The 567840-nt window shown below is 49.9% G+C and overlaps 14 protein-coding genes and 3 long non-coding RNA genes across 35 annotated transcripts; 7 read left to right on the forward strand and 10 right to left on the reverse strand.

Annotated features, from left to right (window-relative positions):
* Positions 1–1720: 1720 nt before the first annotated feature.
* Positions 1721–16232, reverse strand: COIL (coilin). Its single transcript, XM_078611199.1, has 9 exons — positions 16054–16232; positions 14752–15086; positions 9701–10915; positions 8684–8951; positions 6850–6936; positions 5926–5973; positions 5305–5377; positions 4049–4149; positions 1721–2999 (listed from the first exon to the last, which is right to left on the reverse strand). Exons 2-9 carry the CDS (start codon positions 15030–15032, stop codon positions 2901–2903), a joined length of 2172 nt encoding a protein of 723 aa, XP_078467325.1. The 5' UTR covers positions 15033–15086; positions 16054–16232; the 3' UTR covers positions 1721–2900.
* Positions 16233–16890: 658 nt separating this feature from the next.
* Positions 16891–33835, forward strand: C35H17orf75 (chromosome 35 C17orf75 homolog). The gene is made up of 10 exons (XM_078611200.1): positions 16891–17238; positions 20522–20590; positions 22293–22418; positions 22957–23172; positions 24793–24850; positions 25186–25305; positions 26425–26489; positions 29161–29285; positions 29918–30021; positions 31150–33835. The coding sequence occupies exons 1-10, from the start codon at positions 17051–17053 to the stop codon at positions 31372–31374; spliced, it is 1296 nt and encodes a 431-aa protein (XP_078467326.1). The 5' UTR covers positions 16891–17050; the 3' UTR covers positions 31375–33835.
* Positions 33836–47863: 14028 nt separating this feature from the next.
* On the reverse strand, positions 47864–100238 carry SUZ12 (SUZ12 polycomb repressive complex 2 subunit). Of its 5 annotated transcripts, none has more exons than XM_078611202.1 (20): positions 98867–100238; positions 97622–97843; positions 93063–93109; positions 92272–92339; positions 79442–79513; positions 77469–77521; positions 76800–76891; positions 71236–71488; positions 70113–70215; positions 67905–68010; positions 65261–65456; positions 63783–63871; positions 62450–62593; positions 59258–59362; positions 58124–58281; positions 57381–57579; positions 56442–56521; positions 56042–56155; positions 55377–55620; positions 47864–48663 (listed from the first exon to the last, which is right to left on the reverse strand). In XM_078611202.1, the coding sequence occupies exons 2-20, from the start codon at positions 97761–97763 to the stop codon at positions 48487–48489; spliced, it is 2442 nt and encodes an 813-aa protein (XP_078467328.1). In that variant the 5' UTR covers positions 97764–97843; positions 98867–100238; the 3' UTR covers positions 47864–48486. The 5 variants fall into 5 exon arrangements, with proteins under 5 accessions (XP_078467328.1, XP_078467329.1, XP_078467330.1 ...); XM_078611203.1 differs by having other exon boundaries at positions 98762–100238; XM_078611204.1 differs by lacking the exons at positions 59258–59362; positions 98867–100238 and having other exon boundaries at positions 97622–97970.
* A 16909-nt stretch (positions 100239–117147) lies between these two features.
* Positions 117148–141925, forward strand: UTP6 (UTP6 small subunit processome component). Of its 2 annotated transcripts, none has more exons than XM_078611208.1 (20): positions 117148–117287; positions 124824–124980; positions 125231–125315; positions 126258–126299; positions 126719–126811; positions 126971–127018; positions 127424–127487; positions 128734–128852; positions 129521–129598; positions 129860–129941; positions 130972–131053; positions 132483–132691; positions 133333–133409; positions 133874–133951; positions 134436–134615; positions 135060–135140; positions 135611–135720; positions 136932–136998; positions 137537–137612; positions 140415–141924. In XM_078611208.1, exons 2-20 carry the CDS (start codon positions 124889–124891, stop codon positions 140573–140575), a joined length of 1824 nt encoding a protein of 607 aa, XP_078467334.1. In that variant the 5' UTR covers positions 117148–117287; positions 124824–124888; the 3' UTR covers positions 140576–141924. The 2 variants fall into 2 exon arrangements, with proteins under 2 accessions (XP_078467334.1, XP_078467335.1); XM_078611209.1 differs by lacking the exon at positions 117148–117287 and adding an exon at positions 117454–117579 and having other exon boundaries at positions 140415–141925.
* Positions 141926–143460: 1535 nt separating this feature from the next.
* On the reverse strand, positions 143461–147481 carry LOC144730402 (uncharacterized). Its single transcript, XR_013587817.1, has 2 exons — positions 147378–147481; positions 143461–147288 (listed from the first exon to the last, which is right to left on the reverse strand). It is a non-coding gene; the product is annotated as an uncharacterized LOC144730402 (long non-coding RNA).
* Positions 147482–147646: 165 nt separating this feature from the next.
* LOC144730400 (uncharacterized) lies at positions 147647–164828 on the reverse strand. The gene is made up of 2 exons (XR_013587815.1): positions 163223–164828; positions 147647–162645 (listed from the first exon to the last, which is right to left on the reverse strand). It is a non-coding gene; the product is annotated as an uncharacterized LOC144730400 (long non-coding RNA).
* TKFC (triokinase and FMN cyclase) lies at positions 164718–175732 on the forward strand. The gene is made up of 2 exons (XM_078611207.1): positions 164718–164973; positions 166098–175732. Exon 2 carries the CDS (start codon positions 166147–166149, stop codon positions 169120–169122), a length of 2976 nt encoding a protein of 991 aa, XP_078467333.1. The 5' UTR covers positions 164718–164973; positions 166098–166146; the 3' UTR covers positions 169123–175732.
* Positions 175733–189970: 14238 nt separating this feature from the next.
* Positions 189971–217085, reverse strand: LOC144730401 (uncharacterized). The gene is made up of 4 exons (XR_013587816.1): positions 216559–217085; positions 215921–216005; positions 197808–197858; positions 189971–196934 (listed from the first exon to the last, which is right to left on the reverse strand). It is a non-coding gene; the product is annotated as an uncharacterized LOC144730401 (long non-coding RNA).
* A 1248-nt stretch (positions 217086–218333) lies between these two features.
* On the reverse strand, positions 218334–243989 carry CRLF3 (cytokine receptor like factor 3). The gene is made up of 9 exons (XM_078611211.1): positions 243873–243989; positions 237427–237583; positions 235271–235478; positions 235017–235104; positions 234395–234572; positions 233238–233496; positions 232706–232841; positions 232044–232156; positions 218334–223355 (listed from the first exon to the last, which is right to left on the reverse strand). The coding sequence occupies exons 2-9, from the start codon at positions 237526–237528 to the stop codon at positions 223129–223131; spliced, it is 1311 nt and encodes a 436-aa protein (XP_078467337.1). The 5' UTR covers positions 237529–237583; positions 243873–243989; the 3' UTR covers positions 218334–223128.
* A 902-nt stretch (positions 243990–244891) lies between these two features.
* ATAD5 (ATPase family AAA domain containing 5) lies at positions 244892–281273 on the forward strand. Its single transcript, XM_078611212.1, has 26 exons — positions 244892–245088; positions 245926–245992; positions 246889–247141; positions 248339–250253; positions 250564–250645; positions 251028–251132; positions 252680–252842; positions 253418–253514; positions 256856–257037; positions 257575–257750; positions 257900–258041; positions 258241–258380; positions 258658–258850; positions 260080–260176; positions 261227–261318; positions 261774–261934; positions 267982–268174; positions 268976–269182; positions 270156–270268; positions 271454–271547; positions 271785–271849; positions 272121–272304; positions 273381–273517; positions 275744–276681; positions 278033–278194; positions 280063–281273. The coding sequence occupies exons 2-26, from the start codon at positions 245942–245944 to the stop codon at positions 280136–280138; spliced, it is 6018 nt and encodes a 2005-aa protein (XP_078467338.1). The 5' UTR covers positions 244892–245088; positions 245926–245941; the 3' UTR covers positions 280139–281273.
* Positions 281274–291780: 10507 nt separating this feature from the next.
* Positions 291781–297402, forward strand: COX19 (cytochrome c oxidase assembly factor COX19). Of its 3 annotated transcripts, none has more exons than XM_078611216.1 (5): positions 291781–291896; positions 292317–292716; positions 294932–295043; positions 295774–295897; positions 297058–297402. In XM_078611216.1, exons 2-4 carry the CDS (start codon positions 292497–292499, stop codon positions 295874–295876), a joined length of 435 nt encoding a protein of 144 aa, XP_078467342.1. In that variant the 5' UTR covers positions 291781–291896; positions 292317–292496; the 3' UTR covers positions 295877–295897; positions 297058–297402. The 3 variants fall into 3 exon arrangements, with proteins under 3 accessions (XP_078467342.1, XP_078467344.1, XP_078467341.1); XM_078611218.1 differs by having other exon boundaries at positions 297061–297402; XM_078611215.1 differs by lacking the exon at positions 297058–297402 and having other exon boundaries at positions 291782–291896; positions 295774–297029.
* On the reverse strand, positions 296023–304283 carry TEFM (transcription elongation factor, mitochondrial). Of its 2 annotated transcripts, none has more exons than XM_078611213.1 (6): positions 304049–304283; positions 302843–303275; positions 302313–302448; positions 301301–301450; positions 300264–300446; positions 296023–299772 (listed from the first exon to the last, which is right to left on the reverse strand). In XM_078611213.1, the coding sequence occupies exons 1-6, from the start codon at positions 304071–304073 to the stop codon at positions 299479–299481; spliced, it is 1221 nt and encodes a 406-aa protein (XP_078467339.1). In that variant the 5' UTR covers positions 304074–304283; the 3' UTR covers positions 296023–299478. The 2 variants fall into 2 exon arrangements, with proteins under 2 accessions (XP_078467339.1, XP_078467340.1); XM_078611214.1 differs by having other exon boundaries at positions 302867–303275; positions 304049–304279.
* Positions 304284–313379: 9096 nt separating this feature from the next.
* LOC144730406 (arf-GAP with dual PH domain-containing protein 1-like) lies at positions 313380–364106 on the forward strand. Of its 10 annotated transcripts, none has more exons than XM_078611221.1 (11): positions 313380–313806; positions 337544–337674; positions 343739–343830; positions 345283–345365; positions 345862–345974; positions 347091–347237; positions 351298–351381; positions 353659–353721; positions 354599–354676; positions 355908–356136; positions 357973–364106. In XM_078611221.1, exons 1-11 carry the CDS (start codon positions 313719–313721, stop codon positions 357999–358001), a joined length of 1137 nt encoding a protein of 378 aa, XP_078467347.1. In that variant the 5' UTR covers positions 313380–313718; the 3' UTR covers positions 358002–364106. The 10 variants fall into 10 exon arrangements, 9 of the variants coding, with proteins under 9 accessions (XP_078467347.1, XP_078467346.1, XP_078467350.1 ...); XM_078611220.1 differs by having other exon boundaries at positions 359799–364106; XM_078611224.1 differs by having other exon boundaries at positions 355908–356038.
* Positions 364107–373900: 9794 nt separating this feature from the next.
* Positions 373901–380601, reverse strand: TXN2 (thioredoxin 2). 2 transcript variants are annotated; one of them, XM_078611228.1, is made up of 4 exons: positions 380387–380601; positions 377921–378211; positions 376726–376849; positions 373901–375923 (listed from the first exon to the last, which is right to left on the reverse strand). In XM_078611228.1, exons 1-4 carry the CDS (start codon positions 380584–380586, stop codon positions 375762–375764), a joined length of 777 nt encoding a protein of 258 aa, XP_078467354.1. In that variant the 5' UTR covers positions 380587–380601; the 3' UTR covers positions 373901–375761. The 2 variants fall into 2 exon arrangements, with proteins under 2 accessions (XP_078467354.1, XP_078467355.1); XM_078611229.1 differs by lacking the exon at positions 380387–380601 and adding an exon at positions 379113–379917.
* Positions 380602–380737: 136 nt separating this feature from the next.
* LOC144730177 (uncharacterized) lies at positions 380738–385537 on the forward strand. Its single transcript, XM_078610779.1, has 5 exons — positions 380738–380747; positions 381120–382659; positions 383634–383828; positions 384331–384598; positions 385170–385537. The coding sequence occupies exons 1-3, from the start codon at positions 380738–380740 to the stop codon at positions 383683–383685; spliced, it is 1602 nt and encodes a 533-aa protein (XP_078466905.1). The 3' UTR covers positions 383686–383828; positions 384331–384598; positions 385170–385537.
* Positions 385538–411106: 25569 nt separating this feature from the next.
* Positions 411107–436217, reverse strand: LOC144730409 (uncharacterized). Its single transcript, XM_078611230.1, has 12 exons — positions 436160–436217; positions 422095–422129; positions 421593–421680; positions 420812–420937; positions 419678–419836; positions 415166–415253; positions 414717–414790; positions 414116–414241; positions 413969–414000; positions 413044–413153; positions 412670–412887; positions 411107–411669 (listed from the first exon to the last, which is right to left on the reverse strand). Exons 5-12 carry the CDS (start codon positions 419817–419819, stop codon positions 411266–411268), a joined length of 1194 nt encoding a protein of 397 aa, XP_078467356.1. The 5' UTR covers positions 419820–419836; positions 420812–420937; positions 421593–421680; positions 422095–422129; positions 436160–436217; the 3' UTR covers positions 411107–411265.
* A 17744-nt stretch (positions 436218–453961) lies between these two features.
* LOC144730178 (tumor necrosis factor receptor superfamily member 14-like) lies at positions 453962–480065 on the reverse strand. Its single transcript, XM_078610780.1, has 8 exons — positions 479973–480065; positions 473140–473218; positions 467815–467940; positions 466933–467088; positions 456628–456715; positions 455673–455770; positions 454650–454793; positions 453962–454065 (listed from the first exon to the last, which is right to left on the reverse strand). The coding sequence occupies exons 1-8, from the start codon at positions 480063–480065 to the stop codon at positions 454001–454003; spliced, it is 849 nt and encodes a 282-aa protein (XP_078466906.1). The 3' UTR covers positions 453962–454000.
* Between the last annotated feature and the right edge of the window lie 87775 nt (positions 480066–567840).

The raw sequence follows: 567840 nt of genomic DNA on the forward strand, positions 1-567840 counted from the left end.
TTCATAAATGTATACGCGAGCCACCAAAAACCCCTCGCCTCCGAAGTGCTGGATCACACGGGGCACCTGAATGTCTCAAATATTGCCACGTTTTATAAACGAGTGAAGAAGATCCGCGACTCTTGAGACGCCGCGTGGGGTGGTTCATTCAGGGCGCACTTCCAAGAGCAGCTGACGCGTGAACGAGACCGCCACTGCCACTTGCCTGACAACAGTGCATGGCGCGCGTCGCGTTTGGCATATTTGCACCGATGCAAAGGCGTCAACCCGGATCGGTGGCGCTGTGGTGCAAGGTTGGCCCGGGCTCGCGGGCAGATGGCCACATTTGTATAACGTCATAATTCAGCACTTGGAGCAAAGCTCTCAACCAGCATCCCATCGGTGGGAGGTCGCTCCTTCCCTGCTGCTGCCACTGTCTCTAACGTCCCCCCCCAATCCGTCCGTGCTGCCGATTCCCTGCCCCTATTAAAGTCCAAGGTTAAATCTTCCTTTTCTCCGCTACCTACGACTGATAAATATGAACGACTCCCCTTTCGTCCCCGTTTAGCACACGTTACGCATCTTGTACATCACTTCTCAGCCCTTTTCGTATTCCACCACTCTCGCTTGTCGAGTTTGCTCGATCCTCACGGCAAACGGAGCCACAAACGGAGCCACAAACTCACTGTGGGTCCGGATGGGTCGAGAGCAGGGGTCAGAAACCAGCGGCTCCACGGCGACTCTTTGGCTGCCCCTTGCAGGCATCCGTTTAAAAAAAGAACTAAAAAATAATTTAACGTAAATATAATTGTTTAAATATGACAGGGAATGGATCACTATGTAATGTCTTAGTGACAACAAAATGTAGAACAAACTATGTTGTTAAAGAATAACGAAGGGGGGGACAAACTAAATAGACGCAGTTTATTCCATCACGTGTGTTGTCTGCTGTGTACCCGCTGCTGTGTCTGTGTACAAGTAGTTCCGTGTGTGATGGGGTGCTCAGAACTATTTTGGTCAAAGGCAAAAACAAAACAACGCCTCCTCCTCTTCATCTTTGAAAAGTTGCCGAGCCCTGCTCTCGAGGCTGCTCTCCCAACTGCGCATGCGTGTTTTAGTAGTTTTTTTGGTGATTTTCTTTGAACCTATCTACGTGCCTTAACCGAAAGACCCAAAGAATATGCGCAAGCGTAACCGAGAGAGTTGAGAGGGTCGGGGGGTGGGGGCTGATGGCTGTCTGCCGTTCGGCACCGGGGTTGGGTAGTGGGGGCGGGGGGATCGGCCACTGAACGGCACGGAGGAGAGTTCGTCCCTCCCAGCTTACAGACATTGAGGTTCTTTTCCTACAATTCCAAGAATACCGCAGCGCACCCGCTGGAAATTTTCCGCAGAACATCAGTTGTGCAGCACTTTTGTACGTAACCTTGGGATGCAGTTGCATTTCGTGCTAAATTTAAATATTGTATATATTTTTTCTTGAACCAATGTAAGGTTGACATTAGAATTATATTATATTAAGCACGATTTCTATCTGGTTGAAGCCTTTATGGAACCATTGCTAGATACTGCAATAGCTTACCCCTCTTCTAAATGGTAGGCTCCTGAAAGATAGCAGCTGACCCCTCTTCTTAATGGCACAATCCAATTGTGAACACCGGTCGTTTAAAATGGAGCGTCCCATTGTATTCATGATGTTAGGTGTTAATAACTGAAACAATGTGTGCAAGTTATGAAACGTCGATGATGGTTTGTTTTTTATTTATTCAAATATAAAAATTCTAAACGGTATTCCAGGTGAACACGATGCTGTTTTGACTTTTCCACTGGTTTTTGCACACATGTAAAATTCTAATGACAAGGCTCTGTTGCTCCAACACCTGCGCTTGTAGCCAATTTACCACGGCTGTAGAATATTTTCACGTTGAAAGTATCACGTCCAAAGGCAGTGCGTAAAATCTTCCATGGCACATCTCACAAGGATCCTGAACGCAATGACAGACAAAGCTTTCGCCACGACCTACAGCAAGCATCGCTGGGCTCCTGTGAGATAAACAACTGAACGAACACATCAACGTCAACTCGCTTCAGTTTCCCACGAAACCGCTTAAAACAAATCACTGATGTGGCCTGCAAAACTGAGCGAATGTTCCCCAGCTTCTAGACGTTCGCGTTGTCTTACGCGGGAGAGGGGGGGGGGGTGCAAGCCAGCTCTGCGTTGGCCCCCTTCGGCGGGCCGAGTGGGGGCTTGCTTTTCCAAAAGGGAGTGGGAAGGGCTTGCGCACTTTCGCTCGGGCTGCCTTCAGAAACGGTCGCGACATCGCGGCCAAAAAGGAAGACGCGCACGCCGTCGATATCGTCCCTCGAATAAAATATGAACAACAGATTTAGCAGGGGACGAGCATATGCTAAGCCAAGCTGCTTTTTGTGTTTAGTTTGTCGTCCTTCCCCCACACCTCCGATTAGCACGGTTGGCTACGTGCGGTGCGAAAGAAGTCCAACATACATACGAGCATACATTCAATTAAAACAAATTGATTGCTCCCCTACAGATTTTTTTTAATTTTACCAGCTAAGGCTCACTGAGCTACAGAGCTCTTTTTCAGATTTGACCTGGCCACAAACGACGGCTCAACAAAGTGGCTTATTTGTAAATGTATAGCAGTAGCCAAATACTCTAAACACGTTGATTCTAAATGTGGAGCAAAAAAACAGAGGACCCAGAGAAATATCCACGAGGAGAGAGAACATACAGACTCCAAATACACAGCAGGCGTCACATGGTCGGGATCGAAGCCACGACCTCCCATTTACCAGGCAAGGTAGTTAACATCTCGCCAGCGTGGGGGAGGTGGAGGCAGGACCTCTCGGGGACCACCAGGCCGCACCGAGCTCCGGCTACCTCTGGCCAACTCCTTGGCCGGTCACAGCTGTGGAGATGATGAGGGCAGGGCCACGGAGGGGGGCGGCACAATCTCCACGATCAGCATGGGATCAATCAGCGACGTCCACTTAATGGTAATCTGTGAAAAAAAATAGTTCTATTACTGTACAAAAAACGCAGGTAGTATTTCTGCACGCTCAAGCAAGGATCGGGACAGCATTCATCGTCATTGGAAACCCAAAACCAACAGTGGAAATTACACAATTCTATGGTGGGGCAAGTCTTTCCGAAGGACACAGTACAATAATTCAAGAATGCCGCTTATATACATAATACAGGGAGATTTAACACGTCGGCTTCCGCGACCAATATCATCCATAATCTAGGTTTTTGGGTTGTATCGCGTAAATATATCAATGTGTCATTAAAACCCGCCACCACCCGACACAGCCAATTTACAAACTGTTTATTACTCAGATTGTAAATGTTGTGGCTTGGCTCTCCAACACACCGGTGTGCTGTACTAGTGACGAATTGGCCACGTTCTGTTTACGTGACAACCCTTACTAGTTGGCTGCATCGGGTGGTGGCGGGTTTTAATGACACATTTATACATTTACGCGATATAACCCAAAAACCTCTATTATGAATACAAGTGTTTTTCACATTGTGGTATGAACCTGGCGAACCGAATTGAATTCTCGTCACGACTAACATCAGTGGTGAATGATATCTGTACCAGTCCTAGGTAACTCCCCCGCCCCTCTTCACCAACCCGCATTGATCAGCACGGTGAAGTATGGCCAAACAAAACCCATGACCGACACTGCGGATTGGAGGTCTTCATCGAACCGTGAATTGATAAGAGGATGATTAATTATATTAAGTGCAAAACATCAACCCATTTACAGCTGGTGGGGAAGAGGGACTCCACAATTTCACCATGACACTGTATTCACATTGCAATGTTTTTGTTGAACCCAAATCTAGCAGTGGCCAAGTTTTTTAATGTAAAAATTCCCGCTTTCTTCCAACAATTTCCCCATTCTCTTTGCCGCCGCCATCGTCATCTTTGTGAGGCTGTACTGGACATCTGTGAAAAATGACTTTATATCTCATCGGATTCCTCCACAACATTCCTCCTGCAGTATAAATAAATACATATTCTGAGTGGAATGCGCTTCTCACTGTCGTTTCGCGCGTGAGGCAGGGTGCAGCCTCCGCCCTTGGAGAGTTGCCCTCGGCATCACTCTCGTACTCCAACTCGAATTTTCCACCCATCTGCTTGCCTGGAAAGTCATACGGCAAAAACAAAACATGGGACCATCTTTGTAAAACTGTAGTGACTGACTCAGAGACACTCAGAGTATGAGGCACTCTGTTTATTAACACGGCCTAACAGTTAACACTTGGTAACTACGGTTCCCAGTCAGGACAGCTGGTAGACTGCCTGACTGGCGACGCCGAGACGGTGAAGACGGAGACCACGGTGAAGACTCCAGCAGCAGCACGACGGGGATCCCCCCACTCCACACGACAGCCCCGAGCTCCCCTCCCGGGGCCCCTCTTATACCGCCAGCATGGCCTGGCTCCGCCCACGGCCACGCCCCCTTCTGGAAACTTCTCGCGGGTTCTCGATTTGCCCCTTCCGTAACCTTTCCCCAAGATCCCTCTCTGGTCTATCACGTGGCCTGCTGTCAGTCAGGGCTGCTGTAAGCTGCAGATCCCCTTCCCCGCCAGCAGCCAGCGCTATGCTGCTACGTGACCGATTCCATGTCACTACAAAGTACCAAACCACCAATACCCTTTGTTTGAGCGTCGCAGTGGCGAGATGTTAACTACCTTGCCTGGTATATAGGTCGCGAGTTCAATCCCGACCCTAACACCTGCTGCATATTTGGAGTTTGTATGTTCTCCCCAGTGGAGTCATTAAGAGAATGCCACTGCATGCGAGTTACCATCTGGCTACACCGGCAGGCACTAAGAGATGCCGATCAGGTGTGTCTCACCTGGCAAATCGGTGTTAATATTTGTGGAAGGAGGGGGGTGGATAAGGGGGATTTAAATCGTTAACCTGAGAAATAAAATAGTACAAGGATGAGCCCTTGTATATGTGGCCACCTTCCCATATCATTGTGGAGAGATGGCAAAGCCATAGCGGCTGGCACACCATTATATTTATAGCGAGCTTATTTTAGAAATTACTCTTTGCATTGTGCACGTATACAATTTGCATCTCTAAGGTTTTGTACCAAATAAATCCCGACAAAAACTGTCAGTATACCACGCCGATATGACCCTCGGCCTTCTCTCTGTTCTGCAGAGGTGCCACTGCCCGCAATGTTCGGCGTGCAAGTTTTTTCCAGCTAAATCGCCAGATCCGTTGCTTAGGTGGCGAGACGGTGGCGATGGCGTCTCCTCCTGTAGCGGAGCGCTGGCCTTACCTGCCGATGGGTCCACCTCGACCGTAATCTCCAATTCGCGGGAGATGGGGTCGTACCTCAGCACCTCCCCCTCCTGCGTGGGGCACAAAACGTGACGTGAAAATAGACACAGCGCCGTCGCCGCGACGTGGAAATGAAAACGAATAGCGGAGGCGTCACAGCAACACCGAACCCCTCTGCTCGGAAAGGCCTCATCCCATGGAGTTTCAAGACGGCTCCTTACAAGGGGTCTCCGTTTCAAATATTTCGGTCCGTTCTTTTCTATTTTTTTGCTTTTGCATGTGGGTGAAAGCTGGCGTAGACAAATTAAACGCACGTCTATGACTTTGACGGTTTATTTTTAAAAAAGCACACACAGAAGCGAACATACTTTATGTGTTGCTTTCTACAGACCATTTTAAAGTAAACTCCACTCGTGTATATGAATGCATATCCTATATTGTACACGCAGAAGCAACCTACTTGCCTACTGATTTCCACAGACCACTTTAAAGGTACAATCGATCCCACCTAAAGTCACCGCCACCTGCACATTCACACACTGTGGACTGCACTGGCAGGGTGTCCCATTATATCGCCAGACTCTGTGATAACGCCATGACAACGTGGAGTGTAACTCACTTTGTAGTCAGAGACTTCCGGGGAGTAATTCTCATTCATTTCCAACATCTGGAAGAGAATAAAAAGTACAAAAACATCACAGGAATGTATCGGCTTCAACAATTCACGACATTTTCATTTCAATTGATGTCCCGCTCTTTTGTACAGCGTCTTTATTTGCTGTTGCACTTAATCGTAATACATTTTTTTTTATAATGCGCAGTATATGGAAAGCAGGAAATTAACAGAACCTGCAGGGTGAATGGGCCGAACAAGGGGGTAAAAGACCAGTTTAAAGAGGCCAGTTTTCAAGACAGACTTAAACATATCTAATGATTCTGATTGTCTTGTTCGCAAAGGCAAAAGCGTTCCAAAGCCTGGGAGCTGGACTGGCAAAATCCTGATCACCCCAGGGACAGAGCCTTGACCTTACAAAAAGGCGATGTGAAGATCTCATCGCTGATGTATATAGATGGATCGGTTGCTGTAAATATTATGGGGCGAACCCCGCCCATCTCTAAACCTTTATACACAGCTTGCCCTCATATGGCTAATCTCCCTGTTCCTGATGACCGCTTGTGTTTTGATCGAAACGTCGTGATATTTTATTCACTTTATTTTTATTATTTTATTGTTATTATTTTTTCTATCTACGTGACTTTACTGAAAGAACCATAGAATATGGCATCAAGAAGTAATAGAAAGGGACTGAAGTATAAATGCTTTAGTCTGCAAGACAAATCCAAACTTTTTGATAGAATCGATGCAGGGTGTGTGTCAATGCGTATGGTGTGTGAAGAGTTTGGGAAAACAAATTTGGAAAACAAAAACTATTAGGGCAGGAGGCACTGGGGACATAATTCGGAATATTGGATAATTCGGCAAGGTCAGATCCCCATGTGTCAAATTAACAAGGGTTTAGTGAAGTATATTTATTGCCATCACCTTGAAAGCGATGTGGTCCCCTGCCCGTGGAGGTCCATCCAAGGTAGGAAGTGCAGAGTAATCCCTCTTGACCACCTCCACGGCATTCTGGACGGTGCACACAGACCACACGGCGGAGGTGACCGTGGCAGCGACGGCACCTTGCTACTCGCTTTCACACGCAGCTCCGATACCTTTTGGGTATTTCCGAACAAAAGGACTCGGTCAATACCGACAACTGTGTGGACTTTAATATAGAATCTTTATATTTGAATGTGTAAACAAACATGCTAGACTACTGTTAAAATGCAATTTGTGAGTCTAACACCGCTTTGTGAGTCTCACACCGAAACAGGAGGAATTCTCCACAATTCTGTATGTCGCCTGACGAGGCTTGTTGTAATTACCGGCGAAATATCAAAGTACTCGAATTGAAAATGTCGTAGGTTGAACTAGTAACTAATGGCCATGTTTTGTTAACGTGACAAACGTTACTAATTGGCTGTGTCGGGTGATGGCGGGTTTAACGGCACATTTATACTTACACCACTCTTGCCTCTCGTTTCTGGTGGGCTAGGCCCCGAACCCAGTACCACCACAACCCTTCCTTACCCACCTATTGCACAACTGCCAAACTCCATATCAACTGGAAAAAATCATGACCTCCATCCTGAACACACTTTGCTGGGCAGAATGTATGCCTCAGCTTCCCTGTAACATCCTGGCGACATGAACACCAAATCAGCACAAGCTTTCCAATAAAAGTGTTTGCAAGCGTGTATGTTCTTCAGGAACACAACTTCCGCGTTACAGGAGAACAGACTGTATATTGAACATCTTTCGCACCGTACGCAGCCAACCGTGCCAATTGGAGGTGTGGGGAAAGGACAACAAACTATTCGCATAAAGCAGTTTTTTTTTTATCGGCCGATCCTTGACTCAGATCCCCAGGCATCTCCACCTCCTTCTCTCTATGACACAGTCAGTCAGTATATCTCAGGCGAGGCCCATTGAGCTCAGCTCTCTTTTAATGGCTCTCTCCATTGGGTCCTCTGGACCTCCAAAGCACACCTCCCCCCATGCCCCCATGTCTGTTTATTATCATGCCGTGCGTCACACTGTATCAGGGTTCGGCAACCTGCGGCTCCAGAGCCGCATGCGGCTCTTTAAGGACTGCTGTTTCGTGACGTTATATATGAAGGGCCACCGTCTCGTACTCACATTGCATTGCGGCTCTTGATATATTGAGCTTTTTTTTTACCGAATTCGAAAAAAATTGCTCTGCTTGTTATTTTGGTTGCCGACCCCTGAACTATGCCAAACAGCCTCCAGTGGCTTTGTTTAGTTTAGTTGTGCTATTTATTAATACTATAGGCATCTAATGGATACAACCCCCGAGTAAATGAATGAATTCACATTATTGGGGTTTGCAATTCTATTCAATAATCTATCAATTAGTTTTTTGCTTCTTGTTCCGTTGGAGTTGTTTTGTTTTTCCTGTCTAGTTTGTATCGCTGTGTTTGTACTATTATCAAATGATCTGCGACCATCTTAAATGATTTATTTTTTAATAATCAATTCTCACACGTGTGATTTGATGCATGTATCAAGAACCTCGGAAATTATTTTCATCCTTGCATTGAATGCTGGGTGATAAACAACTTATATATTTATATCCAAAGTAGTTAGCCCGGACGTTTAGTTCTTGGGTGGTGGATTGCTTCAATACTTCTGTTGAATTTTTCGGAGTTTTCAGCATTTCGCTATGTTGGTTCATGGTCGGTGTTTCCACAACTTTAACAACGAAGGTTAAAGAGTGGCCACGTTATGCAGTGTTTGTAAATGATGGCGGCACCTGCACTACGGTGGAGGCGTTGGTGTAGACATCTCCAGCTCCACTCTCTCTGCTCAGCTCCTCGCTGGGCAACACTTCCGGTTCTGAGGAAAACGCGTCGAAGCGCAAGTGACTGCGGTACTGAGCAGGGCTCTCCCCCACTGCCCCTCGGCCCCGACTGCCCCTCCAGCCTCTCCCTCGCCCGGGGAAAGGCTCATCGTTGGGCATCCCAGATGTCCCATCTTCATGCCGGCTCGGGTACGGAGTGCCAGGAAACGTTCCACGACTCCTGCATTCGAAAGAATACAGTCCAGTTAAGTACACGTTTCAAAGTGTACGCATGCTCCAACTACTGGACATCTGTCGACCTACTGCACATCTGAGAAAAAGAGCTTTCTAACTCATCGGATTCCTCCAGTATAAATAAATATTCTGATTCTGAAACAAGTATTAACATGTCACTCTCCCTCACTAGGTAGCCAGTGGTGGAAAGTCTAAATTCCCAAGGCGAGAGCCACTCTCCGAATCACAAGCACTGATGCTTTTCATAAGGTGATCCATATTTTACTGACGCAGAGGGGTGTACAAGAGCTAAACTCATTCCCGACCAGCAAGTGACCTCACAACCGTGTGAATGCGAGAGCCGAGCGTTGTGCCAGTGCCACCTGGCTGGATATTAAACACCTACACGTACCACACTCGAGATTACACTGGTGTCTCTGCAAACAGTTATGCAGAAAAAAATATGTTGACTCAAAAGACTGCAGGAATTCAAAATAATAATGATTATTTTTCTATCTCTGTGACTTTACCAAAAGGACCAAATAATAGAAAAACACATAAAAAAGCCACAAATTGCACACTAAGAATAAGTAATACTAGCCTTATTCTAGCGACTCATAACACGTACATTGTCTTTGCTTTGCTTTCTATTTGCTTCTGTGGGTTGCTTTGTACAGCATCTAGAAAGTCCCTTCGTATTTAGAAGTTATATGTTAATATTAGGATTTTGTTGTTTTAAGTAAAAAGCCACGGCACCTTCCAATTCCACGGTTCCCTGCTCCATTCCACTTCCTCTGGCCCCTTCCCAGTCCAGACGTGGCTCCCTGGACATCATCCTCTACATCACATGGTGAATTTTCGCGCTGCGTGTTCTTCCCCCCTCTCCTCCCCGACACATTCACGGGCGTCGGCCCCACTGCGGGTTCAGCTTCCATTCCACTCGACGCGTCTTCACTGCTGCTGCTGCTGCTGTCCGATTCGGCCGAGCCGTCCCCTTTCGAGGACTTCTCTGCAATGCTGCTCTTGGCGACGGCCGAAGGAGCTGCTGCAGATCTTGTTCCCGAATGTGGGCGAACCGTATTGTCGGCAGGACTGTTTAGTTTATTTCCCTTGTCATTCTCATCGCTGTCGGAGCTGGAGTCAGTTTCTTCCACTGGTTTCCCGGCCTTCCGCTGTTGCGTGGGAATCTGCACAGTTGCATGCATCCCACCGTCGGTGACCTTTCGTTTCCCTTTGCCTTGTCTTGCACGTCCAGCACCTACCGTTTTATTTTTTGCGGCTTTAGATCCACTGCCTGATTTATCACTTTGGACACCATCATCGCCATCATCACCTGAGCTCAAAGATAAGCTGCTTTTCGACTTCTGCTTGCTCACTGTTACTGCAACCTTTGATTTTGTGCTTGCTGCAGCTTTTGACAAAGTCCGTTTCCTTTCCTTTGTAAACAAAGCAGAACCGTTTTGTTGGGAATCAAATGCTTTCCTTTTCTCCTTTTGATCATTTGCCTGCACTCTGGTTTCAGATTTCCGGGAAACTTTCTTTTTCTGGCGAACCTTCGTCGTTGAATTCTCGTGCTCAGAACCATCTTCATGCTCATCCTTCTCACTGCTGGAACTCACAGCTTTCCCGTGGCCTTTCTTCAATTTATCCAATTTCGCTTTGACTTTACTCGTCTCAAATGCCTGTCTGGCATTGACTGTATCATCATCATTAACCTCTTCAGCTTTCTTCTTCTTTCTCTTCTTTGCTGGTGAGATTGAATTCACGTGGTTTTCTTGTAGGTCCTCTTGGTCCTTGGGAGACTCCGTTTCCCGTTTATTTTTCTTTTTACGCTTTCTGACGTTGTTGTGGACAGAGTCGCTTCCATCGCTGTCACCTTCAACGTGGCAGCTCTTCCTTTTCTTGCAAGATGGCAGCGATTGGCTCTCACCACTAGATGGGCACAAGTCCAGAAGTTCTGTCTGCCGCACACTGGATAAAACCAACAACACACACGAACTCAGAAACGAGGATAACCAGCCCACCAATGAAACAGTGGCAACAGAATACTACATATGAGGTGGTGACAGTATTGGGAGGCCTTCAACCAGCAGTGGATAGAGCATGGCTGCTGGTGATTGTCAATGCACTGCTGGACGAGGGCCCAGCCAAACCGTGCCGGTTTTGCGAGTGACCAGGCTCTACCACGTTGGTCCCTTATGGTTCGTGTCGACGCAGAGCACAGATGTGGCAGCACAGGACTGCACAACATCTTCTGCACTGCCCTCTGCTGCCCGCATACTGGTCCACACCCAGTGTTTATTTTATTATCGTGTTCCCTTAAACCAGGCATGTCCAAAGTCCGGCCCGCGGGCCAATCACGGCCCGCAGTCAGATTTCACACGGCCCGCAGCTTCGGTCTTATAAATCATAAAACTTTAAAGATGTAATTCCTCCTTTGACCACACGGTGGCAGCACCATTCTAATTCTATCTGGCTCTGCATCCGTGCCGCGAACCCTTCTCGAGTCATTTCTGCCATGGCGACTGCAAAAAAAGAAATGCGGTCATTCGCTAAGAAAAAGCTGAGCTTATTCAGCTCCACATATTTGTGTGAGCAAACATTCTCAGTCATGAACTTAAACAAGAACCGATTGAGGTCAAGGATGAGCGACTCCCACTTGCGTGACATTTTACACATCTCAACCACTGCCCTCAAGCCAGACCTGGTCTCTTTACTGAAATCTAGATCTCAGTATCACCCTTCTCATTAGTGTCAGCAAGTTATCTGTTCCTTGATCAATCTGAAATTGAGTGTTTTGAACGGTAACATCTGTCACTATTAACAGTGAAAAGCCTAAAGCACACTAATGCACTTGGACTTATGGCACTTGTTTTATTAAACTCTTGAATAAGATTTGGTTATAACTGTTGATGTTATGTACCTGTAGATGTGACACAAACTATTGCTTTCTGAAAGATCTTGTAAAAGACAAGGGCAAAATTCACTTGTTTTAAAGGTTAATGATAACAGATCACTTTGCATTACTTATAACTCCTGATTAAAATGTTCATGAGGTAAAGATATTTAACTCATGGAAATTTAAGGTATTCTATACAGTTTGTTCAATGTTATCTGACTGAATGAAAGGCAGAATTGTGTTTTTAGAGTTGTTCACGTCTGCCTGAGTGGCTTATATTTGGTTGCATTGTCATTTAAAAAATAAAGGTAATTGTGACAATGAAAATTGTTTTATAACAGTGTGTATTTTCACGTAACTTTTGTGGTTTAAAAAAATGTCAGAAGGAACTATTGGCCCCCGAGCATCTTCACTTTATCAAATGTGGCCCTCTTTGCAAAAGGTTTGGACACCCCTGCCTTAAACGGTTTAGATTTCATGGGACCTCCTTTGCTAGTACCAAAATATGAAAATAAGTTTTCCCCTTTTTTCTGGCAACAAAACAGGTGTTGAGATGTTAAAACACCAAACTGAAACCTTTTACAAGGAATCATGTCTGCATTAACCACAATACTTGTGGCCAGAATGCAAACAAAAAACATACTCTGATAATATATGCATTGTCTTTGAAACTGATTGGTCCACACCAGAGACAGCTTTCTTTTGAGCTTAGTCTCAGCCTAGTCTCAAAACGATGTTAGACCAGAGGACGCCTTTTGAGACGAGGCTCAAAAGAAAGCTGTCTGATTCCTTTTAAAATGTTTCAGTTTGGTGTTTTAACATCTCAACACCTGTTTTGTTGCTAGAAAAAAGGGGAAAACCTATTCTAACGTTTTATATTTCTTTGAAAAATGTGAAACGTCGTTTATAAAAAAAGCATTTCAATTACAGAATCGTCAAAAATGTGTTCATTGTAAAAGAAAATGAAATGCTTTTACTGATGTCCAGATCAAGTACCCCGACAGCGATCTCTCCTAGATTCCTGTCTGGCAATGGTGCATGCCCAGACTGCTGCGGTCATCAGGCCGCAACGGTGAGAACTGCCAACAGCAGCGGGGAGACCCCCCCCCATGAGGCTCATCGCTGGCACACCACGGTCACCGTGGACCACTCCGGCCTAAAACTAAAAACAATGTCCTTCCAGAAAAGCCTCACGGGAGTCCCAAAGGATCGCTTGACCCATTCCGGTTGAAACGCACATTTAGCTTCGTGCGTGCGGAAACCGGAGAAAACCCGCTCGGGCGAGTAGACAACTCAAAGGTCTACACAGACTGGGTTCAGGAAGCCATCTATCCAGCCCTCGCTTCAAAAGACTGGCTCAACAATCCCGACAGTTTGAACACGTCGGAGACTACCACCTGGTCGTATCTACAGATATCTCATACGAGCACGACGGCTCCCATCTCTGCGTGATTCAGGAACCATGCCCGGCTTGTGTGTGGCTACGGGGGTGTGGTCTGCAAGGGTGGAGAGCCAGTGAAGTCTGTGAGAGTGAGATCTCTCGAGCGTGAGGTCCCATGGGAATGAGACCAGGGTACCATGTCACCGAACTCTGGTGACAGACAGAGGTCCAATGAAACTTGCCCCCCCCAGCACCTCTGATTAGCACGGTTGGCTACGTATGGTGAAAAAAAAGTTCAACATATATACAAAGGGACAGTGAGGTCCCAGTAGGGGCCGGTCAGAATGTGACAACAGCTAACAATACAAAAACACGGTGAGAGTGCAACGTATTGGAAAGGTAAACAAATTACTTTAAAATATATACAAATAAAACTAAACTATTGCTATCTTACCATGTAAAGCCCACTGAATTATTAGCTTATTTTTTAGAAGCGACCTGACCACAAATGATAGCTCAACGAAGTGGCTTATCAAGTCAAAATTCATAGCAACAAATTAATATCAATAATTTCGAAGCATGTTTCTAAATAGTCAAGTTTTTGTGTTTGTTATACTTCCACCGCACCTCCGATTCGTACGGTTGGCTGTGTATGGTGCGAAAGAAGTTCAACATACAGTCGATCATCGATCAACTGGATCTAGATCGATGATCGACTTAGGGGGGTTAGGGAGTGCCGGATTTTCAAAAACGCCAGATAATCACATCAGTATTTAAAATAACGTATTTTTGCACATTCTTGAATAACAAGTTTTTAGGTGTTGTGTAAATTTTTTTGTCTTTTAATTTTGTTTACCATATGAAGTTGGCCTAAATAAACATACAAATAGACGAAAAATATATCTACTGTAAAAAGTTACTGTATTTACTGGACTGTGCTTACCACTCGAATCTCGAAGACTTGCATGGGATGATCATAGGGGGGCTAGAATTGGAGGTGGTTATTCAGAGTCTGAATCAAACTCAATCAGCTGTGATGGAGGTTCGCCGGATCAGCCGAGGACCGGCGGATAATGTTGGAAGAAGTGGGTAGCAGCTTCCCTTCGATTTTTAATTTTCTTTATGCAAGCCACCCACTTTTATTGAGCACATCAAATTTGATTAATTCTGTGGTCAAAATAATAGATTTTCTACTTTTGAGTGCAAATAAAAGTGTACATTGAAAAGCTTGTTTATTACCTCATTATTTTGTGTTTGAACATCTTCACGTCTGCTTTATTGCCAGAAGAGCTAAAGCCTATTCTTATTTTCCCCCCATCAATTTTGATACGGCCAAAAATGTCCCATGGATACATACACGCATGCAAAACACTACCCCAGTGTTTATAATTGCAAGGGGCCCGCGGACCAAATGTGTAAGCAGCCTCCCCTTGCAGGCGGTGCCGTGTGTGGCGTAACCCCTCTCACGCCGATGATGTCTTATCGGCGAAAGTGTCCCACAACTCTGGACAGATGAGTTGAACTCACTGGACCGTGTCTCCGTCGCGCACGAGCCCCACGTGTTCGGCGGGCGGCAGCAGGCAGCCCTGCACGAACAGCGACAGCCCCACGCGCCCGCCGAGCCCGAAGCGCTGGCGGATGAGGCACGCGAGGTCGGCCACCACGCGGCAGCGGCCGGGCTCCAGCGCCAGCCAGCACAGCCTCTCGCCCGCGGCCTCGGGCGGCGCGTACTCGAAGGAAACCTTGAGGCGGATCGGCGGCCGAGGGAACGTCCCGAGAGCTGGGTCCAGCGGGCAGTCCCACGACATCACGGGGCCCTGCAGGTGACGATCACGACGATGATGATGATGCTGCTGCTGCTGCTGTGGGGAGCGGTGGTGCAGTGGTTAGTGCGCAAGCGCTACGAACTCAGATAGCCGAGTTCGATTCCGGCTCACGGCCAACACCAGTGACGACTATCTGAAGCGGTTCTGTGCCTCCCCTAGGTTGACTCCGCCTCAAATGAGTACCTGGTGCGATGTGCTCGCGAACAACACTTGCCCCTACAGTCTAAGGTTATACGAGGTGTCTTCGTCTATTTGGTGGTGCTACAACTGCTGATGTTGCTACTCTAGGCTACCGCAGGGGTCAGCAACCACAATAAGAGCCGCGAGGCGGTGGCGGTCCTTCACAAAGAGCAGTCGCTAAGCAGTCCGCAGGCTGCGGAGCCGAAGCTACCTGATGCGTGTAGATCGATATCGATTCGTACGCGCACGACCCACTCGCAGGACCGCGTGTAAAGCATCGATTAGTGGGAACTCGCGATCTGCAGTCCTCACGGCTCTTAAGACTCGAGCCGTGACCTCGAAACGCCTGCCAATTCTGGTGTAAAGATGATGGCTCTGGCTGTAACATCATCATCATCTCGCTGATGCTATCGCTGGTGTAGCTGCTATGCTACAGCAGCTCCTGATTACTTCTGCTGCTGACCCCGCTACCAATGTGATGTGTCTCTCTGTCTCTGTGTCGCTGTGTCTGTCTCTCTGAGCTGTAGTCGTTGTCTCTCTGTGTTATTGTCTCTGTGTCTCTGAGCTGTAGTCGCTACCTCTGTGTCGCTGTCTCTGTGTTATTGTCTCTGTGTTATTGTCTCTGTGTCTCTGTGTTATTGTCTGTGTCTCTGTGTTATTGTCTCTGTGTCTCTGAACTGTAGTTGCTACCTCTGTGATGCTGTATCTGTGTCTCTGTGTTGTTGTCTCCGTGCTGTAGTCGCTACCTCTGTGTTGTTGTCTCTGTGTTGTTGTCTCTGTGTTGTTGTCTCCGTGCTGTCGCTGTCTCTGCTGTAGTCGCTACCTCTGTGATGCTGTCTCTGCTGTTGTCTCTGTGCTGTCTCCGTGCTGTGTCGCTGTCTCTGCTGTAGCCGCGGCGTCGCCAGGCCGCAGCTCCACGTGGGCCGCGCAGCTTCCTGTCCGCGAGGCTGTTTCCGGTGAGAAATCCGCGGCAGCCAACCACAAAGGAAATCCGCAGAAGCTCCCCAACTCTCCACTCGGATTTGTTACCAAGGGCCCACTGAGCTGTCGCTCTTTTTCAGAAGTGACCTGGCCACAAATGATAGCTCAACGCAGCGGCTCATCATCACGTGGACATTTCTCGCAGCCAAACATTCAAAACGCGTGGTGATTCTAAATGTGGAGGGTAAAAACCAGAGGACCCGGAGAAAACTCCACTCCACATACACAAGACTCGGTTGAACCCTTTATATCAATAAAACAGCTGCGTTAAGATGTTAAAACACCAAACCGAAACATTTCTGCAAGGCATCATGTCTGCAATAACCATATATACTTGTGGTGAACATGCAAACATAGACACACGCTCTGGCCGTGTATGATGCATTGCCTTTGAAACTGATTAGTCCACACCAGAGACACACCGGGCTCTAAAGAAAGCGTGTTATGTGTTCATGTTCACCACAAGTTTATGTGGTTAATGCAGACACAATGCCTTGCAGAAGGTTCAGTTTGGTGTTTTAACATCTTAACGCAAGCTGTTTTCTTACCAGAAAGGGTAAAGCCTCCTCTTATTCTAGATTCTACTCTAATATGTTGATACCCACAAAGTCAGTGGGCCTCGTCAGCGGCTCGGGGTCGATCCCTCCGAGGCGAGGCGCTTAGAATCTCGTCCCAGCTCCGCCAGCAGGGGGCGCGAGCGGCGAGTGGCGGGGCTGCGCCTCCACCTCCCCCGGCACCACGTCCACAGCTGCGCTCGCCGAGCCCGCGGGATTCTCCCTCCCGAGACAACAGCGAAGACAACAGCAGCAGCCGCAGCGACAGCAGCGGCAGCAGCAGCTATGGAGGCGGCGGCACTGTTCACGGAGTCCACGGAAGAGGAGTCGTCGTCGTTCTTCAGGGAGGGCGAAGGCGGCGCGGCCCGGGACGACGACGAGGAGGAGGAGGAGGCGGCGGAGGCGGCGGGGGAGGCCGCAGCCGCCGCCTCCTCGGCGCGCTCCTTCACCCTCTACGCGGCGCGGGGATGCGGGTACGCGGGGTGTGTGTGGGGGTCCCTCTCGGGGAAAACATTCAGGCTGGCGCTGCCTACGAGCCATCACGGGTTTAACCAGCAGGTCGCATTGTGAGGAGCTCACAGACCCTTTGACGGATCTGTGACAACATTCCCATCGGTGAGCTCCTCCAGCAGGGCCACGTAGCCCGCATGCCCAGCCACCGCATGGCCCCCAAGCAGCTTCTGTTTGGCCGGAGAGATGGAGCTGATGTGATACAGGAAGATGTGGAGCTTAGTGGACTTGGCAAAATCGGCCTCTGTGGAGGAGGAGGCTCGTGAAGGACGCTGCTGCTGCTGGAGGCAGTCGTCCTCCAGCAACAACGGAGGGCGGAGGAGCGACGCTCACAACAACGAACGGAGCGCCGGGCGTATAAAATTCAGAAAGTTGTCACAGTAGGGGTCACAGCTGGTGTGCATCTAATTCTAGATTTGAAGCTTTCGTGACTGCAATGATTCATATTCTCAGGTTTTTTCGGTAAAGTCACGTAGGTAAAAACATTAAAATTAATGAAAGTAAAATAAAACAAAACAAAATAAAATTCACGACGTTTCGGAGGCAACACAAGTCTCCGTCATCAGGTGGGACCGTCACAGCTAATTCGGCTGTGACGGTCCCACCTGATGACGGAGACTTTTGTTGCCTCCGAAACGTCGTGAATTTTATTTTGTTTTGTTTTATTTTACTTTCATTAATTTTAATGTTTTTACCTACGTGACTTTACCGAAAAAAACCTGAGAATATGGTGTGCATCTGTCGGTCATCTCGGTCATTCAACCCGTGGCACCTGTTGGGTCTGTCCCGACACCTGTCAGCGAGCTTTCGACACTTCACGTGGCCTTAAAGTGCACCTAGCCTGGCACAGGCGCCGTGGTGACGCCACCGTCACTTAGTGGGGAATGGAATTGGGGGGGGGGGGGGGGCGGGGGGAGACGGGAGACCAGACGGGCCCTGGGAGGGAAGGGGATATTCAGGGAGACCGCGGGGGTAGAGACGGGGACAGAGACGGGGGGAGGTCACAGGACCAAGGGGAGACGGGGGGGGGGGGGCAGGAGGCGAAGGGGGGGGCAGGAGGAGAAGGGGGGGCAGGAGGAGAAGGGGGGGCAGGAGGGGAAGGGGGGGCAGGAGGAGAAGGGGGAGCAGGAGGAGAAGGGGGGGGCAGGAGGGGAAGGGGGGGTAGGAGGAGAAGGGGGGGCAGGAGAAGGGGGGGGAGGAGGAGGAGAAGGGGGGAGCAGGAGGAGAAGGGGGGGCAGGAGAAGGGGGGGGGGCAGGAGGAGAAGGGGGGGCAGGAGGAGAAGGGGGGGCAGGAGGAGAAGGGGGGGGCAGCAGCGAGATAGAAGTGGAAGTTCCGAGATGTCCGAGACGAGACCGCAGGGAATCTAACGAAGCAGAGTCTGGAAACTCCACGGTGACCACTGGGATTTTTGCACACAGCGTTGGTGTACGGTGTTTTTTTCTGCAATATTTTGCTGTCTTTTCTTGGATTTTCTGTTTGCACTTAGTCATATATTCACTTTAAGATGTTTTTTGTTTGTTGCGGTTGCACCCGATTCAAGAGCCGAATGGCTCACAGGGCTATACCTAATAAATGAACTTGAACTTGAGGGGGACAGGGGGCGAAGGATCGGCCCGAGGGAGCCAGGAAGGCGAGAAGAGACCGGGGAGAACAGGGAGAGTGGCCTCCACACGGGACCGAGGGTTGAGTCGGAATGAAGCCTTCGGTGTCGCCTGAATCCTTTGCCCGGGCTGGGCTGCGGGGTCCCGGCCTGGCCTGGAGTCCGTGGCCCGGCGCTGCGTCCACGGCGCTGGGTTGGGTTGGGGTCAAAGCGACGCGGCACCGGAGTTTGAACTTCTCCCGGGTTCACTCTGACAAGGGAAGTCGTTCTAATGCTGATTGCTGTGCGGGTGAGCTTGCGAGCACCCACGTGGATCGTTCACGTCGTCCCAAGTTCTCGTTTCCTTCCCACGTCCCCTTGATTATTGTCATGATTATAAGAAGTTCGGCTGGCTTATGTGGAAATGCATAGCAGCCAAATGCTCTAAATCGCATGTTTCTAAACGTGGAGGGGAGCACCGGACGACCTGGAGAAAAATCCACGCGACCACAGGGAGAGAGACACGCAAACTCCAAATATACAGCAGAAGGCGTCGGGGTTGGACCCACGACCTCCTGCATACCAGGCGAGGTAGTTAACATCTCCTAGCCACCGTGATGATGGGAGAGAGAGACAGACACGGAAACTCCACAGATACAGCAGGTGTCAGGGTCGGGATCGAACCCATGACCTCCTGTATACCAGGAGAGGTAGTTAACATCTAGCCACCGCTAAGTTTTCACACGAGGGGACTTGCTACCGTGTGTAATTCCAATTGAGTCATTCGCAGTTAATTAGTCAACGTTGGGATGTGGTTTTGGCCAGTGACACCGCGCGCAGCTATGAGAAGAAACTCATGCAGAACAGGGCGAGACAACATACACACCCCAACACAGTGGCCCCCAAGTTCGGAGTCGAACCCAGGTCCCTTTTTGCTGTGAGGCACGAGTTATACGATTTCGCCTGCCTGCCGCCAGACTAGTGTCACGCGTGTCATTTTTCAAGTAATTCACTGAAGGCTGGGAGTTCGTGGATTAATTAATTATTCATGGCAGAAGGCAATGGTTTGACACAGACACGAAACTGAACGCGCGAGCAGCAAGGTAGGGGGGGGTATACATTGTCGATGTAGGTTGGCTTTCTGTACCCAGTTAACAAGTCACTTCATAATAATCCCAATAATTACGTACATCGTTAAAGTATGTGAAATATTTCAGATTTACTGCAATACACACCCGTCCTTGGACGGGCAAAAAAGCTCGTGTGAAATATACATCCGGGATTATGGAACTGTGTCAATGATGTTATAATTGTAATGGCGCCACGGTGACGAGATGTTTTCTCTATAGATGTGATGTTTGCTCCCTCGCCTGGTATGCAGGAGGCGTTGGTTCAAACCCGACCCTGACGCCTCTACAGTATATTTGGAGTTTGCATGTCTCTTCGCGTGGACGCGTGGATGTTTCTCCGGGTCCTCGAGTGTGTTTCCCTCCACATTTATAAATATGCGTTTAGAGTATTTGGCTGATATAAATTTTCACATGGTAAACCACTGCGTTGCTTCTGACAAAGAGCTACACAGCTCATTGAGCCTTGTTAAAATAAAACATAGTTTTCTATAGTATGCTAAATGTGTGTGTTTGTGGTGCCTCTCTGTATCTAACAGGGCCAAGTCACGAAAAGCCTCAATTACGGACACACTGCAGCAGCAGGAGGCTTCTGACCAAGACTTACGGTGAGGATGTTTTCGTAGTTGCCTCTTCTAAGAGTTTCCTTCAGTATAGAGTCATTAAACTTGATTTGGAGCTTTCGTGACTGCAGGAATTTCTTTCTCTCTGCCCCCTCTCTCTATTTAAGGCCTCGACACAGAGGCGTTGTTTCTCTGTGTGCCTATGTGTGTGTGTCTCTCTGCTTATCTCTCTCTGCTTATGTGTCTGTCTATGTGTCTCCGTGTCTGTGTTTTGTCTCTCTCTCAAATTTAGCACTCTTTGGAAGAAAGTAATCAACCAGATAGTGTGTTGACTGTTATGTTAGCCGACTGTGTTGTATTGCATTATATTTCTGAGTTTGCTAGGTTTGTTTTTTCTCATTCATTCGTACCTGATGATGATTGCTTGTGTTGCAATCGAAACATCATATTCTATTATTTAATGTATTTTGTTTCTACGTGACTTTACCGAAAGAACCATAACGTATACAGTCATTGATTTATTAAGCTCCCTATTAATTGCATTAATCTCTAAATTTTATTGAAATACATTGCTTCAGCTTGTATGTGCAGTGACATAGCGCTGACTGTTGTACAGCAGCCGCAACTGCAGGTGGGCACTTAGCGCACACTCCGCTGAGCATATACGCAGGTGTGCTGGCAGGGTGGAGGAACTAGGGCAAAGGTCAAGGTAGACCTCGTTGGGAAGCCCCTGGAACCATCTGGAGGGTTCGAGAAGGGAGGCGCGGCTAGGGCAGAGCCAAGCCGCGCCGAAGGGAATAAAGGCGGCGGAAAGCTCCGGGCTGCTGGTTATGGGATTGGACTCGTCGCTCTCGTCGCTGCCGCCTTTGCCCGGGCATTGCGCGGCCGGACAGTACTTGGCTGTCCCGGTCGACGCCGTCAGTGCAACGCGGACAGGGTCGTGTCTGGGACGGGTCGTGCGACAGTGTGGTCGTGAGAGAGAGGGGGCCCGAGTGGTGGCGTGAACTAAACAACAATGAAAGGGGAGGATGGTGCCTCCTGCGACTACCTCGTCTCCGACTGAGTGTGTGTGCGATACGCGCCACCCGCACGCACACACACACACAAGCCTCGAGCGGCGAGAAGAGAGAACGAGCAGAAGAGGCACTCACCGACACCACATATGTATGTGGAACTTCTTCCGCACCGTACGTAGCCAACCGCGCTAATCGGAGGCTTGTGTCTTGCAGGGATGAGAGTTAACATTTTTAAGCGATGGTTATAATGGAGCGGTAGAGATGATTATGACTAGCAGGCCATCTTATTACTCCAAGATGTATAATATAATAACCTAGTCTGAGAGAGGCATATACTTCCTTTATTGTTTAGCAGTCTTTATTATACATTCTTGGAGATGCACGCCGGTAGTGAAGAACGGTGGCGCAACTGCGCATTTGTAGGATGTCGGTGGTTGTGAGTGACCAGTCGACGATAATTGGTTAGCTATGTGTGTGTGTATGCTGTCGGTGGTTGTGAGTGACTTGTCGTCTGTGGTTGGCACTATGACCGTGGTTGTGGAGAGGCTGACGATGGTTGTAAGCGGTTGTGCTGTGACCTTGGTTGTGGACAGGCTGACAGTGGTTGTGAGTGGTTGTGGACAGGCTGACAGTGGTTGTGAGTGGTTGTGGACAGGTTGACGGTTGTGAGTGGTTGTGGACAGGTTGACAGTGGTTGTGAGTGGTTGTGTTGTGACCGTGGCTTTGAACAGGCTGACGGTGGTCGCGAGCGACCTGGCAGCTGAGTGTGAGGCAGAGCTCCGCAGCTTCATCGCCAGGCGCCTGGAGAAGGGCGCTCTCTATGGCAGCATCGGCAGCGTCGCCACTCTCAACCTCACGTACGACCAGCAGCAGCCACACACAGATCTAAACCTTAAACAGTAATATTCAACCCAAAACACAACACACCTATTATATTAGTGACCTGGCCACAAATGATAGCTCAACGAAGTAGCTTATCATCACGTGGAAATTTATAGTGGCCAAATACTCTAAACGCACGTTGATTCTAAATGTGGAGGGAAAAACCGGAGGACCACTGGGAGAACATGCAGACTCCAAATATACAGGTGACAGGGTCTGTATCGAACCCACGACCTCCTGCATACCAGGCGAGGCAGTTAACATCTCAAAACAGCGGTGCCCTTATTAACTCCCATGCTACGTGTCCCGGGCTGCCCAACACACATTTGAGCTGCTGTTAAATGATGAAAAAGGGACTGCAAATACAACTAAACAGGCTCACATGCCACTGCCACTGTTTGTGAGTGAATACAAAACCAAGCGTGAAGCATACACAGACATATGCTGAAGGAACAATTACATCTTGGAAATGGGATTATCCGAGTCGCGTGTGTGACACTGTTGCCTGTGCAGGTCAGCCGACGACAGCACGGCCTGCTACTACTGCCTGCTGCAGCAACCATTACCGGCGGTGGCGGAGAGTGTGGAGAGTGCGGAGAGTGTAGAGAGTGCGGGGCCCGGGGAGCCCGGGGAGGATGGAGGAAGCGGCAGGGAGGAGGGCTCCAATGGAGCCATGGCTGCTGATTACGTCATTTGTTTTTTGGGTCTGACAGAGCAGGGCCTCGAGTTATATCCTCCGCTAGAATGTGTACTTTGTTAAGTGGCAGCAGAGTGTTTCGGGGATCACGGACGCCGAGCGGACACGTTGAGATCCTGGGTTTAAATCTTGGTTGAAGAATATTGGTTTAAGATGCTACTGATTAAAACGGGTTCTGAAATGAGAATCATGTCTGCATTAACCACAATACTTGTGGTCAGGATACAAACAAAAAACATACTCTGATAAATATATGCATTGTCTTTGAAACTGATTGGTCTACACCAGAGACGGCTTTCTTTTGAGCCTCGTCTTAAAACGGTGTTAGACCAGAGGATGGCAAAAGGCGTACAGCACGAAGAGAATGCACTATCAGAGTGATGCGAGCTCGGGCTGAGCAGCTACATCATGGGACCTCCTTTGCCAGTACCAAAATATGAGAATAGGTTTTCGCCTTTTTTCTGGCAACAAACAGGTGTTAAGTTGTTAAAACACCAGACTGAAACCTCTTACAAGGAATCTTGTCTGCATTAACCACAATACTTGTGGTCAGAATGCAATAAATGTAGGGACTTTTGATGGTCTCAGCTCAGGCGGCAATAACGTATACTAGGGCAGAGCCAAGCCGCGCCTCCCTTCTCGAACCCTCCAGATGGTTCCAGGGGCTTCCCAACGAGGTCTACCTTGACCTTTGCCCTAGTTCCTCCACCCTGCCAGCACACCTGCGTATATGCTCAGCGGAGTGTGCGCTAAGTGCCCACCTGCAGTTGCGGCTGCTGTACAACAGTCAGCGCTATGTCACTGCACATACAAGCTGAAGCAATGTATTTCAATAAAATTTAGAGATTAATGCAATTAATAGGGAGCTTAATAAATCAATGACTGTATACGTTATTGCCGCCTAACTTTTACACTCTGGCTAAATGTTCTAATTTAGCTAAATTCCATCTGATAATTAAAAGTATAACATTTTGCTTTGGCTTGCAAATAAACATCTCTATAGCACGAAATATGGCAAAGTGCAGCACCACTAGTGGGGACAGGAGATCACTTGAAGGGATCTCAAGCCCTTTTGTGTCATGTTTACTTCAAACGGCCGTTCCCTGACATTCCATGATCCTGAAAACAACACTTATATAACGGTGGGGTGTAGGGGGGGTGAAACAAAGATAAACCAAAAAGGTCTACATTTAAAATCTCTACTTATCCCACTCGCTTTAGGAGTCTCGTTCACGAACAACCCTGGTAAATGACACCACAGAACCACTTCTGAAGTTGTCATGGCTTGATAACAAGCCAAGTTGGCTGTGTGGGCACCACGGTGGCGAGGAGATGTTATCTCCCTCACCTGGTACGCAGAAGGTCATGGGTTCCCGACCCCGACACCTGTGTATTTGGATTTTGCACGTTCTCCTTGTGGTCGCGTGAATTCTCCTCCGGGTCCTCCGGTTTTGCCCTCCACATTTAAAAACATGCGTTTCGAGTATTTTGTTGCTTTAAATTTCCACATGATAAGCCACTTCATTAAGATATTTGTGGCCAGGTTGCTTCTGAGAAAGAGCTACATAGCTCAGTGGGCTTTATCTGGTAAAATAAAACATAGGTTAGAATAAACCCCAGAGCGATGTTATAGAACCTTAACACTCCCTTACGTTCAGGCCAGAGCTGGACAAGTACGCGGCTGGGTTGCTGGCGTACCTGGATGCCGAGGTAAGTGCGACAAGTCACAAAACTCCACTTGTGTGTAGTTCACCTATGTAGAACAGCATCCATTGACGTCTAATGACGCCTCTGTTATACCCACACAACCTTTACTCTGCGTGTAAGCATACGTCTCAGGAATCCGTTAGTCCTTTAACACTGTGGTAATGTATGTTGAACTTCTTTCACACCGTACGTAGCCAACCGTGCTGATTGGTAACTTCTACCCTCTCCGTCCCAACCAATCGTCCCCTCTCAACGTGTCCCCCACTCCTGTGTAGCGAGAGTGTCGAGGTGCAGTCGCATTTAGATGCTTGACACGCACGGAGATTTTTTCTCTGTAGGTGGGCACGGAAGGCTGGCACGGAGCGACATACCTGGGCGGCTGGCTTGAGGACGCGGTTCTCTACATCCACCGCGTGCTGCGCACCCTCAACGGGCACATCGCCATGCTGCTACACGCCGTGCGTCTTGCGTACACGCACCCCAGGCATTACCAATCATCGTCTCAACACATACCTTTAACGTACACACACATCCAGCGTTACCTATCGTCGCAACACACACCCCCAGTGTTTACTGATCATTATCTTAACACGTACACACTGTGTGTGTTAGCGTACACACACGCACACCAAGTGTTACCGATAATCATCTCAACACAGGTATACAATACACACACACCGTGTATGGTGAATGCACACACACACACTCCACACTCCTCACCAGCCTAAAAATATATCACACGCAGGCAGCCATAATCTCACACTGGCTCTGACCCAGTGGTAGAAATTCCACGTTACTCTGGCAGGGGACACCACAGTTGATTATAAAAAATACATGACATTGATTTACTCACGACTGCTTCAATGAGTCTCAAGACTTTTTAACAGGGTTCTGCTTGGATGTTTGGACTGTGTCATTTTGTTTATATTTTACGTACGCATTTGGGGCAATGCCTTTCGAATTGATGATGCCTAAAAGCACAGGACGTTTGTCAGAAACGTGTGCAACTTGAGACAAATTGTGCAGTTGCACTAATGTACTTCCTTGTCTTTGTCGTGAAAAGACAAAACTCCAATTGTTATTCTTCACACTTTTCCTTTTACGATTCCACATATATTTCTGCCCAAATCTCTATGCATTTGCAGAGGTTGTCGTGTTTATCTCCTCTTTAATCGTTCACTCATCGCTGATTACTGTGTTCAATTTACCATAGAACTGGACAATTCCTTCAAGATAATTTCCAAGTTGCACAAGCTATTTAGGACAACATTTTAGATAATTGGAGAGAAAATTAAAAGCAGTCATCCATCACTCTGACAGTCTACAAAATATTGAACGCTGAACAATTTGTAAACTAATATCAGTTGTAATGTTTTGAAGATGCTGGACAAAACAATGCAAGAAATGTGTAAAAATAGATTTGTTTTGAGCAAATAGAATGAATTAGATGGAAACCTCACTCGATGTCAAACAGAAAAGATCTCCCATCCATCGGCTTGCGTATTGATTTTGTTCGTTGCTTCCGAATATTTGTTTGTAACACTCGGTGCCTCCGTCCGCTGGCGTCTGTTCCACAGGCTCTGAGTCACGCACATGTGGACGTAGTCGGAGCCAATGAAAAACTCAGCCAAGACATATCCAGGTGGGCACCGTCGATGCAGATGTGACCGTTCAATTTTCATCAAACGTTCAAAAGTTCTGCCGGCTCCTCACCCTCACACGGGTGGCGCTTATCACCCATGATGGGCCTGAGGCAGTGATGGAAATTCCACATTGCCGTGGCAGAAGCCAGTTTATGCACGGAACAGCCATAATTGACGACAAGGCGGTGATGGACCGAGTTGACCCCGAGCCAGGCTTTAAACACAAATCCTTCCGATTGATACATACCTGTCAACCCATACGGTTTACCAATATTCTTGTACAGGGAAATAGATTTGTCAGGTCCATACGGCGTACAGCCGTTTCAATACAGGCAAAAAAATATGTTTTTATGATGGAGTTTTGTAGGATGAACGTTGAGATTTTTAAGGGCACGGGGTGACCAATAAGGTCTGAATTGGTCTGTAGTAAGGTAGGCACTGATAAGGTGACAGATGTGTTATGCTGGTTACTTTAATTTAATATTTTATAGCGAATGTGAATTCACTCCATATCGGCTACGGCAGTTGCTTGACCATACTTCACCACGCTGGTCAGCGCGGGTTGGTGAGGGGTTGGGGACTGCTCAGGACTGGTTCAGATGCCACTCTAAAACTAAACTAAACAATTTTTATTTTACCAGATAAAGCCTACTGAGCTGTGTAGCTCTTTTTCAGAAGAGACCTGGCCACAACTGACAGCTCAACGAAGGGGCTTATCACGTGGAAATGTATAGCAGCCAAGTTCTCTAAGCGCAGACTTCTATAGTGAGGGAAAAAAGTATTTCATCCCCTGCTGATTTTGTACGTTTGCCCACTGACAAAGAAAGATCAGTCTATAATTTTAATGGTAGGTTTATTTGAACAGTGAGAGACAGAATAACAACAACAAAATACAGAAAAATGCATGTCAAAAATGTTATAAATTTATTTGCATTTTAATGTGGGAAATAAGTATTTGACCCCCTCTCAATCAGAAAGATTTCTGGCTCCCAGGTGTCATTTATACAGGTAACGAGCTGAGAATACGAGCACACTCTTAAAGGGAGTGCTCCTAATCTCAGCTTGTTACCTGTATAAAAGACACCTGTTCACAGAAGCAATCAATCAATCAGATTCCAAACTCTCCACCATGGCCAAGACCAAAGAGCTCTCCAAGGATGTCAGGGTCAAGATTGTAGACCTACACAAGGCTGGAATGGGCTACAAGACCATCGCCAAGCAGCTTGGTGAGAAGGTGACAACAGTTGGTGCGATTATTCGCAAATGGAAGAAACACAAAAGAACTGTCAATCTCCCTCGGCCTGGGGCTCCATGCAAGATCTCACCTCGTGGAGTTGCAATGATCATGAGAACGGTGAGGAATCAGCCCAGAACTACACGGGAGGATCTTGTCAATGATCTCAAGGCAGCTGGGACCATAGTCACCAAGAAAACAGTTGGTAACACACTACACCGTGAAGGACTGAAATCCTGCAGCACCCGCAAGGTCTCCCTGCTCAAGTAAGTACATATACATGCCCATCTGAAGTTTGCCAATGAATATCTGAATGATTCAGAGGACAACTGGGTGAAAGTGTTGTGGTCAGATGAGACCAAAATGGAACTCTTTGGCATCAACTCAACTCACCGTGTTTGGAGTTGGAGGAATGCTGCCTATTACCCCAAGAACACCATCCTCACCGTCAAACATGGAGGTGGAAACATGATGCTTTGGGGGTGTTTTTCTGCTAAGGGGACAGGACAACTTCACCGCATCAAAGGGACGATGGACGGGGCCATGTACCATCAAATCTTGGGTGAGAACCTCCTTCCCTCAGCCAGGGCATTGAAAATGGGTCGTGGATGGGTATTCCAGCATGACAATGACCCAAAACACACGGCCAAGGCAACAAAGGAGTGGCTCAAGAAGAAGCACATTAAGGTCCTGGAGTGGCCTAGCCAGTCTCCAGACCTTAATCTCATAGAAAATCTGTGGAGGGAGCTGAAGGTTCGAGTTGCCAAATGTCAGCCTCGAAACCTTAATGACTTGGGAGAAGATCTGCAAAGAGGAGTGGGACAAAATCCCTCCTGAGATGTGTGCAAACCTGGTGGCCAACTACAAGAAACGTCTGACCTCTGTGATTGCCAACAAGGGTTTTGCCACCAAGTACTAAGTCATGTTTTGCAGAGGGGTCAAATACTTATTTCCCTCATTAAAATGCAAATCAATTTATAACATTTTTGACATGCGTTTTTCTGGATTTTGTTGTTGTTATTCTGTCTCTCACTGTTCATATAAACCTACCATTAAAATTATAGACTGATGATTTCTTTGTCAGTGGGCAAACGTACAAAATCAGCAGGGGATCAAATACTTTTTTCCCTCACTGTACATGTGGAGGGAAAAACAAGAGGACCTGGAGAAAAATCCACGCAACCACAGGGAGAACATGCAAACTCCAATTATACAGCAGGCGTCAGGGTCAGGATTGAACCCACCACCTATATACCAGGCAAGGTTGTTAACATATCGCCACCATGCCGCCGATGTTAGCCCTGGTCGGGAATCGAACTCGGGTTCGCCAGGTGTCGCAGCGTGCTGAACCACGGCGCCACCGCTGCACCACGGATCTCTCGTTACGGAGGAAATCGAGGGAGACTCCCTCTCTTTTTCCGTCGGCTCTCCGCCAGGTTTGTGCAGACAAGCCGGCTCGAGGGGTTGATGCCGGGGTCCCCTTCTGCGTGCCCCCAGTCGGCGGGCGACAGCATGGTGACGGTCGACTGCAGCACCGACTCCCCGAGCGTGAGGAACGGCAGTGAGTGCGCCCCCCCCCTCACCCCCACCCCCCCACCCCCGTCTCTTCCACCCCCGGCTGACTCAACAATTCCCGAAACCGACTTTGCCGAGTCTCCTGCACACTGAACATTGTGTGGGAGGCTGGGACCTCGGCTGGAGACGCCCGCTAAGAGGTCTCACGTTTTATATTTTGCTGTTTAAAACTATTTAACTTTTACCAGGTAAGGCCCACTGAGCTGTAAAGCTCTTTTTTCACAAGCGACCTGGCCATCACAAATGATAGGCCAATGAAGTGACTTCTATTATACCAAATACTCTGAACGCATGCTCATTCTAAATGCGGAGGGAAAACCGGATGGACCAGGAGAAAAATCCACATGACCACGGGGAGATAGAAATACAAACTCCAAATATACAGCAGCAGGCGTCAAGGTCGGGACCGAACCCACGACCTCCTGTACACCAGGCGAGGTTGTTAACATCTCGGCACCCAGGTGTCCTACATTGTGGCAGCAGGTGGCAAGGGAAGAGAATGCTGTTCTGGTAGATTATTTGGGTGTCAACATCAATTTCAATGTTTGTTTGGTCAGTGAATTGTGTTGTGAAGTCTGCCGCTCCGGTCCCATGTATCTCTTGCCCCGCACTGCGAAGCCAGCAATAGGTTCTGCGACACGTGGGCAGACGCCCTGACGCGGGCAGCGGAGACCGGCAGCGCCTTTGTCCTGCGCCAGATCCTGGAGAACTTCAAGCTCAAGGTGCGTGACCACAGATGCGGCGGCGACGCCTGGGGATTGCGCTCCCGTCCACACTTTGTATCTGTGACGGCCTGCGAGCTGGAATTACAGCCACATTGGCAAATGTGATTTGTAAATGTAATTCTTGGGAATTGATAATGCAATTTTTAATTAGAAACTTCATAATTATTTATTAAAGGGGCAACACAGTGGTGTGACGTTATCTTCCTAGCCTGGTTATGGAGGAGGTCGGGGGTTCGATCCCGACCCTGCCTCCTTTATATTTGGAGTTTGCATGTTCTCCCTGTGGTCGTGTGGATTTTTCTCTGGGTCCTCTGGTTTTTCCCTCCACATTTAGAAACATGCATTGAGATTATTTAGATTTTGGTGCTATAAATGTCCAAATGATGGGCCACTTCGTTCAGCTATAATTTGTGTCCAGGTCGCTTCTGAAAAATAAGTTAATACCTCAGTGGGCTTTGCCTGGTAGGATGGGGATGATTTCATTTCATGTTACGTGTTTGCTTCATTTGTTTACCTTTCTTATAGCTTGCACTACTATCATGTTTTTGTATTATGTTTCTAACGTGACCCGCCCCGACTGGACATCTGTGAAAAAGAGCTTCATATCTTATCGGATTCTTCCAGTATTAATACATATTCTGATTCTGACAGCCGTTAGCAAAGAAAGATTTTTAGGTATGTAGAGGGGTATGTGTGGGGCTGCTGAGGCGATGGGATTGCTGTAGAGCGCTGTGATCAGTTGTGTGGATTGTTGCGGTTGGTACCACGTCAACAAGGAGCTAACACAGAGGAGGCATTGTGATTAGTGAAGTTCTTCAAGTGATCGGAAGCCGCACTGTCGGGACTTTATGAAAAAAAATTGCCCTGGATTCTATCTGAAAATCGACTTGAGCAGATGAAACCTATGCAATCTGTCATACATAATCTGTATACAACCTCGCTGCTGTACTACCTCCTTCAGGCACCTTACACACGTGTCACACGCATGGTCTCTCTACAGTCCATCAACCCTCACCTGCACGTCACTCGATGGCTGGACGTACTTCGTTCCGGGGCACATATTCACGATTTTGTTTATCCTTTTGTTCATTCATCCATGACTGCTGGCTCCCCTGACCTGATCAGGCCATCCAGGACATGAACAGCTTCCAGCGGCTGCTGAATCAGGCGGAGAGCGACCACTACGCGCTCTACCGCTGCCTGCAGTTTGTGCGCGCGTGCGGGAACGGCGGGGTGCTGCTGTCCTGTCCCGCGATGGGGCCGGGCCTCGTGCCGGCGTCACGGCCCGCGGCGCTCAGCGTGCTGCGCGTGCTCGCCGAGTTCACGCGCGAGAATGGGGAGACCCCGTGAGACCCCGTGAGACCCCGTGAGACGCCGTGAGACCCCGTGGGACCCCGTGAGACCCCGTGAGACCCCCGTGGGACCCCGCGAGACCCCGTGAGACCCCGTGAGACCCCGTGAGACCCCCATGGGACCCCCATGGGACCCCGTGGGACCCCGTGAGACCCCGTGGGACCCCGTGAGACCCCGTGAGACCCCGTGAGACCCCGTGAGACCCCGTGAGACCCCGCGAGACCCCCATGGGACCCCGTGGGACCCCGTGAGACCCCGTGGGACCCCGCGAGACCCCGTGAGACCCCCATGGGACCCCGTGGGACCCCGTGAGACCCCGTGGGACCCCCAAGGGACCCCGCGAGACCCCGCGAGACCCCGCGAGACCCCGCGAGACCCCGCGAGACCCCGCGAGACCCCGCGAGACCCCGCGAGACCCCGCGAGACCCCGTGAGACCCCATGGGACCCGAGCTCTGCCCATCTCCACACACGTTTAGCGTTTCATTCAGATGGTTCTTTTTAACTACCACCATTATAACGTTCGGCACAAACGCAGGACGTCAAATGTTGTGGCCAAAACGTAATTTAATTAGCCGTTATCAAATGCTCCTCTCAATTCACCAGACTGTGATTGAAGCAGTCGGGTATCGACATGGCCCATTCCATCTCTGCCCACAAATGATAGCTCAGCAAAGTGGCTTATGTGGAAATTTATAGCAGCCAAATACTCTATAAATGCACATTAAACAAGGAAAATAATTTCGTTGTTTCCATTCATATATGTCCACAAATTATGGCTCAACGAAGTGGCTTATTGCGTGGCCATTTAAACCAGCAGCCAAATACTCGAAGTGGCTTATCATCATGTGGAAGATTAGAGCAGCCAAATACTCTTAAACGCGCATTGATTCTAAATGTGGAGGGAAAATGTGGAGGGAAAAACTGGAGGACCTGGATAAAAATCGACGCGACCACGGGGAGAGAGACACGCAAACTCCAAATATACAGGTGTCAGGGTTTGGATTGAACCCACAAACTCCTGTATACCTGGCAAGGTGGTAAACATCTCACCACCGCTCTGCCCCAAGGATCGGAGGTCGCACATGTCACCACACTGGGCTGCGCTTGGCCCATTGGGCGGGGTCCCGGCACTACGTTAGAGACACGGAGGAGGCATTGGGGAGTTTGCGAAGGGCACGCCACTGCCTTGCAGACACTGCTACACTCGCTCCATTTCGGTCCAGCTTGTGCCAAATTCACCACGTCCGGTATTGTAATTTAATTAAATGCACGTGAGACACTGCTGCCGAGTTAACCCTTGAACTATTATTTATTAAATAATAAATAAAATAACCTTATCGGTACGTCTTCACGTCGGAAGATGTACCGAGGCTCCCACAAGGCCATGTGGGGGAAGGCGTGCAGCAGGGTTTGGCGCCAGCTATCATAGCGTGCGGTCGTGTCACTACGGTTCTCTGCGGTGAGTACAATGTATTTAAAAACAACGGCGCTACGACGTCGCTCTTAATAAAGTTAACGTTCAGCCGCTTGCGCGTGCTGAGGTTCAGCAGCGGTGAACGGGACAACCCACCCTGCAACTTTACAGACGTCTCGGGAACGGAAAAGGGTTAACCCGCTTTGAAAGTTACGTAACCACGAACACGGCATTCCGTTTGGACGGAGGCGAGATGGGGAAAGGCGGAGAGTAGTACCCAGGAGAAATTTAAGAAAGCATTGTGGCCAAGCACACGAAATGATTCCGTTTGGCACGTTTGATTTTTAAATGTTCATGGTTTGCTTTGGTTTTAATTCCATTCTGTGGTGAAGTGTGGTTTCCGTTGTCGAGTTCATTCCTTTGCACGAAAAGATGATGCTGATAAAAATGTATGTTCACGCGACTCAACTTTTTGGGCAAAAAGTCAACACGCTGCTTTAATTTTCCAAGTTTTTTTTTTATTAATTTTAAATCAAAACTGAAACATCTGCCTGGTGCACGTTTCCAGGACGACTGCCTAGAGCTTGTGGGAATGTAACTAAACGTGAGCACTGACCTTCAGGATGTAACTGACCTTCAGAAATGTTCGCAACGGACAAAGACGCTACGCGGCACGGTTAAATTAATGAGCCGCGTAAAATCGATGCTTGATGTAATATTACTAAATACGAATTTAAATGTTTGACTCGCAAATTAATGGTTAATTTATGTACTAAACTGTACTTTGTTTTTCATTGTTTTAGACGACTGACTTTACCAGGATTTTATATTCAAAGGTAATCTCCACGCGGTTTTATTTGCTGTAATTATTGAGGTCAAAGTGCCGGTGCGAGTGTAGTTGCTGTACATTGTTAATTAGCTCCCTGTCCACACAGCTGGAGCGCATGAGCTATCGCACCAGCGATGGGTTTTGTTTGCCGATGTAACAATTGGTAGTCTTCACTACGATTCCGAATAAAGTAATTTATTCCGTGGAATAACAACAGCGCCTGCGTTCGTCTTTGTGGAGACCCCAGTTGGTATGTTTGCGTCGGACTCTGCTCGCATTCAAACAAATCGTTTGGTGCTTCCGGGGTTGGCAGTGGTGCAAGATGCAGAAATAATCTCAAACACATTTGGCAATAACACAGCCTTAAAAGGAGACGTTTACGTTGAATAACTTTTTTTTCCACTTGTTGCTGGGGGAGAAATTTTTTTTTAACAAACTCGTTGACTTGAGTGATTAGAACCGCAGATATCCCCAGAGTATAATGTAAAAAAAACTATCGGCAGTCAACGTTAAGTAACGGGGTTGTGGTTAATGGCAGACGAGCGACAAGATTTTTCTGTTTGCGCATAGTCACTTTAAGGCGTTTTCTTGTTCATGTGTTTGTTTTGTTGCGGTTGCACCCGATTCAAGAGCCGAATGTCTCACAGGGCTATACCTAATAAACTGAAACTGAAATAAACTAAAGAGGTGTAAGGACGAGCTTCACAGAACGCGGACAGCGGTGCTGGTTCCGTGGCGGCTGGCAGAATTGCGAGCATCTTGTGAAGCGAGGGCCGGGTAAGCGTCGGTCGGACGCAGAGTCATCTCGCCGCAGTTCAACTCGCGTCGAATGGTGCAGTGAGTGAATGTGATTATTCGCGTAAGAAGGGAACGCATCAATATACCGCCACCCGATGTTAGTTGTCAACCGCCAGCTACGAACGTCCTTTGTCGCATCCATCGCGTCTCGGCCACCACCACTGACCCTGGACACAAACTGCCTCGCGTCGCGCGAAGAGAAATGTTACCCGACTGGAGAGTACACCATTGTTTATGTACGGTATTTTGATGGTTTAAATAGTGTGTTAAGGTTGACTACTGTACACGAGTGGGAGTACAGTATTTTAAGTAATTTAACGCTTGTATGTTGAACTTCTTTCGCACCGTACGCAGCCAACCGTGCTAATCAGAGGTGCGATGTAACGTTGTGGGTACGTCCAGGATGAAGATGTGCACATTCACACGCAGCTTCACCGTTACCCCTCCGTTGTCTTTGTTTAGCTCTCGTGGATAAATGGCTTTAATTTGCGTCAATTCAATATTCGTCGTCGCACATTTCAGGAACGCGTCCCCGATGCAAACGGGGGTATCGCCGAGTTGGGAGACGGGACACCAAGGAGGGTCTGCGTCCGGTGGAGACGATGCCAAGCCCAAGTGAAGTCTCCAGGATGGAGCCCAGGGTCGAAAAGAGGTCGCAAGTTGGCACTGTGTGGGGAGCAAGCGACAGGGAAACGTCAAGCGGAGTATGACCTCGGGTAGGCTCCGTGCGGTGGCGAGATGCAGAAGAGAGTGCATTTACCTTTTCCACTATGACATCACTGTTAGACACCTGATCTGACAAACGGAACTCCAAAGAGACTGGTCAAACGCTTGTAAGTGTCCAAGCGATGTTCAAGGCATGCCACTAGTTTATCAATGACCACAAAATGTTCCTATTTTGAACTTCTCCCTCCCCTCAAGTGTCACCTGGCTCTGAGCTCTCATCTGCAAATGTTTTGCGTTTCCTCTTTCGCTGAAGATCGTGCTTATATGACTGAGAGACACCTGTCACATCTAAGGCTGCCCTTTCAAAAGCCTCAAACTGGTCTCGCTGTCCAGCCACAAAATCCCTCAACGAAGACAAAAGCTGCGCTGCTACAGAGATGTCAATGTCACTTTTGTGTAGGTGCATGCTTGTCGCGTGGAACCGGTCAAGTATGACATCCCAGAAAGATGCCATGAACACCATCTCTAAGGTGTCCAATTTATCACAGTCCAGCGGCCTCAATTCGAGTATCTCTTTTCTCATTATCACCTTGGTTGACTGCCCGAGCACTCCACCGAGTACTGGACAGCGATTTTAATGTCAGTCTGACATCTGTCTTCCGAAAGACTTGCCCCCATCTGTGTGTAGATGAAGAACAAAATGTGTACAGTGACTGCAACATGTAAAAAAACTCGTCAGCCTCTGGGCTACTGCCGTCTAAGGTGTTAACACCAACTAAGTTAAGTGAATGTGCTGCGCATGGCACATACTCTATCAGAGGGTTTTTTGTTTCAGGTGGGCCTGTAGCCCATTGTATTTTTCTGACATGTTGCTTGCATTGTCATATGACTGACCTCGACATCAAAGTCACACAGTCTGCTCAACTTTACCAGTGTGGCTCTCAATTGGCTCAAAGCCCAGGAATCGATCCACCACATTCCCGCTGCTGTTAACAAACCGGAATATGAACGTCAAATGGTCCACCTCTGACAGGTCTGGGGTGGAGTCAACAATTATTGAAAAATATTTGGCATCCCGAATCTCATCTGCTATTGTTTGGCGAGTTTTTTGAGCCATCAGCTCAATGTCGATGACAAATAGGACACTGTACCTCTTCCTTTTCCGCCAAACTTTTTAATATGTTCAGCTACGAATGGGTCAAATTGATCTGCATATATAGCACTGCCCTTTGTCTGCTGGTGCAAGGCAAGCATGCGTGATCTGTGTTCTGCACTCTTTTCGTGTTCCCCTATTCTTTCAGAGTGCTTCCAGACACTAAACCCCTGCCTAAAGCCACCGAGCTTGCTGGAGAACAGTTGCATGCAAAACAGTGCACACAACGTGACTACAGTAGCCACTGTCTAGAAACCTGCCCATTTGGCAATATACAGTTCAGAAGTTCAATGTTGAAACTTCTAGTCTTTCCACCAAGTGCTCGATCTCGTACTGAAGCTGGGTATTTTTCACTGTGGTTTTGGAAGGGGACTCTTTCAATAAGCACTGACTTAACAATGTCACTGGAAGCGCTTTGGTTGCTGATTTTATTATTGTGAACTGCCCAACTGCTCCTGAGGTGGAATGATGGTTCTTGTATACCATTAGCTGTTGAGGGTTCGCCTTCAAAGGATGGCTCTGGGGGAGTGACAACATTACTAAAACACTCAACTTTCTCACAGCTGGCAAATTCTGCTGTCATCATTATTACTATCAGAGGGTTTTTGAAAGAAGTTGCAATGAGTGGGACACTTTGAAGCAAAACTGCCTCTCTTGCCTCCTTTTCTTTTTTGGCTTTCCAACGTTTGTGGTCCATATTTCAGAACTAGTATGCTATTCTTTGCGCAGGCTGCAGGGCAATTGTGCCCCGCCCACTTCGTTCTGATACCAGGACACCTGGGCTACGCCCATTTTAAACCTTTAAAAACAGCGTTGCCTTTAGTGGTTTCCCCCTCTTTTTTCCCACCTGATGACGATCGCTTGTGTTGCGATCGAAACGTCAGTTTTTTTTAAATCATTTTTTTGAACCAAAAGCTTTAAGTCAACTAGTATGCTATTTATATGAATATATTTATAGCACATCTAAATACTTATTTAATAATTTTTGAATTAATATATATTAATAATGACAACACCCTCCAAATACTGTTGTTGGAAAATACAATCAAGTGGTAGTATTGTATAGTCTACTTGTACCTAAAGGCAGCTTTGAGTAGACAAAAGAAAAAATAGAAAAGCACATAAAATAAAATAACCCTAACCTTTCAAAAGGCTGTTAGAAAATAGCCCTTAGGAGGGATTGTTGAAATAGCCTTTTTTAGAAAAGATGAAAAAAGTCTCTGAATATATTTACTGTGGCGTACCAAGCAAGAAAACAGGCATCCGTCTGTGGCTTTTCCTGCCTGGCACAGAGAGAATTGTGTTGCTTGAAACAAAGGTTCCTGATAAATCAGTGAAATGACTTGGTGGAGACTATGCACGTAGGCCACACCCCATCAATGGGGAGGGGAAAAATACCTTGTAAGAGCTGTCGACAATTTGCATGTCTACGTTAGGATTATCTACTTGCGTGGATCTAAAAACAGATGCTCTTTGGAAAAAATGAATGGGGTTTTCCTTAATCTTTAAGTATGGATTGGGTCTCTTATATATGTGTAGTGAGTTCAACTGAGTCGCAGACGCACTTCTTGGAGGCAACACATTTATTAAACCAACACATTAACTTATGGTGGTGGACCACCAGGCTAACTACGCTACACGGGAATTAGCTACGACGGACCGGACTCTGGCCTGGGTCCAGGTCCATGTGTTGGTGACTCTTGTAGGACGTAGAATGTAGATTCTTCAGGATGAACAACAACAGCCAGTCCCTCTCGGGGACCCGGCTTATATCCTCGGTGGCGTGGCTGGCTCCACCCTTAGCCACGACCACCTTCTAGAATCCTCTAGCAGGTTCTCCACCCTGACACATGACCACCCCTAGCCCCCACCTGGGGGCCCTGTGTAGACTTTACCGGTCACGTGTCCTTCGGGGTCAACCAGAGTGCCATGGCCCTTAGTAACCCCGTTCCCATGGCTGGCACTCTCACACCCTATCCTGTAGGGGTCGGCACTGCACGCAGTGTGGTGCCATCCAGCACTGCCAGTCAGCACTCACCGAGCCCCTCTAGGGCCGGCATTACAGAGTGACATCCGCGATGTCACTACATATGCGTTAGTGTATGAAAAAATATTTTTAATGTTTCACAAACCCACGGTGTATTTTTAATAATTGATTTGTCAACGGCTAAGCTCTCAACGTCGGGCCCTCGTTCTGGCTTTTTAGTGCAGCTTATTTGGTTGCAAGGGCAGCTAGCTGGCAAAAATGGCAGCTAGCCAACTAATTTCTGTTAACAAGCTGAATCATCTTCTTGGTTCTTTCGGTAAAGTCACGTAGAAGGGAAGTAATAAAATAATAAAAATAAAACATAATAAAATAATTCTCACGACGTTTCGGCTACAACGCAAGCAGCCGTCTTCAGGTGAAGAAAGAGACACTACCAAGCTAGGAGCTTATATATAAACTGGGTTAGAGGTGGAAGAGCGCCTTAACAAAAATAATGTGCATATGAAGAGGAATTTAGCATATTCATGGGAAATGCGTAGGAGGTGGGTGGGGGGGTTTCATAGTCATATTATGCCCATGCATTATGCAGGATCAGCAGCACCAACGGAGGGTGCAGGGAGTAGCATTAACAAAGGAAAGGAATGTTAATAGTATGTAGCTGCAGTTACTAAACAACCACGTAGTATAAACTGCTATGCAGTTTATACTATACTTTTTAGTTTTTTATGTAGTTTATACTTTAGTTTCTACGTGGTTGTTTAGTAACTGCAGCTACATACTATTAACATTCATTTCCTTTATTAATGCTACTCCCTGCACCCTCCCTTGGTGCTGCTGATCGTGCATAATGCATGGGCATAATATGACTATGGAACCCCCCCACCCACCTCCTACGCATTTCCCATGAATATGCTAAATTCCTCTTCATATGCACATTCTTTTTGTTAAGGCGCTCTTCCACCTCCAACCCAGCTTATATATAAGCTCCTAGCTTGGTAGTGTCTCTTTCTTCACCTGAAGACGGCTGCTTGCGTTGTAGCCGAAACGTCGTGAGAATTATTTTTTATTATGTTTTATTTTTATTATTTTATTACTTCCCTTCTACGTGACTTTACCGAAAGAACCAAGAAGATGAATCTCTGCAGTCACGAAAGCTTTAAATCGAAAAAAAAAGCTGAATCATGTGGGCAGCTAGCTAGAATAAAGGATAGCTAGTTACTGTGAGTCAAATAACGAACGGCTTGCCATAATGATGACATTCAAACTGTCCTGTTATGCAGAATGAACTGACTTGTTGGTGAATATTGCATCACGTAACAGCATATTGTAGCGTGCCAACCAGTGGCTCAGTTGTACAGAAGCACTGTACTCTCCGAGAGGCTCGCGTTGTAAGCATACATTGTATGTGTTACGCTCGATGTATGCACCAAGGGGCCTGGGGGCCCTAGTGGTCAACTCACGCTTTAAGCACCGAGGGGTCTCGTGGTCAGCTTGCACTGAGGGCCCTGGCATTCAACTTCCTTTGTAAGTCTTGGGCCACGCACCGCACGCGGCCTGAGGCGGTCCATAATCAGGCCTTGGGTACCTCAAACCTGAGGCATCTATGGCTCTCTGCCACGCAGCTTGGGCCGGTGGCCCTGGCTCCCCCAGAGCTTCTTCTGTAGTGGTTGCCCAGCACACAGGCCCCCGGCCACTCATTTGGAGCGGCCACAACATCAGGAGCCCCTTGCAGCGCTTCTACGCAACCCGGGTCATGGTGTATGAATGTACTGTATGTTGAACTTCTTTTGCACCGTATGTTGCCAACTGTGCTAATCGGAGGTGCCGCGGGGAGGGAAGAACTAAATACAAAGCAGTTCTAAAAGAAATGAGTTTTCAATCTAGCCCAGAAAATTACAACACAGTTGCGATGGTGGATGGGTTTTGTGGTGTGGACGACCGGGGCTTCTCCCCGCCTCCCTCTTTCCCACAGCGAGGGGGGAGTTAAGCCCAGGCCTCCTAAAACTGTGCATATCTACAAACTATACAGACTAGCTTAGTTTGTAGACACCGCCAGGATTAGTTTGTAGAATAAATGTAGATCATCTATAGAGCCCCATTGTTTCATTGATTTACGCTCGCTAACGAAGCAACGACACCAGGAGGCGACGCTGCTTTGTCTGGAAGATGCCCTCAAGGGACAGATGCATCATAGAACTGCGGAACTCATCGAGTTCCCACTTGAGTATCGAGAAGTCCGACTCGACCGCCGTCGTGTTGGCGAGCACCGATGCCAACCCGCCGCTGAAAATGCGGAGGTTGTCGAAACCACTCGGCAGCACATCCCACGCGTCGTTGAATGTCGTCGTGTTGGTGTGCTTGTTGATGGCGTCGTGAATGATCGTGTCCTCCTTGTAGAGCTTGACCAGTTGGCGATGCTCCTCCTCGACCATGTCGACCTTCACAGCTGACCAGAATTTCGTAACATGCACGCGACGCACTGCCAGCACGTCCTTCACGAACACACCAGGATGCATCTTCACGAGCTGAGCGGGCATCACGGGCGCCGCATCCTGGTCGAGAGCTCGATTGGCGTCGTTACGCTCTGCTTTGACGTCGTTGAGACCCGCGATCAGCGTCATCGCATATATCGAGATCTCCTTGACGATCCTTGTCTTGTCGACCTCATTGAGACCCTCGTAGCTCTCCTGCGCAAACGATCCCTGGTCCTCAATGTGGGCAATGATCGCGGCAGACGCGATGCGCATCGACTGATCATGATACGACACGTACGCCTCATCATGATTGTTGACGCCATCAACAATCTCAACACTGAACAAAACGGTGAGCGACCCGATAAGCGACTGAATATGCTCCTCCTGCTGCGCGATGAGCAGCGACTGGCTCTGGAGCTGGACGATAGTGACGTTGATGGCGTCGATGGCGGGCGCGAGCGCGTAGGTAAGAACCCACCAATCGGCGGTGGGCAGCTTCGCGGGGTTGTTCTCAGTAGTGTACTCGATCAATGCTCGGCGGTACTGCTTGTAGAACTTGAGCACGTTCCCGAGATTGGCCCATCGGTTAGCCTTCCTGGGGCACTTGACCTTCATCTTGATGATCAGGTTGTTTTGGGCGCGGAGGTACACCGAAAAGTCGTACACGATCTTCACCCAGCTGCCATCGAAGACGCACTCGGCGGATTTCTTGACCACAATATCGATCTGATGAGGCGGACACCAGATTCGAATGACGTCGTTCTCGGCCTCCTTCACAATGAGCGTCACCAGCCCCCCATGACGCCCAGTCATCGTATTCTCGCCGTCCGATGAAAAGCCGATCAGCTTGGCGCGCCAGTTGGGGTACAGCGCGTCGAGGAACTTGACGAGCATGCGGAAGATGTTCTGAGCAGTGTGACGCTCGAACATAGGGATCGCGACCAGGTGCAGATTGACGAGGAAGCCGCGGTAACAAACGCGGGTGCGCAGGTCGAAGAACGACTGGCCGCGGTGAGTACTGCCGTCGCCAGCCAGAGAGAAGGCCCACACCGATGGATCGTCGATTATCCTGGCGATCATCTGCAGCCCGACGGCCACCAGAACACGGACTGACTGTGCGACGATGAGGTCGTTCATGCCCTGCAGCTTCGGCGTGTTGGTGCGGATCCTGGCATGATCGATGGCAGCAGCCGTTTGACGGAACGACATGCCGACACCGACATGGTCCATGGCGAGCTCGAAGCGCATCTCATTCTTGATTGTTGCCGTGTACGTATACGTCCCCGTCTCGATGTTCACTTTCTTGACGAACAGCTTCATCGCGTTGACCTTCTCCTTGGCCTTCTTGGCGGCCTTCTTGGCGATGGCTGCGGCCGCGTCCTCGTCGTCGTTGTCGTCGTCGCCGCTTCCTCGTCGTCATCGCGAAAGAACAAGTCCCCGATAATTGTCTCAATGATGCTGTTCTGGATCACGATGTCGATCGACGCGGTCGACAGGTCCATGTAGTTGTGGAGCATGTTGGTGCGCTTGGCCATGCCGTTGAAGTAGTTCTTCTCATCGGGCGACAGCGTCTGGTAGAGCATCCACGATTCCTTGTGCTGCCCTTCAAGATGGTGGCGGTACTGATGCGGCAGGAACGGATTCGTGAAGTACTTGATGTCGGTGCGGTTCTTGCGCTTGCGGCCCGAGTCGCCCGTCACCTCGACCACATCACGGCCTTGGTGAACACAGAACAAGCAACGACAGGACTGCGCGCCATTGGCCTCCGTCGTGATGAGCTCCATCCCATACTGAAGGGTGTGTGAGGATTGGAACGGCGTCGCCACTTTCTTCCCTCCCATGTTGCTGCAGCTGCAATGCTCGGTATAACGATGCGGTACGTCTTGCCGCGGATTACGCAACTGCGCACTCCGCGCAACTCACTAGTTTGTAGACACCGCCAGGCTTAGTTTGTAGATATGTGGCGCTATTTATAGCGAATCTACAGTTTTAGGAGGCCTGGTTAAGCCTCACCCAGCTGCAAATATCAAACATTAATTCGATGCAGCAGCAGTTTTCTGGGTGCCCGGCACAGGATGGTGTTCGTAGGTGATGAGGTCGGAGCGTGTCGGCGAGGGCGGAACGAACAACCTGTGGTAGGTGTGAGATTGCTCCAGGCCGACCCACGGTTTCTGAACCCAACCACTTTTCATTAATTCCGCTTATAACAGCCCCCCCTCCCCCTATTCCTCATAGCACAAACGGCAAAATCCTCGTGCTGCGAATTTACCACCAACACAAATGTCACAGCAGAAAACTTGGAACGAAAGCATGGGGCAGTGTAAACAACTGTTTCATCAGTCTAACACGTAGTAGGCCTCCGCAACCAATATCATCCACGAAAGGTTTTTAGATTAGATCGCGTAAATATTTAAATGTCATAAAAACCCACCACCCGACATAGCCAATTAGTAAGGTTTGTCACGTAAACAGAACATGCCAATTCGTTACTAGTACAGAACACCGCTGTGATTGTAGATGTTGTGGATTAGCTCTTCAACAGACCGGTGTGCTGCTGAACTCGTCAGGTTCGGTACGTGACAAACCTTTCTAGTTGGCTATGTCGGGTGGTGGCAGGTTTAACGACACATTTATATTTAAGCGAGCTAACCCAAAAAACCTCTTATAAACGTTTCATCCCATGACTGAAATGAAAAGCGGAATCTGTGTGTACAAAAAAGCACTCAAATTTATTACTGTTGATTTTTTTTTACACAAAAAAAACTGAAGACAATTTGCAGACAGCAGATATGAAACTGTACCAAAACAGTTCGTCACATTTAAATAGAATACAGTAAATCACCTCTGGAAACAGCAAAAGGCTGCTTTGAAAGTTTTTTCTGAGCTGTTTAAACAAAAGTTGCAGCTGACTTTGGAACAATTTTAAACATTGATTAAAAATAAGGGCCATACAAATACAAACGTGACAAACAAAGAGACTTTTTACATGGGAGACTTTTTTTTTTTACAATTTGTTAGTAATTTTTTTGTAAGTTTTTTATATTTTTCGTATTAATAAATGAATTTAACTTACATAAAAGGTTTTACATTGGGTAAACTGGGAAACAACTTTATTACAAGAAGGAATACATTTAATTCATAACTCATAAGTTGTAAGCAAGAGACTACAAAAGAGTGAAAAGACCTCTGGGGAGAATTTGTTGTTGTTATCAAAGTCGAAAGCCGGCCAAGTTGTCTCAATGATGAAACATGTCCAAAGCTTCTTTCGACTGAACAAAGGTCACCAGAGTCGTCACTAACGCCTTAAATAGAAGTCCACCCCACCCCAACTTAAAAATACACGCGCGTACAAAACCCTCCCACCAAATAGATGGCCGCGTTTGGAGGAAAGAAATGCATTACGCTGCGTGCGTGCGCGCGGTGAAACCAAACGAACGCTTGCATCTCAACCGATTGGAGGAGCCAATTGTGCCACGGCATACGAAGGAAATAAAAAAATTAACGTGAAATTTTGGCCACCGATTGCTAAAACAAAGTGTGCATGTTTTGTTTCCAATGCAAAAAAAGTATGTCTAGAGCAGACTTTCTTTTTGAAAATATATAAATTCTATTTCAAGAAATCTCTGAGTAGTGTTGGTATTACTCTTCCTGTGGATTTATCTTCAAGCATTTACAATATTTCTAATATTGCATATTCACCTGCTCATTCGATGTCCTAATATGCATCAAAACTCTGCGGCTCAGCTCCCGTTCCCTGGGTGAGAGGAAGCCTGCCCAGCCTTCGCAGGCCGCTCCGCGTTTGTTTCCAGCGCAACACTCGCACGAGCGTCGCCCCCGCGAGCTGCCGTGCACCGACTCCATTTATCCGTAACCTGCAGCGTTTGCCGGTGAGCCGCAAAACCAGAAATGGGTGCGCCTTCCCAACAGAATGGAGCTATGCTCGCAGGTGTGAAATGTTCCTCAAAGTCTCTCGACATTCAAGTAAAAATGTGTTCACATACATCGACCTTGAATGAATTAAAGAAAATTAAAGACTGAGCAAACTTGCACCAGAGGAAACAAAAAAAATAGCCAAACCATACAAGATACAGGGCAGTCTTTACCGTAATCCAAAAGTTTGTGAAAAAAGTGATGACCGTAATTCACGAGTATAAAGCTCTAAAGTACACACTGTACAGCACTGCAAACCTATTTTACATGCAGTGAAATTTATTCCAGCCAAGGGAAGCCACCTCCGAGCGGGAGAGATCACCAGTCGTGCTGCGGCGCCGCACGAAGGACACCCGCGGGCAAACGCGACCCTCGCCGACTCCGTCAGCGAGCCGGCCGAGGCACGAGAGAGGCTCGTGCCCCTCGACGTCCTCACTCGGCAGAGAGCACCCAAACGGAGCCGCCGCCCGTCACACAAACGGTACAGTGGCAAAACACAAATCACAACCTCAACAGATTTGTTTTGTCTTTACACAATTAAAAAAACCTATCCACACCTGTCACCTGCACCCCCCACACGAAGCCCACCCCCACCCCTCCCCACAAACCCCACCACCCCCCACCGCCCATCACCACCACTCGATAACAAAACACACGCGCGTCATTACGTTATTGAAGGCTGCCTATGATTCGTTATTGTGACAGCCGCAGCGCAGGGACGGGCGAGCGGGCGGCCCAACACGCTCACCTCGGCCTCGTCGCCCACGTCCGCTCTCATGCGATAGCGTGGCGCCACGGCCCAGCGGGGGGACCGAGCGGCCCTCCGTCATGCGCAGGCCGCAGAATCCCAAATTTGCCGAACGAGACATCGATAACGACTGCGACACGTGCAGCAATCGTTCAGAATCGTTATACTGATCGGTTAGTGTTATGGCGATGGCAGCAAATCTCAATTTGGCTTCTGGGCAAGAGGGCATTATCGACGGTCCCGGTTCAACGGACGACTCGGGCGGGCACACGCACGCCGGCGGAGGCGGGCGAGAAGGCGCCACACGGCGGAGCGGCCGAGGTGACGCACGGGGGCGCGCGCACGCACATGCAACCGCGCACACGACGACGACGACGACTAACACGGAACGTACTGTAGATCACGAATAGCACCACAGTGAAATCATCCCACCGCAAGTACATTACGAAATGTGCTGCCAACACTCCTCCACAGTGTGGTCCACTTGCATCATCAATTTATACTTTAGTTTTTTTTTTAAGTCCCAGAAACAACCACACCTAAATGTAAAAGAGTTTTGCTCGCATCCCGGAGCTCAACGCCACACCAGATCCTCCACGCGGGGTGTCGGAGCCCCCCGTATGTCATCCAACGTTTTGTAGCACAGTTCAAGTTGGCATGGACAAAGCTCCCACCGTAAAGACCCCGCGGGGTGAGGTTCTCGCGTGGGCGTCGTTGACGAGCTGCTTCTTAAAATGCTGCTAAAATGCATTCCCCCCCCCCCCCATCTGCCCTACCCTCCCAGAGTGTGCACTTGTCCGAGGATTATCTTGCACCCACGCACACCTATCTTAAGAGTACTTTGGTACCGATCGATTCATAAACCGGTGCTTCAGTTCACCCACCACTTTTGACTATGGCTATCTAGATCGAGGTGGTGGTTTTACACACTGCAAATAAAATTACGCCGGCAGTTCCACGGCGAAGCTAAAAATAAAATTTGTTAAACCAAAAGCAATACGTGTTTTATAAAGTACTTTTATCTCCTGCTAAGGTACTTTATATAGGCAATCCGCTGCAAAGGAATGGAGCTGCAGGCCCGAGCGTGCTGTCGTGCGGGAAGAACGCTCGATCCGTTGACTCGCAACCCCCGACAGTGCCCGCGTCTCCACGCGCAGATTTCAACATCAGCCGATTTCCACTGAAAGCCCGGAGACGGAAAATGCCGTCTCCAGGCTCGCGGATACTACGTGCGGAAATGCGCACAGCGCAGGCAAATAACGATGCAGCACCGATCGGTTATCTGTTTTTTACACTTCTTCGAAAGCAGCCGTGGAGGGACACCGAACAACACATCGGGCCTTCATACGTCTGCTCAGCCGAAGGCGAGCAGCTTCAGTGGAGCGGTTTTTCCGGGACACACAGCACCAATCGTCGGCTATGGCGAAAGCACGGCCGGTGGGAGCTGCGCCCAAGAGTTGGGGCGACGAGCGCGCAGCCTCCCAACCCCACCATGACACGCGGGAATTTCAGGTTTTCAAGTAACAAGCCAGTGTGGAGCACACGTGAGCGTGAATAAATTATTGGAGAGGCTTTGTTTTTGTTTTTCAACAGCAGCATGTGACTCGCACTTAAAAAAAAACTGATTTCATTGAAGTCGAGGGCGCCCCCCCCGCCTCTTAAGCGTCCGACAGGCAGACGAGGCGCTGTAACGGTCATCGACACGGAGCGACCCCCCCCAGGGCTAAATCGATTTGTGGCCACGTGGGAGAATTAAGATGCAATACCCCACACAACTTCACCACTCTACCTTTGAATTTGTGTTTAAGCAGTGCGACATGACCAAGGCACTTCCACTTGGGAATGCCACACAGCGTTGGTCTCCAGGTACAACGGCATCGGGCGGTGCGAGCCTCAGACCCCCCCCCCCCGGGACACGTTGCCGCGGCGACAAAGCTGCAGCACGGAATTCGAAGGCTGCAGCACGGAATTCGAAGGCTGCAGCACGGAATTCGAAGTCTGCGCTCACGGTAGCCTTAGCCAATTAATTTCACCGTGACACAATTTTGAAAGGATGTAAAACGTCCCTTGATTGGCAAAAACAAAGTTAGGGTGGAGCGGTGAGGCATTACGGAGGGCGACCCCCTCCCAGTTGTCACGCTCGTGGACCTCTTGGGAGCACGACGTCTCAATGTGGCCAATCAGGGAGATCACACCGTGTCATCGGACGAGAAGCGACGCCGATTAGCATCGCTCATTCTGCACTCGCCATTTAATTTCCTCCGAGAACACAGCACTGAGAGAGATAAAGAGAGCACCATCGCAAACCCGCCCGTGTCATCGTGACCACCCCCCCTCCCACCTTCAACTCATAAACATTAAGGCCATGACACACTAGGACAGCTTTAGGGCAACTGTTGCCAAGAGTTATCAGGAGCAATATATTTACTTTGCGCAACTGCCTTAACTTAATACGGCAAAAAATTATATAGTCAATGAACAGTCAATGAAAACAAGAGTTTGTTTAATAGCACGTTCAATGAAAAATAGTTGGTCTACAGAGCACACAACCTTGGGTAGTCATGTGAACTCCACCTGCCATCCCGGTCTCACCCACAGGCGGAAACACTGATCCGATTTGTCCAGATCTGGGCCACTGAATTGTTTGGAACATAAAATTACGCGTCAACTATTGCGGGCAACAGTTGCCCTGAATTTGCCTTAGCCCGCCACCTCCTTGAGTGAACAACGCTCGTCTCAAGCAGACCCAAGGGAAAACGTGGGGCAGTTTTACACCTCTCCTGTTTTCCTCCTATATTTTACTCTCTATTGAAAGGTGACAACAAAAACAATAACTCGCATTAAAACACAACGATAAAAAAGGAACATCCGTCCCCCATCTCCCCCCCACCACATCCCAGAAATCCACGAGGACCGATACAATCCGGTTTTGACCACTCTCCTCTCAGGGGTCACGGCCGGGGTGTCGGCTTCGCGTCCGTCGTCGCACACCCCCCCTCCCCCGTGTCTCGGTGGTCCAGTGCCTGCGGTTGCCGCCCCCCCCCCAGCCCCCACCCTCAACACGGCCCCGTCACCGGCGACATTGTCGTTGCAGTGTGCGTCGGCGGCGCTAGCTGCGTTCCGGCCCCACCGAGTCTCCGCTGCCTTCGGGCGACGCGGCGGTGCAGGGGTCGGCGTCGGGCGAGGGGCAGCCGCTGCCCTCCGACGGCGACGGAGGCGGCGGCGCCGGAGAGGGGCTGCTCTTCTCCGTTTCCGTGGATACCGTCTCCCCGGCAACCGACGAGCCCTTGGTGGCAGGGGGAAGAGTGGTTCATTGTCGGGAGGTGGTGGGGTGGAGGTGGGGGTAGGGAAGGAGGGGGGAAAAGCCCTTTGTGAATTTCAGAACCCGAGCGATTATGTTTAAAGCATCGTCAAGCAGCAGTGAAGACTGGGACCCGAGCAGCAGCGATAGGGCCCCTGGGACCGTCGCCCAGTTAAGCGCTCGCAACAGGCCGGCGCTGCCCTGCACCGGCGCTTCCAGCTTCAGATGAACGTTTGTGTGCGCGGACACGATCGACAAAATCTTTCAGAAATTCACCACACATCTCCCCGAAGCGTGTGACTGGATATCGATGGCCTCGCTTAATGTGCAATGTAGAACGACCGTCGCCAGAAACATCACCGATTATATACTTTTCCTTTTGAAGGCCACACAGTGCTGACAAATGTATTGATATATTTTTTTGGCTTATTTGCGCTTGTGCACCACTGCCAATGCAGGTAGCAGCAGCATGATTGACGAGAGATGCACGAAACCCAGCAGCGCCGAAAACCGGACGTCGGCAAGCTGATACGCGTCCGAACTTGACGCTTTAAAATGGATACACGCGTCGTGTGGCAGTGGTGGCAGCCTCTGCCAGGGCCCTCTTGGTGAGAATATCAACAGGTGCAGCACCTCTGATTAGCACGGTTTGCTACATATGGTGCGAAAGAAAACGTACATACAAAAGTCTACAAACACGTCAACAGGGCAACGTTAGCGCCAAACCGGTTCCTCATCGCGGATCCCACAGTCCACCCACCTAGCTTTAACCTGCCATGCCATCAGTGGGCCCTGCTGAACAAGCTTCCGGACACAGGGCAAGGTCTCTGTGCAGACCAACCTACCCTGTTGGGGTCTTCGTGACAACCCACAACACAGCAGCCATGGCACCGTACAAGCAAGGTCACGCGCATTGTCGACGACTGTCCGCTACGTTCAGCGGAGGTCTACGGGAACCACACAAGGCCAGCGAGGGCGCTGCCGCATGACTCGCCGATTACTCTCTCTCTTGCCAAACGAATGTTAGCCGTGAATGCTACGGTTTTCCACTCGGCAGTGGACGTTAACGACCCCGTGATGTCATTAGATAAACAGTAGGGCACGTGTGCCAGCGTCGCGATCTAAATTCGTCAAATGTGAAAAATTACTCGACTCGATAAAAATCACGCACAGCAGCATCATCATCCCCTCCCAGGCAGACTATACTCACGTGTGAAACACAGCACCTTCGTGATAGCCTTCTGTTGTACGAAAGGCACCAATACCAAATGCACTCAATTATTAACTTTATCTTCAAGAGCAGAGTCCTGAGGGCAGAGAACGACCGCTGGCGTTTGTCTTAAGGCCGCCCCTTTACCCAGTGCTGTTTAATTCTCATATCAGGTGCAATTTGAAACTCCAAGCCGCAATGCACTAATGAGGTAAGACAAGCTGCACCAGAGGCAACTAGAGAAGGCTCACCAGCTGGCAGGCCAGGTCACTAACAGAGCCTCACATTTAGCTGCAGGATTCGACCGCGCCAACCGATCTGTGACACAGCAAACCGTTATTATATTTAATCGAATTAATGTTTTCAGTGTTACTCTAGCGCAAAACATTGTTCCTCTAGCCCAGAACATAACAGGCGGGGGTGTGGTAAGTTTTGTGGCAACTTTTATGCATTTAGAAATTTTTGTAAATGCGTGTAAAGTGTCCTTGGGACAGACGAACAACATTTCCCTGATGTAGCAATAAGCGGCTCCTTAACGAAGCAATGAGTGCAAGATTTGGCACCCAGATTACCCAGTTACCAATTCATTTTCCCTGCTTCTCGTGTAACTATGGGGGAGGTGATTTGGTGCCGAGTGCACCAATCCGAGGTTAACTCGGCCTGACGGAAGCAGCTGTTGCAGTGGTTGCGATAAATAAAAGGGTGGCCTGGTGAGAGCAGGAGCCGGCCACACCTCCCCTCGTGCGGCTGCTGTGCACATCAGGGCCTCAGGCCTTGAGCGCGTCTCCGCATTCACCCGGGGCACAAAAGGAAGACCGACCCCCCCCCCCCCCCATCGTGTTTGTAAACGCAATTCGGAGCGAGCCCCGGCTGCGACCGCACGGGGCGAACCGCACCATCCCGAGCGCCCTCGATCCCTGCCTGGGAAGCACTCGGGGACATTCCTTCCTGCAGACCTCTCTCCCTATACCGCCGCTTTGTGGCTATGTACGCACAGCACCGGTGGGCCCCACGGTGCGTCGGCGAAGGCTTGGCGAGCCCTCGCTGCGCCGCAAACTCCTGGTTGTCGTCAAGTGATGTACCTCACCTGGAGATCCCTTGAGATGGAAACATCTCGTTTGCAAGGGTGGTTTCCATGGTGTCAAGTTACTAGTGCATAGCAAACGCAGACTGATACGATGTATACAAACATGTTCAATGTATAACCTTTACAGTATCTGTTTATGCGTTGAACATCGCACCCAGTCAAACACATCATACTATATTATAAAAATAAAATTGTTGGCTAGCTGGCTCCTGCCTACATTCCTGACTGGCTGTAACATAACCGCATGCGTGCGGGTGATGTCACCAACCCACCCCCACCCCACCCCCCCACCCCAGCCGTGGATCCCACGCATTTGCGCGGGATTCATACGATCATATCATACACAGGCGTCCCTCACATATTGTGCGACATGTGTTCCTCAAAAACAGCGCATAAGTTGAATCGCACTTATAAAGCCTATTTTTCCATAGACATACATCTTACAAGGGGGGGGTTGCGTTACCGAAGAAAAATGAACTATCATTTTGGGGTGCCATGGTGGCGAGATGTGAACGACCTCGCCTGGGATACAGGAGTTCCTGGGTTCAATCCCGACCCTGACGATGCCTGTTGTATATTTGGAGTTTGCATGTCTCTCTCCCCGTAGTCGCGTGGATTTTTCTCCGGGTCCTCTGGTTTTTCCCTCCCCATTTAGAATCAACATCACCACGCGTTTTGAGTATTTGGCTGCTGCTTTTAATGTCCACACGATAAGCCACTTCATTGAGCTATCATTTGTGGCCAGGTCGCTTCTGAAAACGAGCTATATAGCTCAGTGGGGGCCTTACCTGGTAAAATCAAAATAGTTTATAGTTTTATTTCATTTCTTTATTTTTGCCCTGGATTTACAAAATAAGCATAAAACATTTTTCACCTGAAGATGATTGCTTGTGTTGCGATCGAAACGTCCTGATATTCTATCTAGGTGGCTTTACCGAAAGACCCATAAAATATAAATGTAATACTTATATTACAAAAAAATACTTAATAAGGAGTTTAATAACAAATAATAATCACTAAAGATGTATAACACTACTTACAAAGATTACTAAATAACGAGTAACATCAGGGCTTCTTGAACGCTTTCTGTGGGCTGCTTCTACTCGTGAAGGGTGGTGGGCCGATCGGTTAACCAGCGAAATAGTTTATCGTTTTTACTTTGAACATTTATCATTGACAATTATTTTTTTATTGAGAAGCATTTTAATTTAGGCATTTTGTGTTGTTGTTTTTCTTGCGCGTGTATCTTCGAAACGCAAAGCGCAAGTGTGAATAATGTCCCCAGAAGATGAATCGCGTAACCGCGAATTTGCACGGTGGCGAGCTGCGTGACGCAAGGGACGCCTGTACTTTTTTAGAAAAATTGTTGTTGGCTGGCTGGCAGGGAGGAAGGGACGGAGGGCGGAACGGACGGACAGATGGCCACATCCAAAGGACGTGCGGGGCCCATTGGTAATGGTAATAATAATTGAATGGTGCACACAGCGGGTCATTTAGAATGTGCTCCAGCTGTAGCGGATACATCTGTCATGTGCGGTCAGCTCTTTACTTTGAAATTATTTCTATTGAGGAGCTAAAAGATGTCACCAGAAAGTCGACATGCCTTGCGCACTGCCCGTACATTAAGTGGCAGGTCGAGCGTTGGCAGGTCGAGCGTTGTCACATCGCGGCTCAGTCAATGTGACACGTCGATAAATAGTGAATTGTTTTTTTGGAATTATATCCCAAAGTAAACAAGTTGACATGCACACCAACTACTGTATTGTACACACACAAAAGGAAGTGGCGGCAAGCAGACAGCCCGACGAACGAACCGTGAGGATTCATAAAAGATCTACGCGGCTGCCTGAGGCCACAGAGCCGAACTAAGGTGCCTTCATGATTCTCTGAGTTGAATGTTAATTTCTGAGGCTCCCCGAGCAGGACTAAATTATCCCCAGGATTCTTAAAATTCGCCGATAATGCCCGAAGCTCAGGAGCCAGTATCAACAGTGGTGTAGCCACGGAAAAAATAGTCTCGTTAACCTATAAATATTTAATAACATACGCAATCGTCTGTTATGTTAAAAAAAATATTCAACAATGCTCTCCACAACCAGAAGGGTTTTTAATTATGGAACACAGACTACAGGAAACTCGTAGTCACATGTTTGCGAGTTGAAATTCTGGCTAGGCAGTTCACTCAACTCATCATCTTTGCAGGGTTGACAAATCGTTCACCACTTTGTAGGAAGCGAAAGCAGCGGTGGGGCCCATGGCGCGATTGCTCGCACCGAGACGCACCGAGTTTCCACCGCGGACCCGGCGCCACCGGTGAAGGGGCGCCACCACCCATCACCCCACTCCCAGGTAGACCAACAAAACTTGACCTTTGACACTTTTTGTCTTTGTTCACCTTGCAGTTTCGAACTTGGGAATCTCGCACGATGTGTGCACGAATTATTTTTATGGGCGACGCCGTTTAAAAAAAAAAATATCCCTATTGCCAATGTTTCTTACCCAGTGGCATCCTCCTTTATTCACACCTGCATTGCCCCCAGGTCCACCTTGAATGTTACTCTGCAACCCGCCAAATGGGCTCTCACCAGATCCAACTAAAAGACAAAGGTGACTGGAACAGTGTGTGCCACGATGAACGCTGCAATGGGGCACGATTACATTCCCAAGTGACCTGCAGTAAACTCCGTGGTACGTTTCAGAAATAACATTAAACAATAAAGGATCACGCAATGTAGAAACCACAAATGCATAGCCGGCAGGAATGTCTCCTGACAAAACAGCCATGGGCAAACAGAGCACAGTAATTGGTGCACCGACACAGAATGAATGAACTCGTTGTTTCTTGACACAGCGCATTGTTCGACAACAGCGGAGGACAATCTGTCAAACATTCCGTGTCTACGCATGCAGATTTCTGACAGCCGAGGATGAGGATGAGAACGGATGAGTGAACGTAACGATGACCACACAGCACCCCCCCCACCCCGCTTGCCACGCTGACCCCAGATGGTTGCTCATTAATAGCACTGCCCCTGAAAATTACCCCTCGACTTAAAGGAGGACCTCCGCGTAATTACATGCACTCGTTACGTCTTCCGTACATTCCAAATATTGATATTTTACACACAATATACAAGCCCGGACTGTGGATGCAGTGCCAGATAAATACACTGATAAAGCGCTGACAGGCTTTAAAAATAAGCGGCTTGTTATTTCCACGACTTAGGTGTGGCATCCGCTCCAAGGGCGGGATAAAGTCTGCAGCAGCAGTAGCGGCAGCAACAGCGGCAGCAGCGGCGGATCTTATAACGAATCGAACCGACGTGGCGTTCACGAGCCGGGGGAGAAGGGCTCTGTGGTATGCACTCATCTTGTCACGCGCTCACAAGTGCCTGATAGCCGCTGCACCTCACACGGGGCCGAGCGGCAATGAATAAAGGCCCTCGCACGCCACAGCCCTTTGATTGCCCACCTGAGTACTATTGGATTAAACGAGTGGATCAATTACGTTCGGAAGTGGTGATTACGAAACTCAAGGCTACCCACCCCCCCTGTCTGCCCCATCCCAAGCCTCCCCCCTCACCTCCATTCCTTGTGCTCTCCCCCCCAAAGGACAAATGCCATTCAATGTTAAGTCTAACCACGACTGGGGATGAATCTACGTCTAAATACTGGTAATTTTCAGGGCAATTTCAAATGTGGCAAGAGGCACCGGGGCACACGGTGGCTCTGATGGCAACAACTCGACATAAACACTGGGCAGCAATGGGGGGGGGGGGGGGAATGCAGCAAGCCCCTTGCCGCCTTCCCCACTGGCAAGCGGCGCTAACCACTCGTCGATCTCACTCGGCGCTCCACTGGCTTCATCCGCTAATTTGTCTCGTTTGTTGCAGACGAGTCGCGTCCCCCGTTCGCCTTTCACGTCGCAGAGTCGCATTCACCGATTCGGGGGGGGGGGGGGGGGTCTTAACCAGGGTCCAACAAACCCATAGCGGACCACTATGGGGTCCGAGAAATGCCAAAAGGAGTCTGCCAAGTGCTGGACGCGAGCATTCCCCTCCCCCCTCCCAACTCTGAGCAGCGACACAGCAGCGCTCGCTGTAGGTGGGTCTGGGGCTCTATAGAAGCTGCAGAGGTCCTTAGTCCAGCTAAGGTTGAGAACCGCGGTGCAAAGTTTGTTTTGCTCGGCCGGGCACCTGCTCCATCATCTCCTCCTCCTCAGCGAAGGAGCTCTCACCTACTCACATCTCTGCCCGTTGAGAAGACGTAAGCGTTGCCACACCCTGGTCTATCAAGACCCCTGATCCTCTACCCTGTTTGTCAAGGTGTCTCGATCCCTCACATATGTCAATGAGCAAAGTCCGGTGGTGGGGAAGGGTGGGTGGTGGGAGGGGGTCACACCTCCAGGCCACGGGGGGGCGGCCCTCCAGTTTGCTGCTGCTCCAGCGCTGCCAGGTGGCGCTGTCGTAGGCGGCGCAGGCGCAGCATGGCGGCCTGCACGCTCGCCTGCCCGATGAGGTTGAAGTCGTGCAGACTGATGAGGTGCAGCAGCAGGTTTTGGAAGAGGCCCATCTCCAGCAGGCGCGGCCCCCACTGCTCCACAAACAGCAGCACCGCTCCGTGCATCTGGCTGTCCGCGATGAAGCTGCGCAAGAGATGGCAGTCACCACCACCGTGCATCATCATCACCACCACGACCACACATCACCACCACCCTGCACATCATCGTCTCAATCTCGTGTCAGCACCATATCAACCAACAAGCACCATCATCCTGATCATAATTACCACCACCATCATCACCATCCCACCATCATCACTACATCAAGCATCATCACCACATCAAGCATCATCACCACTACTATGCACCATCACCACCAGCAACCATCATCATCATCACCACCATGACCAAGCATCATTATAGCCACCACCACCAAGTATCACGCATCATCACTACCACCAAACATCATACATCATCATCATCACCACCACCATCATCATCATGCATCATCGCCACCACCAAGGGGCGGCAGCAGGGTGGCACAGTGGTAACAGTTGTGCCTCACAGCAAGAAGGGCCTGGATTCGTTTCCTGACTCGGGTGCCTTTGTGTGGGGAGTTTGTGTGTTTTCCCCCTGTTCTGCATGGATTTCTTCCGGGTTCTGCAGTTTCCTTCCAAAGCTAAAAAAAAAAACATAAAATGTAACTAGTATCGGCCAAACATCCATCGAAATGCTGACCAATCACCATTCAAATTAAATCAATTTAGATTTACGCACAGCTGCAACATCACCTCCTACTGCCAAAACCTGGCAGGCCGTTTCCGACAAAGAGAGTCTTAAAACTCGGCGAGGCTTTCCCGAGTTAACAAGTGGATTTATAAAATAACAAAAGTGACCTTCTCCCTTGGCCAACATTGTAACTCTGCGCGAAAGCCGAGCATCCGTTTTACGTGACCGCCACTCACCCGTGTTTCATCACGTGCAGGTTCCACATTTTCATCAGCTCCTTCTCCCCCTCGTTCACGTCCATGAACTCGTCAATTTGCTTCGGGAGTTAAGAGCAGAGCCAGGCAAAGAAATAAAACATAATTAAAAATCAGGGGGAAGAACGAATAACCTCTGACACATTCAGGTGAGATCTTTGCAGAGTGGTGCTGCAACAGTTTGTTCCAACTCGCAAATAGAAGGTCTGCGAGTTAAACTTCTGGTTTAGGGGTCGGTTTACTCTGTGATCTGCCTTGTGCTAAAAGAGTCCTACGAGGCAGTAGTGGCTCTTTTACAGAGGAACTGATCCCTGTAGCAAAATAGGATTTTACATAACTAGCCCGAGACCATGCGGATGATGACGAACATCGTCCCATGCCCATGTGACCCTAACCTAAGCTTAAGGTCGTCGCGTTTCCCTGCGCGAACGATTACGTGCGGCGGTGCGGATCCCTGTCAGCGGGCCTCTAGCCAGTGGCTGATAAGTGACGTTCCCATGGGAGAACGGTGACTCTTTAACCGCTGTCGACTCACTGCAGAATGCTGAATCAGTTTTTCCTTTTCCCCCAGTAAAAATTTATATTGCACGATTTGGCCCCGTATCACAAGACTAAGAATCCAAATGGACCTCTCGCAGGGAATTGCAACCATCTGTGTTGGAGGCCGGCCCACAGAAGTGGGGATCACAGAGCTACCCGCTAATTATACCGACGTGGGATAGACGACGCTGGGTTGTGTCACACCCAAACTGGAATAAAAAGAAAATCACAACCATCCCCGACTATAAATCATGCACTGCAACCGCAGCTCCGTCCCCACAGCCCCGATCACGAGGAAGACAAAGCTCTTCTCCTAGTGAACCAAGTGAGGCGAGTGTCAGGCGGCAATGGGTGAGGTGGGGGGAGTGGGCGCCCTCTGACCAGCACGGTTTTCTCGCGGAGCCACTCGGGGTCATTCTCGTCCTCGCTGTCCTCGTCCATCTCTTGCGGCCTCAGCGGGAGGCAGGTGTCGCTGTGGAAGTAGAGACGGTCGTGGCCGCTCACGTAAGGACGCTGCTGCTCCACCTCCAGCTCGTCCGACTCGAGGAACTCTGACAGGCTCGGCTTCGGCCGCTTCGGCCTAGGGGAGGACGGCCGGCCGAGCGGCGCGAGCGCGCGCGGACACACACAGGGCACACGGCAACAGGGTGACGGAGAGGCGTAGCCGGGACCACACGTCCACCCCACCATTGCAATAGTCCGTTGCCTTGCCTCCGCGCTTCTACGCTCGCCTTAGATCACGAGGGCCCTCATTAGTCCCATACAATGATTCCGGTCGCATGGATCCCGTGCATCCTGGTTCTATTCTTTTCAGTTTCCGTTACCATCGCGATACGTACGTTGAATGGCGATTTGTGATAATTGGTTATTTAATGGTTGTGAAAGTTACTCGCAAATCATTTGGTCGCCATTACCTCGAGGCAAATGGACCGGATAAAATCTGAGACTGAAAACAATGACTTCATGAAAGTAGTCCGATGAGTTTCATCGAAGGGAGAGGGGAGCATTGATAACCAGCACGTGTGCAGGTGCTGAGTAGATTGTTGGGGAGGGCCGCATCCGGCAGCGGATTAATCATGGCCGACGAGGTTATCACGCAGTTCAGCGGTGGCGCTCCTCCTCACCGGCACACAAGGATGTAGGTGACGGGCGTTCTCTTGACGGGCCCATTTCTGCTGAAGGCAAACCCCGGCTGGGAGTGGATGTCCTGCGGATTGCCGGCGTACGAGCCGTCATAGCACTCGTTGACGGACACGTCGATGCGAGCACCTTTGGTGAGAGGCTGTGAACGGGAGACGCAAGCCGAGTTAAAACCCTCGAGGGGACAAATAACAACAACGACGACGAGCCAAGCGCGAGTGCCAAACCAGCGCCATGTCTGATGCCGACAGCACCGGACCTTTCTGCACCCCCACCGCTCCTTGCTGTGCGATGAACGCTGTGTTATTGCCCCGTGGGCCACGGACCAGAGCAGACATTGGCACCACCTCGGGTTGCAAACCGTTAGCAGCACCAATTTAGTCCTACGACCAATACGATTGAATTACCACCTCGGGTGGTACCGACAAGTGAAATATCTGCTCTGGGCTCACGGACAGCTAAGAGTTTAAAACGCTTTTGCGAACACAATAGGAACTCCTCGTCGGATAGAACAGTGCGTGGGAGGCTGAAGTCAATCGATAAACGAGTGTGATAAAAAGCGCTCGAGAGGTGATTTCCAGAGAGCGCAGAGAACGATTGTGACCACAGGCGTGAAAGGAGGACCGATTCTATGGTCACGAATGCACCTGTCACTGCCTCGACGCAGCGCGCTGCGAGCGTCATTACCAAAGCAGCCGTGCGAGCCGACGTGGCCACACGAGCACGCCCCCTCTTTGACCATCCCCCCCCCCACGTTGTTTAGCCCTGTTCATCCGGTGTCATTTAAGGGTCCTAAAAGTTACCTGGGCACACAGATTGTAAACGCTCATCTCGATCGATTAGCCGCCTGTCACCGGCCACTTAACGGAATCACTCGCGGGACTAGCTCGCATACGTGGAGCAAAACGGTTTGTAAAATCAGCCGAAATTCTTGTAGCATATCCATATATATATTTATATGCAGTATGTATGTACATAAGTTACGCAGAATGATATACATACATATTACACACAATACATACACATACGATATACTCTACACTACCTTCCAGTGTACCGGAAGAAAGGGGCGGCAAGGTGGTGCCGTAGTAACCCTTGTGCCTCACAGCAAGAAGGACCTGGGTTCGATTTCCAACTCGGGCGCCGCCTTGCTGTGTGGAGTGTGTATGTTCTCTCCCTGTTCTGCATGGGTTTCCTCCCAGTTCTCCGGCTTCCTCCCATAGCTAAAAAAAACATACAATATAACTGGTAATGATTGGCCAAGCATACCAATGCCGAACACTGTAAATGAATCGATTGGGGGGGATTACCCACGACTTGGCAGGACGACCCTCATGAACAAGAGCTTCGAGGACTCGCTGGGTGGACGAGCGTAAATAATGAAAAGCAAAACATTAAGAGAGGAACCATGAAGTCCTTCCAATGTCCTGGTGCCCAACTGTGCCCGCCCAGCGCCGAGCGTGCTCATGGTCTAGTGGCGTGGGCAACACCGAATACACACATTTCCATAACAACAACCAGCAGTGCCATCCAACCACGCTCAGAAAATAAGCTCCTGGGGGAGGGGGACGGGAGAGAGATGGGGGAGAAGTGAAAAGAGGACAGAGTAAGCGCACGCGCACACACATTCAGCTACGCGCACGGACACGCGCCCACTCGCATGCTCCTCAATTACAGTAGAACCCCTCCTAATGACCACCACTGTTAACGACTAATCGCTTAACGACAGGCCTCCATAGAGCCCAATGTGTAGTATATTGTGTAGTGTATAGTAGTGTAGTGTACTGCCTCCATAGAGCCCAATGTGTAGTGTATAGTGTAGTGTATAGTAGTGTACTGCCTCCATAGAGCCCAATGGGTTCACTTACCGACCATTCCCCTGTTAACAACGGGCTTTTGGAGGTAAAGTAAATATGAATTAATGCATTGATTAACCGCGTTTCTTTAAATATTATGCGTCTATAATGTTGTTATTATCTTTATGTATTAATATCCATTGCTTAAACATTACAAAGTGCGTTTTTGGATGAAAAAGTGAAACTTTCGATGCTATCGAAACTAATTAAGCCTTTAACGTGTATTTCCTATACTCGCTTAACGACCAAATCTCGTAACGTCCGATTTCGTGGAACCAATTACCGTCATTAAGAGGGGTTCCACTGTACACGTTTAAAATACTGCAGTTGCCCGCTTGTTTAAACGAGGATTGATAATCACCCATCTCCACTAGCAACCCTGGTGCAGTGGTGGAAATTCCATATTCCTATGCCAGACGGTTGCGACTGCTCTACATTGTGAGGGTAAAGCTCAGGAGGAAGGGTGACTGTGTTCAGGCTCCACGACTGTGGAACTCTCTGCCCGATGGCGTCACAGGTAACTTTTATATTAAGGCTTAAGGTAAATTTCCATGAGTGGAAATTGTTAAATTGTGAGTATTTACTGTTTTATTAATATTTTTTCATGTGCGTTTACGAAGTTTGTCTTTCTAAATATTTGTTTCATCTTAACTTGTGCATAGTGGCCTCGTAATCTGATGGCAAGAAAAGGTGCTCTATAAATACAAATTATTATGCCTGGCGATGTTCTTCAAAGTGGTACTAATTGTATCGAGAATTTTACTTGTAACCTTTCAACTGCAATCCGATAGCCCTGAGCACATCACTTCATGCCCATGTTCCTAGCAACAATTCTCATCTTAGTCACGAGTTATTCATATACCCAGAAAATCATTGCTGGTCTTACAATCAAATTGCCAACTCATAAAATGAAAATATACCCAGTAAAATTCATCCATGATGCATCCAACATCGTCAAATCCCAAAACTAAGCAAGTGTTAAGCCTGGATAGGGCTTGGATGGGCAACCACCACGCATAAACAAGTTGTTATAGGTCGCAGGGCTAAGTGTTGCATAGCAGTGGGCACAGTGCAGCAAAACCCATTGTCATATCATACATCTATGATCACAAAACCATTCTAAGAAATAAACATACGCTTACACATGCACAGGTATATTTATAAAACAGCAGAGTCTCAATAAACAACACGAACTGGACGAGCTGCTCGAAATTAATTACTTAATTACGGATCTTTACAAACAGGTCAGACAGGCTGCAGAGGGGGCAGGGGAGGAGAATGTGGAGTGGTTTGGGGATAAGGGAGATGTAGGTGGGGGGGGTTGTAACGCCTTCACGCTGCACCAAAACTAAACTATGTTTCATTTTACCAGGCAAGGCCCACTGAGCTATAGAGCTCGTTCTTAGAAGCGACATGGCCAGCAATGATAGCTCAACGAAGTGCCTTATGTGGATATTTCTAGAAAACAAATACTCTTATTAAACGCACGTTGATTCTAAAGATAACGACGACATGCGCATACGTGCGTCTGATCAAGCGCGGTTAATGGAAGTGCGGTCAAGTGAGAGTCCGTTCAGATTAGTCGTGTCCATGCGGCAGCCTCGCGCGGTCCGAGCCGACGTCCAAGTCCGGCCTGGCGAAATATTCTACAACCTCGCGCGCTTCGATGACCGCCACCCGGCAGGATCGAACCACCTTTACGACACTGTCACCGCCACAGGTAACAGAGAGGGGTGATCGTCTCTGTGTGGTGGCCTTAAATAGACAGAGGGGGGGGCGGAGGCAGCGAGAGGGAGGAGGGTTAGAGAAAAAATTTGCATATCAATGAGTGGTCAACAGACGTGGTGCTGCGAATGCGATGGCACGGCAAGCAAGCCTGAAAATCAGGAGAAGGATTTTCAGGCTTGCTTGCCGTGCCATCGCATTCGCAGCACCACGTCTGTTGACCACTCATTGATATGCTAATTTTTTCTCTAACCCTCCTCCCTCTCGCTGCCTCCGCCCCCCCCTCTGTCTATTTAAGGCCACCACACAGAGACGATCACCCCTCTCTGTTACCTGTGTTGCTCTCGCTATGTATCTTGGTGATATCTGTCTGCTAATATGTCTGTCTATAGTTTTCTGGTTAGATTTTATGTCGCTATTTCATTATACCTGATGATGATTGCTTGTGTTGCAATCGAAACGTCGTATTCTATTATTTAATTTAATTTATTATTTTATCTTTAGACGTGACTTAACCGAAAGAAACAAATAATAATTCCTGCAGTCACGAAAGTTCTAAAATTAAGACTGTCACCGCCGTTAACCCGTCGGCCCACACGCGAGACGAAGCTGCCGCTTGTGAACAGGAGGATAAAATCAAGAGGGGGTGAGGGAAACAACGATAGCAGCACAGCCGCCAGGGCGGACGTGAGACCGCGTCACACTGCAAGTGCTAGGCCCTGTGGTCACCACATAGTTGAAGATGAATCGGCCGTGGCACAGCTTGAGGTGCTTGAGCAGGCTGTAGAGCTTGCCACAGTTGAGCGTGCACCAGGGGCAGTGGACGTCGTCGCGCGCCTCCGTCTGCTGCCGCAGGTTGTTGTTGTACAAAAACTGCGACGGTCCAAGAGGGGTGTGGGGGAGGGGTCGGTTAGCAGAGGAAACGAAAGGAGAAGCATCGTGGTGACAAACATCGAGTTCCACCGAAATCGGGATCCTGAGCATCGTGTTGCCGGTATCGCAACATGGCGAGATGTTAACTACCTCGCATGGTATACACGTTGTGGGTTCCATCCCGACCCTGATGCCTGCTGTATATTTGGACTTTGCGTGTCTCTCTCCCCTTTGTTGCGTGGATTTTTCTCAGGGTCCTCCGGTTTTCCCCTCCACTATTAGAAACCCTGACGCCTATATTTTAGAAGTTTGCATGTACTCCCTGTGCTTGCGTGGATTTTTCTTTGGGTCCTCTGGTTTTTCCATCCATATTTAGAATCAATGTGCATTGTCAGAGTATTTGGCTGCTATAATTTTCCACGCGATGAGCCACTTCGTTGAGCTATAATTTGTGGCCAGGTCGCTTCTAAAAAAGAGCCTAATAGCTCAGTGGGCCTGACCTGGTAAAATAAAAATAGTAGAACAGGGAGCAGTTGGCACAGTGTTTCACGGACCCCCTGATCAACCCAGCGACCCAAGTTTGATTTCCAGTCACGGCTAACATCAGTGGCCAGTGAACTCAGGACCAGTCCCACAGAGTGGTACTTATTTTATATCACCTACGTTCCACTATAAAAGCAGCCTACATGTTCATCATCATCCATGATCTATCCACTGCTTCATGAAGGCCTCCCCCAGACATTACGTTTTCTCAAAGGTCTTTTGAGGGAACACTCCATTTAGCTCCTACACAGAACTTGATTTCACCATTTCATCTCTGCGGCGGACACCCCGCTCTCGGGAAAGTTCACTCCTTTGGCTACTACTCTGTCATCATTCTCGCTCGCCAAACCGTCACGCTTTCCTTCGCCGTGCCTTTCCCAAGCCCCCTCCTCTCAACGGCCGACATTACGTTACAGACGTTCCCACGAGGCAATGCACGCAGCACTGCGATTTCATTGCCGGGGTATTCCAAAACAGGTCCTTTGAGCCTCACTCGAAACCCTGAGCGGGAAGGGAATGGCACATTGGCGGACACCAACAGCCCATGGCACCGCTGACCGCATTAGCAGCCGACGACGGGTGAAGGACGGTGACGGAACGACGCCGCATTCAAAGGGGGGTGAGACAGCGACCGAGCGGGGCGCACCTGGTAGTATATTCTGAGCTTCTTCTGAGGTTCCATTTGCCCCGGCTCCTTCTTCACCTGGACACTGGACGACAGCTGGTCCTTCACTCCTGCACAAAGAAGCCGACGATAGAAAGAAAAAATGATAATACGGAAGAGGCAGCTAGCCACGTGTTGGGGAAGGGATGCAGTTGGTGTGAGGCGAGGCAGACGGTGCTAGCAGGGCTGGGGGAGATGTTTGCGACCTCGGTTGGTATGGAGGTTGTGGGTTTGATCCCGATCGCCCGTATATTTGGAGTCTGCAAGGTCTCCTGATTGCGTAGACTTTTCTCCGGGTCATCTGGTTTCTCCCTCCGCATTTAGAATCAACGTGCGTTTAAGAGTATTTGGCTGCTATACATTTTCACATGATAAGCCACTTCGTTGAGCTATCATTATGTGGCCAGGTCGCTTCTGAAAAAGAGCTACAGAGCTCAAAGGGCCTTACCCGGTAAAATAAAAGTTTATAGTTTTTAGTATTACGGAGCAGTATGTACCGCGAGCACACAGAACAAAACCAGTCTCCTCTTCTGCAACCATAATCACCGTGTCGGTCCAGCCCAGCACCCCCCTCTTTAACAGCGCACACGCTCCCTTAGGCATTGTTACATTACTCCTGCCTGCTGCTCGGTGTGAGTACCTCACCACCTGCGCCTTCTCTGAAAAGGTTGAGGAAATAAGAGTTAATATCCTGGCCTCAAGCCCCTTGCCCAAAACCTGACATACCTCCCCCCAGCTAATCGGTAACAATTGCACAATGGACATCATCGCCACCATGAAAAGGTCCACTTCCATCTCCTCCCACTTGTAAAAATAATTTCCGCCTTCAACATTAACCTCCATTCATACACTGATGATGCCCAATTGGACGCTGCAAACGACCATTTTTATCTCACGTCACAATCAGTTCTTCGCTGAATGAATATTCCTAAATTGTCTTTAGTTTCACATTGGTGGCAATATGAAAATCTATTTCAGAATACTTTCGCATTGCTGCCATTGTGTTTGGGAAACGACGCTGGTTAAAAAAATCCTCATCTAAAACGCGTTGAGAATGATGCTCATTAACGCAGGAAAGGGCCACCAAGTCTAAGGACTCTTTCTCAGGAGGGTCCTGCCAAGTGAATACACGCGGGGGATGATGACTGCCATGCACATTCCAACCAAGCAATTTACGGTGTCATTTTCAAATTGGCGAAAATTTGGACCACGATGCCGACACACGATGGGCCTACTTTGTGAATGACGTCACGGGGATCTTTTACCTTACCACTCGCGCATCGCGAACGTACAAATGGATTTAAACATCCGACTCGGTGAACCACTGCACGCCACACGTTTCAGTGACAAACAAAACGGGGTCAGGGTTCAGGTGTCGGGGAGCACGGGGAGCGCCAGGGAGCGTGAGGGAGCTTCAGGGAGGGCGCAGCAGTGCCGGGGGAACGGCGTCCGTCCCGCACCTGAGGTTCCGGTGGGGGCGGCCGGCTTCTGTGTGGTGGCGTTGCGGCCATCGGCGGACGCGGAGGGGTCGACAATGTTGCGCGGAGTGAGCGGCTTGGCGCTGGGAGTGAACGCCTTGTCCATGGCACCCCCGGTCCAGCGCAGCGTGAACTGCAGCGTGGGGCCCTGAGTGAACGTCTCGAGCGGTGGCAGCTTCTGCGGCGCGCACGGACCGGGTGGGGGGCCGCGCGAGGAGTTACCTTCCGAAGACGAGACCATTTTAAATGCACTCTGGAAAAGCGTAAATTCCTTTGTAACCCTCGCGTTACAAACCACAGAGAAGGAAAAATGTCAAGGTGAGGTATTGATTCCTACTTACTTTCTCGAAGTTCAACAATCTCGTTACTTCTCATTTTCATACATACAGTGACAGAGAGAGGATTAATGTTTCCAATGTAAAACAAAAACGCACCAAGCCGTTCACCGTAAGTAACTCGCCAGCACGGTCATTAATTATCATGCATTCAGAGCCATTTAGCCCCTAGCAGCGCTGAGACCTCTCGGGTTACGGTGTCTCTTTAGCGGCGTTCCCCAGTTTACCGCAAGGCTGTGCACAAGCAGTTATGTCTAGAGGGCTTTTGGTTCCTTCACTAAAAGCTGCCTGCATTCCGTTTTGTTTTACCGATCCTATAATCAGCGAACCAGTTGAGCTCTGCATGTGTTACAGTTGATTCAACGGTTCCTTATGAGAAGCAAAAGTCTACCATCTGCCTGGTGCTAAACAGAGGAAAGGAAAGTCGAGATGAAGCCTCTGACACTTCAGCTGGACAAAGAAAACGAGAGAGGAAAACACGCAGCCTCATTCCGATCTCGTCAGATACGCGATCGAAGCACTCCAATGCCCAACAGAGGCACTCACTGTCAAAAGCCCTGTTCGAAAGAACAAGTGTGTGCACAGTTTTGACTCTTTCTCGCACGACGGCTTCTGGGTAGCCGGGTTTTGCGAGCGCCAGAACGTTCCACGCGGCAGTTCTGATCGCGGGACACAGATCCTTTTTTTTGTCATATTGCTCCCCTGCTTTGATTGTCGTTAGCCGGACACCGTCTTGTGGGTGCAGCTTCGGGGGCAAGCGTCGCGCGTGCATGATACGAGCGCCCTCCGCGGCGCCGTAATGGTCAGGGGCGGAAGTCCGCGTAGAAATTTCACTTGGCCATTTGCAGCTTGGGCCACAAAGACGCGGGTTCACGGCGCGTTGTGGGAAGAGTTCGATCATGACTCCCCGCTCTCCACCCTCGCTGCCAACCACCCCCTCTGCCAACCACCCCCCCCACCCCCCTTCCGAAGAGTCAACGCCGAAATTTACCCCGTCTCCCCCACCGCATAGGTCCCAACAGTATACGCGTAAACACACGCGTAAACGCACACAGATAAGAACACGCGCGGTGGCGAAACGAAGCGAGCAAACGCGACGGGCGTGCGAGTGGCTACGGGGGGTGGGGAGACGTGACCCAGCGATCAGTGCAAGACGGGGCAGCCGTGGAAGTCCGGCACCAACGGTTGCCTTGTTGACAAGGCACCTTGCCCGCCTGGAGATCGTGGTGTGCGAAGGTCAAACGGTCCCATTCTCGAAACCACCAGCCGATCCCCAACCTTCTGCTCGTCGTGTTTCCCATCACCAGCCCGAGCTACTGTCCGCGTACCCCTTACCGTCATACAAGGTGATTAATTACATTCGTGAAATTACAATAGCATGCACAAGTAACCAACGCCCGCAACGTTTAGTTTGCGCTTCATAACGTAGTAACGCTAACTAAATATGCGCAACGTACCAAAGCACCGCTTGAGTGAAACCCCCCCCCCCCCACGTGACCGGAATCGCCGTGTGCCCACTGACGCTACGTGAATCACGACGGAGAGATGCCTTGCGCACCACCCCCCCTCCCCCCCCCCCCCCCGAGGCATGCTCCGCGTGCCCTGAAAATGCCCCCCCCCGGGGTACGCACACCACGGATTGAGAACTGGCACCCTCACGCCACCCAGCGACGACGATCGCCACCGGGCCCACGGTTCGTCGGCGTAAAAGCTTTGTGGCCGCACGCCATCCTCGCTCTGCTACAAAAACGCGACTTTGCGGAACAAGTGGGGGGAAATCTTGTTGACGTATCGAACATTTCCCGCCCACAATTCGAAGTTCAAAAGGTGTTCAAAGTCGTGGCTAATATTAGTAATAGGAGCGCGAAGGGTTTGTTGTGCAACGCCTAATTGCTATGATTGCGTGCAATCACCGTGATGAAAAGTGAACCGAACACCTCGGTGGGCCCGCAGTGAGTCGGCTTACAGAGGCGAGACACGAGAAGCGCGTGTCGTGACGGCAAGGCCCGGCCACAGCTGCGATCGCAGCGTCGTGAGACGCAGCGTCCTTGACAGCGACCGCCACAGTTTCCCGCAAGTGCCGACGAAGCAAACAAAAAACGGGTTTCACAATTCGCGCGAGGATGGAAACGAAATATGGCGGTGGGGGCGGGGGAGGGCCAAGCGTTGGCTGGGACTGAACTTTACTTGAGCCATCGGACACCGCAGGATGGTGCTGATAAAATGTGTCAGACCTAATAAAGCGGGGGCCGGGTAGTAGGTGACCGACACGGTATCCGCCATGGCCCCACCTTGCCCTCCAGGAAGGTCTCCCACGTCGCCCTCTTTTTGCTGATGTGGCAGTCCTCCAGCTCCTGCATGGCCACCTCGTACTCGCCGTCCAGCAGCTGGCACCGTCTGCTCGCGGGCGCGCACACACACACGTGACGCCGGTCAGTCCACGCACAAAGACAAAGATGCCCCGTATAGCCTGTAACAGACTGTTGGGGCAAGTGCACTTAGCGAGCACCTACGAAGGAGGTATGGCACACGAGCGAGGGGGTGGGGTGCCCAACGCCACGCCTGGGTGCTTTTGTCTCACTAGTGGCGATGTTTACACACCGCACGAGGTACTCATTTGAGGCAGTCGATCTAGGAGAGGCCCACGACCCGTTCAGATAATCGTCACTGGTGTTGGCCGTGAACGGGAATCAAACTCGGGTCGGCAGGTTTGTAGTGCAGCATGTTAACTGCTACACTACACTACTGCTCCCCACACACACGTGCGAACACACGCGTCACTCACAAGCATGGTACATATGTTTGTATGTTGAACTTTTGTCACACCGTACATAGCCAATCGTGCCAATTGGAGGTACGGTGATTATAACACTATTCACTTATTTTCTTACCAGGTAATGCCCACTGAGCTATAGAGCTCTTTTTCAGAAGCGACCTGGCCACAAATGATAGCTCAACGAAGTGGCTTATCACGTGGAAATTTACAGCAGCCAAATAGTCTATAGACGCACGTTGTTTATAAATGTGGAAGGAAAACCCGGAGAGAACCCGGAGAAAAATGAACGCGACCACGGGGAGTACACGCGATCTCCAAATATAGAGCAGACGTCAGGGTCGGGATCGAACCCACGACCTCCTGTATACCAGGCAAAGTGGTTAACATTTCGCCAACATTCACCCCCACTGTGAACATGCGGAATTTCCACTGATGGTTAAAAGGCCGGCTCCTCTGAGGTCAGACACGTGCGACTTTGAAGGGAAGTAATTATGCATCCTTTCCTACGTGCTTTCCAGTTACAACATGCACTCATTGTCCGACATTTCGTTCCACGTGCTTGCAACGAAATGTCAAGACATCAAGCCGGACAACAATGAAGTTCAACCCAAAAACACATCGCAGAGCTGTACGGCAGAACCGTGAAACATTGTATCGATTCTGTTTCGCCCACGGGCTCAGGGCCACCCCATTGATTCTGTTTCGCCCACGGGCTCAGGGCCACCCCATTGGAAACGAGCACCGCTCCGTGCACGTTTAAACACTTCCTGTTAACTCTCCCCTAAGCCTCATGCAAGTTTAAACGCTCTTCTCCAGGAAGGCAGCATCCCCACACCGAGTATAGCCGCGCGTGCACGAGAACGCAGGAACAGGAACAAAAACCTACCCACGCATGAGAGAAGCACGCTTGGAAATGTCCACGGGCAGTCCTCGGCATACGAACCAAATTCGCTCCTGAGACCCGTTTGTAAGTCGTAACACAACGCACTGGATTTAAATCCCCATACGGTCAGTGTCGTGAAATGTCTGACAGTTCAACAAAAAGGGAAGCATTGATAAACTTGTTACTTCTCGCGGAGGATCACTCCTCCGAACAAAATAATTCGGCGGTTCAGTTTTCAATTGCGAATTTGCTTGGAAGCTGGTTCATAAGTCGGGCATTTGTAAGTTGGGCACTACCTGTATATATGTTCCAGGAACCTACTCGCTGTACTGTGATCTACTATGCAGCCTAGTCTTGCGACGAAAAATTAACACACATAATTGAAATATCTACACTCGCGGCAAGTCTCATTGCTAAACGTGGCCCACATTTCGTTTTTGGAGCAGTGACGTGGCCCAGCGTGCGCCGCTGGTTGCCGACATTCGCGGGTAACCTGGCGGCCGCCCTGGTTATTATTGCGGCTGAATTAACCACGCAAACACGCGCCATCTGTTTCACGGAGGACGTTAAAATATCCCGTTGACGTCATTCGAAACGAATAGACATTTTGTGCCGGGCGTCATGGTCCAAGATCGTCCACAAATTACTCAATTGGCATTAAGACATAGCAACATTGTTCTCTGCTGCCAGACTACGTCCATGTGTGAAACACAGCGCCGCCTTCCTTCACAAGAGCCCGGCGCCATGAGAAAGGCGCGAGCGGGCGCCAATTTGTACACAACTATTCTCATCCTTTCGTCGCTACACAAGTGTTGTGGCGCGTTGTCCGAGGACAGTGACCTGTTTTTATCGAACACCGTGAGCTCCGAAGTGTACACCTTCTCCGTGTCCTCCCGGTGGCACGAGCTGCGCCTCCGCTTGCTGGGAATGTCGTCCGTGACGTCTGCGGTGGTGGGTGGTGGGGGGGACGCGGCAACGGGGGGATGTTAGTTTCCTGCGCGTAAGTTCCCGGGCGGGGGGGTGTCGTGACACACCATTCCTGCAAGCGGTGAGCGAGCGGACTCACGGGAAGCTGAGCAGTGGGTGCAGCACATGGCCGCCCACACAGCCAAGCGGTCACACCGCGATGGTGCGACGCACGACGCGGCCCATCACATGGTAAACCTAGTGTATGGCGAGATCCGTTATTCACATACAGTCACACTTGGACACTGCCACGCCGACCGAAGTGTTACGTGAATACACCCGCTCGCATTGGGACCGTGGAATATGGGTGCGATCCTTGATATGAAACGCGAGCAGCCAGGCCTTGCATGGTGCTACGCCGAGCACAGCTGTGGACAGTGCAGCAGAGTCCATCATTGTACATCGGTACTATGGATGGATTGTTGCATCACATATTCTTGAGAGGCGGCGGGGGCGAGGAAAGGCTGTCATCCAGCAGTGGATGGATCACGGCTGATGATGATCGATGCTCCCACATCTCTGATCAACGCTTGCACCAGCCCACACCAACAAGCGTGGTGAAATATGGTCAAAGACTAAGAGCTCCCGTATAGCCTTGAACAGACTGTTGGGGAAAGTGCTGTTAGCGAGCACAGATGGAGTCCGGTACGGCACACGAGGTGGTGGCTGGTCAGCACCACACCCAGCCACCTTTATCTTCCGAGTGCTGATGTCTGCCACCTAGGGGAGGCCCAGGACCAGTTCAGATATTCATCACTGATTACAGCGACGAGCTAACATCAGTCACCTCAGTGCGATAACCACTACATTACCGCTGCCCACGAAATCCGCATGACACCCAGACGAACGATTGCACCGCTCTGCAAGAGTTGGGAATGGATTCTTGGTCTCATGACGTGACGCGGATAGCACAATGGGGATACAACTGGGGGGGGGGGGGGTGGGGAGGGGGAAAAGAGTTAAACATTTTAATTAAAATAAATAGCCTCGGACGCACCCAGATTCTCGTCGGCATCGCGAGCCAAGCCGGCAGCCCCCTGACCCTCGCGCCCGAGTGGCCGGTAGATGCGGAACAGCAGCGAGTAGGACTTGACGAGATGCGGATTCCCTGGCTGGAACTCCCCATGGGGGATGGAGAGGGAGGGGCAGCCCGCCCCTGCCCCTGCCTTGCTGGCTCCGCCCACCACCGGTGGGTTCAAAGGCACCTGCTTTTTACCCAGAGGCACTTGCTTGATAGGGCAGCTCACATCCTGCGCCAAGAAGAGCACAGAAACGCACGCACACGGGCACACAAGCATGTTGCGATTATTGATTTCACCAGGCGCTTAGTTGCGCCACAAATCGCCGGCCTTTGCAATTTTTTCGTCACGATTCATGGTCGTGATGTGATTAAATAAATAATTTTGTGCTTTTTACACTGTGGTGAATGTAATGCCTCTGGTGGCGGAGAGGGGACACGTGGCAATCGAACACAAAACGTACAAATCTCAATTGCTTCTCACGCAATACGAATGCAATAGGAATCCACGGATCGCCCAAGAACCTCCGTTATTCGGCAAATTAATGCATCGTTTCATATTTCCCAGCAACCAAGGTCTCTGTTCGACACCTCCAAATCAACCTTGCCTCAAAGAGAGGTCACGCTCCTCCTCTCCTGCCCCCATCAGCGGGAACTCCTCCCCTACTCATACCTGTCAATCCCTTATCAGTGCCTTACCATATTACAGACCAATTCAGACCGTATTGGTCACGCCGTGCCCTTATAAATCTCAACGTTTATCCTACAAAGTCCCATCACAAGGGGGAAACAAAGACAATTTATTTTGCCCGTATTGAAATGGCTGTACGTACGCTGTATGGACCTGTAAAAACAATTTCCCTGTACAAGAATACGGGTAAAACGTATGGGTTGAGAGGTATGCCTACTCATTGGTACCGCCCACTCCTTCCCAATGTTCCTTTTCTTTTCCCCGTATGATACATTTTTCTCCCTACCCTGAACCTAACCCATATTATATTATAATTGCACCTGTTCCATTGTATTCATGTATAATGTACAACTTCTTTCGCACTGGACGTAGCCAACCGTGATCATCGGAGGTGCCGGGAATAGCTCCTATAGTCACTCACCCATGTACAAAACTCTGTCTCCTGTCCCTTATCTCATGTACCTGCCCTATTTTTCACAGCGTCTTGAGTTACAATGACAATTAAAAGATTCACAAAGTTTTGCATTCCAAATAAACGAGCACAGCAGACCCGTAAGCAATTACGACGAGGCTCGCCGATTTGCATGCATTAAAAAAAATGATCTCACAGGATGTAAAAGAGTCGTTTTATTATCTCATTTAGCGGCGACCCAGCGGCAATGAAATGGGTGAGCGAGTAAAACTTTACCGCCAAATTTCAGCCCGCGGTGAAAAATAAACACAGTGGTCCCCCCCCCCGCAGGTCAAATCCCCGTCCGGGAAATCGTCTCAACTCGCTGTGCTACACGCTGCCACCGCACAGTCGTAAAAGGGGCAGGGTTTCAATTTCAGCCTGGCCTGTCCACATCGAGTATTTTATCTCTCGTTTCGGGCTGTTGCTATTACAGAATCACGTGCCACCCACTCTGGTCAACCAGTGACCCAGAAAAATATTCGGCGAGAAATTGAACCCCACCAAAAAGGCAAACACAAGACGGATAAAGTAACGGCCATGCGCGCACCTGCGCCGTCAGGAAATTGTAAACACATGTTTAACCACAACGCTGCTTTGTGCAAGGCTCTTAGGCTTGTCCCTTGCTTGTGTAATACACTTATTCTCTGAACACACACTTGCAAAAATATATACTTTTAAATCCCCGTTACATTCCAAGCAGCGATCACAGCCAGAAATAAAACTTAGTGGCAGCGGTGTAGGACCAAAAACACAACGGTTGATAGCATCTTGCCAGAGAGAAACGGCAAACATCTTGTAACTCCCCCTCTCTGAAGAAGCGCTCTTAACCGAAAACGTGAGCTTTCTCGGCATTTCGCGCAAACATGCGGTACGATCACAGCTGCCGTTGTAACTCTGTCACAACAGTTGTTGTAACTTTCTGACTCGCCCCTAACTGGACATCTGTGAAAGAAGAGCTTCACAGCTCATCGAATTTCTCCAGGATAAATAAACATTCTGACTCCGATTCCGAGATGGGAAAGCTGCTGCTTAACGATCGCTACAACAGGCGTGGCTTGTGGCAGCGCCTCGCTCCGTCGGCCCGAGCACCAGCGTCAATGCGAGCGCTCCGCTGGTGCCTCCGCCTCGCGGCTCAGCGTGGGGCACAGGCTGCTTCTGTCGCCCCGCTAACGTCTAAGACGCGGCGAGAAAACGCTACCAGAAACACATGGAGAATCGAAACGTCAGCGCAGCAATGACGTACCGCCGATGTAAACGCCTGCCAAACGGGCGCTTTACGCGCAAGGCTAAAATGTAAAATCAGAAGAAGACCTGACGCCATGAGCTAAAAAGCTCGTGCGCTCGCCACGAGCGAGCCCGTTGAGAAGGCCGCACGGCGTCACGCGTGGGTGGCAGCTTTCGTGTGACATCATGGTTCACGGGTAGCTGCGAAACAAGCGGTGGGACGGCTCCGCAAACGCGGTCCCCATGCCAGGCGGCGATTCCAGCAACAGCAACGCCTCCACTGCTCAGAAACCCCCCTCCCCACACGGCCCCCTCCTCTAGTTCTGTACACGACTTCTTCGGCCGGGCACATATCTCATCTCGCAGCTGGCAAGCGACCTAAAACCGTCAACACTGCTTTACCATCTAACGTCCCCCACCCGCGCTGGGTGTGGAGCGGTGTTCCTCGCATACGAGCTCACGTGCACAGGTTGGGAGGGTTCATTTTGAAAAGTAATGGGTGCCCGATTACAGGTTATTCAAAGTGTATTGGAGGCAGCGCAACATAATCACGTGTTTGGTATTTCTTTTCAAGTAATTCAACCTGATTATCTTCAAGATTACACGCTTCACTTGAGACACACGTGAGGTTAATTTAACCCCTCAAGTAACAGTTAAATGAGGATTTGTAGGCTTTGTGTGAGTGACTGTGTAGTAATCAGCTATTGCTCACCTTGAATTAAATAACACCAATGAGCAGTGACCGGCATCGTGAAGTACGGTCAAACTACCCCACGACCCACGCGAAGAGAGGATGCCGCGCCCCAACACTCCCCAACCCCCTATTCAGCAGTCAACTGACAAAAGGGCTGTATGTGGACGGGACCTTGGCCAGGTTTGGGCCCTGGGAGGTATTGGTGTTGTACGTGGCAGCAAATTCAATGAGAGCTGGGATCACCGCAGACATCCGAAGCCACGGAACCACGACTACCGACGTCTCACACACACGCGCAACCCAACTGCCGTCTGCATCGTTACAAAATTAATTGGTTCAGACAAAAAAAGCACTCGCGTCAAGTTAGATAGTGACAGCTTTAACATTTAGTACTGAGGTTTTACTCATTCTGTTACCTGTAAATCAATGCAATGTAAGTAAATGTGAAAAGCACTGAACACGAACACAATCAAATGGCAGATAAGCTCATATGTTGCTCCGAGACAAACACAGCCAATCATCCTCACCGAGTTGCTAAAACAAGCGCCACTTTGAGGGATATTAACTGTGGGTTTCCCATGGCAAGACTCATCTTCGCCATAGAAATATTAGAATTTCCACCTCTGACTCACAGCCACCAGTGACGAACACCGCGCTCACTAGAGCGGTGAGACAACTGACAAATTCTTTATGCTGCGTCTGCCACATACCGTGGGACAATGGCGCTTTTCACGAGGCTTGGAAACATAAATCCCTCCCGATTGTATATATAAAAAAAAACACTGGCACAATCGGTGCACACACGGGGCTGCCCGATCCACGCGTCTCTCATTGTCCGACACTGCGTGTGCCCGGGGTCAGGCAATTCGCTAACACCCAGCAGCATCACCTTCTGGGGAGCATGAAAAAGCCACGCTCACCAAATCTCAATTGGGTAACGCGGAACCTGCAAGGTGCTGATATTTTTTAAACCTTTCTTTGCACTAAGAGCAAAGCAAAAGACACTGCAGGTGCTCTCTTCAAAGTGAGCCTAACCAGGGGAAAACATGAATATTTAGCAGCATTATAGTGAGTAAAAGCTCGCTCACGGCACAAACAACACCAGCATTCGACACTGTTCACATTAAAAAGTGCTGGGATTCGCATGCACGCACACACACCACACACGTGTTCACCGCTGTCGCCCACGCAGCAGACCTGGGGCCTCGTTCTGAACACCCAGGGCCTCACCTCGCAGCGCTGCGCCTGCATCCAAAACCGTGCGACTTGGCACGCCAAACGTGTTGACAACTGCACTGCTGAGCGAGAGATGCTACCGTCCCCGGCGGCGGTGCCGCCAACGTTTGAAAATGATCACAATTCAGACTTTAAACTTTTGTGACTGCAGAAATTCATATTCTTGGTTCTTTCGATAAAGTCACGTAAATAGAAAACGTGACTTGACCGAAAGGACCAAGAATATTATCACAATTCACCGAGAGTTTTTTTTTTATCTTGTACCCCCAAGTCCGAGCAGATAATCCGGAATAAATATCGAACAAATGACCGTTTAGGTCAACGCGCAATTAACAAGTAAAATGCAGAGCGGAGGGAAAATGTGCAGATTGCCACGCTGGTTTCGGCAAACTAAGTCGGGCCTATAATATACAGCGCGGTGGACGAATCCGCACTCGCTGGAGCGTGGCCAGCTTGCTGCCAACACTCACGAGCCGGGGCGGCTCTCACGCCGACGTAGCAGTCACATTTGCTTTAAACGGTTTAAAAAATAAGAAAACGCGACTAACAGTGACGGTTTAAATATCACATGTTAAGCTGCTTCCGAGACAAAGTGATGGCGAGGTGGCAGCCGGTTCGGAGCAGGCTGGTCTGCTGCGTGAACGACGGCAGTGAGCTTGCGAAGCCCAGCGTGGCACCGCTGTTGGGGCTTAGGCTAGGGTGAGCAGCTCGTCCAAACGTGAATAGTGACGGAAACTCCACCTGAATATGGCTGCTTATTCAACATGCACACAAAACTTGGTGAAAAACGAACAGGGACATGCGTGCAATCGATTTATGAAGCTCCTCATGCCCATGATTTCCGTACGAATTTCCTTACTTTCGGCCCAAGGCTCGGGCTTACCGTCTGTAGTCGCGTCATGGTTAGCAGAAACGATGTTAGATTTATAAAGCGTATGAACGCGACAACATCTCAAGGTGCCGTACCAAAAACGGTGGATATATTACAGTTCATTTCGTTAAAGTTTAGTTTGGAGGTAGGGACAGTGACTTGCACTGGCTGAGGGTTTTAAGCCATGGGTAGCGCGGTGGCGGGGATGTGAGAGGGCGACCCGAGTTCGGTACGCGATATCTCAGTTTTTCCGCTCTGCGAACGTGCGCACGCACGCAGCGGAGGCGTGCACGGCCGCGGCGAGCCGACGGCCACGAGAGATTCACGAGCGGTGACTCGTGGTGACGTGCAACAATGGGGGGGGGGGCCACACCTTGCGTTTCTTGTGGCACACTTTGACGAGGAGCACCTCCAGTATTGCCGAGTTCTGTTCGTTCTCAGAGTTTTGCGTTGCCTTTTCTGTGCCTGCAAACAGCAGGCAAGGCCCTCATCACTCAAACACTCAACAACACGGCCACACGAGAGCCCTCGCCTCCTCAACAAGGCGCATGCTCAGCGCCCTAAGTCTACTCTTACAGAAAGCCTCCTTCCCTCGACGCTCGACTGCACGGACAGAGTCGAGGGGGCTGCGACCATTCGATTTCAGTTTGTACGTGTGTATGTTGTACGTATGTTTGTGTATGTATATTGAACTTCTTTCCCACCATATGTAGCCAACAGTGCTAATCGGATGTGCGGGATGCACGTGCAGCTCCTACTCTCTCCGTTTGCCCTCGCCGCTACGACAACTAGTGGACTTAATGACACGAAACACCTCCATTTTATTTCACGTGGTACACAGCACACACTGCACATGCCAAGACAGGCTTATAAACCACCCCCCCACTGAGTGTTTGATAAAATTAAGGCCTTCGGCGGATGGGCCATGTGGACAGGCATTTGTCTGTGTAGTGTGTGAAGGTGGAAAAATTCATAGCAAATCAATTGTGATGGAAGAAATTCCATATAATTTTCCAGTTATTAAAAAAATACTCCAACTTACCACTCGTGTGGAAAAATCCAGTGAAGTTTAGCTGCAAATGTCCCGATTGTGTGCTACAAAAACAAACACAGGTAACAAACCTCAGTTTAATAGGTGTCATAATAACGATAATTAAAATAAATGGGCAAAACAACTGCTTTCCTATTCTATAGAAAATCCAATATCTTCAGAACACCGTAAATGTATCTATTACAAAACATCCACTTACACCCACCACAACCTCACAAGCAGAGCCCCACCCCCCCCCCCCCAGAGCACCGTAGCCAATGGAGAGTGAGCTGCGCTCGACAACAGCACAGTCGTCACAAAGGTAGCTCACGTGCAATTGGCCGCTCTGCGGCGACGGTAGGTGGATCTCAAAAACAAGGTTAACGTGGCCCCCAACGCTCACGATAACAAACCCTGGGTCACGTGTAAAAGCGTGATCGGCGCGATATTAAATTATGCTGCTTTGCTTCAGACAATGGGCACCAGGCGTGTGTGCCAGAGTAGGACCCTCCCACCCACCCACTGCCCTTGAGGAAACCGATACGGTTGCTATAACACGTAGGCTTTTGCGACCAATATTATTCATAATATAGGTTTTACTGGTAGGAACGAAGTGGACCAGCCTACAATAGATTATATCGTCCGTCCGTCCGTCCGTCCGACCGTCCGTCCGACCGTGTAGCAACATCGCCCCCTACTGCAAACACTTGGCATGACCCTACAAAAACCTTTAGACTCAGTGACGCTTTCCTGGCTAAACAAGTGTAACATTCCCTTATAATTCCCTCAGATAGCTTTTAATTAAAACATTTAAATTAATGAGGCTTTCCTGGCTAAACAAGTGTAACATTCCCTTATAATTCCCTGAGATAGCTTTTAATTAAAACTTTTAAATTCAAATTTTATAATTAAAACTTTTAAATTCAAATTTTACTCACAGCGCCCTAAAGCCAACAGCTATGCCTAAAGCCTCGAACTACGCCTATCACTCTCCCTTCGTATCGTACCCCCTCGTGTGTGCAAGGGAGTTAATGTTTTACAATGTTACATTCCCTGATGTTTTTAAATAGAAACATTTACATTTAAAGCTTTTACATAAATAATAAAAACTTTTAATTATAAAAATAATTAATTCAATCTGGTGCAATGATTCGAGGCAAGGAGGGAGAGGGTATTGTAATTATATAGATTGGTAATCATTCAAATGTTATTCATTGGTATTTGTTTCCCTTATAAGGAATTGTAATTGTATTTATTTTATAATACGCTTCCAGGCCGCACTAAGCCTGTAGCTGTCAGAGCGATTGAAATTATTTCTGTTTCTCTCAATTTCAATGGATTCTTGGCCAATAATAATTAGTTTTACACAACACTTCAACGTTATCAAAATTGAGAGAAACAGAAATAATTTCAATCGCTCTGACAGCTACAAGCTTAGTGCGGCCTGGAAGCGTATTATCAAATAAATACAATTACAATTCCTTATAAGGGAAACAAATACCAATGAATAACAATTGAATGATTACCAATCTATATAATTACAATACCCTCCCCCTCATTGCCTCGAATCACTGCATCAGATTGGATTGAATTGAATTAAATAATGACGTCACCCTGATGCTGCTCTATTTAAGACCGGAAGTAACAGGAGAGCTTCACCATTCTTGCCCGATGAAGCTGATTGTAATCATCAGCGAAACGTCGTACTCAAATTTTAAAATGCTGTTGATTCTCTCTTCAGCACACCGGTGGGCTAAAGAAGTAAATTAATTTGTCCTTTGAAAACTTGACACATTTTTTACTGTTTGGCCGTGTCGGGTGGTGGAGGGTTACAACACATTTATAAATAACGCGATCTGACCCAAAAACCTATATTATGGATACGGTTGCTGCCCTGCCGTTTACCAGGGCCGCGAGGCGCCCCGTGGCAGCTCGCTCCACACACCTACATGCCACGGGGACACTCGGCGCAGCCATACACCCACCTTGGAGCGCTGGGGTCCCCCTTCATTTGATCTTCGACCCGAGACAGCATTTCATCCAACTTGAAAACTTTCCTGCACAGGGACAGAGGGGCACGCGGGGCGGAGAGGGGTCAGGGTGAGCAGCAGAAAACCAGCAGCGACATCTGTCGGCAGAGAACAACCGATCGGTCCAGCGTTGAACGTGCATTTCGCGCTGCCACCCTCATGTGGAAAAGATGAAGCTAGCAAGCAGAGACAGAAAAACACAAAAGGCATTTCGTCATGTGAACGTAAACCGTGTTTAACTTGGCTCACAAGCAGACCTCGCTTAGTACTCAAGATGCGTTCCTGGAGACGTGAACATTCATCGAATCCGTGCTAAAAGGGTTCATTATACCATTGTATATATGGGGATGCATTCCCAACAGCATTACAGTTGATCATCGATTATCTGACTGCTTCCAACATTATCCGGCGGTCCCGGGCCGATCCGGTGAAACCGTTAAAGCTGCTCCAAAGGCTGTAACCAGTCCGGTGATCGGCACCGTTTGCGTGACAAAAAAAGTAGCTATGCTTGATTTCAATGTCAAATATTATATACAGTACATTATATCATTTTTCAATTTAAACACGAATATACATTTTCATGAGTAATAACGACAGTAATAAAAACAGAAACGATTCGGGGCCATCCAGCCTGAAGTGCGTGTAATTCGGCGTTCGCATCAGTCTGGCGATCGTAAAACACAAGTTGTTGAAACAAGAGAGTTGTTGTAGTCCTACGTATATCAGCCCATGATACCGAGTCTTCGAGATTAGAGTGGTAAGTACGGTACACAGTAAATTCGGTAACTTTTTACATTGGGATATTTATTTTTGTGTATTCGTAAGTTTATTTATGCCAATTTCATATAGTAAACAAATTTTAAATACTAAAAACATACAAAACACCGAAAAATATGTTATGCAAAAATAAGCTATTTTAAATGTGATTATTCGTTGATTTTTTTTTTATCCGGCGCCCCCTTCTCCCCGAAGCCGCCGGATAACCGATGATCTACCATATTTCTTTTGCATAAGCAATGAGGACTTCATTGGGGTATTTACTAATATATTTACCCAAGAATGTCAGTGTGTAACGCGCGTGACGTCACTCCACGTCGACCAGCCCCCCCCCCCCTCATTAATAATCATGAACAGGTTACGTCCTCCATATGGACCCGCCCCTCATTAATAATCATGAGCGGGTGACGTCACTCCACATCGAACAGCCCCCCTATTAATCATGAACAGGTGACGTCCTCCAAATGGACACCCCCCCCTGCATTAATAATTAGCGGGTGGCGTCACTCCACATGGGGGGGCGAGGCGCCTCCTCCCCCCTCCTTAGCGTCAACTTACAACCCTCACTACAAAGGCAGAATCCTCACGTCACGCGATCTCCGTAACGCTATTGAGACATCGAAGTAAAAAGGACGTCATGATGAACAAGGGATTACAAATTTCACACGAATGGATGCAATGACTATCACGTCGGGGTCTGCTTTTCGCTTGCAAGTTTCAAATTTACTGCAATACACCCGTCCTTGGACGGGCAAAAGGTAGTCAGGAATATCACTCGTCACAATAACGATGGCAAACATTATTTAATAAATAAAAAATTATGTATTCTGATAACTGTACTCTTCGAGTGCGTTCTACTCTACTCTTCCTATGTGTCAGCGGTGGAAGATGAGGTTGTGGGTGCTGTTGCCCTCCCAATTTGGGTCATTCTCAGAGAAGAGCTCCGGGACCTCCGTGATCGTAGCGATGCCCTCAAATCGACATTTCTCTGGCGAGGTTTCTTTTTGGGGGAGACTGAGACTCCATCTTGTTCTTGCGAGTTCTCCTCCTTGGCTAAACAAATAGATTTTTTTTTCATGGAATCGTCACCACGAATCGTAATAATCGAATCAAGGGGGGTGGGGGGGTCTGATTGTCTGAGGGGCGCAAGTCGCCACTCTCATTGGCTGAGCGAATGATGGGGGCGGGGGGGACGTTTCCTCGACCAGCGCTGCTGCGTGGTGTTCTCACTACTAAGCATTTGGTAGATTATTTTGATTGTCTTATTTTTTGTAAACATTTTCTCCAGGACAAAGAGCCAAGAACAAGTCGGCTTTCTGAGGGTCACGCGCTAAGCGAGGTCTGCCTGCATTTTCCAGCTTTCCACTTAGTCAAACCCAATGAATATAGGTTACATAAGAACATAGCTTGAGATGTAACAAGTAGATTCCACGGTTAAATAAAATAAATACCAGGTGACTGAAAGTCAACACTGGCTGTTGTATGGCTGGACTGAACCCTGCCATGGGAATGTGCAATTTCCACTTCCAGCTCAGAGGAACCAATGGAGAACCGCCCATTTTATCGTTAGTGTGTGTAGACGCGCCGACTTTTTAAACATCCTAAGAGTCGTGAGCACAGCCTTGCTTATCAATGCTGCTTACACTGCCTCCTGCTGCTATGCTTTTAAACTTCCACCGCGTACATGTCGCCAAAACACTGAGCGACTATCCACCTCCATCTGTTTCCAGCCAAAGAATACAAAACACAGAATCACATCCATGCCTTTTACATTATTAATCTTTCAAGAGCGTTTAATCGATGAGCAAAATGCACCCTTCTCCACGCCTCCCGTCTCGATATAAATACAGCTCCTTCAAGAGCCGGGTTCGTCCACTCCCAAGGATTCTTTATCGTTCCAGAGGCAATGCAAACAGCCTGAGACACAGGCTCAACCCGCAAACAAAAAACGCTTGCTCCACTTCTCGCTGTGAGTGTGCGCCAGAAAAAACAGGGTCGTCATGGTCTGCAAGCCACATTTACACACACAGACACGCAGAAGCACACACATGCAGACACGTGCACACACGTATGAATACGTATGCAGACACGGAGACGTACACACACGCAGACACAAAGAAAAGAAACAAAGATTTCCTGTATAGCCTTAACAGACGATTTGGGCAAGGGCTGTTAGCGAGCATCTATGAAGGCCGGCACAGCACACGAGGGGGTGGGTGGCCAGCACCACGCTCGACCACCTTTGTCTCTCTGGTGGCAATGTTTACACATCGCATCAGGCACTCATTGGAGGCCGAGTCGACCTAGGGGAGGCCCAGGACCGGTTCATCGTCACCACCACTGGCCGTGAGCAGGAATTGAACTCGGGTCACCGGGTTCATAGTGCAGAGTGCTAACCACTGTGTTACCACTCCCCACACACGCAAACACCTACACGTACACGCAAACACCTACACGTGCACGTAGACACATACACACAACACACAAGCAGATATATACACACACACATTAAGAGGCGTACACACACGTACACATACACGCAGACATACACACAGATGCTAGGGACGATCAGGTTTGAGAAGGGGATATTAAAATATGCACACTCACACTTTTTCATGCATTTTTTATAACAGTGACCCCAGACACCAAAATGCATTACCTATTAAATTACCACTGCTACATTTCATAGAATTTTGGTTCCCATATAAAATGCTTCGTGTGCCAGTAGTTAATTTCAGGTCTCCTTTAAAAGGGACTCGTGATAGCATAGGTTATAAGAGTTGCACGTTTATAAACAAACTGGCTTACTGAATTGGTGCTCTCCTGATTACAAATTAAATCTGTCCATCTCTCTACCTATCTATTCACATGTAGACAAATAGCTTCACAATCTCCCTCATACAAAGACCCCCGTATAGCCTGAACTAACTGTTGGGTCAAGTGCTGTTAGCGAGCACCTACGAAAGCTGGCAGGGCACACGAGGGGGTGGGTGGCCAGCACCAACCCCGGCCACCTTTGTCTCCCTTGTGGCGATGTGTACACACCGCACCAGGTATTTATTGGAGGCAGAGTCGACCTAGGGGAGGCCCAGAACGGGTTCAGATAATCGTCACTGGTGTTGGTTGTGAGCGGGAATTGAACTCAGGTCGCCAGGTTCATTGCCCAGTGCGCAAACCGCTGCCCTTCCGCTCCCCACATAAACACGTGCACACACACACTCTGGACGTACTGTATGCATGTAAACACGTTGAGCATCTCTACTACGACTACTGCTGCTGCACACCGGGTCTCAAGAGAGGTACCCCCTTCGTCACTTCACCGATGAGAAGGGGCTGTGTTTGCGTGATGGCGCCTTGCGTCTGCAGGGGCCGAGTGGTGCCCCGTCCCTGCAGGCTCGCACGCGCATTTTTGTGGCGTCGGCCATTATCGGCTTCCCAGCGGAAATTCGGCTGCTTTGGGGAGAAGGGAATTCCACCGCGAGTCAGTTTTTTTGTACTCCAAGCACGGTGGACGCAAGCATGAGCACGGCTCCGAGGGCCGTGGCCGGCACGTGCGCACGGGGTCGATCCTCGAGCGGCGGTTACGAAGCGCCAGGCGTCGTTAGCCGCACCGTAGCATTAGCAAGAGCACGCTAAAAGGCGAGGCTTTGATGTGCAAACAAGCGCAAACCCGAGTGCCGGGCAACCGCGACGCGTATTCATTACAGTCAAAACAAATGGTGCTCAAAACGGCGTGTTCGTAGATTACACACACATACACTAATATCTCCCGTGCAGCCACACTGACCGCTGGAGCAAAGTGTTGTGAGCGAGCGTCTATTAGGGCCACCGCAGCACTACAGCAGCACGGGACAGGGTAACGGTGGGGACAAAACAGCACGTGGCTGGCCACCTTCCATTTGTCCAGTTGTGCTGCTGACAAAAGTGTTTATCGGAAACTCATCTCAGGCCGAGTCACCCCGGAGGAATACCCAGGCGAGGTTCGGATACCAAACGCCGCGAATGTTACGTTGTCAGAAATTCAATGCAGGTCTTTGGGAATGGCCATGTGCAGGCGACTGCACCGTGTCCTACGTCCACTGCAGCCGCCACCACTTACGACACAACATTCGGATTGATAAAATTATCAGTAGAGTAGCGCATGTCATTTTAGTGCTGATCCAATAGAAATGCACATTATTATGATCACATTAGTATGTGAAATGTACAGAATAGTTTCACACGCCTCTTTAAGATAGTCTTGCAAAAAATAAAAATCCCACTTCATCCCAGCTTCAAGGGCTAACTACACCCGACACCCTGGCGGCACTCTGCACGCAAGCGGCCTTTACCTAAGAACGCTAATTAGTAACGAAAGATCGACTTTATTCCACAGCCACTGATCAAGCAGCACGTATCAGGCACGCGCGTCTGCCGTGGCAGGGGCGCACGCGCCAGCACCTCGTCTCCCAACATCACCCTCCCGCTGCCGCTGGAGAAGGAATTAAGCAGCAGTTGCTATCGGGCCAGCGCGGAGTAACCCAGCACTCAGGTGGGTACGCCGCCTCCGCTGCCTCCACCGTAAGCCGCGTTCAAGCCGCCTCCCATTACTTGTGAATGTCAAAGCCTGGAATCGTGCCGGACAGGCAATGGGGGGGGGGGCCCTGCCACACAAAACAGGGGCCTCCATCCGTCACCAAACAAGAGCCCCACGCCGTACACAACTAAACGGGACAAAAGAAAACTATTATTCCAGGTAAGGCCCACTGAGCTATGTAGCTCTTTTTCAGAAGGGACCTGGGCCACAAAACGAGAGCTCAACGAAGTGGCTTATCGTGTGGAAATTTATAGCAGCCAAATACCATAACTGCATGATTCTAAATGTGGAGTTAAAAACCGGAGAACGGAGAAAAATCCACGCGCCCGGAGGGAAAAACGCAAAATCCAAATATACAGCAAGCATCGGGGGTTGGGATCGAACCCATGCGCTCCTGCATACCAGGCGAGGTAGTTAACATCTCTCCACCTCCGTACTTTCTCGAACGGAGAAAAAGGCAAATGAAGCAATGCAGCCTGACATTGTCTGGTGCGTTGGGTCAATATCAGGAGATTTGGGCCAGAAGGGACCGGTTTACTGCGAAGAATAAAAGTTGTTATCCAGCCAGCCGATGTCATGTTTGATGTGCACTCCTTGCAATTGTTGAGAGCACTTTATGATGATGTTTGTGAAATGCTCTTTGGGGATAAAAACATTTGTTTTAAGTGCCTATATTTTTAAAAACACACACAAAAAATACTATTGTTGTCACTTCCAGTTGTTTGTATATCCCAAGTGATAACAAGTAGCTCTCTGCAATGGGCTGTCCTACCCCCCAGGCAAGTGGCGATACCCGATGTCATTTTTAACGGAGCCAAACAATGGAAAGGCAATCTTCCCCAGTGGGTAAACTCAAAATAAGCGGCCGACTCCCACATCATATCCGGAAGCATTTGCAGTTCTCACCCAGTCAGGTTTTCAAAATATTTTCGGCTAAGCCACTGCTGTCATACCTGAAACCGCCTACGTGTGACTCAATCGACCATGACGGAAAGGCCATTTTCAGACATTTTGACAATGGGATGTTTTATTTTACTGCACCTAACTTTCAGCACTGCCTATATACACCGTTAACTGTCAAGCAAACATGAGCCTGTAGTTTTTACGCCACGAATAACCGTAATCTATGCAATGTGAGTCCAAGCATGTCTGCCAACATTTTGCCGAAACCGACCTGTGCGGTTGAGAGTGAAGGATGCTACGCATTGCGTCTAATTGCCACCGGAGCCCGCCATAAACCACAACGGTCACCATCGCATTTATCTCATTCACAAGTAACACACAACAGTGCATCACCTTTGAACAAATAAACGAGCGCTTTGGATTTGGACCAAACAAATTTTGGGTGCCGACCTGCTCCGAGCATTTCTGCTGAACGAACGCGCACCCCCCACAAAGCAGGGCGAAACACTGCACACGCCGCTTTGCTAAACGGGGGCGAGGATTAAGCGAGAGAGTCGAATGTGCAAGCCACGCGCACAAGCTCCAAGCTCGCGGTGGAAGAGCTCTGCCACCGGTGGGTTTGGGAGTTCACCGACAGCGGCGCTCGCAGCCAGTGGGGGGAGGGCGGGGGCACATCCAGACACGTGGTCAATCCGGAGCAGATTAATCCTAATTAACCCTTCAGGTACCTGGTATTGACGAGACCGCCTGTGCTCAAGGTGATTTAATCATTTATGTGCCACTTATTGCCGAGCAGTGGTTTTGGCAACGGGAAGCCATCTTAGTTCAGCACAATTCATTTTTAGCCACGTGAGCATTACATTTTTGTAGCTCTTATTTGGTAATTCGAGGCGTTATAACATTAAGATGACTCTTAACCACAGCGTACATTTGCCTGTCCAAGCCAAATACTATTAATATAACTCTGAGAATACTCAGTAACAGGTGCATAGTGAATGCATTGCTTCTGTGTCGGGTGGTGGCGGGTTTAACAACACATTTATATTTACGCGATCTAACAAAAAAACTACTATGGATATTGGTCGCAAAAGCTTACTACGTGTTAAACTGCATTTCTTCTCCAGCACAAATACAGGAGGCAAGCGGGAAAGGTGAACAATTCAAGAAACCTGAAGCAATGACAAAAGAAGCGCCCATTGAAAGGCACAATATTGCAACGCCATAACCATTTACAGCCTAATCACGAGGGTTTACTACTTTACAAAGTGCAGCATGCGAGCAACAGATACCAGAGGGGCTAATTGGTCATAACCTCAATTTTAATTAAAAGCCCTCGATTATAATATGCTGTGTAAAACGACAGCGAGGCTTTTACGTGGAGCTGATATTATTCAAAGCAAACCCCTCGCGTGGCCATCGCACGCACGCGTGACGACAACGATGATTACAGCAAACACATTTTTCAGCATTGTAATAATACTTGCGCAGCTCATCATGTTTACTGCGTCGTATTGTCTTTTGAGGGTGGGGCAGGTGTGCGCCTTAACGAGCTGCGGAGAGGCTTTTCGGCTGCTTAGTGACAGCTGAAACCGGCACCGTTGGCAGTCAGGACTTGAGAACAGGTTTGGTGGCGACGGCGGAAAGGGGGGCTTGTTGCGTGTGTTCAGGATGATCGGTAGAACGATACCTCCTGTCCGCGGTGCCCATAAGCCGAACGTCAGAAAGGGCGCTTGTGGCGTGCAGCAACTGAGAGCGCCGTGCACTTAACTGGCACGAACGTTGAGCATTACGTTATGCTCACGATGCATAATACATCCAGCCATACGCGAGAATTGATTGCTGGTGATTTACGCGACGGTAATCACATGCAAACGACGTGCTCTTACATGCGTACGAGAGAACAAAACTGTAAAACCAAGAATACAATTCGGGAGAGAAAAAAACATGACAAGAAAAATCGAATCCAATCGCAACCCCGAGTCGTGAAAAGTAATCGAACCGCTGGCGGAGTGAATTGACCAATGCCTTATGGATACGCCGTGGCAATGTGGACGTAAGTGGCCCCCACTTCTCAATTGCCTGGGTGTCTGCATTACCTCAGCCGTGAGCCACATTCAATTACGTAAAGAAAATAGGACGCGTCTGAACACGCCGATTAAGCTTCCTTCCTCTCGACAGGCAGCAGCAGCAACAGGCACAGGGCCCTCTACCCAGAACCGAGAGGCCTCTCCTTCTCAAGACGCGGAGCGGCAACGAGGAGCCCAAATACAGTGAGGAGAGGGAGGCCGTTTGTGTCTAAAGGTGTCTGTAAAGTGGTGACGCTCAAAGCGCAATTCATTTGAAGCAAGCGGTCAAAGGAAGAGGTCAATTTTGAAGCCATTTCTCCATCAAACAGCACTGTATTTATAACCCATTTTACACACACACAGATGGACAAACTGGTGGATTTCCCCACACTTGCCGACCGCACATACACACACACACACGGACACATGTATAGACACACACTCTTCATCAGACACGAAAGTCGCTGCTACGGGTAGCTGTGTGCATTATGCACCACGAGGCAGCTGTGTACATGCCGGTGGGTGCAAGCTACAGTACTGTATGTAGCCTTGCGCGCAAGCGAGACCCCGCACGGCCGGCACAAAACGCCGCGCCAGCTTTGAGGGGCGACTGCGCCAGGTTGTGCTGTAAAAGCGCTGCTCAGAACTCAGGCGTGGACTCGGGAGAAAATAGCCCCTTGGTAACGCACGCACAGCTGGACTACTCCGCATCGCCGGGTCGCGAGGGCATCACCATCGGCGGGACCCCGGGCCGCTGCATTATATATGCCCGTCAAAGACACTCGGGTAGCCCTGCTTCCCCGAAGAGAACGTGGAGGCGAGTGCTGTTGGGAACCACCTGTTAAGACCGTAACGGGCCAAGTCGGGGTGGTGCGGCCGGAACCATTGCTGACACACTTTGTTTCCCCTGTGCTTTTGCTGGCATGCCACACAAGCTACTCAAATGTGGCACAGTCAACCTTGGGGAAGGCCCTGGACAGGTTCAGAACCTACTTGCCACCGATGTGCATCAAAGCTGGTAATCTATCCCTGGTTGGCAAGACGGTAGCGGAGGACATCACAATACTGCTTTCCCAATATTCCTTCCCTTTCAACCCCCTAGGCTTTTAACACCTCAATCCCTCCCCTCTACAATAACCGCACAGAATTAAATGACAGTCTTCTCCACACAAGTACACCGCGTTATTTGTAAAGGATCTTGAGATATACTGTAATAGCATTTCGATGCTTTAGAATATCTAAATTGTATTTTATTAAAAATTGGTACACAGAATCTCACACACACAAACTGTACAACCACAAATACGTGTGAACTATACTGCTTGAATAATGTCTTAAGCGCGTAAACACTGCGAAACTAAACACTACACACTATCATTATTTATCCTCCTCCCGTAACCACAGGGCTCCCCTGCAGTTGTTGTTTTTTTTTCCACAATGCTGACAGAAGGAATCCTACCGACACAGATTATTTAAAATGTTTTTTTTTTCAAGAGCGTACAAAACTGGCTACCCTAAAGAAAATGGCACACGTGCTCTGTGGGTCAGTAGTACACACACAAACCATGGCAGATGCGGACACCTGATGCACAGGAAAAATAAAAACTCATTCCAGTGTGCGACTGTGGGCATCCACAACAGACCATACAGCAATGTAACGACGCAACGCCCGATCCACAAATACGCAGGAGATATCGCGGCGGTACACTTCGCTGCTCCCGACACAGTTGTTTGCCTTCACCACCTGAATGTGAAATTGTAGTTGTTACTCTGCATATACATCAGCAGCCATATGAAAGAAGTAGCAGTACACACTCCACCCACCCCACACTGTATTCACAGGATAGCGCGCGAACCCAACTGGCATTACGTAATGGTCCCGCGGTTTCCAAAAAAAATTCTCAGATTGATACGAAAACCTTTTTCTTTTCCCTCAATAAACTACGCACCAAGTTCGCTGCCCACACTCGGGGATTTCCCAAAGTTGGCGACGTTCGGCACAGTTTGAACGGAACAATAGCCTCGGCGATGACCGAGAGGTCAGTTGGGAGAAAACCTTAACTGGATCATTTTACTGCTCACCCACAAGGCCGAAAAGCAACGTGGAAATTTCCGCTAAGTTGTCGAAAAATGTGTCCACATGTACAAAGGCCAACAAAGTCAGTTACAAATCCTATAACTATGACTCATCCTCAATAAGTCATACACAATGTATACAAAAATGTACAAGGCACCGCGTTATGAGGACACGCCACGCCTTTGATGGTCCGGCTGCAGTGAGTGTGGTTGAAACCAACCCAAGGTTACATTTTTTTTTAAAAGAAATGCTGCTGGGGACACAATCTGGAAAAGCCCAATATGCTGGTGAATTAAATGTTATTTCCTTACACTGATTGAACAACCACCCCTTCCCCACCCCCCCATTACCTACTTGTCTGTTTTAATGTAGGTCATCAACACAGCAAGTTTCAGCAAATAACGATAAGAAACATCCAGAGGTGAGTGACGATCGTGGACTATTACTGCCGGTTTTTATTTTTCCAGGTAAGGCCCACTAAGCTATATCGCTCTTTTTCAGAAGCGACCTAGCCACAATTGATAGCCCACATAGTGGCCTTATCATGTGGAAATATATAGCAGCCAAATACTCCAAACACATGTGGATTTTAAATGTGGAGGGAAAAACTGGCGGACCCGGAAAAAACTCCACACGACCACGTGGATAGACATGCAAACTCCAAATATACAAGTCTCAGGGTCGGGATCGAACCCACGAACTCCTTCATAGCAAGTTAGGTAGTTAACATCTTGGCAACGTGTAACAGCCACCCCTCCCCCCCCATTACCGACATGGCTGTGTTAATGCAGGTCGTCACTGCAGCAAGTTTCAGAAAATAACGATAATAACAGCCAGAGGTGAGTGACCATCGCAGACAGTGACGTTACCCGAACGTGTTGGAGGCAGCCAGCTGTAGGTTTTTGAGCACTAAGAAACGTCTTCGAGTGTCAACAGCCATCGTATACAAGGGCAACTTTAACAACAGGAACCTAACACTCACCCAACTGTCTCTTACTGGGAACAACTGCCACCCATTAAAGCAAAGTGTTCTAAACACTAGCGCAATAAAAAAAACTTGAGAAAGAAAGGGAAGATAAATGACTGTTTTCCAATGTTTAACAGCAGAGGTCAGGTCTGCTATGTGACCCTGGCAAACCTTTTGGTCGGACCAAAGGTTCGCCTTCCAAGGTCCCGTTAGGTTCCGACAGCTCTGTGGAGAATGACTCGAGTCCACGAAAGCCAAGACACGTATCCCATCTCAAGGGCACAGATGAAAATACATGCAGTTTTGCAGGTGGGAAAACGGACTTCGTTGATATAAATTATTATCAAAAATGCATTCAATAAAACGAGAGGCTTTCCGCGGCTCTATCCGCGAAACAAAACTATGTGCATGTTTACCTCGCTGCTCGCCAAAGAACACAGGAGGCTACGAAGATATTCTTTGATGGGGGGAATTCAGTCAGCAGAACTGTTTAACATCATGAAAATTCTATTTTTAACTAACCCCAGCAGTTACACCAATTGATAACTTCACTTCACTCAAATTTGTTTGCCATTTCGCATCATATCCGTGCTTGTTCGCGGTTATAATACACACGTATTTTAAGCACTTTGTTTACAAAGAGAGCAGCATGCAGCGGTGTGTATGCAAATTAAGATTTTAAATGCACATATATTTAGTGCAGCAACACTAAAGCCCGGATGCATTCACCCCCCTGGAGATTGGATCAATCGTCACGATTCTGGCTCGCGATTGGATTCGAGAGTAAACGTGGCGAATCAAGCGGCTGCAGCAAGGGTCATGTAAACCGCATTACATGCAACATATACAAATATAACATTAGCGATTCTTACATGTGCATGTAAATCCATGTATTATTAAGCCCGAGCTTAACAGCAGCACTGGCATTGTAGAATTTAGGCATAAACAAAACAGCCCTTCACCGCCTGAACATCGGCGACACTCTCAACCACAAAACAACATCTGCACGTGTCATCTTTTGTCAAATATCCTACTTGTCTCTCCGTTCTTAGCCCAATAATAATACGTGACCCGAATTTTTACGCACTTTCTTTTTTATCTTGTACTACAATGTGTTTGTGGCACCAAGGACACAAGACAACTTGTTTGCCATCTGAATTGTCACAACAACAGCAAACAAGCATTCTTTACCGCGATATAAAATTACTCGCGTACATTCTTTTATCAGGGCACACGTAACCTTTTTTTGGATAATGTATTTTGAATATTTATCACCATCTGCCATGTAACGTGCATGAGCGCACGGCCACCTACACAAAATGTAAACGAAGCACCGCATCCACTCTGGCAGCTGCGGCCAGCCGGCTACTCCGAGCAAACAAAACAAACGCAAAATAACAGTCATTTGACGTGATGTACCTTTTTTCGCTGGTTGACTTGGAGTTTTTATGAGGCATGTAGGTCAGAGTTCTGTGTAAAAAAATCGGCTGGAAACAAAGAGAGACACGCAGAGATGTTCCTATTAGAATGGTGACAGTGCATGCCTCCACACGGGACACATCTTCTTGAGCAAACTAAGTAGGCCAACGTCACGTTTAGACCTTGGATAGACCAGGAATGGCCAAAGTTTACCAAAAGGGGGGTGGTAGCATTAGCAGGTTGGCCCACGCCTGAGTGTGGGAGAAAACTGGGAAATGCTTTCTGCCTTATTCGGAAACACGGATAGGGAATCGTCAACATAACCAGAGCACTTCATCCGAGGCTGGTGGGCAGGAAAAAATATACGTGCGCTCTTCCAGACAACAACATCCCCCGTGAAGGCACCGTCTGCGAGCAAATGTCCAGAAACATTTCATAACGGATAAGGCGCAAAGAGCATTCAGCCTCAATGCCACAACGTAACGAAACAATTAACAATATAAAGGTACGCTTCACAAGCAGTGGGCAAAACTCTGGGACACGGTAATTAAACAATGAGAAGTTGCCAAGGATTGTCTGGAGTTTTTCCAGGATTGTGCCGCACGACTCGGTCTAGTGCTCACAGCATGACAAACCAATGATACCTCTCCTAAAAATACACCACGCGTTTCAATTGCACGTTTCACTCTTGGCAATGGATCATCGGCAGAAAAACCAGTCTGCGTTACAAACAAACATACATAATTATTGGGGTTATGTCGCCAGGTGAATGTGCGTCTGAGTGCACTCACCGCTATTAGGTTTCTTGTCCGGAGAAAGCGGTAAATTTGAGTTGGCTCTGCAAAAAAGCAATCATGCCAAAAGATAAGACATTATTGTACAATTACACATGCATAAACATTCTTGGTGCGTGTGCATGTACACACTCTATGGTTGTGTGTGTACACAACAGAACACACAAAGAACGTGTACCTACACGGTGTGTGAGCAACCAATAGCGCGACAGCACGTTGTGTGAAGTGAAATATTTGACCTTACAATTCATGCATTTGGATCTAGTGGCCAACATGGACAGGAGGCCACGATGAGAAGCTATAACGTCGTGGTACCTGCTGCCTTCAAGTAAAAGCAGCTTCTCTGTCATACGTTCCCTTTCAGCGAGACTTGCTCTGATGTCAATTACCAAGTCCACGTACGAACACGGGTATTTATTTAGAAAACATCGACATGTTCACGGGAAAACATGAAATGCAACAGCTTAAAACACACACACACCATGCAATTGTGTACAATGTAAAATTCTCTAAGGGCAATGTACTCGTTGGTATTAAGCCATTTGTTTTGCAATTGTTTGATAATACGGTTTACAATTACATTTAATATCCTCCTCCCATGCACTGAGATTTGTTTTTACTTTAAATAAAAATTATAAGGTCATCCTTCAGAGACATCGTCATCTCAGTGGACTTGCATGCTTTAAACTGCGCTCATACGTTGCGTGTAAAATAGACGTATGACTTAAGTCTGCCGTCACCTTTTTAAAGGACCTGTTTATAACAGGGGTGCACACACCTCACAGTGTCCACCTGTACTCGGGTGTAAAGCACACAAGATGTGTTGTATGCGCAGCAAAAAAACTGCAGATGCTCACACAAAAGTATGACTTTACGAGCTTGGCGTGCTACGCTTGTTGGAGAATTCATCAAATTTCTTAGACCACCAATTCCGAGAACAAGTGTCGCCAGATAGGGTGGATACAGCCCCACCACCACCAATGACGCTGCCTATCCAGCTCGTGCTGCGATCAGCAGTTAACCTGGCGCAAGCCTACACCTCCGTTCACTTTCCTAGCGAGGTGTTTGCTTTGGGGCTAGCTTCTAGCTAGCTAGTAGCCAGGCTGCATCTATAAACAGTGCTGCATAACGCACCTAGATTGCATCAAATACTGCACACGCAATGCCTCTCTCGCAAGTTCACAAACAGGCGACTGCATTTCATGACGATGCACGGTGATGACAAAATGGGCGAGCTAACTGCCAAAGAGAACATGTGGTGGTGGTGGCGGCGTGTGGATGTTTATGTGAACGTGTGTATGTGGGAGCAGCGTAATTGCTGCTGGCTCCTGAGTAAGGGCAGTGGCCTGAAACGTCTACTCAGGTTTTTTTCTTGCTATGTATCAGGAAAATTACATGTTCGTTTTTACATTGTATGTGTGTATGCACGTATATACACTCGCATATATATGTATGTGTATATAAATACACAAACATGTACCCTTGTATTTGTAACGGGTTATTTGAAATGGCACTATGCAGGTTTAGGTCTGTACACTGAAATATGTTTGTGGCTAATAGGGCCAAGTTTATTTGCAAACGGAGTACATTATTTCGTTAAGTGGCGAGGTCAACGTTTTGTTTGTACTTTGGCAATCTCTGCACCTGTGTGTGAGCACGTGTGTGGACATGTCCACTCATTCATGTGTTTACATGTCTGTAAACTAGATTTACTTGCTGTGCATATATGCACGTGTGTATACACGTAAAATTACATGGCGTGTATGGCTACATGTACATGTCACATATATGAATTGAACGATATATCCATGGAGGCTGCATATATATCAACTCTTTACACACGTCTGGGTAGATGTGTCAATATTAAACCGTTTGGTACACACCTGTACAGGTGTATACCAAACGAAACCCTTGTTTGCGTGTGAAGATTGTGTAGGTTTGGGGAAATATAAATACCTTGCGCTATAATTTGCAACGTTTTGGACAATACAATGTCTATTTTGTCTGCTACTTATAGTATATATGCATACGTTTTACAATGCATGTGTGCATGGTACGTGTAAACATTCTGCAAATATTTAAGAAAATGTTTCCTGTGATTTTTGGATATATCTATGTGTTTGTGTACAATGCGTTTCCACTAATGTCAACCCATTGCATGTGTAATGTGTTTGTGCATTAACAATGTGTTGGCGTGCAAACGCAGCGGATTCACATTGGTACACGCGAATACGCAGCGGATCTTACTGGTGCATGGTATGTACAGTACAGTATTTAAGTTGTTTTGGGTGTGCACGTTGTTTGTTTAGAATACACACGTGTGTGTAGTACACGCATGTGTACGTCCTGCATACACTGCCTACACATTGCGCACTGCGTGGCCTGTACCAATGCACGTGTACGCACTTCGTGTACCCTATAATGTCGGTGTCACAAACAATCACGAGATATGTGAAGACTACTGATCGTCTTTTGCATGGACATATAGCCGTGAACATGTCACACTGTGTACGTGCAAGTTACGCTTTGAGTGTATACTCTGTGTGTACACAATTACAATGCGGGTGTATTGCAAGAACAGTGTAAATAAACATGTAAATGGATATTTAAAGGATTATCATGCCAATGTGTATATGATGTTATAACGTGTATGGCTTGGGTAATGTGAAATACGTGCGTACGTGTCGACGAGTGTGTGAATGAATGTCTATGTACATACATTATGCATACTGTATGAATGCGTGCACGTGTGTACGTGCGCATCGGTGTGTATTAACGTGTACGTTCACGTGTTGTGTGTGCATTAATGAATGTACCGGTGCAAATGCAAATTGTGTGCATCGTGTACCCATGAGTTGTGCATCATTGTGTGCATTGATGTGTGCGCGTGAAACCGCGAATGTGGATTCATGTGTACGCATGTATATACATTCTGTGCATTCATGTGTTTATGAATGTATGTATGCATGTGTGTACGTACGTGCGTACACGCGTATACATGTGTGTAAACGTGTTCATTCATGTCCGCATGTTTTCGTGTGTGCACGTGTAGACATGTGTGCAGACGTGTGAGAACTTGTGTGTGTGAACGTGTGCGCACACGTGTGCACACGTATGAACGTGTACGCACGCGTGTGCACGTGTGAACGTGCGCGCGCACGTGAATGCACGTGTTGACGCGTGCAGACGTGTGTGAACGTACGTATGCACGCGTCTGTGTGTACGTACGTGTGTGTACACGTGTGAACGTGTATACGTTACACAAACAAAACGCGGAGCCATGTCTGGCACCACAATTTCTCTACGGCCCTCGTGTCGAGCAAAAACAAAAAAATCCCAAGCCCACCCAACCCCCACAACAACAACCACCACCACATCGACATCGTAACCTCAAGGCACGGAATGTTTTAGCACGGAGGGATGTGGAATGAAATAATAAATGGCGAGAGGCAGCCGGGACGCGGCGTCTCGCCACGGCTACAGCACAAAGTGCAAGACAAAGAACCACACCGGCGACGATTCGTGGCGAGACGCGAATAGCAACAGCAGAGCCACTCCACCACCATCATCATCAGTCTTTAACAACACTCAACATCATCATCCTCATGCCACCATCATAATCATCCCATGCACACAAGTGATAGACAAAAGAACGAGGGTGGGTGGCGGGGTGAGACGTACGGAGTCGATACTCGACCACTCACTTTAACCACTACCTACCATCGCAGCAAAGCCTTCCAACACCCTCGCCCACCATCATCATCACGATGCCATCATCACCATCGCAAACACACAAGCGATAGACAAAAGAACGGGGCCATACCGTGGTGAGACGAACACAGCCCCGCAGTGGCTCAACTCTCAACCGCGCAACCACCATCATCATCACCACCACCAGTCTTTAACAACATTCACCCCCATCATCAATCACAAACTCACTCGGTCTAAATGTAATAATACTCTTTATACACCGCCCGACCTCCTCCCCGCCAGTCTAGAGCTTTTCCCACAATCGGGTCGCGTTGTTGTTGTATGTTTCGTGATACATATGCGCGCGTGTTTATGTAAAATTAAAACACACAGGCACACGAGAATCATTAAGCTTCTAGGCGATCAAAGAGAGAACGGGAGAGAGAATAGTCACGAGCAGAGTGGGGAGAGAAGACCAGGCGACCGACGAGAGAGGGAAGAAAAATGAAAGGTTACGGGAAATAAATCGACGGTAAATACAAGAGAAAGGAGGCGATAGGGGAGAAAAAGAAACGAGAGAAGACGAGTGGGGAAGGGCCAAGACGGAGGGAAGGAAGCAAGGGGAGAGTGGGAAGATCGCCGCGAGAGCCACGAGGAGGAGGCGGGAGTCGTCCCCGCGTTTTTCAAGTTCTCGGCACCGGGGCCCGGCAACGGCCGCAGAGCCTCGCGCTCGCCTGGCCGCGCCGGCCGGCAAAGCGGCGCGCGGGCCCGCGGGGGACTCGGGGGGGGGGGGGGTGTGCCGACCGACTTCTCTCCCTCCCCTGCCTCCCTCCCTCTACCCGTCTCCCGAGCCCGGCGGATCTCACTCTCAAACGCCTGCATGAAGAGGTCGTGGTCCGCCTGTATCTGCTCCATGCTGGCCTTCTTGTTGCAGGAGGCGAGCGCTGAGGAGGCCGTGGCCGAGGAGGAGGAGGCGGCCTTGCCGCTGGCGTGTTTGTTGGGGGCCATGCTGCTGCTGCTGCTTCTTGCTGCTTCGTCTTCGTCTTCCCGCGGAGCGCGACTCCCTCTCCCCTCCTCCTCCTCACGGTCTGGCGGCGGAGACGAGGGGGGAGACGAAGGGAGGAGGGAGCGGGAGGAGGGAGCGGGAGGGGGGCACCGTGAAGGCGAGCGAGAGGGGGCGCCGTACGAACCGCGGGGGTCGGGAGGTGGGGGCGATGTGGGGGGTGGTGGGGGGGGTGACCGAGGGGGTGAAGGAGGCGCTGGTGGTGGAGAAGGCGGTGACCAAGGGGGTGAAGGCGGTGGTGGTGAAGGCGGTGGTGGAGGGGGTGAAGGCGACGGTGGAGGGGGTGAAGGCGACGGTGGCTGATGTGAATATCGATAGCCTTGAAAGTAGTGGAGATGGTGGAAGGGATGGTGATGATGGTGGTGGAGTCGATTGAGTGGGTGGTGGTGATGGTGGTGGCGCAGATCGTGGCGGTGGAGTTGTTGAAGGTAGTGGTGGTGGACGAAACCGTTTCAGGATGGAAGGTGGTGGAGGTTGTGATGGCGGGGTGATGATGTGATAGGACGGAGCTGGTGGAAGTTAGGTGGTAGTCAAGTCGGTGGTGGTGTTAATAAACGCCGGTGGTGAGAGGGGAAGGGATGGGTGGTGGCGACAGAAGGCGGCGGGGTTGTGCTTCTGGTTAACGTTTAATTGTGATGATTAATGGGGAATTGTGTCGATGACTAACATCGTGGAGTTGTGCTGATGATTAACGTGGTGGTGGTCGAGTTGTAGTGCTGGTGGTGGCCGTGGTGGTGAAGTTGTGCTGATGATTAAGGTGGTGTTGTGGTGGTGGAGTTGTTGCTGATGATTAAGGTGGTGGTGGAGTTGTGTTGATGATTAAGGTGGTGGTGGTGTTGTGGTGGTGGAGTTGTTGCTGATGATTAAGGTGGTGGTGGAGTTTTTGTCGTGGTGAAGTTGTGTTGATGATTAATGCGGCGGTGGAGTTGTTGCTCATGATTACGGTGGTTGGTGGTAGTAGTGGTGGTGATGGACGCGGAGGAAGAAGCTGCTGCTGCTGGTGGTGGTGGTGACGGCGAGAGCTGTCGAGTGACTGCGAGAGACCGACCCTGCCTCGGGGGTTCTGGCTGCTGGCGAGTAGCAGGAGGTGGGATGGGGCGGTCGCTCTCTCCCTGCGGTTCGGTATCGGGTCCAGTCCACGCCAATGCTCTGATGGCACGAGGTTTAGAGGTGCTGCCCTCCTACCAGAGTCTCTGTCTGTCCCTCTACTCGTCTGTCCTGTAACTTCACGTCTCCCCGTGTCTCTTCCTCGTGGCTTGTGCTTACCCCCGGCCTGTTCCCCTCTCGCCTTGCTTGCTGCTTGTCGCTGGCTGCCTCTCTCGTCTGTCCCCGTGCTGTCCCTCTTGCTACGTGTCCGTCGGTGTTGTCTCCCTCCCAGTGTCTTGCGCTCGCTATCACTTCCTGCTGCTCTGCGTGTCTCTGTTCCTTTGTCGATGCCACCGCATGTATCACTTCCTGATATGGGTTGTCTTTGTGCGATTCTCCCCGATACCCCCCCCCGTCTGTCCTTCTCACCCTGTCAATATGCTTGTGTCTCACGTGCCACTGATGGGCCCTGTCCGTCTCTCAGCGTCTGTCTTTCTCGTTGTGTCTCCTCCCCAACATATGCATCTGTCACTCCGATTGCCAGTGTCCGTGTGTCCCCGTCTGTCCGTCTGTCCTATCTCTCCCTCGTTTGTCTTAACCCTTTATGTCCTTCTGTCTCTCTGCCTTTGTCTGTTTCTCCCTCCGTGCGGATCTTCCCTGTCCTCGCTCTCCCGTGTGTGTTCCCTGGTCTCAGGGCTCCTCGTTGTGTCTCCCCTTGTCTCACGCGTGTCTCTCTGTCCCTGTCTCTCTCTTCCTACGTCTCTCTGTACCGTATATATGTATACCCTTGTCCGTCTGCCCCCTGTCTGTCTCCTTGTCTTCGTGTCTCTTCCCTGCACTGCCCCCGATGTCTCCTCCGTTCGCGTTTCCCTGTTCGTGTCCCTCCGCCTGTCTCGGTGCGACTCGCGGTCACCTTGCCCCTGCCTCTCCCTCGGTGGATCTCTGCCCACTCTCGTCTCTCTGTCTGTCTGTCTGTCTCTGTGTCTGTCTGTGTGTATCTCTGTGTCTGTGTGTGTCTCTGTGTAACAGGAGGGAGCAACGGGCCGCGTCTCTGCTCTCCTCTCCGCCCCGATCCAGACGCGAATTCGCGGGAACGCGCGCACGGCATGCTGGGTCGCGGGCGCGCGCGAACGTGCACACGCGCGCACACGCACCGACTCACACGCACAAGGCGCGTGCGTGTGAGTGTGTCAGCGCGCGTGTGTGCGGGGGCGCGTGTGTGTGGGTGTGTGTGTGGGTGAGTGTGTGTGTGGGTGAGTGTGTGTGTGGGTGAGTGTGTGTGTGGGTGAGTGTGTGTGTGGGTGAGTGTGTGTGTGTCAGTGCGCCGCCACGTGGGGTCACAACAGCGGCGCGCGCTTTTGGATATGTGTGCGTCTGGACGTGTGTGTGTGCGTCTGGACGTGTGTGTGTGCGTCTGGACGTGTGTGTGTGCGTCTGGACGTGTGCGGGTGTAAATGCCTGGTGTGCGGTGTGGGTCAACACCAGCTCTAGGGAGACAAAGACGGCCGAGTGTGGGATCTCGCCACACCACCCCGCTAATAGCATTTCCCCCCAACAGCCTGGTTAAAGGTGACATGGGAGCTCCGGATATGTGGGTCATTGTCCACCCCAGCCCCTAGATCGACTCACCCTTAAAGGAGTACCTGGTACCGGGTGTAAACATCAGCACTGGGGATACAAAGGCGGCGCGGGCGTGCCTCTGGCTCCAACATCAACTCGTGAGCCTGTCATGGATTCTTAATAGGTGCTCACTAACAACAGTCCTTCCCGTGTTAAGTCTGCCAATATGATATACCGGAAGATCTCTGCATGTGTGTGTGTGGTAAGAGAGTCGATTAAGATGAATGCGGAATCAAGATGTTAAACTATTATGGATATCCTGCCTGACCCCTATCAGATGGTGGTGTGCATACAGTCCTCGAAACAGTGACCCTTTGGTCGTTATATGGAAAACATTACTCCGTCATAGGAATGTGGAATGAGCGCCGCCCTGTCGTTTGATCTCTAACCTGTTCACGTGTATGTGTATAACCATACCTACGCACCTTGTGTTGTGAATGCAGTCGCCCAATGTGTAAAGTGGATTGACATGTACAGTATATAACAGTATACATGTTGATATATATGCTATGTGTAACGTTATGACCTATAGGTGAACACATGTTAAACATTGTAATACATATGACGTGTGCATGCCCGTATTTCGTGTCCATGTATAACGCTCAATCGATAATCTATACAATACTGTCAATAATCAATACATTATATCGACATGCACGTAACCCTATAGTCTATCCAGTCTTTATATAACAGACTGGATATTCTGTCTGACATGCTTATAGATGTACATCATATAACTTTATGGGATACACATAACCCCATAGACAACCCTCTGCACATGCTTACGTTGTGCATTAACTAACGGAGGCAATGACGGATCGATCATCTCTCTACGTGGCATCACAGCTGTCAAATATCAATACGAGAGCGCCAGCACACGACGACTGTGCAAGCGAGACCGAGAGAGATGGACGCACAGTGCATAACCACCGTAGAGACTGGACGTGTACAAGCAGGCTGGTGATTGCAGCAAGGCGTAATATACACCGACGAGTGTACACACTTCATGAGTGACAAGCTGGCGTGTACATACTATACAGGACACGCGTCTATAGAGCCCCTTTAATACATAACCCCATGCAGGAATTAATATGTAAATCTATAGCCCCGTGTATGTTGTATACGCGGAAGTCGGTGAGTTGCAATACACTAAAGTGTATCATTACATAAACACTTGCCTTTGCGGTGCATGTATGTATGTGATTTTTGTTAATTCTAAACGGGCACTCTGTTTGCAGGAGCTGACCATTATGTATACATTCAATTGTCATTGCATTGTATTGAAACGCTCGAACACAATACCAAATGCAAAAAAAAAGAAAAAACATCAAACTCTACGAATTTACATTGTCAAGATAATTATTCGCACATCTAATATTAATGTTAACTGCACGATGGGCGTTCACCTGGCTAAACGCACGAATCCTCTCGATCAGGCAGTCGGTGGATTCGTTTAGAACCTGTCGTGTACACATACATGCACATGCGGAGACGAGACACGTGTACACGTGTGCACACGCGTGCGCGCACACGTGGCTTGGCGTGCGCTGGAACGAAAAAAGGACGCCAGGCTCAGTGCGTGTAATTACCACTCCAATTAGTTGGGGATTTCAATCCCATTAACGGTCATAACGGGATTTGAGACTGGGTAATTGATAGTGTTCGGTTTAGGGGGTAGTGTCAGTAACAGGGTTAGGGGGTGCGCTTCGTAGGGGGAGTGGAATTATATAAATATTGTTTTAGAAGGTGGGGGGGGGGGTGAAACTCGAACGCTGCGCTTATTGCAGTTGCACCCCCCCCCCCCCAATGTTCTGAGCGTTTCGGTAAGCGGCCGTCTGTGGTGCCGGGAGCCCCTCACCCACGGGCCGGCAGAAGCAGCTGGAGAGCGAGCGAGGAGGGTCCGTCCCGTTCCGCGCGCACTGCGATGTCGAGAACGACCGCTGCCCTGCACGCGTTTACCCAGCCGGGGCTCGACAAGCGACAGCCACGCGCCACTCGACGCTTTTTATCTCGGTCCGAAACAAAAAGAACGGGCGCACGCGGGAGCCCAAGTCGCGTCGCTTTTGTTCCCCCGTTGGAGCGAACGAAAACAGAACGAATACTCGCGAGCGAGCCGCGGAAACGCTCCCCCAAGGGCGACGTTGAGCCACGAATAATTAGCGCAGTGCCGAGCCGGGTCGGTCCGGACGGCCACCTTCACCGATATCGCACGATACCGTGACGCGTGTTCGCGACACACACACATACACACGCATGCACTGCAGCCCCACAATAGCGAACCGCGGGGACCCCCCGCGTGGAGCGCGCTGACGTCACCGCGCGCGGTGAGGATGAGTGGAGGAGTCGCGTGGTGAGGATGAGTGGTGAGGATGAGTGGAGGAGTCGCGTGGTGAGGATGAGTGGTGAGGAGGAGTCGCGTGGTGAGGATGAGTGGTGAGGATGAGTGCAGGAGTCGCGTGGTGAGGATGAGTGGTGAGGATGAGTGGAGGAGTCGCGTGGTGAGGATGAGTGGTGAGGAGGAGTGGAGGAGTCGCGTGGTGAGGATGAGTGGTGAGGATGAGTGGAGGAGTCGCGTGGTGAGCGGAGCGCATGAGGGGTTTCACCGCCACGAGGGGCTGCTGCTACTGCTGCTCCTGCTGCTGGTGGTTGATGATGATGCTCCAGTGCTAACTCTTAACCCCCAGAACCAACCAAGCACCACCACCACGTTCAACATTACTCCCGATTAACACGCACCATCATTTTAATCGCCCAATATGCGGCCAGATGGCAGTGCAGTCATGGATTCTTGAATCTGTCTGTGCGGAGCTGTGAGTGCTTCCCCGCCTTCGTACGCATGGTGGGCAGGCTGTCTCTTCCGCTTGCTTCCACACGAATCCAAACTCTCGTGAATGGGATTGGCCAAACATCCCAATGTGGCAGGACCCTCCTGAAAAGGAGCTTTGAGTCTCAATGAGTTTCTCCTGGGTCAAGGGCATTGCTATTTCAACCGGCGTGCGGACACCACACGCACTCGTCAAGCGTCACGCATATGTTCTGTATAAGTGTGGAGGGTAATGCATGCAATGGCCATTGGCTGAGAACACTCAGCATATTTCTCTTTTCAGAATCACAATCATTTCTGATGGAGGAATCCGATAAGAGCTATAAACCTTTTTTCACAGATGTCCAGTAGGGGCGGGTCAGAAAGTTACAACAAACAACACAAAAATACGATAGGAGTGCTAAGTAATGGAAAACAAATCACTTTTTAAAAAAATCTAAAATTAAGTATTTATATTCATTTTACCAGGTAAAGCCCACTGAGCTGTCGGCTTCCTTGTCAGAAGCGACCTGGCCCGCAAATGAAAGCTGAACGAAGTTGCTTATCGTCTGGCAATGTATAGCAGCCAAATAATCCAACTCGCCCTCCACGCCCGTTTCATCACAAGCGCTCACGCCTCGAATCGTCGCCTAGACTGTAGCGACTGCTCTCGGGGTGGACTGCATGTTGCAGTACTACGCAGCCCCAGCAGGCACGCCGTGTTCCACCACCACCACGAGCGAATGCAGTATACACAATGAACGATAGGCTGCTGCTGCTGCTGCCGCCACGCAGCACCGCGAGCCCCTCTGAGCCAAGGGTTTGCTGGTTGTGCTGGGAGCAGTGCTGTTTGTGTGCGTACGCACAGGGTACGGGATGGCAGAAGTCGCTCACGGACAACGCCAGTGACGATTATCTGAACCCGGTCATGGGCGACCCCGAGGTCGACTCATCTTCAAACGAGTACCTGGTGTGGTGTGTAAACATCGCCACTTGGGGAGACAAAGGCGGCCGGGCGTGGTGTCGGCCACCCACCCCCGTGTGCTCTTCCAGCGTTCATACGTGCTCGCTAACAGCACTTGCCCCAATAATCTGTTGAGGCTATACGGGGGATCTTTGTCTTTGTTGTGGTGGGGCTGTGAGCAGTGGCGTGTGTGTGTTAGTTCTCGCGCTGTGTGTCCGTGTGTTGATCGTGGTGGTAGGAGATGGCCTGTGAGTCTGCTCAGACTATAAGTAGCTGCACGGGCTGGATAGTAAAGCACCATTACCATCAATAGCCACAGCCCCGAATTCCATCACTCACACCAATACTCATCCTAACGTCACCACTAACTCTATCCTAACCCAATCGCTAACTCTTACACTAATCTTCACCCATACCTCTGCCGCTAACCCTACCACTAACCGTACCACTCATAATTACCCTATCACTAACTCCATCACTCGCACAAACCTACCCACTAACCCTAGCACGCTAACTTGACCACAAATACTAACGCACAGAGTACAAAACACGTGCTGTATAAAGCACGTGTGAGTGTACTGTAGTGGGTGTACTGTAGTGAGTGTACTGCAGTGAGTGTAGTGCGCGTAGACTGCGGGGTGACTGCGCGCCGTGGGCGCGTGGAGCCGGCGCCGCGAGCAGCATCGCTCCGAGTCCACAGCCGCCTGGGCCTACGGGGGGGGGGCACGGGGGGGGGCACGGGGGGGGGGGGCACGGGGGGGGGCACGGGGGGGGGTACGGGGGGGGGGGGACACGTGGGGGGGGGGGGACACGTGGGGGGGGGGGACGTGGGGGGGACACGAGGGGGTGGGACACGTGGGGGGGGGGGGTGGGACACGTGGGGGGGGGGGGGCACGGAGGGGGGAACACGGTGGGGGGAATACGCGAAGAGAGGCACGGAAAGAGGAGAAGACAGACACGGAGACAGACGCGGAGCGACAGTGGCAGTGGAGACAGAGAGGGAGACGGAGAGACTCGTGGAGGTGGAGGGAGACGGGGGGGGGGAGACAGCGCGCGACAGAGACGTGTGGAGAGAGAGAGAGGACACGGAACCAGGGTTAGACACGGAGAGAGAAAGCGACGCGCAGACAGACAGGGAGAGAAACACGAAGACAGACACGGAGAGCGGGGAGACAGGGAGGAGATAGATACAGTGCAGATATAGGCGGGATGAGTAGAGACGCATCGCTGTGTAGGAGATATATTCAGAGAGAGGAGACAGATAGACAAGAGTGGAGACACGCACAGAGGGGAGAGAGATACACAGAGACGAGAGAGAGTTAAACACAGATTCAGAGAGATGGCCGAAAGGGAGAGGGAATAGTAAATGAGCCGGCGGCCACTTGGGGATTACTGCCCACACACAGCCCGAGCTCAGCACACTACACACTACACTACACACTACACTACACACTACACTACACACTACACTACACACTACACACTACACTACACACCACTATACACTACACTACACACTACACTACACACTACACTACACACTATACTACACACTACACTACACACTACACTATACACTACACTACACACTACACTACACACTACACTATACACTACACACTACACTATACACTACACTATACACTACACTACACACTACACATTACATTATACACTACACACTACACTATACACTACACTACACACTACACACTATACACTACACTACACACTACACTACACACTACACTACACACTACACACTACACTATACACTACACTACACACTCCACTACACACTACACTATACACTACACTACACTACACACTACACTACACACTACACTACACACTATACACTACACTACACACTACACTACACACTACACTACACTATACACTACACTACACACTACACTACACACTACACACTACACTACACACTACACACTACACTACACACTACACTATACACTGCACTATACACTACACTACACACTACACTATACACTACACTACACTATACACTACACTACACTATACACTACACTACACACTACACTATACACTACACTACACACTACACTATACACTACACTATACACTACACTATACACTACACACTGCACTACACACTACACTACACACTATACTACACACTACACACTACACTACACACTACACTATACACTACACACTACACTACACACTACACACTACACACTACACTATACACTACACACTACACTACACACTACACTACACACTACACTACACACTACACTATACACTGCACTATACACTACACTACACACTACACTACACTATACACTACACTACACACTACACTACACACTACACTACACTACACACTACACTATACACTACACTACACACTACACTGTACTACACTACACACTACACTACACACTACACTACACACTACACTACACACTACACTATACACTACACTACACACTACACACTACACTATACACTACACTACACACTACACTATACACTACACACTACACTACACACTACACTACACACTACACTACACACTCTACACTACACTATACACTACACTACACACTACACTGTACTACACTACACACCACACTATACACTACACTATACACTACACTATACACTACACTACACTATACACTACACTATACACTACACTACACACTACACTATACACTACACACTACACTACACACTACACTACACACTACACTATACACTACACACTATACACTATACACTACACACTACACTATACACTACACACTACACTACACACTACACTATACACTACACTATACACTACACACTACACTATACACTACACTATACACTACACTACACACTACACTGCACTACACACTACACACTGCACTACACACTGCACTACACTACACACTACACTGCACTACACACTACACACGGCACTACACTACCCACTACACACTACACACTGCACTACACACTACACTACACAATGCACTACACTACCCACTACACACGACACTACACTACACACTACACACTGCACTACACTACACACTACACGACACTACACACTGCACTACACACTGCACTACACTACACACTACACGACACTACACACTGCACTACACTAAACACTGCACTACACGCTGCACTACACACTACACTACACACTACACTACACACTGCACTGTACTCTCTCTCTTGTTCGTCCGTCATAGTTGATGATGACCATGGCACGTTTGTCATTTTGTTGGGTTTTGCTGAGCGCGCAGATGGCTGAACAGGCCACTACGAGCCCGGCATTCTCTGTGGCACACTGGACAGGTCAGGGAGGATGTAGAGCTCTGAGGTGCAGCCACAAGTCCTTCCTTGGTAGATTTGCACTGCTGCCTCTTCAAGATGGCACAGGAGCTTCTCCTACTCTCACAGACGACTGCACCGTCCTGGACTTTTCTTCTCCAGGCAGGTCGGTCCTGTGCTAGGGGTTCCCAGCTTTTTAGGTCGAATCCAAAGCTCTTCAAGGAAGCTTTAAGGGTGTCCTCGTTTCGCTTTTTGGGGCCAGCTTGTGCTCGCTTGCCATTCTTCAGCTCGCCGAAGAAGACTTGTTTTGGAAGTCTCGCGCAGGGCATTCTGGTCACGTGGCCAGTCCATCTAAGCTGTTCCTTTGCAAGCAAGGTGTAGATGCTGGGGATATTGGCCTTGCTGAGGACTTCCGTGTCAGGGATTCTGTCTTGCCACTTGATCCTCAGCAGTTTCCTCAGACAGCTCAAGTGGAGATGATTCAATTCCTTGGCATGGCGCTGGTAAACTGTCCAGGCTTGGCACCCATACAGAAGAGTTGGTAAGACAACAGCCTGGTAGACCTTCAGTTTTGTCTCCTGCTTGATGCCAGTCCTTTCCCATACCCAGTCACGTAGACGTCCAAAGGCTGCACTGGCCTTGACAATACTGATGTCAACCTCATCATCTATGTGCACAGCACGAGACAGAGTACTACCAAGGTAAGTTAACTTGTCAACGGCTGAAAGCTTTTGCCCATTCACAAAGATGGTGGGCTCAGTGTAGGGTTTCCCAGGAGCAGGTTGGTATAGGACTTCAGTCTTCTTTGTGCTGATGTTAGGCCGAAGTTGTTACAAGCTGAGGAGAAGTGGTCCATATTGTCCTGTAGATCTTTATTTGAGCCAGCAGCCAGAGCACAGTCATCAGCAAACAAAAGTTATCTAACAGTGACTTCCTCCACTCTAGTTTTGGCTTGCATCCTCCGCAGATTGAATAGCCCACCGTCAAAACGGTAGATTAAGCTAATCCCAGTGTTCTGGAATGAGTCTTGCAGCATGGCAGAAGACACCATGCTGAAGAGCGTTGGCGCTAGAACGCAGCCTTGTTTCACCCCGTTTGTGATTGGGAACGGATCAGAGAGTTCTTGCTGGTCTCTGACGCTGGCCATCATACCATCATGGAGATTGCGCACAATGCCAATGAACTTGTCTGGACACCCATACCTGGCCATGATTTTCCATAGGCCCTCCCGGCTGACTGTGTCGAATACTTTTGTTAGATCAACGAATAGATCAACATTTTGTTCTTGCCATTTCTCCTGTAGCTGCCGGGCAGTAAATACCATGCCAGTGGTTCCGCGGTCTTTTCTGAAACCACACTGACTCTCAGGTAGGAGACCCTGGTCTAGGTGGACAATTAGGCGGTTCAGAAGGATTCTTGCCAATATTTTGCCAGCGATTGATAGTATAGAGATGCCTCTATGGTTGTCGCAGGCCTGCCGATTGCCTTTCCTCTTACACTACACACTGTACTACACACACTACACTACACACTACACGCATCTCCATCACCTATCGCCTTGTCCCGAGCCTCTTATCGGTCGACTCAGCCGCTAGCGAGTGAATGAGTAGTTGGCGAGGTGGCGGTGTGGCTCGTACACGCGTGGGGTCGTCCACGCGGCCTGCCCCAAGCCCCCCCCCGCCCACCTGTGCTTAGTAACAACAACCACGACGGCGCTGCCGTGTGTGGGGTGAGCGGCACTGCTCTCCCGTTGGCTGCACTGGGCAGTGAGTGACACGCGCGCGGATCGGGTGAAGTGAGAACGACTTCAGAGCCGGAGACCCGCGAACGCGCCGCGCCTGCCCAGGGGCATTGAGCGATGGGAGAGCGATGGGGGAGCGATGGGAGAGCGATGGAAGAGCGGTGGGAGAGCGATGGGAGAGCGGTGGGAGAGCGATGGGAGAGCGATGGGGGAGCGATGTGAGAGCGATGGAAGAGCGGTGTGAGAGCGATGGGAGAGCGATGGGGGAGCGATGGGAGAGCGATGGGAGAGCGGTGGGAGAGCGATGGGAGAGCGATGCGGGAGCGATGGGGAGAGCGATGGGAGAGCGATGGGGGAGCGATGGGAGAGAGATGGGAGATGATGGCTCTCGGAGCAACCGCTTGCTCCAACCTAAACGAGAACCAAGGAGGAGGTCGCGTAGAAACACAACACAGACGGCGTGGCAGTACCACAGCGAACGCGGAGGTTGTGCGGGGAGAGGGGGGGCACTGCCCCCCAGCTTGTGTGGTGGCGAGGACGACAGAGAACAATCGCTTCTAGCGCCATGCGCCCTCACCCCCCCCCCCAAATCCCTGTTGGCAGGTGGACGAAAACAGACTCAATGTTAACAGGAAAACTTACATGATAGTATATTGGGGTCATCCTGGATTCAAAACTAAAATTTGAAGATCACATTGATTATATTGGTAAAAAGACAAAAAGTAAAATTGGTTTTCTGTATCGACACAAGCACTGCTTCCCCCCTATGCTTCGTTTGGAATTGATAAAAGCTACCATACTGCCTCTACTTGATTACTGTGACATCGTATACAAATCAGCCCCAAGCACTGTACTGAAGAAGCTTGACTCAATTTATCACTCGGCCTTAAAATTTGCATTGAACTGCCCATATAGGACTCACCACTGTGATCTCTACATTGGGTCAAACTCAACATCTCTGAATGTTCGACGGCTTGTGCACCAGATCTTATTTATTCACGATATACTTACAAAAACATCCGCAGACTACCTGCTGGATCTCCTCTCTGATTCGAAGAACAAATGTGACCTAAGGTCTTCGCTCATTTACCAGCTTCACATTCCTTATTGCCGTACAAATACTGGAGGAAGGGCCTTTGCTATTGATGCCCCCAGGGTCTGGAATGCAATTGCCAATAAACTGCAACTTGAGTCACTACCTATGAGATCTTCACTCAAAACTGCTCTAGAGGAGTTGTACACCCATAGCTGCCACTGCTATTCAGTGGCCTAAAATCAAATGTATTCGTTCCGGATGACTGCTGCAACGTATGATCTTGTATTTTGATTTAGTGTGCTGATCTTTAAAGGTGCATTTAAAAAAAATTGATACTCCTACTGATGCTCTTGCTGTTGTGGAGTGACTCATGCAGCCAGCTATGGCTGCAGGGTTTCGTGGTACATGTTGTTTTCGTCGTTTATTGTGAAAATTCGGTCACAGTTCCTATGATCACTGTTACATTGCTTATGGCTTTATTTTGGTGATTTCGAAAAGATTTTTGGTTTGGCCATGTTTGTTTGTTGTAGTACGGAGTTAGAATGATCGCTTTAATCTAAGTTGTCTTGTGGTTGTTGTTGTTTGACTTGCATCCCACTGGGATTTTTGCACAGCGTTGGTGTGCGGTGCTTTTTTCTGGAAGACTTAGCAGTTTTTTCCTGGATTTTTCTGTTTGCGCATAGTCACTTTAAGATGTTTTCTTGTTCATGTTTTTGTTTGTTGCGGTTGCACCCGATTCAAGAGCCGAATGGCTCACAGGGCTATACCTAATAAATGAAACTGAGCATATCATTTTGCAGTAACCTATAAAGGGAGGATGTCAGGAAAAGGTTTTTTTGTTGCATTCTATGGTACATTTATAATGTAACTATCTTAATTGCCCGTCCTTGGACAGAAGCTGTAATATTTACGAAAAAAATTAGCAGAGAGTATTATTGTATCTTGTGTAAATTTAATGACTGTGAATATTGCACAAAACTATGTCATCAAACACTTCACTGCATTTCACTGTAGCACTGTATATAACTGACCTTCAATTTGTTCAAATTCACTGCTCTGATCATTAATTCTCTTCTGCTTTTGGTCGCTGGGGTTGTAATAAATTGGAATTCGATACATCTGGAAAATCACCGAGAAATATCTATTTTACCAGAATGTGTCAAGTGCTGAAGAAATAAAGACACCAAATCCACTTTGTTGCTGCGTATAATTATTTATTAGATTCACTTTCAATAAATAAACGTCACACTTATTAATGACGGGGGGTGCGGCAGGTGGAGAGACGTCACCCGCGTTACACACAAAGACATTCTTGGCTCATTATAGTAATGCTGATTAAATTAGTTAGAGCGCATGGCACAGTGGCGAGCCGCTGTATCCAAGGGGAATCTAACTCAGGTACTCATTGTTCAATGCGACCCACCTCGGGCCGTCCCCTTCGGCGACAGCTCCTTCACACCGATTCATTCACACGCCACATCCTGTGCACCCTCCTGCCCCCACTTGTAGGGTGGTGGCGCCTCCTGTAGTTGCGGCCGTGTAATGGCACTCGAAGACGAAGACGTCACGTTCTTTGGTGTTTTATTCACTTTATTATTTTATTATTTTTCTTCTATCTACGTGACTTTACCGAAATAACGAAATAATATGAATTCCTGCAGTCACGAAAGTTTTAAGTCAAAATTTAAAGACGTCACGGATAGCCTCAAACAGACTTGGAGCAATTCTAGATTTGAAGCTTTCGTGACTGCAAGGATTCATACTCTTAGTTTTTTTCGGTAAAGTCACGTAGGTAAAAAAAATTACAATTACTAAAAGTAATAATAGAAATAAAATAAAATAATAAATCACGACGTTTCGGAGGCAACACAAGTCTCCGTCATCAGGTGGGACAGTCACAGCTAAAATTACTGCATCAAGTGAGGCAAAATTCCAAGAGAAAAGCCCTTCAAATTAAATACAAGTTAAGGGGGGAGGGGCTTATCTAAATGTGGTAACCAGGGACTGGAACTTGGGGGTGGTGGGCGGGTGGGCAGGGCTACAATAGAAATTGGCCAACGTCGTCTATGTGCAAGAGAACAATCGGTGTACCTGGACCTAAATCGGTATTGGTTGAGAATCCAAATACAAAAAGCAGTACTGTTAAATGCTGTCAACACTCGGTAAAGTGGAAAAGTACCTGTCAAATAAGATGGTACAAATATGTGTAGTTAAATCTTTTTTGCATGGTTAATAACATCTTTCCAATGATTACTCAGTTTGTACCCATCATCACGGTTGAAGTTATGTCTGTGTTTGTAAATCTGGATGGCTTCGTGTACAAACCTTTGTTGGTAGCCAGAGGGTTTGCAGAGCACCTTGGTCTCGGAAAAAACAATATCATGAGAGCCCACAGCGTTGTAGCAATGATCGGCAACGGCGGAAGACTCAATTTTGCCGTGTTTCAGATCTGTGTTTCAGATCTGACTTGTGCTCGCGGACACGATCAGAGACATGACGTTTCGTTTCCCCAATGTAACAATCACCACAGCTGCAACTTGGAGCACGTGTTGTGAGCAGGGGCAAGTGTTGTCAGCAAGGGTACGTGTTGTTAGCAGGGGGAACATGTTGTTAGCAAGGAACACGTGTTGTTAGAATGGGTACGTGTTGTTAGCAAGGGACACGTGTTGTTAGCGGGGGCACGTATTGTCAATAATAATTTACATTTGTAAGGCGCATTTCATCTGTAACACTTTGTGGCCTTACAATGAAATGCATGTAATAGGCGACGTTTCGGTTAATGGACCTTTATTGGAATTAAGTCACGTGTGCATTTACGCCCCTTACACGTGTGTACTCGTTGGTCCGCGCTCGCTCGGTTCATTTGCACTGGGCAAGTCACCACGAGGCCCTTGAGATTCGAGGAATCGTTCGAGAATTATTCCCTTGATCCGGGGCCCCATGGCCCAGCCACACGACTGCATGGCATATGGGGAGATAGAGAACGCAGTTCTGTTTATCAGCGGTGGCCAATACACCAAGCGCTGTGTGATCCATTCTGGTGTATCTCAACTGGCTCAGGGATCCAACCAGAAACGTGTGGCCAACAATTACCACGCCAAAATGTTACGCAGAGTGTTGGCGTCACGGAGAATACTGCACAGCGCTTCGTGAATGAAAGATCAATGACTCGCGTGGATTGTGAATTCAGTGAGGTGAAAACCACCAGAAATGTCACTCGTGGGTACATAACGCAACACACGTCCTGTGGTGGAACAGGCGGACACCAACTAAGCTAGCACCGCTTGCCGTGGAGGGGATCAAAACATGAAACGTACAAATCCTCATGGCGGTACCCCGGGGCACCAAATAATACTAAAAGGCCGAGGCAATTAAAAATGTTTTCTTTCTGGGACACTATTTTTCCCAGGGGTGTACTTCACTCCGTGACTGGGGTACCAATCAATCCGACATCAGTGCCACTCCGCGATGTCGAAACGCAGCGAGGACGATTACGCCAAAACCCTGAACGCTCGCGGTACGCAGCGTAGTGGTGGTGCATCGTAGTGCACAGCTCGTCGAGATGAGTCGACTGCCGCATCCCAGACCATCAACAGACTAAACATGACTGCATCACGGACATGATGCGAGAGCCGGGGTGCTATGGTATCGCCATCAAGTTCAATAGCAAACCTGTTGCTTTCTTTTCAAATGCCGTACGAAAGAAGACGAGTGCCATCTATTGGTAGACGTTATATATATTTTCATCTATGAATTGGAAGATTTCATTTACATATTCATTCAGCCGTGCAGATAATTGCTGTGTGATTCAGTCAGTGTTTGTTTTAACTTGTAAAGGTGAGCGCGCTGCGCTTCGAATTCGGCCACCCGAGTTCGATTCCCGCTTATCTGAACCGGTCCCAGATTTCCCCTCGGTCCACTCAGCCTAAAATGAGTACCTGGTGCGGTGTCTAAAAAACAAGGCGGTCGAGCGTGTTGCTGGTGACCCACCCCCTGGTGTGCCGTTCCGGCCTTCATAGGTGCTCGCTAACAGCACTTGCCCCAACAGTCTGTTAAGGCTACACAGGGGATCTTTGTCTGATTTGTCTTGAGATGCACAAGGAATATTTCGCGATCCACCCGTCGATCACGATACTGGACGGCCTCCACATTCCCACGAGTTATGCGTTTGTAAAATCTTCGCGGGAGAAAATGTTTCATAACATTAAACCTGTACTGCACACATAAATAACATCCATACACTTAATTAAATTGTACCCTAATCCAAAAAAGAGCAAAAATCATACAACGAAATACTTCAATAAATAATCAGGTAAATTTGTAAGTTGTATTTACCGTTGATGATGATGGGGGTGTGATGATGATACTCCGCTGGTGCCAGGTCGCTTCTAAAAAAGAAGCGAATAGCTCAGTGGGCTTTATCTGGTAAAACAAACTAGTTTAGTCTTCTTCTTGGTTCTTTCGGTAAAGTCACGTAGAATGGAAATAATGAAATAATAAAAATAAAACATAATAAAATAATTCTCACGACGTTTCGGCCACAACGCAAGCAGCCGTCCTCAGGTGAAGAACAGGTCTGTCAGAAAGCCATTCAGACGCTGTCTTTCTGACAGACCTGTTCTTCACCTGAGGACGGCTGCTTGCGTTGTGGCCGAAACGTCGTGAGAGTTATTTTATTATGTTTTATTTTTATTATTTTATTATTTCCATTCTACGTGACTTTACCGAAAGAACCAAGAAGATGAATCCCTGCAGTCACGAAAGCTTTAAATCGTAGTTTAGTCTTATGTAGTGTGTCAACAATACATTCCTTCGAATATGGACGGGAGAATGTAACGCATGTAAGTAGGCTCCTTACGGTTGCGGTTAGTTATATCTGCACTTCTTTCTAGATTTGAATATGAATCTGCACTTCTTGTTTGTCCTGCTTATTAGAGCTTTTGTGCAGGCATAGTGAGGTCATTGTTAATTTGTAGCGCCTTTTTCTAGGTGGGAGATGGTAGCCTTCACGAGGTCCACCTATTAAGTTTCTCATTGTACGACCAATACCATCAGAGGGTTTTTTGGAAATCGTTTATATACTTTAATATCGTTTATACATTTGTTTTAAAGCATGTGTAATTCCACCGGGATATTATATCCGCACAAAACCGAGCTTTGGCTGGTGCTTATCTCCACTGGCGGTCCTTAGTCAGTTGTGGATTCAACATTCCTATGGCGGGGGTGAGTACAACTGAAAGTGACAGTGGAACTTATTCTATTGACCAATTTACAGAATCCAACAATATGGGCGACAAATTATGGGGGTGGCAAAGACGCGCAGTAGTTAGCGCACTGCACTATGAACCTGGCGACCAGAGTTTGATTCCCAGGCACACATGACATCAGTAGCGGGTGATATCTGAACAGATGGTCCCACTCCTTTCGCAACCCACTGACCAGCGGAGTAAAGTTTTGTCAAATCGCCATGATTGAGCCAGCGTGGAGAGGCCATCACCCAGCAGTGGATTGACCAAAGGCTGCACTTGTATCCGAGGCCAGAAAAAAATCTATTTAATTTGGAGTTTTAACGTTTAGATATATTTCGTATATGTTGCACTATTTCTACTACGTTCTTGCCTGTTATGTGTCCATCAATGGTCGTTCACAAGGGCCATCATAACTGCAAATCACCCGTAGTGAGGGAATCTCTTTCGTTGTTTGACGGTATTCACCATGCTGGTGTCTCTGTTGTTCCATTCTGGCCTCCTCTCTCTGACCATACTTCACCACGCTGGTCTCCCTCTCTCTCTGTGACCATACTTCACCATGCTGGTCTCCCTCTCTCTCTGTGACCATACTTCACCATTCTGGTCTCCTCTCTCTCTCTGTGACCATACTTCACCACGCTGGTTTCCCTCTCTGTGACCATACTTCACCATTCTGGTCTCCCTCTCTGTGACCATACTTCACCATGCTGGTCTCCCTCTCTCTCTGCGACCATACTGATCTCCCTCTCTGTGACCATACTTCACCATTCTGGTCTCCCTCTCTGTGACCATACTTCACCATTCTGGTCTCCCTCTCTGTGACCATACTTCACCATTCTAGTCTCCCTCTCTGTGACCATAACTTCACCATTCTAGTCTCCCTCTCTGTGACCATAACTTCCCCATGCTGGTCTCCCTCTCTGTGACCATAACTTCACCATGCTGGCCTCCCTCTCTCTCTCTCTGTGACCATACTTCACCATTCTGGTCTCCCTCTCTCTCTCTGCGACCATACTTCACCATGCTGGTCTCCCTCTCTCTGATCATACTTCACCATTCTGGTCTCCCTCTATCTCTGTGACCATACTTCACTATGCTGGTCTCCCTCTCTCTTTGACCATACTTCACCACGCTGGTCTCCTCTCTCACTGACCATACTTCACCACGCTGGTCTCTCTCTGTGACCACACTTCTCCACGCTGGTCTCCTCTATCTCTGACCACACTTCACCACGCTGGTCTCTCTCTGTGACCATACTTCTCCACGCTGGTCTCTCTCTGTGACCGCACTTCTCCACGCTGGTGTCCGTGCCCGACGTACGCGCCACGTGTTTCCGGGGACGCACGGAGCCCGCACCGCATGGGCAGAAGTGGCCGCGCGCTCGCGCGTCTAAATTCCGTAGCGCGCATAGGCGTGGGGCAGCTGCCACGCGCTCTCCCATTGGTCGGAATTTAATTGACCTCGGCCAATCGGATCGCCGTGCTCGCGCGTACGAATTGCTAAATCTGAACCCCCACCCCGTATTCGGAGGGGTGCAGGAGGCGCTTGCCAGGGCAGAGGTTTTTTTTTCCTCCACGAGGGCGCCACGTGCTCCTCGCGTCCACCGCCAGCCAAGGCATCCACCCTCAGCGGGCCCCGCGTCCTCGTCACAGGTGAGGCCCATCGTCATCGCCGCCGCCGCCGCCTTTGCGCGACACTATCGGTGGTTGAGGTTGTGAATGATTAGCGACATCGCAAATACGGAGAATCAATCGGCGGTGTTGGAATGTTACTGCAAGCGGCCACGGTGGAGGTGGTTGGTGGAGGTGGTTGGTGGTTGGTGGAGGTGGCTGAGCGCAGTCGCGGTGGGCTACGAACCCGGCGACCCGAGTTCGATTCACGGTCAACACCGGTGGTGACGATTATCTCTGAACCAGTCCCGGGCCTCCCCCTCGGTCGACTAAAGTGAGTACCTGGCGCGGCGGTGTGTAGTAAACACCGCCATTTGGGAGACAAAGGCGGCCGCGCGTGGTGCTGGCCACCCACCCCCCTCGTGTGCCGTTGCCGGCCTTCATAGGTGCTGCTCGTATAACAGCACTTGCCCCTACAGTCTGTTAAGGCTTCACGGGGGATCTTGGTTATAGATTATCACAGAAAACGTCTCGCAACGAGCTTGTGCGGTTCACGTGATCGTCGATTTGCATTGGCGACTGTTACAGGCGTCCCGTTTAATCGCTAGACTTGGAGATTGTCAATGCGGTAGTTTAATGTCTCTAAGTATTTGAAGCGGTGTACTGTGTGTGTGTATATATATACACAGTGTATAAATGATGTCACGACGCCGCTACTGCTGCGCTTGCAGTGGGGAGCGGTAGTGGAGCGCTTAGCGCTGTGCTGCGCTACGAACCCGGCGGCGCTCCGAGTTCGATTCACGACAAGCGGCGGTGGCGATTATCTGAATCGGTCTCGTGACTCTCCTAGGTCGACTCGGTCTCAAATGGGTACCTGGTGTGATGTTTAAACGCTGGGGAGACGAAGGCGGCCGGGCGTGGTGTTGGTCAACTACCCCCTCGTGTGTTGTTCCAGCCTGTATAGGTGCTCGCTAACAGCACTTACCCCAACACAAACAAATTACTTGTTAATAACGTCATGTGGCTTTAAAATAAAACAATATATAATAGGCGATGTTTCCGTCAATGGTACTTTATAAACATTGCATGGAAGAGCCATTGTCCGAAACGTCTATTCCAATTGGCCAAACTTTCAGGCCATACACCTTTATTGTTGCCCAGTGTTTGATTCTACACTTTACGGCAACGATACAGGAGGTGTTTCGATGTTCAAACGCCCATTAGACACATTGCTAGGAATGATTATATATGTGTATGTTGAACTTCTTTCGCACCGTACATAGCCAACCGTTCTAATCAAAGGTGCGGGGCAAGGCTAACAAACTAAACACAAACCAGTTATACAGATTTAAAAGTGCATAGCTCCAATGCTCTTCCTAATATCAAGTCTAAATTAACCACACATTTTTGTGGTAAAACATGCAAACAAAGAAATATGCTTTGACCATGTGTAAAGCCTTTTATTTTTTTCATCATTTTGATACCGGAAAACAGGGTCCCCACAGTTAAAACTGCTCAACTGGAGCTATTCATGTGTTGGTATTTACATTGCCTCTGTGCTGTTCGCGGAATTGGCGTTGTTATCGTGTCTACCACCGGTATAGAGACCAGGCGATAGAGGAGGCTGTCTGTGGTGTATGCCGATCAATATCAAAGACAATGCATACATTATAAAGCTATGTTTATGTGCATGCTTTACCGTGTGTGTGGTTATTACAGACTCGATGTTTTGCAATTGGTGTCTCTTTGGTGTTTGAACATCTTTACACCTTCCCGTATTATTGCCGGAAAGGGTGAAGTTTATGATATTGTTTACATCTCTCACACTGCCAGTACTGTGCAGTTGTCCTTCTCAGTGGTGCCTCATTAGTCTTCATCGTCTTGATGACAAATCCACACGGTCTTAGTCTCATTATTTAATCGAAAATAATCGACTAGTCAACACAATTCCACGTGTTTGCGAATCATTAGTCGAAGCTTCGCAGCAGCAGAATCGAATTGACCAGAATTGACGAACAGGGGTGCAGACAAGGAAATCAAATCTCAATATTTATTTAGACTGGGACCATCCGACGACCTCTGAAGCTTTTTCACAGCTTTCCCGTAGGGGCGGGTCAGTAAGTTGCATCAACAACAAATACAATTAAACGATACTCGGGTAAGATAGAGAAGTTAAGCAAGTCACGAACAAATAAATATAAATATAGCAAGGAAGTACAAATTGTACTCGTACATACATTCATGCAGATTTGTCAACACCAAATGCAGGCTTGGGAAAGGCAGTAAAACAACAACAACAAGCCAAGACAACACAGTCCCTCGCTTACACTGCACTTTAAACTTTAACTATCGATACATGGGTAAGGTGCAGAGTTACAAATCACAGTGGCAAATGTGGCTGTATTTTGCACCCATCTTTTGTTTAAGGAAGATTTGCAGTTTAAGGGGGGGCAATAAGGTTTGTCCAAAACGTTGGTGCTGCAATGGCAAAAGATTGTTGTCCAGGGATAGTTAAAAGGCAATTGGATGGACGTCTTAGGTTTCTTGGGTTTGAAAAAGGGGTAATGAAGTAAGTATAGCGCAGATTTGCCAAAAATGAATCATGGATGAACAGGAACCAATGTCGATTTATTCTTGCATCAAGTGACGTGAGATTGTAATTTAAGTAGAGGTGACAATGGTGGGTTCTGTATGGTACATCAAAGTGTAAATCAAAGAGCAGAATGATGAAGCGGTTTAGTCTATGTAGTATTAAATTAGTCACTGATCAGTAAGCAACGTCACAGGAGTCAAAAAGTGGTAGAATGATAGTTTCAGCAATTATCAGGTGCAATCGAAAGGGAAAACAGTGTTCCTGCATACAAGTTATCTTTTACGGTTAGATTTTCTTTTAAGATGTGATCAATATGGGGTTGGAATGTAAGTTTTTTAATTGATCGGTAAATCCAGGTATTTGAAGCACTGATTGTTCACTGGTTTGGTTTATGATATCTGTAATAGGTGAAGGGGATGAAACCGGATTTTGAATAAAAGAGCATAATTTATGTTTTTTGGGGGATTTATGTTAAAATTTAGTGATGGAAATGGACTTTGGATGAAGTCAAAATCACGTTGGAGATTTTATTCGACTTTGTTGGGAAACTTTCCCCACATGAGTGGCATCATTAACACAAGAACAACTGTCATTCGCCACTAAGTGGCGGTGACGTCACCATGGCGCTTGTGCCAGGCCATGTGCACGTTAAGGCCACGTGAAGTGTCTAACGCCCGCTGGCAGGAAGTCACTGGGCAAACCCAGGTGCCATGGGTCAACTGACTTCATAATGATAATAAAAATGATCACCATTAACAACACAGACACAGACGAACAAACCCACAAAGACAACAGCCACCATTTACTACACAAAAACGGACACAAAGAGACATCGGAGTAACACTATTAAATACAGAAACATTGAAACAAGCATAGATATCCAAATAAAACCATGAAATAGACGATTACAGGGCCATCCAAACAATTACCAATTCAACAACAACAGCTGCCATTCCCCATTTATAGCCGGTGACATGCCCCCGGGAGTGAGTGATTAAACCCGAGACTCACCGTCTGTGGTTCTAATTGAATCAAGACGAGGCCAGGGGAACAGGCGATGATCAAGGGGAGAGCGACACACGATTGTGGAATTCCACATTTCCATGATGGTATCAAGTTCGTCCATAGTGGAATGTCAATTGAGAAAGCAATGCACACACATCAGTCATGATCAATCCACTGTTGAATGAACGGTTCACAACGATATATTTTTTATTGGGTTTGCTGAGAAGCTATAGGAAGCTCAAAAGTGTGTGGTACCATAGAGAGAAAGGCGCTACGGTGGCGAGATGTTATGTTAGGGTCGCTGGCCCCCGAGATCTCTCCCTGGGGAGTGGTGACTGCCGGGATACCGTTATTACCCGACCCCTCACTGCTAGGCGAACCGCCGCTGGGTTCATCACCCATGGGGCTGGGGCCGTCGCTCGATGATTCCCCTCCACCTCGGGTTCGCGTGAGAGGCATGACTAGTTGCCGAGTTGTATTACTTCCCCTTCAAACAAACGTGATACCTCCCTTTTTTACACCGTTACGTACAGCTCTCGCACGCTGCGAGTGTGCGCCCACCTACAGCCCCGTGCAGCACTCGCCTCCACGTCGAATATCCCCTTTACAATTGCGCACCTGTATCATACACGTAGTGAACGTACGCACACACACACAGCTCCGCGTAGCACCCGCTTCCACGTCGAATAACCACGTTACAATTGCGCACCTGTGGAACGCGGATCACACACGTGAGCGTACGCACGCACACACAGCTCCGCGTGGCCCTCGCCTCCACGTCGAATAACCACGTTACAATTGCGCACCTGTGGAACGCGGATCATACACGTGGTGAGCGTACGCACGCACACACAGCTCCGCGCACGTTCTCACTTTCGCATCGAGATCACACGAGGCCACGATCAGCTATTAACGATTTATTATCGGCTGCCTGCGAATTGTTGTTAAATCAGTGTGAATCGACAAAGCTGGCCTACTCTGATGCCCCTGAGTCTATTCCCAATTTATCTGCTTACGATATGCTTTTACCTCCTTACTCATGGTTTGAAGCACTCGGTGTTCCGTTGGTTTTCCTCGCTGCTCACCGCGACACATCGCACGGACTCTCGGATGGCCGAGCTGGGAGCCGCCTCGAACGCTGGCTTCTTCGAGTGAGCGCGAGTTCACCTCTCTGTATCCTCTTTTTATACCCAAAACTACAAAGAGATCCTGACTCGGACGCCGTCCTAGCCAATCGGGTCGTGGCGTTCCCCATCTTCATCTTTTAATTGCCCTAACAATGGGCGCATATGCGCCCGAGCCGCCTTTTGTTATGCCAATTATGCGGTGGCGTCCATAACAAAGGCTCGCCGTGAAAAGTTGTGCCCGAGGCCTCCGCGTGCCTCTGCCACTAACTAATCGTAACTCCCATCTGCCTTGTCGATCCGTGGGGGGTGGGGGTGCGCGTCCTCACCGCGGTGGCTGGGCGGCCCCGTCGTGACCATGCAACTTTGCACTCGAGCCACGATGCCGCGGTGCGCGTTAGCGTCGGAGGAGACCGTCCAATTCCCTGGCTGCAGGAAACCGTTAAGATTATCCCTATGAGGGCTTTTCGGGTAAAAACCTGTCAGCCAGGAGGTCTCCCCTCGCGCTCTATGTGTTGGGGGAGATGCGTGAGTATGTGTGTTTAGGTGGGGGGTGGTGAGGGGGAAGCAGCGTCGGCCTCGCTGCTCGGGATGGCGGGATCGTAGGTGGAGGCATCCGCCGATCGACTCCGTGGCGGTGGCATCACAGTTAACTATCTCGCCTGGTAAATTTCGATTTAAAGCTTTCGTGACTGTAGGGATTCATCTTCTTGGTTCTTTCGGTAAAGTCACGTAGAAGAGAAATAATAAAATAATAAAAATAAAACATAATAAAATAATTCTCACGAAGTTTCGGCCACAACGCAAGCAGCCGTCCTCAGGTGAAGAATAGGTCTGTTGGGAAGACAGCGTCTGAATGAAACACCCCAGGCTTGGAGCGTATATTTAAGCTGGGTTGGAGGAGGAAGAGCGCCTTGACTCTATACCATAGAGCCCAATGCATCTCCGACCAGGAACACATTGCCAGTGAACTCAAACACGTACGCCAAGCTCTTAAGGCTAATGGTTACTCCGACTACACAATCCGCAAAGCCATCACTCCAACCATCAAGAAGGATCCTGTTGAGGAGCCTTTCAAAACCATCACCTTACCCTACATTGCTGGGGTCACAAAAAAGATCTCCAAAATCCTGATTAAACACAAGATCCAGGTCCGATTCAACACAGTACATAAAATCCGTGATCTGGTCCCGTCTGTAAAAGATGTGGTTCCAGACATACAGTACCCTGGCGTCTACAAACTAAGTTGCCTCTGTGGTAGCAGTTACATTGGAGAAACCAAACGACATGTCTCGGACCGCATCCGTGAACATAAAGCAGACCTGAACCATGGCAGATCACTGTTACAATTCAGTGGGCTCACATGACATTGACTTCTCAAAGACAGAGGTTCTCTGCAAGCCATCTGGCTACCATGAGAGATTCGTTCATGAGGCGATCCACATATACAAACACAGAGACAATTTCAACCGAGAAGATGGATTCTGGCTCAGCAATCATTGGAAGGACGTAACAAACCATTTTGGATCTTAAATGATTGTGTTCACGTTTACGGTGACTTTCAGACCGCAGTCCACTCACTGGCATTGACTATATATCTTGTATTCTCCGCAGGGAATGGATTCTTTGCTCCGCTGCAAGTCTCCTATCACCACTCTCCCATTGACATATTTCGTTGCTTCCTCTTAGTATCTTTCACGCGACGGTCAATGGTATAGTGTATAGCAGATTGTATAATAATAAATAGTATAAAATTGTAATATTTAATACAATTTATAAGGTAATATATAGTATCGTAATTGTATAGTGAATATACAGCAGTGTGATATACAGTAGGGTGGGTAGAATAATACATAGTGTAATATTACAATGTATAGTCGAAGGTATAGGGTGGTGTATAGTAATACAGTATGTAATTTAATGTTGGGTTTGTCTATGGCAGTATATAGTACGGGGTAGACCCGTGTGATGTAAGAGAAAAAAGTTTAGCTGGAAGCATATTGTATTTTTTGCGACGTAGAATTGTAATGTATTACTTACTGTTAGTAGCTCAGCTTATTGGAGAGTATATTTAGTATACTGATGATACTATTTAGTTTATACTTTAGTTTTTTACGTGGTGGTTTAGTTACTGCAGCTACATACTATTAACATTCCTTCCCTTTATTAATGCTACCCCTATCCCCTCCCTTTGATGCTGCTAATCATATTATGCACGGGCATAATATGACTTTGAAACCCCCCGCCCACCTCCTACGCATTTCACAAGTAGTTCTAATCCCATATCTGCATTTCCCATAAATATGCTAAATTCCTCTTGATATGCAAATTCTTTTGTCAGGGCGCTCTTCCCCCTCCAACCCAGCTTAAATATACGCTCCAAGCCTGGGGTGTTTCATTCAGACGCTGTCTTCCCGACAGACCTATTCTTCACCTGAGGACGGTTGCTTGCGTTGTGGCCGAAACGTCGTGAGAATTATTTTATTATGGCTATTTATTATTTCCCTTCTACGTGACTTTACCGAAAGAACCAAGAAGATACCTCGCCTAATATTCATGAGGTCGTGGGTTCGATCCCGACCCTAACACCTGTATATTTAAAGTTTGCCTGTTCTCCCCATGGTTGCATGCATGTTTCTCCGGGTCCTCTGGTTTTTCACTCCACATTTAGAATCAACGTGCGTTTAGAGTATTTAGCTGCTATAAATTTCCACGTGATACAACACTTTGTTGAGCTATTATTTGTGACCAGGTCGCTTCTGAAAAAGAGCTATATAGCTCAGTGGGCCTTACCTGGTTAGGTGAAAATAGTTTAGAGAGAGGTTGAAAGCGCTGATGTGACGGGTTTCCCCCCAGGTCTTGCACCAGGGCGGTAGAGCGGAGCCGCGGCGTGACCACGAGCAGGAGGAGGAAGAGAGATCATGGCAGAGAATGTGCAGCGGCGCCTGGAGGAGCGAATCCCAGAGCTGGAGCAGCTGGAGCGAGTGGGGCTCTTCTCCAGCGGCGAGATTAAGTGGGGGGCTCCACACAGCATGACACAGATTCACACAGCATCACACAGCTTCGCACAGCATTACACAGCATTACACAGCATTACACAGCTACTCACAGCTCGACACAGCTCGACACAGCTCCACGCAGGTACACACAGATTCACACCATCACACAGCTACACACAGCTACACACAGCTACAGACAGCTACACACACCATCACACAGCGTCGAGTGCTACCGCTGACTCCTTGCGTGTGCCCCGTTGCCAGGTGCATCTTGAAGAAGGTGACGGCGCACGAGTACCGCCTGGAGCGCCGGGCGATCAGCAAGGACGACTTCCTGAGCTACGTGCAGGTGGGGAGAGTGGAAGGTGGCCAGGGGGACACGGCCAGGGGGCTCGGCCACCTGGAGCGCGGCTCCGCATCACCTCCGCCATCGCCGCCACGCCGAGACGGTGGTCACACTGAGATGGCTCAGACTTCGGTCTGGCTCAAGTGAGCCGGCTCTTGAGTGTGGTCCCCAGCTATGCTCAGGATGTACGTGAGCTGATCCTGAGCTGAGCCAGAGCCGAGCTAATGCTGAACCGCTCACTCTCTCGTGGTCTTTGGAAGCATCCTATAAAATGATCATATTTGTTTTATTTTACCAGGTAAGGCTCACTGAGCTATATGGCTCTTTTTCAGAAACAACCTGGCCACAAATGAAAGCTCAAAGAATTGGCTTATGTGGAAAGTTATAGCAGCCGAATACTCTAAATGCATGTTTCTAAATGTAGAGGTAAATCTGGAGGACCCAGAGAAAAATCCACGCGACCATGGGGAGAGACATGCAAACTGCAAATATACAATTTTTAAAAGTCAGGATGGAATCCACAACCTCCTGTGTATCAGGCGAGGTAGTTAACATCTCGCCACCGTCCGAGCGACCTGAGCCTGAGTTTTAGAGGCTGAGACGCAGCCCTGAGACTGCTCAGACTGCTGGTTGGAGTCGACTCCGGCGATGGATTAACTCCGGCGTTGCACCTCGTTTGGGGTTGATTGCCTGAACATTCTGGTTTCTCACTCAGCCACAGATGGCTGCGGGGCTGCGCTTCATTGTGGGCAGTGCAGAAATAGACGTTTTTGTATTGCACTAAGATGCTCGCACATCTTAATCTCGCCGCCTTCACCAACCCATACTTACCGTCTTCTATCCAGTGCTGCCGTTTTTTTTTTTTCAAACAGCGCCTGTGCACTAAAATGTCATGGCGGAAAACAACTTTACAAGTGTCTTCTCTCTCCTTGTCGTGTTTTTCAGTACGAGATGAACCTCCTGGAGCTCATCAGTAAGCGGCGGAAGGTGCGTGGACATCTGGCTCATCTGTCACGACGATTTTCTCTGGGTTTTGGGGGTTCATTTCAGAGTGTTTATCGGTTTTGGTAACCAACGTAGCCAGCCGGGCCTCTGTGGAGGACTCAGTCAGTCAGCATTCGTTGTGGTACTATTTTGGCCATCATCTCTGAACGCCGTTTCACTCCCACAAGCACGTTAACGTTTCATCAGCAGCAGCTGTGGTCAATCCACTACTGGATGAAGTCCTCCGTCGGGACCATCATCTCTTGTAGCCGTCACGCGTCCTGCACCCAACAGAAGGACTCGTTCGTTTATTCTCTGGACGAGTTTGTTTGACGTGTGGCGACCTCAACGTTTTACTCGTGGCCATCGTCTCGTGGTGACGTGGCCCTCCCTGCCCCTTCCTGCCCCCCCCCCCCACGCAGCGCACGGGCTACAGGTTCAAGAAAGAAGAGATCGAGGTTGCGAGCATCCGTCGCATTAACAAGCTGCTGACGCGCGCCACCAACAAGTGGAAGGTGGGCGCCCTCCCCTTGCACGTCCCATCACTTGACGCGCATCACCATTCTTCCCGCGGTCGGGGCCGGGCACCCAACGAGTGGCTCGGCTCGTGTATTTGCCCGGTTCGCACGGGGGGGCCCACTCTTTATTTGCCATCTCTTGCTGCTGTCTTGCAGGAGGACGTGCAGATGTGGCTGACGCAAATCGACTTCTGCAAGCAGTGGGTGAGTGGCGCAGAGTTCCGAGAAGCGCGGCCACTGGGGCGGTTGTCGTGACGCGTGCTGTAAGGACGACTGTGATACTGGGTCTGAACAATGCACCGGAGTTAGCCGCGTCGCAGTGTCGTGCCTATAAATACGCAGTGTCGCCCGTATCTGACAATCGTCGTGTGTTTTGAATTCAATTTCTAGTCGACCTTCTGCCGTAACCTGTTGCCCAACAGCCCCTGTGTCCTTACCGATTGCCCTCTAACAATGTGCAAGTTAACGAGACCATGGCATCGGTCTGCGTGACTGTGCAGTTCGTTATGCAAGGTCGCACTTGGCGGGAGGCGGCCTAGAGGGGGGTTTGAGCCCTCGGTTGCGCGCGACGGTGCATTGACGAATGTGACGCCATTCCCCCACTCGCAGAAATGCCGCCAGCAGCTGGGCAGGACTTTCACTACGATGCTCGCGATCCATCCCAGCAAGCCTGGTGCGCCCCTCCCCGTGCTCCACCACCGCCCCTCCCTGTGCTCCACCACCGCCCCTCCCCGTGCTCCACCACCCCCCTTCCCCCGTGCTCCACCACCCCCCCTCCCCCGTGCTCCACCACCGCCCCTCCCCCGTGCTCCACCACCACCCCTCCCCCATGCTCCACCACCCCCCCTCCCCCATGCTCCACCACCCCCCCTCCCCGTGCTCTACCACCGCCCCTCCCCGTGCTCCACCACCCCCCCTCCCCGTGCTCCACCACCTCCCCTCCCCGTGCTCCACCACCTCCCTTCCCCGTGCTCCACCACCTCCCCTCCCCGTGCTCCACCACCTCCCCTCCCCGTGCTCCACCACCTCCCCTTCCCGTGCTCCACCACCTCCCCTCCCCGTGCTCCACCACCTCCCCTCCCCGTGCTCCACCACCTCCCCTCCCCGTGCTCCACCACCGCCCCTCCCCGTGCTCCACCATCCCCCCTCCCCGTGCTCCACCACCCCCCCTCCCCGTGCTCCACCACCGCCCCTCCCCGTGCTCCACCACCCCCCCTCCCCATGCTCCACCACCGCCCCTCCCCGTGCTCCACCACCCCCCCTCCCCGTGCTCCACCACCGCCCCTCCCCGTGCTCCACCACCCCCCCTCCCCGTGCTCCACCACCCCCCCTCCCCGTGCTCCACCACCCCCCCTCCCCGTGCTCCACCACCGCCCCTCCCCGTGCTCCACCACCGCCCCTCCCCGTGCTCCACCACCCCCCCTCCCCGTGCTCCACCACCCCCCCTCCCCGTGCTCCACCACCCCCCCTCCCCGTGCTCCACCACCCCCCCTCCCCGTGCTCCACCACCCCCCCCTCCCCGTGCTCCACCACCCCCCCTCCCCGTGCTCCACCACCCCCCCTCCCCGTGCTCCACCACCCCCCCTCCCCGTGCTCCACCACCCCCCCTCCCCGTGCTCCACCACCCCCCCTCCCCGTGCTCCACCACCGCCCCTCCCCGTGCTCCACCACCCCCCCTCCCCGTGCTCCACCACCCCCCCTCCCCGTGCTCCACCACCCCCCCCTCCCCGTGCTCCACCACCCCCCCCTCCCCGTGCTCCACCACCGCCCCTCCCCGTGCTCCACCCACCCTTCCTTGTACTCCACCACCGCCCCTCCCTTGCACTCTTATCACCACCACTCCTTCCCCACCCCCGTGCTCCACCACAACCGCTGCCCCTGCCTACCTCTGACCCTTGTCTCCCTCACTGCGCCCGTAGCGCTGTGGATTCTGGCAGCCAAGTGGGAGATGGAAGACAACAAGTCCTCAGAGCGAGCGCGGAGACTCCTGCTGCGAGCGATTCGTTTCAACCCGGAGAGCACCAAGCTCTACCAGGAGGTGACTTTTGTGTTCGTTTATGGCGCTGCAGCACCGCGGTTCGAACGCCGCGGTTTCGGCTCGATCCATCGCCGCTCCTCCGTGACGAGACGGCACGAGCAGTGAGCAGCACTCTCGAAGAGCAGGAAGCTGTTATCGCAGAACTACTTCCAAGATCCCTGGGAACCCAGTGAATGCGCGGGTGGGTAATTGTTATCAATAAATGAGGCACTGCAAGGTCTGACCGTGTACGTCCAGTGCTTGCTGAGCTGCATTGGCTTCCAGGTGCTGAACTACTGCATAAGGTTGTGCTCATTACACACAGAAAGAGCTTGCCACAAATAAACCACGATACCTCGCTCAGCTCGTCAAGGAGCATAAACTATCACGCAAACTCTGGTCATCCTCGCAGCGGCTTTTGGCGAGCCGTCGAACAAAGACGGTCACCACATTGCGTGCTTTCAGATGCGCTTCTGCGGCCGTCTGGAACCCTCTTTTTTCGGATATTACGAAGCCACTGGAGCTATACACTCTTAAATCATCTAGATTGAAAACTTATTTATTTTGAACTGCTTTTCATGTTTAGTTTGTTCTTCACCTGCACCTCCGATTAGCACGGTTGGCTACGTATGGTGTGAAAGAAGTTAAATAACATATTTCCATTATTTCCCCACCCCTCCCGTCTGCAGTATTTCCGCATGGAGCTGATGCACGCGGAGAGGCTGCGGAACGTACAGAAGGTGCTGCAGCTCGCAAAGATAGAAACGGTAAGCGTTGGCACGGGAGCTTACCCAGTCATTACGCACCATCACCATGATCGTCATCATCCTGGTACCAGCCCAATTGTCACCCATTTCCATCATGTTTGTCGTCGTAGTTGTCGTCCGATCATTCCGCGCCACCATCGGGGCTCTCATTTGATTGTCCCGCACTGTCGTTGCCATCGCCGCCACTGCGTTCATCGCGTTTGGGGGGTGCATGCAAGTGAGCGATCGTGGGCTCTGTGTGTGCGCGACGCCGTTCCGCAGACCAAGGAGGACTTCCCGGACAACGTTCTCAGCGGGGAGATCGCGCAACGCGTCTACCAGAACGCCTCCAGGACGATCTCAGGTGTGTGCGCGCGCGGCACGGCTCGCTACCAACGACGGCCGCTTTTGTCGTCGTCGTTGCACCACAAACCCGGACGGGCGTGACGGTGTGCCGGTGGTGTACAATGCACATGCGTGACGGTATCGGGTGTGCCAAGCGCAGGGGCACTGTGGTGCCACTGAGCCTGTCGAGACGTTTATAAGGAATTCATCTTTAATCTAACAAATGTCAAATGTAAAAATAAATTAAATCGGAAAAATGTGCTTGGCCGTGCCGAGTCCCGGTGATCTGATTACAGCAGCGTGTACGGCATACACTATAACCCTGTAATACGGCCGTATTTAAAGGATTGCAGTGAATGATGCGCTAATTTAATTACACTAGCCATTACAGTTGTGTGTTCCTCACCGGTGATGGCTACACACGTGCCCTATAATGCAGCACTGTAGAGACAGCGAGGGTTGGTGGATCGTAGGACAAATGTCACAAAACTCCCTTCCCGTGGGCATTGATGAGGAGCTCGTACCCTGGGCAGTGCTTGGGATGGAGCGCTGCCCCCTTCCACGCTAGGGGTTTTTATGCAGACGCTCCGGTCTCGTCCCGCATGCAAGCGCTCATTCATTGACCAATAACACCTCCATGTGTAGGGCACCGCAGAGCTTAGTGGGGGAATTTGACGCCGGCTGACCGTAAGGCTGCTGCCTTCCCGCTCATCTGTGGTTCCCTGCACCTCTGCGTCGTCCTCTCTACGAGAGTTGGCGAATACTGTGCAACGCCACATTCCAAATTTACATTATTTTATTATTATTATTACTCCCAACGCTGCTGTCCACTACTGTATGGAGCAGAGGTCACTTAAATGGATCTCAGAGGTAGCTCCGTGCTACCCACTTCTGTGGGCTGTGCTGTGCCAACACGAAGGGTCCGCACCGCTCTGCGAGATGCGTTGTGGATTCCTCGTGACGACGTGTGCCAGTAGCAGTCAGGGTGACCCTGGTTGGACGGTGTGCATTTAAAACCCGGCGTCGCCGCTCCGCTCTGTGTCCACCAGGTGTGAAGTTCCACATCACGCTCCTATCCATCGCCAAGTCTTTTGACTTCACGAAGGAGCTCCAGAAGGAGATCTGGGAGACGTGAGTTCCCGAGTTTCTCCCCTGTGCTCTCTGCCTGCATTTGTGATTCTTTACGATGCTTAAAACATACCTCGGTGCTCAAAATCGAGGGTGGGGTGGGGTTAGGGGTCACGGCAACGCTTGTAAAGACATCCAACGTAAATAATACAAATACAATTTCAGTACTAAATTGTTGTCGGCCTTTGTCCTTGGTGCTGTGCCTTGAGTTAGCGATGCTTTGTGATACCGCACAGACCAGGACAGTCTTCCCCTCCATTGGCATTGGGCATCCGTGATTCATCGATTGACATCCACTCCAGTGCTGCCAACATGAGCCCTCAAGTTTCGCGCATTGTTTTGTTTCCAGATTGTTGCAAATTTAAATGCAATGTTTAGGCCGATGGACCAAACGGGGCTGTGCTAAATGAGACGATGGAGGAACAATACAAACGAGAAATGAAAATTAGTAAAAAATGATTTAACCGTAACCATGCATGGCGCGTCGTAGCTCGCACGTGGCACACCGGTTGGCGCGCAACGCCACGAACATTCCCGGCCGCAGCTCATGCCGGTGGCAAGCGTTGCCTGAACCGGCCCCGACCCCCCACCATCACCAACCCGCACCGACCAACGCTTGTGAAGTGTACGGTCAAACTACCCCTGGAACTTTCCCACACGGCGCGGGGGAGGTCTTTATCCGGCCATGGATTGGCAAAGAGCCGATTCAGAATCGAATCGACAGATGCACAGACAAGGACATCGAATCAGAATATTTATACTCCAGGAGGAATCCTATGAGCTATAAAGCTCTTTTTTTTACAGATGTCCAGTAGGGGCACTGGGTCAGAACGTTACAACAACAAACAATACAAAACACGATAGTATATGAAAGGTAAACAAATCACTTAAAATTATCAGGTAAAGCCCACTAAGCTATTAGCTTCTTTTCAGAAGTGACCTGGCCACAAATGAAACCTCAACAAAAGTGGCTTGTCATGTGGAAATTTATAGCAGTAAAATAATCTAAATAATCTTAACCAGTAGTTCTTAACCTTTACTGCAGCCTGCACCCCTTTGGTTCTCAATCGTAAAAAATGTAAATGTTAATCAATACAGAGGTTTGATGAAACAAAGTAAAAATACTTAGGTTCCCGTGATTAATTAGTTTTTTAGATTTACCTTCTAAAAAAATCTGGCAATGTCTTGCACCCCCAGGGGGTGTGTGATGCACCCCAGGTTAAGAGCCACTGCTCTCGGTTGGCTCAAGTGAAGCCCGCAGCCACGAGGGGCGCTACATTCACCGCAACGGCCAAAAAAACCCACCCGCCGTGACCCCGAGCCGTTTACCCCGAGTTGAATCGGCAGCCAGTGAAACGCGACGAGCCGACTGCGTTGACGCGCCGAGCGGCGGAGTGGCCCGCGGGAGCTCACGGCCGTGTCCGCGTGGCAGCCTGAAGAGCCGGCACCCCGACGACCACCGTACGTGGGACGTGGTGGCGCGCCGCCAGCTGAGGGCCCAGGACGACACGGCCGCCTCCGCCGACACGTCGGCCGCGGGGCCTGACGGCGACGCCGGAGGATCGGGCACGACAGCCTGGACGGGCGCCGTGGCGCGCTGCGTCGCCGTCTACGAGGAGGCTGTTGCCGCTCTGCCCACAGGTCAGGAGTCGCCGTGCCAGCGACGCGAGTTCACGTGCGTAGCGTGACGTGGCCCGGCGGGATGGCGTTGGCCGATTGTTGCAGAGGTTCGCGGTTTGGACTCGAGCAGGCTTCCCTAGTTAATACCATAATGATGTCCCGTTTGCTTCGCGGTAGATGTTAACGATGTAATTCGAAGAAGAGTTAGGCCTCTCTGTTGCCAGTGCCACAGTCCAGATTTATTACATTGCAAATCACCTGATTGGTAATCACATAGCAACTGTCATCCTCAAATGCAACAAGTTGGCAAGACCATTGGAAAAGAGTCTTGAGTCTTTGTGCGGCTTTCATGCGTAAACCAGCGTAACTTACTCCATCTAAACGTGTGGGGAACCAGTCGTATTGTAGCTGGAGTGGAGATGACTTAAGTGACAATTCCCGCGGTGGCGGCGGTGGTGGTGGTGGTGTTGTGCGGCTGGTGAGAGTCCGCACTTCCACTACACGGAGGGGTAACGCAGTGTAACCACTGGCGGCCTGAACCCTGACTCGAGCCCTGGATCTCGGTGGTGCCGGCCGTGCGCCCGGACCGCCGAGCCATTGGCCACCTCCGGTGTTTGACCCGGAGCCCTTGCTGACCCGGTAATGTCTGCTGTGACCCACAGAAGCCATGTGGAGCTGCTTCATCAACTTCTGCCTGCGAAGGATGTCCAAGAGTTCCAAAGCAAACCTATTGGCCAAGGTGCCCACAGCAAATGCCCACTCAGCACTGCCCATCCAGTACTGCCCACCCAGCACTGCCCACCCAGCACTGCCCACCCAGCACTGCCCACCCAGCACTACCCACCCAGCACTACCCACCCAAAACTGCCCACCCAGCACTACCCACCCAGCACTCCCCACCCAGCACTGCCCACTCAGCACTACCCACCCAAAACTACCCACCCAGCACTGCCCACCCAGCACTACCCACCCAGCACTGCCCACCCAGCACTGCCCACCCAGCACTGCCCACTCAGCACTGCCCACCCAGCACTGCCCACTCAGCACTACCCACCCAAAACTACCCACCCAGCACTGCCCACCCAGCACTGCCCACTCAGCACTGCCCACCCAAAACTACCCACCCAGCACTGTTTCACTCTCTCAGTATGATGCAGTGTTGGTCGAGGCGTCTGTTGAAGCCGACCGATTCTTTCTCTGCAGCGGAAGGCACAGACCCTGGTACTGTTTGACCGGGCTCACCAGGCCAGCTTGCTGTCGGAGAAGCTCTACAAGAGATGGGTGAGGATTTTATGTCAATTTCCAGGATCATGACATCCCACATTCCTCAGTCTGTGTCTGTCCATCTACTGTCGCAGGGAGTCATTATAACTCTCGTGATGATTATAATTGCATAAAGTTGTGATCTTATTAGGGACTTATTTTATCGAAAACTGGGCATACTTGGACCTAAATTTGGCAATGAAGAACTAGTACTAAATAGATAAGCCTTTTCGGCCAAGGCGATGACATCATCACATGCCACAAGCGCTCCCCAATGGCGCTGCTACGCATGGCGCTGTCTCGTGCACCATGTGACATCGTTGTGGCTCAGAAGGTGACCCCGCAAATCAATTACAATCGGATGGGGGGAACCGCGCACTGTGGCGTGTGTCACGCCCTCGTGTCGGCGTTTTCCCCGCTTCCCCCAACGCAGCTTACAGTGCTCGTTTGACCCTCGCCGCATTCGCCGCTGCTGCCGCGACCACTCAATTTCCCGTTGAAGGCTCAGATACTGCTGGGCGAGCACCAGGAGAAGGAGGCGGGCAAGGTGACACAGCTGATGTGCGAGCGCTACCCGCTCTCGCGCGACGCCTGGCTCTGCCACCTGCGGCTTCGCGTCGGGGAGTCGAGCGCCGACGCACCGCGCCTCTTCCAGGAGGCCACCGAGCGCATCCCTGACAAGGTGTGAGGCTCCGCGAGCTCTTGGTCTGAGCGGGCGCAGCTCAAGAGGCGCGCCTGCCGTTGTGCCGCTATGGCCGTACGTCACGGGTTGTCCAACCGAGGGGTTAGGGCAGGGACAGGGAGTCACCCGGCTTGTGGACTTCATTACCCACGGCCCGCAGGCACGAGGCCTACCGTTTATAAACGAACCGCATGTAATATTCCCATCAACAGAGGAAGGCAGTGCAGACAATATCCATAGTTGCACTCTACGAAGCTTCGACATCTAAGCTCTTTCCTACCTTCACCAGCCTGCACTGACTAGCCTAGTGAATTGTGGTCAAATAACAGCCACGGCCAGCATGACATGGGGAGGCCCTTTGCTGTTTATTGAGTGAATTGACAAAAGGGCTGCACGTGTGTTTATTGTTCATGGGCATCTGCGTGTCTCTCCAAACAAACGCAGAAACTCCTGCCGGTGATCATCCTTTGGCTGAAATGGAGCAACGCCAATCGGCCCGAGGCGGAGACTGAGGCCCTGTACCAGGTACCGCAATTACAACCACAGCGCAAATGAACGTCTTGTGTAACCGAGCAGCCATTCGTACATGAGATTCGGTCGGTGGCCCTCGTGAGCCGTTTGGTGGCAGTGGCCCCCCGTGTCATTCATGAGTGGAGGGTTAAGATAAATTTTGCCCAGCGGTGGACTCATCTCATCTCTTCAATGCTGTGGTGTTTTATGTCTGGTGTGACTGGCAATTGCAATGTGAATGCAGAATTAGGTGGGGACCATAAGAGAAGGTCTTGCGTCGGAAACATTCCGGCTTTCACACAGAGCAGCTATTTGGCTGCATGGCGTCAGATATGTAATGAGATCACAAAGATCCATAAGCCGACATTGGCCGTTCCTCAGCAGGATTTGCATGTTTAATTGTTTGCCAGAACGTGTGTTATGTTTTAATTTTGTGTTCCCTTCCGGCGGCACTATTTCACGGCCGTTTTGGTTATTATTTTCAGAAACTAGCTTTGAGCTCAGCACGGAAAGTGTCGATATCGGTCAAGAGGAGGTTCCTCAACTGGGCCTACAAGCATGGAGGATACAAGAAAGCCCAGAGCGTCTTCCAGAGGTTCGTGCACCATCGCTTTTCAGTGACTTCAAAAGAGATGTCTTGGCCATTTGCGCTTGCTGGCTGCTAGATTATTAACCACTAATATCAAGTGTAACACCATCTGTAGATGATAAGAAACTCATCTTTAAACAGTCTTCCCAATACAGGACTACAGAGCTTGCGGAATTATAGGCACCGGTTCTGATTTCCTACAACTCTGAATTCTTCTCTGTCCCAGAGAGTGAACGATAACTGTGCGTTACACGTCCTGAATGATTATTATTATTCCACTCTAGGTAATTTCTACACAGCAAGAAGCGCAATTGTGACCAATGGCTTGCTCCTCCCATCATGCCCTGCATGTTTGAATGACATCACCCGTACAGGGCACGTACCATACACACAGCCTCGTTTTAGAACCTAACAATCAAAGCGTGTCTCACGACAGATGGTGTAATGACTGTCACTTATTCAACCATCTAATTTTCTTTTAAACCGTTACCGTTTTTAAACTCATTTAGTTTTCAGACAGTGATCTGCGTTACCAGCCCAGGTGGCACTGGTTATTGTGTGCGGCCTGGCAAAGGAGATTCATAGTTAAAACCACAGTCGGGAATCTAATCGCCCAAATCACTCCTCAAAAGTTGATATCTGAGAGATGATTTCTGGGAAGTCAATGGTGAAGGAATTGGCTCCCGCCGTGGAAATGTGGAATATCTATTACAGCCTCAGATTCGCCGACAGAGATGAGCGTTGCTCGTCTCAGCAGGTAGACACGGCGACCAAAATTAAACGGCTCCAACATTACGTGCATGGTGAAGGAGGACCGCTCGTTCTGTTACAAACATTCTCATCAAATTAAAATTGGCTGTCGTGTACATTCGGAGCCACTTGTGTATTTTACGTAGTCACGGAATCCCGGCTGGAGCAGTATGACACGTTTCCCTCGGTCCTAAGTGAGCGGTGGTGTGCGGAGTTAGCGGTGGAAATTCAACATTCCGATGGCAAGAGCCAGCCAGCACATGTATTCATTCATACGACAACCATTGACTTACAAAGTGGTGCACCTATAAAGTGGTGCTCATTGTATCAATCCCAGAGGGATGATGAGGCAATGAGAGTATGTCAATGGCACGCATTGTGATTAGCATCAAATGAACTACGCTTGCTTTGTTCTGGCCAGTGTGGTGTTGCATGCGTCGCCGATTGCTTATCGTTTGTTGTTTTAGTTTCCAGGAATGCAGGCCCCACTCGGTGGAGTTTTTCCAGCGGATGATCGCAATCGAGAAGGAACAGGTGAACCCCCCCCCCACACCCCCTTCACTCTGCCACCACTAAACTCATCGCAACGTCTTTCAGCATCGCCGTTAAAATGTCTGAATTACAGGGGGGAAGGGTCAAGCTCGGAACGAGCCAATCCTGCTCCAGGGATTCACAAGTCGGTGTCGCAGTTCAATTCAAGAATCTATTCTCATCTGTATTTTACCATCTCATTTATTTCCCATTTTATCCTTGGCTCGTTTGTGTGATGGCACCGGCTGTACTTGCCTCTGTGTGACATTATCATACCACGTGAATGAATCCCGACTCACTGATCCTCACGTGCGCGATTCGACGCGCGTCTCGCGATTCGATGTGTCTTCTTAAGAACTGCTTTTTTTGTTTAATTCGTTGTCCTTCCCCCTGCACCTCCGATTAGCACAGTTGGCTACGTACAGTGCGAAAGAAGTTCCACATACATACGAGCATTAGCGAACAATTTTAATTGACGAATGCGATGCGTCGTTACGCGCCGAGTGACCGCTGCCTGCTGCTGTTGCCATGCGGGACGCAGGCCGCCGGTGGGCACATGGAGAAGCTTCGCGAGTTCTACGAGCGCGCGCTGCGCGAGTTCGGTGCCACGGAGCCTGGTGAGTCGCGTCGCGAGTGCGCCGCTCACCGGCACGCACGCGTGGCCCGCACACGTGGCCCGCAAGCTGGCCTTCAGGGGCTGGTGGAGTCTTCGCTGATGGGAACACCTTGCCAGTGCCTAGATTATTACACTAACAAATTTTTTTTTGTTCCTGGGTAGTCAGTGTTATTTCCTAATTGCTTCTGCCTCAAAAGTACAGAAAATGGCTTATTCCCCACAAACTTTGCTTTTGTGACCAGGACAGTGATATTTTGAAATTGACCTATTTTTCAGAACATTCCAGATAGATTCAGTGCTGAGTAAACTTGGAATAACTTCTAGAACATTCTAGAACTTTCCAGTCATATAAATAGTAGTATAAATACAGGGGCCTTAAGCCCATCAGTTCAGTTTAGTTCCAGCTGCCTAAATAAATATCTGCATTTTTCTGAGATGGCATCAAGAGGCTGCAAGCATCTGGCAGACGCATTTTGCTTTGTCTGCGGCCAATTTATCAAGACAAGAGCGAAAAAGTGCTCTGTGGAAGCATCTGGTAAGATGTGTGAGGCCTACAAGGAATATTTCAGTATGCCTGTCGGGGATCAAGACAAACCCTGGGCACCTCATTTCACCTGCGAGCAATGCAAAAAACTGTGGAAGGTAAGATGGACAATTTTTGCTCGGAATTTTATGTTATAAAATCTTTGACAATGTTCAATGTTATTGAAAAAATATATCATATATGAAAAATGTTGCAAGAATTTCTTACACAGTCCTGGGTGAAATAAATGTATTTTTATAGGATGGTACAGAGGAAAAGAGAGCCATGAAGTTCCCTATCCCAAGAGTTTGGTGGGAGAGAGCAGTCGTCTTTAGCAGAGAGCAGCAAGTCAGAGAGTGAGGAAGACGTTGATCTAGATCTTGGTCTCACCAAGTCCAATTGCAAGCTTTTGATGTCTCGGCTCAAGCAGTGGAACTTGTTGGATGAAAGTGTGCAAGTCGCAGATCAGAGGAAGCGTCACCAACCTTTTTGCAGCTTCTTCTATCTACGTGACTTTACTGAAAGACCCAAAGAGTATAAGCTTCTTCACCCGTCAAGATGGGCTCTGCTTCTGCCACAATGTGACCAGTCTATTCGAGGCAATCGGAATGGCCTGTAACCAGAATGAGTGGCGCCTCTTCATTGACAGCTCATCCAGGAGCCTCAAAGCCGTGCTGCTCCCTTATGGTAACAAGTATCCGTCTCTTCCCCTGGCTCACTCGGTGCACCTCAAAGAGGATTACAACAGCATCAAGACCTTGCTGGATGCCTTGAAGTATGATGAGTACGGCTAGGAGGTCATCAGAGACTTCAAAATGGTGGCCTTCCTGATGGGTCTCCAAGGCGGTTTCACCAAGTTTCCTTGCTATCTTTCCCTTTGGGACAGCAAGGTGCACTACCACAGGCGGGACTGGCCACAGCAGACAGTTCTCTGTGGGGAGGAACAACGTCAAGTGGGAGCCACTGGTGGACCCCCAGAAGATGCTGAAGCCACCTCTGCACATCAAATTGGGCCTTATGCAACAATTTGTCAGAGATAATGAGTCGGCAGCCTTCAAGTACCTTCAAGACTTCTCCCCTAAGCTGTCTGAGGCAAAGGTCAAAACCGGTGTATTTATCGAACCACAGATCAAGAAGATCCTGGAGTGCAATGAATTTCCCAAGAAGCTCCACTATTAAGGAGAAAGCGGCTTGGAACAGCTTTGTTGCAGTGGTTCGTGGCTTCCTGGGCAGCCACAAGGTCGAAAACTATGTGGAGCTCGTTGAGACTCTGGTGAAGAACTACGGCACAATGGGCTGTAAGTCCATATCCTTGATGCTCATCTTGATAAATTCAAGGAGAACATGGGAGCGTACTCGGAGGAAAAAGGCGAGCGCTTCCACCAGGATATACTGGCCTTTGAACGCTGCTACCAAGAACAGTTTCACGAGAACATGATGGGAGACTAAATTTGGGGGCTGATTCGTGAAAGTGATTTGCAGTATAATCGTAAATATCGATAAACTACTCCTAAATCTTTTGTAGTCATTTTTGTATTACTTTAGTATAAATACATGTTAATTTTGATTCATGTTTTTTCTGACTTTATGTGAACGGAAATACACATTCGCCTGTTTTCTCATTGAAAATAAGTACATTTAAAAATATCACTGTCCTGGTCACAAAAACAAAGTTTGTGGGGAATAATAGCCATTTTCTATACGTAGGCATAAGCAATTGCGAAATAACACTGAATACCCAGGAACAAAAATTGTGTTACATAGTGTTATTATTCTGCTTGTTTTACCCAGAAAAATCCTGACTGAGTCTGTTTCAGGCTTTTTTCAGGAGGGTCCCATCAAGTTTCCGCAGCAGTAGGGAGGGGGGGGGAGTGTTGTTGCTACGTATGATCCCTATTGAGTAATTTGTAGGTAATCTTTCAGCATGGGGATGTTTTCCAATTAAAGTTTCATCGTTATTTTTTTAGGACGAAATCCATGCAAACTGGGGGGAGAACTTTAAACTGCATGCAGAAATGTCGGTAAAAAACCCCCAGGGTCTTTTTACTGTTAGGCATGAGTGTTGCCACTACTCAACGCTGTACTCTACAGAAGAGCCTTTACATTGTATATATTTATAGTTAACAAGGCGGTGTTAACAATGGTGGAAAGGCATTTTCCGCTTTAGCGTTAACGTCTCTGCAAAGTGTTGTTCGTGATCTCAACTCTGATCGGTCACGATGTCGTATGTGCCCCCCTCGTTCCCCTGCTGGGTCGCGTCCGCTTCGTCCGCCGCCCCAGACCTGTGGCTGGCCTACATACTGGAGGAGCGACGTCACCCCAAGGGGCGGCCTGAGACCTGCGGCAAAATCCACTGGCGCGCCGTGCGGACCCTCGCGGCCGAGCACGTGGACTTATTCATCTCGCGCTTTGCGCTCATGCAGGCTGGGCAGCTTCAGTAGCGCCCGCAATGCCAGGCGCCCGCGACTCCACCCTGCCCCCTGTGTTTCCCCCCCCCCGCCCCCCCCGTTACAGGCGAGTCCACAACCGAGCGGTGCAACGAGTCGCTCGCGCGTGGACTCGTGCGACGTCCACACGTGGACAGCCAATTTAAGTTACATGGTTTCAAGAGTGGTTGGGTTGCGCAATCGATTGCTCGGGTGTGGACGCGGCTTTACAGGAAAGGCGCGGTCCAAAAAGGGTCCCAGAGGGAAGTGGACATCGTTTAGTTTGCGGCAGTGCCGATCCTCGCGTGTTGCGTTTACTTCGGTTTTGCCGCGCAGTTCCACACTGCCACGATTACTGTCAACTCTGTGTCGAGGCGCGTGGCACAAGCCAAGGTGCGTGTCTTGTACTCACGGGGTTAGTGTGGCCCCTGCAGCCACTGGAGTGAGGAGCATTCATGCGGACTTTGTGCGACGTCTGCCCGCACCTGAAGTCGTTCTGCATCACTGACTGCTGCATCCTCAATCTTCTCAAGCTTAACCCCAACTCGACCATTTTAGCGTCGCTCAATAACAGCCAGGCCACACCGAGGGTGGATAAAATCTGAGTCGAGTAGAATTAAAATACTTGCATACAACGTTCATTGCTCGACAACGATCCTTAAGCCGTTAAGCTCATGGTACACCAATAGGATTGTGCGCACGAGTATCAATAATTTACAATGTATACAAAGCGTCTTGAAATTTTAAGGGTAATCGAGTCCTGAGCCCAGATTGTGACAATTGATCAGGTCAGGGTAATGGGATTAAATTGCAGAATGCAAAAAATTCAGAATATACAAACCGCCAAACTTGCCTGCTGCTGCCAACATGATGGCAAGTGCCGTTTATTTGCGACTGCATGTTTGTGTCTTGCAGGGTGACATTTGGCAGGGGCTGCTGCTATCATCGAGTTTTGAACTTGAATGACAAAACTAATCTCCACGGTGGCTAGGAGATGTTAACTTCGTCACCTGGTATACAGGAGGTTGTGGGTTCAGTACCAACCCTGATGCCTGCTGTATATGTGGTTCATAATCAACGTTTTTGGGTTTAGATCGCGTTATTTATAAATGTGTCGTAACCCTCCACCACCCGACACGGCCAATCAGTAAAAAAGTGTCACGTTGACAAAAGACAAATAGTTCACTGCTTTAGCCCACCGGTGTGTTGAAGCGTGAAACCACAACATTTACAATTTGATAATTGGTTCTTTACCCTTCTATCTGGCAACAAAACTGACACCTTTTTACAAGGAGTCATGTTTGCATAGACCGCAATACCTGCAGTCATAAATACAAACAAAAGACATAACTCCGAAAATGTGCACTGTCCTTGAAGTTGATTGGTCCACACCCGAGACAGCTTTCCTTAGAGCCTAGTCTCACATGGGTTGGACCAGAAGACGCCAAAAGTGCGCCTTTTGGCGTCTTCTGGTCCAACCCATGTGAGACTAGGCTCTAAGGAAAGCTGTCTCGGGTGTGGACCAATCAACTTCAAGGACAGTGCACATTATCGGAGTTATGTCTTTTGTTTGTATTTATGACTGCAGGTATTGCGGTCTATGCAAACATGACTCCTTGTAAAAAGGTGTCAGTTTTGTTGCCAGATAGAAGGGTAAAGAACCAATTATCATATTTTTACTGGCAAATGAGGTCCCCATAGTGTAGATTTACAATTTGAGTACGACGTTTCGCTGGTAATTGCATCCAGCATCATTGGGCAATTCGCCAGAATGGTGAGGCTCTGCTGGATGCAATTACCAGCGAAACGTCGTACTCAAATTGTAAATGTTGTGGTTTCATGCTTCAACACACCGGTGGACTAAAGCAGTGAACTATTTGTCTTTTGTCAACGTGACACTTTTTTACTGATTGGCCATGTCGGGTGGTGGAGGGTTACGACACATTTATAAATAACGCGATCTAAACCCAAAAAACGTTGATTATGAATAATATTGGTCGCGAAAGCCTACGTGTTAAACTGTATATGTGGTGTTTGATGTTTCTTCCGGCCGTGTGGATTTTTCTGAGTTTTTTTCTCCACATTTAGAAACATGCGTTTAGAGTGATTGGGCTGCTCTAAATGTACACACAAGCCAGTTTGTTCAGCTATTATTTGTGGCCAGGTCGCTTCTGAAAGAGCTATATAGCTCAGTGGGCCTTACCTGGTAAACTAAACATTGTAATAGTTAATTGGGCAGGAGTCGCATCTCCCTGGTGGCAATGCACTGTGGTGGTGCTCGCCTCTATTGGCAGCCCTGAGCCAGTGGTGGTGGTTCTGCATTCCCAAGGTGAGGGGTCCAGGCTGTGTAAATGAACGACCGCTGTTGGCTTCCCACAAAGTAGAGGGATGATGATGATCGGCTTGGGATTTGAACTTTCGGCAGTAGGATGGTGAGTCGAGCCCCTTTAAACAGTGTGGCAGCCAGCTGAAGTGTATTGCCCAATGAAAGTAGCATCAAGGCGCACTGAGGAACTCGTTTGAGTTATTTTGCCTCAAGAAACCAGTTAAAAGCATTGCCCAAGGATATTCTGCTGAATTGCGCAATTCAATTTGGAGGAAGGTTTGTCGGACTGGTTTGATTTGCATATTGGCATTTAAAACTCAATTTGCTAACATTGCGCAACGGCATTCATCTACAAAATATTTGAGGCGTGAGCGGCTTTGGCACAAGCAGTCGAAGCTGGTCACCACATGTTTGTGACGTTACAACAAACAATTATCGTGAGCTAAGTTTGTGACTGCGTGGCATTGCAATCTAAAAGATGCCATTTAAAAAGTGATGCCTTCTGACGCCACGACAGATTGTTTACATTTTTTGTTCAAGTGAACGTCAATTTCCATGAATCACACAAATGGTATAAACAATCCTCCCTCTTCCCAAAGCAACTATATTTAAGTTATCCGTTTCAAACAGAATGATATACAACTTTAAACATTTTGTATTATACATTTGAACACACTTTAGCAAAATATTAGCGCCTTCCACAAAAATTCAGGCTATTTTCAAGTACGTGGAAACCTGACCACCAATACATAATCCGAGTGTAGGGGCAAAGCCCCATTAAAACAATTAAAATATTAAAATTACTTCTGGATAGTAATTGTGATTGTGCATTGAATTAATCCGAACTGTCTCACGCAACGCTTGCATTTGCATTCCTTGTAATTGTGTTGGCAAGATGACGTAATGTTTTTATTGAGGGTTTCCCGTGAGTACCGTCTGTGCCGAGGTACAGCAACAACAGCGAACGGATGACCGAAAAGGGACATGCGAACGGAACGGATGTCAAAGTGCAAATGTGGAATTTGTGAGCTGGTTTCAACTCTGATTTAAGAAATAGGATGGTGACATGATACATTGGGTCTCGGTATCGTCCGACTCAAAATGTGCGAGTCAGCACGGACAGAATGGCAGCATTGATCAAAATAAACCAAACTAAAACATTTTACGTTTTTTGACTGCATGAATTCATATTCTTTGGTTCTTCTGTAAAGTCACGTAGATAGAATAATAAAGTTAATAATACCAAACACGAATGTCGACTAGCCTGGTTCTTAATCGGAGTGTACTGGCAGTCTAATGTATACTGTAGCAATTGTTATTAAGCTGGGTGAGTGTAGTGGCAGTCTTTAATGTAGACTTATTCTTGGTTCTTTCGGTAATAAAATAAAAAACAAACCACGACGTTTCGATCACAACACAAGCGATCGTCTTCAGGAGGAAAGAGGGGGAAGATACCGAAGGCAACCGTTTATAAAGGTTTCAAAAATGGGCGTGGCACAAGAGCTCCCGCGGCGCAATGAAGTGGGTGGGGCACATTTGCCCTGGGGTAAGATAAAAAAATTACAAATCAAGTCATGGCTTGACCTGCGCTCCCTTGACAAGAAAACACAAATCAAGTCACCACCCAAAGTGGTTGATGACATCTTTCTAATGATTTCTGAGCTTGTAAGCATCCTCTAGGTTGAAATTGTGATTGTATATATGGATGGCTTCATGAACGAATCTTTGATGATAGCCAGTGGGCTTGCAAAGTACCATCGTCTTAGAGAAATCAATTGTGTGTGAGCCAGCCGCATTAAAATAATGATCAGCCACGGGAGAAGTATTGGTCCTAGCGTGTTTCAAATCTGCATTATGCTCAAGAACATGGTCCTAGACATGTCGCTTAGTTTCCCCAATGTAACTGCTGCCGCAGATACAGCCGGGATATTGCATGTAAGGAATCTTGTCCTTCACAGATGGGATTAGAAACTAAGCTGTGCCTGCGGCAGTAGTTACATTGGGGAAACTAAGCGGCATGTCTCGGACCGTGTTCGCAAACAAGGCAGATCTGAAACATGGTAGAACCAACACCTTTGCCGTGGCTGATCATTGTTTTAACGCTGTGGTCACACATGAAATTGATTTCTCCAAGACGAAGGTATTATGCAAACCAACTTGCTATCAAATAAGATTCGTTCATGAACCCATCCAGATATATAAACACAGACACAATTTAAACCGAGAAGGGTACAAACTGAGCAATCATTGGTAGGACGTTATTAACCAGGTAAAGTCATAACTGGCTGTGATGCTTCCATCTTACCTGCCTATGTTAGCAGTTATTTCCGACTCTCTGGGTTACATGACCTTGTTAAATGTCTCACATAGCTGCTGCTCCCTTTTCCTCGATGCGGCGGTGGCGCTCGTTGTTTAATAGGCTGAATGTCTCTCATCAACACAGCCGCTGCTGCGGGAGCCGTCTCAGACAGTTTCACTTCTGACACCAGTTGCAATGCCGTAAATACTGCAGGAGACAAGTTGACGGGAGGCAGCACGTATTTATTTGTAACACCCTACAGAACAGTCATCTATACAGCCTAGGAACACAGCCTACGGCTACGCGTGCCTGACACCGGCTACGCTCTCAGGTCCTCCGGCTATGTCCTTCCTAGAGGAGGCTATCTGACCCGACCTAGCCAGGGTACGGGTCTCAACCACTGGCCCATCAAACCCGGCCCTGATAAGGACGTCGGCCCGTGAGTACCCAGGCTCTCACCACTGAGCCACACAGAGTCCCGGCCCTGATAAGGGCAGCGGGGCTAGGGATCCCAGGGTCCTATCTAGCTTGCTCCATCTTCTTCTTGGTTCTTTCGGTAAAGTCACGTAGAAGGGAAGTAATAAAATAATAAAAATAAAACATAATAAAATAATTCTCACGACGTTTCGGCTACAACGCAAGCAGCCGTCTTCAGGTGAAGAATGAGACACTGCCAAGCTAGGAGCTTATATATAAGCTGGGTTGGAGGTGGAAGGAGAGAGCCTTAACAAAAAGAATGTGCATATCAAGAGGAATTTAGCATATTCATGGCAAATGCGTAGGAGGTGGGCGGGGGGGTTTCAAAGTCATATTATGCCCATGCATTATGCAGGATCAACAGCACCAAAGGGAGGGTGCAGGGAGTAGCATTAACAAAGGAAAGGAATGTTAATAGTATGTAGCTGCAGTTACTAAATAACCACGTAGAAAACTAAAGTATAAACTACATAAAAAACTAAAGTATAAACTGCATAGCATCATCAGTATACTTACTATACTCTAAAATAAGCTGAGTTACTAACAGTAAGTAATACATTACAATTCTACATCGTAAAAATTATATAATATGCTTCCATCTAAACTTTATTCTCTTACATCACACGAGTATACACCGTACTATATACTGCCATAGACAAACCCAACATTAAATTATATACTGTATTGCTATAAACCACCCTATACCTTATACATTTTAATATAACACTATGTATTATTCTACCCACCCTAATGTGTATCACACTGCTATATGTTTACTATACAATTACGATACTATATATTACTTTTTACATATTATTAAGCATATCAATGTTATACTATTTGTTATTATACACTGTACCATTGACCGTCGTGTCAATGGGTGAGTCGTGGGGGGAAACTTGCAGCGGAGCAAATAATCCATTCCCTGCGGAGAATACAATGCCAGTGAGTGGAACGCGGTCTGAAAGTCACCGTAAACGTGAACACAATCAGTTAAGATCCGAAATGGTTTATTACGTCCTTCCAATGATTGCTAAGCCAGAATCCATCTTCTCGGTTGAAATTGTCTCTGTGTTTGTATATGTGGATCGCCTCATGAACGAATCTCTCATGATAGCCAGATGGCTTGCAGAGAACCTCTGTCTTGGAGAAGTCAATGTCATGTGAGCCCTCTGAGTTGTAACAGTGATCTGCCCTACCTGTGAGCTCCTCACACAATCCAGCCTGGTTAAACCCAGGATGGATCGTAGGCAGGCCAGCCTAAATGTTTCCAACCTACGCACAAACACTCTTTATGAATGTGTGTTGAACTTCTTTCACACCATAGCCAACCGTGCTAATTGGAGGTGCGGGGGAAGGAAAACAAACTAAACAAAAAGGAGTTGTAAAGATACAAGTTTTCAACCTGGAATATTTAAAAGTGCATAGCTCCAGTGGTTTCCTAATATCGGAAGGAAGAGTGTTCCAGACGGCCACAGAAGCGCATCTGAAAGCGCGTGATGCTGTGACTGTCTGACCCTAGGCAGAGCTTCGGGTTCTGCCCTTTGGGCTCTTCGCTTCGGGTCTTCCAGGTGGCAGCTCCAGGTCTCTGGGGTGACTCTTTGTTCGATGCTTAGTCAAAAGCCACTGCGAAAATGACAAAAGTTTGCGTGATGGTTTATGCTCCATAATTAAAAGCTATTTATTTAAATTGAGAAATAACGAAGCACTCTTACCTGATTATGCTGCTGCTGATGGTGGTTCGGTCAAAGCAAAGCGGTCACTGAACTGGTGACAGAAGAGAACCGAAAACAGAAAGCATCACATGGGGGGGGGGGGGGGGGGGTCTGAAGCGGTTTGATTAAAACTGAAGTCATTGCTTTACATATTTCTTGTAAACATTGATCAAAAGAAGAGGAAAACAATTGATGGGTCACAGAGATGGACAGAATCTATCATCCAATGTGAAACGCATATGTAGTGTAGTAACTCGGCGGGAGACGACTTCACGGGTAACACACTCTTTATTTTATCAAACTTGGTTACAGGTGACTAACACCTACTGAGCTACTCGGATGACCAACATCCACTTAGCTACTCGGCGACTAACGCCACTGAGCTACTCGGATGACCAACATCCACTTAGCTACTCGGCGACTAACATCCACTTAGCTACTCGGCTTCACTAGGTCTTCAGCTCCGTCTTCGGGTCTTCAACTGGGTAACCCTCCCCGAGTGCTCTCGCGTGTCCCCCTTTATACCCCACCTGCCGACGTCGCTACGAGCACCCACTCACTCGACCAATCGCCGGGCGCCACGCCGCGCCGCACCGTCATCTGTCACTCCCGGCGCGCGCGTCCACACCACGCCCACAACGCGTGCCCAACCCCGCACCCCGCGCCGCCCCGTGATCTATCACTGTCACAGTCGGCGCACGTCAATACCACCACTACATCACCCCCTACCACATAGCTCGCAGCCGACCCGGCTGCTATAAAAATATACAAACCGCCCTGTGTGCCCCGTAACACAACACCACAACAAGAACAACAACTAACGTAACAACACAACACGACGCGAACACTACCATCAGCAACCATCAACCAATGCCACCGCGACAATAGAACAATATATACAAACCAGCGAGTGACAATAGCAATGTGTATGCAGAAAGGAAAATAAATAGACAAAATTTTTTTTTTTTTTTTTTTTTTTTCCACGACTCGTGCGGTGTCCCCCTCTTTCCGAGCGTCCCTACAACGGGACAATACCCCGGCAGAGGGGAACACCGGGCGAGCTCGGTATAGAGAAAAAAACGTCTTCATGAAAATTGTCGAGCCCTAGCCCGAGTCCGCCTTGCCGGTCCGTCGTACGGCACCAGACGCGGTTGAACGTCCGGTGGTGCCGGCGGTTCAGAAAGACATCGGCCAGGCACCGAGGACCCGTGCGTGCCGCAGGGTTCAGGCTCCCGACGGTCAGCAGCCGTCAAGCCCGAGGCACCTGGGGGTGGGTCAGGTGGAAACACGTGAGGAGCAGCCTGCGACACCTCCCTCCCCGAGTCGACGGTCACATCACACGCCCGGTCGTTACGGCACAGAACGGGGTCACACGGTGCCGCATAGGGCTTCAGTCGGGAGGGGTGCACATACCAACGGCGTTTCCCCCATTTTATCTGTATACTCTGGGGTCGTGCAACCCGCACAATTTCCACCGGTCCCCTCCAAGGTCTCAACAACTTGGGGGACGTAGCCAACGGTGCATGTGGACAATGCAGCCAGGCCTTATCGCCTGGTTTCCAATCATGCGTATGCACCCTCCGCTCATGCAATTTCTCGTTTGCAATTTGCCGCGACCGCGAATTCAACCTTGCCGCCTCCCGCGCTTCAGTCAATTTGGCGATATTAAATTTGATGTGATCTGCCAATTTAGATTTTGCACGTGGCTGGGAAATCCCCAGTTGGACGTCCATGGCCGGATCGGCCTCCCGCCCATACATAAGAAAAAATGGGGAAAACCCCGTCGCCGCATGAGGGGCCATTCGATAGGCCGCGAGTACCCCCGGCACCTGTAAGTCCCAATCATCCTGATCGTCGCAGACCTGTTGGCACAACATAGACGTAATCGTCCTGTTCAGACGCTCAACCATCCCGTCAGTCTGCGGGTGGTAGGGGGAAGTACGCACTTTCTTTGTACCCAACAGGTCGCACACCTCGCGCAACAAAACGCTCGAAAAATTCTGCCCTTGATCCGTCAGCAAGCGTTCGGGGGCGCCCTTGTCCAACACATAACCCTGGACAAAGGCGTCCGCCACCGCCGCAGCCGACTGGTTGGCGAGCGGCCATGCCATAGGCCATCGGGTGAAATATTCCACGCCAACCAGCAGGAACCTATTTCCCCTTGGTGTAACCGGAAAGGGCCCCAAGATGTCCAACGCCACCAATTCGTTTATACGCGAAACCTGAATGGATTGCAGCGGTGGATTAGCTGCAAATGGTGGCGGTTTCCTTTTGGCGCACCCTACGCATCCCTTAAGAATATTCGCCACGTCGTTACCCATCCCCGGCCAATAATAGTCTCGCTGGATTAGGGCAAGCGTTTTGTGAAAACCCAGATGCATGAGCCGTTCATGAGCTGCCAGAACAACCCTACCCCGCATAGCAACAGGCACAACGAGCACGTGACGCCGGGACATGTTGTCCCACCTCATCAAAAGGCCCTGTCTGCACACCCAGGAACCGACCCGCGCCTCCCCTTCTTCGGGAGCGCCAACTTTCCGACGCAGCGTAAGTAGGGAGCTGTCGGACATCTGGAGGCGGCCCCACTCAATGAGGGGCAACGACAACAGCAAATCCCTCCCCGTGGGGGCGTCCTCTCCCGGGGTGTCAGTGGCGGCGAGCGCAACTCCCGGGGTGCCGGCAACCGGGGGTTTGCACCGCGCTGATCCCAACAAACATGTGCAGTCCGTGCACGGCGGCAACCGCGACAAGGCGTCCGCGTTTGAGTGCCGCAACCCCTTGCGGTAAATCGTCGTGAATTGGTAGTCTTGAAGGACCTCCAACCATCGGGACAATTGGCCCGATGGCTGTGCCACGCGCATAGCGTATTGTAGAGCCGCATGGTCCGTCCGGACCGTAAAATGACGGCCGTAAAGATATGGCCTGAATTGCTGTGTAAAAAACACAATGGCTAACAATTCACGACGAGTTACGCAATAGCGTTGTTCTGCGGGGGAAAGAACCCTACTACCGTAGGCGACCACCCGTTCAACCCCCCCGACCACCTGTGAGAGCACCCCCCCGATACCCGTATTGCTGGCGTCCGTGTCAAGCAAAAACGGTTGTGTGAAATCGGGGTAACACAAGGGGGGAGCCTGCACCAAAGCGTCACGGAGGGAGCAGAACGCAGCCTCCTCTTCCGCCCCCCAGCGAAACCTCACCCCCTTAGCCGTCAAAGCGTGCAGGGGCTTGGCTATGGTGGCAAATTGCTTGACAAAACGACGGTAATAGGAGGCAAAACCAATGAAACTACGAACCTCCGCGACCGAGGTTGGCGTTGACCATGAGCTGACACAATGCGTCTTAGCAGGGTCCGTCGAGATCCCTGAACGACTCACGATATGGCCCAAATACCTGACCGATTCCCGAAGCAGAAAACATTTAGCCGGTTTAAATTTAAGCTTAGCGGAACGCATCCTGAGGAACACCGCTCTCAGCCGCTGGAGGTGCTCCTCGAAAGTCCGACTAAAGACGATAATATCGTCAAGATAAATCAAACAGGTATCCCATTGGAGCCCCGACAAAACCAATTCCATGAGTCTCTGGAACGTGGCGGGAGCGGAATGTAAGCCCATGGGCAAACGGTTGAATTCAAATAGGCCCCCAGGTGTTCGGAAAGCAGTTTTAGGTTTAGACTCGTTATCGAGTGGCAATTGCCAAAATCCAGAAAGCAGATCGAGTGTGGAAAAAAACTGCGCTCCCGCCAAGGCATCCAGCGACTCATCCATCCTGGGGAGCGGATACGCATCCGCCATCGAGATTTTGTTTAAGCGGCGGAAATCGACACAAAACCGCAAGGACCCGTCCTGTTTCTTTACTAGGACAATAGGAGCACCCCACGGACTAGAAGAGGGCGAAATGATATCTGCCGCCAACATATCATTAACCGCCGATTGCACATGTTCCTTCTCGGCCGGGCTGAGCCGGAAGGGATTCTGACGAATAGGGGCCGCGTCCCCTGTAGCTATGTGGTGGCGCAACAGGTCAGTGCAGCCGATATCGTACTTATGTTTGCTGAACACGTCAGCAAACTCGATGAGCAAACCCCTCAATGCTCCCAATTGCACCCCGGACAAGTTATCTGAACCCGCACACAGCGAGTCCAACCACTCAGTCCCCTCATCACTCAGAGGATGCGACTCGACAGTGAAATCTGCTTGAGCCACGAGCCGTTCCTCAACGGGTAGCGGCGCGGCGTGAGCCAGCACCATTCCCTGCGCAATTACGGCCGGCCGCGACCCCGTATTCAGGACCATTACGAACGGCTCACTGTCCCCTCTCACCATGGTTTGAGCAACCGCTAAGTCGAGGCCCTTACTGGCTCTGTTTGACGGCCCCAACAGCACCCCCTGTGCCTCCGCACCCACCTCGAGTGGCTTCCTGAACCGAAGGGGTACTAACATTTGCGATCCCGGGGGCACCCGTACAGTGTGAGTCGCCAGCGCCTGCACCGTCGCACAAACCGTGCGCACTTTGGTAGGGCTCGACAAGAAGGCAACCCGCCGACCTGACGGAAGCTCTATGCAGGCCTGATCTATAAGAATTTTGATGGGCATTTTTGACAAAAAGTCCGTACCTAGCAAACAGGGAACGGCAAGCGATGATGATACAAAAATAGGGCCCGCTAATTTAATGTCACCAATGCAAATAGTCGCCCGAATCTGGCCGATGATCCCCAGGGATCCCCCATTCGCCGCATAAAATGGCACGTCTACCGGCAGAAGGGGTCTACTTTGGACGGGAAGAATGTTATAAATAAGGTCCGAGATGATGGTGGCCGACGCACCCGTGTCAACAAGCACCCGGACCTCAACCCCGTCAATGAACCCCGTTACCACGGACGACCCGGCCGACGCAGCCACGATCCTGTGAGCCAATTCGGACCACTCGACTGCTTGCGGGCCGCGTACGGACCCCCCTCGCCGAATTGAACCCCCGGCACCCAGCCGCGAACCCCCCACCGCGAAGCGGCGACCCGAATGTGCCGTGTTTGTAGACCAAACGTGTGAGGTGCCGCGACTTGCCGGGTTTTGTTGGGATGACTTGTGGCCCTGGTCGTCGTCCCGACGTGGTCCAGCGGCGCGCGGACGCGGGGCCCGGCACCCGGCTGCAACGTGACCCCGTAGGCCGCAGTTGTAGCAGACGACGGACGTCGTAGGTTTCGGTTGCTCCAGCTTGCGGGGCGAACGTGCGGGCGAACGACCTCCCGTTCTCCACTCCCCCGGACACGATGCAGCGAAGCCCCGCTCCTGCACCGCAGCTGGCTGAGGTTCGGCGATCGTGGCGACCAGTGCCGCATTCCCCGGCCATTTGCAGACGACCCCCGGCCTGCGTTTGAGGACCTCGTACGCGTGAATGCTCGTGGCGATCGCCAGGGAGCAGATCTCCATCTCGTCTGCCACGTTGATGGGGACCCCCAACTCGTGGGCCAACACCAGCAGCTGCTCCGTCACCATGGCGTCCTTCCCCTCCTTATCCATGCGGGGAAAAGCCGCGTCCGCCAAGGCGAGTAGTGCCGTGCGGTAGGCTAGCTTCGTTTCCCCATCCACCTTCCGCCGATCGTAGAACTGGTGGCGACACGTGGAGGGCGGCCCGAACACCTTCGCCATCAGGTGTAGTGCGGCCTGGAGCGTAGAGCGGGACGACCTTGCAGCAGATGTGAAGGCTGCAAGCGCGTCGTCGTCAAGCATCGCTGGCAACGCACGCAGGGCAGTGGTGTCGGACCACCCCGACATCTCCTGATGAGCGAGGAACCTTCGTTTGAAGGCTCCCCAGTCGCCCCCATCCGCCTTGAACGCCGACAGCGCGGGCAATCTTTGCTGGAGGACCCGATCGTCGTCGACGTCGGAGAGATTTTCCCGCGCTCCGCTGGAGTTGTGTAATATGTCGGCTCGGTTGTCAGGCGCAAAATGGAGGGCTCCGGCGCGCGCTGATGACGTGGACTGCGCTGCGCGGAGGTGTCCGGCCACGTGGCGTCCGTCTTTCCCGCCAATCAATGGCGGCCCCTCAAAAACGGCGGGAACTTCCAGACTTTCGGCGCGAAGCGCCGTTTGGCGGGATCCCGCCAGCCTCGCTCCTTCCTCCAACCCCGCAGCCGTTTTCCCGCCCGCTGGAACGGAAATCTCGGCCAAGACCGCAACGGCGGCGAGCAGCAACTCCGCCAACCGGGAGTGCGCGTCCTGGAGGCTGGTGTCGGAGGCAAGCGGAGCGTCGGCCATCACCGCGAAGTGCTGCATCGGCGGCAACTCCTCGTCCTCTACTACCGAGGTCGGTGTCCCCGGTACGCCGTCGTCATCCCGACCTCGCTCGTGGGTACGGGTAGTCTTCCTTGTGTCCATACTTCTTGAAGACAGGTTCACTTCTGACGCCAGTTGTAGTGTAGTAACTCGGCGGGAGACGACTTCACGGGTAACACACTCTTTATTTTATCAAACTTGGTTACAGGTGACTAACACCTACTGAGCTACTCGGATGACCAACATCCACTTAGCTACTCGGCGACTAACGCCACTGAGCTACTCGGATGACCAACATCCACTTAGCTACTCGGCGACTAACATCCACTTAGCTACTCGGCTTCACTAGGTCTTCAGCTCCGTCTTCGGGTCTTCAACTGGGTAACCCTCCCCGAGTGCTCTCGCGCGTCCCCCTTTATACCCCACCTGCCGACGTCGCTACGAGCACCCACTCACTCGACCAATCGCCGGGCGCCACGCCGCGCCGCACCGTCATCTGTCACTCCCGGCGCGCGCGTCCACACCACGCCCACAACGCGTGCCCAACCCCGCACCCCGCGCCGCCCCGTGATCTATCACTGTCACAGTCGGCGCACGTCAATACCACCACTACACATACATCAACGCACAGTTAAACTGGCCACAGTGGCATCTCAAAGGGGCCCTCACGGTGTAAATAACAGGGCTGTAGTCGTTCGCTTTATTAAACAGGAGGTTAAACATTCCCACTGCACATGACATATTTCCTCTTTTGCAAGGACGACCTGGGTAGACATCACTCAAAATATATAATCAGCGTCATGGAGAATGCAACGAACATACTAAATAGCATTGCCTCGTTCACATACGTAGTGGGTTCAATGACAGAGAGGGAACTTATATGAGGCAACACAGGTTTATTTGAACAATTAACAGTTAACAGAGAGGGGTACGGCCCCTCACACCCGATACACTATGGAGAGTGTGCCCTCCAGACTACCCACCCACTCACCTCACCATCTCCACGAACGTGATAGGGCGTGTGAGTATTTGGGGACTTGGGTAGCAGTAGGCTAGGCTCTGCTCATAGAATATTCCCTTCGGGTAGTGCAGGGTTTGCGCCGTGAATAAAAGTTAGCACAGAGCATTGGTGTAGTGTCTGTGATTTGTGTGTGAAGCGACTGCGTGGGGAAATACACACGTTCGCACCGCCGCATTAGCGTTAGCTGTGGTGTGTGCACGTGTTAGGATATAATCACCCGCAGGTGCGCGCGCGTTCTCGTCATTTAGCATTAGTGGTGGTGTACGCAGGCGTGTGTGGAGTAACTCCATGCAGCTGTAAGCCAGCAGTATGCGTATGTCCCTCAGAGAGGGCGCTAGCGCGGTGGGCCTGATCACGCGGTCGGCGGAGGCCCGGTGGGAGCCAACCAACGCGGTGGAGGAGGGAGTGGAAGGGGCGGACGTCGCACCCCACCTGTCCGGCAAGGGCGGTGGGGTGGACGTCGTCCCCCACAGAATGGTGTCAGAGGTGGTACGACTCCCCACACCTCCACAGATGAGAGAGGCGTCTCACCCCAAGCGACAGTAAGGTACCATCATGGAAATTGTTTGCCCGGAACCTCACGTATGCGAGGGACATTAATGGCTGGACGGACGCGCAAGCGCTGCAGCAGCTAAATATTCATTTGCATGGGCGGGCAGCCGACTTTGTGGAAGCGTAGTGTTCAACACGGAGGCACACACTCTGGACTGGGAGGGAACACTTTTATTTACTAACCTCTCTAGCGGGTAACACTGCCCATAACCCGGGTTCTATAGTAGGTGATGTGGCTAACTATGCGAGTAGCGAGTTAACTCTAGACGAAGACCCGGAGACGACGAGATGCGGGACCCAGGCTTCATTCCACAAACGAGCCAAGAACACTCTCGGGACTGCCCCTTTATGCTCCTGGGCGTGGCCTCGCTCCGCCTTTGGCCACGCCCCCTTCGAGACCTTTCCCGAAGGATCTCGACCGAGCAACCTGACACAAGACGTGGCCGCCTGAGTACAGGGCTGCCGCACTTGTCAACAGTGTGGGCAGAAACCGGCGTGGTATCAGGTGCCCCTGAGGCCATTTCGCATCAGCAGGGCGAACCAGTTGGTTGGGGTCAACCTACTGGGGCCATTCGCGCAGTCCCACCGAGGCAACCGATACATTCTCGTAGTGGTGGAGTATTTTATGCGCAATCCAGTGGCAGTGGCCATCCCCGATAAGACGGCCCTTGTGGTTGCCCAGGCATTTGTTGAGCATTACTTGCTCAAACATCGGATCCCCGAACGAGTCATTACCGACCAGGGTAGTGAGTTCGAGGCAGAGCTATTTCAGGCGCTGTGCCGGGAGTTCGGAATCCAGAAGAACTGAACCACCCCCAAGCAAATGGTATGGTGGAGCGCATGAACCAGACCTTGGCCGGGAAGCTCAAACGTATGGCGGCCGCCAATCAGCAGGATTGAGACGAACACCTCCCCTATGCCCTGTTCACCTACACCACAACTGTACACCCATCGACTGGACAGACCCTGTTCCTAATGATGTTTGGTCGTGAGTCTCGCCGACCGGCAGACCTGTTGTTTGGCTTTCCCCTGCCACAACCGGAGGAAGGGAGCCAGCCCGTGGAGCACCTGATGGGGACCCTGCGAGTGGCCCGTGGCCGGGCCTACCAGCAAGAGGAGGCCGCCCGTCAGTGGCAAGAGCAGGGCACCCGCCCCCATGTGGAGCCCCCCTTCTACTCTGCAGGCTCTAAGGTATGGTTGCATACCCCGCGCGTAAGGCCGGACAGGTGGGGAACCTTACCACCTACTGGCGAGGACTCTGGACCGTGGCGTGGTAGATCTCCCCCTGGGCGGTGCTGATCCAAGGCGGAAAGAGGGGTCGAGAGACGGTGGTCAATGTTCACCGATTAAAGCCCTGGAGGGTGGCCCCAGCGGGGGAAGCGCCCACCCCTCGATGCCCCGAAACCCCGGAACCCCCATGTCCCCCATACCCGATGGCTTCATGCCATACATGGGTTCCACTGGGCCCGAGTTTCCAGCAGACCCTGGCCTGGCAAGGAGGCGACGGGCGCGGCGGCACCTAAACCCCTCTCTGCCCCTGAGTTTATTCCACAGCCAGCAGACAATGGAGGGCAGGAGGGGCCTCTGGAGTGGAGATGGAGACTGCCGCTGGGGCCTCGGAAAATTGAGCCATTACCCACGAAACCAGCAACGAGAGCCGAGCGGGTCCCACGGACTCCGTGGCACTTCCTGGTTGGAGCAACCCAGAAGAGGTGCTCCAGTCAGCCCAGGATGTGGACGTGCACCTCAGGGGGCTATGTGGTGGCATATTTCGCTGGTGATTACAACCAGCTTCACCAGGCAATCAGCCGTAATTGTTTTTATGACGATGATGATGATGCTGCGCTCTCAACTGGTTGGTAATAAAACCACATGGGCCCACTCGTCCGCTGTCTGCAAGTCTCCCAGTTTATATTTGAAAATACTATTACTTATGTAGTGGGTACAAAACTTGAGACTTCTCTCTTCTGGAGGCAGCACGTTTATTTAACATTTACAAAACACAAAGGGGTACGACCCCTTCCACCTGATACACTAAGGAGGTATTGTATTTCCTCCGGAATATTCTGCCCTCACACTGGTTACGCTCTAACCCTACCCTGGTTAAGCTCTGACCCTACACTGGTTAAGCTTTTGCCCTGACCCTAGCCAGGGGTTCGGGTTCTGCATTTGGGCTCTTCGCTTCGGGTCTTCCAGGTGGCAGCTCCAGGACTCTGGGGTCGCTCTTCGGTCTTCAGGTAAACGATGACTGCCAGTCCCGTTCAGGGGACCGGCTTTTATACCATTTTCTGGCTCACTGCCCCCCCCCCCCCTAGCCACTCCTCCCTTCTGGAACCATCTGGAGGGGCCTGGAGCGTGACATCACCCCGCAGCCCCCCTCTTGGGGGTCTGGGGTCTGTACCCCTGGTCCCGAGCTATATTGCGGGTTACCTTGGCCTAACGGCCTCACTCATCTCCATCGGCTTCCCTTCTAACCCTGTTGGTTCAAGGCCGTTACTACAGGCCATTAGTAGCGGCATTTACACACAACGTTCAACGATGCCGCTACACTTATTTAGTTTTCCCATCGTGGGATTTGACCATTCGCAAGAAATTTACTACGGGAACAAAGTCCGCTGATCAAAACCCCACTGTGGTGGTTCGACCATTCACAGTTGACCGCGAGGTTCCTGCTGTACGTGCCATGGCTGCGCTGCTCGTGATGATGCTGCTGCAGTGGAAGAACACGTGCGGTGTCTTGGTTCCATATTTTCCCGTCTCCGTCTCGTCTCTATTTCTGGTCTCCGTCTCTTCTCTGTCTTGTCTTCGTTTCATCTGCGTCTCATCTCCGTCTTGTCTCCCAAGTCACCCATTGTGGGTCCCAGGCAACGTGGTTTTCCATCCTCCAGTGAGGAGGCAGTGAGGTTCAGATACGTGATTGTTCTTCGAGTCTACCGTACTGTACACAGATAATACGTGCTTTACACCACATGCATTTGTTTTTTCATTCTATACATTTGTAGTGGCATAGAATAGTAATGTAGCAGCATAGCACTGGCTGCTGGCGGGGAAGAGGATATGCGGCTTACAGAAGCCCTGACGTCAGCAGGCCACGTGATACACCAGAGGGGGATCTAGGGGCAAGGTCACAGAAGGGGCACACCAAGAACCCGCTGGTTGTTTCTAAAAAGGGGGCGTGGCCTCGGGCAGAGCCAGGCCACGCTGACAGCATAAGAGGGGCCCCTGTAGGGGACGTCGGGGCTGTCGTATAAAGTGGGATCCCCATCGTGCTGCTCAAGTCTATCGTCGTCGTCACCATTCTACTCTTAGTCACCGCAGTCGTCGTCGCTCAACATTGCGCTGCTATATGGTTGTTGGCTGTATTGGTCAGCGCCATCGGTGTTAGATGGCTAGTGTTGTGTATAAGCTAGGGTGTGTGTAGCCTATGCGACTGTAGGGTGTGTGAAGGGAGATTGTGATTATAATAAAAGAAGTGCCTCCAAGAATTACTGCCTCTGAGTTGAACCACTACACATTAACTGTACAAGTCATTTTTTTACAATGCAGAAAATATGATTATATTTTACGTTCAAAATACTTTCTGTTTAGTGTTTGGCTTGATGTAGGATAACGTATTAAAAAAGGAGGTGGTGGGTGTGATATTACGAACCGTGAACCAAACCCAAAGTTTTCCCACAATGCTTTTCAGTTTGCGGATGAACGTGGATTTGCGGATTGCGGTTCTATTTTCAAGAACGTAACCAGACCCACCGCGATGGGCAAGGGTTTGCTGTATTTCATTTTTATTTTTGTCATCGTCAATTGATGCTCTGGTCCATAAAGGACAGAACCCACGTAAGCGGATATCGCAGAGCTACCTCCGAGATTCCTTCTACAAGTGATGCTCTGGTCCACACAGGACGGCACCCGTGGAAGTGGATATTGCAGAGATGCCTCTGAAATCCCTTCTTCAAGGGACACTGGTCCACACAAGACAAAATCCGCAGAAGCAGATATCGCAAAAATACCTCCAAGATCTCTGCTTAAAGCAACGCTCTGGTCCACACATGATGGAACCCGCGGAAGTGGATATCAAAGAGCTACCTTAGGTCACCCACCCCCTTATGTACTGTGACGGCCTTCATAGATGCTGCTCGTTTAACATTACTTGTGCCCAAAGTTTGTTAAGGCTAGACAGAGGACCTTTGTCTTTGTCGTGGTTGGTGATGGTGAAACCGTCGTAGGCTTCCACTAGGTAGACTCAGCCTTAAATTAGTACCTGATGCGGTGTGTAAACATTAGGACTGGGGAGACAAAGGCGGCCGGGCGTGGTGCTGGCCACCCACCCCTCATGTGCTGTGCCGGCCTTCATAGCTGCTGCTCGCTAACAGCACTTGCCCTAATAGTTTACGGGGGATCTTTGTCTTTGTGTGTGCTTGGGTTTCCTCCGAGTTAGATTTTCTCCCAAAGCTATACCCCACCCACAGTGCAACTGGCATTGACCCAAAACCACACTGTAAAAAATGTGATACTGTACATTGTTACTTTAAAAAATTATGGCAACAAAGTGACACGTGATATAATTGAGTAGATTTTAAGCACTACAACTTTGAATAAAAAGTATTGAATAAATTAACTAAAAAAATATAATAAAAAATAAGTACATGGTAATAAAAGCAACAGTTAAAATGTGTTGGATTTAGTAATAGGATTCCAAATAATGAGTTATATAGCCTAAAAAAAATTGTGTAATTACAAATAGATTTTACAAGGAAAAGTGATTTATATTTACTTAATATCTGAGCAATGGTTATTTAGATTTACTAAATATCTGGTGGAATCTGATTAATATTTATTAATGATCTGGGTGAAATTGATTTACATTTACTAATTGTCTGGGTGAAATTGATATAAGCTTACTAAATATCTGGATCAAAATGATTTGGATTTACTAAATAAAATACTTATATTGAATGTCTGTTGCCATAACTTTTCTATTTCTAATCCACCCAATATCATGCCTTCGTGGTGCCACAATTCACTTACGTTAAGTCAACCGATCACCATGAAAAAGATAAGAACCATTTATTCGTGCAATTTTGTCTTAACATGTTTATCCAACATATTACAAGTACAAAACAAAGACAGAAATCATGTATGTGTACAATAGGGATACAATACTGGAGATATTTATAATTTGTGGGCATTACAGGCACAGATTACTTTTTTGGATGTGATTCAAGGTTAATGTCTTATTAGCACATTTAAATTACGACAATGTTTAAAAAAAAATCTGTAAAAATACTTTCATATTATTTCTTTTTTATATGCGCAAATTGAAATCCTAAGGGCCAATATGTTTTTCAAACAGCTAAAAGAGATTAAAACATCACGTGAATTGACTTGCATTCCCTGTACTTATACTAGTAGCCATAATCCACAATCCGGGTGGACCTATCTTTTTTAACATGCACAATTACAAGCATGGCTTCCTAACAAGTAAACTAGCACAGCCTACAGATGTTCTATGCATCTTACATCTATTCCTTTCGAACAAACACTTGCAATGGCCTAGGTCAGCGTCACATCAGAAGAAAGCACAATGTTAGAACACCCAAGAAACATTAAACAAAAATATAGATAGCTTTCAATAACAAATCAGTGCATTCTCTGATAGCCTATCAGATGTATAGGCCTATAACGCAAAACTTTGACAGTCAGACTCAGTTCTTAACTCGTTAAGCTCAGTCAAACTGAAGTACTTCTTCTTGGTGAAAATCTGAAAACACAATGCTAGTTCCCTTGGGACTATGCCTTCCAAAAGGTCATGTAGTACATCTGGCGGGTACCCAGACTCAAAATGAAAGTGATTTAATTTATCAGTCAATGGACACGACCGCTTTACGCCAAAGCAATGAGTAACATTTGGATTTTCTCTCAGTTTGCACATGCAAACTATGTTCCTTCTTTGTCCGAGGTGGAAACACTCCGGTCCGCACTTCGTGTGTCTGGTACTCTGAAGAATGTCCAAGACAAAATCTACAGATGTACGGCCCCGTGAAACTTTCAACTAGTCCACTGATAGAATGTGCACCGAGATTGTCAGCTACAACACAATGTACTGTCCCTTTAATGTTTTTTCCAACACTGGAAATGAAAATCCCTTCCTGTTCTAGAATGACAAGATCCTTCAAGAGTGGTTCCAAAACTGCTCTGTATTCAAACTGTTTGACATCAACAGCTTTGCAAAGTAAAGCTATGTGTATTGACGTTAATGCAGATTGCAACTTTGTTGGAACATTTGCCAAAACCCAATAAACATCTGTTATTTTGTGTTTTTTTCTCGAAGTTCCTAGTGGGTTACACACCTCAAAGTCGTCAACGTAAAGGATTATAAACAGTCTTGTTTCTTCCCCAGCATAAAATACATTTTGCTTGAAGGATTTTCCATCAAAAATTTACTTAATATATCCAGTACTATTTGATTTCCTGGATAAAATTATTTCTGCAATGTCTTTATTCTTCAAGACTTCCTGCAAAGTCTGGAGAATAGGCACATATTGAAAGGTCTTGTTCTTTTCAGTATCAATAATATATTCAATGCTATCAACACACTGGAAATGCACCTTAAAATACTTTCTTCTCTTAAAAGCCGAACCAAGTGGACCACCTGCTCCAAGTGCTGTACTAATGGGATGGAAGTTGCACAACTGCTCTGACAATTCAGTTACTATGGCCTGGTCAACAATGCATTTATTCACCTTCAATGTTGAATCTAGTATGTTTATAACAACTGCAACTGATACTGAAGATGAAATGAACTGAAGGTCTTCAACATAGGCATCAATGCACTTCACTGAGGCATTATAGATGGTTTCTAGCTTCAGCAGAAGTAAGCCAATTCTTTGAAGAACTAAGTATGATGCACTTTCCTGATCACAATCTAAACTAGTGCCCTCACCATCACTGGCCTCTGGTAAATCAGAATGGTCAACAGTCTGATTATGGCGACTCTCATACACGTCTTTCTTAAAATCACTCAAAGAATAGGATCTTTGTCTTCTGCTTTTGTGTTTTAGAAATGTATTGTATATATTTGTCTGAAAGCTGCATCCTTCAAATACACAAAAGACAGTTTCGTGGCTCTTCAGATGATTTCCAATATACTGAAAGTAGTCCTCTATAGAACAACAAGCATTGCAAACTAAACACTAAAAAGCAGAGATGTTTCCTGACCGTAGACTTTCTTCATCTGAATGGTATCTGGACAAATGTGTGTGAAGGGCACTCTGCGTTTTAAATGTGCAAGGGCAACTGTCATAGGCATGGCTGGGATTGCCCACGACCAAATGTTGCGTGTTGTCTGTAATGCTTTAGTAGATTTCCCTTTGTGGCAGACAAAGACTTGCAGATCTTACACTTCCATTCCATAAGCAAAAACCTGAGGCAGAAAAAGGTCCATGTATCAGATGCAAGGCCACCAGGTCTCTAATCACATGAGGACAATAGAATCACATTTACAAGATAATTCTTTATTATTTTTAATATTCAAATTTTCATGCTCAAATTTAGCACATCAACTTCTTGTCACTCACATCATCTAGCTAGCTAGCAACTACACAACAAGCTAGCCACAACGTAAAGGTGACGCTAACTGACTGGTGGCAAGCTAGCTAACGTTAGCATACTGTACGTACATCGACACCAAGATATAATATACTGGAGGTGTAACGGCAGGTACAGGACTTTTTGTTCGGTACATGCTGTGATCCGAATGGATATAGTCTAGTTTTAATCACGCACGTTACTTTTCGTGTGCCGAATAAAAATTATAGTCTCGTGCTTTTAGTCGAATCAGACTGACTTCCAAAGGCCTAACGTTGTGCTAGTTAATTCTGATATACGTTACAGCCAGTTAAATTGGCATGCTGGTAACATGCAGTAACATAAAACAATGTTCAACTGCTACCACACCTTTGTTAAAAAATTGTTCGCTAAAATAATAAGACATGTCTTACCTTTGAGAGAACGGCGGTCCCTGAAACGTGTCTGTGGAAGAAGATGGTTGACATGCACGTGGCGCGAAAAAATGCTTCGAGTTGGGGTGGAAGTGTAACGTTATTAAATTCAAAAACCTCCCGATTAGTAAAATTAATCATTTTTTTGCATTTTTCACTTTCCTGATAAAATACAATTAAATTCTACTTAGTTATTGATGACTGAATTTATTCGAACAAAACTGAGTAAAATACAATTAATAACTAATACAAATGTGTTGAATTCAGCTCAATGTGATTCCAAACTACACATAGTCATTACTTTTATGTATAGGCTACTCTTATATATTTACTAAACATTAATTAACCCCAGTCTCGGTTTTTACAGTGCACATCCCCCCAATGCTGAAAAAGAATCCCCTGCAGAACATACACTCAACTGGGATCTCATAGCAGCATCAGTGGCATCGCCACCGCGACTGTGAACCAAACCTGGCAGGACCCTCCTGAATTAAAGTCTTGAGACTCTGCCGGTTTAACAAGAGGAATTTTCATGAAATATCATCACGATTCATGGGCAGATATCCCGTAAGTGTCTACTGTACTTGTCATTTGTTTCCACTTTCCTCAGTCTTGTGCCAATATGCTCAAGTCGTTGCCACATTTTTCTGGCACCAATCTCTCATGTTGTCGTCAAGCCATCCTCTGTTAGGTCTTCCTCTCTTTCGGGTTCCTTCCATTTTTCCGAATAACAACACACTTTTAATTGTCCTGTTGTCCATCCTACATACGTGTGTCCAAATAGTGCCAGTTTCCTCCTCACCACTGTCTGCATGATAATAACCACGATAATTATTTTAAACACTCGGCAACATTTATCTGAAACAAGAACAACGCCAACAAGAACGCGCGTGAGTAAATCATTTACTCGAGTGGATAGGGCAGGGGTCGGAGCCAGTCGCGTGTGGTGGGAAAAAAGTGTGGCTACTCCCACCTCTCTCCTTTACAGCCCCACACCACGGAGAAATAGACCGGGTGTTCGTCGACTCACACTGAGGCTGGTCAACCCACATAACGACCCATGGACTCACACATAGACCCATAGACTCCGACAGAGATTCACCACACAGAGACTCACAGACTCACACAAAGACTCATAACACACAAGAACCCACAAACTCATCGCACAGAGAGACCCATAGACTCATCGTACAGAGACCCACAGACTCACACACCGAGACCCGAATGCTCACGTAAGAGCGGTGGAAAGCCGTGGCGTGTACCGCATGGGTGCGGGTGAAACGAGGTCCGGCCCGCGGGTCGTGGGGTTTCCCCTTCACCACACTCCAAGGTCGGTGGGCGGTGCGCGGATTCCAGAGCTTCGCTCTGTCAAGAGTTCAGGGTTCCTCCCCTGGGTCGGCTCAGCGAATGATCACCCAGCGCTGTCTTGTGTGTAAATAGGATCGACCACTGGGGAGACAAAGGCAGCCGGGAGGGCGTGGTGTTGGTCATCCAACCTCCTCGTGTGTGCCACAGGCGCTGTTGTTGCTGCTATTCGCTACTGACTTTGCTGCCTGGTGAAGGCTACACGGAGGACCTTTGTCTTTGGTGTGGAGATGGTGACTTTGCATACGGGGAGTGGTGGCGCAGCGGTTAGCGTACCAGGCGGTTTCTGAGTTGGACTCCCGGCCCGGGACCAAACATCATAATATCGAAATTATATCCGAACTGTTCTGGGCCTCCTCTAGGTGGCCTCGGCCGTAAAACAAAAGGTACGTAACTTGCTGCTGCGGAGGAGGAGGCAGGGTGCAGGCAATGAGCGCAGGGGGGGGCAGAGAGGGTCCGCCGTGGCTCTGTGTGTGTTCAGTTGTGTTCGAGACTTTGACTCTTAAACAACTTTTATTGTCGCGAGAAGCAACAGCACTGGAGGCGATTCCGATATGAAATACACAGTCACCAGCAAACAAATGAACGCGATAAATCCACGCGCCGTGGCGCTAAATACACCGCGCACAACACGAAAGAAAAGTCAGAGAGCGGCGATGCGTTGGTTAGCGCCCGGCGCGACGATCCCGACGGAGGCCCGAGATCGATTCCGATCCTGGGCCTCTTCCCATCGGTCGAATCAGCCTCCAACGAGTACCGGCTGCAGCGGTGTGTGGAGTAAACATCACCACTGGGGAGGCAACAGTCTGTTTATGCTACACGGGGATCTTTGGCTTTGCTACTCGCAAACAGCACTTGCCCCAAAAGTTTGTTAAGGCTACACAGGGATCTTTGTCTTAGTTTGCTACTCGAAAACAGCACTTGCCTAAACATTATGTTGAGGCTACACGTTCGATAATCGTGACTCATCCCATCAACCTGCCCGTGCGGTTAAAGTAAGTACAACATTTGTGGCCAGCCCGACTGATTAGTGGAGTAATATGAGGTCTCGCGATTTCCATTCGAAATCCACGGTCCATTGTGTAAATCTCACATGGTGGGGAAAGTATGGCTACCCTCACGAGCAGTGGCATGAGCAGGGACTTGCAGGGTTGCACCTTTAATATTTCAGCAAGAGCTGACACTTCAATAACCCGTGCTGACCCGCGTGGTGTAAGTATGGTCAAACAACCACCGCTGGATAAAGCTCAGTCCACTGCGGGATGAAGCTCAGTCCACTGCAGGATGAGGGTGTCGGTGGTCGGGAGGCGTTCACCTAGCAGTGGGTTGATCATGGCTGATGATTACCTTTGACTAACTTTTATAATCCATAGACTTCACTTTGATCGTCCATAGACTTCACTTTGACCATACGTAGATTTCACTTTGATCATCTATATCCTTAACTTTGAAGCAGCAATCATTACAGCAGTGTAATAAAGTTAAACGGATGCATTTTTTGTTTTAACAGCTACAGCGCGTGAGTGACGAAGGCTACAAATCATTATAACCTCACAGCCATGGATTTGGAGAAATCCAAGCAACAGCAGCAACAACAACATCAGCAACAAATGCTGCTCAACTCTACCGAGTTGTGCGTCCTGGAATCGCTCCGGGGCTTCGTTGGGTTCCACCCAACTCTCCGCCTGCTCCCGGGCCCTCACCGAATTGTCCTTCGTTGGGAGTCAGTTACCCGGGTCGGGACAAGTCCAGAAATCGGCCAAGAGGCTGGCCAGAGGACTGGCCAAAAGACCGGTCAAGGAACTAGCCAAGGCATTGGCCAGGGGGCGAGTCAAGGGATTGACCAGGAGACTAACCAAGAGACTGGCCAAGTGACTAACCAAGAGACTGGCCAAGTGACTAGCCAAGAGAATGACCTGGGGACTAGCCAAGGGCTTGATCGGGGAACCAGCCATAAAAATGGGCGTGTGGCAGTGATTTCTGGGGGTGGCGCGGGCCACGAGCCAGCCCACGCGGGATTTGTGGGCGTGGGGATGCTGAGCGCCGCCGTATCAGGCCACGTGTTTGCATCACCTGCCCCGTCGGCTGTGCTGGCGGCGGTGCGGGCGCTGGCGCAATCGGGTGCCATGGGCGTCCTCCTCGTAGTCAAGAACTATGCAGGCGACCGCCTCAACTTTGGCGTGGCAGCTGAGCGCGCCCGGGCCGAGGGTGTGGAGGTGGAGACGGTGGTGGTGGCTGATGACTGTGCCACTCCGGCCACTCGGAGTGACTCAGAAGACGAAGATGATGATGATGGTGTTCATGATGGTGGCATTGACACTGACTCGGAACTTGAGACCGATTCTGAACCTCATCCAGAGCCCGAACATGATCGTGATCCTAGCGACCGCAGGAGGGGCAACCGCAGGAGGGGCAACCGTCGATCACGACGCCTCCATCGTCGGGGCCTCTGCGGGACGTTGCTGGTGCATAAAGTGGCCGGAGCGTTGGCCGAGCAAGGCCGCCCCCTGAGCGAGGTGGCCCGGGAGGCCTGGGCGGCCGCACGTGCCACGGTGACGCTAGCCGTGGGGCTCTCATCTTGCCAGGTGCCAGGCCTGGCATTGCCGAGATGGTCGACACCACTGCAGGCCGGGGAGATGGACCTCGGCGTCGGCATCCATGGGGAAGCCGGAGCCGAGAGGGTAGCCCTGGCACCCGCGCGAGATGTGGTGCGGATTATGCTGGAGCGGATGGTTGGGGATGGTGGTGGTGACAACGGTGATGGTGGTTTTGCTGGTGGTGGAAATGGTGGTGGTACTGTTGGTGATTATGTTGGAATTTGTGCTGGTGGTATTGGTAATGTTTGTGGTGTTGATGGTGTTGGAGATGTTGCTGGTGGTTTCGGAGATGATGATGGTAGGAGTGACGATAGCACCGGATATCATGGAACTCAACGTATCATTGAGCGGGATAGCAACACCAGTTCTGCCGTTTCTAGATCCTCTGGAACTGGACTTAGAGTTGCAGGAGAAGCCAAACTCAGCGATGCCAGTGGAAGCCACGCCGGACCTCCCTCCGCCAGGCCTGTCAGCTGCTCGGCACAAGGCCGTTTGCCCCTGCACCGTGGTGAGCGCGTGGCACTCATGGTCAACAACTTGGGGGGCACCTCTCACCTGGAGCTGGGCGTCATTGCGCGGGAGGCCGCGAGGCAGCTGGGGTTGCGGGGCGTGATGGTGGAGCGCTCCTATGTGGGCACCTTCATGACGGCTCTGGCCATGGCCGGTGTGTCGCTCACTGTCATGCGTCTGGACCACGAGGGCATTAGGCTCCATTGCTTGGATGTGGACACTAACGCGCCTTCCTGGCCCAGAGTGTCGTGGACTTCTTCATTGTTGTTGTCATTGTCCTCTGCTGGACGGGCTTATGGGGACACTTGCGGTGGTGGTCATGGCGGTGGTCAGTATGTGGCGGAAGAGGAGGAGCTAGAGCAGGGTGATGCACTGGATGAGGGTCGTGGGCAGGAGAAAGACCATGAGAAGGGTCATCAACAGCAGGAGGGTCATCGACAGCAGAAGGATTGTCAACAAAAGGAACATCAACAGAAGGAGACTGTCTGGGATTATCATCAGGAGGTGGGACACGAGCAGGGGAAGAGTCGTCGATGGGCAATCGAGAAGATGGACGAGGAAGCTGACCAGGGCGACTCGGCGGATCGACCGGAGCCACCGAGACTAGGCCACGAAGCCAGGGGTCTACACGGAGGTCAGCGTGGAGGTGAGGACGACAGCGACCCCGGAGCTCCGGTGCGAGCTGCGATGACAGAAGTGTGCGAGGCCCTTCTCGCCCTCGAATCAGAACTCAACGATCTCGACAGCGGGTCAGGCGATGGCGACTGTGGCACGAGCCACGCTCGGGGGGCCCGTGCCTCACTCCACTGGCTCCGTCACCTCCGGGCCAATCCCAGGACGGCCTCTGCGACCATCCCCGGGCACCTCCTCCGCGGCCTCTCGGAGCTCCTCGAGGAGGACATGGGTGGTACATCAGGCGCCCTCTACAGCCTCATGCTGAGTGCGGCGGCCGGTGCCCTGGGGTCAGCGCCGCGCCCGTTCCCCGCCGACTGGGCCCGTGCCTTCGCGGCCGCTGTGAGGGCAGTCAGGCGGCACGGCGGGGCCCGCCCTGGGGACCGCACCATGCTAGACCCGCTCTGGGCCGCTCACCTGGAGCTGCGCGTCCTACTAGCGGGGCCTGCAGTTGGGAGGCGAGGTTTTCCGATGGACGGGGCCTGCGGGGCGGAGGCGGCAGGTGCCAAAGAAAGCAGCGGACAGGAGGAGGAGAAAGAGGAGGCTCATGTGCTTAATGCTAAAGAGGTGTTGGCACGGGCGGTGGACAGAGCTACAGCCCAGGCGCTCGCTACGGCACAAATGGGGGCTCGTGCAGGCCGGGCCAGGTGGGCGAGGGTCGGGGAGGCGTGGGGTCGCGTCGATCCCGGCGCGAGGGCCGTGGAGGTCGCACTTAAGGCAGTGAGTTTCTCGCTGCAGACTCAGGGCCACTGGTGATGCCTCGGTGACAGTTGGTAAAGGGTTGTTTAACCAGTTAACCATGGTTAACCACGGCTAACCGGTTCAGACGGTTAACCGGCTAAGGGTTGGGAATGTCAACTAAAAGCCTACGTTTCGATTTATAGCTTTCATAACAGCAGGGATTCATATTCATGGTTCTTTCGGTAAAGTCACGTAGAAGGGAAATAATGAAATAATAATAAAACAATTAAATGATCACGACGTTTCTATTGCAACACAAGCAATCATCATCAGGTGTGAAAACCACAGCAAGAAAATTGTTGCTATGGTTTTCACACCTGATGATGATTGCTTGTGTTGCAATCATCATCAGGTGTGAAAATCATCGTGTTCCTCTTGGTGAGGACAGTGGGGTGTGCTATTAAGGTTTCCCCCCCTTCCCACAGGTTTGTAACGATTTGAAACGGTTTGTAATGGGTAGTGGTAGATATTGTAGTTACTTTTTTGATACCTCCTGTTGAGAGTTGTTGTGGAAAGTGAGCCTGGTCCGCCCTCGAGAGATGCACTGTGGTCTCACCGGGAGTCCATGGAGGGTTTTTTTTCTCAGGCTTGGTGTTGGGCGCAAGTTTGTTTGTTTTGTTCTTCCCCTGTTCATCCCTTTGCACCAAAATCATTGCGTCCCAGTCTAGGCAGTATGGAAATACCCTCGATGCCTTTGTATTTCCCCAATGAGAATGCCTGATACAATGGGCTTGAGACTCCTCACTCGACCTTCAATAATAGCACCAAAAACCCCGGTGGGTTTGCTCAGATACAATGGACATCTTTAACAATGTTTTAGGCATAAAGCCCAGCCCCTCGATTGAAACAAACCTGTGGAGCCTGAAAGATTACGTTAAAATTCCAGCACACACTACTGCGGACCCTTGACATTATGGCTGGGTAGGCCATGAACGCTCGAGAGGCGTGAAAGTGGAAGGAGCTTTTGGCTTTTGTCTTAGGAAAGTAATTAATAAGGTATAAATTCTCATATCATAGTATACAAAATCATATTCGTTAGTCCTGCATTGGCAGACTCCGGGGATAGCACTCGTAATCTGGCTAAGAGTGAGCTTTGGAGAGGTAAAAAGTTGAGCTCTTGCTAAGGCAGACTCCTCTAAGTATCGCTGAAAGTTTTCTTTTACGTTTTTCTTGATATTTTGAGTCACTTGCAGAGTCAAGGACTTCGAGAAGTTGTATTGTTCTAACCTAAAAGTTGTGATAAGCTAAGAGGTGTGCCAATGAATTTCATATAATACTGTGATAAGCTAAAACGAGTGAGAAGTTAAGTGGAAATTTGAGTCATACACCAATATCGAGTGTACATGAAATATTGTCCAAGCTATAGGCTGGAAAAGTTATGTTGGTCGAGTCCAGTGACTGATATTGTATCAGATGGAGAGGCCAGGAGAGTGGTGGATACGTGCAAGCTGCTGCACAGCGTGGGGTCTCTTGAGTGAGCGACCAAGGGTGATCGCGATCCAAGCCACTCTCAAAGCTGCTGACAGGCAGCGTGCTGGACCAGCGTAACTGCAGCATGCTCCAGCTGCAGATCGAGCCTGGGTGCAGACAACCCGTGTGCGCAGCGCAGCAGCTAGCGGCCAACTGGCAGCGTGCTGACTGGGGAGCAATGAGCGCACTCCAGCTGTGGATTGAGCATGATGCACAGACAACACCGCGAACGAGCAGCGAGCTGCGTGGCCACGAGCGCACTCCACCTGTTGTTATGGGACTGGAGGTATTTTTCGGAAAGAAAGAATATATCCAGTAAGATGAGCCATTAACTTTACACTCACCATTTTTACCTGTACCTCGTACAGATTATGGGCCAAGAAGAATTTCAGATTGCATACATCACACTATAACAGATTGAGTATTATCACGTTATCATGAGACATTAGCCGGGTTGTTTTCTCGTAACCACGTGATCGTGAGATCCAATCGTTGATGCTTTTATGATCATTCAGTACGGATTGATGATTACGTATATTTGCATGTGTAGTGACATCGGGGATGTCACTGTATGGTGCCGGCCCGGAAGGGTCGTGCTGTTCGAAGTTCTTACATCGTGGAAAGCACCGTGTGGGTGGCTGTGCGTAATACCAGCAGAAATTGTGGGAATGGTTTTGGACCCAAAGACGGACTCCTTACACCGCATAGAGAATAGGGCTCACATGGCATGGCTATATAGAACTAGAAGCCATAATTCGGATCCAACACACAGGGAGAGGGATAATGAACCCAGCCTTTCCGAGGGAAGTAAAAATCACGTGAGCAGCGACAGCACATGTGAGGCATTTAATACACCAAGCCCCACAATGCAGAGAGGAGCAAGCACCCACGAACTACCAACATAATTATGCACACAGATGGCGAGGTAACAATCCAGCGAGAGAGTGGCACACAAATCGGAGGCGACCACAGCGCACAAAGACAAGCATTTACGGGAATCGCAACGTGTGGAGGCCAAGAGCAGAATCATACCAGAACCCCATGCCACGGCACACGGAAGATCAAACACAATCTGCCCATTTCCGATCGAAACCCCTATCGGTTATACCAGGAGGGAGTAGAGAAAGAGGAAATAAGGAAACAAATGGGCTCAACTGAGATACAAAATGTGGCACAAACACGTGGTGAATCACCCACATTAATTGAGAATGAGCTGTCAGTGAGAGCACTGCCCGCTGAATTACTGCAAAATCACATCCCCCTTGGATAATACAAGCAGGCTCCTAGTGGCAAGGCAACCCAGAAGGGTAGCAATGATTGGGAAACTCTAAATGTGTCGAGAACCAATTCTAATAATGTGGTAGAGAACGCAAGCATCGCTCCCGTAATTGACACACTTATCGAACATAAAAACATAACTGCATTGAGGTGTGATCCGACAGGAGATGATAACAAACCGCAGGGAGGGGGAGTAAAACCTGATCGCCAGGTAATGGGAAAAGCCGCCCATTGTGTCGTGGATTTGCGTGATTGTACTATGGATGGGGCAGAGAAATGTGCTACAGGAGGAATGCTGGCATCAGCCTTTGGATGAAAAATTGTGCATTGACACATTGAGGATGGATGTAGATCGGAGTGCTGAAATGGAGGGGATAAAGATCCATGACGGATCGGGAATTGTGTTGAAACCCAGCACACTCAAACGCACAAAAAGGGGGACCCAACGGGGCACAGAATCGAATCAACTCACCGAGTCGACAAATTCGCATATTGCCCCGGGGACGGCAATTGCCACAGTCGAGCATGGAAACTCGTGGTGTGTGCTGATTCTGGTTATGTGCAACACAACTTCACGCCACATAATCCCACATGGAAAGAGAGTGACATGTTGCCTTGATATATGTTTTGCTTATTTCAAATGTAACCATGCTAAGTTCGTGATAAGTACGCGCGCGTTGTAAGAAAATAGCAGCCGAAACTTGAGGACAATTGTGAGTTCATATTGGAAAAAGGCATTTGTTTTGTTTAAAAATAACCCGTGGCCAATCGACCACTGATAATTTTTTAAACGGCGGAATGTTGTATATATGTGCCTTTTTCCAAAATTGATATTAAGAATAATTTTGCCAATTCTTTTTTTATAATAATAAATCGGGGGGTAGCGTGGTGCACAAAAAAAATAACAAAAACTCTCACCCCTCACCCCACTGCCCTCACAAGCCAGACAAGAAGGCAACAGGAGATAAGCCATAAAAGGTCATTAAAAAAAAACCCCAAAACAAAAGAGAAGGGGGGGGGGGTGCTAATGAGATTCTGGGGAATCTCTACATGGCTTCAAAGGCCCCCTCAAAAGAGTACAGACAGCAGGCGCCACGATGAAGAAACAGGCACATTTAAAAAAAATGTTGGGTTCTTTTAACACAACGGTAAAAGTCCAAAACATAGTGACAAGAATAAGTGGACATCATAGACTGCCAACACACTCCGATTAAAAACCAGCCTACAATCTACGTTAGTGGGTTATTATTTCTCATATATTATTTTAATACTAATGTTATTCACCTTATTTTTTATTATTCTTCTTCTATCTACGCGACTTTACCGAAAGAACCAAAGAATGAATTCTGGATAAACATAAACCAAATAATAATTATGAAGTATTAGACCGAGGGTCATCCAGAAGAATCAAAAAAGGCAAAACAGGTCAATCACACATAACCAAGATAAAATGTATCCCATAGAGAGAGAGCCTCCCGACCGCCTTTGTCTCCCAGCAGCACGTGAGAGAAAAATTAGCATACGCATGCAGAGAGCATCTCCCCTTAAAAAGAAAATCAAACACCATGAAGGAACTCCAAACCACGATGGAAGTACTGTAAACACTGCTACAAACATACCTTGAGTCACTTACAGAATCAGAACTACAAAAGTGGTACGGTATCAAGCTATAAGAGGTCAAATAATATTTTCCCAACGGTACAAGAGCAACGACTTCAAAGGCCAACGCCCCTTTCTCTGAGAGAGAAGAGAATGTAACACCCCACCGCGAGGGAATAGGGGGGGAATGCGACCGGACAGGGGGAACCCCTCCCTCCAGAGAAATTATTACAAAAGTTGAAAAACTAGGAAAACACAAAAGGGCAATTTGGAGCATCTGTTTTCTACGGATGAAAAGATGGCTTGAGGAGCGGGACAGAAACCAGGCCAGGGAGAGACTTAACAGATTGCTTAATAAATCAGGACATACACACACACGTACCCCGGACGAACAACTGCCCCCACAGCAAAGAACGAAATCAAAGGGATTCTGGTCCTTTGTGAGAAGGCGAGCCAAGAGGAGAGAATTTCACATAAAAACAGAGACACGACCCATACATGACTACTACTGCAAGGACAGAAGACTACGACAAGCGATAGGGAGTACTGCGACGGGCAGACTCCGGGGCATGGCCTCGAGATCAACAATGGGTATTGTGTCTCGCAGAGAAGAGGGGCGAGGTGATGCTCGGTGCTGAGTTCGGCATGGACCGACAGAGTATCGCTGAAAGTTTTATTCTACAGTTATCCTGATGTTTTGAGTCACCAGCAGAGTCAATGATTGCGATAAGTTGTATTGTACTAAGCTTTCACAGTTGTGTAAGAGGTGTGCGAATACTATTTACAAGTTTTGAGAGTGAGTGCCAGCTCCCACGAGCAGCTGCAGCCCGAGAGAAAGAGTGATGGGCAACGTCAAGCAATCAAAGAGGAAGGGCAGAAAGCGCCAAGCATCGACCAAACGAGCAGTACTGCAAGCTGCAAGCTCGGGGGTGGGACTCTGCAATCGACCAAGGATGGCGAGGCTTGCCGAGTAGCGATATATCACCAAGTACGAGTTCGGCGCTGACAGAAGAAGTATCGCGAAAGTTATTCTACACTGAGTGCCAGCTCCCACCCGGCAGCTGCACGATCAAGGAGAGAGATTGAGTGACGAGCAACGACGAACAATCAACCGGGAGAAAGGGCGGAGAGCGCCTAGCATCGACCAAGCCAGCATCGCAGAGAACCAGCTGCACGCGCAACCGGGCATCGCCAGAGAGCACGGAGCCGGAGAGAGAGCGCAGAAGCGCCACCAGCACCACCGAGCAAGGGTGTCAGCTGCCAGCGGACAAGCGGCGAGCGCTATCGTGCACCTTCAAAGACAAGCTTGACTAGCTGCCCGTGAGGAAGAGGAAAGCGCCGGCGAGAGCGCCGTGGGTTCAAACCACACACCGACCAGCACCAGCTGGGAACCAAGACAAGAGTGCGGGCGCTATCTGATGACGGAATCATCACGTACCGCCGATGGCGAGCGTCGTGCCGACTCTCTTCATTCAGCAGTGGACAAGCAGCTGCAGCTGCTGCTGAGAGAGAGAGCGAGGACGCAGTGTGTATGACCCACACTCACGCACTCACAACGCGTTGCCCAGCGTCTGCTTAACGCAAAGAATTAATCCAGGAGACAAAACCACCAACACACACATAGCGGGACTAATAATAAGAAGACCAATGATAAGAGTACGTCAACTATTAGCTGATAATGAAGAACATTGCCGCTGCCCTTTGATTTACGTGGATACGGTCGTTTAGAAGTATTTTAGTAGTTATTTTTGTTAATTGTAACTGTATCAATGAATTCATTGATGAAACTAAACGTTGAGAAAACCTACGTTACGAATCCACACACTCACAGGGAGACTTGTGTTGAAATCTTTTTTTTTATCACAGAATCTTGCCCGCGAATTTATTGAAGCCTTAGCCAATTGATAAGCATTTGCTGAAGCAGGCACACTGCCGCACACCATTGTTCCAAGACATTTAGTTAATTACATAATCTTACAAATGAATACATTGAGGTCTACTTTTGCCTTCGGGGCATGTTTCTTTATTGCCGTTCGTATGAATATCGTCACATTCATTTTTAAGGACTTTTTCCTATCGCCGTATATGCTTGCGTTACTCTGAGGAATTAATCGATTGTACTGTTACCCAGTTTAACAAACGTAATCATTGAGGGTTAAATGTACGGTTCAATGAGGAGGACATCTCCAGGAGTACTGTGTTGACAATTCCAAGCATAAGGGTTTGCATATTAGAGTGTTTTGTTTTTGGTTAGAAATTAAAATTGCTTAACACAGAAGTGTCTGAGTGGTGCCTTCCTAAGTTCATGCATAATAATCTTAATTATGAGAACTGTATCCTGTGGTAAGATTTGAATTTGGAGCCCTGACATAAAAACACTAAGACATAATCAGTAAATGTTAAAGCGAAAATAATTGTATTATCCCAATTGATAACACTCGTCAACACACTTTTTATGGCATAAGGTATTCCAACGGTTTTAAGGTAATTTTGGAGTGCTGATTCCAAATCTGGCATCAGTTTTTGTCTATCACATCAGGTTTTTGAGATATAAAATATTGCATTTTCAATAAAAATAGCAAATTTATGCTCATATAGCTAAACAGACATCCATACAAGTGTAGAGCCGTTGTAGCCGTTGTAGACGGCCGGATTTAGACTTGCCGCGGATGGCAAACAAACACAATGGGCGTGGCTACATCGGTATGCGAAGACGGTGTTTACTGCGACGTCCGCGTTGTTATCCTGGGGGGCTATTGCGGAGCTGGGATCCCCCACAGCCCCACCCCTCAAGTGGGGATGGCTATTTAAGGTGGCGAGCCGGACGGCTCGGGGTCTAGTGTTAAGCTGTAACCAGTGAAGAAGGAAGACTAGCTAGACAGGCCCTGGAACTCCCTGGGATCGCTGCCCTTTTAAGGGCCGACCAGGCAAGCCAGTGGCGTGGCCCTAAGAGCCCAAAACCGACGCTCTTCTAAGAGCCGGACTGGGTATTCCGGGTGCCGTAACCTAGCTGTAAGCTAGCTGTGAGTCAGGCTGTTGTGTTCCGTAGCGTAGACGGGTGAAGGGGCCGATACCCCTTCAAGTACGGTAAGTTGCCTGTTACTCGCTGGTGTTAATAAACAAGCGTGTGCCTCCAACTACGTTGTCAAGTCTCCGGGAACCTTACTACATCTGGTGTCGGAAGTGGTTCTACAAGGATGGAGACACGACGGACAACTCGTACCAGAGAGACGGGGGCGGAAGAAACCACGGCTGACTTTGAGCCAGAAATGGCTGAGGGCGGACTCGAGCAGCAGGAGCCAAGTCCACCCACACCGCAACGTCAAGACGAGTGGGGACCGTCGTCTGAAGGACTGCGGCTGGCCCACTCTCGACTGGCAGAATTGCTCTATGCTGCAGCCGCCACACTGGAACAGATTACCCGACTGGGGGCGGGAGGAGCTGCACGGAGCGATGGCGGCCAACATACGATGCCGTTTCCCGTCATTTCCAAGGACGCTGAGTTTGAAGTTCTTGCCATAAGTACAGTGCAGGCTGATGGCGAGGCGGGGCTACGTCACGTGGCCGATACTCACCAACCACAAGCCACGTCGGCAGCGGCGGACAACGAAACGTCACCACAGCAACCGCCGTTGCCACGCGCCCAGCCCGCCAAATCTGCATGGAGTGACGAAGAGCGTTTTTCGCCTACGGACGCTGCGCTGCAACAGCGACTGCCACCTCTCAAGGAATTCGTGGGAAGAGAAGGCGACTGGGGTGGCTTCCAGAGGCGCTTCCTCGCCCATAAAGAGATGGTGAAATGGACCGACGACGAGGCGTTGCGTGCGCTGCCGGCGATGCTTGACAGCGATGCCCTCGCCACTCTCACCTCGGTACCAAGGGCGAAGCGCGCCACGTTGCAAATGGCGCTGCAACTCCTCGCCGCGGTCTATGGACCACCCTTGGACTGTCGCCAGCTGTTTTACGATCGTCAGCGGGGCGCCAAGGAGTCGCCCCTGGCGTACCGCACGGCTCTCCTGGCCCTGGCGAAAACGGCTTTTCCACGGATGGACGAGGATGGGGTGGACGCCATGGTCGCAGAGAAGCTACTGCTGCTGGCCGATGATTTGGACATCGTCGTCTTGGCCGAGGACGACGCGGAAATGTGTTCGTTGAGGGCCGCCCGGCACATCCATGCCAACCTGCTGGCCCAACGTCGGAAGACTAGCAAAGCGATGGCCAGCCATACCGTGGCTGCATCCGCCCTCCCAGCGGAAGACATCTGCACTGTGGATCGCCCGACGGAGTGGAGGTCCGGAGTACGGCCAGCTCGGGACAGACCGAGCCGCCGGGATCAGCCCAAGTCATCAGCAACACTCACGCGCTGCTACAACTGTGGCCTCCGGAGCCATGTGGCCTCAGGATGCTGGGCTCCTCGGCAGCGTGGTGCGACGCCTCGCCAGGACGTCGCGCCTCGACCCAAGTCTCCCCAACAAAATCCGGCGAGTCTTGGCACCCCACATGGTTGGCCCACACACACACCTGCCACTCACTCACACACCACAACTAACGGGGGTCAGAAATTATCCATTGTCACGCCAAAACATACCTCCGTGGGGTGTGCGGTCCAACCGACCCAGTGGCCCGAGTTGGCTCATCGTGTTGTTGCCGCGTCGTCGGGGTCGTCGGTTGTTGTGGGACATATTGATGGGGTCGAGGTACGGGTCTTGATTGATACGGAAGCATCGGCGACTATTGTGTCCGATTTGATTTACAACATTCTCCCCATTCAAAGTCGTCCCTTGCTCCCTGTTGATGTCCCATGTTACGCTGCTAACGGGGGTTCGTTGGGCATTATCGGACAGATCCGCTCGCAAATTTGTATTTGGGACATTAAATTATCCGGCCCGATATTGGTCTCCTCCTCGCTGGCGGTTCCGTGCCTGTTGGGGACGGATTTCTTGGCCAAAATGCCCATTCGTATACTAATCGACCAAGGATGCATTGAACTCCCGTCGGGGAGACGTATGGCCTTTTTGTCATCCCCCGCTACCACTGTCCGTGCGGCGTTTGCGACGGTACCGGCGCTGGTCGCGAGGACGGTACGCGTACCACCGGGAGCTCAAATGCTCGTACCTCTTAGGCTGCGCCGAACGTTTGGGGAGGGCGTCGGGGATTGGGGGGTTCTGTTGGGACCATCGAGGGCCGGGGTCAACGGACCCGACTTGGTAGCGGCCCAGACCCTGGTCAAAGGGGACGAGGACCCCTTCATCGCGGTCCTCAATGTGGGGTCGCGAACGGCTGTGGTTCCTCAGGGGACCGTGCTCGCGCACGCGACGCCGGTGCCTCGTGAGGAACCGGTTGTTGCTCAGGTGAGCGCCGGTTCGCCCTCGCTACCACATTCGGATCGTGATGAGGGGTGGCTCGATGCGCTTTGCGCGGGATCGGTGGACCTGTCCGGTCCACAGCGTGAGAGGCTTCGAGTCCTCCTTCGCGAATTTTCAGACGTTTTAGTCTAAATAAATACGATATTGGCTGTACTAAATTGCTGAAACACCATATTGACACGGGTGACAGCGCGCCAATCCACCAAAATCCCTTTCGGTTAAGTCCCGCCGAAAAGGGGCATGTTATATCGGCCGTAGACGACATGCTAGCTGCGGATATCATATCCCCTTCCACCAGCCCTTGGGGCGCGCCGATCGTTCTGGTAAAAAAACACGATGGATCATTGCGCTTTTGTGTGGATTTCCGTCGGCTTAACAAAATTTCTGTAGCCGATGCATACCCGCTTCCCCGGATGGATGAATCGCTTGATGCCCTGGCAGGGGCGCGATTCTTCTCCACATTGGATTTATTGTCCGGGTTCTGGCAGCTCCCTCTGGATGACGAATCCAAACCGAAAACGGCTTTCCGTACGCCGCAGGGCCTTTTCCAATTTAATCGCTTGCCGATGGGATTACATTCCGCGCCGGCAACTTTTCAGCGATTAATGGAATTGGTTCTGGCTGGCTTGCAGTGGGATTCGTGTTTGATTTACCTAGACGATGTCATCGTCTTTAGTAGAACATTCGATGAACACCTCCAGAGGTTGCATGCCGTTTTTCTCAAAATGCGGGCTGCTAATTTGAAGTTCAAGCCCCAGAAGTGTTTCTTGCTCCGCGAATCGGTGCGCTATTTGGGTCACATTGTGGGCCATTCAGGCATTGCCACTGATCCCGCCAAAACGAAATGTGTTAGCTCCTGGCCGACTCCCACCTCGGTGGGTGAGGTCAGGAGTTTCATCGGATTCGCATCATACTACCGCCGGTTTGTCGCTGATTTCGCTACCATTGCGAAACCCTTACATGCCTTGACATCTAACGGGGTCAAATTTCATTGGGGTAAGGAGGAAGACACTGCTTTTCACTCGCTCCGGGACGCCCTAGTCGGGGCTCCGCCATTGAGTTACCCGGATTTTACAAAACACTTCTTGCTCGATACAGACGCAAGCAACACGGGCATCGGGGGCGTTCTCTCCCAGGTTATTGGGGGCGTGGAACATGTGGTTGCATACGGCAGTCGGGTGTTGTCTCCGGCGGAACAAAGATACTGCGATACTCGTAGGGAACTATTGGCAATCGTGTACTTCATTCAACAATACCGCCCATATCTGTACGGTCGGCGTTTCACCGTCCGCACAGATCATGCGGCGCTGCAGTATGCTTTGCGGGTTCAACAGCTATCGGGACAATTGTCTCGATGGTTGGAAATCCTTCAGGATTTCGATTTTGCGACTACCTATCGTAAGGGCACTCGCCACACCAACGCGGACGCTCTGTCCCGGTTACCACCCACCTTTGAGTGCGCTTGCCTTCTGGGTTCGGGGCGTTGCAGACCTCCGAATGTCAGCTCTAATTCGGTTTTAGCAGCCGCCGCCGATGCACCTTCTGTTGTCGGTCCTATCGAGCAAGAAGGGAGGGATTCCTTGCTGGGGTTGTCGGTTGCGGAGTGGGGGCGCCTCCAAATGGAGGACACCTCCCTCCTCGCTTTGTGCCGTCGCATCGGGGGAATCGTGCGGGGGGGTGAAAATGTCGACTCCTGGGGGTTGGTCCAGGGCCTTCTCATGCACTGGGACGGCAAATCCCGTCGACACCGGCTGGTGGTGCCTTCTGCGTTGCGGGGGAGAGTCGTGTGGGCTGCACACGAGCGACTCCTCCACTTAGGGACCCACAAAACCCTTGCCACACTCCAACTAGATTTTTCATGGCCGGGCATGGCAAGGGATGTGGAGGACCTGTTGGGGTCATGCACCCAGTGCGCGCAAAGGAAGCCACCAGCGAAGGGGTCTAACCCACCCTTACAGTCCGTAAAAGTTTCCCGAGTTAACGAGCTCGTCGCACTAGATATTCTGGGCCCATTCCCCGCTACGCCAAGGGGGAATAGATACCTGTTAACCGGGGTAGAATATTTTACGAGATGGCCTATGGCCTGGCCCCTCGCCAATCAGTCAGCAGCAGCCATCGTGGAGGCCTTTGTCCAGGGCTATGTCCTCGACAAAGGTGCTCCGGAGCGGCTGCTGACCGATCAGGGTAAACATTTTTCGGGGAAGCTTCTCCACGAGGTGTGCGAGCTCCTGGGAACAAAAAAGATTCGTACCTCCCCATATCATCCGCAAACGGACGGAATGGTGGAGCGGCTGCATCGGACCATCACGTCCATGCTGTTCCAGCAGGTGTCTGAATCCCAGACCGATTGGGACCTTCATATCCCGGGGGTTTTGGCAGCATACAGGATGGCTCCCCATGCGGCGACCGGGTTTTCGCCCTTTTTCCTAATGTATGGCCGCGAGCCTAACCCACCTGTTCCGACTCAGCTGCGGATCTCCACGCCGCATAGTAAATCCAAATTGGCCGAACATGTGAAATTCAACGTCGCTAAATTGACAGAGGCGCGGGAGGCGGCCATGCAGAACTCTGAACTCCACCAGAAGGCGAATGAGAGGCTCAGGCTGGGACGGGTGCACGTGCTTCAGTGGAAGCCGGGTGACCAGGCGTGGTTGCACTGTCCCCAAGTCCCGCTAGCAACCTCGTCTAAACTGGTGCGGCCGTGCCGGGGGCCCGTGGAGGTGGTGCAGGTTTTTTTTGCCCACAATGTGTGCGTATCCGATGGGGGAAACGTCGGTGGTTTGTGCACCCCTCCAGGTTAAAACCGTTCGTTGCTCCCCATGTTCCTACTTCACACACGCGTGGCCAATCATGTGAGGGGTCCACCGACTCCCAGAGTACGACTTCTCTGCTGTCACCTGACTTAACACCGTCTGTTCCACCTCCAGGCGCACCAGGAGTGACACACTCACGACCGCCAACCCCTCCCGGGGGGTTCGGGGGTCGCTCTGCAGCGGAGCCGGACACCCTCACACCCGGACTGCTAACAACCGCCACTGGCCTAACCAGAGGGGTCCCTTGTGACGGCCCCGCTGCAAGGACGCGCGCCAGAACGCGTAGACTTTTGTGAGGCCGGCCGCCAACGCGACCCTTGCGGGCGACCGCCCTCGGTTCTTGTATATATGTTGTTTTTACAGGATGGGGTATTTATTCGGTCGGGGTGCGTCGTATTGGTTTGTTCTTCTTGTTGTTGTTGTTGTTGTTAAAAATTTGTGAGGCACACACGGGTTCAAAGGGGGGGATGCATCTTTATTGCGATTTTGTTGCAGCCGGGACGGCTGCGAGCTGTACAGGGGGGGGGGGGTGATGTAGAGCCGTTGTAGCCGTTGTAGACGGCCGGATTTAGACTTGCCGCGGATGGCAAACAAACACAATGGGCGTGGCTACATCGGTATGCGAAGACGGTGTTTACTGCGACGTCCGCGTTGTTATCCTGGGGGGCTATTGCGGAGCTGGGATCCCCCACAGCCCCACCCCTCAAGTGGGGATGGCTATTTAAGGTGGCGAGCCGGACGGCTCGGGGTCTAGTGTTAAGCTGTAACCAGTGAAGAAGGAAGACTAGCTAGACAGGCCCTGGAACTCCCTGGGATCGCTGCCCTTTTAAGGGCCGACCAGGCAAGCCAGCGGCGTGGCCCTAAGAGCCCAGAACCGACGCTCTTCTAAGAGCCGGACTGGGTATTCCGGGTGCGTAACCTAGCTGTAAGCTAGCTGAGTCAGGCTGTTGTGTTCCGTAGCGTAGACGGGTGAAAGGGCCGATACCCCTTCAAGTACGGTAAGTTGCCTGTTACTCGCTGGTGTTAATAAACAAGCGTGTGCCTCCAACTACGTTGTCAAGTCTCCGGGAAACTTACTACACAAGAATAAGATAAGATACAATATACAATAATAATGAAACAAACATTTAATGAGCCGTAGCACAAAGTTGTGAGAGTGACTGCATATCAATGTGAGTGAATGCATATTACCATGTAAGATTTGAATTGTGAAGATAATAAATATATGTACAAAAAGGTCATTCACAATAGTGATGTTATATCTGCATAAACGACCTCTTCTTTGACGATCTCCGATGTACAGCTTGTGCAATGTCTCTCATCAAGGACCAGCAGTAATCTGCTATCATGTTTGAGTCCCATCGGCCTTGGTAACGTTCTTCCATAACTTTAATGTATTGATGAAAGCGTTCACCTTGCTCTTCGCTCACGTGACCCATGTTCTCTGGAAACTGGGCCAAGTGACTATGTAAGTAGTGAACCTTGATGCTCATTCTACATCCAAGTGCTTGGAAACTCAAGAGCAGTTCCTCCACAATCTCTCGATAGTTGTACACTTTCCTGTTCCCAAGGAAATTCCGCACCACATCAGAGAATGCATTCCAAGCTCTAGCCTCTGCCGCAGTCATTGTTGTAACAAAGTGTGAATCCCTGATGAGTGTTCTTATTTGAGGGCCATCAAATATTCCTGCCTTTTTTTTCTCGGCACTGAGACTTGAAAAGGTTGAACATATATAGCTGAAGCAGTCTCCAGAGTGATCAAGAGCTTTGACTAATTGCTTCATTAACCTAAGTTGTATGTGCAGTGGGGGAAATACAATTTTATTCCTATCAATCAAAGGCTCATTCTTGATGTTCTTGTCACCAGGCGTCAAACTGATTCTTGGTGGCCAGTTCTTTTTAACCCAGTGTTCTAATGTAGCCCTACTGTCCCAGTAGCACAGGAAACAAGGGTATTTGGTGTGACCTCCTTGCTGACCCAGCAGAAAATGAACCATTTTCAAATCAACACAAATTAGCCATCCACGCACACCAAACTTCAGCTTAGCATTCTTTCCTTTAGACCATGATCGCAAAGTTTCAACACAGGTTTTACACACTTTGTGAGGAGCCCAATTTTTGTCTTGGTTTCCAAGTCGTACTTTAAAGTAGGCAAGATAAACCTTCTTGACAAAGGTATTGATGTTGCGCCTTTGATCCTGCAAAGTGAAGCTGCCACAGATGTAGCAGAAGATATCTGGGTCATTACTGCATTTCCTTCTTTATGATGTTGTAGCCATTGTTAGATCATGCCCTGCAGAAGAAAAATATGAAATAAATGTGGAAATCTACATAAAATGATATTATAAACACACTATCCTAAACATACAGCACCATATTTTAACACTAAAGCAGTCACTGACTCGCAACAACTTGCAATCATAAGTGACAGAGTTAATTTCGGGTAAAATCAATGAACATGGGGTATGCGGATAGCATAACAAGTAAACCCGTAAAAACAAAGTTTTTCACTATAAATCCTTTATATGCGTGGCGGCTAGAGTCCTCTCGTCCTCTGGCTTGAGATGGCTGCCACCTATGGGTCAGATGATTGTCTGCCACCATTAAGCAATTGGTAATTAAATATTTAATTTGTTTTCCCTAAACAGTGTAAAATTTTGGAATTTTTTTCACGAAAATTAATTGTCACACACAACGAGTCTGTGTGGAAAATGTCAGCTCGATTGGATCACGGGAAGTGGGTTAAAAAACGACCGAAAGATTTGCACGGTCCTAAGCAAGCAAGCGAACTTAATATAAAGGATTTAAAAATATATTCGCCTGTGGAGGACGCGGGGATCGATCCCGTGACCTTTGGCATGGGAAGCGAGGGCGCTACCAACTGCGCTACTCCGCCACGGCCTGTGGAGGGGTTACGCTCTGGGCTCTTACACTGTAACGTTCAGCCAAAGCCATGAATGAGTTCTATTTGAATATATGTAAAATAATTTTTTTTTGCCTAAAAGTGTAAAATTTTGGGAATTTTTTTTCACGAACATTAATTGTCTCGCACAACGAGTCTGTATGGAAAATGTCAGCTCGATTGGATCACGGGAAGTGGGTTAAAAAACGACCGAAAGATTTGCACGGTCGTAAGCAAGCAAGCAAGCACGCAAGCACGCAAGCAAGCAAGCAAGCGAACTTAATATAAAGGATTTAAAAATGAGATGTGATAGAGCAAATCTGAGATCAGATTTGGAATCAGCACCCTGAAATTAGTCTAAACCAGCTGCAAAAGTCCAGGCCAGAAAAAAAAATGTTGTTGACCAGTGTTATTTATTGCTACCATGTGATGTGTTAGCTGCTGGAAGACAAATGTGGTTGGTGATGCTCTGATCCTATAGAATACATATTATCTTGGTCGTGTGTGATTGACCTATTTCGCCTTGTATCTCTTCTGAATGACCCTAGGTCTAATACTTCATAATTACTATTTGGTTTATGCTTCACCAAGATTTGTGATATACCATAGTTGTTACCACAGGTATTCTGAGGACTTTATTACCCTTTGTTCCCCGTCTGTACCGGCAGGGATCCGTGCTACTTATTTTCGAGTTATATTTTGATATCCTGAGGTTGAAGATATAGCTAAGTTTTGACTTAAAACTGTCGTGACTGCAGGAATTAATATTCTTTGGTTCTTTCGGTAAAGTCACGTAGATAGAAGAAAAATGATAATAAAAATAAAGTGAATAAAAAAACTAATGTAGACTGTAGCCTGGTTTTTAAGCTTGGTGAGCGTATTAGCAGTGTATAATGTCGACTTATTTTTATAGCTAAGCTTCGAACTTTGACTGTTATATTTTGACTTAAAACTTTCGTGACTGCAGGAATTCATATTCTTGGTTCTTTCGGTAAAGTCACATAGATAGAAATAAATACATTTTCAACAAAAGAAAAGAACTAAGAATAATAATATTTTACTGTTGTATTAAAAAAACCGACAGTTTTAATATCCACCGCCTCTGTGGCTCTCGCCATCCAGGGAGATCTGTGGCCCTTGCTGTTTGTGAGTGTTATTTTCTTACGGTATTTCCCACAGAATCTCATTAGCCCCCCCCTGCACCGGTTTTTTTTATAATTACATTTTATGAGTACTTCCTCCGGCTGCCTTTTGTGTGGCGAGGCAGAATCATTCTTAATATACATTTTTAGAAAAGGGCATTTTTCCAACAGTCTGTCCTTTTAAAAATGATCAGTGGTCGATTGGCCACGGGTTATTTTTAAACAAAATAAATGCCTTGTTCCATCATGAATCAACAATTGTCCTCATTAAGTCTTGGCTGCTATTTTCCTTACAACACGCGTGTACTTATGATGAACTTAGCATGGTTACATTTGAAATAAGCAACAAAATGATCAAGGCAACATGTTACATAGGTTCTGTGATGTATAATATATATATTTTTTAGTTGCTGTGAAACACCAGGCAGCGGTTTCGAACACGGTTGTGCATTGCCTTCCTTATGTTACCTCCCTGCCGCATGTTTATCAAGTTATGAGTGTCGGCTGCTTGGGATCCTTCTTTCCCTCCTCTGTGTTTGTAATTTGACATGCTCATTTCCACGCAATGTCTTTCAGACTTGGTTATTTTATGGCATTTCATGAGCATTAACAATATTCTCATAGCCAGGCACTTTAGAGTAACCTGTTACCTTTTCACACATCATAACATCATCCTCCTGGTTCATTGTTTTTATGGCTTTGGTCAATTGCCCACGGTTTACTGGTTTGTTTTTGTATTTTATGTCACAATTGCCATGTGGGACTATGTGACGGGAAGTTGTGTTGCACATAACCAGAATCGGCACACACCACGATTTCCCATACTCGATTGTCAGTGTCAGTTACCATCTCTGGGGTAATATGCGCATTTGTCGACTCGGCAAGTCGATTTAATTCCGTGCCCCGTTGGGTCCCTCCTTTTGTGCTTTTGAGTGTGCTGGGTTTCAACATATTTCCCGATCCGTTATGAATCTTAATTTCCTCCATTTCAGCACGCTGATCTACATCCATCCTCAATGTGTCAATGCACAATTTTTCATCCAAAGGCCGATGCCTTCATTCCTCAGGGCGTGTCCCTGTACCATATTCTTAGGTTTTTTCGGTAAAGTCACGTAGGTAAAACATTAAAAAGTAAAATAAAACAATTGACCACCACCTTCTCCAACCATTATATAAACGGAGTGGTAGCTCCTGCAATCTCGCATTTACTTGATACAGCTGTCGTGGCTGTGACGGTACCACCTGAAGACGGAAGCTTGTGTTGCCTCCGAAACGTCGTGATTTTTATTTTATTTTACTTTTTAATGTTTTACCTACGTGACTTTACCGAAAAAACCTAAGAATATGAATAATTGCAGTCACGAAAGCTTCAAATCTAGAATCCCTGTACCATGATCATCTGCCTTCATCCATAGTACAATCATGAAAATCCGCGAGACAATGGGCGACTTTTTCAATTACCTGGCGATCAGGTTTTACTCCCACTCCCTGCGGTTTGTCATATCCCCTGGTCGGATCACGCCTCAATGCAGTTGTGTTTTTATGTTCGATAGGTGTGTCAATTACTGAAGTGATGCTTGCGTTCTCCACCACATTATCAGAATTGATACTCGACGCATTTAGAGTTTCCCAATCATTGCTACCCTTCTGGTTTGCCTTGCCACTAGCAGCCTGCTTGTATTCTCCAAGGGGGATGTGATTTTGCAGTAATTCAGCGGGCAGTGCTCTCACTGGCAGCTCATTCTCAATTAATGTGGGTGATTCACCACGTGTTTGTGCCACATTTTGCATCTCAATTGAACCCATTTTTGTTTCCTTATTTCTTGTTTCTCTACTCCCTCCTGGTATAGCCGGTGGGATATCAATGGGGAATGGACAGGTTGTGTTTGACCTTGAGTGGGCTGTGGCATGGGGTCCTGGTATGATTCCGCTCCTGGCCTCCACACCCTGCGATTCCCATAATTACCTGTCTTTGTGCGGTGTGGGTCGTCTTGGACTGGTGTGCCACTCTCTTGCTGGATTGTTACCTCGCCATCTGTGTGTGTAATTATGTTGGTAGTTCGTGGGTGCTTGCTCCTCTCTGTATTGTGGGGCTTGGTGTATTATATGCCTCACATGTGGGGTGCTGTAGCTGCTCACGTGATTTTTACTTCCCTCTAGGTGGCTGCGTGTATTATCTCTCTCCCCGTGTGTTTTACCCGATTTATGGCTCCTAATTTTATATAGCCATGCCGTGTGAGCCCTATTCTCTATGTGGTATAAGGAGTCCGTCTCTGGGTCCAACACCATTCCCACAATTTCTGTAATCTCTGGACTCAAGGATTCAAAAAACATTTTGTCACCTTCGTGGTATTGATCAACATTACCTGCGTAATACGCTCTTTTAAGTCGTAGTAGGTAATTTCGCGGATCCTCGTCTACACACTGGGTCATAATTTTAGCAGCATGAAACCCCTCAGACCGAGTTGATAATCCCCGAACTTCCTAATCACTGCCACTTTGCGTTGTTTGAAATAATTCCCATGGTATAGAATGTTCATGTAAACTTATTTTCAGCAGACTTACTTTCACGTCCAACTTCCTCAGACCTCTGATCATTACCTCCGCTTCTACTGTTGCGATATGAGTGTGTATGTCTCTATATTCTTGGGTCTTTCGGTAAAGTCAGGTAGATAGGTTCAAATAAAATAACAACAAATATTTTTAAAACTACAACGTTTCGATCGCAACACAAGAAATCGATTTCTTGTTAAGTCAATGTGTATGTCTCTGTTCCTATTGTATGGATCAAAATAGGAAATTCTGACGACAGCTTTGTCCATCAATTTAAGTGTTATGACTGAATGAGTATTCGGAAAGTTGGTCGTCGTCAGAGGAGTCAGTGTCAGATGAGCTATCACTCAAACTGTGGCGCTGCTTAACATAACTTCTGTCGTGTATTTTGCGCCTGTAACCTGGTTCAACTTCGCCGGGTAATCCATGTCTGTCTTGTGACTTGTGTCTCTTATGTTTCCTGTGTTGGTCTTGTGATCCTTGTTTATGGGTTGGTGTGCGTCGTCTCCTTGACCTGTGCTTATGTGGTGAGTGTCTTTGGGCCCGGCCTTCATACCGCCCACTATGTGTATATTGTCTGCTAGGTGAGGCGCTTGCGTCCCGAGGTTCTTGTTTGATGCTTGATTTATATTTGTCTCGTGACTCGTGCCTGTCGTGATCTCTGTGTCTGTCGGCTATGGTGCGGATTGTGTAGTGTTGGTGGCTTTTGCGTAGCATGCGTCTCTCTGGTGAGCTGTCCCTGCTATCTGTGCCGTGTCGGTCATATTTGGGTGGTGTGGGTCTCCCTGCTGAACGGTCCCTGTTGTAGGTCTCGCGTTGGTCATACTCGCGTGTCGTGTCTTTCTGGTGAGCTGTCCCTGCTGTGCATGTCGTGTTGCCCAGGTTCTGCCCTTTTTGGCGCTACCCGTACAGCATATCCTGGCAACTTTGTTTTAGGATTCTGTCTCACCTCTGACTTCGGGGTTGTCAGTCCCACTTGTTTTCTGCTGCATCTGTATTTCTCCGTCCCTTCTCTCGAGTTGCGAGGGGGTTTATTTGTCAAAGCTACTTTGATCGATAGCCATACTTTTTGTGTAGTCTGTTCTTTGACTACGTTCACGTACCCCAGGATGTGGTGTACTGCTACTTCCGTATTTGTTCTGTGAATCAACGTCTATGAGTTTCACAGGTGCCGCTAGCGCCGATTCCTTCTCTCTTACAAGGACGTGAAGACGTCTTACCTCGTCTATCAGGGACAGTTTCTCATTCGAATTATTCCTCATTCCATAATCTGTCTGGCTGTCTGTGTGAGAAGGTATGAGTCCAGTCTTGCTATTTCTGCAATTTTTACATCGTGTTCACTTTTGTCACATTTTATCAAGTCCTTAAGTAGTTTCTCTCGGTGTGTCTTAATGTCATCGATATGGCTCCCCTTACATATGTATCTCTGCCTTTTCTGCTCTGTACGTTTTAATACGAGTTCACAATGTTCCGCAATCCACTCACATTTTTTTCTTAATCCTAGCATTTCATGTGTGACGCAAGCTACTTTCATATCACAGGATACAGTCAGTTTGACTCGAGAAAATTATCTTAATCCATCTATCTTTGTTATAACATGCTACTCTGGTACTCCGACTCTGGTTAAGACACCAGTGGTTAATTCCTTAATTCATGCATAAACTGTCTGCAGGAGATCCTGGACGAGCAAACCCCAATATGTTGTATATGTAGTGGGTCAGAAACCAGGGGAGACACCAGTTGAGGCAATACGAGATTTATTTAACACTCTACTTCTTACAGGGTACTCTTTGGTTCTTCCGGTAAAGTCACGTAGGTATAAAATGAAATAAATTAAATAACGACGTTTCGGGTCCGTCATCAGGTGGGACAACCACAGCAAGAAACAATTGCTGAAGTGGGCAAAAGGGGTGCTTGTATCAAGAAGCTTTATAGGTAAGAGAGGGGGGCGGAGCCAGGGAGGAGGGATAGAGAGGGTGGGGGTGTGGGGTAGGGGGAATGGGGTGCTGCAAGTACAGCAAAATGCCGGGGCTGGGAAGTAAGCGGGGCTGGGGGTAGGAGGAATTGAGCACGAGCACGGCAAAATGCCGGGGCATTTTACTTTTATTGATTATGTTTTCGTGTGTTATGTGTCAGGTCTCAAAATTCAGATACAGTTTTTATAATTAAGATTATGCATGAACTTAGGAAGAAATCCCTTAGTCTTCTGTGTTAAGCAATTTTAATATCTAAAAACACTCTAATATGCGGACACTTTATTCTCGGATTTGTCAACACAGTACTCCTGGAGATGTCCTACTCATTGATCCGTACGATTAACCCTCAATGGTTACGTTTGTTAAACTGATCACAGAACAATCGGCTATTCTCTCAGAGTCGAGCGAGCATACACGGCGATAGGAAAAATTCCTTTAAAAAAAAGTATGTGACAATATTCATACTAACAGTCATAAAAAAACATGTGACCAAGGTAAATGTAATTATCAATTAATTCATTGGTAATATTATGCAATTAACGAAATGCCCTGGAATAGTGTGCGGCAGTGTGCCTGTTTGCCTAAAAATGCTTATCAGTTGGCTAATGGGCTTCAATTAATTCGCGGGTAAGATTCTGTGATAAAAAAAAAATCTCAACACAATAGTATTCATTTGAAGACGGAAGCTTGTGTTGCCTCCGAAACGTCGTGATTTTTATTTTATTTTTATTTTACTTTTATTAATTTTAATTTTTCACCTACGTGACTTTACCGAAAAAACCTAAGAATACAATAGTATTCCTATGAGTGTGTGGATTCGTAACATCGATGCTTATAAATGTTTAGCATCATCAATGAATTCATTGGAAAAGTTATGCAATTAACTAAACGAATGACTAAAATACATCTAAACGACCGTATTCATGCCGCTCAATGGACCGAACAATGTTTTTCAAGATCAGTTAACGCAACACCTTAGGATGGCCACCCTTTTTGAAACGCAACAAAAACTTCTGGAGCAATCTTATTCGTCCCGATATGCGCGTAATGTGTGTGTGTCTTCTGACCACTTGTCGATTTAACGGCCTATGGTTCCCAGCAGAATAATTCTTCAAGTTCAATTATTAGGTATAGCCCTGTGAGCCATTCGGCTCTTGAATCGGGTGCAACCGCAACAAACAAAAACATGAACAAGAAAACATCTTAAAGTGAATATGTGACTAAGTGCAAACAGAAAATCCAAGAAAAGACAGCAAAATATTGCATAAAAAACACCGTACACCGCACTCTGTGTGCAAAAATCCCAGTGGGATGCAAGTCAAACAACAACAACAACAACCACAAGACAACTTAGATTAAGGCCATCAGTCTTACTCCGTACTACAACAAAAAAAACATGGCTAAACCAATAAACTTTTCAAAATCACCAAAATAAAGCCATGAAAGCAATGAAACAGTGATCATAGGAACTGTGACGGATTTTTCACAATAAATGACATAAACAACATGTACTACCAAAAACCCTGCAGCCATAGCTGGCTGCATGAGTCACTCCACAACAGCAGGAGCATCAATCGGAGTATTATAATTTTTCAATGCACCTTTAAGATCAGCACACTAAATCAAAACACAGGTCATACTTTGCAGCGATCATCCGGAGCGAAACATTTTATTTTAGGCCACTGAATAGCACTGGTAGCTAGGGGTGTACAACTCCTCTAGAGCAGTTTTGAGTGAAGATCTCATAGGTAGTGACTCAAGTTGCAATTTATTGGCAACAGCATTCCATACCCTGGGGGCATCAATAGCAAAGGCCCTTCCTCCAGTATATATATTTTTTTGGGAAAAAGGCATATATACAACAAATACCCTCTAACAAAGTCTCATGCAAGTTTACCTTTGCATTCCTTGTAATTTTGTGGACCAGATAATGTTTAAGATGTTTCTATCGCGGATTTCCCATGAGTACAGTTGGTGTGCAAATAACAACAAAGCAAGCAGATGACCAGAAAGGGTAATGCTAGTTGAGAGGTACAGATTTAAAAGTATAAACATTTTGGATTTGGGTGACACGGTGTGAAAATCGTAATTCAGGAATAGGGTTTTGACTAATTATGCATTGAGATCAGGAATCGTGTAAAACAAGGCGAAAACACCTGGCTCGAAAGAGCTCATGGATTTAGTGACATGGTGTAAACAACTAAGTTAACAGCACGGATCAAAATAAGTTAAACTATTAAATTTCGATTTAAAGCTTTCGTGACTGCAGGGATTCATCTTCTTGGTTCTTTCGGTAAAGTCACGTAGAAGGAAAATAATAAAATAATAAAAATAAAACATAATAAAATAATTCTCACGATGTTTCAGCCACAACGCAAGCAGCCGTCTTCAGGTGGAGAACAGGTCTGTCGCGAAGGCAGAGTCTGAATGGCACGCCCCAGGCTTGGAGTTACTATTTATGCTGGGATGGAGGGGCGAAGAGCGTCTTGACAAAATAATTTGCATATCAATAGGAATTTAGCATATTTATGGGAAATGCAGATATGCGATTAGTACTACTTGTGAAATGCGTAGGTTTGGCGAGGGGTTTAAAGTCATTATGCCCATGCATTATGCAGGATTAGCAGTATCAAAGGGAGGGAGTAAGGTTAGAATTAATAAAGGGAAGGAATGTTAATAATATGGCGCCACAGCAACTAATATGCTTATAGACTATACATTGTAATATTACACTATATATTATTCTACCCAACCAACTGTATACTACACTGCTATATATTCACTATAAAATTACGATACTATATATTACCTTATACATTGTATTAAACATTACACTTTAATACTATTTATTATTATACAATATGCTATATACTATACCATTGACCGTCACGTGAAAGGTACTAAGAGGAAGCAACGAAATATGTCAATGGGAGAGTGGTGTTAGGAAGCTTGCAGCGGAGCAAAGAATCCTTCTACGTGACTTTACCGAAAGAACCAAGAAGTTAAACTATTAATTTCAGTGAAATATTAAATAAAGCAGAGACCATCAAGAGCAGCACAAGTATGCAAGTAATAATGGAATACTACAAACAGATATTATGGCCTCTTAGGTTACTTGCTCGCCTGGGATCAAATTGCCTAACATCTCATCACACGGATGTGTACATGGGCACAAACTTTCCAGATTGTCTTGGGTCGGGCCGAACCGACTGGTGTGTGGCTCTCGGTGTCTTGGCACCGTTTTGGTTTGTGTGCCACTCTGACTGCACGTGACTGCAGAGCTGCCCAACAAACAGCCGTCCACATTGATGATTCTCCCTCACGACAAATTAAAGTTCGAGTGAGAAATCTGATTGCCAATAAAGTTATTGAGTGGATTGGATATTACCCTTTGATAGCAAAATGCAAGAAGTTACTAGCTCTGGTCACATCCACAGAAAACCTAATACAAGGCAATTCACTCTAGGATATGCATCCAAGGCACCCCCAACCATAGATAGACAAACACCATCCTGTCCACAATGGGTCCAAACATTTCAAAGTCTTCTAAAGACCATCTTAGCAGTGCCAGACAATTAGCATCACACTGCACCCCTGGACTTGTAGCGCATCTACAAGGGATCTTCAGTGAGTGCGTAATCGTTAAGCCATGCGACAGCATCCTCGGTGGTCATATGTAGGTTTCCTGGACCTCAGTGGACAGTGATAAACAATATGCGACATTGCTTGTAGTGTCACAGCTGCAGTGTGGGTTGTCATGAAGACCCCAACGATGGAGGTTTCCTGTCCAGAACCTGATCAGCAAGGCCCACTGATGGTGTAGCAGGGATGTGAAAGCCACTCTCTGGGTTAATCAAGTGAAAATGAGTGAAACAACAACTGAAGATTCTTATTAATGAAACATGTAGATGTTGTAGCCAATGTTACGTTTCATAATTGATTTTTGGGTTATGCCGTGTAATAATCTGACCAACGTTGTGTCTTCAGGGGCCTCCACCAAACAGTCAAACAATTTGTCACGTGTACAAGCGTATCACTCTTCAATTATTCTTTTTCAGCTCACTCCTAAGTGTTAGCTCAATTCTCATAACTAAATGTAGAAATTAAGTTTGACATTTTCGACAGTTATATATTAGGTGATCCTGCAAGTTCCTGTATATACAGGAATTCAGAATTATGACTTACTGGAATTTATTCTGATTTCCTGATTATCATTATTGACGTAGTTTTAAGGGAAATATCGTATTCAATTACTAAACCTTGGTTGAGAATTGTTCTTCAACTCACCAGTAAGCTGAAACAATAATCTGCACGTTAAAGAATGTGCACCACCTGCCAATTTAATTTGCTTGGCTATGCCAAGTGGTGGTGGATCTTAGCAACACAAATTTGGCAAGATATGTATTATTATTAGTGATCATAATAAAACTTTTAGGCAATACCGAGCCATTGAACGACGACTGGACAATGGAGACGTTGAGTGGAATGGATGAAAGAGCTGGAGCATTTGGGTGTGAATAAAGAAGTTAAAAAGGTATGTGTCATGTGGGACAAACAACAGCAGTCATTGATTAGGTGGCAATGCATGTGCCTGTAGATTATAGATGAAGAAGATCTCACAGCAACAGTTTTTTTTACATGTTACCTCTAACAATGAAGCTACATATTTCTCTAAGGCGTTAGTACGGTCCTCAGAATTATATGGCTGCAACATGCCCCACCTCCAGCTGGGGCATGTTTTGCATGATAACCTGGAGAAGGTTTTTGTTGATCTCATCCAGCCTGGCCTTGATCTTCTGGAGCATGTTTCCTTGGATAAGCTTCTCGGAATAAAGGTTAAAGAGGCCGCCAGGGCACTGGTTGTAGCGTTTGAGCACTGGGAACAGGTTGTCGAGATAAACGTTTCCAATGAAGAAGTGCTTCAGCTCTTTCTTCTCCAAGTCCTTCAGGAGGCGCCTCAAAAAGCGGTGGATCAGTGATTCCAAGTCTTCTTCTACCCAATGATTTGCAGCACCTCCCTTTGCTAGGACCTGGAGGTCCTCAAGAAGCATATGCAAGAGGGTGGTTTTCATGAAGTAGGAGTGGAACTTGGAAGTCAAAGGCGAGTTAGCTCGGATCGTGCTATCGAGGTTTACAATTGACTTGACGGTCGTTAGACATTCTCTGTACTTGGAGCCACAAGGGAGACTGCTATCGACGTGTTGAAGAAAGGCTGCCTCGTACAATGAAAACGACAGCCTCCAAATATGATTTCCTGTTATCTTATGTGCTTTGTACTTGCATTCCTTGGCCACTAAGTAGACCTGTGGGGTCTCTTTAAAGAGCATGGTAAGTGATGCTGCTGGCACTACGTGGTAAAGGATGTGAGTGGCACAATTCATAACCTTAATGGCTGGCACGATGTCTACTGATATCAGTTGATCATATCTGTTTTTGATGGTAAGGCAGGCGGAAGCATTGTTGTGTAAGCAAGTTAGTTTATAGGATTCTGACCATTTTTTTTCAATCTGCACTTTTGCTTCATCAACGAGACGCTGGAACCATTTCTTAAATTTCTGAAAATTAATCATGTTTACACCATGTATAATGTCTGTAAAGTTCTTGGTTGTTTCTGGAATGCTATGACCATCATCAGAAATAACCTTCACAATGCCAAATCCAAGTGCATCTGCTTTAAAGTCCTTATCCTCATGACAGAGATGAGTATAAAAGTGGAGACCATTCGGAGGTTCCAGAGGGAAAATAAACTCAAACTCATTCGGAGGAAATACTTTGAGCTTTTCATTAACACTTCCACTTAAGAACATTTGTTGTCCTAGCTTGGGGCAGCCATCATTTTTCGGAAGATTTACCATCGCACAAAAGAGATCGCAAAGGATTGCTTTGATTATCACCATTGCATCTTCAAGTGTCTCCTGGGGTATTCTGACTTTTGTGTTGTAGAAGTGATCAATGAGCAGAGAGGACAATAAGGGTGCCATGCCAATTGGAGAAACCATAAATGACTCCAGTTGAGGTTTCCAAAAAGATTGTTCAGGCATGTGTCTGGGATGAAGTGACCTTGAGCGTACAACAAGCTTTGAGGAAGTCTCCATTACCTTCATCTTGTGCTGTAGCTGCAGTGTTTGTTGGTCACTTGCATAAAGTTTCAGAGCCTGCTGGTTTAGTTTCTTCGAGTGTTCCTTTGTAACAACGGCGAGTTGTTCCTGATGTTTCAACAAAAGATCCTCATGGGTTCTCCTCAAAGCTTCGCTCATCTCGCGTTGATGAACCCGTGAAAGCTCTTCATTCACGTGTTTAATGATTTCATTTGTTTCACGTTGGAGGCTCTGTGAGAAGTCCACCTGAGTTCTTTTCATGACTTCGCTTATCTTGAGTTGCTGCGTTTGTGAAAGCTGACTGCATGATTTTTTTATAACTTCGGTCATATCTTGCTTATGGGTATGCGACAGCTCCTCACGTTTAAATGCTTCTCTCTGGCGGGCCCTTGAATCTGCATTTAGCTCCCGCTGGTGGGCCTGTATGAGGCTTTCACGGGTTGTGTTTACAGCCTCCTTTATCTCACGCTCATGGGCCTCTGTGAGCACTGAGTGGATTTTCGAGGCTTCATGCTTCATTTCCTCATTGGCATTTATGAGGTTAGTCATGCACACCAACATAATCACTACGACTACAGCCAATAGCACCACCATGAACGCCATCCTCTCCCTGACAAACGTCCAAAAGTCCTGTGAAATAAAACCACGAATATTAGGGGCACTTTCATGATATTGTTTAAACTCTTGTAATATGCATGTCTGGATACAAGACTCAATGTCAGAATCTCCAAATAAATGTTGACTTCATAGTATGGCCTACATACAATCCCTACCATTGGCAAACGGGGATTAAAGTGAATGTTGAGAATACTACACAAATATGAGTATATCAATTGAGGCTAACTAAAACTAAACTTCCTGTCTTCCTTACGCACATTGGCGGGTTGGTTTTCATTATTAATTTCAGCTTTCCAAAAGCATTCCAACCTATTCACGTCCGCCTCATTCTTTATATATTTTTATTTTATTTAAGTCAGCCTTCAACAGTTGTCCCAGGTACACGCCTGCTGTGTTTACAGTTGTGTCCTTTAACAGATATCTCCAATTGTTTTGCGAACTTTGTATATAACCTCTGTTTTCCTCATTTATCCTGAGCCCGACATTGCATCTTTTTTTAGTTCTGCTAACGTTTACTTCGGTTAATTCCCATTGGACCTTATAATTACTATGTCTTCAGACAATCTAAGAAGGTTAATGGTTTCTCCATTACTATGTATTAGTTTGATTCTCCAATCACATTTTTATATATATATGTAAAAAAATATCTCCCGATATACACCCAGGTCTAAATTGGGACACAATTTCAGGAGTTATACATGTTTTACTCATAACAGCACTTGAGCAACACAAATTCTAAAAACAGTGTAAACCGAGTGGTGAAGTAACATTTTCATGTGAAAATTGTCGTAACTTTAAGTACTTTTAAAAGTTAAAAAAGTGGTTGTGTATCTTTTGTGCTCAAACATTGATGACGGAATTTGCAAAACAGTTGTGTGACCTTGCCTGTGTGAAGACTGAATCTCTGACACTGTTGTCCAAATGTCACGACTGCCTCTGTAAAGGAGAAATTCCCAGCAGCTTTATTTATTTCCAAAACATCTCATATGCTAAACAATGCAGTTGTATAAATTAGGCTGCACGGAATTAAAGAGTAAACTAAACACACAACTGTACCGTGCGACCGAGCTCCTGAAAGTCATGATTATCTCAAACCTAAAGGCAGGAGTGTACTACTTGTGTAAATAAATTGCTGGTGTTATGTAAGACCCTCATGAATAGGTGCTACATTGTTTCTGGCACTGAAGCTGCAATATTTAAACATTTCAAACAATATATTGGTGTACGATTATTCATATGGCAGTCGCCAACGCACAAACTGCACACATGTGATCTCCAAGTGCCAGCCAGAAAAAAAACTATGATTCTAGCTTTAGTTTTATTGGCGCGACGTGACCCTTCCATCTTCAGTGTTTTTAATCTCTGAGCTAGGCGCCCCTGGGATTTAGAAGGCTTCCCAGCCTCCAGAGGATTCAAGCCATTGACTTCATGAAGAGCCAAGAAAGGAGGCTGAGACTGGACCTGGAGATGGTGGCCCCTGGGCTAGAGAGGAACATTCTAGAACTGCTCCTGGAGGGGGGCTAAAAGCAGGCTAGAACCTGCTGAGGTTTCCACAAACAGTGGCCAGGCCCCTTCAAGTGGCCGAGACAAGAGACAGCAAAAGAAGGAAAGCGAATATCGTGATCCTGATGACCTATGAGGAAATGGAGCAGGTGGTGACATCCGTGTTTTTACGTGTGTAGGGGTGTCAGGGGAAGGATTCCCACCAATAGGTGGGTTAGTGGGAGGGGTGATCGAGGAGATATAAGGAGAGAACGGGCGGGAAGAGGGGGCCTTTGGCGGGAACGAGATTGGGACGGCTGGGGACAGGTGTGAATGGAAGAAAAGGAATAAAGGACGAGACCCCTGCAATCTCGTGTCGGCTCCCCTTTACATTTGGTGGCAGCGGTGGGATTTCAATGGCTACAAAGAAGAATCCCCGCGGGAAAGAGCCAAGGGAAGAGGAAGCAGGGGCCGGGGATCCTTCCCATCACGGGCAACAAGGGGGCCTGCTATCAGAAGCAGCAGCAGGGGGCCCGGATCGCCTGGAGGACCCCATGGAGGACCGCATGGCCCGCGTGGAGAGGGCACTCCAGGAGTTACTGCAGAGGCTCCCTATGGGGGGCCCGCCAGCACCGGGACCCCCACCCCCACGCATACTACGGGAGGAGAGGCCACAGGACCCGGAGGCCGACCAGCCGGCCGGGCGGGAGCCGCAACCAACCTCGTCACGCCAGCCGCCGCCGCTCCCGCCAAAACCCCCAGGGCTAAACACCCAACACGGAGAGCAGGTGGCCGGACGGCCGCGTCGGCTGGGGCCCGTCGACAAGTTTGTGGCTGAGGAAGAAGATTGGGAGGGGTTTGTCTGCCGATTCGAGGCTGCCTTCCACGCTCTCGAGTGGACAGACGAAGAGGCACTACGAGCGCTGCCATCCGTTCTGGGCAAAGAAGCACTCTCCTCTTACACCTCCCTTCCCTCGCACAGCAAGTCCACGCTACAGGCAGCCTACGAGGCTTGTGGGGAGATCTATTGCCCGGCGGAAGGAGCCTTTAAACGGTTCCAGGATCGCCAGCGAGGGGCTAAAGAATCCCCTTTAGCCTACAGGGGTGCGCTGCTCGTGTTGGCGAGGAGAGCTTTCCCTCGCCTGGCTGAAGAAGCGCTCGAGGACCTCGTGGTCGAGCACCTCATCGCCTACGCTTGCCGCGCCGGCGTTGTAATGCCCGTGGTGACGCCGGGGGAACGCACCTCGCTGTGGGCTGCCCGGACCATCCAAGCCCACGAGCAGGTCATGGGTCGGGCGCCACCCGTGGGCCCGGTGGCTGGCGCGGCGGGGGGGAACAGCCGAGCCGTTGCCGCGGCGCTACTGGGTCCAGCGACACCAACCGCCGAACCTGCACCGTCGCCACAGGCTGCCTGTGGGGCAGCTGGGAACGGACCCCCGACGTCTGAGCCGGAGCCATCGCTGCGGGAGGTGTACGCGGCGATCCGGGGACTGGCGGAGCAGAGGGACCAGGGGCGCGACCAGCCGCCACGTCGCTGGCAGCCGCCTCTACAACATCGCGCCGAGCCCCCCCGACGGAACGCCCCGTGGGTCTGCCACCATTGTGATCGAGAGGGGCATGTGGCGAGGGGGTGCCGCACGGAGCCGGAGGCCGCCAACGTCACCTGGAACTGCCGGGGCCGAACGCCGACAGGATCCAGGCGAGTGACGCCGTCCCGCCCGGTCTCTCGGTCGGGCCGGGCAATTACAATTCCGACGCCGCGAACTTACCGGGAGTCTCCTCGGGGTGGGCGCCGTCGGTGTCGTTCCCCGGTCCCCATTGTCCGGGTCGGGGGAAGGGGATCGCGCCGGGGATAGCGCCGGGGCCGGTGATTGCGTCGCGACCAGAAGTGGCGTCGCGTCCCGGAGTGGTGTCGCGAACGGACGTGACGTTGCATCCGGAAGTGACGTCGCGGCCGAAAGTGGTGTCGCGGATCGCGCCGGGAATTGCGCCGGGGCCGTGGACCGTGCCGGGAATTGCGCTGAGGCTGGGGACCGCGCCGGGGATCGCGCCGAGGCCGGGGACCGCGCCGGGAATCACGCCGAGGCCGGGAGTGACGTTGCCGGCGGGCGTGACGTCGCGGGCGGGCGTGGCGTCGCGGGCGGGCGTGACGTCGCGGGCGGGCGTGACGTCGCTGGCGGGCGTGACGTCGTGGGCGGGCGTGGTTTCGCGGGCGGGTGTGACGTCGTCGGCGGGCGTGACGTCGCGGGCGGGCGTAGTTTCGCGGGCGGGCGTGGCGTCGCCGGCGGGCGTGACGTCACCAGTTACCTGCGACGCCGGCGAGTTGCCAGGGGCAACGGCCCGGGGGCGGAGGCAGCCCACAAGATTGACATTGCGCCCTGGAGCAGTTCCACGGCCCGCCTCACCACCGCTTTGCGGCAGAGCGAGACGGAACCAGGGGGACCACGCCCCCGTGACAAAGGAAAGGGAGGGGAGAAGGGAGGGGCTCACGGGAAGGCCCACCCCCCAGTCCCCACCGCCCCCTACAATGGGGGGGCCCCCCCACACCACAAGGGGGGCCCATCCTACGTCACCAATGGGGGGCAATTTGCACCACATAGAGAGCCCAGCCCGCAACCCAGGGGTAAGCCCACACTATGTAACAAGGGCGCGTTCACCCTGCTGCGACGCACTCCAAAGGGAGGAACCCCATCTTCGGTCCATTCACATCCATCCCCCATCATTTCACCATGCACCACAGGATAACGAGACGCCACCTGGTCAGTGGCCGGACTCACAATGGAGGAAGCTGGCAAGGCGGATGGTAGCGGCCACGTCAGGAACCTCAGTCTTGGTCGGTGAAATCGCGGGAGTGTCGGCACGTATCTTGGTGGATACGGGGGCATCAGCCACGATCATCTCGAGCACCATGCACGAGATGCTGCCGGATAAAATCCGACCTTTAGTCCCCGTCAAGACAACGTTCATTGCAGCAAATGGAGGCAGCATGGGCTTCCTGGGCCAGGTTGAAGTCCCGATACAGATTGGGCAGCTTTCGGTAGCAGGACCCATCCTTGTCTCCGCAACGTTGCCCGTACCCTGCCTGTTGGGGACGGACTTTCTAAGGCGGATGCCAATGAAAATCGATCTGGCCAATGGGCGGGTGGAAGTCCAGGGAACGCATCTCCATTTCCTAAAGGTGGAGGGGGCCAGCCGGGGTGTACCCTACGTGCAGGCTCTGGTCAGTAAGTCTGTCTCCATTCCCCCGGCAGCCCAGATGCTAATTCCGCTGCAATATCGGTCCCCCCTCGTGACAGCCCGACCAGACTCACCCATCCTGGTGTCTCCGGCGTCAGCTGCCATGGATCGCCATGCGCTGGTGGGAGCCGAAACTATTGTACAGAGGAACCAGCATCTGTTCATTCAGGTGCTGAACACCTCCAATAGAACAGCGACGGTGCAGGAGGGAACAGTTCTGGCCCACGTTAGTCCCTTGTCACTAGGAGCCCCAGGGACAGAGCCCGAGCTTGTAGGCAGCATCAGCCAGTCCGAGGACAGAGGGGCCGAATCGTGGATGGACCAGTTGGCGGGGCCTGAGCCGGGATTGCCGCCCGACCAGAAACAGCAGCTGCACTCGTTATTGCAGGAGTTCTCGGACGTGTTCAGCCGGGGACCGTTCGACCTAGGGCGCACAAATCTGTCGCAGCACCACATCAACACGGGAGATGCCGCACCCCTGCGCCAAAACACATATAGAATGAGCCGAATGGAAAAAGGGCACATTCAACAAGCGGTGCAGGAGATGCTGCGGGCCGACATAATTTCTCCATCCTCGAGTCCCTGGGGGGCACCAGTGGTCCTAGTCAAGAAGTCAGATGGGTCACTGAGATTCTGTGTGGACTTCCGACGCCTCAATGCCGTCACGCTGGCCGACGCATATCCCCTACCACGTATTGACGACTCATTGGATGCACTGGCGGGAGCAAAATTTTTCAGTATGCTGGATTTATTGTCCGGGTTCTGGCAGGTCCCACTAGACGCAGACTCCCGGCCTAAAACAGCGTTCCGGACACCACAGGGCCTGTTCGAGTTCAACTGCCTGCCTATGGGACTCCAGACTGCGCCGGCGACGTTCCAACGCATAATGGAGTTGGCCTTAGCAGGCCTCTAATGGGAAACATGCCTCATCTACCTGGATGACGTCATTGTTTTCAGCCGATCATTCGAGGAACACTGACCGATTACGTCAGGTATTCCTGCGGTTCCGGAAAGCGAACTTGAAGCTCAAGCCATCGAAGTGCCACCTTATGCAGTCGTCGGTACGCTACTTGGGCCACGTCGTCAGTGAGTCTGGAGTGGCTACAGACCCAGAAAAGACGGCCTGCGTGAGGGCCTGGGCTGTTCCCACAACGGTTCCAGAGGTACGCCGGTTTGTGGGTTTCGTTTCTTACTACCGCCGGTTTGTGCCCAACTTCGCAACCATTGCCAAGCCCTTGCACGTGTTGACGGCGAAGAACCAGAGGTTTTATTGGGGCCCTCTGGAGGAAGAGGCATTCCAGCAGCTGCGCTCACGTCTGACAGATGCACCATCATTGGCCTTTCCGGATTTTGGCCTCCCCTTTATCCTGGACACGGACGCCAGCGATGTGGGCATCGGCAGTGTTTTGTCGCAAGTCCAGCAGGGTCGGGAGGTGGTTATCGCCTATGGTAGTCGCGTGCTTTCATCAGCGGAGCAGCGCTACTGCGTCACACGTAGGGAACTCCTGGCAGTCGTTCACTTCGTGCAGCAATTCCGACCCTACCTGTATGGTCGCAAATTTACGGTCCGCACTGACCACGCGGCCTTGCAGTATTCGCTCCGCATCGACCAGCCTTCGGGCCAGCTGGCCAGATGGATAGAGCGCCTGCAGGAGTACAGGTACCAAGTAGTGCATCGCAAAGGGACCAGACATGCCAACGCAGACGCATTGTCCCGACTGGCGCCCCAGGGCCCTTGTGCATGCACCACAGGCGGGGCACACTGCAAGGAGGCGAGGCCGGAGGGGACGGTCATCGCTCCCGTACGCACGGCGGAGGGCGCACAGGGTGAGGTCCAGCTGACCGACCACGACCTGGGGCTGACCTTGGACGATTGGAGATGGCTACAGCTGGAGGAAGCCCCACTGCGAACGCTACGCGCTTCAGCAGAGGCAGGGGGGGAGGAGTACATCGTATGGGATGACCTCCTCATGCGATGGGACCCGACAGGGCGCCGGCGATGCCTGATAGTTCCGGAGTCGCTGCGTCAACAATTGGTTATGGACGTACACGGCCGCCAGCTGCTGCACCTGGCGGGGCCGAAGACACTGTACACATTACAGGGTCGGTACTTTTGGCCAGGTATGACCGCTGACGTGCATCGATGGGTCGCTACCTGCGTCGAATGTGCGCGGCGAAAGCCGCCACCCCGGGTAAGCCGGGCGCCCCTACAGCCCATCACGGTGACCAGGGTCAACGAATTGGTTGCGTTGGACATCCTGGGACCACTGCCGGTCACGCCACGGGGAAATAAATACCTGTTGGTCGGAGTCGAGTACTGCACGAGGTGGCCGATGGCGTGGGCCCTCCCGGACCAAACGGCACAGACCATCGCCGATGCCTTCGTGGGAGGCTATGTCTTTGATAAGGGGGCACCGGAGCGGTTGCTCACGGATCAGGGCAGGAATTTCTCCTCACAGCTATTGAAGGACGTCTGCTCTATCCTGGGCACTAAAAAGGTCCGAACATCTCCGTATCATCCCCAGACCGATGGGATGGTAGAGCGGCTTAACCGCACCATAGCGGTCATGCTGTCCCAAGTGGTGGACGAAAACCATTCCGACTGGGACTTCCACATTCCATCGGTCTTAGCGGCGTACAGGGTGGCCCCACACGCGGCGACGGGGTTCTCGCCGTTTTTCCTGATGTACGGACGGGATCCCGTTCCGCCTATTGAGGTGCAGCTGACGGACATTCCCGCAAGAGCTGACGCATGGCCGAAGGCACTAAAGACCTCCCTCATTTATGTGAGAGAGGCCCGCCAAGCGGCCGAGGCCGCATCGGCCACGAGCCAAGAGAGTAATGTACGGATACGGGAGAGGACAGTGACAGCCAAGCCCTTTAAAGTCGGGGACCAGGCATGGCTACACTGTCCTCAGGTGCCGGTTGGCCTCTCACCAAAGCTGCACCGACCCTGGAAAGGGCCGGTTGAGGTCATTAAAGCACTCCGACCGCAGTGCGTCCAGGTCCAACTGGGTAAGCGACGATGGTTTGTACACCCCACCCGCCTTAAGCCATACATCTCTCCACCGTCATCTTCACCAACATCACCACCAACATCACTGCCAACATCATCATCATCCCTACCCAGGCCAAGGTCGCCGACCACCACGCGCCGACCGGCAGGGGGTTCGGTGCCCTGTGTTCCCTTGTCACCTACAGCACCCCATGTGAGGCCTGACGGAGCGGAGGCACGAGCGGGAGCCGGAGAGATAGCGGCGCCAGGCAAGGCGACACCGGCACCACCGAACCAGGGACCGCGACGAGAGGGCCTTCGAAGGAGGGGGCCGCCACGGTCATCTGCTGCCTGTGGATGTCCGGGCTGTTACGGGATGCTGGCTGGAGACCTGGGCAGGCCGCGCAATTGATTTTGTTGTGTTATATTGCATTGTATGGTTGTGGGGGGGTAAGGGCTGTCGTCACTGGCAGTGGTGGGAGGCATGGGGAGACTTAAATGGTCCATGGGGGAGGCAGAACCGAGGACGGTTATTTATTCTCCGGGGGGGGGGGGGGTGATGTAGGGGTGTCAGGGGAAGGATTCCCACCAATAGGTGGGTTAGTGGGAGGGGTGATCGAGGAGATATAAGGAGAGAACGGGCGGGAAGAGGGGGCCTTTGGCGGGAACGAAATTGGGACGGCTGGGGACAGGTGTGAATGGAAGAAAAGGAATAAAGGACGAGACCCCTGCAATCTCGTGTCGGCTCCCCTTTACACGTGTGTAATGGGTTCTACGGAGGCACACACTTGAACTTGAAGGTAACACGTTTATTTCACAACCCCAACAGGGTAACTACATAACGTAACAATGGTTAACTATACCACGAAGGAGTAACTACAGAACTGGGTCAGTCAGCCAACACCCTGCCTGACCCATGATGCTGAACGTAATGACCGAAGACCGAGGATCGAAGAGACGTAGCACTGACGGGTTCCATTCCAGCAGACAGCCGCAATTGCTCTCGGGACCTCCCTTTTATGCTCCCGAGCATGGCCTCGCTTCGCCTTCGGCCACGCCCCATTCTGGATCTCACCAGAAGGTTCTCGACCGAGCATCACGTGTCCCTCAAGCCACCCTTTGGGCCCCCTCGCTACCCTGTCCCGGTCACGTGCCCTCTCGGGTTCACCCAGACTGTCATGTCCTGACTTGTCCTCTCTCTGAGCATCACCTACTCTGGTGCCAGAGAGAGGCTTAAGACGCACAGTTCCACTCATGTGAAAGTAGCTGGCGCTAAATGCCATAGTGACTCCATTTAATATTCTTTAGGTCTTTCGGTAAAGTCACGTAGATAGAGGTTATATAGGTAAGAGAGGGGGGAGGGGCAAGGGAGGGGGGGTTAGGGGGAGGGGAGCGTTGCGTGGACGCTAGGAGAGGGACGTGAAGCTGGATGGGGGGAAGTGGGCGGGGCTGGCAGTGGGAGGCTGAGAGAGCTGGGGATGCGCGGGGGGGGGGATGCAACAACAACGCCACTGCAGCAACAATGCCAATGAAGCCAACAATGCCAATGCAGCAGCAATGCCAAACGCTGGGAATGCAATTAACTCGGCAAAATAGACTAGTGCCCTGCTAATATTATGGAACAACCATAAAGCATTTAAGGGTTTACCTGGTTAATAACATCCTTCCAATGATTGCTCAATTTGTATCCATCTTCTCAGTTGAAGTTATGTCTATATTTATATATGTCTGGATGGATTCATGAACAAACCATTGATAGTAGGCGGAAGGTTTGCAGAGCACCTTGGTCTCGGAAAAAACAATATCATGAGAGCCCACAGCGTTTAGCAATGGTCAGCTATGGCGGAGGTATTAGTCCTGCTGTGTTTCAGATCTGCCCTGTGCTCGCGAACACGGTTCGAGACATGTCGTTTCGTTTCCCCAATGTAACAATCACCACAGGTGCAACTTAGTTTGTAGACTCCAGGATATTGCATGTCAGGAACGACATCCTTCACAGATGGGATTAGATCACGGATTTGGTGTACTGTACTTAATCGGACCAGGATCTTGTGTTTGTTTAAGATTTTGTAAATCTTTTTGGTAACGCCTGCTATGTATGGTAACCTGATGGTTTTCATCGGTATCTCAGGGGGTTGTTTCTCCATGGTTGGAGAAACAGCTTTGTGGATAATGCGGTCCGAATATCCATTCATCTTAAGGGCCTGGTGTACGTGTTCCAGTTCAGTGGCTAGGTGGTGTTGGTCAGACATGCAGTGGGCCCTATGGTGTAGTGTTTTGATGAGGGAATATGTGTGGGTGGCTTTCCTGTAGACAGTGTCCCAAAGAGCCATCAGGTCTCTTCTAAAACAAAACATCCAGGAATGGTAGCTTACCATCCTTTTTCACTTCCATGGTGAATTTGATGGATGGGTGTATGGAATTAATGTGGTTGTGAAATTGGTTCAATGCTGGCAGGCCATGTGGCCAAATGACGAAAGTGTCATCCACATATCTCTTCCACAAGGAAGAACGTAGGGTGGATGTCTGGATGGCATCTGTTTCAAATTTCTCCATGAAAACATTCGCTATCCCTGGTGATAAGGAGGAACCTATGGGGGTACCTTCATTTTGTTTGTAGAAAGTACCATTCCAGGTGAAGTAAGTGTTGGTAAGGCAGTGCCTAACCAGAGTAGGAACATCAGGGTTCAGTCCATGTTGGACTAAATCTTTAATTATTGCTAAGGTGTCAGGCACAGGAGCCTTGGTGAACAGAGAAACCACATCAAAACTGATGAGAAAATCATCTGGGGACAGTGAAATGCCCTTGATTCGAGAGACCAAGTGAGCTGAGTTATGTACTGCTGAGGTAGTCTTGCCAGTGAATGGAAGCAAGGTATCAAACAGATACCTTGCTTCTGTGTATTTGTTATACTTGTTGGGCCTCCCCTAGGTCGACTCGGCCTCAAATGAGTACCTGGTGCGATGTGTAAACATTGCCACTGGGGAGACAAAGACGGCCGGGCGTAGTGCTGGCCACCCAACCCCTGGAGTGCCGTGCCTGCCTTCGTAGGTGCTCGCTAACAGCATTTGCCTCAACAGTCTGTTAAGGCCAAGGCCGTAATTATAATATATATTGGGGGGACACGCCCCCCCCCCCAATATTCAAATATGCTCAAAATGCCCCCCCCCCCCCCAATATATTGCTATATTTTAAAAAGTGCTATGCTATGTAAATAAAAACAACAATTTGATAAACCTTGGCCACAATATCTGGACTTGTCTTCATATAAATCAATGCATAGATTTCTGTTTATATGATTGTGGTTATGGTTGTACTTTATAAATCCCTAATCTCTGCCATTACATATGTAATGTAGTAACTCGGCGGGAGACGACTTCACGGGTAACACACTCTTTATTTTACCAAACTCGTTTACAGGTGACTAACACCCACTTAGTATCTCGGGTGACAAACACCCACTTAGCTACCCTGGCGACTAACGCCCACTGAGCTACTCGGGTGACCAACACCCACTTAGCTACCCTGGCGACTAACGCCCACTGAGCTACTCGGGTGACCAACACCCACTTAGCTACTCGGCGACTAACGCCCACTGAGCTACTCGGGTGACCAACACCCACTTAGCTACTCGGCGACTAACGCCCGCTGAGCTACTCGGGTGACCAACACCCACTTAGCTACCCTGGCGACTAACGCCCACTGAGCTACTCGGGTGACCAACACCCACTTAGCTACTCGGCGACTAACGCCCACTGAGCTACTCTGGACACTCCCTGCCCGGGGTGTCCGTCTTGACTGTGGGTCCCCAGCCCGACCCACGTGGGCGTCGGACCCCGGGTCCCACAGTCTCGCCTCCGAGCCACACAGGGCCCCGGTCCCTACAAGGACGGCGGGACTAGGGGTCTCAGGGCACTAGGTCTTCAACTCCGTCTTCGGTCTTCAACTGGATAACTCTCCCCGAGTGCTCTCGCGCGTCCCCCTTTATACCCCACCTGCGGACGTCGCTGCGAGCACCCATCCTATTCGACCAATCACTGGGCGCTGGCTACGATCCTGTTTTACCACATCTCAGCATGCCTCACCACCCACGCCGCGCCGCCCCGTCATCTGTCACTCCCGGCGCGCGCGTCCACACCACGCCCACAACGCGTGCCCAACCCCGCACCCCGCGCCGCCCCGTGATCCATCACTGTCACAGTCGGCGCACGTCAACACCACCACTACATCACCCCCTACCACATAGCTCGCAGCCGACCCGGCTGCTATAAAAATATACAAACCCCCCTGTGTGCCCCGTAACACAACACAACAACAAGAACAACAACTAACGTAACAACACAACACAACGCGAACACTACCATCCGCAACCATCAACCAATGCCACCGCGACAACAGAACAATATATACAATCCGGCGAGTGACAATAGCAATGTGTATGCAGAAAGAAAAATAAATGGAAATTTTTTTTTTTTTTTTTCTCTCGACTCGTGCAGCGTCCCATTCTTTCCGAGCGTCCCTACAACGGGACATTACCCCGGCAGAGGGGAACACCGGGCGAGCTCGGTGTCGAAAAAAATGTCTTCATGAAAATTGTTGTGCCCTAGCCCGAGTCCGCCTTGCCGGTCCGTCGTATGGCACCAGACGCGGTTGAACGTCCGGTGGTGCCGGCAGTTCAGGAAGACATTGGCCAGGCATCGAGGACCCGTGCGTGCCGCGGGGTTCAGGTTCCCAACGGTCAGCAGCCGTCAAGCCCGAGGCACCTGGGGGTGGGTCAGGTGGAGACACGTGAGGATCAGCCTGCGACACCTCCCTCCCCAAGTCGACGGTCACATCACACGCCCGGTCGTTACGGCACAGAACGGGGTCACACGGTGCCGCATAGGGCTTCAGTCTGGAGGGGTGCACGTACCAACGGCGTTTTTCCCATTTAATCTGTATACTCTGGGGTCGTGCAACCCGCACAATTTCCACCGGTCCCCTCCAAGGTCTCAACAATTTGGGGGACGTAGCCAACGGTGCATGTGGACAATGCAGCCAGGCCTTATCGCCTGGTTTCCAATCATGCGTATGCACCCTCCGCCCATGCAATCTCTCGTTCGCGATTTGCCGAGACCGCGAATTCAACCTCGCCGCCTCCCGCGCTTCAGTCAATTTGGCGATATTAAATTTGATGTGGTCTGCCAATTTTGATTTTGCACGTGGCTGGGAAATCCCCAGTTGGACGTCCATGGCCGGATCGGCCTCCCGCCCATACATAAGAAAAAATGGGGAAAACCCCGTCGCCGCATGAGGGGCCATTCGATAGGCCGCGAGTACCCCCGGCACCTGTAAGTCCCAATCAACCTGATCGTCGCAGACCTGTTGGCACAGCATAGACGTAATCGTCCTGTTCAGACGCTCAACCATCCCGTCAGTCTGCGGGTGGTAGGGGGAAGTACGCACTTTCTTTGTACCCAACAGGTCGCACACCTCGCGCAACAAAACGCTCGAAAAATTCTTTCCTTGATCCGTCAGCAAGCGTTCGGGGGCGCCCTTGTCCAAAACATAACCCTGGACGAAGGCGTCCGCCACCGCTGCAGCCGACTGGTTGGCGAGTGGCCATGCCATGGGCCATCGGGTGAAGTATTCTACGCCAACCAGCAGGAACCTATTTCCCCTCGGTGTAGCAGGAAAGGGCCCCAAGATGTCCAACGCAACCAATTCGTTTGTGCGCGAAACTTGAATGGATTGCAGCGGTGGATTAGCTGCCAATGGTGGCGGTTTTCTTTTGGCGCACCCTACGCATCCCTTAAGAATTTTCGCCACGTCGTTACCCATCCCCGGCCAATAATAGTCTCGCTGGATTAGGGCGAGCGTTTTGTGAAAACCCAGATGCATGAGCCGTTCATGAGCTGCCAGAACGACCCTACCCCGCATAGCAACAGGCACAACGAGCACGTGACGCCGGGACATGTTGTCCCACTTCATCAAAAGGCCCTGTCTGCACACCCAGGAACCGACCCGCGCATCCCCTACCTCGGGAGCGCCAACTTTTCGACGTAGCGTAAGTAGGGAGCTGTCGGGCATTTGGAGACGGCCCCACTCAATGAGGGGCAACGACAACAGCGAATCCCTCCCCGTGGGAGCATCGACTCCCAGGGTGTCAGTGGCGGAGAGCGCAACTCCCGGGGTGTCGGCGACCGGGGGTTTGCACCGCTCCGATCCCAACAAACATGTGCAGTCCGTGCATGGTGGCAACCGCGACAAGGCGTCCGCATTTGAGTGTCGCAATCCCTTGCGGTAAATCGTCGTGAATTGGTAGTCCTGAAGGACCTCTAACCATCGGGACAATTGGCCCGATGGCTGTGCCACGCGCATAGCGTATTGTAGAGCCGCATGGTCCGTACGGACCGTAAAATGACGGCCGTAAAGATACGGCCTGAATTGCTGTGTAAAAAACACAATCGCTAACAATTCACGACGAGTCACGCAATAGCGTTGTTCGGCGGGGGAAAGAACTCTACTACCGTAGGCGACCACCCGTTCAACCCCCCCGACCACCTGTGAGAGCACCCCCCCGATACCCGTGTTGCTGGCATCTGTGTCAAGCAAAAACGGTTGTGTGAAATCGGGGTAACACAAGGGGGGAGCCTGCACCAAGGCGTCACGAAGGGAGCAGAACGCAGCCTCCTCTTCCGCCCCCCAGTGAAACCGCACACCCTTAGCCGTCAAAGCGTGCAGGGGCCTGGCTATGGTGGCAAACTGCTTGACAAAACGACGGTAATAGGAGGCGAAACCAATAAAACTGCGAACCTCCGTGACCGAGGTTGGCGTTGGCCATGAGCTGACGCAGTGCGTCTTAGCAGGGTCTGTCGAGATCCCTGAACGACTCACGATATGGCCCAAATACCTGACCGATTCCCGAAGCAGAAAACATTTAGCCGGTTTAAATTTAAGCTTAGCGGAACGCATCCTGAGGAACACCGCTCTCAGTCGCTGGAGGTGCTCCTCAAAAGTCCGACTGAAGACGATGATGTCGTCGAGATAAATCAAACAGGTGTCCCATTGGAGGCCCGACAAAACCAATTCCATGAGTCTCTGGAACGTGGCGGGAGCGGAATGTAAGCCCATGGGCAAACGGTTGAATTCAAATAGGCCACCAGGTGTCCGGAAAGCGGTTTTAGGTTTAGACTCGTTATCGAGTGGCAATTGCCAAAATCCGGAAAGCAGATCGAGTGTGGAAAAAAACTGTGCTCCCGCCAAGGCATCCAGCGACTCATCCATCCTGGGGAGCGGATACGCATCCGCCATCGAGATTTTGTTTAAGCGGCGGAAATCGACACAAAACCGCAAGGACCCGTCCTGTTTTTTAACTAGGACAATAGGAGCACCCCACGGACTAGAAGAGGGTGAAATGATATCGGCCGCCAACATATCATTAACCGCCGATTGCACATGCTCCTTCTCGGCTGGGTTGAGCCGGAAGGGATTCTGTCGAATAGGGGCCGCGTCCCCTGTAGCTATGTGGTGGCGCAAGAGGTCCGTGCAGCCGATATCGTACTTATGTTTGCTGAACACGTCAGCAAACTCGAGTAGCAAACCCCTCAATGCTCCCAATTGCACTTTGGACAAGTTAGCAGAACCGGCACACAACGAGTCCAACCACTCAGTCCCCTCGTCACTTGGAGGATGCGACTCGACAGTGAAATCTGCTTGAGCCACGAGCCGTTCCTCAACGGGTAGCGGCGCGGCGTGAGCCAGCACCGTTCCCTGCGCAATTACGGCCGGCCGCGACCCCGTATTCAGGACCATTACGAACGGCTCACTGTCCCCTCTCACCATGGTTTGAGCAACCGCTAAGTCGAGGCCCCTTCTGGCCCTGTTAGACGGCCCCAACAGCACCCCCTGTGCCTCCGCACCCACCTCGAGTGGTTTCCTCAACCGAAGGGGTACCAACATTTGCGATCCCGGGGGCACCCGTACAGTCTGAGTTGCCAGCGCCTGCACCGTCGCACAAACCGTGCGTATTTTGGTAGGGCTCGTCAAGAACGCAACCCGCCGACCTGACGGAAGCTCAATGCAGGCCTGATCTATGAGAATTTTGATGGGCATTTTGGACAAAAAGTCCGTACCTAGCAAACAGGGAACGGCCAGCGATGATGATACAAAAATAGGGCCCGCCAATTTGATGTCACCAATGCAAATAGTCGCCCGAATCTGGCCGATGATCCCCAGGGATCCCCCATTCGCCGCATAAAATGGCACGTCCACTGGCAGAAGGGGTCTACTTTGGACGGGAAGAATGTTATAAATAAGGTCCGAAATGATAGTGGCCGACGCACCCGTGTCCACAAGCACCCGGACCTCAACCCCGTCAATAAACCCCGTTACCACGGACGACCCAGCCGACGCAGCCACTATCCTGTGGGCCAATTCGGACCATTCGACTGCTTGCGGGCCGTGTACGGACCCCCCTCGCCGAAGTGAACCCCCGGCACCCAGCCGCGAACCCCCCACCGCCGAGCGGCGACCCGAATGTGCCGTGTTAGTGGACCGAGCGTGTGAGGTGCCGCGACTTGCCGGGTTTTGTTGGGATGACTTGTGGGCCTGGTCGTCGTCCCGACGTGGTCCTGTGGCGCGCTGACGCGGGGCCCGGCACCCGGCTGCGACGTGACCCCGAAGGCCGCAGTTGTAGCAGACGACGAGGGACGCCGTAGGTTTCGGTTGCTCCAGCTTGCGGGATGAACGTGTGGGCGAACGACCTCCCGTTCTCCACTCCCCCGGACGCGATGCAGCGAAGGCCTGCTCCTGATCCGCAGCTGGCTGAGGTTCGGCGATCGTGGTGGCCAGTGCCGCGTTCCCCGCCAATTTGCAGACGACCCCCGGCTTGCGTTTGAGGACCTCGTACGCGTGAATGCTCGTGGCGATCGCCAGGGAGCAGATATCCATTTCGTCCGCCACATTGATGGGGACCCCCAACTCGTGGGCCAACGCCAGCAGCTGCTCCGTCACCATGGCGTCCTTCCCCTCCTTGTCCATGCGGGGAAAAGCTGCGTCCGCCAAGGCGAGCAGCGCCGTGCGATAGGCGAGCGTCGTTTCTCCAGCCACCTTTCGCCGATCGTAGAACTGGTGGTGACAGGTGGAGGGCGGTCCGAACACCTTCGCCATCAGGTGTAGTGCGGCCTGGAGCGTAGAGCGGGACGACCTTGCAGCAGATGTGAAGGCTGCAAGCGCGTCGTCGTCGAGCATCGCTGGCAACGCACGCAGGGAAGTGGTGTCGGACCACCCCGACATTTCCTGATGAGCGAGGAACCTTCGTTGGAAGGCTCCCCAGTCGCCCCCATCCGCCTTGAACGCCGACAGCGCGGGCAATCTTTGCTGGAGGACCCGATCGTCGTCGACGTCGGAGAGATTTTCCCGCGCTCCGCTGTAGTTGTGTAAAATGTCGGCTCGGTCGTCAGGCGCAAAATGGAGAGCTCCGGCGCGCGCTGATGACGTGGGCTGCGCTGAGCGGAGGTCTCCGGCCACGTGGTGTCCGTGCTTCCCGCCAATCGATGGCGGCCCCTCAAAAACGGCGGCAACTTCCAGACTTTTGGCGCGAAGCGCCTTTTGGCGGGATCCCTCCAACCTCGCTTTCTCCACCAACCCCGCAGCCGTTTTTTCGCTCGCCGGAACGGAGATGTCCGCCAAGACAGCGGCGGCGGCGAGTAGCAACTCCGCCAACCTGGAGTGTGCGTCTTGGAGGCTGGTGTCGGAGGCGAGCGGAGCGTCGGCCATCACCGCGAAGTGCTGCATCGGCGGCAACTCCTCGTCCTCTCCTCCCGAGGTTGGTGTCCCCGGTACGCCGTCGTCTTCCCGACCTCGCTCGTGGGTACGGGTAGTCTTCCTCGTGTCCATTCTTCTTGAAGACAGGTTTACTTCTGACGCCAGTTGTAATGTAGTAACTCGGCGGGAGACGACTTCACGGGTAACACACTCTTTATTTTACCAAACTCGTTCACAGGTGACTAACACCCACTTAGTATCTCGGGTGACAAACACCCACTTAGCTACCCTGGCGACTAACGCCCACTGAGCTACTCGGGTGACCAACACCCACTTAGCTACCCTGGCGACTAACGCCCACTGAGCTACTCGGGTGACCAACACCCACTTAGCTACTCGGCGACTAACGCCCACTGAGCTACTCGGGTGACCAACACCCACTTAGCTACTCGGCGACTAACGCCCGCTGAGCTACTCGGGTGACCAACACCCACTTAGCTACCCTGGCGACTAACGCCCACTGAGCTACTCGGGTGACCAACACCCACTTAGCTACTCGGCGACTAACGCCCACTGAGCTACTCTGGACACTCCCTGCCCGGGGTGTCCGTCTTGACTGTGGGTCCCCAGCCCGACCCACGTGGGCGTCGGACCCCGGGTCCCACAGTCTCGCCTCCGAGCCACACAGGGCCCCGGTCCCTACAAGGACGGCGGGACTAGGGGTCTCGGGGCACTAGGTCTTCAACTCCGTCTTCGGTCTTCAACTGGATAACTCTCCCCGAGTGCTCTCGCGCGTCCCCCTTTATACCCCACCTGCGGACGTCGCTGCGAGCACCCATCCTATTCGACCAATCACTGGGCGCTGGCTACGATCCTGTTTTCCCACATCTCAGCATGCCTCACCACCCACGCCGCGCCGCCCCGTCATCTGTCACTCCCGGCGCGCGCGTCCACACCACGCCCACAACGCGTGCCCAACCCCGCACCCCGCGCCGCCCCGTGATCCATCACTGTCACAGTCGGCGCACGTCAACACCACCACTACACATACAATGAAACAAAAAATGGTAAAAACAGAGCAATGTAATACAATACACTATTAGACATTATTGTCAAAAATAAATAAAAGTCCATCCCATGTGTTAGTGAATTTTTGTTATATTTTAGGCAGGAAATTGAGTTTTCAAATGTAGTTTTCTGGGTTGGGACCCCCAGACACCCTGGAAGATTTGGTCCCCCCCAATGTTGACTCCATAGCTACGGCCTTGGTTAAGGCTATATGGAGATCTTTGTGGAGCAAGTTGGACTTGCGTATTGCACTTGACCGGTTCAGATAATCGTCACTGGTGTTGGCCGTGAGCAGGAAATCTAACTCGAGTCGCCGGGTTCGTAGTGGAGCGTGCTAGCCACTACACTACCGCTCCACATCCCCCTGTACCACACACATATGCAAAAATACTGTACAGGTATACACAACAAACACTTATAGTCGTAGTTACAAACTAATTACGTTGAGAATTAAGAAAGCACTCTTACCTGGATTATTATGCTGGTGCTGCGATTGTTACCGATGGTTCAGTCAAGGCAAAGCGGTCGCTGGCCCTGGCAACGCGAACAGGAACTGGTGACAGAAGAGAACCGAAAACAGAAAGCAACACATGGGGGTGTCTGAAGAGTTTGTATTAGACTTGAGGTCATTGCTTTACATATTTATTGTAGACATTCATAACAAAAGAGGAAAACAATTGATCATCTAATGTGAAACACATCATCGCACAGCTAAATTGGCCACACAGTGGCATCTCAACAGGGCCCTCAAAGTGTAAATAGCAGGGCTGTAGTAGTTCCCCTTAATTAATCAGGAGGTTAAAGAGTCCCACTGCACATGACATATTTCCTCTTTTGCAAGGGCGACCTGGGTAGCATCACTCAAAATATATAATCAGCGTCATGGAGAATACAACGAGCATACTAAATAGCAACGTCTCATTCACATATTTACGTTCCTCCGTATAATACAAATATTGTTACATCAAGCCATGTAGACTACACACAATTTTGCTAAACATTTTGAATTAAACAATCTAGCTTAAATGTAACCTTAGCTTAATACACATTTAAATGCACAAATAAATGAAAATGAACCCGATGACCACAGCACTGCACCAACGCACCATGGGGGTGCAGATTGAACTCCCTGATCGCACTTCGCTTGCTGTGCCGCACGCGGGCGAGGCCTTCAGTCGCAGCGCTTCTGCTGGAGGTCGCCACTTGTCGTCGTCTTCACAGCTCCTCGATCATTCGCTGTACGCCGTTAACGTTATCCGTGGATATAAACAAAAGCGCTGATCATTCTGAATGCGTAACCGCCGTTGTTGGTTCGGTTTTAAATGCTCGAGGGGCTTCCTGGTGTCTGCCTCCACGTCACCTGAAGTTACCCAACAGTGCTTAGACTCGCCCAGCTGGGTCTCCCGGTTTGACCAATTCGCATTGTTGACTCAACGCTCACTTCCCTGCACAGTCACACACACACACTGATGAGCCTGTAATAACGGGCAGGCACGCACAGCTCAAAGAGTCAAAGCGATGTCCTGCTTAGATGGGCATTGCGAGACGATGCTTATCTTCCATTTACATCTCTGTGCCAGAGGCGGAAATTCAACATTCATATGGTGGGAGGGCGAATCAATCCATAGGAAATCCACTGTTGACTACCCTATGAAGTGGTACTGACTTTCTCAACCCGGATGAATGATGGGCTTGAGTAATCCCTCAACATCACAGCACAGTATGGTTTACAGATTGTAATATTTTCTGCGTCACGGACTTTACTGCTAAGAGCTTTCAAATGCGCTTATGCACACGAATGTATGCAACTGGTAGTGGTTGTGTTAACCACAGACTACTCCACGCCAGCTCGCCGAGTATGGACGCATGCATTTTAAGCGCCACATTAAATACATTTGAATCATGTAAGTTATTGCCTGTGGAGGACAAAACGCACTTGATTAAGTAGAAACCAACAACAACAGTTTGCAGCTGTTGGAAACTTACACGCATTTCCAGAGGGTTGCCGTGAGTGTATATTTGGAGTTTGCATGTGGTCACGTGGATATTTTTTCTCCGGGTCCTCCGGGTTTCCTCTCCACATTTATGAACATGCATTGAGATTATTTAGATAATTTTGCTGCAGTAAATTTCCACTTAATAAGCCACTTTGTCGAGCTATCATTTGTGGCCGGTTGCTTCTGAATCCTTCACTGAGCTTTGCCTGATAGGAGTGTTGTTGTAAGATCCTGACCCGCCTCTACTGGATATCTGTGGAAAAGAGCTTCATAGCTCATCAGATTCCTCCAGTATAAATAATATGATTTGAGTTGATTTGTGACAAGGATGATCCCGTTTCTTGGCTATTTAACGAGGGAGATCGTGGTGCGTGAGCACAGCAACAACAAAACAAACACATCAACATTGCAGAGAGCGAGTTCCAGGGTCCTTGAGCGAAATTGCACAGCCAACAGATAAGGGGGTGTAGCGGTCGGACTTAAAACGCGCAAATAAAAAATAAACGGACTCGGCGACCCGCGTTCAATTCCCGGTCATGGCCAACGTCGGTGACGAATATCTGACCTGGCCCTGGGGCTTCCCTAGATTGCCTCAGCCCTTCATGACTACCTGGTGTCGTGTATATATCAACACTGGGGAGACAAAGGCGGCCAGGCGTGATGCTGGCCAACCACCCCCTCACGTGTCGTATCAGCCTTCGTCAGTGCTTGCAAACAGAATCATAGACTGGAGGAATCCGATGAGCTATGGAGCTCTTCTTGACAGATGTCCAGGAACAGAACTTGCCCCAAAAGCTTGTTTAGGATTTAGGGAGGATCTTTGTTTTAAAATAGATATCGTAGGCAAACACTGAGCATTGTTTGTATTGACAGGAGACAAGTACAATTGTTGGGAACCAATGTTTGAGTTTTAATATGGCTTAATAAGGCACGATGACAATACAATGATTATTGTGTGAACTAAAGTTTGTATAAAAAGGTACAAAAAAAACTAAATTAACATCCACTCTGAAAATAAAAATCATGCAGAATATTAGACATTAAATGTACAATTTTAAATTGTATACAATTCAAATTCAACAAAATACCAATTTGACTCCAACACAGAGGTATATTACTGTATTACATATAAACACTTTACAATTGCACCTTTGGCAACCACAAGGTTAAAATATAGACGTGATACTCATGCTAGGGTACAATGCCAATTTTTTTCAACTACATGCTCAACGACTACTGCAGCAAGGTGGTTTCAGCACTCAACAAGCAGGACATTGGGAGTTGAAACCTGCCAGATTCACTCGCCCCATCATCCCTCTGGGGTTGATTATTTCGTACCACTTTGTGGGAAGTAAAACATTGTCGTCCTATGGAGAATGGGTCTCCACCAAATGTCATCTCCACTGCCGATTCGGGACCCCAGTGGAGACGAGCCCCACCAAATGCTTGCTTGAGCAGAGTGACGCTGACTCGACATTTTAAAAAGCAAGTGGGGTTGGGAACGAATGCCACATTTAGGTGCGGTCCGTGCAAATAGCCGACATTTAAACGTCACTCATTCCAGCATACCGGTGACGTGGCCCATCGCACCACCCTGCTGACATTTGAAAAGTTAACCAGAATAATCTGATGTATTAATGATAAAACTAAAGGTGGTGTTTCTCAGTGGTAGTGTTATTAAAATCCTGGTCTTTCAACATATGTACAGTATTCGTTTATGCTAACATGGTTGTCGATGGTTTCATGAGCAGAGGTTGGCAGTGCGCACTCTGCACCTCTCCATTTGGAATTGCCCAGCCCATGAAGATGCCTACGAATGTTACTGAAGGTACCGAAAGCAGAATTGATGGTGAGCTTGGAGAGTTGTAGGAATATCAACCTCTGGCAATTCCACATACACTACAGTGTAATTTGCTATCGCAAATATCTCTTTAAAAAAATTTCACTCCAGTCAACACAACATACAAAATGTGTTTTTTGTCTCCTACACACTCAAGTCAACATTTTTCGATTAAATGTTTTGCAAACAAGTAAACTACATAACATGAACTTGTAACGCTACGCGGTTTTTGCTAAATATCAGAGAACAGCTCAGAGGTGCAAGGAATCATGGAAAAGTGGGAAAGGTGGCCGTGTGGTGAGCCGCCCCCAACTTCTTCCCCGACCTGTGCAGTCCTCTATTTAAGATGGTATTATCAGCCAATTAATGAGTGTTACACGTGGGAGGAATCTGGAATTCCTGGAACAAAACCTCACGCCCGCGAGAGAGAAACACTATCGCATACAAAAATGACAAGAGGGCCTACAATTCCTGCACTGCCTTCTGGCAAGCCAAGGTTATGGCACCTGGACGTGCACGAGGTTCACAGCTTTTTGTGTGATCCATCAACCCTCACTCAAAGTGCCGGGTTACAGGCACGCATAGCCACCAGCGCCTAGCAAGCATATGAAGTCATGGGCACAGATCAAGCAGTAAGTCTTCCGCACTGCCACGTACATCTTGGGAATTAGCTCGGCGTTCCTGTTCCTCTAACACAACCCTTGCACCACGGAAGGCTCCTGTGTGTCCTGGGCCTCGCCTGCAGGAAAGCAGTTTGACGAACCACGGCTCCAATCGCAACCTCAAAGCCAAAGGGAATTCCAGCCACGTGAGGACTTAAGAGTCCTCAACGTGGACACAAGGCATGTATTGAAAACACTGGGCTGCAGTCCAAACATACATTTATAGCTATGCTTGTTTACCTAGAAAAGCCTGAGTCTATAGACTCTTTTTCAGGAGGATTCTGCCAAGTTTTTGCAAGTAGAGGAACAGTTTTATCAACAGCTAGGCTAAATATCATTCCGACGAGGGGTCACCTATCTCCTACATGTATGGTGCATGATAAATCACGCATCAGTGTACTAATTCACATTTTTTATGGAGTATGCATGTAACTTCAACTGACAACCAACCATATTTTGTTATTTAAAAAAGGTAGTGCTTGTATAAATTTGCATTGCAGAATGTTCAAAGTTTCTGGACTTTATCTAAAAATACTGCCACCTTTATACAAATATATTAAGAATCAAAAATGTATTACAACAATCCCAAATTGATTTATCCACCTAAAGCAGTGAATGGTGAGTGCTGTTTCACACTTGCAATTGGCAAGCTTAATTTTTTGCAAGTACTGTACTGCAATTTGGTTATATTATAGAAAGAACCTCTCAGGATGTTTATAGTGCAACATCAGAGCTGTTAAAACATATGAACACCAAGATACGTTTGATCTCGGCTCTGGTTTGTTTCCTCGAAGGAATTCCTTGAGGCCACGGCCATAACCCTCCGACTGGTTGTCATAGGGAGAAGCCGGTACATTTACGAAATTTGCTTTAAGTGCTGGAAAACCTGAACAGAAATGTAATGACGATGAACGTTTATATTTTTATGCCCATGCATTCTTCAGTCCTACCAGCCCAAACTGTATTGCAATGAGCACACATCTTCACAGCTGGATGCTCCCAGCTGAGACAATTCTGTTTTAATGGCCTTACTTGCACACCCGATGCCTGGCTTTGACAACTAGCTCAGGTGGCCTGGAGCAGGGTGCGGTTTGATTAATAGAAGTGGGATCTCGTCAAGTGCAGCCTCTGGACCCAGTTGCTACTGCCAAGCTATGTTTCCACTGTCACTGGCGGTCAGATGTTTTTGTCCCAGGAATGGCCTAGCTCTAGGGTTAATAGCATGATCTGGGTCCATGTCAGTATGACAATATTTATTTATAATGGAGGAATCCAATGAACTATAAAGCTCTTTTTCACAGATGTCCAGTAGTACCCGTGCTCCACGACGCTCTGTGGTCTCGGCCCATTCCTCATCGGCCCCCCTCGCTTCTTCATCACCCTCCGTTGACAGGGAATAAGGGATTGGGAAAAAAATCGAACAAAAAATTTGATATACTATTTAACACAGGCCCGTGTTTATTAACATTATTGAGTAAATAAATACTCAATGTATTACTTTACTGATGATTCATAGTTGATTTTTGGGGAAGGCCATGTAATGATCTGGCCAAATTTGTGTCGTCAAGATCATTCACCACCTAATGCAGCCAAATTAAATTGCGAGAATCATTCTTAAAATTACCAATGAGCTAAAACAACAATTGGCACGTTAAACGCTTGTACACGTGACATTTTCTTTGGCCGTATCAGGTCATGCAGGGTCTTAACAACATAAATATTGCCGGAAAAGTACGTGGCTAACCCAAAAATCAACTACGAATCATATTGGTTGTAAAAAACCTATATGTTAAGTTTACTTTAGTGATGTCCTTGACGCGGAACTAACCGAGGGGAGTCATCCAGTGTGCGTCCCATTTCCGCATTACTCCCACTGTGGCAGGAGTTACTCTGGGCTCGGCACGGGTGAAGCGTGGAGCACGTGGAGTGCACGGAGACCTGGGTGGGCCTGGCAGCACCGCTCTGGGAGTGTGGGTATATGGGGTGAGCCCACTTTGAGAAGTGAGATGCAGCACTTCAGAGTGATCCCCAGTTCCAGGGCTGACTTCATAGTGACATAGTTCACAGGTCACTGCGGCATGGAGATCGTGGGTGGTGGTAAAATCGCCACCTCCTCCGGTCACCGGACCGTGTTTAAAGCAACACGAGACCTGATCACAACACAATATTGTAAGAGGATTTTGTATTTTAGAAACAGTAGGTGAAAACACTATTACATTCAATTTTGTAGAAAAAGAAACATTTTAGATCACCAAATATAGATGTTTCCTGACCACTGGCCCTGCTCAGCAAAGGTGCACAGTGGGGGTGGCTCGCTGGCTCACAAGGAGGGAGTGTGGGCAGGGAGGGGCAATGTGGATGAGTGGACGGAGAGGCACAAAGGCCCCACAGTTCATAGCAACAAGGGTTGGCCCTGCCTGTACCCTATTTGGTCTCCTGTTTGGAACAGCTTTATGCCGCTTTAAATAGTTCAAGAAATGTACCTGGGCTGAGCGTCACGGACTGACGCAAGTGTGCAGCTTTGTTCATGAGAAGAAGGATTGTCACAATCACGATCAAGTGGCATCACTGTTTTGTGGCTGCACCACTGCACTGACATCACTGGAGTGCTTTTTGAAATACATTTATGTTTTGTAATTGACAACAGTTTACACCGTTGTCAATTCGTTGCAATAAAATGCAAACCACATCTCAAGACGCTGTACAAATTAGTTGGGCATGTATCATAGGGAACGAGGGTGTGGATATATATAGTATATATTTTTGCCTAGAATAGAGATTCAGTTCTGGGCAGACAAGAAGAGAAAGCCAGCAATATGGAGGGCTGGCTACGTACAGTGCGAAAGAAGTTCAACATACAGACCACAGGGGTAGCAGAGGAGAAGGAGCGACTTGATAATGTGCGAGGGTTGACGGGGGGCTTCAAGAGAACTTCGTAGTTGCTGGATTGGAGAGCACGAGAAGGGAAGAGAGAGATGACATGAGAGACAGGTGGGGGCGAGTCTTCGAAGGATTTTTACAAGGGTTATGGTGATCTTGAAGTTGCTCTGGGATTGCATTGGGAGCCAATGGAGGAAGTGAAGCATTGGGTTGATGTGGTGTTGCGTGTATCTGCAAGGCAGCTGTTTGCGTCTTAGGTTGCGTATGCCTTTTAATGGCGGCTGTGTTGGTTCAGGGTCAGTAGGCCAGCACTTTCCAGCCTGGGGTGCTGAAGCGGCAGGCCAGGTGCAGGGAGGGCGCCGGCTGTCCGAGCGGCCAGTCCACCAGCACCTCCCGGCGGCCACAGCCGATGGCGACGCGCAGCTTGCAGGGCGCGACACGCTCGCTGTCGAACGTTACGGCCGATCCAGTCGTCAGCGGCGGAAGCTGGTTAATCATCTCCCTGCCGTTGACAAACACCGCTCCTGTGACGGCACAGAACGTTATCAGTGGACTTATCAGTAGACGCAGAGGCACGGCAAATACAATTTGGAATTATACATCGTTGACACGAGACTACATCTGAAGACGCGGTATAATAAAGCAAGGCAATTGAAGCTTGGGAACTGAAGTCAGAATTCTACATTTCCATGGTGACGACAAGCCTCTCTATAAGGAAGACCATTGTCGACATGACGAAATGGTACTGACTTTATCTACACTTGCAGGCTAAGTCGACCCCTGACAACACTGTGTAACAATTTTTTTTTGTTCCTGGGTATTAAGTGTTATTTCCTAATTGCTTCTGCCTCAAAAGTACAGAAAATGGCTATTATTCCCCACAAACTTTGCTTTTGTGACCAGGACAGTGATATTTTAAAATTTACATATTTTCCAGAATATTCCAGATAGATTCAGTGCTGAGTAAACTTGGAGTAACTTCTAGAACATTCTAGAACTTTCCAGTAATAGTAGTATAAATACAGGGGCCTTAAGCCCACCAGTTCAGTTTAGCTGCCATAGTCGATACATATCTGCATTTTTCTGAGATGGCATCAAGAGGTTGCAAGTTTCCGGCAGACGCATTTTGCTATGTCTGCGGCCAATTTATCAAGATGTAATAACGTTGAGGACTCTTGGAGAAAACAACCCGACGCACCCCCCCGATTAAATACGAATTCCGTAAAAACAGTCTATACACAATTTGCAGGGAACCCACCACACACACAACACGCAATGAACACAACCTATGTACACATCTTCCGGCCTCACAACAGTCTGCGCATTTTAGCGCGTGTCCGTGCAGCGGGCCCCTCACACGGGGTAACCCCGGGTGGTGGACCGTCAGGTGGCAACTGTCCGTCTCGGAGTGAATCCTCATCCGACGCCGCGTGACCCTTGGCATCCCCAGGAGGGGTGATCGGGCGTGAGCCCGTCATTCCTGATGCACCTGGAGGTGGCACAGCCGGCAAGGCATTAGGTGAGCGCGACGCAGACGGACCCAGTGAGTCGGTCGACCCCCCACATGTTTGGCCACGCGTGTGTGAAGTGGGGATGTGTACCGCAACGAAGGGTTTTAATCTAGAGGGGTGGACGAACCACCGCCGCTTCCCCCATTTGATGCGCACGCACTGCAGTCGCAAAACCTCGACCACCTCCACAGGGCCCCGCCACGGCCGCACCAGCTTAGAGGAGGTTGCGTGTGGCACCTGGGGACAGTGCAGCCATGCCTTGTCCCCCGGCTTCCACTGCAGCATGTGCGCCCGACCCAGTCTGAGCCGCTCATTCGCTTTCTGACGGAGGTCAGAGTTTTGCATGGCAGCATCCCGTGCCTCTGTCAATTTGGCCAAATTAAATTTTACATGGTCAGCCAATTTAGTTTTTCCCTGAGGCGCGGGGATCTGCAGCTGGGCACGAATAGGCGGGCCAGGTTCGCGGCCGTACATGAGGTAGAAGGGTGAAAATCCCGTAGCTGCGTGGGGGGCCATCCGGTACGCCGCCAATACCCCTTGAATTTGCAAGTCCCAATCGGTCTGTGAGTCCGACACCTGCTGTGACAACATTGACGCGATGGTCCGATGCAGACGCTCGACCATCCCGTCAGTCTGCGGGTGATACGGGGAGGTACGAATTTTCTTCATGCCCAGGAGCTCACAGACTTCTTTGAGCAATTTACCGGAAATTTTTTTGCCCTGGTCGGTCAGCAGCCGCTCCGGAGCACCTTTGTCCAGGACATAACCCTGAACAAAGGCCTCCACGATGGCTGCTGCCGACTGGTTGGCAAGGGGCCAGGCCATAGGCCAGCGTGTAAAATACTCCACACCAGTTAACAAATATCTATTGCCCCTGGGTGTGGCGGGGAATGGGCCCAAAATATCCAGCGCGACGAGTTCGTTAACTCTGGACACTTTGATTGACTGCAAGGGTGGGTTAGACACACGTGCTGGCGGTTTTCGTTGCGCGCACCGAGGGCATGACCCCAGTAAATCCCCGACATCCTTCGTCATGCCTGGCCAAAAATAATCGAGTTGGAGTAAGGCGAGGGTCTTTTGGGTCCCCAGGTGTAGGAGGCGCTCATGTGCGGCCCACACCGCCTTGCCCCGCAACCCCGAAGGGACCACCAGCCGATGTCGATGGGATTTTCCGTCCCAGTGCATCAGCAGACCATGCACCAATTCCCATGCGTCGGCATCACCCCTGCCCTGCCCAGCACAGCCGACGCGACGACGCAACCCGAGGAGAGAGGTATCCTCCATCTGGAGGCGCCCCCATTCATTGACGGGCATCCCCAACAGGGAATCTTTTCCCTGTTGTGCGATTGAATTTGGAACCAATGTTTCGTCGTGGCCGGCGGCCGCCAGGACCAGAACCGGTATGTCCCCTGCTGGCCTGCAACGTCCCGACCCCAGGAGGCATGCACATTCGGAGGTGGTTGGCATGCGCGACAGAGCGTCAGCATTTGTGTGGCGAACGCCCTTACGGTAGGTGGTTTCAAAATCAAAATCCTGGAGGATCTCCAACCATCGGGACAATTGTCCCGATGGCTGTTGAACTCGCAGGGCGTACTGCAGTGCCGCATGATCTGTGCGGACGGTGAAATGCCGACCGTACAGATATGGGCGATACTGTTGGATGAAATAGACAATTGCCAACAGTTCCCGACGGGTGACACAATATCTTTGCTCCGCCGGAGACAACACCCGACTGCCGTACGCAACCACCCGTTCCACGCCGTCAACCACCTGGGAAAGCACGCCCCCAATACCTGTGTTGCTCGCATCGGTGTCGAGCAAAAAAGGCTTAGAAAAATCGGGGTAACTCAAGGGAGGAGCTTTTACCAGGGCGTCCCGAAGGGAGCAGAAAGCAGACTCCTCCTCCTGACCCCAGTGGAACCGAACCCCTTTTGATGTTAAAGCGTGTAGGGGTTTCGCAATCGTCGCAAAATCTTCGACGAAACTTCGGTAATACGACGCGAAGCCAATAAAACTCCTGACCTCTCCCACCGAGGTGGGAGTCGGCCAGGAGCTGACGCACTGCGTTTTGGCGGGATCGGTAGCAATACCTGAGCGCCCCATGATGTGTCCCAAATAACGCACCGAATCGCGTAACAGATGACATTTTTGGGGTTTGAATTTCAAATTAGCAGCCCGCATCTTTAGGAAAACCGCCCGCAACCTCTGGAGATGTTCGTCAAAAGTTTTACTAAAGACGATAACGTCATCCAAATAAATCAGGCACGAATCCCATTGCAATCCAGCCAAAACCAATTCCATCAAACGCTGGAAAGTTGCCGGCGCTGAGTGGAGTCCCATTGGCAACCGGTTGAATTGGAACAGGCCGTGCGGTGTACGGAAAGCAGTTTTAGGCTTTGAATCATCGTCCAGAGGAAGCTGCCAGAATCCCGAAAGTAAATCCAATGTGGAGAAGAATCGCGCTCCCGCCAAGGCGTCCAGCGATTCGTCCATCCGTGGGAGCGGGTATGCGTCGGCAACCGAAATTTTGTTAAGGCGCCGAAAATCAACGCAAAACCGCAACGAGCCGTCCTGCTTTTTAACCAGGACGATCGGCGCTCCCCAAGGGCTGGTGGAAGGAGAAATGATGTCGGCGGCTAACATGTCATCAATAGCCGATTTGACATGGTCCTTTTCGGCGGGACTTAACCGAAACGGATTCTGGCGTATTGGCGCGCTGTCACCCGTATCAATATGGTGACGCAGCAGATGAGTGCAACCCAAATCGTATTTGTCCCGACTGAAAACGTCGGAAAATTCCCGCAGTAGCGTTTTAAGCTGTTGACGCTCTGAATTTGACAGGTCCGTCGATCCCGCACAAAGCGCCTCGAGCCACCCTTCATCGCTGTTCGAATGTGGTCGCGGCGCAGGGACAGCACTCACGTGATTCGCGACGGGTTCCTCACAGGGCACCGGCGTCGCGTGAGCAAGCACGGTCCCCTGCGGGACCACCACCGTCTGCGAGCCCACATTGAGGACCGCGATGAAGGGGTCTCCGTCCCCTCTTACTATGGTCTGGGCCGGAAGTAAATGAGGTCCACTAACCCCGGCCCTAGATGGCCCCAGCAGAACCCCTTGGGCCCCAATGCCCTTAGCGAAGGGCCGCCGAAGTTTCAAAGGAACCAACATTTGTGCCCCCGGAGGAACGCGCACCGTTCTATCTACAAACGCCGGCACCGTTGCGAACGCCGTCCGACTCGTACCGGGGGATGGCAGAAACGCCATGCGTCGGCCCGACGGGAGCTCAATGCATCACTGGTCGATTAATATCCTAATCGGCATTTTGGCCAGGAAGTCCGTCCCCAGCAGGCACGGAACCGCCAGCGAGGAGGAAACAAAAATCGGCCCAGACAATTTAATATCTCCGATACAAATTAGGGCTCGAATCTGTCCGATGATGCCAAGTGAGCTCCCGTTAGCAGCAAAGAATGGCACATTAACAGGCATCAAAGGACGGCTCTGGGCAGGGAGAATATTGTAAATTAACTCCGAAATAATGGTCGCCGATGCTCCCGTATCGACCAGGATGCGCACCTCGACCCCGTCGATGTGCCCCACAACGGCCGACGACCCCGACGACGCGGCTACAACACGATGGGCCAACACGGACCACTGGCTAGGTTCAATCTGAGTACCCAGAGCGGTGCGTGTTGGTGCGATGGTGCGCGATATTGGCCACCCAATCGGTGCGGTGTATGAGTGTGTGGCGGGTGTGTGCGTGGGCCAAACATGTGAGGTGCCGCGACTCGCCGGGTTATGATGATGGAGCTTGGGAAGAGGGCCGGCGTCCCGTCGAGGTGTCGTCCCGCGCTGCCGAGGAGAGCGGCACCCCGAGGCGACATGGCCCCGGATGCCGCAGTTGTAGCAGCGCGGGAGCGCTGGTGACGACGACGGATGATCGGGATGGCTCGAGCCGCCCCGGTCCGCCCGTACTCCCACTCCCTGCCGCCGTTGATGGTCGATGGCGCAGATCTCCTCCGCCGGGAGGGTGGCTGCGGCCACGGTACGCCCGCTCGCCGCCTTGCTGGCTTTGCGTCGTTGCACGAGCAGGTTTGCGTGGAGGAATCGTGCTGCTTGGAGGGAGCACATCTCCGCGTCGTCCTGTGCGACGATGACGATCTCCAAGTCGTCCGCCAGCAGGAGTATCTTCTCTGTAACCATGGCGTCGACACCTTCGTTGTCCATCCGTGGAAAGGCCGCCTTTGCCAGTGCCAGGAGGCTTGTGCGGTACGCCAGAGGCGACTCCTTTGCCCCCCGCTGGCGATCGTAGAAGAGTTGGCGACAGTCTGACGGCGGACCGTAAACTGCAGCCAGCACCTGCATCGCCGTCTGCAGCGTAGAGCGCCTCTCCTTCGGTGCCGATGTTAAAGTGGCGAGGGCGTCGCTGTCGAGGAGTGCTGGCAGCGCACGGAGAGCCTCGGCGTCCGTCCACTTCGCCATCTCCTGGTGAGCGAGGAAGCGCCGCTGGAAGCCGCCCCAGTCGCCTTCCTCGCCCACAAATTCTTTGAGTGGAGGCAGTCGCTGATGTAGCGCAGCGGCTGCCGCAGAAGGTCGCCCTTCCTCGTCCCCCTCACCCGGCTCTGCTTCGGCGCGCACGACCGATGGCATCGCCGGTCGCACCCGTGGTGACGTCCCGTCCGTTGGCAATGACGCGGCAGGTACTGTATGCCCGCCGTTGGACGCGATGCTCAGGCCGGCCACGCCCTCAACTGCAGCTGCGGTGATGGCGGGATTTTCAAATTGGTGTTCCGCCGAAATGGCGGGAAGGCGCTGTGGTCGTCGGCTTTCGTCGCCCCGTGGCAGTCCAGCAGCCCCCAGCTGAGTGATGTGGTCCAGCATGCTGGCAGCGGCGTGCAGCAGCTCCATCAGCTTGGCGTGCGCCTGCCTCAGCCCCTCTGCCGACACCTCTCCACCCTCCTGTTGCTGCGGCGTAGCCGTATCTGGCCCCGACTGCTCCGTGCTCTCTTCACCCGTCCCGGGCTCTCCGACTGCAGCGGTGTTCTCCGCCCCCGGTATCCTGACCCGAGCTGACCGGCGCGTGTCCATGTTCATAGATTTTTACTTCTGACACCAGATGTAATAACGTTGAGGACTCTTGGACACCCGGGGTTGAGGCACACGTATTTATTCCGCAACAGTTGTCACAACCGCGGACATACAATACTGGAGGGGGTATCGGCCCCCTCACCCGGCTAGCTGGGAATACACTGCTAGCTATCTCTGACCTACCTCCTAGTCCTCCACTAACGGGCTAGGGGAGGCTGTCTGGCCCGACACTGGTAAGTCGGGCTACGGTACCCGGAGTCCCAAAGCACTAGCTCTGGTTCTCGGGACCACGCCGCTGGCTCGGTCCTGCGCGGCCCTGACAAGGGCGGCGTCCCAGGGGAGTCCAGGGCTCTAGCTAGACGATCTTCGGTCTTCACTGGTTTAGCTTTAACATTCTGCCCCGAGCCCTCTGACACATCCCCCTTTATACTCAACCCCCGCTGAGGGGTGGGGCCCCGGGCTGCCTGGTGCGGACGTCGTTGAGAGCACCCCCCCGTGCACTCACGTAGCCCCGCCCACTGTGTTTGATTCCCATAAGCTGCCATGCATAATGGCTCTCTCTCTAACACCCCTACAAAGACAAGAGGGAAAAAGTACTCTGTGGAAGCATCTGCTCAGATGTGCGAGGCCAACAAGGCATATTTCGGCATGCCTGCGAGCAATGCAAACAAACTCTGGAAGGTAAGATGGACAATTGTTGCTCGGAATTTCGTTATAAAATTTTTAAAAAAAATTGAAATTGTAAGTTTTTAATTTTTAAATGTTTTATAATTTTCAATGTTATTGAAAAAATATATCATGTATGAAAAATGTTGCGAGAATCTCTGACACATTAGTCATGGGTAAAATAAATTTCTTTTTGTAGGATGGTACAGAGGGGAAAAGAGAGCCATGAAGTTCGCTATCCCAAGAATTTGTCGGGAACCCACTAACCACTCTTCCAAACGTCTGACTGGCATCAATGCACCTGCTATCACGTATCCGGACCTTCCTTTATCCATCGGCCCAGTGCCACACTGCCATGAGCTCCCCATACACACTCCTCCGGAGAGAGAGCAGCCGTCATTAGAAGAGAGCAGCATGTCAGAGAGCGAGGAAAACATACATCCAGATGACAATTTCAGAGGTGGAGCTGAGGAGAGAAACCCATACTACCAACCAAAAAGAGCTCAACGACTTGATCAGAGATCTTGGTCTCACCAAGTCCAATGCCGAGCTTTTGACGCCTAGGCTCAAGCAGTGGAACTTGTTGGATGAAAGTGTGCAAGTCACAGGTCAGAGGAAGCGTCAGAAAACTTTTTGCAACTTCTTCACCCGTCAAGATGGGCTCTGCTTCTACCACAATGTGACCAGTCTGTTCGAGGCAATCGGAATCGCCTGTAACCAGAATGAGTGGTGCCTCTTCATTGACAGCTCATCCAGGAGCCTCAAAGCCGTGCTGCTCCATAATGGTAACAAGTACCCGTCTCTTCCCCTGGCCCACTCGGTGCACCTCAAAGAGGATTGCAACAGCATCAAGACCTTGCTGGACGCCTTAAAATATGATGAGTACGGCTGGGAGGTTATCGGATACTTCTAAATGGTGGCATTCCTGATGGGTCTCCAAGGCGATTTTACCAGTTTCCCTGCTATCTTTGCCTTTGGGACAGCAGGACACCAAGGCGCACTACCACAGGCGGGACTGGCCACAGCGGACCGAGTTCTCTGTGGGGAGGAAAAACGTCAAGTGGGAGCCACTGGTGGACCCCCGGCAGGTGCTGATGCCACCACTGCACATCAAATTGGGCCTTATGAAACAATTTGTCAAGACTGTAGATAAGAAGTCGGCAGGCTTCTAGTACCTTCAAGACTTCTTCCCTAAGCTGTCTGAGACAAAGGTCAAAGCAGGTGTCTTCATCGGACCACAGATAAAGAAGATCCTGGAGTGCAATTAATTCCCCAAGAAGCTTACTAGTAAGGAGAAAGTGGCTTGAAACAGCGTTGTCGCAGTGGTTCGTGGCTTCCTGGGCAATCACAAGGTCAAAAACGATGTGAAGAACTGCGGCACAATGGGCTGTAGGATGTCCCTCAAAGTCCATATCCTTGATGCTAATCTTGATAAATTCAAGGAGAACATGGGAGCATACTCGGAGGAGCAAGGTGAGCGCTTCCACCAGGATATACTGGACTTTGAACGCCGCTACCAAGGACAGTATAACGAGAACATGATGGGAGACGACATTTGGAGGCTGATTCGTGAAAGTGATTTACAGTATAATCGTAAATCTCGAAAAACTACTCACTTGTAAATCTTTTGTAGTTATTTTTGTATTACTTTAGTATAAATACATGTTAATTGTGATTTATATGTTGTTTTTTTCTGACTTTATGTGAACAAAAATAAACAAATTAGCCCGTTTCTCATTGAAAATAGGTAAATTTACAAATATCACTGTCCTGGTCACAAAAGCAAAGTTTGTGCGGAGTAATAGCCATTTTCTATACTTTTTAGGCATAAGCAATTACGAAATAACACTTATTACCCAGGAACAGAGTGCAATCTGCTTCACCCAGCCAGACTTATCCTCGTCGATAGGGTGTCGCCCTCTAGGGGAAGGCTGTTGGCGTCGCACAAACCGTTGGTGGCGATGCAGATAGCCCCGTCCCTCTGCAGGGAGTCCAGATCGCTGGGGGAGCCGACGCTCAGCCCCACACCGTCGCGCTGGTCTGTGGCTCCCACCGCCTCAATTCTAAACAGCAGTAGCAGTACCCATGTAAGTAACTATGATATCACCCCAGCACGTGTGCCAGGCTAGGTGCACTCGAGTATTTTTAAGTTAAAAGATGTTTGGCAATTAGAGGATGACATGGCTATGATGAAAAAGAAAAATAGGCTTCACCCATTCTTGATACTGGCAAAAGGTCCCATAGATATAAATGCTCAGCCCGAGCTATGAATACACTGATACTTGCATTGCCTTTTGGCGTTCTCTGGTCCAACACTGGTGAGACAAGGCCATAAAGAAGACTGTCTTTGGTGGAGGCCAATCAGTTTCAAAGACAATGCATATATTACCAGAGCATGTTTGTTCGCATGTTTTGCCACAAGTATGTGTGATTAATACAGACTTGACGCCTTGCACTAGATATCTATTTGGTGTTTGAACATCTCAACACCTCCTGATTTATTGCCAGAAAGAGTAAAAGCCAATTCTTATTTTTTCATCATTTTGATACTGGCAAAAAAATGTCCCATAGAGGCTATATTTGTATTTGCAGCGCGCATGTGCGGCCCTCACCGGAACGTGGCGGTCTCCCCGCAGGTGAGGCTGGCCTCCCTCGTGTAGAGCACTGGGCTCGCGTCTGCAGCGCATGTCCTCAGCGCCATGTTGCGCCGGCTGCTCAGGCTGAAGCCGTCATTGCCCTGCGTCCATTCTGGTGACGAGAAAGGCAGTGGAGTCTTGAGGCTCGCTTTCGCCAACGCCATGCCGTAGGGTGATTGGAGTGACGCAGGTCTTCACCGCTCGCACGTCTAACAAGCCCTGGTTCCAGCCTGGTGGTCCACCACCCTGGTGGACCGCGGATCCTAACGAAGCTCTGGGTCACCCACGCAGTGCAGTTTCATGACCGTAGTTGATTCTCAATCACAAGTAACATCAGTGGTGAGTGATATCCAAAATGATCCTGTGCCCTCCACCCCCTCTCACCAAGTTATAGTGACCATTATGGTAAAGTATGATAAAACAACAGCCATGTGCACGATTATTCTTCAGTGTTTGGGCCGCATCTTCGCGCAGTGCGGTGCCGCTGCCGGCGTCCTGCGCTCCGTACCGTAAGGGTGGAGGTGAGTTCTGCCCATCAGTGGAACGCTCCAGGGGCTCCACGCAACCTTGGGCCCATGGCGTGCGCACACGCGGAACGTCACGTGGACGCCGGCGTCCACGGGCGCCAGCGCGAACTCGCGCTCGGGCCCCGTGTACGCATCCGTGAAGGTCGGCGCAGGGCCGCCACTGCCCTCGTCGCCGTCCAGCGTGGCCCGACCGCGGCAAAACTGCAGGTGGTACTGCACCGACGCCGTGGCGTCCTCCAGCTGCGTGGGGAGGACAGGAGAGGCGGCATCGTCAAAAGGTCGCCCGTCCGTCCGCTGCTGGATGAAGGCCTTCCCACAAACTCTTGCCATCTCTCATGATCCCGCGATGCAAGAAAGCGCCTCGCACTTGCGCAAGAGCCAACTTCATCGTTCCGTGGACGTAATTCCTGGCTCATTTAGCTGCTGTTGTCGATACTTTCAACTGCCAGCCATCGTCCCCTCTGGTGACGTGCCCTGCCCAAGCCCACAGATATTTCTTCAGTCAAAATGTATGTTTGTATCCTGCATATATTCTAGAATCCACGTGTTCCCCTTTCTGTATCTCATTGTTATTCCAAGCCTGTATCTCTCCATGTTTCTTTGCACACTTTTTAGTTTCTGTTTAATTTCCATCGTTAATATCCGTATTTTGGATCCATGTCATAGCAGGCAGTGCTCATTAATTAAAAACGTTCCTTTATGCATTTAAACTATCAAGCTCAGTTTTCCTGAGAACTCCAATCTTCTCTTGTCAACATTTAGATTCTGGTCCACAATTTTAATATCTTTCACACACACAGACATGTCACTTTTATTAATCTGTAATTCACAGGCACGTGGTTGGGTTCTAAAAGTCGAACCTATCAGGAACCCTGACAACACCCAGCTTATGAGGCACCAGCACAAGTCCTGCAACGGCTGAACAGGCAGAGGTGGGTACTTGCTTCCTCCATGGGTGTGAAGGCGGGTTAGGGCTGCCTTGCCAATGGGGCCAGGACCCTGCTCTGTCAAGATGTCTGGCGTGCAACGGCAACCCCACGTTAAAAGAAATCACGTGTGGGCCCCTTCCAAAGTAGGTTGGAGCGGTGGCGCAGTGCAGGAGACACTGGTTCCTGCGTGACACGCTAACCATGCTCACCTCGCTCCAGCGCACAAGCACGGCGCCAGGGCGCGCACGCAGCTCCGAGATCTGCACGGGTGCGTGCGTCGCCAGCGAGCCGTGCTCCGCCACGCGACCAGACAGCACCCGCAATAGAGACGGATCCAGCTGCGCCGACAGGCACGGCACATCCACGAGCAACGGCACCTCCGGCAAGCTGGCAACCAAAGATAAAGACAAAGATCCCCCGTATACTCTTAACAGACTGTTGGGCAAGTGCTGTTCGCGCACGTCACACAGTGGGGTGGGTGGCCAACGCCACACCAGGTACTAATTTGAGGCCGAGTCGACCTAGGGTAGAGCCAGGACCGGTTCAGATAATAGTCACTGGTGTTGACCATGAGCGGGAATGAACTCAGATCGCCATGTACGTAGCGCAGTGCGCTAAGTCCTACACTACCGCTCCGAACAAGAAGAGCATCATCAGGTGCAACATTATCGAAAATTGCCCACTGCATATTCATGTGACAGCGCAGTCACGTGATTGTGGTGCACGAACCTACAACTCATTGATGTGCGTTACTAATGTGAATGGTTCTTCCACACGCAATAATCATGCGAAGTTCGGTGAAATGATGTTCAGTGTTGAGTTGAATCCCACCTGTGCAGTTGCATTTGTAGAGATTTTTTGGAAAAGTCCAGAAGAGCTTGATTTCTGTTTTCTGGATCTGTCTGCAATGCCTTTTCTCCTGATGATGAAAAAACTCATTCATTTAAAATGTAGTTACTTTAACATCCATCACCACCACACTGGCAAAGTCATGACTACCACCGCCTCCACATCAATAAAGCCATCACAAACACCACTACCATCACCAGCACTATGCGAGTGAAGCCATCGTGTGCATCGCCGACCTTCCCATAGCAGCTCCTCGGTGGTGGAGATGCTCGCCTGCAGCAGACGTTGGCACTCGAGCAGTGGCTGCTGCCCGCGATGGCGCAGGGTGTCCACTTGGGAGAGTAACGCGTCACGCCGCTCCCTAAGACGCGCCGTCAGCTCTCGCTCCAGCTCAGAGAAGTGCACCATCAGTTCGGCACTCGTACGCCGCCCGCTCTCCTCCACCTGGCATCGCACATGGTGTGACACGCGGTGCGACACGTGGTGCGACATGCGGTGTGATGAGAGAAGTGCACCGAAAAAAACGGGCTCACGCGATGTTGCTGCTGCTGCTGCAGCTGATGATGCTCATGTTTCTGCTGCTATAATAAATAGCAGGTGTGCTGCCCACAAACAGGAGATAGGCACAGCTCCCACCAGGCCTTGCATGCATGACAAGCGATCACCACATTGCACATGCAATGCTCTCAGCCTTGTCCGGACCATCATCTTACAAGCTAAATGTGTGGCCTTGTTGTTGTTGTTGTTTAGACCAATAACTGAAAGAAGAGTTGAAAAAACTGTCCGTCACAACAGTTGTGATGTGTTTTTTCATAATTTTATAGAAAATGTTGCATTGACACGGGATCTGCTGCTGACGATGATGATACAACTGCTGCTACAGCTGCTGAAGCTTATAACAGAGAGTGGGAAATGACAATGAAAATAATCACTTATTTACCCAGAAAGCTAGACCGAGTTCGAAAACATTTTCAGGAGGGTCCTGCTGTGCTGAAATGAGCTTGGAAGTTACCTACGACTGGGGTGATCAGTGAGTGAACATGTGTGCATATGATATCGCTTACATTTCTGGGAAGATAGCACCCTCTGCTGCCAGAAAGTGAAAACTGTCTGTCTTAGAAGACAACATTGTTCTCGTAAGTCTCATTACTGCGAGAATAATTCAGCATTGGGCATAAAATATGTAGACATGCATATAAGGGAGGAATGCCTAAGATTAAGTATGATGTAGTAAACGATAGCATATGTATAAATGTGACGAGATAATATTGTACTGTAGTATAAGTTAGATGGTTATTGTATATGTTAAACTATATATATTATAGGTTATTGAAGTACTGAAAATCTATTTTTATAGGAATTATAGACACCTCAGCAGGAAACATATGGAAGAGTCTCCTAGATTAAAACATTGACAGAGGAAGTATAATGGGGAGAGAAGTGACCCCTGGGCACTTGGTCACAGACGGATGGTGCGAGGACGTCACGGACCATACAGCGTCGCACGAGGTCGTCAGGCTGAGTTATGAGACGCCTGTGTGAAGAAGGATGCTCGTGTCCATCCCGGGGTGAGGCCAGCACCGCAGCGTGCGAGCGGACTGTGGGGCGCCCCCGACTGACCGCTTATGGGGGGTGACAGCTGCCAAATCAAAGGCTCGTTTGTGGACGTTGAAAAAATAAACCTTTCGAGCAAGTAAGCTACAGCCTGTGAAAAGTTAATGCATTAAGGCCGTCAATGTAAATGTGGTTGTGTGGATATGTTAAATTGACATTACTCTATTCGTTAGGAGTTGAACTAAATGGTTTTAATCGGTGTGATTGTTATTGGTTTTACCGTTGATGCACTTTAACGAGTGAAACGTAGCTACTGAGTGGTGTGTGCTCTCTCACACGCGGGCACCTCACCTACCACAAGCTGCAACCTGTTCACTGCATGGCACTTGCATTGGGATGTTTATCCAACACCAATACATTTCGTGCTTTTAAGCTATGACAGAAAACAGAACCCAGAGGAAACCCCATGCAGAACACGGGAAGAACATACAAACTCCACACAGAAAGGCACCCAAATCAGGAATCGTCCTTCTTGCTGTGAGGCACAAGTGGTACGAATCTACTGCTATTCTTCTTTCGTATGGATTACATTTGTGGCAATCATGTATTGCTATCCAAGCTTGAAATCCAGTCAAAAGCTTTCATAAGATAGTAAATGTATTCCCCACAATCTTCCTGAGAATGAGTATCGCGGGCACGAGTTTACCAAGTGATCAATTGTTCGATTTGGTACTCCGCAGTCAAACAGTGGAATTTATTTTATCAGCCCTGATAATGCAACACCCCTGATAATGACGTTAGTGATGATGATGATGATGGTGGTGGTGTGCCCCTGCACCTGATTGATGGCTCTCTGCAGTTCGCCCATTCGGCACTGGAGCTCCTGCTGGTAGTGGCGTGCAGCCTCGATGCTCTCCTGAGTCTCACGGTGGAGCTCCATCCCTGGGCTCTGCTCCGCCACGGGATCGCGAGCTTTCCCGTGTGGGCTCCGAGGCCTGTGCCAAACACACACACTCAGCAATTCGTTCCCTGCACAAGAGGTTTGGAGTTGTACCGTTTCAAGGAACAAATTGGCAACCGTCCAAGTGAACCGGGTTTTTCAGTGATCAAATATTACATTTTACAGGTCATTTATTCAGCATTGCATTTTCAACCGGAGTCTTATTGTTTGATGAACGGAATGTGAGGAGAGAACACACAGACATTTCAAAACAAATATTATAAGCGCCTATACTTGATCAAAATCACACTTCAGACTATACTCGCACCATAACAAAGGGAAATGTGAATATATTGTAACCGATACTGCTGTCATTTAGCGACAGCGCATAACCCTGTTCGACATCTTTTGTAAAATGTATTTTGGTTCTTAATGTAGTCTTAGTGTGGCTGTGTGCTAAGTGTATTTATTGTTGCATTGCGTGAGTGCGAGAGGCAGTTTTGAGAGGTCTTCATCTAGGACTGGATTGGCTATAGCTGATGACGATGATACGCCTCTCTGCTACAGATAAAAAAAGGCAATTTTGCATGTATTCCAGAAACAACTGAAAACTTCTGTGCAGTGAGGTACAAGAACTTGCTGAACTTTTTCCTGCTTCAATGAATAATAATGTTGCAACTTTAATAAGTGTCAAACCTATTAATTAGCCATGCCACTGTACTTGATGCGCAGTGACCTGCCCGAGGCTCACAGAGTACCGATCTGTCGCCGTCTTTGCTCCAGCAACCCCTACGTTCCCTCTGCCTTCCAAAAGGAACGTGGGAGGGAGGTCACCCACCCATTCTCCTCTGCTGTTTTGTGATTCTGACTGTGCAACAACCTTGCAGTGTAATGCTTGTACCTCCGCCCCTCTCCTGTTTAAATGCAGTCTAATTGCCCATCGCACTTTGCCTGTTGCCAGTGGTGGAGTCTGTTGAACGCCCCTTGCTATCTCAGTCTCGTTATTTTATTGTACAATTCGTGGCGAGTTTCATGTGCACGCAGGCCACTCATCTATTTATCCGTACTAAGCACTTATCAACTTCATGAACTACGACTGCATGCAGCATGCGCTACACAACGCACTTGCGTTTATTGTCTGATGTAGAATTTCACCACTACTTACCATAGTACTTTGTTCAGTATCCCTGAACGTAAGCACGAGGCTAGAATGTTACACAGTGGAGCAGTGCCTATGGTGAATACCGTCCACCACCTACGCATTTAGAGTTCGTGTTATTCTATACACAACGTAATTGGTATTTAGGCACGTATTTGTTTTGCCCCTTATAAGAATCGCGTGGAATTCATCCTATCTCAGCTCATGAAGTTTGAGCCAGAAGAGTGCTTTGATGTGGAACGCGGTGCCTTACTAGTTGCTATCATAGGGCGCGAGGCTACGCTGTGGGCAGCGCAGCAAATACAAATCCATCGTATTGTACGTCTGTTCTCGCGTTCACCAACCCGCAGTGACCAACGTGGCGAAGTATGGTCAAACCACACATAATGCTCACGACCCGCACGGCGTGGGCGAGACACCCATCCGGCTGTTGACTAAAGGGCCGTGCCGTGGTGATGGTGAGTGGTGGTGGTCATGGTAAGTGGTGTGTAGTGATGGAGAGTGGTGGTGGTCATGGTGAGTGATAGTGAGTGGTGGTGGTCATGGTAAGTGGTGTGTAGTGATGGAGAGTGGTGGTGATGGTGGTGTTCATGGTAAGTGGTGTGTAGTGGTGGAGGGTGGTGGTGATGGTGAATGGTGGTGTTCATGGTAAGTGGTGTGTAGTGATGGATAGTGGTGGTGAATAGTGGTGTTCATGGTAAGTGGTGTGTAGTGGTGGAGAGTGGTGGTGATGGTGAATGGTGGTATTCATGGTAAGTGGTGTGTAGTGATGGATAGTGGTGGTGAATGGTGTTCATGGTAAGTGGTGGTGAATGGTGGTGTTCATGGTAAGTGGTGGTGAATGGTGGTGTTCATGGTAAGTGGTGTGTAGTGGTGGTGAATGGTGGTGTTCGTGGTAAGTGGTGTGTAGTGGGGTGTAGTGGTGGTGTTCATGGTAAGTGGTGTGTAGTGGTGGTGTTCATGGTAAGTGGTGTGTAGTGGTGTGTAGTGGTGGTGTTCATGGTAAGTGGTGTGTAGTGGTGGTGTTCATGGTAAGTGGTGTGTAGTGGTGGTGTTCATGGTAAGTGGTATGTAGTGATGGTGTTCATGGTAAGTGGTGTGTAGTGGTGTGTCGTGGTGGTGTTCATGGTAAGTGGTGTGTAGTGGTGGTGTTCATGGTAAGTGGTGTGTAGTGGTGGTGTTCATGGTAAGTGGTGTGTAGTGGTGGTGTTCATGGTAAGTGGTGTGTCGTGGTGGTGTTCATGGTAAGTGGTATGTAGTGATGGTGTTCATGGTAAGTGGTGTGTAGTGGTGGTGTTCATGGTAAGTGGTGTGTCGTGGTGGTGTTCATGGTAAGTGGTGTGTAGTGGTGGTGTTCATGGTAAGTGGTGTGTCGTGGTGGTGTTCATGGTAAGTGGTATGTAGTGATGGTGTTCATGGTAAGTGGTATGTAGTGATGGTGTTCATGGTAAGTGGTGTGTAGTGGTGGTGTTCATGGTAAGTGGTGTGTAGTGGTGGTGTTCATGGTAAGTGGTGTGTAGTGGTGGTGTTCATGGTAAGTGGTGTGTAGTGGTGGTGTTCATGGTAAGTGGTGTGTCGTGGTGGTGTTCATGGTAAGTGGTATGTAGTGATGGTGTTCATAGTAAGTGTTGTGTAGTGGTGTGTAGTGGTGGTGTTCATGGTAAGTGGTGTGTAGTGGTGTGTAGTGGTGGTGTTCATGGTAAGTGGTATGTAGTGATGGTGTTCATAGTAAGTGGTGTGTAGTGGTGGTGTTCATGGTAAGTGGTGTGTAGTGGTGGTGTTCATGGTAAGTGGTGTGTCGTGGTGGTGTTCATGGTAAGTGGTATGTAGTGATGGTGTTCATGGTAAGTGGTGTGTAGTGGTGGTGTTCATGGTAAGTGGTGTGTAGTGGTGGTGTTCATGGTAAGTGGTGTGTAGTGGTGGTGTTCATGGTAAGTGGTGTGTCGTGGTGGTGTTCATGGTAAGTGGTATGTAGTGATGGTGTTCATGGTAAGTGGTATGTAGTGATGGTGTTCATGGTAAGTGGTGTGTAGTGGTGGTGTTCATGGTAAGTGGTGTGTAGTGGTGGTGTTCATGGTAAGTGGTGTGTAGTGGTGGTGTTCATGGTAAGTGGTGTGTAGTGGTGGTGTTCATGGTAAGTGGTGTGTAGTGGTGTGTAGTGGTGGTGTTCATGGTAAGTGGTGTGTAGTGGTGTGTAGTGGTGGTGTTCATGGTAAGTGGTATGTAGTGATGGTGTTCATGGTAAGTGGTGTGTAGTGGTGTGTAGTGGTGGTGTTCATGGTAAGTGGTATGTAGTGATGGTGTTCGTGGTAAGTGGTGTGTCGTGGTGGTGTTCATGGTAAGTAGTGTGTCGTGGTGGTGTTCATGGTAAGTGGTATGTAGTGATGGTGTTCATGGTAAGTGGTGTGTAGTGGTGGTGTTCATGGTAAGTGGTGTGTAGTGGTGGTGTTCGTGGTAAGTGGTGTGTCGTGGTGGTGTTCATGGTAAGTGGTGTGTCGTGGTGGTGTTCATGGTAAGTGGTATGTAGTGATGGTGTTCATGGTAAGTGGTGTGTAGTGATGGGGTTCATGGTAAGTGGTGTGTCGTGGTGGTGAATGGTGGTGTTCATGGTAAGTGGTGTGTAGTGATGGTGTTCATGGTAAGTGGTGTGTAGTGATGGTGTTCATGGTAAGTGGTGTGTAGTGGTGGTGTTCATGGAAAGTGGTGTGTCGTGGTATGTAGTGGTGGTGTTCATGGTAAGTGGTGTGTCGTGGTGGTGTTCATGGTAAGTGGTGTGTAGTGGTGTGTAGTGGTGTGTAGTGGTGGTGTTCATGGTAAGTGGTGTGTAGTGGTGGTGTTCATGGTAAGTGGTGTGTCGTGGTGGTGTTCATGGTAAGTGGTATGTAGTGATGGTGTTCATGGTAAGTGGTATGTAGTGATGGTGTTCATGGTAAGTGGTGTGTAGTGGTGGTGTTCATGGTAAGTGGTGTGTAGTGGTGGTGTTCATGGTAAGTGGTGTGTAGTGGTGATGTTCATGGTAAGTGGTGTGTAGTGGTGGTGTTCATGGTAAGTGGTGTGTCGTGGTGGTGTTCATGGTAAGTGGTATGTAGTGATGGTGTTCATGGTAAGTGGTGTGTAGTGGTGTGTAGTGGTGGTGTTCATGGTAAGTGGTGTGTAGTGGTGTGTAGTGGTGGTGTTCATGGTAAGTGGTATGTAGTGATGGTGTTCATGGTAAGTGGTGTGTAGTGGTGGTGTTCATGGTAAGTGGTGTGTAGTGGTGGTGTTCATGGTAAGTGGTGTGTCGTGGTGGTGTTCATGGTAAGTGGTATGTAGTGATGGTGTTCATGGTAAGTGGTGTGTAGTGGTGGTGTTCATGGAAAGTGGTGTGTAGTGGTGGTGTTCATGGTAAGTGGTGTGTAGTGGTGGTGTTCATGGTAAGTGGTGTGTCGTGGTGGTGTTCATGGTAAGTGGTATGTAGTGATGGTGTTCATGGTAAGTGGTATGTAGTGATGGTGTTCATGGTAAGTGGTGTGTAGTGGTGGTGTTCATGGTAAGTGGTGTGTAGTGGTGGTGTTCATGGTAAGTGGTGTGTAGTGGTGGTGTTCATGGTAAGTGGTGTGTAGTGGTGGTGTTCATGGTAAGTGGTGTGTAGTGGTGGTGTTCATGGTAAGTGGTGTGTAGTGGTGTGTAGTGGTGGTGTTCATGGTAAGTGGTGTGTAGTGGTGTGTAGTGGTGGTGTTCATGGTAAGTGGTATGTAGTGATGGTGTTCATGGTAAGTGGTGTGTAGTGGTGTGTAGTGGTGGTGTTCATGGTAAGTGGTATGTAGTGATGGTGTTCGTGGTAAGTGGTGTGTCGTGGTGGTGTTCATGGTAAGTAGTGTGTCGTGGTGGTGTTCATGGTAAGTGGTATGTAGTGATGGTGTTCATGGTAAGTGGTATGTAGTGATGGTGTTCATGGTAAGTGGTGTGTAGTGGTGGTGTTCATGGTAAGTGGTGTGTAGTGGTGGTGTTCGTGGTAAGTGGTGTGTCGTGGTGGTGTTCATGGTAAGTGGTGTGTCGTGGTGGTGTTCATGGTAAGTGGTATGTAGTGATGGTGTTCATGGTAAGTGGTGTGTAGTGATGGGGTTCATGGTAAGTGGTGTGTCGTGGTGGTGAATGGTGGTGTTCATGGTAAGTGGTGTGTAGTGGTGGTGTTCATGGTAAGTGGTATGTAGTGATGGTGTTCATGGTAAGTGGTGTGTAGTGATGGTGTTCATGGTAAGTGGTGTGTAGTGGTGGTGTTCATGGAAAGTGGTGTGTCGTGGTATGTAGTGGTGGTGTTCATGGTAAGTGGTGTGTCGTGGTGGTGTTCATGGTAAGTGGTGTGTAGTGGTGTGTAGTGGTGTGTAGTGGTGGTGTTCATGGTAAGTGGTGTGTAGTGGTGGTGTTCATGGTAAGTGGTGTGTAGTGGTGGTGTTCATGGTAAGTGGTATGTAGTGATGGTGTTCATGGTAAGTGGTATGTAGTGATGATGTTCATGGTAAGTGGTGTGCAGTGGTGGTGTTCATGGTAAGTGGTATGTAGTGATGGTGTTCATGGTAAGTGGTGTGTAGTGGTGGTGTTCATGGTAAGTGGTGTGTCGTGGTGTGTAGTGGTGGTGTTCATGGTAAGTGGTGTGTAGTGGTGGTGTTCATGGTAAGTGGTGTGTAGTGGTGTGTAGTGGTGGTGTTCATGGTAAGTGGCGTGTAGTGGTGGTGTTCATGGTAAGTGGTATGTAGTGGTGGTGTTCATGGTAAGTGGTGTGTAGTGATGGTGTTCATGGTAAGTGGTGTGTCGTGGTGGTGAATGGTGGTGTTCATGCTAAGTGGTGTGTAGTGATGGTGTTTATGGTAAGTGGTGTGTCGTGGTGGTGAATGGTGGTGTTCATGGTAAGTGGTGTGTCGTGGTGGTGATGGTGAGGAGGGAGCGTGCGGCCCGCCGAGTGCGCCACTCAATCACTGCCAACAACTTTAACGTTACAACTTAGTCTTTAACGTTACAACTTAGTCTTTAACGTTACAACTTAGTCTTTAACGTTACAACTTAGTATTTAATGTTACAACCGAAGTCCACAGCGGCGCCCTTCAAAGTAAACAGTAACAAGCATACGAACAATCACAGTTAGGGACAGAAATCATTACTAAATCATATCCATCTAAATATGAAAATGTGAAATCAAAACTCTCACCAACTGTTGACAGCAAGCTCGGTCTATTGCATAGCCCAACGCGCGATCAGATTCCCTAGCGCGCACCGGCACGGCGACGTCTCCTATTGGTCTCCGAGAGCGCGTGTCGTGGCTCTTGTCCAATCACGTCGCGTGTTTCGCTCATCCGCGTCTGAAATCTAAACGAGGCGTGTGACCCTGTTAGGTGGGGCGGGTCGAGCGCGAGCGAATCGGACCAATCACAGCCAACAGAGCGAGCGATGACGTCATCCGGAAACTACGGTCAAGCCGGAGTTGAAATGGATGACGTAACTGTAAACTTATTGCGCGGTGACGTCACTCGCAAAGCGATCCCATTCGCGACGCAATGACGTATTAATTTGTAAACATTGAAAGTGACGTCATTTGCAAATGCGATGACGTCGGGGTCAAGGAGGCTGAGTGGGTGGGGAGGGTTACGGTTTTGGCGCCATTTCTGCGAGCGTGAATTCTCCCGCGCTCTGGCGGCGCGCGGCGTGAGTTGTGATCGTAATGACCGAGTGGCCGAGCGATCGAGTGACCCAGTGACCTCGGTTCATCAGCGAGTGCTGCGACTACCATTATCGCGTGCGGCTCGCACGGCGCCTCGCCGCGTGTGCTGCGTTCACGCGCTTCGCTGCACAGCGAATGTGAGTACTGTACAACCCCGCCGCCTCACCGTTAGCAGCACGCAAACACACCTATGTTGTTGGATGCGACTGCGTATTCTTTGTGCACGCGTTAGCAGTGTGTTAGTGTCAGCTAATGCTGGTCGTTAACGCGCCCAGTGTGGTGAATGAATGAGAGTTGAAACCACCGCAATCAATTGACAATCGCCCGCATTAATAATAATGGGTTATCAATGTTTGCGAACAATATTTGGATGGGCTCCCGATCAATGCAATTTATTGACATTGTCGTGTTTTATTCGCTCAGTCTGAGTGGTTAGTCTCGCTTTCAGGAGAGTGCTCCGTTTGGCCAATTCCGTTCAGAGTTGCTCAATAAGCAGCAACTCAACCCCACGGCGGCGCCCGTCGGCCGCTGCGCGGCGGAACGCGTCGCGCTCGGCCTGGGATTTGTCCTCTCGCGGTGACGGCAGAGAGCGGTCGTCGGCTTCGAGACGAGCGCGGCTCTTAGACGGCGACGTTCGAGGCGATGTTGAGAGCGATCGCACCACTTTGCACGACAACCACCGCGAGCCTCCTTGTGGACTGTACAAGTGCGATATTAGACGTGTATCGGTCCTTGCCAATTTCATCGGCATTGGTTTAAACGAGCCTCACTGCTGAATGTCAAAACGCCGATCATGGATTGTGCGTGTAAAGTGTTTTACCAATGCTGCTCAAAAGTGTACTTCCAGAAGGCTTTGCTGGCCAATGGAATGTGTAAAACGTGCATTTATGTTTTTTTGTCAAGACAAATGGGAACGTATTGTCAACGTATTCATATTGCAACTTGTATGAATGCTAAATTATGCAGCCGTATGTATTGTAAGTACATGCACATGTGTTTATGAGCATGTGAGAGGCCATTGAGACAAGTCCTTCGGGGTAAAAAAAACCCACCAATAGCAGCATGCAGCTGTTGCAAAGTCGGCACTGCAGCTGCAGGGTCTAACTTTTAAAGTTACGTGGCTGTCGGCCTCGGTGATTTCTTGCTTAAGTCAGCATTTAGGTGGTCCTCATCTGCCTTTACAGCCCAGAACCGATTGTAGACATTACACGTTCTTATGGCGGGGGTGAGTGTTCATAGGACAACCCCAAAATGGTACTCATTGTATTTACCACAGATGGATACTGGGCAGAATCAACCCCAGCCAGGATTCTAACTCACAACCTTCATATTGCGAGTCGCTCACAAACACTTATTAATATTAACCAGATATCCCAATATAGGCCTCCTATAGAGAGCTGTCTGACTCGGTGAGACTTGTATGCATCAATAAAGGTATTACAGAATTATTATTAGAATTATGATATGCTGCTCTTGGTTTACTGTAGTTAATATTGTTGTACCTGTTGAGAACCTTACATGCGTGTTTGCTGTGCTGACCCAGGGTGATCCAGGACATCATGGTGGGTGCTTTGGCTATGGAGTCAGTGGTTGAAGACTATGGACATCAGGTAGAGGCGACCGTGCGGTGGTAGCATGGCTGATCTTTGTGTAGTTATGTTTGTGGCAGAGCTTACAGATGCTTTCTGCAGAACTGATAAACTATGCATGTTAGACCTGCAGTTATGCATCAGTTCATATGTCGCTCAGTAATTGTCGTGCCTGCAAGTCTGGAAGTCGCTCATTACACGTGCATAAAATTGTGCAGCGTCGGAATCTGTTCTCCAATTATATATATACGTTTTCCTATTCTTTGGGTCTTTTGGTAAAGTAACGTCGATAGAACAATAAAATAATAAAAATAAAGTGAGTTAAAAAGAAAAAATATCACGACGTTTTGATCGCAACACAAGCAGTCATCTGATGACGATCTCCTGATGACGATTGCTTGTTTTGCGATCGAAACGTCGTGATATTTTTATTATTTTTTTTGTTCACCTTATTTTTATTATTTTATTGTTCTGTCTACGTGACTTTACCGAAAGACCCAAATAATATGAATTTCTGCCGTCACGAAAGCTTTAGGTCAAGGTTTCATATATACGTTGTATGTAATTCGGTCACATGAATGCTGCATCATGGAGAGGGGCTACATTCACCGCAGTGGCATTAAAATTTGATTACTGAATCAAATCGTGACAATTAATCGAATTCCAAGGTGTTGCATCACTGTTTGCCCAATGTGCATCAGTGTGAGTGGTCGGATGGGAATGTCAGTGAAGGGGGATATGTTGAGGGGGATGCAGTCGACAAGTGAGGATAATCTAGTTTAACCACAGGCTCCAAAAACCCAGGTGCGAACCCAGAATCTCAATGGTGCCTGCATGGTGCTTTGACATGGCCATTATCAGCTGCCTGGTGTCTGTGAGTGAGTTGAGTGATTTTATTATTTCCCTGATGTGTGAAGCGAGCACAGCAAGAGTGTAAGAAGAGCCGGAGTGACTCGGATGACAGAGTCGTGCGTCCCCGCGCCATCACCAGTTACTTCACTCCCCTGCGGCGCCAGCAGGACGACGCGGCAGAGGCGGCGGTGACATCTGTGCCGCGTCCCGCCGATCTGCTCGGATACTTCCCCAGGGTGGAGAGGGCTCCCTCTGTAGAGGGGAAGGGCGGCAGGGCCGATGGCAAGAAGGTCACACACGCTGCGATGAAGAATCGAGGTAAATTTGAGCACCTGTACAGTCATATTAATGACCATAATCAGCCTTGATCAATCCGCTGCTGGATGAAGGTCTTCCCAAGCCAATTTCATTGTGTATATAAGTGAACTGCATTTTGTAGTTGATTGATGATTGAATAGTCACATGACAACATCACTATAGTAGTTTATCCGAGTATTTAACTGTTATTTTGTGCAATAGTAACAGCTAAACTAAGATCAAGCAGATATTGTAACCTTACATGTACTGTATTTTCCCGCATATAACCCGCGGGGTATACCACTTTTTACAAACAAAACAAGACCCTGCGGGGTATATGGAGGTGCGGGCTATCCCAAAAATATTTTACACGTGTGACATGTCATAACTCCTTACATTTTTTCATGGTAGGACTATCCACTATGCAACACTTACCTTTGTCTAAAACACTGCTGAATAAACCACTCACACTAAAATTGCACATGTTATCACGTTTTAAATGATTCAGATTGTTTGTACAATGAAACGACAATGTTTGAAGTGGGCGCACTTTGTTTACCGGAGAGGTGGGGGGAGAGAGAGGTGTCATCGTAGTGCCGCTATTGTCTACCAGTGCTAAAACTACTTACTTATCTCTAGATTTGAAGCTTTCGTGACTGCAAGGAATCATATTCTTAGGTTTTTTCGGTAAAGTCACGTAGGTAAAACATCAATGCAGCTAATTCGGCTGTGACGGTCCCACCTGATGACGGAGACTTGTGTTGCCTCCGAAACGTCGTGATTTTTTGTTTTATTTTATTTTCATTAATTTTGATGTTTTACCTACGTGACTTTACCGAAAAAACCTAAGAATATACTTACTTATCTACCAGTTATGTGTTACTTATTCATTGGATATTTACTTTTGTTACATATTTACTGTTTTAAGTTCACTCGTTTCCGGTTAGTTTGTTTTCTTTGTGCACGTTATGATTTGAATGTTAACAATTGATAGTGGAATGTATTACAAATGTAAACTTTGTATTAATATGATGGAATTAAGCTGCGGTAACAACGTTAAAGATATTAATGCATGCGGGGTATATGGAGGTGCGGACTATCTGAAATTTGTTTTACACAAAACGCTATTTTTGCGGGGTATATGCGTCTGCGGGTTATATGCGTCTGCGGGTTATATGCGTATGCGGGAAAATACGGTAATTGTTTGGACATGTCTAGATGAAAGTGGGAGGAAGAAAGATGATGTGGAAGAATCGGCGAAGGAGAAACGTCAGAGCGAGGGTGGTCGTGCGAGATTGTCCAGGAGAAAAGCTGCGGCCTTGGCCAGCAATGGCGGTTCTAGCTCCACAAACAAACCTGTGAGAAACAGCCCGAAGATGGACATTCTGCTCCTCTCCGACAGCTCCTCAAGCCAGGACACCGTCTTGAAACCGATCGAGTTTGGCGTGGACTCGGCCTCAGTAGAAATGGCCGCGTCGGTGGAAGTGAAGCGTTGCTCAGTGGACACCAAAGCCGTCGATTCCTCCGCTCGACGAACCGAATCAGTTGGGGAAAACAGCAGCGGTGCAGCCGACACGAGCACGCTCAACACCTCGCTGGAGGTAAATGTGACTTCTCTGTCTAGCGAGCAGGAGGGACTGATGACCATCTCCTACGAAGACTTTATCATTAGCTGCCAACAATCTGAAGACGGGAGTGGGAATGCACCCGATGTGGAATCTGCTGGTCTTTGTTCATTGTTGGGTGAGGGTTCCGGTGCCAAGTCGAGCGCTGTTGCTGGTGAGGCCATGCCGGATGTACGGACACCATCCCCCGCCACACAAGGTGCATCGCCCACACTGGTCACGGTGAGCGTGGAGGTTCACTCCTCTCCCGAGCACGAGGCACTCGCCACCCCTAGGGAAAGCCCAGCAAAGCAGAAGAGGGTAGCAAATATATTCAACTTGAGCAAGAAGAAGAAGCAGCCCAGCACAGATCTGGTGAGCAGGCCCACGGCTTCGGGAAGAAGCGATCTGTCTAGGAGACAAAGTAAAGCTCTCAAAGGTAATGTCACGGCATCGGGGACACAACGTTTTCCAAAAAAACTTGCAGATGATCCGGAATCGAAATGTGTTGCATCTCCTGCCCCGACTGGAGCAACCGCACATGACGCGGTGATGCAGGAATGCCGACACTCAAACGTCGCGGTACTGGTGGACGACGAGCTGCTGGAGTTGGATGCCAATGGCTTTCCAGTCGTGCCGGCCTGCAGCAAGGCCGAGCGGCGCGAGTTTATGGCAGCATTTACCAAACCCAGGAGCAACACGCTCAAGAGCTGTGGCACCCAGCACAAGAGTGCCACGTCGCTGAGAGAGAGACTGCAGGATGAGCAGGTTTCCCCGGCAAGCGATGGTGATGCGGAGAGTGGACATCCATCGAAGTGCGTGGCTGAAGCTGGACGGAGGTTGACAAAGCGAAGGCGGAGAGGTGGCGGCCAGATCCCCGAGTCCGAAGAGGAGGCAACTTTGCCCGCTAAGCAGGACAAGGCATCAAAACCGGCAACAAACACTGGGAGAAAAATAGTGCTGTCACCCACGCAGCAGGAGGAGCTATCGGGCCGAGGTGCTCGCGAGAAGGGGAAAGAAAAGGCCCAGAGAGCAGTGTCAGCTAGTGGAGATGCCGTAAAAGTGGATGAGCAGGAAGTAGAGACATTCGACAAGTCAAGTGCGGTGATCATGGGACGTAAACCCAGGAAACGGAATGAGACTTTAGCAAGTGTTCAGGGCGCAGATGTAAAGAAACGGCAGAGTTTACCCACACGGACCAGGCGGTCAGTCACACGGAGCGAAGCTGAAACCAGAGATGCCGACGTGAACAAGAAACCCGCAGATTCGGCGGAACTGCCAGCCAAGTCGCCGGTGATTCGTCCGAGGAGGAAATGTGCGCACGCTTTGCCGGCGAGTGCTGGTGAGGAAAGCGAAAGGGACGCTCTGCAGTCGGGTGAAGACGCAGCTTCGCCAAAAATGCTTCGGAAGAGCCAGGGCAGGCGGCTGAACTTTGATGGTGAAGCCGGTGAGGTGGGAACAGGACGGAGAGATGCTTCTGCATTGGGTGTCTATCGCTCCGAGCTGCTGTCTGCCTACGGCCCCTTTAGGTAAGCGGTATAATCCCCATTTAATTTTGGATTATGTCGATAAAGCGCTCGGATACAAATTATCCAATCAAGGATTTGCTTGCTCTTTATCTTACATGTGTGGTTACCGAAGTGGCACAATCGCTCTCTCTACATAATAATATTAACATTGACAACTTTCAAACAAGTCATTCTTTGCCCTTCCCCAACGGTATGACGAACTGTCTCGATTTTCTCATAAAGAATGCTATTTATCTCGTTGTGACCATTCCCTCTGCATGTGTTTATTGTTTGTTCTTTATTGACGATCCCTGGCATCTGACTCACACAGGTTAAAGCTGACGAGGGTTATATCTGAAAACGTGGAGATTGGCTCCTCCGATGAAGAACTGTTCACCCCCTGCAGCTCTAAGGTCTGTTTCTTTCAGCTAAAAATCTAGCATTCGCCAACATACATCATGCCCAGTGCTGTTGATGTTATCACACCTCGCCATCTCTTCCATCTGCTACATCATCCAGCTGTTGCGCATTCAACACACTCCCTCCAATATGTGCTCATAAGTCTCCCACTATCGGGCTTTAGCTCTCTTGGTCCTTAACCTTGGGGTGCTACTCCAATGTTTGACTTAGTAACTTGCCCTCCTCCCTCCTGTGCGAGTGTCCCACCCATCACAAACCTCCTCTTCCTGTATGTATCTAAAGCATTTTCTTGCAACATATTCAGAATTGTTTATTGCCCCACTCTGCTATCCCCAACATTGCTTCTGTTTGTGTGATGCCATTCCGCTGCTACAGCTGATGAAGAAATCTAAGAAGCAAATCGACAAAGTTGGAGAGAAGGAGGAGGAGGAAAAGAAGCCGGAGGCACAGGCAACTTTGCGGCGCTCGTGCAGGCAGAAGGTGCTTGGGTGATTGCTCTTTGGGGAGAGTGACGGGCTTTCGCTCGCATCCCTTGCTCCTATACCAGGAGCTTCCACAATGCAAATTGTCTAACTCACAGGAACATTCATCCAACTTCATTGCCAGCTGCCAGATGACAACTGACAGAAAAGAGAGAGAAATAAAGAAAAAACATTTGATTGGTATCCACCTTGTGCTCGGTCTGTTCCTAATTGGTGTTTTTTTTTTCTAACCGGCTGCCGTGTAGTATTCAAATATACTCAAACTTTACCCATCGCGGCTTTTCCCCATCATGGATTTGACCATTCGAGCCAAATTTATGGAGGTACAGTAATCCCTCGCCACTTCGCGGTTCAAGTTTCGCGGCCTCAGTGCATCGCGGATTTTTCGAACTGATTTAAAGGCCTCATTATACCTGTGCAGTAACACCATCATCATCATCATTTATCATCACATTCATCGAACTGCACAGGTCTGTCATCGTCGTCATTGTCATCGTCATTGTCATCGTCGTCGTCGTCATTACTGGAGTCAAGTCTCAAGATACTACTGTCATTGGTGAGTGTAGAACACCATAATACGTATCGTATGAGAGAGAGAGAGAGAGTGAATGTATAATATTAAGGTTTTATAATTAAATAGATTTAAGTAAAATATATATATATAAAGTATAAATATACATATTTTAAACATTCTGGTACCCACACACATATACGGAAATTCCTAGGGGGCCAATCCTACTTCGCGGATTTTCACCTATCGCGAGGGGTTCCGGTCCCCATTAACCGCGATAAACGAGGGATCACTGTATACTTTGCTGATCGCTCCTCTGTGGCTCGACCATTCGCAGTTGACCGTTGGATTTCCATACAGTGTGCATCATAAAGAAGTACTGTACTTTAACTGTACTGCTCGCAATGATGCTGCAGAATATTACAGAATCAGAATATTTATACTGGAGAAATTTGGTGAGCTATGAAGCTATTTTTCACAGATGTCTAGTAGGGGCGGGTAAGAACGTTACAACAACAAACAATACAAAAAAGTGCAAAGTATATGAAAGGTAAACAAATCACTAAAAATATATATAAATAAAACTAAAAACATCTTACCAGGTAAAGCCCACTGAAGTATTAACTTACTTTTGAGAATCAACCAGGCCACAAAATGATAGCTCAACAAAGTGGCCCATCAGATGGAAATTTATCGCAGCTAAATAATCTAAATAATCTCAATGCATGTTTCTAAATGTGGAGGGAAAAACCGGAGGACCCAGAGAAAAAATACACGCGACCACTGGGAGAGATGCAAAGTCCAAATATACAGGCGTCGGGGTCGGGATTGAAGCCACGACCTCCTGTATACCAGGCGAGGTAGTTTACATTTTACTACCCCTGTACAAAGCGCTGCAAGACTACGGAAAAGACCTGACGGCAGATGGGAGAGCCAACATGTGGGATCGTGTATTGATTCAACTCTTCATGGTGATTGTGTATTGAATCGTACAGTCTGTATTGATGCTGTTGCAAACATGTATCCGTGGACAGAGCTCGCCTTTGGTAGTGGAAGATGAAGAGGAGGATGGTGGTGTTGGTCGTCGTGAAGCTCGCTGGAGGGTGGCTCCCAGGGGCCCAGGCCGGCGGAGCATCAACGACGTCCTGGGGAAAGTGGCGACATTGAAGCCTGACGGGAGGTCTCGCCACGCCATAGGTATCTGATTTCGGCGGAGGCAACGGTCACCCATTGCATGGCGTAAAGATGTGTGGGATGCTACATTATAAAACTTAATTTCTCCAAGGTTTGTCGCGATGCTCGAACATTATTTATTACGGCGCCTGTTTACCCAGGAAAGTTGGTGAATCACTGATTCTCAACTTTTTCGGGAGGATCCTGCGAATGGTTCGCAGTAGTGGTTGATGTTGCTATCTAATCACAATTGAGTAATTTGCAGATAAGTTTCAGCATCGATATGTTTGCCCGATACCAGTTAGATTGTATATTTTTTCAGCTATGGGAGGAAACCGAAAAACACTAAGGATACCAATGCAGAACATCTGGAAAACATACAAACTCAAACAGATGGCGCCCGAGTTGGGAATCAAAACCAGGCCCTTTTTGCTGTGAGGCACCACTGCGGGAACACTGCTGCCTTAAAATGTCGTATAAAGGTGATCAGCGTGCCGTCCTCCATATGTAACGCAGGCTCAAGTTTAATGTGCGATTGTATTGTCGTTATCAGTGCCTGTCCATGGTCAAACATGGGCGTGTGGGTGTGTCTCCTGCAGCTCAGGGAAAGGCAGCGTCTATCGCCCCCTTTGGAAGGAAGTCGACACGAGTCCAGCTCTCTCAAGGCGACGGGATCTGCGTCATGGTCGAGAGCAGGTGAGGCCTGGACCTGTATAGAAGTGTGTGTGAGTTAGAAGCCTCACAGTAAACACACCAGAGCCAGATTGTCTCTGTGGGCCCTCACTTGGCGAACGAATATGTATCTTCCACCACTATGACATAATAAAAACAATGAGTTCAATTGATTCCTGCCCTTACGAGAATTATACATTGCTAAGCTCCTCTTTATGGCGCTGACCTGCGGTGGATATTATAATGGGTTTTGATTTAAAGCTTTCGTGACTGCAGGGATTCATCTTCTTGGTTCTTTCGGTAAAGTCACGTAGAAGGGAAGTAATAAAATAATAAAAATGAAACATAATAAAATTATTCTCGCGACGTTTCGGCCACAACGCAAGCAGCCGTCCTCAGGTGAAAACCAGGTCCGTCGAGGCGACAGAGTCTGAATGAAACAGCACACGAGCTTGGAGCATATATATAAGCTGGGCGCCTTGACAAAGGAATTTGCATATCAAGAGGAATTTAGCATATTTATGGGAAATGCAGGAATGTGATTAGTACTACATATGCATGTGCATTATGCAGGATTAACAGCATCAAAGAAAGTTGCAGTTGCTCCTGCAGTTTCTGCTGCTGCTGCAGTTTCTGCTGCAGTTGCTGCTGCTGCTGCAGTTGCTGTTGCTGCTGCAGTTGCTGCCTTATCCATTTTAATATAACACTATGTATTATTCTACCCACCCTAATGTGTATCACACTGCTATATATTTACTATACAATTACGACACCATACATTACTCTGCACACTGCACCATGCCAGTGAGTGGAACGCGGTCTGAAAGTCACCGTAAACGTGAACACAATCAGTTAAGATCCGAAATGGTTTATTACGTCCTTCCAATGATTGCTAAGCCAGAATCCATCTTCTCGGTTGAAATTGTCTCTGTGTTTGTATATGTGGATCGCCTCATGAACGAATCTCTCATGATAGCCTCGTCTCTAAAACCAAGAAAATCATTTCTGATTCAACCGCATTAATTGATCAGACCAAACAGTTCTCGTTGAAACCTTCTGCAGCCAGGCCACCAAGATTATACGGCTTGCCAAAGATACATAAAGAAGATACACCTCTTCGTCCCATTGTCTCTACTATCAACTCCCCCACCTATAAACTGGCTCGTTTTTTGTCTGAAATCCTACGGCCTTTCACTGGAAAAACCACCTCTGCGGTACTAAACTCTACTGACCTGGTATCGACAATGAAGGGGATTGCCCTGTCCCCAGACGACCTGCTTGTCAGTTTTGATGTGGTTTCCTTATTCACCAAAGTTCCTGTACCTGACACCATCGCAATCATTGAAGACTTGGTTCATCAAGGACTGAATGCTGGGGTACCCTCCCTGGTGAGACACTGCTTAACCAATACATACTTCACCTGGAATGGAACTTTCTACAAGCAAACTGAGGGCACTCCAATGGGCTCCCCCCTATCTCCGGTTGTAGCCAACATCTTCATGGAGAAATTTGAGACTGACGCCATCAAGACTACCACTCTGCGCCCGACCTTATGGCAGAGGTACGTAGATGACACTTTTGTCATCTGGCCACATGGCCGGCCTGCTCTAGACCAATTTCTCGACCACATCAATTCCATACACCCAGCCATCAGATTCACCATGGAAGTCGAAAAAGATGGCAAGCTACCCTTTTTGTATGTCCTAATTAAAAGGAGACCTGATGGTTCAATGAGCCATTCTGTCTACAGGAAAGCCACCCATACGGATGCTTACCTAAAACCGGATTCCCACCACCATCCATCCCAGAAGAATTCCCTCATCAAGACTCTATACCATAGAGCCCAATGCATTTCCGACCAGGAACACATTGGCAGTGAACTCAAACACGTACGCCAAGCTCTTAAGGCTAATGGTTACTCCGACTACACAATCCGCAAAGCCATCACTCCAACCATCAAGAAGGATCCTGTTGAGGAGCCTTTCAAAACCATCACCTTACCCTACATTGCTGGGGTCACAAAAAAGATCTCCAAAATCCTGATTAAACACAAGATCCAGGTCCGATTCAACACAGTACATAAAATCCGTGATCTGGTCCCGTCTGTAAAAGATGTGGTTCCAGACATACAGTACCCTGGCGTCTACAAACTAAGTTGCCTCTGTGGTAGCAGTTACATTGGAGAAACCAAACGACATGTCTCGGACCGCATCCGTGAACATAAAGCAGACCTGAAACACGGTAGGACAAACACCTCAGCCGTGGCAGATCACTGTTACAATTCAGTGGGCTCACATGACATTGACTTCTCCAAGACAGAGGTTCTCTGCAAGCCATCTGGCTATCATGAGAGATTCTTTCATGAGGCGATCCACATATACAAACACAGAGACAATTTCAACCGAGAAGATAGATTCTGGCTTAGCAATCATTGGAAGGACGTAATAAACCATTTCGGATCTTAACTGATTGTGTTCACGTTTACGGTGACTTTCAGACCTTGTTCCACTCACTGGCATGGTGCAGTGTGCAGAGGAATGTATGGTGTCGTAATTGTATAGTAAATATATAGCAGTGTGTTACACATTAGGGTGGGTAGAATAATACATAGTGTTATATTAAAATGGATAAGGCAGCAACTGCAGCAGCAGCAGAAACTGCAGCAACAGCAGAAACTGCAGCAGCAGCAGCAACTGCAGCAGCAGCAACTTCAGCAGCAGCAGCAGCAACTGCAACTTTCTTTGATGCTGTTAATCCTGCATAATGCACATGCATATGTAGTACTAATCACATTCCTGCATTTCCCATAAATATGCTAAATTCCTCTTGATATGCAAATTCCTTTGTCAAGGCGCCCAGCTTATATATATGCTCCAAGCTCGTGTGCTGTTTCATTCAGACTCTGTCGCCTCGACGGACCTGGTTTTCACCTGAGGACGGCTGCTTGCGTTGTGGCCGAAACGTCGTGAGAATAATTTTATTATGTTTTATTTTTATTATTTTATTACTTCCCTTCTACGTGACTTTACCGAAAGAACCAAGAAGAAGATTATAATGGGTGTCGGTCAATCCTGGTCGACCACAGTTGACTTCCTACGAGGTGGTACACAGGTTATCTACCCTGTACGGAGGATGGGCTGTGTTAACCCCCGACCAGGATTTGAACTCAACTTATGGGACGAGGGGCTCTCCAAACCCCAATTGCGTTGTGGGGGTTATTTGACCATACTTGTCCATGCTGGTCTGTGCAGACTGGGGAAGAATGCATACTTGGCGTGTATAAAAATGTCTCTCCCACGAGCTGTGGTATGCACGCAGCATGAGTCTCACTGCTTACTCATGTGCCGTGGCTGTTGTCTCCGAAGCTCCGAGTGCTCGGAGGAGTCGAGCGATGGAGAGGCTTCCCGCTCGCGGCGCGAATTCCTCAAGAGCGGCCTCCCCGACAGGCTGCTCCGTCAGCGGGCCCGTGAGGCCGCCACCCTGGATGCCTACGCCACGGCCTTCGAGGCCTTCCCGACCACCACTCACGTGCAGCAGAAGGAGCTTGGTGAGGCCCGGGTGCCGCATTACGGTCCTCCGACCTGTGCCGCGATGCACCGCTTTTTGCTGCACCGCACTCGGTGCTGCACAGAGTACTGCACTGCGCTCTGTCGTGCCGTGCTGTGACGTGCCAGACTAACTCTGCCTTACCAGAAATGGATAAACCCGGATAAATTGTTTCCCTTTCACTCGTCTATATCTAGCCCTGTTGCACTGTGCCAGAAAATGTGGCATTGCTTTCCATCAGTTTCGTTTTATATAAATATTGTGTGTGTGTATATATATTCTAAATGTCTTCTCGAAATGTGAATTAGTATGATGGGCTGTTGGAAAGAATATTTCATTGATATATAGTTATAATTTTGTACAATTGATTTCACACCATTGTAAAATATCCAAGTGACTGGTAAACAGATTCATTTTGGCAAGAGTAACATAATTTAAAAATATATATAATGATCAAAATCCTATACATTTTTAGCATGTGAAAATGATTTTTTTTTTTATCACCAATGACCTCGTTACTTGCTTTGTTTGGATACAGACTGTGAACTCTGGTCCTTGCCGTTCCCCACTTCCACCCTGTTGCGCACCCTGGCTGGGCATGCCGAGACTCCCGCCGTGCATGCTGGGATGCTGGTAGGGCGGCTGCCCGCCCTGGAGCTGGGGCTGTTTACATGGGCCAAGCGGTTGGCGGCACGAGGCCTTGTGTGCCGCGAGGTGCGTACCCTCGCTAACATGAAACAGAACTCATTCTTGAATGGAAGCGCAACCTCAGATTGTGACAGGAAAAGGAATTTCAGAGGTGGTGAGTGATTGGTGTACAATGCACATGGTACGTTTGTCTCACTGTATCCCCGTGGGCTCAGTCCGGCACGCGGTCAACCCTGGCCAGCGCGGCACGGCAGGCGTTGCTGGCCGACGTGAAAGCGGCGCACCCGAAATTCCCAGCGCGGAGGTTCCTCACCCAGATGCAGACGCGCCACACCGCCGCCACCTCCACCAATGGCGGTTGGTCAAGTTGTGTTAAGCTCGTACACCCATACGCCACTCGGCACAGATGTAAACTTGCAAACGCATCTCAGAATTTGAAAATAATATTACTACATTGCCTTATACCTACACCCTGCTGTTTTTTGCATTGCCTTGAGATGCAGTTGTATTTAAACATTACATTGTAACCTGTATTGTACTATCCATCTAATTGAAGATGGGGCCACTGTCGGTGCTACCAAGGAGTTGGCGATAGTGGTGACGGGCGGCTCCATGCAGCGCAAGCGCAAAGCAGCTGATGGCTCCGGTGCCGGGGCGCAGAGGCCCAAGAAGTGCCGGGGTTATGCGGACCCACAGGTGCCCACCCAAGATTCCCATGGCTTTGAACGCTCGGTGCTGCGGGTCGGCTCGGACAGGTTCTCCTGCCATACGAGGCGGCCGCAGTGTTGCCGGCTCGAGCAAATGTGGGATGGTGCTCATCTCCGCTCCATATATTTATACACACATGTACCTATATATACGTTTTCCTGTTTTGGTACAAGACAGCATTAATGATGACAGGGGTTTGGTGTTTTCTACGTGTTTATACACAGCTGCCAGTGCCAACTCTTTAAACGTTGCTTTGTGTGTGAAGACGCACGCCGATGAACAGGAGGTGATTGTCATCAATGATGATGGCAAAGGTGAGCCCCCTGCGGCGAAGGAGGGCAGCAGTTTGAGGAGACGGAGAGGTCGTTCCTCCGTCACAGCTGTGTTGCAGGAGGAGGGGAGGACGGATTGCGGGAAGTCACTACGAAAGGCTGCTCAAGCCTCTGAAGACGTTCTGGGTAACAATGTTACTGCGACTGTTTTTTATAGTATTTTTTTATGTTTCTGTTTTGGCTGCTTGCTAAACACATGGTAGGCACGTAACAATTCACCTCCCACACTGCGATTTGTCACTTGCTTCTTGGTTACAATTTCATTGAAAAATTGGTTGTTTATTAACATTGCGGTGAATGTAGCAATTAGTGGCTGCAAGGGCATACATGAACCCTTTACTTACAACTTATACAAATAGAAGAATTCTCACACGGTTCAAGTATTTATCGTGAGCTTGACTTTGCTTTTTTTCGCAGGGTAGTTGATCAGCAGGATACAAATGAACATATTGGCAGTACACCGGTGGTGTGGTATTTTCACAATTTTTTATATTCCTGCGATTTGCAACCCCAGTCAGAAAATCTTGCAAAGTGGTGCGTCAAAATCAGTTCTCGTGATGTCGGAGCAGTTTTGAAGACGAAAGTTATCAGTGGCTGAACACGAAGCTTCACAGTCTTTTGGCTGCTCCGTGTTCGAAAGAAAAATTTGTCTCGTGCCCTAGACTTGGTCGGACGGTTCCTTGATTCTTTTTCGGAATCATTTGCGGACGGTGGCATCAAAAGATGATGACTTGTGCCAGGCGTTCGAATGGGAAAGCAGCTCCTGAATCTATGGGGACTTCTGATGGAGAGTCTACAGCTCACTCAAGGGCAACAACGACATCGTCAGACTATTTTATGAGAGCCGGTGTGTTATGCTACACCAGTGTACTGCTAATATGTACATATGTTCCCCTTGAGGTTTGTGAGTAAGCCAGTGGATGGCTTCAGAAGTAGCCTGGTGAAAATCTATAGACTTACATGGAGACCCATTAGAGATTCACAGACTCGCACCGACACACCTGGTGAATATCTGATGAGAAAATGATTGCGGGCAGTGGCGTTGCTATGTGGGTCGTGGTTTGAGATCGATGATCGCAGTCGCACTGTGGGCTACTCTTTAATCGTACATCTCCGTTAGGGATAGCCGCATCTGCCGTATGATGTTCTGATGGGAATCATTGTTTGCTGGGAAAGTTGAAACCAGGAGGTTCTTCTGTGAGCTTGGCAGCTAAGTGCTCGTTAAGCACATTGGTGTTGTACAAGATTGGGATCCGGATCAATCGTCGCGTTGTTTCATGCCTACTGCCTTGTACCTGGAAATACTGTCTCGGTAGGCTCTCACATGATGAAGGCAACACGCTTGATCTTTACAGGTGAGGTGTGTGACGATCTGCTGTGGACGGAGAAATACCAGCCACGCAGCAAGGATGACATTATCGGCAACTCGGCAGCTGTGCGCAAGCTTCACGGGTAATGCAACCATCCATACCGGCACTGCCCACCTCTCGCATCGCAAGCAGTGCGGAGTAACGTTTTGAATGGCTAAGACCCAACGCGACATTCCAAAAGTGCAAAGGTTTTGCTTCATCATGTTTCAATTATTGTTACATTTTTTTCCTCAATTTTATCCCATTTGTGCAATAGGCATTGTGTAATAAAGCAAACAATGCAATTGGATCTGTTACAGAGCAGTGCAAACATTCATGTTACAGAACGAACCATGGAAGCGGATATCACAGAATTATCAGAGTTGTGTTTTTTGTTTGCATTCTGACCGCAGGTATTGTGGTCAATGCAAACATGACTCCTTGTAAAAAAGGTGTCAGTTTTGTTGCCAGATAAAAGGGTAAAAAAACAATTATCACAGAACTGCTTCCGAGATCCTTTAGAATGACCTCTGGTCCACACAGCTGGCTAGCACTTTCCCACCACTCTTCGAAACGGTCAAAATATTTTTCTTAAATTCTCAGAGCTGGAATATAGGCAATTTAAGTGCAAACCAAATGTCATTTGATTGGTTTTTTTGTACAGTCATTGGTGACTGGGTTGACACAATCCAATTGCTACATTTGAGAACAAACTTAAATAATTACCTAACTAAGCAGACAATGTCTCCTTCACATATCGGTCTCTTCATGTAAAAAATAAAAGTTTTTTGTACACAAACCATCAGATGCACGGCCTTCTGGGAGTGCCTCCTTAGAGCAGCATTTCATTTAGACTTGCAAACTCTGGACCATCTCAACCTCCAGTGTCTCATCAGCACAGCCAGTTATGCTTGAATGAATGCTGGTTCACTGCCGATCTTACAGGCAAGGACTCTCCCGTTATGGAATGGTATCCCAGTTCGATGAAAATTATTACTTTTAGTTATTAATTAAGTCATGGGTCGCTGCTTAGATTTGAACCCAGGTTCCCAACCAGTGCTGACTGTGCCCTATGACCTCTGAGCTGCATTTTATCATTTTTAATACCTGTACATGTTTGACACGTTTTGGTATGGTTTCTGATGGCCATCAGCTGGCTGAAAGAGTGGAAAAGCCATGCCAACCGGGAAGCAGAGCGGGCCAGTCGGAGGGAGAAGACGGAATCACAAGTGAAGATGTTTAAAGGTGACACGATGAGAGCTGCTATCGACTGTTATGCCTCTCCTGGCCGTCCAATCACAACCGGTTACTCCTGCGATTGTGCCATGGTCTTGATGCGATCCTTCGTTTGTCTACGTCAACTCGAGTGGGGCTTGCTGCGTGCATCCAAGCACCGAGCCGGTACTGCTGGCTGAGATTCTGGGGTTTCAGTTTGCACGATTGCCTGTAATTAAACTTAATTGTTGATGGCCTAAGCTCTTTAACCAGTCGTAAAAAGGACGATAATTAAAACGTGGCTTTTTGTTTTACGTTTCACTTTCAAAAATTTCAACGAAACAATTCTTACCACTACCTCGCGGTGAGTGACTGCTTTTGCAATTTTATGTTCTATTCATAAAATCAATTGCTAAGTTCTTTCTTTCTGTCTCCTGTCTGCTTTGAGAGGCCAATGTTTTGTTGAATGTACTCTGCCTGCGCAGGTTCAGGGTCTGAAAGTGACTTCCAGTCGGAGAGTGGCGACGATGAGAGCAGCAGCTCGGAGGATGAGGACTCGCTGTGCCACGGCATGCTGCTCACCGGGCCCCCCGGCGTCGGCAAAACGGCCGCCGTCTACGCCTGCGCCCAGGAGCTCGGCTTTAAGGTGCCCCACGGCCTCCTCGTGCGGTTTACATTAATTAATATCACTGCTGTTCTTAATACTAATACAGCGGTAGCTCGGTATACGTCGTTAATTCGTTCCAGAAGGTAGGACTTACCGAAAATGACATATACCAAAGAATTTTTCCCATAAGAAATAAAGGGAAAGGAAAGAATCCGTTCCAGAGTATAAGAAATTATATTTTATATGACATATTATACATTAATGGGGTTGTATAAAATAATTTAGACACTTATTACTAAAATGCATACATAAATTAAAATAAATACATCACTTTACCTTGCTGAGAGGAGTTGATAGCCTACGAGGATGGTGGTTAATGAATTCGCAAAAAATTCACGTTAAAATGACAAACATGTGAAAATTCACAGTTATAGCAAGGGTTGTGCACTGAACGAGATCTATTGGACAGGCAGACTGAGGAAAGGCGCTTTGTTTCAGTCGTGAACGGGGTATACCCGGGTACGCGGTGACTCATCCCAACCCATACAAGTTCTAGCAAGCGCGTCGTATCCCAAGACATTTTTTTCTCGTCAAAACACGGCGTATACCAAATTCGACGTATTCCAAAGCGGTCTTATACCGAGGTATGACTGTATACATTTGTGAAGCAGATGCCGGGGAGTATTTAAGGTTAATACGCCCGCATTAATAACCGGGGCAGCCTGCCAGATTCGAACCACTAATCTCGGCAAAAAGCGGCGAACAACGCTACTACTGGGTAATGTCACCACCCCAGGTATCAGTAGGAAGTCAGATTGTGGATACAGTAGAGGTCTTAGATAGCATTGGCAAATTGGACAGTAATTTATTACACATCTAATTGTTGAAAAATGAACTCTGCAATGTTTTTGCATATTTTATGGTATTTGCAATTGTTAACGAATGATAATTACTCAGTACGTTTTTTCGTATAAAACTCATATGAGCATGAATGCACCCCAGCCAAAAGTCGAAGTTTGTTTTGGTCAAATGAGTAATAAAGTGGCCAGATCCATTCTCCATGCCTCCAAGTACACGTACAGACCATTAACAACAAGAAAAGTCCAAAGCACCTCACCGCCGTCATAACGAACACTAACCTATAACAGGAAATACATCGTAGGCTACTGTTGCAAGCAACGGGCCTTTGAAACATTTACCTGCTATGTGTTTTCTGCTTTTGAGCAGTTTCTTTTGTAATTTTCCAAATTCCACTTGTGCTATAATCGTCGTATTATGAGACAAAGTATCACTTTGTAACTTGCAGAGTAGTGTGTGTGACCCCTTGTTAGAGATTAGCCTGCAAAAGGAGACTTTACAGAACCGCTTCCAAACTCCCTTTAAGTTGTCTTTTTACTGGTAGGAACGAAGTGAACCAGCCTACAATAGATTATATTGTCCGTCCATCCGTCCGTCCATCCGTCCGTCCATGTAGCAACATCGCCCCTGTTGTATATGTGGGTTATGAAAATTTTGATATGTTGTATGCGTGCGTGGGTGAAATTATTATGTTGTATATGTGGGTTATGAATATTCAGTGAAAATAATAATAATCAAATGAATTTTGGCCAAATGTGTAATTATCCGGAAATATGTTAATTTATGTAATTATGCACTTTTAATTATGCCAATTCGAGAGGTAATCGTAGTAATTATGCGAGTGGGTGTAATTATGATAATGCAAGTCGTTATGATAACCAGACCCCGCCTCGGTGACGAGGGTGGGTTATCGATCGGAATAAGGCAATTAATCGTATGCAGTTATGCAGGTGTGGTGTAAGTATGCAAGATTAACTTAGATTAACTCGGCATCGTTGTCTAGGTTCGTCTCATTCTCGCTTATATTTTAGGTCCCCGGTTCACCCCGTTATCCCTTTAACATTTACTGAGTATGTATTAGTGTGTTTATTAAGGTCACCAAGTTCAGATCTCAACGCAGAAGCAGATCTTATGCATAGATTTCAGGAAGGAATCACACAACCACTTCTGTATTAATCAATTTATTACTAATTCAACCTCAACTATGATATAGTATGCGAACTCTCAATCCCGGAACGTCAACACGGCATCAATACAGTATCATCAACGATTGTCTGATTTCACTTTGACACGGCACATAGATCCCGCATAACGCGATGGTTGTTAGTGAGAGAGAGAGTCGTTAAAACATGCAAATACTATGCTAAGAAAAACCTTAACGTTAATGAATGATTACTCAATATTATTCACGCAGTACCGTACTCCTTATTGATAGGATGCGAGTACGTGCGGCGATTATGACTGAAAGATACTTGAAAGATTATACGGCGATAAAAAAAACACAATCAAAAACAGTTATTATTCTTAAAGGCACCAATCTCAACAGATACATCGGCAGGTTATCTGACAACAGAATGGCTCGGAGTAAGGGCCTGCGACGGTGCTCCTTTTCCGAAGATCGTTATCTTATCAAGTTTACTAATTGGGGACCAGATCACCTGATAAGGATCTGGATCACGGCCACCACTCCCCACGTGAGCGTGGCTCGGCGGAAGGAGGTGCCAAGAATCAATTCGTATTGATGGATCTGTTGGGAATTTATGCGATTAAGAGTACAGCCCACTAAATATTAAAGATAAAATTACGAATACTCTTATAAACGACGGATGGCCATCACTCGGTCTCGAGTGTTTTCTTCACAGCCACGGATGGCTTATGGGTTCGAGTGTGTTTGAGTGGTAAGAGTGGTCTTGAATAGTCAATGTTCGGAGTCGGTTCTTTATGTCAAACAGACGCCTGGTGGTCGTGTGGTGAGGGGGCGGTGCGCGTCATACGTATCAGTCGCTCCTCTGTCACCGTGGTGAATTGGTTGGATGCCTGTTGATACGCTGTCGTAGTTCGGAACCCGGTCGGTAGGTGGCGCCCACAGCTCGCTCGCAGCGTGCAGTGTTGGGTCGTCGCCTCGTCGCCAAACCGCGATTGTCAGCTGCAGCAGAGACCTCCGACTCGGCAGAGGTTGACCCACGCAGGCCGAGTTGAGCTGTCAAGCGGGTCTTGCCCGCCTGCAGAGGAGATGGGGAGCCGCTTGAGTCGAGCCCCGAGAGCCGGCTCCGGTGAGCCGATCGAACTCGGCTGAGTCTCAGACGAGCTGAAGAGTCGAGCCGACCCGCTGGTCGCAGCTCGCTCCTGAGTCGACCCTCCCGGTCGAGCTGAAGATGAGTCGAGCCGACCCACTGGTCGAACTCCTGAGCCGACCCTCCCGGTCGAGCTCCTGAGCCGACCCACTGGTCGAACTCGGCTGATGAGTTGACCCTCCTGGTCGAACTGGTTTCCAATGCTCAGGGTCCTTTCTTTTATGCCGAAAAATCCCTTTGGGTCCTGCCCACAAGGCGGGGTTTCTTTCGATTTTTGCTGTGTCAGGATCTGTCCGTAGGTAGGTGTGTCCATGTGTGTGTCCGTACGTCCGTGTCCTTGTGTGCATCACCCACGGTATATTCCGTTGTCATACTCCCTCCATAAAATCCATGAGCAAACAATCAGATGTTACAAATTGCCTCGAAATCGTCTCTCTGTCTGGGTGCAATATTATCTCTTGTCTGGCCTTCTTCATGAACCAAAACACAGACGTTACAAATCGTCTCACAGGCGCCTCTGTCCGTGTTGCACGACCTGGAGGGAGGGGCACACTCCCTCCGACCCTCACAGACGCACACAGACATGGTTAAAAAGTTTTAAATTAACATTTGTCCCTTACCATTTCCCAGTTATGATTCTGTATGTAACCTAAGGTGTGTCGTTTCCCATCGTGGTGCTTGACCCAAGTGGAGGTGCCTCCCCGAGCACATACACACTCCCATCCCGCGCTGCGGGGATACAAAGACGGCCGGGATCTCCCTTTCTCTCCGACCCTGGGTTTAACATCGCTCTTTTATTATGTATTTTATTTCGACCTGGTGGTGATTTATCCCGCTATCCTGGCTTTTCATAAGTTTTACTTTTGTCTTTTCATGCATAGGCTTATTATTATTAATTTATTTCCGATATCTTAGGTTAAGGGGTAAGTTTCTTGATCCTAGGAATTCGTATTCCTTGGTGTCTGCATGGTTATATAAGCGGAATATAGTTGACGGTGAATAGCGTTAACATTGATGTTATGTACGATATTATGTATTGTGATGTCTTTAACTTAACTTGTTGGTCAGGGCTTTACTGACATGAAGTTGCATTTCATAGCCTCGCAGTCTTTGCCTCACTCTGTCTCTGCTCGCCGTTGTTGTTGCTGTCCAGCTGACGCCGTTAACTCAAGGCCTCATTAATTTCCGTCACTCCTTGTAGGTGAGGGCGGTTGAACCTTGGAGTCAGTTCTGGTTTTTGTCTGCCTGCTTCTTCTGATGTCCCCTGACCCCGGGAGTTATTATTTCTACTTTTATGGCCTGTCGAAGCCCGACTCGCTGTTGCTGGGCTGGTGGGTCGCTGGGTTGGTGTGTTCCCGGCTTTTTTGCTTACGTTTGCAGTTCGCCGTGCTCTTAATTTCCTTCCCTCTTCAACCTTATATCGACTATTCGCTCCTGTCTGGGTGCGATTCAATTTTGACTTAGGAAGGTTCTGATTGTCATATGCTTTGGGTCGAGTTGTATATTAAAGTATGGAAATAACATTTCATATTGACTTAATGATGGTGATGGTTCAGTAGGCGTAACTTGTGGCCTGGTTTAATTGGAGTGGGTGTGAATATCAATAACTTTAGCCTACCCTGTTGTTAAATTCTGACTTTAACGTTACTTTAATAGCAATACAGAATAATTGAGCTTTTCGTCTTAACTAGGCGAACGCGAACTTCTGGTGACCCCCGCAGCCTTGTTATTCAGCTGAGTCTGCATCCTTGAGATATACAACGCTCTTATTCGTCTCACTGTGGCCATCCAACCTTCTGCTCTGGGAGTGTTATTCTTAATTTCAGGTCAAAGGCCCCCTCACGTTCAGCCGTGCAGGGTTGTTTAAATCATCCCCCCCTGTGTACACAGCCTTGAGCTGACCCACTTCGTTTGACCACTCACCCTGGATTTATCTTTCCTTGAGGCAAGGTTGCAAATTCTGTCATCCCAGCCCTCCTCCAGTTCATCACTTAACAACACCTGGTGTTTTGCAGTTTGCTGCGCTTTGGGGTGTTTTCATTCATTATATATCAAGTAAAAAGATAATATATAAAAATATCAAGTTTGGAAGAAGGGTTTAGTATACAACACCCCCTACTTCAAACATTTGGCAGGACACTACAAAAATCTTTAGACTCAGTGACGCTTTCCTGGCTAAACAAGTGTAACATTCCCTTATAATTCCCTGAGATAGCTTTTAATTAAAACATTTAAATTAAAAATTAACTCACAGCGGCCTAAAGCCTACAGCTAGGCCTAAAGCCTAGAACTAGGCCTCAAACTCTCCCTTCGTATCGTACCCCCGCGTGTGTGAAAGGGAGTTAATGTTTAACAATGTGACATTCCCTGATGTTTTTACATAGAAACATTTACATTTAAAGCTTTTACATTAAGAATTATACATTAATAATTAAAATTTTTAAATTAAAAATTAACTCACAGCGGCCTAAAGCCTAGAACTAGGCCTCAAACTCTCCCTTCGTATCGTACCCCCGCGTGTGTGCAAGGGAGTTAATGTTTAACAATGTTACATTCCCTGATGTTTTTAAATAGAAACATTTAAAGCTTTTACATAAATAATTAAAACATTTAAATTAAAAATCAACTCACAGCGGCCTAACGCCTACAGCTAGGCCTAAAGCCTAGAACTAGGCCTCAAACTCTCCCTTCGTATCGTCCGATTAGGTGTAGCAACATCGCCCCCTACTGCAAACATTTGGCAGGACCCTACAAAAACCTTTAGACTCAGTGGGGCTTTCCTGGCTAAACAAGTGTAATAATACATTATGTTTATATTCTTTGGTTATTCGTTCCTACCAGCCCACCCCGCAGGGTCCTGTTTTTCCACACACTAGGGGGCACTGCACTTTCCTACAGGCGCTGGGCTTGAATGCCAGCTGTGTCTCCGTCCAGGTATTTGAGGTGAACTGCTCATCGCAGCGCAGCGGGCGCCACATCCTGGCGCAGCTGCGAGAAGCGACGCAGTCGCACCAGGTGAGCAAGCAGCGTGCGGGCGGGCAAGGCTCCGTCTTGCGGGCGCCGGCGACCGCCTCATCCAGCGCAGCCGGCGACAGCAGACCCGCAAGCAAGCAGCAGGGAACGTCGGGTGAGTGTCAGCACGAAGCTGTGTCAGCGTCTCCTCCTGAACCATAAATGCATGGACTGTTTAATTAGGAGTCATCACGTAGCCATTGCTGTATGAAGGCCTCCCCTTGGCTGTATTGGTCATGGGGGCTGTTTGACAAGAATTCACCACACTGGTCGGTGCAGGTTGTTGAAGGGGGTCCCAAGACCAGTTCAGGTATCACTTGCCACCAATGTTTGCTATGGCCAGGTATCAAAGCTCGTGTTGTCGAGTTCATAGTACAGTGTGTTACAATGTGGTGATAAGAAATGGAAAATATCGCTTTGTATGTCAAGATCTAACCACCATTTTTGCAAATATTTGGCACAATATAGCCACCCATCTTGGTAGTCTTTTGCTTAAAGCACTCAGCTCACAACTGGAAGGTCGTACATTCAAATCCCGATTAAGGGTTGACTCAACCAATAATCCTTCCACGTCGTAAGAGGGAGTTTATGTTACCAGGTAATAACTTGAGCCTACTGGGCCTTGTTTACAAGAGCAAGCTATACAATATAGAACTTTGTAAGAGGCCAATAGAGGCTGTCCTGTGGAGAGAATATCTCCCCGCCTTTGCAATGTGGAATTTCCATCGCCGCTCTCTAGTCGTCAGCTGAGGAAGAGTGCTTGCCCACGCTCTTTTAGGTGTGGGGGAGACTTTTAATGGAATTTTCGCTGAGAGCTACTATCTTAGAAAGCACAAAACACTCGTGAGTGATGCTTGTGCTGCAGCCCCTGCGGTGGCGCTGTGCCATTGTTTTACTCTGGCTCCCCTCTCCGCAGCAAGGCACTCCTCGCCGGTCAAGGTGCTCCGCTCTCCGCGGAAGCGCCCCGTGTCACCCCGCAGTTCCGCTGCCTCCACCAAGAACAAACAACTCCCAGCCGCCTTCGCCAACTTCTTCAAAGTACATTCTGGAAAGGGGTCGGAGGATTCTGATAAAGAACCAGCTAAGAAAAAACCGAGCCGGGAGCCCAAGCAGAATAAACGAGGTTGGTATCGTGACATTATACATTACCAGCATACCGGAGTGCTAATGTGATTTTATTTAGTGTCGTAGGCTTTCCAAAATTAACACAAAGTTGATTTGTTTTGAGACACTTGGAAATATGTTAAGTAACAAAGTAGTCATAATAGTGTAATTTAGAGGTTTCGAGATAATTTTTTGCATTTGGTATTGTAATATTAAGAGGTTAATAATGTTAACATTGGTTATTGTTCATGGTTGTGCCTGTGCACTGATGAGGTGTCCATAGAGTGACACGTTAATGATGATCGTGATGTTTTAGGATATGTACAATGTTGTTAATAATGGTAATTAAGTGACGTGAGCACAGCTGCCGAGCCAGTTTCTCACAGCCGTTAATTTGCACCCAGAGCCCCAACCCTCGTTTTAACGCCTTTGCTTGTGTCGCTAATTGGATTTGGTTTTAATGGAACACATTTTACTTTAAAGAAAAGTGATTATCATTATTATTTTGTTCTGTTTGCTTATGTCCTGCTCACAAGGTATCAGTATTAGTACAGTAAACTCTGTTATGGGGGGGGGGTAATTGTGGGGGAGAGGTGGCCCAGATTAAACATAAACACGCATCATGCCAAACATAAGTAGATTAGACTGAAATGCCGTTTGCGTTGCTTACCGATGTTAAATGGAGGTGAAGCGTAGAACGTATCAACTAATTTTGTTGCTTCATATAAAGTCACGAGTTTACTCTCTAATGTTTGCAGTCACATGGGCACTGAGTAACTGACCCTCAATGGGGAGCGGCTCATAATTAAACCAGCATGTACATTGCAATATTTTACAAATATTGTTCATCAGCACAAATCCCAAACCCGGATAATCCGCCCGCAGATAATCAAGAGTTAACTGTATACAAGATGGGCCGTGCGACAAGAGGTGACGGTGGTGATGGTGATGGTCGTTATCCTGGTGTCGCATGTCCTGCACGCATTGCCCAGCTGAAGGAACGCCTGCCGAGGTCGGGGTTCAGCAGAGCGCCGCCAGCTCTGTCTCCACCGGCTCGCGGAGCAGGAAGCACGCGGCCGCCACCTCCCTTATCCTCTTCGAGGAGGTGAGCACCCAGGACACCGACGCTGGTGGTGCTTTGCCAGGTGGTTCTCGTGCAGCGAGAGATGCCTGTTTATTTACGTGGCATTTGTGACCAAGTTCAGGAAGAATGCTTCCTCTTACCTGTATAAGACTGGCATTAGCACAAATGCGATATTATTAGCAAAAAAAAATGCCGTGGGGAGAAGTGATGATCGGGTGGCTCCCGGAGCTAATTTGACGTTACATTTGAGCACCTGTAGGTAAGCCATGTTGTCAAGTGTGGTAATAATAATAATTTACATTTGTAAGGCGCATTTCATCCGTAGATTTCAATGTTGGTTTCAGCCCGGTCGCCAGTGACTGCATAGAAGAATATAAACCATCTTATTGTTTTTCCACTTAAATCAGTTTGGTTACTAAGTAACAAACACTGGCTAAGTGTGCCTTGTAATGATCAAGATGAGAGGGCCTTTTTAATAAGTAGTCATCCCTCGTTATACGGAAACTAGTTGACAGAATTTCGCTAGAATGTAACTTAATAACTAGGAACGAATTTGATATACGTTCCATTAAAGTCGTATTTACTTCACTTTGAATCTCCATTATTATTTGGGGGGGGGGGGAATTGAACAATGCACGGTCTGTCGTTTGCCCTAGCGTACACTTCATGCTTTTTCCTGTGCTTTTCACACTGTACTGGTTTCCCGTGACATACTGTACTGATTTTCCGCAACTTAGTTTGAGAATTATTTATATTTTGACATGTAATTATCGATTTTTCCATGATATATGTTCTTAAAAAAGGTTGCATGCACTCTTAAATGTGAATGTATTGTCTTTGAGCTGTCAATTTTTCTGTCGAAACGCATCTCCAACCATTTATTGAAAGTCAATGGGAAAATAAGGTTTGATAAACAGAATTTTGCTTTACATATCTGTTCAGTATATCGAGGGATACTTCATCTTCCAGAGCCATTGCCTGACAGCATGTGATGTTACACAGCTCCCTTTGAGAGAGCTCAGTGGAGATGTATTTTTGGCATAAGACGAAGCTGACTAAATGGTTGTGATGTCATTTTGGGTTTACGCCGGGGGAGAGAGAGAGAAATGTGCCATGGTATTGGAACCAGCAGGAGGATGGAGCCTGACCAGCACAGGGCCTGCGTTGGCGTTTGTCCGAGAGACGTCACCTTGTGCTGCTCCACAGGTGGACGTAGTGTTTGATGACGACACCGGCTTCCTGTCTGCGATCAAAACATTCATGGTGACCACGAAGCGACCGATAGTCCTCATCACGTCCGGTAAGGAGTGCGGGGGGCGGGGGGGCGGGGGAGGGGGGATGTTCGAAACATCAACAACAAAAAGGAGGACCGGCTCACAACACAACAAACATTGTTACTGTTTTATTGCAGTGTAGTCAGAAATTCATAGCAAGCCCAATATTACAATGTTGCATTTTCAGAATGTTCAATTGCCCCATGGATGAGTCTGGACCCGTTTCTTGTGTTTTAATCCTGCCGCCTCCTTCCCATACGCAGATCCGACGTTCTACTTGACATTCGATGGACACTACGAGCAAATACATTTCAAAACGCCGTCCATGGTAAGAAGCTTTCACTGCCGCCAGTCGGCACGGGTGCTCTCTTTACCGATTTGTGGATGTGCACCGATTTTGCCGTGCGTTACTTTGATTATACGATTCTTTTTTTATCACTTTTCTCGATGCCCGTGACAAAGCGCTCGGGAAAAATATTGTTCATATTTGACACATCACTTTGTGTCTAGTGCACGGTGATGCTTTCTGAGAGACATTGAAACCTGTAAATGGTGTCCTGTGCTCACATTCCCACGCACGCCGGCATGCACACATGCAGGCCAGGGTGGTGCCGTACCTGCAGGTGGCGTGCCTGGCGGAGGGCTTGCGCGTGTCCGTGGCGGACGTGGAGGCCCTGCTGGCGCACACGCGAGGGGACGTGCGCCGCGCCCTCCTCTCGCTGCAGTTGTGGGCGTGCAGCGGAGGAGCCGCCCTTGGAGAAGCCCAGCCTCAGCCCCCTTACGGTGTGACGCCCAGCAGTCTGGGGGTTGCGTGTTGCGGTCTTCGGGGCTCCGCCAGCCCCAGTGACGAGTATAGAGGGGCTTGTGAGAGCAGTGTCATAGCATCAGCACCTTACCCATAAATCCTAGCCCAAACTCCTAAATCTAGCCCCTATCGCTTACCCTTAACCCGAAACCATAACACCAACTCATAACTAACCTCTTATTCCTATCTCCTAACTATGTTTTCAAACCCATATTTATTACCACACTCCCTATTCGTTTGCCTCATCCTAACTCCTTAGCCACAATCTGTCTCTCTAACCCCATCCCTGCTCAAGCAGGCACTGAGGTATTGGTATCTGAGTCCTCGTTGGTCACTCTACATCCCTGTGAGAGGTGTGTGTCTCTCCAACGGACAACCATAAAGTGGTCCATACTTTATGAACCTTTATAGACTCTGATGGGCAGAATACGTGACCTCGTGTTAGATGAGCCCAACAGTACCACCGAACTGCTGCATTAATGTTGGGCAATCTCGATGCCAGATTTTGATCCTACTGAGGTGGAGAGATGTGGTTTTCACAAGTATTCCGCATTCTGGGTATTTCTGCCCTAATATAGTATAGTAACTTAAATGAAACGTTTTTTTATAGGCATGTAACAATGCATCGATGCATTGATTAACCATACATCTTTTAGTCATAATGCACATATTATATTCGTATATATATTGGATGCATAAGTTTGTGTGATTCCTGGAGAAACGATAGGCACTGTCGGTAACCACAATATAAAACAGAATCGATTCTTGAATCTAATCCCGTCTATAAACTGTGACAATCCATTGAATTGCGAAGGAGAAGTAGAAATCATTTTGCCTGTATTAGGCCTTTTAACGCCGTAGCACTTTGAACCAAAGCCAACTCGCACAGCCCACCTCGTCTTTCATTGAATGTATGTTGAAGTTCTTTCGCACCGTACGTGTGAATCAGTTGGCTACGTAACCGGAGGCGGCCGTGTTGCCAGGAGACAAATGAAGGTGCGGACCGCGTCGCCGAGCTGTTTGATGTCTTACGTGGTTTGTTTTTTGCTGGCAGAGAGGGACGAGGGTGAGGGAGTCGGGTGTGAGGCCGTGCTGCCTCAGGCAGCCCAGGGTGAGACGCACTGTTCGGAGAGCTTGCTGGGGCTCAGTGAGCTGCTGGGCAGCCACGGCAGCCTCTACACTTTGCTCACGGTCAGCAGCACCACCACCACCCCATACAGCCTTTCACTGCCGACGTCTGTCTCTCCTGCCATCTGCATCAAAATGTGTCGTTATCTGTCTGTGTATGCGTGTGTGCTGACCATCAGTGCTCATCATTATTGTCTGTAATGCTAAATGTCTTATGCTAGTCGGTACCTTCTGCTTTCACTTGTCATTTTCAACATTTTAATGGTGTAAACTATGGTGAGATTTTCCACCTTTTTAGAAACCTTAAAATCACTAAATGCAGTATTGTGCCATTTTTAGATTATTTGGAAAATATCATAACAGTTAAAATTAATAACAAATTATTCATATTGTAACTATGTATAGAATCCTGATGATTTCAGATTTCATTAAATCCGTTTTATTTTAACTTAACCACTTGAAGAAGCCCAGAGAACAAGTTTATGCATTCGTATGGAGACATTTGTGTTTTCTTGTACATTTCTTTTTTCATTTTCTAGTTGACCCAGAAGTTAAGTTTTAGTTCTAAAGGAATGCCCCTTTTGTTATCGGCAACTCAAAAAATGTCCAAGCTAGAACTTTTGTTTCTCCGGCCCATTGGAAACATGGTTAGCATTAATCTCTGTTTCAATCAGTCAAATAAAGACATTCACTATTCATAATATAGCTTTTTTGGTTCAACACGTAGGCTTTCGCGACCAATATCATCCATAATAGAGGTTTTTTTGGGTTAGATCGTGTAAATATATAAATGTGTCGTTATAACCCGCCACCACCCGACACAGCAAACTAGTAAGGGTTGTCACGTAAACAGAACATGCCAATTCATCACTAGTACAGCAATACGGTGTGTTAGAGAGCTAAGCCACAATATTTACAATCTGAGTACGACGTTTCACCAGTAATTACAACTAGCTTCATGAGGCGACAGCCAGATTTGTGGAGAAGTTCACCTGTTAACATATATTATGCATGTGCAGTATGCGAGCCCTTTGATCTTGTCTTTCCTGTCCATTGTGTGTATTAAAATAGCCGTACTAACGGTAATCCCTATTGAAGTATGCTGCCCTTTGTAGGCATACATTTAAACAATGTATTATTTGATGATTCGCTTCCACACAGCACTAAGGCGGTAGCTATCCGAAAGGTTAAAATTATTTTTATTTCTTTCAATTTCGATAGATTCTCTAATTAGTCTTGGCCAGTAGTAGCTAGTTTTGCACGTAACTTCAACATTATCAAAATCAATTGAGTGTTCTCATGAACCCCCCCCGCCCCCACTTTGCACAAGAGCCCAGAAGTCTGGTCACCACATCTACGCCTCTATATAAGGAACGAAACAGTTGGACTTCTCCACAAATCTGGCTGTCGCCTGATGAAGCTAGTTGTAATTACTGGTGAAACGTCGTACTCAAATTGTAAATGTTGTGGCTTAGCTCTCTAACACACCTGTGTGCTGTACTAGTGACGAATTTGGATGTTCTATTTACGTGACAACCCTGATTAGTTCGCTGTATCGGGTGTTGGTGGGTTTTAACAACATTTATAGATTTACGCAATCTAACCCAAAAATACCTCTATGGATAGCTTTTTCGGTTAGATCGCGTAGGTTTAAATGTGACGTGAACCCACTACCACCTGACACGCAACCGGTAAGGTTTGTCACGTAAACAAAACGTGACAAGTAGTTACTACTTCAGCCCATCGTTGTGCTGGAGAGTAAATCCACAACATTTACAATTTGAGTACGACGTTTCGCTGGTTATTAAATCCAGCATCATCCGGAGATTTTTCCGGAATGGTCGCGAAAGCCTACGTGTCAAACATAAAGTTGCTACTTCACTGAACTTATGCAATGATTATCAGGTTTATTAAGAATATCAGGATTTATTTTTCTTCAGCAGGCCATAAATCTAATATGGCAATCTTTCCAATGATAGTCATTTTTAATTAGCGTGCTTCATGCAAGGGGGGATGAAAGCGATGATGTAAATCAGTCCCGTGCGTTTCAAGTGTTGCGTTCTGGGTAGGGATGTATGTTGAGCGATTTAAAACGAGACACGTGTGAGAACTTTACAAATGCTTTGCTTAAATGCCTGAAGATTCCTGCAGCAGTGCGTGGCAAAAATCATGAAAGAAGAAGTTCTCAAACACGTAGCTGAACTTTGGAAACCGCTCCTGGATCACGAGTATCTGTGAACTCCAGCGTGTTAGTCTTGTGCTCTAATCAACATTGTGCTGACCTTGCAGGAGGCGGAGAGCGGTGGCTCCCTGGCGAGGCAGGTTCACGCCCTGACCGAGACGCAGCGGCTGGGGCTGGACTTTGTCCGCTGCAACTGGGAGCTGCTACTTCCACTCCTCGTGGCCCGCTGCCCTGCTGCCCCCACTCCACTGAGCGGCGCTCCGCCTGCCGCCGTTACCCCCGTGCCGGAAGGGAACATGCAGTCGAAGCTGGGGCCGGAATACGAGGATGACTCCAGCCCCGTGAAGGCTCCGCTTCTGGGAAGATCACGGCAGCGGCGACGCGGGCTGATATTTTTTGACAGCGATGTTTATGACTCGGAGGAGAGTTCCCGCGACGCCGCACGCACGCCGCAGAACCCAAACGCGTCGAACGTGGATTCCGAAATCAGAAATGGCGCGGCTGAAAGCTGTGGGGCCCAGCGCGGGATGCAAACGAGGCAGCGAGGTCCAGTGGGCACAGACGGAGGCGAGCGGGCAAATTCGATCGACGGCGCTGAGTCGGGTGGCAGGGTCGGTCCGGTCGTGAGACCTCGCAGCGACGGGGAGCGACGGGCGGCACGGGCAGGGCTGCACTGCCTGGACGCGGTGTCGCAGCTCGCGAACGCGTTCTCGTACACGGACTACCGCCTGACACAACACGGTAGGGAGGCCGAGGGGCCGTGCGGTGCCGGCCTGTTGGACTGGTGGCCTGCCCAGTGCAGGAGTGGCCTCCTCGACGCCAGCCGCATCGGCGGGTGGGACACGGGGGCCGATATGCGGGACGGGGTTGGCTCTGAGATCCGCGCGACTGTGGAGGCACTAGCTCTAAGGAGGTGCCGGAGTGAAATCTCTCTTGCACTGGAATCGCCGGACCTGGGACCGGAAGTTAGACAAAGCCTGAGCCTGCAAGTTCCTGAAGGCAAGGAGGCATCCAGGTTTCTGCCCGAGAGCTTGGAGGTCTCTAGGTGAGACGCTTATTCACAGGCAACTCTTGCTGTGTAATATTTATTTCGGTTATTTGTTTCTTGTCTGATGCCATGGTAAAAATGTCTGCAGTTTGTCTAGGGAGATGTAGTGATTTATTGCCATGATCCGGGGTTGCAATTCAATTCAGGAATACAGTGATCCCTCGTTTATCGCGGTTAATGGGGACCGGAACCCCTCGCGATAGGTGAAAATCCGCGAAGTAGGATTGGCCACCTAGGAATTTCCGTATATGTGTGTGTGGGTACCAGAATGTTTAAAATATGTATATTTATACTTTATATATATATTTTACTTAAATCTATTTAATTATAAAACCTTAATATTGTACATTCTCTCTCTCTCATACGATACGTATTATGGTGTTCTACACTCACCAATGACAGTAGTATCTTGAGACTTGACTCCAGTAATGACGACGACGATGACAATGACGATGACAATGACGACGATGACAGACCTGTGCAGTTCGATGAATGTGGTGATGAATGATGATGATGATGGTGTTACTGCACAGGTATAATGAGGCCTTTAAATCAGTTCGAAAAATCCGCGATGCACTGAGGCCGCGAAACTTGAACCGCGAAATGGCGAGGGATTACTGTAATTGATTTTATAATAATAATTATTATTTCTATCTTGTATATACTGGGTATTGTGAGTAAGGTCTGTTTGTACTGTCTTGCTCATTTGTACTTTGTGTCTTGTTTGGGCTCATTTGTTCTGCCTTTATAAGTTATATTGTATCTCTTCACTTTTTTTGCCTAATTATGTTATCTTATCAAGGATTTTATATAGCGCTTTGTCAAAGCGCTTTACAAGAAATATAATTTGTACATTAGTATTGGCTGATGGGGAAAAGGGATGGGATTTGAGTGTTGGGGAAGGGATGGCAAGGAAGGGATATGGAAAGGGAGGGGCGAGATTAAGAAGGGGAAGGGGGAGGATGCTTCAGGTTTTAAGGACAGCTTGTAGTAGAGGGATACACTAATGAAAAAAATCAGTCTTAAGGGAGGAACGAAAAATGGTGAGTAAAGTTGACTTTGGAGATGTGGAGTGGGAGTTTATTCCAATGGAGGGGAGCAAGGATGGAAAATGAGTGGAAACGTGACTGAGCACAGGAAGGGGGGGACGTCGTGAGGTACAATAGAGATTGCAATATTTTGCTAATTATTTCCTTATAATTTGAATACTTTAAATAACAGATTAATGGACTACTTGATGCATCACTTCGTGCCTATTACCTACATTATTACTGTGTAGGCCCGACAAACACGCACACACTGGGGGCCCGCACTGCTGCCTTCAAAACCCTGGCCTTGTCCTGTGCAGGGCGAGTGAGGAGCGGAGGGCGCTGGCGCAGCTCGTGGCTCCCGGCTGTGTGGCGCTGAGCTCTCTGTGCGCGCGCCGCGCTGTCGCCGTCGACTACCTGCCGGCACTGCGCCAGCTGTGCCGCACGGAGCGCCGGCGTGAGGAGACGCATTCCAAGCGCAGGTGAGCTGACGCTTACGGTCAGAGACTCACGGGAGAGTCAGGGATGAGGCATCTCTTTGTTTATTGTCAACAACCACCGGTACACTTGTCTGCAGGTAATATCTGATGACCACGCTCTACCAACCGAACATAGCAGTCAAGCTGTCTTTAAATGATGAGCAATACAGTTTGTGCCAGCTCAATGCTACAAACATAAAGTTATTACCTGTGTCTCTTAGAATACGTTATGGCCTTATTCCTACGACCTGGAGTATAAAGCAGTGGGGTCTTCTTACAGTTCATCTAAAAGTAAAAATGAAGCTGTTTCATACCCAGTGAACAGCTTTGATGGAACATGTAAAAAAATATATAATATTATTAAATTATTTTAGTATGTTTTATTTTTATCATTTCCCTTCTACGTGACTTTACCGAAAGAACCAAGAAGATGTTAAAAAAAGCTTTGTAGGCCTAATCGGAAAGAGGAAGTTGCTATGGGTGAACATTGAGTGCAAGATGGAGGAGAAGGGCATGTTACTAGGGGTGTGCTAATGTTGCCAGCCATGGAATAACTAAATACTGTACAGTTGTAGAGATCTTGAAAGAGCAGACATTGAAGATCAAATGTCAACTGTGTGATAGTTGTGTGATCTGACGGTTGGTGGTGGTGTGGGGCAGCATCATTGGCATTGGCCATGGTAACTTGTTGACCTTAATAAAGCCAACGTGAGTAACTGGATGAAGTGAAAGAACATCTTAACAGAACGCCTTCAATCATAAGAATGCCACTGCATGTTAGTGGACTGCTCAGAGGGTGGCTTCAGGGTTACTACTACTGGAGTCATGTGAAAAGACCTCCATAACCAAACTAAGCAGTTACTTTATGCTCTGCAAATAATTATGTTCTCATCGTCGATAATGTGGTATATGATATACACGTGTTTTCTCCTTAGCTTTGGGTTTGTCCAACTGGTGGGTATGTTTAGCAAGGCATTAGTGAATGGGGGTCAGAACGATCAAAAGTGATATAATTGCGGACCTTGTTTAATCCTTGTAAAAAAGGTGTCAATTATCATATTTTTACTGGCAAATGAGGTTCCAATGGTGTAAATGCTTACCCCGAGCTCTCATACTCTGATGGTGCATTGTCTTTGAGTTGTGCGCCTTTTAGCGTCATCTGGTCCAACCCATGTGAGACTAGGCTCTAAGGAAAGCTGTCTCGGGTGTGGACCAATCAACTTCAAGGACAGTGCACATTATCAGAGTTATGTTTTTTGTTGGCATTATGACTGCAGGTATTGTGGTCTATGTAAACATGACTCCTTGCAAAAAAGGTTTCAGTTTTGTTGCCAGATAGAAGGGTAAAAAGCCAATTATCATGCATATGATACTTTGTTTAATATAACTTTCTTAACATGTCTCGGACTGTGTAAAGTTAAAACCTTAACTGTTTATGGTTGTTCCATCATACTGCCGGGTACTAGTCTATTTTTCTGAGTTAATTTCCCCCTGCATCCCCAGCATTTGGCATTGTTGCTGCATTGTTGCTGCATTGTTGCTTCATTGGCATTGTTGCTGCATTGGCATTGTTGCTGCATTGGAATTGTTGCTGCATTGGCACTTGTGCACCGCCCGTGCTTCTGGTGTTGTTCGTACACTTGGGCTACGCCTATCCCCAAACCCTTATAAACAGTTTGCCTTTAGAGGCTGACTCCTTTGCCTGATGACGACCGCTTGTGTTGCGATCGAAACGTCGTGATTTGTTTTATTTTATTTCTAACTACGTGACTTTACCGAAAGAACCAAAGAGTATAGTTGCATTCTAGTTCACATGTTGTGGTGTTCCTCATGAGACTTTGACTTGCAGACTGTCGTTTTTCTTTCTGCAGGTTCCACCATTATCTGGAGGAGAAGTTGGAGCTCTCACGGTCAACATTTGGCGCACTGGCTGCTGACTTCCCATGATCTTTTGGAGTTGTCATGGGACTCTTATTATCATTCGAGGTCACATCAAATTACTTCATGACCTTTAAAGGCCCATTCAGGTGTGCAGCTATCATAAAGGACGAATTTGTGCGACCAGGTTGTCTTATCTAATTATTGGCTCTGCTCTGTTTCCTTCGTTACATTTAAAGTTATTGCAGTGTCTTTCAATTATAATACAGTACAGTTCACCAGAGCTGATTTATACAGTGTATTTTTAACATGACCATTTTATATAATAAAACATACAACAAACACTGCAGAGATTGCAATTATTTTGATTGGACTGTAACTGTACAGGTTTGCCTTTGTTCCAGACCACTTGTTTCAACACCTGAGTTACGCCAACCTTACCAACTGAAATCCACCCTGTCTGCAGCCAGTAAAACAGCAAGGGATGCCTACCAGGCGTGCAATAATTCTCTTCCCCACTGATTTGGTGAATACGCACGATTTACGAACTTTATCAATTTTCAATGTGGCTCATTTATATCATCACTTGTATGGTTCTGTTTGATTCATTACCCTAAATGTAACAGCCTACCATGGGCATGTTATTTTCTTGAACTGTAATTAAGTGTCTTATAGGCACTTTCATGCATCTATTGCAAGTGTATCAACTGATTTGAATTGATGATTCAATGCATCGTGGTGCCACATGCCTAGTAAGACTCAAGTCATCTGAAGTCGGGAATTGGAATTTTGATCATTTGGACAAGTAGAGTTGTCTCCGTGTATTTATATATCCACTTATATTTTCCGATTAGTACAGTTAGCTACGTACGGTGCAAAATAAGGTCAACATACCGTACATACGAACGGAGAAGATGTAGAGCTGAGGTGCGAATGTGCAGGGCACAGTGGACGTTGCCATCACTGGTCCGGTGTGCTTTGCAGGGCCCGTGGTGGTGATGATGATGAAATGTTGACGGTTCTCGCGCTCAGAGATGCCGAGTGGGCAGTATCCCACTACACAGAATCACCGTGGGCTTAAATTTAGAATTATATATAATACATATAGCAGTGTACAGGTATGTTAATTGTTTTTTAAGAATTACCGATTTTTTTTTGTACAGTGTGGTGTGTGAGATGAAAAAATTAAATCTTTATATTCCAAGCTGTGTGCGTGAAGCTTGTGTAGTGCTCTTAAATGAAGACACTCCGTGGTTGGAGGCAATCCGTTTATTCACACTTTAATGAGGACGTTTACGGAGCTGGTTCTATAATTGTAGACGTCCTTGTCACGACGTAACCCCATAGACACGAGGCGATTGCAGCTCCACGACCCGACGACGTGACCCGACCCACCGAACGTTACTCAATCGACCTCTGATCATCTCCGCGCTCTGTCCCCCTAGTGGCGGATATAGCGTCACTACACTTGTACACCTCGTGCGGGTGGGCGCTTGAGATGTGTGTTAAGTCTGGATGTTGTAGCCCGCATGCCCAGCCACCGCCTGCTCAAGCGAGTCTTTGAGTAGGCAGGGATATAGATAACTATTCGCAAACCCGCCTACCTACCCACCCATATTGTAGTTCTACCTATTTTTACAACGGTAGCCACAAAATGGCTTAAACCCAATTCGGAGAAACTACGGTGTCCGAGTGGGCACAACCAGTCTCGATTTTCCTTCAGACCACACCCCGCTATGAATCACTGCAGGTGTGTGCGTGTGGGGCCATCGGTGGCGTGCAACCCGCGTTTAGTGCTGCGGCTCGTGTTATCGTCGAACACTCGCACAGACTCGCCCCGCCACGGATTTTCACCACTGGCTCAGGTTTGTCAACAGAAAGTCAACAACGCCTTCAACGCGAATTTGAGCGAGATATCACTTTGTGACTCCGATGGGAATTTTTATTACAATTATAAAAATGTTAAGCTTTCGGGGCCGTCCATAAATGACGTCACGCGATTTTTACCGATTTTTGAGCCCGCCTCGTCACGGCGTCACAAAAGGTCAGACCCCCAAATATGACGTCACAAAGGTCTGCCCCCCTTAAACCATATTTACATTTAGAAATAAAACATGCTTCAAATCACTTTAAACTATTGTCATTGTGCGTATTTAATGTGGCGCTGCACTCTGATGTTGGAGGAGAAAACACTTTTTAAAAAGGTGTTGGAAAGCTGAAATTTAGCATAAAATTCCCTTGCAAATATTCAACGTCTAACTAAAACTGCAGATGTTCAGAATATTAAATTGAAATATTCTTAGAATTACAAAATATTAAAAGTAATTATAACTATAAAAAAATACTTGAAACTTTGTAGAAGAACGAAGCCAACTTGAAAGTACATTTATAACAATCACATTCATTCCACAAAATACAAAGCCCTCAGAATCATTAGAATAAAAATGTTTAATAACAATTTACAAAATGAATGCTTCTCCCATGGAGAAGCAAAATGCTCCTTCAAGGAATAAATAAAAGGGGACCTAAGTAAATTTAAATAATCAAATAGTTAATAGTGAAAATTAATCTAAATTAGTGTTGCTATAATAATTCTATCTAACCTATATAATTCATTTTTTGTCTGTCTGTCCGTCCGTCTGTCCGTCTGCGTACGCTCCCTTCCGGGGGATGTAGCTCTCGGACCGTGAGGTTCGCCGAGATTAAATTTTGCAGGTGGGCACGCCCCCGGCCCCGCGGTAAACTTAGGCATTTCCGATTTTTCGTCTCAAAACTTTAAATCGGACCGATTATCAATTTAGTGCGATTTCTATTTATTTATTTACTATTGCCGACCGGCATGCGGGAAGGCGGTTGCCCCTGGCAACGGGCGGTTGGCCCCTGGCAACGGGCGCACGCATTAACACGCGATGCTGAGGTAAATTCATCAAAGTTTCACGTCCTCTTCACTCCCCCCCCCCCCCACCCCAATGTGTGCAATTACTATTATAGGGTCGGTAGATAATAAAATTATAGCGATTAGACAGTATTATTGTAGCGCGGGGGGGGGGTGGGTAACGGCCCCAGTACCCAGCCTCAGCCGGGTGGGCAATCTAGGCGAGGCCGGAGGCTCTGCACGGTACTAGGCCTCGACACCCCACATGTGTCAGGCGACGACTTTGTGGTATAAACTCGATATACCCAGCGTTGCCCAGGGGAAAAATACATTTAAAATCTTCTGAAAACTTTAAAACATAACATACCAATGAAAATACAACTGTGTAATTAAAATTCTAAACCCGACCGCGCCAAGAATCGATTCTCTGAATCGCGAAAAGGGATCGAAGGTTGTAGATTCATTTAGAATCGCCCTATTTCCGTTTAATATAAGTTTGTTATAGAGCCGATGTAAACTGCTACGAATGGGAAATATCCGGCGTTGACTGGGGCAAAAATATAATTAAAAACTCCTGAAAACTTTAAAACATAACATACCAATGAAAATAAAACTCTGTAATTAAATATGGAAACCTCCTACGTGTCAGGAATCGATTCTTTGAATCGCGCAAAGGAATCATCGAAGGTTGTAGATTTCTTTAAAATCGCCCTATTCCCGCCACGTTTGCTTAACATTTCCGACACACACATTCACACATTTAGCTTTTACATTTAACATACAAAACGTCAGCATGTACTGCTGTCATCATAGGCAAAAATATATACACCTTCACCACTCTCCCTCACTCACCATCACCACTCACCCTCAACACTCACTATCACTCACTATCACTCACCACTCACTATCACTGACCACTCACCACTCACCCTCACCACTTACCCTCACAACTCACCCTCACCACTATTCCTCACTACTTACCCTCACCACTCTCCCTCACCAATCACCAATCACCCTGAAGCATACTTGGCGACACGTCAGTTTTTAAAACGGGAATAGGGTGAGTAGTGGTGGTGAGGGTGAGTGTTGAGGGTGAGTGGTTAGGGTGAGTAGTGAGGGTGAGTGGTGAGCGTGAGTGGTGAGCGTGACTGGTGAGGGTGAGTGGTGAGGATGAGTGGTGAGGGTGAGTAGTGAGGGTGAGTGGTTGTTGTGAGGGTGAGTGGTTGTTGTGAGGGTGAGTGGTGAGGGTGAGTGGTAAGAGTGAGTGGTGAGGGTGAGTGACGGTTGTGAGAGGTGATTAGTGAGTGGTGAGGGTGAGGGTTAGTGGTGAGCATGAGTGGTGAGGGTGAGTGGCGGTTGTGAGTGGTGATTAGTGAGGGGTGAGTGGTGAGGGTGAGTGTGAGGGTGAGTGTGAGTGGTGAGGGTGAGTGGTGAGGGTGAGCAGTGAGGGTGAGCAGTGAGGGTGAGTGGTGATTGGTGATTGGTGATGGTGTGATTGGTGAGGATGAGTGGTGAGTGGTCAGGGTGAGTGGTGAGCGGTGAGGGTGAGTGTTGAGGGTGAGTGGTGAGTAGTGAGGGTGAGTGGTGAGCGTTACTGGTTAGTGGTGAGGGTGAGTGGTGAGGGAGAGTGGTGAGGGAGAGTGGTGAGGGTGAATGGTGAGGGTGAATGGTGAGGGTGAGTGGTGAGGGTGAGTAGTGAGTGGTGAGGGTGAGTGGTGATTGGTGAGGATGAGTGGTGAGGGTGAGTAGTGAGGGTGAGTGGTTGTTGTGAGGGTGAGTGGTGAGGGTGAGTGGTAAGAGTGAGTGGTGAGGGTGAGTGGTGGTTGTGAGTGGTGATTAGTGAGGGGTGAGTGGTGAGGGTGAGCGTGAGTGGTGAGGGTAAGTGGTGATTGGTGAGGGTGTGATTGGTGAGGATGAGTGGTGAGTGGTCAGGGTGAGTGGTGAGGGTGAGTGGTGAGCGGTGAGGGTGAGTGTTGAGGGTGAGTGGTGAGTAGTGAGGGTGAGTGGTGAGCGTGACTGGTGAGTGGTGAGGGAGAGTGGTGAGGGAGTGGTGAGGGTGAGTGGTGAGTGGTGAGGGTGAGTGGCGAGTGGTGAGGGTGAGTGGTGATTGGTGAGGATGAGTGGTGAGTAGTGAGGGTGAGTGGGGAGGGTGAGTGGCGGTTGTGAGTGGTGATTAGTGAGGGGTGAGTGGTGAGGGTGAGGTTTAGTGGTGAGGGGAGGTTGAGTGGTGAGGGTGAGTGGTGAGCGGTGAGGGTGAGCAGTGAGGGTGAGTGGTAATTGGTGAGGGTGTGATTGGTGAGGATGAGTGGTGAGTAGTGAGGGTGAGTGGTGAGGGTGAGTGGTGAGGGTGAGTGTTGAGGGTGAGTGGTGAGGGTGAGTGGCGGTTATGAGTGGTGATTAGTGAGGGGTGAGTGGTGAGGGTGAGCGTGAGTGGTGAGTGGTGAGGGTGAGCAGTGCGGGTAAGTAGTGATTGGTGATTGGTGAGGGTGTGATTGGTGAGGATGAGTGGTGAGTGGTCAGGGTGAGTGGTGAGCGGTGAGGGGTGAGTGGTGAGCGTGAGTGGTGAGGGTGAGTGGTGAGGGTGAGTGCTGAGTGGTGAGGGTGAGTGGTGAGAGAGTGGTTAGTTTTGAGGGTGAGTGGTGAGGTTGAGTGGTGAGGGTTAGTGGAGAGTGGTGAGTGGTGATTGGTCAGTGGTGATTGGTGAGGATGAATGGTGAGTAGTGAGGGTGAGGTTGTGTGGTGAGGGTGAGTGGTGGTTGTGACGGTGAGTGGTGAGGGTGAGTGGTGAGGCTGAATGGTGGGGGTGAATGGTGAGAGTGAGTGGTGAGTGGTGAGGGAGAGTGGTGAGGGAGAGTGGTGAGGGTTAGTGGTGAGGGTTAGTGGTGAGGGTGAGTGGTGAGGGAGATTGGTGAGGGAGATTGGTGAGGGAGATTGGTGAGTGGTGAGTTGTGAGGGTGAATGGTGAATAGTGAGTGGGAGTGGTGAGTGGTGAGGATGAGTGGTAAGGGTGAGTTGTGAGTGGTGAATGGTGAGGGTGAATGATGAGTACAGTCAATATGCACTGCTGTAATCATAGCAGGTACCACCACCACAGTATGTACTGCTGTCATCATAGCAGGTACCACCACAGTATGTACTGCTGTCGTCATAGCAGGTGCCACCACACTCGGTATGTACTGCTGTTATACCAGGTACCACCACCACAATATGTACTCCTCTCATCATAGCAGATACCACCACAGCAGTATGCACTGCTATAATCATATCAGGTACCAACACAGCAGTATGCACTGCTGTAGTGATAGCAGGTACGACCTCAGTCGGTATACACTGCTGTAGTGATAGTAGATACTGCTATCGAGTTGCTAGATACCGCTATAGTAAATACTAAAACAGTCAGTATATACCACTACAGTCATTCAATACTGCTACAATCAGTATATACTACTATACAGTCAGTACATACTACCAGAGGTGGGACAAAGTCATTGTTATGCAAGTCCAAGTCGAGTCGCAAGTCATCAAATTCATGACTCGAGTCTGACTCGAGTCCAAGTCACATGACTCGAGTCCACATCTCATAGGTGGGACAAAGTCATTGTTATGCAAGTCCAAGTCGAGTCGCAAGTCATCAAATTCATGACTCGAGTCTGACTCGAGTCCAAGTCACATGACTCGAGTCCACACCTCTGCATACTACCACGGTGAGTAGCTACTAGAGTCAGTAGATACTATTATAGAGTGAGTAGATACTGCTATAGATTTTGTAGTTACTACTATAGTCAGTGGATACAACTATAGTCAGCAGATACTATACAGTTAGTCGTTACGAGTATATAGTCGGTAGATACTACTGTAGGCCCAGTAAATACTACTATGGTCAGTAGTTATTACAGTCACTAAATACTACTACACAGTCAGTAGCTACTACTGGCTCAGTAGATACTACGGTACAGTCAGTAGATACTACTACAGAGCAGAGGTGTGGACTCGAGTCATGTGACTTGGACTCGAGTCAGACTCGAGTCATGAATTTGATGACTTCAGACTCGACTCGGCAAAATGTACAAAGACTTGCAACTCGACTTGGACTTTAACATCAATGACTCGTGACTTCACTTGGACTTGCGCCTTTTGAATCGAGAAGACTTGCTACTTCCCATGAAAACTGGGGGAAAAAATGTTCACACGGCCGCGCCGCTCTCAGTTTATCTGCATCTGTGAAAAAAATGTGCACCACCTGTATGCATGCAGAGAGCACGCGCGCTGCCTGCACGACATCCAATCACTGTAGTCCCACGTTGTTTTGATTGGACAGCATCTAAGCAGGCACATTGCAAGACAACCAATGAAGCGCAACAAGCAACAACGCGCCAGTTGGCAAAATGATACCGAAGATAGTTTCGTTTGGCTATAAAAATTACGATGTAGTCGACAAAAAACGAGTTGCAATTTGCAAAACATGCGGGTCGAAGATTACAGACGGTGCTGCCACAACGTCTAACTTTGTTCGACACCTGAAGTTGCACAAAGAAAGGTAAGTTTTGAACGAATGCTAAGCACATCGGATGTACCGTAACTTACTAGCTGCTGCATATTTACTGTATCAACGAGACAGTAAACGCACGTCTCCCTTGCTGGTTAATGCTTACAAAAATAGGGATTTTTGAACCCCGATTATATGAGGTACATGAGTGTAGCACACTCAGATGGAAAACCTCTTCAACATCATGTCAACGTCCGTTTTAAAGTATCATTTCTACCTTGCTGCTAGACGGATAAACACAAATGTATATCTCAGTCTCTCCAACACACATGAGACAAAAACAGGCCTTCCAGTTTTACTCTTTCAATCGTTCAGTTTCAGAGTGGCTGGTGTGCTGCCTCATTGAGGTCGTTTATGTAATTTTGGTGAATCACAACTAAGCTGAACTGTCGCTGAAGACATAAACTATCACAATTAAACAATGAATGAGGCAGCAGTAGACCTGCAATTGCTGTGTGATGCAGCAAGGCACCATGGAATCTGGTGTGCAGGAGAGAGTGAACTATAAAGCAGGGGTTCCCAAACTTTACCATGACAAGGCCCCCCATATACCAGTAGATTCCAGCCAAGGCCCCCCTGACATGGGCCGTGCCACACTCTTTTTTCTGTGCACCTCCTTTCACAACTCGATGGAGTTGGTGCATCCCTAAACCCATCCAAGTACAACAGGAAACATAGTAAGACATATACACTGTAAAGAGGAAAATGATGACACAGTCACAGAAGATCCACCATTAGCCTTCCCTTTTCATATCATGCCCAAACAGCAGGCAGCGCATGGACATAGCGTGCTACCGTAGTCTAGGTCTGTGAGGCAGCGCACCACTGAGATATATACAGTATATAATAAAATAATAACGATTATAGTAGTAATGTTCAGAGATGCAATATATTATTATAGTGCAGTTCTTAACTAATGGGGATATTGTTTAGCTTATTTTTGGTTTAATTTGGTTTATTTTACTTATTTAATTTATTCAATTATTTTGTTTTGCTATACTTTTCATGCCAACTTGCCATGGCCCCCCTAGCACCCCCTCGCGGCACCCAGGGGTCCCTGTCCCCACTTTGAAAACCACTGCTATAAAGCATATGACTTCAGTTTCTTGAGGGAAGGGGCTTTCTTATGACTTTTGAAGCAGTGAAAATATTCTTAATATTGCATACACTGAAACTGAAATGTATTATCGTATACCGTAGTGTACAATAGACAATGAATAGTAACACAACAACATTGATATGAGTAAAGAGTAGTTTCAAATACAACATGTGTGGCTATAAGGGATTTTCTGACATCTGTTTCATATTCTTTTCTGTTACAGGTATGAAGAATACCAGATGAACAAAAGCATCGTAGATGAACCACAACAGCCTTCAATCTCACAATACCTGGACACTCGTGTAGGGCGTTACAGCATGAGCCACCCACAGCAGAAGGCCATCTCCAATGCGATACTGTCTGACTTGATTATTGATTGCAATTTTCCTCTATCTATTGTGGAAAATAAGAGCTTTCGTCACTTTCTGGCTGTGCTGGACAGCAAGTATACCCCAGTCTGTCGCCGAACGCTGCCCACAAAAACAGAGAGCCTTGCTGAGGAGAGACGTTCAAAGTTAAAAACTCAATTGAGCAACACTGACCATGTTTCAGTCACTGTGGACATTTGGTCTGATCGAAAGATGAGGGGATTCCTTGGTGTCACTGTGCACTGGATGGAGAGAGATGCAGAGAGGGTACAGCTAAAGACAAATCTCTTGGCCTGCAACCGCTTCAAAGGCTCTCACACAGCGGAGCACATCTGTGACCAATTTGAGGCAATATGTGATGAATACAACATCAAAGCTAAATTGGACTATATCATTAGTGACAATGCTGCTAACATGCGCAAGGCATTTACGGTCTGCTTCCCCAGCGAACAGGAGGAAGATGATGATGCTGGAGATAATCTTGATGATCCTGAGCTATGGCATGACTTAACCCTAGAAGACCAGCAAACCGTCGATGCTGCTATGGCAAAGAAACAGCGCCTGCAGTGTTTTGCACACACATTGCAGCTGGTGGTGGGAGACGGTTTGAAAGAAACAAAAGCGGCATGTCCTTCTCTCTCCAAGTTATCAAAACTTAGCTCCCTGTTCCACACAAGCACAACGTTTAAAGACATATTCGATGGTGAATTTGGGGAGCACAGAGGCATCCCTGCTGCAGTGAGCACGAGGTGGAATTCTACACTGCGGCAGGTGAAAGCAGTCCTTCATTGTGATCAGCAAAAGCTCTGCGCAGTTCTTGAGAAGGCCGGGCATAAAGAACTGTCATTCACACTACGAGAGTGGAATCTGCTGAAGGAGTTGGTGGACATCTTGAAACCGTTCGGAGAAGCAACTGATTTGACACAGGGGGAGAAAGTCATTACAATCAGTGCAGTTGTTCCATCCGTCTTGCCCCTCAATCACCATCTTGAGAAGCTGAAGCCTCAAGTTCGTTTCCTGAGCGGCCTGGTCAGAGGTCTGCAGGCATCCCTGGAAAAAAGATTTCTTGGGATCTTCATTAATGTGAAAATGGCCCAGTCTCAAGAAGGGATCACTGCCCCCTTTTCAGACGCAGTCTACCTGAAAGCAGCTGCCTTGGATCCAGCCTTTTGTCTGCTGTGGATTGAGCCCCATGTGCTGGTCAACCGTGACATCAAGGCAGAGGTGGCACAACGAGTTAAAGGTAAATCTTATTGACTTGCAATGCAACTTAAATGCAACGTAAAATAATTTGATCTTAATCTGATCTAGGATCTAATGTGATATTAATCTGACTTTAACAATAATAACAATTTTCAGTCTTGCACAGTATCATCAACATCAGTAATGGTAATAAGAGCTCTTTTGTTTCTGCTGTTGTGACACGTTTTTTTAGAATTGATCCTGAAAGATGTTGCAGAGACGGAGCAACCTGTGCCTGTGCCGGTGCCTGCTGAAGAAGAACTAGAGGACATGGAAGGAGAAGGGCTGTTTGCTGCATACCATAAGAGGCAGAAAAGGGATGTTGGGACCCCACCAGCAGTACAGCTAAGTCACTACATTGACATGGCAGAAGGACAGAATGCCCTTTTGTTCTGGGCACTGAACAGTAAGACTCTTCCTTCACTCTTTCAAGTAACCATCCGAGTCTTGGCAGTGCCTGTTTCTAGTGCTCCAGTGGAGCGAGTTTTCAGCCATGGTGGCATCATTCTGCGTCCCCATCGTGCACAAATGACTGACAGACTTTTGGCCAATTTGATCTTTTGCAAATGCAATGCAGTGTAGGGGCCTCTCTCCACCTGTCCACAGCACGCATGCGCACACACACTCACTCTCTGCTCATCACCTGTCCACGCAGCTCTCTCTCTCTCATACACACCAGTCTCTATGGAGGCATTCCAATTATATTATCAGGTTGGTCCAGTTTTTCAGAAGTGATAATTTTGAGGAGTGAGGATTTTATTGATGACATGTTTAAAAAAGTTTAGGCTAAAAGAACCCATGTCTATTTGAAAGTTAAACTGTTTTGCAATATGAGGTCAATGCAATACAGGACTGAAGCTGCTGTGCATTGTTCTAGTGCAATATGCTGTTGAAATAAGAGCATTTTTTGTGAAAATTAAATTTTCTGTTTTTTACTGTGTTTGATTAATGTCATTGTATAAAAAGAGGTTTAAATAAATACAAATCTTACAGACATACATGATTTGTATAAATGTTATTTCTGTGGTAAGAGGACTTGAAATGACTCGAAACTAAAATGGTAGGACTTTGGACTCGACTTGAGACTTGCAGGCTTCGACTTCTGACTCGACTTGGGACTTGCCTCATCTTTGACTCGACTTGACTCGGGACTCGAGAGCAAAGACTTGAGACTTACTTGTGACTTGCATAACAATGACTTTGTCCCACCTCTGCTACAGAGTCAATAGATACCACTTCCTCTGTTGTATGTAAGGTGTTGTTAGTATATATACCTACGAGGGGTAAAGATATTTTTTGAGGGGGGGGGGGACCACAATTTTCGGAAACCTTTTGACATGAACTATTTACCCCACACTTTCTACAACTTTTTGGACTTGTGAAAGCCTCTTATATATTTGTTTGTGGAGAAATGTACAAACAGCCCACCGGGCTTTGACAATACCTTAGTATCTGTGTATATATATGTAAGGTTTTTAAGAATTATATTTTTCACCCGGGCAAAGCCGGGTACTTCCGCTAGTTGTTTATATTCATTTAAAGTTGCGCATTTTGATGTGACGTCATATTTCTCAACCCCCCCCCCCCCCCCAGGTGTGTGACGTCATTTATGGACGGCCTCTTCGTGACTGCAGGAATTCTACGCCCATTTCAAACCTTTATGAAGAGCTTACCTTTAGAAGCTAACCCTTTAAAAGGTAACCCCCTCTTCCTGATGACGAACGCTTGTGTTGTGATCGACACGTCGTAGTTTTTTGTTATTTTATTTGAATCTATCTACGTGACTTTACTAAAAGACCCAAAGAATATTCAAATTGACTCCGACCCCTCTTGTCGTGCATCTTGGCGCTTTTTTTCTCCTATGGTTTCCTCTTGCAGCTCAAACTCGCGTGGCATTGCAACTCGCTCCTATATTGGGCAAACACCCCCAAAGTGCCGGGGAGAATGAATGAGTCACCTCCACCTGACACTCCACTATTGGGACTCCACACACGGGGGCAATGTCAAGCCGTACGGTTTAGCCGTATTCTTGTCCGTGCGGCGTGCAGCCGTATCATAATGGGCAAAAACAAATGTTTCGTCTGTTTGTGTTTCTCCCTTGTGATGTGACGTTGTAGGATGAACGCTGAGATATTTAAGGGCACGGAGTGACCCAATGAGGTAGGCACTGATAAGGGGTTGACAGCTATGCAACACTCCGTGACGGTGACGCCTGTGCCAGGCCAGGTGCACTTGGAGGCCACTTGAAGTGTCGAAGGCTCGCGTGATGGGCACAGGGGTGACGGGACAGACCCGGCATGGGGCTGCCTCTGGCTGCTGTCACGACACCACGTGGCCACCATGTGGTGGTGGTGACGACACCGCCCCCTACTGGCGAGGGCCCGCGCAGGCTCTCGACTCGCCGCCACTCGCAGGCCGAAGGCGTCGCCGCCGCCGTCATGTCGGCGATGAATTTTGGCACCAAAAGCTTCAAGCCACGACCGCCAGAGAAAGGCTCCTTCCCACTCGACCACCTCGGTAAGAGGGCGCCGCGCTCCGGCGGCGTTCGGCTGCGTGGAGTTTGAAGTCTCCCAGCGGGGGGCCCTGACCTTGGCGCAGGCCTCGCCTGGTTGTGTGTGAGACTGTAGCTGTGTGTGTGTGACTGTAACTGTGTGTGTGTGACTGTAACTATGTGAGACTGTAGCTGTGTGTGACTGTAGCTGTGTGTGTGACTGTAACTGTGTGAGACTGTAGCTGTGTGTGACTGTAGCTATGTGTGTGTGACTGTAGCTGGGTGACTAGCTGTGTGACTGTAGCTGTGTGACTGTAGCTGTGTGACTAGCTGTGTGACTAGCTGTGTGACTAGCTGTGTGACTAGCTGTGTGTGTGTGTGACTGTAGCTGTGTGTGTGTGACTGTAGTTGTGTGTGTGTGTGACTGTAGCTGTGTGTGTGACTGTAGCTGTGTGACTGTAGCTGTGTGTGTGTGACTAGCTGTGTGTGGGTGACTAGCTGTGTGACTGTAGCTGTGTGTGTGCTACTGTAGCTGTGTGTGTGCTACTGTAGCTGTGTGTGCGCGACTGTAGCTGTGTGTGTGATTGTAGCTGTGTGTGACTGTAGCTGTGTGTGACTGTAGCTGTGTGTGACTGTAGCTGTGTGTGTGACTGTAGCTGTGTGTGTGAATGTAGCTGTGTGTGACTTGCTGTGTGAGACTGTAGCTGTGTGTGACTAGCTGTGTGTGTGTGTGACTGTAGCTGTGTGTGTGAGACTGTAGCTGTGTGTGTGAGACTGTAGCTGTGTGTGTGAGACTGTAGCTGTGTGTGTGTGGGCAAAGTCCCATCGGTGAGCTCCTCCGGCAGGCAAGGCTGCGTTGGCTGGTTCATGTAGCCCGCATGCCCAGCCACCGCATGCCTAAACAGCTTTTGTTCGGCCGGATCGAGGGGGCTAAGCGGGCGCGGCACGGGCTAGAGAAGAGATGGAGTGATGTAGTACAGGAGAACGTGGAGCTGAGTGGACTTGCCGATGACTGGTACCAGCGGTGCCAAGATCGGCCTCTGTGGAGGAGGCTCGTGAAGGACGCTACTGGGTAGTTGGAGGCAGTCGCCCTCCAGCAACAACGGAGGGCGGAGGAGCGACGCTCACAACAACGAGCGGAGCGCCGGGTGGCTAAAGCACAGCAAGTTGGTACAGTATGGGGCACAGGTGGTGCATCAGCCAGTCATCTCGGTCAGTCGACCCGTGGCACCTGGGTCTGCCCCGTGACCTCCTGCCAGCGGGCGTTCGACACTTCACGTGGCCTCAAGGTGCACTTGGCCTGGCACACGCGTCGTGGTGACGTCACCGCCACTTAGTGGCGAATGGCGGTTGTTGTTGTGTGTGTGACTGTGTGACTGTAGCTGTGTGTGACTGTAGCTGTGTGTGTGACTGTAGCTGACTCTTGTGGCTGTGTAACTGATGGCATCACGTGGTAATGCTCCATCACATGTTTTAAATCTATTACACAGTGAATATTGAACTGAAGCTTGACTTACATTTTTTTATCGCAAATCAAATCGCAATATCTGTCAGAAAAATCGCAATTAGATATTTTCCCCAAATCGTTCAGCCCTACCCTACCTTCATAGAGCAGTCAATTGTTTATGATAATGAAATCCATTGTCACCTCTCTCTTTGTCATGACTCTTGGAATGCAAATATTATGCAAATAGGCAACAATTCAACGTGTGTGCCAAAATGGGTCATGCTAAAATGTTCGTAAATGTTTACCTTTGCCGAGAAAGGTATCACTTGAAAGCTCTGGAAAGGAACTTTTCAAACCTATTGTTAGTACACGCTTCTATTTAACTCGCTGTCTGTTGTTGTCGTATCCTCAAATCTTGTAACTCAATTTTTACCCACTTCCCAATGTGGTATCGACTGCAAACTTGGTATACTTCTGTCATACTGATGACAACACTATATTCTATATATAAAAAAAGTATTTTTAAACATTCATTTGTATATGTTATGTTTCGGCTTGGGTCTAATTGTCCACGCTCAACTGACGTTGGCTGTAAATCACCACGGCCCCTTACGTTATGGCAAGCCTGGGGCCACTTCCTGGAGTCGTGGAGTTCTGCCATTACGAGTAGGGTACATTTCATTAAAGCGTGTTTGTTTTTTTAAGTATTGTTAAATATTACTTATTTTTGTACAAAACAAATAATGACGCACTCCATGAACGCCTCTTCTGTCTTTTGCCGGTGCTTCATTAAGGGGAGTGCAAGGAGTTCAAGGAGGCCTTCATGAAGTGCCTCAGTGAATGTAACTATGAAAATGTGCAGTGCCGGTTGCAAGCCAAAGAATACTTGGAGTGCAGAATGGAGAGGTGAGGGGGAGGGGGTCTCGTTGTACTTATTCCTTGAGTGGTAAATCACCACCTTGAAAAATGGCAAGCATTTTGAGAAAATAAAAATAAAGACACGCTGGTCTCAAATATAGATTAAAATTGTGAAATCATATCAAAGCTATCTCACTGTAAAAAGCTTTTTTCGAAGTATAACCGTTCTGTGTCAATTAGCTGTTTGCTTGTTTGTAACAAAATAAAAGTGTGCTAAATTGGTTGACCTGAACTAGTCGTGGTATTTCCACATTCCCATGATGAGGGCAAGGCTGCCAATTACAACAGGCGCCCTTGGCTTGCCCAAAAGTTATGCTTATTTTATCAACATCTAGAGGGATTTCAACTTACAACCTTCCGAGTGCGGGTGTTGCCCTCTTGTTACTTAAAATAAGCCATTGGTCAATGATGTCACCAAACCTTGCAAACCAGTTCTTGAATAGGTGTATGTCGACCTTAAAAAGCTACTTTGGATATATTACAGGAAATGTTCTGCCCATGCCGGGAAAACTGTTTTGTTTAGCCCCAAGACAAAACCTGACCCTGCCACAGTGCAAAAAGAACCCGTGCTTCGAGGTGACAGGTGGTGGCGTGGTGCATTGCCCCTTGTGTCAGACACCGCTGTGCTGCCACCCGTCAGAAGGGCTCCGAGAGCTGGTGCTTTCAAGGCTTAACGGTGATGGGTGACGTGTGTGTGTGTGAATGTGTGAATGTGCAGGCAGCTGATGTCGCAGGAGCCACTAGAGAAGTTGGGATTTAAGGATCTTATGGGCGAGGATGGAAAGAAACCTGAAGAGACATCCTCCTGCCATCCCCGATAACAACACAAGCGTAATGGCAAGGTGTAAATAACTTTCTGCTCAAACGAGAGATGCTGGGGTGATATTGGATCGTGTGAGATAGTTTTGTTTTTAAAGAGAAAATGTAAAAAAATTAACCCGTAAAAAAAAAATTTCACTATAAATCCTTTATATGCGTGGCATCGGTTTTATTTTATTATTCATTTCTGTTTTTCTTGAGTAAGAGTTTCATTTTTTATCACATTGGTATTTTAAATTAAATATGAATTTTTTTTTTCCTATAAAGTGGAAAATTTAGGAAAAAAAATTTCACGAAAATAAATTGGTAGGCACAACGAGTCTGTGTGCAAAATGTCAGCTCGATTGGATCACGGGAAGTGGGTTAAAAAACGACCGGAAGATTTGTACGGTCGTAAGCGCGCAAGCAAGCAAGTGAACTTAATATAAAGGATTTTAAAACGACCGAAAGATTTGCACGGTCGTAAGCGCGCAAGCAAGCAAGCAAGTGAACTTAATATAAAGGATTTAATAAATTACAGTACGTGTTCAATGGGCCACAACCCAGCCCACATTGGTCTTTGAAACGGGCGGCTAGAGTCCTCTCGTCCTCTGGCTTGAGATGGCTGCCACCTATGGGTCAGATGATTGCCTGCCACCATTAAGCAATTGGTAAATAAATGTAAAAAAAAAATCCTAAAATGTAGAAAATTTTGGAAAAAAATTTTCACGAAAATAAATTGTCACGCACAACGAGTCTGTGTGCAAAATGTCAGCTTGATTGGATCACGGGAAATCGGTTAAAAAACGACCGAAAGATTTGCACGGTCGTAAGCGCAAGCAAGCAAGTGAACTTAATATAAATGATTTTAAAAAAAACATAAGGTCTATTCTTGGGAGTTCTTGCATTTCGACCTTCAATCACCAATGGAAGAAAATCTACAGGAAAATTTGCATTTTGTAACAAAATTCCATAAAGTGTACTGGCATTTACATTGTAATCTGCTTAAATATGTGCAGCTTGCTGGACATCATTTTCCTAATTTAACTACAAGCAATAGTATGATGCATTTTGTAAATGTCTTTTGACAAGGTTTAAACATATAGTTGTACTTGTATCATTTAACATGTGTATATCTACGTTCAATAAAGTGTTGGGGTTTTTGTTTCACCGCCATTAAAGAGAGTGCCCTTGTTTCTCACAGCAGGCTGCAGATGGCAGGGATAATGCGGTAATGACCCCTCCTGTGAAGGTGCTGGCAGACATGGGCTCGTCGACGTGGGCGTGCGGTGGCTTTTATCAAGGGATTACCGCCGCAGGGTGCGAGGGCCCCACCCTGATGGTGGCTGGGTGAGGTCACACGCCGCCGAGCTCTGTAGGTGTCCAGGAGTCTCACGGCAGATGAGTCGCCACGCAGCCCTCAATTACACTTAGTGACTGCGTTGGGAGTGGTCGATTCATGACCACAGACCAAAACCACCACGTGGGACGGAGACCATCCCAAGCTCACCGTATGCTTTAAATACGAATTAAAACAAATCAAATCCTTTATCGATCATGCCTACATCATTCAAAATACGGCCATAAATTGCATTAAAATGCTTATTCAAAAAGGATACAAATATTTTAAGTAGGAATCTACGTGCATACAGGGCTCAAATTCACATTGGTGAATGTGCCTCCTTGTCATGTTCTTGGAGGTTACAAACGATTCCTAAACATCTGCCTCGGGTGTTTGTGCCATTATTACTATTTCGGTTTGTACAAAATTTCTGTTTTGAGACCTTGGATGCTTCATGACCAATGGGAAGTGCTTGGCCATTCCAGCTCCATTCAAGTTTGATCCCACACTGCTTCACGAATTGCGTGACTCCGTGGACTAGCCCCCTCCTGCTTCACCCCTCTCCCTACACTCCACAGCCAGTAGCATTAAGCACATCCTTAGGTCAGGTGAGGTCAACCTGAAGTTATAATCTATTTCTGTATATAATTTCTGCACTTTATAAAACAAACTCAGCACCAAAGTTGACCAAAGTGAGGGACGTTACTGGCTGCGTCTCTCGCGTGCTAAGTCCCCTGCGACTTCACCGCTGCTTGCGAGGGCTCCTCTGGCGCTTGGCTGACTCGCACGTGTCGCGTCACGTGTGGCAGGTGGGTCAGGACAGCTAGGATACTGCGGGAATCCAGGCCGAATTCGGTTTTCCCGATTCGCTAACCGAGTTGGCTCCCGGACGTAGGTGATGAAAACCTCAGGATCACGAATGTTGAGTTTTGGTCAGGAAATTTCACAGTACATCCTATTAGATGGGATGTACGTGAGATGAGAATGGTAATGCATCGGTACATCACCTTGAGATTTCAACTTAACACTTAGTCCCACCAAGTGGTACTATGGGAGAGCGCTGGTCTCCCGATAAGGTGAGTTTACATACTGCCTGGAAGTCTACACAGCCCATCAATCGATGTAAGCCGAGTAGTTGCTGTCATGGACAGGCTTGCCCCGACCATCAGAATGTGGAATTTCCACCGCTGGCTCAGGGTCACCATTGGAGAAGAGCACCACCCATTGCCTGAGCAGGGGGAGACACTTTGTTTACAGCCATATGCGGTCAGCAGTCAATGAACCGTAGACATCACATTGTCTATACACTATGCACGACCTAAGAAGGCCGAGTAACAAAGAGCTGGGAATAGAACTTGTGTTAGGGCTCGTCACTTCCTGGCTAGATGTGCATTCTCTGCGCCCGCTCGGTTACGTGGGTGCTCACATCCAGTCTAGAGCAGTGGTTCAAACCTTTCTGGATTCAAGAACTACTGTTGGTCATGCACAGCACGCCTCGGGGACCTCTACTCTCGAAGGGAGGACTGGGAAGCGGTCTTAGGGTGTGAAAAGCAAGGTGCTCCGAGGCAACTTGAAAAGTCAGATGGACTCGAAAATGAAAAGGGAAATATTGGATTGGTTGGGAAAATGAGCTTAAAACGTTCACTTGGACAGACAACTCCATACAAAGAGTATCGGACGTCGCGGTGGTGAGAAGTTTGATCCCGACCCTGACGCTTGTATATTTGGAGATTGCATGTTCTCCCTGTGGTCGCGTGGACTTTTCACCCAGTCTTCCGGTTTTTTCCTCCACATTTAGAATGGACATGCGTTGGAGTATTTGACTGCAATACATTTTCACGTGACAAGCCACTTTCTTTGCGCTATCATTTGTGGCCAGGTGGCTTCTACAAAAGAGCTACATAGATCAGTGGGCCTTACCTGGTAAAATAAAAGTTTAGTTTACTTTATATATCACTGAGCTTTTGCTTGTTGACCTGGTGATTGTTGTGTAATCCTATTGGGTGCTTGCGCAATACAACACGTGCGTCTACGTGAGCAGCAGTCGAACAAGAAGCCCAGGAATGAGACTTGGCTTCGATGTTTCGATGGACAGCTCTTTTCAGGCCTTCAATGCATTTGAATGGACATTTCGGCTTTGGAATGGGATGGCTCGAGGAGAAATAAACAAAACCATAAGCGACCCTGGCCAAGAATCCCATTTAAGATTCGACTTTGCAACCGAACCAAACGCATCTCTCTAGCCCAGAGAGAGAGAGAGGAATTTCTGTTCTGAGCCACAGCTCAGTTCGCAGGGCCAAGCGCCAGCTCGAGGAAGGCAAGCGCCTGCAGCAACGCATCGCACATCTCTTCACATTCGCGGCCGTCACGCGCGGACGCGAGGGCGCACGGCACTCGCACGCGCGGCCGCTCCAGCAGCAGCACCTCGTCCAACAGGCGGCGTACCACCTCGCGCCCGCTCGTCTTGGTGCTCCCCAGCATGAGCTGGAAATGCTGGCCCACGGCGGAGCGTGACATGCCGAGCACGCGGGGGTGTGGGGGTGGCACGGTGGTGGAGGGCTCCGTCCATGGATTGTCCTGGGCACACGGAGGTCAGGGGTCGGGAGTTGTGGTTTTCGCTCTCGACAAAGATCGAACTCGGGGAGTTACAGTGCGGCGTGGGAAGTCTCCATCGCTAAGCGCAACTCAAAGAACCTGCAGTGGTAAAAATGTTAAATAAAACGTAAATATTATAACTAAACAAATTACTTTAATACAATGTAACAAAGTTTAAAAGTTAAACGTGAAATTAACACTAGGTCATTCAGTTCCACAGCTCACACAGCCACAATCATACACAGCACGGGTCCTGTTCATGTGCAGAGTTCCCTACGATCGGGGCTTGGTTTCAGCCCGGCCTATCCAGGTCAGCGACCTGGAAAATATTTCCAGTATACCTCTCACTACGAGAAGCTACTACGAGCCATGTACCAACTACAATCTAGCCGCAGCAACGTGGGAAAAAAGCGAGCAACAAAGCCTGTGCGTACGTGTCGACACGAACGCACGTTCGGCGCGCCACCACGCACCGCGACGTTTGTCCCGGCGGCAGCAGCGGCGGCTTCCCTGAGCGAGAGCAGGCTGAAGAGCGTCGTCTCCATGCTACGTAGGTGCAGCACGACCGGGAAGAGGCTTGTGTTCCCGGGCGGCAGGCTCGGCCGCTCCAGCACGTACAGGTCCGCCTTGGGAATGAGCGCCACCGTCGCCCGCAGCTACGCCCGCGTCGTGTCCACAGGGAAACAATCCATGGGTCATGCCGGTCACTTCTGTTCATAAGCGATTACAGGGTATGACAGGTGGAAGTGAAAGTAACAGTGGGGTGATGGTTACGAGTATTATGATTATTAGCCTTTCGGTATACAGGAAGGCCCCAATGAGCCCCAAGACTCTTTTTCAAGAGGATCCTGCCAGGTTTTCTCAGGGGCGATGTTGCTGCTGTGTGTAATCCGAACCGAGTCATTTTCAGGTAGGTTTTCAGAACTAGGATGTTTTGGCCAATACCAGTTATAATGTTTGGTTTTTCAGCTATGAGAGGACACCCATGCAGAAAGAGAACATACCAACTCCATGCAGAAAGGTGCCTGAGTTGGGAATTGAACCCAGGCTCTTTTTCCTGCGAGTCGCAAGTGCAACCACAGCGCCACTCAAAGATTACCTCTTGGCAGTGGAAGGTGTGTGCAGGTGTGTGTGTTGAGTGGTGACGTGTCTGTGACAGTGGGAGCGGTAGTGTAGTGGTTAGTGCACTGCACTAAGAACCTGGTGACCAACAAGAGGGACGATTATTTGAACCAGTCCTGGGCCTCCCCTAGGTCCACTCGGCCTCAAATGAGTACCTGATGTGGTGTGGAAATATCGCCACGGGGGAAAAATGGTTGCCGGGCATAGTGCTGGCCACCCACCCCCTCCTGTGCCGTGTTGGCCTTCATAGGTGCTCGCTAACAGCACTTGCCCCAACAGTCTGTTAAGGCTATATGGCAGATCTTTGTCTTTTGTGTGTGACAGTGGCGGTGTATGTATAAACAGAAGGGCGAGATAGCATGACAGAGGAGCAAGAGTCGCCGCGTACCTCCTCGTAGTAGACGTTGGGAGCGTAGCTGCCCGTCCTGATGGTATCGCAGCGGCGCTGCTGCCAGGCCAGGACGTCAAGCGAGCGTGTGACGTGCGCCCACGCCACGCGGTGCATCCCAAACACCAGCGACACCACGCTCCGCACGGTCTGCGATAACAGTGCCCAGAGAACTCGATCAGTGCCAACAAACGACCACAGGCTTAACTGGCATTCGTTACACTCGGTTTGTTTGTTTCGGGGAAGGCCCATAGAGCTCAGAAGCCAATGTGAGGTCACCACCACGAGGCAATCGCAGTGGCTCAATAGTAACTTGGGTCCAGGCCACCTGCCAAGTCTCGAAACGACGAGCACTGGGGTGGCACTCATCCTCATCAGCAGGCCTGAACTAGAAGTGTAAATCCACATGCACAAGATGGGCAGTCTCTCCACAATGTGACTGCTCGTTTTGGTCAAATGTTATTTTGTGCAGAGTGCAGAGACATATGCTACAAAATCACATACAGCAGGAAGAGCTGTCCACCGTGATTTCCTGGTACTTAAATTGTTTTCGAGAAATTATGGGATGAGTGTACGCCTGACTGGGATATTAACTGGCAACCTTCTGACTGGATCATAGTTGCCCTTGCCATTGGAATGTAGAATTTCAACCAAAGAGTCAAGGCTGCCAACAAAGATGCATCAAGATATGTTTACTTTGAAGTAGCGAGGATCATTGTATCCCGAGCTTTAGGTCTCCAGTGCCAATGGCCTTACCCCAATGTAAATAGCTCTTACACTAAACAACAGGCAGGGTGGCCGAGTGGTTATAGCACAGGACAACAATAAAGTCAAATATGGATCTGGGGTTCACTCGGTCACTCATCCATCCCCAGTCCACAACATATCACCGCAGTGTGGGAAAGCAGCATTGGTCATCCTATGGAGAGACTGGCCCACCATGGGAATGTGTACATCCACCACTTGGGTACGATGGTGTCCGTGTTGGCTGTGCTTCGTCTGCCTTCACTACCTCGAGGCTCTCGCGGCTCACATCCGGCTTGAGGAAGGTCAGCCGTTTGCTCTGCCGTGCCGCCTCCCTGCTAAGCTTGGGCTGCAGGATGACGGTGCATGCCTTGAACAGCGACTTGTACTTCAGGTAGGGGACTCTGGAGGGCGGAAAAAACATCAGCAACCTCCCTCTATTAATATCGCTCTAACATATAATCAGAAATTTCCTTTACTAATCCACAATCAGTACAGCCAAGTGCCGCCAATAGAGGGCTTCCCTCAAACACACGGACGCCACAGTGATTATAGATTCAGCCCATCATGCCTATGGGGTTGGAAAAATGAGTACCATTCTTGCAACTGTTTAGTAAGAATGTTCAATGTGAACCTTTACTGAATCTCAATTCGCTTTCAAACAGGCTTTCTAGACATGTTTGGGTGTGTTTCCGCAGTGTGCATGTATTATGTATGCAGTGTGTGCCTTCAGTGCATGTACACAGGGTGCGGCGTGCGTAGTGTATACGTCTAATGTGTGCAGTGTGCACTGCGCACAAGCTGGGTCGGTGCTCTCCGTGCCTGGTGAGCGAGTCCAGGTCCCTGAAGGGGCCGTGCTCATCGCGGAACGCGGCCACGTTGGCGCCTTTGCGGCCCCGCAGCGCGCGCATGGCCCCCAGCTCCACGCCAGACGCCTCGTTAAAAGTCCGCAGCAATGTTGCCCGCTGCTCTGCCGTGAAGAGCTCGTCCAGGGGGACCTCCACCGTGTGGTGCTCCTCTGAAGATAGCGGCCCCCTGTCTAGCTCCGCCGTGGAGACCTCCGACTGGGAGAACTCCCCTATGGGTCGCTCCGCCGTGGAGATGATCTCCTCGCCCAGCCTGTCGGACTGCTGGGTGCTCGCGTCCGTCGGCTGTTCCGGGCCACCGGGGACCGCACATCGCGACCTTGCAGTCACTATTCCCCGCAACCTGGCTCCCAGCCACAGCGCTCCTGGTAAACATGCGCACAGAGGCACTTTGGTGGAATAGAGCGCTCCAACTCCACTTTAAACATTACCACATCAAACGGTCAGCGTTACACCAACACCACAGCAATGTATCATTTCACCAGGAACTGTAAAGTTGTCGCTGAGAATAATTGATTGTGTAGTGATGCGCGTCTGTATTTCAGTGAACAATTGCGAAATGGGCTTGGGCAAGAGACATCGCTCAAAGGGACCATCGCGGACACGGAATGATGAAAGCAGCTCATCCTCAGGAGTGTGCTACTTGTCTCATCGCTGGACCGTGAATGGCGGCGGTGTGGGGCAGGCCGTCGCCCAGCAGTGGATAGAGAATAGCGGATGATGTACAAAGACCCCCCCCCCCCCGATAGCCTTAATAGACTGTTGGGGTAAGTGCTGTTAGCCAGCACCTTTGAAAGCCGGCACGGCACACGAAAGGGTTGGGTCGGTGGCCAGCACCACGCCCGATCGCCTTAGTGGCGATGCTCACAGATCACACCAGGTACTCATTTTAGGTCGAATCGACCTAGGGGAGATCCTGGACCGGTTCAGATAATCGCCACTGTGGTGTTGGCCGTCAGCGGGAATCGAACTCGGGTCGCCGGGTTCGCAGCGCGCTAGCCGCAACACTACCGCTCCCCACTAATAGCACCACCAGCACCACCACTGCCGGGTACATGCACGCCAAACACATTTCCGGCATGGAACGCTGGAGAATGTGCACTCGGTTTTTTTGTGTGAAAGACAGCGCTCCATTTACCTGGTAATCTCTTCGTCGCGAGCATTGTGCGAGTACCGGTGATCGCGGATTAATCGCCAAGCAAGTGGCGGCGCTCAGTTACAGCTGCATGGCCGAGGACACGCATGTCACCATGGGCGCCGCCATGCTGGGGGCACGTGACACCGCACCACGTGGTCCCGAGTATAACAACAACACTTTATTGTTCGCCACAGTTCGCAGGAGACAAAAGGCACAGCTGTTACACCCACGCTGTTTACCACCCCCGCACCCCGTATTCTTACACAGGGACATTGAGTTTTCAGGTCCATACGGCGTACAGCCGTTTCAGTACGGGCAACAAAAATATTAGGCCAAATAAAAAAAGTCGTACAACAGATTTTTTTTTACTCTGGAGATTAGCGATCCCCGTATGTACATCCACGTATGGGGCCGTCCATAAATGACGTCACGCACCTGGGGGGGGGGTCAGACATTTGTAACGATGTGTGACGAAGGGGGGGGGGGTGAGAAATGTGACGTCACATCAAAATACGCAACTTTAAATAAATATAGACAACACGTTCTACTTAATTAAATCTACTTTTTATTAAATGTTTTCTCCTACAACATCAGAGTGCAGCGCCACATTAAATACGCACTACAATGATAATAGTTTAAAGCGATTTAAAGCATGTTTTATTTTGAAAATGGAAATATGGTTTTGGGGGGAGGCAGTGCTTTGTGATGTCATATTTTAGGGGGTGTCTGACTTTTTGTGACGAGGGGGGGGGTCAAAAATTGTCCAAAATTCGCGTGACGTCATTTATGGACGGCCCCTATCAAGCAAGCAGTATCAGCATGCAAGATCACAGACAGCATGATAAGTAGCATCATTGACACCAATCATTAAAATGAATACACAAAAAGTTTTTGTTTAGTAACATAATTTTGTGTCTATGTGTTTCTCCCTTGTGATGGAACTTATTTGTAGGATGAACGTTGATATATATAATGGCACACGGTGACATATAAAGTCTGAATTGGTCTGTAATAAGGTAGGCACTGATAAGGGGTTGACAGGTACGGTATAGAGGAGGACGAGGCATTTGGTTGGGGCGCTGGCTGTGGCTGAGAACGACGACGGTGAAGAAGTGGGTCTGACTGCATCTGGGACGAGTTCGACCTTCAACTAAAATTGACGTTTCCAAGGAGTTTCCTTATGTAATAAACGACTCTGTCAGGCTCTCTTGGTCTCCGTTGTCGTTTATTTAGGTTCTTCGTATCGCACCCCGCTGGTCCTCGGCCGGACCCGCAACGCCTCCGCCGCGCACCCCGCGCACGCTCCGTGTGGCCCGCACTCGCTGGTGGCCGCTCCGCTCTCTCCGTGTGCCCCGCACACGCCGCCAGCCACACCGCTCGCTCCGTGTGCCCCGCACACTCCGCTAGTCACTCACTAGCCACGTGTGCCCCGCACACTCTGCTAGCCCCTCACACACTGCTAGCCCCATCTACCCCACGCACACCGCTGGCCGACGGTGTGCGTAGGTCTTCGACCACATGGCAGATGGCGCCACTCCTCCCGCACTGCCCAGCGTGGCTTCCCCTATTCTCGCTCCGTTCCAACTCCTCGATCTCTTCCGGCTCTCTCCCTATATCCTTCCCATCACGTGACCCTGACTCCTCCTTCCCGTACTGCCCCTGTCTCCGCCGCCCGTTCACCTCGTCTCCCATTGGAGCCGAGGTGAGCAGTGGCTCCTCCCACACGCTCCACCGACCAGGCTCCGCCCCCCAATGCTCAGGGCCGTGTGATTGGCGCGGAGGCCAGCAACCACCCCATTTATGCTCGCATTACATGACCCCCCCCCCCTGATGAAAAAGCCAGCCGTCCCCAGCTGCAGCAGAACAATAATGCGAGCAACAACATGACAATCAGGAATCACAAGACATAACGGAGATTAGAACAACAACAATTAACGAAAGGGGAGGGACTTAGAACGAGTGCGGGTCGCCGGCCCGTCCTGCACGGGGGGCGGCCCCCGCACAGACCGTGATCTTGACAGGGTTTTAGGAGTGGCGGGACCGGAACCGCCCGCCGCTGGTGGAGGCCTGTCAATCCCAGCGTCTCGTTCTCCAGAGAGGCCCGTCGTCAGGGCCTCCTGCAACTGCACCCGCGGCGAGGTTGGAGGGGCAGCGGGGCCAAGTGTCCCCGTCGCCGTGGTAGGCCCACCCGGTGCAGGAATCCCTGTGTCCGGCAGGATCACAGCCGGTCCGTCTGACGTGGTTGATTTTCCCGCGTCGCGTCCCTGGCAGGGACCTCCGGCTGGAGAGGCGGCCGAGAGCGACTCCAACACTCCCTCGCGAAGTGTCCCCGACGGCCGCAGTGAAAGCACAACGAGTCGGCTCGTCGTCCGGCTCCCCCTCTGTCTCACCGATCCCGCAGCGGTGGGACCGAGCGCAACTCGGCTCCCCCTCGAGTAGCCCACTGTGCCGATGCTACCGCCAGCTCCTCAGGCCCCCTCTCGTCCCGTACGTAGACGGCTTTGGATGGATCCCACCCGGCGGCAGCACCTTCGATGTTGGGGATCCCCGTCCAGGCCGTCACCTGCTTCCACCGACGTAGGTTGAATTGCGCATCCAGGCACTTAGCCGCCATCCGGGAGGTCAGCTGCTCATGGCCGCACACCGGCATGGGGATGCCCAAATCCCTGGACAGCTCCAACATCTTGCCCAATATTAAAGGCTCCAGCAAGTCGGGCTCCGTGTCCAGATATGCGGCCATAGCCAGCTCTAACACAGCACCCCGGAAAGCCACTGGCGATTCTTCTGGTGCCCGTTGCCGCTGCACAAATCTGCGATGTGCATCGTCTGGGGGCTCGTAAGCCTCCGCCATTTCCTCGAACACTCCTTTCAGCGTCGTCTTCCTCGCAGCCTTGATGGAGCGGAAGAATCTCACAGACTTGTCGTCCAGGAGCGTCAGCAGGACCTCCAAGGCTTCCGCATCCGTCCACTTGGCGGATCGGACCGCCGCCTCAAAACGGCAGGCAAATGCACTCCAATCCCCGCCAACTGAGAACTCCTTAACCGTCGTCAGACAATGGCTGCGGGTCCCCGAGTCGCCGTCTCCCGCTGCAGGTGTTCCACGCGGTGGCGACAAGATGGCGTCTCCATGCGGCGGGGGCAAGATGGCAGCTTCCCGCGGTGGAGGCGACAAGATGGCGGCTTCCCGCCGTTCGTCCCCGACTACACCCAAGATAGCGGCGTCTTGCCACGTGTCGGAGAGGGCGGGAAGCGTCGCACAGGCCCCAATGGCGGACGGCTCGGCCCCACTCGAAGGCTCCCCGCTTGGACGATCCGGCATCGTCGCTGGCGCCACCAGGGTGAGTAATTGCAGCAGAACGGCCCACAGCGAATCAAGCTGGACTGCCACGTGTCGCCAGCCGTCCTCGACGCCCGTCGACGCAGGCGGCCCGGCCGCCCCGACAACATCTTGTACTCTTGGCGTGTCGCTCGCCGCCACTTCGCCCACGCCTTCCATGGTCGGGACTGCTACCGCCGGAGGCAGTTCCTCTTCGTCTTCTGAAGATGGTGCCGGAATATTCTTTTTCTTGAGATGTTTAGACATCGCGTTCCACTTCTGACACCAATGTAATAAACGACTCTGTCAGGCTCTCTTGGTCTCCGTTGTCGTTTATTTAGGTTCTTCGTATCGCACCCCGCTGGTCCTCGGCTGGACCCGCGCCACCTCCGCCGCGCGCCCCGCGCACGCTCCATGTGGCCCGCACTCGCTGGTGGCCGCTCCGCTCTCTCCGTGTGCCCCGCACATGCTGCCAGCCACACCGCTCGCTCCGTGTGCCCCACACACTCCGCTAGTCACTCACTAGCCACGTGTGCCCCGCACACTCTGCTAGCCCCTCACACACCGCTAGCCCCGTCTACCCCACGCACACCGCTGGCCGACGGTGTGCGTAGGTCTTCGACCACGTGGCAGATGGCGCCGCTCCTCCCGCACTGCCCAGCGTGGCTTCCCCTATTCTCGCTCCGTTCCAACTCCTCGATCTCTTCCGGCTCTCTCCCTATATCCTTCCCATCACGTGACCCTGACTCCTCCTTCCCGTACTGCCCCCGTCTCCGCCGCCCGTTCACCTCGTCTCCCATTGGAGCCGAGGTGAGCAGTGGCTCCTCCCACACGCTCCGCCGACCAGGCTCCGCCCCCCAATGCTCCGGGCCGTGTGATTGGCGCGGAGGCCAGCAACCACCCCATTTATGCTCGCATTACACTTACACAAGCATGCGCCACCGAGTGCTCTGCCCAATAACAAATGCCAATTAACACTGCTTGACCGCTGATGAGACCCTGAGGTTGAAGCCAGCGTAGTTTGTTTGTTTGAACAAATTCTGCTGGATTACCTGTGCCGTTGACTGAACATTCGCGTGCGTGGAAAGAGTGGGCAATGTGTAGTTATTTATATGTTTACGAGCACAGCACGTGCATTTGCCGATTTGTGCGTGAAATATGGAGGAGGGTGGGGGCGTGAGGTCAACCACGCACGAGCCCTGCTCAGCGCTGTGGGATTGCAGGTGGGCGGTGGCGAGATGTTAACTGACTCGCCTGGTATGCAGGAGGTCGTGGGTTCGATCCCGACCCTGACGCCTGCTGCTGTATATTTGGAGTGTGCGTGTCTCTCTCACCCACCTTGGTCGCGTGAATTTTTTTCCGGGTCCTCCACTTTTTCCCTCCACATTTAGAAACACGCATTTCGGGCATGTGGCTGCTATACATTTCCACACGAACAGCCACTCCGTTGAGCTGTCATTTGTGGCCAGGTCGTTTCTGAAAAAGAACTGACATCGCTCAGTGGGCCTTACCTGGTAAAATAAAAATAGTTTATAGTTTAGTTTAGACGTCATCACCGGGAACTAGCCTGCCCACGCGCCAGTCAGCCAACCAGCCGGGAAATATAGTGCAACAATGCTGCAATTTAGCATTAGATGGACACCTCTACTGACGAACATTCGATTTATGAACTTTCAGAGATACTAAAAATATCTCCGTATGTCCAGTTGTCTGTTAGGACCAAGAGTCGTAAGTTCAACCGCCGCGCAATAGATGGCAGTGGCAGCATCTACATATGCAGAACGTGAAGAACCAGTGGCATCTACATCTACAGGAGATTATACAACTTTTAAAGCCACTCCCTGTGTTGAGTGTACATGTTGTACAACATGTTTGTAATCTACAGGAGTAAAGGAGGACTTACGAGACATTTTTGTAGGTTTGTATATGTGTACCTCCTATTGGAAAACATTCGTTGACATTATATTTAATATCTCAATAGAATTGAACAGCGAGATATACAAGTACGTTAAAATGAGTTTTGGTTCACAGCTTTAAACCTAACAATTCTTTAGAGGTTCTTTAATCCCATTTAAATCATAATTGGTTCCAGGAATTAGTCAGTGGTTTAAGCAATGATTGCACTATGTAACACAATTTTTGTTCCTGGGTAGTAAGTGTTATTTCGTAATTGCTTATGCCTAAAAAGTATATAAAATGGCTATTATTCCCCGCAAACTTTGTTTTTGTGACCAGGACAGTCATATTTTGAAATTTACCTATTTTCCATGAGATAACGGGTCGAATTTGTGTCTTTTCGTTCACATAAAGTCAGAAAAAAACAACATATGAATCACAATTAACATGTATTTATACTAAATACTAAAATTACTACAAAATATTTACAAGCGAGTAGTTTTTCGAGATTTACGATTATACTGTAAATCACTTTCACGAATCAGCCCCCAAATGTAGTCTCCCATCATGTTCTCATTATACTGTCCTTGGTAGCGGCGTTCAAAGTCCAGTATATCCTGGTGGAAGCGCTCACCTTGCTCCTCCGAGTATGCTCCCATGTTCTCCTTGAATTTATCAAGATTAGCATCAAGGATATGGACTTTGAGGGACATCCTACGGCCCATTGTGCCGCAGTTCTTCACATAGTTTTTGCCCTTGCGATTGCCCAGGAAGCCACAAACCACTGCGACAAAGCTGTTCCACGCTGCTTTCTCCTTACGAGTGAGCTTCTTGGGAAATTCATTGCAGTCCAGGATCTTCTTTATCTGTGGTCCGACGAAGACACCGGCTTTGACCTTTGTCTCAGACAGCTTAGGGAAGAAGTCTTGAAGGTACTTAAAGGCTGCCGACTCCTTATCTACAGCTCTGACAAATTGTTTCATAAGGCCCAATTTGATGTGCAGTGGTGGCATCAGCACCAGTGGATCCCACTTGATGTTGTTCCTCCCCACAGAGAACTCGGTCTGCTGTGGCCAGTCCCGCCTGTGGTAGTGCGCCTTGGTGTCCCTGATGTCCCAAAGGCAAAGATAGCAGGGAAACTTGGTAAAACCGCCTTGGAGACCCATCAGGAATGCCACCATCTTGAAGTCTCCAATGACCTCCCAGCCGTACTCATCATGCTTCAAGGCGTCCAGCAAGGTCTTGATGCTGTTGTAATCCTCTTTGAGGTGCACCGAGTGAGCCAGAGGAAGAGACGGGTACTTGTTACCATCATGGAGCAGCACGGCTTTGAGGCTCCTGGATGAGCTGTCAATGAAGAGGCGCCACTCATTCTGATTACAGGCGATTCCGATTGCCTCAAACAGACTGATCACATTGTGGCATAAGCAGAGCCCATCTTGACGGGTGAAGAAGCTGCAAAAAGGTTGGTGATGCTTCCTCTGATCTGCAACTTGCACATTTGTATCCAACAAGTTCCACCGCTTGAGCCTAGGTGTCAAAAGCTCGGCATTGGACTTGGTAAGACCAAGATCTCTGATCAAGTCGTTGAGCTCTTTTTGGTTGGGGTAGTATGGGTTTCTCTCCTCAGCTCCACCTCTGAAATTGTCATCTGGATCTACAACGTCTACCTCGCTCTCTGACTTGCTGCTCCCTTCGAAAGACGGCTGCTCTCTCTCTGGAGGAGTGGGTATGGGGAGCTCATGGCAGTGTGGCACCGGGGCGATGGATGAAGGAAGGTCACAGTACGTGATAGCAGGTGCATTCTTGCCAGTCCGACGTTTGGAAGGGTCCATCATGCAGAAGTCGCAGTTGCTTGAGTGGTCAGTGGGTCCCCGCCAAATTCTTGGGATAGCGAACTTCATGGCACTCTTTTCCCCTCTGTACCATCCTAAAAAGTAAATTTATTTCACCCATGACTAATGTGTAAGATATTGTCCCAACATTTTTCATATATATTTTTTCAATAAAATTGAAAATTATAACATTTTAAAATTAAAAACTTACAATTTAAAAAAATCTTAACAAATTTTATAACGAAAGATTCCGAGCAACAATTGTCCATCTTACCTTCCAGAGTTTTTTTTCATTGCTCGCAGGTGAAATGAGGTGCCCAGGGTTTGTCTTGATCCCCAACAGGCATGCCGAAATATGCCTTGTAGGCCTCACATATCTTAGCAGATGCTTCCACAGAGTACTTTTTCGCTCTTGTCTTGATAAATTGGCCACAGACAAAGCAAAATGCGTCTGCCGGATGCTTGCATCCTCTTGATGCCATCTCAGAAAAATGCAGATATCCACTTAGGCAGCTGGAACTAAGCTGAACTGGTGGGCTTAAAGCCCCTATATTTATACTGCTATTTATATTACTGGAAAGTTCTAGAATGTTCTAGTAGTTACTCCAAGTTTACTCAGCACTGAATCTATCTGGAATGTTCTGGAAAATAGGTAAATTTCTACATATCACTGTCCTGGTCACAATAGCAAAGTTTGTGGGGAATAATAGCCATTTTCTGTACTTTTGAGGCAGAAGCAATTAGGAAATAACACTACGCATGAACAAAAAAATGTGTTACACATTGTTGTTTTATTACTACACTGCAGAAAGGTTACCCATAATTCAGTGTGCAGCAATTTTTTACTTTACTTTTAGTACAAATTATTTGAAGTACGCTAATATCTGTTTGATTACTGAACGGGTTGTGTATCAGACAATGTTGAGCAACAGGTGCAGTAACTACATATGCCAATTTCAATACTATACTCAGGAAATATTTAAATAATGTATTCTTACCAGACCCCATGGTATAAAGTGTATTCTCCAATTCTTATCCAATTCCTGGCCGTTATATGTGCTATAAAGAAGGATCGTTGCCCAAAACGTCACCTGTTATATAATTTTCCTTTGAAGGGCACACACTGTGATTTCTCATAATTAGTGCGACCTTTAACTCGCTGATCCGCCCCTACTGGACATCTGTGAAAAAGAGCTTCATAGCTTATCGGATTCCTCCAGCACCAATAAAGATTACGATTCTAACATGAAGACGCAAAACCAATTTCTATCCCTTACGGATACAATATAATCATGTCGTAGGGAAAATAAATCAATATAAAAGTAGACAATGTGTCTCCAGCATATATCTATCTCTCCACTTTAAAACAAAACATTATTTCCCAGACAATCCACAAGCCACATTGTCTTCTGAAACTGCAAAATGCCAGCAGCTTTAATTCAATATAACCAAACTCTGGTCCGGTTCCAATGTGAGGGGTGTCAAGCTTCCTTGACACCCCTCACCCCAAACAAACACCCTCATACAGGAAGAAACAATATGTTCCACACTGCCCACCAGGGATTTTTTTGTCTGTCTGACTGTCGTGCATATATATAATATAAACAGCTCTTGGATTGGTGGAGACCTACTACCGGGTACAGAGAGGGGAGGTGCCTAAGGAAGGAGGGTCAGGGGAGGGGCCTAAGGAAGGGGGAGGTAAGGGGAGGGGCCTAAGGGAGGTGGGGTAAGGGGAGGGGCCTAAGCAAGGGGGAGGGGCCGATAGTTAAGGGGGCTGGCTACCTGGCTGGCTGCCTGGCTACCTCAAGTCAAGTTATCTTTTATAGAGGTAGGAACAACAAGTTCCACACTGCCCACCAGGGATTATTTGTCTGTCTGTCGTGCATAGTTGTCTGTCGTGCACGAATGCGCTGTCCAACCAAGTTCCTGCCTGCCCACTCCGAAGGAACGTGTTCATTATTATCATGGATATTGGTCGCGATAGCCGTGGGTAATATTCACGAGCTCGTGCGCTCACGCCCCGTCTGCTGCTTAATATTCATGAGGTGTTGTGTAAAGCCCCGCCCTTTTAATTAATATTAAAGAGCACGTGGATGCCATCACTGCCCTAAGCCAATCACAAAGCGCACGTGCCCTCACAGCCTCCTCCCCACCCTCGGAGTTAATATTCATGAGCGGCTGCCCAATCAGCGCCGCTCTGCTGATGAATATTCAGGACGCGCCGGAGCCCCGCCCCCACGCCCTGCTGACCGTCGTCGAGCGCGCGCCCCCCGCACTGTACACGCGGCTGGCGGGCTCCGTGGCCCCCACGCGCTTCTCGCTCGGCGCTCCCCGTGGCGGTGGCGGCGGCGCGAGTCGGGGCCCAGAGCGGGGCGGGTCGGGGTTTTTCTCGCCGGCCCCTCCGGCCCGTGACTCCTCCTCCTCCTGCCGCTGAGGGGAACGCAGCTCGGCTCCGCCGGAGTCCGGGCGGCAGCGACTGAAATCAGTCACGGAGCTGCCTCGGGTCGGTTCGAGCCAGAACCCAGCTCGGTCCTGCCCAGTGCTGCTGTTGTTGCCGGAACTGCTGCTGTAGCTGCTGTTGGTGCTGCTGTTGGTGCTGGGTGGAGGTGGTGGGGAGACTCCGATGGCCGACCGCGAGAGAAATAAAAAGTCCCTGCACGAGCTGCTCCGGAGGCCGGGGAACGAGTGCTGCGCCGACTGCGGTTTGCCAGGTGAGAGGACCCGGGGCAGCAGCAGCCCCCAGCAGCAGCCTTACGATTACACTGAGACCGAGAGAGGAACACATTCACTAGAGCTCCTACACGGGTCATTTACATCGTCCACATTATTCAGAGAAGTGGCCTTGAGCGGACACGCCACGGCTGCTGAAGGGAGAATGGACGATGGTCAGAAATGCTTAAGTGGCAGCCAAAAGAGTGAGGACGACCATCCGAGCGGATGGAGCGATTAGATCGGGGCATGCGCAGGTGCGCGGTGAGCTTGGCAGCGAGGCCCTCGTCTAGCAGTGGATTGATCATGGTTGATGAGACCAGCCGTTCATTTAACCCCTTAACGTGGTGTCGGAGAGTGATGCACAGGTCACAGTGGTTGTCTTACAGAGGGCCTTGTAGGGAAACTCGTCCCTGCCACAGGAACGAAGAATGGCCAACCTTAAGGGCCGCCAAAGGAGAAGAGCACCGCCCCATTGAAACACAAGTTCTCAACGTTTCGGGCAGAGACCCTTATTCTGGGGACTATATTTCGATAGCGAGCCCGATCCTCCGTGGTCTCTCGCCCGGTACAAATATAATTAGAATGTACTACTATAATTTACTAATATAATGAGCCAAGAATGTGTGTCCCGCGCGTGACTTCACTCCACGTTGGCCAGCCCCCCTCATTAATAATCATGAACAGGTGACGTCACTCCACATGGACCCCCCCCCCTCATTAATAATCATGAGCAGGTGACGTCACTCCACATGGAACAGCCCCCTACAATCGTGAAGTGGTGACGTCTTCCAAATGACCCCCCCCCGCCATTGATAATAATTAGCGGGTGACGTCACTCCACATGGGGCGAGACGCCTCCTCCCCCCCTCGGCGTCAACTCACAACCCTCAATCTCGATTTGAAGTTTTACAGCCCTCACGACAAAGGCAAGAACCCTCACGTCACGCGATCTCCGTCACGCTGTTGAGACATCGAAGTAAAAAGGACGTCATGATGAACCTTTAAATTAAACGAGTCTGTGTCACCGCGGCCTTACAAATTGCACGTCAATTGATGCAATAAATATCACGTCGCGGTTTGCTTATTGCTTGCAAGTCTCAGATTTACTGAAATACACCCGTGCTTTGGACGGTCAAAAGGCTAGTGATTTATAGACTTGTGAATCCACTGCTGGATGAAGGCCTCGCTACCCCGTGTCGGTCATGGGGGGTTTTGCTCGTTCACCACCCTGGTCCAGACCTATTTTACTGATATCCACTCGCCATTGATGCTCTAGCGACGTAATCATCATTGGGACAGTGGTTTCAACACGATGCAGTGTTTTCATCTACACGTCCTTGTGCTGGAGATGCGAGACTGCGTGTGTGTGTATTAATCTGGTATTTCAACCAGATCCTGGGATTCCCGTCGGCCAAATCAGCCTTAAATTCGTACCTAGCGCGGTGTGTAAACAGCGCTGTGGTGCTAGCCACCCACCCCCTCGTGTGCTGTGCCGACCTTAATAGGTGCTCGTTAACAACACTGACCCCAAAGAGTCTGGCGTTAAAGGCCTATCGGGGGATCTTTGTTTTTATCTGGAAAAGCGATGAAGCGTGGCCTCTGCATTACCAAAGGCCTCCCGCATAAGAAGCCGTGCCCTCGGGAGCCCCATCGCGCCACTGTTGCAGCTCATTACTCAGAGGCGCAATCAGTCGCACGCGGTGGCGTGGCCGCCCGATAAAGACGAATGTCCTCACACCGGCCTGCCTTCCCCTCACGCTGTGGGGGGAGGACGCCTCTTCTCCCGTGCTGTGCCAATTGACCGGGATGAGAGCCTCATCCTTTCTCCTGGCTCCCCATGATTTCCTCAGCTCCTCTGCCCTCAGTGTGACTGGAGCTATGGGCGGTCTTAATATCAGCGATACGAGTTTAGTGCATTTGCTGGTATTTGCGCCGTTCTGATAGCGTGAGGCTATCGCGAAGGAACAGGGGCTACTGTAATTTAATAGCAGGGGACGATGTTGCTATGGGTATTCCCAATTGTCATGTTTAAAATTTGACAACATTTGGCAAGATTTGGATTATGGCTTAGGTGCTCGATGGCTCGCTATTTTTCGATTTACGTCTCAGGATCTGTACCGCCCACTATGAAGCATAACGGCGGAGTGGTTCACGATTAATACACACCGCGAAAGTAACCAGGTGGGCCTGTCGGTCTAGAACCACGAACCTCTGCGACAATCAGAGAACACGCGATTGCTGGGCTATGTCACCGGCAGTACAGCGCGCAAGAGGCAGCGATATCACTCCCTGGCCTCAGGGTCTTGGAAGTACATTGATCGGTACTGTATATAAATTAGAGCACTGTGGTGCGATAGCGCCCCATGTAGGTCTGTGTCAACATTCAAAAGTATGCCCTGCTCAAGTAAGCAACTGAAGCCGTGCTCATCTCCGCTTTACAGCCCTGAGCCAGTGGTGGAAACTCCATGTTCCTATGGTGGGGGTGAGTGTCATCCATAGGACAACCACCGTTGTCGTCGCCAGAAAGTGGTTCTCATATTGACCCCATTGGGATGATAGGCCCCGGTGCCATGTAGGGCGGTAGATTCTATTTTCACATGGCATTGACTCAGATTGTTAAACTGTTAATGGAGATTTATATGGTAATATGTGTGGTGTGTTCATGGGATACATGATGTTATTAGTGGCGTCTATTGTCTTGTGCTCACATAATCTACATTCACTTCGTATTGGGCAGTACAGCGTAGTCACGGTTGTGTGATCTATATGTATGTGTTGAATCAGTAAGCCAACAAGTACTGTGAACGTGTACACATGCACGTTATGCGTGAGTAATGGACGGAAGGTTTCTGTATCTCGAGAGTCGGGTCTGTGACTCAGAGCCAGGCTTAACAAAATCCATACTTTCCGTTTGGACTCTTTCCCCTAGACGTCTTAAGCTAACAGAAAACATGTGAGTAACACGTACATTAAATAATAATATAATATACATACTTGTTCATATATTTACACGAGTGGTGGGTGAAACTTTTTTGGTAAACGGATATTAAAATATTGAACTACAGACGCAATAGTCGAGTTCATAAGCGTGCTGTAAACACTGACAAATAGCGGTGTTCCTGCATTCATCAGGGAAAGCCTTAATCACCGGGCTTCCATTTAGAAGTAAGAGAAACATTTTATTCAAGTCCAAATGACCAAGGTTTTATTCCATCGGGATAATAGGAGTTTCAGTTGACCGCTTTGGGGGAAGGCATAATAGGAGTGGATAAAGGGGCACGGATAAGTGTCTTCATCTTGTTCTATGCGAAGATTTTTTAAAATCTAAAACAATCCAGACTTCTTTTGAAATTATTTGACCAAATTTTCCAAATGCAAAAACAAAGACCCGAGTGAATTTATCTGCGATAAAAGATTTAAAGTGACTTTTGTATATGCAATATAAATGCCAAAATGAATCTTCATTCCTCCGTGTTTATACGTGGCTAAGTGTGGTTATGAGTCTGGCCGGGTGGTGCTTGCGGTGAGACTGCTTGATTCACCCTGAACGTCGTGAGTTGACGTCCTGGTCAGGAATTGCCTCCCCACAACATCCCTCTCCCCCAGTTAGTAAAATGAATGCTGCACCATTTCGTGAAGATTCACCAGTGGCCCCCCGATGCAGAGGTTGGCCCCTGCTGCCATAGGATCGTGAAATGTCCAAGTGATTCGGGGAATTCCACAGAGATCGGTGCCGCCCCAGTGATAAGACAAACAAAGCCATGCAATGAAACTGGCATGAGCCAAACATCCTCGTGCTGGAAAATTCACTGAAAATTACTCGGTTGGTATTACACATAGCAATACTGCAAAAAGTCGGCAGGACTCCTGAAAAAGTATCTTGAGCCTCTGAGAGGCGTTTCTGGGTGAACGAGTACAGTATAACAAAAGTGATTATTCAAATAATCGTGATAAGACTGGGTACTTGCCAGCACTGTACAGTGTTCCATAAAGTAGTTACATTTACTACACGGGTGCAGTAAGAGTTATGTCCAAGCACTGTATCACATTTATGCAGGTAGAGGAAGTAAGACGTGATATTAATAGATGCCGCAGCTCTGCGACCAACGCGGGTGGTGGTGGCGGCTTGTAAATAACATTTGCTCATGCTATAATTTCCATCGCCAGTTCTGTAAAAACGGATTGGGCGCTGGCATTTTGTGGAAGAAAAACTAAAAATGATTCATGATTGGTTGAGAAACATTTGAAGAATTGCAGTATTTTTTTATTATTTTATAGAGATTTAAAGGGAATATAAAATGACTAGTTTTTTTCGATGACTCGTTTGGGTTTGTGATTCTGTTTTGATTTAAGCCGATATCTGGATTCATTTTTACAGACCAATGAAACGCAAAACCATTACTTAATACCGTTTGAGGTAATGAAATAGGAAATTGACAGTCTGCCTGCTGGTCGGCATGTTTAATTCATGTGTCAGGACAGCGGTTGCCAATGCATACAGATCACAATGCAAAGCCAACAGCCAAAGCATAGTTGCTCCCATTTCTGAGGCCAAATCAGATTAAAATCATCACTAAATAGATAAGCAGACAATACGTCTTCGCCGTGTATCTGTTGCTGCACATAAATAAAAGTATTTGTTACACATCCTATCAGCCGCTTGCCCTTTGGAGGAGTGCATTATTTAAGCAGCTTTGGGTTCAACGCAAGCAAACCCTGGGGCCAGTTTCGACAAACAGGTATCCCTCGATTTACGAAAGGGATGCGTTCTTCAAAAAACACGCTCAAAACGACATTTCGTAAATCATTGTAACCTAAAAATGTACACCTAGATCACTTTTCACAATACAAATAAAAATAACAAACGATTGAATAATAATTTATTTTAAGCAAAAATGACTCCCATTTTCAGGGACCTCACCAAAAGGTTTGCAAATTGGAATGACTGGAAAGGTGATGTGGAGGCATTGCTGTTTCACTGCAGGGACACCGTGACGCTATCACAAATCTGAATCTTTATTTAGACTGCAGAAGGAATCTGATAAACCACAAAGCTCTTTTTCACAGATGCCCAGTAGTGGATGGATGACTCAGCCTCCCGAGTGGCTCTTGTTTGATTTCGTGGCACGTGCTGTATGATGTTTTGATTACGTGGAATATTCGACTTCATTAATCGAAAAATGTCCATAATTTTGGAATTGCGTAAACGCGAAATTTTGTAAACCAAACATTCGTAAATCGAGGGATACCTGGAGTGTCTCATGAACAGTTGCGCTAATGCTGGTCAACTGCCAGGTGGTATAAGGAAAGAGGGACCCTCTTTCAGAAATGGCTCCTAGTTTGACACAATTGTATAATACATGATACAAATGATCAAAAGTGTTGTGAAGAATATAACTATGTAATCAATATCCTTCATTGATCAGTTCGTCAGCATTGGTTATAGCATTGTATTGAACTAATGCTGCTGAAATTATGGCATTCCAGGGGTTGGTTAATGGGGGAAAAAACATGAATTGTCTGCTTATTTATTTTGTACCTTATATTGGCCAGTGATGCTAATGATTATAGTGTTCAAAGCAATAACATAATTTCCCAATGATGTTAGCCATAGCCAGAAATAAAATTCAGGTTATTGGGCTCATAGTGCGTGGACAAAACTTGTGCCAATGCTTCACCCAGAATAAATGAATCTTTGCTAACTTGAATAATGTACTGAAATACAATAAAGTATTGTAATTGGATTGGATTAAAAAAACACAGTTAAGATGCTTATAAAATGTTGATTAGTCATTAATCAGAGATTGATTATATATCGAAATTACCCCAGTGCCAATGAGGTTATGGTGTGAAGGTCACGAAGGTCCAGGCTGTGGGTGTTGGGAGCTCACGCGGTAGTCACTTGCCATGGCTGTGGACCCGAGCTGTGGCGGGCACCACCACCCACGTCTCTGCGTGTGCTCGCGGCCCTGAGCCAACATGGAACTCGTGCGTGCACACCTGTGCTTGCGGCCTCGTAGGAGTCGTCCCTTCTAGCCAAGCTCGCCCCACGTGCCCGGCCAACATCCAGCACGTTTGGCAGGCAAACCGCATTTTCTGGTTCCTCTTTCCCATAATGTTGTGCTGTGGTTTGAATAGTGTGAGGGAGAACAGAACACCACAGAGACGTCATTTGTTCTAGGTTTCGAAGGATTTATTTCTCGGAGGAGTGTTGCTGGGTGGTGTGAGCGATGTCTCTCTCTGTTCGTTTCATGGTTTGTTTGTGACGGGTTCTGGGCCCCGTTATTCCACATTCAATTGACGTGTTTATGGGTGAGTGGGAGGGGGCTCTGAGACCTTGCAATGGCGATGGTCACGTTTTTACAACCATCCTCCCACCACTTGCCCATCCACCAATATTGTTACGGTTTGCGGTTGCAGTTTCATTTAAGAATAAATTCTTAGTTTGTCTCCGCCTTTTTCACCAAGTTAATCGTGTTTTTTCTATTCAATTCTAAATCTAACATGAGCATGTCATGTGCGTGAATCGTAAATTATTGATTTGCATGTGCACGATTCGATTGTGTGTGCCGTGAACTTAAGAATCTGTAGTCGTGGGCGAATCAACGTCATGGTGATGTGGCCGGTGCCTGGACCCAGTGACGCGGTGAAGCCCAGAGACCTGCACACAGTTGCGTTTGATCACCGTCTTGGGTTGATTGAGCCCGTCACTCCTCTGGGATCAATCCAACTGTAATAAAGGACTTCCATGACGACTCTGGACTGGTGTCTTTTATTTAACAGTGTCTGTACAGCTCTGCGCTCTCTCTCTCTCGGTAGTTCTCTTGCTTCCCCCGCTGCCTTGACGATCCGTTTCTGTCCGCTGCCGCGGCACGCCTCACTCTCTCTCTCCGTTCACGCCGCTGGCTGGCGGCGTGCCCGGAGGAGATGAAAAGGAGGAGATGCTGCTTCGCTGGAGGTTCGCCACGTGGTCGTTGGCGAGGAGAGGTAGAGCGGCGATGCAGTCCGGACCCGAGGCTTCCCACACCGACCCCGAGTCCTCTCCTGCCTCCGCTTATATGCCTCCCGGCGGAGCTGAGCTCCGCCTACCACCACACCCCCTGGTGGAACATTCTGGATGGTTCCCGTATATTCCCCGTAGCTCCGCCCGTTACCTTTGGCCTAGATCGAATCCCTACTCCAGGTTGGATACCGGTTACCCAGCGATGACCATGCAGATGTCTCCTGTAACCCCCCAGGTGCCGCTCTCTCATTACACAACTTAAACCAATCGTAATGTACGTTAATACTGATTTTCCCTATGGAGTGACAGGATTCCCACCATGGGAATATGGAATTGTCACTGCTGACTCAACAGATACGATTGGTGAGCAGCATCTCAAAGTTCACTTTTGAGTTTGACATGTAGCTCTGAGATTTGCAATGTATTATGTTGCCTTGCATGAAGCCTGCTCCACACCCACTCTGACACTTTGTAAAGGAAGATAATCGCTTGAGGCAAATATTCTTGCAGGCAGAAAACAAATAAGAGTAACAATACTACTTCTACACACAGGTTATTTCTATGCAGCTAACGTGCGTCACAGCACATGGTGTGATGTGCTATACAGTGTGGATAAGGGGGCAATTGAAATTATTCTGGTAGTAGCTCTGTTCCACACTAAACTAATAAGAGAAAACTAAACTATCTTTATATTACCAGGTAAGGCCTACTGAGCCATATAGCTCTTTTTCAGAAGCAACCTGGCCATAAATGATAGCTCAACGAAGTGGCTTATCGTTTAAAAATGTATTACAGCCAAACACTCTACACGCATGATTCTAAATGTAGAGGGAAAACCCAGAGGACCCAGAGATAAATCTACACGACCAAGGGGATAACATGCAAACTCCAAATATACAGCAGGCGACCCAAGTTAGACGACATAAAACTGTTGATTTGCTTTGGATGGCGAACTACACTTTCAGTTGGCTAAACAAGCGCGAACTAGTGTGTTGGTTAAAATAAATACCGACTCAGGCTCAAGAAGAGATCTTCCAGCGTCATCCCCGCACATGACGGCACGAGGCTGTGCGCACTGTAATCGGGTTTACATTTTTAAATCTAACTGCGTACTGAAAATGTCGGTTTACCAAGTCGCGTTGCTCATAGCCCCCCCCCACTCCACTGTCAGACTTGAGTGACCCAGCACTGCCAACCGAAAATACCAACCATCTCCTTCACCGACTTTCGGAAACATGTTCTTGGGCCGGAAGCCACAGATGTAATTCTTCATACAGGAAACTGTGACTATTGGTGAGTTGATAATGGCAAACAAAATCTTGGGTCTTGCAGCCAAAATATTCGGTTCACTGATTGACTATTTAAAAAAAAAATTCAGGCTTATTTTTTTTGCCCGTGAATGGTTTTCGCATTAAAGTTGGACCCCAGTGAGAGAGGAGGAAATGAAAGCTAATTAAGGGAGGCTTGCTCGAATTTCTACCGCCTGTCTTTGCCAAAGAATGTGTTGATCTAACGTAAGGAGTGCTTCTAGCCGGGTAGTGCTGTATAACAGCCAGCGACAAGCGTTCAAATCCTGGTCAGGGTCGACTTTGCCTCTCATCCTCCCTATTTAGTATCACTGTAAGAAAGAGTGATTGTTTAAGGGGGAACTGGCACCTACAGTAGGGATATGGAATGTATACCACTAGCTCAGTACCACTGTGTTTGAGTGGACACTTTAATAACCCATATGCCAAATGTGAAGAATCATCATGATCAGCCATGATCTATCCACTGCTGGATTAATGTCCGCGAGTTGTCATTATTGCAGTCCCACTGACGAGATGCATATGCTTGTCTCATCCCTCCAGCTCCTCAGAGTTGTCCTCTATGGTGCGATTTCTGCTGTGGATGTCATTCCTCTATCACCACCAGGTTCTCCACAACTGCATTCTGCGAGTTGATAGTCTTCCCTATGTAACGACTGCGTACTTTTGTTGAATAACGGACATTGATGTATCTCGCCTTCTGCATGTGTGCAGAATTGCCAGATAACACGCTGACCTGACTGGGAAGTGGCACTACCATGGCTTTATTTTGTCAACGTGGTACCTATTTGATCAGCTCAGGAGGGCTGGGATTTGAACTGGCAATCTCCAGGTTATAAGCCGCGTGTTGCCACACGCAGCACCTCCCCATTCGATTCAATTTGTGTATACAGTACCCGTTTGGTTAATTTAACCGTTTTTAAAATAGTCATTCACCTCCCATGATTCTCATGGCATCTGCAATCCAGAATGAGCTGTTCTTACATCGTAGTTCTCTTTTTTCCGAAAAATATCAGAGAAACAAAACCTAATCGCAAGCTTGGCTGAGCCAACGCTGCCGTGCTCACTTGGGAAACGTGTGCACGTCACGCCTCCTCCAGGAGAGCAGGCAAAGTATTTTTGGGGCTTTTGTTTATTTATAGGTTTAGGTGGGCGGCTGCATCATTTTTAGATGCAGCATATTTAGTACGTTCACAAAGCCAACAAAAGCGCGAGTCTAACATACAGCGGAACAAAGGTTTGGAAGCGTGTGGAATGATGCTCATGTTCGTTTGGCAGCCCATAGCCACTGGTGGAAATTCTTCTTTCCTATGGTAAAAACTGCTCTCCATAAGATGACCACTCTTGATTTTGCACAAAAAGGGAATTAATTTTGATGAAGCTGGAGGGATGATGGACCAAGCTGATCCCTGATTTGAGATTTGTACAGTACAGGAAGTCCCTCACGAACGGGTTCCTTTCCTGAGACCCGTTCGTGAGTCGGAACACAACACACTATTTCAATTCACATGCAGTCAGTGTTATAATATGTGTTTATGTCTTCTTGGTTCTTTCGGTAAAGTCACGTAGAAGGGAAGTAATAAAATAATAAAAATAAAACATAATAAAACAATTCTCACGACGTTTCGGCCACAACGCAAGCAGCCGTCCTCAGGCGAAGGTTCAACAAAAATGGGAAGCATAGATAAACTCGTAAATAATAAGAAATATTGTACATTTGCATGTAGCACTGTAAACAGTGGCATGGTTCTGTTAGCAAATGGAAGCTCGTTCATAAGTGCGATGTTTGTAAGTCGGGGATGGCCTGAACTTGCAACTTTCAAATTGCAGGTGGACAGGCTCTTACCACAAAGCCAGTCGGCTGGACACGTAATGCAAACATTGGCCAATGAAAGATGAACAATCCAGTTCCACGGTGTGAAAGTGTTCTAAACGTTATCTCATGGTCAAGAGGTAATGGTGAGCAATCTCACGGATGCCACCACTCCTCGCCAGCCTCGCTTACGTGAGGATCTACAGTTTTTACAATGTTGATGTCCAACCTCCAGGGTTCTGCACTTGCTCTATCCCGCAATCTGGCTTTGGCTCTTCCCCTTGGACGCCAACATCCGGTTGTATAATGCAGTTGAACTTTTCCTCGTAAATAAGCACAAGCAGCTGTTTTTTATAGGTTTAGTTTATCCGGCCAAGTTGAAGACAGGTTTATGAATTGCGTAGTGATGAAAGTAACTATGACGTCTGCTATGAAACCCACTGGCAGAGCAGCAATCCTGTGTCTGTAGAAGGCAATGCAGCAAGTAGGCTGCTGACCTGGAGGCTCGGTAAACATTATAAATGAATGATTACAACAGAACAAATACTCGATAAAAAAAACACATCAGCCAGATTAGATAACCTCCAGGGTTTGTAAATCCCACTGCTGCTGGGTTTGTGTAGATGCACGCAGCCCAGAGGCAGTGATGCAGTGTCCCTGCTGCTTTTCTGGCAGCCTGCGTTTCGTTCCCAGCCATGCACATCGGTGACATGTGGTTTATGAACCTGACCTGCGCCTTCATAGGTTGACTCGGCCACACATGAGCAGCGTCTGGCTTGGTGTCCACACTGGGGAGGAGACCATGAATGGCCAGTGGGCGTGGTACTGACCACACCACCTGCCCTCTCACTTTCCGTGCCTGCCTTAATAGGCGCTCGCTAATAGCACCTGTCAACGCTATGAGGCTAAATGAGAAACCTTTGTGTTTATACTGATAATTGCCATTACAGCCCATTGACTATAACATGGAGTGGAGCCCTGTGGAGACCTGGAAAGAGGCGCCCCTGGAGGCAGGGGGTACACGGAGAGAGAGGCAGACTCGTGAAGAGAGAACCGGGTGGAAGGCACGGACATAGAGAGCGAGACAGGGGAGACAGACGGGGAGTACAGACGAGACGGATACACAGAGAGTCATCGATGAAGAGACCAGAGTTATGGAGGCAGACTAAGCTATAAACGAAACTATTTTTATTTTACCAGGTAAGGGCCCACAGCGCTCATTGTCAGAAGCGACCTGGTCACAAATGATAGCTCAACGATGTGTTTTATCGTGTGGATATTTATAGCATCCGAATTACTCTAAACGCATGTTGATTCTAAATATGCAGAGAAAACCCGGAGGACCCGGAGACACCGACCTAAAGAGACAGAAACAAATTTTAACTCCCACTTCCTCTCTTCCGATCTGGCATTCCCCTCGCACAAAGTTGGGGTTTAAAAGAGTCCCAGACTTTGTACTTTTGTTGTTCACCTCAGAATCTGTTACATCGATATATATAAAAAAGGGAAATTCGTGAATGTGTGTCTGTTCGAAATGTTTAGCATACTTCCCGACATGCAACAAACTTGAAATTTGGCACACAATGCAGAAAGTATAAAAATGTACTTTTATGTTTTTTGGTGGGGGCGGCGCAATAATGGATATATTTTGCACGGCAAGTGAGCGGTGATGTCACATCTGTCATGTCACCCGCATGCGGTAGCGTCACGCTGTGTGCCTGCTAACGTCACGCACCCCCCCCCCAGCTGTACTACCCCACATAACAAAGAGTGTCGTGTAGTAAAGCGAGTTATACATGTGTAGGAGCGTACCTCGATATGTGTTTGTTTAGCGTCCTTGAAAACCTGAAAGTGAAAAATCGGTCTGTATCAACGTAGTCTCGCACAAAGAACTCGTATAACCTACAGATCCTTTCGTTAGAAAATATGTACTGACCCAAAACCTACTAAAATTAACACTTTTCAACATACCCGAGATATTTTCATGCACACTTATGGAGAATTATAATTTAGATAATTAAAACAGATACTGTTGACGAATTAACTGACTACATACTGTTGGTGTGAGGTGTTGGGGGGGGTACAGTAGCTACAGGACACTTTAAATCATGGTGGAGCATACAGTAGTTTTAACCCTGGGGCTTGGATTGTAAACCAGGGGCGAGGCTATAACTCAGTGGCCATGCAAAGGGTCTGGAACTGTATAAAACGCACGCACGGACATAAGACAAAACATGCATTTATTTATAGGTATTTCAATTTTTTTTCCCACCCATAAATTATTATTTAGTATATTAAAAAGACAAACCATAAGAACAAAACAAACGAGACCTATGCCGAAAAATAGGTGTACATTCATGACAAATGTAATAACTAATCCTCATAAGTCGAATGTCTGTCCATCAGGATACACCTGTATGTAATGTGTGCATATATACACCCGTGTATATGAGACTTAGGTTTTTACCATAAACCAGTTGTGCCTGAATCTGCCGACCGTGCTTGCCCTGTTGTGGCTCAGTGGTGACGTCAGCTGAGCTTGCCCAGGCTCGGAAGCGCTGGGTGGGATTGCTCAGATTTCCGATCAATTTTAGATGTTTGAGGGCCCAGGCCCTGCCCCTAAGCACCGGCAACATCGTCTCTCCACTGTGTGGTTCGGCATCTCCAGTAGAGGTGGAGCAGAGGTGGGTGATGGGGAGGGTGGTGAGGAGTGTGAGAGAGGAAGAGGAGGTTTTATTGTGGTATCGGCCAGAATTGATGTGACTCAGAAAGTAGGGGACAATTCAGAAGGATCCATGGCGCCGTGAGCTGATGGGGCCTCCGATGGGCCTTCTGCCAGTGAGTCTCAGTGTATCTACCCATGATGCACCCACAGCTGGGAAGATCCATTGTATGTGAGAAGCAAAGTGTATACAATGGTTAATTATTATTTTCTGTGTTGACAGTGGGTGGGTTGGGATCAACCACACACGCTACCCCATGGCTCAGCTGTGGGTGTCTGCCAGGATTTGCACACAGGGCATCTGTGGTGCAAGCTCTTTTCTAAATTATGGCAATTATGGCCATAATTATCATTTAATGTGCTCTTCATCATCCTTTAGTTTTTCAGCTGGAGGATTTTTATTTTGTAATGTAGCCGGTGTTTTTCTCATTTGCACTTTGTGGGTTTTCATGCTCTGCATGTGTTTTGTGTTATTCAGACAGCTGTTTTGCACGAGGGTGGAAGCTGCTAAATAACACCCCTACTGCAGTCTATAAAATGTTATGGGAATGTCAGTGCCGCTCAGGTCCCACAGATTGCGTTTTCCTTCATGCCTGCAGAGCCAAACAAAACATGCATTTTGCAAGTGTTAGGCAGTGACGAAGGGCTTTTTCTGCCACCTTGGGACGGACGGAAAACTCAGTATTTCTGTGTCACTTTCAGTTGTTCCACAATTGAGCCATTGAATGTCACTAATTTCCATTCCCATTGCCTCGGGGTTTATGAGAATATAATGCGACAATTCTCTCTCTGCACTCATTCCAGTTTCCCAGGTCAGCTAATGTCACGGCCGATACACGTAAGTGCTGTGCTCACAAATTTCCCATGAGCTTTGCGTGCGTGTGCCAACTCTTGGCAACTCTTTAGCGCAAACATAAATATTTTTCCTTCGTGTCTCCAATTTGCAATCTTTAATCCTTTGGAGACCAGGGTTTTATTTTCAGGAATTAATGATGCCCGTTGCGCGAAACTGGCAATTAAATATAAACGACGTGAAAAGGCTCTTGCTCATGCATATGACACAAAGGTGTAACTGTGCGATTTTGTAATATCCATCCTGAACCCCAGCTGCATGCGCCTTCCATGGTGAAAACAGAATAACCAGGTCTCGCATTAACATGTGCGTGCTTCATTTGTCATTATGGCAGTTTCCACTGACACTTGGCCAAAAAATTGTCAATTCGCTTATTTCTGGCCATATGGGGCTTAATTTGTGTTTGCAGAAAGGCAGTTGCCACCTTTTTCAGGCAGCGAGCAAAATCAACGTTGCTTTCGAGCCACCTGGGGCCTAATTAATTTGTGGGAAAAGCGGTTTCTGCCGAAATTAAATGACCATACCACTGCTGTTTTATGACATAATTCTTTTATGAGCAGAGACCGTCTGCTCTTGTTAGTCAGAAAAATGGTTTAATCCTCATTATTTACTCGTTTATTCACCGAACGTTGGTGTGAATTAATAGTTACTTCAACACAAGAACTAGAGACTCTGTGTGTGGCCTCTGAAGTCTTACGGCCATCCAAGCCATGTGAGAGAAGAAAGCGTGGTTTGGAAATGAGGTTTGTGGAACACACACTGGTTATGGTGGTGTGTGGTATGCAGGGCAGTGAGGTGGTCCTCTAAGGAGGCAGCACCGCAAGTAGGCTTCGGGTGGATTTTTTCGTGCAATAGTATTTGCACGTTTCACCTCTTGTAACTAAGGATATTCCTTTAAACTTAAAAATAAGCACTTGAAAAATAATTTGGCAGACGTCCGCAGCAGGACCTTGTGCAACGAATATTTTTCTGACAGAATAAGAAGGGCTTTTCAAATTATACAGATGCAGACATTGAGAAGCGTCTGTCTCTACATGTTTTCTGTATGCCCTGCTTGTGTTGGAACTACTACGCAAACACAAAACCCAGGCTTGTGTGTGCCGAGTCATGGGAAAGACGAGACGTGAAAATCAAATCTACGCCCAGGCTGCCCGCCTCGTTTAATAAACTATGACTCAGACACCACCGCCATGGCAGAGCCGTGTAAAGGATGTTGCTATCTGCTTACCGCTGACGTTGTTCAGCTTGGTGCAGTCACTGCTAGTCAATTAATTGACACGAACAAATCTTTAATGGTATGGATTATAAACCACCATTCCACGTGGTCTAGATTCGTATCGCAGTCAGGGGGTCTTTGTTCCCACTCAAACCAGAGCGGAGCAATGCTCGTCTCTGTGGTTGGTCCTGAGCACATAGTGGGGGACCCATTTTGTGAACCCTGAGGGGATGATGTGGACCACCCACCCCAAACAGGATTTTAATTGAGAACCTTCTGAGTGAGTCAACTGCAGCTATCCCTCGATTTATGAAAGGGATGACTTCTTTAAAAAACACGCATGAAACGAAATTTCTTAAATGAATTTAATACAAAAATTAGGAATGTGTTTCGGCCAGTCATTTCAGCTATCCTCGTAACCTTAAAATATACACTTATTTTACTTTTCACAATACAAAAATAATAATGAAGAACATAAATGTTAAAACAATTGCATGATAATTGAAAGCAAAAATTATTTACCTTTTCAGGGAACTCATCAAAAGGTCTACATGTTGGAATAACTGAGGTGATGTGGAGGCATTACTGTTGCACTGCAGGGACACCGTGACGCTGTCGCAGATGTGTAATAGGTTCCGGAGACACTTGTAGAGGTAACTTCTTTATTACAATACAACACTCAAACAGTTCTGATACTCTGTTACAGCCTAGGTACACAGCCTAGGTACACAGCCTAGGTACACTCTGGCTACGCTCTGGGGTCCTCTGGCTACAATTACCCTAGGGGAGGCTACCTGACCCGACCCAGCCAAGGTGCGGGTCTGAACTCGCCCTTACAAGGACGTAGAGCCGGGAGTCCCAGAGTCCCACCACTGGCCCTTACAAGGACAAGCGGGACGAGGGGGTCCAGGGTCCTAAGCTGGCTGGCTGGCGGGTCTTGGGTCTTGAGCTGCGACTGGCCCCGATCGGCCAGGGAGCTGCCCTTTTATGCCTCGTCCCCAATGAGGGGTGGGGTTGTATGCGCCCCCAGATATCCCACAGAGCACACACAGCCCCCCCGTTGGTGGCGCCAAGGGGCTTAACTGTCTGGGGTGCCTGGGATCCTAGCGCCTGGCGCCGAGGGCTTATCTGTCTAGGGTCCCAGAGCCCCCAGCAGCGCCTCCCCCTCTTATGGCATTACAGATGTATGGCGCAGCCTCCCGGGTGCTTCTTATTTCATCTCATGGCGCATGCCACATTCAATTTCGTTTACACAGAAATTTGATTACATTCATCGAAAAGTGTCCATGATAACGCAAAATATTGTACGAACATTTCTAAATCAATGGATACCTGTACTCCATGGTGTTACAGATTGTATTTTTTTGCAAAATCGCCGAGTCCATTGACTTGATGTAACTCATTGAGGATTTGTGGCAGCGGCGGTCATGTTTTGTGGTGAAAGGTCACGCAGGTGAGTCTGTGACGGTGTGAGTCGGTGATGTTTGCAAAAGCTGTGCTGATTATATATTCCTTCAGAGAGCCATCCCTTAATGAGGGGCTGGTTTAAAATGTCAGGGACCATCACCTCAGTCCCTGTCGTGCGAGGGCGGAGCGCTTGTCTCACAACAAAAAGTAAAAATCCTGGGCATGGGTTGACTCGGGCCATCATTCCTTTCCATTACAATTTCACCATGCACCAGGTTCTTATTAAATACATATAAGCAAATTCCTGCAGGGCCACGGAATAAGTGCAGAAAAGGCTCTTTGGGGGCAGATCTCCACCCCCGCCACTTGACTTACTCCAACCTCTACCCAGTACCCCTTACTTTCATCTCTGCACCACGTAAGTACATGTAACGTAGGCTAGTGCTACAATAAGGGTGTGATGGTCCATGGGCACAGACCAAAAAAAATAACTTATTGGTACCATCTGAGGTGGCAAAGTCTAGTAATGATTTTTGTAATCCTCCATGTGTGTGGGACATATTCTGATATGATAACCTTTGCGGAGTGGCAGCTTAGTTGTAGTTACCATGACTTTTATACCCATACCCTATGATAGGCGTCCGGGACGATGAAATGGGCATTATTACTGAAAAACTACCTAGACCAAAGCCAGTTAGGTCACAAACTGGTCTTTATTGGTTTCAATACATAATGAAAAAACAGGATAATAAGTAATACCATAGTGAGGTAAGGGACTATACTCTTTGGTTCTTTCGGTAAAGTCACGTAGGTATAATAAATAACGACGTTTCGGGCGCAACACAAGCGTCCGTCATCAGGTGGGAAAGCATGGTCTGCTGCTGAGGCAGACGGTTTTAAAAGGTTTGAAATGGGTGTAGCCCAAGGGTCATAAAGAAGTGGCCATGGCTAGTGATGTTAATGTGAGAAATTAGCATGTAACTGTAAGATAGGAAAGCGGCCTCCTCGACGAGGGCACGGAAGTGGCTAAGTTAATGTAAGAGATTAGCATGATGTTAATGTAAGAGATTAGCATGTAACTGTAGAAAAGGAGAGCGGCCTCCGACGAGGGAGTGCAACCCAACGAGGCTTCACTGCTAGATCCGCCCAATCACCTTTCCCCCAGATAGAAACCCTACTATGGATAATCCCTGGACTGTATCAGTCTGTAAATTAAACCCCCACAATAATGCAGGAGATGGCACTCTCTTATTACACTAGCAGCAATGAGATTTGAGAGTTATACTTGTGTTCCCCTTCTTATTGCCATGACAGCAAAGTAAGTAGCCGTATATGGCTAAGCTAGACATCTGCTCCAGAGAATAAGCTTTTCAATGATATGCAATTCAACTCGGGTATTTCTTAAAATGCAGAGACAAATTGCGATGAAAGACACTAAAAAACGCTAATTTAAGGCTTTGTTTACTTGGCGAAGTTTGTATAAAATCGTAAAAACTAACTATTTGTAAAATAGAAATGGTTAGTTTTTATGATTTTAATCATATTTCATAACATGCACAAAATTATTAGCAATACCAATAACTTTGTTATTATAACTTTGTTATTGGTAATAATTGTGTGCATGTTATGAAAATTTGCAATTTATAGAAGCAAAATATAAAAAAATATCAATAGACAAACTGAACAAAAAATCATTATTGTTGCCTGTAGTAGCTGGCCTTAACTAATAATCTTAACAGGTACATTAACAATACATTGAGGGTAAAGTTAGCACTTCAGATATCTTTACTAAACAGAAATAATAGAGAACCACCAGTTCTTGCCTCACCTGCCACTAACTGATCATGAGCAAACAAGCTGCAGAAACAGAAGGAAAAGAGATCGCGCCAATCTATTCCAGACTTAACTAAGTCACTGGAATTGAAGAACGAGCGTGAATACATGCAAGAATATGTATAAAATACATGCCTTAGGGACAAACATTCATTTTGTAAATTCTTTATTTCTTTTATTTGCAATGTCCGGGCAAATAGGCGTGATTGCAATAGGTGCAAAAACAGGTTTCCTGCTAGGAACATTAAACAGCTGCTCATTTGGAAAGGTTATCACGTATTATTTTACTTCTGTTGGTGTAACAAATGAAATGGCACCATTGAAGTTTTGCCACCTTGGGTGGTACCGATATCTGGTCTGGCCCAAGGACTATGAGGGAGCATTTACAATTGACTGCCTGGATGTTGAGTGGATAAGAGGTTCTCCGACCAAGTGTCAGATGCTGCTGTTAAAATCCAGGAGCCGTCCCATGATCAGGGTATACGCCTCGCACTGGAACGCCTTCGCGCATTGGTGTGTCTCAGCGCATCTAGACCCTCTAACCTGTGGTCTTTCGGTTATAGTGAGCCACCTCCAGAAGCGGTTTGTTAGTGTAGGCGCTTGACAGCATTCATGAAGTTCGACCTAGCCGTGATCTCGGCCTCTCATGAGAAGCTGAACTGCGGAGCCTAGAGAGCACAGGGGCAGCCCCTGTCCTCTCTCGGCTCCTGAGGGCGATGTCGTTAGCCTGGCTGTAGCGCCCGGTTGCTGATGCAACCCCGGTTGCTGATGCAACCGGGCGCTACTGTGCCTGGTGTTCGATGCCCTCACGAGGCTGCTGTTTGAGCCGATGGTTACAACGTCCAAACCCCTAACCCTGGGAAACCTTTTTTTTAGTAGCTATTACATCAGCATGGAGTTTTGGGGCCTTACACACCTTATTAGCTCACCCTCCCATATATTGTTTTTCAGCCGTATAAGATGGTTTTGACGAAATCGCCTCAATTCTTGTCGAAGGTGGCGTCTGCTTTTCACCATCAACAGGAGTTCCATCTTGCCAACCCTGTGCTCGGCACCCTACGCTTTCAAGAAGTAGAGGGTGCTCCACATCCCTAGATGTTGCCAGAGTCCTGAAGTCTTAGCTACTGAGAACGGCCAACCAACGAGATACAGTGATACCTCGGTTCACGAACTTAATTCGTGAACTGACTCTGGTCGTGAACCGAATTGGTCGTGAACCGAGGCACATTTTCCCATAGAGTTCAATGTAAATCCGGTTAATCTGTTCAGACCTTTTTTTTTGGTTTTTGAAGCACAAAAATATGAAACAAATGACAATACACATTACTGTAGTACTGTACAGTATAGTAATGTATAAAGAGAGAACACTAACCTTGCTTGAGATGACTTCTGGCATGGAGGAAGGCAGGTGGGAGGCGGGTGGGAGACAGTAAGCACTCAAACGGGTGAACTGTACAATACAGTAAGTACAGTATTGTACAGTACAGTAGTACAGTACAGTACTGTATGTGCTAAAAAGCACACCAAAAATCAAAAAGTCACTGATAGTGTCTTCACAGTACCCACAGTACTTCTTTCTGTGTCTCTGCTTCTCTCCACAATCTTCCTACAGGAAGTCACGACCATGTGACAGCCTGGAATTAGCATAAAAATGGCCGCGGCTCCTGTTCGTGAACCGAAGCGGAGTTCGTGAACCGGAGCATATTTTTATGAAATTTTCTGTTCGTGAACCGAGTTGTTCGTGAACCGAAACGTTCGTGAACCGAAACGTTCGTGAACCGAGGTATCACTGTACACCGCAGCTGTCTGTCTTCATCGGCCAAGCTCTAGGGGTCAAACCAGCCTTGACGGTTAGGCTGTCCGTGCGGCTGAGGGAGTGTGGCACAGCATTGCCAACCGTTGGAGGCAACCTGCAAGATGGCCGAGTGGAAGTCGCCCCACACACTTTCTTGGCATTATCAATTGGATGCTTGGATGCAGTCTCCTCTCAGGACGCCACATTTCGCAGGGCGGTTTTGGCGGCAGTCTTGTAGGGAAACCCTGCCCCTCCAGCGGCGCACCAGCTTTTGCACGTGTTGCTAACTTTATAGAATAACAAGACCAGTGGACGGCGACATTGTTACGGAATAAAAATGTACCTCGGTAAAAACTTGTTTTCCAGTTAATGCCACCGTCCACTGTGGAATCCCTACCCATCCATCCCCACGTCAAGTTTCTCCTCAGGAGACCTTGCTCCTAAAAATATGGAGGGTAAGGGATTGGCACCGAATACGCCTCTTTTTGTTTCGGGTTATTGTCCATTTCCACGTCTCCTCACGGGGAGTGCAGCGCGAGGGGTTTCTTCGTGCTCGTCGAGAGGGTGGGGAGAGGAGGTGGATGCCTCCTCTCCGATTACTCTACTCCAGGCTGTCCTTGTGCTATTTTCTGCTGTGTATTTCTGTTTGCGCTTGTGTACTTCTACTCTGGACCTTGTGCTCTGCTCAAGTTGGTGAGGTGTTATGTGTAAAGGTTGGGTTAGGTCAGGTGATGGGAGTGGTTACCCGCTCTCAAAGAGCTTTTTTTGCACGTCCAATTGCCCTACGGCATGTTGTTAGTACAGGTAGACTTCGCGTAGTGCTCGAGATGCGTTCCTAGATAAGTGAGTGCAAATCAAATTGGCGCTTAAAGGGGTCATTATTCCGTTTTATATATGGGGATGCGTTCACTACTGCTTCATTTATTTCGTATGAGCAACATAGGGCTTCATTGAGGTATCGGTGATCGTGCTAATAATACAGATGGTAAACATTATTTCAGAAATTTTAATAATAACTTATCATGACATCAGTAAGTATTATGTATGCTATGCACGAGTGCATCCTACGGTACTCCTCCAACATGGGAGCAGTGGGAGATGAGGTTGTGGGAGATGCTGCGCTCGCAGTCCGGGACAATCTCAGAGAAGAGCTCCAGGACCTCCATTGTCTTAGTGATGTCCTCAGTCTGAATGTCTCTCGTGAGATTCTTTTAGGTGGGGCATGAGACTCTATCCTGGTCTGGTGAGTTCTCACCTGGCTTACCATTGAAACACAAACTTGAAATTTGCCATGTGGGTAGCTTCCAGACTGTATACAATGCAGAAAGTATAAAATAGACTTTTGTATTTTGTGGGGGGTGGGGGCGCAATAATGCATATATTTCGAACGGCAAGTGAGCTGTGACGTCACATCTGTCATGTCACCCGCATGCGGCAGCGTTACGTAGTGTGCCTGCTGACGTCACGCATCCCCCCCACCCTCCGCATAGGCTGTGTATTAATCCAAGACAAGAATCCAAATCTCGGGCGAAGCCGGGTAATAAAGCTAGTTATATAATAATAAGAAGATGAGGGGACAGTATAATTGACTGGAAAAACTCATTGTTACCGAGGTACAAAACCTAATTTCCTTTCAGGTCGAAACAACGAGGTCCACCTTGTGGAGAAGTTACCATTGTGTTAAGAGACCAGCCCTGACATAGTAATGAGGAATTTCCACCCCCGTCTCCAAGGCTGCCAATCTGTCACTTTATTTTGACTTTGTTGTTCCCGGAAATAACTGCTGTGGCCCTCCTCTATGGTAACTCCATCTTCAAATTGGCCCCACATTATACAGAGCTCTTTGCTATAAAATCTGACTATCTCGCACCACTTATTTAACTGGTCTGAGTCTGCCGATGAGACCCTGAAAATTGAAACCGGTTCTGAGTTTACCCGCTTATACAAACTCTGCTGCAAAACAAAATGCTTCGTTCGGGCATTGATGGCGTTTACTACATAGCTCACCCCACCCGCTCTTTTTGGCTTAAACAGTGGATCTTTGTGCGTCTCTTTTTCTGTGTATGGGTTTGTGTGTGTGTGTGGGAGTGTTTGTGTGTGACTGTCTGTTTAACAGTGCATGCCTTTGTATGTCTTGTCTACTTTTATGTTATGGAGCAGTAGTGCATTGGTTAGCACACTGCTTCACGGACTCTGACCAGAGTTGCATTCCCACTCACATCCAAAAAAGGTAATGAATACAGGGTGACCCAAAAAAAACGGGCCCCAACTCTAATTAGGCCCCGTTTCTTAGTGTTTTGTCCGAATGAAATGAAACTTTGGTCATAACTAGTTTATTATATTCAAAACATCAAATCAAAACACTAGGGTCTTTGGCCTTTTTTTCTCCGTTCTACAGCATGTGCTCTAGATGGCCTCCATTTAGCTCCGTGCATTTCTTGAGGCGCAGCACGAAGTTGTCCATGACGTTCTTACAGACTGAATTGGTAATGGCTCTCATCTCCTCCCTGATGGTTTCCTTGAGTTCCGTGATGGTTCTGGGTTTCCCTGCGTAGACTCTGTCCTTAAGATAGCCCCAAAGAAAAAAATCTGGGGGGCTTAGGTCCGGGCTATGGGGTGCCCACTCAAAATCAGTCTTGAGACTGATCACTCGGCCTCCGAAGTTCTCTTTCAGCCAATCTCGGGACAGGTTTGAGGTGTGAGAACTTGCTCCGTCTTGCTGGAACCAGAACTTGCTCATGAGCGACGGGTAGAGGGTCTGGAGCTCACTCTTGAAGGTTTTGAGGACCTCCACATACCGCTCCTTGGTGACTGTCACTGCTGCGCCAGATTCTTCGATGAAGATTGGTCCGATGATGCCTCTGGCCGAGATTGCAGCCCACACCGTGCACTTAGGAGAGTGCAAGGGCTTGGTGGCTACTTCATTGGGTCTGGAGGACCCCCAGAAGACATTTGTCTTGGAGTTCGCCTTTCCGTCAAGATGGAAGTGGGCTTCATCTGAGGTCCAAAGGAGGTTAAGGAAACTTGGTGTCTCCTCGATCTTCTCGAGCATCTTGACTGCCATAGCGCTCCTCTGCTTCTTGTCTGAGGCTGTAAGGGTCTGCAGCGTCTGTATTTTGTATGGGTAAGCCCTGATATCGTTCACCAGCACTCTCCTGCAAGTCTCACGGGACATACCGAGGGACTGACTTCGCTTACGCACAGAGCGTTTCGGACTCTGCTGGAGAGACTCTCTCACACTTTCGACCAGCTCGGCTGTTCGCTTCTTGGGACGTCCCGAGTGGCTTGGACGGTTCTCACTGGCAGCGTTGAGGTTCTCCACGGTCCCATACTTCTCGAAGTGGGCCACCCAGTTCTGAATTCTGCTTTTGGATGGAGCCTTTTCACATTCGAACTGACGCATGAAACTGTCCTGGGTTTTCTTAAACGAGCCTGTCTTGTAGTAAAATTTAACACAGTGTATTCTTTGTCCCAGCTCCCACTGGGGTCTTGGTGTACTCACGGTCGTTGATTCTGCCATGTCCTGTAAAATAAGGGCAATCGGTGAATAAATAAAGGAGATATCACATAAAGTGTACACGGGGCCCGTTTTTTTTGGGTCCTCCCCAAAGTCGACTCAGCCTTAAATTAATTCCTGGTGTGGTGTATTTATCAGCACATGGGAGACAAAGGCAGCCGGGTGTGGTGATGGCCACCCACCCCCTCGTATGTCGTGTCTGCCTTCAATAACAGCACTTGCCCGAACAGTCTTGTCAAGGTTGTATGTGCGCGTGAATGTGCATTGCAGATCCTGATTGGGCGTCATACACACTCGGGGTGTTCATCTGCCTGCACTGCTCCGGGATTCACCGCAACATGACGGAGGTCAGCCGCGTCAAGTCCCTCCGCCTCGACTTCTGGGAGGATGAGCAAGTGGAGGTCAGGTGACCACACCATGTGACCTTGAAACCTTGGTCATGATGTTGTACCTCTAACACCGATCCCACTCGCCTTCACAACTGTCACAGTACACTGGGTTTATGTAGCATCTCCGTGGTACCGGAACTCAAGAGGCTGTACAGAAACAGTGGGCGTGTTCATTTCATGGAGAGAAAGAGGCTGTCAGTCGAAGGCAGAAAAGGAGAAGAGGAAGGTTTTGAGCCTGAACTTGAACAAGTTGCAGGGAGTCGACAGCAGGGATGGCTGGGGGAGGGAGGTCCAGACTGGGGGTGCGAGATGTGAATAAAGCCAAGAAGATGTGATTGGAGTAGTGAGATGAGAGGGGAGAGGAAGGAAGGGACAAAGTCCATGGAGGATCTTGGAGATGGTGAAATTGATCCGAAATAGATTTTGGAGCCAGTGTCCTTCCTCACACCTCCGATTAACATGGTTGGCTACATATGTTACGAAAGATGTTCAACATACACACAGAGCATTAGGTGATGTAATCTCAATGGCAGGTATGGGTGAGGGGCCAGGTAGCCGCTGCTACGGACATATACACACACTTGCGGGCATGCGCTCCTGTGTGCTTGTCTCGTGCATCGCTCTGAATCGTGGTGCGTTCGATCGATTGGTGTTTCCGCATGAGACAGCCCGGGTGGAGGTGGCTGGTATCATCAGCATAGCGATGACAAGCCTGGCTGTTGGGTGAATCGCAATCGCTGGCACCCACAGTCATCGTCGTGTGGGCAGTCACAGTAGAAAAGCTGGATTTACTGGTTCCAGTTTGAAGTGAAGGTGGAAGGTTGTCAACATCTTCACGGTCTTGCACTTTAACACTAACCATACGCCTACACGGAACTTCACCTCTTAAACAAGCACGCCTGCGAACGGCCACAAATAAGAAGTGTGCTTACACATGCACACAAACCGTGCAACAGCAACATTGGCTGCCATTCACTGATCAGTGGCAATGATGGCACGCTAGGCTAGGTTCACTTTTATTGTGCATCAAGTGACAGTCTGGTTGTTGGCTGGTCAAAAAACACACTTCATTGTATCTTAATTTAGGAGCTTTCGTGACTGCAGGAATTATTCTTTGGTTCTTTTCGGTTAAGTCACGTCTAAAAATAAAATAATAAATTAAAATAACATTACGACGTTTCGATTGCAACACAAGCAATCATAATCAGGTATAAAAGAAATAGCAACAAAAATCTAACTAGAAAACTATAGACAGACATACAAGCAGACAGACATCACAACGGCACACAGAGAGAGGACACACATCGGCACAAAGAGAGGGGTTGTCTCTATGACGGTCCCTTAAATATAGAGAGGGGGGGCGAGAACGGAGAGAGGGAGGGGGCAGAGAGAATTAGCATATCAATGAGTGTACGCCAACGTACTGCTGCTGCTGCAAGTAAGATGACAATGTGGAACGCGCACGCAAAATTGAAAACTAGGAGACAGGCACACGAAAATTAAATAACCCAGCAAAATATCGAAATGTGATGTAATACAACACAGAGAGTCGGTTAACACACAATTAACGCATAGCCTGGTTGATTACGTGTTTCAAAATTTGCTAAGTTAGAATTTTAAGTGTGAAAATTCCAAAGAGAGGACACAGGCAGAGAGAACAAATAGCCAGAAAGAAAAAGGATAAGCTTAAAACTTCCCCGTAGAAGTGATTCAATCTTAATATGTTATTTTAATTTATTATTTTATTTTTAGACGTGACTTAACCGAAAAGAACCAAAGAATAATTCCTGCAGTCACGAAAGCTCCTAAATTAAGATTGAATCACTTCTACGGGGAAGTTTTAAGCTTATCCTTTTTCTTTCTGGCTATTTGTTCTCTCTGCCTGTGTCCTCTCTTTGGAATTTTCACACTTAAAATTCTAACTTAGCAAATTTTGAAACACGTAATCAACCAGGCTATGCGTTAATTGTGTGTTAACCGACTCTCTGTGTTGTATTACATCACATTTCGATATTTTGCTGGGTTATTTAATTTTCGTGTGCCTGTCTCCTAGTTTTCAATTTTGCGTGCGCGTTCCACATTGTCATCTTACTTGCAGCAGCAGCAGTACGTTGGCGTACACTCATTGATATGCTAATTCTCTCTGCCCCCTCCCTCTCTCCGTTCTCGCCCCCCCTCTCTATATTTAAGGGACCGTCATAGAGACAACCCCTCTCTTTGTGCCGATGTGTGTCCTCTCTCTGTGTGCCGTTGTGATGTCTGTCTGCTTGTATGTCTGTCTATAGTTTTCTAGTTAGATTTTTGTTGCTATTTCTTTTATACCTGATGATGATTGCTTGTGTTGCAATCGAAACGTCGTAATATGTTATTTTAATTTATTATTTTATTTTTAGACGTGACTTAACCGAAAAGAACCAAAGAATAATTCCTGCAGTCACGAAAGCTCCTAAATTAAGATTGAATCACTTCTACGGGGAAGTTTTAAGCTTATCCTTTTTCTTTCTGGCTATTTGTTCTCTCTGCCTGTGTCCTCTCTTTGGAATTTTCACACTTAAAATTCTAACTTAGCAAATTTTGAAACACGTAATCAACCAGGCTATGCGTTAATTGTGTGTTAACCGACTCTCTGTGTTGTATTACATCACATTTCGATATTTTGCTGGGTTATTTAATTTTCGTGTGCCTGTCTCCTAGTTTTCAATTTTGCGTGCGCGTTCCACATTGTCATCTTACTTGCAGCAGCAGCAGTACGTTGGCGTACACTCATTGATATGCTAATTCTCTCTGCCCCCTCCCTCTCTCCGTTCTCGCCCCCCCTCTCTATATTTAAGGGACCGTCATAGAGACAACCCCTCTCTTTGTGCCGATGTGTGTCCTCTCTCTGTGTGCCGTTGTGATGTCTGTCTGCTTGTATGTCTGTCTATAGTTTTCTAGTTAGATTTTTGTTGCTATTTCTTTTATACCTGATGATGATTGCTTGTGTTGCAATCGAAACGTCGTAATATGTTATTTTAATTTATTATTTTATTTTTAGACGTGACTTAACCGAAAAGAACCAAAGAACACTTCATTGTTTTGGGTTAACACACGCACACTCAAATGGGCATCCTTTTCTCCAGGTAATATATATGCAAACATATCAATGTTGGTATTTGTAGACTGTAGTCGAGTGCTGTTAGCGAGCACCTATTATGGTCCATGAGGGGGTGATGTGGCCAGCCCCAATCCTCCCTTATCCTCGAGTGCTGATATTTACACTCCAAAGTACACATTTAAGGCCGAGTCAACATTGAGGAGGCCATGGACAGGTTTATATAAAACGTGCTCCTGATGTTGTGCATGACCAGGAATCAAACCCTGCGTCATTGCTGCCTTATATATAGAGGCACCACCATGACGCCTCAGTGCTGCTGCTGCCTCAGTAGTTCACTTGGTAGTCTTCCAAGTCATCAAACATTTGATGGCCCAAGGGGAAAATGCGCGTAGTTTCGTGGGTGAACGTCAGCAAATTAAATCAAGTGCCGCTGATGTCAGCATCTCCAGAATCAACCACCAAATATGGGCGATTGAATCGGGCAAAACATGGAAGTGATGTTACAACATCATTAGATAAACGTTTGTGGAGAGTCCACAAGGGTTGACTGTCCATTACCGACTTGGGGACATGATGAATTCGGATTATTTTAAGGCAGTGGTTGCTGCCAGTCGTCACCAGTAAGATTATCTGTTACACTATTCCTTGTTCCTAAAATAGTCGGTTAAATAACCAATGTTAGCTTTCCTGTACCAATTAATGCAGCCTCACTCGGAGCTGCTCATTGTATCTGCCCGAGAGGTATGATGATGAATGATGACGACATGTTAGTGTTTTTCAAGTTAGTGGTGGCTTGTAGCCAGTGATGAAAATTGCACAGGTTACATAGGACAAGTACTCTTGGTTTTCTATGCAGAGGTACTCGTTTTATCAACGCTAGAGGGATGATGGACTGAGTCAATCCCAGATGACGATGTGAACTTGCAATCTTAAAACTGCGAGTTGAGTCCTCTGCCATGGCATTCACCCATCTGTCTGTGCATACTGCACATGGGCTCATGCTTGTATGAGTTTCGCACGTCAATGTTTGTGCTGACACTGGCTCGTAGAACTAAATAAACACTTTCTCACTATTGGAGGAATTTCACACCAAACTGTGACCAGAGGCCCATGTTGAGCCAGAAGCCTCCTTGGCAGATTATGGGTGTATGGGAGGGCTGGCCACTGTCCGTAAGAGCCAGGTGGATATTTTCTTGTTGCTTGGTAAGATATTACTTGTAATCCTGGATCATCATCACAGTGATGCTTGCTCATGTTGCCCTGCACGGAGGATAGATTGATAATTGTTTTAAGTTCCTGGCTGCCCACGTGCGTGTGAGAGGTTTTCTGTGGCTGTATGCAGTGGCGTAGTAATTTGTAATCGGAGACTGATTACTTTCGGTTCACTACCCTCCCACACTCGTGGGGGTGGTGATGGGCAGAGCGGTTGTCCTTGGTGGGTGTGGCAAGATGGTGGACTTGAGAACGAGCCAGTCACCAAACCTTGTCACGTGATCATGTCTCAGAATTGTCAACTAGCAGCCAATGTATCCCTAGAAACGTTGATGATTGGCAGCGATTGAAAGGACTAAGCAAAACTCTATCTTAATTGTGGTCTCAATGTGAACTAAACACCAGTTTAGTATTTATGATCTGGATTTTGATTCATTTTGGAATCTGAATCTAAATCTTTATTTGATTAACGTACAGATATGTGCTGATCCATCTTCACAGATTAAATTACTGCTATGGATTAAAGCCTGAAGCCTCACCTGCACTCTGAATTAAAATAAATCTGGATTTCGACTTGTCTGGAGCCATGCCAAGATTTGCATTTCTACCATCGGGATCCAAATTAAACTGTGTACCCAGACTTTGTGAATTCGATCTAACAATAATTGTGTAGTGACATTGGGGATGTCACTGTATGGTACCGGCCTAAGAGGGCCACGGCACGCGATGCACTGTCATCGCGTACACCCCGTAGGCGGGTGTAGTACCAGTCCTAGCGGGGCTTAGCGTGCGCTGGGATAGCGCGGGCACCACGCATAGCGTGTAGTGCGGGCTCCCACAGGGGGGAGTAGGAGAGTGTCAGCCCAGGGTCCGGGTTGCCCTGGGCCATGGCACTCTGGTTGACCCTGCAGACACGTGATCTGGAGTATCCATATAGAGGCCCCCAGGTGGGGGGACTAGGGGGTGATCACGTGTCCAGGGAGAGCTCTCGAGAGGGATCGAGAGGGAGCTAGAAGGCTCCAGAAGGCGGGTGGGGCCGAAGGCGGAGCGGCCCGACTCGTGGAGGGATATAAGGCGGGTCCCTGAGTGGGACCGGGGTCGCTGGATTCTAAAAGCTGAAGCTCTACGTCCAACAAGCTAGAAGCTCTACAGGCATCAACACGTGGTCGGGACCCGAGTGAGGGCCAGACCCTTCGTAGCCGTATAGGGTAGTTAGCTGGGTGGTCACCACCCTAGGCAGTATCTGGTGAAGGGGCAGTAGTTACCCCTTTGTGTTACGTGTTGATGCTACAATAAATGTATTGCCTCTAAAGAACAACGTCTGGCACTCGGTTGGACTCACTACAATTGTAATACTTTAGCATAGAAAGCCTCTTCAGTCTCAAGACTTACAAGAGGGTCCTGCATTGATGCGTTTAGCCGATTCTTTCACGAGTATTTTTTGGTATGTTTGAGGAATTCAGAACACCTGAAAAACGCACCGATAATAATAAATAATGTGTACAGATTGCTCGGCGTCCTACTTGCTGCACTATTGTCGACTGGTAAGCTAATTCGCCCTACAGGTGGGAGCCTCCTGCTGCTCATGATGAGATCTGTGTGAACCAACCACTCCGCCTCCAGAGCGCCGGGCTAGAGGCGTGCGCCAGTGCGTCGCGCCGCAGAGGTGCGAGTGCCGGAGGGAGCTCCGCAGTGGTGGAGAGGAGTGGGGACCGGGCGTGGGAGCGACGGCGATGACCCTCTCCATTTCTATTCATTTCTGCTTTGCAGTTCATGGCAAACAAGGGGAATGTCGCGGCAAAGGAGTTGTACGAGCAGCGGATCCCTCCCTTTTACTACCGCCCCACGGCCGACGACTGCCAGTGAGTGCCACTCCATGCCCCGCACAGGCTCAAATACAACACTTCCTGTGAATGAGTCATCGGCGGGCACCGCGGTGGCGAGATGTGTTAACTGCCTCACCTGGTCTTCAGGAGGTCATGGGTACGAGCCCAATCCTAATGGCCATATAATTGGAGTTTGCATTTTTCCCCGTGGTCATGCGGATTTTTATCCTGATCCTCTGTTTTTTTTCCCTCCACATTTAGAAACATGCATTTAGAGTATTTTGCTGCTATATTTGTTGCACGTGATAAGCCACTTCGTTTAGCTATCATTTGTGGCCAGGTCGCCTCTGAAAAAGAGCTATATATCTCGGTGGGCCTTAACTAGTAATTGATTTTTAGGTTAAGCCACAATGATTTGTCCTAATTTGTGTCGTTAAGATTCTGCACCACCACACAGAGCCAAATAAATACAATTGGCACGTCGTGTACAAGCGTATTTACAATTATTATTGTTTCAGCTCTCTCGCCATTGAGTTGAGAAACAATTCTCACAACCCAATTTAGCGACTAGTTATACGACGCTGAATTGAAACTACGTCAGATCAGGATGAAATTCAGGAAGTGAGAATGTAGAGAATTCTGAATGAACCAAAACAAATGTTTTTATTGTAATGCTGGCTGTAAATGTTGAGAACCCAAAGCAACAGGAGAATGAGTGCATGCTGGAAAGCAACAGATTCATCAACATGCCAACGTGTGCTCACAAACAGCAGTACTCAACTTCCATCAGCCTTGTCCAGACCTCCAGCTCATGTACTGAATGTGTGGCCATGTTCTTGATTTGACCAACAACTCAAAGTTGGGATGGCCACGTTTTTTAGTTCTGTTGTTAAATCCATCTCACAGTGGGCTCCACCCCTCCTCCCTGCTTCAATAAAGGGTCCTGATTCAAGGCCACAATCCTCAATTGAGGATTTTGATGATGCAATCGTGCACTCCATATGATTCAGAAATACATTATTATTTCACGTAAGTTTTATAGCGTCAAGCTCGGGCCAAAACTGAAGTTATGGAAAAACGTGGCTTTGCCATTGCAGATATTTTTTATTGTGGGCATTGTATTCACAGTTTTACGGTGGTTTTGGCTGAAAGTAGTTGGTTAACTGTTATCACAGTTATCAGCCATGATCTATCCACTACTAGATGAAGGCTTCCCCCAACCGTCATCTCCATGGTCTTGCGATGCAGCAGTCTACCTAGCACCTGCTCATCGCCTCATTTCCTCAGTGGACGTCATCTTGGATGTGTTACCTCCTTTGGCTGTAGCTCCGTAGTTAGTCTCAACCGCCAGCCATCATCTCTCTGAGGCTTATCTTGCCAAGCCCACTTAGAATTCTTGATCATCCGTTTGCTCTCTTGAACCTGCGTGCGCTCCGCTGGGGTTTGGCTTGAGTCTCCTCACGCTCGCATGCCTTGTCCTCACCGCAGGGTCCTCAAGGAGCAGTGGATCCGTGCCAGATATGAGCGCCGCGAATTCATAGACGTCGAGAAGCAGGAGCCCTACTCCACAGGTGCTGGCGATTGCCGCTCGCGCAAGGGACCTTCCTAACGCTGTCTCGGATAAATCACAAACTCGGAGCGGAACGCTGGGTCCCGTTCTCATCTCTGTTGTGTGGAGATGTCACATACGTATGGCGGTGACTGGTGTCTAAGAGGACAACCACTGTTAACTCAGTTGGAATTACACACGGCAACAGCGCCCCCTACTGCAATAACTTGGCAGGACCCTCCTGAAAAAGGTCTTGATAACAATTAAGACAACTTCTGTAGTGCTGCAACATGGTAAGCCCATTACAAGAGTGCTGTCACTCAGTGCGGCTTTCCTGGGTAAACGATTGTTATAAAAACAAGAAATAACACCACAAAGTAATGACCTATCCACCATGGGGGCGTGATAGACTGTGTCGGGGTGTTCGTTTTGTTATTTTCCTCGCGATGTTTTTATCGCCCCGTGTGTGATCACCTTGTGACCCCTGTGCCCCCTCGACTCATCAACCCTGCACGCAGGTTACCGGGAGGGGTACCTGTGGAAGCGCGGACGGGACAGCAGCCAGTTCCTGCGTCGCAAGTTCATCCTGTCGGAGCGCGAGGGGGTGCTCAAGTACTTCACCAAGAGCGACGTGAGTGCTTTGGGGTCACGTCCGCATCTTCAGGGATCGGCGGGAACTCGTCGGCACGTTTTTTGGCAAATATTGGCCGATGCAGATCATTCATCGAATCGGGCTGCGTGATGCGGCGTCCGCACCCGTGCGTTGATACTCAACTCCCAAGCGCGCCCGGTGGTCTCATTCCCAGCCTCACAAGTAACGGGGTCCTGTTGTTGTTGTTAGGAGCTCCTCCACTGCCATTCCCTTGTTCACCCATGCATCTGACATGGCATAGGTTTTAATAGCCGAGTGCTACATGAGTGTCTCCTGTGGACATTCCTGCAGTCTGTACAGGACGGCCACTGGCGACGTGTCTCGGAGTGGTCCGCTGTATTTGAACTCAAAAGCTTCCGATTTTCAGTTGAGCACTCAAACTACAGAACCACAGAACACCTGGCGGGATGCTGTCCGTGGTCTTCCAAGGGACTTGGCGTCATTACCGTCTTTTCCCTCGGAAAACATCACAATGTACCTCACGGCATATCTCTCAATCTGCTCATCCCCAAATTTATGGACTGTGACTGCCGACCGTCACTTCTCCGTAATTGCTCCCACCATGTGGAACTCCATCCCCATATACATAATGTACAATCACCAACTTATTTAAAAACGCACTTAATGCTTTGCCGTTCCAAGACGTCTGAAAGTTGCAGGGTGGGTCCCGTTCACCGCTGAATCTCAGAATGTGCAAGTGGTTCGCGTTAATATTATTTAGAAGCGTAGCAGCACCATTGTTTTTAAAGACATTGGACTGTACTCGCTGCAGAGAACTGTAGCAACATGATCGCACTCTATGATAGCTGGCACCAAACTCTTCCACACTCCCTCCCGCATGGCCTTGTGGGAGCCTTGATACCGATAAAGTTATCCGTTATAATTATGTACACATACGTCACCGGAACGTACTCGTTCCAGCAAGCTTTCAACTCTGAGCTAGGCTCCGCACCTGTGATTTGCTCTTCCACTTTTTCGTCCATTAGCAAAATTGTGCGCGTTAAAAGTTATTATTATTGTACCACCTGCAAGAGGCAGTGCAGCAAAGTAGGTTTGGTGACCAAGTGTCGATGCGTCGCCCCATGCCCGCGGCAGGCGAAGGAGCCCAAGGGCGAGTTGAAAATCGCCGAGATCAATGCAACGTTCCAGCCGGACAAGATCGGCAACCCCAACGGCCTGCAGGTCACCTACCTGAAGGATGGCAGCACCCGCAGCCTCTTCGTCTACCACGAGGAGGGCAAGGTGGGCCTGCTGCCCCACGCTCATTGCTCACAAACCATTGCCCAGTTCCCCCTGCCCACTGCTCAATGCTAAATGCAGAACGCTCACTACTCAATGCCCACTTCCCTGTACCCAATGGCTGCTGCTCGCTCTGCTGCCTCTTCATGTTGCTGGCGGTCACGCTGGGGATTTTCTGACCTGTGCGTTGTGCGGTGCGTGGGATGTTGATTTGTGACATGTGGTATGATGTGTGATGTGGTTGTATGATGTTGTTTGATATTGGGGTGTGTGATATGGTGTGAGGTGCCTGTGGAGCAGTGGTGCAATGGTTAGTGCGTTGCGCTACAAACTCGGTGACCCATGTTCGATTCTCGGTCACGACCAACACCAGTGATGATTATCTGAGACCATGGTGGACAGATGTGGTGTTCCGGTTAGCTGAAAGAAAGCGACAGGCTGCCTCCCACGGTCTACAACATCCCACGTTGGAGAATGAGGAGGCTCAAAAAAGCTTTTACTCGGAGGTTCAGAGAGCTGTGCAGCGCTGCAAGGAAGAGTGAAGGTTGCAGGTTGTTGAGGAAATGGAAAATTCCTCAGTAGCTCGCGATCACAAATAACTCTTTAATTTTATAAAAAACGTAACTTGCAGTGCCACACTTATTACCATTCGTAAGGGAAAGAATGGGGATCTCTGACCCCCAGAAACAGGTCTGCAGGTTTGCTGAGCATTTCTATTACGTCTTGTGGGAGGGAAAATCCCTCAGCCCAGTTAATATTATGGGGCAAGGTGGGAAATGAACTTACTAGGGCTGATGTGCCTCAAATATTGGAGGAAATAGCCACCACATGTGAGTGGCCAGCTGATCTGCAATCTGTTGAGAAAGTATGAAGAGAAATCCAGAATCAGAATCTTTATTTATCTTGGAGGAATCCCATGAGTTATGAAGCTCTTTTTTACAGATATCCAGTAGGGTGGGTCAGCAAGTTACATCAACAACAAATACAAAAGACGATATGAGTGTAAGATAGAGAAAAGGTAAGCAAGTCGGTAAAAATAAATAACTATCAATAAGTACAAATTGCACAAGTACCTAAAATTCCTGCCGATTTGTCAACACCAAATGCAAGCTTACACAACGCAGCAAAACAACAATAGTCCCAGACCACACCAAGACAACACACAATCCCTCAATTACATAGCACATTAAAATGTAACTTTCAATATATGGGTAAGGTTCAAAGTTACAAATCAAATTTGCAAATGTCGCTGCATCTGGCACTAACATTCTGCTTCAGGATATTTTTAAAGGAAGTTTTACAATCTTATGGGAGGAAACAAGGTTGTTTTAAAACGTTGGTGCTGCAACGGCAAAGGCTTTGTCACCTATTCCAATTCTTGTTCTAGAGATATCAGGAAGTCTGATACCAGAAAAAGTGCCGAGCAGAAATAATCTCCTAAGCGAATAGTTGATGGAGGGTGACATTTGTGTACAGACTTATTCATATGGCATAATAACAACTGCCTGGACTACAGGATTTAAATAATGCCCTGGTGGTCTCCTTTTTAAGAAGGGGAACCGTACTTATTATAACAACTACTGGGACATATCTGTCCTCCGTGTGCCGGGAAAGGTCCTGGCAAGGATTGTTCAACATTGCCTTGCCACGTGGAGGAAAGATCTGCAGAGCCCCAATGTGATTTCAGACCGGGGTGGTCCTGAGCCGACACCATATTCTCTGTCCATCTGCTACAGCAGAAGTTGTAGGGAATTTCAACGGCACCTACATATTTGCTTTATTCACCTGGTCAAGGCCTATGATACCATCATTAGGCCAGGGCTCTGGGTTATTCTACATAGTTTTGGGTCCCTCACCCTCTGGTCACAATCATTAAGGGCCTTCATGATGGTGGGCAGGTCCTGGTAAAGCTGCGTGGCTGGGAGTCCGAGACATTCCATTTTCATCTTGAGGTGCGACAGGGATGTCTTCTGGCTCCTACATTACTTAACACATTTTATTGACCACATAGCTCTAGAGCTTTCCATGGCTGTACCAGAGGAATTTCCGTCTGGTACAGATACAATGGGAGGCTGATCGATGCCCGGGTGCGCTCAAGGAATGGCTGCCTTTTGGGGAACTATGTTATGCATGCTGCTGGTCTGGTAATTATTGCTGCTGCTGAACTTGGAACATGCCACTCAGAGATAGGGCCCTACCATCAGCTCCACAAAAACCAAGCACCTGTCTGGATATTTTTATGTCGTCAAATACTGCACCTCCTCAACTTCTCATTCGTGATGGGACAGTTATGGAGAGGGTGGAGAAGTTTCCGTAACTGGGCAGTGTGCTTGTGACTAGCTCCGGTTCGGCAGCAGAGGTATCACTCTGAATCAGCAGAGGGGCATTTTATCTTCAGCTGTGTAACACTGTGTGGAAGCTACGTGACCTGTTTCTCCACATGAAACTCCGGTTCTTCTCCCACAGTTATGCCCTCCCTTGCCTATGCTTGCAAAACGTGGACCCCTCTAATGGAATGTCTGCACCAGTTGGCCTGCCTACGATCTTTCCTGGGTGTAACCAGACTGGATTGTGTGAGCAGCTCACAGTTTCTTGAAATATCTAGTCACATATCCATCAGTCAGCTCCTCCGGTAGCCAAGGCTGTGTTGACTGGGTCATGTCGCCCGCATGCCCAGCCAACGCATGCCCAGCCAACGCATGCCCAGCCAACGCATGCCCAGCCAACGCATGCCCAGCCAACGCATGCCCAGCCAACGCATGCCCAGCCAACGCATGCCCAGCCAACGCATGCCCAGCCAACGCATGCCCAGCCAACGCATGCCCAGCCAACGCATGCCCAGCCAACGCATGCCCAGCCAACGCATGCCCAGCCAACGCATGCCCAGCCAACGCATGCCCAGCCAACGCATGCCCAGCCAACGCATGCCCAGCCAACGCATGCCCAGCCAACGCATGCCCAGCCAACGCATGCCCAGCCAACGCATGCCCAGCCAACGCATGCCCAGCCAACGCATGCCCAGCCAACGCATGCCCAGCCAACGCATGCCCAGCCAACGCATGCCCAGCCAACGCATGCCCAGCCAACGCATGCCCAGCCAACGCATGCCCAGCCAACGCATGCCCAGCCAACGCATGCCCAGCCAACGCATGCCCAGCCAACGCATGCCCAGCCAACGCATGCCCAGCCAACGCATGCCCAGCCAACGCATGCCCAGCCAACGCATGCCCAGCCAACGCATGCCCAAGCAGCTTGTTTGGCTGGATCGAGGGAGCTAAATGGGTACTGTACGGACTAGAAATGAGATGGGCTGATGTGGTACAGGAGGATGTGGAGCTTGAGTGCACTTGCTGAAGACTGGTGCCAGAGGTCTCAACATCAGCTTTTGTGGAAGAGGCTCATGAATGATACCACTGGACAGTTTGAGACAGATGCCCTCCAGCAAATGCAGAGGGTGGAGAAGCGATGCTCAAAACAATGAGGGGATCACCGAGCAGCTAAAATGCAGTAAGTTAGCACAGTAGGGGGCACATCTAGTGCATCTGCCAGTCATCTCAGTCAGCCAACCAATGGCACATGGGTCTGTCCCATGAACTCCAGTCAGTGAGCCTTCGACACTTCACGTGGCCTCAAAGTGCACCTGGCCTGACACTGGCACCGTGGTGACGTCACTGCCACTTTGTGGCTAATGGCGTCTGTTGTTTTGGTGTGGTTTTGTGGTGTGTGTGACATGGTTATTTGTGTGATGTGTGTCAGTTGGTATGTGATGTGGTTGTTGGATGTGGTTTTTGGTGTGGTATATGTGATATAGTTGTTTGTTGGTGTGTGAAATGGTGTATTATTAACTTCACACCTGGATTTTCTCAGCCAATATGATTTGTAATTGTTTTTTGGGTTGATCTCGCGTAACGATCTCGCCAAAGTGGCGTCGTTAAGACATTTTTTATGTTTGACTGTGTTGGGTGATGGAGGGTCTAAGCGACACAAATTTGGCAAAATCATTACACGGCCAAATCCAAACTCAATGGAGAATCGTGGTGTGCGGCACGTTGTGGGTGCACAGGTGATCGTGGACTGGTTCAATGCGATCCGCGCCGTACGGTACCACTACCTGAAGGTGGCCTACCCAGGCACGGTCGACAAGGAGGTGAGAGGTCAAGTGTCTCTTGGAAGAATTCGAGAATCTCTGCTCAGACGAGCAGCGAGGCGGCGCGCGTCTTTATCGGTGGCGTCTGAGCCAGTGGTGGAACCTACAGTCGTGTGATTGGCCTCGCTCACACCACAAGATTCCCGCTGGTGACTTCTGGTGCAGTTTTATATATCTTATAAGACTCCTAAGCGGAGGTGATGGCTTGAATAAATTCCCGACCAGGATTTTATCTCGTGGAATTCCAGTTGTGTGGCAAGAGCCCTATTCACAGAGCCACCATGTTGGAGATTACAGGCAGGTGGTGGTGGCCGCCATGCACGTGGCCTGTAATCCAGCACTGGAAGCAGCAGCGAGGGTTGGGGGGGTCACACAAACGTTGTGAAACTCCCTTCCCATGAGCTGTCGAGGTGGACAGACCCTGGCTCGCCAGGAGGAGGTAGTATAAGTGTAAACTAATATCCGTGTGTTTCATCTGTATGGGATAGAGGTGTTGCACGCTCACATGCCTGGGTTTTCTCCGGGTGCTCCGGTTTCCTCTTGCATGCACACACATTAATTGGCTGAAAACATCTTAAAGTTTTCCTGTGTACGTCATCGGAATGGAACCAGAAGAAAAACGAAAATAAACTAACTTTATCGGTACCGAGGCTCCCACAAGGCCATGCGGGGGAGGGAGTGTGACAAGTTTGGCGTCAGCTATCATAGAGTGCAGTCGTGTCGCTCCGGTTCTCTCCGGTGAGTACAATGTATTCATAAACAACGGCGCTACGACGCCTCTCTTCATAAAATTAACGCTGAGCCGCTTGCGCTCTCAGAGATTAAGTGGTGAACGGGACACCCACCCTGCAATTTGCAGATGTCTGAGAACGAAAGAGGGTTCAGATATTAGGGGGAAATTGTTGGTAGTGCCAGGTCACCGTGTGGCTGCTGCCTTCCTGCTTGCTGTCTATGGTTCCTTCACGTGCCTCTGAATCGTACTCTTTCTCCGAGAGTGAGTAGTGAATACTGTGCTGCACGTTAAACGTAAAAATATTATTCATTATTATCATTCGGCTGCCAGGCCAAAAACTCAAAAAGCAAACCCATATGACTTAAGATGTAACTTCATAAGCCGAGTCCTGAAGGTCAACGCTAAATATGGATGTTCCACATTCATTTTTAATGAATGTTGCATCTGTTTACATTGTTGCGTCTGTTTACATTGAACATCGCACTTTCACAGTCGATGTGGAATGTGCTGTTTAGACCCAATACTCGGCAAGGAAACACTAGTCTACGATTTACACATCCTTTTATCAGTTATAGTTACATAGCCCAGACCTGCATTTAGATTTCTGCAATATGAGTTATTTTGGCCTCAGGAACTTGTGTTGCTGTTTGTTGTAGTGATTGTTTACCTCCCATGGAAAAATCTCTACTGGTTGTTACCAGTTTAAATGGAGGAAATGGATCCTTCCATGAGTCCGTGGGATTTTTGTGAGCAGTCAACTGTTGGTGCCAATTTGGGGCAGAGGAACATTACCGCTCGCCGCTGTATTCGGGCTCACGTTTATATACAGTGTACTTTCTCTGCACCTTGACGAGCTCCACATACAGAAAGGCTGCAGTGGCCATCTTGGTTTCACATAAACACTGCTTGTAACGGCGACAGTCACAAACGTGTATCTTTTGTCATTTGTTTCATAGCCTGTGGTGCTTAAAGTGTCAACTAAAGAGCTCTTTGGCTCTGACCGCCACTGCCGTTCTCTCGTGCAAGTGAGAAGCCGGGTGGCGGTTGGGCAGGGGTCTGGCTCGTCGACGGTTTGACGAGCGCTCGCCCGCTCCCGTTTCATCTGCGAGACGCCGCCACCCACTTGCTCATCAATATGCATGGCATGGTGCACTTGATTAGTATTCATGACGTTGCCACACATTGCATACTAGAGCTTCTAAGACTTGACAAACCAAAATGAGGCAACTTGGTAGGACTCTCCTGAAAATTAGTCTGGAGTCTTGCTGAGGTATTCCTGGGTAAACAAGCTTAACAATAATAAGAAAAAATTGCCTGATATTCCTGCTAGTAGCTGACGTAACTTTCCTCTGTGGAGGGCAGGTGGTTTAACGCGTACATTTTCTCAGCGGCTTGTAATCCAAGTGTTTTTTCTCGGTTGGGCTGTGCATTGAATCCACTGCTGAAGACATCCAGAGTAGCGCGTGACGAACGCTTGACCGGAGAGGTCGCCTCGCTGAGGCTTTGTGTTTAACTGCTGAGGATGTTGCCGTCGCTTCTGCCAGATAACGCCACGGCTCACCAGGAACTACGTGAAGGAGGGATACATGGAGAAGACGGGGCCCAAGGTACGCATGCCATGACACACACCCTTACAGCCTGCGGCTTCACATGGGAAACTAAAGCACAGCACGCACATGGTGACGTAGTGCTATTCCAACAACAGAGCGTGGCGCACAGGCTTCTGGTACTTGTTACAGTTGACACTCAAAGGAAGACTGCACACCTGTCAAACACAATCGACACATCTCCACAAGCCTTTGTGTTGAACCAATCTCCACGCCTGTCTACAGATTATACAGATTACTGTGGGGATTAGCATTACGCTAAACTCCTCAGTCGTGTGCAGTTCAATGCACAATCCCATGCACTGCATTCTGCACGGCGGTCTACAGATTTAAATGTATTTAGTGCAGAGAGAGATGTGGCTCGCAGTAGTTCCCTGTGCAAACACGAGTCGTGACCGTGTCCGTACTTGTCTCAGTATGTGTGTAATTGTGTGCCTCTTGGAGATGTTTAATTTCCTGACTTGACAGTTTCAAAATGAAAGTTGTGTATACAGTAGGGAGCATTGGCATCGTGGTTAGCACACTGCGCTAATAACACAGCGACCGGAGTTCAATTTCCAACCTTCGCTAATATCCGTGGCACCTATTTGAATCAGTACTGGGCCTCCGCTAGGTCGCCTCGACCTTAAATGAGTACCTGGTGCAATGTGTTATAACATAACCACTGGGGAGAGACACAAAGGTGGCCGGGTGTGGTGCTTGTCACAACCACCGCCTTGTGTGCCATGCCGGCCGTAATAGGCGCTGGCTGACAGCACTTGCGTGGGCCCTGACAACTTGCATAGGCTAAACGGCCGGGGGTTCTTTGTCTTTGTGTGTGTGCCGTACATGCACCGGCTGGTTCGCTGGGCTGCGTGTGCTCCTTCCGCGTGGGCAGCAAAAGGAGAGTTTCCGGCGACGCTGGTTTACGCTGGATGCCGCCGACCGGCGCCTCATGTATTTCAAGGATCCCCTGGTGGGCGCCAGCACCGCCCCATGCACACCACCACGATGCTGCACATAGGGGGGGGGACTCACCGACTCGAGATGGGGGGCGACTGTGGGAGGGGGGCGGGTGCTGATGCAGGCTACGTCAAGGAAAAATCAGCACGGGCTGCTAGAGAGGAGCTGTAGCCGAGGGAATGCGACACACAAGGCAGCTTGGTTTAATGGAGCAAGTTTCGTGGGTTTGGATCCATGCCTCAGATTACAATTATAAAAAAAATTAACATCCAACTTAGTTACCGTGCCTTTACAGTAGTAATCTGCAGTACGGTACATTATATTTGTTTATTATTTTATTTTATTTTACAGTCCATGTATACATAGATTGTACTCGCACAAGTCCATTCGCTTCTACCTCCATTCAGAGATTTTAGTGGGGATTCAAGTCTCTTGTTTGCCCCCCCCACCTCAATCTGCAAAATGGGGCCACTCCAACCCCCCAAACCCATAGGACTGCCTGGACCACATCCACTGCATTTCACTGACTCCCATTGGTCCTTTACCACTTGTTGGGCTGGCCATCCAATAAAGACGGTCACTGTATCGCGTGCTTTCAGATGCGCTTCTGCGGCCGTCTGGAAGGCTCTTCCTTCCAATATTAGAAAGCCACTGAAGTTATGCACACTTAAATCTAATTAGAAAATTCTATAGTTTTTCCTTCCCCCGCACCTCCGATTATCACGGTTGGCTACGTACGGCGCAAAATAAGTTCAACGTACATCCATAGGCTGCTCAACACGCAGTGGGAAAGTTGCACGCGTTAAAATCCTGGTTGGGAGTCAATTCAACCAATTCAGCCCCTTGACGTTCCCAATCTCTTTAAAAATAAGTACCCCTCTGTGGGAAGTCAACAATGCCTGACTGCCACTAAAGCAACGTGGAATTTCCACCATTGCCTCAGGGCCACAAACGGCAATGAACACCGCCCAATGCTCGTGAAAGTGGCGGAACTTTTTTTTTTAGTGTTGGAGAGTTTCGTCGTTTTAACCCAGGATTTTGGCAATTGCTCTGAAATGGCCATTGTCAGCTCCCAGACGGGGGTAGAACCGCTTGTCTTGTGTCAGGGCACTGGCAAGGTCGATATTAATGATTTAAGCCACCAGAGTGCCTCTAGTTTATACAATAACTAACGGAGACGCTTTTCCTCCCCACCCATGCCGGACGGCGGTTGCGGTGGCGCATGCGGTTGTGGCCGGGCTAAGGACGCGTTTGCCAAGGGCGAGGTGTTCCTGGGCAATGGCGACCACGGCTACGCGGTGCTGGAGGGCTTCCCGCCGGGCCTCCAGGGCCATCACTGGGCGTACGGCATCACCATCGTCACGCCCGAGCGCAAGTACGTTATGGGCTGCCGCACCGAGGATGAGCAGGCGCAGTGGATCACGCACTTCCACCGCGTCATCATGCGCCCCATGTCGCCACAGGAGTACTCGGGTGAGTGGTGTCGTCGTGGCAAGTCGGTCGGTCATTCAGCCTTTGTCGTACTTCCCATTGCTGCATGTTATGTGGTGCAATGGCCTACTGTCTGTAAATAATTGTTCCCAATTTTCATATGAATCCGTGAAATCCATGAAATCACGCCTAAATGCGAAATTTGGGACGATTCGAGATTTGCTTTTGGACTGATAGGAAAACCGTGACATCATGTGAAGAGTGACCCTCTCACGCTTTTTCTGCCAAAAGTGACGTCACGCGGTATCAGGTGACCTCACTAAGTTTGGACAAAGACCTTTAAATGAGTTGCAGAATATAGTGGAAAGGATCTGAAAATATTAAATAGTTCTGAAATTCTCCCAAAAAATTCGACATTTCTAGATTTGAAGTTTTCGTGACTGCAAGGATCCATACTTTTTGGTTCTTTCGGTGACTTACGTGACTTTACCGAAAGAGCCAAAGAGTATAAAATTCGACATGTTTAAATCCAAAGTTCACCCCCATTATATGGGTAATAAAAAAACAATGAATGTAGTTCCATTACCATTCATTGGGATCCGAAAATTAAAGCAACCCTTATTCGCTCGAGACTACATCTCAATTATAAAGCCAAACAACCCACAGACCGGACAGTAAACGCCATTAAATTTAATTTAAGGGCCATAAACCAAAGGGGCTCCCGTTCAATTGCACTGGGATTAAATGAACCCGACTGACGATCCGGATAGCTTGGAGGTCAAAGCGTTGAGCGAGCAATGCTGAGATCCTGGCTATGAATCCAGGCAGCCCGTGTAGCGGGTGGTTAGCTAGCTCAGCCCATTCGACAATGACTGCAATAACAAAAAACACATTGAGGGTTGGTTTTGCACTTAATTTGGCTAAATTCCAGCTCTGAGAATTATATGTATCATTTTGTCATGTGACACTCTCATAGCAGAGTGTTGGAAAGTGCCCACCCTACTGTGTAATGGATAAATAGGCCACTTAAAGGATTTTTCAGAAGTCGGCCATTCTCTGGTTGAGATTTTGGAACATATAACTTTTCCCATGGTGATGTGGTACCAATAGCATATGTGGAAAGAATTGTGGAAAATAAATATTATAATATTAAAGCAATTGAATAAAACTATAAAAGGAAATGTTTTGAGAGCTAGTAAAGTACGCATCACTCACTTCTCATCATGAGGGTTCTGACGAATGCTCGCAGCTAGTTTTAAAATTACTACTAGACTAAGTCTAGAGCGAAAATTATGCTTGAAAAATAGGACCAAATTTTGTATTATGGATAAGGTATTATAATTAGGGATTCGGTATTATGGATATTGTGAGGTGATTGCCAAGGAGGGAATTGAAATGGAGTAGGGGAGCAGTGAAATTCTTCCTGGTGTCACCTCTCATGGTAAATCGTATCCATGCAAAATTGCCTTCACCACAGATGCCTTGCTCATGGAAACAGTCGACCCCGCGCTCTCTTGCACCCTCCTCCCTGGCTCGTGGCCGACTTCCCAGACCCATGACCCTCTCAACCCGCACCCCTCTTTGCCCTCCGTTACCCCTCGCCTCATCCCGCGAACCCATTCCCCACGACGACCAGCATGCCGTCGGCCTTGCTTGGCATGTTCTTTCCTTTGAATGGAACTCATGGGCCTGGTGCTTGGGCCGCGGTGCTGGGGTCTGGTGCCGATTGTCTGGGTACACGGCACTAACACGTGTGCGGGAAATCCTGGCGACGGGGCCGTGGTGACATGACCTGCATGCGGGCTCGGTGGTTCCCTATTTCATATCTGTTCTTTTGTTTCCATTGTTTCTGTTTTCCCTTCTTTTCCATGTCTACAGCCGAGGCACACTTTAAGCGCAAGCACTGAGGATTGCAAAAGACAATCGGCCATGCCTGCTCACTCATGTCTGCCCGGCCAGCCTTAACTGCAACGCTGAACTTTCCACTCTTCCCATAACCTTTGGTGGATCCTACCAACCCTGTCATCGATCATAGAGCGGTGCCTTCCACGCGATCCCGGTCATGGCCCTGGACTAATAACCCAGCCTCCACCCCTACCCCACTTCCTAACCTCCAACCATTCTAATCAAGAATCCACCTCCTGAATGTCGATTGTGCATGCTGCTGCCGCTGCTGCTGCCAAGAGCCGAGGGGAGATTGGACTGGGGCCCGATCCAACCGTGTACCCGGTTGCGATGGTCGCCTCTTGTCCGCATGTGTGCGTGGTGCTGAGAGGGCGACCTCGCACAAGGAAACGGTCTCTGCTCACTCTGTTTGAAAACGATTTCAACTTAAAACATAATCTGGTATCTCGATAGAAATGTCAGTTGATTGCTTGATTACTTTTATGATTGCCTGTTCAAATTAGCACGTTTATTTTAAGCCCATGATGAACAGCGCTCTGCTGTGATATTATGGGCTCTGTGATGACATTAATTGGTTGCTTTATTCATTGGGTACTGCTGCTGTCCTCGCATAAACTCAAGCTACTGGATTGGTAAATTCCCAAATGACATGTTATTTTTATAAGAGTTTCTTTACTTGAAATGAAATAAGTAAATCATACCAAGTAATCAACTGGTACATGTTAAGTAGCAGAAATCTGATTGCCTATGAAAGTCAGAGGAATAGTATGGGATTCACTGTACCAATCTCTTACAGTGGCAGCATGCTGCCTCTAACACGGTACCCCCAGTGTTGTGCTGAGTGTTTTCTGTGACGCCCATCGGGCCTGTCAGCCTCTCAGCCTGCCACACTGCCTGTGTCCACCTTTTCCACGCAAAGAGTGCCTTCCTGCCAATTTTCAAAATATAGCCTGAACTCATGAGTTAAATCCAGAACAACTCACAACCTCTGAGGAATTCTGTGCCAAAGTGGACCCGCCGCACGGGCCTGAGTGGTGGCCAGGTAAACTCATTGATTGAGCACGTGGCCTGTTTTTGAGGCCTTTGGCTCGTGGACATGGTGGGCATTAGGTTTGTAGCAACGCATAGATTACATCAATTGTTATCGAATGACGTACATACAAATACATTCATATCCACGCAAACGTAGGCCAATGAAACACAATATTGTTACATTTTAGGTTAATGGGGAGTGAACAACGCCGTATAAATGAGACGGAAAAAAAAAAATCCCAATAGAAATTGTGACCCCCCCCCCCAAACATGAATCGCTACATGCACTTAGCAGTCCGGTGGACGATGAGATACAAAATTATCTGATGGGCGAAGGTTGTGAAGCACCATTGCCCGAATGTCCAACCACTAAAGTCTGTGGATTTGAATCCGAAAGTTTGCAGTCGGCTTCAAATGAGTTTGAGCTTGCTTCAGAAAATGCACTCTGTAGGATTTTTATATTTTCTGCCTCGGCCCTTAAACTAAGTTCCTATTTTAAACACAAATTAGCTAGTACTGTGCCAGTACGCTGTATACTGAATGCAAGTAAAGGGAAATATGTACAATTTACTCTAAACTGTAGTTATAAAAGTATTTTTTTTATATACTGTGGTATAACTGTTACTCATGTTGAAGTTTACATTATTTGAGCAGGATTTTTTGTGTAAATGTTCCCATGTACAATAACATTCCTGTGTTAATTAATCGCAATGAATAGTTTTTTCAAAACGTGCTTTATATTTTATATTTATTTGTATTTCTTTCAGCGTGGCCACGTTTCCGTGGAAACCGCAAGAGCCTCATAGGCTAGCGGATTAAACAAGTTCTCTGACAATTAAAAAAAATCACGCAAAAAAGTTGCTTAAGCGCTTAATGGGACCTGTGGTGGGAGGACTCTTGTGATTGCCATCAGGCTAATCCAGCAGGGTGGAGCCCTGTGCTACTGGGTGCGTCTTCATTTGACTGCCATTTTTGCGGTCCGACATTTGCCGTTTACCTTGTGCGGTTCTGGCCGTCTCGGTTAGACCAGGAACAATCTCACAACAGCGGGACGCACCGTGGATGGACACAGGACAAAGACACGAATGGCCATTTTAAATCTTCATTGCAAAGATCGACAGCAGCTCACTGGCGGTGACTGGGTGGCCGAGTTCTCTGCGCGTTGTTTTGACTTATTGCAGATGAGTGTGAAGAATGCTAGAAATTGGACAAGTAACTTGAAAGTTCAAAGCACAACATGGCAAGAAAGTTAACTTAAAATGCAATTATTCATATTTGCTTTCGGGTTAGGCCACATGGTAGTTTTATGTCAAAATGCTTGTTGTTTACCATCCACCACCCAACAGGATTGTCACGTTTACAAAGGTATTATGTATACATGCCAAAATGTTATCAAATTCTGATGAATAAATCCGCTCAGTGATGGCTTGAGATTTCATGTTTGAAATTAACATCAACACTGAAACTATACTTTCATGTTAATCTCAGTCATGACGAGTCTCAAGCCACTGGTGGAGGAACTTTATTGGTCACAGTTTAATCAATACATTGGCACAACAATTCTAACTTTGTAAAAATGTAATTCTTGTCAGGTGGTAGAGGGTTAATAACAAGAACTTTGGCATGAAACTACTACGTGGCCAAACCTGAAATGCATCTTGGCAAGAAAGTATTGTGGATGTAATCAGGAAGGGGAATGTTATTATGGGCGGGACATCGTGTGCAGGGTGGAGGAGGGCAAGTCACCGAAGTGGGCAGTGGAGTGGCCTCCAGAGGTCGGAGAGCCAAAGAAATACCTGAAGTCAGTCCAGTGTTGATGGGAACGTAAGAGTAGCCTTTGGAGGACAAATGTTGACGGAGCAATTTGGGGGATGGGACGTCAGCTGTCATGACCTCTCACTTTAAAATCTTCCCCAGCCACCCCAGGGAGCTGCCCCTGAAAGAAGGGGCAGGCGGGGACACAAAGGGGACACTGCCGTTTGTTAGAGGAGTATGAGCCTCCTGCAGATGCCCGTTCCAAACGCTGCTGAGCTGCAACTGAAATTATAAAAGCATAGTAACTGTCCCTGCAGGTGAACAGTTTCCCACATTTCCTTTGTAAGTGAGACGCTCTCTGTGGCCTCTCACGTGCTTAAACAAATATGCGTTGTGGGTCACGCATTGGATTGCCAAGCCATTTCCTTATTTGAGTCCACGCTCACGTTTTTAGTAAGCCTGATGTCTTTTTTTTATCGAATATTTTTTTAAGCGGTTGTAAATAGAACTTCTAACACGTGGGCTTTCGCGACCAATATAATCCATAATACAGGTTTTTATTTGGGTTAGATTGCATAAATATACGTGTCATTAAACTCGCCACCACTAGACACAGCCAATTAGTAAGGTTTGTCACGTGATGAAGCTAGTTGTAATTACTGGCGAAACGAAGTACTCGGATTGTAAATGTTGTGGATTTGCTCTCCAACACATCGGTGTGCTGCACTAGTAACGAATTAGCATGTTTTGTTTACGTGACAAACCGTACTAATTGGCTGTGTCGGGTGGTGGGTTTTAACATAACACATTTATATACTTATGTGATCTCACCCAAAAAAAACCTGTATTATAGAAGCTTTTCTGTCCAGCACCTCAGGTGTAATAAGCACCCGCACACACACACATTGGTAGAATGTCTGTGTTTGACTGGGACAGAATGTTTGTCACACGCCCGGAGGGAGGTGGCCTCTTTACTCTATTTTGTGTTTCAAGGTGTGGGGGGGTGAAAGCCATCTTTGTGACGCAATCGTTAACGTGCATCGGTATAAGTGTTGTTTTCATTCTCGGTGCCAGCTTTGCAGTTGCAAACGTTTGAAATTACGATTTTGTAGCTGTTGTCGTTGTGAATGCATAATTGCAGGATTTTTTGGAAAATGTTCTTTGTACCTATTGCATTTTAACTGATGTGTCACTTTTTAAAAAATATTCAGGATCGTGATAATGACATGAATAAGCCTCGGTGACTGCATATATTTTTGAAGATTCAAGTCTATTTTGCATTATCTTTTTAAGTTCGACAAACCTTTTATTGAATTTTATATGGCTTAAAGCCACTCCGTGAACTTATGCCTCACCGAACTACATAATTTTCATTTGGTAAATTGTATAATCTGTTTATTACATTGTAATGTTGAATTGATAAACTGCATGAGACTGCATAGTCTACAATGGAGCATTGAAATGTTCTATTGGTACACTATAAGCGTTGTGCAAAGACTGACTGAAGTGAAACCATATTGACTGCTGTATAAATTAAAGTAGGATATAGCGCACAAAAAACCCCTTTAAACACGTGGAATTATTCTGCCTTTCACATGGCATCTTTCAGTGTTGTGCATTTATATGTAATTAGATTTCACATCTTGGAGAGTCGCAATGATGGGAGTAGCGGAATGTTCCGGTCATGCAAATTAGTGTCGCTGTCGATGCAAGGTGTGCAGAGCTCGGATTCCTAACCGGCCAGTGCCAGCACGTCGTGTTCCTCCATGGCGTAGGGCATCGCGAGTGGCGTGAGCCTCCTGTTTTGGGCTGTGGTGACAAATTCCATCCAGGAATTTTCAATTCAAGGCAACTCGCAAACCCTTCGGGCAACCATTGGGCTGCAGCCTCATCAGCATTGCGCGTTATACTTATAGCCACGCTCGAACGTGCGCGAAGCTGAAGAAGCAAATTCGTCAATTTAGCAATTGAGAGGAGCTGGCTGGCTCTGGTGCCCATCAACCTACTCAGATGCGTGCAGGTGATTTGGATAATTGAACTACCAGGCAGCATATAATACAGGCTGCGAGGCACTGCAATGAGAGCACTTGCCTTGCAATCTGAAGGTTTAAATCCTGGTTATGGATCCGCTCAGCCCATCGTCATCTTTGAGGTCAATAGGTACTATGTTGGTATATTCCATGGTAGTGCGTTTCTGACACTAGTTCAGAGCTGCCAATACAGGGAGAGATTTCTCGGGCATGTGACAAGGTCTCCTGGGAAAGTGCGATTGTAATGCTGTCATCCGGGGAAAGAATTGTCTGATGAAGTCACTACTCCATTGAAAAACACCTGTGTGTATGTGTGCGCGCGTTACCTGAAAGAGGAAACATTTTCCCCAAACCACAAGCTACCAGAGCATTGTTGTTGTCGAGCCGAGTCATACTGATACAATAATCCACATGAGTAGGTTTGGGTTATTCGGTGGTCAGGATTGGCGTTCTGACTGAACCAGAGATCACATTTGGCAGGCCTTTGTTTTTAATGTTTCATAAAAAATATCAAGAGCGTGCATTGTCAAAATACAAATGCACGCATCGTGAGTCGCTGTTCCCCCTCTTCATACAGCTACAGTTCCCGTGTCCATTTCAGGCAATGGCGCTGTCGATGTGTGAGCCAGGCCGTACCCGCATTAGCCTTAACGTGTTGCTCCCCCTATGTAAAAGGAAACCCAAAATGTCACCCCACCAAAAACCGTGCCGTCCGCAACCTGCCAGACCACAGTTAGGGGGGGGGGGGGGTGATCTAATTAATGCATGGTGAGTATTTTGTATCGCTCTTCGGATTTATTGTAAAAAGGTAAAGTTATATGTAACAAAAAGCAATGGGTAGAGATAGAGAATGTGTGTGGTTCATTGGAATTTTACCTGACTTTATTTATTAATCTTAACTTTTATGGAAAGCAAGCCTTGACGTGAATGTTAAATGTACATTTAAAAACTCTTGTCTTAAATACAGTGGTGTTTGGCAACTGTGTTTTTGATTCAGAATGCATACATGTGTGGTTGCTTGAATAGAACCGTTTAAAAGGCAGCATCACAATCTTGATGTATTATTGAACAATATTTATCCATCACCCTTATAACTTGAGAACAAGGAAGGGGCCTTACACCAAATCACCTAAAATCCTCTTAATACAAAATGCAAATGTGTGTTTTGATGGTGATGTTACCTGACCTGGAGAGCGGGTGAAGCTCTGGATTGATTGGTCGGTTGCGATCGCTCGCTACAGACATCTATTGGTGAACCTGCATTGCAATATACATTTATTGTATCATAAAGATATACTGGTTTGTTGTAATATTTGTTTGCACTACCATCACCCTCAAACTGCTAACATGGAAATATGATGATTGGTATCATGTGACATTTGATATGTCAGCTGTTAAGTCAAAACACAAAGTAGTGCGAGGAGATGGAGAAGGCTGAGCATGGCCTCGAAGACATCGAGACGCAGCGCTGAAGCTGGGGGATGAGTGGAGCTGTGTGCTGAACCAACTCGCCACTTTAGTGATACATACGTACATGTGACGCCGTGAGTTAACGGACATGAAGATTAACAAGGTCACTTCACTGAAATGTTAAAGTAGTTTCCTGTAGTAGTTAAGTCTCCATTCTCAGATGCGTTGTCAGAACTGCTCCGTTATGGGCCCTAAGATGATTTGGTTAACCAGGTGACAACTCAGAAGACCAGGAATGTCCCTTTTTCCAAGAGTGACTTGGGAGTGACTTAAAGCTATTGGTGGGAATTCCACATTCCCATGGGGGGTGCAGTAATTTTTTTGTAGTAAACATCGTTGAATTTCCACAATGTGATAGACATTTATTTCGCTCACAGGACCATGTAAAGCAATAATCGTATTCCTATCACGTTGATAGTATGGTTAATATATTTTAATATAAATACCAATTGCAGAGATTAAATCCACAAACACAAAACTCGCTGCAGCAACTCAACTGAACCAAGGACAGAGACGTTCATGAAATCGCGGTTCCGCCATCTGTGTGAGGAGGGCACGAGAGAGGGAAGCGTTCACGAGGTGCCTCGTACGGGGAAGGTCGTGGTGTCGCGTTCCTGTCGGAGGAGGAGTTACATTGCTATCGACCATCGTGGACTGTTTGGAATGTTGCTTGTGTGTATTCACATACACCTTCGCGCAGTGTACATGTTGTGCAAGTGACTGCTGGTCTCGCCAGATCCAGTGGTTTCAGCTGCACTCCTGAGTTTGTACTGAGGGAATTTATGTTCGTCTACTGCTGGGCCCCGGCCTAATGGTATTAATAACTTTCAGCAATTCCCTTCAGGCCGTGGAACACGCTGCAAATAAAGCACTGGTAGACTCAATTTGATGCCCAGGCTTAAACGTTTCTGGGACCTAATTCATTTCAGACCATTCATTCTTCTTGAGGCCAGGCCAATCAGGTCACGACCCCCTCTCCCACCTCGCAGTGGCCACAAAGAGGCCCGGTCACCCCGTGCGTGTGGCCGCGACACGCGACACGGCCATGCTGTGCACGCGACTCCTTCAACCGCGGCCGTTTTAACTGCCGTTCTATCATTGCGCATGGCAATCGGGTTCTGCCGAAACAATCTGCAATGAAACAACGTGCCCAGGCGATTTTCGAAGGCGTGGGCATTAGAGCCAAGTGTATTCGTTACAATCGGAACCAGGAGATGTCCCCTTTGTCTTAGGCGGCTCGGCCGGCAGACATCAAATAATTCCACAATTACAGATGTAAAAAGAACACGTGATAATATAAATTATTGTAAAATTACATTGACAAACTTCAGTTGTTTTGATAGTTTACATGAGGACAGATTTCAGAATGAACATGCCAAGAGACGAAACTAGATGGTTCTAAAACTTTGGGGCAGCTATATTAAATGCATTACACTGGATCATTTTCAACTTGGTTCATGCGTGTGTATATAATGTTATGTTAATGTTCTGCTCATGTTGCCCTGCCCTTATTGTGTTTGATTTGGTGGATTAATCTTCCGTAGAGTTATCGGGTAGAGGGAGGGGGTGCCTCAGTGGTCAGCTAGTGACCTTTTAAACCCCGGCAACCCGAATTATATTCCCGGCAACAGCCGAGAGCCCCCTTCATAAACCTGCACTGACCAGCGTGGTGAAGTATGGTAAAGCAAACCCCGTGACCGACACGGTGTAGGAGGCCTTCATCCAGCAGTGGCTTGACAGACCATTATTCTTCAATGTTTGAGGATGGCATGGGCGCTGTAGTGTGTATATATATGGGAAAATCTCTGATCTGATTTCTTAGGGTGTACGATTGTATCGCTCTATCACAGAGCCAGCTGTTAGACTAGCAACGGTGATGGTCCTGATGACCGTCTCACGTCGATTAAGGTCCAACGGTTGTCCTGATTCGTCATCGTTTCAAAGTCCGGTCCAGCCAATCCCTGCTAGGCACAGGATTGTTCACCTGTGTTGATGGCCCTGATTCAGGTGAGATATTACTGGTAGGAACCTCCTGGTTACACCAGCCCACAGGGGATTATTGTGTCCATCCGTCGTGCAGGGAGGGGCTGGGAGGGAGGGGCTGGGTGGGGAGGGGTGGGGCTGGGTGGTGAGGGGCTGGTCACCCCGTGGTGCCCTTATAAAACTCAACGTTTAACCTACTCACGCCGGCTTGTGCCCGCCCTCAGTCGGGCATATTTGCGGAATACACCACGCCGTCGTTGACCCTGGCCATTGACCGAGCAACCCAACGTTCCTACCAGCTCCCTCCGCAGGAATGTGTTCCACGTGCTTCAGTCACGGTACCATACGTTACTCAAATGAAAGCAGAACTGCATGCTGTGTATTCACAAACAAATACGTTTAGGCCATCAAAAAATAGATTTTGACTTTCTGGGTCTCATCGGTAGGCTTGCTTGTTAAACGAATGCTACTGTGTTTCCAGATGTTATTGGCAACAGGAGTGTAGGCACATGCACAACATAATTCACTTGTTCGTGTTCATGAGAAGCAGCATGATATTTACGCTATAGAAGTGTTGAATGTAACTTATAACAGCAGCTGTGATTCAAATCGGTGAATGCTGAGAAACACATCAAAACAAAGACAAGCGCAGCCTGGAGACGCAGCAACATAATCTGAGAATCAGAATATTTATAGTGGGGGGTCTGATGAGCTATAAAGCTCTCTTTTATATAGATGTCCAGAGGAGCAGGTCAATGTTACAGCAACAACTCGCATACCGAGTGCACTGCGCGTACAACCAGCTCTCAGCCTTACACTTGAAACTAGTTCCTGAAGAACCACTGTGGTCATCTTGTCTGAAGTCACCATTATTAAATTGTACGCATGCATTACGCAACACGACCAGTTCCTTAATAAATACACATAGGTAATTGTGAGTTCCCAACAACAATTGACCCGTCAATAAATTGCCGGTGCATTAATGGTGACGAAAGGCCAAATGACCACAAATGCAGTGAACGACGTTAACATCAACTCCGTCGCTCACTCACGCGACCGGGGGAACCAGGCAAAGCGTCCCGGCGCTACCAACAATTTCAAGAGTTTTGTGGTTCTATATATATAGTCTATGAAGGTGTTACGGGCCAATTCTCGAGTGTTTACGGTTCTTCAGAAAAGAAGACTAAACGGGTGGTGGTGATGACATGTTGGTACGGTCGCAGTGTGCCGTCTGCTGGAAGAAGCAGTCACCGGTTGTGGTTGAAAATGGAATAACGGACTCGAGTACAGGGTAAGGGGCCGTCCATAAATGACGTCACGTGCCTAGGGGGGGGGGGGGTCAGACATGTGTGACGAGGGGGGGGTGAGAATGTGACGTCATGTAAAAATGCGCAACTTTAAATACATATAGACAACACGTTCTACTTAATGAAATATACTTTTTAATAAATCTTTTCTCCTACAACATCAGAGTGCAGCGCCACATTAAATACGCACTACAATGACAATAGTTTAAAGCGATTTGAAGCATGTTTTATTTGGGGAGGCAGAGCTTTGTGACGTATTTGAGGGGGGGGTCTGACTTTTTGTGACGCCATGTGACTCGGGGGGGGGGGGTGTCAAAAATCGTCCAAAATCGCGTGACGTCATTTATAGACGGTCCCGAAGGACGCTATCGGAACGGAGCGGCAGCCAAGCAAGTTCACCCACACCTCCGATTAGCGCGGTTGGCTACGTACGGTGCGAAAGAAGTTCAACATACAGCACACACAGCTGCTGCAGGAGCCCACATCCTGCACCACCCGGGTGAGGGCGCGAACAGCCGCGTGCGACTCGGCTTGCGAGACCAGTGCATGCATGTACGTTGAACCTCTTTCGCACCGTACGTAGACAATCGTGCTAATCGGAGGTGAGCGGGGGGGGGAAGCAAAGTGCAGCGTCCTCGAGGCAAACCACCTTGCACTGCCTCTAGGATCGAACCCTTCGGCCCGAACTCCGGGGCTCGCGTCTCATGCCGCTCGGGGCCGAGACGCAGCGTGGGGGACGGCGCTGAAGTGCGCGACGCAGTTGGCACACGGGAGGAGAGGGGGTCGCACTTGGTGTCTGTGGAGGGGAGGGCACTGGGAGTTGTGTTTGTGTCCGTTCGTGTCAGACGGGGGAAGACGACACCACACGGAGAGAGAGCTTCGCAGGCAGAGAGAGAGGGGGGGGGGGCGTCATGGGCAGGGCATGGAGAGGGCTCGAACCTGAGACGTCTGCGCAGTGCGTCCGGCCGAGGGGAGGCAACTCCAGACTCGCCAGGAGCAGCGACCTCCCGCCGGGGGCGGAGGTTGAACCCGGGTCTCGACAGGAGGGAGGCCTTAGGTTCTGGTGAGGCACGGGGCTGGTGTTTGGGCCAGGGTTGGTGTTCGCCGGGCGGCTAGAATGCAGCAAGCTGGCACAGTAGGGGGCATCTGCCAGTCTTCTCAGTCAGCCCATGGCACCTGCTGGGTCTGCTCCGTGACCTGTTGGCGAGTCTTCAACACTTCACGTGGCCTCAAAGTGCACCTGGCCTGGCACAGGCGCCCGTGGTGATGTCACCGCCACTTAGTGGTGAATGGCGGGTGTTGTTGGTGTGGGGGTTTTTGTTAAGGTTTGAGTTGGGAGTAAGGTTAAGGGTCCGGAGAGTGCTTGACGAGCTGCCTGTGTCAGAGCAGCAGTGTTGACTGTCACTGCAGGCGGAGTGAGCAGTGCGTGGTGGCGTCTTAGCGTCAGGTCGGGGTTTGTTTCAGAAGTCCTGTACAGTCATTGTAAACATCGAGGATGCCGCTGCTGCTGCTCCAATAGGGAACTGTTTGTCGTGAAGCTGTTCCACCCGCACCGCCACTGACCCCACCACTCACCACTGACCTCACCACTGACACCACCACTCACCACCACCCAAACCAGCCCTACCCCGTGTACTGGGGAAGGGGTGGGACCACGCAGGAGGCGGAGCCTAAATGGGGCGTGGTCTAAAAAGGAAAGGCGCAGATCCGACAGGAAGGGGTGGGGGGTCTAAGCAGCCTTCTGAGTGATCACGACCCTGATGACGCCAGCTGCGTGTTTGGCGTTTGTGTGTCTCTCTACCTTGAGAGGGTTGCCCTCCACATTTAGAAACACTTCGTTGAGCTATCATTTGTTGTCAGGTCGCTTATGAAAGAGAGCAATATAGCTCAGTGGGCCTTTACCTGGTAAAATAAAAATAGTAAAAAAAAATTAAATAGAGTATCGGGGCAGGTGCATAAGGAGGAAGTCGTGGACTTCTCCATTATTTAAATAAATGAAATTAGCATTAAATAAATGAAATTAGCATCAAACACGTAGTGTGCAGAACCATGGCGTGAGTGCCGCACATGCGGCCACAGGTCAACTCGTTGGTATTTAACACGGACAATTGTGATCGAGAAAAAATAGACGATGTTAATGTCTGATTAGGCCCATGATTTAACTTTGTTAAATAAAGTTGCTGGATTGGAAGCTGCATCACTGCGACTTGCAGCCTCACGCGAACCGAGCAGGCCCTCTGCGCCGTCCCCTTTTCAGTGGACGTCGACGATCATTGCCCGAGTAGATGTGGCTCTCAAGGGCCTGAGTCACATCGCTGCAGACGTAGCAAGATCTGAAATCTCTGCAACCCTCAAAAACGCTAAGATGCCAGCTAGCAACATCAGCAAAGATGAGCGTTTTGAATTAGCTCAATTAAAAAAGAGGGATGACATTGTCATCCTCTCAGCCGACAAAGGCAATGCCACTGTCATCATGGACAAAATAGAATACAACAATAAAATTCAAGAACTACTCAACGATGGCAGCTATACAAAAATAAAAAGAGACCCCACCAACAGCCTCGTCATTAAAACCAACAAAATCATTTCTGATTCAACCGCATTAATTGATCAAACCAAACAGTTCTCGTTGAAACCTTCTGCAGCCAGGCCACCAAGATTATATGGCTTGCGAAAGATACATAAAGAAGATACACCTCTTCGTCCCATTGTCTCTACTATCAATTCCCCCACCTACAAACTGGCTCGTTTTTTGTCTAAAATCCTGCGGCCTTTCACTGGAAAAACCACCTCTGCGGTATTAAACTCTACTGACCTGGTATCGACAATCAAGGGGATTTCCCTGTCCCCAGACGACCTGCTTGTCAGTTTTGATGTGGTTTCCTTATTCACCAAAGTTCCTTGACCTGACACCATCGCAATCATTGAAGACTTTGTTCATCAAGGACTGAATACTGGGGTACCCCCCCTGGTGAGACACTGCTTAACCAATACATACTTCACCTGGAATGGAACTTTCTACAAACAAACTGAGGGCACCCCAATGGGCTCCCCCCTATCTCCGGTTGTAGCCAACGTTTTCATGGAGAAATTTGAGACTGACGCCATCCAGACTGCCACTCTACGCCCGACCTTATGGAAGAGGTACGTAGATGACACTTTTGTCATCTGGCCACATGGCCGGCCTGCTCTAGACCAATTCCTCGACCACATCAATTCCATACACCCAGCCATCAGATTCACCATGGAAGTCGAAAAAGATGGCAAGCTACCCTTTTTGGATGTCCTAATTAAAAGGAGACCTGATGGTTCAATGAGCCATTCTGTCTACAGGAAAGCCACCCATACGGATGCTTACCTAAAACCGGATTCCCACCACCATCCATCCCAGAAGAATTCCCTCATCAAGACTCTATACCATAGAGCCCAATGCATCTCCGACCAGGAACACATTGCCAGTGAACTCAAACACGTACGCCAAGCTCTTAAGGCTAATGGTTACTCCGACTACACAATCCGCAAAGCCATCACTCCAACCATCAAGAAGGACCCTGTTGAGGAGCCTTTCAAAACCATCACCTTACCCTACATTGCTGGGGTCACAAAAAAGATCTCCAAAATCCTGATAAAACATAAGATCCAGGTCCGATTCAACACAGTACATAAAATCCGTGATCTGGTCCCGTCTGTAAAAGATGTGGTTCCAGACATACAGTACCCTGGCGTCTACAAATTAAGTTGCCTCTGTGGTAGCAGTTACATTGGAGAAACCAAACGACATGTCTCGGACCGCATCCGTGAACATAAAGCAGACTTGAAACACGGTAGGACAAACACCTCAGCTGTGGCAGATCACTGTTACAATTCAGTGGGCTCACATGATATTGACTTCTCCAAGACAGAGGTTCTCTGCAAGCCATCTGGCTACCATGAGAGATTCGTTCATGAGGCGGATCCACATATACAAACACAGAGACAATTTCAACCGAGAAGATGGATTCTGGCTCAATCATCAAGGACGTAATAAACCATTTCGGATCTTAACTGATTGTGTTCACGTTTACGGTGACTTTCAGACCGCGTTCCACTCACTGGCATTGACTATATATCTTGTATTCTCCGCAGGGAATGGATTCTTTGCTCTGCTGCAAGTCTCCTACCATTACTCTCCCATTGACATTTTTCATTGCTTCCTCTTAGTATCTTTCACGCGACGGTCAATGGTACAGTGTATAGCGGATTGTATAATAATAAATAATATAAAATTGTAATGTTTAATACAATGTACAAAGTAATATATAGTATCGTAATTGTATAGTGAATATACAGCAGTGTGATATACATTAAGGTGGGTAGAATAATACATAGTGTAATATAACAATGGTGTATAGTAATACAGTATAAAATTTAATGTTGGGTTTGTCTATGGCAGTATATAGTACGGTGTAGACTCGTGTGATGTAAGAGAACAACGTTTAGCTGTAAGCATATTATATTTATATTTTTTGCGACATGATGTAAGAGAACAAAGTTTAGCTGGAAGCATATTATATTTTTTGCGACATAGAATTGTAATGTATTACTTACTGTTAATAGTTCAGCTTATTGAAAGTATATTTAGTATACTGATGATACTATGTAGTTTATACTTTAGTTGTTTACGTGGTGGTTTAATTACTGCAGCTACATACTATTAACATTCCTTCCCTTTATTAATGTTACCCCCATCCCCTCCCTTTGATGCTGCTAATTATGTGGTTTCCTTATTCACCAAAGTTCCTTGACCTGACACCATCGCAATCATTAAAGACTTTGTTCATCAAGGACTGAATACTGGGGTACCCCCCCTGGTGAGACACTGCTTAACCAATACATACTTCACCTGGAATGGAACTTTCTACAAACAAATAGCTCAGCTTATTGAAAGTATATTTAGTATACTGATGATACTATGTAGTTTATACTTTAGTTGTTTACGTGGTGGTTTAATTACTGCAGCTACATACTATTAACATTCCTTCCCTTTATTAATGTTACCCCTATCCCCTCCCTTTGATGCTGCTAATCCTGCATAATGCACGGGCATAATGACTTTAAACCCCCCGCCAAACCTCCTACGCATTTCACAAGTAGTACTAATCGCATATCTGCATTTCCCATAAATATGCTAAATTCCTCTTGATATGCAAATTATTTTGTCAAGGCGCCCTTCCCCCCTCCATCCCAGCTTAAATAGTCGCTCCAAGCCTGGAGTGTGTCATTCAGACTCTTGTCCTGTTCTTCACCTGAGGACGGCTGCTTGCGTTGTGGCCGAAACGTGAGAATTATTTTATGTTTTATTTTTATTATTTCCATTCTACGTGACTTTTCCGAAAGAACCAAGAAGATCGTCGTGATATTATTCTAACATGATGAGGCCATTGTGTTCCGGCGTCTTGGTCCAATTTAGAGAAATCGCATTGTCCATTAATGTCGCAACGATTAAAATGCCATTTACACTGCCCTACCACCAGCAGTGGCAATTGCAGGACGGCGCTTTCACCTCTTGCAGCTCGCGGTGCCCGACAACTCCATGGGGTGTGGGCTGCCCCGGCGCCGTTCCCATCGCCACCAACTCCAGGGCCCGCGAGCGAGCGTCGTGCGCGCTGTGAGAGCGATGACGGCGGTGGGTGGTTGGGCCTGTGGCCAAATTATCTGGGATGCGCCCGACCTCATAAGCCAAGCGATGCTTGTGCCTCAATCAAGCTTGCATAGATAACCACCACGCATTGAAGGTGTTACAGTCCAGCGGAGCGGCGTGTTGGGCAGTGCAGAATAATACATTGTTGGAATGTACTGTTTCTATGCTAACCGCATCCTTCAGCAACCTGCATCAACCGGCATGAAGTATGGTAAAAAAAACTCATTGACCCGCACTGCGTGAATCCTTCATCCAGCAATAGATTGAGAAATAGCTGTAGATGTGCATGATGAGTTAGAAGCAAATATATGCGCCAAGAACCGAATTGTAAATTTTAACCATGGGCTGACACTGCTCACATCGTTGTTCGGTTTGAGTTTAATCCCAGTCGGCAGTCAACACGACTCATTCCTCTGTACTCAGGAAAATAATTACTACTGTGGCAAGTCAGTAGTTGTCCCAAGAGGGTTGGCAACTCCATGGTAATGTGGAACGTTTACCACTGGCTCCGAGCTACCGGTGGAGATGTGCACCAGCGCGATAAGCACGGAGCAACCTGGGGCTTGTATGCGAGCAGGAGTGATGCGTACTTTACAGTTCCATTGCGATTTGTACGACGTTTGTGAAAGACCTTAAAAGGCACATTTCATACAGGTGTGATTTATTGACAATGTCCACTCAGTACAAACTACAACAAGAGAACAATCTGCAATTTCAAATCAGGAACATGTTCAATGTATCACAATAATTGAATAGGTAAATACTCTGCAAAGTTGTGTTTTATGCAATAATAACCATACATGAAGAAATACTGTAAATAATAAAACAAAAGGATTCAGAGCGATGCAGGCTCACACGCAGACTCCCAAAACACACAAATGCAAACTCCGCCTTGGCTCGAGAACCCCTCCATGAACGCAATTACAAGTACCGTGTGGCCAAAGTTCATATTTAACTCTGCAAGTAAAAACGAGGAATTGTGATGATTTGTAACAAGGCTTGCCAGGGAAAGCTTGGATTACGGAGCCAAACTTGTGCCCAACACAAGTGCTTGCAACCCAATAGGGGTTTCCAACTTCCCTAAAATACGTGACTGAAAGCACTCTTTGTAAGTTGCTACTTTAAGCAACGACTTCTTCACGATATTGGGAAAAAAACAAGAGATTGTTTTCGTATGAGCAACAGCTGTAAGTAAACAGTGGAGGCTGTGCTGCTAAGCAGGTGTCATGATAGATTCAATTTGGTGGCAGACGGTGGACGGCAGCGCGACGTTGCCGGCACTGCCGCTCATGGCAGTGCCGACAACGTGTCCTTGGGTAAGTAAATCAGCTCCTGCCGAGGTCTGCTACCCACGTCCCGGCATCTCTGCAGTGTGACCGCATAGCATTCTGCTGAGACAGAGCACGAGATGGAACTCTGGAGTCGACAACATGGGGCTCATCAGCAGTGCCGTTACAACGTGGAACGTGGAAACTCGGGATCGACGTGGATCCAGGAGAGTGCAGCTGCGTGCTCAATGTTCACGCGAAGCTTTAAGTGACAAACATTGAGGTTACGGCCGTGACTAGGTGTTGTAAGGCTAGAGCTTTCAATGCCACGCAACCCATTTAGACTTGGTCAAATTCGAAATTGTTTCTGTAGTGGATTGGAGTCTTTCCCTGTTGTGCAATAGTCCCTGCTAAATGTATATTTATTCCGAAAGGCAACACACCACAGACCAAACCCAGCACTTCCCATTGATAGCTAGTCATGCACGTGGTAGCAGGATTCAAATCATGTAGTTACTATTGTTATTAAGACAGTGCTATCATCGAAGTAAGAGCTCAAATGTCAGTCTCTTCTTAAACAATGTTTTATCCTGTGCTGTGTCACACCCACAGGCTATTAGAAGCAGCTTTCTTCACCCTCATTGAGTGAGAGTGAGGGCATTTTAAGACACCTCGGACACTCAAGTTAAAGCACTTTTGCTCTGTCACCCTCACGAGTCTTGCAGATTTGCAGAGTTCTTAAAACATTACAGGTTTCACGTGGAGGTATGGGTTGATGCACACATTGGTGAGCACTTCCAACCATTCAGAAATTTGTGGGAAATTGAGCAAAGTGATGCAGGTTTAATGGCAACAATTTGCACTCGTGCACATTACCACATCACACAACCTACACGTAACATAATGCAGATCCTTAAATACAGAACGCCTACACTTACATAGCCAACGCGGATATAGAGACAAATTATAGTAATCAGATGATTACCTGTGCAGTTTCAATTATCTAGACTCAGTTTAATGTATTCGTTGTAGAAACTAGCTTGTGATCGTTTGCAACATTTACAACTACCATAAGGGATCGTTGTAAGTGTAACAAAGTTGTCCTCATTTTGGCGAATACATTTGCGTTACATTCTCTCCCATGAGGTTAAAGAAGCGTCGCCGAACCCACGAGCCAGCTGCCTCCATCACCTCGGCTCAGTTTCAACAAAGGCACCCCCCTGCCCCCCCCGTGTTTCTATTCAGTGCTCTTTGTGTCACCCGCCTCCCTCTGTGCCGAGGCCACGGGGCTCACAAGCTTCTTGAGGAAAACTTCCAGCTGGTCTTCGTCGCGCACGCCCACAAACTTGTCGACGACGCTGCCGTTCCGCATGGCGAGCACCGTGGGCACCGCCGACACCTGGGAACACAGCGCAGCAGTGCATAGGGCACCAGTCAAGCAGCAGCAGTGCATGCGGGCACGGGTCAATCCACTCGCCGCCCATCTGCCCACCGATTAGCACCTCTGCGTTCGCACCTCCGATTAGCACAGTTGGCATTGTACGGTGCGAAAGTTCAATATACATCCTACCTGCTGGTCTCTTTAGTTTATTACATGGGATGTGGGCGTTGTTGCCCTGAGCAGGTGGTGGTAATGGGCCTTGAATTGCTATATGCCCATCTATTGGTCCACCAAGAGGCTGCCCCTGCCAGCACAGTTAATGTGGACAAATTACTTACACTGCCATTCGTTTACTCTGAACCAGTTACGACGACTACAACATTAGGAGGGTAACAATGTGTTTGTGTTGCTAAAAACGATAGGCAAGAGCCATCTATGAATAGATGAGGTGCCAATCATGTTTCAGTTACAATATGCTACTGAGTTGATTGATGCTGCCTATTTTAAACGTTAAACTTGCAGTCACTGAGTACCACTTTGTAGGAAATCATCAGTGGCTGTCCTCCAGTAGGGCTGGAACCTGAGATAATAACATGGCACAAACCTTGCCTTTTGCCACATTTGTTGCAAGGCTTCAGTAAATTACACAAGCCTGGGTGTCTAAATGCCAGTCATCCCAAAGCATGCCAGTCACTCGTGGGTTTGATATTTAAGAACCATGGGAACCAATACACCTGCATACTGCTAAGAAGTGCATCCCTCGAGGGATATCAACCCACCGCTGCCATCTGCAAACGCCACGGTGGCCTCGTCCACTCACCCCATACTCAACGGCCAGGTCCGTGTGGTCGTCGATGTCCACCTTGGCCATGAGTACCTTGCCCGACTGCTTGGCCACCAGCTTCTCGAGGCGAGGGCCCAGAATCTTGCAGGGCCCGCACCACCTGTCAGTGTACAGGAGACATTGGGCGCCAGCCAAGACGGACGACGGGACTGCCCCGAGGTGGTGTTCCCCACTCGGCAATTTTGTCGCTAGACTTGGTGACTTTTTGGGTTTCCCAAGTTACAAAATATTTTAAAAGTGACGAGCGACTTGAATGGGAAACATGAAGCAGCTTTAGGAGTGGTTAAGGAATTGTATGAAGGATTCTTCTGAATTTAGGTTTATAATTTGGAAATCGTCTGAGTGATATTTTGACAGCTTTAAAGCCTTTCTAGATATATAGACTCATATGATGACTTCCCGCTTAAAGGAGGTTGCAACACTCCTTAGTTACATTTAGATGTTTTTTATTTAATTTATTTCTATTAAAATCAATGCCTAAGCTCATGATACGAATGAAATTGTAAAAACTAGACGTCTAAGTAACAGCATTAAAATTTCATTGAATCTTGTAAGAATTGATTATTCTTTACTCATCCACCGTATGCGACCGAAGCCACCAGAGGTGCTTAAGATCAAGGTGTCATCATGGTCGGAGCCACTGATGTCATGCGAATTGAACGTCGCCAACACTCTCTACCCTCCACCAGGTCACACAGCTGCTGTAGTCGACACGCAGTGACCTCCAAGATCTGACCTCACAATCTCCCTCCACCTGCTCTTAGGTCTTCGTCTTGGTCTCAGCAATCGGCGCTCACAAATCCTGCCTAATGACATTTACAACACCCATCTGCGACGTTCACTTTTGGACTTCCGTCTTGCCACGGAATTCCCAGCATCTGACTAAGACACCTGTGCTCAAACGCCAGCAACTTCTCCAATCCATACCGTAGTAGAAATGGCACTTCATAGCCCAACAAATCCTGTCCTGCGAAAGTGACGTGAGCTCCTTCTCACAGCCCCCTGCGCTGTGGACATCACCGCCTGAGTAAACAAACTCTTCTACCACCTCAACCTTCTTCCCTCCCACCAGAATTTGCGATCCTACTACAGGAACCCCGTATCTGACTACCGCCATTAGCTCTGTCTCAGAGGTGCCACATTCATGCGACATTGAAACCGAGCAACTCACTGCGCGTGGAAATCGACCACGACGGGCGTGTCGCTGTTCACCACGCGCTCCGTGAAGTCGTCCACGTCCTGTACGTGGAAGGAGACGGCGCGCGTCGCCGTGGACGTGAAGCCGCGCGCGCTGCGTGTCCATGTCGTGTCGAGCGGCCTCGACAATGGCGTCGTCAGCAACAGCGATGAGGAGGAGAGCGGAGCATGGAAGCCGCGCGCCGCCCTGCTCACGGCCTCCTGCACCACCACCAGTCGCCTCAGCACCTGCCTGTGCGCCATCTGCTGCAAAAATAATGTGCGGCTGCACACGTGCATGTGCATGCACACGGCGCATGCATCACTGCTGCTGTAGTATTATAAGAACGATCATCAGTCATGATCAATTCACTGCTCGTATCCTATGAATACACAAACCTAACATTCAGGATAGTTCCACTTTGGCATCTTTAGCCAGTTCAGTTATTGAGCATTTGGAATGTGGGAAGAGCCTTGATTACCTAGAGAAAACCCACGTATAGGAGCAGACAATACGTAAAGCTCTGCAAAGTCAATAATTATTTGCTCTACTGCTGTCTTCCGACTGCCTCGCAACCCCAGCCAACAAGCCGTGGTATTCCCACTCTCCCATCCGAGTGCTAACCAGGTTGAGCCGTTAGTACTCGGATCTGAGATTCGGCGTTTTCAGGACGGATTGATCGTAATAGCCAGCTGCCTTTCAAGCTGTCCTCTTATTCCTGTCAGTGACAATACAATTGCTGTTTTTCTATTTGCTTCTCACACATTGATGCTGCAGCGCTACCGCTAGCTGCATACCTAGGCTGTGCATCACAGGCTAGCCGACACAATTTGAACGTATTAATGACAAAGTGACATTTATAAGGTGGGAGTCCCGTGTCGCCGGCTATGTCACTGTGCAGTGCACACTGAGAGCGATTCCATGTTAATCTGAGCCCAGCACGCGCAAAAAGGATTGGGAAACTGTTCTGGGGACTCTGTCCTGTAGCCGTTCACACGGATACATGCCGCCACATTGCCATGGATAAGTTTTGATGTCTCACATCACCCAATTGTTTCGGTTTCCTTTGAACTGAGTGGACATATTGACAGCCCAGTCCTCTGGACTCCAGCAGACCCATTGTTGAATAACTGCGCCAGAACAGGCACATACGAGTAATTAAAACTCACACGGTCACGGGCTCCACCTTTTAAATGTGAAGAGGGGAGGCAGTTGGAGTTTTTGATAAATCCGTGAACGCGAGAAATGCGCCTTTTCAAGTCTCATTTTGCAAGCTGCCCTGAACCGGCTTCGTGCTGCCCGCGTCCTCGGCGAGGAAACTAGAACCAGGGTGGCCGAATGAGGATAGCAGTAACTGTTTCACGAGGTGTCATATCAAAGAACGATGCATGATATACATCCTGAACATTACAACAAAAAACGTAGAGTTACAAACGCGATTCAATGCATCAATCACGAGGTTAATAATTTAAATAAAAAATATATAACCAAATTACTTAATTTCAGCATTAGAGCTCGTAGAGAGTTATGATGTGGGCTATTGTTAGAGGCACACGGGCCTGACAGGGTTAGGTTTACATTCGTTCAAAGTTGGCAAAATGGTGGTGCTATGATGGTCAGACTGCACGTTTCACAATCGATCGGTGCTCGACTCGGCCCATCATTCCTTCGGGTCGATAAATCACGTCAATAGTTATCACTCGAAGATAAGGCTTGCAATTTTCACTGCTGCTGCTAAAGACAAAATGACACCTTGCTGAGAGGGGAGACGGTGACTTTATAGGGCGGCTTTCCTTTAAAGTGCAATTTAAGCGACACACTGCCCAACAGACTTGCATTTACAGAGGTTAATGTTGAAGACGTCCGTTTCCCTCGTCAGATTAACAATGGCGCGGCGCTCATCTCTGGTCCTGAACAGCGATGGAAACTCCACATTTATATGCCGAGCCATTATCTAGAACCACTGTTGACTCTCACAAAGTGGAATTCTATTGGACCTTGAGAGTCGAAGATGTTAAGACCGAGTCGACCACCAACTGAAATGTAACAAAAAAAACCTTCCCAACGCGAGACGATCACTGCCCACGTTGCCTTCTTAATCACGGCTTGGCTCTGGCCTCTAACGCGGCTCAGGCTCAGCTCCGGAAAGAGCTGCTGGGTCGCTTCCACAGCCGTGGCTCGGCTGAGGCTCATGGCAATCGTGAGCGTGGCGGGGATCGTGCTTAGAGCCTCCTCGAGTTGAGCGCCGTGGCTGAGTCGGCTCCCTTGAGCCAGCTCCGAGCCTGAACCGTGGCCGAGAGCACTCGGGTCCCATGAATGCGACTCAACGCGGGGCGCCACGGACCCCGTGCCGGAGAGCCGCGTGGGGACGCGAGAGCCGACGTTTCGGGCAATGGGCCCAGGGGTTCTTCATGAAGAACTTGGGCCATCGCCCGAAACGTCGCCGTGACCTATCCTTACCCCGAGCGCTCGTCGCTTGACCTCTCACCCCGCGTGACCTCTCTGCCTCGTGACCCCGAGCGCGCCACGTGACCTCGCGCTCCTGCCGTGGCTTCTGCTGCCGGATTCACTCGGAGCGAGCGCGGTGATTGGTTCGAGAAGCGAGTGCGACGATTGGTTACAGCGGGGCACGTGGTGCGGGCGGCGAGCCAATCGGGCATCCGCCACCTCGGGGAATTACAACGGGTGAGCGTTGCGGCTTACGGCAGCCGCGATGCCGTGAAGCAGTGCAGAGCTGTCGTGAAGTGCCGCCAAGTGTCGTGAAGTGTCGCAAAGTTACTGTCAACATGGCGTAAAGTTTGACCGGACGTGATGTCGCGAAGTCTCATAAAGTTTACTTACTGCAAGGGAGTGAAGGGTCACTGCCCGAAATATCGCCTATTCCATACATTTATATTTGACGTCGGTGTTATTGACGACCGTGTCGTAAGATTGCGCTGGTGTCGTGAAGTGCCGCAAATGACAATAACGTAAAGGAGGGCGCGGAGCCCGACGGTACAAAAAGTGACGTCGCCGCCAGCAGCGAGTGCCGGGGTTGATCCGCTGCTGGATGGAGGCCGCCGCCGCCTCCTCCTCGCGATCTGACGATCCACGCGGCACCGTCCCTCCGTCTCTGCGTCAGACGTCCTCTCGGGCGCGTCTAATCCCGAGCTCCACGAGCCCCACGAGTCCCACGAGTCCGTGTGGCGGTGAGCGCGTGGCGGGTTTCGCGGCGGTTCTCACGGCGGGTTGTTTCCGTCACTAAGCCGCGTCCCCGGCCCTTGTCGCAGGTTCAGGCAGTCGACGTCGCTGTTCGTGACGACGTTCAGTTTTCTAGCAGCACACTATACATTCTTATCCACTGCTACCCTGTACTATACACTCTTGTCCACTGCTACCCTGTACTATACACTCTTGTCCACTGCTACCCTGTTCTATACACTCTTGTCCACTGCTACCCTGTACTATACACTCTTGTCCACTGCTACCCTGTACTATACACTCTTGTCCACTGCTACCCTGTACTATACACTCTTGTCCACTGCTACCCTGTACTATACACTCTTGTCCACTGCTACCCTGTACTATACACTCTTGTCCACTGCTACCCTGTACTATACACTCTTGTCCACTGCTACCCTGTACTATACACTCTTGTCCACTGCTACCCTGTACTATACACTCTTGTCCACTGCTACCCTGTACTATACACTCTTGTCCACTGCTACCCTGTACTATACACTCTTGTCCACTGCTACCCTGTACTATACGCTCTTATCCACTGCTACCCTGTACTATACACTCTTGTCCACTGCTACCCTATACTATACTCTCTTATCCACTGCTACCCTGTACTATACACTCTTGTCCACTGCTACCCTATACTATACTCTCTTATCCACTGCTACCCTATACTATACACTCTTGTCCACTGCTACCCTGTACTATACACTCTTGTCCACTGCTACCCTGTACTATACACTCTTGTCCACTGCTACCCTGTACTGCTACCCTGTACTATACACTCTTGTCCACTGCTACCCTGTACTATACACTCTTGTCCACTGCTACCCTGTACTATACTCTCTTATCCACTGCTACCCTGTACTATACTCTCTTATCCACTGCTACCCTGTACTATACACTCTTGTCCACTGCTACCCTATACTATACTCTCTTATCCACTGCTACCCTGTACTATACACTCTTGTCCACTGCTACCCTATACTATACTCTCTTATCCACTGCTACCCTATACTATACACTCTTGTCCACTGCTACCCTGTACTATACACTCTTGTCCACTGCTACCCTGTACTATACACTCTTGTCCACTGCTACCCTGTACTATACACTCTTGTCCACTGCTACCCTGTACTATACACTCTTGTCCACTGCTACCCTGTACTATACACTCTTGTCCACTGCTACCCTATACTATACACTCTTGTCCACTGCTACCCTGTACTATACACTCTTGTCCACTGCTACCCTATACTATACACTCTTGTCCACTGCTACCCTATACTATACACTCTTGTCCACTGCTACCCTGTACTATACACTCTTGTCCACTGCTACCCTGTACTATACACTCTTGTCCACTGCTACCTTATACTATACACTCTTGTCCACTGCTACCTTATACTATATCCTCCCCCTCCCCCCGTGTGTCTCACAAGCCAAGCAGGCTCCAGCCTGGACAGTGCTGGGATTGTGGGGACTGTGGTTAACCACTGCCTCGCTGCGTGGTGGTGAGTGTCACGTCTCTACCCCCCCCTCCCCCCATGTGTCTCACAAGCCAAGCAGGCTCCAGCCTGGATAGTGCTGGGATTGTGGGGACTGTGGTAAACCACTGCCTCGCTGCGTGGTGGTGAGCGTCACGTCTCTACCCTTTCCCCGTGTGTCATGTAGAGTGAGGAGAGAGATGGATCTCTCCCCGTGTTTGCATGGTTTTTTCTCCGGGTCCTTGAGGTTTCCCCTAACATATTTGGGAACAAAGCGTTTCGTGCAGTGGTTCTTAACCTGGGGCTGTGCAAGTTACCCTACTTCTGAGGTTAGGAACCACTGGTTTAGAGTAGGACTGAACGATTAATCGATTTGAAATCGAAATCTCAATTTGAAGCAATGCGATTAGGAAATCGCAAAGGCTGCGATTTTTTTTTGCCATTTTAAAAGTCCGATTACTTATTGGAATTGTTTTATTATAATTTGTTTTTTACCCTTCTATCTGGCAACAAAACTGACACCTTGTTTTTTTGCCAGATAGAAGGGTAAAAAACCAATTATCATATTTTTTATTGGCAAATGAGGTTCCATTGGTGTAAATTGTTTTATTACTTATTATTATAACTTTATTGATTTCACTTAACAATTGTTCTATGTTTGATTGTTCTATTTAAATTTTTTAAAATACATAGATGTTGGAAGCAATTCATATATTTTTATAGTTCTCATCCTTGCATTAGAATATATGTAGCAGTTCATATTTTGATGGTATCATGTGGTAATGCTGCATCACATGTTTTAAATCTATTGCACAGTGAATATTGAACTGAAGCTTGACTTGAACAATTTTTTTTTATCACAAATCAAATTGCAATTGCAATATCTGTCAGAAAAATCGCAATTAGGTATTTCCCCCAAATCCTCCAGCCCTAGTTTAGAGTGAAAGCCTCTTCTTGTTATTGCGCCCCCCCCCCCTCCCGACCCTCGGCTTTGCCGTCAGCCTAAGGAGGGCGCCCGCTACCCTGGGCCCCATCTGCAAGGCCACCACCTAGGCCTTGCCACGCCGCGTCATCTGCGGCGGCGCTGCCTGGTTGTGGAGCGCTGTGTGGTTTTGCCGCAACCGCGCCGCCAGCAGGCGCCGGCGGCGGTGGCGGTTGTGGCCGCGGACGACCGAGACGGCGCCGTCGCCGCTCAGGTGAGAGAGATGCACCACGGGGGGAGTCTCGTCTTTGGAGCGGCGGCGTCGCGCTGAGAACCTGGCAATCCGACTTCGCTTCCCGGCTTGGCGTCAGTGGCGCGTGGTGACGTCCGAATCTCGGTCCCGGGCTGCCGCCCTTCACCAACCCGCAACGGGCCGGCGTGGTGAAGCGCGGTCAAACGTGTCCCCCGTCGTTGACACGGCACGGGGAGGATCGGCGGAGGGCGATTGGGTTAATGTTTTTTACGTCAACGGGTTCGCGTGACCCTGACAACGGCCGCGGGCGCCGCGTATTGTCGCTTTTGCCGTCATAATGGCATCTTGACTTGAAGCTTTCGTGACCGCGGCAGGAATTTATGTTCTCGGATCTTTGGGTAAAGTCACGTGGATGGGTTCAAAGAAAATAACAAAACCACGACGTTTTGATCGCGACACGAGCGGCCTGGGTGGGCGCCCGCGACACGGCGCCCCGCTCTAACGCCCCCCCCCCCCTCGTCAGCGTCGTCGTCACCACCGCCGCTGCCTTACAATGAACCGGCCGGAGCTGCTGGTGGCGGCGGTGGACTTGCGGCGGCATCGGCGCGCCCCGGAGGCCGACCGACGCCAACCGGCTCCGGGCGACGCCCTCGGACGGCCCGGAACAACAGCCGGCGGTGGCGGCGCCGGGTGCTGGCGGCGAACGGGAGGAGGCGGACCTGCGCCCGCGTCTACAGAACACCGAGCAGTTCGCCCTCCTGCACGAAGCGGGAGCGCCAGCACTCGGAGCGGTGAGCCGCGTGCGCGCGCGCACCCGGTGCGGTGTGTGGACGTCGCTAGCACTGGGGAGATAGAGGCAATCGGGCGTGGTGCTGGCCACCCACCCCCTCGCGTGCTACTCGCTAACAGCACTCGCCCCAATGGTCTGTTAATGCTACACGGGGGATCGTTGCGTGTGTGTGTGTGCGCGTGTGTGCGGGTGTGTGCTTGTGTTTGCGTGCGTCCATGGGTGTGTTTGTGCGTGCGGGTACGCAACTGGCAGAGCGCACGCGGCCTGGCACGAGCTCCGTGTCGCCGTCAACGCCGCTTAGTGGCGAATGGCGGCTGTCATCGTGCGAACATTCATTGTGATTGCGAGTGACACTGCGGCGATTAAAACGATCGATTGGTTCTGCTCGTGGTGCGAGACAGACGGGACAAGAAATAGATTTTTTAATCAAACCGCGACTTGGCGGTTGAGGGGGACGGGGTGGGGAGGGATTGCACGACGGGCGAGCGCGTGAGTCGGTGCGTGTGGCGCCGTGCGTGTGGAGCGATCCGTGCATGACGACGGTGACGTGACTGTCCCCCCCCCTCCGGCAGGCCGACGACGGCGCTGCTGCGGCTGGCACGAAGCCAGCATTCCACGCTTGCGGCGGCCGGCCTTGCGAGCGCCCAAGACACCGGTGACCTGATGCTCCTGGTGCGTCACGTGGGCCGGCACCGGCGGCGCTAGCCGATAGAGCGGAGGGGCGGCGCTGTCGGGCATTTTAACGGACACGGTTTTAGCTTTATACTCTTTGTTTTTTATCTTCACTTCTTTTCACTTACTTTCTTATATATTTTTTGTATTCCATGCACATATATTTAGCAAATGGCAGAGCACGACTTTTGATTTGTTTTTATTTGTTTTGAGTGTTTTTTTTACTTTTTATAATATGGCACTTTTTAATAAAAGCCATTTGCTCAAACTTTAAGCGTTTTATTCACGTCTTTATGAGAAGCACACTTCATTCTGCGATCTGTTCTGCCCTCTGTCCGTGATGAATCATTACATTAACGGCTGCCAAAGCCCCGTAGTGGAGAAAGTGATATCAGTGGTGCTGACAATTTGGTCTGCACTTTGTACTCCGTCGAGGGTTCAGTCACTTTGCTTGAATGCACCGATGCACATGGCAGCTGCACTGTAGTGGTTCAGCGATGTAAGAGGAGTTGATTACAACATGAACGTGACAGAGGAGCTGCTTGATCTCAAAAGCCTTAAAGGGCAAACCAGAGGAACAGATTTATTCGTTTCTGTTTGTGAAGCTGTTGATGATATGAAACTACCATGGAGTAAAGTTTCTGGGATCATTACCGATGGTGCGCCTGCCATGGCTGGTGAGTGGAGTGGATTGTCCACACTGATCTGCAATAAAGTCAGCGAAGAAGCAGGCAACGCTATTAAACTTCACTGTATCATTCACCAGCAGGCTCTCTACGCCAAACATCTCAAATTTGACGATGTTATGAAACCAGTGGCAAAGGCAATCAATTCTATTCGCTCTAAAGCTCTATACCACCGACAGTTTCAGCAGTTATTGCGTGACATCCAGGCTGAATACGGTGACGTAATATATCACACCGATGTGAGGTGGCTAAGTCGGGGGTCCGCAATGCAGCGATTTTTCTCTCTCAAAGAGGAAATTGGACATTTTTTGGGTGAGAAGGGACAGCCAATGGAAGAACTGTCCGATCCTGTATGGCTGGCAAATCTGGCTTTTTTGGTTGACATAACGAAGCATCTGAATGTGCTGAATGTTAATCTTCAAGGAAAAGTTGCAGTGGTGAGCCAGCTATACGCTCACATCAAGGCCTTTGGAACCAAACTGCAACTTTCCAAAGACACTTGTCCCAAACTGAGCCCTGCACCGCGCACTTCCCAGCTCTGAAAGAGGTCATTGACAGTTTCCCACAGGACAACATCGGTGCGCAAATGAAGAGTTATGCAACAGCTATCGCATCTCTTTCTGTGGAATTTAACAAACGCTTTCGGGACTTTGCAGCTATTGAAAAGGACATGTTGCTTTTCTCTTCTCCCTTCTCCGTGGACCCTGATGATGCTACTCCACAGCTGCAGCTGGAGCTCATTGAGCTGCAGTGTGACGATGAGTGCCGCGGGAAACACCAGCAGTGTTCTCTTGTTGACTTTTACCGGCAGCTGGACAAAAGCAGGTTTCCAGAAATGCGGTCATTCGCTAAGAAAATGCTGAGCTTATTCGGCTCCACATATTTGTGTGAGCAAACATTCTCAGTCATGAACTTAAACAAGAACCGATTGAGGTCAAGGATGAGTAACTCCCACTTGCGTGGCATTTTACGCATCTCAACCACTGCCCTCAAGCCAGACCTGGTCTCTTTACTGAAATCTAGATCTCAGTATCACCCTTCTCATTAGTGTCCGCAAGTTATCTGTTCCTTGATCAATCTGAAATTGAGTGTTTTGAACAGTAACATCTGTCACTATTAACAGTGAAAAGCCTAAAACACACTAATGCACTTGGACTTATGGCTTATGGCACTTGTTTTATTAAACTCTTGAATAATATTTGGTTATAACTGTTGATGTTATGTACCTGTAGATGTGACACAAACTATTGCTTTCTGAAAGATCTTGTAAAAGACAAGGGCAAAATTCACTTGTTTTAAAGTTTAATGATAACAGACCACTTTGCATTACTTACAACTCCTGTTTAAAATGTTAATGAGGCAAAGATATTTAACTCATGGAAATTTAAGGTATTCTATAAAGTTTATTCAATGTTATTTGACTGAATGAAAGGCAGAATTGTGTTTTTAGAGTTGTTCACGTCTGCCTGAGTGGCTTATATTTGGTTACATTGTCATTTGAAAAACAAGTATAACCCGTAAAAACAAAGTTTTTCACTATAAATCCTTTATATGCGTGGCGGCTAGAGTCCTCTCGTCCTCTGGCTTGAGATGGCTGCCACCTATGGGTCAGATGATTGCATGGCACCATTAAGCAATTGGTAATTAAATATAATATTTTTGTCCTAAAAAGTGTACTATTTTGGAATTTTCTTTTTCACGAACATTAATTGTCACGCACAACGAGTCTGTGTGGAAAATGTCAGCTCGATTGGATCACGGGAAGTGGGTTAAAAAACGACCGAAAGATTTGCACGGTCGTAAGCAAGCAAGCAAACTTAATATAAAGGATTTAATAAAGGTAATTGTGACAATGAAAACTGTTTTATAACAGTGTGTATTTTCACGTAACTTTTGTGGTTAAAAAAATGTCAAGGAACTATTGGCCCCCGGGCATCTTCACTTTATCAAATTTGGCCCTCTATGCAAAAAGTTTGGACACCCCTGCAGTACAATATCTTGAAGTTGTGTGCGTGGCAAGTGGCCCGGTGTATATATATTTACTAGCTTTACTACCCGGCTTTGCCCGGGACTTGGATTCACCATGCCCGGCCGCCTTTGTCTCCCCAGTGGCGATGTTCACACACCACACCAGTTACTTGTTTGAGGCTGAGTCGACCTAGGGGAGGCCCAGGACCGGTTCAAATAATCGTCACCGGTGTTGGCCGTGAGCGGGAATCGAACTCGGGTCGCCGGGTTCGTAGTGCAGCACGCTAACTACTACACTAACGCTCCCCCCACACACAAACGCGCGCCCCACACACAAACGCGCGTGGGTCAATAGGTACACATACACGCGCTTCCAGCAGACACAACTTTCAGGGTGCGTACGGCAGTAAACGACTGAAATAATAAAGCAATGCTGCGCGAAGAACGCCTTCGACCCGCAACACATTTCTATTTCACTTTACCCGCGATCAGCAGGCACACTCCGTTACGCTTCCGCCCACGGGTCACATGACAGATGTGACGTCACAGCTCACTTGCCGTGCAAAATAAATGCATCATTGCGCCCCCCCTCCCAAAAAAAAGTATATTTTTATAATTTTTGCATGGTGTACAGTCTGGAAAGTACCCACTTCAAGTTTGTTGCATGTCGGGAAGTACGCTAAACATTTTGAACAGACACATTCACAAATTTACCTGTTTTTATATATATAGACTAGCATAAGTACCCGGCGTTGCCCGGGTGAAAAATATATTTCTTAATAACCTTACATATATACACAGATGGGCTGCTACCCCTGCCCCCCCCCCCCACCCCAGGCACGATCTCCTCGGCCACTGTGCAGTAATATGTACGGCCTATAGTGTGGTGGGGTGTCGAGGCCTAGTACCGTGCAGAGCCTCCGGCCTCGCCTAAATTGCCCACCCGGCTGAGGCTGGGTACTGGGTCCGGTACCCCCCCCCCCCCCCGCGCTACAATAATACTGTCTAATCGCTATAATTGTATTATCTACCGACCCTATAATAGTAATTGCACACATTGTGGTGGGGGGGGGAGTGAAGAGGACGTGAAACTTTGATGAATTTACCTCAGAGTCGCGTGTTAATGCGTGTGCATATTTTTAACGGAAATTAAAAATGGCGTCCACCCCGCAGCGAATGCGTCGCTACCCGTTGCCAGGGGCAACCGCCGTCCAATGAAACTGCGTATGGTCCGGCGACACACAGACACACACACAGACAGACAGATTTGCGATTTTATATATATAGATGTGTAATGATAGAGCGCCATCTTCTGTTTGGTTGATGCTTACCTTTGTCTTATCTGTTGTACGGTTTATATCTAGGGGAAAGGTTAATGGGAGGAGCTAACCCGGAAGCTGCAGGAGGGGCGTGGCCAGAGGTGGGGCTTAGCCCCACAAACAATATAAGCGAGGGGGGGGGGCAGCATTACGTTCGGGGTCGGTGATTGAAGATTCAAGTTAATTTATTAGGTATAGCCCTGTGAGCCATTCGGCTCTTGAATCGGGTGCAACCGCAACAAACAAAAAACAAAAACATGAACAAAAAAAATCTTAAAGTGAATATGTGACTGAGTGCAAACAGAAAATCCAAGAAAAGACAGCAAAATATTGCAGAAGGAAGAGCTACACGTCGCTGCTACCCCGCCATCTCCACCGACCACGTGGCGGCTCGTCCACCAGCCACCGCCGCTGTCGGCACGCCGCCAGCCAGCGGCGAGGTGGAGAGTGGGTGAGCGCCACGTGGCGCGGGGCAGCGCAGCTCGCGGAGAACAACACGCCATCCGCGAGCGAGAGAGGGAGAAGTCGGTTGTAACCAGAAGCTTTAATAAAGAAAGAATAAGTAAAGTTTCACCGCCGTCGGAGACTTACATATGTAAAGGGTGTTGTGTGCAATTTACGAAATGGTTAATGGTGTTATATTGCCGCTATGTTCATTTCACTAAAGGTAAATTAACTATTCTGTTATGACGTAATCATACTCTTCCAAGCAGCACTAAGCCTATAGCTATCACAGTGGTTGAAATTATATTGCTCTTTTTCATAGATTATATGGTTAATTCTTCGCCAGTAATGATTAGTTCTGCACAAATCATCGTTATAAAAATCAATCGAATGACAGGCATGTTCTGCAACTTTCGACATTTGATATTTTTGGGGGTTAGTTTTGATTTGAAGCTTTCGTGAATGCAGGGATCAATACTCTTTGGCTCTTTCGGTGACGTCACGTAGGTAGAAAAAATAATAGATCACGACGTTTCGATCGGAATGCAAGCAACCGTCATCAGGCGGAAGAGGAGGGAAGCTGCTGATGCAGGCTGCTCTTAAAGGTTAGAGATGGGCGTAGCCCCAGAGTCATAAACGAAGTGGGGGGGGGGGCTAGTGATGTTAAAGTGAGAAATTTGCATATAAATGTACTGTGTAAGTGTGATTAGCATGTCAATGTAAGCTCGCAGCGCACCGTCACATCTAGGACTACATGCAAATGCAAGATCGGAGAAATTTTAATGCAAATGTACTGTGTAAATGTGATTAGCATGTAAATGTAAGCTCGCAGCGCGCCGTCACATCGAGGACTGCATGCACCACCTATCCAGTGAACTGGAGCACATACGCCAAGCCCTCAAGATGAATGGAAATTCGGACTGCACAATCCGCAGCGCTTTATCCCCAACCATGGATAGAGAACCATCTGAGGACCCAATCAAAACCATCACCTTGCCATACATAGCAGGGGTTACCAAAAATATTTCCAAAATCTTGAACAAACATAAGATTCAGGTTCGATTCAACACAGTACACAATCCGTGACCTGGTCCCAGCTGTGAAATGTGATTCCTCACATGCAATACCCTGGTGTCTACAAACTAATGTGTCTGCGGTAGCAGTTACATTGGGGAAATGAAACGACATGTCTCGGACCATGTTTGCGAACACATGACAGATTTGAAACGCGGCAGAACCAATACCTATGCCGTGGTTGATCACTGCTTGAACGTGGTGGGCTCACACAACATTGTTTTTTCCGAGACCAAGGTACTCTGCAAACCTTCGGGCTACCATCAAGGATTCGTTCATAAAGCCATCCAGATATTTAAACGCAGACATTTTCAACCGAGAAGATGGGTACAAACTGAGCAATCATTGGAAGGACGTTATTAACCAGTTTAGGTCATAACTGACGGTGATGTTCCCTTCCGACCTACCTATGTTAGCAGTTATACTGGTAGGAACCACCTGGTTCCACCAGCCCACAGGGGATTATTGTGTTCGTCCGTCGTGAATCCAAAAATGGGAGGGGCTGGGTTGGGAAGGTGGGGAGGGGCTGGGTGGGGCTGGGTGGGGAGGGGCTGGTCACCCCGTGGTGCCCTGATAAAACTCAACGTTTAACCTACTCACGCCGGCTTGTGCTCGCCCTCACAGTCGGCCATATTTGCGGAATACACGCCGCCGTTGACCCTGGCCATTGACAGAGCAACCCAACGTTCCTACCAGCTCCCTCACTAACACAGCCACCATCATTTGCTTGCTCCGATGTGGCTGTGGTTCTTTCCGAGCTTTTTCTGATCTTACGTTTACATGCAGTTGTGAGGGTCGCTTGCCCCTGAGATCCCTCCCTCGATAATGCTAACGGCCGGGCTAACATCGTTACTCGCCCCCCCGCTGCTAGGCGAACCGCTGCTGGGTTCCTCACCCATGGGGTGTGAGCCGTCGCTCGAGGATTCCCCTCCAGCGCGGGTCCGCGTAGTAGGCATGGTTAGTTACCGAGTGGTATTATGCCCCCCTTTACGCTACCACGATACCTCCCTTTCCTAATCGCGCACCTGCAACCCACACGGAGCGAACGTACGCACACCCACACACGCAGCTCCGTGCACTCCAACTCAACACTGACTACTCACGTTATGATCGCGCACCTGTATCATACACGGAGTGAACGCACGCGCACACACGCAGCTCCACACACGACACCCACTCTCGCGCCGCTCTGCGCAGCGCTCCCACGAGGTGAGCCGCTGTATACGCAGCACTGCACGCGTTCACACTGCTCAACGAGATCACACGAGGCCATGATTCGCTATTAATGATTTATTGTTTGCTACCTGGAACTGGTTGTTGAGTCAGTGTGAATCGACGAGGCTGGCCTATTCTACTACCCCTGAACCTATTCTCTATTAGGCTGGCCTATTCTATTACCCCTGAACCTATTCTCTATTTATCGGCTATGATCCTACTTCACCTTCTTACTCACTGTTAGGTGCCCACGGCGGTCCGTTGATCGCGTGCTCGCAGCGCACCTCGATGCATCTCACGGACGTTCGGGTCGCTGGCTGGAGAGCGTCTTGTCGCCTGGTGCTGGAGTAAGAGAGAGATCTCTCGTTTTCGCCCCCTTTTTATCGTCCCTACATCAAAGGGATGTTGCTCCACCTGTCGTCGCTCCCCTTCCCGTTTTTCTTTAGCAATCGGCGCGCGCGCCCGTCAGGGCACGTGCGCCTTTGTTATGCAACTTATGCGGCGGTGTCCATCACAAAGGCTCGCCGTGGGAATCTGTGTACGGGCTCCCCGCGTGCCTCCGTTCTTCCGATTATTCATACTTTCAGTTCCATCCTTTAACTCCCCTAACAATGGTGCCTGCGCGCTCAAGCATAATTATCCCAATCAGCAGCGACTACGCGCAAGAGCCCCTGCGGTCATGCTAATCACGCCGTCCCTCCCCTGCCTGTGCGGCGTGTGTGTGTGGTGCTTATTCTAATTATGCTCCTCCATCACAATGCTTATGCGCGGCGCTCACTCCAACGGCCTGCTGTGGAAGTTAAGTGCGGAGCCTCCACATGTCCCCACCACCTGCCCTATCAATTGCGCACCCTAAACTATGCCGCCCCGTCCCTCCTCTGCCTGTCTCGTCGACCCGTGGGGGGTGTGTGTGGGGGGATGCGTTTCAACCGCGGTGGCCGAATGCCCTTCGCCGCGACCATACCATCTTAAGGCCGGTCGCAGCGCCGCGGTGCAAAGTAGCGTCGGGGGAGGTCGTCCAATTCCCTGGTCGCCGGAAACCGTGAAAGTCAATCCCGATAAGGGCTTCTCGGATAAAAACCGGTCGATCAGGTGACCTCCCCTTCCAGCTCTATGGGGGGGGGGGGGGGGGGAATGCGTGCGGGTGTGTTCATGTGAGGTGAGGGGGACGCGGGGTAGGCTCCGTCGCTTGGTGGTGGCGAGGTCGTAGATGGGGCGCCTGCTGAACGGCTTCGTGGCGGCGGCATCACATAGCCCCCCGAGGTGCTAGTCCCCGTCCCGGGTTGACTGGAGCACCTTGCTTGGGCCGCGCCCACGAGGAAACGCTGCGGGGTCCGGGGGATCCGTCCGGACCTTGTGGCTGGTCTCGGGGCGGGTGGCTCCGTCCTCTGTAGCTCCTGCGGCAGCCTCCTCCTCCACTCCAGCGGCTCTCCCTGTCCCTCGGTACCTGTGGGCTGGGGCACAAACTCAGCAGCAGAAGGGTTTAGGAGCCGTCGTCCGCGTCGTCTCCTGACTGGATCGGGGCGTCTCGGGGGCCCGGCGGGGCCCATGTAGTGTGCGAGGCCCCCCAACACGAGGGGTGCGGGTACCCCGGGATTTTGGGGCCTTCGGGCGACGGGGTTCTCTCTCCCCGGGGCCGCTTTCCATGGTTTTAAGCGGCGGATGTTGACCACCGTCTCTCGACCCCTCTCCCCGCCATAGATTAGTACCGTCCAGGGGGAGATCTGCCGCACCACGGTCCAGGGTCCTCGCCAGTAGGTCGTCAGTTTCCCCACCTGCCCGGCCCCGACGCGAGGGGTGTGTAGCCACACCTTAGCGCCGGTCAAGAATAAGGGGGGTTCCATGCGGGGTCGGGCGTCCTGTTCTTGCCGCCGATGCGCGGCTTCCCCTTGCGGGTATGCTCGGCCTCGGGCTTCTCGTAGGGTCTCCATCAGGTGTTCCACGGGGCGGCTGGGGGGAAGGAACGCCGAACAGCAGATCTGCGGGTAAACGAGACTCACGGCCGAACATCATCAAAAACGGGGTTTGTCCCGTCGACGTGTGTACGGTGGTGGCGTAGGCGAAAAGTGCGTAGGGGAGGTGTTCGTCCCAATCCCGTTGATTTGCGGCCGCCATACGTTTGAATTTCCCCGCTAAGGTCTGATTCATGCGCTCCACCATACCGTTCGCCTGGGGGTGGTACGCTGTGGTTCGGTCCTTCTGGATTCCGAATTCTCGGCACAGTGCCTGGAACAGCTCGGCCTCGAACTCGCTACCCTGGTCGGTGAGGACTCGTTCTGGGATCCCGTGCTTAAGTACGTAATGCTCCACGAATGCCCGGGCCACCACCAGGGCCGTTTTGTCAGGGATGGCCACTGCCACGGGGTAGCGGGTGAAGTACTCTACTGCGACTAGGATATACCGGTTGCCTCGATGGGACCGTGGGAATGGCCCTTGTAGGTCGATCCCGACCAGCTGGTTCGTGCGGCTGACGCGGAACGGCCTTAGGGGTACCTGGTATCATGCCGGTTTCCGCCCGCACTGCTGACAGGCGCGGCAGCCCTGTACCCAGGCGGCCACGTCTTGTGCCAATTTGGGCCAGAGATACTGGCGACGCAGGGTCTCTCGAGTGCGTCGTTCCCCATCGTGGCCCCCGAGTAGGTGGTCATGCACCAGCCGTAGCAGCTGGGGTCGTACCTGGACAGGAACACAGATGCACCTCGGCTGGCCGGCCTCGGTTAACTCCTGTACCACCCCGTTCTGCACACACAACCGGCCATACAAACCGCTCCAGGGTCCTGGTAGGGCGCTCTTTTCCTCCCGTAGTGCCGCCTCCACCGCCGCCAGATCGGGATCCCGCTGCTGGGTCTGTCTCAGCTGCTCGTCGTTCAGGCCCGGGAAGGCGCAGCCGACATCCTCCTGGATCCGTCCGATCGGGGCGGGGTGATCCGCCGGGTCCCGAGCCGTGGGTCCCGCGCTTGCCGGGCGGTCGACGGGATCCTCGGTGCCACCTGTGAGGGTCTCTGTGGCGCACACTGCACTCTCTCTCGCTGGGGGGGGGTCAGTAGCCGCGGCCTCTCGGGGGTACGTTGCCTGCCGGCAGCGTCCCCCCGTGAAACATAGGCAGGCCTCCTCCGCCCTTGTCTCGGCGTACACCGTGGGCCGCCTCGACAAGGCGTCCGCGTTTGCATGCGTCCGGCCAGCCCGATACTCGATTTGCAGGTTGTACTCCTGCAACTGCGCCAACCACCGGGCCATCTGCCCCCGCGGCTCCTTGAATGTAAGAAGAAACTGCATAGCATAATGGTCAGTACGTACGCGACATTTCCTGCCGTACAAATACGGCCGGAACTGCTTACATGCGAAAATCACGGCGTATAACTCTTGGCGGGTCACGCAATAGTTCAGCTCGGCCCCACTCAAGGTCCGGCTGGCGTACGCGATGACTCGTTCTGTCCCATCCTGTACCTGTGACAACACCGCACCCAGCCCGCTGCTGCAGGCGTCGGTGTCCAAAATAAAATCGGTGGTAAAATCGGGGAAAGCGAGGGTGGGGGCGTGGGTGAGGTGGTCTTTGAGAGTGGTGAAGGCCGTCTGGCAGGCCCCCTAGGGGAGGTGAGTTAGGTGAGGGGGCATGCAATCTCGCTGAATCCCTTCACAAATCGACGATAATAGGTGGCGAGCCCCAAAAATGATCTGATCTCCGTCAGATTCCTTGGCCGTGGCCACTCCACTACGGCGCGTACCTTCTCCGGATCGGTGTGCACGCCTGCCTCGTTGACGCGGTGCCCGAGGTACCCCACCTCGCGTTGTGCGATGTAACACTTACGTGGCTTGAGCTTGAGATGAGCCGCTCGCAGTCGCTGGAATACCTCTCGTAACCTGGACCAATGCTCAGACAAAGATCTACTGAACACTATCACATCGTCCAAGTAAATCAAGCACTGTTCCCATTGCAAGCCCCGCATCACCAACTCCATCAGCTGCTGGAACGTCGCGGGCGCATTGGTGAGTCCGAACGGGAGTACTCGAAACTCGAATAGCCCCATCGGGGTGGTGAATTCGGTTTTCGGCCGATCCTCCTCCGCCATCTCCACCTGCCAGTACCCGGACGCGAGATCGAGGGTGGAAAAATATCGCGCTCCGGCGAGGCTGTCGAAGGTGTCGTCGATGGGGGGTATGGGGAAGGCGTCGCCGAGTGTGACTGCGTTCAGTTTACGGTAATCGACGCAGAACCGGGTTGACCCATCCTTTTTCGTTACTAGTACCACTGGGGCTGACCAGGGGCTCGCCGAGGGCTGAATTATGTTATCGCGAAGCATGTCTCCAACTGCCTCTTTGATCTGGGCGCGTTCGGGTGCGCCCACTCGGTATGCAGGGAGTTTGATGGGTCGGGCTGCACCGGTGTCAATTTGGTGCTTAACAAGGTCGGTCCGACCCTTGTCCGAGTCGTGTTTACTGAATACGTCGGCATACTCCCGCAGTAACTCGCGCAGCCGATCGGCCTCTCCCTTAGGTATATCCGCCCATGGTACATGTAACGCGTCGAGCAGGGGAACAACCTCGGCTCGGGGAGTCGGGCTGACTCGCCAGGCCAGGTCCTGGTCACCCTCAGGACGACCGGGGTCCTCAGCCCAGAGTGCGAACACCGAGTCGTTAGAGTGGCGTGCGTGCAGGGGGTGTACAGTGGCTATCGGGGTGCGCCGTCGTAGTATCGCTGGGGTGCTGTGGGGGTTAAAAATCCGCATAAACAATCGGTCCCCATCTGCGTTTACCAACGTGGCGGACCCCACGACCCCATATCGTTTGGCCAACTCCGGGTGAGGAGTTAGCATTACCTCCCCTGATGGTCGGAGTGCGGGGTCGGTGGGGGATGTTGCTACCGGCACTAGCATCTCAGTGAGCGGCCCGATGGTGACTGCCGTCGCCAGGATAGCGGCCACAGGTGCGAAGCGGGGGCGCGTCGGTTCTCGTCCCAGGAACGGAATCCGCTCGCCGTTGCTCTCCATGGTGGCGCATCGCTGGCGAAGTTGCACGTTGAGTCCCAGCCGTTCTAGGAGGTCGGTACCTGCGATACACAACGCACTCGACACGTAGAACTCCTGGGTGCACACCTGGCTGCCTATGCGGACCTCTAGGGTGGCTCTCCCCAGCAACCCCATTCCGGCTCCGCTCACCGTGTGCAGCGCGCGGTCCGGGGCCTGCAGGTGACGCACGTCGACCCCGATCGCGCTGCAGTGCGCTGCACTCACGAGCGAGGCCACCGCCCCCGTGTCCAGCAGGATTCGGGTACGCATTCCGTTTACCTCCCCTTCCACCAGCGACGTGGCCCCCGTGATCCCCGCCACCAGCTCCCGTAGCCAGTCGCCAGGAGTCACCGTTTCCGTGGGCGTTGTTGCTGGAACCTGTGTGGAGATCACTCGCTCGCCATTATTCTCATTATCGTCTATTTGTATCGGGACCGCGTCGATTGCACCCCTAGTTGGTCCGCTCTCTAGGGGGCGTTGGAGTTTAACCCCCGCGTCTGCCTAGCTCGGGTGATTTCAGGACAGTCTCTCACTAGATGTCCTCGGCGATCGCACATATAACATGTCCGGGGAGGGGGGGCGGCTCCGTAGTGGGCCCCCTGCCCACTCCCTCCCCCCCCATTACGCCGCTGTCCACCCGCCGCCTCTAGTCGGGCTACCCTTCCAGATAACCCTCCTACCGTGGCGCGTAGGTCCCCCATCTCGGATCGGATGGTCTCAACGGAGGATTGCAGTTTAGTCATATTGTTATTCGTTTCTTCGCGTACTTGGGTTACCCTCTCACCTACTTGGGTTACCCTCTCACCTACTTGGTTTATCATATCTCCCATACCGGCCTGTAACCCGGCTACCCACCCCGGGGTTGTCTCGCTGGGTCTCTGGGGCTCCCTTGCCCGTCCCCTTACTGCGATGGCGAGCTCTTCCTCCACGTCGGAGAGTAGGCTCGCTACGGCGCACTCTCGTCCCCTCCCTCGAGGCTGCGCGCGCTCACCCGAGAGTTTCTCGCATTTACGCGCACGTTTTACGAGGGTGTCAAAGGAGAGGCATGCACCATCTACATTTGGCTGCCACCACGGGGTGTGTGCCAAATATCGCTGGACCTTCCCGGCAGCGAGGCCCTCAATTATTTTTGACTCGTACTCCGGGTACGCGAGCTGGGTCAACGTGCGTACGTCCTCAGCGTAATCTCGCAAATCCTCGCCGGGTTGGCGGCGGCGTGCCTCTAAGGCCGCCTGCGCCTCCTCCTCGTCATACGTGCCGAAGCGCTCTTCGAGTTGGCACATTTGTTCCTCCCACTGTGTTTGTGCGCTTGCGGGCAAAGCTTCCACAAAGTCAGTTGCCCGCCCATCTAAATGTAGCTCTAACTGCTGCAACGCCTCCTCATCTGACCACCCATTAACCTTTTTAGCCCCCCTGATGCTGCGGGCAAACGATTTCCATGATGGAATTCCTTTGCCCGTAAATGTGCATTTGATTTTAATCTGGGTTGGGGGGCCTCTTTCCCTTGGGGGTGTGGGGGATCGTCCCGTTTCTGACACCAATATGTGAGGGTCGCTGGCCCCCGAGATCCCTCCCTCGATAATGCTAACGGCCGGGCTAACATCGTTACTCGCCCCCCCGCTGCTAGGCGAACCGCTGCTGGGTTCCTCACCCATGGGGTGTGAGCCGTCGCTCGAGGATTCCCCTCCAGCGCGGGTCTGCGTAGTAGGCATGGTTAGTTAGCGAGTGGTATTATGCCCCCCTTTACGCTACCACGATACCTCCCTTTCCTAATCGCGCACCTGCAACCCACACGGAGCGAACGTACGCACACCCACACACGCAGCTCCGTGCACTCCAACTCAACACTGACTACTCACGTTATGATCGCGCACACGCGACACCCACTCTCGCGCCGCTCTGCGCAGCGCTCCCACGAGGCGAGCCGCTGTATACGCAGCACTACACGCGTTCACACTGCTCAACGAGATCACACGAGGCCACGATTCGCTATTAATGATTTATTGTTTGCTACCTGGAACTGGTTGTTGAGTCAGTGTGAATCGACGAGGCTGGCCTATTCTACTACCCCTGAACCTATTCTCTATTAGGCTGGCCTATTCTACTACCCCTGAACCTATTCTCTATTTATCGGCTATGATCCTACTTCACCTTCTTACTCACTGTTAGGTGCCCACGGCGGTCCGTTGATCGCGTGCTCGCAGCGCACCTCGATGCGTCTCACGGACGTTCGGGTCGCTGGCTGGAGAGCGTCTTGTCGCCTGGTGCTGGAGTAAGAGAGAGATCTCTCGTTTTCGCCCCCTTTTATCGTCCCTACATCAAAGGGATGTTGCTCCGCCTGTCGTCGCTCCCCTTCCCGTTTTTCTTTAGCAATCGGCGCGCGCCCGTTAGGGCGCGTGCGGCGGTTCCGGGCGCCTTTGTTATGCAACTTATGCGGCGGTGTCCATCACAAAGGCTCGCCGTGGGAATTTGTGTACGGGCTCCCCGCGTGCCTCCGCTCTCCCGATTATTCATACTTTTAGCTCCATCCTTTAAGTCCCCTAACAATGGTGTCTGCGCACTCAAGCATAATTATCCCAATCAGCAGCGACTACGCGCAAGAGCCCCTGCGGTCATGCTAATCACGCCGTCCCTCCCCTGCCTGTGCGGCGTGTGTGTGTGGTGCTTATTCTAATTATGCTCCTCCATCACAATGCTTATGCGCGGCGCTCACTCCAACGGCCTGCTGTGGAAGTTAAGTGCGGAGCCTCCGCATGTCCCCACCACCTGCCCTATCAATTGCGCACCCTAAACTATGCCGCCCCGTCCCTCCTCTGCCTGTCTCGTCGACCCGTGGGGGGTGTGTGTGGGGGGATGCGTTTCAACCGCGGTGGCCGAATGCCCTTCGCCGCAACCATACCATCTTAAGGCCGGTCGCAGTGCCGCGGTGCAAAGTAGCGTCGGGGGAGGTCGTCCAATTCCCTGGTCGCCGGAAACCGTGAAAGTCAATCCCGATAAGGGCTTCTCGGATAAAAACCGGTCGATCAGGTGACCTCCCCTTCCAGCTCTATGGGGGGGGGGGGGAGATGCGTGCGGGTGTGTTCATGTGAGGTGAGGTGAGGGGGACGCGGGGTCGGCTCCGTCGCTTGGTGGTGGCGAGGTCGTAGATGGGGCGCCTGCTGAACGGCTTCGTGGCGGCGGCATCACACAGTCCTGCGAGCTTACATTGACATGCTAATCACATTTACACAGTACATTTACATGTAAATTTCTCACTTTAACATCACGAGCCCCCCCCCCCCCCCCCACTTTGTTTATGACTGGGGCTATGCCCATCTCTAACCTTTAAAAGCTGCCTGCATCAGCAGCTTCCCTCTTTCTTCCGCCTGATGACGATTGCTTGCGTTGCAATCGAAACGTTGTGATCTATAATTATTTCTACCTACGTTATTTCACAAAAAGAACCAAAGAGTATGGTTAGTTTAGTCTTGTGCTATTCTTTCGTCCCGTCTCACCAAGCTAGAATTTGCCTCCTGAGCGAATAACCCACCTGTCGCTAGTATCGGGAGTTCATCTTTAGTACCAGGTATCCGTTTTTGTACTTCGTGTACTGTGGCATATCCCACTCTGATTTTTTTTAATTAGCTGGTTTATCAGTTAACGCCCCCAATTTACGGTAGTTTAATTGTATTATCAATTTCATTGTTTGTACAACATGTTTTGGTTTTGGCACTCACTGCCATTTTAATTTGTGAGTTATTGTAACCGTTTAATTGTAGCGCTTTGATGTGTTTAATCTTACTTCTCAGACTTTCATAACTTTGTAATAAAGGACTCTCTCTCAGATGTCAATCTCCGTTGTCCTTTATTGGGTTCGTAGAATCTCGGCACCACGGCGTCCTCGCTCAGGCCCTCGTCCCTCCCGACGATCTCTCCACAGCCACTCGGCTGCTCCGATATGCAGTCTCCCTGTGCGTCTGACACCGATGGCTGACGGTGTCGACGTCTCCCACCGCGTGGCGACCGCGCCACTCTCTCCGTCCTGCCCAGCGTGGCCTCCTCCTGTTTCATTCCATCTCAACTCCCCTTTCCCCTTCCGGTTCTCCCCCTAAATCCTCTCTCCCACGTGACCCTAACTCCACCCACTCCCCACATGACCCAGACTCCGCTCCCCCTCAGTCCTTGCTCGCATTACACGACCCCCCCCCCCTAATGAAAACCCAGCCGTCCCCGGCTGCAATAAATATAATAAAATAATGCGAGCAACATTGTAACCATCTGGCATTACTGGACAATGGAGAATATAACAACGATAACAAGAACAACAAGAACAAGAACAATCAACGAAAGGAAAGGGATTTGGAACGCGTGCGGGTCGCCGGCCCATCACGAACGGGCGGCGGTCCCCCCACAGAGCGAGAACGCGACGGGGTTTTAAGGTCGACAGGAGTAGAACCGCCCGCCGCTGTTGGAGGCCCAAGGTCCCGTTCCCCAGAGAAACCCAAGTCCGGGGTCTCTGGCAACCGTGTCTGTGGTGGGGTTGGAGGGGCAGCGGGGTCAAGTGGCCCCGTCGCCGTGGTAGGCCCACCCAGAGCAGGATTCGCCACATCCGCCTGCGTCACGGCTGGTTCGTCTGTAGAAGGCACGACAGGCGCGCTTGCAGAGTCAACAGGCAAAGGCAGAGGTGCGTCGGGTGCAACAGACACCGGCAATGCAACATCAGGGGATGACGCATCCGTCCGCGGGGCCACGTAGGGCTTCAACCTAGACGTATGAACGTACCAGCGCCGCGATCCAAACCGAACCCGTGCGGATTGCGGGTTAGGGACTTCAATAAGCTTAACTGGCCCCTGCCATGGTTTGTGAAGCTTAGGGGAGGTCCCCGGCCGCACCTGCGGGCAGTGCAGCCATGCCATGTCCCCCACTCGCCAGGGGCATGTACCGGTCGAGCGCCGGGCGCAACGCTCGTTTCGCGCCTGAGTCTTGGCAGTAGCCAATCGGGCCCCCTCCCGTGCCTCGGCGACGCATCGAACAGTGTCATAGGCCGTGAACGCGGTCGTGGCGTGAGCCAAAACCGTTCCGGCCGAGACACTGACATTCTCCGCACTCCCATTTAGCACCTGTAAGAACGGGGGCTGGCCCGGCCGGACAATCATTTGTGCCCCAACCAGAGCCGAGCCGCCCGTTATAGCCGTGGACGGCGATAACAGAACCCCCGCCGCTCCCTCAACGCCAGGTACTGGCTTCCGATATCTCAACGGGATAAGCATCTGCGAACCAGGTGGAATGTCAACAGATACTTCGGACAGCGCCTGCACCTGGCAAACAGGGGCAGGCCGGCCCCATGGCGACGGTAGGAACGAAATTTTCCGCCCCCTGGTAAGTCAATGCAATTTTGATCAACCCTTATTTAAATGGGCATTTTTGCCAGGAAATCAGTCCCCAACAAACAGGGTACCGCGAGGGACCTAGAGATCAAAACGGTCCCTGAAGCCGACACCTCCCCAATCGATATGTTGGCGTCCACCTGGCCCACAATGCCCATACTTCCCCCGTTCGCTGCTATGCATGAATCATAAACCGCTCGCACTCTCCCTGGCGGAATGCCCAAAAGATGGAAAATGACATCCGAAATAATGGTCGCGGACGCACCGGAGTCCACCAAAACACGCACCTCGACCCCCTGAATAGAACCCGGTACCGTGGACGAGCCCATAGCGGCCGCAACTACCCTCCGTGCCATTCGGCGCCATTGCGTCAGCGAGCGACACGGGTCAATCAGAGGCACCTCGTCGTTGTTAACGACACACGGACCGCGCGGCGATGGTGATGCATGAGGTGACAGGCCTTGCCGGGTGTCTGATGCGCACCGACTTGCCTGTCCTGGCTGGTCTTTTCGCGCGACGTCCGTGGTCGAGGCCGCCTTCAACGATGGGGCCCCCCGTCCAAGCTGACACCTGCTTCCAGCGTCAGAGATTAAATTGAGCGTCCAAGCACTTAGCCGCAGCACGGGACATCAATTTATCATGGCTGCACACCGGCATGGGGATCCCCAGGTCTCTAGACAATTCCAGCTTCTTGCCCAACACAAGGGGCTCCAACAAATCCGGCTCCGTCTCGGGGTATGCTGCCATCGCCAGTTCCAGAACTGCGCCTCTGAAAGCCATCGGCGATTCATCACGCGCCCGTTGGCGCTGAACAAATCTACGATGGGCATCGTCCGGAGGCTCGTACGCATCCGCCATTTCCTCGAAGACACCCTGCAGCGTCTTCTTCTTGTCGGCCTTGATGGAGCGGAAGAACCGGACGGACTCGTCGTTGAGAAGTGTTGGTAAGACTTCCAGGGCCTCCGCGTCCGTCCATTTGGCGGAGCGTACGGCCGCTTGAAAATGGCAGGCAAATGCGCTCCAATCGCCGCCGATGGAGAATTCTTTGACCGTTGTTAAATGACGGCTGCGGGTTCTTGCTCCGCCGTCCTCCACCGATGGTGACTCACGCGGCAGCGACAAGATGGCGTCACTCCGCAACGTGTGCAAGATGGCGGCTTCCCGCGGCGGAGGGCGCAAGATGGCGGCTTCCCGCCGTTCCTCCTCGGCCACGCCCAAGATGGCGTCTTCGTGCCGCGTGGTCGAGAGGGCTGATGGCGACGGCAAGGCCCCGGTCTGTTGTTCCCCGCTGGGCCTCCCCGAAGTTTTTGCCGGCATCACAAGGTCGCACAACTGTGCCAACACCGTCTTCAGTGCCTCCAGTTGCGCCGCCACCTGTCGCCATCCGTCCTCAGCGTCCAGTCGCGCGAATGGGCCCACCGAGGCGGCCACGTCCTGCACGCCCGGACCCCCGCTCGTCCCCGCGCCACTTTCCTCCTCCATCGTCGGTAGCGCCACCGCTGGAGGGAGGTCGTCGTCAGAAGATGCTGCAGAAGATGGTGCAGGGACGGTCTTCCTCCTGAGCTGTTTTGACATGCCGTTTCACTTCTGACACCAATGTAATAAAGGACTCTCTCTCAGATGTCGATCTCCGTTGTCCTTTATTGGGTTCGTAGAATCTCGTTACCACGACGTCCTCGCTCAGGCCCTCGTCTCTCCCGACGATCTCTCCACAGCCACTCGGCTGCTCCGATATGCAGTCTCCCTGTGCGTCTGACACCGATGGCTGACGGTGTCGACGTCTCCCACCGCGTGGCGACCGCGCCACTCTCTCCGTCCTGCCCAGCGTGGCCTCCTCTTGTTTCACTCCGTCTCAACTCCCCTTTCCCCTTCCGGTTCTCCCCCTAAATCCTCTCTCCCACGTGACCCTAACTCCACCCACTCCCCACGTGACCCAGACTCCGCCCCCCCTCAATCCTTGCTCGCATTACAACTTGACACCTGTTTTTCCCGATGAATGACCATCTTGATGAGAGAGCTTTTCTGTGCAGGGTGATCGTGTGAGTGTGCAATTTATTTCTGTACACGCTGTTATTTTGCAGTTTGGGCCACCTCCGAGCAGAATATCCAGGAATTGGGTTTCCTTCACCTCCACTTTCACGGTAAACTGGATGGGTTTTGCGAGTTGAGATGATTTAGACATTAATTCAGTGTAATTTTACCGTGGGGCCCAGACAATCAATGTGTCCTTCACATATCTAAACGAACGAGAGGGTTTTAGTGTACTTGAAGCTCGCGCTTTTGCTTCAAACATTTCCATGTGTAATGAGCGACTTCCACGACACGTCGTATAGAGGGTACTTCTTTATTACTCACACTGGGCACAACACAGGCCAACACTGATTCTTCTTCCCACTGAATATACTCTAGACCAGGGGTCCTCAAACTTTTTAAACAGGGAGCCAGTTCACTGTCCCTCAGACCGTTGGAGGGCCGGACTATAGTTAAAAAAAACTATGAACAAATTCCTATGCACACTGCATATATCTTATTTTGAAGTGCAGAAACAAAACGGGAACAAATACAATATTTAAAATGAACAAGTAAAGTTAAATCAACAAACTTGCCAGTATTTCAATGGGAACTTTGGGCCTGCTTTTGGCTAATGAGATGGTCAATGTCCGGTTCCATATTTGTCACTGCTAGTCGTAACAAGTGATGCAAGTGTGCATCCGTTAGTCTAGATCTGGTTGGAGATTTCAAATGTTTCATTCTGGAAAAAGTCTGTTCACAGACATAAGTGCTGCCAAAGATGGTTGCCATTTTGAGTGCATGGTTCCTGAGATGAGGATATGTCTCAGAGGGGAGAGATGCATAGAAATTATGAAGGCTGCTTGACTTGAATGCGTCTTTCAGTCACAATTCTGCAGTTCAGCCAGTTCCATTTGGTAAATTGTATCCACATTTTCAATGTCAATAGAAAATGGGTTACGGAAAAGCTGTATGTCATGTTCATGGAGATGAAGCTCTTTAAATCTAAATTGGAACTCCTTTTGCAATTTTTCCAGTGAATCCACACATGTTTTGTTTGGGAATGCAACCAATGGTTTTTCCGCTAACAGATTTTGAGTTGTGGGGAGATGGCAGAAGTTTTCCTCCTTCACTTGTTTGATGAGGAGGCCTAATTTTACTTCAAATGCTTTGACATGTGATTGCATATCACAGATGAGCTTCCCCTTTCCTTGAAGTTGCACATTGAAACTGTTGAGTAGCTCTGTTACATCTGTCAGAAAGGCAAGGTGCCATTTCCATTCTGTATCATTGAGCTCTGGTACTTCTTTGTTTTTTGAAAGCAGAAAAGCTGTAATCTGTGGAAGTAAGTCATAGAAACGTTTCAAAACTCTCCCTCGACTCAGCCAACGGACTTCTGTGTGGTACATAACATCTTCATAGTCAACATTTATCTCAGACAGAAATTCCTGAAATTGTCTGTGGTTTAGTGCATGAGCTCTAATGAAGTTAACACAAGATACCACAATTTTCATAACAGAGTCCCACTTCAGTGATTTACTACACAGCGCTTGTTGGTGGATGAGGCAGTGTATGGCTATTGGATGAGAATGGTTATGTTTGTCCATCTCTTGGTTAATGCGAGCAATTACTCCTTTCTTAGACCCCACCATGCTAGGAGCACCATCCGTTGTCACACTGGCTAGTTCAGCCCAGTTCAGCTCCAAACCATTCACAGTTTGGCAAACCTTTTCATAGATATCCTCTCCTGTAGTTGTTCATTTGATGCTTTGCAGTGCAGCAAGCTCTTCTGTGACTTCGAAATAGTCATTCGTCCCACGAATAAAAATTAGAAGTTGTGCAGAATCACGAACATCATTGCTTTCGTCGAGTGCCAAGGAAAAATAGGAAAGTTTTTTTGTGGAGTTTTGCAAATGCTGATGCAAATTGTCTCACATTTCTTCAATCCTCCGTGTAATTGTAGGTCCTGAAAGACTCACTGTACTAAATAAATCGGCCTTCTCTGGACACATCTCTTTGGCAACAGAAAGAAGGCATTCTTTAACAAATTCTCCCTCCACGAATGGTCTGCCAGTGCACGCTATTAGCTTGGCAACTTGAAAACTTGCTCGCAGTGATAAAATATTTTGCTGCTTCTGCTTCACAAAAGTATTTTGCTGAGTTGTTAATGTATTTTTCAGTTTTAATATTTTATCTTTTCTCACTTCTCCGACCAAACAATAATATTTATCTTTATGTTGAGTTTCATAGTGTCGACGTAAATTGTATTCTTTGAACACAGACGCTATATTCTGGCATATCAGATACACAGCTCTTTCCTTGTACTGCATGAAAAAGTAATCATAAGTCCACTGTTCTTTGAATATCCTACACTCCGAGTCAATTTTTCTCTTTCTTGACATCATTGTTTCCTAGGGAGTCAAAATTGCTATTAGTAAAATACCAATATATATACAGCGCTACAAAAACAATATACCAGCAATAACTTTGCCCACACAGAGACATACAGACTGCACTGCCCATCAATGCAGTCTGATTGGGGGAACTCCGCTTTTACCCCAGGCTCACACTGGTGCGGGTGCCATTAAAGAGTTAATTACACCTGCAGTTTTGTTCACAGATTACAGTGCGATCTGCGAACTCGCATAGGAATATGATCGCATGGGGGAGAAGACCCATGCGATCCGATTCCACTGCAGGAAAAAAGAAGGCACATGTGCCTTTTTTCTTCCAAATCTAATGCAAGTTCAGCCATACAAGCATATGGCTGAACTCGCACTGCTCAGAGATCGCAACAGTATGAACCGGGGCTTACACAACATACAACACATAACCTCATACAACTGAATAGCAATCAGAATATAAATGCACTTACTGTCATTTAAATTGGGTTTCCTACTCCTCGGCTGTCTGTCACTGACCAGCACGGGAAAACAGCAGGCAGCCCCTCCAGAGATCAGAGATCACTCTGTTATTACCCCTCTATCATTTACTCAGCGGTGCGTGTGCTGGGGATCTACATCCCCAGCACACAGGAATATCACTGGGAGTGGAGCCGAGGGGCAAGTGAGGGAGCTGAGGGAGGGAGAGCCAGTCAAGCGCAGCCAGGGGAGGGCTGGCAGCCTTAGGCCTGGGGGGCAAGTCCAGTCAATTGGCCCATTGAACCATTCACCAGCGCAGCCCAATGAGTGGCCACCGCCGCAGCTCAATCAGTGCCCACCGCCGCAGCCCAATGAGTGCTCACCAGCGCAGCCCAATTAGTGCTCACCAGCGCAGCCCAATTAGTGCTCACAAGCGCAGCCCAATTAGTGACCATGGGCCGGATAAATGTCCTCGGCGGGCCGCATGTGGCCCGCGGGCCGTAGTTTCAAGACCCCTGCTCTAGACAATAACACCTCTACCGGCTACACGCACAGCCGATCACTCTGCGTGGTCCCCTTGCCCTCGTCTCCGCCGCTGCCTGGCGGCGTGACAACGGCGATGGAACCCACGCAGGAGATCTTCCACGTGGCCGGACGAGCAGGTTCCCGGAGCATCTCGGCCAGCCCCACCTGTGACCTTTGCCCCAGATACACCTCCTTCCCTGATTGGTTGTTACCTCTGTGGCCATTCCCGTGAATCCCTTCCCGGGCCAGTAGGTGTCACCCTGTCATTTCACATAGGTTATCAGAAGACAGGAGAGCCCATTGCTGCTGCTTTTCTCCGTAGAAATCGCCTCTCTACGGGAAATAGGTGTAGTTTATACAATGCTCAGCTAATTGTGGGATGTCTTTGGGTAAACTTTTGTTTCAACCAGAATACCGAGTATCTTTATTAGACTCGTTAACTGGAACCTTAGTGACCAGAGAAATTGCACCAACATTTACCGGAATATCATTAGGGTTAAGCTTTATATATTTTATTATATTTACAAGATGTTCTGAGTTTTTTATGACCGAACAGGACCTGCTAATGTGGGGCTGTATGTTTTGTTACATTTGCACTGATTTATGTGGCAGAGCTGATTGTACTATTGGTCTTAATGGGCCACCACATTGGTATACTACAGGTCGTGGGTTCGACCCAGACCATGAAGCCTGTATATGTGGATTTTACATCTCTCTTCCCATAGTCACGTGGATTTGTGTCTGGGTCCTCCAGTGTTTTCCTCTACATTTAGAATCAACATGCGTTTAGAGTATTTGGCTGCTATACATTTTCACATGATAAGCCACTTCGTTGAGCTATCATTTGTGGCTAGGTCGCTTCTCAAAGAGAGCTTTATAGCTCAGTGGAGCCTTCCCTGGTAAAAAAATTTAAAGTTTAATGAACCTTTGGCAAACCGTAAACCCCCAGTGGTTATGGCGCCGTTTGTTTGATCATGTATTCCTCCTCCTTGGGAATTAATGGTTTGGCAATCATTGCAGTTCTCTTCAGTTCCAAAGGACTGGTTAGGTCTCATCCGGTAAAACTCTGATTTTGTTCCCATAATCCCCACGGGATATCATGTTAATTGCCATTTGTTTTAGACTTTTGCCTCACCTAAAGTAATGTTTTTGGCAATTTACTGCTTTCAATTATTTTGGCAACCTCGTGCCCAGTCATCTCAGCTTGATTTTCAGAATCAGAATCTTTATTTATCTTGGAGATTCCACTTAAGCAATTATCGCAATAGCAATTTTGCATGGGGAAACAGCAAAGACCTTTAGATAGGTCGAATATCATATCGCTGGTAAATCATTGTTAGTCATGTTAATGACCGTATTTTTAATGATTTTTAATTGAGTCTAATTAAATTTAGTAAGTTTATGACATATTTCCATGATCTAACTAAAAAAAATCATGAATTTTAACCCCATTTACAGGAATGGAAGAGCTAGGTCACCACGACAAACAGAAGGGGAATCGGATATGGAGACGCGCTTTAGCCAAATTATTCAGAGCAGTGACAGAATGTTTCTGAAATTTGCATTCGAGAAACAGGAATAATTATGAAAGGTGAAAACATGGACCATCGGGTTTGATTTTGAAGAGAGAATTTCCACTACTTGGGAGTGTAGATGGGAGATGAGCACTGCCCCAATATTGTCATGAGCATAGGCAGCGCTCATCTTTGGATTATTTAGATTACTTTGCTGCTATAAAAATCCCCATGATGAGACACTTTGTTGAGCTGTCATTTGTGGCCAAGTTGCTTCTGAAAAATAAGTTTATACCTCAGTGGGCTTTATTTAGTATTATAAAAAGTGTAGTTATATTCATATATATTTTTAAAGTGATTTGTTTACCTTTCCTATACTTTGCACTCCTATCGTGTCTTTGTATAGTTTGTTGTAACGTTTTGACCCACCATACTAGACATCTGCGATAAAGAGCTTTATGGCGGAACAGATTCCTCCAGGATAAATATTCTGATTCTGATTCTCCGCACATGGATAATATACATATAGAGACGCTGAGAAGCAACCCCTCATTAAAATAACGCAATCAGTGGCAGCATAACATCACACCTGGTGTTTGAATAAGGTGCACCCGACTCATTCGCTGAGTGGAGAAGCCAATCAAATGGTCGTACCAACTAGAGGCCCCTTGGCCGCCAGTTTAAAATTGAGGTGGGCGTGGAAATTTCGAAAGGGGAAATTACCTATGTGTGTCAGCTTATTCTCTACACAAACGTGTAAGAAGAAATGATAAACCGTAGTCTATAATTTCTACACAAACCTAGCTAGGCTAAGTGTGAGGGCTGTCTCGGACGGCCCTCTGTGCGCATGTCCCCAACGTATGCTGACGGAACGTATCTCTCGGATGCGGCGGACAGGATGGAGTAACACGGAATTGGGCCTATGGGAAGTGATGGCCCACAGGGATTCGTAGCCCCCCGTTTGAAAGCCCCGTACTCACATTCCGTGACCTTGCGTCCTTCGACCTTGCAGCGCTGTCCTATGCTGTGCAATGGTTTCGGCCCATACTCGGAGGGCTCTCCTCTTCAAGCTGACTCGCTACCTGCCAATATTTTACTGTCATTGTTGCCACCCATTGCGTAGCGCAACGGCCGGGGTCCATTCACGAGCGTGCAGACTTCCTCGCAATGTCTGCCCATATTTTGGTTTGGTTCTGCCCACGCACGGCTCCGCCACCGTGGCGGGAGTAATGGGATGATTCTCTCACACCTCCATTGGGTTGCATTCACCTCACTGCTCCCCCGCCTATCCCGCCCTATCCACTCCCATCCCTTGTCCTGGAGCTGCCCCGTGGCAAATCTTGTCATGGCCTACGTGGCTGCCTGGCTCACATGTCGGGCTCACTTTGTATCTATCACAGCGACCGGGCGCTTCCCCCTTGGCACATCAGATGAGCCAATTCTATCCCCCCATAGGAAACCCTTGGCTGAGGTTTGATATTGGGGCTAACATTTTTGGTTGTACCCAGGTGTGGAATGCTTGGTGTGCTGGGGGTGTGTAGTGGAGGGGAGTCGTCTCTAAGTGGTTTCACGGTCTTGGCATCACACAACCAGCTTCATGGACAATAGTTACTGCACAGGCAAATTGTCTCAATTAGCGTCACCATCTTTTTGGATTTGACTTGGATAGTCCAGGAATTGGCATCTGGGTTTGGGTGACAGGAATTGCTTCGTATTGAGATCTGGTGGCATTCTTTTGAACTCTATGACTGCACAATTTTCCAGTATTGGTCTGTGGCAAAAGTGGCCAATCTCATTAATACAAAGTCCTGGAGACAGCTCAATCTGAAGACATTTCAGGACAACCCTATTTAGGGATGTTTGACAATTCTTTAATGTTTTCGGTAGGAGGAAAACAAAGTACCAACTTACATTGAATTTAATGAAAAAAAATCAACATCTTAACTTTTTTAAGAAACAACAAAAACACTTAATAGGATGACATAACCCCCCCCCCCCCCCCCGCCTATTAAACTACAGGATCGCCCGGCTCCTGTGCAGGCTCGCCGGACTCCTTCTCAGACTCTCGGTACGAGCAGCTGTCTTTCTCTGTAGCTACTTCACCCTGCTCCTGAATAGGTATCTTGTTTCTCGTCGTTTCGTCAATCGGGTAATGTGCTGACGTGAAATTGTCACCCTGCATGTTACCGTCGCTCGATATCTGTGAATGCAGGCTGGGCCTGGTGCTGGGATTGGGTTGGGTCTCGGGCCAGGGCTGGGTGTCAGGGCGGGCCTGGTTGCCTGGGAGTGGTGATGGGGGCGTCGGTTGGGACGACTGTGGAGGTTGGGTTGGCTGTGGAGTTTCGCTTGGCGTGGCGTTTGTTGGTTCTGGTGTTGTCAGCTGCACATCAACCTTAACATCCACGTTTGGAGCTGGGGAAAAAAACACCAGTTTTTATTAACTTTTTGCTCACAGCTATGAATACTGTTTCATTATTAAAAGCAATGGCTTATGACTTAGTTCAGGGAATCAAGAAGCACTGGTTCAGATCAAGATGTAGAACCTATCCCCTTGAGGCACAATTGAAAAAAATAGTAATAGCATACTAAACTCATGATCCTAGTTTCAGGGATGTAGATGCATAGCCTAACACAAATGTCATCTTCATTACATGTACAGCTCTTTTGTCAATCCACTGCTCGATGAGGGCCTCCCACACCGTGCTGCTTGTGGGGGTTATTTGACCCAACTTCACCACGCCGGTCAATACAGCTTGGTGAAGGTGGGGAACACAGACATGGGAGAAACATTGAGTACATTTCACTTTTCTGCACTGCCCTCTGCTGACAATGTAGCCCGGCAGGGACCTACGAAAGCTGTTTTACGCATGGTTGTAGCCCATTCATGCACTATCCAGGGTCAACCCAGCTTAGTGTCCAAAATCTGATGACACGGGGCACATAGTAATGTGAACGTAGGCATATTCACGAGTTACTCGGAGAGCCTCACAAACGTGCAAATACCTCCGTTAAAATGTTTACTAAGGTGCTGTGTTTCAGCCATTTTGTCAAAAACTACGTCCATGTAAATGTTGTGGCTTGGCTCTCCAACACACCAGTGTGCTGTACTAGTGACGAATTGGTATGTTCTGTTTACGTGACAACCCCTACGAGTTGGCTGTGTCAGGTGGTGGCAGGTTTTAACGAAACATTTATATATTTACGCGATCTAACCCAAAAAACCTCTTATGGATGGTAACCGGTAATCCTACAAAAAGATTTTAACAACCCAAGTCAATTTGTATAGTAAATCTATTAAGAGGACTTTGCAACGTTCATGTAATTTTATTAATTCCACTTAATATGAAAATGTCTTCATATTGTGATGCTGCTCTGTCAGACCTAGTTTGTAACTCAATTCAAATGACTGTACCTTGAGGGTAGATGTTGGTGATGTTGATGTTAATAGACTGCTGCGGTGGGAACGGCTGCGGTGGGAGCGGCTGCTCTATGCCGGGAGACGGTGGAGAGTCGTCCTCCGAATTTTCAAGATCCATGCTGTCATTGTCATCCGTCCCAGTCGCTTGTTCACCTCCTGAATTTTCCATCTGCAATGGCTCTTCTCTCTCCCTTGAGACCGAAGGTTTGATACTGCACAGAAACGGCAATATATTACTCTCCCACTAGAGCATTGTCAGTGATCATGGTGGAAGGCGACCTGTAAATGACATTGGAATCCCACAATGCACAGCTTATTTATCTTAACGAGTGAATGGCACACCACTTCATCCCTTATGCGTCACTTACCCATCCCCTCCTCGTTTAAATTCATCGGTAATCTCAGCTGAGGTTTGGGCTGTCCAACCATCGCTGAGTTGTGTGTGATTTTGTTGGGCCTGCTCAGGGTTGGTACTGAACTAGAGGGAGGGAGGGGAGGGAGAGAGGGATGTGCAATTTCATTTTCTGAATGCGAATGGTAGCATCACACATTTAAAAGCCACGTCACAGAATTACACAATCACCACGCAGAAAATGATTGTTTTGTACAGGCTATAAAAGCAGGACTATCTGGGGCTCAGTTATTTTAGGGAAACTTACTCTCCTGTTGCTTATCTTATTTTGTGGGTGTTACCCATTGAGGAAAGAACAAAAAGTGTGTATACAGCCAGGTGACGCTGTTGGAAGAACGCTCAACTCGCAGTTGGAAGGATGGAAGTTAATATCCACGTTGGCGTCAACTATACACGGCATTATTCCTTTGGGGCCAATCATAAAATGAGTACCACTTTGTGGAAAGTCAGCGTTGTTTTTTACAGTGAGACTGACTCCTGCTATGCGAACATGGAATTTCCACTGCTGGCTTACAGCCACAAAAGGAGAAGAGTACTGTTCATATAACTAGCACCATCAGGTATCTCTTCACCTCTGTAAAAAGGTTTACGAAAAATTATAGCACTGATCAAGTTTCATCAGCTTCTTGTTAAGTCCTGATCAGTTAATTTTAAAGGAGTCAATTGCTTAGCAACACTGTAAAGTGGGTTGTAAAAGTTGCTGACGCCTCAATTGGATGGGTCTTTGGTTATCGTGCCATTGGATATTGAAACAAGCCATGTTGCAATGTGTCTTGTGCGCAGTGGTGGGTGGCAGAGCAGCCCGATGCTTCATGGTTTCACGAATGCAGCAGTGTGTGGAGGCAGCGATGTTATGAATCTGGCCGTCAAGGCATGCATACCAGTTTGTTTTCCTCCTCGGAGTTCTTCTCCGCTAAGAGAGAACAACCGGACATTTGGATTTAAAGAAGACATTCTTAAGTAATATTGCAAGAATGAGTCCAGAAATTCATGTGATGTACAGAGGTGATTTAAACAAATCTACTTACGTTTCTTGAAAATGCATCGCAGCTTATTTGGACACTTCCACATGATGATGATGAAAACAACGACAACAACTAAAACAACTAAAACAACTATAACAACTGAAGGAACCTCGATGATCGGCACATATTCTGGAAAAGAAAATCCACCACACACAAGCACACAGGTTAAATATGTTTAATTGTTAAGTGTTCACTTTCAGAGCCAAAAAGTTTGGCGTCTGCTTAAATGGGCATTGGGGCCGTGTTATTGCCATTGAACTCAATGGAAATCCCCCATTTCTATGGCAGAGGCCAGTCTCTTGCTAGAACTCTGCAGGATTATCAAGTGTTACTAATTTTTGTTGATCCCAAGTCAGCCCCTTACAGCAATTTTAACTTGTATCCCTCTAATTGTGAGCCAGGTGCTCTGCTACAATGTAATTATAAGAAAAGCAAATGTAACTGTCCAGTCATTGGAAACTGAGCCGAGACCATCAACTCATGACTCAGCAGTGCCCGAGTGACCTACTATCCACCTCAGCCCGCATGTCTTTTTGCGCGCCCACCTAATCGGCCCTGCGCCTGCTAGGCCACCCATCTGTGACACTACTGAGATGTCACTTACTGGCGGGGTGTGTACACTCGACGTCCTTTGTGTTTTCCACGGGCAGCACTATCACCATCCCTTCAGACGAACAGCTGCGGAGAAACAACATTGAGACTTTTTACAGTCATCAAGCTCGTTATGAGAAAGTAATGGAATGAGTGACAACTATATGCTTTAATATGCATTATATAAACGTTCCGAAAGTGTCTTCCTGATTCAATTAACATGGGGTTATGCTCATCTCCTCATTCATAGCCCTGAGCCAGTGATAGAAATTAACATTCTTATAGTTTTATTGAGAAATGGGTTTGGTGATAAGAGTAGGCAGATGAAGATGCACTTGGATGCTATATTAATGTAAATTGTATTGAAGAGTGCAATAACGTTTAGACATAACATCTTCAAATGGTTTGACGGAAATTTGTGGCCATGGATGCATGTCTCGGATATAAATGTGTTGCACGTACTTGGTGTGGCGCTTGCAGGTGATGTTCCCGCCAGGAGAGTATGAACCAACCCCACATGTTCTGCATTCCACGTCTTCCAATAGCGAGGCTGCCATGCATGCATACACACACAAACAAGTTCAAAGATCACACAGGCACACACTGTCCACACTTGTGTGTACACACTAATAACAGGCATGAGCCTCCATTTAGGATTACAAACCATAGAATAATTTGTTTGCGGACAGACGCTGTTGGCGAGCACCTTTTAAGGTCGGCACGGGGTGTGAAGTTAGTGTGACTAGTCCCATGCCCTGATGCTTAATTCTCCCAAGTTCTGCACAAAGTACTAATATTATGCCGAGTCAACCTATAAGCAGCCCAAGACGGGTTCAGATACCATGTGCGATTAATATGCCTGGCCGGGGATCGAACTCGGGTCACCGGGACTGTCGTGCAGTGCATAAACCACGAGAACAACAACAGCCACCATTCGCCACTAAGTGGTGGTAATGTCACCACGGTGCTTGTGCCAGGCCAGATGCACTCAAAGGCCACGTGAAGTTTTGAAGGTTCACTGACATGTCATGAGAGACCCAGGTGCAATGGGTTGACTGATTTGGATCACTGGCAAATGCACCACATTTCCCCCCCACTGAGCTAACTTTAGCCACAAGGCTCTCCGCTCGTTGTGAGCATCACTCCATCCGCCCTCCGCTGTTGGAGGGCGACTGATTGCACCTGCCTAATAGCGTCCTTAATGAGCCTCCTCCAGAGAGGCCAATCTTGATAAGTCCACTCAGCTCCACATCCTCCTATACCGCATCCGTCTATCTCCTCTCCAGCCCGTATCGTGCCCGTTAAGCTCCTTCTATCAGGCAAAACAAGCTATTTGGGCATGTGATGGTTGGGCATGCGGGCTACATGACCCAGCCAACGCAACCTTGCTCACCAGAGGTCACCGATGGGAATGTGTCCAGATCTTTCAAGCATTTGTGAGCTCATACAATCTAGCCTGGTTAAACCCAGGTTTGATCGTAGACAGGCCAGCCTGAAAGTTTCAAACCAGTGCGGATATTCCATGAGAGGAGGCAATATTTTGCAAGCAAAGAGAATGGAGGGTATCACTGGGCGAGACGATCCAGAGCTTCATGTGGAGCAATAGACCAGATAGCTTCCACACAGAGTTACGCAGCCGATGAAAAGATGCTGCTTTTTGGATTCTGAGTGAGACATCTGCTGGAAAACCGGTGCTGGTCACAAACACGCGACCAAGTATTGGAAACTTCTCCACTCTCCACAACTGCCCCATCACTCATGGGGAGTTGAGGGGGGTGCATTATTGGATATAAAATACCGAGGCAGGTGCTTAGTTTTGTTGGGCCAATAGTAAGGCCCCGGATCTTAGTGGCAGGCTCGAGGTTCAGCAGAATCTTCCACTCAAAGTGAGCAGCAACCACCAAAACATCAGCGTCCATGACATGGTTGACCAGTAGGGAGCCATCCCTTGTCCACACCAGGGCATCGATCAGCCTCTCATTGTAGCAGACAGGAATTCTATTGGTATAACCATGGAAGGCTTTTCGGATTACGTGGTCGAAGATGTTAAATAATGTGTGAGCTGGAGGATATCCTTGTTGCACCCCAACGTGAGCAGGGAAAGGCTCTGACTCCTAGCCAGAAAACTTTACCCGGGCCTGTCCACCATCATGAAGGTCCTTAATGATTGTGTGAATAGAGTCGGGGACCCATAAAGAATGAACAATTCAGAGCTGACCTACTGATGGTAACATAGGCCTATTACCAGGTCAATAAGGCAGAGAATTAGGTTTGTCTGCTACACCTCTGCTATAGCAGACGGACAGAAAATATGCCATCCGTGCAGGACCCCCCCCAACCTGAAACCACATAGGGGCTCCACAAGCCTATTGGTGTACCTGACAAAGCGATGTTGATTAATCCTTGCCAGGACCTTACCCTGCACACTGAGGGAGATGCCCCAGTAGTTGTTACGATCTGTGCGGTCCCCCTCAAAATGGGGGAACCACCAATCCTGTGGTCCAAATAGTTGTGATATATAGGCCATTCTGCACACGGACGCCACCCTTCCTCAGAAGTTTGGGAGATCATCTCTGCCCAGTCATTTTCCTGGTTTCAGACCTTAGATCGCCCTTCATACTTCCTCAACATATGAAACCTCACCTAGCCACTCACAGGGAGTTGCTACAGGGCCGTCCCCACTTTTCCCAAAGGCCTCAGAAATGCTCTGTGAACCTCCAGACCTGGTCCTGGAGGTCAGAGATCAGATCACTGCTTTTTTTCTTAAGGATGTATATATGTTGAACTTCTTTTGCACCATACATAGAAAACCGAGGTGCGGGGGAAGGATGCTGTTAGGTGAGGTGCTGCAAGTTACTTTTTGGATGGAATTAGAGTGATTTGTGATCACGGGCTACCGAGGCTGATTCCATCTCAGCAACCTGCGCCCACCACTCAACCTTGCAGCACCACAAGGCTCTCCGAACCTCCGAGTGAAGGCTGCGGTAAGCCTCATTCTCTGACGTGAGATGTTGCAGACGGCGAGAGTGGGTCTGTCGTTTTCTCTCAACCAGCCTGCACACCTCTTTCAGCCATGTTCTCTGGGGAGGTCTGGACTGCATAAGCAATGCAGCCATTGCAACTGCTTCAGCCACAGTTGTGAACCTCACCCATTTTCCCGCAGCATCAAGAGCAGGGGTGGACGATGCCAAACACAGCTAAAAGCGATGTTGAAATTCTCTCTTGCAACTATTAGCTTGCTGTCACCAGGTTATTTTGGGCTTGAATGGGGGGTCCTTGATGGACGTCCAACCCCCCAGTCGAAAAATGGCAGGCACATCTTACGGATGACAAGCCGATGGTCAGTGGGCAGATCAGCTCCGCAGTAGGTCCTGGTGTTAAGGACATGGGCCGCATTTGCCGTTCGTCGCTATAGTCCAGCAGATCTTCTTGCTTGGACCCAGCATACATCCATGATGTTATGTGGATGCGCCGATGCTGAAACAGCCTATTGGTGATTATAAGCCCATGGGCTGCACAGAAGTCTAGCAGTCTCTTACCATTATTATTAAGCTGATCTAGCCCATGCCATCCAATCACTGGCCCTGGTATCTGTGACATGACCCACTCGGGCATTAAAGTTACTCAACATGATGACTATCCTGAGGGCCAACTTTAGCAAGCACATGGGACAGGAGTTTATAGAAAGCATAGCAACCACCATTCCTCGCCTCTTGTTTATGCGCGCGGCTACAAATCTCTTAGCTCAGTCTGTGCTATCCGCTGAGATCGTGACGAGTTTATTTTTTGTTGCTATATGCCCCTGTATTGTTCCCATTCTGTTGTAATGTGCACTGATGAACCTAACTACATACCTACACACAGCCTGAACCACCAGACAAAGATCCCCTGTATAGCCACTAACAGACTGTTGGGGCAGGTGCTGTTAGCAAGCACCTATTAAGATCGTCACAGCACACGAGGGGTTGGGTGGCGAACACCTTGCCCGGCCGCTTTTGTCTCCCAAGTGGCGATCTTTACACAACACTGCACCAGGTACTTATTTGAGGCTGAGTCGACCAAGGGGAGGCCCAGGACCGGTTCAGAGTGGACTCGACATCATGTTGAAGTCCCAGTCAACGTGGTAGTTCGATTACATTGGACGCATCATGGGACCTCCTTTGCAAGTACCAAAATATACCAATAGGGTTTTTCCCCTTTTTTCTGGCAACAAAACTGACACCTTTTACAAGGAATCATGTCTACATTAACTGCAATACTTGCAGTCAAATGCAAACAAAAACACAATACTCTGGTAATTTATGCATTGTCTTTGAAACTGATTGGTCCACACCAAAGACAGCTTTCTTTGGAGCCTCGTCTCATATGGTGTGCGCCTTTTGGCGTCATCTGGTCGAACACCATATGAGACGAGGCTCCAAAGAAAGCTGTCTCTGGCGTGGACCAATCAGTTTCAAAGACAATGCATAAATTACCAGAGTATTGTGTTTTTGTTTGCATTTGACTGCAAGTATTGCGGTTAATGTAGACATGATTCCTTGTAAAAGGTGTCAGTTTTGTTGCCAGAAAAAAGGGGAAAAACCCTATTGGTATACATTGGACGCATTTTAGTATTTTCCCCTTACGATGGAAGTTAATCTCACCAGGTTTTGCGTCTATCGAACCTGGGTCGACAGGTTCGTAGCGCAGTGCACTAACCGCTACACTACCACTGCACCACCCACATACAGGCTGCACCACTGCCTACACCACACACAGCCTGCACCACCCTCTTGATCACACTAGAACATCTCCCTACACCACACAAATGCACGAGTCAAAACGCACTCATAAAAGCCAAATTCACACAGTAACCAGTGTGTATGCCGGCACAGTGGACTCGACAACATCATGTTCAAGTCCCAGTCAACATGGTAGTTCGATTACATTGGAGACATTTGAGTATTTTCCCCGTACGATGGAATTTAATCTCACCAGGTTTTGCAATTTCAGCTCCGGGGGGACACGTCGTGTGTGGCTTGCAATCCAGGCAGCTTTCCGGGCCGTCTTTGTGGCTGCAGTATGACCCCTCGTTGCACCCGCAGATGGCATCGGACGTAGCAGAGCAATGCCTCATGGGGTGCAGGTTATGGGCTGCAGTGGTGCCACAGGTCCACCCAGCAACGTGTCAATTCACATTGTAACATCGAATACATATAATCAAAGAGTAAGTGATGTTAATTCCAAGTATTTTCTAGAAAGGCTTGAAAATGAAATTTCCCATTTAGTCACATCCATGTTTACAGATACAATCATCCAAATATCTAGATTGTTTAATTTGGGCCCCCAAAATATACTATGCAAATGTAAAAAATATGGAACGTGCTTATTATAATATGAAAAAAATATATGCTGCACTCAAAAGAAAACAAATAATAAAAATGAGATCTATTCAGAAGAGACTTGAGATGTACAGAGAGAAAAGCATTCATGTGCTGGACTCGAAAAGCTGAAGTCCTCACCCACTAGCCTCCCACCCCCAGCAACCCCCACCCTTTGACTGTCCCATGCATACACGGCCTACACACTGACCAAGATAGCACCATTACTGCTTTCCTGCATCATTCTCCCATGAAACTCATGATGAGAACCCAAACTATGGACTGTATAGTAAACCACTGTAGTCTGCGCTCCTTTGACAGAGGATGAATGGCAAAACTACACAAACTCTCTCCTGCAGCCCTCTTCTGGCTAGCAAAGCTCGACATTGGCATTCAACTCTTGAAAGTGTTGTTGCCATGGACAATTTTTTTTTATTAATTTCATTTCAAAGCTTTAAAAGGCCAAGTTTAATCGCCAATTTGAATAATGCCTTGGGCAGGATTAAAACGAGTCTGTGGGAAACACTGAGCACACAGGAAATAGTTTGGACAGCCCTGCCTTATGACATAAAAAAAATCCATGACCTTGGAAGGCCAGAAGCCCTGGAGAAATTACATATTAAAGTGATGATAAACTGGTGTTGACCTCGCAACAAGAGAGAACGATGACTAAATGAAACAAGCTGGCTGGGCTGTGTTGTGCCAGATGTAATCGAGGGCCGTGGTTTTTCGTGGGGAGTTCTCATACCATTGTCACAGATACGGCATTGTTTGCATTTCGTATTGGCAGAGGGCTCATCCAAATAGTTTCCATTGGAGCAGTCTTCACACACAGTGTCCGAGCTACTGGTGCAGTGGCTTTTCAGACGCTTTCCTGTAGATACACACACACATTTTATGCTTGTTTACCAAATAAAGCCCCACTGACTCTCAAGACTTTTGCAGGCCAGTCCTGCCAAGTTTTTGCAGTGGTGGGTGTTGATAGCTATCTGTTTCCTACTTAAGTAATTTGCTCGTAATGTTTCTAATTCAACATATTTGGACCATGGCGCCAGCACACAATGGCCTGCTATATTTTTTATAACATTATACAATCTTTTAAGTACACAATTAAGCATATAGCCCATATTTTCAAGATTAATACACCCGTAATATTAACCAGAGTAGCCTGCCAGACTAAAACCACAAACCTCTGCAACAAGCGGCGAAAGGGCTAATGCTGGGCCATGTCACATACATACATCCTGAGTATGCCCTTACATCTTGTTGGGGCAAGTTCTGTTAGCAAACAGCTATTAAATACAATAAAAAAAATTAAGATGGGTTTAAATGCATTCAGCTTGGAAGATAAACTTCAGAATATTCATGTTTTGCAATGTTTGGTGTACAGTAATGCATTGTTTAATGATGATGTCAATGCCGATGATAATAGTGGTGTAGTGGTAATGGTGGTGATGATTGTGGTGATTAAGATGATGATTTTGGTGATGGCAATGGTGGTGATGATGCCTCTAATGATAATAAAGTACCGGCTTGGCATTTCTTGCACCAAATATCGTTGTGGAAATATTCATCAGCACGGAAAGATTGCCTCTTCAGTCTGACGAGGTGTCCATCCTGATACATAAAAACAATCACCATCACGGCACCAGCTGCCACATCTGACATGCACCGGGCCCGGTGGCCTCAGGATATGGTCTCCCTGCCCACTTTAGAGGTGGCCGATGCTGTGGCGATGAGGCAGAGTTGATGGATCAAGCAGAGATTACCATCTGCTGTGAGACTGAAACCCCCTGGACTCGGAGGTGACAGGATACCAATCGATAGAGAATCGATACATGGTGACATCCTGAACAGCAGCGCAGTTCGAATGTTATCCCCTGACCCCGCTGATGAGATTCAGAGAAGTTGAAACCAATGCAGGATTTTCCTCACTTCTGGAGTTATTATTCGGTTTACCTTTAGTGGCAAGTTGCATGCTTCCCTGGTTCGTGTATGTTGTGCTGGTGTACACTTTATGTTTAAACTCACAAGATGAATGGCAGTCTCCGTGTTCAGCGGGTCGACTGAAAAACACCACACCAAGGGTGTAATTAACGTGAGGAGGAGGACCTGGATGTGCAACTGGGCCATGGTGGAGCCTCACTCTCCTGGATGGGACAGAAACATTGACACATTTATACAGACACACATAAGTCAATACACATTCATCGTCATATACGCACATCAATATGTATGCACATTCATATATATGCACACCGGCTGTAGTTCCAAGGCTACGAGGCACAAATTTTGCTTAAGTTCAAATCCTGTCGCTGTAACCTGCCTCACTGTACTTGACATAATTTAACTTGAAGCAATCTCGTTGAAGCAATCTGATGATTCATCACTGACCGATTCACTCCAGTTACTCACTCAGTTGCAATACTATCTATTGCTACTACTGTGGTTAGTATTCCCGTGAACTTTACTCCATAGAAGCCGATCTTGACACTGCTGGTACCAGTCATCGGCAAGTCCACTCAGCTCCACATCCTTCTGTACCACATCAGCCCACCTCTTCTGTAGCCCGTGCCGTGCCTGTTTAGCCCCCTACTTCTGTGCAATTCCATCTCTGCCTTACCTAAAGGGGAGCTGATTATAATCACTGGCGACTTGAACTGGGTTGATCCTCTGACTGAAGCTCTTGCTTTGACAGTTGAATTCAACCTATGTCAGCTCATCTGTTTACGAGGCACATCATAATATGAAAGTACCCTTGACCACTCATTAATCATTGATTTTCTCATGTCAAATGCTCCATCAAAGTTTGTAAAAGTGGGTGTCTTGAGAAAATCATCTTCGTGACCACTCAATATTGACATACAAAACTGCTTATAGTCCCATTTAAGATAATGTATAAATGTTCTTTGAATTCCTTAGACCACCAGGCCTTCAGCCACATAGCTAATTATAACCTATATACTCTTAGTTCTTTCGGTAAAGTCACGTAGGTAAAAAAATGAAATAAAAATTAATAAAAAATTTTTTTTATAAAATTTTATTTATTACTAATTTTAATTTCATTTTTTTTTTTTACCGAAAGAACTAAGAGTATGAATCCTTGCAGTCACGAAAGCTTCAAATCTAGAATTATAACCTACCTAACATCTGTAAGATTTCCATATTGGGCACCGCTTGGCCTTTGACCTTTTCAAACATGCCCCGTTAATAAAGCCCCCTGGTTCAAGCCATGTATTGCCCATCTCACCTGCTCAAGAAACGTAGCTTAGAAACTCGCTAAGCAAACCGGGTTGGACTCAAACTGGACCAACCATAGAGTCCTAATGACTCGTTGCACCAAATTAGATTGGCAGACCAAGCACTCATTTTCAAGATACTTTTTGGGATTCAAAATATGACCCCACACTTTTCTGGAAAGCCATAAAGACCCTTGTAGGTAAAACGTCTGAATACTGACTACTGCCGAGGCTTTTGCTCAATGGCAGTTGCCTTTCTGATAAAGCTGCAATTGCGAATGGGTTTAATTCACACTTTAGATCTGCAGGCCACAGCTTCACCACTGACATCCAAGCTTGTGACACCACGATTCACACGCCTCTTAACTGACCCTCCTCACTCCATCCTAATCAGAAATGTAATTTCCTCTCAGTGTCAGAATTTGAAATGCTAACCTTGCTCTCCACGCCAAAACCTTCCTCTGGTGATGGTGCCGATGGTCTCCCCCACCTTTGGCCCCCAGCTTGTGGAAAACTTCATTGCAAAACCGATAGCACAAACAGTATATTCAACCTTTCCATTCAATAACATTCATCCCTCCAGAATGAAAAACTGCTCTCGTGCGTCCTAGTCATAAAGGTGGCACTAGAGATGAGCCTAACAAATACCGCCCTATCTCAATCCTCCCCTCTCATCCAGATCTTTGAGAAGATATAAAAATCACACGCCACAAATTTCATCTGAGAATATGCCATATTCCATCCGAAGCCATCTGGCTTTCGAGAAAAATATAACACAGCCTCTGTGGTACTCAATACTCATGACTTTATCTCCAACAGTATTGAATCTCGTCATTGTGGAATCATCTTCCTCAACACCTTCTAAAGCATTTGAACCTGTGCACAAAAGGCAAAAATTCTGAAATTATATTGTTTGGAATTTATCTGACCAATTTAAAATTGTCTCCATCAATAATAACACTATGTAACACAATTTTTGTTCCTGGGTAGTGTTATTTCTTAATTTCTTATGCCTAAAAAGTATAGAAAATGTCTATTATTCCGTACACGGCTGAGGTGGCAGATCACTGTTACAATTCAGTGGGCTCACATGACATTGACTTCTCCAAGACAGAGGTTCTCTGCAAGCCATCTGGCTACCATGAGAGATTCGTTCATGAGGCGATCCACATATACAAACACAGAGACAATTTCAACCGAGAAGATGGATTCTGGCTCAGCAATCATTGGAAGGACGTAATAAACCATTTTGGATCTTAACTGATTGTGTTCACGTTTACGGTGACTTTCAGACCGCAGTCCACTCACTGGCATTGACTATATATCCTGTATTCTCCAGGGAATGGATTCTTTGCTCCGCTGCAAGTGTGTTTCCTCACCCCTCTCTCATTGACATATTTAGTTGCTTCCTCTTAGTATCTTTCACGCGACGGTCAATGGTATAGTGTATAGCAGATTGTATAAATAGTATAAACTTGTAATGTTTAATACAATGTATAAGGTAATATACAGTATCGTAATTGTATAGTGAATATACAGCAGTGTAGTATACAGTAGGGTGGGTAGAATAATACTTAGGGTAATATAGTTGAAGGTATAGAATGGTGTATAGTAATACAGTATATAATTTAATGTTGGGTTTGCCTATGGTAGTATATAGTACGGGGTAGACCCGTGTGATGTAAGAGAAAAAAGTTTAGCTGGAAGCATATTATATTTTTTCGAACATAGAATTGTAATGTATTACTTACTGTTAGTAGCTCAGCTTATTGGAGAGTATATTTAGTATACTGATGATACTATGTAGTTTATACTTTAGTTTTTTATGTAGTTTATACTTCAGTTTTTTACGTGGTTGTTTAGTAACTGCAGCTACATACTATTAACATTCCTTCCCTTTTTTAATGCTACCCACATCCCCTCCCTTTGATGCTGCTAATCCTGCATAATGCACGGGCATAATATGACTTTGAAACCCCCTGCCCACCTCCTACGCATTTCCCATAAATATGCTAAATTATTTTGTCAAGGCGCTCTTCTTCCCCCCTCCAACCCAGCTTAAATATACGCTCCAAGCTTGGTGGTGTATCATTCTTCACCTGAGGACGGCTGCTTGCGTTGTGGCCGAAACATCGTGAGAATTATTTTATTATGTTTTATTTTAATTATTTTATTACTTCCCTTCTACGTGACTTTACCGACAGAACCAAGAAGATGAATCCCTGCAGTCACGAAAGCTTTAAATGCGATAAAGCTGTTCCAAGTCGCTTTCTCCTTACTAGTGAGCTCCGTGGGGAATTCATTGTACTCCAGGATCTTCTTTATCTGTGGTCTGACGAAGACACCGGCTTTGACCTTTGCCTCAGACAGCTTAGGGAAGAAGTATTGGAGGTGTAATGACAGGGTGACACCTGCTGGCCTGTAATGGGGAATCATGGGTACGAGCACGGTTAAGTAACAACTAATCAGAGAGGGTGTATCTGGGGCAAAGGTATAAGGTGGGGCTCGCTGATACTCCGGGAAGCTGCTCTAAGGTTCCACGAGAGGGCGTGGCCAGAGGCGGGACTTAGCCACGCCTGGGGGGATATAAGGGGGAGCAGACCCGGCGCTCAAGGCTCGTGTGTGGGGTCTTGGGTCCTGGCTGCGTTGCTGCTCGCTGACATCTCTCTCTGTCGTCCGGCCATGCCGAGTGTTCAGCTGTGTGTAGCCAGAAGAGACGTTAAAATCTAGTGTTGTACTCAATGTGAGGAAGAATAAGTGTTGGCCTGTGTTGTTCCCAGTGTGAGTAATAAAGAAGAAGCACCCTCTACACGACGTGTCACGGAAGTCACTCATTACAAAGGTACTTGAAGGCTCTGACAAATTGTTTCATAAGGCCCAATTTGATGTGCAGTGGTGGCATCAGCACCTTCCGGGGGTCCACCAGTGGCCAGTCCCACCTTCGGTAGTGCGCCTTGGTGTCCCTGCTGTCCAAAAGGCAAAGATAGCAGGGAAACTTGGTAAAACTGCCTTGGAGACCCATCAGGAATGCCACCATTTTGAAGTCTCCGATGACCTCCCAGCCGTACTCATCATACTTCAAGGCGTCAAGCAAGGTCTTGATGCTGTTGTAATCCTCTTTGAGGTGCACCGAGTGAGCCAGGGGAAGAGACGGGTACTTGTTACCATCATGGAGCAGCACGGCTTTGAGGCTCCTGGATGAGCTGTCAATGAAGAGGCGCCACTCATTCTGGTTACAGGCGATTCCGATTGCCTCGAACAGACTGGTCACATTGTGGTAGAAGCAGAGCCCATCTGCAAAAAGGTTGCTGACGCTGCCTCTGATCTGTGACTTTCACACTTTCATCCAACAAGTTCCACCGCTTGAGCCTAGACGTCAAAAGCTCGGCATTGGACTTGGTGAGACCAAGATCTCTGATCAAGTCGTTGAGCTCTTTTTGGTTGGGGTAGTATGGGTTTCTCTCCTCAGCTCCACCTCTGAAATTGTCATCTGGATGTACGTCTTCCTCGCTCTCTGACATGCTGCTCTCTTCTAAAGACGGCTGCTCTCTCTCTGGAGGAGTGGGTATGGGGAGCTCATGGCAGTGTGGCACTGGGCGATGGATGAAGGAAGGTCTGGATACGTGATAGCAGGTACATTATTAAACTAGATTCAAAGCTTTCGTGACTGCAGGAATTACTCTTTGGTTCTTTCGGGTAAAGTCATGTAGAAAGAAATGCAATTAAATAATAATAGAATACGACATTTCGATTGCAACACAAGTAACCATCATCAGATACAAATAAACGAGAAAACAAGCATAGTAAACTTGGAAATATAATGCAATACAACACAGAGTCGGCCAACAAAACAGTCAACACCCCACCTGGTTGATTACGTTCTTCAAAAGATTGCTACATTTGAGAGAGACAAAACATAGACACGGAGATACACAGACAGACAGACAAGCAGAGAGAGACACACACATAGGCACACAGAAAGACGTCTCTGTGTCGAGGCCTTAATAGAGACAGAGGGGGGTGGGGCAGAGGGGGAGTTGTGTGGAATTCCTGCCCATAGGGGGACGGACGAGCTGGACACTGGACTTCTAAACAAACAAGCACGGAGCGTTGTGTGGAATCACTGCCCATAGCGCCCGGAGGAGAGAATGGACCTATAAACAATCACGGTAGAAAGCAAATTTAGTAAAATCAGGTGCATTCTTGCCAGTCCGACGTTTGTGTAGTGAGTTCAAGGAGACGTAGACGACGTAGTCGGAGGCACACTTATTTATTCAACCAAAGGGCAGAACACAATACTTGAAGGGGTAACGGCCCCTTCACCCGTCTAACAGGGAGACACCCCTAGCGCTAGCCCGGCTAGTCTGCTCTCAGGTCCTCCACTAGAGAGCTAGGGGAGGCTAGCTGATCCAGCTCTGGCCAAGCTCGGATCTCGGCACCCTTAGCCAACCAGACTGGCTCTTACAAGAGCATCGGCTCTGGGCTCTCAGGGCCGCGCCGCTGGCTTGCCCTGGTCGGTCCTTAGAAGGACAGCGAGCCAGGGGAGTCCCAGGGCCTATCCTGCTGGTCTTCGCTCTTCGCTGGTTAAGCTGTAATACTCGACCCCGAGCCCACCAGCTCCCCGCCTTACATAGCAACTCCCCCCTGAGGGGTTGGGCTGTGGGGGATCACAGCGCCGTCACAGCCCCCCAGGGCTAACCGTTGCGGATGTGGATGTAGGCACCCTTACGCGTGCGGGCGCAAACACCCCTCGTGTGTTTGTTTGCCCTCCCGTAACACCCCTACATCTGTAAGGGTCCACCATGCAGAATTAGCAGTTGCTTGAGTGGTCAGTGTGTTCCCACCAAATTATTGGGATAGGGAACTTCATGGCTCTCTTTTCCCCTCTGTACCATCCTACAAAAATACATTTCACCCATGTCTAATGTGTAAGAGATTCTCGCAACATTTTTCATATATGATACAGATAACTTTTTCGCTCTTGTCTTGATAAATTGGCCGCAGACAGCAAAATGCGTCTGCCGGATGCTTGCAGCCTCTTGATGCCATCTCAGAAAAATGCAGATATCCACTTAGGCAGCTGGAACTAAACTGAACTGGTGGGCTTAAGGCCCCTGTATTTATACTACTACTGTATTTATATTACTGGAAAGTTCTAGAATGTTCGAGAAGTCACTCAGCACTGAATCTATCTGTAATGTTCTGGAAAATAGGTAAATTTTTAAATATAACTGTCGTGGTCACAAAAGAAAAGTTTGTGGGGAATAATAGCCATTTTATGTACTTTTGAGGCATAAGCGATTAGGAAATAACACTTACTACCCAGTAACAAAAAAACTATTGTTACAGTGTAATCCATCATCTGTCAGAACCCTCATTTCTCAGGGAGTTACTTACGGGTTAAACAAATCCACCAATTGCCTAAAGGACCACTTAGTTCCTCTAACAGTCTAACTCCTCGTAGACTCAGATGTGCCTCCTTATTCCTCCTAATTCTATTCGCTAAAACTTTGGTAAAAAAAATCCGTGTTGCTTCTCCACATTTCTAGAATACCCGAGCAGCTCATCCCCAGTTTGGTTCCCTTACTTCACGTCTTCTTCTCGTTCTCCAATTAAGCCAAAACACAGTGCTTGCAACTTTATCTATTTCTGGTGCCTCTTGCTTATGTAGTAATTACTCAGGAGGCTTGACGACGGGATCGGAGGCACACTTATTTATTAACACAACTTGTATACAGTTAGCGAGTATACACAGGACCTAAGGGGTAACGTCCCCTTACTCGGCTAACAGGGAGACACAACATCTAAGCCCCGCTAACCTAAGCCCAAGTCCTCCACTAGGGAGCTAGGGGAGGCTACCTGTCCCAGCCCTGGTCAAGCTGGGATCCGACCCCCTGAGTTCCCAGACCTGCTCGTCAGTCTGGGCTCTCGGGGCCACGCCACCGGCTTGCCCTGGTCGGCCCTGATAAGGACAGCGAGCCAGGGGAGCTCCGGGGCCTATTCTAGCTGGTCTTCCGTCTTCGCTGGTTAAAGCTGATACCTCCACCTCGAGCCCTCCGGCTCACCCCCTCTTATAGTCCGCGGCCCCCCCGGGAGGGGCCCGTGGGGGATGCAGGTGCGGACGTCGGTGTGGCCACCTCCTATGTGTACGGCCCTAACCACGCCCCTTGTGTTTGTTTGCCATCCGCTCCCATACACAATTACACCTCTACATCACCCCCCCCTGTACAGCTCGCAGCCGTCCCCGGCTGCAACAAAACCAGAATAAAGGTGCATGCCTCCCCAAAACCGTGTGTGCCTCGCGTAAATTTAACAAGAACGATAACAGTCATAACAACAACAACAACAGGAACAGGTAGAAGAAGAAAGAGAAAAAAATAACCCGGCGCACCCTCCCGAATAAATACCCCATTCCGCAAACCCAACATATATACACGCGCTCCGGATGTCCCTCCCCCACTGTCCGCAAGGGCCCCCAAAGGCCGACCTCACAATAGTCTGCGCGTTTTGGCGCGCGTTCTCGCGGCGGGCCCGTCACAAGGGCTCGACCCGGCACGCTCAGTGGTGGTTGGTGACGGTCCGGGTGCAAGAGAGTCTGGCGTCGCTGCCGAGTGACCCCCGACCCCTCCGGGAGGGGTTGGCGGGCGTGGACCCGTCACTCCTGTTGCACCTGGAGATGGAACAGTTGACGTCATGTTAGGCGAGAGCAGCGACGTCGGGGAGTCGGCGGACCCCTCACACGTTTGGCCATGCGTGTGTGTGTGTGAACCACGGGCCGGCGCAATGAACGGTTTCAACCTTGAGGGGTGCACGTACCACCAACGCCTCCCCCATTTGACGCGAACACATTGCGGCCGTAAGACCTGTACGACCTCCACTGGCCCCCGCCACGGCCGTACCAACTTTGACGAGGTTGCCAGTGGCACCTGGGGACAGTGCAACCATGCCCTGTCCCCTGGTTTCCATTTGAACACATGTACCCGCCCCAGCCGAAGCCTCTCGTTCGCCTTCTGGCGGAGTTCAGAATTTTGCACGGCCGCTTCCCGCGCCTCAGACAATTTGCTGATGTTAAATTTAACGTGTTCGGACAAGGTAGACTTCGCCTGAGGCGCCGAGAGCTTCAGCTGGGTCGTCACAGGGGGGTTAGCCTCGCGGCCATACATTAAAAAGAAAGGGGAAAATCCGGTGGCCGCATGGGGAGCCATCCTGTAGGCCTGCAACACACCGGCTATGCGAAGGTCCCAATCTGTCTGGGATTCGGACACCTGTTGGGACAGCATAGACGTGATGGTCCGATGTAGCCGTTCCACCATCCCGTCAGTTTGAGGGTGATACGGGGAGGTCCGAATTTTTTCCGTACCCAAGAGGTCGCACACCTCGCGGAGGAGTTTTCCCGAAAAATTCTTACCCTGGTCAGTAAGCAGCCGTTCCGGAGCACCTTTGTCGAGGACATAGCCCTGGACAAAGGCCTCCGCGATGGCTGCTGCCGACTGGTTGGCCAGGGGCCAGGCCATAGGCCATCTCGTGAAGTATTCGACCCCTGTCAATAAATACCTATTCCCCCTGGGTGTAGCGGGAAATGGGCCGAGTATGTCTAGCGCAACGAGCTCGTTAACCCGGGAAACCTTTATGGACTGCAGCGGAGGGTTGGACCCCCTAGCTGGTGGCTTTCGCTGCGCGCATTGCGTGCACGACCCCAGGAGATCCCCCACGTCCTTTGCCATGCCCGGCCAGAAAAAATCGAGCTGGAGCGTGGCAAAGGTCTTGTGAACCCCCAAGTGCAGAAGCCGCTCATGAACAGCCCATACCACCTTACCCCTCAATGCTGCAGGCACCACGAGCTGCTGGCGGCGGGTTTTTCCGTCCCAGTGCATTAAAAGACCCTGGAACAACCCCCACGAGTCAATGTTCGCCACCCCCTGCCCAACCCCCCCTGCGCGACGGCGCAGAGCGAGGAGGGAGGTGTCCTCCATTTGGAGGCGTCCCCATTCCGCGACCGACAACCCCAGCAACGAATCCCTCCCTTCTTGCTCGATAGGACCCGAAGCCAAAGGCGCATCGGCGGCGGCCACGAGGACCGAATCGGTGGTGACGTTCGGGGGCCTACAACGCCCCGAACCCAGGAGGCAAGCGCACTCCGAAGTGGGTGGCAACCGTGACAGGGCGTCAGCGTTCGTGTGGCGGACGCCCTTACGATATGTGGTGACAAAGTCGTAGTCCTGGAGAATCTCCAACCATCGAGACAACTGGCCCGATGGTTGTTGAACCCGCAGAGCGTACTGTAGGGCCGCATGATCTGTACGGACGGTGAAACGCCGACCGTACAGATATGGGCGGTACTGCTGAATGAAATAAACAATTGCCAATAATTCCCGACGGGTAACGCAGTACCGTTGTTCCGCTGGAGACAGTACCCGACTACCGTAAGCCACCACATGCTCTACGCCCCCAATGAGTTGGGACAGCACGCCCCCGATGCCCGTGTTACTTGCATCTGTATCGAGCAAGAAGGGTTGTGAGAAGTCGGGGTAATTCAACGGCGGAGCCCCCACCAGGGCATTCCGGAGGGCGTGAAAAGCAGCCTCCTCCTCCAGCCCCCAATGAAACCTGACTCCCTTGGACGTCAAGGCATGCAATGGTTTCGCGATCGTAGCGAAGTCAGCCACAAACCGTCGATAGTACGACGCGAACCCAATGAAACTCCTGACCTCTCCCACCGAGGTGGGAGTCGGCCAGGAGCTGACGCATTCTGTTTTGGCGGGATCAGTGGATATCCCCGAGCGCCCAACAATGTGACCCAAATACCGCACCGATTCGCGGAGCAAATGGCACTTCTGCGGTTTAAATTTTAAATTGGCAGCCCGCATTTTGAGAAAAACAGCACGCAGCCTCTGGAGGTGTTCCTCGAAGGATTTGCTAAAGACGATGACATCGTCCAAGTAAATTAAACACGAATCCCATTGCAAGCCTGCCAAGACCAGTTCCATTAACCGCTGAAAAGTTGCCGGCGCAGAATGTAAGCCCATCGGCAAGCGGTTAAATTGGAAGAGACCTTGCGGTGTCCGAAAAGCAGTTTTAGGTTTTGATTCGTCATCCAGAGGAAGCTGCCAGAATCCAGATAGTAAATCGAGGGTGGAAAAGAATCGCGCCCCCGCCAAGGCATCGAGCGACTCATCCATTCGAGGAAGCGGGTACGCATCTGCCACAGAAATTTTGTTCAATCGCCGAAAGTCGACACAAAACCGCAGTGAGCCGTCGTGTTTTTTCACCAAAACGATCGGTGCGCCCCACGGGCTGTTGGAAGGGGAAATGATATCGGCGGCTAGCATGTCATCAACAGCCGATTTGACATGATCCTTTTCGGCGGGACTGAGCCGAAAGGGATTCTGGCGGATTGGCGCGCTGTCACCCGTGTCAATATGGTGTCGCAGCAATTTAGTACAACCAATATCAAATTTGTGTTTACTAAAAACGTCCGCAAATTCTTTCAGGAGAACTCGCAGCTGCGCACGCTGCGTGTCGGACAGATCCACAGATCCCGCGCAAAGTGCATCCAGCCATCCGTCATCACAGTCCGAATGCGGTCGCGACGGAGGATCGGTGGTTACCTGACCCACGAGTGGTTCCTCATAGGGCGCCGGCGTTGCGTGTGCAAGCACGGTCCCTTGAGGAACCACGGCCGTTCGCGATCCTACATTAAGGACTGCAATGAAGGGGTCCCCATCCCCTTTCACCATGGTCTGAGCCGCTAGCAAATCGGGTCCATTGACCCCGGCCCGAGATGGTCCCAACAAGACCCCCCGATCCGCAACCCCTTTAGCAAACGGCCGACGCAACCTAAGAGGGACGAGCATCTGAGCCCCCGGGGGTACGCGCACAGTTTTTGTCACGAGCGCCTGCACGGTGGCAAACGCCCGACGCTCCGTGGTGGGGGAAGACAAAAATGTAACACGTCAGCCCGATGGGAGCTCGATGCACCCCTGGTCAATCAAGATACGGATGGGCATTTTGGCCAAGAAATCCGTCCCCAACAGGCACGGAACCGCGAGTGAGGAGGAAACCAAAACAGGCCCGGATAATTTAATGTCTCCAATGCAAATTTTGGCGCGGATTTGCCCAATAATGCCCAGCGAGCCCCCGTTAGCAGCATAGCATGGCACGTCAACAGGGAGCAAGGGACGACTTTGAACGGGAAGGATGTTATAAATCAAATCAGATATAATGGTCGCCGATGCCCCTGTGTCAATTAAAATCCGCACCTCTACCCCATCAATATGACCGACCACAACCGATGATCCCGCCGACGCAGCAACGACACGATGGGCGAGCTCCGACCACTGACCCGGTTGGAGCGCTCGCCGCATTTCAGAACAATCGCGCGCGATGGGCGGCGATTTTCGAACCCTGTTCAGTTGAGCGCGTGAGTGTGTGTCGGATGTGTGCATGGGCCAAACGTGTGAGGTGCCACGACTCGCCGGATTTCTCTGCTGGAGCTTGGGTGGAGACGGCGTGGCGTCCTGACGAGGTGTCGCTCCGCGCTGACGGGGAGCCCGGCATCCTGACGCAACGTGGCCTTGCAGGCCACAGTTGTAGCAGCGTGTGAGCGCCCCAGATGGCCTGGGCTGCTCCTGGCGGCTCGGTCCATTCCGAGCCTGCGGTGCCGCCGATCTCCATTCCCCCCGCCGCTCCACCCCGCAGACCTCCTCTGATGGGAGGGCGGTGGCCGCCATGGCATGGCCGGCCACCCCCTTGGCAGCCTTGCGACGCAGGGACCGCAAGCCCCCGTGGATGTGGCGCGCGACCAGCAGGGACGACATCTCTCCGTCGTCTTGAGCCAAGACGGCGATGTCCAGCTCATCGGCGAGTAGCAGCAGCTTTTCAGCCACCATGGCGTCCACTCCCTCCTCGTCCATCCGCGGGAAAGCTGCCTTTGCCAGGGCCAGGAGAGCCGTTCGGAAGGCCAGGGGCGATTCGTTGGCGCCCCGATGCCGATCGTGGAACAGCTGCCTGCAGTCCGAAGGCGGCCCATAGACGGCTGACAGCAGCTGCAGCGCCAGGTGCAGCGTGGCGCGCTTTTCCTTAGGCGCCGAGGTGAGGGTAGCCAGGGCGTCGTCGTCCAGCATCGCCGGCAGCGCGCATAGTGCCTCGGCGTCCGTCCAGTTCGCCATCTCTTGATGAGCGATGAACCGCCTTTTGAAGCCACCCCAATCTCCAGCCGCTCCCACGAACTCCTTGAGAGGCGGCAGTCGCTGTTGTAAGGCGACGTCCGTGGCTGCGGATCTCGCTCCCTCGTTCCCAGCCGACGTTACAGTGTGGGCGGGCTGTGGGCATGGCATCGCCGGTCGCTCCGTTGTTGACGCGCTGGCCGGCGTTGATGATGTCACGGCTCGTGCTTGGCCCTCAGCAGTCACCTGACGCAGGCCGGCCCCGCCCTCTGCTCGCACTGTAGTGATGGCGGGAAATTTAACCGCGAGCCGCGTCGGGGTGGCGGGAAATGCCGGCGTGCGTCGGCTGCTGCCGTCTTCCCGCGCAGCCCCTCCAGCTCCCAGCCGCGTGATCTCCTCCAACACGGCGGCCGCGGCGTAGAGCAGCTCCGCCAGGCGGGAGTGAGCCAGCCGAAGTCCCTCGGCCGACGCATCCCCCCCCTCCTGTCGTAGCGGCGCGGGTGTACTCGGCCCCGGCTGCTCCGATCCGACCTCGGCCATCTCTGGTGGTGATTCGGCCGCGGTGTCCTCCCTCTCCGACTCCCTGGTACGTGTCGTCCCTCGTGTGTCCATCTTTGGACGTTTTACTTCTGACACCAGATGTAGTAATTACTCAGGAGGCTTGACGACGGGATCGGAGGCACACTTATTTATTAACACAACTTGTATACAGTTAGCGAGTATACACAGGACCTAAGGGGTAACGTCCCCTTACTCGGCTAACAGGGAGACACAACATCTAAGCCCCGCTAACCTAAGCCCAAGTCCTCCACTAGGGAGCTAGGGGAGGCTACCTGTCCCAGCCCTGGTCAAGCTGGGATCCGACCCCCTGAGTTCCCAGACCTGCTCGTCAGTCTGGGCTCTCGGGGCCACGCCACCGGCTTGCCCTGGTCGGCCCTGATAAGGACAGCGAGCCAGGGGAGCTCCGGGGCCTATTCTAGCTGGTCTTCCGTCTTCGCTGGTTAAAGCTGATACCTCCACCTCGAGCCCTCCGGCTCACCCCCTCTTATAGTCCGCGGCCCCCCCGGGAGGGGCCCGTGGGGGATGCAGGTGCGGACGTCGGTGTGGCCACCTCCTATGTGTACGGCCCTAACCACGCCCCTTGTGTTTGTTTGCCATCCGCTCCCATACACAATTACACCTCTACACTTATACGTTTGCACTTTTTCGAATCACGTGTTTGTGTCACTCTTAGACAAAAGTCTTGCATTTAATTGCACATGTACCTACGTTTTTCTGTAACCTTTGGTTGTATTTTGTTTTTTGTTGTCGCTGTTCTCACGCACCACAGGTCTCCCTTGTAACTAACTGGCCACAAATGAAGCAACCCCGAACTCCTCTATCCAGCCAAACATGGCTGGGCAAGTGGGCTACGTGACCCAACACAAGACAGCCCCGCCTGCCGTAGGAACTCAGACACATTGACATACACAATAGGGGGTTCCCCCTTTTTTCTGGCAACACAACTGAAACCTTTTTACAAGGAATCATGTGTGCATTATTTTGGTACTGGCAAAGCAGGTCTAATGATGTAGATTGACATACATATTGACACACGCACGAACACCAAAGACCCCGTAGAGCCTGAACAGACTGTTGGGCCCGATGCTGTCAGCAGCCCCCACAACACTCGCGCACCCCGCATGCACTCACCGGCTCTTGGCGAAGGGTCTGAAGCAGCGGCTTCGAGCGGGCACGACGCGACCCTGCGTCTGTATAATCACCGTCTCTGTCTGTGTGAGCACCGTGTCTGTCTGTGTGAACACCGTGTCTGTCTGTGTGAACACCGTGTCTGTCTGTGTGAACACCGTGTCTGTCTGTGTGAACCCCGTGTCTGTGTGAAAACCCTGTTTCTGTCTGTACGCTGTGTGAGCACCGTGTCTGTATAATCACCGTGTCTGTGTGAACACTGTGTCTGTCTGTATAATCACTGTCTGTCTGTATAATCACTGTGTCTGTCTGTGTGAGCACCGTGTCTGTCTGTGTGAACACCGTGTCTGACTGTGTGAACCCCGTGTCTGTCTGAACACCGTGTCTGTCTGTGTGAACACCGTGTCTGTCTGTCTGTGTGAGCACGGTGTCTGTCTGTGTGAACACCGTGTCTATGTGAGCACCGTGTCTGTCTGTATAATCACTGTGTCTGTCTGTGTGAGCACACGAACACGGTGTCAACAGAACGCGCGCGATTGGAAATCCCCGTCCGTCTCAGAGGGCGGTAGCTGTGCCCACGTGACCCCCCCCCCGTGCGCTGCTTCCTCGTGTGTTGCGACCACGCGGAGCCCAAAACGTCGCCCCGCGTCGCCGTCGCTCTCTGAACGCAACGCAGGCGGTGCCGCTGCTGCTGTTGTTGGTGGTGCCGCCGCTGCTGTTGTTGGTGCGCGTGTCCTGCTGCGCCACCCCGCTGGCAAGGCTTGGACGAGGCGGCCGCCTTCCCACTCCGCACCTCGTTGTGTCTTCTTCACGTCCTCCTGTAACGCCGCTCGCTCTGTTCTCGATTTTTTTTGGTTGCCGAGGTCACTTGCGGATGAGACTCACCTCGCCCTTGAGTTCCCTGCAAGTTAAACATTGACTTGCACCGGCTGCTGATGATGCTGATGTATTTACATGCTGATTATCGGAACTTCTGAGAAGTGGTTTACATTTGCTTACAGTGCAAATTAAACTTTCATTTTTAGACTTAACTTGCGTGACTGCAGGAATTCATATTCTTGGTTCTTTCTGTAAAGTCACGTAAATAGAAAAAAAAATGAAAATTTAAAAACTCCTTAAAAAAAGTTTTTAAAAACGATTCTATTCACAACTTCGTTTAACTCACGGTCTAGAAGTACGTAAATGATGCGCCTGCTCCCACTTCAACGCTTGTTTATTTTATAAATTAATCTTAAATGTACAACTTTTGTTTGTGTGGAGTGAGGGTGCCGGAACTCGTCGGCACGTGGCGCCTGCTTCTTGGGCGAGGCGATTCGAGAGTTTAGGGACCGCGGCGTCTTGGACCTACCCAAATAAGTATTTAATTAATACGCCGTCCATATAAAATGTTAATTGCTTTAAAAGAGCCAATTAATGCATTAGCTGATGCCGATTTTGATACAGACATGCATTGTCACCGGATCTGAGTCCGTGTGCAACATTTAGAATTCATTGGACAACAGGAAGTCGACTAAATGTTGGTTACATGATTTGACCACGACACGGGAGTCGAATTAAGTAAAACCGTTGAATGAAAATATTAATTATTTTTATTGTATCTTGTTTTTTGTTTTCTATATACGTGACTTTACCGAAAGAACCAAGAATATAAACTTTCATTTCCTCTTTTTTTAAAGAGGAATAAGTGCATAGCAAGGCGTTGTTCGGCCAGGTTGGTGGTGGGTCACAGAGTCGCCACACACTGCGACGACTCCCATAATGCGAAGGCAGTACAGCAAATGGGTTGCTGTCCTGTCTGGATGTTTAAACATTTGTCTGCTCATTCTCGCGACTGCTCCAGTACCCCACCACCCCCAGTTTCCTCCCATGCACAAAAGAGGTGGCCAAACATCGTCAATGCAGGGCCGTCTTGAGAGACAATTGAAACTCCGCGACGTTCTGCTGGGTTCGTGCTGCGTTCACCCCTCTTCTTGACGCGAGTGGGTTGATGTCAACTCGAGTGTCCAAGGTTGTGTCCATGCACTCAAATCATACACCTCTCAAAAGCATGCACGTGCATCGTATTATCAGTTTGTGAAACACTGTACAAGCTAACCAACATATGCCTTTTAATAGTTATAACACGAACCTATTGTAGGATAAATAACGCAAGGTTCTGCCGGGGATGGTGACCTCATCTCTTCATTGGTTTTCCCATTGAGAGGAATCCCCGAAGTGTCCGAAGAACCCCCACGCGGTCTCCGGGATGACGCTCGCTGCCCCCGGCGTCCCGGATTCTCTGTTCCCTCTGCACCCTCCGGCGTCTCCGTTGCGCACAGCAAGGCAGCGCTGTCCGTGCCTGTGGTGTTTGTGCTCAGCTGTAGACCCAGTGACGCAAGCAGCACCGGGGGGGGGAACTTACACCCATTGTGCAATAAACTACCGCAGAAGCGAGCAGCGTCATCTCCGCATCCGACACGCGCACTGCCGGAACTTTGGCCAGCAATACAAACAACAATTGGACCCACGGGGGGACTTCCCCAAATGGAGCCGGCTGGCTCGCGATGCTCGTACAGGATGAGCTGCCGGCTACGCTCTGGCCCCACAGCCCCCAGCGAGAACTCACGACTCCGGGTGGGAATTCCCGTGCGTGCACCACCGGTGAAGAACCAAACTCTCCCAGCCCTTCGCCGCTCGCCGTCAACATACGTGGCTGTGTCACGGGGCCGTCCCACCAAAGCACGTGCATCTGTCGCCCTGCTCATATCCACTGCCAGCGCTGACAATTCCACGTTCTTATGGCAGAAGCCATAAGCGAGCCTTCCCTGAATCGGGTACTACAGTACTCCATTGATTGACCCCGGAAGAATTCGGGATGCCGTCAACGTAGTACAGTCCAACAATAGATTTTGTTGCACTGCCCTCTGCTGCTCACTACGTAGCCCTGTAGCCAACAACAACACTTGTGCATGGTGGTCACGGTGGTGGTCATCCATCCAGGCTCCACCTTGCTTCGCTTTGGAGATCTTACGAGACCGGGCGCACTCCGTGTAGTGACGTTACGTGATGTCTTCAGTGGTGCACCCCCCCCCTCCATCAAGCACATTCCAGTGACGGAATAAACGAAACTTTGGGTTGGATACGAATTGTGAACGCATTACGTGTGCAGTTCTGAGCACACTACTTTATATTGAAGACAAAGATTTCCCTTACAGCCTTCAACGGGCCGTTCGAGCAAGTGCTCTTGGCAAGCGCCTATGGAGGCCAACACGCCACATGAGGGAGTGGGTGACCAGTATCATGCCCGGCCGCCTTTGTTTCCCCACGAATGATGTTTGCACACAGCACCTGGTACTCATTTAAACATGAGTCGACCTAGGAGAGGTCCAGGACCGGATCATATATTCGTCACTGATGGTGGCCGTGAGCGGGATATTGAACTCGGTTCGCCGGGTTTGGAGCACTGTGCTAACTACCGTCCCACCGATCCACACTAAACATACGCATTAGAACCAGTTGGGTAGCAGCTTCCCGTACTACACGTGTGAGATGAAGAGCTATTGCCCGAAACGTCACCTGTGAATGTATATTTTTAATTTCCAGGCCACAGTTTATTTTGTTGCATGCGTTGAGGTCACTTCGTGGATAAACGTGTGGCCAAGGACACCCTCGGCTACAACGTATCTGTCTTGAGCGACGCTGTTTTTAAACGTCCGTGCTGTTGTTTTTTATCATACATATTATAGTAGCTTGCCTTATATTTTTGCTGTACTATTCCATCTTAGACTCAGAATACGTAAGAGTTAATGTAAAAAAGCCGAGCAACCTGCATGTACTTTTCGATTTAAAGCTTTCGTGACTGCAGGGATTCATCTTTTTGGTTCTTTCGGTAAAGTCACGTAGAAGAAAAATAATAAAAATAAAATCTTTCTCACGACGTTTCGGCCACAACGCAAGCAGCCGTTTTTAGGCAGAGTCTGAATGGCACGCCCCAGGCTTGGAGCGACTATTTATGCTGGGATGGAGGGGCGAAGAGCATCTTGACAAAATAATTTGCATATCAAGAGGAATTTAGCATATTTTTGGGAAATGCAGATATGCGATTAGTACTACTTGTGAAATGCGTAGGAGGTTTGGCGAGGGGTTTAAAGTCATGCCCATGCATTATGCAGGATTAGCAGTATCAACGGGAGGGAGTAAGGTTAGAATTAATAAAGGGAAGGAATGTTAATAATATGGCGCCGCAGCAACTAATATGCTTATAGACTATACATTATAATATTACACTATGTATTATTCTACCCACCCAACTGTATACCACACTGCTATATATTCACTATAAAATTACGATACTATATATTACCTTATACATTGTATTAAACATTACACTTTAAACTGGCTCGTTTTTTGTCTGAAATCCTGCGGCCTTTCACTGGAAAAACCACCTCTGCGGTACTAAACTCTACTGATCTGGTATCGACAATCAAGGGAATTTCCCTGTCCCCAGACAACCTGCTTGTCAGTTTTGATGTGGTTTCCTTATTCACCAAAGTTCCTGTACCTGACACCATCGCAATCATTGAAGACTTGGTTCATCAAGGACTGGATACTGGGGTACCCCCCCCTGGTGAGACACTGCTTAACCAACACATACTTCACCTGGAATGGAACTTTCTACAAACAAACTGAGGGCACCCCAATGGGCTCCCCCCTATCTCCGGATGTAGCCAACGTTTTCATGGAAAATTTTGAGACTGACGCCATCCAGACTGCCACTCTACGCCCGACCTTATGGAAGAGGTACGTAGATGACACTTTTGTCATCTGGCCACACGGCCGGCCTGCTCTAGACCAATTCCTCGACCACATCAATTCCATACACCCAGCCATCAGATTCACCATGGAAGTCGAAAAAGATGGCAAGCTACCCTTTTTGGATGTCCTAATTAAAAGGAGACCTGATGGTTCAATGAGCCACTCTGTCTACAGGAAAGCCACCCATACGGATGCTTACCTAAAACCGGATTCCCACCACCATCCATCCCAGAAGAATTCCCTCATCAAGACTCTATACCATAGAGCCCAATGCATCTCCGACCAGGAACACATTGCCAGTGAACTCAAACACGTACGCCAAGCTCTTAAGGCTAATGGTTACTCGGACTACACAATCCGCAAAGCCATCACTCCAACCATCAAGAAGGATCCTATTGAGGAGCCTTTCAAAACCATCACCTTACCCTACATTGCTAGGGTCACAAAAAAGATCTCCAAAATCCTGGTAAAACACAAGATCCAGGTCCGATTCAACACAGTACATAAAATCCGTGATCTGGTCCCGTCTGTAAAAGACGTAGTTCCATACATACAGTACCCTGGCGTTTACAAACTAAGTTTCCTCTGTGGTAGCAGTTACATTGGAGAAACCAAACGACATGTCTCGGACCACATCCGTGAACATAAAGCAGACTTGAAACACGGTAGGACAAACACCTCAGCCGTGGCAGATCACTGTTACAATTCAGTGGGCTCACATGATATTGACTTCTCCAAGATAGAAGTTCTCTGCAAGCCATCCGGCTACCATGAGAGATTCGTCCATGAGGCGATCCACATATACAAACACAGAGACAATTTCAACCGAGAAAATTGATTTTGGCTCAGTAATCATTGGAAGGACGTAATAAACCATTTCGGATCTTAACTGATTGTGTTCACGTTTACGGTGACTTTCAGACCGCAGTCTACTCACTGACATTGACTATATATCTTGTATTCTCCGCAGGGAATGGATTCTTTGCTCCGCTGCAAGCTTCCAACCACCACTCTCCCATTGACATATTTCGTTGCTTCCTCTTAGTACCTTTCACCCGACGGTCAATGGTATAGTGTATAGCATATTGTATAATAATAAATAGTATTAAAATGTAATGGTTAATACAATGTATAAGGTAATATATAGTATCGTAATTGTATAGTGAATATACAGCAGTGTGGTATACAGTTGGGTGGGTAGAATAATACATAGTGTAATATTACAATGTATAGTCTATAAGCATACTAGTTGCTGCGGCGCCATATTATTAATATTCCTTCCCTTTATTAATTCTAATCTTACTACCTCCCTTTGATACTGCTAATCCTGCATAATGCATGGGCATAATCACTTTAAACCTCTCGCCAAACCTCCTACGCATTTCACAAGTAGTACTAATCGCATATCTGCATTTCCCATAAATATGCTAAATTTATCTTGATATGCACTCCGCAGGGAATGGATTCTTTGCTCTGCTGCAAGTTTCCTACCACCACTCTCCCATTGACATATTTCCTTGCTTCCTCTTAGTACCTTTCACGCGACGGTCAATGGTATAGTGTATAGCATATTGTATAACAATAAATAGTATTAAAGTGTAATGTTTAATACAATGTATAAGGTAATATATAGTATCGTAATTTTATAGTGAATATATAGCAGTGTGGTATACAGTTGGGTGGGTAGAATAATACATAGTGTAATATTACAATGTATAGTCTGTAATGCGAGCAAGGACAGGGTGGGCGCTGCCTCCGCACCACTCACACGGGCCGGTGTATTGGAAGGGCGGAGCCTGGTCGTTGGGGTGAGTGGGGGCGGAGACAGGGGCGGGATGAGAAGGTGGAGTTGGGTCACGTGAGAGAGGGGATATAAGGAGAGAGACGGAGGAGGAGCAGGGGGGAGAAGAGAGTGAACAACAGAGGAAGCCACGCTGGTGGTGGAGGGAGAAGTGGCGCCATTGCCACGTGGTCGGGGCCGATAGGCGTACTAGGATCCAGCGCGCGTGGGCAGCGGAGCGTGCGGGACCGCACGGAGAGAGAGAGCCAGCAGCGTGTGCGGGGTAACCGAAGGGCGGTGTGGCCCAGGCGGGTGAGGAGAGAGCACACGGAGGGGCCGGAGGAGACGGCACGGCGAGAGCCACATGGAGCGTGCGCGGGGCGCACGGCGAGAGAGAGAGCCACACGGAGCGTGCGTGGGGCGCATGGCGAGGGTCGGAGCGAGGACCAGCGGGTGCGACGAAAGAACCCAATAAAGGACCAACAGAGAGCGACATCTTGTGAAGGAGTCCTTTATTACAAGTCTATAAGCATATTAGTTGCTGCGGCGCCATATTATTAGCATTCCTTCCCTTTATTAATTCTCACCTTACTCCCTCCCTTTGATACTGCTAATCCTGCATAATGCATGGGCATAATGACTTTAAACCCCTCGCCAAACCTCCTACGCATTTCACAAGTAGTACTAATCGCATATCTGCATTTTCCATAAATATGCTAAATTCCTCTTCATATGCAAATTATTTTGTCAAGACGCTCTTTGCCCCTCCATCCCAGCATAAATAGTCACTCCAAGCCTGAGGCGTGCCATTCAGACTCTGCCTTCTCGACAGACCTGTTCTCCACCTGAAGACGGCTGCTTGCGTTGTGGCCGAAACGTCGTGAAAATTATTTGATTATGTTTTATTTTTATTATTTTATTATTTTCCTTCTACGTGACTTTACCGAAAGAACCAAGAAGCTGCATGTACTTTCGATGTGACCGTCCGTTCGTCCCTCCCTCCCTCCAGTAAGCCAGCCAAACCTTTTTTACAGTATGATACTTGCTTGTTAAGGACTATTTGGGGAAATAGATCCTTTATCTATCCAGAAAAAATATCCTGCAATGGGATGCTTGGCTGATTCTTTGATACTGTTAAATCCGAAGTTCAAAGAGAAACCCCACAAATAAGAGCCGATTCTAATATCTGAAAAAAATCAACAGCACGTGCTACTGCCACCTAAAAAAAAAAACCCAACAAAAAATCTCTCACATAGGGACATCACAAATCTGTGTTATGATTAAAGACGTAAAATTTATATTTCTATGCCATACACCTGCCCCATGGATGCTCCAAGCTCGGACGGTGGTGACACGGGCCAGGAGTAGCAAGTTCACCACTTATTGCAGAGGTTCGTTGTTCATATCTGGTAGGCTGCTCCCATTAATAATTATCCACATAAGAACTGCGCTATCTGCTTCACAGTGGGTGTTGAAGATCCCGTTGTGTCCTTCACAAGAGGAGGACATTGTGTCAGTCCTGGTCCAAATTTTTCTACTTTGAAAAATTACACCGCAAATTACTCAATTAGGATTACATATTGTATTGCCCCCTACTCTGAAACTACTGTATACCGTGTCTGTGAAACACAGCACCTTTGTGACAGCCTTGCGCTTTAGGAATGGTGCCATTCCCATTATGTACTCATTAGTTATTAATTCAGTATTCAGTGTCTGGCAGGACTCTCTTGCCAGTTGATAAGCATACATCACTTAATTGCCATTAGCCATTAGCTTTATCCACAAGGGATTTCTTGGTTGTGGAAGCATGCGAGAGGCACAAGGAGTCAGGTCTGCGGAATGTGAGTTTTCACACAATCCTTTTTGGATTTTTTGTGATATCATTGTGTTTTTATTTGATTTATACAGGTTTTTCTGGATTTTTACGATTGATCGAGTTTTCAGGAAACATACAAGATAATTAAAAACTGTACAAAACTGCAGATATAGTTAACCTCCACTTATCTGATTTGATGGGGGTGGGGTGGAGAGGGCTTTGGGTAGTCCTGGTATCCGTGTTTATCCATGCAGTTTATTTCTACTTGGATAAGGATGAATTTGACGGATAATCAGGCTGCATTTTGACGAATAAGGGTGAATTTAACAGGGAAAGGAGGAATTCGATGGATATTAATGATGAATTTAATGAACCAGGATGAATTTGCTGCCACTTCTCGGTCAAGGTCTTTTTTGGGAAAACACTTTTAGGTGACTAGTTTATGCCACCACTCTAAAAACAAGAATGTTGCGTCACTTTCTCTTTCCACCGAGTGGCACGGACTACAGGAAGAATGTAGTGCATATATAAGGTGTGGCCATCGCTTTGAGTCAACAAACAATAGCAAGCACGGATAATGGGCACTTGGATAAGAGGTGTTTTGCTGGAATTCACATCAAAGGCAAAAAATAACAAGCAACAAAGACTTCCTCTAAGCTCCTCGAGCAAAGAAAGAAAGAAACCAGCTAACGAGAAAAAACGATGTATTGAACAGGGTTGCTTTTTATAGTAGGGGCTAGAGAGGTCTCAGTGCTGCTCACTCAGCCATGACGTCACCAGAAATCCCTATCCTATTAATGATTTAACATAAATATTAAACACATACCATTTAACAATATGTTTAATAAATATCAAAACTTATACGTGTAAAACACTCTCCCCTTAATTTCCATCTTCAAGGGAAAAAGAGCTTTGCTGGACACATTCTGAACATGAAGATGTCATCAAGGCCACAACGGTTGATGCCAATCAGCCAGATCTATAAACTTCCCAAGGGCATGGTAATACCAAAATAATAGTGTGCTATATTAACAAAAAAATTTGAACACATTGGACAAGTAAATATCAATGGAATACAAAGTTTCGAAGTCTCAAGGGGAGGTTGAAATCTCCCCCATCACCTCCCCTTAGATCTGCCACAATGCCACCACACCTCATTTACCATTTATACCCTCTGCCACATCCCGCGACTCTACCAGACCAGTTGTTTGACTTCCAGAGTCTGTTCTGATGGTATCCCACCATATACAAAAAACACTATTTCCATGTACATTCTACAAATACATAATAAATATTATACGAAACTAAAGCTTTTGGTGCGGGTGTTGCAACCATAGTGTAGGTCTCCACGTCTCAGAATTGGCCCTGCCTGCCCGAGTCTTGGCAGGGGAGGCTTTGCAGACATTCCGGGTTGCTTGACTCCAACACCGCGTCACTTTCCTTCAGCGGATAGCGAGACGACTTGGCGATGGATATCGAGGAGCCATGGACGGGAACCTGGGACAGCAGGGAGAGCTGGTTCCGATCCGCTTCCAGCATCGAGCACCGGTCCTCGGTGTTCGAGCCATCACCGCCTTGAGGGTCCGGGCGCCCATGCGCTGCTTTCTGCTTGGAGGCACGCTGGGAGCCACTCTCTGCTAACACAGCACGTGTGCACAGGCGGTTACTATAAGAGAAAAACAAGATGGATGCTGTATCCAAATACCACCACGTTCGACAATAGGTCAGCCTTGGACAACAGGAACTAGACTACATTTTTATTACAAGATTTGACCACGACACAGGAGTCAAGTTAAGTAAAACCATACTCTTTGGTTCTTCCCTTTTTTCAACAGTTTTACTGAATCTTGATTTGAAGCTTTCGTGACTGCAGGAATCCATACTCTTTACCGAAAGTATGGATTCCTGCAGTCACGAAAGCTTAAAAAATCAAGAGTACGTAAAACCGTTGAAAAAGGAAAGAAGCAAAGAGTATGGTTTTACTTAACTTGACTCCTGTGTCGTGGTCAAATCTTGTAATAAAAATGTAGTCTACTTCCTGTAGTCCAATCAATTCCAAATTTTGCACACGTACTCAGATTCGACGACAATGCATGCCGATGTAGTGGTGATACGCGCTGGGGTAGCGATCGGGTGCCAGCGCGTAGTGATTGGCTGTGTGTGTGGTGACGCGCGCTGACGGTGAAGGATCAGGGGTCAGCGCGGGGTCGTGGGTTATGTGGTGCTGATTGGCTGTGTGCCGGTGACGCGCTTGAGAGGGAGTGATCGGGTGGCAGCGCGGCGTGATTGGTTGACGAGTGGAAACACGCGCTGGGGGAAAACGGATCGTAGAAATAGCGCGTCGTGATTGGTTAACTAAGGAGCGATGCTCACGTCGAGATCCGCATCCGCTCCGTCTCCCGTGAGGAGGGACTATATAAGGTGATGCACACAGGCGCACGGAGAGGGTGTAACCAGCGAAGACTGAAGACGGAGAGGAAGAGATAGGGCCCTGCGGTACCCAGTCCCGCTGTCCTGTGAGGACCGGGACTCTGCGTAACCCAGAGGTGGAGTGTAGGGTGAGCATGCAGTGTGATCATGCAGTGTGTGTAGCCAGAGGCATAGGGTCTACACGAGACGAGTGATGCGTGTGTAGCCAGAGGCATAGGGTCTACACGAGACGAGTGATGCGTGTGTAGCCAGAGGCATAGGGTCTACACGAGACGAGTGATGCGTGTGTAGCCAGAGGCATAGGGTCTACACGAGACGAGTGATGCGTGTGTAGCCAGAGGCATAGAGTCTACACGAGCTAAGTGAAGTGTGTAGCCAGAGGCACGGAGTCTACACGAGCTAAGTGAAGTGTGTAGCCAGAGGCACGGAGTCTACACGAGCTAAGTGAAGTGTGCAGTCAGAGGAATAGAGATCACACGTTGTATCGTCGTATCGTGACAGTAGTCAGAAGAATAGAGACCACACGTTGTATCGTGACAAGTCAAGATTTAATAAAAAGTGTGTTACCCGTCAAGGAGTTTCCTGCCGTCATTTCCAATACTTCAACTGGCGTCAGAAGTGAAACAGTCTTCCAAGCATGGATACGAGGAAGACCCGTCGGACCCACGGGATTGACCGCGAGGATAACCTTGACGACTCGGGCCAGCTGGCATCGGGGGGTGAGGACGAAGAATGGCCCACGCTGCAGGATCCGCCGACGGCGCCGGGCGAGCGACTGGGATCCGATGCCGTGCTCCGCGAGGCGCACTCCCGTCTGGCGGAGCTGCTGCTCGCCGCCGCGTCCATCCTGGCGGAAATCAGCTCGTCGGCAGGAGCGGGGACGGCGGCGGACATTCTACAGGGTCGCCCCGCAGATTCCCGCCAAAATGACTTGGCGATTCCCGCCATTTCATCTGCGCCGACTTTTGGCGGGAACGGCGACCGCCACGTGGCGGCGGTTCTCCAAGCGCGCCCGCTTACATCATCAACGCGCGCTGCGGACCGCCATCAGACACCCGCCACTGGGGCCGCCATCTTACACACCGATGGGGTGGCGGAAAGGAACCACGAGGCAGAGGACGACTTCATTTTTCAACAGCGCCTTCCCGCATTGTCAGCCTTCAAGGCGGAAGGCGGGGACTGGGGCCAATTTCAGCGCAGGTTTTTGGCGCATCAGGAGATGTCCGCCTGGTCCGACGCTACGGCGCTGCGGGCACTGCCTGCCATGTTGGACGACAACGCGCTCGCGGCTTTCATGTCCGCACGGAGGTCGGACCGCTTCACGCTTAAGGCAGCGCTGGGTCTCATGGCCAAGGTCTACGGACCTCCCTCGGCGTGTCGCCATCATTTTTATGCAAGGCGGAAGGCGGACACGGAGACCGCGCTCGCCTATCGCACGGCGTTGCTGGCTCTCGCCGATGCCGCATTCCCTCGTATGGACGAGGAGGGCCAAGATGCGATGGTTTTGGAGCAGCTGCTTAAGTTGGCGCAGGACCTGGGGGTCCCCATCAACACGGCCGACGAGATCGATATTTCTTCCTTGCGGGTCGCTACGAGTATACAAGCGCACGTGGTCCTTCAACGCAAACAGGGGGTCGTCTGCAACGCTGCCGTGGCCTCAGCTCCGGGTTCGGTGATCACCGAACCCCAAGTCGTCAGCCCACGAGAGGAGGCGTTCACCGCGGGACGACCAGGGGACTGGAGGTCGGGGGGCCGTTCGCCTCTGCGATCGGCCCGCAAGCTGGAGCAACCGAGATCTCCGACGACCCTCATCACGTGTTATAACTGTGGCCTCCGGGGCCACGTGGCGTCCGGTTGCCGCGCTCCACGTCAGCGCGCCATGGGATCTCGGCTGGACGACGACCAAGGCCCCAAGTCATCCCTACAAACCCCGGCAAGTCGCGGCACCTCACATGCTCGGCCTACATACTCGACACGCATGGGCCGTCGCGGTGCGGCGGAAAAGGGCCGGTTAGGGTTCGGGGATTCGGTTCGGCGAGGGGGGTTCGGCCGGGACCGGGGAGACATTGAATGGTCGGAGTTGGGGCACAGAATTGTGGCTGCTTCAGCGGGTTCATCCGTCGTTACGGGATCTATTGATGGGGTCGAGGTCAGGGTGTTAGTGGACACGGGGGCGTCGGCGACTATTATATCGGACCTCATTTACAACATTCTCCCCGTCCAATGCCGTCCGCTGCTCCCAGTGGATGTGCCATTTTACGCCGCTAATGGGGGATCGTTGGGCATTATCGGTCAGATTAGGGCGTCCATTTGCATTGGAGATATCAAATTGTCGGGACCCGTTTTCGTTTCGTCTTCTTTGGCGGTTCCTTGTCTATTGGGCACTGATTTTTTGGCTAAAATGCCCATTAAAATTCTCATCGATCAGCGTTGCATTGAACTACCATCGGGTCGCCGTATTTCATTTTTGACGAACCCTACTGAAATTCGGACGGCGTGCGCTACGATACAAGCGTTGGCGACACAGACCGTGCATGTGCCCCCGGGTTCACAGATGTTAATTCCCCTCTGGTTGCGGAAACCATGGGTGGGGGGGACTTCGGAACAAGGCATGCTTTTGGGTCCTTCTAACAGGGCTGTCGGGGGGGTCGATTTGTCGGTGGCTCACACTTTGGTTCGGGCTGACAAGGATCCGTTTGTGATGGTTTTAAACGCTGGGTCGCGGCCAGCCGTCATTCAGCAGGGCACCGTGCTGGCTCACGCGGCACGGGTCCCTGCGGATGAGCGGCTGGTTGCGCAGGTTGATCCGAGCCCCACGCAGAACATTGAACCGAAGGAGGACCTTGAATGGGTCCATTCGCTGTGTGCGGACTCGGACGATTTGTCAGCGGTACAGTTGGGTGCGCTGCGCGAGTTGCTAATGGAATTTTCTGATGTGTTCAGTAAACATGAGTATGACATTGGGTGCACGGATTTGGTACGCCACCACATTGACACGGGCGATGCGGCACCGGTCAGGCTAAATCCCTTCCGACTGAGTCCTGCTGAGAAGGAACATGTTCAGTCGGCCGTTAACGATATGCTAGAAGCCGACATTATTTCGCCTTCCTCCAGTCCTTGGGGAGCACCTATTGTGCTGGTTAAGAAGCAGGACGGGTCCTTGCGATTTTGCGTAGATTTCCGTCGCCTGAATAAGATCTCTGTGGCTGACGCGTATCCGCTCCCCAGGATGGACGAGTCCCTCGATGCATTGTCTGGTGCACGATATTTTTCGACTCTTGATTTATTATCGGGATTCTGGCAGTTGCCACTCGACGAAGAGTCTAAACCTAAGACAGCATTTCGGACTCCAGGGGGCCTGTTCCAGTTTAACCGGTTACCCATGGGACTTCACTCCTCTCCAGCGACGTTTCAGCGCCTTATGGAGTTGGTTTTGTCGGGCTTGCAATGGGATACGTGCTTGATTTACCTTGACGATGTCATTGTTTTCAGTAAAACATTTGAGGAACACCTCCAGCGATTGAGAGGGGTGTTCTTACGAATGCGATCGGCTAAATTAAAATTTAAACCGGCCAAATGCCACCTTTTTCGTAAGTCCGTTAGATACTTGGGTCACATTGTCGACTCTTCGGGGATCTCTACCGATCCCGCGAAGACGGACTGTGTCAGTTCATGGCCGACACCCACGTCAGTTTCGGACGTGCGCAGTTTAATCGGTTTTGCTTCGTATTACCGCCGATTCGTTGAGCACTTCGCCACTATTGCAAAACCCTTGCACGCTCTAACGGCGAAAGGAGTGAAGTTCCGATGGGGACCGGAGGAGGAGGCCGCGTTCTGCTCCCTCCGGGACGCCTTGGTGGGTGCCCCACCCTTGCGCTATCCGGATTTTGCGAGTCCCTTCTTGCTAGATACGGATGCTAGCAACACGGGCATTGGGGGGGTGCTATCCCAAGTCGTTGGGGGAGTCGAAAGGGTGGTCGCTTATGGTAGCAGGGTGTTGTCTCCGGCGGAGCAGCGCTACTGTGTCACCCGTCGCGAACTGCTTGCCATTGTTTTTTTTGTACAACAGTTCAGACCGTATCTCTATGGTCGTCACTTTACGGTCCGGACGGACCACGCGGCGCTACAGTATTCATTGAGGGTCGCCCAACCCTCGGGCCAATTGTCACGGTGGTTGGAAGTCCTCCAGGACTATCAGTTCACGACTACATACCGTAAGGGGTTGCGACACACAAATGCCGATGCCCTGTCGCGATTGTTGCCTTGTCAGAAATGTGCTTGTTTATCGGGATCGGCGCGCTGTAAACCGCCGGTTGTGGAAGATATGGGGGCTTTGGCTGCGACCGCGGGCGCACCAATCGGGGATGTCCCCGCTACCTCTCAGGGTCAGGACTCGCTGCTCTCACTGTCGCTGAGTGAGTGGGGCCGTCTCCAAATGGCGGACAGCTCCCTGCTAGCATTGCGCTGCAGGGTGGGGGGTCCCAAAGAGGACCAGGAGCGAACTGGCTCCTACATACTTAAACAAGGCATGTTAATGAGATGGGACAGTTTGTCCCGGCGGCATGCACTTGTGGTGCTTTCCGCTGTGAGGGGGAAAGTTGTTTTGGCCGCACACGAACGCCTCTTGCATTTGGGAGTAAACAAAACGCTTGCCCTGCTTCAGCGTGACTATTATTGGCCGGGGATGGGGAGTGACGTGGTGAATATTCTGAAGGGATGCGTTGAGTGCGCCAGGCGAAAACCACCACCCGTGGCAGCTAATCCACCGCTGCAATCTATTCAAGTCTCGCGCACTAACGAGCTCGTTGCGCTCGATATTCTGGGGCCCTTTCCAGTCACGCCTAGGGGTAATAAGTACCTGTTGGTGGGGGTCGAATATTTTACCCGGTGGCCTATGGCGTGGCCACTCGCCAACCAGTCGGCGGCGGCTGTGACGGACGCCTTTGTCCAGGGCTACGTCCTGGACAAGGGGGCTCCCGAACGCTTGCTGACCGACCAAGGGAAACATTTTTCAAGTAAATTGCTGCAAGAGGTGTGCGATCTGTTGGGTACTAAGAAGGTGCGTACCTCCCCGTACCACCCGCAGACGGACGGGATGGTGGAGAGACTCCACAAGACTTTGACTTCTATGCTGCAGGTCCCGGGGGTCCTCGCTGCGTATAGAATGGCCCCCCATGCAGCGACGGGGTTTTCCCCATTCTATCTGATGTACGGTCGGGAAGCCGACCCGCCCATGGAAACGCAGCTTGGCCTGTCCGCACCACGAACTAATTCAAAATTGGCAGAACATATTAAATTTAATATTCATAAGCTGACAGAGGCAAGGGAGGCCGCACGGCTTAATTCGCGGGCTCGCCAAATTGCAAACGAGGGGTTGCGTGCACGGAAGGTGTCCGTGCACGACTGGAAACCAGGTGACAGGGCCTGGCTGCATTGCCCTCAGGCACCTTTGGCTACGTCGCCTAAATTGTTGAAGCCATGGCGGGGACCCGTGGAGGTCGTGCGTGTTGCACGCCCCCAGTGCGTTCAGATAAAATGGGGAAAGCGACGGTGGTACGTCCACCCCTCCCGACTGAAACCGTTCTCGCCTCCATATGGCCTCCCCTTGTGTCGTGAGGGCCGAGCATGTGACGTGACCGACGACCCAAAGGGGAAAATGTCTCTGCCTGATCCTCACATGTTTCCGCCTGATCTCCTCCCAGGTGTCTCGGAACTGACAGCTGCCGACCACCGGCGGCCGGATCTTCGCGGCGGGGCCGGTCCTTTCAGGCCCGATCCGCGCCGTCTAGAGCAGCCGGAGCCACCGGACGGTCGTCAGCGTCCCGTCCCATATGACGGACCGGCCAGGCGGACTCGCGCCAGGTCGCGCTACTTTTTATGACGTACCACGTGAGGAGTCGAGGAAGCTGGAGCGCCTCGTCACTGCGTTTAGTCACAGAGACGCTGGGCGCGTTCATTTTCTGGAAATCGCTTTTATTGTGTTGTTCGTCGGGCTGTATATAGCTTCTTATCGAGGTGTTGTGTGTGTTGTTGTTGACTTTTCTTGTGTTAGTTGTCAATTTGTACATAGGTTGCTGTTGTGTTGTTGTTGTTGCGTTACGGGGCACACTGGGGGGTGGGGTTTTTGTTGTGTTAACGTTGTGTGATGTTGTTGGTTAGCAGCCGGGCCGGCTGCGAGCTATGTGGGAGGGGGTGATGTAGTGGTGATACGCGCTGGGGTAGCGATCGGGTGCCAGCGCGTAGTGATTGGCTGTGTGTGTGGTGACGCGCGCTGACGGTGAAGGATCAGGGGTCAGCGCGGGGTCGTGGGTTATGTGGTGCTGATTGGCTGTGTGCCGGTGACACGCTTGAGAGGGAGTGATCGGGTGGCAGCGCGGCGTGATTGGTTGACGAGTGGAAACACGCGCTGGGGGAAAACGGGTCGTAGAAATAGCGCGTCGTGATTGGTTAACTAAGGAGCGATGCTCACGTCGAGGTCCGCATCCGCTCCGTCTCCCGTGAGGAGGGACTATATAAGGTGATGCACACAGGCGCACGGAGAGGGTGTAACCAGCGAAGACTGAAGACGGAGAGGAAGAGATAGGGCCCTGCGGTACCCAGTCCCGCTGTCCTGTGAGGACCGGGACTCTGCGTAACCCAGAGGCGGAGTGTAGGGTGAGCATGCAGTGTGATCATGCAGTGTGTGTAGCCAGAGGCATAGGGTCTACACGAGACGAGTGATGCGTGTGTAGCCAGAGGCATAGGGTCTACACGAGACGAGTGATGCGTGTGTAGCCAGAGGCATAGGGTCTACACGAGACGAGTGATGCGTGTGTAGCCAGAGGCATAGAGTCTACACGAGCTAAGTGAAGTGTGTAGCCAGAGGCACGGAGTCTACACGAGCTAAGTGAAGTGTGTAGCCAGAGGCACGGAGTCTACACGAGCTAAGTGAAGTGTGCAGTCAGAGGAATAGAGATCACACGTTGTATCGTCGTATCGTGACAGTAGTCAGAAGAATAGAGACCACACGTTGTATCGTGACAAGTCAAGATTTAATAAAAAGTGTGTTACCCGTCAAGGAGTTTCCTGCCGTCATTTCCAATACTTCACCTGTAATAAAATCGGCATCGATTCATCAATTAATTGCCTCCTTTCAAACAATTAAAAAATTTCATGGACGGCATATTCATTAGAAATTTGTGTAGGTGAAAAACGCCGCGATCCCTAAACTGTGGAATCTGCTCGCACAAAAAGCAGGTACCATGTGTCTCTTGTAATCAAGATGTTGTCCACTTCCCGTTGTCCAATCGAGTTATTTAATTTTTAGTGCACTTTAAAATAAAGCCGTTGTTTTTAAAAAACCTTTTTAAAGGAGTTTTGGTTGAACTAAATGCATCTAATAACACTGACCCTTGGACATTTAAATACAGTACATTATTCTGTTCCTACTTACGAGCCGTTCGACTTATGAATGGGTCTCAGGAACGAATTAGCTTCGTAACCCGAGGAATGCCCGCAATTCTGGATTACACGCGTGAATAATAGGGCCACGGATTACGGAGTTTGCACAGACCATACAGCTCCCATGGATAATAGGAGTTGCGGGTAAGAGGACCACAGATAAGAAAGAGTTCTCCTGTGTCAGGAAAGCCTCATGGAATGTCAAGGCCTTTGTCAGAGTGGAAGCATCTCACCCGCTGCCTCCAGGTGATTGCACTGGCTCTCCGGCCGGTTCCTCTGACGCACCATCAGCATCACCACCATCGCAAAGCTCACAATGCTCAGGATTACTGCTCCCGTGCACGCGGCAATGATTATTGTGTTCTGCATCAACGGGGCTGCACACACACACACACATACACAATCCTATACAAACAGAAACACATTCACACATACACAATACTATACACACAAAAACACACAATATAAACAAAGACAAAGATCCCGTATAGCCTTAACAGACTGTTGGGGCAATTGCTGTGAACGAGCACCTATGAAGGCCGAGATGGGACACGAGGGGGTGGGTGGCAAAAACCATGCCCGTTTGCTTTTGTCTCCCTAGTGGCGATGTTTACACACCACACTAGGTACTCATTTTAGGCTGAGTCGACCTAGGGGAGGCCCATAACCAGTTAAAATAATCGTAACTGGTATTGGCCATGAGTGGGAATCATACTTGGGTTGCCGGGTCCGAAGCGTGGCGCACGAACCGCAACACAACCGCTCCCCACAATGATGTCCACATTCTCACGTGAACATGAACCCATAATTATAATCCACTTTGTGGGGCCTTTCATGAACGTGACAACGTCATGGTGCTTAGAGGCGTAGCTAAGGGGGGGCAGGGGGTACATATGTCCCTGGGCGCCAAGGTAAAGAGGCGCCAAAATGAGGCTTACAACGTTACATTATAACTTATTGCGGCAGGCGCGGCAGCCAGAAACTACTGCACAAATCTACACCTCAACCGAAAAGTTGATATATCCCGCCACACACAGCCTACATGTCATGTAATTACATTTTGGTATGTGATAAAACGGGGGGGGGGGCGCCAATTTTATAGTTCGTCCCCGGGCGCAAAATATCCTAGCTACGCCACTGCATGGTGCACGTACCGAATGAGCTCTGCACTGGAATCTTTTTAACTCTCGTGCAAGAACAATTGCTGTTAGCAATGAAGAAGGAGCTGAAGGAGACACGGAGTGTTCTGTGTCTACCTGAAGGCTCGGGAGGCAGGGTCTTGGGAATCACCATGCACCGTGCGTCACTCACAGCCGATCCTTCCAGAACCAAGAGCTGGCCCTCTGATGAGCAACTGGAAAGGTGAATCCATAATACAGGGAAACTTTAAATTAGTGGAGGAATAGAGGTAGACCATCATCATCATAATCAACATTGTCATCATCATCCATTATAAACTAATAATTTACAGCTCTCTGTCAACCCACTGCTCGATGAAGGCATTCCCACATTGTGTTGTTCATGAGGTTATGTTCGGCTATATTTAACCACGCCGGTAAGTGCAGGTTTGTGAGCGGGCAGTCCAGGACCGGTTCAGATATCACTCGCCACTGACGTTAGTCACGACCAGGAATCAAACTCAGGTCACCGGATTTGAAGTGCAGTGCGCAACCCGCTACACAAGCACTCCCCCCAATTTCTTATAGAGCCAATAAATGTGCATTAATATGCAAAATAAACATTCGACAGCTATAACATCCAAACATCACGCGTGGGGGTTGAATAGTTCTCAAAAATACGTTTCGCCATTTTACGTAACAACGATCAGAGCAATGTCTGGACTTGTAAACGATGAGAGCATGCAACTGACTTCAAATCCCACTTCTGTCTTTCTCCACGGTGAACCTCGTGTATGTGTTTTGTTGACACGCCATTGTGTTTAAACGTCGTATACGTAGAAATCTGTATCTTTCATGCATGTGTCAACCGTAGATGTCAAGAAGCAGATGGCAGGATACTGCAGGAACAATCGACTGCGAAAAGGGGGAGACTTAAAGCTGGCGAGCAGGAGACTGCGAGCGTGGCCCTTGAAGAACAGGCCGGTGGTGTAACAAGGAAAGCTGTAGGGCCATTGGGGCGGTGGCCGCGACGCCCTCTCGACGTGACTGCCCTGGGGGGCACGCGGGAGCGAGGGCTGTTGGAGCACCGTACTTGGTGTGAGGTTTGCACCGGGAGTTCCCACCAGGAGAAAACGTTCCAGGGCTGCACGGCGCGCACTCCACATCCGTGGTCTCGGAGCCTTCACACACACACAACAGCCGATTTGCCTAAGAATCTAGACAATAAGGTTGGCTTGTCATTGTATATAACAATTCAAACATACTGTAGACAAATCAAATATTAAAATACATGACAGATACCTGCCAGAACTACACTACCCAGGCACGGAAACGTCTCCACTGTCTACTGAACTGGCCCATCACTAATGGGGAGTTGAGGCGATGGGAGTGTTTGATGACACAAAATACCCAGGAAGGTGCTTTGTTTTGGTGGGGCTGGTGGTAAGGCCCCACCTCTTTACGGCATGATCCAGGTATAGCAGCAGACCCTCTAATGTATTCTCAAAGTGAGCAGCAATTACCATATTATCAACATACATAACATGGTTTATCAATAGGGAGCCATCATTTGACTGGACCCTGGCATCAATCAGCCTTTGGTAGACCCATGGAAAGGTTATTGAACTATGTACAGGAATACCTTGCACTTTCGTCTGATTAGGGACCAGAGCATGGACGAATGTCAAAGCAGAGCCTATATTTCGCTTAATTTATTTTGGCTGGTGAAAAACGTCCATGCAAATAACAACAATAAATATAAAAACGTACATGCAAATAATTACAGTAACTATATTACACATGCGTGTGAAACCTAAATAAACAGAAATAAAAGAAAAATTAACAGAATAATTACGGCCTTCCAAAAATCCGTCCTATCGTCTCCACCATTAACCACCCACTTACAGACTGGTACGATTTTTGACTGAGACTGCTTCCCTTCACGGGCAAGACTGCCTCAGCTGTACTTAATTCGGCCCACTTGGTTTCACTAATCAAGGACATATCACTGTCCCCGGAGGATTTGCTTGTCAGTTTCAATGTAGTCTCCCTCTTCACCAATGTACCCGTACCTGATACTATTGCAATCATTGAAGACTTGGTCCAACAGGGACTGAATCCTGAGGTACCATCGTTGGTAAGGTACTTCCTTACCAACACTTACTTCACCTGGAATGGTACTTTCTACAAACAGAATCAAGGTACCCCAATGGGCTCTCCCCTATAACCAGTGGTAGCGAATGTTTTCATGGAGAAATTTAAGACAGATGCCATACAGACATCCACCCGACGTCCTTCCTTGTGGAAGAGATACGTAGATGACACGTTCGTCATCTGGCCACATGGCCTGCCGGCACTGTACCAATTTCTCAACCACATCAATTCCATACACCTGTAAGAGCCTATGTCGGACTCACGTGGTGATCGGCTTTGCCGGTCCCGCTTTACAGCCAATAGGGGGAGAGCCTGGGAGCATGGCCTCGGCGTGATCACGGGATGTCAGCTAGGTGATTGGTTCTGCTGGTCTTGGCCTCAGCCAATGGGAAGACAAGTCAGGGGCGTGGTCCCGGGAGTGATGGGGAATCTGGAACATTCGGCGCAGGCTATTGAGGATTGGCTGGAGTGTACCACGTGACCCAGGCGTTAAATAAGGAGAGAGAGGAGAGACACGTGGTCAGACACGGAACGAAGAAAGAGAGGGGCCACACGCGAGTGGGGCTTCGGGTGCCACGTGGCGGTGCGTCTCTGGTGGGCTGTCTGCCCGCTTCCCGTTGCCTGCCAGCAACGGGGAGTGTTTGTGAACTGCAAGAAGTGAAATAAAAGGACCGATTCCACAAGCCGTCTCCAGCGTGTTATTACATTGGTGTCAGAAGTTCTTCTGGAACCGTTTGGACGATCTTCAAGATGTCCAAGCACCGCAGAAAGAACAACCCACCCGACCCTCCATCGGAGGAAGTTGTGGAGATGGACGACGATGATCTGCTGGGAGCTACGGCTCCTCTGCCTCCGGATGCCGCTCTCCTCGACGCCGCTCATCGCCCACGGGAGGAAGAGGCAACCACCTCAAGGGCGGACGAAGGATGGTGGCTGATGGCGGAGCAGATCGAGTCGCTCCGCGCGATTCTGCTCAATCTGGTAACGGCGATCGCGTCCTCTACGGGCCTGGGTCGGCCGCCTGTGGTTCAGCTTAATGCCGAGGACCACGATCTTCGGCGGGAAACGACGTCCGCCATTGCTCCTGCCACGCGGGGGGAGGCCTCCATCTTAGGCGGGGCGGCGGCGACGGAGCCGTTCGACGCCATCTTGCGCGAGGCTGCCACCACGCGGCCGCCGGACGCCATTTTGTCGGAGACGCGCAGAACGCGGGAAGCGCAAATGGAGACGCTCGAGGCGTCTGCCTGCCACCGCGGACATCGGCTTCCACAGATTAAGGAATTTATCGCCGGGGGCGATTGGAGTGCTTTTACGTGGCGCTTCGAGTCGGCCTTCAGATCCGTGCGATGGACGGAGGCGGAGGCGCTGGAAGCGCTGCCCACGCTGCTGGACGATGTTTCCCTGGCGGTCTTCCGATCCATTCCGGCGGCCAAGAAGAAGACGCTTCGTGATGCTTTCGCAGAAATGGCGGAGTTTTACGTCCCGCCAACGGCAGCCACGAGAAAATGTATGTCACGTCGTCGAGGATCGGAGGAGTCGCCTTTGGCTTACCGGGGGGCGCTGGTGGCGTTAGCCATGGCCGCTTACCCCGACGCGACGGCTGATCACCTCGATCCTCTCATCCTTTCCCGTATGTTGGAGCTGTCCCAGGAACTCAACATCTCGCTGCCGGTATGCGGCCACGAACTGCTTACATCGCGATGGGTGGCGCGCTGCTTGGACGCTAAATTTAACATCAAGCGCTGGGATCAGATGGCGGCATGGACGGGGAAACCCGAAATCGACGGCCCACCTTTAGGGTGGTCTCCACGACGGGTCGTCCACTGCTCCGACGACTTCGGCGACGACGAGGTGGTGGCTGCTGTTCTGCACTGGATTCCAAGACGGCGGCTGCGCGACCAGCGTGGTGACTATGCAAGCCGACCACGTGCGGGGGCCGGGTCGACTGACCACCAGCCGACGACGGCCACGTGCTTCAAGTGTGGCCGACGAGGCCATTTTGCCCGCGACTGCCGCTGCCGACCTCTGCCTTCGCCGCTTCCGCCGAATGGACCTCCATCTCCTCCACCGGGCGCGGAGCCGCGACACCCTCGGGCGAGTCGGCGCAAATCGGACACCCAGCAGGTCGTGTCACATCATTCATCCACTCGCACACATAGTTGCACTTCCAATGATAATTGTGATTCTTCGGTGTCATTACCACGCTCTACTACACAATGGAAAAAATTGGCTCGTAGGGTTGTGGCTGCGGCGTCGGGTTCGTCGACGGTACGGGGTACCATCGAGGGCATCGACGTCCATATTTTGGTGGACACTGGCGCGTCTGCCACCATCATTTCAGATGTTATTTTTCATCTTTTGTCTGTTCCCACGTCGCGAATCCGCCGGGTTAATGACGCGTGTGTAGCCGCAAATGGGGGTAGCATGGGTATTTTCGGTCAAGTCGATGTGCGTATTGCTATCGGTAATATTACCGCCAAAGGATCGGTGTTGATCTCGCACTCACTGGCCGTCCCATGCCTATTAGGCACCGATTTCTTGCGCCGCATGCCACTTAAGATACTGGTCGACCAGGATTGTTTAGAAATGCCGGGGGGTCGCAGGATGTCGTTCCTGCCTTCCCTGCTGCCCCGTTCACCACCAGGTAATGCTATTAACGCCATGGTCACTGCCACAGTAGAAGTTCCATCAGGCTCACAAATGCTTATCCCGCTGCGTTACCGTAAACCCCTTCAGGTTAAGGATGGTGTGATGGGTGTGTTATTATCCCCGTCGAATTCGGTGTCTAAATCTTTTTCCTTGGGGGCAGCCCAAACGATCGTACGGCCGGGTCAGGCCCCGTTCATACAGGTGTTGAATGGGGGGCCAGACCGGGTCGTTGTCCCGGCTAGATCGGTATTGGCTCACGCCACTACCGATTTCGCCACTTTTGACGGAAAGCCACAAATTAAAACACCCACCGATGGACCGCCACGCGATCGTTCACAGGAACGGTGGATCGCGGACTTGTACGGGGAAAATTCATCTTTATCAAACACGCAGAGGACTGCTTTGCATTCGTTGTTATTACAGTATGCTGAAGTTTTCAGTAAAGATTATTTGGATCTCGGCCGTACGTCGCTTTTGTTGCACCATATTGACACCGGTGCGACACCTCCGATTTGTATGCATCCGCATCGCATGAACCCTGCAGAAAGGGAACACGTGCGCGGCGCAGTAGACGAAATGTTGGCGGCGGATATTATTTCGCCGTCCAACAGTCCGTGGGGCGCGCTGGTGGTACTGGTTAAGAAAAAGGATGGTGGGACGAGATTTTGTGTAGATTTCCGCCGGTTGAATAAGATATCCGTGGCGGACGCAACCCTTTACCACGGATGGATGACTCATTGGACGCTTTGTCAGGGGCAAAATTCTTCTCCACCCTCGAGCTGTCCTCGGGCTTTTGGCAGCTCCCCCTCGATGACGCGTCAAAACCCAAGACGGCATTCCGCACGCCACAAGGCCTCTTTGAGTTTAACCGGTTACCTATGGGCTTAAATGCGGCTCCGGCGACGTTCCAATGCCTGATGGAACTGGTACTGGCGGGACTACAGTGGGAGACATGCCTCATATATTTAGACGATATTATCGTTTTTAGCCGCACGTTCGAGGAACACCTCCAACGCCTGGAGACTGTCAACGCCTGGAGACTGTCAACACTCCGTCCGTTACTTGGGTCATATCGTCAGTTCGGACGGCGTGTCCACTGACCCTCAGAAAACGCGATGTGTCCGAGAGTGGCCTACACCCACTTCGGTGGGCGACGTTCGGCGCTTTATTGGGTTTGCATCCTACTATCGCCGGTTTGTTAAGAACTTTGCCACACTGGCTAAACCACTGCATATTCTGACGGGCAAAAATCAAAGGTTTAAATGGGGTCCGGAGGAGGAACGCTCTTTTCACCTCGCCATGGCACCTATGCTCGACTACCCAGACTTTTCCCAGCCGTTCATCCTTGACACGGATGCTAGCGATATCGGCATCGGGGCCATTTTATCGCAAAGTAAAGACGGAGTTGAACGAGTGGTTGCATACGGCAGCAGAGTTCTGTCCCCGGCAGAAACACGATATTGCGTGACAAGGCGGGAACTTTTGGCGATCGTGCATTTTGTTCGCCTGTACCGGCCGTACCTGTATGGAAGGAAATTCCTCGTTCGCACTGATCACGCGGCTTTGCAATACTCGTTGAAATTGGACCAACCATCAGGCCAATTGGCTCGGTGGTTGGAATCGTTACAGGAATTTTCCTTCGATATCACGTACCGCAAGGGTGCTCGCCACGCCAACGCGGACGCGCTCTCCAGGTTACCACCCATTCCCCCGTGCACTTGTCTGACGGGTATGCACCGCTGCGGGGCGCCGCTTACCTCACCTTGTCCGGTTATGGGGGTGATGTCGAACGAGGACAGCCAGGATGTGCCAGTGGATACTGATGATACCCTGCGGCTGCCGCACTCGGTTTGGCTACGCGAGCAGGAGGCCGATACCTCTCTGGCTCCGCTGCGGAAATTGATTGGGAAACCGAGAGCTCATTTGGCGGGATGGAAGTGGCGGATGTTCCGGGGCCAGGCGGGACTATTAATGTGTACCGATGGATTGTCTGACCGACCACGCCTGGTCGTGCCTACATCCCTTCGCCATGACCTGCTTCGCGCTCTGCACGCTGACAAATTAATGCACCTCGGCGTGCAGAAGACTTTGGCCGCAATGCAGAAAGATTTATTTTGGCCTGGCATGATGGCAGACGTCAACGACTTTGTCCGGTCATGCCATGATTGTGCGAAGAGGAAACTGCCTCGGAAACATTATGTGCCGCCATTACGTTCCATTGAGGTATCCCGTATAAACGAATTAGTTGCTCTGGACATCCTCGGGCCGTTCCCTCCATCGGCTAGGGGCAACAAATACCTTCTGGTCGGGGTAGAATATTTTTCTCGATGGCTTATGGCCTGGCCTCTGCCTGACCAAATGGCCGCGTCCATCACCGATGCTTTCTTGAATGGTTATGTCATGGATAAAGGAGCACCCGAGAGGCTGCTCACAGATCAGGGACGTAACTTCTCCTCCAAATTGCTCAAGGAGGTTTGCGATGCGCTGGGCACCAAAAAAATTCGCACTTCCCCTTACCATCTGCAAACGGATGGCATGGTGGAACGATTTAACCACACCCTTTCGGCTATGCTTTGTCACACGGTGAGTGAAAAACAGACCGATTGGGACTTGCACGTACCGGGCGTCTTAGCGGCATACCGCATGGTTCCACACGCGTCCACGGGATATTCGCCATTTTTCTTGATGTATGGTCGTGAGAACGTACCCCCCATTGATGTACAACTGGGTACGCCGAGGAAACAGCCGTCCCTTTCCTTGCCTGATCACGTACGGGACTCGCTTGAACGGGTTACAGAGGTGCGAGAGGCCGCCAGATGTGCGACGGCCCGTACGCAGGCAAGGAACGAGAGGTGTGCGCGTCGATCGCGTACCCACATGCCCTGGTCGGTGGGCGATCTGGCATGGCTCCACTGCCCTCAGGTGCCGGTGGGCACATCCCCTAAACTGCACAGGCCTTGGCGGGGGCCTGTGACGTTGGTGGACATTCGGAACCCACAGAGTGTTCGCGTCCAATACGGAAAACGTCGGTGGTACGTCCATTCGTCGCGACTCAAACCCTACGTTGACCCGCGTGCCGACCCCTCATCTCCACTTGTTGACCTGCCGGGGTCTGCTGTGCCGAATATGCCGCTTGCCTCGCCCGTTGATCCCCAGCGGGACTGTGTTGTGCCACCCGCAGATGAACAGGTTTTGAGGGCTGATGAGACCCCCGCCGTCCCTCCTCCAACGGGACCTACCCCGGATACGACCGAAACCGAACATTCTCCTTCTTATTCTTCACGTCAACCACTTCCTGCAGATCCGACGGCAAGGCGACCATGCGCAGGAAGCGGAGAGGGTCCCGCGGCGTGTACGCGGTCGAAATCTCTTCCGTTTCGATAGCATTGATTGCCTTGCAGTCCCTTCCCTGTTGTTACTGCGCTGCAGGGGCACCCTAATGTATGTCTGTTGTTCATGGGTGATTTTGTTTTTGTTCGGCGCATAGACGCCCATTTCGCCCCTTCATGGTTAATGCGTCTTTGACGCCCTAATAAGCAATTTTATGGAATCGGCTTGTCACCCTTTTCCCAGCCGAGACGGCTGAATTTTTCACCGGGGGGGGGGGGGGGTGATGTAATAAGAGCCTATGTCGGACTCACGTGGTGATCGGCTTTGCCGGTCCCGCTTTACAGCTAGGTGATTGGTTCTGCTGGTCTTGGCCTCAGCCAATGGGAAGACAAGTCAGGGGCGTGGTCCCGGGAGTGATGGGGAATCTGGAACATTCGGCGCAGGCTATTGAGGATTGGCTGGAGTGTAGCACGTGACCCAGGCGTTAAATAAGGAGAGAGGAGAGACACGTGGTCAGACACGGAACAAAGAGAGAGAGGGGCCACGCGCGAGTGGGGCTCCAGGTGCCACGTGGCGGTGCGTCTCTGGTGGGCTGTCTGCCCGCTTCCCGTTGCCTGCCAGCAACGGGGAGTGTTTGTGAACTGCAAGAAGTGAAATAAAAGGACCGATTGCACAAGCCATCTCCAGCGTGTTATTACACACCCATCTATCAAATTCACCATGGAAGTGGAAAATGATGGCAAGCTACCATTCCTGGATGCTTTGATCGAGAAGAGACCTGATGGCTCGTTGGGACGCTGTCTATGGGAAAGCCATCCACACCGTCCAGCCCAGAAGAATTCCCTCATCAAAACACTACACCATAGGGCTCGTTGCATCTCCGACCAGCGCCACCTAGCCAGTGAGCTTGAGCACGTACACCAGGCTCTCAGGAGGAATGTATATTCTGACTGCACAATCCGCAAAGCTGCATCCCCAACCATGGGTAGAGAACCATCTGAGGACCCAATCAAAACCATCACCTTGCCATACATAGCAGGGGTCACCAAAAGGATTTCCAAAATCTTGAACAAACACAAGATCCAAGTTCGGTTTAATATAGAACACAAAATCCGTGATTTGATCCCAACGGTGAAGGATGCGATTCCGGACATGCAATATCCTGGTGGCTATAAGCTGAGTTGTGTCTGCGGCAGCAGTTACATTGGTGAAAAAAGCGATATGTCTCAGACTGGGTTTGCGAACACAAAGCGGGTTTGAAACACGGTAGAACCAACACCTCGGCGGTGGCGGATCATTGTTTCAACACTGTGGGCACACATGACATTGTTTTTTCCGAGACCAAGGTGCTCTGCAAACCCTCGGGCTACCATCAGAGATTTGTTCATGAAGCCATCCAGATATACAAACACAAACAAAACTTTCATCGAGAAGATGGATTCAGATTGAGCAATCATTGGAAGGATGTAATAAACCACGCCAAGTTTTAACTGCTGTGATTTTCACTCACCCACCCGTGCTGTTTTCAAAAAAATACGCGTTTACTAATTAAAGACTCAAGATTTAAATATCATTGACATGCTAATTTCTCTAGCCCCCACCCGTCCCTGCACACCACAAACCCACCCCCCTCTCCCTGTGAGCTCCTGCAGCTACGAAAGCTCAATCATTGGAAGGACGTGATAAACCACGTCATGTTTTAACTGCTGTGATTTCCACTCACCCACCAGTGCTGTTTTCGTTTACTAATTCAAGCTCATTGACATGCTCATTTCTCCAACCCCCACCCGTCCCTGCACGCCACAAACCCTCCCCCCATTTCCCCGTGAACTCCTGCAGCCACGACTCTACAACCCCCCCTTCCCCCACTCCCGTGCCAAAATAAAGCCACAACAGCAGATCATTCTTTCTCACCTGATGACGGACGCTTTTGTTGCGACTGAAACGTCGTGTTTCCTTTATTATTTTTTCTATCTACGCGACTTTACCGAAAGAACCAGAGTATGGATTCCTGCAGTCACGAAAGCTTCAAATCAAGATTAAATTAAGAAACAATACTAAATAAATAAACAAAATTATACCTTGAAATATTTTCATTCTTGCGTAAGTATACACTATAGTATTATACTGTTATCACAAAATAAGTGAATTGTTTACCGTATAATCACAGAAACAAGTAAAGTATTAATAATATATGAATAAACGCAAATATAAGAGATGCTCACTGAACGACTTCTATTCAAAGACTGAACGAAGAAGATGGGGCGTGGCGCGAACGTTGTGGAAGGTTGGATGAAATCAGACGAAAGAGGAAAACACGTGGACGAAATTTGAAATGTGGTTATAATTGAAAACGTCCGAAAGAGCAAAGCGACTAAAGTCAAGTGGATGAAAGTCAAGGTATCGCTGTAGTCTAAAAAGATGTTAAATAATGTAGTAGCCAGAGGGCATCCATGTTGCAACATGGAGGGTATCCATGTTGCACGGATGCAAGATGAACAGGGAATGGCTCTGACTTCTGGCCACGCAGCTTTACCCAGGAATGCCCACCATCATGAAGATCCTTAATGATTGTGAACAGAGAGTCAGGCACCACAAAGGCACGAATAACAACCAAAGAGATGAACGTCTAGTTGAAGTTCCCTACACCTTTGCTGTAGCAGACGGACAGAAAATATTGCAATCTTTGTGGACCGCTCCGGCCTGATACCACATTGGGGCTCTGCAAGCCTCTCCTCAGCGTGCCTGGGAAGCCAATGTTAAATCTCCCTTGTCAGGACCTTGCCCAGCACATTGGGGAGGGAGATTATGCCCCAGCGATCTGAGTTTGTTTCCTACTCATGACCAGCACCATTGACGATTATCTGAACCGGTCCTGTGCCTCCCCTAAGTCGACTCAGTCTTAAGTGAGTACTTGGTGCGGTGTGTAAACATTACCACTTGGGAAACAAAGGCGGTCGGGCGTGGCACTGGTCACCCACCCCCTCGTGAACCGTGCCGGAGCTCCCAAACAGCACTTGCCCCAAAGTCTGTTAAGGCTATATGGGTGAGGTTGAGGTGTGGTGAGTGGTTGTGGTGAGTGGTTCTGGTGAGTGGTTGTGGTGAGTGGTTGTGGCGAGTGCTGAGTAGTTGTGGTGAGTGCTGAGCGGTGGTGAGTGCTGGGTGGTGGTGGTGTAGTGATGAGCGCTGGGTGGTGGTGTTATGGTGGTAAATGGTGGTAGTGAGTGCTGAGTGGTGGTGGTAAGCGCTTTGTAGTAGAGCTCACCGTTGCGCAGCAGCTGTGTGCCGGCATCACACCAGGAGTGGTGGCGGCACAGGAGGCAGCTGCTCCCGCTCGGGTGGGAGCAGAAGGACCCCACCTGGCAGCGGCAGCGCGCGTCCGACGTTGCGGAGCAGTGGACAGCCTCGTCTAGGCCGTCCACTGAGACCACATCATGCACACATAGACAAATATCCCCCGTATAGCCTTAACAGACTGTAGGAGCAAGTTCTGTCAGCGATGAGCGCCTACGAAGGCTTGCACAGCAGGGGGTGGGTGGCCATCACCACGCCCAAGCATCTGTCTCCCCAGTGGTGATGTTGACACACCCCACCAGGTACGCATTTGAGGCCGAGTAGACCTAGGGGAGGCCCGGGACGGGTTAAGATAATCGCCACTGGTGTTGGCCGTGAGCGAGAATTGAACCTGGGTCGTCAGGTTCGAAGCGCAGCGTCGCGATAACCGTTATGCCACCGCTGCCGACCAGCAGCACACACACACAAACGCTCACAGGTGTGCGCGCACACACACACATGCCCACTCTTATTATTCTGCTTGTTTGCCAAAGAGAGCCTCCCTGATTCTCAAGACTCTTTTTCAGGCGGGTCCTGCCAAGTTGTCGCAGGAGGCGATGTTACTGTTGTGTGCAATCCCAATTGGATTCGCAAATACTCAGCATTGGGATAACCCAGAGGAAACCCAAACAGGACAGCGGGAGAACATACAAACTCCACACAGAATGCAGCTGGGAATCGAACCCAGGTCCTTCCTGCTCTAAGGTGCAAGTGTTATCAGGGCCCCACCGTGCCACCCAGATGAACACGATCATTAGAACCTGAGCAGGGTCGCTCTTCACTTTGTGTTCACCACTTGCACTGCGGCTCCTACCTGGGTCACAGTGCTGACAGCGCAAACAGCCATCGCGCCCCGACGCCACTTCCAGGAAGAAGCCCTCGGGGCACAACTTGCATTGTGTTTGAGCAGAGGCAGTGCAGTGGGCCTCCACAAAATACCCTGGCACAACAACAACAAACAACAACAGTCACGCAGTGTCCAGGGATGGCAGAGCGGTATGTGGGCTGGGGTGGGTCACAACGGATGAGACTCCCGATGGAATGGTAGCTGTTGTATATATGCCTTTTCCAAAAATACAGTATCTAACACATTCCTGCGGAGGGAGCTGGTAGGAACGTTGGGTTGTTCGGTCAATGGCCAGGGTCAACGGCGGCGTGGTGTATTCCGCAAATATGCCCGACTGTGAGGGTGGGCACAAGCCGGCGTGAGTAGGTTAAACGTTGAGTTTTATAAGGGCACCACGGGGTGACCAGCCCCTATCCACCCAGCCCCACCCCCCACCCAGCCCCACCCCACCCAGCCCCACCCCACCCAGCCCCTCCCCACCCACCCCACCCAGCCCCTCCCCACCTTCCCCTCTCCACCCAGCCCCACCCCTCCCATTTTTGGATGCACGACGGACGGACACAATAATCCCCTGTGGGCTGGTGTAACCAGGAGGTTCCTACCAGTATTAAGAGTGATATTGTCTATTTAAATGTGATAGTTCTTTATTTTTCGCATATCTGGATTTAGCAAGTTCTAAAAAAAACGCAGTAACTGAGGCCTGTGAACTCCTATGAGAATTGTATTTTATTATGTTTTATTTGTATTTTTTTATTATTTCCCTTCTACGTTACTTTACCGAAAGAACCAAGAAGATGAATCCCTGCAGTCACGAAAGCTTTAAATCGAAATTTAACCGCCTCTACGGGGAGGGATTTCACATAACTTTGAGATCCTTCAACAAACTCCGGCATAAGAAGGCTCAGCTAATCGAGTCTCTCACCTTTCTGAAGAGATGCCGTGACTCTAAGGTAATACCAATCGCATTTACACTAACCTCTGCTGCTGTCATCAATATGCTTGATTCCGGTGTTGATATGTAAACTCCTTTGTCAAGGCGCTCTCCTCCCCCCGACCCAGCTTAAATATACGCTGTCAAGCCTGGCGGTGTTCATTGGGACGCTGTCTTTCCGACAGCTCTGTTTCTTCACCTGAGGACGGCTGCTTGTGTTGTGGCCGAAACGTCGTGAGAATTTTTATTTTATTTAGTTTAAATTTAATTATTTTATTATTTTCCTTCTACGTGACTTTACCGAAATAACCAAGAAGAAGATGATGATGTAGCTCAGGAGGTTTTGAATACGACTAGTTGCATGTTTATTAACACCCACCATCTATACATACGTGCCACAAATCGTGGTTAAGCATAAACCGAATAACAATTATGGGAGTATTATAACTGAGATCATTCAGAAGATATACAATACGAACTATGTCAATCCTCCATGGACCAAATAGTATGCATTCCAGGGGCATAACCAGAGCCTGACCAAGCGCCTTTGTCTTCCCAGTAGCTAGCATAGCACGTGGTAGCAGGGAATCAAGTCCCATGCGAGAGTTCCAACCGCGACAGGAGTGCTGCAAACGCTGCTCACGTGAACCAGACACGGCGGCGGTGAAGACACGCACACCCGGACACAGAAAGGTCACACACAACCTCATGGCCACAGCTACTGCTTTGTGTGAGCAAAATGAAAGGACACCAGCTGCTTTGTGAGAGAAAATCAAAAGACCAAAAAATGACCAATAACGAGCCAAGGAGCAAAATCAAATGAAAATCCAAGCCTTTGTGAGAAGGATGCAAGAGGCGGAGGAAATATCGGAAATAACGATGAAGCCAAATCCACACAAACTACGGTAAGTCTTGCAACGGCAAACTCCGGGAGGCGCCCGTAACCAGACAAGTGTCAAGAGTCTTACTCTGGGGTATGGTCCTTGGAATCAACCATAAGTGTCGAGTCTTGCAGAGACAAAGGGCTGTGTGTTGCTAAGTGTTGAGTTCTGCGCTGACAGACTCTGAGTATTGCTGAAAGTTGTATTCTAGGGTTTCCCTCATGTTTTGAGTCTGTCTTGCCTCACGGCAGATGTGGAGCGTACGTTCACAGGAAGTTCCTGTTTTTTTTTATGATAAATTTGGTCACGTGACCAGGAAGTGACGATGTTAGATTTTCAGTGAACCACGCGGGCTTCTGCCATCTTACTGATAATTCAAGATGGCGGCACGCATCGCATCTCAGTGAGACCACAGCCGCACTTGTCCATTGTGGGAGCTTAAGAAGCATTTTCTGTAAGTTGTTTATATTCCTATAATATTGGCAATGCTGTTGTAATGTTGGAATGACCGTTATAGTGATGTAAATGCCTTTATGGTGCCGTTAAGTTGTTGTTGTAAATACGAGGCCTAGTTAGTAACGAAGCCTGCGACTTTCCTTATTGTGTATGTTACTTGTGATGTAGTAGGTCGAGTCAGACTTGTGCCTATGTTGCGATCCTGAGAGTAAAGATGACGAAGTATCTCATCCACAGTTTAGTGTTATGTGTAATGCTGTACATTTGGGGTGCAGTGGGATGAATACACGATGTGCCTGTATGCAACGCACCGGCTTGTGCTCTTGTCTAGCTGTTCAGTGGTAATGTAGGGGCCTGGTCCGTCCAGGATCTATTGTTATCTAAGACAATGTTCTGATGCTGTGGTGTTCATTGTGTTGGTGTTTCCGGATTATAACAGATGCTGTATCTGTGTTTTCTCACCAGTTTTACCTTGTTACAATCAATAATTGACGATTGGAGTTGGACGTTCATCCTGGCTCCGAGGGTTTATTGAACGTAAGGTTATCTACTCGACTAGCGGTGCAACGCAGCGCACAGCGAGGCCGAGATAGAGTCTCTTGCAGAGTCAAGGACTGCGAGAACTTGTACTGTACTAAGCTTTAAGAGTTGTGAGAAGCTAAGAAGTGTGCGAAGACATTTTCATATAATACTGGGATCAGCTAATATATCGGCCTCGCTGTACACTGCGTTGCACCGCTAGTCGAGTAGATAACCTTGCATTCAATAAACCCTCGGAGCCAGGATGAACGTCCGACTCCAATAGTCATTTATTGATTTTAACAAGGTAAAACTGGTGAGAAAACACAGATACAGCATCTGTTATAACCCGGAAACACCAACACAATGAACACAACAGCATCAGAACATTGTCTTAGATAACAATATATCCTGGACGGACCAGGCCCCTACATTACCACTGAACAACTACACAAGAGCACAAGCTGGTGCGTTGCATAAAGGCACATCGTGTATTCATCCCACTCACCCCAAATGTACAGTATTACACATAACACTAAACTGTGGATGAGATACTTCGTCATCTTTGCTCTCAGGATCGCAACATAGCCACCTGGACACAAGTCTGACTCGACCTACTAAATCACAAGTAACATCCACAATAAGGAAAGTTGCTAACTAGGCCTTGTATTTACCACAACAACTTAACGGCACCATAAAGGCATTTACATCACTATAACGGTCATTCCAACATTACGACAGCATTGCCAATATTATTAGAATATAAACAAACTTACAGACAATGCTTCTCAAAGTCCCACGATGGACAACTGCGTCTGGCTTCACTGAGACGCGATGTGTGCCGCCATCATGTAGTCGGATTGTGTAGTCGGAGTAACCATTAGCCTTAAGAGCTTGGCGTACGTGTTTGAGTTTACTGGCAATGTGTTCCTGGTCGGAGATGCATTGGGCTCTATGGTATAGAGTCTATTTTATTATTTCCATTCTACGTGACTTTACCGAAAGAACCAAGAAGATGAATCCCTGCAGTCACAAAAGCTTTAAATCGAAATACTCTTTGGTTATTTCGGTATTTTACTACGTGACTTTACCGAAAGAACCAAAGAGTATGGATTCCTGCAGTCACGAAAGCTTCAAAACAATATATACAACATAGCCAATGGAGAGGTTGACTTTGGGAAGACCACCACCATGGAGATATAGCAACGAGGTCATCCATGGTCAGCAGTGAGATGGCTTGTGGCACTGAAGGAGCAGGGGGTAAGATGACAGCGCGAGGACTTCTACATTCAGCAGTGGACGGATGGTGACTGAAGATGATGATGAGGATGATATAAACATGTCTGCAGTCTGTAGTCTATTACCCATGCGTTTTTTTTATGTTGTCGCGGTGGCGAGATGTTAACTACCTCGCCTGGTACATAGGAGGTTGTGAGTTCGATCCTGGCCTTGACGCCTGTATATTTGTAGTTTGCATGTCTCTCTCCCCGTGGTCATATAGATTATTGTCTGGGTTCTCAGGTTTTCCCCTCCACGTTTAGAAAAATCTGTTTAGATTTGGCTGCTATAAATTCCACATGATAAGCCACTCCGTTGAGCTTACATTTGTGGCCAGGTCACTTCTGAACAAGTAAACCCGTAAAAACAATATTTTTCACTATAAATCCTTTATATGCGTGGCGGCTAGAGTCCTCTCGTCCTCTGGCTTGAGATGGCTGCCACCTATGGGTCAGATGATTGTCTGCCACCATTAAGCAATTGGTAATAAAATATTTAATTTGTTTTCCCTAAACAGTGTAAAATTTTGGAATTTTTTTCACGAAAATTAATTGTCACACACAACGAGTCTGTGTGGAAAATGTCAGCTCGATTGGATCACGGAAGTGGGTTAAAAACGACCGAAAGATTTGCACGGTCGTAAGCAAGCAAGCAAGCACGCAAGCAAGCACGCAATCAAGCAAGCAAGCGAACTTAATATAAAGGATTTAAAAAGAGCTATACAGCTCTGTGGGCCTTACTTGGTAAACGGTAATAAATTAACCTTGCTTGCACCTGATGATTGGCAAATACTGTATGGAAAGCCCTCATAACAAAGTTAAAATGTCTCCGTGTTCAAGCAGACGTGGGAGAATCGCCATGTGCATTGGCAGCACTGAGACAGTGCTGGACTTTACACATTACCATGGCAGAGCTCAGTGTCGACGTGACAACCATAGTCAACTTCCAAGAAGTGGTACCAATTTTATCGACCTTAGAAAAATGATGAGAATACCATTATTGAACATTATGGGGAAAGAGAGTTTGTGCATGGCAAATTTGGACAAAACTGAGTTAACCGAAATAACGAGTGTAACAAGATGTGTGTGCAGGCACTGGTGACCTGGCTGAGACCCCCAACTCCCGACACGATAAAAACCGGGTTGATCATTGGTAATGGGCAGCATTTGTTAAGGTCCAGTTTTCCATGCCAGTCACCACCCACGACTCCGCATGACGGACTCGTACCGGTCGGACACTGCTCACAGCATCGGCCCTGGTGCAGGTATTGGCTGTCACGGCAGGCAGCATTGTCTCTCTTAGGCCTCTTCAGATAGAAACACAAAAACACAAATTGACACAAAGATTACAGTCTTCAACAGACGGTTAGGACAAGTACTGTTAGGGAGCACCTATTAAGGCTGACAAAGCATACAAAGAGGTGGGTAGCCATAATCACGCCACTGTCTCCCCATAGCTGATGTTTACACACCACGCCAGTTTAAGGGGAAGACTTAGGGAAGGCCCAAGATCAGTTCAGATAAAAACAGTCAAATGTAATTCTACCACACACACAAGCACACACAAAAAGTGTATAACCTTTGAAAGGACACGCACTAGAGTGTTCATTTTTCGATTTAAAGCTTTCGTGACTGCAGGGATTCATCTTCTTGGTTCTTTCGGTAAAGTCACGTAGAAGGGAAATAATAAAATAAGAATACATTTCTTATGTTTTATTTTTATTATTTTATTATTTCCCTTCTACGTGACTTTACCGAAAGAACCAAGAAGATAGAGTGTTCATGTTTAAAGCTAGAGGGCAGCCCATCCCATGCATGGGGTCTAATAAAAAAAAAGTCAATAATTTCACAATTTACACTCACCAGACATTCACCAATAAAACACCTGACAGTCACCTGCCCCTTACCACCTACCTCATTTATCACTCACCTGACCCACTCAAACTAACCAATCACCTGACCCTCACCAGAGGCTCCCCTAACTCACTTACCACTCACCAGTAACTGTACAGGCAGTCACTGCGCAAGGGACGATCGCTCGCTAAGTGAGGAGGCGATGTGCCATTCACGGAAATCCACTTGGGTTTTGAGATCTAAGTCACGCTTCTTAGGTCTAGGTCACGAGTTCGAGGTCGTCTTCTCGACCTTCAATGGCTACCCTCGATCCAAGCTACACATTCGGTTTTCTGCTTGTTTTTTTTCATCCTTCCCCGAACCTCTGATTTGCACAGTTGGCTACGTACGGTGCGAAAGAAGTTCAACATACATCCATAAATACATACGTTCCTCCAACAGACATCTCCAAGTGCTTAGCGAACCTTTTGCACATGACCACTTCTTTAGCTGAGAATTACCCCGAGCCCAACTTTGCGTGCGTTTTTGCAGTGACGACGAGGAGGTGCAATATAAACCCTCGTGGCATCGTGTTCTGTGCACCGTCATCCACGCCACACAGGCCGCGCCGATGATGACGATGCGAGCGCTCGACTCGCAATCATAAAGGATGTGAGTTCCAATCGCAGTCACGAGTTGACTCAGCTGACCATTCCTGTGGGGTGAATACGATAAGCACCGTTTTGTGAAAAAGTCAACCGTGGTCAACCTATGGTGATTTTGTCTCAGCCGACTTTTGTTCCAGGAAATGTATTACATTTTACATCTGTTTATGTGTTTATGCAGTACATTTATTTATTTTACAAGACAATTGTTTTTGTTCGAAATTATGTGTACTCTATAGTATTGGTGTACTTTTGTGTAATTGCTTTTGTTATTTTGGTGACCCAGATGGTCACTGGTGTAATTCAGACTCTATCCTGGCTCTCGTCAGTTCTCACCACCGGGTTACACAAAATCAACCGGAAACTTGAACTATGAGCAGATTGGGCCTTGCCATATAAATTAGAATTTTCACCACTATTACACCGGCCCCAGTGCCCGCTTCAGCAGGCAAAGACTTTGACTTGGCCAAGCTTCTGCGACTGCTTGCTGACCACGCGTGAAGTCACATTGAGCACCTCTTGCATGGAGAGCGCTCAAAGTGAAAGTGTTGCTGCTCCTTTTGCGCCTTGCGAAATTAGCCGTTTGTGCAGTTCCTCTTCACTTATCGGAAACACATCCCCTTATTGTTTAATTTCCCATTCACCGCCACAGGGTTATCTTCCTCTGAAACCCCTTCAGGTTCTCGAAACGACAGATTAGTGAAATAAACTATCCCTCTGTACAGTCAGATGGAGGTTTCAACAATCTCTAAAGCAGACACGTATTTAAGAAGTTCAAGCTTTAGGAGGAATTACTAATATTTCCGAGAAGGTAAGGGAGGCAAGACTTAGATTACGAGTGTTTACCAAAATCTTTTTCAGGAGGATGTTTTCCCAATACAGTAACTTTTGCGAAATAACTAAAAATTTACAATTGAACCCACACACTATGGAATTCTTTTCTGCGTATAACAACACAGGATCTGTAGGGATAACAATGAAACAAACGGCGCATTTACTCACGGCTAATCCATCCTTGGAACTAACCGTGGCAACCTGCTAATAACTAACCACGAACCTCGGCAACAAGCGGAAAATGCACTACCGATGGGTCATGACAGCGTCGCGATCGTTTGGTCATGCATCGAGAAGCGACAAAAAGGAGATGCAATGAGAGGGGCCATGGAGATACCACAGGTGGAGAGCAGAAGAAGCAGAGGGAGACCGAGTGGGGGGGGGGCAGAATGCGGTAGAATGAGATGTGAGGACGGCGGATGTGACAATAGAAGAGGTACAGAATAGAAGTTCACGGAAAGAGAAAATCGGAGCAGCCGTCCCCGATTGGACACAAACCTGTAAAATAATAAACACCGTCCACAACTCTCTAATCTCTCCAATCGATCTCTTGGCATAGCATCGACATCCTGTCTCTTCTCTGGTATGAATACATTGCCCACCTGTCTCTACACTATCTGTTATGAGTGCAACTCTCTCATCTTCATTCATATCTCCTGCTGTTTATGTCATGAAGAAATAGCAGTAGCGGGTGGGGCTTTGACTCTACCACAGAAATGATCAGAGGCCAGTCTTACCACAATTACCCCATTGTTATCCTGCTTGTGTGTTATGATATACATTCGCAACTCTCGCAGAACAATACAAGAAATAGCGCGCACGAGCGGATATCACAACTACTTCTGAGATCCCTTAAAGTGACCTCTGTAACACGGCTTGGAGCAGTACTTCCCAACCACCTTTCTATGCTAAAGAGAGTATTGATTTTTGCATGGCAGTCAACTTGATAGTTAGAATTCTCAGAGTTGGAATATAGCCAACGTGCTAAATCAGATGTAACATAATGGTATTGTGTACATTCACTGGTAACCAGGCTGAGACCATTAACTCGGTAGCTACATTTGACAACCCGTTTTAAATATAGGCGGCTGCCTGGATTATAACTCACATTCTCAGTGTTGTCAGCTCAGCACTCTGACCTCTGAGACACCCAGTTACCCTGCTACCGCCAACATTGCTGAACTCCAACGTTTTTACTGGAATTGGGCAGTCACTGACGCTGGGAGATACGAGACGCAATGATGGCGGCCAGGGAGAGAGATCCGCCTGGCTTACGGACTATGAGTAGAGGACTCCTCATACACAAGCAGAAAATCAGAGACTCTCTCCTCTGTGCGATTGCAGCTACAAACGGCAAAGCATGGACCATGTGACTTCGCACTTTTCCAAATATACACGTGAAGGCGATGGGTAGGTGCATCTGCAATCCATCAACTTTGAGACAAAGAGATGACATGGCTGAATCACTGACAACTGAATCTCTGATAGTTGCTCTACATAAGCCAATAAAATGGGCATATGTGGCAGGGGTGCTCTAAGCTGATCCACATGAAGTTGCTGCCATTTGAGCACAGTGACTGAGACTGATATTGGAGATTTAGCGGCAAGACGGGAGAAGCAATGCAGACGTCGGTAAAAGAACATGGCAGGTGAGTGTTATAGATACAGTTAGGTAACAATTGTTGCAATGGTTGCAACGTATATGTGTAGATATGGGGTTGGCCGGTTGCCGATACAGGCGTTGACATGGTCTCTATGAATCCGGCGACCAAGGGGAATACCGAGGAGCACAGCAGGATGCTGTTATACGGCAGATCTCGGAGGTCGCGATGTTGATGTGGACAACATGCACACTACTAACATATCATGTTGAATATTTGTGTTAATATTACAGTAAAGACGTATTAGAAATGTATTTTCAAACTTAGTAATACATATTAGTCTCAAATACCATACAACCACGTTGATTATTTGATTAAAACCTGAGTTAATACAATATCAGCACGGTGAGAAAAACAGGGTTAGAGTTAGAGTTCTCAAGAGCTGTACTCGGTGCAACTCACAGACGTGCACATTCAGTGTAAGCATGCAACTAAAATATTTCTTGACAAAAAATTAGGAAAATGTGACCACAAACAATGACTATGTGAGGTACGCACCAGCAGTGGTTGCTGTCTGCACTCTTGTTTCAACAGTGGTGGACATACAAGACAGGCAGCAGGAGTCTACCCTGGTCCCTAGCAGCAGGAGTCCACCCTTGCCCTTAGCAACAAGAGTCCACCCTTGCCCCTAGCAGCAATAGTCCACCCTTGCCCCTAGCAGCAGGAGTCCACCCTTGCCCCTAGCAGCAGGAGTCCACCCTTGCCCCTAGCAGCAGGAGTCCACCCTTTCCCCTAGCAGCAGGAGTCCACCCTTGCCCCTAGCAGCAGGAGTCCACCCTTGCCCCTAGCAGCAGGAGTCCACCTTTGCCCCTAGCAGCAGGAGTCCACCCTTTCCCCTAGCAGCAGGAGTCTACCCTGGCCCCTAGCAGCAGGAGTCCACCCTTGCCCTTAGCAACAAGAGTCCACCCTTGCCCCTAGCAGCAATAGTCCACCCTTGCCCCTAGCAGCAGGAGTCCACCCTTGCCCCTAGCAGCAGGAGTCCACCCTTGCCCCTAGCAGCAGGAGTCCACCCTTTCCCCTAGCAGCAGGAGTCCACCCTTTCCCCTAGCAGCAGGAGTCTACCCTGGCCCCTAGCAGCAGGAGTCCACCTTTGCCCCTAGCAGCAGGAGTCCACCCTTTCCCCTAGCAGCAGGAGTCTACCCTGACCCCTAGCAGCAAGAGTCCACCCTTTCCCCTAGCAGCAGGAGTCTACCCTGGCCCCTAGCAGCAGGAGTCCACCCTTGCCCCTAGCAGCGGGAGTCCACCATTGCCCCTAGCAGCGGGAGTCCACCCTTTCCCCTAGCAGCAGGAGTCCACCCTTGCCCCTAGCAGCAGGAGTCTACCCTGGCCCCTAGCAGCAGGAGTCCACCCTTGCCCCTAGCAGCAGGAGTCCACCCTTTCCCCTAGCAGCAGGAGTCTACCCTGGCCCCTAGCAGCAGGAGTCCACCCTTTCCCCTAGCAGCAGGAGTCCACCCTTGCCCCTAGCAGCAAGAGTCCACCCTTTCCCCTAGCAGCAGGAGTCTACCCTGGCCCCTAGCAGCAGGAGTCCACCCTTGCCCCTAGCAGCGGGAGTCCACCCTTGCCCCTAGCAGCAGGAGTCCACCCTTGCCCCTAGAAGCAGGAGTCCACCCTTTCCCCTAGCAGCAGGAGTCTACCCTGGCCCCTAGCAGCAGGAGTCCACCCTTGCCCCTAGCAGCAGGAGTCCACCCTTTCCCCTAGAAACAGGAGTCTACCCTGGCCCCTAGCAGCAGGAGTCCACCCTTGCCCCTAGCAGCAGGCGTCCACCCTTTCCCCTAGCAGCAGGAGTCTACCCTGGCCCCTAGCAGCAGGAGTCCACCCTTGCCCCTAGCAGCGGGAGTCCACCCTTGCCCCTAGCAGCAGGAGTCCACCCTTGCCCCTAGCAGCAAGAGTCCACCCTTTCCCCTAGCAGCAGGAGTCTACCCTGGCCCCTAGCAGCAGGAGTCCACCCTTGCCCCTAGCAGCAGGAGTCCACCCTTTCCCCTAGCAACAGGAGTCTACCCTGGCCCCTAGCAGCAGGAGTCTACCCTTGCCCCTAGCAGCAGGAGTCCACCCTTTCCCCTAGCAGCAGGAGTCTACCCTGGCCCCTAGCAGCAGGAGTCCACCCTTCCCCCGAGCAGCAGGAGTCCACCCTTTCCCCTAGCAGCAGGAGTCTACCCTGGCCCCTAGCAGCAGGAGTCCACCCTTGCCCCTAGCAGCAGGAGTCCACCCTTTCCCCTAACAGCAGGAGTCTACCCTGGCCCCTAGCAGCAGGAGTCCACCCTTTCCCTTAGCAGCAGGAGTCCACCCTGGCCCCACACCGTGACCAAAGTGGAACGAGTGCTGTGCTCCGGTCCACTGGTGGCCCTGAGCAAAGTGGTGGAAATTCCGATTTCATTTGAGGGTGGTTCCTGTCTCGACACTTGATGAGCACTGTTAGCTTCCCACAAAGCGATGCCCATTTCATTGCTCTTGCGAGCGATGAGGATTGATCACGATCAGCGACATCGACGCCCAACGGTAATTGAGCAATTGGCCTTTCGTAAGCGGAGGGCCCTGTGCTAAGACGTTGGCTTCCCGGGTTCGATTCCTAACGACGGAAAACACCAAGAGGTGTAAAACATGTCCCGGACCTTCCCTAAGTCGACGAGTTAAGATTCAGGACGTAAATACGTGCTCGCTGACAGCACTTCCCTCATGAGATTATGTTTTTTTTAAATATATATGCCTTGTCGACTAAGGAAAGCCTGAGTCTCGAGACTATTTTTGCAGGAGGTTCATTCCAATTTGAGTAATTTCTGGTGTCATTTTTAAAATTTGCTAAATTTGTGCCTTGCCACCGACACACGATGGCTCTACTTTTTCCAACGACGTCACCAGATATTTTAACGTCCGCTGTGAAGAAGACTGCGCAATAGGTTACGGTTAACACGGCCTCGGCATTAACCAAGGCTGCCATCGGATTCAAACCGTAAAACCGTCTACAACAACAACAAAAACGCGGCGAAGGCGCTCCTACAAACAGGCGAAGCCACCGCCCACTGTCGCTGCCTGGCCCGAGGGGTGCCGCGCTCTCCGCTCTCCGCACTTACCCCGAGCGACCCCGCGAACGTCTCCGTGCAGTCGCTGCAGCCCGAAGCCCGGGCGATTAGCATGGCCACGCTCACCGCGATGACCACCTCCATGTCAGTACACAAGCACAGGGCGGCTGCTTTGCTGTGTCTGCGTGTGTGCCGTTGCTGCAGTGAGATTTAAGCCAGTGACGCGATGCGGAGGCACGGGGATTCCCCGATTATAGGCGTCGCATGGCTCAGCGACTAAAACTCAGCACGTTGGAACAGGAGGGAGCAAAGGCGGTGCATCGGCTAGTCACCTCAGTCAATCTATGGCACCTGAGTCTGTCCCGAGACCTCCTGCAAGGAAGCCTTCGATACTTAACGTGGCTTCAAGGTACACCTAGCCTGGCACAAGCGTCGTGGTGACGTCACCGCCACTTATTGACGATGTTTGTAATAATGGTTATCACGCTGGACTTGCAATCCAGAGGTAGCGAGTGCTTCGATTGGGTCTCCCAGCGAGGCTGCAGCTGAAATAATGGGGCATGTCCTACCAGCAGCCGCAGTATGGATGGGCCCCCCATATTGGCAGATGGACTGAATGTGGGGGTAAAATGTGGTTACACCCACGTCATCCAACACAGCTTGGAATAGAACACCCTCTCGACTGTAGAGCTACTTCTCATGGACGCCCTTCCTGCAAGCACTTGCCGAGCTGCACCTTTCTAGTGTTTCCTCTTACTTCAACTGAGAAGCAACGGCATCACGCGGGACCCGGTTGGGCTGTCATAGGCGTGGATGCCGCCGATCAATCAGTCGCATGCGCAGTGCGATTTGTACGCCTGGCGATGGCTCTCTGTGGGTCCTGTGCACGCGCATATCCTTTATCACCAGCAGCTCCCACGGTCCGCGTGTTCGTGTCACAATGAGACTATCGCTGCCGTCTCCAGTTCTCACGTCATTAAACAACAATAGAATTTTAAACTCTTCCGTGGAGTTTAACCCTTCTCCGCGTGAGACTCACAGGGTCACGGCAGGGAGAGTCTCTGGGAGTACACTTCTGTGTTGATAAGCGTAAAAAATTCGATTGTTTACACAGGGAGCGGAGGAGCTGCGTGGGCAGGAAAATGCTAGGGTTGGGGGGGGGGATTCTACCTAACATCCTAGATATTACGATTACAATGGAATGCTCGTCGGTATTGTATTGAGAAATGACGTATTGGGGTAGTGCTTAATAATCACCAACAACAGAAAATACCAGCAGCAACATCAGACTTTCATGAATAGCAGCGTAATAATCAACATCATCATCTCAGCATCAGTATCAGCAGCTGTAGCAAAGGCTGATCAGCAACAGCAGTTCATTAGCATCCGCGCCAATCCACTGCATGTGGATGCGTTTTTTCCCACGTTGTTGGTGACAAATGTCAGAAGCGCACGCACTTTACAGTCGTCCATACAGTGAGGGAAAAAAGTATTTGATCCCCTGCTGATTTTGTACGTTTGCCCACTGACAAAGAAATGATCAGTCTACAATTTTAATGGTAGGTTTATTTGAACAGTGAGAGACAGAATAACAACCAAAACATCCAGAAAAACGCATGTCAAAAATGTTATAAATTGATTTGCATTTTAATGAGGGAAATAAGTATTTGACCCCCTCTCAATCAGACAGATTTCTGGCTCCCAGGTGTCTTTTATACAAGTAACGAGCTGAGATTAGGAGCACACTCTTAAAGGGAGTGCTCCTAATCTCAGCTTGTTACTTGTATAAAAGACACCTGTTCACAGAAGCAATCAATCAGATTCCAAACTCTCCACCATGGCCAAGACCAAAGAGCTCTCCAAGGATGTCAGGGACAAGATTTTAGACCTACACAAGGCTGGAATGGACTACAAGACCATCGCCAAGCAGCTTGGTGAGAAGGTGACAACAGTTGAAGAAACACAAAAGAACTGTCAATCTCCCTCGGCCTGGGGCTCCATGCAAGATCTCACCTCGTGGAGTTGCAATGATCATGAGAACGGTGAGGAATCAGCCCAGAACTACACGGGAGGATCTTGTCAATGATCTCAAGGCAGCTGGGACCAGTCACCAAGAAAACAGTTGGTAACACACTACGCCGTGAAGGACTGAAATCCTGCAGTGCCCGCAAGGTCCCCCTGCTCAAGAAAGCACATATACATGCCCGTCTGAAGTTTGCCAATGAACATCTGAATGATTCAGAGGACAACTGGGTGAAAGTGTTGTGGTCAGATGAGACCAAAATGGAGCTCTTTGGCATCAACTCAACTCGCCGTGTTTGGAGGAGGAGGAATGGTGCCTATAACCCCAAGAACACCATCCCCACCATCAAACATGAAGGTGGAAACATTATGCTTTGGGGGTGTTTTTCTGCTAAGGGGACAGAGAACAACTTCACCGCATCAAAGGGACGATGGACGGGGCCATGTACCGTCAAATTTTGGGTGAGAACCTCCTTCCCTCAGCCAGGGCATTGAAAATGGGTCGTGGATGGGTATTCCAGCATGACAATGACCCAAAACACACGGCCAAGGCAACAAAGGAGTGGCTCAAGAAGAAGCACATTAAGGTCCTGGAGTGGTCTAGCCAGTCTCCAGACCTTAATCCCATAGAAAATCTGTGGAGGGAGCTGAAGGTTCGAGTTGCCAAACGTCAGCCTCGAAACCTTAATGACTTGGAGAAGATCTGCAAAAAGGAGTGGGACAAAAGCCCTCCTGAGATGTCTGCAAACCTGGTGGCCAACTACAAGAAACGTCTGACCTCTGTGATTGCCAACAAGGGTTTTGCCACCAAGTACTAAGTCATGTTTTGCAGAGGGGTCAAATACTTATTTCCCTCATTAAAATGCAAATCAATTTATAAAAATTTTTACATGCGCTTTTCTGGATTTTGTTGTTATTCTGTCTCTCACTGTTCAAATTAACCTACCATTAAAATTATAGACTGATCATTTCTTTGTCAGTGGGCAAACGTACAAAATCAGCAGGGGATCAAATACTTTTTCCCTCACTGTACAGTCGATAACAGCCGTTCATACACATTCTGTAACAAAATAATAAAAATAATACAAATAAAACATAATAAAACAATTCTCACGACGTTTCGGCCACAACGCAAGCAGCCGTCCTCAGGCGAAGAATGAAACACCACCAAGCTTGGAGCGTATATTTAAGCTGGGTTAGAGGGGGGGAGGTGGGAAGAAGAGCGCCTAGACAAAATAATTTGCATATCAAGAGGAATTCAGCATATGGAAAATGCGTAGGAGGTGGGCTGGGGGGGTTCCAAATCAATACTATGCCCGTGCATTATGCAGGATTAGCAGCATCAAAGGGGGGGGGGAGGGGGGTAGCATTAACAAAGGAAAGGAATGTTAATAGTATGTAGCTGCAGTTACTAAACAACCACGTAAAAAACTAAAGTATAAACTGCATAACAAACTAAAGTATAAACTACATAGCATCATCAGTATACTTACTATATTCTACAATAAGCTGAGTTACTAACAGTAAGTAATACATACAAAATTCTACGTTGTAAAAATGTTTATAATATGCTTCCATCTAAACTTTATTCTCTTACATCACACGCGTCTATACCGTACTATATACTGCCATAGACAAACCCAACATTAAATTACATACTGTATTGCTATAAACCACCCTATATACCTTATACATTTTAATATAACACTATGTATTATTCTACCCACCCTAATGTGTATCGAAATGGTTTATTACGTCCTTCCAGTGATTGCTAAGCCAGAATCCATCTTCTCGGTTAAAATTGTCTCTGTGTTTGTATATGTGGATCGCCTCATGAACGAATCTCTCATGATAGCCAGATGGCTTGCAGAGAACCTCTGTCTTGGAGAAGTCAATGTCATGTGAGCCCACTGAGTTGTAACAGTGATCTGCCACGGCTGAGGTGTTTTTCCTACCGTGTTTCAGGTCAGCTTTATGTTCACGGATGCGGTCCGAGACATGTCGTTTGGTTTCCCCAATGTAACTGCTACCACAGAGGCAACTTAGTTTGTAGACACCAGGGTACTGTATGTCTGGAACCACATCTTTTACAGACGGTACCAGATCACGGATTTTATGTACTGTGTTGAATCGGACCTGGATCTTGTGTTTAATCAGGATATTGGAGATCTGTTTTGTGACCCCAGCAATGTAGGGTAAGGTGATGGTCTTGAAAGGCTCCTCAACAGGATCTTTCTTGATGGTTGGAGTGATGGCTTTGCAGATTGTGTAGTCGGAGTAACCATTAGCCTTAAGAGCTTCTGAAGAGATGCCGCGACTCTAAGGTAATACCAAACGCATTTACACTAACATCTGCTGCTGTAACTTCTTCTAATGCGAAACGAATTCTGTCTAGAACTAGCTTAGCTCTTATCTCAGAGAAAATCAGACTTACGCGCACCGAACTAGATCAGTTAGACAAGACACTCTACAAATCACACTTATCTTTGAGTGCAACAATGTCCACATCGGATTGGGAACATGTGGAAAAAATGACTGCCTCTTCAGCTGCCGCTATGTCGACTAAATGTAAGGACAACTTGATTTCCAAATTCAACCGCCTCTCAAACAAGAAACCGGACCCACACATTGAAAAGCTAGATGTTAACAAAGTCGTAATTAATCGCAGTAACAGTCCTATTTCTGAAGGTCTGAAATCCGTTTTAGCTAAAGGACTAAACTTTGCAGTCACACCTAGACACATACCAGTTAATGATATAATTGCTCGAGTAGATGTAGCTCTCAAGGGCTTGAGTCACATCGCTGCAGATGTAGTGGTGGTGTTGACGTGCGCCGACTGTGACAGTGATGGATCACGGGGCGGCGCGAGGTGCGGGGTTGGGCACGCGTTGTGGGCGTGGTGTGGACGCGCGCGCCTGGAGTGACAGATGACGGGGCGGCGCGGCGTGGGTGCTGAGGCACGCTGAGATGTGGGAAAACAGGATCGTAGCCAGCGCCCAGTGATTGGTCGAATAGGATGGGTGCTCGCAGCGACGTCCGCAGGTGGGGTATAAAGGGGGACGCGCGAGAGCACTCGGGGAGAGTTACCCAGTTGAAGACCAGAAGACGGAGCTGAAGACCTAGTGCCCCGAGACCCCTAGTCCCGCCGTCCTTGTAGGGACCGGGGCCCTGTGTGGCTCGGAGGCGAGACTGTGGGACCCGGGGTCCGACGCCCACGTGGGTCGGGCTGGGGACCCACAGTCAAGACGGATACCCCGGGCAGGGAGTGTCCCGAGTAGCTCAGTGGGCGTTAGTCGCCAGGGTAGCTAAGTGGGTGTTGGTCACCCGAGTAGCTCAGGGGCGTTAGTCGCCGAGTAGCTAAGTGGGTGTTGGTCACCCGAGTAGCTCAGTGGGCGTTAGTCGCCGAGTAGCTAAGTGGGTGTTGGTCACCCGAGTAGCTCAGTGGGCGTTAGTCGCCAGGGTAGCTAAGTGGGTGTTTGTCACCCGAGATACTAAGTGGGTGTTTGTCACCCGAGATACTAAGTGGGTGTTTGTCACCCGCGATACTAAGTGGGTGTTTGTCACCCGAGATACAAAGTAGGTGTTAGTCACCTGTGAACGAGTTTGGTAAAATAAAGAGTGTGTTACCCGTGAAGTCGTCTCCCGCCGAGTTACTACATTACAACTGGCGTCAGAAGTAAACCTGTCTTCAAGAAGTATGGACACGAGGAAGACTACCCGTACCCACGAGCGAGGTCGGGACGACGACGGCGTACCGGGGACACCAACCTCGGGAGGAGAGGACGAGGAGTTGCCGCCGATGCAGCACTTCGCGGTGATGGCCGACGCTCCGCTCGCCTCCGACACCAGCCTCCAAGACGCGCACTCCCGGTTGGCGGAGTTGCTACTCGCCGCCGCCGCTGTCTTGGCGGACATCTCTGTTCCGGCGAGCGGAAAAACGGCTGCGGGGTTGGTGGAGAAAGCGACGTTGGAGGGATCCCGCCAAAAGGCGCTTCGCGCCAAAAGTCTGGAAGTTGCCGCCGTTTTTGAGGGGCCGCCATCGATTGGCGGGAAACACGGACACCACGTGGCCGGAGACCTCCGCTCAGCGCAGCCCACGTCATCAGCGCGCGCCGGAGCTCTCCATTTTGCGCCTGACAACCGAGCCGACATTTTACACAACTACAGCGGAGCGCGGGAAAATCTCTCCGACGTCGACGACGATCGGGTCCTCCAGCAAAGATTGCCCGCGCTGTCGGCGTTCAAGGCGGATGGGGGCGACTGGGGAGCCTTCCAACGAAGGTTACTCGCTCATCAGGAGATGTCGGGGTGGTCCGACACCACTGCCCTGCGTGCGTTGCCAGCGATGCTCGACGACGACGCGCTTGCAGCCTTCACATCTGCTGCAAGGTCGTCCCGCTCTACGCTCCAGGCCGCACTACACCTGATGGCGAAGGTGTTCGGACCGCCCTCCACGTGTCGCCACCAGTTCTACGATCGGCGGAAGGTGGCTGGAGAAACGACGCTCGCCTATCGCACGGCACTGCTCGCCTTGGCGGACGCAGCTTTTTCCCGCATGGATAAGGAGGGGAAGGACGCCATGGTGACGGAGCAGCTGCTGGCGTTGGCCCACGAGTTGGGGGTCCCCATCAATGTGGCGGACGAAATGGATATCTGCTCCCTGGCGATCGCCACGAGCATTCACGCGTACGAGGTCCTCAAACGCAAGCCGGGGGTCGTCTGCAAATGGGCGGGGAACGCGGCACTGGCCGCCACGATCGCCGAACCTCAGCCAGCTGCGGATCAGGAGCAGGCCTTCGCTGCATCGCGTCCGGGGAAGTGGAGAACGGGAGGTCGTTCGCCCACACGTTCATCCCGCAAGCTGGAGCAACCGAAACCTACGACGTCCCTCATCGTCTGCTACAACTGCGGCCTTCGGGGCCACGTCGCAGCCGGGTGCCGGGCCCCGCGTCAGCGCGCCACAGGACCACGTCGGGACGACGACCAGGCCCACAAGTCATCCCAACAAAACCCGGCAAGTCGCGGCACCTCACACGTTCGGTCCACAAACACGGCACATTCGGGTCGCCGCTTGGTGGTGGGGGGTTCGCGGCTGGGTGCCGGGGGTTCACTTCGGCGAGGGGGGTCCGTACACGGCCCGCAAGCAGTCGAGTGGTCCGAATTGGCCCACAGGATAGTGGCTGCGTCGGCTGGGTCGTCCGTGGTGACGGGGTTTATTGACGGGGTTGAGGTCCGGGTGCTGGTGGACACGGGTGCGTCGGCCACTATCATCTCGGACCTTATTTATAACATTCTTCCCGTCCAAAGTAGACCCCTTCTGCCAGTAGACGTGCCATTTTATGCGGCGAATGGGGGATCCCTGGGGATCATCGGCCAGATTCGGGCGACTATTTGCATTGGGGACATCAAATTGGCGGGCCCTATTTTTGTATCATCATCGCTGGCCGTTCCCTGTTTGCTAGGTACGGACTTTTTGTCCAAAATGCCCATCAAAATTCTTATAGATCAGGCCTGCATTGAGCTTCCGTCAGGTCGGCGGGTTGCGTTCTTGACGAGCCCTACCAAAATACGCACGGTTTGTGCGACGGTGCAGGCGCTGGCAACTCACACTGTACGGGTGCCCCCGGGATCGCAAATGTTGGTACCCCTTCGGTTGAGGAAACCACTCGAGGTGGGTGCGGAGGCACAGGGGGTGCTGTTGGGGCCGTCTAACAGGGCCAGAAGGGGCCTCGATTTAGCGGTTGCTCAAACCATGGTGAGAGGGGACAGTGAGCCGTTCGTAATGGTCTTGAATACGGGCTCGCGGCCGGCCGTAATTGCGCAGGGAACGGTGCTGGCTCACGCCGCGCCGCTACCCGTTGAGGAACGGCTCGTGGCTCAAGCAGATTTCACTGTCGAGTCGCATCCTCTAAGTGATGAGGGGACTGAGTGGTTGGACTCGTTGTGTGCCGGTTCGGCTAACTTGTCCAAGGTGCAATTGGGAGCATTGAGGGGTTTGCTACTCGAGTTTGCTGACGTGTTCAGCAAACATAAGTACGATATCGGCTGCACTGACCTGTTGCGCCACCACATAGCTACAGGGGACGCGGCCCCTATTCGTCAGAATCCCTTCCGGCTCAGCCCAGCCGAGAAGGAGCATGTGCAATCGGCGGTTAATGATATGTTGGCGGCCGATATCATTTCGCCCTCTTCTAGTCCGTGGGGTGCTCCTATTGTCCTAGTAAAAAAACAGGACGGGTCCTTGCGGTTTTGTGTCGATTTCCGCCGCTTAAACAAAATCTCGATGGCGGATGCGTATCCGCTCCCCAGGATGGATGAGTCGCTGGATGCCTTGGCGGGAGCACAGTTTTTTTCCACACTCGATCTGCTTTCCGGATTTTGGCAATTGCCACTCGATAACGAGTCTAAACCTAAAACCGCTTTCCGGACACCTGGTGGCCTATTTGAATTCAACCGGTTGCCCATGGGCTTACATTCCGCTCCCGCCACGTTCCAGAGACTCATGGAATTGGTTTTGTCGGGCCTCCAATGGGATACCTGTTTGATTTATCTCGACGATATCATCGTCTTCAGTCGAACTTTTGAGGAGCACCTCCAGCGACTGAGAGCGGTGTTCCTCAGGATGCGTTCCGCTAAGCTTAAATTTAAACCGGCTAAATGCTTTCTGCTTCGGGAATCGGTCAGGTATTTGGGCCATATCGTGAGTCGTTCAGGGATCTCGACGGACCCTGCTAAGACGCACTGCGTCAGCTCATGGCCAACGCCAACCTCGGTCACGGAGGTTCGCAGTTTCATTGGTTTCGCCTCCTATTACCGTCGTTTTGTCAAGCAGTTTGCCACCATAGCCAGGCCCCTGCACGCTTTGACGGCTAAGGGTGTGCGGTTTCACTGGGGGGCGGAAGAGGAGGCTGCGTTCTGCTCCCTTCGTGACGCCTTGGTGCAGGCTCCCCCCTTGTGTTATCCCGATTTCACACAACCGTTTTTGCTTGACACAGATGCCAGCAACACGGGTATCGGGGGGGTGCTCTCACAGGTGGTCGGGGGGGTTGAACGGGTGGTCGCCTACGGTAGTAGAGTTCTTTCCCCCGCCGAACAACGCTATTGCGTAACTCGTCGTGAATTGTTAGCGATTGTGTTTTTTACACAGCAATTCAGGCCGTATCTTTACGGCCGTCATTTTACGGTCCGTACGGACCATGCGGCTCTACAATACGCTATGCGCGTGGCACAGCCATCAGGCCAATTGTCCCGATGGTTGGAGGTCCTTCAGGACTACCAATTCACGACGATTTACCGCAAGGGATTGCGACACTCAAATGCGGACGCCTTGTCGCGGTTGCCACCGTGCATGGACTGCACATGTTTGTTGGGATCGGCGCGGTGCAAACCCCCGGTCGCCGGCACCCCGGGAGTTGCGCTCGCCGCCACTGACACGCCGGGAGTCGACGCCCCCACGGGGAGGGATTCGCTGTTGTCGTTGCCCCTCATTGAGTGGGGCCGTCTCCAAATGTCCGACGGTTCCCTACTTACGCTACGTCGAAAAGTTGGCGCTCCCGAGGTAGGGGATGCGCGGGTCGGTTCCTGGGTGTGCAGACAGGGCCTTTTGATGAAGTGGGACAACATGTCCCGGCGTCACGTGCTCGTTGTGCCTGTTGCTATGCGGGGTAGGGTCGTTCTGGCAGCTCATGAACGGCTCATGCATCTGGGTTTTCACAAAACGCTCGCCCTAATCCAGCGAGACTATTATTGGCCGGGGATGGGTAACGACGTGGCGAATATTCTTAAGGGATGCGTAGGGTGCGCCAAAAGAAAACCGCCACCATTGGCAGCTAATCCACCGCTGCAATCCATTCAAGTTTCGCGCATAAACGAATTAGTTGCGTTGGACATCTTGGGGCCCTTTCCTGCTACACCAAGGGGAAATAAGTTCCTGCTGGTTGGCGTAGAATACTTCACCCGATGGCCCATGGCATGGCCACTCGCCAACCAGTCGGCTGCAGCGGTGGCGGACGCCTTCGTCCAGGGCTATGTTTTGGACAAGGGCGCCCCCGAACGCTTGCTGACGGATCAAGGAAAGAATTTTTCGAGCGTTTTGTTGCGCGAGGTGTGCGACCTGTTGGGTACAAAGAAAGTGCGTACTTCCCCCTACCACCCGCAGACTGACGGGATGGTTGAGCGTCTGAACAGGACGATTACGTCTATGTTGTGCCAACAGGTCTGCGACGATCAGGTTGATTGGGACTTACAGGTGCCGGGGGTACTCGCGGCCTATCGAATGGCCCCTCATGCGGCGATGGGGTTTTCCCCATTTTTTCTTATGTATGGGCGGGAGGCCGATCCGGCCATGGACGTCCAACTGGGGATTTCCCAGCCACGTGCAAAATCAAAATTGGCAGACCACATCAAATTTAATATCGCCAAATTGACTGAAGCGCGGGAGGCGGCGAGGTTGAATTCGCGGTCTCGGCAAATTGCGAACGAGAGATTGCATGGGCGGAGGGTGCATACGCATGATTGGAAACCAGGCGATAAGGCCTGGCTGCATTGTCCACATGCACCGTTGGCTACGTCCCCCAAGTTGTTGAGACCTTGGAGGGGACCGGTGGAAATTGTGCGGGTTGCACGACCCCAGAGTATACAGATTAAATGGGAAAAACGCCGTTGGTACGTGCACCCCTCCCGACTGAAGCCCTATGCGGCACCGTGTGACCCCGTTCTGTGCCGTAACGACCGGGCGTGTGATGTGACCGTCGACTCGGGGAGGGAGGTGTCGCAGGCTGATCCTCACGTGTCTCCACCTGACCCACCCCCAGGTGCCTCGGGCTTGACGGCTGCTGACCGTCGGGAGCCTGAACCCCGCGGCACGCACGGGTCCTCGATGCCTGGCCGATGTCTTCCTGAACCGCCGGCACCACCGGACGTTCAACCGCGTCTGGTGCCGTACGAAGGACCGGCAAGGCGGACTCGGGCTAGGGCACAACAATTTTCATGAAGATGTTTTTTTCGACACCGAGCTCGCCCGGTGTTCCCCTCTGCCGGGGTAATGTCCCGTTGTAGGGACGCTCGGAAAGAATGGGACGCTGCACGAGTCGAGAGAGGAAAAAAAAAAAAAAAAAAAGAATTTCCATTTATTTTTCTTGCTGCATACACATTGCTATTGTCACTCGCCGGATTGTATATATTGTTCTGTTGTCGCGGTGGCATTGGTTGATGGTTGCGGATGGTAGTGTTCGCGTTGTGTTGGGTTGTTACGTTAGTTGTTGTTCTTGTTGTTGTGTTGTGTTACGGGGCACACAGGGGGGTTTGTATATTTTTATAGCAGCCGGGTCGGCTGCGAGCTATGTGGTAGGGGGTGATGTAGTGGTGGTGTTGACGTGCGCCGACTGTGACAGTGATGGATCACGGGGCGGCGCGAGGTGCGGGGTTGGGCACGCGTTGTGGGCGTGGTGTGGACGCGCGCGCCGGGAGTGACAGATGACGGGGCGGCGCGGCGTGGGTGCTGAGGCACGCTGAGATGTGGGAAAACAGGATCGTAGCCAGCGCCCAGTGATTGGTCGAATAGGATGGGTGCTCGCAGCGACGTCCGCAGGTGGGGTATAAAGGGGGACGCGCGAGAGCACTCGGGGAGAGTTACCCAGTTGAAGACCAGAAGACGGAGCTGAAGACCTAGTGCCCCGAGACCCCTAGTCCCGCCGACCTTGTAGGGACCGGGGCCCTGTGTGGCTCGGAGGCGAGACTGTGGGACCCGGGGTCCGACGCCCACGTGGGTCGGGCTGGGGACCCACAGTCAAGACGGATACCCCGGGCAGGGAGTGTCCCGAGTAGCTCAGTGGGCGTTAGTCGCCAGGGTAGCTAAGTGGGTGTTGGTCACCCGAGTAGCTCAGGGGCGTTAGTCGCCGAGTAGCTAAGTGGGTGTTGGTCACCCGAGTAGCTCAGTGGGCGTTAGTCGCCGAGTAGCTAAGTGGGTGTTGGTCACCCGAGTAGCTCAGTGGGCGTTAGTCGCCAGGGTAGCTAAGTGGGTGTTTGTCACCCGAGATACTAAGTGGGTGTTTGTCACCCGAGATACTAAGTGGGTGTTTGTCACCCGCGATACTAAGTGGGTGTTTGTCACCCGAGATACAAAGTAGGTGTTAGTCACCTGTGAACGAGTTTGGTAAAATAAAGAGTGTGTTACCCGTGAAGTCGTCTCCTGCCGAGTTACTACATTACACAGACGTAGCAAGATCTGAAATCTCTGCAACCCTCAAAAACGCTAAGATGCCAGCTAGCAACATCAGCAAAGATGAGCGTTTTGAATTAGCTCAATTAAAAAAGAGGGATGACATTGTCATCCTCTCAGCCGACAAAGGCAATGCCACTGTCATCATGGACAAAATAGAATACAACAACAAAATTCAAGAACTACTCAACGATGGCAGCTATACAAAAATAAAAAGAGACCCCACCAACAGCCTCGTCTCCAAAACCAACAACATCATTTCTGCTTCAACCGCATTAATTGATCAGACCAAAAAGTTCTCGTTGAAACCTTCTGCAGCCAGGCCACCAAGATTGTACGGCTTGCCAAAGATACATAAAGAAGATACACCTCTTCGTCCCATTGTCTCTACTATCAACTCCCCCACTTACAAACTGGCTCGTTTTTTGTCCGAAGTCCTACGGCCTTTCACTGGAAAAACCACCTCTGCAGTACTAAACTCTACTGACCTGGTAGCGACAATCAAGGGGATTGCCCTGTCCCCAGACGACCTGCTTGTCAGTTTTGATGTGGTTTCCTTGTTCACCAAGGTGCCTGTGCCTGACACCATCGCAATCATTGAAGACTTGGTTCATCAAGGACTGAATGATGGGATACCCCCCCTGGTGAGACACTGCTTAACCAATACATACTTCACCTGGAATGGAACCTTCTACAAGCAAATTGAGGGCACCCCAATGGGCTCCCCCCTATATCCGGTTGTAGCCAACATCTTCATGGAGAAATTTGAGACGGACGCCATCCAGACTGCCACTCTACGCCCGACCTTATGGAAGAGGTAGGTAGACGACACTTTTGTCATCTGGCCACATGGCCAGATGACACCATGGAAGTCGAAAATGATGGCAAGCTACCCTTTTTGGATGTCCTAATCAAAAGGAGACCTGATGGTTCAATGAGCCACTCTGTCTACAGGAAAACCACCCATACGGATGCTTATCTAAAACCGGATTCCCACCACCATCCATCACAGAAGAATTCCCTCATCAAGACTCTATATCATAGAGCCCAATGCATCTCCGACCATGAACACATTTCCAGTGAACTCAAACACGTACGCCAAGCTCTTAAGGCTAATGGTTACTCCGACTACACAATCCGCAAAGCCATCACTCCAACCATCAAGAAGGATCCTGTTGAGGAGCCTTTCAAGACCATCACCTTACCCTACATTGCTGGGGTCACAAAAAAGATCTCCAAAATCCTGATTAAACACAAGATCCAGGTCCGATTCAACACAGTACATAAAATCCGTGATCTGGTACCGTCTGTAAAAGATGTGGTTCCAGACATACAGTACCCTGGTGTCTACAAACTAAGTTGCCTCTGTGGTAGCAGTTACATTGGGGAAACCAAACGACATGTCTCGGACCGCATCCGTGAACATAAAGCTGACCTGAAACACGGTAGGACAAACACCTCAGCCGTGGCAGATCACTGTTACAACTCAGTGGGCTCACATGACATTGACTTCTCCAAGACAGAGGTTCTCTGCAAGCCATCTGGCTATCATGAGAGATTCGTTCATGAGGCGATCCACATATACAAACACAGAGACAATTTTAACCGAGAAGATGGATTCTGGCTTAGCAATCACTGGAAGGACGTAATAAACCATTTCGATACACATTAGGGTGGGTAGAATAATACATAGTGTTATATTAAAATGTATAAGGTATATAGGGTGGTTTATAGCAATACAGTATGTAATTTAATGTTGGGTTTGTCTATGGCAGTATATAGTACGGTATAGACGCGTGTGATGTAAGAGAATAAAGTTTAGATGGAAGCATATTATAAACATTTTTACAACGTAGAATTTTGTATGTATTACTTACTGTTAGTAACTCAGCTTATTGTAGAATATAGTAAGTATACTGATGATGCTATGTAGTTTATACTTTAGTTTGTTATGCAGTTTATACTTTAGTTTTTTACGTGGTTGTTTAGTAACTGCAGCTACATACTATTAACATTCCTTTCCTTTGTTAATGCTACCCCCCTCCCCCCCCCCCTTTGATGCTGCTAATCCTGCATAATGCACGGGCATAGTATTGATTTGGAACCCCCCCAGCCCACCTCCTACGCATTTTCCATATGCTGAATTCCTCTTGATATGCAAATTATTTTGTCTAGGCGCTCTTCTTCCCACCTCCCCCCTCTAACCCAGCTTAAATATACGCTCCAAGCTTGGTGGTGTTTCATTCTTCGCCTGAGGACGGCTGCTTGCGTTGTGGCCGAAACGTCGTGAGAATTGTTTTATTATGTTTTATTTTTATTATTTTATTACTTCCCTTCTACGTGACTTTACCGAAAGAACCAAGAAGATGAATCCCTGCAGTCACGAAAGCTTTAAATCGAAATTCTGTAACAAGTTGCACGTTCCGTTGGAGGAAAAGCTGATAGAAAATGCAGTTTATACACAGAAATTACCCTTCTACAAATCCGAGAATCTCACCCCGGAACGTGGGCAACAATACAGTGGAGGAAGGATGCAAATTTGATGAGGCTGTAGGATTAGTGGCGATGAGGTTATTAATGTCCTCATGAGTGAATCGCCTCCCCATGCTCCTGCTGGAATACCCTTTGGGTGACTGACTTCCCCGCGAAATGACCGTTTCTGAGATTCCATTTGTTAAAGTGAAAAGGTCCCTTCTGAATAGTTTCTGGAAATAACCAAAGACTCCATGCACTGTATCATTTGGAAATTTAAATAATGAACACAAACACACACTCTAGTGCTCAAAAAAATCCATCACTTAATCTAAATGTAGAGATGTGAGTGGCGTCCCAACGGGGTGTACGCGGGACGCACCCGCGATTATACGAGTGAGGGCACGTACCTCTGAAGGGAGTTGACGGAGACGTCGCAGGAGTTGGCCCTGTCAGAGGGGCCGGCTCAGGGGAGTTAAGGGGAACCGGATGTGAGGGGCTGGGGACAGGTAACGCTGGCCCCCGTTCCTCCCTCGAGGCCGAGCAGGAGGGGCAAGGTGATATGGGTGGAACATGAGTGGCTCATGCACTTGTGGGTCAGGAAGACGTTGGCTACTCTCAAGCTACGGTTCTTCTGGCCGGGCATGGCCGACGATGTTTATAACGTCTTAAAAGGGTGCACGGAGTGTGCGCACCGGAAGCCTCTGCCTAGGACGGACCAGCCACTGCTGCAATCCATTTGCGTGTCCCGAGTTAATGAACTGGTCGCGCTTGATGTTCTTGGCCCGTTCCCTACCACCCTAAGGGGCAATAGATATTTATTGGTAGGGGTTGAGTATCTATCGCATTGGCCTGAGGCTTGGCCGTTACCGAACCAATCGGCGGAGGCCATCACTAAAACATAAGATCCAAGTCCGACTCAGTACAGTGCATAAAATCCGTGATTTGATTCCATCTGTGAAGGATGTCATTCCTGACTTACAGTATCCTGGAGTCTACAAATTGAGTTGCATTTGTGGTGATTGCTACATTGGAGAAACGAAACGTCATGTTTCTGATCGTGTCCGCGAGCACAAGTCAGATCTGAAACACGGCAGAACTGATTCTTCGGCCGTTGCCGATCATTGATACAACTCGGTGGGCTCTCATGAAATTGTATTTTCCGAGACCAAGGTTCTCTGCAAACCTCCTGGCTACCATCAAAGGTTTGTACACGAAGCCATACAAATATACAAACACAGACATAATTTTAACCGTGATGACGGTTACAAACTGAGTAATCATTGGAAAGATGTGATTAACCATGCAAAAAAGATTTAACTACACTTATTTGCCAATCATATTTGACAGACAACCATTACTGTTTTACCATGTTTAGTGGTGGTCTCCCTGTTACAGGTTGAGTATTACAGGTTGAGTATTCTTAGAATACAGGTTGAGTCACAAACCGCACCTCTCCATAACAAAGGCTCAGCCTTTGTTATACAGTCTATTCTTAGTCTCCAGCCTCACCTTACCATATTAATAATAAGTATGCGGCTCTTGCCCCACCACCTTCTCCAACCATTATATAAATGCAGTGGTAACTCCTGCAATCTCTCATTTACTTGATACAGCTGTCGTGGCTGTGACGGTACCACCTGAAGACGGAAGCTTGTGTTGCCTCCGAAACGTCGTGATTTTTATTTTACTTTTTAATGTTTTTACCTACGTGACTTTACCGAAAAAACCTAAGAATATGAATCATTGCAGTCACGAAAGCTTCAAATCTAGAATTAATGCCCTCTACGGGGAGGAATTCCACCTATCTGTTAGAGTTTTTAACAGACAACGAGACAAGAAGTCACAGCGTCTCGAGACGCTGGCCTTCCTCAAGAGATGCCGAGATAACAAGGTAATACCCATTGCTTTCACACTCACATCCGCTGCTGTGTCCACACCGAACTCTAAACAGATCTTATTTAAAGCTAGCCTATCACTAATCTCGGAGAGAATAAGGTTACTCCGATCTGAACTCGATCATTTAGACAAGACTCTCTTACAAACACATTTAATGTTAACACAAAAAATGTCACCTTCCGATTGGAACCACGTTGATTACATGACTTCTGCTTCTGCTGACTCAATGTCAGCCAAATGCAAAGCTAACCTGATTTCTAAATTCAACCTCCTATCTAAGAAGAAACCAGAGCCACACATCGCAAAGCTGGATGTTAACAAGACCGTGATTAATCAGAGTAACATCCCAATTTCTGACAATCTAAAAACGGTACTGGCCAAAGGACTAAATTTCGCCGTCACCCCTAAATATATACCAGTAGAGGATATGATTTATCAGATTGATGTAGCCCTCAGAGGCATAGGACTATTCCATGCGGATGTAGCAAGAGCTGAAATAGCTACTATTCTTAAGAATGCTAAGAAACCCACAAGTAACATCAGCAAAAACGAACGCTCTGAACTCGCGGACCTAAAAAAGAGAGATGATATAGTCATCCTCTCGGCAGACAAGGGCAATGCCACGGTCATCATGGATAAAGATTCATACAACAACACAATCCTGGACCTTCTTAATGATGGGAGTCACTCCAAAATTAAAAACGATCCCACTAAAAACCTAACGACGAAAACCAACAGTATCATCACGAGTTCGACTTCCCTAATCGAACCAAGCAAACGTCCCTCTCTAAAACCATCGGCGGCTAGACCTCCCAGACTCTATGGTCTTCCCAAAATCCATAAAGAAGGCACCCCGCTACGACCCATCGTGTCGACGATAAACTCTCCTACGTACAAACTAGCCCGTTTTCTATCAGATACTCTGCTCCCCTTCACAGGCAAGACCTCTTCGGCAGTACTCAACTCAACCCAATTAGTCTCTATGGTTAAGGACATGGTACTATCTCCTGATGACATCCTCGTCAGCTTTGATGTAGTATCTTTGTTCACCAAAGTCCCAGTACCGGACACCCTAACAATAATTGAGGACTTAGTCCAACATGGATTGAATTCTGATGTACCTGCGCTGGTTAGGCATTGCCTCACCAACACTTATTTTACCTGGAATGGCACCTTCTACAAACAGAATGAGGGTACCCCTATGGGCTCCCCCTTGTCACCAGTTATAGCCAACATGTTCATGGAAAAGTTTGAATCAGACGCCATCCAGACATCCACCCTGCGTCCTTCCTTGTGGAAGAGGTATGTGGACGACACTTTCGTCTTCTGGCCACATGGCCTCCCAGCATTGAACCACTTCTTGGACCACATAAATTCTAGACACCCATCCATCAGATTCACCATGGAAGTGGAGAAAGACGGTAAACTACCATTCTTGGATATTCTGTTTGAGAGGAGGCCTGACGGATCCTTGGGACATTCTGTCTACAGGAAAGCCACCCACACAGATTCCTACTTGAAACCGGATTCCCACCACCACCCATCTCAAAATAATCCTCTCATCAAAACGCTATACCACAGAGCCCATGGCATTGCTGACCAACACCACCTGGCCGGTGAATTAAGATATGTACATCGGGCCCTCAGGATGAACGGATACTCTGACCGCACTATCCGCCAAGCTGTCTTTCCCACCATACAGAAACAGCCACATGAAACTCCGACCAAAACTATCACGTTGCCATACATAGCAGGCATGACCAAAAAGATCTCCAAAATTCTAAACAAACATAAGATCCAAGTCCGATTCAGTACAGTGCATAAAATCCGTGATTTGATTCCATCTGTGAAGGATGTCGTTCCTGACTTACAGTATCCTGGAGTCTACAAATTGAGTTGCATTTGTGGTGATTGCTACATTGGAGAAACGAAACGTCATGCTTCTGATCGTGTCCGCGAGCACAAGTCAGATCTGAAACACGGCAGAACTGATTCTTCGGCCGTTGCCAATCATTGCTACAACTCGGTGGGCTCTCATGAAATTGTATTTTCCGAGACCAAGGTTCTCTGCAAACCTCCTGGCTACCATCAAAGGTTTGTACACGAAGCCATACAAATATACAAACACAGACATAATTTCAACCGTGATGACGGTTACAAACTGAGTAATCATTGGAAAGATGTGATTAACCATGCAAAAAAGATTTAACTACACTTATTTGCCAATCTTATTTGACAGACAACCATTACTGTTTTACCATGTTTAGTGGTGGTCTCCCTGTTACAGGTTGAGTATTACAGGTTGAGTATTCTTAGAATACAGGTTGAGTCACAAACCGCACCTCTCCATAACAAAGGCTCAGCCTTTGTTATACAGTCTATTCTTAGTCTCAAGCCTCACCTTACCATATTAATAATAAATATGTGGCCCTTGCCCCACCACCTTCTCCCACCATTATATAAACGCAGTGGTAACTCCTGCAATTTCTCATTTACTTGATACAGCTGTCGTGGCTGTGACGGTACCACCTGAAGACGGAAGCTTGTGTTGCCTCCGAAACGTCGTGATTTTTATTTTATTTTTTAATGTTTTTACCTACGTGACTTTACCGAAAAAACCTAAGAATACGTTCATTCAAGGCTATGTGCTTGATAAGGGTGCACCAGAGCTTCTCCTGATGGACCAGGGTAAAACTTATCCTCGAAACTCCTGCAAGAGGTGTGTGATAACTTGGGAACCAAGAAGGTGCGCACTTCGTCCTATCACCCCCGGATAGACGGCATGGTCAAAAGGTTGTACAGGACCCTGTCGTCCATGCTTTGTCATCGGGTTGATGAGAAGCAGTCTGACTGGGATTTATACACATTCAGAGTGTTCTGGCAGCTTACAGTTCCGCCCCGCACGCTTCCACGGGGTTTTCCCCATTCTTTTTAATGTACAGGAGGGAGCGTGACCCGCCTATTGCTGTACAATTGAAACCCTTGGACAAATGTACCAGGATTTTGGAGCCTATGCGGGGGGTCCTGCAGCGCTTGGAGGCGGTTAGGGAAACTCTGCCTTGCGCCAGGCGGCCAATGAGCGGCTGCTCATACCTCGCCGACCTGTTACGGTATGGGCTAAAGGCAATAGGGCGTGACTTGGTTGTCCTAATGTCCTGCTGGGCACTTCGCCAAACTGCACAAGCCATGGCAGGGCCCGGTGGAAGTGGTGGAAGTGCAGAGCCCACAATGTGTACGGATCCAACATAATCGCCATCGCTGGTTTGTTTACCCGTCGCGCCTGAAACGGTTTGTCCCACTGCTCGTGGATTCGTGATCCCCACTTCGTGAGGGCCAGGGGTCCGGTGAGCCCGACGAGCTGGGGCGCGCGTCTTCTGACATCCTTCCTCAGGACAGTTCTGCTATTCCTTCCGCAGGGTCCGAGTGCCTAGAGGATCCCCCGCCGGCTGTTAGCTGCGGCTGAGTGGTGCAGGGCAACAGGATGACGCCGTCACCTGACCCTGCTCCACGAGGGGGTACCCCCCTGCGTGACATGCCAGGGCCAGCGGGCCACCATCTAACGGTGTCCGTTGCCCCCGAGGGATCGGCTCCTCCCTTGCTGGACGTTCCAGCGATGAGAACTCGGGCAAGGATGGCTCGAATCAAATAACCGTCCGTCGGGACTTGCATGCACCTACACCGGGTTCGCGTCCGCAGCCCGGGCCAGATGAGCCGTTGGCTGAACACACCTCATCTCGTGCTCGGGTGCAGTATTGTATAAATGGGGTTGGGGTGCAGCCGGTCTGGGGGGGGGGTTCCATTGTAAATGTTGGTTGTGTTCTTTCTTATGCAAAGCTTTCTTCCCCCCTTCATTTTGTATATAGTGTACATATTCGGGTTGGGTTTGCCATTTGTTATATTTATTCTTCGAGTTGTTCATCCCTGTTCGTTGTTGGAAGCCCAGTTGTGCTTTTATATTTGTCAGCTGGGTCGGCTGAGTTTCACAAGGGGGGGGGGGTGATGTAGGGACGTGAGTGGCATCCCTACAGGGTGTACGTGGGACGCACCCACGATTATACGAGTGATGGCACGTACCTCTGAAGGGAGTTGACGGAGACGTCGCAGGAGTTGGCCCTGTCAGAGGGGCCGGTTCAGGGGAGTTAAGGGAACCCGGATGTGAGAGGCTGGGGACAGGTAACGCTGGCCTCCGTTCCTCCCTCGAGGCCGAGCAGGAGGCGTGGCTGGAGGCGGGCCGGGGGCGAGGTTCCAGGGAGGGAGGAAGAACGGGGGCAGAGCGGAGGGCTCAGTCCGGTGAGGGAAGCGATCGGGGCAGCGGTGCGGCGGGGAGCCCAGGAGCGATCGGCGAGAAGGGCTAAGGGATAGATACCCCCTTAAGGGATTAAGGGTAGTTCCCCTTTCCCCAGTGTTGGGTCGGTGTAGCGTTAGTTGTTGTGTTACCTTCGGCTGCAAGTTCAAATAAAGAAGTGGTGCCTCCTGATTCCTGTGTGGGCCTCGTTGACACATTACATAAAGAGCCAACACTACCAGCAATCGCTTATTAATGTTGGCACTTCAAATGAGGCAGTCATGTGGTTGACAATACCCATCTATTCGCCTTTGACTCTCTTGATTATGTTAGTAGAACTGCCACCTCATCAGATACAGGACTCATTTAGGCTGAGTTGAACTTCGAAAGGCTGATTTCAGCTTCATGAGTCAACCCGCTCTAAATTTGTCCTGGGAATGCGAGTGCTCAACGGCTTATGCAATTCTCGAAATTGTGGTGTAATTTGTTGCAATTCGCATTCCCTTCGATATTCATGTAAGCGGAATGTTGGACGTACATTTCATGGAGCCATGTAGAGACTGTCAAGACTAGCCTTTAGTACCACACACAATTCGTGCAGCGACTCGCTCACACATCATTGGCGCCGTTCACCAATGATTAGAACGTCCCCACAGCGCTTCTGCCAGCCTAGGTTCACTTTGAAGCCACGATCAGTGGTAAGGACTCGTAGATAGGAGACCACGATGTTTTCTATTTTCCTTTTCCAAAAATAATTGTAAAATGTGATATTGTATATTTTGAACATTATAGTTCTTTGTATCCATTGCGTGACCAAAATTGAAAATAAAATAGATGCAGCAAAACCAATTAGCACGAGTGAGAAGTTGGCAAACAAAATAGGTTTGATGGCTTGGGATGATAACAAGCGGCAGCATCTGGGAAATTCCTTCCTTGAGTACCACAGATATTACCAGAAAGGCCATAAATAAGCACCCTGCTGTTTGTTTTAACTGTGCCCATGGCAGGAAATCGGTCACACTCAGCGTTTTGAGAGTTGAAATTTTCAGAATGATATCTACCCCAAATGAATATTCTTAACCATCATGATATTTAACTTTAATTTGCGATGATCGAGATAACAGACCGCTAACGTGACACAAGTGTAGTGGTGATACGCGCTGGGTGTATATGTCGTGTGCCAGCGCGTATGTACGGGTGTGTGTGTGGTGACGCGCGCTGACGGGGAGGAGCAGGCGTCAGTGCGCGGGTGGGGGGTAGTGCTGCTGATTGGCTGTGTGCCGGTGACGCGCCCAGAGGGAGTGATCGGGTAGCAGCGCGGTGTGATTGGTCGGGGAGTGGAAACACGCGCTGAGCGGAACCGGATCGTAGGGATAGCGCGTGGGGATTGGGTAACTGAGGAGCGGTGCCGACGTTGAGGTCCGCATCCGCTCCGTCTCCCGGGAAGAAGGGGTATATAAGGTGATGCACAGAGGAGCAGGGGCAGAAGTGGAACCATCTAAGAATGAAGACGAGGGTGCAGAGATAGAGCCCGGAGAGGAGAGTAATGGAGAGTAATGGAGAGTAAGGTATAAGTGTGTAGCCAGCGAGAGAGAACGGTCTACACGAGCTGAGTAATGTATAGTGTGTAGCCAGCGAGAGAGAACGGTCTACACGAGCTGAGTAATGTATAGTGTGTAGCCAGCGAGAGAGAACGGTCTACACGAGCTGAGTGATGTATAGTGTGTAGCCAGCGAGAGAGAACGGTCTACACGAGCCGAGTATGCATACGGTGTAGCCAGCGAGAGAGAAAGGTCTACACGAGCCGAGTATGCATACGGTGTAGCCAGAGAGAGAGATGCAAAGTCTACACGAGGCGAGTGGAGAGTGTAGCAGAGGCGCAGAGTCTACACGAGGCGAGAGAGGAGTGTAGCCGAGGCGCGGAGTCTACACGAGGCACAGAGAGCCGGCAGCACAGAATCCAGAGTCAAGAGAAGCGCATTGTGAAGAAGAGAGGCCACGCGTTGTATTGTTACAAGTCAAGATTTAATAAAAGAAGTGTGTTCCCGTCAAGGAGTTTCCTGCCGTCATTTTCCAATACTTCATCTGGCGTCAGAAGTGAAACGGGCTTCCAAGCATGGAGACAAGGAAGACCCGTAGGACCCACGGGATTGACCGCGAGGAAAACCTGGACGACTCGGGGCCGCTGGTGGCGGGGGGCGAGGAGGAAGACTTGCCCACGCTACAGGATCCGTCGACGGCGCCGGCCGAGCGACCGGGGACCGAGGCCGTGCTTCGTGAGGCGCACTCCCGACTGGCGGAGCTGCTGCTCGCCGCCGCGTCCATCTTGGCGGAGATCAGCTCGTCGGGAGGAGCGGGGACGGTGGGGGACATTTTACAAGGTCGCCCCGCAGATTCCCGCCAAAACGAATGGGGGATTCCCGCCATTGCGCCTGGGCCTACTTTTGGCGGGAACGGCGAGCGCCACGTGGTGGTGGGTTCCCAAGCGCGCGCATCGACGTCATCAGCGCGCGAGGGGGTCCGCCATTTTACGTCTGCCGCTGGAGCCGCCATCTTACACACCGACGGAGAGGCGGAGAGGAACCACGAGGCGGATGACTTCATTTTTCAGCAGCGTCTGCCCACGTTGTCAGCCTTCAAGGCGGAAGGCGGAGACTGGGGCAAATTTCAGCGAAGGTTTTTGGCGCATCAAGAGATGTCAGCGTGGTCCGATGCTACGGCGCTGCGGGCGTTGCCTGCCCTGCTGGACGACGACGCGCTCGCGGCCTTCAGGTCTGCACGGAAGTCGGACCGCTCCACGCTGAAGGATGCGCTGGGTTTGTTGGCCAGGGTCTACGGACCTCCCTCGGCGTGCCGCCATCATTTCTACGCAAGACGGAAAGCGGCCACGGAGACCGCGCTGGCCTATCGCACGGCGTTGCTGGCTCTTGCTGATGCTGCGTTCCCTCGGATGGACGAGGAGGGCCAAGACGCGATGGTTTTGGAGCAGCTGCTTAAGTTGGCGCAGGACCTGGGGGTCCCTATCAACACAGCTGACGAGATTGATATTTCTTCTTTGAGAGTCGCCACGAGTATTCAAGCGCACGAGGCCCTACAACGGAAACAAGGAGTTGGTTGCAACGCTGCTGTCGTCGCAGCTCCGGGTTCGGTGGTCACCGAACCCCAAGTCGTCAGCCCACGAGAGTAGGCGTTCGCCACGGGACGACCAGGGGACTGGAGGCCGGGGGCTCGGTCGCCTCTGCGATCGGGCCGAAAGTCGGAGCATCCAAGATCTACTCCGACCCTCGTCACGTGCTATAACTGCGGCCTCCAGGGCCACGTGGCGTCCGGGTGCCGCGCTCCGCGTCAGCGCGCCATGGGTGCTCGGCTGGACGACGACCGAGATCCCAAGTCATCTCTACAATCCCCGGCAAGTCGCGGCACCTCACACGCTCGGCCTGTTTATTCGGCACACATGGGACGCCGCGTTGCGGCGGAGGAGGGCCGGTTAAGGTTCGGGGATTCGGTTCGGCGAGGGGGGTTCGGCCGGGACCAGGGAGACATCGAATGGGCGGAATTGGGGCATAGAATTGTGGCTGCTTCGGCGGGTTCGTCCGTTGTTACGGGATCTATTGATGGGGTCGAGATTAGGGTGTTAGTGGACACGGGGGCATCGGCAACTATTATATCGGACCTCATTTATGATATTCTCCCAGTCCAATGTCGTCCGCTGCTTCCAGTGGATGTGCCATTTTACGCCGCTAATGGGGGATCGTTGGGCATTATCGGTCAGATTAGGGCGTCCATTTGCATTGGAAATATCAAATTGTCGGGACCCGTTTTCGTTTCGTCTTCTTTGGCGGTTCCGTGTCTTTTGGGCACTGATTTTTTGGCTAAAATGCCCATTAAAATTCTTATCGATCAACGATGCATTGAACTGCCATCAGGTCGCCGGATTGCATTTTTGACGAGCCCTACTGACATTCGGACGGCGTGCGCTACAATACAAGCGGTGGCGACACAGACCGTGCATGTGCCCCCGGGTTCACAGATGTTGATTCCCCTCCGGTTGCGGAAACCATGGGTGAGGGAGGCTTCGGAACAAAGTATGCTTTTGGGTCCTTCTAACAAGGCTGTCGGGAGTCTTGATTTATCGGTGGCTCACACTTTGGTGCGGGCTGACAGGGATCCGTTTGTGATGGTTTTGAACGCGGGGTCGCGGCCAGCTGTCATTCCACAGGGCACCGTGCTGGCTCACGCGGCGCGGGTCCCTGTGGATGATGGGTTGGTTGCGCAGGTGGGCTCGAGCCCCGCGCGGAACGTTGAGCCAAGGGAAGACCTTGAGTGGGTCCATTCGCTATGCGCCGCCTCGGACGATTTGTCGGCGGCGCAGTTGGGTGCGCTGCGCGAGTTGCTCATAGAATTCTCTGATGTGTTCAGTAAACATGAGTATGACATTGGGTGCACAGATTTGTTGCACCACCACATTGAAACGGGCGATGCGGCGCCGGTCAAGCTAAATCCCTTCCGACTGAGTCCCGTGGAGAAGGAACATGTTCAGTCGGCTGTTAACGAAATGCTAGAAGCCGATATTATTTCGCCCTCCTCTAGCCCGTGGGGAGCGCCTATTGTGCTGGTTAAGAAGCAGGACGGGTCCCTGCGATTCTGCGTTGATTTCCGTCGCCTGAATAAGATCTCTGTGGCTGACGCGTATCCGCTCCCCAGGATGGATGAGTCCCTCGATGCATTGTCTGGTGCGCGATATTTTTCGACTCTTGATTTGTTATCGGGGTTTTGGCAGTTGCCGCTCGACGAAGAGTCGAAACCTAAGACAGCATTTCGGACTCCAGGGGGGCTGTTCCAGTTTAACCGGTTACCCAGGGGACTTCACTCCTCTCCAGCGACGTTTCAGCGACTTATGGAGTTGGTTTTGTCGGGCTTGCAGTGGGATACATGCTTGATTTATATGGACGATGTCATTGTTTTCAGTAAAACGTTTGAAGAACACCTCCAGCGATTGAGAGGGGTGTTCTTGCGAATGCGATCGGCTAAGCTGAAATTTAAACCGGCCAAATGTCACCTCCTTCGGAAGTCGGTTAGATACTTGGGTCACATTGTCGATTCTTCGGGGATCTCCACCGATCCCGCGAAGACGGATTGTGTCGGTTCGTGGCCGACACCTACGTCCGTTTCCGACGTGCGTAGTTTCATCGGGTTTGCTTCTTATTATCGGCGGTTCGTTGAGCACTTCGCCACTATTGCAAAACCCTTGCACGCTCTAACGGCGAAGGGAGTGAAGTTCAAATGGGGACCGGAGGAGGAGGCCGCGTTTCGCTCCCTCCGGGACGCCTTGGTGGGTGCCCCACCCTTGTGTTATCCCGATTTTGCCAGTCCCTTTTTGCTGGACACGGATGCTAGCAACACGGGCATTGGGGGGGTGCTATCCCAAGTCGTTGGGGGTGTCGAAAGAGTTGTCGCCTACGGTAGTAGGGTGTTGTCTCCGGCGGAGCAGCGCTACTGTGTCACCCGTCGCGAGCTGCTTGCCATTGTTTTTTTTGTGCAGCAGTTTAGGCCATATCTTTATGGTCGTCACTTTACAGTCCGAACGGACCACGCGGCGCTACAGTATTCATTGAGGGTCGCCCAGCCCTCGGGCCAGTTGTCGCGTTGGTTGGAAGTCCTCCAGGACTATCAGTTTACGACTACGTACCGTAAGGGGTTGCGACACACGAATGCCGATTGCTTGTCGCGGTTGTTGCCTTGTGATGAATGCGCGTGTTTGTCGGGATCGGCGCGCTGTAAACCGACGCTTGCGGGGGAGATGGGGGCACTGGCTGCGACAGCGGGCGCACCGATCAGGGATGATTCCACTGCCTCTCAGGGTCGGGACTCGCTGCTCTCGCTGTCGCTCAGCGAATGGGGCCGCCTCCAGATGGCGGACAGCTCGCTGCTAGCATTGCGCCGCAAGGTTGGGGGTCCCGAGGGGGACCAGGAGCGTACCGGCTCCTATGTACTTGAGCAGGGAGTGTTATTGAAATGGGACAGTTTGTCCCGGCGGAACGCACTCGTGGTGCCTTCCGCTGTGAGGGGGAGGGTTGTCTTGGCGGCACACGAACGCCTCTTGCACTTGGGAGTTAACAAGACGCTTGCCCTGCTTCAGCGTGACTATTACTGGCCGGGAATGGGAAGTGATGTGGTGCATATTCTGAAGGGGTGCGTTGAGTGCGCCAGGCGTAAACCACCGGCCGTGGCAGCTAATCCACCGCTGCAATCTATTCAGGTCTCGCGTACCAATGAGCTCGTTGCACTCGATATTTTGGGGCCCTTCCCAGTCACGCCGAGAGGGAATAAATATTTGTTAGTGGGGGTCGAATACTTTACCCGATGGCCTATGGCGTGGCCTCTCGCTAACCAGTCGGCAGCGGCTGTGACGGATGCCTTCGTCCAGGGCTATGTCCTGGACAAGGGGGCTCCCGAACGCCTGCTGACCGACCAAGGTAAAAATTTTTCGAGTAAATTGTTGCAAGAGGTGTGCGATCTGTTGGGTACCAAGAAGGTGCGTACCTCCCCGTACCACCCGCAGACTGACGGGATGGTGGAGAGACTCCACAAAACCTTGACTTCCATGCTGTGCCAGCAGGTGTGCGAGGCACATGTAGATTGGGACCTGCAGGTCCCGGGAGTCCTTGCCGCGTATAGAATGGCCCCCCATGCAGCTACGGGGTTTTCCCCATTCTATTTGATGTACGGTCGGGAAGCTGACCCGCCAATAGAAACGCAACTTGGCCTGTCCGCTCCACGAACTAATTCTAATTTCGCAGAACATATTAAGTTTAATATTCATAAGCTGACAGAGGCGAGGGAGGCCGCACGGCTTAATTCGCGGGCTCGCCAAATTGCTAATGAACGGTTGCGGGCACGGAAGGTGTCCATGCACGAATGGAAACCAGGTGACAGGGCCTGGCTGCATTGCCCTCAGGCACCCTTGGCTACGTCGCCTAAATTGTTGAGACCGTGGAGGGGACCCGTGGAGGTCGTGCGCGTTGCACGGCCCCAGTGCGTTCAGATAAAGTGGGGAAAGCGCCGTTGGTACGTTCACCCCTCCCGACTGAAACCGTTCTCGCCTCCATATGGCCTCCCCGTGTGTCGTGATGGCCGGGCGTGTGACGTGACCGGCGACCCAGAGGGGGAAATGTCTCTGCCTGATCCACACGTATTTTCGCCTGATCTGCTCCCAGGTGTCTCGGAACTGACAGCTGCCGATCACCGGCGGCCGGATCTCCGCGGCGGGGCCGGCCCCTTCAGGCCCGTTCCGCGCCGTCTGGAGCAACCGGAACCGCCGGACGGTCGTCAGTGTCCCGCCCCATACGATGGACCAGCCAGACGGACTCGCGCCAGGTCGTGCTACTTTGCATGACCTGCCTCGTGAGGAGTCGGGGCAGTTGGAGCGCCTCGTCACTGCGTGTAGTCGCAGGGACGTGGGGCGCGTTCGTTTCGAATTTGCTCGTATCGTGTTATTGTTGACTTTTCGTGTTCATTGTCAATCTGTACATAGTTATTCTTGTTGTTGTTGTTGTGTTATGTTACGGGGCACACTCGGGGGGTTACGGGGTTTTTTTTTGTTGGTTGTCGTTTTATCATCGCGGTTGGTTGTTGTTAGCAGCCGGGCCGGCTGCGAGCTATGTGGGAGGGGGTGATGTAGTGGTGATACGCGCTGGGTGTATATGTCGTGTGCCAGCGCGTATGTACGGGTGTGTGTGTGGTGACGCGCGCTGACGGGGAGGAGCAGGCGTCAGTGCGCGGGTGGGGGGTAGTGCTGCTGATTGGCTGTGTGCCGGTGACGCGCCCAGAGGGAGTGATCGGGTAGCAGCGCGGTGTGATTGGTCGGGGAGTGGAAACACGCGCTGAGCGGAACCGGATCGTAGGGATAGCGCGTGGGGATTGGGTAACTGAGGAGCGGTGCCGACGTTGAGGTCCGCATCCGCTCCGTCTCCCGGGAAGAAGGGGTATATAAGGTGATGCACAGAGGAGCAGGGGCAGAAGTGGAACCATCTAAGAATGAAGACGAGGGTGCAGAGATAGAGCCCGGAGAGGAGAGTAATGGAGAGTAATGGAGAGTAATGGAGAGTAAGGTATAAGTGTGTAGCCAGCGAGAGAGAACGGTCTACACGAGCTGAGTAATGTATAGTGTGTAGCCAGCGAGAGAGAACGGTCTACACGAGCTGAGTAATGTATAGTGTGTAGCCAGCGAGAGAGAACGGTCTACACGAGCTGAGTGATGTATAGTGTGTAGCCAGCGAGAGAGAACGGTCTACACGAGCCGAGTATGCATACGGTGTAGCCAGCGAGAGAGAAAGGTCTACACGAGCCGAGTATGCATACGGTGTAGCCAGAGAGAGAGATGCAAAGTCTACACGAGGCGAGTGGAGAGTGTAGCAGAGGCGCAGAGTCTACACGAGGCGAGAGAGGAGTGTAGCCGAGGCGCGGAGTCTACACGAGGCACAGAGAGCCGGCAGCACAGAATCCAGAGTCAAGAGAAGCGCATTGTGAAGAAGAGAGGCCACGCGTTGTATTGTTACAAGTCAAGATTTAATAAAAGAAGTGTGTTCCCGTCAAGGAGTTTCCTGCCGTCATTTTCCAATACTTCACAAGTATACGAACAATCAGGAAGTAGACCAAGGCCTCCTATTGGTGCAGAGAGGCATCCATAGTGATTGGTCGGGAGGCAAGATTGAAAGTGATTGGAGGAAAGATTTGAATGGTAAAAAGGCGGGAGTGGACTCTCAAGAGTGGACTCTCGAAGGACGGTTGAGAACCGTTGGTGGGAAGGGTCAGGATTGGCTGAAGGGGGTGGGGAGATATAAGTTTTCAGAGAGAGGGCTTGGGAGGTATAAAAGGAGACAACACAAGGAGAGGGGATGTTCCAGAGGAGACGGAGCTGTGGGGGCTGACGCCTACCTCCTCCTTTCCCCCCTCCTCCTCAGCCACTTCTCGCCGGGCCCCCGCCGATTGGGCGGGGGCCTCTCCCGCCGGGGCCGCCCACCATGGTTTCAATTGGCGGACATTGACCACCGTCTCTCGGCCCCTCTCCCCGCCCTGGATCAGCACCGTCCAGGGGGAGATGTGCCAAACCACAGTCCAGGGCCACGCCAGTAGGTGGTCAGCTTCCCCCACCTGTCCAGCCCCTACGCGCGGGGTGTGCAGCCATACCTTAGAGCTCGCCGAGTAGAAGGGGGCTCCACACGGGGCCAGGCGCCCTGCTCTTGCCGCTGATGTGCGGCCTCTCCCAGTTGATAGGCACGGCCACAGACCCCTCTCAGGGTCCCCATCAGGTACTCCTCGGGCTGGCTCCCTTCTTCCAGTTGCGGTGGGGGAATGCCGAACAACAGATTTGTTGGTAGGCGAAACTCACGATCAAACATCATTAGGAACGGGGTCTGTCCTGTAGATGTGTGTACCGTGGTAGCGTAGGCGAACAGGGGAGGTGTTCGTCCCAATCTTGTTGATTGGCGGCCGCCATTCATTTGAGCTTCCCGGCTAAGGTCTGGTTCATATGCTCCACCATACCATTCACCTGGGGGTAATATGCTGTAGTTCGGTCCTTCTGGATTCCGAACTCCCGGCACAGCGCCTGAAATAGCTCTGCCTCAAACTCACTACCCTGGCCAGTAATGACTCGTTCGGAGATCCTATGTTTAAGCACGTAATGCTCCACAAATGCCCGGGCAACCACAAGGGCTGTTTTATCGGGGATGGCCACCACCACTGGATAGCGCGTGAAATACTCCACCGCCATGATAATATACCGGTTGCCTCTTATTGGGATCGTGGGAATGGCCCCTGTAGGTTGATTCCAACTAGCTGGTTTGCCTGGCTGACATGGAACGGCCTCAGGGGCACCTGATACCGCGCCGGTTTCTGCCCACACTGTTGACACACACGTGGCTCAAGGGCGCCGCGGCTCAAGGGCGCCGGGCTAAGCGCGGGCACCACCACCACAACCACCACCACAACAACACCAACCACAACCACCCACACCACCACAACAACAACCACAACCACCCACACCAACAACAACCACCCACACCACGTCGGGGCCTACTTCGAGGCCTACTTCGAGGCCTATGTCGAGGCCTACTTCGAGGCCTACGTCGAGGCCTACATCGATGCCTACTTCGAGGCCTACGTCGAGGCCTACTTCGAGGCCTACTTTGAGGCCTACGTCGGGGCCTACGTCGGGGCCTACGTCGAGGCCTATGTGGGGGCCTACATAGAGGCCTACGTCGGGGTCTATGTCGAGGCCTACATCGAGGCCTACGTCGGGGCTTACGTCGAGGCCTACGTCGGGACCTACGTCGAGGCCTACTTCGAGGCCTACATCGAGGCCTACGTCGGGGCCTACGTGGGGGCCTACGTGGGGGCCTACGTCGAGGCCTACGTCGGGGTCTACGTCGAGGCCTACGTGGAGGGCGCTCGTCAATGGAAGCAGAACAATGAAGCTGATGGGCCAAACATCTCGCCTCTCCACGTCCACATCACGCAACTATCCAGCCTCGGCGCCTCCAGGCCGCACGGCCGCTGCTGCTCTGCTGTAGTACACACAGCTGCGGCTGCTTCGTGTATGACTCTTGCAACTGCAGTTGGGTCGGCTGCAGCTGCTACAGCAGCTACAACAACAACAGCAGCAGCTGCAACAACAGCAGCTGCAACAACAGCTGCGTGTGAGTGAGCTGTGTGTGTGTTTAAATTTAGTGTTTTAAAGATGTCAATTCTCCTGCTGTGTATCTTACTACTGTCCCTCCCAGCCATATCTAGTGCCACATTCAACTCTACAAATGGCTACCCGCGTTACTTCGCGTCAATACTTATTGCTAAATCTGCCACTACACCTGCTAATGAAACAACTTATAGACACTTCTACACTCCATCATTGTATCCTTTTAAACCCTATTTTTGTCCCATTACTTCACCAGCACTCCTTCCAAACTTCATTCTGCTCTTAAAAATAACACCATCTGCGAGCTGCTGCTATTCGTCCAAGGTTCGTGGCTCTTCATCCTTTCACAGAAAATACCTGTGCAAACTATTAATTCTGCTTTTCTTATTTCTGGGTGGTATTGAGCTTCATCCTGGCCCAAATGTAAAGAACTCGTATAATTCTGTAGATTTTTCTGGCAGAAAAGGTGTTGGTGTTCTACATGTCAACATCAGAGGGCTTATGATTAAATTAAGTCAACTAAAAACTAGAAGTAGCAAATCTTGACCCGGACAGTTTTTGCCTAACAGAAACATTTCTCACTCCTGCCGTCAATGACTTGCAGATTACGATTGACAACTATAACCTTTTTCGGCTTGACCGAGGATCTAAAAGAGGTGGAATTGCCATCTATGTTCGTAATACTATTGCATGTTCACCAGCTCACTCCTTGTTTAAAAAGTGTTGCTTTGAAGGTCTGGCTCTCAGAATAACTCTCCCTAATGTAATGCGGGCGTAAGCAACCTTCCGGATGTGACGTCACGGGGGGTGGAGCCATGTGACGTGGGTGGAAGGTTCGGGTCCTTAAGCGGGTAAACCGGAAGGGGAAGTCAGTCGGGGTGTGAGCGGAAAAGAGTGAGGCCACGCGGGCGAGTGAGAAGAGGGGGGGGCACCGACGGCCATCGGGAGCCAACCCCGAAGACAGGAGGAAGCTACGGAGTGGTGTGCAGCTGCGGAGAAGACAGCCAGAAGGGCTGCGTGTTAGAGGCAGCGGTGTGGCTGCCAGGTGTGGCGGGAGAGAAGAGGGAGAGACAGCACGAGGCTGTCAGAGCTGCAGAGAGGACGATGGAGAGAGGAGTTGCAGCGAGTACAGCCAAGGGGGGCTGTGTGAGAGTAACAGCAGCGGGGCTGCTGTTGTGGATCGGGCCGACATCGGAGTCAGCACCGTGGAGAAGCTACAGAGTAGAGACAGCCGTGTGGGAATACAGTACGAACCGAATAAAGGACACTGAGCCAGACATCGTGGTCCAGTCGTTTATTACACTAATAATCAACACATATTGGTAGTGTGCTGCTATAGACCGCCTAGTGGGAAGGATGTTGAAGCTGCATCTGCACTGAGAGAGCTTCTTGGGGGCCTCCCTAAAGGTGAAATAGTTTTAGTGGGTGATCTAAATTGGAATCGGTTAAACCCGCCGGCCGTGGCCACAAATTTTGCAGATGAATTTAACCTGTTTCAACTAATAAATGTCCCCACAAGACCCAATCTAAAAAATCCGGGACAGTCATCTCTGCTTAACGTCCTATTGACAAATGCCCCTCACAATTTCGCACTGACTGGTGTTCTGGGTAATAACCTTAGTGATCACTCCTTCATTTTGGGGTGAGATCATCAGCCAGACCCAAAGCCCCCCCCTAAATTGGTTGAGAAGCACTCCATGAGACACTTCAGCACTCAGGCATTTACTAATGATGTGCTTCACTCGGATATTGACAAGGTCTGTGATATTCCAAACCTGACTACGGCTTGGGAGACTTTCAGGTACACGTTTCTCCAAATTCTTAACAAACATGCTCCGTTGGTTAAATTTAAAACTAAAGGCAACCGTCCACCATGGTTTGATCCTTTGATTACAAAGCTCATGGAAACTAGGGACAAGGCTTGGGCATGTGCTCAGAAAAAGTAATTTGGTCAATGACTGGCTAGAATACAGGATTTTAAGGAATAGATGCGTAAAAAAAATACGGCATGGAAATGCCAGGATTTTCTGGAAAACAATCAAATGTATCGAAAAGGCATCCAAAACAGATAATCTGCCGGTTCAGCTTAACCGAAATGGGGAATATTTTTCAGATCCCCCAAAAATAGTTGACAACTTTAACCTTCATTTTTCTGAAGCTGGTACCCTATTTGATAATGTGTAGTGGTGATAACTACTCGCTGTTCGCAAGCTGTGAGAGAGCAGTTGGTAAACAAGGTTTTCCCGCTCAATCAGACAGTTAGGGTCAAATGGGGTGAGGTAGGATCCAAACGCCAGATTGGGAAGGACCAATCGGAGGGGTCCAAGAGGTGGCCGGGGATTGGTTAACCCGGCCACGAACAGGTATAAAAGCTGGAGCGCTGAGAGCTCTTGGAGTTCTGCTACACGAAGACCCAAGTTGGCTGAAGACAGCTAGGACCCTGGACCAAGCCTTCCAGCCCTTGTTAGGGCTGGGGCTCAGTGTAACCAGTGGTCAGGGGAGATAGGTCCTGGATAGGACCCTGGCTCCCAGCCTTCCCGCCCTTGTGAGGGCGAAGGTCTCGAGCGATCAGAGGTCGGGGACCCGCCGGGCCAGCAGCGGGTCAGTGTGCCTCCCCTAGGTCCCAGCCGGAGGACGCTAGGCTAGCCGGGGAGATAGCCGGCAAGTCCGGAGTCTGTAGCTCCTCAGGATAACGGGTAAGGGGACCGTATACCCCTTGTGTTAGGTCTAGTAAGTATTGGTGAATAAAAGCGTGTGGCCTCTAAGAAGTCTCCGTCTCCTTCAAGAACGTTACAACTGGTGTCAGAAGTGGGGTACAACTTCGCCTACATGGAGACCAGACAGAAGGCGCTCACCAGGGCCTCGGACAAGGAGGTCGATGCCGACGCTGATCCAGAGGCGGGCGCACCATTTCCGGGGGACGGGTCCGCAGCGGCGAGCTCGCATTCTCCGGGCCCATCAGGGAGTCTGCCATCGCCGGGATGGGCGATCCAGTCAGCCCACGCTCGGCTGGCCGATCTCCTGCATGCCGCTGCCTCCATCCTCGACGAGCTCACGCTGGGGGGAGCGGGGGCTGCGAGGGGAGGACCATGCCGGAAGTTGGGGGCCGTTCCCGCCGAAACACGCGGGATTTCCGCACAGGGTGTTGACGTCATCTCCGGCCGGGGATACGTCACTGCCGCCGAAAGTGCTGCAGCCGGAAGCGACGTCACTTCCGCCGGGAGTTTCGACACTTCCGCAGGAAATGACGTCAACTGCCCTGGAAGTCACGTGGCCCAGGGGTCACGCGTCACTTCCGGCCTCGGAGGCCTCCTAACCGAGGCTGTCGTGTCTTCAGAAATACGGCCGCCACTTCTGCAGGACATTTTATCATCTGACGGCGCTACAAACGCCACGCTCGGCCCGCAGCTCGCCTCGGGGGGAGACTACCTCCCTGGACTGCAACAGCGCTTGCCGTCTCTACAAGTCTTCACGGCTAAGGGTGGAGACTGGGCAGCGTTTGCCCGACGATTTGTGGCAAATGCGGAGACGGCAGGGTGGACTGCGAACATCGCTCTCCGAGCCTTGCCTTCCACACTGGACGACGTCGCTCTGGCCACGTTCCTCCTCATCTCACGGAAGGCTCGCTCCATGCTACAAGATGCCCTCGATCGGATGGCCTTGGTGTACGGGCCTTCATCAGAAACCAGGCATCGCTTCGCGAGTCGGAGGAGGGAGGCTGTGCTGGAGAAGATGTTGCTGCTGGCTCGGGAGTTGCGGATCGCCGTTCACGTCAAGGATGAGGCGAATCTCTCCTCACTGGGCACTGCCCATTATCTACATATGGAGCTGCTCCTCCAGCGAGATGGGCAGGTGGCGGCGTGTGCCACGCGCGCGGCTGCGCGGGAAGACGAGGTCCTGGATAACCAGGCCTTCGCATCGCAGCACGCCGCAAGCTGGAGAGCGGCCGACGGCCTCGCCAGGGGGAGCCCCGGCGGAGACACGGCTCCCCGCGGGCATGGGGCCGTGTCACGTGCTACAATTGCGGCCAGCAGGGTCACCTGGCATCGGGCTGCCCAGCTCCTCGACGCCGTGCTCCGGGTCGCCCGCCATCGTCCGCCCGCTCACCTGCCGCTCCACAAGAACCGCAGGGATGTCGCGACACCTCACGCATCCGGTCCCTGCCCTCATCTCATACACTGCGTTTCCGTGCACCACTCCGTCGCGTTGGGTTGAGTGGTCAGAGCCGGGATGGGGTTGACGTTCGGCAGCCACTCCGACCAGTTCAGTGGTTGGAGTTGGCCCACAGGGTTGTCGCCGCGGCTACAGGCTCTTCGGTTATTATCGGCGCCATCAAGGGGGTTGAATTTCGATTGTTGGTTGATACGGGCGCTTCAGCTACTATAATTTCGGACCTCATATACAATGTGCTGCCCCAGAAGTGTCAGGCGCTCGCCCCAGTTTTTGTCCCTTGCTTTGCAGCGAATGGGGGTTCCTTGGGAATTATTGGGCAAATAACGGCACAAATTTGTATTGGCGATATTAAATTAACGGGTCCCATTTTGGTTTCTGAGACCCTTGCTGTTCCCTGTTTGCTGGGCACGGACTTCCTTGGCAAAATGCCCATTAAAATTTTAATCGACAAGGGCTGCATTGAGCTCCCTTTGGGCCGCCGGATGTCGTTCCTGCCTTCGCCCACCGGGCTACGCCCGGCTTGTGCGACTGTTCCGGCTATGGCGTCCCAAACCGTGCGAATTCCGCCGGGCGCGCAAATGTTAATTCCACTTCGGTTACGGAAACCGCTCGGGGTGGAAACTATGTCGGGTATTTTGCTGGCGCCTTCCAATACGGCCGTACGGGGGTTGGAGCTGGTGGGAGCACAAACACTTGTGCCTGCTGAGGGACAACCCTTCATTCAGGTGTTGAATGCAGGGTTGCGGACAAAGGTCGTGCACCAGGGGGCTGTGATTGCCCATGCATCGTTGCCACTCCACACTGACTCCATCGTGGCTCATGTTGATGATATGTCAGGGTCCGAGACGCAGTCTGATACTGATGAGGGTTGGATGGATTCTCTCTGTTCAGGGGCTGAAAATCTTTCCGAGTCCCAGCGATTGAAATTGCGTATGTTACTCCGTGAATTCCCCGATGTTTTTAGTAAGCACAAATTTGATGTCGGGTGCACTAATCTATTGAAACACCACATTGATACGGGCGATTCCGCTCCCATTCGGCAAAATCCGTTTCGGTTGAGCCCGGCAGAGAAAGAACATGTCCGGTTGGCAATGAATGACATGCTTGCCGCGGACATTGTGGCTCCCTCCAACAACCCATGGGGTGCACCGATTGTGCCCGTGAAGAAGCATTATGGCAGTTTGAGATTTTGTGTGGATTTTCGAAAACTTAACAAAGTTTCACTGGCGGACGCGTATCCGCTTCCTCGCATGGAAGAGTCATTCGATGCCTTGGCGGGGGCGCGGTACTTTTCCACCTTGGACCTTTTATCTGGATTTTGGCAACTGCCCTTGGATGAGGCATCTAAACCGAAGACCGCGTTCCGTACGCCACAGGGCCTTTATCAATTTAATCGGTTACCCATGGGATTGCACTCAGCTCCGGCGACGTTCCAGAGATTGATGGAGCTGGTCCTCACTGGGCTACAGTGGGATTCATGTCTCATCTATTTGGACGACGTAATTATTTTCAGCCGCACGTTTGAGGAACATTTGGAGAGATTGAGGGCTGTGTTTGTTAGGATGCAGACCGCTAACCTTAAATTCAAGCCTCAGAAGTGTTTCCTATTGCGGGAATCGGTGTGGTACCTCGGGCACATTGTCAGTCGTACAGGCATAACCACCGACCCCGCCAAAACTGATTGTGTAAGGACATGGCCAACACCCACGTCTGTAGGGGAAGTCCGCAGCTTTATAGGCTTCGCGTCCTATTACCGCCTGTTTGTTGAGGGGTTTGCGACGATTGCGAAACCTCTTCATGCTTTAACGGCTAAGGGGGCCAAGTTCCATTGGGGGGATGCAGAGGACGGGGCGTTCAAGGCGCTTCGCGATTCCCTCGTCAGTGCCCCTCCCTTGTGCTACCCTGATTTCACATTGCCCTTTATCCTGGACACTGACGCCAGCAATACCGGCATTGGCGCAGTGCTCTCGCAGGTCATGGACGGGGTTGAACGCGTCGTTGCCTACGGCAGTAGGGTGCTGTCTCCGGCGGAACAACGTTATTGCGTTACTCGCCGTGAACTGCTCGCTATTGTCGTGTTTATACAACAATATTGTCCGTACCTGTACGGCAGGCATTTTACGGTTCGTTCTGATCATGCGGCACTGCAGTATGCGCTAAAAATAGACCAGCCATCCAACCAGTTGTCACGATGGCTCGAGGTCATACAGGATTACACGTTCACGGTAACATACCGGAAGGGTACGCGACATTCAAACGCTGATGGCCTGTCGCGCCTTCCTCCGGGTGATGGTTGTGCGTGCTTTATGGGCTCTGGGAGATGCAAGTCGGCTACGGTGGCTATACCGGCTTCTCCCATTGCGGCGGTGGCAGGGGTGGTCGACAGGGAGCCTGTCCCCATTGTTGACTCGCAGGAATTGGTCGCTCGCGACTCGCTGCTCGACCTGCCCCTAGATGAATGGGGACGGTTTCAGATGGAGGACGTTTCCCTCCTTAGGTTACGCCGTCGGGCCGAACGTGCGGGAAATTGCCTGGAGGGTATTGGAGCTGTCGTGTTGCGTGATGGTCTCCTCATGTCATGGGACGCCAGCTCGCGGCGTTATAAAATCGTCGTCCACACCGCTCTGCGGGGCAGGGCCGTGTGGGCGGTGCACGAACGCATCCTGCATTTGGGCATTCACAAAACGCTCGCCACGCTGCAATTGGATTTTTTTTGGCCTGGCATGGCACGTGATGTCGCCGACCTCTTAAATAGTTGCACACAGTGTGCGCGGCGGAAACACCCGGCTAGGGCGGCCTGCCCAGCCCTTCAGTCGATTCGGGTGTCCCGGGTCAACGAGCTGGTGGCCCTTGACATTCTGGGTCCTTTTCCTGTCACCGCTCGGGGTAATAAGTACCTACTGGTTGGGGTTGAGTATTTCACCCATTGGCCTATGGCCTGGGCCCTCCCCAACCAGTCGGCGGCAGCCATTGCGGAGGCGTTCCTCCAGGGCTATGTCCTGGATAAGGGCGCCCCAGAACGGCTGCTGACCGACCAGGGAAAAAACTTCTCATCTAACCTTCTGCGGGAGGTCTGTGACCTTCTGGGTACGCAGAAGGTGCGAACTTCCCCCTACCACCCGCAGACCGATGGTATGGTCGAGCGTCTGCACCATACTATTACTTCGATGTTGTGCCATCAGCTGGATTAGGCACAGTTGGATTGGGACCTGTGTATACCTGGGGTGCTGGCCGCATATCGTTTGGCACCTCATGCGGCCACGAGCTATTCGCCCTTCTACTTCATGTACGGCAGGGATGTTGACCCCCCCATGGAGGTGCAATTGCAGGTCAAGGCTGCTGCGTCGCGCTCGAAACTGTCCGACCACGTTCAATTTAACATTCGGAAGTTGGTCGAGGCGCGGGTGGCTGCGCAGGAAAATTCCGGGGCGAGGCAACGGGCGAATCAGCGTCTGTATGATCGCCGGGTTTCAGTATACAAATGGTCCGTAGGGGATAAGGCGTGGCTGCACTGTCCCCAGGTACTGCTGACGTCATCGAAATTGCTCAGACCCTGGCGAGGTCCGGTGGACATTGTTCGGGTCGTTCGGGACCAGTGTGTTAGGGTCGCGTGCGGACGGCGCTCGTGGTACGTTCACCCTTCGCGCCTGAAACCCTATGTCGCACCGCGCACTCACACATCTTCATCTCGCAGGGGCCGTTCGCGTGATGTGTCCGGCATGCCGGGGGAGGGTTCTCTTGATCCTGGTGTTGCTCCGCACCCTCCTGCCGCTCCTTCGGATGTTGCAGGTGTGAGTTCACCAAGGGTGGCCTCACCGAAGGATCGGGGAGCTGCCCGACCGCCTGGCCTGCAGGAAGACGGCTCACGGGCTTAATCCCCGGCCTCTCGGGACGTGCCGGACACCCATCGTCTGGCCCCTCCCAACCCTCCGCAGGGAACGCTGAACTCTTCCGATGGACCTGCCACACGGACTCGCTCGAAGTGTCCCAGGTTCTCTTGAGACCTGATCCGACGCATACACACCGCCCCTCCTCCCTGGGCCCCTGGCGTTCGGTGGGGGGTGTGGGCGTGCGGTTGACCCAGGTCCTTGGTGTGGTGTGTCCACAGTGTTCATATGTACAGGCGGGTTGGGGTAAATTATTGTGGGTTGTTGTTGTTTTGTTGTTGTTGTTGTTACTGTTGCGTTGAGGCTCACGCATTGTGTTTTTCTCTTCGCGCTTCCGAGTGCCTGTTCCTTGTATTATTGTTGGGGTTGTGAATTGTGTTGCAGCTGGTATGGCTGCGTGCTGTATAGGGGGGGGGGGGTGATGTAGTGGTGATAACTACTCGCTGTTCGCAAGCTGTGAGAGAGCAGTTGGTAAACAAGGTTTTCCCGCTCAATCAAACAGTTAGGGTCAAATGGGGTGAGGTAGGATCCAAACGCCAGATTGGGAAGGACCAATCGGAGGGGTCCAAGAGGTGGCCGGGGATTGGTTAACCCAGCCACGAACAGGTATAAAAGCTGGAGCGCTGAGAGCTCTTGGAGTTCTGCTACACGAAGAACCAAGTCTGCTGAAGACAGCTAGGACCCTGGACCAAGCCTTCCAGCCCTTGTCAGGGCTGGGGCTCAGTGTAACCAGTGGTCAGGGGAGATAGGTCCTGGATAGAACCCTGGCTCACAGCCTTCCCGCCCTTGTGAGGGCGAAGGTCTCAAGCGACCAGAGGTCGGGGACCCGCCGGGCCAGCGGCGGGTCAGTGTGCCTCCCCTAGGTCCCAGCCGGAGGACGCTAGGCTTGCGGGGGAGATAGCCGGCAAGTCCGGAGTCTGTAGCTCCTCAGGATAACGGGTAAGGGGACCGTATACCCCTTGTGTTAGGTGTAGTAAGTATTGGTGAATTAAAAGCGTGTGGCCTCTAAGTCTCCGTCTCCTTCAAGAACGTTACAAATGTATTGGGAGTCACCCCTGCTCATGCAAATTCCTACACCCCTATCCAAACATTAAACGAATTTAGTTTTCAGCCAATCCACGAAAGTAATGTTCTGAAACAACTGTCCTACCTGAAAGGGTCCTCCTCTATCGGAGCAGATAGTATTCCCGTCTTTGCTCTACTAACTGTTGGTCACCTAATATACAAACCTATAGCCCATATTTTCAACCTGTCCATCAAAGAAGCATCAGTTCCTCTAGATTGGAAACATTCCTATGTTTGTCCACTTCACAAAGGGGGCCCTAAAGATGATCCAAATAACTACCGACCTATCTCAATTTTGTCCCCGTTGATGAAAATTTTTGAAAAATTCTTGAACTACCAAATTATCAGTTTCCTGTCCGCCAACAATCTATTACATCTAAAACAATCTGGGTTCCGGAAAAAATACAGCACCACATCTGCTGCATTAGACTCTCTGAATCACATTTACAATAGCCTTGATAATAAGCAGTACTGCGCCTGTCTTTTTCTTGACTTGTCCAAAGCTTTTGATACAGTAGACCACAACATCCTGCTTAGTAGAATAAGTTGCCTCCGTTTTTCCGAAAACACAGTAAAATGATTTTAAAATTATCTATTTTCTCGCACCCAAACTGTATTCACAGATGGTTGGAGGTCAAACAGTGTTAAGATAACAAAAGGGGTTCCACAGGGTTCCATTCTCGGCCCCCTCTTGTTCTCTCTTTATGTAAATGACTTGGGCACTGAACTGGATTATTCCAGGGTAAATATTTTTGCAGATGACACGGTACTGATTACTGCTGGCCGTTCTACAGATGGCGTGATTGCTAAGCTCCAGAGTGATTTCAACAAAATTCAACATCAGCTAGTTGCTCTTAAACTAGTCCTAAATCCTGCCAAAACCAAGGTGCTATGCTTCTCACCAGGATTAAAGCGGGAAGTTATTTTCCCCCAATTACATTCCTTAAATAATGATCAAATAGAGCAAGTGAAGATCTATAAGTATCTTGGGGTCATCCTGGATTCAAAACTGAATTTTGAAGATCACATTGATTATATAGGGAAGAAGACAAAAATTAAAATTGGTTTTTTATATCGACACAAACAATGCTTCCCCCCTATGTTCCGTTTGGAATTGATAAAAGCTACCATACTGCCTCTACTTGATTACTGTGACATTGTGTATAAATCAGCCCCAAGTACTGTACTGAAGAAGCTTGACTCAATGTATCACTCGGCCTTAAGATTTACATTGAACTGCCCATATAGGATTCTAGATTTGAAGCTTTCGTGACTGCAATGATTCATACTCTTAGTTCTTTCGGTAAAGTCACGTAGGTAAAAAATGAAATTAATAAAAATAAAACAATAAAAATCACGACGTTTCGGAGGCAACACAAGTCTCCGTCATCAGGTGGGACCGTCACAGCCAGATTTGCTGCATCAAGTGAGGCAAGGATTCAAGAAGTAATCCCTTAAATGCAAGTTGAGGGGGGAGGAGAGGGGGGGGGAGCTCATCAGAATGTGGTAGCCAATGAATGGAATGTATCGGGAGGGAGTGGGGCGGGGCTAAAAGAAGGCACGAAGTGCTACGTAGAACGTATCGGGAGGGGGAGGGGGCGGGGCCAAAAGAATGCACGAATTGGTACACGAGAGTCGGCCACGTGGACGTGGTTGTGCGCAAGCAACTATTGTTGCACACGCCAACGTATTGGACGGAGAGGGGGAGGGGAGGCCAAAAGAGAGTGTGGGGTGCAAGTGTACGTGGACATGTGTATGTACAAGCACCTGTTGATACACATGATAGAAAAGAACGAAAATGCCATGTTTATACCAGTGCTGGCTGAACAGTACTGTTAAACACTGGGGATGTTAATGTAATGCGGGCGTAAACGGCCTAGCGGATATGACGTCACGGGGGGAGGGGTTAGGTCACGTAGGGGAGAGGGGTAAGCTCTTAAGGGAGAGAACCAGAAGAGACGGGGAGAGAGTGTGGGATTAAAGACAGGGTGAGGCCACGCAGGGCAGAGGGTGGAGAGTGGCGAGATCGCCACGCGGTGAGTCTCGGCACCGTCGGCCAGCGGTGACCGGGCACAGGAGGAACAGAGAGGAGCGGTGGGTGTTGTTAATAACGGGAGGCCATCAACTGGGCCATGTCGCTCGGTAACGCAGTGGCGTAAATTGGCACGGCAGGTCGTCGCGGCCGCTACTGGTTCGTCCACTGTACCTGGTTCTATACAGGGGGTTGACGTGCGCATTTTAGTGGACTCCGGGGCATCCGCGACCATTATATCGGATGTAATTTTCCATCTGTTGGGCATCCCACCGGAGGCCATGCGTCCGGTTTACGACTCCTGTGTTGCGGCGAACGGGGGTAGTTTGGGCATTGTAGGCCAGGTGGAAGCCAATATATCTATCGGGGGAGTGTCGGCCTCGGGGATTGTGTTAATTTCGAGGTCCCTTGCGGTCCCTTGTTTGTTGGGAACTGATTTTTTGGCCAAAATGCCCATTCTGATTAGAATTAATGAAAACTGTATCGAATTACCGGGGGGTCGTAAAATCACATTTCTGCCGTCGCCCTGGGGGCGACCTGCTCCGGTCGGCCAGGTGCAGGCGCTGTCCGAGGTATCTGTTGACATTCCACCTGGCTCACAGATGCTTATCCCTTTGCGATATCGGAAACCTGTGCCTGGTCGTGAAGGAGCACTTGGGGTTTTGTTGTCGCCGTCCGACACCATAACGGGCGGATCAGCGCTCGTCGGGGCGCAAACTATTGTCCGGCCGGACCAGCAGCCATTTTTGCAGGTGCTTAATGGAAGTACAGAAAACGTGTGTGTGCCAGCTGGTACGGTTGTGGCACATGCCACTACGGCATTTACGGCCCAGGATTATCTGGGCAGCCAGGTCATGGTTGCCGGTGTTTCGGGCCCTGGGGCCGCAGATAATCGCTGGATCGCCGAATTGTGTGGGGAAAATCCTTCCCTTTCCGGGGACCAACGTGTCGCGCTTCGTAAGTTATTGCTGAGTTATTCTGATGTGTTTAGCTCCGACGAATTGGACTTGGGACGCACCTCTCTGCTTTTCCATCATATTGACACAGGGGACGCTGCCCCTATTCGGTTGAACTCGCATCGGATGAGTCCGGCAGAGCGAGATCATGTTCGAGGGGCAGTGGATGACATGTTGGCTGCGGACATAATATCTCCATCTAACAGCCCATGGGGCGCGCCTGTTGTCTTGGTTAAAAAGAAAGACGGGAAATTGCGATTTTGTGTTGATTTTCGGAAATTGAATAAAGTATCCGTGGCAGATGCGTACCCCCTGCCGCGTATGGACGATTCCCTCGATGCCTTGTCGGGGGCGAAGTTCTTTTCGACGCTGGATCTCTCTTCGGGATTCCGGCAGCTTCCCCTCGATGAGTCCTCGCGGGAAAAAACTGCTTTCCGTACGCCGCAGGGGTTATTTCAATTTAATTGTCTTCCGATGGGGTTGAATGCTGCCCCCGCCACATTTCAGAGGTTGATGGAACTGGTATTAACTGGGTTGCAGTGGGAGACATGTCTGATATATTTAGACGATATTATCGTCTTCAGCCGCACATTTGACGAACATTTACTGAGGTTGGAGGCGGTGTTCGCCAGGATGCGTTCCGCTAACTTGAAATTTAAACCTAAGAAATGTCACCTACTGCAACGGTCCGTGCGCTATTTGGGACATATTGTTAGTGCGGACGGGGTTGCCACGGATCCGGACAAGACGGCGTGCGTCCGTGACTGGCCAACCCCGGCCACGGTGGGGGATGTGCGTCGGTTTTTGGGGTTCGCCTCATATTATCGTAGGTTTGTTCCAAATTTTGCAACGATCGCGAGGCCTCTGCACCTCCTTACGGGTAAGGGACGGAAATTTGCTTGGGGACCGCCAGAAGAGGCGGCGTTTCAAGGCCTGCGCGATCGGTTGGATACGGCGCCGACGTTGGATTATCCGGATTTTGATCACCCCTTTATTCTGGATACGGACGCGAGTGACACGGGCATTGGAGCCGTGTTGTCTCAGTCCAAAGGCGGTGTGGAGCGCGTGGTGGCGTACGGTAGCCGGGTTTTGTCTCCCGCAGAAACCCGCTACTGCGTCACTCGCCGAGAACTTTTGGCTATTGTTTACTTTCTCTGCCAATTTCGACCGTATCTCTACGGCCGTTCGTTTATTGTGCGCACGGATCATGCGGCCTTGCAGTATGCGCTGAAGGTGGACCAACCATCCGGCCAGCTGGCGCGGTGGTTGGACACGCTGCAAGAATTTTCCTTTCAAATTCATCATCGGAAGGGGGTGCGTCACGCGAATGCGGACGTGCTCTCTAGGTTGCCGCAGCGATTCCCTTGCGTGTGCGCGTCCGGGACGCATAGGTGTGCGCCGATCCAGCATCCCCCTCAGCCTGTTGCGTTGGCAGTTGAGGTGCCTAAGGCTCCAATGGGGCCGGGACCGGCTGATGGGGTTTTGAATCTTCCAAGGGCTGTGTGGATTCGGGAACAAATGCTGGACGATTCATTGGCGACCTTACAGAGTCGGGCTGCAAAAGAGAGTGGGGGACCGGGTTTTGGGGGTACGCCGGAAACCGCTCTCCGCGATGGTCTGCTGATGTGGAGGGAAAGGTTACAGGAACGCTGGCGTCTTGTTGTACTGGCATCCTTGCGGTACGAATTGATTAGGACTCTGCATTGCGACACGCTCTTGCATCTGGGGGTGCAGAAGACCCTATTGACGTTGCAGCGAGATTACTTTTGGCACGGCATGACAACAGATGTCGTCGGTCACGTTCGCGCGTGTCCCGATTGTGCCCGGCGGAAGCCGCCTAAACACCCATGTGCCACCGATACAGTCTATTCAAGTGTCTCGAGTTAATGAACTGGTCGCGTTGGATATTTTGGGACCCTTCCCGCCATCTGCTAAAGGTAATAAATACTTGCTAGTTGGGGCGGAGTACCTCTCCCGCTGGCCGATGGCCTGGCCCTTGCCCGACCAGTCGGCGGCGTCCATTACAGACGCCTTTCTATTTGGGTATGTTATGGACAAGGGGGCGCCGGAGAGGCTCCTCACAGATCAAGGCCGACATTTTTCTTTTAAATTGTTGGGGGAAGTGTGCGCGGCTCTGGGAACCAAAAAGATACGGACATCTCCCTACCACCCACAGACGGATGGTATGGTCGAACGGCTAAATCGGACTTTCTCCGCCATGCTGTGTCACACGGTGAGTGAAAAACAATCAGATTGGGATTTGCATATCCCTGGGGTGCTCTCGGCATACCGGATGACGCCGCATGCGTCTACAGGATATTCGCCGTTTTTCCTTATGTACGGTCGCGAAAACGTGCCGCCGATGGATGTGCAGTTGGGAACAGGAGTGAGGGGACCTACTAAGCCTCTTCCTGATTACATTCAGGACACCGTTCGCCGTGTCACTGAGGCGCGGGAAGGGGCCCGCATGGCTACGGCCAAAGCCCAGGCCCAGAACGAACGGTGCGCTCGACGCTCTAAGGGGAAGTGCCCCTGGAAGGTGGGGGACATGGCCTGGCTGCATTGCCCACAGGTGCGGCCAGGGACCTTCCCTAAATTACATAAACCATGGCAAGGGCCTGTTCGCCTCATCGAGGTTCCCAACCCACAGTCTGCACGCGTTCGGTTTGGATCTCGGCGTTGGTACGTTCACACGTCTCGCTTGAAACCATATGTGGCCCCTCGAACGGATGCGTCATCTCCTGATGTTGCCTTGCCGGGGTCTTTTGCTGCCGACGCACCCTTGCCTGTGCCTGTTGACCCTGCAAGAGCGCCTGTCGTGCCATTTACAGACAAGCCGGCCGTGACACTGCAGGAGACAGAGGACTCTGCTCGGGGTGTGCCTACCACGGCTGCGGGGACACCGAGCCCCGCCGCCCTTCCGACCCCGCCACAGACACGATTGCGGGACACCCCGGACTCTGGGCCTTCAGGGATACGGGACCGGGACGTTGGCGGGCCTCCAATAGCGACAGGAAGACTTAATCCTGTCGCTCTTAAAACCCCGTCGCGTTCCCGGTCTGCAGGGGGGCCGCTGCCCGTCCGGGACGGGCCGGCGACCCGCACGCGGTCTAAGTCCCTTTCGTTTCGTTGATTTATACTGTTCGTGTTCTTGTTGTTGTTATATTTATTGTATGCTTCGCTGTCCTCACATGTATGATGGTTGTGGTCGCTCGCATTACTTGTTGTTGTTGTTGTTCAGCCGAGGACGGCTGCAATTTTATCCACGGGGGAGGGTGGTGTAATGCGGGCTTAAACAGCCTAGCGGATATGACGTCACGGGGGGAGGGGTTAGGTCATGTGGGAGAGAGGGGTAAGCTCTTAAGGGAGAGAACCAGAAGAGACGGGGGGAGAGTGTGGGAATAAAGACAGGGTGAGGCCACGCAGGGCAGAGGGTGGAGAGTGGCGAGATCGCCACGCGGTGAGACTCGGCACCGTCGGCCAGCGGTGACCGGGCACAGGAGGAACAGAGACCAGCGGTGGAGCTGCAGCGAGAGCAGCTGAAGGACTGCACAAGGAAGCCTGCAGCGGAGCTGCAGCGGAGTGGGGAAAGGCTACGGGAGCGACGGCAGCTGTCGAGCTGCCAAGCGGAGAGGCTCTGAGCGAGGGCCGTGTGGGACAAGTGTAAAGAACCCAATAAAGGACAACGGAGACAGACACAGTGAAAGAGTCCTTTATTACATTAACACTCGGTAAAGTAAAGTAAAATAGTGCCTGTCAAGCTGTTTCTCCCACCATACAGAAACAGCCACTTGAAACTCTGATCAAAACTGTCACGTTATCATACATAGCAGGCGTGACTAAAAAGATCTCCAAAATTCTAAACAAACACAAGATCCAAGTCCGATTCAATACAGTACATAAAATCCGTGATCTAATTCCATCTGTGAAGGATGTCATCCCTGACTTGCAATACCCTGGAGTCTATAAACTGAGTTGCAGCTGTGGTGACTGTTACATTGGGGAAACGAAACGTCATGTCTCTGATCGTGTCCGCGAGCACAAGTCAGATTTGAAACACGGCAAAATTGAGTCTTCCGCTGTTGCCGATCATTGCTACAACGCGGTGGGCTCTCATGAGATTGTTTTCTCCGAGACTAAGGTACTCTGCAAACCCTCTGGCTACCATCAAAGGTTTGTACACGAAGCCATTCAGATATACAAACACAGACATACTTTCAACCGTGATGATGGGTACAAACTTAGTAATCATTGGAAAGATGTTATCATCCATGCAAAAAAAAGACTTAATTACACATTTTTGGACCATCTTATCTGACAGGCACTATTTTACTTTACTTTACCGAGTGTTAACATCTCCAGTGTTTAACAGTACTCTCTTTATTGTTCAGCCAGCACTGGTATAAACATGGGCATTTTCGTTCTTTTCTATCATGTGTATCAACAGGTGCTTGTACATACACATGTCCACGTACACTTGCACCCCACACTCTCTTTTGGCCTCCCCTCCCCCTCTCCGTCCAATACGTTGGCGTGTGCAACAATAGTTGCTTGCGCACAACCACGTCCACGTTGCCGACTCTCGTGTACCACTTCGTGCATTCTTTTGGCCCCGCCCCCCTCCCCCCTCCCCCTCCCGATACGTTCTACGTAGCACTTCGTGCCTTCTTTTAGCCCCGCCCCACTCCCTCCCGATACGTTCCATTCATTGGCTACCACATTCTGATGAGCTCCCCCCCCCCTCTCCTCCCCCCTCAACTTGCATTTAAGGGATTACATCTTGAATCATTGCCTCACTTGATGCAGCAAATCTGGCTGTGACGGTCCCACCTGCTGACGGAGACTTGTGTTGCCTCCGAAACGTCGTGATTTTTATTGTTTAATTTTTATTAATTTCATTTTTTACCTACGTGACTTTACCGAAAGAACTAAGAGCATGCCCATATAGGACTCACCACTGTGATCTCTACATTGGGTCAAACTTAACATCTCTGAATGTTCGACGGCTTGTGCACCAGATCTTATTTATTCATGATGTACTTGCAAAAAAATCCACAGATTACCTGCTGGATCTCCTCTCTGTTTCAAAGAACAAATTTGACCTAAGGTCTACACTCATTTACCAGCTTCATATTCCCTATTGCCGTACATATACTGGAGGAAGGGCCTTTGCTATTGATGCCCCCAGGGTCTGGAATGCTGTTGCCAATAAATTGAAACTTGAGTCACTACCTATGAGATCTTCACTCAAAACTGCTCTAGAGGAGTTGTACACCCCTAGCTGCCAGTGCTATTCAGTGGCCTAAAATAAAATGTTTCGCTCCGGATGATCGCTACAAAATATGACCTGTGTTTTGATTTAGTGTACTGATCTTAAAGGTGCATACTCCGATTGATGCTCCTGCTGTTGTGGAGTCACTCATGCAGCCAGCTATGGCTGCAGGGTTTTGGTAGTACATGTTGTTTATGCCATTTATTGTGAAAATTCCGTCACAGTTCCTATTATTGCTTTTCATTGGTTTCATAGCTTTATTGTGGTGATTTCGAAAAGTGTATTGGTTTAGCCATGTTTGTTTGTTGTAGTACAGAGTTAGACTGATGGCCTTAATCTAAGTTGTCTTGTGGTTGTTGTTGTTGTTGTTTGACTTGCATCCCACTGGGATTTTTGCACACAGCGTTAGTGTACGGTTTTTTTTCTGCAATATTTTGCTGTCTTTTCTTGGATTTTCTGTTTGCACTTAGTCACATATTCACTTGAAGATGTTTTTTGTTCATGTTTTTTTTTGTTTGTTGCGGTTGCACCCGATTCAAGAGCCGAATGGCTCACAGGGCTATACCTAATAAATGAACTTGAACTTGACAAGCGCGGCAGCCCTGTACCCAGGCGGCCACATCTTGTGCCAGTTTGGGCCAGAGATACTGGCAACGCAGGGTCTCCTGAGTGCGCCATTCCCTGTGGTTGTGCACCAGCTATAGCAGCTGGGGCCGCACCTGGGCGGGAATACAGATGCACCCCGGTTGCCCGGCTTCGGTTAGTTCCCGCACCACCCCGTTCTTTACACACAACCGGGCATACAAACCACTCCAGGGTCCCTGCAGGGCAACCTTTTCCTCCTGCAGGGCCGCCTCCACCGCCGCCAGGTCCGGGTCCCGCTACTGGGCCTGTCTCAGCTACTCGTCATCCAGGCCCGGGAAGGCGCAGCCGACGTCCTCCTGGATCCGTCCGATCGGGGCGTGGTGGTCCGCTGGGCCCCGAGCCATGGGTCCTGCGCTTGCCGGGCGGTCGACGGGATCCCCTGTGCCACCTGCGAGGGTCTCTGTGGCGCACGCTGCACTCTCTCTCGCTGGGCGGGGGTCAGTGGCCGCGGCCTCTCGGGGGTCCGTTGCCTGCCGGCAGCGTCCCCCCGGGAAACACGGGCAGGCCTCCTCCGGCCTTGTTTCGGCGTACACCGTGGGTCGCCTCGACAAGGCGTCCGCGTTTGCATGCGTCCGGCCAGCCCGATACTCGATTTGCAGGTTGTACTCCTGCAGCTGCGCCAGCCACCGGGCCATCTGCCCCCGCGGCTCCTTGAATGTAAGAAAAAACTGCAGAGCATAATGGTCAGTGCGTACGCGACATCTCCTGCCGTACAAATACGGCCGGAACTGTTTATATGCGAAAATCACGGCATACAACTCTTGGCGGGTCACGCAATAGTTCAGATCGGCCCCACTCAAGGTCCGGCTGGCGTACGCGATGACTCGTTCCGTCCCATCCTGCACTTGTGACAACACCGCGCCCAGCCTGCTACTGCAGGCATCGGTGTCCAAAATAAAATCGGTGGTAAAATCGGGGAAAGCGAGGGTGGGGGCGTGGGTGAGGTGGTTTTTGAGAGTGGTGAAGGCCGTCTGGCAGGCCCCTGTCCACTGATAGGGGTGCTTAGGGGAAGTGAGTTGGGTGAGGGGGCGTGCAATCTCGCTGAATCCCTTTACAAATCGACGAAAATAGGTGGCGAGCCCCAAAAGTGATCTGATCTCCGTCAGATTCCTTGGCCGTGGCCACTCCACTACGGTGCGTACCTTCTCCGGATCGGTGTGCACGCCTGCCTCGCTGACACGATGCCCGAGGTACCCCACCTCGCGTTGTGCGATGTAACACTTACGTGGCTTGAGCTTGAGATGAGCCGCTCGCAGTCGCTGGAATACCTCTCGTAACCTGGACCAATGCTCAGACAAAGATCTACTGAACACTATCACATCGTCCAAGTAAATCAGGCACTGTTCCCATTGCAAGCCCCGCATCACCAACTCCATCAGCCGCTGGAACGTCGCGGGCGCATTGATGAGTCCGAACGGGAGTACTCGAAACTCGAATAGTCCCATCGGCGTGGTGAATGCGGTTTTCGCCCGATCCTCCTCCGCCATCTCCACCTGCTAGTACCCGGACGCGAGATCGAGGGTGGAAAAATATCGCGCTCCGGCGAGGCTGTCGAAGGTGTCGTCGATGCGGGGTATGGGGAAGGCGTCGCCGAGTGTGACTGCGTTCAGTTTACGGTAATCGACGCAGAACCGGGTTGACCCATCCTTTTTCGTTACTAGTACCACTGGGGCTGACCAGGGGCTCGCCGAGGGCTGAATTATGTTATCGCGAAGCATGTCCCCAACTGCCTCTTTGATCTGGGCGCGTTCGGGTGCGCCCACTCGGTATGCAGGGAGTTTGATGGGTCGGGCTGCACCGGTGTCAATTTGGTGCTTAACAAGGTCGGTCTGACCCAAGTCCAAGTCGTGTTCACTGAATACGTCGGCATACTCCCGCAGTAACTCGCACAGTCGATCGGCCTCTCCCTTAGGTAAATCCGCCCATGGTACATGTGTAGGGGTGTTAGAGAGAGAGCCGTTATGCATGGCAGCTTATGGGAAACAAACACAGTGGACGGGGCTACGTGAGTGCACGGGGGGGGTGCTCTCAACGACGTCCGCACCAGGCAGCCCGGGGCCCCACCCCTCAGCGGGGGTGGAGTATAAAGGGGGATGTGTCAGAGGGCTCGGGGCAGAATGTTAAAGCTAAACCAGTGAAGACCGAAGATCGTCTAGCTAGAGCCCTGGACTCTCCTGGGACGCCGCCCTTGTCAGGGCCGCGCAGGACCGAGCCAGCGGCGTGGTCCCGAGAACCAGAGCTAGTGCTCTGGGACTCCGGGTACCGTAGCCCGACTTACCAGTGTCGGGCCAGACAGCCTCCCCTAGCCCGTTAGTGGAGGACTAGGAGGTAGGTCAGAGATAGCTAGCAGTGTATTCCCAGCTAGCCGGGTGAGGGGGCTGATACCCCCTCTAGTATTGTATGTCCACAGTTGTGACTACTTGTACGGAATAAATACGTGTGCCTCACCAACGGTGTCCAAGAGTCATCAACGGTACTTCATCTGGTGTCAGAACAACTACGAACATGGACACGCGCCGGACAGCTCGAGCCGGAGTACCGCAGGTGGAGGACACCGCTGAAATTGTCGAGCCCGAGACGGCTCAACAAGACATCGTGCAGCCGGAGCCGGACGCATTCTTACCGGGGCATCAGGATGAAGAGGAGCCGCCATCAGAAGGGCTGAGGCTGGCTCACGCGAGGCTGGCGGAGCTGCTTTACGCCGCTGCCGCCACACTCGAACACATCACGCGGCTGGGGGCTGGTGGACCACCACGGGGCGAGGAGAACCGACGTCCGATGCGCCTTCCCGCCATCTCAACGGATTCAAACTTTGAATCTCCCGCCATCGCCGCAGCAGCTGCTGAGGGCGTGGCCGGCCTGAACCTCGGGTCCAACATCGCTCTCGCTGGGGCTGCCGCGTCACCGCCAGCGGAGGGAGCGTCATCACGGCTGCGACAGGCGATACCATCTGCCGTTCGCGCTGAAGCGCAGCCGAGTTACGGGGACAGCAGCCTGCGAGCTTCCATGGCGACCGCTGCGCTGCACCAACGGCTGCCTCCGCTCAAAGAGTTTGTTGGCGCGGAGGGCGACTGGGGCGGCTTCCAGCGACGCTTCCTCGCCCACCAAGAAATGGCACGGTGGTCGGATGCTGAGGCTCTCTGCACGCTGCCGGCGCTCCTCGACAGTGATGCACTCGCCGCCCTTACATCGGCGCCGAGGGAGAAGCGCTCCACACTACAGATGGCGCTGCAGTTGCTGGCCGGGGTCTACGGACCTTCAGCGGAATGCAGGAAGCAGTTTTACGATCGCCAGCGGGGTGCAAAGGAGTCGCCCCTGGCGTACAGGACGAGTCTCCTGGCACTGGCGAAGATGGCCTTCCCTCGAATGGACGACGACGGCGTGGACGCCATGGTCACAGAAAAAAATCCTCCTGCTGGCAGACGACCTGGACATCGCCGTCGTTGCACAGGAGGACACGGAGATGAGTTCCCTCCAGGCTGCGCGGCTCCTCCACGCCAACCTGCTGTCACAGCGTCGGAAAGCCAGCAGGGCAGCGGCCGGGCATGCGGTGGCTGCAGCCACCCTCCCGGCGGAGGAGGTTTACGCCGTCGACCGTCGACGGCAGCAGGGGACGGGAGCGCGGTCGGGCCGGGATGGGTCGAGCCGCTTCGACCGTCCATCATCGCCGCCGGCGCTCCCGCGTTGCTTCAACTGCGGCGTCTGGGGCCATGTCGCCTCGGGGTGCCGCTCTCCTCGGCAGCGCGGGACGACGCCTCGACAGGACGCCGGCCCTCCTCCTCCCAAGCTCCATCAACATAATCCGGCGAGTCGCGGCACCCCTCATGTTTGGCCCAAGCACACACTCGTCACACACTCGCACACCGCAACGAACGGGGGGCCGACATTGCGCTGCGACGGGCCAACACGCACCACTATGGGGACTCAAATCGAACCCAGGCAGTGGCCCATGTTGGCCCATCGCGTTGTGGCCGCGTCGTCGGGGTCGTCGGCTGTGGTGGGACACATTGACGGGGTGGAGGTACGCATCCTGGTCGATACGGGGGCATCGGCGACCATCATTTCCGAACTCATTTACAATATTCTACCTGTCCAGAGCCGTCCTTTACTGCCGGTTAACGTCCCATTCTATGCTGCTAACGGGGGCTCTCTTGGCATCATTGGACAGATTCGAGCGCAAATTTGTATCGGGGATATCAAATTGTCGGGCCCAATTTTTGTTTCCTCCTCGCTGGCGGTTCCGTGCCTGCTGGGGACGGACTTCTTGGGCAAAATGCCGATTCGTATTTTAATAGACCAGGGATGCATTGAGCTCCCGTCGGGATGACGCATGGCGTTCCTGCCTTCCCCTACTGCGGCTCGGACGGCGTTCGTAACAGTACCAGCGTTCGTCGTTAAAACAGTTCGTGTGCCGCCGGGAGCTCAAATGTTGGTGCCTCTAAAACTTCGTCGGCCCTTCGCTGAGGGCATTGGGGACCAGGGAATTCTGCTGGGACCATCTAGGGCCGGGGTTAGTGGACCTCATTTGATTCCGGCCCAGACCGTCGTAAGAGGGGACGGGGACCCTTTCATCGCGGTCCTCAATGTGGGGTCGCAGACAGTGGTAGTTCCTCAAGGGACGGTGCTTGCTCACGCGACGCCGGTGCCCTGCGAGGAACCTGTTGCGAATCACGTCGGCACTGCTCCCCGGCCAAACCCACATTCGGACAGCGATGGAGGGTGGCTCGATGCGCTTTGTGCGGGATCGACGGACCTGTCAAATTCAGAGCGCCAACAGCTTAAAACGCTACTGCGGGAATTTTCCGACGTTTTCAGTCGGGACAAATACGATTTGGGTTGCACTCATCTGCTGCGTCACCATATTGACACGGGTGACAGCGCGCCAATACGCCAGAATCCGTTTCGGTTAAGTCCCGCCGAAAAGGACCATGTCAAATCGGCTATTGATGACATGTTAGCCGCCGACATCATTTCTCCTTCCACCAGCCCTTGGGGAGTGCCGATCGTCCTGGTTAAAAAGCAGGACGGCTCGTTGCGGTTTTGCGTTGATTTTCGGCGCCTTAACAAAATTTCGGTTGCCGACGCATACCCGCTCCCACGGATGGACGAATCGCTGGACGCCTTGGCGGGAGCGCGATTCTTCTCCACACTGGATTTACTTTCGGGATTCTGGCAGCTTCCTCTGGACGATGATTCAAAGCCTAAAACTGCTTTCCGTACACCGCACGGCCTGTTCCAATTCAAGCGGTTGCCGATGGGCTTACACTCAGCGCCGGCAACTTTCCAGCGTTTGATGGAATTGGTTTTGGCTGGATTGCAATGGGAGTCGTGCCTGATTTATTTGGATGACGTTATCGTCTTTAGTAAAACTTTTGACGAACATCTCCAGAGGTTGCGGGCAGTTTTCCTAAAGATGCGGGCTGCTAATTTGAAATTCAAACCCCAAAAATGTCATTTGTTACGCGATTCGGTGCGTTATTTGGGGCACATCGTGGGGCGCTCAGGTATTGCTACCGATCCCGCCAAAACGCAGTGTGTCAGCTCCTGGCCGACTCCCACCTCGGTGGGAGAGGTCAGGAGTTTCATTGGCTTCGCGTCGTATTACCGACGGTTCGTCGCTGATTTTGCGACGATTGCCAAACCCCTACACGCTTTAACATCAAAAGGGGTTCGGTTCCACTGGGGTCAGGAGGAGGAGGCTGCTTTCTGCTCCCTCTGGGACGCCCTGGTAAAAGCTCCTCCCTTGATTTACCCCGATTTTTCGGAACCATTTTTGCTCGACACCGATGCGAGCAACACGGGTATTGGGGGCGTGCTTTCCCAGGTGGTTGACGGCGTGGAACGGGTGGTTGCGTACGGCAGTCGGGTGTTGTCTCCAGCGAAGCAAAGATATTGTGTCACCCGTAGGGAACTGTTGGCAATTGTCTATTTCATCCAACAGTATCGCCCATATCTGTACGGTCGGCATTTCACCGTCCGCACAGATCATGCGGCACTGCAGTACGCCCTGCGAGTTCAACAGCCATCGGGACAATTGTCCCGATGGTTGGAGATCCTCCAGGATTTTGATTTCGAAACCACCTACCGTAAAGGCATTCGCCACACCAACGCGGACGCTCTGTCGCGCATGCCAACCACCTCCGAATGTGCATGCCTCCTGGGGTCGGGACGTTGCAAGCCAGCAGGGGATATGCCGGTTCCGGTCCTGGCGGCCGCCGCCGACGACGAAACATTGCTTCCAAATTCTATCGCACAACAGGGAAAAGATTCCCTGCTGGGTTTGCCTGTTAATGAATGGGGGCGCCTCCAGATGGAGGATACCTCCCTCCTCGCGTCGCGTCGTCGCGCCGGGGAGGCGGGGCGGGAGACGGGTGATGCCGACGCATGGGAAATGCACGCGGGGTTGCTGATGCATTGGGACGGGAAATCCCATCGACACCGGCTGGTGGTCCCTTCTGGGTTACGGGGTAGGGTGGTGTGGGCTGCTCATGAGCGCCTCCTCCACCTGGGTACCCAAAAGACCCTCGCCTTGCTCCAGCCTGATTTTTTTTGGCCAGGCATGACGAGGGATGTCGCAGATCTGTTGGCATCATGCCCTCGGTGTGCGCAGCGAAAACCACCAGCACGGGAGTCAAACCCGCCTTTGCAGTCTATCAGAGTCTCCAGAGTGAACGAACTTGTCGCGCTGGATATTCTGGGGCCATTTCCCGCCACCCCTAGGGGCAATAGATATTTGTTGACCGGGGTGGAATACTGTACGCGCTGGCCTATGGCCTGGCCCCTGGCCAACCAGTCGGCAGCAGCCATCGTGGAGGCCTTTGTCCAAGGTTACGTCATGGACAAAGGTGCTCCGGAGCGGCTGCTGACCGACCAGGGAAAACATTTTTCCGGCAAACTCCTCCAACAGGTCTGTGAGCTCCTGGGAACGAAAAAAATTCGTACCTCTCCCTATCACCCGCAAACTGACGGGATGGTCGAGTGTCTGCATTGAACCATCACGTCTATGTTGTCGCAGCAGGTTTCGGACTCACAGACCGATTGGGACTTGCAAATTCAAAGGGTCCTGGCAGCATACAGATTGGCCCCCCATGCTGCGACGGGATTTTCACCCTTCTTCCTCATGCATGGCCGCGAACCTGACCCACCTGTTCGGGCACAGCTGCAGATCCCCGCGCCGCTGGGAAAAACTAAATTGGCCGACCATGTTAAATTTAACCTTGCGAAATTGACTGAGGCACGGGATGCTGCCATGCTAAATTCCGACAGGCGTCAGAAAGCGAATGAGCGCCTCAGACTGGGTCGCGCGCACGTGCTACAGTGGAAGCCGGGGGACAGTGCATGGCTGCACTGTCCCCAGGTACCACTCGCGACCTCCTCAAAACTGGTGCGGCCGTGGTGGGGCCCCGTCGAGGTGGTCGAGGTTTTGCGGCCTCAGTGCGTTCGCATCAAATGGGGGAAGCGCCGGTGGTTTGTGCACCCCTCTAGGCTGAAACCCTTCGTTGCGGTGCAAGGCCCCACTCCACACACGCGTGGCCAAACATGTGGGGGGTCGGCCGACTCAAAGGGTCCGTCTCTGCTGCTCTCGCCTGACGTGTTGCCGGCTGTCCCGCCCCCAGGTGCACCAGGAATGACGGGCTCCCGCCCAACAACCCCTACGGGGGATGCCGAGAGTCTCGCGACATCAAGCGCAGACTCACTTCGAAATGGACAGCTGCCACCGGATGGTCCGCCATCCGGGGTTGCCCCGTGTGACGGGCCTGCGGCAAGGACGCGCGCAAGAATGCGCAGACTCTTGTGATGCACAAAAAGGAGAATTTTTTTTTATTTTTTTATTTTCACGTGTATGGTTACTGTGCGCTGCGTCGGTGGTGTGCTCCTGGCACATTGTGTTGTGTTGTGTGTGTGTTGGGGGTTCCTTGCGATTTGTATATACGTTGCTTTTACGGAATTCGTATTTATTCGGGGGGGGTGCGTCGGGTTGTTTTCCCTTCGGGGTTTTCTGGTTCTTGTTGTTGTTCTCTTCGCGTTATGTTGACAAATAGTGAGGCACATGCGCGGTCAGGGGGTAAATGCGCTTTTATTGTCGTTTTTTTTTGTATATTGGCAGCCGGGACGGCTGCAAGCTATGCGGGGGGGGGGGTGATGTAGGGGTGTTAGAGAGAGAGCCGTTATGCATGGCAGCTTATGGGAAACAAACACAGTGGGCGGGGCTACGTGAGTGCACGGGGGGGTGCTCTCAACGACGTCCGCACCAGGCAGCCCGGGGCCCCACCCCTCAGCGGGGGTGGAGTATAAAGGGGGATGTGTCAGAGGGCTCGGGGCAGAATGTTAAAGCTAAACCAGTGAAGACCGAAGATCGTCTAGCTAGAGCCCTGGACTCCCCTGGGACGCCGCCCTTGTCAGGGCCGCGCAGGACCGAGCCAGCGGCATGGTCCCGAGAACCAGAGCTAGTGCTCTGGGACTCCGGGTACCGTAGCCCGACTTACCAGTGTCGGGCCAGACAGCCTCCCCTAGCCTGTTAGTGGAGGACTAGGAGGTAGGTCAGAGATAGCTAGCAGTGTATTCCCAGCTAGCCGGGTGAGGGGGCCGATACCCCCTCTAGTATTGTATGTCCACAGTTGTGACTACTTGTACGGAATAAATACATGTGCCTCACCAACGGTGTCCAAGAGTCATCAACGGTACTTCACATGTAACGCGTCAAGCATGGGAACGACCTCGGCTCGGGGAGTCGGGCCGACTCGCCAGGCCAGGTCCTGGTCACCCTCAGGACGACCAGGGTCCTCAGCCCAAAGTGCGAACACCGAGTCGTTAGAGTGGCGTGCGTGCAGGGGGTTTACGGTGGCTATCGGGGTGCGCCGTCGTATTATCGCTGGGGTGCTGTGAGGGTTGAACATCCGCATAAACAATCGGTCCCCATCTGCGTTTACCAACGTGGCGGATCCTACGACCCCATACCGTTTGGCCAACTCCGGGTGAGGAGTTAGCATTACCTCCCCTGATGGTCGGAGCGCGGGGTCGGTAGGGGATGTTGCCACCGGCACCAGCATCTCGGTGAGCGGCCCGATGGTGACTGCCGTCGCCAGGATAGCGGCCACAGGTGCGAAGCGGGGACGCGTCGGCTCTCGTCCCAGGAACGGAATCCGCTCGCCGTTGCTCTCCATGGTGACGCATCGTTGAGTCCCAGCTGTTCTAGGAGGTCGGTACCTGCAATACACTCGTGACACAACGCACTCGACACGTAGAACTCCTGGGTGCACACCTGGCTGCCTATGCGGACCTCTAGGGTGGCTCTCCCCAGCAGCCCCATTCCTGCTCCGCTCGCCGTGTGCAGCATGCGGTCCGGGGCCTGCAGGTGACGCACGTCGACCCCGATCGCGCTGCAGTGCGCTGCGCTCACGAGCGAGGCCACCGCCCTCGTATCCAGCAGGATTCGGGTACGCATTCCGTTTACCTCCCCTTCCACCAGCGACGTGGCCCCCGTGATCCCCGCCACCAGCTCCCGTAGCCAGTCACCAGGAGTCACCGTTTCCGTGGGCATTGTTGCTGGAACCTGTGTGGAGATTACTCGCTCGCCATTATTCTCATTATCGTCTATTTGTATCGGGACCGCGCCGATTGCACCCCTAGTTGGTCCACGCTCTAGGGGGCGTTGGAGTTTAACCCCCGCGTCTGCCTAGCTCGGGTGATTTCAGGACAGTCTCTCACTAGATGCCCTCGGCGATTGCACATATAACATGTCCGGGGAGGGGGGGCGGCTCCGTAGCGGGTCCCCTGTCCGCTCCCTCTCCCTCCCCCAGTACGCAGTTGTCCCACATCGGACTCTAATTGGGCTATCCTCCTGGCCAGCCCCCCTACTGTCGAGCGTAGTTCCCCCATCTCAAACTGGAGGGTCTTCATATTTTTATTTGCTTCCTCGCGTACTTGGGTTACCCTCTCACCTACGTGAGTTACCCTCTCACCTACTTGGGTTAACTTACCGTCCATTTGGTCTACCCGGCCAGCAATATCTCCCATGCCGGTCTGTAACCCGGCTACCCACCCCGGGGTTGTCTCGCGGGGTCTCTGGGGCTCTCTTGCCCATCTCCTTATTGGGCTGGCGGGCTCCTCCTCATCCTCCTCCTCGTCAGGGATCAGGCTCGCCACGGTGCACTCCTGTCCCGACCCTCGGAGCTGCGCGCGTTCGCTGGAGAGCTCCTCACACTCGAGTGCTTGCTCGACTAGGGTATCGAAGGGGAGGCCTGCGCTACCCCTTTTGGGCTGCCACCACGTGGTGCGAGCTAGGTACCTGAGTAGCTTGTCTGCAGCTAGCGCGTCAATGACCTCCTTCGCGAACTCTGGACGGGCGATCCGGGTTAGTGATCGCACGTCCTCGGCGTAGTCTCGGAAGTCCTCGCCGGGTTGGCGTCGGTGCGCCTCTAAGGCTGTCTTTGCCCGTATCGCGTTGCGCGTGCCGAAACGCAGGTCTAATCTACGCATTAGTTCTTCTAGTTGGGTTTGCACGCTTTCGGGTAGTGCCTCTACAAAGTCGGCTGCCCGCCCATCTAGGTTCAACGTAAGTTGTCGTAACGCCTGCGCGTCCGACCAGCCATTAAGCTCTTTAGCCCCTATGATATTGCGGGAAAACGCTTTCTATGTAGGGGTCCCCTGGCCGGTGAACACATGCCTTACCTTTGCGTGGAGTAACGCGCCACTTTCCCGTGAAGATGTGAGGGTTCGTACGACTTCTGACACCAAATTGTTGGGGCCGCTGGTCCCCGAAGTCCCTCCCTGCTGCGTGCCTATGGCAGGGGCTCCGCCGTTCGCCGACCCCTCGCTACTCTGCGAGCAGCTGCTGCCATCGCTGGGCTCATCGCCCGATGGCTCTCCTCCCTGGTCTGCCCCTCCGCGAGCTCGTGTGAGAGGCATAGCTCGCCGCTCGCTCTCGTTCACCTGTAAACGCTGCGTTGTCTCTCCACCAATCACGCGCTCTAAACGGGGGTCAGGGGTCGGAGGGCGAATGACGCTGCCCTCACACCGCGCGAGTCCCTGCGGCGATAGACGGAGCGGGTACCTGTGGACGCACCGACCCCTTCCCCCACGCTACGAGCGCACACACCTGCACACACGCGACACCCACTCTTGCGCCGCTCTGCGCAGCGCTCCCACGTGGCGAGCTGCTGTATACACAGCACCACACGCGTTCCCACTTTTCAGCGAGATTACATGGGGACACGATCAGCTATTAATGATTTATTATCTGCTACCTGGAACTGGTTGTTGAGTCAGTATGAATCGACGAGGCTGGCCTACGCTGATACCTTCCTGCCTATTCCCGAGTTATCTGCCTATGATCCTAATTCACCTTCTTACTCACTGTTAGGTGCCCACGGCGGTCCGTTGATCCCGTGCTCGCAGCGTACCTCGATGCGTCGCACGGACGTCCGGGTCGCTGGGCTGGAGAGCATCTTGTGGCCTGATGCTGGAGTAAGAGAGACAGATCTCCTGTTTTCGCCCCCTTTTATCCTAATTCCCGGACTTAGGCCCCCCCCCCTTTTCCCACGTACTCTCCGCTCCCCCTCCTACCATGTGTGTGGGGCAGGTGCCGTTCAATCGCTTTCTTATGCAGGATTGTCGTAGTTATGCACATTATGCGGCGGCGTCCCCTCCGACTAGGCTCCGATTCTTGCCCCGTCGATCCTTGCGTGTGTGTGGTGTGCAGGATTGTCGTAGTTATGCACATTATGCGGCGGCGTCCCCTCCAACTATGCTCCTATTCTTGCCCCGTCGATCCTTGCGTGTGTGTAGTGCGTTTCACCCGCGGTGGCCGAAGGGCCCCTCGCTGCGACCTTGCAATCTTAATGCCGGTCGCAGCGCCGCGAAGTAGCATCGGGGGAGGTCGTCCAATTCCCTGGTCACCGGAAACCATGAAAGTTTATCCCGATAAGGGTTTCTCGGATTAAAACCGGTCGGCCAGGTGACTTCCCCTCGGAGCTCTATGGGGGGGGGGGAAATGCGTGCGGGTGTGTTCATGTGAGGTGAGGTGAGGGGGACGCGGGGTTGGCTCCGTCGCTTGGTGGTGGCGAGGTCATAGCTAGGGCGCCTGCTGAACGGCTTCGTGGCAGCGGCATCACAAGGTCTTCGCCGGGCTGGCGGCGGCGCGCATCTAATGCTGCCATTGCCTCCTCACGGTCATATGCACAGAAGCGTTGGCCGAGGTGGTGCATTACCTCTCCCAAATGCGCTTACGCGCTTGTGGATAGCGTTTCCACAAAGTTGGCTGCCCGCCCATCCAGATTAATATTTAGCTGCTGCAGCGCTTGCGCGTCCGTCCAGCCATTAATATCTTTCACATACGTGAGGTTCCGGGCAAACGATTTTGATGACGGTATCCCTCGCCCGGTGAATACGTATCTTACCTTTGCTTGGGGTGGGGCACCTCTCTCTCTTGGAGGTGTGGGGGGTCGTACCACTTCTGACACCATTATGTGGGGGCTGACACCCACCTGCTCCTCGGCCACTTCTCGCTGGGCCCCCGCCGATCAGGTGATCGGCCCCCCCGCACCAGCGCCCTCTCTGAGGGACATGGCTAAGTGGCTAGCTCACCACCGCCCGGAGTTATCCCACACACTCCTCACGTACACCACCACTAATGCGGAGGTGGCTGCGTGCACGTGCGTGCCCATGCAGGCGCACGTCGCCCACCACGGCTAGCGCAAAAAAAAAACGTATGAATATGCACGCGCCCCTCCCCCTCCTGTGGGTCTGCCTTAATCCGCTGTGCAAACACGCACGCGAGCGCAAGCACGTGTAAACAATGACGGCCGTATAGAGGTAATATAGATGTGCACCTCACACACCAACCCCGCGCTGACACCCTGCAGCCAACGCGCTGCGTAAAGCACGCTGTGCAAACACGTACGCGAGCGCAAGCACGTGTAAACAATGACGGTGAACGGGTTTTAACTCACCCCTCCCTTGCCCTATTAATAGCGCGGCTGTAGGCGCACGGTTTCCCCAAACGCGTGCATTTACCCACGCAGCCAATGGCAGCCGTATTGATGGTAATGTAGTGGTGGTATTGACGTGCGCCGACTGTGACAGTGATGGATCACGGGGCGGCGCGGGGTGCGGGGTTGGGCACGCGTTGTGGGCGTGGTGTGGACGCGCGCGCCGGGAGTGACAGATGACGAGGCGGCGCGGAGTGAGTGGTGAGGCACGATGAGATGTGGGAAAAGAGGATCGTAGCCAGCACCCGGCGATTGGTCGAATAAGTGGGTGCTCGCAGCGACGTCCGCAGGTGGGGTATAAAGGGGGACGCGCGAGAGCACTCGGGGAGAGTTACCGAGTTGAAGACCCGAAGACGGAGCTGAAGACCTAGTGAAGCCGAGTAGCTCAGTGGCGTTAGTCGCCGAGTAGCTAAGTGGATGTTGGTCATCCGAGTAGCTCAGTGGCGTTAGTCGCCGAGTAGCTAAGTGGATGTTGGTCATCCGAGTAGCTCAGTGGGCGTTAGTCGCCAAGTAGCTAAGTGGGTGTTTGTCACCCGAGTACTAAGTGGATGTTGGTCATCCGAGTAGCTCAGTGGCGTTAGTCGCCAAGTAGCTGAGAGGATGTTGGTCACCCGAGTAGCTCAGTGGGCGTTAGTCGCCAAGTAGCTAAGTGGGTGTTTGTCACCCGAGTACTAAGTGGATGTTGGTCATCCGAGTAACTCAGTGGGCGTTAGTCGCCAAGTAGCTAAGTGGGTGTTTGTCACCCGAGTACTAAGTGGATGTTGGTCATCCGAGTAACTCAGTGGGCGTTAGTCGCCAAGTAGCGAAGTGGGTGTTTGTCACCCGAGATACAAAGTAGGTGTTAGTCACCTGTAACCAAGTTTGATAAAATAAAGAGTGTGTTACCCGTGAAGTCGTCTCCCGTGGAGTTACTACATTACAACTGGCGTCAGAAGTAAACCTGTCTTCAAGAAGTATGGACACAAGGAAGACTACCCGTACCCACGAGCGAGGTCGGGATGACGACTGCGTACCGGGGACACCGACCTCGGGAGTAGAGGACGAGGAGTTGCCGCCGATGCAGCACTTCGCGGTGATGGCCGACGCTCCGCTTGCCTCCGACACCGGCCTCCAGGACGCGCACGCCCGCTTGGCGGAGTTGCTACTCGCCGCCGCCGCTGTCTTGGCCGACATCTCCGTTCCGGCGAGCGGAAAAACGGCTGCGGGGGTCGTGGAGGAAGCGACGGTGGAGGATTCCCGCCAAAGGGCGCTTCGCGCCAAAAGCCTGGAAGTTGCCGCCGTTTTTGGGGGGCCGCCACCGATTGGCGGGAAAGACGGACGCCACGTGGCCGGACACCTCCGCGCAGCGCAGCCCACGTCATCGGCGCGCGCCGGAGCCCTCCATTTTGCGCCTGACAACCGAGCCGACATTTTACACAACTCCAGCGGAGCGCGGGAAAATCTCTCCGACGTCGACGACGATCGGGTCCTCCAGCAAAGATTGCCCGCGCTGTCGGCGTTCAAGGCGGATGGGGGCGACTGGGGAGCCTTCCAACGAAGGTTCCTCGCTCATCAGGAGATGTCGGGGTGGTCCGACACCACTGCCCTGCGTGCGTTGCCAGCGATGCTTGACGACGACGCGCTTGCAGCCTTCACATCTGCTGCAAGGTCGTCCCGCTCTACGCTCCAGGCCGCACTACACCTGATGGCGAAGGTGTTCGGGCCGCCCTCCACGTGCCGCCACCAGTTCTACGATCGGCGGAAGGTGGCTGGGGAAACGACGCTAGCCTACCGCACGGCACTGCTCGCCTTGGCGGACGCGGCTTTTCCCCGCATGGATAAGGAGGGGAAGGACGCCATGGTGACGGAGCAGCTGCTGGTGTTGGCCCACGAGTTGGGGGTCCCCATCAACGTGGCAGACGAGATGGAGATCTGCTCCCTGGCGATCGCCACGAGCATTCACGCGTACGAGGTCCTCAAACGCAAGCCGGGGGTCGTCTGCAAATGGCCGGGGAATGCGGCACTGGCCGCCACGATCGCCGAACCTCAGCCAGCTGCGGTGCAGGAGCGGGCCTTCGCTGCACCGTGTCCGGGGGAGTGGAGAACGGGAGGTCGTTCGCCCACACGTTCGCCCCGCAAGCTGGAGCAACCGAAACCTACGACGTCCGTCGTCTGCTACAACTGCGGCCTTCGGGGTCACGTCGCAGCCGGGTGCCGGGCCCCGCGTCCGCGCACCGCAGGACCACGTCGGGACGACGACCAGGGCCACAAGTCATCCCAACAAAACCCGGCAAGTCGCGGCACCTCACACGTTCGGTCCACAAACACGGCACATTCGGGTCGCCGCTTCGCGGTGGGGGGTTCGCGGCTGGGTGCCGGGGGTTCAATTCGGCGGGGGGGGTCCGTACGCGGCCCGCAAGCAGTCGAGTGGTCCGAATTGGCCCACAGGATCGTGGCTGCGTCAGCCGGGTCGTCCGTGGTAACGGGGTTCATTGACGGGGTTGAGGTCCGGGTGCTTGTTGACACGGGTGCGTCGGCCACCATCATCTCGGACCTTATTTATAACATCCTTCCCGTCCAAAGTAGACCCCTTCTGCCGGTAGACGTGCCATTTTATGCGGCGAATGGGGGATCCCTGGGGATCATCGGCCAGATTCGGGCGACTATTTGCATTGGGGACATTAAATTAGCGGGCCCTATTTTTGTATCATCATCGCTGGCCGTTCCCTGTTTGCTAGGTACGGACTTTTTGTCAAAAATGCCCATCAAAATTCTTATTGATCAGGCCTGCATAGAGCTTCCGTCAGGTCGGCGGGTTGCCTTCTTGTCGAGCCCTATCAAAGTGCGCACGGTTTGTGCGACGGTGCAGGCGCTGGCGACTCACACTGTACGGGTACCCCCGGGATCGCAAATGTTAGTACCCCTTCGGTTCAGGAAGCCACTCGAGGTGGGTGCGGAGGCACAGGGGGTGCTGTTGGGGCCGTCAAACAGAGCCAGTAAGGGCCTCGACTTAGCGGTTGCTCAAACCATGGTGAGAGGGGACAGTGAGCCGTTCGTAATGGTCCTGAATACGGGGTCGCGGCCGGCCGTAATTGCGCAGGGAACGGTGCTGGCTCACGCCGCGCCGCTGCCCGTTGAGGAACGGCTCGTGGCTCAAGCAGATTTTACTGTCGAGTCGCATCCTCAAAGTGATGAGGGGACTGAGTGGTTGGACTCGCTGTGTGCGGGTTCTGCTAACTTGTCCAGGGTGCAATTGGGAGCATTGAGGGGTTTGCTCATTGAGTTTGCTGACGTGTTCAGCAAACATAAGTACGATATCGGCTGCACTGACCTGTTGCGCCACCACATAGCTACAGGGGACGCGGCCCCTATTCGTCAGAATCCTTTCCGGCTCAGCCCGGCCGAGAAGGAACATGTGCAATCGGCGGTTAATGATATGTTGGCGGCCGATATCATTTCGCCCTCTTCTAGTCCGTGGGGTGCTCCTATTGTCCTAGTAAAGAAACAGGACGGGTCCTTGCGGTTTTGTGTCGATTTCCGCCGCTTAAACAAAATCTCGATGGCGGATGCGTATCCGCTCCCCAGGATGGATGAGTCGCTGGATGCCTTGGCGGGAGCGCAGTTTTTTTCCACACTCGATCTGCTTTCTGGATTTTGGCAATTGCCACTCGATAACGAGTCTAAACCTAAAACTGCTTTCCGCACACCTGGGGGCCTTTTTGAATTCAACCGTTTGCCCATGGGCTTACATTCCGCTCCTGCCACGTTCCAGAGACTCATGGAATTGGTTTTGTCAGGCCTCCAATGGGATACCTGTTTGATTTATCTTGACGATATTATCGTCTTTAGTCGGACTTTCGAGGAGCACCTCCAGCGACTGAGAGCGGTGTTCCTCAGGATGCGTTCCGCTAAGCTAAAATTTAAACCGGCTAAATGTTTTCCGCTTCGGGAATCTGTCAGATATTTGGGCCATATCGTGAGTCGTTCAGGGATCTCGACGGACCCTGCTAAGACGCATTGCGTCAGCTCATGGCCAACGCCAACCTCGGTCACGGAGGTTCGTAGTTTCATTGGTTTTGCCTCCTATTACCGTCGTTTTGTCAAGCAATTTGCCACCATAGCCAAGCCCCTGCACGCTTTGACGGCTAAGGGTGTGAGGTTTCACTGGGGGGCAGAGGAGGAGGATGCGTTCTGCTCCCTCCGTGACGCTTTGGTGCAGGCTCCCCCCTTGTGTTACCCCGATTTCACACAACCGTTTTTGCTTGACACGGACGCCAGCAATACGGGTATCGGGGGGGTGCTCTCACAGTTGGTCGGGGGGGTTGAACGGGTGGTCGCCTACGGTAGTAGGGTTCTTTCCCCCGCAGAACAACGCTATTGCGTAACTCGTCGTGAATTGTTAGCCATTGTGTTTTTTACACAGCAATTCAGGCCGTATCTTTACGGCCGTCATTTTACGGTCCGGACGGACCATGCGGCTCTACAATACGCTATGCGCGTGGCGCAGCCATCGGGCCAATTGTCCCGATGGTTGGAGGTCCTTCAAGACTACCAATTCACGACGATTTACCGAAAAGGGTTGCGGCACTCAAACGCGGACGCCTTGTCGCGGTTGCCGCCGTGCACGGACTGCACATGTTTGTTGGGATCAGCGCGGTGCAAACCCCCGGTCGCCGGCGCCCCGGGAGTTGCGCTCGCCGCCACTGACACCCCGGGAGAGGACGCCCCCACGGGGAGGGATTCGCTGTTGTCGTTGCCCCTCATTGAGTGGGGCCGCCTCCAGATGTCCGACAGCTCCCTACTTACGCTGCGTCGGAAAGTTGGCGCTCCCGAACAAGGGGAGGCGCGGGTCGGTTCCTGGGTGTGCAGACAGGGCCTGTTGATGAGGTGGGACAACATGTCCCGGCGTCACGTGGTCGTGGTGCCTGTTGCTATGCGGGGTAGGATTGTTCTGGCAGCTCATGAACGGCTCATGCATCTGGGTTTTCACAAAACGCTCGCCCTAATCCAGCGAGACTATTATTGGCCGGGGATGGGTAACGACGTGGCGAATATTCTTAAGGGATGCGTAGAGTGCGCCAAAAGGAAACCGCCACCATTGGCGGCTAATCCACCGCTGCAATCCATTCAGGTTTCGCGTATAAACGAATTGGTAGCGTTGGACATCTTGGGGCCCTTTCCGGTTACACCAAGGGGAAATAGGTTCCTGCTGGTTGGCGTGGAATACTTCACCCGATGGCCTATGGCATGGCCGCTCGCCAACCAGTCGGCTGCGGCGGTGGCGGACGCCTTTGTCCAGGGTTATGTGTTGGACAAGGGCGCCCCCGAACGCTTGCTGACGGATCAAGGGAAGAATTTTTCGAGCGTTTTGTTGCGCGAGGTGTGCGACCTGTTGGGTACAAAGAAAGTGCGTACTTCCCCCTACCACCCGCAGACTGACGGGATGGTTGAGCGTCTGAACAGAACGATTACGTCTATGTTGTGCCAACAGGTCTGCGACGATCAGGTTGATTGGGACTTACAGGTGCCGGGGGTACTCGCGGCCTATCGAATGGCCCCTCATGCGGCGACAGGGTTTTCCCCATTTTTTCTTATGTATGGGCGGGAGGCCGATCCGGCCATGGACGTCCAACTGGGGATTTCCCAGCCACGTGCAAAATCTAAATTGACAGACCACATCAAATTTAATATCGCCAAATTGACTGAAGCGCGGGAGGGGGCAAGGTTGAATTCGCGGTCGCGGCAAATTGCAAACGAGAAATTGCATGAGCGGAGGGTGCATACGCATGATTGGAAACCAGGCGATAAGGCCTGGCTGCATTGTCCACATGCACCGTTGGCTACGTCCCCCAAGTTGTTGAGACCTTGGAGGGGACCGGTGGAAATTGTGCGGGTTGCACGGCCCCAGAGTATACAGATTAAATGGGGGAAACGCCGTTGGTATGTGCACCCCTCCCGACTGAAGCCCTATGCGGCACCGTGTGACCCCGTTCTGTGCCGTGACGACCGGGCGTGTGATGTGACCGTCGACTCGGGGAGGGAGGTGTCGCAGGCTGATCCTCACGTGTCTCCACCTGACCCACCCCCAGGTGCCTCGGGCTTGACGGCTGCTGACCATCGAGAGCCTGAACCCCGGGGCACGCACGAGTCCTCGATGCCTGGCCGATGTCTTCCTGAACCGCCGGCACCACCGGACGTTCAACCGCGTCTGGTGCCGTACGACGGACCGGCAAGGCGGACTCGGGCTAGGTCTCAACAATTTTCATGAGGACGGGTTTTTTTTGTGCTCTACACCGAGCTCGCCCGGTGTTCCCCTCTGCCGGGATAATGTCCCGTTGTAGGGACGCTCGGAAGAAAAGGGGACACTGCACGAGTCGAAAGGAAAAAAAAAAAAATTTTCCATTTATTTTTTTGTATACACATTGCTATTGTCACTCGCCGGTTTGTATATATTGTTCTGTTGTCGCGGTGGCATTGGTTGAGGGTTGCGGATGGTGGTGTTCGCGTCGTGTTGTGTTGTTAGCTTAGTTGTTGTTCTTGTTGTTGTGTTGTGTTACGGGGCACACAGGGAGGGTTTGTAATTTTTGTAGCAGCCGGGGCGGCTGCGAGCTATGTGGTAGGGGGTGATGTAGTGGTGGTATTGACGTGCGCCGACTGTGACAGTGATGGATCACGGGGCGGCGCGGGGTGCGGGGTTGGGCACGCGTTGTGGGCGTGGTGTGGACGCGCGCGCCGGGAGTGACAGATGACGAGGCGGCGCGGAGTGAGTGGTGAGGCACGATGAGATGTGGGAAAAGAGGATCGTAGCCAGCACCCGGCGATTGGTCGAATAAGTGGGTGCTCGCAGCGACGTCCGCAGGTGGGGTATAAAGGGGGACGCGCGAGAGCACTCGGGGAGAGTTACCGAGTTGAAGACCCGAAGACGGAGCTGAAGACCTAGTGAAGCCGAGTAGCTCAGTGGCGTTAGTCGCCGAGTAGCTAAGTGGATGTTGGTCATCCGAGTAGCTCAGTGGCGTTAGTCGCCGAGTAGCTAAGTGGATGTTGGTCATCCGAGTAGCTCAGTGGGCGTTAGTCGCCAAGTAGCTAAGTGGGTGTTTGTCACCCGAGTACTAAGTGGATGTTGGTCATCCGAGTAGCTCAGTGGCGTTAGTCGCCAAGTAGCTGAGAGGATGTTGGTCACCCGAGTAGCTCAGTGGGCGTTAGTCGCCAAGTAGCTAAGTGGGTGTTTGTCACCCGAGTACTAAGTGGATGTTGGTCATCCGAGTAACTCAGTGGGCGTTAGTCGCCAAGTAGCTAAGTGGGTGTTTGTCACCCGAGTACTAAGTGGATGTTGGTCATCCGAGTAACTCAGTGGGCGTTAGTCGCCAAGTAGCGAAGTGGGTGTTTGTCACCCGAGATACAAAGTAGGTGTTAGTCACCTGTAACCAAGTTTGATAAAATAAAGAGTGTGTTACCCGTGAAGTCGTCTCCCGTGGAGTTACTACATTACAGTAATATACGCGCGCCCCACTGCTAAATGCTAATGCCCTTGTACGTAAAACACGCGGCGTAACGCCGGCGGACGGGTTTTAACTCACCCCTGCCTCGCCCTATTAATAGCGCGGCGCCGCTGCACAGACGCGGAAGCCGTTAATGAATTACTACCCGCGCGCCTCACACACATGCTCGAATTACACACCACGCCGTCACTCTCCCCACACATACAGAAATCACACTACACCGATCTTCTGAACTGAAGTTTATTAATGGCGCGTCTATAGCAAACCCTGTGCAGCCTGGAGTAAATAGTCGGCGAGCAGCGCCTAGCCTATCCGTATTCAATTCATGGGTGTACCCTCACCTTTCTTCTCACCTCGCAGACGCACTCACGGTGTCGCCCGGACGCGGTGGGAGTCGGAGGGATGAAGGTACGAGAGGTCTCTGCCTGGGGTCGAGTTGTAGCAGCACTCACCAGCGTCCCTTGGACGTTGCGAGCGGCTGGGAGTCGGACCGGGCAGCTGAACGGCCGGATGAGAACTCCTCAACGTTTTCCCGCTCCCTCCTTTTATGCCCTCGGAATCCAAAGATCCAGAGTCACGTGGTGTTATCCTGCACATCCAATCGGGTGCCTACCTTTCGATTTTAAACCGATACCCCGCCCTTACCTCGAGCGTTGCTTCCCATTATGCCTTGATCCATTGTCTACGCCCCTATCCTCCCCACCCCGGACTCAACCGGTTTGATCGTGGTGGCCGTCCCGTGGAATACACAGCTGCAGTCGGTCCAGGAATTTCTCTCCCACCTCCTCTTATGCGCTGCTCACGGAGTGTTTGCCCTCGAGGCCCTATCTCCCTGTGCTGTGAGTGTCTCATTGCGGTTAGCCCGGTGAGCGTCGTCGCGCCCATACAATTTAAGCCAATTCATGGGGGCCGCAATTAAATTTGGCCTGGGGGGGTCGGCCAATCTCCTGCCATTGGGAAACCGTGGGACATCCCCGCTAGGGGTGCATGTGTGTGTTTAGTGGGGGTGTGCGTGCGTTCGTGTGGAGGGTTGCAAGGGGATGGCAGTGCCAGTGGAGTTGCTCCATTGCTGTGGCACCACAGAGCTCAAGCCTCTAGAACGAGCCCTGGGCATCGTTAGTGTTGTCTGAATAAAGGCTCTTAAAAAGTCACAATATTACTATTTAGCATGAGCTTGAAAAAAAGAGTAGCTTTTACCCTTTCTGGCAATACAGTAGGTGTTAAGATGTTCAAACACCAGTTAGATACCGTTTTCAAGGATCGAGTCTGCATTAACTACATGTACTTGTGGTGAAGATGCAAACAAACATGCCCTGATAATATATGCACTGTTTTTGAAACTGGTTGTATGCCAATTAGATTCAGAGACAATGCATATATTAGCAGAGCATGTTTGTTTGCATATTGAACATCTTAACACCTGTTTAACACGTAGGCTTTCACGACCAATATCCATAATAGAGGTTTTTTTGGTTAGATCACGTAAATATAAAAATGTGTCGTTAAAACCCGCCACCACCCGACACAGACAACTAGTAAAGGTTACTCTTTGGTTCTTTCATTAAAGTCACGTAGAAAGAAAATTAATTAAATAATAGAATACGAACTACATTTGAAAGACAAAACACAGACACGGAGACACACAGACAGACACACAAGCAGAGACAACACAGAGACACACAGAGAGGGACACACAACATAGACACACAGAGACCCAATGCCTCTGTGTCGAGGCCTTAAATAGAGAGAGAGAGGGGCAGAGAGAGAGAGGTGGTTCTGCTGGAGCAGAGAAATTAGCATGTCAATGAGAGAGCTGTGTGGAAATCCACCCCGCGGCGGCCGGGGGAGAGAAAGACCCAACAAGCCTGCTAAATTTTAGAGAGAGTTGTGTGGAAATCCACCCCGAAGCGGCCAGCTGAGAGAAAAAAAGCGAATGAACCTATGGAAGCCTGGTAAATTTCAGAGAGAGAAATAGGCAGTTTGAGAAAACAAACGTAGCAAATTTTTGGAAATGTAATGCAATGCAACACAGAGAGTCGGCTAACACACAGTTAACGCATAGCCTGGTTGATTACGTTCTCCAAAGATTGCTAAATTAGAGAGAGAGGGGGGAGGCAGAGAGAGAGGTGGGTCTGCGGTAGCAGTATAATTAGCATGTCAATGAGAGAGCTGTGTGGAAATCTTCCTTTGCGGGTTGTCACGTAAAGAGAACATGCCAATTCGTCACTAGTACAGCACACCAGTGTGTTGGAGAGCCAAGCCACAACATTTACAATCTGAGTATGACGTCTTGCCAGTAATTAGAACTACCTTCATCAGGCGACAGCCAGATTTGTGGAGAAGTCTAACTGTTTCGTTCCTTATATAGAAGCGTAGATGTGGTGACCACACTTCTGCGTTCTTGCGGAAAGTGGTGGGGGGATTACTGAGTCAACGTACATTATGCACGTGCATTATGCGAGCCCTTTGATCTTGTCCTTCGTGTCTGTTGTGTGTATTAAAATAGCCATACCAACGGTAATCCCTATGTAATAAGAGCCTATGTCGGATTCACGTGGTGATCAGCTTTGCCGGTCCCGCTTTACAGCCAATGGGGGAAGAGCCTGGGAGCATGGCCTCGGCGTGATCACGGGATGTCAGCTAGGTGATTGGTTTCGCTGGTCTTGGCCTCAGCCAATGGGAAGACAAGTCAGGGCTGTGGTCCCGGGAGTTGATGGGGAATCTGGAACATTCGGCGCAGGCTATTGAGGATTGGCTGGAGTGTACCACGTGACCCAGGCGTTAAATAAGGGGAGAGGAGAGACACGGGGTCAGACACGGAATGAAGAGAGGGGCCACGCGCGAGTGGGGCTCCGGGTGCCACGTGGCGGTGTGTCTCTGGTGGCTGTCTGCCCGCTTCCCGTTGCCTGCCAGCAACGGGGAGTGTTTGTGAACTGCAAGAAGTGAAATAAAAGGACCGATTCCACAAGCCGTCTCCAGCGTGTTATTACACCTATATAGGTATGCTGCCCTTTATAGCCATGCATTTAAATACAGGTAGTCCTCTACTTACGATGGAGATGCGTTACGACGACCCCATCGTAAGTCAAAAATATCGTAAGTCGAAGATGGCCTAGCCTACCCAAGAATGGTGGTAATTTAGTAAAACAGAGCAATTTACGGTACCGTACTGTATAAACTATATACTGTATGTATTTATTAATTGCAATACTGTATTGCACAGTAAAATGTAAAGTAAAAAACCCAGGTAAATTCTTAGCCTACCTCTATGAACTGCAATTTAATAGAGAGTTTTATTAGGAAACACTCCTATCTGCTATAAAAAAAACTTTTAACATGTATTGAACGTATCGTATCGTGGTAACCCTAAAATGAAATCGCTAAAGCTACGTATCATACATCCATTGAACGTATCAGGCTTTGAAACACAAAAAACACAAAAAATACATGCGCTAACACCGAGACAACATAACTCCGTCGACCGCTGGTGAGAGTGAAGCATCACCCAAGGCGGGAGATGCGTACATCCCGGCAGCGGCCCAACGTACAGTATCGTACCTCGTACGCTGCTGTGTTTGCCTGCCGCGTGAAATTTGACATATTTTACAATTTTTTCGTATCGCTATTACCATCGTAAGAGCGAAATATCGTAAGTCGGACCATCGTAACTCGGGAACTATCTGTAATGTATTATTTGATGATTTGCTTCCACGTAGCAATAAGGCCGTAGCTATCCGAACGGTTAAAATTATTTTTACTTCTTTCAATTTCGATTGATTATCTAATTAGTCTTGTCCAGTAGGAGATAGTTTTGCACAGAACTTCAACATCAAAATCAATTAAGTGTCCTTGTTGGCACACGTGTAGTGGTGATACGCGCTGGGGTAGGGATCGGGTGCCAGCGCGTAGTGATTGGCTGTGTGTGTGGTGACGCGCGCTGACGGTGAAGGATCAGGGGTCAGCGCGTAGTCGTGGGTTATGTGGTGCTGATTGGCTGTGTGCCGGTGACGCGCTTGAGAGGGAGTGATCGGGTGGCAGCGCGGCGTGATTGGTTGAGTAGTGGAAACACGCGCTGGGGGAAAACGGATCGTAGAAATAGCGCGTCGTGATTGGTTAACTAAGGAGCGATGCTCACGTCGAGGTCCGCATCCGCTCCGTCTCCCGTGAGGAGGGACTATATAAGGTGATGCACACAGGCGCACGGGGAGAGTGTAACCAGCGAAGACTGAAGACGGAGAGGAAGAGATAGGGCCCTGTGGTACCCAGTCCCGCTGTCCTGTGGGGACCGGGACTCTGTGTAACCCAGAGGCGGAGTGTAGGGTGAGCATGCAGTGTGAGCATGCAGCGTGTGTAGCCAGAGGCATAGGGTCTACACGAGACGAGTGATGCGTGTGTAGCCAGAGGCATAGGGTCTACACGAGACGAGTGATGCGTGTGTAGCCAGAGGCATAGGGTCTACACGAGACGAGTGATGCGTGTGTAGCCAGAGGCATAGAGTCTACACGAGCTAAGTGAAGTGTGTAGCCAGAGGCATAGAGTCTACACGAGCTAAGTGAAGTGTGTAGCCAGAGGCATAGAGTCTACACGAGCTAAGTGAAGTGTGCAGTCAGAAGAATAGAGGTCACACGTTGTATCGTTGTATCGTGACAGTAGTCAGAAGAATAGAGACCACACGTTGTATCGTGACAAGTCAAGATTTAATAAAAAGTGTGTTACCCGTCAAGGAGTTTCCTGCCGTCAATTCCAATACTTCAACTGGCGTCAGAAGTGAAACAGTCTTCCAAGCATGGAGACAAGGAAGACCCGTCGGACCCACGGGATTGACCGCGAGGATAACCTTGACGACTCGGGCCAGCTGGCATCGGGGGGTGAGGACGAAGAATTGCCCACGCTGCAGGATCCGCCGACGGCGCCGGGCGAGCGACTGGGGACCGATGCCGTGCTCCGCGAGGCGCACTCCCGTCTGGCGGAGCTGCTGCTCGCCGCCGCGTCCATCCTGGCGGAAATCAGCTCGTCGGCAGGAGCGGGGACGGCGGTGGACATTCTACAGGGTCGCCCCGCAGATTCCCGCCAAAATGACTTGGCGATTCCCGCCATTTCATCTGCGCCGACTTTTGGCGGGAACGGCGACCGCCACGTGGCGGCGGTTCTCCAAGCGCGCCCGCTTACGTCATCAACGCGCGCTGCGGACCGCCATCAGACACCCGCCACTGGGGCCGCCATCTTACACACCGACGGGGTGGCGGAAAGGAACCACGAGGCAGAGGACGACTTCATTTTTCAACAGCGCCTTCCCACATTGTCAGCCTTCAAGGCGGAAGGCGGGGACTGGGGCCAATTTCAGCGCAGGTTTTTGGCGCATCAGGAGATGTCCGCCTGGTCCGACGCTACGGCGCTGCGGGCACTGCCTGCCATGTTGGACGACAACGCGCTCACGGCCTTCACGTCCGCACGGAGGTCGGACCGCTCCACGCTTAAGGCAGCGCTGGGTCTCATGGCCAAGGTCTACGGACCTCCCTCGGCGTGTCGCCATCATTTTTATGCAAGGCGGAAGGCGGACACGGAGACCGCGCTCGCCTATCGCACGGCGTTGCTGGCTCTTGCCGATGCCGCATTCCCTCGTATGGACGAGGAGGGCCAAGATGCGATGGTTTTGGAGCAGCTGCTTAAGTTGGCGCAGGACCTGGGGGTCCCCATCAACACGGCCGACGAGATCGATATTTCTTCCTTGCGGGTCGCTACGAGTATACAAGCGCACGAGGTCCTTCAACGCAAACAGGGGGTCGTCTGCAACGCTGCCGTGGCCTCAGCTCCGGGTCGGGTGGTCACCGAACCCCAAGTCGTCAGCCCACGAGAGGAGGCGTTCACCGCGGGACGACCAGGGGACTGGAGGTCGGAAGGTCGTTCGCCTCTGCGATCGGCCCGCAAGCTGGAGCAACCGAGATCTCCGACGACCCTTATCACGTGTTATAACTGCGGCCTCCGGGGCCACGTGGCGTCCGGTTGCCCCGCTCCACGTCAGCGCGCCATGGGATCTCGGCTGGACGACGACCAAGGCCCCAAGTCATCCCTACAAACCCCGGCAAGTCGCGGCACCTCACATGCTCGGCCTACATACTCGACACGCATGGGCCGTCGCGGTGCGGCGGAGGAGGGCCGGTTAGGGTTCGGGGATTCGGTTCGGCGAGGGGGGTTCGGCCGGGACCGGGGAGACATTGAGTGGTCGGAGTTGGGGCACAGAATTGTGGCTGCTTCAGCGGGTTCATCCGTCGTTACGGGATCTATTGATGGGGTCGAGGTCAGGGTGTTAGTGGACATGGGGGCGTCGGCGACTATTATATCGGACCTCATTTACAACATTCTCCCCATCCAATGCCGTCCGCTGCTCCCAGTGGATGTGCCATTTTACGCCGCTAATGGGGGATCGTTGGGCATTATCGGTCAGATTAGGGCGTCCATTTGCATTGGAGATATCAAATTGTCGGGACCCGTTTTCGTTTCGTCTTCTTTGGCGGTTCCTTGTCTATTGGGCACTGATTTTTTGGCTAAAATGCCCATTAAAATTCTCATCGATCAGCGTTGCATTGAACTACCATCGGGTCGCCGTATTTCATTTTTGACGAACCCTACTGAAATTCGGACGGCGTGCGCTACGATACAAGCGTTGGCGACACAGACCGTGCACGTGCCCCCGGGTTCACAGATGTTAATTCCCCTCAGGTTGCGGAAACCATGGGTGGGGGGGACTTCGGAACAAGGCATGCTTTTGGGTCCTTCTAACAGGGCTGTCGGGGGTGTCGATTTGTCGGTGGCTCACACTTTGGTTCGGGCTGACAAGGATCCGTTTGTGATGGTTTTAAACGCTGGGTCGCGGCCAGCCGTCATTCAGCAGGGCACCGTGCTAGCTCACGCGGCACGGGTCCCTGCGGATGAGCGGCTGGTTGCGCAGGTTGATCCGAGCCCCACACAGAACATTGAACCGAGGGAGGACCTTGAATGGGTCCATTCGCTGTGCGCGGACTCGGACGATTTGTCAGCGGTACAGTTGGGTGCGCTGCGCGAGTTGCTAATGGAATTTTCTGATGTGTTCAGTAAACATAAGTATGACATTGGGTGCACGGATTTGTTACGCCACCACATTGACACGGGCGATGCGGCACCGGTCAGGCTAAATCCCTTCCGACTGAGTCCTGCTGAGAAGGAACATGTTCAGTCGGCCGCTAACGATATGCTAGAAGCCGACATTATTTCGCCTTCCTCCAGTCCTTGGGGAGCACCTATTGTGCTGGTTAAGAAGCAGGACGGGTCCTTGCGATTTTGCGTAGATTTCCGTCGCCTGAATAAGATCTCTGTGGCTGACGCGTATCCGCTCCCCAGGATGGACGAGTCCCTCGATGCATTGTCTGGTGCGCGATATTTTTCGACTCTTGATTTATTATCGGGATTCTGGCAGTTGCCACTCGACGAAGAGTCTAAACCTAAGACAGCATTTCGGACTCCAGGGGGCCTGTTCCAGTTTAACCTGTTACCCATGGGACTTCACTCCTCTCCAGCGACGTTTCAGCGCCTTATGGAGTTGGTTTTGTCGGGCTTGCAATGGGATACGTGCTTGATTTACCTTGACGATGTCATTGTTTTCAGTAAAACATTTGAGGAATACCTCCAGCGATTGAGAGGGGTGTTCTTACGAATGCGATCGGCTAAATTAAAATTTAAACCGGCCAAATGCCACCTTTTTCGTAAGTCCGTTAGATACTTGGGTCACATTGTCGACTCTTCGGGGATCTCTACCGATCCCGCGAAGACGGACTGTGTCAGTTCATGGCCGACACCCACGTCAGTTTCGGACGTGCGCAGTTTCATCGGTTTTGCTTCTTATTACCGCCGATTCGTTGAGCACTTCGCCACTATTGCAAAACCCTTGCACGCTCTAACGGCGAAAGGAGTGAAGTTCCGATGGGGACCGGAGGAGGAGGCCGCGTTCTGCTCCCTCCGGGATGCCTTGGTGGGTGCCCCACCCTTGCGCTATCCGGATTTTGCGAGTCCCTTCTTGCTAGATACGGATGCTAGCGACACGGGCATTGGGGGGGTGCTATCCCAAGTCGTTGGGGGAGTCGAAAGGGTGGTCGCTTATGGTAGCAGGGTGTTGTCACCGGCGGAGCAGCGCTACTGCGTCACCCGTCGCGAACTGCTTGCCATTGTTTTTTTGTACAACAATTCAGACCGTATCTCTATGGTCGTCACTTTACGGTCCGGACGGACCACGCGGCGCTACAGCATTCATTGAGGGTCGCCCAACCCTCGGGCCAATTGTCACGGTGGTTGGAAGTCCTCCAGGACTATCAGTTCACGACTACATACCGTAAGGGGTTGCGACACACAAATGCCGATGCCCTGTCGCGATTGTTGCCTTGTCATAAATGTGCGTGTCTATCGGGATTGGCGCGCTGTAAACCGCCGGTTGTGGAAGATATGGGGGCATTGGCTGCGACCGCGGGCGCACCAATCGGGGATGTCCCCGCTACCTCTCAGGGTCAGGACTCGCTGCTCTCACTGTCGCTGAGTGAGTGGGGCCGTCTCCAAATGGCGGACAGCTCCCTGCTAGCATTGCGCCGCAGGGTGGGGGGTCCCAAAGAGGACCAGGAGCGAACTGGCTCCTACGTACTTAAGCAGGGCATGTTAATGAGATGGGACAGTTTGTCCCGGCGGCACGCACTTGTGGTGCCTTCCGCTGTGAGGGCGAAAGTTGTTTTGGCCGCACACGAACGCCTCTTGCATTTGGGGGTAAACAAAACGCTTGCCCTGCTTCAGCGTGACTATTATTGGCCGGGGATGGGGAGTGACGTGGTGAATATTCTGAAGGGATGCGTTGAGTGCGCCAGACGAAAACCACCGCCCGTGGCAGCTAATCCACCGCTGCAATCTATTCAAGTCTCGCGCACTAACGAGCTCGTTGCGCTCGATATTCTGGGGCCCTTTCCAGTCACGCCTAGGGGTAATAAGTACCTGTTGGTGGGGGTCGAATATTTTACCCGGTGGCCTATGGCGTGGCCACTCACCAACCAGTCGTCGGCGGCTGTGACGGACGCCTTTGTCCAGGGCTACGTCCTGGACAAGGGGGCTCCCGAACGCTTGCTGACCGACCAAGGGAAAATTTTTTCAAGTAAATTGCTGCAAGAGGTGTGTGATATGTTGGGTACTAAGAAGGTGCGTACCTCCCCGTACCACCCGCAGACGGACGGGATGGTGGATAGACTCCACAAGACTTTGACTTCCATGATGTGCCAGCAGGTGTGTGAGGCACATGTTGATTGGGACCTGCAGGTCCCGGGGGTCCTCGCCGCATATAGAATGGCCCCCCATGCAGCGACGGGATTTTCCCCATTCTATCTGATGTACGGTCGGGAAGCCGACCCGCCCATGGAAACGCAGCTTGGCCTGTCCGCACCACGAACTAATTCAAAATTGGCAGAACATATTAAATTTAATATTCACAAGCTGACAGAGGCAAGGGAGGCCGCACGGCTTAATTCACGGGCTCGCCAAATTGCTAACGAGCGGTTGCGTGCACGGAAGGTGTCCGTGCACGACTGGAAACCAGGTGACAGGGCCTGGCTGCATTGCCCTCAGGCGCCTTTGGCTACGTCGCCTAAATTGTTGAAGCCATGGCGGGGACCCGTGGAGGTCGTGCGTGTTGCACGCCCCCAGTGCATTCAGATAAAATGGGGAAAGCGACGGTGGTACGTCCACCCCTCCCGACTGAAACCGTTCTCGCCTCCATATGGCCTCCCCTTGTGTCGTGAGGGCCGAGCATGTGACGTGACCGACGACCCAAAGGGGGAAATGTCTCTGCCTGATCCTCACATGGTTCCGCCTGATCTCCTCCCAGGTGTCTCGGAACTGACAGCTGCCGACCACCGGCGGCCGGATCTTCGCGGCGGGGCTGGTCCTTTCAGGCCCGATCCGCGCCGTCTAGAGCAGCCGGAGCCACCGGACGGTCGTCAGCGTCCCGTCCCATATGACGGACCGGCCAGACGGACTCGCGCCAGGTCGCGCTACTTTTTATGACCTACCACGTGAGGAGTCGAGGAAGCTGGAGCGCCTCGGACTCTGCGTTTAGTCACAGAGACGCTGGGCGCGTTCATTTTCTGGAAATCACTTTTATTGTGTTGTTCGTCGGGCTGTACATAGCTTCTTATCGAGGTGTTGTGTGTGTTGTTGTTGACTTTTCTTGTGTTAGTTGTCAATTTGTACATAGGTTGTTGTTGCGTTACGGGGCACACTGGGGGGTGGGGTTTTTTTTGTTGTGTTAACGTTGTGTTGTGTTGTTGGTTAGCAGCCGGGCCGGCTGCGAGCTATGTGGGAGGGGGTGATGTAGTGGTGATACGCGCTGGGGTAGGGATCGGGTGCCAGTGCGTAGTGATTGGCTGTGTGTGTGGTGACGCGCGCTGACGGTGAAGGATCAGGGGTCAGCGCGGGGTCGTGGGTTATGTGGTGCTGATTGGCTGTGTGCCGGTGACGCGCTTGAGAGGGAGTGATCGGGTGGCAGCGCGGCGTGATTGGTTGAGTAGTGGAAACACGCGCTGGGGGAAAACGGATCGTAGAAATAGCGCGTCGTGATTGGTTAACTAAGGAGCGATGCTCACGTCGAGGTCCGCATCCGCTCCGTCTCCCGTGAGGAGGGACTATATAAGGTGATGCACACAGGCGCACGGGGAGAGTGTAACCAACGAAGACTGAAGACGGAGAGGAAGAGATAGGGCCCTGTGGTACCCAGTCCCGCTGTCCTGTGGGGACCGGGACTCTGTGTAACCCAGAGGCGGAGTGTAGGGTGAGCATGCAGTGTGAGCATGCAGCGTGTGTAGCCAGAGGCATAGGGTCTACACGAGACGAGTGATGCGTGTGTAGCCAGAGGCATAGGGTCTACACGAGACGAGTGATGCGTGTGTAGCCAGAGGCATAGGGTCTACACGAGACGAGTGATGCGTGTGTAGCCAGAGGCATAGAGTCTACACGAGCTAAGTGAAGTGTGTAGCCAGAGGCATAGAGTCTACACGAGCTAAGTGAAGTGTGTAGCCAGAGGCATAGAGTCTACACGAGCTAAGTGAAGTGTGCAGTCAGAAGAATAGAGGTCACACGTTGTATCGTTGTATCGTGACAGTAGTCAGAAGAATAGAGACCACACGTTGTATCGTGACAAGTCAAGATTTAATAAAAAGTGTGTTACCCGTCAAGGAGTTTCCTGCCGTCATTTCCAATACTTCACACGCGTTCTGCTACTGCTGACAGTTGTATTTGGGATCATTTTAGTATCATGCTGATTATTCATCCTGTGAGGACTATGGTAATAAAATCAAAGATTTACTCGATGAAGGTACCTACCTTAAAATTAAACGAGACCCAACCAGCACCTTGGAACGTGAAACAATGGCAATCGTTGCCAAGTCATCAATTCCCAAGGAAGAGTGATACCTGATCAAACCAAGGGCATCAAAACCACCAAGACTTTATGGGGTGACAAAAATTCACAAAACGGATGTGGCGTCATCTGGTCCAACACCAATGGAGACTAGGCTCTAAGAAAAGCTGTCTCGGGTGGGGACCAATCAACTTCAAGGACAGTGCATATCATTATCAGAGTTGTTTCTTTTTGTTTGCATTTTGACTGCTTGTGTTTTAGTTATTGCAAACATGATGCCTTGTATAAAGGTGTCAGTTTTGTACCAGTTGAAAGGGTAAAAACCTAAGGAGCGAAACAGACTTCTCCACAAATCTGGCTGTCCCTGATGAAGCTGTTCTAATTACTGGTGAAACGTCGTACTCAGATTGTCAATGTTGTGGCTTGGCTCTCCAACACACCGGTGTGCTGTACTAATGACGAATTGGCATGTTCTGTTTACGTGACAACCCTTACTAGTTGGCTGTGTCGGGTGGTGGCGGGTTTTAACGACACATTTATATATTTACGCGATCTAACCCAAAAAACCTCTATTATGGATCTTAACACCTGTTTTATTGCCATAAAGGGTAAAACCTATTCTTATTTTTCATATTTTGATACTGAAAAAATCACTGTTATCCATATGTTGTGGTGCAACTTACGACAGAGGCAGGTCTTGGTTGGAGCTCACTCCGAGTTTATTAAGGGCTTACACCTAACAGGGGTTACAAGCTTACGCCTAACAAGAACCCCCTAGCCCAGGGGTCTGCAACCTTTAAGACATAAAGAGCCACTTGGACCCGTTTCCGAAGGAAAAAAATAAACTGGGAGCCGCAAAACCATTGCAACATTTAAAACAAATATAACACTGCATATATTGTTTCTTACCTTATTGCTATATACAGGATCGTGCAGTCAGCTGTCAATCTGAATAAAAAAAGGACTTTTTCACTTAACAATGTAAAATATATTTTTGCAAATTAATAGCTAAATTACCTGGTTAATGGGATTTTTGCTCCTGAACCTCAGTGCACAGTGTCTGCACATCAGGGCTGTAAGACGTCACCTTCATTTTCACACAGGCTTGCAAGCTGTCATCTGTGAGGCGTGATCGATGTTTGTTTTTAATATAGTTCATGTTGGAGAAGACCTGCTCACATACATATGTGGAGCCGAAGATCGACAGGACTCCAAATGCATACTTTTTCATGTTTATATAAGTGTTGGGGATGGCATTCCATGTTTCGAATACAAGTTTGTCCTGTTTGGGAAGGTTTTCAATATCACTCCATTTATGATTCTGAGCCAGAATGGCCTTCTGACGGGCAACATCCTCAAGAGTAGCGGTCAAGCATTTGAACTTGGACACCCATATATCTTTGTCGGCTATATCGGCCAGTTCCATCTCAAGATCAGGTTGACTTACACCTGCAAATGCAGTCATATTCAATAGGGATGGATCGATCGCCAGGGGAGTGACAGGGAAGGATAATGTAGTTTTTTCCTCTCTGAACTCACAGAATCGTTTCCCAAACGAACTTTGCATTGTGGTGATTGCAGACTTGAAATATTCCAAATTTATCGTATCATGACTTTGTTTGAACTCTCTCAAAGAGGGAAAGTGAGACAGTGTACCTCTCTGTAAATCTTTGACAAACACTGTCAACTTGCGCTCGAATGCCAAAACCTCCTCCAGCATGTGCAGGGCTGTGCCTCCTTTCCCCTGAAGGGTTGTATTTAGCGTGTTTAGATGTGCTGTCATGTCTACCATAAAATGTAAATTTTCCAGCCACTCTGGCTGTTCCAGCTCAGCAAAGGTGAGCTCTTTGCTGCCCAGGAAGGTTTTTACTTCTTCCAAACATGTGACAAAGCAACGGCAACGTTATTGCCTGTCACCGGGTGGGCAGTGTGGAGCGGAGCGGCGACCTGTCAGCAGCGGAAACGCCAGAGCAGGTGTCACAGTGCGCCTCCTCCCCTCGCTAGCATCCGCCCCGGAGCCGCGGTCAAGGTTCAAAAGAGCCGCATGCGGCTCCGGAGCCGCAGGTTGCCGACCCCTGCCCTAGCCTATAACTCCCCAGGGGACAGGGTACTGGGAATCCTAACTCGGCTCTCCTCCCTGCACCAGCCTGGGGCTCAACCAACTTCGGCCGGTCGGGTGGAGTAGCCTCCCTTAGCCTCGTGTGAGGATCACCTACCCCGGGTCCCAACTTGTACCCTCTCCTGATCTAGGCTCCCTCGACGACATCACCTCCCATCACCATTCCCCCGAGGTCCGCCTGACACCACGTTCTGCCCCTTACTCTCTCGGAGGGCGAGAGTGACGTGACATCCCCACTACTCCTCTACACATACATAAATACTATAAGGTCTAGGTTAAGCATGTGAAAAATGGTAATGAAATTATGGTAGTTCATGCTGAAGTATTGAACCTCAGGATCATTCAGGACAACAACATATTTATATGTGTAGTGCAGGAGAACCACGCGGAGACAAGGAATTCTATAAAGGCTGTTGCCGTTTAATAAAACACCGTTACACTCGACATCCGACGCTCACACCTGTGTGGGTGTACTCTATCTCGGTCCTTTACCCCGGACACTGAATACTATTTGGGTCCTCTCACTTGTCTGCCCGGAGTGGGGGTTCAGCCAACACCACTCCGCGATGAGGAGAGGGAGACCCTCTTCCCGCAGACCCTTCACTGAATACCTACGGACCCTACCCTCGGCTATCCCCTTGGATATCCCACTCGTCTGCCCGGAGTGGGGGTTCAGCCAACACCGCTCCGCGACGAGGAGAGAGAGACCCTCTTCCCACCGACCCTTTACTGAATACCTACGGACCCTACCCTCGGCTATCCCCTTGGTTATCCCACTCGTCTGCCCGGAGTGGTGGTTCAGCCAACACCGCTCCACAACGAGGAGAGAGACCCTCTTCCAGCCGATCCTTACCCCGGCTCCCTATGACGACCACGCCTCCATCACGGGGCCCCCCTTAAGAAGCCATTGGGCGGCTCCTCCCCCCAGCTCGGCTCCGCCCATGTTCCCGAAGGTGCTCTCCAAAGCCCCTTACGTAGCCCGTGACATTACGTCATTCTTGACTGTCAACCCGCTCGCACCTCCTTCTGCTCGCCCCCTCATTGATTACTCACAATACTCCTCTACATATGTGTAGTGGATTCAACTGAGTCGCAGATATACCTCTTGGAGGCAACACATATTTATTAATACCAACACATAACACAAACGGGTTACTGCCCCTTCGCCAGATAACCTATGGTGGTGGACCACCAGACCAAATACGCTTGTTACTGGGAGTAGCTACAACGGACAGGACCCGGGCTGCAGTCCTCATCCACGTGTTGGTGACTTCTTCTTGGATGTAGAACGTAGATCGTAGATCTTCAGATGACGGCAGCAATGCTGAATCCCGGTCCCCTGTGGGGATCTGGTTTATATGCTGCTGGGTCATGGCTGGCCCCGCCCTTGGCCACGACCACCTTCGAGAAACCTCGGGTCATCTCTCGATACTTCCCGTAGGATCTACCCTGACACGTGACCACCCCCAAGCCCCGACCCGGGGGCCCTTGTATACATCTTACTGGTCACGTGCATTCCAGGGTCAACCAGAGTGCCATGGCCCAGGTTAACTTCATCCCATGGCTGACACTTTCACACTCCCTTCTGCAGGAGTCAGCACTGCATGCCATGTGTGGTGCCATTGCGCTATCACCAAGCCCCCCCTAGGGCTGGTACTATACCCACATACGGGTGTCCGCAATGACAATGCATTGCACGCCGTGCCTCGCTCAAGCTGGCATTCCACCGTGACATACACGATGTCGCTACATACGTGATGTCTTCGATGTGAGTATATCGCACGCCGTGCCCCTCTAGGGCCGGCACCACACAGTGACATCCGCGATATCCTGGGGGGGGACCCAGTTCAGATAACTGCCAATATGTTGATTGTGAGTGGGAACAGAACCCAGCAAACCAGGCTCAATAGAAAAGGGGACAAACAAAGACAAGAACACACGTGCTACAGACACACACCACATCTAGGGGCCAACTTGTATGAGTCGATAGACATCACAAGGGCAATTAAGTGGGTCTTTGTTCACACAAGTCTTGGCATGACCTCCGAAGGGAGGAAGTATTGCAGGGTTTATGACATCAGGCACCGGGATGTTTGCAGAGCCAGGTCCAGGGGTAAACTTAGGATCACCCAATAGATGCTCGAGGGCGTGATAGTGGGAGGAGCTTCGGGCTCCGACGTGACTTAGGGAATTAATGCAATAAGTTAGAAATGTCTATATAACAATAAACGAAAATCATATTAATCAGTCTTTCAACGGCAGACTCCGAGTGGTGCCCCAAACCAACCACAGTTTGAGCTATGCAACGGCAAAGGCTCCGAGGAGCTAAGAGTTCGACTCTTGCTAAGGGAGACCCCTTAGTGTCCCTGAAAGCAGCTACTATTTTCTTTCATAGTTTTCTTTACATTTTGAGTTACTTGTAGAATCATGGACTCCGAGAAGTCGTGTTGTGATGAGTTACGTGGTCGAGGAAAATTGTTGATAAGCGCCTCTGGCGATAGCGGGCGTGGTGTGCGTCAAGCGAAAACCCATCCATCAAAGAAAATATGCTTAATACAAACCAAAACTCGGAGAGTGAACGCACGCTAAACGGGGATTTACTGTACAGTAGAATGCACTTGTGAGTACAGAACATAATTAGTGGTATTCTTATAAATTATAATTTGTATTAATGAAATAATGTTTACTATTCAGGACAACGGCACATGAATATCTGTGCAAGGAGAAAGACTAAATAACCTGAGATTTGCAGACGACGTAGATCTGATGGGATTCATACGGTAAATAAGTCAGGAAAGGATGCAGGGCTGAGGATTAACGTGGGAAAGACAAAGATGAAGGACATTGAGAAAGAAGTAATACTAGAAAGCAGTAAGATTGTGAATGTAAAGGAATGTGTATACTTGGGAAGTCTACTGACATGGGACGACTGCACGAAAGATAGAAGAGCGAGGATTGCAAAGGAAAAAGTAGTAATGGCAGGATTCAATAACATCTGGAGGAACAAGCAAATCAGCTACAAGACCAAACTGAACATCTTTAGAACATGCGTGTTCAGTACAGCTTTGTGTGCCTGTGAGATTTGAACATAGTAAAAGACTGACAGAGATAGGATATTAGCATTTGAAATGAATTGCGATAGAAGGATACTGGATCTAATCTGGACCCAAAGAGTGACCAATGTAGAAGTGAGAAAACGGTTGCACTTAGAAGTAGACAACCTGATGATGCAGGCAGTGATGAGACGGAAACTGCCACAATTTGGACACATGTGTAGGATGGACAACAGGAAAATTAAAAGTGTGTTGTCCGGAAAAATGTAAGGAGCCAGAAAGAGAGGAAGACCTCACAGAGAATGGCTTGACGACGACGACATCAGAGATTAGTGCCAGAAAGATGTGGCAACTACTTGAGCATAAAAGGCACGAGACAGAGGAAATTGGAAACAAGAAATACATGTGTAGTGGATACCTACGGGCTATCTGCCCATGGATCGTGGTGATGATGATTATCTGTATTATTTTTAGCGCTATTACCGATACCCCTCATATTGCATATACGGGAACGCATCCCCATTAATATATTATGGAATAATTACCCCTTTTAGCGCCGATTCGATTCGGGCTCACTTCTCCATGAGCGCATCTTGAGCGCTTTGTAAGGTCTGCCCGTACATACATAAGCGTGCGTAGCTGTTATTTAAATGGAAAATGTTAAAAAGTGTCCATTCTTTATTCGTCCTTTCAATGTTTTACGTGAATACAGAACATCGAGTGGAGCAATGCATTCGTTGGGAAACCCAGATTTTCATCAGGACCTTCAACCTTGAAGTGCGGGGTAGCAGCTGGTGTGGAGATCAGGCTCTATCTTCTGCTATGTAGCCCAGAGGCAGCCCTCCTGCACCACTGGGGGTTGGGATGAGTAGCGGAGGACGGGGGGCGAAGGGGGTGAAGGGCGAACGCAGGGTCCGAATTCCTGCTGCTGCTACCCGCGATGTCAGCAAAACCTCTCTCACTCACATGTGCACACAGACAGACAAAGATCCCCTGTGTAGCCTTAAGACTGTTGGGGCAAATGTTGTTAGCGAACACCTATGAAGGCCAGCGCGGCACACGAAGGCGTAGATGGCCAGCACCACGCCCGGCCACCTTTGTCTCCCAAGTGCTGATATTTAGACTCCGCACCAGGTACTCACTTGAGGCCGAGTCGACCTAGAGGAGACACAGGACCGGTACAGATTATCGTCACCTATGTTGGCCATGAACGGGAATCGAAATCAGGTGACTGGGTA

This window comes from Lampetra planeri, chromosome 35 (genome assembly GCF_965212315.1).
Source record: "Lampetra planeri chromosome 35, kcLamPlan1.2.h2, whole genome shotgun sequence".
NCBI classification, from domain to species: domain Eukaryota; kingdom Metazoa; phylum Chordata; class Hyperoartia; order Petromyzontiformes; family Petromyzontidae; genus Lampetra; species Lampetra planeri.

Excerpts from the sequence above, each read along its gene's own strand:
- LOC144730409 (XM_078611230.1), bottom strand. The coding sequence starts at position 419,819 with ATGAGGCATTGCTCTGCTACGTCCGATGCCATCTGCGGGTGCAACGAG. Across the intron at positions 414,791-415,165 it reads ACCTGCAAGCGCCACACCAA|CTGTTCGTCTGAAGGGATGG; the intron begins GTACGTGCAACA and ends GTTTCTCCGCAG. Across the intron at positions 412,888-413,043 it reads TTTAAACGAGGAGGGGATGG|TATCAAACCTTCGGTCTCAA; the intron begins GTAAGTGACGCA and ends GTTTCTGTGCAG.
- C35H17orf75 (XM_078611200.1), top strand. The coding sequence starts at position 17,051 with ATGGAGGCGGCGGCACTGTTCACGGAGTCCACGGAAGAGGAGTCGTCG. Across the intron at positions 22,419-22,956 it reads GTCGCCACTCTCAACCTCAC|GTCAGCCGACGACAGCACGG; the intron begins GTACGACCAGCA and ends TTGCCTGTGCAG. Across the intron at positions 23,173-24,792 it reads ACAGAGCAGGGCCTCGAGTT|GTTCAGGCCAGAGCTGGACA; the intron begins ATATCCTCCGCT and ends ACACTCCCTTAC.
- TEFM (XM_078611213.1), bottom strand. The coding sequence starts at position 304,073 with ATGCTCGCGACGAAGAGATTACCAG. Across the intron at positions 303,276-304,048 it reads CGCGACGAAGAGATTACCAG|GAGCGCTGTGGCTGGGAGCC; the intron begins GTAAATGGAGCG and ends CATGTTTACCAG. Across the intron at positions 299,773-300,263 it reads CCGCCGGGACAAACGTCGCG|GACAATCCATGGACGGAGCC; the intron begins GTGCGTGGTGGC and ends CCGTGTGCCCAG.
- LOC144730178 (XM_078610780.1), bottom strand. The coding sequence starts at position 480,065 with ATGGAGGTGGTCATCGCGGTGAGCGTGGCCATGCTAATCGCCCGGGCT. Across the intron at positions 473,219-479,972 it reads CGTTCGCGGGGTCGCTCGGG|AGGCCTAAGAGAGACAATGC; the intron begins GTAAGTGCGGAG and ends TTCTATCTGAAG. Across the intron at positions 456,716-466,932 it reads CACACAGCTGCTGCGCAACG|GCTCCGAGACCACGGATGTG; the intron begins GTGAGCTCTACT and ends GTGTGTGTGAAG.
- ATAD5 (XM_078611212.1), top strand. The coding sequence starts at position 245,942 with ATGGTGGGTGCTTTGGCTATGGAGTCAGTGGTTGAAGACTATGGACAT. Across the intron at positions 258,851-260,079 it reads AGCCTCTGAAGACGTTCTGG|GTGAGGTGTGTGACGATCTG; the intron begins GTAACAATGTTA and ends TGATCTTTACAG. Across the intron at positions 278,195-280,062 it reads GAGACGCATTCCAAGCGCAG|GTTCCACCATTATCTGGAGG; the intron begins GTGAGCTGACGC and ends TTCTTTCTGCAG.
- COX19 (XM_078611216.1), top strand. The coding sequence starts at position 292,497 with ATGGGGCTGCCTCTGGCTGCTGTCACGACACCACGTGGCCACCATGTG. Across the intron at positions 292,717-294,931 it reads CTTCCCACTCGACCACCTCG|GGGAGTGCAAGGAGTTCAAG; the intron begins GTAAGAGGGCGC and ends TGCTTCATTAAG. Across the intron at positions 295,044-295,773 it reads TTGGAGTGCAGAATGGAGAG|GCAGCTGATGTCGCAGGAGC; the intron begins GTGAGGGGGAGG and ends GTGAATGTGCAG.
- LOC144730177 (XM_078610779.1), top strand. Across the intron at positions 382,660-383,633 it reads CACTGCCTCGCTGCGTGGTG|CCTAAGGAGGGCGCCCGCTA; the intron begins GTGAGTGTCACG and ends CTTTGCCGTCAG.
- UTP6 (XM_078611208.1), top strand. The coding sequence starts at position 124,889 with ATGGCAGAGAATGTGCAGCGGCGCCTGGAGGAGCGAATCCCAGAGCTG. Across the intron at positions 127,488-128,733 it reads GATCCATCCCAGCAAGCCTG|CGCTGTGGATTCTGGCAGCC; the intron begins GTGCGCCCCTCC and ends CTGCGCCCGTAG. Across the intron at positions 133,952-134,435 it reads AGAAGCTCTACAAGAGATGG|GCTCAGATACTGCTGGGCGA; the intron begins GTGAGGATTTTA and ends TTCCCGTTGAAG.
- LOC144730406 (XM_078611219.1), top strand. The coding sequence starts at position 313,719 with ATGGCCGACCGCGAGAGAAATAAAAAGTCCCTGCACGAGCTGCTCCGG. Across the intron at positions 343,831-345,282 it reads CCCACGGCCGACGACTGCCA|GGTCCTCAAGGAGCAGTGGA; the intron begins GTGAGTGCCACT and ends TCCTCACCGCAG. Across the intron at positions 351,382-353,658 it reads CAGGCACGGTCGACAAGGAG|ATAACGCCACGGCTCACCAG; the intron begins GTGAGAGGTCAA and ends CGCTTCTGCCAG.
- SUZ12 (XM_078611202.1), bottom strand. The coding sequence starts at position 97,763 with ATGGCCCCCAACAAACACGCCAGCGGCAAGGCCGCCTCCTCCTCCTCG. Across the intron at positions 92,340-93,062 it reads GGACAAGAAACCTAATAGCG|CCGATTTTTTTACACAGAAC; the intron begins GTGAGTGCACTC and ends CTTTGTTTCCAG. Across the intron at positions 65,457-67,904 it reads AGACCTTCCTGGAGGGCAAG|AAGCTGCCACCGCTCGAGAC; the intron begins GTGGGGCCATGG and ends TGCGCGCCGCAG.
- COIL (XM_078611199.1), bottom strand. The coding sequence starts at position 15,032 with ATGTCGTGGGACTGCCCGCTGGACCCAGCTCTCGGGACGTTCCCTCGG. Across the intron at positions 10,916-14,751 it reads CGCGACGGAGACACGGTCCA|TGTGCGGCAGACAGAACTTC; the intron begins GTGAGTTCAACT and ends GGTTTTATCCAG. Across the intron at positions 3,000-4,048 it reads GCCTCACGCGCGAAACGACA|ATTACCATTAAGTGGACGTC; the intron begins GTGAGAAGCGCA and ends TTTTTTTCACAG.
- TKFC (XM_078611207.1), top strand. The coding sequence starts at position 166,147 with ATGGATTTGGAGAAATCCAAGCAACAGCAGCAACAACAACATCAGCAA.
- CRLF3 (XM_078611211.1), bottom strand. The coding sequence starts at position 237,528 with ATGGAGCTCCACCGTGAGACTCAGGAGAGCATCGAGGCTGCACGCCAC. Across the intron at positions 235,479-237,426 it reads TGCAGAGAGCCATCAATCAG|GTGGAGGAGAGCGGGCGGCG; the intron begins GTGCAGGGGCAC and ends GTGCGATGCCAG. Across the intron at positions 234,573-235,016 it reads CTACAAATGCAACTGCACAG|CTTGCCGGAGGTGCCGTTGC; the intron begins GTGGGATTCAAC and ends TTTGGTTGCCAG.
- TXN2 (XM_078611228.1), bottom strand. The coding sequence starts at position 380,586 with ATGCCCGATTGGCTCGCCGCCCGCACCACGTGCCCCGCTGTAACCAAT. Across the intron at positions 376,850-377,920 it reads GTGGTCGATTTCCACGCGCA|GTGGTGCGGGCCCTGCAAGA; the intron begins GTGAGTTGCTCG and ends GTACACTGACAG. Across the intron at positions 375,924-376,725 it reads ACCTGGCCGTTGAGTATGGG|GTGTCGGCGGTGCCCACGGT; the intron begins GTGAGTGGACGA and ends CTGTGTTCCCAG.